This window comes from Diabrotica undecimpunctata, chromosome 4 (assembly GCF_040954645.1).
Source record: "Diabrotica undecimpunctata isolate CICGRU chromosome 4, icDiaUnde3, whole genome shotgun sequence".
NCBI lineage: Eukaryota > Metazoa > Arthropoda > Insecta > Coleoptera > Chrysomelidae > Diabrotica > Diabrotica undecimpunctata.
The window spans coordinates 27,179,671-27,695,032 of NC_092806.1; the positions used below are offsets into that span (position 1 = coordinate 27,179,671).

Genomic DNA, 515,362 nt, shown 5'->3' on the forward strand with positions numbered 1-515,362 from the left:
TACTGGAAACTGCTACTGGAAATTGCATATAAAGAGGAAGAAGAAGAAGAATATATATATATATATATATATATATATATATATATATATATATATATATATATATGTATATATATATATATATATATATATATATGTTTGTTTTGAGGTTTCCGCGGGAGCTATATGTGATGTCACTATTTTTCCGGGTTTGACTCCGCGTTGTAAAATGCTGGTTTTCTTGAAAACCATTGTTTTGGCGACGTTTCGGCAAGGTCTCACTTGCCATTCTCAAGCCTGGTGGAACTACTTCTCGTCGTTACTCGATTAGTACTGTATCAGTACTATATCAGTACTGTATCAGTACTAATCGAGTAACGACGAGAAGTAGTTCCACCAGGCTTGAGAATGGCAAGTGAGACCTTGCCGAAACGTCGCCAAAACAATGGTTTTCAAGAAAACCAGCATTTTACAACGCGGAGTCAAACCCGGAAAAATAGTGACATCATATATATATATATATATATATATATATATATGTATATATATATATATATATATATATATATATATATATATATATATATATATATATCGAGAAAAGGAGTACGACCGTCAATCCAATATAAACTAAGGTACACTCGAAGAGTGGTGGGTTTTTCGGTCAAAGTGGAGAAATAAAAGACAAAGAAGATGGCTACTTCATCTATTTATTGAAGACGTAGCAGAAAGCGAAACGTCTTCAATAAATAGATGAAGTAGCCATCTTCTTTGTCTTTTATTTCTCCACTTTGACCGAAAAACCCACCACTCTTCGAGTGTACCTTAGTTTATATATATATATATATATATATATATATATATATATATATATATATATATATATACATTATTAATCCAGATTAAACAAGACAATAAATAACTACCAAAGGAATGGAACGAATGTGTAATCATAAAGATATCAAAACCATAATCAGGCACAGGCACTGCAATACCAACCATATGGAAGAAGAAGACCAGATAATAGTTGGAGAAGAATTGTAATAAGAGATAATGAAAGAATTGGGCTGTTATAGAATAACAGTAACAAATGATCTAGGAATAAGTTCATACATCTGCTAAGATTGACTGGGTTGACTTCTTTGAAAGTTGACGTCATAGTCATAGTAACAATAGGTTCTCATAATTTTTTAATTTTTAAAAAAGTGAGTTTAAAAATGATATTTTTTATAATTAAACACGTACAAATCAATCTATAATAGATTTCGTTTTAAAATTTTTGGATATTTCTTTTATAGTCCAGTCATTTGGTAATTTTACATGGAAAGCTTTCTAGGAGTTTTGAAAATTGGCAATTTTATAGATTTCTATATGCTCTTTTTAAATTTCAACTTTACCACCTCGGACATTTATGTATTTACATTTTTTTTTTCTTAATATAATAGTTTTGGTATACCAGCGCCACGAAGTACATTTCAATATGTGTGTCATCTTCCCTTTGCTGTTTCTAAAATGGACTAGCCATTGCGAGTTCGTCTTGGGCATCGATTGAGACGTTGCAAGCCATTATTTCGTTCGCACCATATCCGATGCAATTATCAGACTCATTGAAAGCCTCCTCGTTTTCGATTTCATTAAACATTTGCTCGAAAATAGTCACCGTTTCTTCGTCTACATCGTAATTATATGGAATTTGCGAATTATATCTAGCACCACTACATTTTGTTCATATAACGGAGTATTTTAACCCAGCTATTCTAAATTTACAGGCTTTCTGACATCCATTTTTATATTTACAAGACACAAGGATTCTGGAGATGGGGGCTCGAGTATCGTAACAGTAATTCGCCCATTTTTTCAACACATAAATTGTAAGAAATTATCACTAGTTTAATTTTTTATGTAAATGTTTTTCTCGTAAAATAGGTTGGAAAGGAGGTATTGTAAAAAAATCTGGTATTAGGCGCCATCACATCAAAATTTATAAAATTACCAATTTTCAAAACACCCGGGAAACTTTTCAGATAACCCCCTTTTTTGCCCAAATGACTGAGCTATTATATCAAGCAAAATCTAAATTTTTAAAAAATTTATGTGTAGTAAAATATTTACTATGATGAGTCATCATTCCATAGTTGTCTAGTGCGGATTTTGTCTCGCGGTGATATGAGTACCTGACAGGTTACTTAACAATGTGTGAGGTGCATGAAGTGTTTTCCTCGCATTAATTTACTTCAAGCACTTTTTATACTTACCGAGTTGAACGATAAAAATGACTAAATTATGAAATATTGTGTTACAGCTTCTTTTGGCTGTTTTAATAAGTTCTCGCTGTGTGAAACAACAAGAATATACATTTTTTTAGAATTAATTTTTAATTAAATTAAACTAACACTTCGTAGCTTTAGTGTGCTTTATAACCACGTCTTTATTATGACATGTATACTAATTGACATAGAAATCCGAACACCCCTTATAAATTATTATATTTGATTAAGATTTAAACAACTCACAGGAGTAACTTAATATATCTATACAGAGTGTCCCCGAAAATAGTGCATTTCTTTGGATATAATACACAATTTGAAACAAAAAAGTCCTGCAATAATTTTTTTCTAAACTTAACCGTTCCCAAAAAAAATTACATTGTTTTCCATATACGTAAATGTTTATTTTCAGAAAATTAAATAATCTGGCAACGTTATACGCAGTGAAAGCGCTTCTGAATACAAACTAGTTTGTGACTTAGGATATTTAACATACCAGCCCTTGTTTATTTACTATTCAAGGTTGTTGAAATCTGAGGAAATGTATTGTAATATCTGCAAAATAATTATTTATTTATTTAATAATGTGACGATGGCTATTATCTGAATTAATTAAGGTTATTATTTTTACTTAAGTATAAGTAAGTACTATGGTTTAATTCCTAAAAAGTAATTAATGCAACTGAGAAAAATTATTTGTAATGTTTTTCTGAAATGTATTGAAATATGGCATAATTTTAAACGATTTGTTAAAATGTCAATTATTTACAATAAAAAACACTTTATCTTTTAACTGAACTAGTATTATGTATCGGACTATCAGTAATATTTGTTTACTTGTGAGCTAAAATTAAATTAGATACTTGTACTTTCTTCAGAATAATTATTAAAATAAATGTAAGTGAACTCCATCTTGCATTGATACGACGAATCAATTTGTTAGTAATGCCATAGTTAATTAAATTATGTCGGATGGTTTCTGCAACATCAAAAATTTGTTCACGTAATTCAGCTTCTTTTTCGATTTCATCTCGGTTATCGATTTCAGATGTCCCCAAAAATAAAAATCCAGTACATTGCATTCGAGACTTCATGGTGTCCACAGAATGTGTCCATCCCTACCAATTCAACGACGTGGATAAGTGGTATCAAGAAGATTTTTAACAGCTCAGGTAAAATGTGCTAGGGAACCGTCGTAAAGAACCACATTTCACGCCGTGTTTACAAAAGCACGTCTTCAAAAAGCACCGGCAAAACATTTTGTAAGAAATTATAGTAGGCTTCTCTATTTAGTGTTCTGGATAATTCATATGGTCCTATCAAACGATTGTTAATAATTCCAGCCCTTAAATCTATACTAAATTGTCCTACGTATTAAATAATGGTTCTCGTCACCACATATGTGGCAAATATGAAAATTATACCCACCCTTTCTCGTGAAACATGCTTCATCCGCACATAACACTTTAGATGGATTCGGGTTCTCTGACTGAAAGTGTATCTCTGAGTGTATCTTACCACCTACAAAATGTTAATTTTAGAGGAAAATCACCTTGTTGTAAATCTTGTACTCTTTGATAGTGATATGGATGTAGAAGTTGTTCCCTAAATGTTCTTTGAACAACGTTTTTTGACATTCCAATATAAATAAATTCCCGACATAAATTTGGACAGCTAAATTACTGTTACACTGCGCTTCACCATACATAATCAACATCAAAATTAAATAAAATTTATTATAATTAAATAAAATTAAAATAAATAAAATTAAACAAAATTAAATTAAATAAACTTAAATAAAATTTAATAAAATTAAATAAAATTAATTTTATTTACTGCCCGTCGCATGCCCGCATTATGTTTTTTTGTTAATAGCCATTAAATTTTCATTTGCGTAATAAATGCAGTCCTATGACCTAAAAACACCAACACATTCAACTATCCCAAAAACTGTATGGATGTAGAAGTTATTCCCTAAGCCCCCTTTCAGACGAGGATACTGTATCCGAGATACGCGTATCCGAGACGCAGATATTACATAGACTCAAATGGAGCTTTTCACACGAGACGCGCGAGAGATACAGTATGCGAGATACCGAATTCAGTATCTCGGACCTTCCTGTCGCCGACGACTGAATGCGTATCCCAGATACAGAAGAAACATTACGTTAAATGAACGCTTTCAGACACGAATACTTTTGCACCACATTCCATAGACGCGCGATTTTCTGTCGAATAATTGTGAATGAGCAACGAAAGAAAGACGGTGTTTTCTGAATATAGTTAAATAATGGAGCGTACTGTATTTGATAGTGACAAATTTATTTGTTTGGTACAATCAAATCCCTGTCTATGGGATACAGCATCGCCGGATTACTGTAATAGAAATAAAAAGCAGCAGTGCTGGGTCGAAAATTCTAAGCGACAATTTTGAGGCCATGACTGCAGTACAGCAAAATGAATATGGTAAGAAATAAACATGTTTTTATTATAAATACATAGTAGAATAGTTTAATATTTTGTTTCATACGTATACAGTTTAGTTTTAAAAGTTTGCTAATTGGAATTTTGATTATTTAACGAATATCAAACTACATTATTGTGACAGGAATACGGTCATTTTTTATTTAGGGCGAGGTAAACAATTTACAAATTGGAGATAAGTACATATATTTATTTTAAATTTAAGTCATAGACTTTCGAAAATAATTAAAAAACTTCGATGGATCTTGCAATAAATCTTGATACAGCAAACTATACGTTCCCTTGGTTTCTCTTAATTCTACAATAGGATAAACCCACAAATTACGTCGTCTTTTTAGTTTCTTTTTATTTAATATGTACCACAGCATAACACACTCTTCTACATCCATAATCCAAAAATATAACACTGCACTGCTACTATTTTCATACTGACGAGCATGCCCGTGAATCCGATACAGCCGCCATCGAAAATTCTGTATCTCGCATACAGTATCTCGCATACAGTATCCTCGTCTGAAAACCCTCTTAATGTTCTATGAACAACGTTTTTTGACATTCCAATGTAAATAAATTCCCGACATAAATTTGGACAGCTAAATTACTGTTACACTGCGCTTCAGCATAAATAATCAACGTCAAAATTAAATAAAATTAAAATAAATAAAATGAAATAAAATGAAATAAAATTAAACAAAATTAAATTAAATATACTTAAATAAAATTTAATAAAATTAAATCAATTTAATTTTATTTACTGCCCGTCGCATACCCGCATTATGTTTTTTTTGTTAATAGCCATTAGATTTTCATTTGCGTAATAAATGCAGTCCTATGACCCAAAAACACCAACATAATTAATACTTTAATAAAGATATCTGTGCCGCTTCATTTTTAATTTCAACTATCTCAAAAAATGACTATCTTTACTAATAAAGAGTATGTTGTTTCCATAGAAAGTTTTGGAGAATCGAAAAATTGTGCTAAAATAACACTTGAGCCAGTGGTGCAGAATTTGGGAAGGGTCAAACGTTCACTTTCCTCCCTCGCAATCCTCTGGTAGTAGCCAGAAACTTTTATTTAACACAATTTAGTAACGTGTACAGTACCTACACTTCCTGACAAGTATGATAAGCATATGTCAAATAGTTTTAAAGTACTGGGTATAAATAGTTTTTTAAATTTTTAAATAAAACACCCTGTAACGTAAGGAACCACATTTTATTTAATGGATTTGGGTTAAACCTCAATATTTTGAGCCCAGGAATTTACAGGTAAAATATTTTTTAATTATTAATGAAACATTCTGTATAAGGATGTTAAGTTTTTAAGTTAAGGTTTTTCGGTCTAAGTACAGTAAACTTCCTCACAGTGTCAAGTTAAAAAGTGCACCCGAAACCAAATTCCAGACGTTTCCACGTCACAAACGTTGAATATTTTAGTTTCATTTACTGTTCTGCAAAATATGCTACTACTGAGATAAGAATAAGACGCGTGTGTCATCAGTCTTCAGTAACTATCACATTTTTTTAATTTATAGAGACCTGACAATTTGATAAAGTTCAAAATAGCTTCGTCAGTATAGAAATTTAAGATGTACACAATTTAGTAATTGCTTAATGTATGTTATACAGTGTTTCTAAAGGTGTGATAATAAAAACTATAAAATTATTCTCTTTAATGTTACTTAAAGAAGTTTCAAAATGAATTTTGTGTTAAAGGTGCGATAGATCTTTACCGCTGCTTTGAGTCGAGAGAGGTAAAGACTTCAGTTTACATCACGACGAGGTTTTGCCAGAAATATTATGATCAGAGGATACTCATAATGCAGAGTGTCACCAATCTAACTGCCTTAAAGGCTGTGAGAAAAAAAAGGAGAAAAAATGTATGCTCTAAAAGTCACAAAATTAACAAAAACTAATTGGCTGTTGCGAAAACGCAACACTGAGCAGTTAACATGTAAAAATAAATTTTAAATACGTTGTTTGGAATGTTTTATTAAATCATATAAAAGAGTTTTAATTAAATAATCTGACATTAGATACTCCAGTCGTCAGAGACGAAAATGCCACTGAACCTCTAAACATCATACGAACAAGCTGAATTTTGCTGAGAGTATTAATTTTGGGATCCCAAAAAATATGCAAAAAAGTATACCACTTTTACCTCCGAGCTTCCCCCTAAAACTCCCCTCGCAGTGGGGTAAAAACGCAAAAAAATCGATTTACCAAGAATCTGTACACAGTAGAAAAAATGTTTCAAATAAAAAATGTAGCTGAGATAATTTTAAACAAAAATATTTAAAAGCAATTTTTGTGTAGAATAAACCTTTCTCTTAGAAACAACCCTTAAAGCGACCGTCGATTTTGCATGTCAGTTACGCTTGCCAAATCAATGTTCAATAAAGTTTGTATCGACGGTCGCTTCAAGCGTTATTTCTAAGAGAACGGTTTGTTCTACATAAAAAATGCTTATAGACATTTTTGTTTGAAATATTTTTTTCTACGGTGTACAGTACAGATTCTTGGTACATTGATTTCTTTGCGTTTTTACCCTCCTTCGAGGGGGGTTTTAGGGGAAAGCCCGGTGATAAAAGTGGTAAACTTTTTTTCATCTTTTTTGGGGTCTCAAAATTATTATTTTCTGCAAAATTCAGCTTGTTCGTATAATTTTTAGGGGTCTATAAAAGAAGGTCCAGGTCGACATTTTTCGTGTAATACAACCTTACATTTAATACATTTTTTATTGGTTGTTGAGTGACAAAGGACATATCGGAATCATTTTTCTTGGGTAGAAATAAGATGGCCGATGTTGTCGAATCGAACATCTTGTGTAATGTTGTTTATGGAAGATTGAGATGGATCAGGTCTTCTTGGAGGAGTTCCGAATATCGTCAACAAGGCTTTGGCTATATTTCGACGAAACTGAAGCAAATCCATTTTGGGTTGTTGCAATATCATTTCCTGGATCTTATATTTATTCTGTATAAGGCAACATTTTGATCCATCCGATCAGTTCCTTCCATATTTTCTTTATAAGCCCGAATAAGATGTGGTTGTGTTACTTTGATTTTTTTGCTTTGAGCAAAGGGATATCTGTTCGCTTGATAAACTAGCGTCGTTTTATGGTAATTCGATGCCAAAGTAACAACAATGCTGTTTTCATTTCTCCTACACAAAAGCACCTTATTTTTCTCGTTGTATCAATATTCGTAAATTCCACGTATAGATTTTTTAAACGTTTCACTGAATGGACCCTTTTCTGTTCTATTTAATCGTATGGTCCCTACGTAACCTATTCCCTTCGATGTTAAAAAATCAATTAGTTTCATAGAGGTGAAATAATTATCAGCATATAAGCAATGATGCATAACCCAATGACATTGACTTTAGGAATAAGCTGAGCCAACTGCAATATTATTCCACCTTCAAGGCCAAATTCTTTTTTGTATTCATTGGATTTTCCCTTGGCTTCTTGATAAATATTGAAATCTATGCGGTAATCAGATTTCTGATTCCAAGACCACGATTTATACCAAAGTGTATGGGCTTGCCTTTTATATGGTTTGCTGTGGTTTGTATGGTATTGCTTCATACCATGACACTCATAGTATAGTATCATAGCATCATCCACGCTAGATTCGGTTTCCCATACAGTGTATTCAGTAAATGATTTGCGGAGACATTTAAGGTACGGCGAAATTTTTGTATGTTTTGTCTGAACGATCTATGTTTATGTTAAATGGAGAAATCTTATAATGGTTTCAAATCGGTTATGACGCATGTTACTTGAAATCAGTATATTTTTAACGTTATCAGATTCTTCCCAGTACGTGGGTACAGCACGATTCAAAGAATCGTGCTGTACCCACAAAATAGTAAAATTTCTATAAAGGTTTTTAACTTGTCTACTCCAAATTCTAAAGTAGTACCTTTTTGAAGAGTATCTCTTCATTGAAAAAAAAAAAATCAAAGATCTGTAGAATAGTGAGTGTTCGTGAATAAAATAAAGGAGAGTATGTGTTCCATTGAGTTTTTTTTATGCGCAATATCCAAATAAAGAGAATTTTTATCTGGTAAATCTCACTGAATCCATTTCCGTGTTAGGAGAGTTACACTTTTTACACGAATCTTAGTAGATGCCACTTGAATATCTTGAATTTCGTCCTTTTGTGTCTTTATTTCTGTTACCATCTCAACCTTATCCATATCTCCTTCTTCCTGAACTTGTATCACAGTTCTGAAGATCTGCCCCTTTTTCATATAGATTTATATTTTATTCTTCGATTCTTCTTTCTTTTTCTCGATGAATTACAGCTTCTGATTCCGCATCCAACATATTTTTGTTTAGGTTATTGAATGTTCCTCCACAGTCTTCATCTCCGCTATCTTCATCAGTCAATTCAGTGAAGTCAGGAGTTGCTAGAAAAACATCTGCACTGGAAGCCGACTCCATAAGGTTCGATTCTTTCAGCATGGACATAATTTTATGTCCTTGATTGCCCTTGATTTTTACCTTCTACTTAGAACCAAAATGATTTCATGTACTAATAATACGCCTTGTGCCCAGTGTTGCGAAAACGCAACATTGAAAATTGGGCAGTTGTACCAACGAGCTCAGATAAAATAATACCACTTACTTGATAGATATATCTTTTTGCTACTAAAAACCAAATTTTTATACAGTTAATTTATACACAAACGACTTACTACTAACTAATAAAAACACGTGTTCACAGAAGTAAAAATTAACCTACTATTTTCAATATACCATCTGTTAATAGAAACCTAAGTTTTGCGATCAATTCCCATTAAAACATACATAGGAAACTGTTGTGAAATAAATCTGAACTTTGACTGCCCAAATAATTCATGTCATTTTCCAAAAGATGACACCATAGTGGGGCTACGTCAACTGTTGCGAAAACGCAACGCTGGACACTAATGGTTTAAATAAATAAAGTAAAGACCATGCAATTACTTATCGATATTTTAAAATGACATGGCACATACAGAAAAATATTTTGTATAACAACTACGAGTAGTAGGTACGATTTTAGCTGTTTCTAATCGGAGATATAGAAGTTTGGAAAGTGTCGAAAGATGCGAGCTATGTTTTGTGAAACCTATTATAATACATATAATACAAATTGCACCTGAACATTATTTATTACTGCGCAATTTAAAAGAGCCGCTCTTCAAAAAAGATTTACTCACAACAGTCACAAAATTAAGTTACTAATACGAAAGTTGAAAGATGTTTAAATAACAATCGTCAGAGAAAAAAAAAATAGTCAAACTTTAAAGAAAATGTTTTCTCTGTCCCTTAAGAAGCAAAAATATGTCTTTAATCGTCTTTCTTAGCTGTCAACGAAAAAGGCAAAAACGTCAGTAATGCAATATTCCTTCCTACACATTTTAAAAGTTTTTTGAAAGTTTCGAATTTCTGGAGCTGCAGTTTTCTTCTATTTATAGATAAAAGTGCTTGTCACTGTCGTACGACGACAAACAATGATTTGCCATAAACCAGATGTGTCGAAAAAGGGGATGTAGACCAATATTTAACTTGCTAACACAGCCACACACGTCGTCTGCCTCGAAAAGGCATAGACGCCAATAAAACGGTCACGTAAGGTGGTCATATCGTTGGTGTTTGTCTAACAGGAACTATAAATTTGCAGGTATTGTAATGTGTTCTTAAGTTAACAGTAATAGTTAGATGGATAAAAATTGTATATAAAAATTGGGCAAAAATGTACTATGGTGCGCTGCTTTGGTCTTTAAATGATTAAATTTAAATAAATTATTTTGCTGATTTTTAGTTTTTTTATTTAAATTTCGGATTTAGGCTTTACCAGTGAACAATTGGGGAATATTAATTGAAACTATCGATATAACAGAAGAATGGAAATAGGATATAACAAGAAATTCAAAAATTGCGCTACGTTAAATCTCAGAGGAACATAAAATGAGTTGCTAAATACTAAGGTAAATTTTTTACATAAAAACTGGAAACTCTATACGAAGAATGCTAGAAAATGTTTAACTCTTGAAATATAAACGTGTTGAGTTCGTTGCTGTTACTCTATTACTATTCTTTTCTGTACTTTGTTACATACTTCATTCGTTCACAATTTTTGGCTTTTTTCTACATGTTTTATCTTCTACATATTATAATCTCAACCTTCCCACGCAATTTTACTCCCGTTAGTCCAATGTCTAACTAGTAAAGCAACATTTTTTATTGTTAATTATTATTTACCCATGGACGTATCATTCTTGGGCTTTACACGAACAGATTTACAAAGAATGGCTGTACAATTAGCTGACAGAAATCACGTTCAGCACCCTGTCAAACAAGAAATGGCTGAGCAAAAATGGGTAAGCCTTTTTTAAAACGTTACAAAAAGAAGTTATCAGAACGAAAACCATTTGGAACGTCCTTAGCAAGAGCTTTAAGATTCAGTAAATAAAATACACATAGGTTTTTTATCCTAGAAGAGGTTTATGACAAAGAAAAATTCACAGCTGATAGAATTTTTAATGTAGATGAAAGTGGTATATCTATCGTACAGTCAAAAGTGGCTAAAGTAATTATTTTGCGTAGAAAAGGCCAAGCTGCTGCACTGACATCTGCTGAACGTGTATCTCTCATAACAATCGTTGCCTGTTGAAATGTTTTTTCAACATTTTATAGCATTTGTAAAATCTTCGAAAGAGAATCCCGTCCTTCTCATCTTAGATGGACATTTCAGTCACCCTCAAAATATTGATTTAGTCGATTTGCTCAGACAAAACTGTGTTACAGTTGTATCACTTCCACTCATCACACAAAATACAACCACTTGACAGGACTTTCATAGAACCTATAAAAGTCATGCACATAGAAGAAATTCGACAATGGTTACGACAATGTAACCGGTCTGTTAGTGCTTATGATGTAATGGAGATATTTGCGAGAATCTATATTAAATATCAGAAGGCTGAGATAGCTATCAATGCCTTCAGAGTTACTGGAATTTTTCCTATTAACAGAAAAATATTCACGGAATCTAAGTACATTGTGAATCAATGTAAGAATCAACAGCTTACTCCAAATTCTTCCATTTCTCAGGAGCTAGACGAGCAGCGAGTTAACTCCCAGTGAAACTGAATTGAATGGTGTTGAAGTTGACCTGGCTATACCATCAACATCAAAAACACCTGATTTAATTGTTCATCTAAATCCTGTCAAACTAAGCTGTCATCCTCAGAAAAAACGAACTCTACCCAGAGACAACCTCAGAATCAACATGGAGCACAGCAAAATTCTTTCCATACAAGCCCGTTTCGTATCAACCCTATGGGTTGAGACAACAAACATTAATAAAAGAGCTTCTATTATTGGAAGTAAAGCAACCAGTTCAGCACTTATAACTTCTACTGCTTACAAATCGCAATAAGAAGAGGCTGCAACAGTTAAAGAGGAGAAAGTAACTAAGGCTAGTAAAAAACCGACACGTGGGAGAGGTCGTAGTTCAAAATGTCTCCTGTTACAAACAAAAGAAGAAGCTAATAAAAATAAGGGAGGATCTAGCTCCGGTGAAGACTCGAACGACACCGTATCCTCAGGTTCTTTTGATTAGAAATTTCACCAGGTGTATCTTTCGTCACAGCTGAAGAGTATGCGGAGTGTTTGTTTTGCTGTGTTAAATTTTTAGATGACTGTAAAGGAGAGCGTTGGGTTAAATCCCTTATGTGTTCCCTCTGGGCTCATGTTGAGTGTGCAGGAACAAAAGAAGACAATTATATATGCGACTATTTTCGTACTTGACTGTCAAGAATAATATTTGGAATGTAAAATTACAATTTTGTTTGTTTAAATTGTTAGTGTTATTATTTTTTCTTAAGTTTTTCTTTAATATTTTTTAGGTGCCTATAGGTATTAGGAGACTTCTGAAACTCACAAAAATACAATGTTAGAGAGAAAATTTTTCACGCAAACCAAACTTTAAAAAAATGTAAGTAAAATAGGCAACTATGTAGAACATAGCAAGATATATATTACAAAATGTTTTATTAACTTTCTTTTTTTTTCAAATTTGAATTTTTTAAAATGTAAAAACGAAGTGGGGGCTCGAGTTTAGGCAACTTCCTCTATATACTATCTCGGCACTGTTTATATACAGTTTTTTCTTCTTTTATCTTTTATTAATTTTCTGTTGATTATTACCAGTGATCCCCATATTTCGTTCCTTTGATTTTTTAAAGTACTTCGTTTACAATTCCCTAAATACAGCACTAAATAATTACAAAGCTAAAAAAATGATACGTTACGTAATATAGTAACGAAAATCTAACAGATAGTTAAGGAAATTAGACACCAGCATTGTGGCAGAATCGATTCTTTCAAAGTGTCTCGATTTGAATCGGCATTGTAATTCAATTACAGTCCCTACTAAATAGATCTCGAGTCTTTTCAATTCTTACAGAAACATCTGAACAAGTGACAATGAAAAAACGAAAAATGTGCAACGCGTCCTTACTATCCAGAATAGAAAATAACTGTACCGAATATAAGACGTGAAAGCTTTACTAAGAAGATAGAGACCTATTGTATCGACATTTTAAGTTCCCACAAATGTTATGACTTGTTCCTTTTTAACAAATGCCACCGTGAAACTTGAGTGACATTCGCAAAATGCGACCCTAACGTTCAATAGTTTGGTATTTATTTTATACCTAGGGAAGGTTCCATAGGATGCTTTGTTCTATTTGAGCGTGATTTATTGGGTATGTTATGGTACTTCTTGGGCGATGAACTGCAGGTGTCTTTAGGTGTCTTTAAAACGTGACATACGGGACAAAATTAAACCACCAAAAAGGTTTCAAACATTTAAAAATATATTTTTATAAATTATAAATAGTTATTCAATACACAGTCCATTCATACACAACGTATAAATAGACCTACATTTTTTATTATATTCATTCTATATAAATTAGTATTTCCATTCGATTCTAATTGGCCGGTAAATGGACTTGAAATACGGCAATACCCTGTAATTTTCCGTGTTACCATCGAATGAAAATTTGGATTTAGGTTCTACTTACCCACCACTTCACTTTTGGACTTGTGCCGTTGATTACTTTTTTAAAATTTTTATATAATTGTAAATTAAAGCGGGTAATTGATTCAAATGTTTGTGCTTTAATGGCACATTATGTGTATTTTACAATGCTCCAATATACGCGTTCTAATATCTAAAATGTGATTTTTTTGTCAATGTTTGAAAAACATTATTTTCAAAATTTCTAAAATTTTTCTTTTACTTTAAAAACATTTTTTTTTAAATAAGCACTTTGAACCGGTCAGACTTACATATCGTATCAACAATATATAAATACAGTAAATGATAAAGTGAAAATAATTCATTTTATTTGGGATGCCAATTAAGGGTTATTTTCACCATGTTTTTACAAAAAAAAAGGGACCAACTTTATTTTGGGCGTAACTCGCTTAGTTTTGATTCTCGAAACAAAAAAAAAATAAAAATAAAGCCTTTTCAGCACTTTAAAACTCTTTCAAAAAGTTTGATTAATTTTCCCCGAAAAATTCTTCCATTTTTGGATATTTCACGTTGAAATATTCGGTTTGGAATTTGACAAATAAGAACCTACTTTTCATGAGATACAACACTGCTTCTACTAGGTCTACAGACTTCATAGTACACTATTTTTTGTTTTTTTTTATAAGCTACATTTTTGCTAAGAATATATTTTTTTAAAGAATACTTACTTCTTGAGTTATTTGTGAAAAACCGTCTGAAAACGTGGTTTTTATTTTGAAAAATGAACATTTTCACTCGCAAATAACTCAAAAAGTATTGACTTTGTGAAAAAACTGTATAGAATAAAGTTACTTGGAACTAGTCAATTTATCCATCACCGGACTTATTTTGAACGTATGTTTTTCATCTCTGAGAAGGTGTGTATGAAGAAGAGGAACTTAAATTCGACAAGAATTTATTCTACTTTCTATTATTGCGAATATTTTAAAAATAAAGTTTTTAAAAAGAAAATTTTCAAGAAAAAAATCTTAATTGGCGCAGTCAGTAGGATTCTTTAAGCTTGCTTGCAGACTCCTAATAACTATATAGGCTGAGGGCAGTAATTTTTACAATTAGCAGAAGGTAGAAACAAAAATATTTTTGACTTTGTTGCTAGAATCTCCCAACTTAAATCGAAAATAGAAGTCAAAATTAATTCAGAATTAGAAATAAACGCCGACATAAAAGTGATATTAATGGAACAAAACGAAGGTAATTCTATCGGTATTTTATTAGCAAACGTAGACCAAAAAACTAGAACAATTTTAGAAATTCGAGACCCTAAAACGTTTGCCCAAGCGTCAGATATTGCAACTAGACAATTTTATAATGATCAGATAATTTAATCTTTATCCCAAGAATACGAGACCGTTTCTACCAAACGTAAATTCGGGACTAACGCAAATTTTACTACTCCATAGAAAAAAGCCTGAGAAAACATAAAGGCCAGCAACTCGACAGGCCAAAGAAACCTAGAGAATCTGACAATAGGAGACTATAACATCGAAAGCGTGAAAAATTTTACATATCTAGGTTCACTAGTTACCGCAGACAACAATATCACTGAAAAAGTTAAGAGAAGAATACATATCGCTAATAAAACATATAATGGACTAATTAAACATCTAAGATCTAACAACATTACAAGAAAAGGACATGGACACTGTCGAAAAGCGATGAGAACCTATTAGGTACGTTTGAACGAAAAATCCTTAGACACATATATAAGGGGGTGAAAGAAAATGACATATGGCGCAGAAGATATAATTTTGAACTATACACAACTTACAATGAACCCGAGGTCATAACATCCATAAAGATCGGACGTCTACTCTGGATGGGCCATTTTGAACGGATGTTGGAGACTGAAACACCAAAACATATAATGAGGCAAACACCAGTAGGGAGAAGGTCAAAGGGAAGACCCAAACTTAGATACATGGAACAAGTGGAACAAGATCTGAAAACACTTAAGATTACCAACTGGAAAAACAAAGCAAGGAACAGAACAGAATGGCGAAAAATCCTAGAACAAGCCAGGACCCAGAATGGGTTGTCGAGCTACTGATAATGATGATAGAAAAAAGCCTATATGTCTTGGCGTCTTGGAGAATATTTCGACTTAAACTTGTTGTATATGTTTAGCATCCATGGTTATTCAAGACAAAGGCTTAATTCAATCATATATTGATATCTGGAGATAGGTTTTTGCTTCTCTTTAACATATTAAAATTATAAATAACGTAGGAGTGTATGCTGGCCATATTTGTCATTCCATAGAATAAGCATAATAGCCATCCCGTGTCCTTCTGCTAGAACTCATATTAGAACACATTTGGTCGAAGGTGTCTACACCTGCTTTGGTTTCATTATAGTTATGAATTATGAATGACTTGCCGGTTTCTTCTACGATTTCTGCAACCTCATGCATTGTTGAAAGTAACAAAACTATTTTGTTTCTCTTTGGTATGTAAGATGCTAACGTCTTTTTTCGATCGAATCAAAACACTGACGTATTACACTTTCCGTCTTTTCATTTCAAGAACTCCTTAGGAATCTCCTTATTCTTACGCATGGTTCCTATTATGATTAATTTGTAGACATATTGTTACAATTGGTCAGCAAAAGAAACATGTGAACCACTTGTCCATAGTTACGTTGCGATGAACATCGTGAATTGATTTAGTCAACTCTTTTACATAAAAGTCAGCTAGGGGCAAATCGTTGGCTTTTGTTTTTTTTTTTTTCAAGTAAGGACTTGCATCTACCATATATTTGGTTGAAGAATGGCATACCATAACAATTTTTATCCCATACTTCGCTGGCTTGTTAGGAATATACATCCTAAAATTACAGCGTCCTAGGAATGCCAAAAGTTGTTCGTCAATTTTGATGTTTGAGGATGGAGAATACGATGTTTTACAGGTATCGATAAAATGTTCCAAATTTCTTGAATATGTGTAAAGGGATCATTTATCTTTCTCTCTTCACTTGTTTCCCTGTTTTCAAATCTAAGAGAGTTTAGCAGGAATAAAAAGGGATCACAATTCATACAAGATCTGTAAAACTTGTCTGAAATGGTGGTGACATCAAACATATGCCTTGCTGATAAATGATTGTCTTTCTTTGCCGCAGAAAGAATTTACCATAATTGTTCTTACTAAGACACTCAAAATCAAAATACAAATAATAAAAACTAGCTGATTTATCACAGGACGTAAACACGGGACTTTCGTCAAATTTATGAACCAAGCGACGAAAAATGACCTTAGAATTGGAAATTATATTAACCATCTGCTACACTACACAAAGCTCAATACTAATCGGGCTCGGGATCTGGATCTGGAAGGTGCCTATTCAATTGGGGAAATCGTTAAAATAAACGACAGTAGGCGAAAAAGCCCGATGTTTTAGGAGCGTCGTAAAATTTACAAATAACTCGTAATCTAGGGTTAAACTCTTTTCATAAATTTAATAAAGGTAAACCTATTTTCCAATACCAATGACAACATAATGCCAAATCATAACCAATCTTAATCGTACCCATAATTCCAACAACTATAAAAATTTCCAAAATGTCCCAAATAAGTATTATCAACAAAATCGATCTAATTTTCACAATTTTATTTAACAATATAGGAATATGAATCTTATTCATCTAATCCCAACAGATTTCAGGAAAAAGTATTTACTGGAACAAGTATTGTTTAGAAAAATGGTTACGTGATAAAATAAGAACGCCGACCACATATTTACTACTTTTTCAGTCACAACTACAAAACGTATGTTATTAATACAATTGTACACATGCTATAAACACTTTTTATTATCATTTTACACTGTATAATATCCGGCGCGATTGAAATAAAAGATCCGAACCTTCCAAACAAATAAATCATAAATTTTATGACCGAACTCGGTTTATCATCGGAATTTGATCTTCAGTATAAATAAATTAAATTTGATTTAATCCCCCGAGCGAAATTAAACCGATGCAATTAAATAAACGTCGGGACGGGTGTATTAAGACGTTAATCAGGGAGTATTTACAAAGTAAACTCCAAGACAAACGTAAAATCCGCCTGCGGTAGAACAAAAGTAAAATCTCTTTATTGGATTAGCGCAGCGGCAACAATTAAACCGTTTAGTGATCTAGGTCTTTGGTTTTACGATACAAATATTTATGGTATCGTTATTTGTGGGTAAACATATGTCATCTACTGGTAAACTAGATTCATGGTATATTTTGCAATATACTAGGCGGTAACAAGACGCTATCTTTGTTTTTATGAGTATTTGTGTGTAACAAGCTTCAAAGCGACAAAAATAGGTATCGAATACGTCTAATATGTTTGTTTTTTTTGTTTATTACCACGCCAATGTTAATATAGTGTTACGACAGTTCCGTGAGAATTATTCCATATAGAAAAAGGCCCTTGACGCAAAAGAAGAAGCATTGAAAAAATCTAGAATGATCGAAATGTCATGAAAAAATCCCGAAATGGACATACAACAAAAGGTTGCAGATAAAGTTGGAAAAGTTGTTCGATAAAGTGTCTTCAATGTCATTAAAGACTATAAAAATACCCACACATGATCTGCACGTAAAACAAATCAAAATCGTTCAAAATCAATAGATGCTGTAGATGATTTTGATAAGTCAGCTATAAGAAGATAGGTTCATCAATATTTCATTCAGTAATGAAGTTTCTACATGGACAAAGTCCTAAGACAGCGGTTGCCAACCTCTTCAATGTGTTGAGCTACTTTGTTAATTTTGGAATAAACAGCGAGCTACCCACACGGAAGCCACGTAACGCAACGTAAATGAAATAATCCACAGTTAATATATCTTTATATGTATTTATTTTACTGTTTAACTGGTAATACATAATATATAGGTACCAATAATAAACTAATAACAAAATAACTAATATTACTAGTACGTACTTGTTCATAGCTACATTCCTACATATCAAACGAAGGTATTTGAAAAATAAACACAAACTTTTATCTAGCCACAACGGCATGTCACGTATGATTTAAAAATAGTTAATAATAACAACAAAAAAGTAACGCACTATCATAAACATAAACATTGAAAAATAAAAAAGCACGTTCAATGAGAAGGCTGAAACTCCGACTCATCGATAATTTTTTAAATGTTTGCAGTATAATTTGATGCAGCCATTCGAATACAATTATCCAAATGTTCATCTGTAAGTCGATTGCGATATTTGTTCTTAATAAACTTCATATTGGAAAAAGAAGATTCACACAAATGGGTTGAACTGAATAATGCCTTCACTTTCAAGGCAACACGGCATAGAACTGAATATTTGTCTTTACTTACAATCGGCCAGATACATTCAGTACTTGAGACTAACGATTTTAAGGCTAAATCATTTTAAAACTCAATGACTTCCATTTCTGTTGCAGCAATGTCTTCGCCAAAGTTCTGCATAACACAAGCTGCAAACTGCTGGATATCAATTTCCATAAAGGGTGAAACAATAAACTGCGCTACTAAAGCCATTTCATTGAAATCCTTAAAATGATTTTTGAAGTTACTCTTTAGGGTAAAAATTATTTCTACATGATATTTGTTGTCATAGGGTTTTAATGGATTTTCAGATATTTTTTCTGAAAGAATAGAAAAATGCTTGGAATCGCTGTTAATTAGGATTTGTTCCCAAAACTCCAGCTTTTTGATAAATACTTTTATATCAGAAATCATTTCCGGTAGTTATTTGTCTCTCCCCTGAAGCTGCAAATTAAGTTCGTTTAATTTCTCTGTAATGTCCACGAGAAAACCAAAATCTCTAAGCCAGATTGAATTTTCTAGTTCCGTAGTCGGTTCATCGCGTTGTTTGAAAAATTGAACTATGCCAGATAGGACATCATTAAAACGTTTCAGCACCCGTCCTCTACTTAACCATCGGACTTCAGAGTGAAGGGGTAGGTCCCAGTATTGACAGTCAACCTCATCGGCCAAGGTTCTGAATAATCTTCTTTGTAACGCTTGAGCTTTAATCTTGTTCACAATTGTTACCACCAGTTTCATAACGTTATTTAGTTTCAGGAAATTTCCACATAATGCTTGCTGATGGATAATGCAGTGGTAACAGATAAATTGCGGAAAAGTTTCATCTTTACGACATAACGCCACCAGACCCTTATCACAACCCACCATAGCTGGAGCGCCATAGGTTGCCAAGCCTACCATTTTCAATATTGGAATTTTCTCGGAAGAAATAATATTTTTTAAATGAGAAAACAACTCCTGTCCAGTAGTGTGTCCTTTCAGTGGAATGAACTTTAAAAGATCTTCTTTAATCGTAAAATCACTAAAAACCATCCTGACGAACACGGCCATCTGGGCAGTGTCAACGACATCTGTTGATTCATCCAGTTAAAGTGAAAAATAAACACAGTTATCTAAGTCAGTTCTTAACTGTAAAAAAATATCATTGCTCATTACTTCTACACGTCTTATCACTGTATTAGCAGAAAGTTGCATAGATTTTATAGCTGAAACTATCTCGTCTTTATTTCCAAAGTTGGCAAATAACGAATCAGCAGCTTCTAAAAACGCCTGTTTTATCAGTTCCCCATCTTCATAAGGTTTCTTTTTTTGTGCAATTATCTGGGACACACGGTACGATGCTTCAGTTGCAGCCTTATTTTTGTCGACTGTTCTTAAAAATATTGATTGTTGTCCACTTAACTGTTTTTTTAATTGTTTCAGTTTCTCCTTTCTAGCGGCAGAATGTAGTGGGAATGATTTTTCAAAATTAGAATGTAGGTACAGTTTTATGATGTCTCTCAATATTTCCTTTTTTGGCAACGGATACCGAAGTATTACATAACAAACACACAATTTTAACTTTAACTTCTGTAAAAAAGTATTGTTCTTCCCATTCCGAATGAAAGTGGTATGTCTTTACCTTCTTACAACTGCTTGCCATAATCTTATTTTTGTTGTTCTCTACTAACCCAACTGCTGGACGTTGGTTACGCGTTCAGTTTTAAACTAAGCGCAATGTCGCCGAGCCGTGCGTATTTATCCCGTTCAAAGCAATCCAGATCGTTCTCGAACACTAACGCGCTGGTCCGGCTGGTCGGTTCTAAAAATAGCCAATTCTAGCTTGACGGCGTTAGGGGTAGATCGCTCACCGCAACTTTTATGTTTAACTTCTCTGATTTTTGCAGTTTGTATTTTTTAAATTAAAATCGTTGTGAGAGCTACCAGAATTGCCCCGCGAGCTACCGGTAGCTCGCGATCGACAGGTTGGCGACCACTGTCCTAAGAGATGTAAATAATGATAACGACTTACCCAATTTTAAGAGAACCACGTTTTATAAACTCTTACTAAAATTAAATTTTAAATTTCAAAAATGTGGAAGAAACAGTTTGCTACTCGACAGAAATGAAATTATGCTATGGCGAAGAGAACTGCAAAAGGTATGACCCTATAGAGCTGAAAATATAACAATTTATTAGTTGGACGAAACATGGATAAATGCTGGCCATACAAAATCAAAAGTTTGGGTGGATGCTTCTGTGACTTATGCAAGACATGCATTTTTGGAAAAGTTGTCGATAGGCTTAAAAATTCTTAAAAAAAAAGATTTAAAAAAGGTAAAAGATTGATAATCTGTCACATCGGAAGTAATAATGGTTTTGTTCCAGATGCACTGTGGGCTTTTGAGTCGAGCAAAAGTGGAGACTTCCATGAGGAAATGGATGGGAAGTTATTTGAAAGTTGGCTCCAAAAGATATTAACACTGGAAAAAAATGCCGTACAATGCCCATTCCAGAAAATTGGAAAAAATATCCATTATGGATATAAAAAAGGCAGGCATTCAAAATTGGCTTCGCTCAAAAAAACATTCCCTTTGAAGAAAAACTGTTAAAAGTGCAACTTTTAGAAATCGTTAAACAACATAAAGGCGAATATAATAGATACATAGTAGATGAACTGGTAAGAAGCACAAATAGAACATTATTCAATCCAATAGAACTTGTATGGGCACAAAAGAATTATGTTGCTGTCAATAACACAACATTTAAGTTTGATGACATTAAAAATTTATTCCATGAAGCTATATCTGCTGTAACCATGGAAAAATGGAAAAGCTGCGCCAGGCATGTAAAAGAAGAAGTAGCCAAAAATGTGGGAGTTGGACAATTTAATTGAAGCCCAAATTGAGCCTCTCATTATTAACATTAATGATGACGGCAGTACATCAGATTCTGAAAGTTAATAACGGAAATACGGTAATTTTATAAACTTTCTTTTTTCTGCATACATATCATTTTGTGGTAATAGCTCTCGATATTGTAAATCATTTTTATATTTAAAAATTTGAGGTACTATAATCTGTATCTGTCAAAGTTTGTCTGTTTTATATTTTATCATTAATTTACTAGTCCGGCCCTGAACAAACGCGTGTTTCCAGTGTGCATTTGTTTACATCGTCCGTAACTTGAAGTTGAATTTAATTTAGGCTAGAGTTTTTCCCTAATCCTGTTTGTAGAATACCAACCATATCATGCCTACTCATTACATTTGGCCAGCCTTGTGCTTCAATTGGTGTAGGAGATTAAGCTGTAAGAGAAATTACCGAAGAGGTAAGTCTCCAGGTAACCACAGTCGTGCAGGAAGAAGATAATGATCTTCCCTTGAAAACCTTAAACAGTCAAAAGAAACATAATGACAAAAGTCATACGAGAATGGTTTAAAAATGGGTAAGATCTATTTGGCAGGAAATAGCCAAATAGAATGGAATTATAAAGACGTAGGTACTGGGCTCGTGGGCTCAATGTGAATCTCTGTATATTTCCAATGGTCTATTATATCGGAAGTGGAAAACTCCCGATGGAGTATGTACAGTTCAACAAATGGCATTACCAAAATCACGCATTAAAATTGTGTTGCAAAAACTTCATAGCAGCCTTTCTGGAGGACATTTTGGTGTCAAAAGAGCACTGGCTAGAGTTCGAGACATATTTTACTGGATCAATTGTCGCTGAGATGTAGAAGATTGGTGTAAGAAAACGCCCTAGAACAAAAAGTTGTGGTAAAATGTCAAAATATCTTTCGGGAGAGCCATTTGACTGATTTGCAGTGGTTATTCTCGGTCTACTTCCGATGGCAACAAGTACTTATTGGTAGCAATAGATTTTTTTCAAAATGGCATAAAATTGCACCCCTTCCTAATCGAGAAGCGACTACAGTAGTAGAAACATTCATAACACACATCATATCAAGACATGGAGTTCCTTTAGATTGGATTAGATACTTTCTGATCAAGGACGAAATTTTGAATCAGAATTATGGCAAGAATTAATGAAAATCTCTGACAAAATGGTCGAAAGATATAATAGAACTGTTTGTCAATACCTTTTAATGTTTGTCGCTGATAATAAAAAATATTGGGATACTTTAATTCCTCTATCCCTGTTAGCCTAAAGAAGTTTCGAACATAAAGGAACCGATTATTCTTCATCTATGATTATCACCGGAAGAGAAATGAAGTCTTCTTAAGAACTTCTTAAGAACTTACCTCTCTGCGAAGAAGTATGTTCATCACTGACGTACATCGAAAATTTGAAAGAAAAATTGGAAAAAGTCTACGAATTTGGTCGTAAAAGTTTGAAGTTTCAAAGTGATAAAGCGAAGGCTAGGGTCGATATGCATGCTAACTGGTAGAACTTTCGAAAGAGGTGACCCAGCATGGTTATACAATGTTCATTTTTGTTCTTTTTATTTTATTTAATTTCTTATTCTTATATAGGTTTCTCTGGGTTCTAAAGTATTTAGTGTTTTATACTTCAGATAGGCCTCTCGTTTTTTCCTTACATTTCTCTTTAGTTTCTTTTCTAAACCATGGTATTGTTTGTTATCTTTCTAGTTGACTACGACTATACGTTTTCCTAAAGTGTCGATTGCTGCTTCGTTAATCCTGTTTTAATTTTTTTTTAGCTCTTATTTCTCATCTTCGCTGTTATTTGTTTGTTTCAGTTGTATCCTGTGCGACAGCCTCCATTTGTACATTTCTCTAATCATTCGATTGACAGCGATTCCACATTGATTTTTCTCTCAGTTAAGTGTTCAATCTAATAAAAAAACATAGTTTGTATATTTTAATATTTTAAAAATATTATTTTAATATAGTATATCTTACAATCTTGAAACGTAAACGTCAAATAGATAATTTATTTTTTAAATTGCGATTTATTATCTTCAGTAACCGACTTAAAAAAAGTAAGATTATAGTATACAAAGAAAAATTATAATAATTTCAAAATATTTGAAAAATATTCAAATATTTTTCGATTTTGATAGTTGACATACGAGTAATACAAACTATTGTGCAAAATTACTAGACACCTGGTTATTACTGTAATGGCACCTTTTCCTCTTTTAACAAAAACGTTTTTTAATAATGGTAGTAAATTGCTTAAGATATTATACACAAACTGCTCTCTGCATTTAAAAATGAACAAAAGTCGTTCCTTTCCTCCTAAAATATTTCATTGTTAAGCTCCAAATCAGGCAAATCTTTAAATTTATGACCATCCTCCTGCAGTGATTTATACTTCGCCTTATTGTCCTCTGACATCTTTATAAACACATCACCAAATAAATGATTTAACGATGGTAAAGTAACTTTATGATCTCTTTTACCGTGAAATATGGTCGTGCACATTTTGATTTCTAAAAGTATGTTGTTATTCTGACCTTCTTTTGGAAAAATAAATTGCTATAGGGCGTTACACCGTAACGCCATTAGGAAATATTGTGATTTAGGATCGATGATAATGATTAATGGTTTTATTGCTAGACTTCAGCAGTAAAATTGAGATTAATATAAAAATTAAGGACAATAAGACTCTTTTAATCCATTGTGGAGATTAGTTTTTGGTAATTTTGAAACTATTAGTTTTTTGTTAGATCCGCGTCAGATATGCGTCAATTTAATGAATATTTAAAGAGTTAAAGAAGTTAACAACTCTTCAAAAATGTGTATACATGTTTAATAGTCTTCTTACAAAAATTAACTAAAGGCAATTAATAAGAGAGAAAATTATAAATTTCAAGCCAATATGCGAAAAGATGGCCTATGTAAGAGTCAACAACAAACCAATTAATGTATCAGTGTTGCAGCAAGCAATGCAGACGAAAAAGAAATCTTTTATGATAGGGTCGAAGAGGAGATAGAAAAAATACCCAAAGAAGATGTCATATTTGTACTAGTAGACCTCAAGGCCCAGATTGGAAAACAGGACTTTTTACAACAAATTGCATGAAAGCACACAATACACAAAACACGAATGACAATGGGCAAAAACTATGTATCCTAGCAACAAGAACCAATTTGTTAATAAGTTCAATAAAATTTGAACACCCTAAAATACATAAGGTAACATGGAGGTCACCAGATTAGAAAACATACAGTCAAATTGATCACATAATGATTAATAAACGAAAACAATCGTCAATAATATATGTAAGAGCATTTAGAGGTGCTTGTGCAGATTCACACCACTACATGGTCACAGCCACTATAAGACAAAAAGTTAAAATTGAAACAAAATAGAAAAACCAAATTAAACAGTGACAATAGAGGATCAAGAATACAAGTAAGTATGGAGAGATTACTACAGAGAGCTCCTGACGGAGGAAACAACAGGAGAAGAAATGAATAACGAGAAGGAAACGGTGCACGAAGAAGAAGCAGACGAAGTAGATGAAGTAGACATCGAAATTTTAAAACAATCAACATTTGAGAAATTATTGGAAGTAATAAAGGAAAGAAGCAAAAATGGAAAAGCCCCTGGTAAAGATGGAATTAATATGGAACTAATAAAATACGGAGGAAGGGAGATGAGACGAAAAATACTGGCACTATTGAAAAATATATGGAAAGAAGAGAAAATGCCAGGGAACTGGGAGGCAGGGCAGATCATAACAATACATAAAAAGGAAGACCAACAAATTTGTGAAAATTATAGAGGAATAACGTTACTAAATACAAAATATATAATATTGAGATCAATAATAAAAAGTAAGTTATCAAAGATCACAATGGAGCCAGTAAGACAGTACCAATGTGGATTTACAGAAAAAAGATCTACAATAGATGCAATACAAACAATAAAACAAAACATAAAGCCTTAGAAGATGTAGCTTCCTTCCTCCTCCCACCTCCCAGATCGCTTTTACTACCAGATGTAAAATTCGGAAGAAATGCCTACTGTTAATCGACTTTTTGCCTCATGGAACAACAGACAGATAGTGCGGGACATTACAAATACTGAGACATGCGATCCATAACCGTGGGCAAGGACGATTGTCCAGTGGTGTGAGGCTTCCCAATGACAATGCTCGACTCATGTCTCACATCGAACTGAATAACTGCTGAGAGATTTTGGCTGGACTGTTATACCCTCCCCACCCTCCTACAGTCCGGACCTAGTACCAAGTGATTATCACTTAGTCCCAAAATTAAAGGAACACTTGGGTGGCTTACACTTCAGTACCGATCGTGAAGCCAATGAAGGGGTTACTGGTTACTCATAGGACTGGCGGTAGAATTCTATAACATGGGAATAGAAAAGTTGAAGCATCGTCTGCAAAAGTGTTTGGACAGACACGGTGAATATGTAGAAAAATAGTTAAGTTAGTAAGTACCTATTAAGTTTTAAAAGGATGTGTAATGCTAAGAACAAAAATAAAGTTGTCTATTTTTAAAATTCAGAGTAACTTTATTTTACAAATGGTCCACGTAGCTTCCCAAATATTAACAAGTCGATAATACATTTTTTTTAAACACTAATCAACAATAAAGTCCATAAATGTTAGCTATTTAAAGAAAGACGAAAACTAATAATAAAATTTGTGAATTAAATGAAATAAAAATAAAGATATACTATTTCGATTTTCCCATTATATTTTCCCACGTAGAGTAAAAGACAAGTAATTTAGACAATTGACTAATACGTTATCTTCTTTGTACAAAAACTCGTAGCTCTTTCTTTTCTTTTTCAATATCCACTTCTTAATTATGTTCGACATCAAAGTACCGGCGGGATATAATAACGGGCAATTGTTACACCGCCAGAAGCGATAATTCGAGAAACGTCTTTATTGATTTTACCAACAAATTTTGTTCATTAGTTTTTATAGAATTTGTTTTAAGGTTAGAGAAACTGAACGGCTGCTGAGCCGGAATCGTAACGAGTGGCATTTTTTTCGGCCGATCGATAATAATTTAATTAAAGAGGATAATGAGAAAACACTAATAACTAATAAGGATGCTAATGGTTGTACACCCGTTTAAGGAAAGTTGTCGTAAGTTTAATATCTGATTTCGTGATTGATTTGGACAGAAAAAAAAAGAGAAAGGAAATATGTAGAGTGTATATTACATATATGTTAGGATGAGTTAATAGTAAATTAATGAAAAAAGTATAGTTTCTAGTCGTAGTTCTACGCCCCATTTTTTAATTCTAATTAACTCTATAATTTATGTGACTAGCGATGTGATCCTTCCCCATATATTTACTAAAAAAAAGAAGACGAAATTTCAAATATAGCTCTGAAGTATTAACCGACAAACGCAATAGTATTTTTAGCCAACATAACGAATGCAATTCTTTGACACAGGCTCTTCGCAAATCGATGGAAGGAAGTACACGTTATCATGATTCCGAAGGCAGGAAAGAATACCATGTTTCCACAAAACTACAGGCCGATAAACTTACTGCCAGCAGTCAGCAAACTCGTAGAAAGAGTAATACTAAGCAGACTACAAGCTGAAACATAAAAAATAGGACTAATCCCAGAAGCTCAATTAGGATTTAGAGCAGAACACTTTAGCGAATTACAAGTACTTAGACTGACAGAATACATAATAGCTGGGTTTAACGACAAACAGTACACAGGAGCAGCGTTCCTGTTGTAAGCAAAGCCTTCGACAGAGTCTTGCATAAAGACCTAATATACAAAAATGAGAAGCTATGGATACAGTAAGGCCATGACGAGATTGATCTCTTCGTACTTGAGCAACCGAAGCTTCAGAGTTCGAATAGAACAAGTACTATCCGAACACAGAGCTCCGGAGACTGGAGTGGCACAGGGAGCAGTGGAACAGTGGAGGGAGCAGTCCTGTTACCCCTACTGTACACAATATTCACCACAGACGTTTCAAAAACACCAGGAACACTACTCAGCCTTTATGCAGAGGACACAGCGATTGCGGCCAAACACAAAAACTTAGAAGTAGCGGTCAACAATCTACATACAGCATTGGATGACATTGAAGAATGAAGAAACAATCATATTCAAAAAGAAAAGAGAAACCCCAGAGGAACAGCTGTTAGTGCAAGATAATTCCATTGAATGGAAAAGAGAAGCAAAATACCTAGGAGTTATTATGGACCAAGGTTTAATATTCACGCAACACGTGGACATAACCATCCTGCGAGAGATAATAAGATATGATGCGTTTCATCGATAGAAGCACAAAAGACCAAAACAGCAAATCCTGACAAATACATAAAGTCTAGATAATTCGCAGCTCTACCAACAGAAGAAGCTTCAGCACGCAGCACTGGAAATTTTAATAATTGATGTTTATTTTCAGGACAACCTTCAAATATATATATATATATATATATATATATATATATATATATATATATATATATATATACATATATATATACATATATATACTGATACGATTACGGTTTATAGAAAATAATTTATAAGTTATATACTACATAATATTAGATATTTGGTTGTTTTAAATAAGTTATATACTAGAGAATTTAATAAAAATATATTTATGTGAGGGTATTTTTAATAAATTAGCATATAATTAAGTGTAAAAAGTTGTATTTTAGTAATTATAATGTGGTAGATAGATTTAAGTGAGCCATGTGCCTAGGCAACCAAAAATACTCTCGAAATTTGACAGATATTTATACTCTGAAGTGACGTTTAAGAATATTTACGAATATAAGTGGGTTATAATAATATATTGTTTGAAATGTGTATTTTATTAAATTAGAATGTTAAGTTACTAATTTAATTATATATTCTGATCTGAAAAGCCTAAATGTAAACAAAATTATTAATAGAAAAGAATGGAATTCTCTGGATCTCCGGAGATGGCCATGTTTGCGAAATGGTTTGTTCCAGAAAATTCAGACATGTATTAAATAGAACTAAATTGGAACATGATCTATTACGAGATGGTTCTGGAATATCCGAAAGATATAAATACCCGTGATTTGGATTCAAGTTGGCAGTTTTAGAAGTTTTTAGTCAGAAGTCAGGCCAGTTTATTATGAAAGTTATTAGACACATTTAGTGAAGTAAATTGTTCAGAATTTTCAAGAAGTCAGTCAGAAAAGTTTAGTAAGAAATATGAAAGTTAGTTGGAGTCAGTGAATCAGGTACAAATAGTCAAATTGTTTAATATAGTGAGTTAAAAGAAGATTAAAAATTATGCATATATTTAATGCACATTTATAATTATACACAAATAATTATTGAAGATAAAAAAAAAAGTATATTGGAAGAAATTAAATTATATTATGGTTGGAGATTAGTATAAATCAACTTATAATAATTGGATATTGCTATATTGAAAAGAAGAATAAATATAAATGCTGTTTGCTGGTTTGGTTGGTGGTGTATAGATGCTGATGAAGAAAAATATATCTTAAATTGGTAGAAGCTGATAATTGAAAAAAGTAATTTCACAAAAAACAAGGATAACCGAAGTACGAAGACTTTCAGTGGTGATTAGAATATATATAGTGGAAAACAGTTCATTTAGGCATTCAGTGAAAGAAAGGTACAAAATTTTGTTAATATAATTTAGTTAATATCATAACAATTTCAATTTTGAAGATAGTTTTGTTTAAATTTTAGATTGTCTATAGAATTTAATTAGTTTTATAAGAATATCAATTTAAAGATAGTTTATTTTAAATTTACATTGACTAGGTTAGATATATATGTGTGTTTCATAATAGTTATAATAAAGATAATTTAAAAAAATACTTACAAGCTAATTCTTTGAGAACCGCGATAAAAACCCTATATATTATTAAAAATACTCATTGCTCATCATTCAAACAAAAAACACATCATAACAATTTGGCACCCAACGCGGTGGCTCTCTATTTAAAAGAATTAGTTTGGGAAGATAAGTGCTCTCATATAATTAAATTAATCATCAGTAGAAAGGAAAAATTATAGATTTTATTTTTAATTATATTTGAACAAGTAAAGTCTCAAAATGTCTCAAGGAAAGAAAGGTACAAGAAGCAAAAAGAATGAAGAAGATGTGGAAGTAGAAACACAACCTATACAAGAGGAGAGTTTAGTTCAAGTTCCACAAGATACTGCAGAAATGAATCCAGAAAGAGAGGAAAATGTCAATATGGCAGCTTTGATGTCATTAATGATGCAGATGAACAAGACAATGGAAGAGAATACGAAAAAAATGGAAGAGAATTCAAAAGAAATCAAAGAAGACATAAAAAAATTGGAAGAGAATTCAAAAGAAGTCAAAGAAGACATGAAAAAAATGGAACAGAAATTGGAAGAGAATTATAGAAAATTAGAAAAGAAAATAGAAGATAATAATAATAAAATTGTAAAACAAATGGAAAAACAAATGGATAAAAAACTTGAAGCTGCAAAAAAAAAAAGTTGCAAATGAAATAAAAAGTATACGGAATGACTACAAGAAAAGGATAGACAATGAGAGGACAGAAGTAAAGAGGATTATTCAAGATAATAAAATAGATATAGAACAGAAAATAGAGTTACAGAAATGTAACTTAGAAGTAAAAATTAACGAAGACAGGAGAAACACAGAAGAAAAATTAGACGATATACAACAAAATATCCAAATAAATAGTAATCAAATAAGAAATGTGGAACAGAGAATAGATGATATCTCACAAATGAGAGACATAGGGAGACCTTACTTAAATTTAACAAATGAGACTGGGATTAAATTCTCTGGTAATATAAAAAATTTGCATCCTAGAGTATACATAAATAGTTTAAAACATAAATTAAGATTTGTGAATAATATTAATGATATTAAAGATTATATTAGAATGACATTAAATGACAATGCAGCAACTTGGTTTGCTAGTATTGAAAATGATTTAGATAACTTTCAAACATTTGAAAATAAATTTTTAAATTATTATTGGGGTGAATTAGAGCAAGCAAAGTTTAGAGAAATTCTATATTTTGGAAAGTATAATCACAATTTAAAATCAAATATGGTAGATTATGCATTGAAATTGATAACAGTTGCAAAATATTTAGAACCACCACTTAGAGAGGATGAAACAGTCTTAAATGTATCTAGACATTTTGATGCTGATGTTGTGCAAACCGTAACTGTACAAAATATTCAAACAATAGATAGTTTTATTAATTTTATTCAAAGAATACAAAGAGGCAATATGACAAGTAATAATAACAACAGAAAAAACAATAATAACTTTCAATATAATAAAAATGATAATCAACAATTTAAACAATCATATAATAGGTATGGTGATAATTTACAAAATTTTAATAATAATAACAGTAATATAAATAGACAGAACTTTAATAATAATACTAGTTATAATAGACAAAATTTTAATAATAATACTAATTATAATAGACAACATTTTAATAACAGTACTAATAATAATAGACAAGATTTTAACAATAGAAGAAATACAGAGCGACCTAACTATAACAGACAGGTAAATTGTGTTCGAAGGAATAGGAGCTGCGAAGACAGGGAACAAAATCGTACAAGGCAAGAAAATGTGAGTAGAAGTCATAGTAGGGAAAGACATAGGACATCAGATCCAAGTGGTCAGATACAATCTGACAATTATAATAATCAAAATTTTGTGCAGTAAACTTTCTGAATTACAAGTTAGGCCATTGCTATTATGAAAAACCTTCTGAATTTATTTCTTTAGATGAAGAGAAAATTATTGAATCTATTAATTTAATTTATATAAATGCTTTGGCCAAAAATAAAATGATTAAAATTATGATAGATACTGGTTCAGAAAGTACTTTAGTCTCGGAGAATTTTATTTTTAATACATTAAAACTATCAGATATAATAAAGATTCCAAAAATTAAAATTATTGGTGCAAATAATAAGAAGTTGGGTGAAATTGATAAACTAGCCAATTTTAAAATTAATATTCTTAATAAAGAAATTAATATGCAAGGATTTATTGTCAAGGATTTATGTGTTGATATATTAATGGGAAATGATGAATTGGAAAAGAAGAAAGTAAAGATAGATTTTGAAGAAAAAATGGTAACTTTGGAAGGGCAAATAATTAAATTTATGCAGAAAGATGAGGTAGAAGAAGGAATAAGAGTTGATAGGATATTATTAAAAGAAAATAATGATGTTTATGAAGAAGAAATGTATTTTGATGATAGGGAAATGTCCCAGAAGAATGTAAAGAATAATTATTGTAGTGAATATTTAAGGAATGGAAATTTTAAGCAGATGGATGCCTACGAGGCGGAGTGCGTAAAATTGGAAGCAAGGAATAATGAGTACATAATGAAGAATAATGTTATTTGTAAAGAAGAAGATATGATAAAAGTTTTAAATTGCCCTGAAGAATATAAATCAATAGTCATTTCCATATTGCAGCAACACAGGGGACTTGTCAATAAAGAAAATAGAATTGCACAAAATTATATCCATAGTATAAAAGTTAAAGAAGAAAAAGATTTTAAAACAAAATCATACCCAATACCATATAAATACAGAGAAGAAGTAAACAAAACAATTAATAATATGTTAGAAGATGGAATCATTGAGAAGGCAGACACACATTTTATTAACCCCATAGTAGTAGTACGAAAAAGATCAGGTGAAATCAGGTTATGTTTGGATGCAAGGAATATTAACAAGATTACGGAAAAGCAATTTGAAGCACCAATGAGTATAGATGGAATATTAGGAAGAATTACAGGAATGTCATTTTTCACTAAAATCGATTTACATCATAGTTTCTGGTTAATACCTCTAGAAAGAAAAAGTAGACAGTATACAGGATTTCAGATAGATGGAGTAGTATATCAATTCAAAGTAGTACCATTTGGACTTCAATCATCTTGCAGTGCTCTATGTAGATGTCTTCATGATATTTTGGATCAATATGAACATTTTGTAATTCACTACATTGATGATATATTAATTTTTTCTAAAACGGCTGAAGATCATGAGAAACACCTAAAAATTATAATAAATAGATTAGACAAAGTTGGACTAAAAATAAATCAAGAAAAATGTACATTTTTTCAAAAAGAAGTCATATATCTAGGTTATAAACTTAACACTAAGGGAATCGAAATGGATCCAGAACGGACACAAGTCATTCAGGAATATAAAACACCACACAATTTAAGAACTTTAAGAGGATTTATTGGAATAATTAATTATTATAAAAGGATGATACCAGATCTAAGTATAAAAGAAATTCCATTACTTGAACTACTGAGAAAAGGTGTAAAATGGAGATGGGATCAGAGAAGAGAACTAGCATTCCAAGAAATTAAAAACATTTTTCTGTCAAATTTGAAAATATACTATCCTGACTACACACAGCCATTCATATTAAGAACAGATGCATCAATAGAGAGATTATCAGGGGTATTATTGCAAATACATGATGGGGTCGAATACCCAATACAATTCATTTCAAGAATTACAAAGCCACATGAAAAGGGTTACTCAGTTTCAGAATTAGAACTAGCAAGTATAATACACTGTGTCACAAAATTAAGATTTTATTTGTTGGGTAATGAATTTACTATAGAAACAGATCACCAAGCTTTAACGTCTATATTAAATAACAAATATGGAAACAGTAGAATACATCGGTGGAGTCTAATACTTAGTGAATACTGCTTTGAAATCAAATACATTTCTGGAAAATCCAATATAGTGGCAGATGCTTTATCAAGATTAGAAAATACATCACAAAAAGGGCAGCGAACAATAAAAATTGGATTAAATCAATTAGTAGAAAGTACTGGATTATATTCTAAAGAAGAAATTATAAGAGATCAGATCAATTTGAGTGAAAAACAAAAAGTCCTTAGGAAAGATGGGGTATATTATAAAATAATAAATGGCATAGAAGTATATGTAATAACTAGAACTTTAGCAAAGAAAATATTGAAAAATTTACATAACAATTATATGCATATTGGTTCAAGAAAGCTATGGATGCTATTTAGGGACAATTATTTTGCAAAGAATGACATAAGTATAGCAAAAGAAATTACTAACCAATGCCCAATATGTCAACTAAACAAAGAAAAGAATTTCAAAAACCAGAACACATATAAATCTAATGTTGTATATGAAAAATTAAATACAGTTTCCATGGATTTTATTTCAAATTTAGTTCTCAGTCCAACAGGAAAAAAGCATATACTAGTGATAGTTGATTTATATACAAAATTTATTAAACTATATCCCTGCTCCAGAACAAATGTTAAAACATTAAAATTATATATTAATCAATTTTTCGAAGAAATAGGACCATTTAGAAATTGCATAATAGATAATGCTACATATTTTAACAACCAAAAATTTCGGGCATTTTGTGAGAAAAAGGGAATCAACATTCATTTTACAAGTATCAGACATCCTCAGGCAAATCCTGCAGAAAGATATATTAAAGAAGTTATAAAATATTTAAGGATACTGTGCCAAAATCAACACGAAACTTGGCAGCAACATATACCACAAGTAGAGTATTTTTTAAATAATACACATAATTTGAATACAGAGGAAGTACCAGAATATTTAATGTTTGGCCATATAGGAAACAGAAAATGGATTAGTGAATATAATCAGGATATGTTAGAACAAGTAATGCAGAAAGTGAATAACCGAATTAGGAGGAAAGCTGAAAAATATATCAGAAGACAAAATCGAAATATAAAAAAACCAATCACATTTCAAAAAGGAGACCTAGTGTTAATTCGTTCACTTAGAAAAAGTAATGTTAAAGAAAACCGTTGTAAGAAATTACAACCAATGTTTGAAGGTCCATATACAATTGAAAATCAGAATGGACTAAATAGTTATGTGTTAATAGATGCAGAGAACAGACTAAGAGGCATATTTCATATCAACGACATTTTTCAATATCATGAAGAGATTGAATAATGATTTCTATACCTTTAACACAAATATAATAACACTAATAACTTACTGATAGATCCATTTCATAGATAGATGGTAGATTTCTTTGTTGTGAATAAATTTGACATCATACTTGTTGAATTTTGTACATATGGAAATTGTTTGGTACCCTAAAAATCATAATTTGGGGTTAGATACTAAAATTGCTATAAAAATGTCTTTCTAATATAATAAAGTGGAAAAACTTACCAATTTATATTGATGAAGTTATTTTGAATGGAAATAATTCCTAGATTTTGTCTATAAATAAACAGAACACCATATCTATTATATTTTTAATTAAGGTTATATTTTATTCTCTGATATCGCATCCATTGCTCCATTTGACATGACAGTTTGACCATAGAATAGCCGAACTGTGCTCCGTTGTTCTCTGTTTTGACATAGACAGCGAACAGGGATGTATTTAACACATTTTAAATAAAAAAAAAAATTGATTTATTAAATTTAATAAGGTATGAGAAAATTAATATTTAAAAAAATAATAAGTAAATTATTTATTTTAAATATTATTTTGGGGTATTGATACGATTACGGTTTATAGAAAATAATTTATAAGTTATATACTACATAATATTAGATATTTGGTTGTTTTAAATAAGTTATATACTAGAGAATTTAATAAAAATATATTTATGTGAGGGTATTTTTAATAAATTAGCATATAATTAAGTGTAAAAAGTTGTATTTTAGTAATTATAATGTGGTAGATAGATTTAAGTGAGCCATGTGCCTAGGCAACCAAAAATACTCTCGAAATTTGACAGATATTTATACTCTGAAGTGACGTTTAAGAATATTTACGAATATAAGTGGGTTATAATAATATATTGTTTGAAATGTGTATTTTATTAAATTAGAATGTTAAGTTACTAATTTAATTATATATTCTGATCTGAAAAGCCTAAATGTAAACAAAATTATTAATAGAAAAGAATGGAATTCTCTGGATCTCCGGAGATGGCCATGTTTGCGAAATGGTTTGTTCCAGAAAATTCAGACATGTATTAAATAGAACTAAATTGGAACATGATCTATTACGAGATGGTTCTGGAATATCCGAAAGATATAAATACCCGTGATTTGGATTCAAGTTGGCAGTTTTAGAAGTTTTTAGTCAGAAGTCAGGCCAGTTTATTATGAAAGTTATTAGACACATTTAGTGAAGTAAATTGTTCAGAATTTTCAAGAAGTCAGTCAGAAAAGTTTAGTAAGAAATATGAAAGTTAGTTGGAGTCAGTGAATCAGGTACAAATAGTCAAATTGTTTAATATAGTGAGTTAAAAGAAGATTAAAAATTATGCATATATTTAATGCACATTTATAATTATACACAAATAATTATTGAAGATAAAAAAAAAAGTATATTGGAAGAAATTAAATTATATTATGGTTGGAGATTAGTATAAATCAACTTATAATAATTGGATATTGCTATATTGAAAAGAAGAATAAATATAAATGCTGTTTGCTGGTTTGGTTGGTGGTGTATAGATGCTGATGAAGAAAAATATATCTTAAATTGGTAGAAGCTGATAATTGAAAAAAGTAATTTCACAAAAAACAAGGATAACCGAAGTACGAAGACTTTCAGTGGTGATTAGAATATATATAGTGGAAAACAGTTCATTTAGGCATTCAGTGAAAGAAAGGTACAAAATTTTGTTAATATAATTTAGTTAATATCATAACAATTTCAATTTTGAAGATAGTTTTGTTTAAATTTTAGATTGTCTATAGAATTTAATTAGTTTTATAAGAATATCAATTTAAAGATAGTTTATTTTAAATTTACATTGACTAGGTTAGATATATATGTGTGTTTCATAATAGTTATAATAAAGATAATTTAAAAAAATACTTACAAGCTAATTCTTTGAGAACCGCGATAAAAACCCTATATATTATTAAAAATACTCATTGCTCATCATTCAAACAAAAAACACATCATAACAATACATATATATATATATATATATATATATACATATATATATATATATATATATATATATATATATATATATATATATATATATATATATATATATATAAAGTAGTTAGGTATTATTGACTGACACGTTATGTAAAATAAAGTTTTATTTTGAGGTTGCAGTCATTAATAGGGCAGGAAAGTAAAACTCTTTGTTCTTTATTCAAGCTTTCGCAAAATTTATTTGCTTCTTCAGGATATGCTAAAATATGGTATCAGTAAATACAACGAAATTAGAACTAAATAGCATTGTATAAAACTAGTAAAAAAACTTACAACATGAGGTTAATCCATTAAATTTTCAAATTTGCAAAACATTAAAACTTAACTTATTTTAAAAATTATACAGTTATGTAAGTACAATATTCCAATTTAATTTAATTTTGTAAAAATTCATTTTGACATTGATTGTTTGATTTATGTCAGAAAGTAATTGATTGTTATGAAATTAATATGAAATTAATATGAAAGTGATTGTTATTATGTAACCATAATAACAATCAAGAGCTAGTTATCAACAACAAAAAATATAATAAACAGAAACGAGTGTCTTTCTGACATAAATCAAACAATCAATGTCAAAATGAATTTTTACAAAATTAAATTAAATTGGAATATTGTACTTACATAACTGTATAATTTTTAAAATAAGTTAAGTTTTAATGTTTTGCAAATTTGAAAATTTAATGGATTAACCTCATGTTGTAAGTTTTTTTACTAGTTTTATACAATGCTATTTAGTTCTAATTTCGTTGTATTTACTGATACCATATTTTAGCATATCCTGAAGAAGCAAATAAATTTTGCGAAAGCTTGAATAAAGAACAAAGAGTTTTACTTTCCTGCCCTATTAATGACTGCAACCTCAAAATAAAACTTTATTTTATATATATATATATATATATATATATATATATATATATATATATATATATATATATATATATATATATATATATAATAAATAAAGGCTGCGGCCACCAAAAAAATTAAAAAATACTAACAAAAAGGCAACAGACATTCAAAAAAATTAACAAAACCCCAAAACCTGAGCACGAAGTCAACACATCCTCGGGTACCGAGTCGCCGATTTCAGTTTGATGATACGTCACTAGAGAAAGCAGGAAAAGCTAGCCTGCATTGATGGGGTTAGGATATCGTGTTGGATTTCTTGTATCCAGGACTTTCACACAAAAGCAGTTGGCTGATAGTGAGCCCCTATCGCGCTATAGTGAGCCCCTATATCAGAGAGCTATAGGGGGGAAAGGGATAGCCTGGAGCATTGGAGCGCAGTGGAGTGGTTCCTAATAACACGAATCAATACACCTCGCTCCAATGAATTGTAACACCCGCATCTCATTCTAAAGAGTGTGCAAGTCTCTCAGACTGGAGTAATCAGATTGCTTGCCATATATTTACTGTAAATGTTACTAATTTTAGGGAAGAAGTCATACTGCGACCTATAAGATCTATTGTGTCCATTTTTTTTTCTCTGCCGCTTTCTCATTGATTAAGTAATTAAGTTTCATTTATCAAGTGACTTTATGTTAGAAAGCTCTCAGATATACTGATAACAGTATATATCACAAATAACGTACTCTGGAGTTAATTAAGGCACAACCATTTGAGAATATATCTAGAATATATAATATTGTAGAGGTTCCATTTTGTACCTTACGGAATCCATATGTGGTGGATGTCCCTTTTCCTCAACATAAGACGAGATCCAAACTTCTAAGTGGTTGATTATGAAAGACTCTGATTCATTAATATTCATCGAAGTAACTAAAGTTCAATGTTGAAGTAATAATAGATTTTGAGTTTAAATATTTTTATTTTATTTAAGCACAGTTACTTTTATAAACACTTTTATTTTACAATTTGTCTAGAAAATATCTATGTAAGTTTAACTGATCACTTTGCTATGTCGAGGACGTATGTTACGTACATACGTAGTAATACGTAGAGTAGAGTAATACGTAGCGAAAACGAAATGTAAAAGACAAAAGAAGACCCATTGCTAAGCCAAAATATTGTTTATAAGAGAATTGCGAATGTTAAAAGTTTTTAAGTATTATTTATCTTCATAATATAAACAAAGAAATAAAAATGTAACTCTATAGCTTCTTGTCTACATGACTATTTAATACTCATTAATAAAATATTTGAGTGCTTACCTGTAAGTTTTTGATTCTAATATAGATGTTGTAGAAAGTCTGAAAATAAAGAAAGATTGCAGTTAGACGAATAAATAAATAAATAAATATCTGGGTATGTACACGAGCCATAGTACAAAGATTTCGTAGATTATGTAAACCAAAAATGTCGGATTATGGAACAAATTTGTATTGTTAGGAAAAAGTTAATATTAGAGATTCTTTACCATTCCTTATTTTTTTCCTGGATTCTGGAACCCTGTACCAGCTTATACAGCTCCAGCGAAGGAGTACTATATATTTTTAGACTCACTTGGTTCTCTCCAAAAAGTGTTTAATGCCTGAGATCTAATACCTTGCAGTCATAAAAGATATGGTTGACTGTTTCAGGTTCTCTATTACAGAGTCTGCTTCTTAAGTCTCAAGAAACAAAAAACATTCTTATAAACTAAGGCTACCACACAGATCTTAAGATCATCCTCCCATAAGCCTTTTCTCTTGTAACATTAAGAAGCCGGTTAACTTTCGAATTAGATATCTATTAACCTAAAGAGCAGGCATAGTTAAGATCTGGTACTGGTACAAACGATCACTTACTAGTTATGAATCTGCTTACAGAAAAAACCGTTGAATAAACCAACCATTGGTCAGAAGAGTACGTCCAGGAGAAAGAAAAACATCCTGATTTAAAAACCTGAGACAGTGGTATATACAAATACCTCGCCTTTCCGAGTAGCAGTAATACGTTGATGATCGACAATATATTTTCTTCACTATAAGAAAGCGAATTCTACACCGGCTCTACTGCTTACAATTGGCTAATGGTACATCTACCAATAACTAATAAACAAATCCTTTACTTTAGTAGATTTGGTATATAATATATAATCTCTACGCCAACACCCGCTAAACCTTTTATTTGGAAAAAGAGAAATCGAACGATTTCTACCTGGCTAAACCGAATTCAAATTTTTACCACTGTGCCTTCTAAAACTTGCAAAGCAGACAGCTTGATAAATTACTCGGCCAGGGGATTTTAAAAATGTCATTCCACATGTCATTCATCATGGTCAAAATTCGTAATGAATTCAGTTTCTGGTACTCCAAACGGAGTAAAGTAATAAAACATAATAACGGTATTAGATTTTTGTTTCGATAGAGAATGAGATATGTCGACGCCTTAAAATGGCCAGATCAGCAACGGTCAAACTTACTAAAATCTGGAAAGATACGGACATAAACAGGAACACGACACTGCGCCTAGTACGGACGCTTATCTTTCCTATCGCTACCTATGCGTCAGAAACTTGGACCATTAAAAAGTCCGACTCACGACGTATAGTGGCCTTTGAAATGTGGGTATATCGTAGAATGTTACGCATACCCTGGACAGCATACCGCACAAATGTCTCAATATTGACAGAACTCAACATCAATACTAGGCTTACCATAATCATCAACCAAAATATATTGAGGTACTTTGGACACATTACCAGACGAATGGAAAGCATGGAGAGGTTGGCGGTTGAAAGCAAGGTAGATGGTAAAAGAACTCGAGGAAGATCGCCACTCCGATGGTCAGACCAAATAAAGTGCGCTACCGGTTACTCTCTGTCTGAGGCAGTACACCGCGCCCAGGAGAGAGAAGAATGGATAGCAACCACCACATCCTTACGAAGTATAAAGGATAGACGAGGAGGAGAAGAACCCATGAAAAACGCCACTCCACTTTTCGTTGGATTGCGGCTTTACTGTGTCGAAGATTCACCTGTAGAACCCCGCTTTTAGTGTAGACCTGTTGACCTATTTGGGACAGAGACAAAGTCCGCGACCCTTTGTTCTCTTCACTCTCAATGTGCATTATATTCTCACGTTAAGACGAAGTTCAACAGCTCACTGGGGCATAAATTAAACAACAGTTTTCTCCCTATACCATGCATTCTTTGCATACGATGGTGTTACATCTCTAAATGCGGGAGAGCATTGACGTAACATAAATCTCAGCGTATGATAGCTGGTTATGGTGTAGCTGCCTGTCGGCCTAGTGATTTGATGATTTACTATCAAGCAAATCATAGCACAAAGTTGCTAAGAGCACTAAACTTCGCTTCAAATGAAGTAGGTTTAAATATTAACCTTACTAAAACTCAATATGTGACAAACTTAGTTCCCGATAGAAACCTATCCCTAAATGACTAAAAATCCTATAAATATTTAGGTCATAAACTAAGAATAGATTAAGATAACTAATTTTCTTGAAATTAAAAAAAATAATAATAAAACTAACCTTTGCAGGTTTCGAGAATAAACGCAATAGAGGAATATAATTTAAATTCAATATGGCTTTCAATGTTTACATGTCTCATTTAAAAAAATTATCTGCATAAAAGTTACAGAGTTATAACAAATATTTTATTAGCTTAAGATACCTACCAGAACGCTAAGAATTCATTAAAATAGTAGGTAGTCGTTTGTTTAACAAAACACCAAAGTAAAAACAGAACAAGACACCACGATCGAAATTCTTGATTGTATTTTTGCGAAAAACCCTTCCGACTTCCATTCTTTTTTACATGAAAACAAGCGGAAAATAACATTCCATTTTCCCCACGGAAAACGCGGAACTAAAAAAGACAAAGAACGAAACGGAAGCCATTTCAGATGGAGCGGCGCAAAAATGAAATAACCGATACTGATGTTAATTTACTTGCTCTCTGGTGAGTGGTGAGCTAGTCACTGAATCCTGTCGAGTCTTGATGGAAGGTGCAAAACGGAATGTCATACACTCATAAATAATAAGTCGCGATTTTAATTGGTAGACATGACGCTTCGGGATATTACTTCCTGGAAATTGCTGTGGGAGAAATAGATGTTGTTTTTTATTTGGATTTATATGAGAGACCATTTTTCATTCATTAGCCATACTTCTTTTGATCTATTAGCTGTTTTAATTTACTATTCCTAAAATTGTAATACGTGAATAAAATTATGCTATATTTTAATTATATCATAAGAGTGTGACTTACAATGTTTGTGATTTTTTAAGTGTAAGACTCAGGGGCGGATATATGGGGATAAATAGGAAAATCCCCCCCCCCAAGAATATTCATAGTTAAAGAAAACTCGTTTTGGTTATTGTTTCATTGAAAGTTCCCCTCCCAACGCCAATGTCTAGATCCGCCACTGGTAAGACCGAAAATAAAGTGTGAATTCCAAATATATAATTGCTCTCTTTGATTATACATGGACAGTGGCCTCCCAATATATATAGACATATTTATTATATTGTTTTCCTTTGTTGCGAGCTATGCCGATACTTTCTACCTTTATATTACTATTAACTCGCATTAACCTTTTTCTTGTTGTTTGAAATGTTCTAAACGTTTGGCATTCCCTTTCTTAGGTAGCTTAGCTTCCTTCGTGGATCTGTTAGTTGTTGCTCTGGAAACCTCAGTCTTCTAACATTATTGCTACACATTGGTCACATTGCTCCTGTAGTGATCTTTACGCAAGTTAACATGCTCCTTTTCTAACTTGGCTGCACCGCACTGAAGACTACCAATAGTCAGAAATACGTATATACGGTTGCCTTATATCTTATACACATATTTATTATATTGTTTTCATTTGATGCGAGCTATGCCGATACTTTATCCCTTTATATATATTGTTATGATTCCATATTTTCAAATTTTTATGTAAAATATTTATTTCTTAATTTTATCTACCTCGGAATTATTTGAAATATTGAATTATTAGGATTTTTTATTTCTATTTAGAAAACTAAGTAAGAAAGTAAATTGCAGGTATTTGGCTAGGATTAAGTTTAGAATAAGAAGTTATTTGTAATGATGAAAGTGCGGGTTGATAAAATATATGATTCTAAGAACGATTTCACAGAATAGTTGGACACTGAGTGTAAATAGCATTTGGGATTTTCCAAAAATTGTGGCATGCAGAAAATTCCCTAAAAATTATCTAATACTCAAGTATAAATATTTTCTAGTACGCCCCTGGCCCGAGTATAAATATTTCCCTGTTTTCGAAGACGGTTGCGTTTAGATGTAATTTGAGTCTCTTACCACTCCCTAACACGTGTTTCTGGGTCTACCCGTCATCAGAGAGAGTTTGTAAGTAGACTCAAACTAAACCAAAACGCACCAACTACTCTGGCAATTATAGAAAAAATAATTATCAGAGTATGCTACTAGAGACCTCTAGTGAGGAAAGATGAAGTTAGATGTGTCGATAGCAATTAAAGTAAACTGTATACTCAAGCTTAATCAAGCCATTCAGAGCGATGCTGGGAATATTTATATTCCAATATGCATCAACAATTTACCCATATAAATTGCCATCATTCTTGTACTCAATGCGTCGAGTAAGGACGATAAATATCCGATAATATATATATATATATATATATATATATATATATATATATATATTATGATAAGTCTTTTTCTTATGTGTCAGTTTATAAAACAATTTGTCAATTTAAAAAGTTTTTTCCACCATGTATTTTTTAATATTAGACTCAATTAATGAGTGGTGCGTAAAATTGTCACCTATAACATCCATCCAAGAAAGACAAATCTCAATAACTTTTTTTCTGACGATGAAAATAAACATTTTCGAAAGCTTGAAACTTAGTTAAAAGAGTATACTTATTTCACCGCTGCGTATCCCCATAAACCTTAAAACTCCGTTTTTCTGACGTTGTCAGCGAAGACTTCTTTTTCCTTTTCTTTATATATATATATATATATATATATATATATATATATATATACATATATATATATATATATATACATATATATATATATTATGATAAGCATAAGCAATTTTCGTGCAATCACAGAAACAAATATCTGTAGGTTTATTTCGGGCACTACCGTTTTTAGTACTTATAAATAAAATATCTCTTTTGTCCCTCTACTTAGCTTTATAGGCATTTATAAATGTCTACTTTATATGTTAAAATAAATCTTTGTCGTCGTCCGGCTTCTTCGCAAGTTTCATTTTAACAACGTTTATCTTCAAAACCAGTTAATACTATTAAACACGGGATCGTAGCCCGATCAAAACAAATGAATGAAATTAAAGGACACAGCCCAAAATCATAATATGTAATATCTTTCTCAATTTTCGCCACGAAAAATGCTTAATATAGTTACAGCATCCAATTATGCTTAATCCGAGGGATGAGGTCTCCACACAAAATTTGCATACCTGTCCCTGCGAATTTGCATATATTTCGTATTTCTGACTGGAAGTCATTTTCAGAATCGGACTGGCTCAGTGGGCTCATCTCGTCGAGTTGGTTCGTTACGTTTCTTAATAAACTTTCCCGACGTAAAAATGAGAACTACTGTTTACGAATAAACAGTAATTTACATATTTGTGTAATAGTAACAAATTAATGTTTAATAAAAAATATGGACATACATGAAAAGGAAAATGGTGGAATAAACAGAGAACAATAAGTCAAATAAACTACAAAGTTGTAAAATTCATATATTTATTGATGAGATAAATTTACAAAATAGAAACAATAAGTTGCTAAAAGTAATAGGGATTTTTATGTTAAAGTCCAGACAGTATATGTTTTGAATTGGACATTTTCCATAGGATTCTATTTTTTTGCTGAAATCACTTCAGGATGTACCTTTCCAGGATGTATCAATAATCACGACATGCGCCAGTTGTAAACCTTGTGATTAATTTTTTATTTAACAAAATCTGAAAAAAAAACAAAAACTTTTTCTTTTTGTCTATTTTTGTCCCATATTTTTGCCTATAACTTGAAAGGTATTGCTCCTGTCAAAATGAGATGGAAGGCTATCAACCTGCAAACGAGGTAGAAGTGTGTAAATCGGCTCCGATATTTAGCTTGAAAATTCGGTTAATATCAAGTTGTTTTCCCATAAGTGTTGTGTCTTAAAAACTATTAATTGTGCGGTAATAACGAAATATTACAAACTTGAAATTAATCGCTAGTAAACAATTTATAAACAAGTTCAGTTTTACCGAGCTTCCAGAGGTAGAAGCGGCGAGTTTTTGCAGTGCTTGGAATTGTTGATAAAAAGAGTAATTATTAAGAATAGTTAATTGATAGTTTTGAATAACTATATGAAAGTAAAGAATTATCCAGTAAAGATAGTAAAAAACAGATGGGCAAATGTTTTGGGGAACGCGATTGAGAAAATGGATAAGCAAATCAGAAAACAGAACATGAAGAAATTGAAGATGCTACAAAATTCATAGAAGATAAGCTGAATGTGAAAATAGAAATAAATGACGTGTAGAAAATCAAGGTCATGAACGGAAAACCACCAATAGCAGTACTGAAAATGGACACCCTCAAGGATGAACAACTTATTATGAAGAATATAAATAATATAAGAGGAACGAAATATTTCATAGAGAGTAATCTAACACAATCTGAAGCCAAAATACAGTTGAGAAATTTAGCGAGAGAGGAAAGGGGAAAAGGAAGAGACGAAAAAGTCGGATATCAAATGCTGTGCGTAAATAACGAATTGTGGAAATGGAACCCGGCTATCAAAAAGTTAGAAAAAACTACAAAAAACTAATAACGAAAAAGTTTAATGACAAGGAAATCTAATGACGAAAAAGGCACGAAATAGGAATTTGATTGGACAATGGAATGTTAGAGGAACGTTTGAAACAAGCGCATTGAAAACAAGCGAATACCATAGAGAAGTACGATATAGATATTGCAGCTATTCAAGAAACCAACCAAAAAGGAAATTTTCTGCACAGAGATTAAGAACTACATATTCTTCAACATATTGTGAGCACATATTTTGACCATAAGGAGATTCATAAAGGTACTTGGATATCACCAGATGGTCAAACAAATAATCAAATAGACCATATATTAATTGAAGCGAAACATATGAAGGCCGTTAAAGAGAGTAGAAGTTATTTAGGAGCGGATGAAAATTTAGACCACTTTCTGGTAGAAGTAAAAATGGAACAAATGAAACCAACATATACTAGGAGGAATAGCCATTAGGTGAAACGATATCGTGGTGTACTATTGAAGAACGAAGAAATTAGGAAAAAATTCCAAGAACAAGTAGAGGGGAAACTATCAGGACAGGAAATAGCACAAGTTACAGACAGTAGATGTCAGAAAAACGATTTAACAAGCAGCCGAGTTAGCACTACCAAAACTCTCTCAAAGAAGACAAAAAGGATGGTATATTAATGATTGTCAGAGAGCGATTAATGAGAAGAATAGAGCCAAAATCAATAGCATAAAGAAGAATAATTTGAACAATAGAGAAATATATGCTGAGAAGAGAAGGGAGACAAAGAAACTATGCAGAATAAAAAAAAGGTTGTACTTGGAAAATTTAAATAATATTGAATAGAAGCTTATAAATAACACAGTCAAGCACTTCTACTAAGAAATAAAAGAGAACGAAGTCAATATAAAATCCCACCGAAATATTATGAAGATGAGGACGGACAGTTAATTGTAGGAATAGACGAAAAACTGCTCAGATGGGCCAGATATTTTAAAACTGTACTAAACACCGTTGAAGAATAATATCTTCAAATAAAGGAGCCACTAGAAGAAACAATAAACCGGATCAACAATGATGAAATACCAACAAAAGAAGAAATAATAAACATAATAAAAGCATTAAAAATAATAAAGCATCCGGTGAAAATGTTATCATAGCAGAGTTCCTAAAGGATGGTGGCCAAAGCCTACACGAAGAAAACACATAGTTGATACTTGGTATCGCTATCGCTAAACTACAGGGGTATATGTAACATTACAAGACATAACATATAAAGCTCTAGCTATATCAATCAGAAATAGAATTATTGCCAATATTGAAGAGAGTATAAAGCTAGTTTTAGAGCAAATAGATCAGTAATAGACCAAATATTTACAATGAATTAGATCCTAATGGCTAATTTATATGTATATAATCTGTCACTAAACATATTGTTCATTGATTTTCGATAGGCATATGACACAATAAATAGACATACATTGATCGACACATTAAAATATTTGAATTTTTCGGATAAAATAATACGATTTACTAAATCCCTTCTGAATGAAACCAAAAGTAAAGTTATGATAGAAGGTCATGTCTCTGACAGCTTTAATATCATAGAGGCCTGCGACAAGGTGACCCCATGTCTACTGTATTTTTTAATCTAATACTAGAAAGAATTCTAAGGGAAAGCCATATGCACACTATAGACTCAATCTACCACCACGGACATTAATGTGTAGCATACGAGGACTACCTTGCCCTAATAACAAGACCAACAGAATTAAGAGAAATTTTTAAGACTCGAGAAAACAGCCTGGGAGTATATGCTGGAAGTAAATAAAGAGAAAACAAGATATATGGAGATGACAGGAAGTAATGAACATTTAGGACAGTTTTGGAAAGAATCTGCTCCAGACGAGGAATATAATTTTGAGATAGTTGGACAATTCGATTATTTGGGGGTAACGTTAACAAATATAAATGAAGAGACTCAAGAAATCGGAAAACGAATGACTAAAGGTTGTAAAAGTGCTGGAGCTCTAAATAAGATGCTATTAAAGAAAATATTCAGAGGACCAAAAAGAAGAATATATACAACGGTTTTCCGACCAACGGTGCTTTATGCTAGCGAGATCTGGATCTTAAGCAAAATCATAGAACTGAAGCTAGATAGATGGGAGTGAAAGATAATCAGAAGAATATATTGAGGAATAAAAGATGGGCATATCTGGAGAAGAAGAACAAATAATAAAATAATGCAAATATATGGACAAGAAAAAAGTTCACACATTGCGAAAGTTCAAAGACTAAGATGGCTCGGATACATAGAATGCAGGAAGGAAGAGTCCCTGAAGCATTAATAAATACTGGAGTTGGCACAAAAAGGAAAAGAGGACTGCTTTCAAATGCACTTTGAAAAATTGAAATCGATCAACTAGGCTAGCCTAGGCAATTTTTTAAACTTATAAAGATTTTTTTCAAATTCTATGTCATTTTTTTTGTACGAACAATCTCTCAAAAATTTTCGATTTTTAAAAAATTTTATTAAATAAAAAATTAAGCACAAGATTTGCGACTAGCGCATATTGTGATTATTGATAAAAGATACATGTTGAAATTATTCCAGCAGAAAAATAGAGTCCCCTGAAAAATGTCGATTATGGTCTGCTTTTCGACAGTTTTCGCCTGGACTATTATTCTCACAAATTTTTATAGTAGGTGTAGAACGTATATGGCACTTAAAAGTACTGATTAATATCAAGCAATAAAACACTGAAAACTTTTGTTTTCAACACTTCCACAAATTTTATTATAATTTACTATCACTACAGATGTTTCGGCAGAGTGCCTTTCTCAAGTGAGCTATTTTTGTTATGCTTGCGACTAATTCTGGTTAGACAAGCCAATAAAGAGTACTAACCGAAATATTACCGATGATAACTATTTTTCTTCAATAGAGTTAGTCAATGAGTTAAAAAAATGTAACTTCACTCATGTGGGTATATTGAAAAAGAATAAGAGAGAAGTTTTTTTGTAATTCCAGGCTAATAAAAATAGGGGCATTGGTACAACACTCTATAACTCAATGACATAACTTTGATATCATATGTACCAAAGCGAAGTAGAGCCGTACTCTTAAAATCCTCTATGCATCACATAAAAGACATTAAATTGGGAAAACCTGAAATAACTAAATACTATAACAGTACAAAATTAGGAATTGATAGTTTATACATAAAATATGCCCCTTATAGTGCAAACTGTAGAACAAGGCGTTGGTCCTTAGCCGCATTTTACACACTCGTGAACATAACATAACATAACTGTTACATCCTTTACCTTTGTTACAAGGACAATGAATTACTTTCTCGTTTTAAATTTGTAAAAATATGGCCCTTGAAGTACTTCAGCTTCATCTAAGACAAAGACTGGAAATAAATCTTCCTCAAGGCCTAAGGAAGAATATACAAATATTTTTGAAAATTAATTCCGGTTTGTCTATCAAGAATGTAGACCAAATGAAAATTGTGTAGCATTCGTCCATCATCAAAAATGAGAAAGACAAATTATAAATGTGTGCGTTGCTCAAATGCTATTTGTTTGGAATGTAGTAGGAAGGTTTGCGTTAGCTATCTTCAGAATTAGTGCCCACAATATATTTTTTGTTTTATCTAGAAGTATGTACGTTTCTTTCTTCTTTCTTTCGTTTTTTTAAGAAAAGGTAAAGAAACAACGATGAAACAGGTGAAACGTAAAGACGGCACACTGATTATCAGACCAAATGAGATTATGGAAAGATGGAGACAATACTTCAGCGAACTCCTAACACCAAGACAACCGAAAGAGGAAACTGTAATGATAGAAGTAGAAGGAGAACATGGACAAGAAAATGATATTCAAATAAAAGAAGTCAAAGAAGCAATTAATAATACAAAGAGAGGTAAATCAGCTGGTCATGACAAAATCACTGCTGAAATGTTAAAGACAATGGGACCGAAAGGAGTTGAATTTTTAACTAAAATTATGAACATGGCTTGGAACCGATGTACAGTCCCCGAAGATTGGAGAATTGGCATAATACTACCAATCTTTAAGAAAGGAGACCCAAGTTCTTGTGAAAATTATAGAGGAATTAATCTACTCAGTATCGTCTCCAAAATATATGAAAGCATCCTAGAAAAGAAATTAAGACACATCGTTGAACCACATCTGGATGAAGTACAAAGTGGGTTTAGGAAGGGACACAGTACGCAAGACCATATATTTACGTTGAAACAAATAATTGAGAAAGCTAGAATAAAGAACACAGAAATATATATGGCATTTCTAGATATTGAGAAAGCATTTGACAGAGTGTCCCAGGAAGCAGTTTGGAAAAGTCTGCAAAATAGAAATATTAACCATCAACTAACAGGTGCTATCAAAAGTCTGTATCAAAATAACAAGAGTTATGTGCGTAAGGATAACTTGGAATCAGAGATGTTTGCAATAAACGAGGGTCTAAGACAAGGAGGTGTTATGAGCCCCACACTGTTCATATTGATTATTGACGACATAATTAAGGAAACAAAAGCAAGTATACACAAAGTACATATCGGATATAGTAAACTACGACCGGTTGGTATAGCTGAGTGTGCATTCGCAGATGATCTCATGTTATGCGCTTCCAACGAGAGAGACCTCCAGAAAAATATAGATAGATGGAATAATGAGCTGGCAATTAGAAACATGAAGATTAATGTCAAGAAAACCAAGGTGATGCTAATAACGAAAACTAACCGAAATGTTAACATAGAAATTAACCAACAACTCATAGAACAAGTAGATGCATTCAAATACCTAGGGGTTACAATAGACAGAGAAGGTACCATGCAGAATGAAATAACAGAAAGAATAAGTAGTGCTTCAAAAGTGTACCATAATCTTAGTAGAGCATTCATAGGTAAACCGCAAATCAGCAGAAGAACCAAAATGACAGTTTATAAGACAGTATTCCGACCAATCTTGATATATGGAAGCGAGAGCTGGGTTTTAACAAAGCAATTAAAAAGCAAGATACAAGCCATTGATATGAAATATCTAAGACGAGTCAAAGGAATAACACGACGAGACAAAATAAGAAATGAAGATGTTAGAGAAGAACTGGGCATAGAATCTGTACTACACGCTATTGAAACACAACAAATAAAATGGTTTGGTCATCTGTGCCGAATGAGCGACAACCGACCCGTTAAGCAAGTCTGGAAGGCTAAAGTGAAAAAGTTTAAAACCAGAGGCAGACCACGGAAAACCTGGGATGACGAAGTAGGGCAGATTTTGAAAAGTAGGGGAATGGAATGGTCAGCAGCTCAAAATAAGGCAAAAAACAAGAAAGAATGGACAAAATTCGTGCACAGAATAGAATAAAAAAAACAAAAAAAATTCTGTATTTTCATTGGATTTGAGATGTAATGTATATCTGTAACCTTGTTTTGTATTTACCTCACACCTTAGGGTAGAGAGGTGTTCGATTATATATATATATATATATATATATATATATATATATATATATATATATATATATATGCTGTCACTATTTTTCCGGGTTTGACTCCGCGTTGTAAAATGCTGGTTTTCTTGAAAACCATTGTTTTGGCGACGTTTCGGCAAGGTCTCACTTGCCATTCTCAAGTCTGGTGGATCTACTTCTCGTCGTTACTCGATTAGTACGAGTAACGACGAGAAGTAGATTCACCAGGCTTGAGAATGGCAAGTGAGACCTTGCCGAAACGTCGCCAAAACAATGGTTTTCAAGAAAACCAGCATTTTACAACGCGGAGTTAAACCCGGAAAAATACTGACAGCACATATAGCTCCCGCGGAAACCTCAAAACAAACATATATATATATATATATATATATATATATATATATATATATATGTACGTTTCTTTGCTTGTTCATGCTTAATTAATATTATTATAATATTTTGTTTTTTATATTATTGCTTTATCTATACGTATTTATTTTTATTTGCTTGTTATGCTAATAAACCTTACAATGTTTAAAATTATCAGGTTTCGTATTAAAGGTTAATCTCAATCAAAACATACAAAACGAAAAAACCAACTATGTCAAGCATTAAAATGCAAATGGTTGGAACATTATAACAGCAAGTACCATATATAAATAAATTTTCGGTATTCCATTTTTTTTGTTATAGACAGTAATTCGCAATACATATTTTACTGCTGTTTATCTCTGTAACAATCAGTGCCAATACATACCTGCGACTCAACTAGCTGGAAACATCGAATAGGCAGATAAATCAGCAAACACAAGTACGACAGTTTGCATTCCAAACTCGATAATTATTCACAATTTATGATTTTTAAAACATGTTTATTGTAAAATTCGCTGTACCATAGCTCTTACTTTTTATCTTTTTTATAAGCGACTCCAACACGTTTTGGTAGCTCTGCGGGAAGTCGTACATGTCTTGAGAAATACTCGCTGGACACTATTTGTTGTGACTGCCAATGTTAAAAGACACAACAACGAAAAATAAAATGAGAAATGTAACCTAAGCTGACGGGAACAAATAAATAAAAAGGTAGATATGTACGTGTTTAGTTTAATATATATAAGGAGATTTATATTCTTGTTTTGTCTATAGTCAATTTCTTGGTAGACCTCAGTAGGTGTTGTCAATGCAATATGATAGCAACGAATATAGACTCATTTATTAGTTTTGTTGAAGCCAATTCTTTTAAATGAAAGGAAACTTGCACTAAAACGTGTCACGACAGTGGTGGATCTAGACCATTTGCTTTGGAAGGGAAACTTCCAACTTGGGCGGGAGGGAGAGAGGGAACTTCCAATGAAATACCAGCCAAAAAACATCAAAAAGATAAACCCAAACTACACAACAGACATAAATAATAGGTTTTCTTTCATTTTAGCCTTTTTTGGGGAAGGAATTTCCATATTTCCCAACGTAAATCCGCCACTGTGTCATGGTATTTATTTCTCTAATTGAAACAATAGTTACACTATGCAATTTATATGTTTAAATAAATATAGTATTAAATACATTCTTTCCTTAACCTATTTTCTTACGGCATTTTAAGTTTGTAATAATGGCAAATAATGTAAATAATGGTAATTTTCCACAAATCTGAAATATTCTGAAAAAATCCCTAATTATTTATATAATTATATTATATTGTAAAATAAAAATATTTCTTTGTATTTTAAAAGTTAAAAAAAATTCTCATTTGGCAAGTTGGCTACCACGGATGTTACTGTATATAATGTTTGCTGATGTTTGCATTTTACTAAACATCCAGAAGAGGAAGAACAAATACCTGAAGACAAAATATATAAAATTAGATCAATGATAAACTTTTCCAATAAGAAAATGGAAGAAGTTTATTATCCTGATCGTAATTTGAGTTTAGATGAGTCAATGGTACTACATAGAAGACGACTTATCTTTGGACAATACTTAAAAAACAAAAAGCATAAATATGTAATCAAGTTGTGCATGTTGACCGAACCAAATGGTCTAGTTTTAAAATTTTTAGTTTATTCTGGAATGTTTGACGATCCAGGTGGAAAAGCATATGCTAATAAACTGGTTTTGCACCTTTTAGAAGGGAATCTAGATGTAGGCCATTGCCATTTATATGGACAATTTTTAAAACAGCTTTAATTTAGCCAAAAATATGCTTCAATTTTTAACTTACTGCACAGGAATTCTTCGTTGAGTTCGTCTACGGTAAAAGGTACATCTCGCTCAGGTAAAAACGCTGTAAACTTGCAGCGAACGAAATATCCGTAAAGATAAAATTTACTAATGCAAAATTTGTTCCGATACCCCTGGATTTTGTCTGAATTGCTGTCAAATATCCCACATTTAAACTTTAGTTTTGTTTTGTATTAATGAATAAATGTTCCAATTAAAACTGTTTAATCAGTCTTATTTACAAAACGGACCAGCGCGTTGTACGGCGTTTGTATACAAATGAAGGGCCACGGGAAAGAACGATCAGAGTTCATTTTTATTCGACATTTAGATATTGGCACCATATTTAAGCTTTTTGAAGAAAGAACCCAAGCATGGTTTCGTTTGTACAATAATGATCACCGTACAGAAGATAATAAAGGGAAAGGATATAAGCTAACGAAGAAAACGAACAGGTTGCTCGCGCTGACCGCTAATAACGATCAAGTTCCGACGACCTTTAAATAAACGTAGATGGTCGTTGGCGTCTGTCATACAATCAGTTCTATTCTGTTATCGCTAAGCGAACCGCTGTTTTTTCGCAGTTTTCACTAATTTGTTTTTGAGTAAATTTACAATGTCAAGTGATATTTGTGATAGTGATACATCTAAAGAAAATAACGGGCCACGTGGGGTTAAAAAAATTACATGTTACCACTCACGAGGTCGGGAAAGACTGCAAGTGCATTTGTTACAACTGTTTTCAAGTCATCCCTTTGAACGAAAGACAACGTTTAATTGCTCATTTTAATGACTTAGGGGACTACAATGTTCAAATCAAATATTTAACAGGTCTTGTCACGGTTGTACCTATTGGTACACGTAGAAGCGGAATCCTGAAGCTGAAGCAAGTTTTAATCAATTTTCCTATAGTTACAGAGTTCGGGTAAATGTGAGTGGGTCGTTACAAGATACTGTCGTTTGCTATAACGTATTTTTGTCTTTTTATGGCATCACTAATCGCTGTGTTCAAACCATAAAGAAAAATTTACTTGAATTTGGCGATGCTAAAGAAAATGGACGGGGTGGTCATAAAAACAGACATAATAAGTTGACCGATGAAACAAGAACAATGGTAATGAGCTTTATACAGTTTCTGAAAGGAAGGAATATACACAATAGTAATAAAATAGGGTACAGTACATTTCATGAGATATTTGTGAGTAATTTCAATATATCATTCGGCTACCCACGTAAAGATACATGTAGCTCTTGCGAGACTTTCAAAGCTAACATTACAATTATTACGGATAAAGTGGCTAACTGCACCGATGAAGAAAACAAAAAATCATTGATAACAACACTGCAGACACCAGTGCGTGAGAAGACGATCCATTTACGAAAAAGTAAGCAGTTTTACTCCCTGAAAAAAAAAATATAGAAAAAAATCATAAAAAAAACGAGACAATGGAAGACACAACGATAGATTACCAAAAAAACCTCTATACTCCCAACATCTCAACATCTGATGCTGACTATCGCCGCCAACTCAACTTCATACCATTTAATATTCATGTTCTGTCAAATGCAACTTCAGTGTTTTATATGTACGACGAAAGTGTTGCCCGAAAGGGTGCCGATGATGTCAGTTCGATATTGGAACACTTTATTTTGCAAATTTTGGACTCAAACATACGCCATCTACTATTTTTTGTGATTCGTGCGGCGATCAAAACAAAAACTTTACCGTAATTCGCTTTCTCCACTACGTAGTGCACAAGCTTATCCGATTCGGCCTAGTAAAGATGATCTTTCCTGTTCGTGGACACTCTTACCTACAATGCGATAAGGACATGTGAATTATCGCGCAAAATAGATCAGAGTCCAAATCCTTAATTAAAAATTTAAAGATCTCAAACACACACATATATATATATATATATATATATATATATATATATATATATATATATATATATATATATATATATATATATATATATATATATATATATATATATATATATATATATATATATATATATATATATATATATATAATTAGCAAACTATTTTTTTCATTTGCGTATTAAAAAGTCTTATAGTAATAAACTGATAATTAAAAATGTTGTATTTAATTTCTCTGAACCAAAATAAACGACTATAAACTTTAAAATTCGATTTGTACAAAATGAACAAAATGTGACTATGATCGTTCTCTCCCGTGGCTTTTCAAATACTAGAGCCGAGCGCCACTGACGCCACCACCAACCCTTTTTGTATGTATGTGCATTTAGTTTAAAAATATTTACTTTATTCGAAATTTTGCAAAAACTAATAAATAAACGTCTATGTATCAAAAACAGTAAGTGGCTCTTGGAGAAAACCTGGGAAACTTGGCCTGATGAAAAGGGATTGTATCGTAAAAGTAATCTGGTAAAAAGTAGAAATACTCAGAGCAACGGGTGTAGATGAGGGTAACCTAAAAATTAATACATAACTCAATTGGCATTTGCTAGCTCAAGTAAGGATGGAGAATAACATGTCGGAAGAGATAGCCATAAGAAAGGAGGTATAACAGGAGTGTATACTATCCAGATTTGTGTTTAGTCTGTATTCGGAAAATATCTTTGTCACTTAACAATTAATAATATAGGAGATGCCGAAAAATATATTGCTAATATTAACCAAAATTTCACAAATTTAAATACTTATTAAGTAACTATACGTAACTAATCTAACGGTTTATTATACATTTGTTAGTGTACAACTTACTTTAGTTTAGCTATAGATAAAAAAGCGTTGTTATAACATAAAAAACTAGACATATCCTTAAACATATTTACGAGTATAAATATTGTAATTTTAATCAACTCCATTTTTTGTGAAGCAATATAGGTACTAATTCTGAAACACCTGGAATAAAATTCCAATTTCAAGTTTAAATCGTATTCTAACTCTGTTAATTTCAAGCAGTAGAATGTGGAAAAAAAATTCCATCAAGAAATGGCAGAATCTTGAACGTTTTTCATGAAAATACTGAATTTATAACTTCTAGTAAATATAAACTCGGCTACCTAATTAGAAGAGCTCCATCGGCATCAACGAAATATTCTGCTTACCAAGAAATTCGAAAGTAATTTAAAATCTACTTGAACGTAGTAGTCGGATCGAGGATTAACCCACTTTATTACATAAAAACGCACTACAAATTCCGGTTCTCGTTAAAATTTACAACTCGCGGAAACTTAGCACTTATATTTATTAAGTGACAGACTTTTATTAACGTACTCTACCAATTTCTCAATGCACAGAGCGGTTCTGATAAAGGGCCGGGTTAATACCTAAGTCCGTAAATTGTCCATATTACGATGTTCTTATGCATATCAGAAAGTTCATAGAAAAAGCATTTTTTTATTATTATTCCCAATATGTATAGCCCAATCAATTTGTATTAGGTTTAAAATTAGAATTTCACCCGAATCAAAGTTTAACTTTTGAACCAGCTGGCGAAATAAAATTACGCCACATAAAGTACTTTGGTGTAGACTCTCTCATACATATCCTTCAGGAGCCTTACGTACTTATCAGTAACCCATTTCTCTCTCATATATATCCATAGCTCTTGTCTAGGAATTATGTCGTACGCCTTCTCAAGATCTATAAATATCAAATGTAGCTCTCTTTTCTTCTCGCTATATTTCTCTATCCACTGTCTCAACGCAAACAAGGCATCCATTGTCCTTCTTTCTGGCATAAACCCAAACTGTTCTTCCCCTATCGATGTTTTTCTCCTTAACCATTGCTCTACAGTTCTCTCCCAAATTTTCGTTGTGTGCGACATTAACTCTATCCCTCTATAGTTCTTACATTCCTGAATGTCCCCTTTATCTTTATACAGTGATATCATCACACTCTCTCTCCATGCTTTGGGCACCCTCTCTTCCTCATATATCCTACCCATCATTTGCTACAAAATATCAACCCGTTCCTCTCCTAGAGCCTTCCAAACCTGCACAGGTATTCCATCAACTCCTGCTGCCTTACCGTTCCTCGTCCTATTTAACGCCTCGACAACTCTTTATCTCTCGCTATTCTCATTTGTTATCCAGCATTCCGTCTTTCCTCTGGTGTTCTTCATTTAGCAACTTGCTTAAGTACGCACACTATCTTTACTTTATTTCAACACCTGTTCTTAACACTCTTCCATCCGCTCTCTTAATCTGCCGCACGTTGGTCAAGTCCTTTGATGACTTGACCCTTGCTTTAACAATGCTGTATAACCTTTTCATCCCCTCGGGTGTTTCCAACTCTTTATACATCTGTGCAGACTATCTTTCCTTAGCAGAAGCTACAGCGCGCTTTGCTTCCCTCTTTGCCACCTTGTATATATCCTTATCTTCCTCTCTTTTAAACCTGCCCTACCCTTCTCTAGCCTCTTTCTTCTCTCTAACCTTTTGTTACACCTCATCGTTCCACCATCAAGTTTCTTTGTCGCTAGGAGCCCTTTACCAGATATTTTTCCCAGCCTTTCCTCTCCCACTCGCACCATAACTTTACTGTTAGCTTCCCGCTAGTCATTTACCGTATCTTTTTCCTCAAGCTCTTCCAGCACTCTACTTTTAAAGACTATTGCCAAATCCTTATCCCTTAACTTCCACCACTTTACTTTCTGGTATCCTACTAGCTTTCCTTTTCGCCTCACCGTGTTGACTAGCTACACATTCACCCTGTATCACTTTACATTCGTACAGACATACATTTCGTAACTTTTTTTAGTTGACTTCTTCTACACAGCATAAAATCTATCTGACCCTCCTTTCCCCCGTTACTATTCGGTAACATAATGTGAATAACAAACGCATTTAAATTTTCAATAATAATCATATTTTAACATATGTAGTAATTTTGGCTATCTTATTGTTGCTAATGCTACATTATAAGAAGTTGCCATCTTATCCACTACGTCAACCAGACGTTTGTGCTATTATAAAAATTGATTACTTCTAGTGTTTTGGTCTTCAGAAGTGGAATCTATTCTAACAGGAATTCTGTGAAACAAGAAGATATACATAATTTTTATTTTCAAGTAAATACCTTAACACTGCCTGGGGTAATAGCGGGGTGGATTGATAAATTCTACGGTTACCACAGTCGGTCCCAAGCCCGGATAAAATGTAGAGGGTGATTGGCAAGGTTAGCAGCCTAATAATCGTAAAAACAAATACTGCTCAAATACTATGCCAATACATCAAAGGCAGCAAAAATTACATCAAAGAGTGCAAATACATATCATAAAGGATTCTAACAGCAAAGATAAGAATGGAGAAGGAAGACTTGAACATCATTGGAGTGTACGTGGTCCTTCAGCACGAATAAATAATTATTACCAGCAGTTATAAAGAAAACAACATCTTTATTCTTCAGGATACGACGCCATATTTGCCGACTAACAACCCCACGACGCTTCATTTTACCTAAAAATTGGTTGGGTACACTAAAACTGGATAAAAACAAGGTCAGTCCATTCCTTTTACCATTTTCAAAACATTTACGGTCTCTATTTAATTTATTTTACATGGTTTTCAAAACAAATTAATACATTTTATTATTTCGAATATGTAGTGATATAATTTACATTAAATATCTTACCTACTCTCGTATTCATTGTGAATGTGCTAAACTGATTTTATTATACCAAATTTTAACTGATACAATCGTTAATACATACATAATATTTTTAATAACTAAAACATTTATCGCTATTGTCTCTACTTGAATTAAACATATTTTTATTCACTTTTACAATCATAGTTCATTACAATTTTTGTGACCTTACGACAGAGTGCTTCTTGGCGGCACTATGCCGATTCACGGCCAGACGCGGTAAATGCTCCGAAATATTTTCAGATAACGGCAGCACTTTCGTGGGAGCAAATAACGAACTTAGACAATTTTTTGACAAAAACTCTCATTCCATTACGACAGACCTGTCAATCGACGGTATTCAATGGCACTTTATTACTCCACGCGCTCCCCACTTTGGTGGGTTATGGGAGTCAAATATTAAATCAGTTAAGCACCACATGAAACGTGTAGTAGGTAAAGCAATCCTAACATATGAAGAATTTTCTACAGTTTTATATCAAATAGAGGCTTGCCTCAACTCCAGACCACTCTATCCCCTTTCTAATGACCCAAATGACCCTAATCCTCTTACTCCTGCACACTTGTTAATCGGATCTTCATTGACGAGTATACCACAAGAAAACTTAATCGACATGAATGAAAATCGTCTTTCAAGATTTCAAAGGGTGCAACAGTTATTGCAGCACTTTTGGACAAGATGGCCCAAAGAATACATATCCCACCTTCAGCAGCGGGTCAAGTGGAAGGAGAATTGCCAACAGCTGATCAAGCCTGGACGCATGGTTCTTGTTAAGGATGATGGACTTCCTCCCTTAAAGTGGTAGTTAGGTAGAATTTTGAAAACTTACACCGGTAGTGACAATATTGTGCGGTCGGTTATGATAAAAACAAACACTGGTGACATTAAACGACCGGTTGTGAAAATTTGTGTTCTCCAAACCAAGAGCAATAAATTCGCTATGACTATAAGTAACATAGACACTTTCTTTAAAAAACACTATTTATTTAATATTGAAACCTGGTCTTTGGGGTTTCAAGGTGGGAGAGTATATGTTAAGTACGGACCTGCTCGCGTACATCGTAGTTTAAACCCTACTAATTGTGCGCCTGCGTCACGATCCACCCCGATTGAACCGAATGCGCTCCATCGGAGAGGGTTGCTTACGCCGAGGCCCGAGATGAACAAAACAAGGAGAATGACTACACCCCCGCTTCAATGAAGACATATATTTAAATTATATTTAAGTTATTATATTATACAGTTAGTTTGTTGTTTATAGTGTTTTTTTATTAAATTTATACGTGAAATTCTCAAAATCTTTCACACACGCTCTTCCAGTACGGTCCAAAAAATAACAAGCCTTAAGCAACAAGCGAAACGTTTTATGACGAATTACAACAAGTACTATATTCAGAGGGAAGATGAGATAATATTGGGAGATTTTAATGCTCGAATAGGCAATCAAGTAATACCCGGAATTAAGCAAAAATATATCGACAATGTTAAAAACGAAAATGGAAAACTGATGATAAACTTCTGCATGAATAACGAACTTAAAATAAACAACACATTTTTTGACCACAAAGACCAACACAAATATACTTTCAATAACACCCGTGGACAAAGATCCATGATAGACTATGTTATAACCAACAGAGATATACATCCATCAAAAATTATCGACGTAAGCTACCTCATTTCAGTAGATGTAGGTAGCGACCATAGCCTAGTATTATATAAAATAAGAATTATAATAAAATACTTCAAACCCACGAGAGCGGCGCTAATACAAACAAAATGACATATTAGAAAACGACAACATATGAGAAAGGTGGGAAAAAATCCAAAATAACAGAATTACTGCAGCAATAGAATCACTAGAAGAGAAAAAAGTAACGAACACTAAGATATCAAAAAAGAAAACCTCATGGTTTAGAGAGGAAGTGAACAAAATGTGAAGAGAAGAAGAAAGCTTTTTGATAATACGTAGATTATATACCTCAAAATCACCAAAAGCAGAAATTAGAGTACGATGGAAGACACTGGAAAAAATACAACTACTTACAATAAAAGAAATATCAATGATCCAGAGGCCAGAATTCAAATTATGGATAGGCTTAGTAAAGCTTTACTTGATGTAATATACAGTTCAGTAATTAAAGAAAAAAATAAATAAAGTAGTCGAAATAACGAAAATTTCAAGGAAAAAAAATATTGACAAGAAGAAATTGTCATACGGTTGGTCCATCCTCCACAGTATCTTGGATTCCTGGATGGTGTTATTTAATAATTTGATATAGTCCGGATTGTCACTAGCCGGAGGCTGGCTGGTGGCTCTGCTGTCAACGGGGTGCTACTGGCAATAAACTGCTGAGTACTTCAGCAGTTTGAAATTCTTACATTTTAATATAAATCTTACATAACAAAGGTTCAGGAGTACTCTTTGCTCAGAAGGCACCTCGATTGTCAAACAAAAATGTCGGTTCCTGCAGTCTCGGTGTATAATGGATATCTTCGGCATATCGGCATAGGAATATCGGCAAAGTGTTAAATTTCGATTGTTTCGCAAATTGTGTAAGTCTTTTCCAGAATTTTATTTATTTCGGACGAATGCTTTAACAGCAAAGTTTTACTTCAGCTCGTTTACTAGATCGAGAAATAATTCTAAGTCCTTTCAGACCTTTATTTATTCCTAACCATTAGTGATATAGCTGCGCTCTTCGACTACAGACTTTTCTTTATTTCAAGCAAATAATATCTCAACAGCAAAGTCTCAAATTCCTATACTTGTTACTTACGAAATAATTTTAAAATCGTTAGACTTTTTATTTACTTCCAGCAAATTTCTAAGTATCGAGAATTTCGTTGAGGAAGTCCAGGACTTTGATGAATGGAATAGCTGAGAAATTAAAACGCAGAGTTTTTTGAAATGGGATACTCGGCCAAAATAAGTCTTGCTTTGAGAGTAAAACCTGACCTGTTCTTCGGCTAAAAGATACACTGTTTTTATGCATTTAATAATTGCATGTGTGCAGTGATTTTTCCGTGGAAGGATCAATGAAATCAAAGAAATAATTTTTGTTGGAATTTTTCCAGAGTGACAACCTTTGCTATCATTGGTCCAATCTGGCGATAAATCCTGAATGACTAATGAGAACTAATGGGAAGAAAGACGAAAGAACAAAATAGATAAGCATTATCATTTGCGCAAATATGGGTACATGAATAACCTAATTAGAAGAAAAATCAGATAAGCAAAAGAATAAGAATTTAAGGGTAAATGCAGAGGCATTCAAATATCACAAACAAAACACAGCGCGAAGGTCAACCAAATATCAGGAAAATTCACGAAGAAATTGACACTGTAATCACATTTTTTTACATTGTATTAACCCGCTGTAGCTGATTGAATGTCTAAAGGCCAGGCAAAAAAAAATTTTTTGTATATATATATATATATATATATATATATATATATATATATATATATATATATATATATATATATATATATATATATAGAAGAAGAATGGAGACAATCGTATATCTCTCCAATACACAAGAAAGGCACAAAGATGGATCCTAAAAACTATAGAGGGATCGCAGTGATTGCTACTATAGGCCGACTATACTGAAAAGTACTACGAAACCTGATAGAAAATGATATCAAAGACAAACAACCCGAAGAACAAGCGGGATTTAGGGCCGGACGCTCCACTATGGATAATATCTTCACATTAAAAATTGCAATGGAAAAACGAGTGCAGAGAAATAGAGAAACTCATATAGCTTTAATAGATTTGGAAAAAGCATATGACAGTGTACCGATCTCCCAACTATGGATAGAAATGGGTAACTTGAAAATAAACCCAATTCTTATTAACGCCACTCAAAAATATTACGAACAAAACTTTGCAAGAATTAAAATGGGACAAGAAATCACCTCTCCTTTTCAAACAACAAAAGGACTAAGACAAGGCTGCTGTCTGTCACCCACCTTATTTAAAATCTATTTGGACAGATCCTTAGTGAAATGGGTAAAAAAATGTAAAAACATGGGAATAACGGTGGAAGAAAACAAGCTATATACACTTTTCTTTGCGGATGACCAGGTAGTAATTGCCGAAGACAGCTACGATCTTAGCTATATGGTAAGAAAACTGAAAGAAGAATATGAGGTGGCAGGTCTAAACATGAATATGACAAAATGTGAATATCTCTCAGTGGGAACAGATGAAATATGTGACCTAGTCTTGGAAGATGACAAAATCAAAGGCGTGCAATCCTGCAAATATTTGGGGGTCATTTTCAACAAGAAGGGAAATAGCGCAGATGAAATCAGGGAAAGAATAAACAAGGGCAGAGCAGCGGCCCGTGCCTTAAACTCTCTTCTCTGGCAAAAAACAATTCGACGAGAAACCAAAAAAACACATTTACGGTAGTATAGTCCACAGTATTACACTTTACGGTTCGGAAGTATGGGACGTCACCAAAGCTAATAGAAACAAACTTTTGACGACAGAAATGGATTATCTGAGACGAAGCTGCGGTAGATCGAAACTGGAGAGAGTTAGAAACGAACAAATAAGAAACGAAATGAAAATGGAGAGAAATATCAATGATGACATAGAAAGAAAACAATTAATCTGGTTCGGACATGTTAAAAGAATGCCAGAGTACAGATGGCCTAGGAGAGTACTGGAATGGATCCCTCCTGAAAGAAGAAAGAGAGGACGACCACGGAGAAGTTGGCGCAACGATATTGATGAAGCAATGGCGGCAAGAGACTTAGAAGAGGCAACTGCATATGACAGAAAAAGATGGAAATTGGGGGCGGAGAAGCGGCGACAGCCGTAATAAATCCGTTATTATATATATATATATATATATATATATATATATATATATATATATATATATATATATATATATATATATATATATATATATATATATATATATATATAGTCCAGGTCGACTCAGCCTGAATAAAAAAATGAGTACCTTGGGTAAAACCAGGGGTAATAATAGACGGTTGAAGCGTAGCACTGGCCATGTTACCTTCCTTGTATACCGTAGGCCCTAGATATAGCAGACTACCCTGCTATACTCCCAAAGCCGCGACAGCGGTATAAAACGGGAGACTATTATATTATATATATATATATATATATATATATATATATATATATATATATATATATTATGCATAAGTTTTTGTATAAAAATAGTTCACGAAACATTTATGTATGCCCTTTGCAAAATATGTTTTCTACCTCCATGCTGACAACTAATCAATAGGGCAAACTTGGCTACAAGTTGGGACTTGAACTCTAAAACGGACTGTGAGATTAATTAAATCTGTTGATACAATGCACCGCTATTTGGCAAAGGTCACAACAGCAACATAGCTCGATCGAAATCCGTAATTGGATTTTCTATATAATTCACATTTCTCTGCGTATTACGAGCAACTTCTGGAGCATTTTGTTATTCAACAACAAATTATGCTTTTCCAAGTCGAACTCGTTTCAAATTGAGGTATCTGTGATCGACTTGACTTGCTTTTTCAAATTTAATTTGTCCATTATAATATAAGGTAATTTATGTTTGATTTTTATTGGAAACGAAACATATTTGAACAGTGAAAGAATGAAAGTTTATTAAAAAGAGTTCTGGATTATGGAATATGAGAAACAAAAAATCATAAAAACGCTAAAAAATGTTCATTTCTCCTTCAGTTACGTTTAGTCTATGACTTGGGTTTACTAGTTTACTGGACTATATGTAATAATATTTGGAATTCTGATGCCCAGTTGTCATACTATTTCTTGGGTGAATCAGTCCCTTTTGTTTGGAGGTCTTCTTCAACTTTGTGCAGCCACTTTGATCTTGGTCTTTCCCTTCTCTTTCTTCTTCCTGGATTCCATTCTATTATTGCGTATGTCACTGCCCTGCATTGTCACTTCCTCCGCATTTTATTAGTTATATATTAATTCCATCTTTACCAAGAGCTTTTCCATTTTTGCTTCTCTGTATTACTTTCTCCAATTCCTCTAATGTTACAACTTTTGAAATTTCGATGTCTACTTCATCTACTTCGTTTGCTTCTTCTTCGTGTACCACTTCCTCCTCATTATTCATTTCTTCTCCTGTTGTTTCCTCCGTCAAGAGCTCTCTGTAGTAATTAATCCCTCCATACTTGCTTGTATTCTTGATTCTCTATTATCACTGTTCCCTCTTTATTTTTTATTCTGTTTGTTTTGCCTTTGTATTTTTTGTTTTGTTCTTTAATCTTTTTGTAAACATTTTTCGTATTTCTGTTTGTTCTTTCCTGCTCTATTTTCTGCATTTTTTCGTCTACCTATCTTCTTTTATTTTACCTTATCACTTTCTTAGCATACTTTCTTAATTTTTCAAATTCTTTTCTGTCTTCCTCTTTATCTGTTCTTAGCCATTTAATTCTAGCTTGCACATTTTTTCCTGTTATTTCTCTACATTCTTGGTTATACCATTCGTTTTTTGTTTTATCCTGACTTTTACCTTCCTGCATATTTGCACCTTCTTCTATTGATTTTTTGATTGTCTCCCGCCCCGTGTTGATATCTTCTGCTTTATATTTCTCTTTTATTTGAACTGTTACTGCCTCTTCATAGTTTTCTGTTTTATTCCAATTTTAACTTTTTGTCTTATAGTAGCTGTGACCATGTAGTGGTCGGATCGGATTATAGCTGGATATATTTTAAGTAGTAAACTTTTATCATTGAATGGTGGGACAATGTTTTTCACAGATCCAATCTTCTTAAATAGTTGCCTTTTATTTCATCGATATGACTACTCCAGGTGAGTTTACTATCGATAGTTAATTACAAAAACTTGTAATGATCAATTCACTTTAAATTTACTCCATTTAGTGGTATTTTGAGTATTCCTGAGCTGTTAGATCTCCTAGGGAATCGCAATGGCTTTAAACGATACCTTATTTGAACCCCATTGCCATTAATGGTGGGGTGATTCTTACCCTAGCTTATTGGTCAAACTAAAATACTAATACTAATACTAAAATACTGGAAAAGTGTGTTCCTATTTAATCAAAAATCGACGTGTAGCTGTGTTTTTCAAAAATATTGTCGCAATTCCTGTGTTTGGTTTTCGTTAGGCCACCCTGTATAAACAAAACACTGCACTTTTGTAACATATTTAATCACTATTAAAGCTACAATTATCCTTTGTTCCTTAATATATTATCCTTAAATCCATGAAATTCTCCTCATTATTACATTTTTCATAAATCTTTAATGATCACAATTCGCACAAACAACGAGTTCAACATACTAAAATTTCCAGCCTGTCTGGCGCTGCTCTCGATAATTACAATTACAAATATTTAATTATCAAACAATTCAATACCGACCCAGTGGAGCTACTCATTTTGATTTCATATCACATCTAGTCAAATATTCTATAATAGCGACATTCAATATAAGAATTTATAACACCTACAATTATTATGGTTATATGGCTGGTTGGTTAAAATTAAATTTTTAATGAGACTTCTTAAAAGTAAGAAATATGTCCTGTTTCTGCTAGATGTTTTTTGTTTAGTTTGTGGGTGACATAATCAACTGCATACATTTTCCTCCCACTACTCTCTAATACTAATCCACAGCGGCGCACCTTAACTGGCTCCCAAACTCTATAAAACCACTTTAATTCTACGCAAATTGACTCCCAAACCCATACATGAACTGACTCCTGTCCATTAGGAAATTCCCAGAAATTAAATCTCATTCTGAAACTTGGATTTTGAGGAAAAGATGTATAATATACACCAGAAATTAGAAATGTAGTCATAAACAATGTATTTATTAAAGAAACTGCAACTTACAGACTAAACAGCTTGATGCCTTCTTGACATATTTTTTACAAACTCAAAAGCAGTTATACGTTTTTCCTGTAAAAGACGTATTTGATTTTCAATAAGATTTCTTTTACCACGTATTGGTTTTCGGTATATTTTTTTAGGGATACTACTACTTACTTTAATATAGGTGTCTATTTGAATATTTTTCATAACCTCCAAAAATTGGAAAATGTTCGGATGGCAAGTATAAAACAAATAATTGAATTTTGAATGGAAACTCTCGCATCCATTCGTCGTTTTTTGTAGAAACGTACTAGAAGTTAGAAACACATGGTAGTTAGAAATTTGGCGTCTTCAACAATATAGTTCTCCACCAAGAAATCTGCAAATTTTTGAACTACTGGATGTCTGGGTAAGATTGCTCCAATGTCAATCGCAAAACAATCGCCTACATCTTCGGAGTCCAAAAAAGAAAGACTAAACACGTATTTTAAGTAACACGAAATGTCATGATTCTTTCAAATATTTCGTTGCCAAGTCCAGTTTCTGAATCTTTCGCCACCTATTTCAAATAATTAAAGTTCATAATACACTAACAATCGAATTCATAGCTATATTAGCCGAATGAGTCACTAACTAAAAATATTATTAAAGATCATACAGAATCAAATTTATAAAAAATATGAAATAGACATAAGTGACAGTCAGTTTGGATTTAGAAATGCCTTGGGAGCAAGAGAGGCGTTGTTTGCGATTTAAACACCCATTCCAAAATACGATGATTGCCAGAAAAAGGTATATCTCTGTTTTATCGACTACCAGAAGGCTTTGTATGAACAACAGAAAATGAAGCTAGACGAAAAAAATCTGGTGTCCGACAAGGCTGTGTCATGTCTCCATTGCTCTTTAACTTGAACTCTGAATGCATATTCAAATAAGTCCCCCAGATGACCAATGTTTATGGGGAATAAATGTTTGTTTTATTAGGAGAGCTATTACTTTAAGCAATTACTGTAATTTAAAGCAATAAACATTTCTGAATCTGAATCTGAGAGAATAGATTTTTTCCCTATCTATATAAACTGTCTGTTAATGATAATTTTTGGATTTTTTTTATTTAAACACAAAACCACATCAACCGCTCAGGGTTATTAGTGGATATAACAAATACAGGAAATATTACATTAAATACAATTGAATAACTTGATGTCTTTTAAATAGCTTAACACTGTCGAAAGTTTTTTGGTGAGAACTGTCTTGAGATCATCATCTATGAATCCGTGGGATCTTCTTTTTTCCTTGAATTGACGACAGTCAAGCAGAATATGTTTGATGTTGAGTGGGTTAGATTAGGAGGAGCAGATAGGTAGTGGTTCTTTTGTTATTAAATATTTGTGTGTTAAGGCAGTATGGCCAATTCTTAGATGGTTAATAATAACTTGGTTTCTTCTGTTTAAAGGAGTCTCCTGGACAGCATATATTTTTGAGCAAATTACATTTAATTTTTTACCTAATTTTTCCCAATGATATTGCCATGTATTAGTACAGTGGATTTTAACTAGGTTCTTTAGATCCGTGTAAGGATATGTTTTCAATTTTACAGTATAGTTTGAGCTTATTCCACTTTTGTTTGCCAGTTGATCTGCTTTTTCATTTCCATAAATACCTGTATGATAAGGTACCCAAATAAAAGCCGCTTCCTTTCCTAATGATCGGAATGTTTCTAATTCGTTTTTTATAGTCTGTATAATGGGGTTGTTGGTATATATTTGTTTCAATTCCAGTAATGCATTTAATGAGTCTGTTACGATAATGCACTTCATCGTTCTACTCTTTTCGAAGAAAATTAGGGCTTCAAAAATAGCTGTAGCCTCACTTGTTAGTATACTGCAGTTTGTTGGTATCGATAGTCGTATGTCGTACCGTGACCATTGTCAGTTTTAAAGGCAATTTAAGAATTATTTTGAACTAGATACATCATCATCGTCAGCCTCTCTCAATCCACTGCTGGACATAGGCCTCCCCTGTTTATCTCCAAAGTGTTTTATCTAGTTGGATATCTGTTGTATCTTTTAGATACAACATATTCTCGATTAAACATCAGTTGCAGAAAAAGTTTAGTAAGCATAAACAACAATTTTATATTAAATATTTTGCAAAACATTACATTTATGAGAATTAAATCAAAATGTTGAAGTCAAGTCCATGTGAGAATGAATTAGAGGTTAGAATCTTAATAAAAGTTTATATTATTCTCGAAAAAAAATTCAAATAAGCACTAGACGGCGCCGGAATTGATATAAAAATAAACAGTAAATATATTGACAATATCAAATATGCAAACGATACCGTTTTGATAGCAGAAAAAATAGAAGACAAAAATAGAAGACAAATTAGTCGTTGTTGACTGTACATTATCTTTTCACCTTTTTGGCGGCCTTCCAACGGGTCTTCTGCTATACGGCTTGTTGTTTTTACAGATGTTCGCAAATCTATCTGGTCCCATTCGGTTTACATGTTCGTTCCAGTTTTTTTTTCTTGTTTTTATCCACCTGTTAATATTTTGAATTTTGCATTGTTCGCGTATACTTCTGTTGGTTTGTCTGTCTCTTTCATTTTGCTACTTTCATTTTGCTTTCCGTGGTCAGATATTTGTTTCTCCATATGGTTTCTCGGAGGCAACCACTTACTCTTGCCGCTTTTGATGCTTGCCTTGTGGTCTCTGTTCTTATAACCCTGTCACTAGTGATCTCTACTCCTAGGTAATTGAATTTCATTACTTGTTCTATAATTTTGCCGTCTATTTCTAGTTTGCATCTACGCGGCTCTTTACTGATCACTATATATTTAGTTTTTTCTACTGATATTCTCATATTAAGTTTTTTTGCTGTGATATTGAAGGTGTGAAGGTGTTTGTAGGTCATCTTCGTTATGAACAATTAGTACTGTATCATCGGCATAGCAAAGTATCGTGATTTTATGCGCTCCCATGTGGTATCCGTGTCGTTTTCTAACTTGGGCTGAGCGAGTCTCCTTGGCGGATTTCTCCTTTTAGTTCTATGCATTCTGTTTCCCCTGTTGGCATTATAATTCTGGTCTTGTTGTTCAGCTTGTAATAAATTTAAGATGTCATTTCGCTTCACCCTGTCAAAAGCACTTTTTAAATCTACAAAGCACATGTATACAGGTTTTCCATATTCAATAGACTTCTCTATTATTTGTCTGATAATAAAAATTGCGTTTATTGTGCTGCGGTTCTTCCGGAAGCCTTGTTGTTCATCAGCCATGTTCGCTTTTTCCTCGATTTTATCTTTTATGACTGCCGTTAACAATTTTAATTTACTATTCATCAGACTAATGCCTCTATAATTTTCAGGATTTCTCGAGTCTCCCTTTTTATGTATCGGTAGCAGGAGACTTTCCTTCCATTCCCCTGGTACTACTCCGGTATTTATTATATCGACGAATAATTTTAGGAGCCATTTGCGTAGTGTTGTTCCTCCTGTAGTGTTGGTCCCATATTTTAGCAGTTCATTGTTTATCTTATCAGGACCAGGTGCTTTTCTGTTTTTTAATTTTTTTATTCGTTCTTGTAGCTCTTCTTATGATATTAGTACTCTATCGTCAGTTTCGTTAATGATTTTTTCTCTGTTCTCTTCTTCTCCTTCTCCATATAATTTTGTGAAATGCTCAGTCCATTGTTCCTCAGTAATGTTATCTATGCGTACAAATTCATTCATTTCTGTTTTTTATCTCCTTATCATCTTCCACACCTTTTTCTGGGATCCATAGGTCCTATTCTATATCTTTGGTAAATGTCTCCCAGTGTTCTTTTTTGATGTTATCTATTTCTTCGTTTACTCTATTCCGGATTCTCACGTAGTCTTCTCGTGCCTCCGGTGTCTTCACTCCTTTGTACTTTGTGTTTGCTAGTGCTTTCACCCTTTCGTCGTACCACGGTGTTTTGTATTCCCCTTTATTTCTGTTAACTTTTCTTTTACCGAAAGGTTCTTTCGCTGCTTGAAGGATACATTTTTTAATAATTTGCCAGGTTTCTTCTATATTCGTTTTAGGCTCTAGGTTATGGCTGTTTAGCTTTGCTGTTAGTCTGTTTCTTTACAAGTTTTGTGTCCCTTCTTCTTCTAAGCTTTCTATGTTTAACTTTTCTTCTACTTTTGTATTTCGCTTGCCTTGTGTGGTGATTGCTATATTTATTTTTTATATAGCAGTTATAAAACTAAAAGAAAGACCTCGTACCTAGACCACATAATGAGAAATGACAAATATCATCTGCTACAAATAATAAGTTAAGGGAATATAGAGGGCTGAAGGGGAGTAGGAGGAAGAGCCATATCATGGCAACTTGTGGAAATTATATTTAAAACTGTTCGCCACTAGCATGGGTTTTCCCCGTTCTCTTAACATTTTAATAGCTTGCACTTTCTACGACGATATGATCAAGTACAAGCAAGACGCAAAACTATCAGTAATTTTAAATAAGTTTGCGGCGAAAGGTATACGAATTTAACGAAAGATAGAAAAATCCAATTTACCTACTTAAATTTCCAAGAATTTCTTCGGGAGCCAATTCACGCAAACCGTATATTGGTAGAGAGCTTATTACTTGCAAGCGGGAGCCAATTCATGTGCACCTATCCACAGATACCTACATTTTAACCGAACTTTTTTATTAAATGCTACATGATCTGATAAAAATAATTTTGCAAAAAGGCGAAGTCCCCTATTTTTAATGATTACACCACTGGAACGTGATTACATTACTAAAAACTAAGAACATGTACCTTAATAGAACGCAATAAATTTAATAAAAGTGTTAAACATTACTAAAGCTTTAATAAACCAAATTTTAATAAGTCGTAAGTCATTTTCTCAATATATACCAAACATATTATTACGCAGATAGTCATCGATAACTCCCTCTGCAAAAATATCTACTGCATTTGTTGTTGTACGTTGCTCATCGCTACATCCATTTCCCAGCTAAGTTATCAAAAATAAATCTAACTTATTCTTTTTACTTATCTTTACAAAGAACATCAAGTTCCAAGGAGCATGACCCTCGTCGCAGACTTGCATAAATATCTGCGTGCGATAATAATTCAGTTTCCTACTACCTATCGCGAGTATGATAAATGAGTTTTCGTGGCGTGTGGGCATTGCTCATATCTCGATAATGTGAAATAATATTACACGCCCAACATTACTTTTTACTTCCAGCCAAGTGCCAAGTGCAATCCTGAAACAGCCCACGGATTACCTGTAACAACGTAGGCCAGTAGTTCGAAGAAATTAGGTATAAAAAATAATTCAAATTGCAAAAGCCGTAATAATCCAAATACCCACAATATAGATATCCATATAATGTTTTTATTAAAAGTACTGCAACATGTTTTATTTTGAGAAAAAATTTTGGAAAGTGGAAATTAATCCGTCAAATTAAACGTATAATACAGGGAAATCAGAATTTTTGAGTAGTATGGAACTCTTTAACAAGAATTTATTATAGACTTAATTATTTATTAACAAATTAAGGTAAAAAACTGTAAATTTCCGTTTTTTTTTCGCCTGTCAGCAAAAGGTGAAGATTTGAAACAAATTTGAGAGCCAGAAACTTATAAGATATATAAAAAACCTTCAAAATAGCGTTTTTAAATGTTTCTATAATTCCAAATTTTGGTTTTTATAAATTTTAATAACTTTTTTAAAAATAAACATAGAACTTTCTATTAATATGGAATGCTGAAAAGTTTCTGATATTGGCATATTTCATCTTTTTATTCAATTTCAATTCTCAACAATACTAAATAAATCTCAAAACCAGATAAACTAATAATTAGTATTTCCTCCATTGGCCTGTATGCACGCCTGTAGGCGATTTGGCATGTTGCCGACTACCTAACTGACGAGCACGAGCCTAACCTTCTTCACGAGCAACGTCTTTTAGTTCTCGAAGTGTAATAGGGGGCTTCTTGATGCGTGTTTTGAGAATGTCTCAAGCATAATCAATAACGTTCATGTCGGGAGAATTCGAGGGCCACTGTAATGTAGATATTCCTTCTTCTTCCAGAAAATTTTGTACAGCTGCTGTTCGATGAGGAGGTGCGTTGTCATCCATAAACACAAATTCATCACCTACTGCCCCTCGGAATAGACGTACGACAGGATTTAAAACTTCCTCGATGTACACAGCACCAGTGACTCTTCTCTTCAGAACCAGCAGTGGTGTCCGTGTACCACTCATAATACCACCCCAAACCACAATACTGCTACCTTCAAATGGGACACGCGGTTGGGCTGTTTCTAGTCGGGCTTGTCGTCCTGGAGCCCCCCAAACCAATGTTCTTCGCGAATCAGATACCAAGCCAATTTTTGACTCATCAGAGAACATAACGTTATTCCAGTTAGGACCATAATGCACCATTTCTCTAGCCCATTGCAACGTTACTATTTTGTGTTGGTAGGTTAGTTTAGGAACACGTAGCGGTCTTCTACGATACAAATGTACCGCATTTAGTCTGCGTGTTATTGGTTGCCGTGAAATATTCAGTCCTTGAAGCCTAGAAATTTCTCTGGATATACCACTTGTCGATTCAAGACGATTTCTACGAGCTATCAATGTTATTTGCCGGTCTTGTGCTGCTGTTGTACATCGACTTCTACCACTTCTGAGACGATCCTTGACGTCATTTGTATCTTGAATTTTTTTTTAATTTTCGATACGGCACTCTGAGTAACATCAACAATATTCGCGATATAACTTTGACTAAAGCCTTGTTGTAGCAAAGCAATTACTCTAGATCTGTCAAAATGAGACATCACTTTCTAGGAATTTTTAAACAGCTCAATTCAAATTTAAACAAAGACTGAAATAATGTGTAAATACGCTAATCAGTTGAATGTGACCAAAATCATACAAAAACGATTCAATATCATTTTCATTTAAAAACGCTCTAGAATGAATATCAACAAGAGTTTTAAAACCAACATAGGCGTAGATATATTATTTGTACGTATTCCAAACTTTTAGACATGTGTGTATTCTATCTATATTTCATCATATACTTTAAAAAATGAATAAAAACAATTTTACATATTTCCTAGGACTATTTTTGGATGAAGCTCCCTTTTTTACCCCTAGCAGCTTTCTTTTTAACAATTAACAGATCTAATTAGCTTCATTTAAAAGAACATCATTTAAAGTTTTAATGTGCCAAATTTAAAAAAAAAATTGCCTTTTAACGGAATAATACACAAAGCTTCAAAATGTGGTCCTCAAAATCGACAGGCTCTGAGACAGTAAGCCAACACAAGTTGTTTGTACTAGACATCGACGTAAAAAAGCGAAAGCGGACCAAAATATCAGAGAGGACCACAAAAAAAATGTTAAAAGATAAGAAGATCTATTAAGGGCAAAAATAGTAAAAAGAAGTATTGGAACATGAAAGGGAGTCCTAATACAGTTTAGAGGAAGATGGCCAGTATCATTAGAGATACTGATATTGAAATACTTGGATGTTAGGAAAAAAGTTTGAGAATAAGGAGACCTGGTGGTGGTCTAACGAAGTACAAGAAAAAATAAGAGAGAAGCGAAAGTGATATAAAAAGTGGCAAAAAAATAAGTCGGACACGGTCGCCAAAGATGAGCAAAAGCGGCAGTAGCAAAATTAGAAGCGTATAATATTCTATACGATGAACTACTTGATACCAGGGAAGGAGAAGCCAAGATTTATAAAATAGCCAAACATTGAGCAAAGAAAGCAAATTTATTTTAATCAGATTAGATGTACCTGAGATCAAAATAGTAAAGTACTAATTCACGAAAAGGATGTCAAAAGAGATGGAAAAAGTACTTTGACAGGTTATTAAATAAAGAATTTGACAGACAACCATTTGAGTTAACGTACACAGTAACAGCAATAGGGACCAAAATAGACAGACGCAATTTTCATTATTAGGCAGCTGATGGAAAAATAAAGGAATAAAGAAACAAACGCTCATATGGTATTCATTGATCTTAAATATGAATGGTAAATATGTAAAGATTGTCAGAGACATGTATGATGGAGTAACATTTAGTGTTAGAACAGGTGTGGGAGAGACTGATATATTTCATGTGAAAATAGGATTGCACAATGGCTCGGTGCTTAGTCCTTATTTATTCTCATTAGTTCTGGATCAAATAGCAGCGAAACTACAAGGTAAAAGTCCGTGGTGCTTAATGTATGCTGATGATGTAGTGTTTGTAGGAAATAGTGAAAGCGACTTACAACAAAAACTGGAATAGTGGAGACAAGCTCTTGGGGAAAAACGTTTAAAACTTAGTAGGACAAAAACATAGTATCATATGAGTTATCATAAATAGAATGATATATTTGGATGGTGAAATGATTGTGAAAAGTAATAGTTTTAAGTACCTAGAATCTACAGAGTAATGGGGTAATAGATGGAGATCCATGCAGAAGAATTAGAGTTGGATATATGAAGTGAAAATAAGCAAGTGGTGTGTTGCAAATTCTATAAAACAGCCATAAGACCAGCTATGATGTACGAAACTAAATTTTGGGCAGTTAAAAACAAAGAGGAACAACGAATGTATGTAGCGTAATGAAAATGCTTAGATGGATGAGTGGAGTGACAAAAAAGGATAAAATTCGGATTGAGTATGTTAGGAGAAGTCTAGGGGTGGCACCAATTGTTGTCAAAATGAGAGAGCATAGGTTAAGATGGTTTGGTCATGTTCAACGTCGAGACGTTAGTTACCCAATACGAAGAATTGCCGATCGGCGGGTTCCTGAAAATAGTAGGAGAGGAAGACCAAAAAAGACCTGGGGTTAGTCTCTTAGGGAAGACATGTTGGTAAAGGGTATTAATATTAATATGAACCAAAATAGAAACTTATGGCGAAATTTAATTAGAGAAGCCGATCCCGCATAGGGATAAAGACAAAAAGAACAATGATGATATTATTTTCTAAAAAAATAAAAAAAATATTTAATATTAGAGTTCAAAAAATGAACTGCAGGAAACATAGGTTCTTGTTATAGAGGTCCATATTACTCAAAACAACTGTCTTTTGCCTGGCCGGGTCAGTGTCATAAACAGGGTACTTTTTTTTATTCTTCCCTGGACTAGTATTTTCAGCTGAAATTATGGATAATTCGTATTAAAGATAGTTGAGACACTATTACAATACAACACTACGTTGAGATTATCAGCTTTGTTATAAAAACTGTGTTATCAATAATTTTCAAACGGAGTATATATAACATGTATGTATATATTACGGTACATAATAATATACAAGTAAAATAGTGTAATTGTTGTTGCATAACTTTAAAAAATTAAAGATTAAAATAAAAAAGAAGAAATAAAACCGACCAAATAATAAGATAATATTTTTTTCTAGTTTTCAACTATACTAGTTCCTACTACATAGAAAACTGAACTGATGACTATCAGTTGAGGACTGTCAAATTATTACTTGATATTGTTCTAGTGACCAACAAACAATTCTTGCTGAATTCAGTGACTGGCTTAAAATAAAACGTGAATTTTTTAAATTGGAATATAATGCGACAGTTGAAACGGCTGGAAGTGGGACTATTATCGTAAAGCAAATCTGGGATGACAAAACAAAATAATATTCACAGATTTGTTGTTAATATTCACAAAGATGTAGATAAAATAAATCAATGGTCAGAAGTAAACATGACAATAAATGTTAATGCAAAGTCAAGCTCTATTTGTACCAACGAATATAAATGCTGAACGCCTATAGACGCTGTTTCTACTCCAAGTAATGCTAAATAGTTCAGTCTCATCAGAGAGATGGATCAACAGTATAAAAAATAAACTAAACAATTTGATTAAATTAATTTGTGGTTTATTTCGAAAATTTTTATAAAAGTTAATATACCTGACGACTGTTTGGTACCTTTCTCTAGAAGTACTTTAAATTAAAATGTAAAAGTCTCACTATTAATGAATCTGTGGTAAGCAAATTAGAATAAATTACTTATTAATTTAAATATAGTGCAGGGGCGTGAGGAAGTAAGTAAGGGATGCAATAAAATATAAAAATAAATAATAGCCTGGAGAAAAAGTGAAATATAATATGAAGTATATGCAGTTTTTTTAAATATTAAAATTGACTATTTCCTTATTGATAGTAGGATAGAAAGATAGAATAATTTAAAGATAGAAAGATGCTTTCGGAGAGCGGATGATACAGACTGTTATTTGGTTTTTACAAAAATTAAACAAATACTAAAAAAATATATCTCACAAGTACTGACGAAAGAAAACATTTTTTAGTTTGAAAAACTAAAAAATGTAGAAATAGAAAGGCAGTACCAACTAGAACTGGAAAATAGATTCATAGCCTTAGAAAAACTTATAGCACTGACAGCGTGGGCGAAAGATGGGACAAAATTGCGACAAACATCAAGAATGCTGCCTTGAAAACTCTGGGGAAAATAAGATGAATATAAATCGCGAACAACCTCAATTAAAGACATTCATGGGAAAATAACAGATAACAAAGAGATAATAAAGCGATGGAAAAAACATTTTGAACAGGTTTTCAATTTCCAAGACAGTCAAATAGAGAACCAAACTGAGTACGAAACAGTGAAAGTGGAGCCGTCAACATTCATCATCATCATCATCAGTGGCGTTACAGCTCTTTATGAGCCAAAGCCTTCTTCAGAACAATCCTCCATTCGCCCCTGTCTCTGGCAACTCTTCTCCATGCTCTAATTCCGATAGACTTCAAATCATTTTCTAGGTTGTCTTGGTACCTAAGTCTCGGTCTTCCTCTTCTTCGTTGTCCGATCGGCCCTCTTCGGTCAAAAACTTTTCTGACTATGACATCTTCCTCTCGTCTGATTACATGACCTATCCATCTGAGGCGTGCTACCTTAATGAATTTAACAACGTCAGGTTCTCCAAATCTTCTATACAACTTAAAATTGTAAAACCTGCGCCACAAACCTTGTTCTTTTATGCCTCCATATATTCGTCTTAGTATTTTTCGCTCAAAACGTTTGAGCAATTCTTGGTCATTCTGTGTTAGTGTCCAAGTTTCTGAACCATATGTTAGCACTGGTCTTATTAGTGTTTTGTATACAGTCAGTTTAATTTTTCTAGGCATTTTTGAGGCCATCTGTCTTCTTAAGCCAGAGTAACACTTATTAGCACTTATAAGCACTATTCTTCTTTTGATTTCTTCACTGACGTTGTTATCTTTGGTTAGCAGCGACCCTAAGTATATGAAGGTGTCAACACCTTCCAGTTCTAGGTCATCAATTATTATTCGTGTAGGTGTCGGGTTGCTTGACCTAGTGCAACACATATATTTGGTCTTTTTAACATTTATATTTAGTCCCATTCTGTGTGCAGATGCTCTTAACGACCGAAATACTTCAGTCAGAGATTCTGTGGACCTACCTATGATGTCTATGTCATCTGCGTATCCGACAATTTGTACTGATTTGTTAAAGATAGTACCATTCGTAGTAATCTGCGACTCTCGAATTATTTTTTCTAATGCCAGGTTAAATAAGAGACACGATAGTCCATCACCCTGTCTTAGTCCATTTTTGCAATGGAAGGGTCTTAAGAGATCGTTTTGGATTTTTACCATGCTCTCTGCACCTGTGAGTGTAAGTTCAGTTAACCGGACAAGATCAGACGGAATGCGAAATTCTACCATAGCAAGTAGAAGTTTGTTTCTATTAACGGAGTCGTATGCGGCTTTGAAGTCAACAAATATGTGGTGTATCAACAAGTTTTTCAAGGATCTGCCTCACTGTAAATATCTGGTCCGTTGTTGATTTATTAGGACGGAAACCGCACTGATATCCTCCCACTATTTGTTCGGTGTAGGGGAGGAGTCTTTTGTACAATACGTTGGACAACACTTTATATGCCATATTGAGTAGAGTGATGCCTCTATAATTATCACACACCATCATGTCTCCGTTTTTGTGTATAGGACACATTACGCCTAACTTCCAGTCTGTGGGTGTTTCTTTCTGTTGCCAGATTGCAGTTATCAGTTTATGCATGTGTTTCATGAGGGGGTCGCCGCCATTTTTGAAAAGTTCGGCAGGGAGATTATCCGAACCGGAAGCTTTATTATTTTTCAGTGTTGCGATGGCTTCTCTAATTTCTTCTTCGGTGGGGGGTGGTTGCCGATCATCTTCATTCATTTGAAACATGGGATCCTCAATCTCGCCATCTTCGTGGTTGCCGCTAAGCAGTTCTTCAAAATAGCCGTCAACATTAGATAGAGTTTAAAACGGTGTAGCACGTACATCATTCATTAAACTTAAAAAGTTTCTATGTTGTCGGGATATGAGGTAGGCCTAAGGATGCTTCGGTGTTACGTGTTCTCTACTCTTCTTTATGGCTTGGAGACGTGAACACTAAAACAAGTGCACATAAATAAGTTGGCTTCCTTTGAATGTTGCTGTTATAGAAAAATCCTGGCTTAAAAATCTTGAAGGAATGGTTTGAGTGCAGAAGTGCAGAACTATTTAACGCGGTGTGGCAGTCAACAAGGTCAGCATAGTCATGATGATTTCCAACCTTCGATAGAAGAAATTTGAAGAAGAAGTGCAGGTGTCCATAATCTTAAAAACAATAGGGCTCCCGGCTGGGATAAAATAGGTACCAGCGGAACTGATTAAAAATGGTGGAATTAAATTCACAGAAACCATATATGATCTAATTATAAAAATACGGGACAAAGAAAAAATTCCTGAAACATGGTCACCGGCTGTATTGTTTGTTTTGGAAAAATTGTTTCTCTACAATAACCAGGAAATACAAACACTCACTGAAAAACATTTACTAACAAGTATTGTAGGATCCCGTAGATGAGCCTGTATAGGTCATCCTATCAGAAGATGTCCCCAGGTCATTCCCGATAGAGATTGATTGATAATGTGAAGAGAGACTTAAAAGAGCTCTTGAAACAGTAACACAGGACAGAAAGAAATAGCGAGGCTTTGTGAAGGTCAAACTTCTCAAAAGGTTATTCAGCCATCGAAAGTAGCTAATTATACATTAAATCTAATTTTCTAATTAAAATATTTTGATATTCATGCTATAAATTTGATTATTTTCCAGCGTGGCTCTTTGTCGATCCTTTTGTTGTCATTTTTATTGTATAGATTTTTGTCACCCCTACTTTAGATTTGGTTATTACTAATTTCAATCTCTTTTTGGCCATGTTTTTTGTCAGATTTATTTAGTTGTCACTCTTTTTATAGTTTTTTTCTTAAATATTCTTTACAATGTTTAATCACCACCATGTCTCCTCATTCTCACTTTGTTTTTGTGGCGTTTGAAGTATTTTGATTCCAGATAAGATAGAAAGCAATTAATATTGTTGCAATTTTCATGTTTTAAACAGTCTTGTATAAAGAAGTTCGTAATATTCTTCTATAAAAACTGTAATATTGCATGCATTTTCAAATCGTTGAATTATATATAATCGTAGAAAAAAAAAGCAAAAAAAGATCTGATCGATGAAAACCATATTTAGTTGCATATATACATAAAAGTGTTTCTTCGTTTTATATTATTTTATTTAAGTATATATATTTTGATTATTATTGGAACTTGACTATACCTTTAGCGTAGAGTACTGTATCCTACAAAGCTCTCTAATATCTTATTTTCTTACTTTGATATAAAAATAGAATTTGTCATAAAATTCTAAAGAAAAATGGTTTTCGAAAACAAAAAAAATTTTATTTACAAAATTAATTAAAAGAGTTAATTATATTTAGTAAATATATCGATTCCCTGTACAACCTTAGTTTTCCTCTTGCATTACATTCGAATTCTACATAGCCACAACACGGAGGAGAAGAGAGAATAAGAACGAACAAATCTAATCTCCATCCACCAGTGGGAATGAGCTCGTTTAAGGAAACCCAAGCTCTCCATTTTTGTATTCGAAACGGCGGAGGCGAAGAAAATTGTCGTGTTGTGTATGTACATTAGTGAACAAGACTCGTCAGCCCTCCACCATTACGAAATAAGAAATAAGAGAGGATTTTTTGTTTAATGCTCTGGAGACTGATATAGAGAAACTGGGAGTATATTTACCTCTGTGTGTTTTTATTATTGAGCGATGTGGGATTTTCTGAGGAACGTGTAGTAGTAAAACTGATTTGAGATAGTGTTTGGCATAATTTTCTTGAATAAGTGATGTTTTTTTCAATAATTATGGTTCGAATACCCTTTTTCTGTGGCATCTCAATTTTTGAAAATATTTATTGGTGTAAGGCTCCATAAATTTATTGTAAAATAAGTTTTTTATTATTAAGCCAATGACTTCCAAATCGTAACTCCTCTGTCTTTATTAACTTGTCTACATTATTTAGCACACAAGACAAAACGTTCCAATTTAAGTGTATACTATAAAATAAAAAATTTCGAACATTTCATGATCCGCCTTTAAGTGACAATTAAAATGTTACTTAAATGAAAAAGTACATCTGGCGACACCTCCTTTGAAAGGTTTTTAAATACTAATTACAAAACTGTATTATAAAATCTTGATTAGAAAATAGTTACAATTTGGTAACTATCGATTTTGTCGAAAAACTTAATGACCTCTTTTCTAAAGCAAATTAACTTGTATTTAAATGTCAATCTAAAAGATAAAAGTAAAAGTAACTTGAGATTTTTATTAATTTATTTATTTTGAATTTTAAAATGGGTTTAAACATCGCTTTCTAGCAAAAGAAATGCGGAATAGTTGTAATATATAGTGAATAATACCAGAGAAGTTCGCTAGAACTATTGTTAGTCCAGTCTTTCACGGTTTCCGCTCAAAATTCCAAAGTACCACATCGTTTGACGAGAAATTTGGTAAATACGTAGAAAATATAACAAAGAATAAAAACTATATGGCACCGATGTGTTCTTTCGCCCTGGGGGTGAGTACTACCTCTTCTCGAGAGTAATTATTTTTGAACTCAAAATATCCGGAATTAGATGCAAGGAATGTTCTGTACAGTCTTTCTCAAAAATCCAATTCTTTTTGAGTTACTTGCGGTTGAAAATATTGATTTTTTATCTAAAAAAGACATTTTTTCGGACAGTTTGTACAAATAAGTGAAAAATCTTACAGTTGAAAAAAAAAATCATAAGAATAAAAATAAATCTAAAATTTCAAAGGGAAATTCCTAGTGGTTGGCTGTATAGCATAGCCAAAACACAATTGAAGTAAAAAACTTGTTTTTTGTAAAATTTTTATTAAAATTTTTAAAAATTATTCAAAATGGATTTATAAATTTTCAGAACGTTTTCGATTCTATCAGATCATCATTAGTGAAAAACCTACAAATAAGTATAACCACTTAAAAATTAAAACAAAAAGATAACATTTTGACTGTTAAATTAAAAATGTGGTTAATATTTACGTCTATAAAGTATTATCCGTTCACAAATTGTTGAGAGCACGAAATGTGCCTCAAACTCATAAAACGGTCGTAAATCATAGGCATTCCTGAGGTGTTTATTCATTAAATAATAATATAATGTTTTAATACTGTTATATATAATATTAATAATATTTTAATACTAATATATTTAGCAAAAATCAAATAAAACTTTTACGGACAATGTTGGTTATTATATTATATTAATAAAAATAAGAGTTTAACCATTAACAATTTTGTAAATAAGAATACCTTATCTCTTTGAATATTTCAATACTAATCTTCGCGTTTAATCACTTTACTAGAAAAAATGGAATTCATATCCGAAGGCACTATTCGTTGCAAGATAATTAGGATGGAATTCCCCAGATTTTTAATAATATAATGGGTATAAAGATGCCGGCTTTGGCCACGTGCTTCGTCTGTTGTTTATATTCTAGTTTTATTAAGTTTTAAGTTTTATTAAAAAATAAGTACATAAGTACATAAGTACAATTTAAAAAATATATTTATTTAGTTCAAATAAATGTTTCAATCATATACTCTACGACACTGGTCGTTCATCTCTAACCATTCAAAATACCCCCGTAATAGGATTATAAGGTATTGTATTCCTTCAGATATAAGGTGGGTTAGTCGAAAACATCTTAAACCGTCAGTTTCAGGTTGGTTTTTACTATTATATCGTATTACCTATCCTCTCTGTATTTCAGTTCTCTAATTAGGGTTAAACTTGTAGTAAGCTATCGACAAATTGTGAACCGATTATAGTTGGATAAATGGCACATAATGAGGTCAGATGATCCTTAAATTACATAATTTTGAGTAACTAACATTATGATTAATAAGACACTAGGTCGATTATAAAGGATTACATTTTTTAAGGAAACGTACAATTTCCTAACTCGAAAAAAGGACCTTATGCCCTGAGAAGTAACAACCACAGTAGACGTTTCACGCAGGTAGCTCTAGGTCAAACTAAACTAAATTTGTAGTACCGATACAAATCTTTTGATGTCGCTATACTCTATCTCTAGTCTATACTCTGCAGTTTAGGTTTAGAACCAAACTAATTATAATTGTCAATCGCCAATTGTCAGTAATTGATTTATATAATCATATTTCAGATGGTTATTATTCGTCTATTTTTGAATTGTTTGATTTTATGGTTATTATTGCATAAAGAAATCAAACTAAACTTGGTTTAATATCTCTGGGTTATCGTTAGCATTAACCTCAAATTAGTTTGTAAATTACAAATCACCTACCTCAGTGGTCTGTGTTTTAAATGTTCCTGGCCTTCAAATAGTATGTTGCAGATTAATAATGATTAGTGAAATACGGTTTTTCAGAATAAACAATTAGACATGCGTTTCCAAATCCTGATATAGACATTATACGATTTAGGTGGCTTAGTGTTATAAAAAGTCCTAATTTAGATATGATGAATTCCACAATTCCACTACAGTTTTTAAAACAAAACGAATATGCCACAGGCACGTTGAAGATAAGTTTGCTTCTACATGGAATTATAGTTTGTACCAAAATGCAATTCCCGATAACAAATAACTGATTGATTTTAGATTCCTCTTCTAATCTACATCCTAGAAGTATTTGAATGTTGTGTGAGGAAGCAAATGTAACAGAAAGTAAGTAACCCTGATATGTAATTAATAAAAATTATTTTACTTAAAGTGAATCATGGTATAAATTATTATATTAGCTTTTTGTTTTAGTTGAAAGATCTTCAACAAGTAGAGATGCACAATCTACACACATGTTTCAATCATTTGAGATACCCCATTTTAGTAAGTATTGGGAAGATAACAATTAATAATTTTCCAATTGGTTACTATTTGATGAAACTTTTTAGTTGCAGAACACAATTATGCACAGGTACCAAACGAAGAGATTTTAACTGTTTAACTGCTTAAAGCCAAAGAGTTTTATAAAGAAAATAAATTGGTTGATCTTCAAAACATTAATAGAATGGCAGCTATGCTAATTCAAATTCAGTACAGAGAGAGCTGTAAAGCAAAAAAAGCTAAGACGATTTACTCTTAATGAGAAACGTTTAACTTTGTCTTTATAAAAACAAAGTGCTCGTTCATATAGTATTCTTTCCAATCTGTTTATCTTACCCAGTAAGTCATCATTAAACAAACTTCTGGCTCAAACTATTGGGGGCCCAGGAATTAATAAGTTAATATTTGAGTCACTAAAAGCAACAGTATTAAAAATGGAAGGAATTGATAAGTATAAGCTATAATATTTGATGAAATGGCGATTATGCCAAGTCTTCGTTACAATGAGCATAGTAGGTGTATAGATGGTTTTGAAGACCTGGGAGATGACAGAGATTCATATATAGCAGATCATGTTCTAGTTTTTATGATAAGAGTTCTAAGAAAATAGTGGGTGGAAATCATCTATTTCATACCAATTTTGTAGCAGAGGTGGTGCAAAAACCCCTCAAATTAAAACCGTGTTGGTAGAAGTCATTTCTAATTTCTTAGAAGCGTCAGCCTGCTATGCAATAATATCTGTTTCAAAGGAAATCAACTTAGCATCTTCAAAAAAAACATACTTTTCTTTGTTCGAGTCTCATTTTCAATATGGTCTTCTTTTTTGGGGTTCTAGAACAGCTGCCCCAATCTGATGTTGTTTTTAAATTTCAAAAAAGAGTAATACAGTATCTTTTTGGCTTGAGTAGATATTGAAAAAGCTACTTCAAAAATCACGGGATTTTTACTCTTCCCTCTTTATATTTTTTAGAAAGTGTTTGCTTAATTCGTAAACACCTATATGTTTTTCCAGTAAGACCTAATCATGATTACTCCACCAGAAATTCAACATTTGATTTGTATTTACTGAACCCGACCACTAAGTTAGTAAAGACATCTATATTATATTCAGCAAATAAATTGTACAACCATCTCCCTTTGCAACTTAAATCTTCAACTTCAACTTCAACAATTATTAATAAAATCCTATAATAGTTTCTTATACAATCATCATTAACAAATGTTAATTGAAAATGAGACCTACCGTGTTCCATTAAGAATTAAAATTATATCAAAGCACACTATACTTAAGAAATTTCCTAAAATACATCTAAATCACCGTAGACTTCCTTTACTTAATATAAATTTACAGTTACTATCGTACAACAAAAATGAGACTAGGTGACAAATAATATTTATAACCAACTATAATAAAATGTGGCGATTGGACAAAAACTTACCTCGGTCAAACTAGTAGAACTTTTAACAAACGTATATCAGAACATAAAAGGGCTATCAATAATAGAAAAACCGACTCTACGTACGCACTTCACCTTTTAGACCAGAATTATTCTTTTAATGACGATTTTCAAATTTTTCACATCCAAAATAAAGGCCTTAAGCTATCTTTATTGGAATCTATGGAAATCAACAAATTAAAAAATACAGACATAATTCTGAATGACCAACTTGAGACTATAAAGTGTAAACACATACCAAAAATAGATCACTTAAGGAAGGTACTCTGCCGAAACAGCTGTGGTGATAAAAATTTAAAATAAAGTTTGTGGAAGTTTTGAAAACAAACGTTTTCAGTGTTTTATTGTTATATAAAATAAATTTCCATCAAGTAACAATCGAATCCATCACTTATAATAAAATACTTTCCTATTCCTCGGCGGCCTACAGTCAAATTTTGACAGATGTCTAAAACCACCTATGGGGTGGGATCCTCAATAGTAACACTAGAGGAAACATAGAGCATCAAATTACGTGCGGAAACCACTGTGCTAAATGGATAATTATATACAATATTTAAAGTATTTAGATAGAAATCAGAAAACAACAGAATCAGACAAATTTCTCATAGTCACAGATTCAGTAAATTCATTTCATCTTTTATCTAAAATGTACACCTGCAATTCGATTGGTAAATTGTTAAATAAGTTGCATCAGCTGAAGAACAAAAAAAATCTTCTTTATGTAGTTACGATTTCACACGGGTATAAGAGGAAATCAATTAGCTGATACGTACCCTAGAAATGGTCAATAACTTAAATGTTAGACAGTATTAAACACATTAGCAGATTTTATGCCATTTTAAGAATAAACTAATCAACAAGAAAACAAATTTCTCCAAATTAAAATAACTCAAAGCAAATTTTGAAGGTTAGTGGAAAATTTCCCTCAGTTTTCCAGGAAGTTTTCCTCAGGTAACATTTACTGGACTTTGATTAGGACACAGCAGAGTCACTAATGAATATCTCATCAAGAAATAACCTTAACCAAAGTGTACCTACAAACTGTGATTCTTTTGGAAATGTCCATTTGACTTAAAATAGACTATTTAGTCGTGGTAATAGTGAAAATATGTGTGAAATGTTATAAGTAGACTATTATATATTATATATATATATATATATATATATATATATATATATATATATATATATATATATATGTATTGAGATGATTGGTGTTTAAAGAAAATAATTTATAAATTATATACTAGATAATATTAGATATTAAAAGTATTTGGTTATTTTAATAAGTTATATACTAGAAAATTTTATAAAAATTATTTATGTGAGGGCATTTTTAAGAAATTAGCATGTAATAGGTATGGGAAGTTTTTTTTAAATAGTTATAATATTGTAAATATATTTAAGTGAGCCATGTGCGTAGGCAACCAGATATACATACTCTGAAACTGACGTTTAAGTAATGATTACGAATATAAAGTGGGGTTATAATAATATGTTGTTTAAAATGTGTAGTTTATTAAATTAGAGTGTTAGTTACTGATTTGAGTGTATATTCTGATCTGAAAAGCCTAAATGTCAACAAAATTATCAATAGAAAACTAAAGAATTCTCCAGAATACAGAGTTTGACCTTTGGTTACGGTGGAACATTCACGAATATGATTATGTCTATGGATCCAAGATATACTTTTTCCAGAACATTCATATAGGTAGGGAATAGAACAAATCGAACAGGATTTCTTGCTAGATGGTTCTGGAAGATTGAAAAGGTATAAATACTCGGTGATTTGGATTCAAGATGGCCAGTTTTAGTATGAAAGTTAGTTAGAGTCAGTCAATCAGTTACAGTTCAAGATAGTGAGAAGGTCCAATTGTTCAATATATTTGGTGATTGGATATTGGTATATTGAAAAGAAGAATAAATATAATTATATAATATATTTGGTGATTGGATATTGGTATATTGAAAAGAAGAATAAATATAAATATATAATATATTTGGTGATTGGATATTGGTATATTGAAAAGAAGAATAAATATAAATATATAATATATTTGGTGTTTGGATATTGGTATATTGAAAAGAAGAATAAATATAAATGCTGTTTGCTGGTTTGCTTGGTGGTTTATAAATGCTTAAGATTGGTGGAAGCTGATAATTGGAAAAAGTAATTTCACAAAAACAAGGATAACCGAAGCACGTAGACATTGAGTGGTGATTAGAATCTATATAGTGGAAAACAGTTCATTTAGGCATTCAGTGACAGAAAAGTACAAAATTTTATTAATATAATTTAGTTAGTGTCATTTCAATTTTGAAGATAGTTTGTTTAAATTTTACATTGTCTATAGAATTTAATTAGTTTCATTAGAATTTCAATTTAAAGATAGTTTATTTTAAATTTACATTGGCTAGGTTAGATATATATGTGTGTTTCATAATAGATATAATAAAGATAATTTCAAAAAGTACTTACAAACTAATTCTTTGAGAACCGCGATAAAAACCCTATATATTATATTATTAAAAATACTCATTGCTCATCATTCACAAATAATACATCATAACAGTATATATATATATATATATATATATATATATATATATATATATATATATATATATATATATATATATATATAGATCATTTATGTTCCTTTATGTGTATAATCAATTTCACTGAACTTTTCAACCCGTTCAAATCGTTATCTCTTCAATTTCAAATCAACTCTAATCTATCATAAAGTAAGGACGTTTTATACCGTTAATATCACTTTCGTGTGCAGCGTACTGTGTGAAAAGCCAATTGTCCTGTAAATCTCCTATTTGTTCTCCAATTCCGAAGAAAAATACAAGACTTTATGTTCTTTCGATATTCCCGGAATAAATCTGCAAATGCTTGTGCAAACGGCTTGTAGGTTATAAAACTAGACGCTTAACCTGATTTTAATTGGAATATTAAAAGCATTTCCTAGTATTATCATTGTTATTGCAGGCAGTTGGTGTTGAAATAATAAACTCTTAAGATTGAATAATCCAAATATACCTACACCTTTGTGCGTGGTTTATTGCTCCTTCTAGAAAATACAATAAACAACGTACATGGTATACATGGTAATAAACCGAGCATAATATTTTTAATGCTTATTCTGTTTCCTTTTAAGTTTTATACAGGATAAAATGTAACACTGGAAATGGCTTTGTCTCAACTTAAAATTTGTCTACAATGTATATACACCGTCAGAGATTTGAGTGACAAGAAATAGTTCTTTTTACATTACATATAGGTATTGTATTAAAATATAATTTACTGCTTCATTGGTAGCTTATTATTGGTGTGCCTAATAATTAAGCTGATTTCACGAATAGAATGTTTTTGTATACTTCCTTTCAAATATAACTCTTTTAGTGGGAATCTTTTGCAAATGTTTAGGTAATTTATGGATTCATTGAGCTGCTGTAGTTAGGGATCATCAATATATCTCCCTGTATGTTTTTTTAAACGGAATGATCAGCCGTGTAGAATCTGATTGGTCGTATAATTTACTGTTTACTTTTTTTTCCTGACTGTCGTTTAGTTGATGTTTTGTTGTTCGAGTATTCATTAACTAATTCTTTCAAGGCCCGATGGAAGTGAAGAAGTTAAGATGCGTTCAGATCATTTTTTGAGCTAGGAATCTGTAAACTTAAAATATGGTTATATTCTTCTTTAACTAACTAAACACTTTTGAAAACAATAGAATACAAATATCTATGAGAGACTATATTCTGTCAAATAGAGAGTTACACCCCTTTCAAATATTGGACGTAAGTACAATAACATTACTAGGAATAGTAAGCGATCATAAATTGATATTGTGCAAAATCCGAGTGAAAACACACGTACATATGTATATTGTTTGTTTTTCCCTGATCGTGAATTTGTAAATAGAAACTTTTTTAATTTCTGGGTTTGGCGGTCTGCTGTAAATAAAACATTTAATTATTGCTTAAACGTTTCGGCTATTTACCATTTTCAATAAGCACTTTAATTATTGAACATCACTTAATACACAATTATATTTTATGTCTACACTCTTTGGTTGTTTTACATTTAAATATACATATAAAACCACCAAATGTACACTATGTTTATGTGCAACAACTCTTTTGTGTAGATATTGGTGTGTTTGCCCAATATATGTTGAATTGCAGTCTTTACAATTTACTTTATAAACAAAGCGTCTAAGCTTCCATTCCATGTAGTAGGATACTGTGTATATAGCATTTTACTATCTGATATCGTCAAGTTAAATCAAGATCTTCGTTAGTGAAAAATTGTTTCATTTTTAGAAATGAGCTTCTGGTCTGTTCTATTCTTCATTTTAATTCTTGTTCTGAGCCTAAGGTGTCATGTATCCAGCATCTTAGATATTTAGACTTTTCAACCTCTTCAATTAAATTCAATACTTTTATGTTTGGAGTATTCTTTTTCATGATTACCATTGCTTTTCTTTTCTTTGCATTAATTTTAAGACCATATTTTTCACATTCGCTCTCTTCCTTGTTCAGCATATTTACAGCAGTATTTACGTTAGCCACTATTAATGATTATCATAAATAATTTTTATATATTTTATAATTGCATTACTATTCTACGTAGGTGTCACATGTAGGTTTATTCCATATTTTGATTCTGATTTTAATGTCGATTAGCAAATTTTAATGGTTATCGAGAAGTATGATTTTTGAATCCCATTTAACCCCTTCACCATTTCTTTAACTTTATTAGGAGTGAAATACTTTTTGATAGATTATTACAATTGAAAAGTGAAAGTTATAAAGGTGCTAAGTGCCAAAACTTTTGATATTGAGTTATTGCCATTGAAAGGTTTCTAAAACTCTTTCCCCTAAACTTTGTATAGGGACTGTAAGATGGCGTCATCGGTATGTGGCTTACCTGTTGCTTTACAAAGGTGTTATGTGCCAGAATGTCAAATTTATTATTATTAATTTTGTTGTGATTAAAGGGTACAGATTGTTGCAATGAAGGAAGTGAAAACACAAAGAAGTAATGGTACTGGCAGTTTTGGCAAGAAACAAACACAACTTAGGGAGGCTAACAAAGCATATAAAACTAGAAAACGTAAAGATATAGCAGCAAAACCGTTGCCAACACAAGAGGTTTGAAACATAACCTATCATGTTGCACTCTGTCTCTTACTTTATATATATATATATATATATATATATATATATATATATATATATATATATATATATATATATATATTTTATTTTTATGAGATTTGTGCAAATTTAAGTATACGACTATCAGCTATCACTGGAGAAAATCCTTGTTTGAAAAGTTTTACCGAGAGAACACCAAAACTCAAGGTACTTGAGGGGTCTTCTACAGTTCCTGCGGGTTCAGAGGCATCAACATGGTACCTATGAGGTTCCGGAAGATAGTAGACGTCAAACAACAGTAAGGTACACCCTACCCAATGAAGATGGAAACTTTGCTCGTGTGTAAGAATACATTAATAAATCCCTTTGCTGTAGCAAGAAAAAAGCTGAAAGTTCTTGTAAATAAAAAGAAACTTGGCGAAACTTCTTTCTCAGATAACAGGACGTCTCATAAAAACTCGATACGAGGGCAAAGTCCAGTAAAGAATACCCAAGCCCGGACTTGAATATTAATAGATTGTCCAGATCTGATCAAGAGCGATATCCAGATACTAAAGTAACTCATAAATCCTATAGATCTGTTTTCAAACGCAAATTTCCAAATTTGTCTTTTCGACGACCTCGAATGGATACATACCTATGATATATTGTACTGTGAAATCCGTATAAACAAACGTAGTAGCCATCAGTCAAAATGTCAGCTAGAACTTCACCAAAGGAAAGCCGAAAAGGCAAGAAAACTACTTAAGCAAGATATAATAGATCCACAACAACCTGGTAACAAGGTTGGCTTATCCATGAATCTGGAACAGGTCATGTTTGTGCCAACGTTAGTTCACTCAAATATGTTCAACTTGTCACAGATATCCTGTTTTCACTTTGGAATACATGTAAGGGACACAAATATTGTCTCCATGTTCATGTCCAATAGTGGCTTTACTAACAAGGACATCCTGATTTGAAGCGACAACTGTGGTGGCCAAAATAAAAATAAATTTATTTTGTTTGTGTTGATTTTTTTGGTTTCTAGTGGCTATACAATTTTATAGGCGGCCACAGTTTGATGCCTTGTGACAGGAATTTTGCCCTATTAGAAAAACGGAAGAAAACTATGACAGCATTCGTGCCGAAAGATTTGATCAACGATATTACTTCCGCAAGATACACTCCACCTTTCGATGTCATCGGAATAAATAGCTTTGGTTTTTGGAACATCAAAGAGGCTGCTGAGAAAATGTTAAATACCACTAAGCTACAAGTTAGCAAATCAGTTAGGATAAGTGTTGAAAAAGAGAATCCTATAAACATCAAAATTACATAATCATTTTCAGAATTTGAATCATGATGTGAAACTAACGTTTTAAAAAAGAATATGACGCTAACTGATTTAAACAAAATTAAATTAGTGATAATTAGAAGCTACAAAAGTTCTGTATAAAGAAAATAAAGTGTCCATTAAAACAGGAACAAGAATCATAGGAGACTTCACCACAACAAAAGGGCTCCTGCAGGGTTGTTCCACATCTTCAAACCTATTCAAAATATACTTAGAAAAAGCCTTGACTACATGGAAAAGAAATTGCAGGCATGGGAGTACCGGTACGAAACTAATACCTATATACGTTAAGCTTTGCAGACGATCAAGTAGTGATTGCACAAGACCAAGAAGACCTCAGTTACATGATGAAGAAACTACAAGAAGAATATACCAAAGCTGGCTTAGATATTAACCTCGCGAAAACAGAGTACCTATCTACAAGTGAAGAAGACATAGAAGATCTACAGATTGACGACAACGTAACAATCAAAGGAAAGCATAAATTTAAATACTTGGGGTTTATAATCACGAAAAAGGCAACAACAGAAGAAGAAATTAAGCAAATATTAGGACAAACAAGAACAGCAATCCGACAACTTAACTCAGTATGGTGGGATAGACACCTAAATATGAAGACAAAAACACAGATTTATAAAACATTAGTGCGAAGTATTATGACATATGGGGCTAAAAATTGGATTATAAACAAGTAAAACAGCAGTAAGATAGTAGCAATAGAGATGGAATTCCTGCGAAGATGCTGCAGAGTAAGAAGAATGGATAGGAGAAGTAATGATGACATAAAGACAAGAACATCAATAGAAACAGACATACTAACATATATAGAACAAAAAAGACAAAGGGGTATGGCCATGTAAGAAAAACTAGCGACAGCAGATGGATCAAGAGAATATCCGAATGGAGCCCCATAGGAAGGAGGAAAAAAGGCGACCTAGAAGATTCTGGACGAACGAAGTAGACGACGCCATGAGTAAGAGGCCTAAACGATGAAGAATGGGACAACAGAGATAGATGGAAACGGTTGAGCGAGAGAAGGCATTGAATACTGTACAGTAAAATGTATTGGCATGTCTCGCAAAACAGAAAACCACAAAAGGTATATCGATGGAAGGCAACCGTATATACGTATTTCTGACTGACTATTGGTCGTCTTCAGTACGGTGCAGCAAGCATATATATATATATATATATATATATATATATATATATATATATATATATATATATATATATATATATATATATATATAAATTAGTTATCATGCAACCCGAAAACAAAGTTTCAGCGACCAAGAAGAAGAGCCTCTAATCAATGATAGCATACCTCAACAATCCTCAGCACGAACAGTTCTACAAAAATTTACTAGGAGTAGTTGAAACTTCACGAAAAAACCCTGCTGAAAACACTTACATGCAAAATAATAATATATTCTCGTTACTGAAGAAAAGTAGGTGGACACGTAGTACCTTCCTATTTAAAAAAAAAAAAAAAGAATTTTCTTCTTTTTGTTTCTTTATAATATTAATATATTATTAGATTAAGTTTTTTGTTTTATTATTTACAGGTTTTTTGTATAACTAAACAAACAAAATTAATCCTTGCGTTTTCTTAACGTTTTTACTAAATATCTCAAAACGTTGGATTTGGCACTTAGCTCATTTGAAACTTCCACTCTTCAATTAGAAACAGTAAAAATATAAAATTGTTAGAAAATTATTTGCGAGAAATTAATGTCCCTACAACTCTAAATATTGTCCGAAATAATGACATAAAAACCCATCATCATCCAGCCTCAAGAGTCCACTGCTGAACATAGGCCTCTTGCTCATGTTTCCAACCCCGTCTATCTTGAGCCGCTCTTATCCAGTTTTTATCGAGTCTTCTTAAATCGTCAGTCCATCTTGTAGGTGGTCGACCGACGCTTCTCTTGTCTTTCTTTGGCCTCCATTCCAATAACCTCCTTGTCCATCGCCTATCTGTCATTCTGGCTATGTGTCCTGCCCATCTCCATTTTAGTCTGGCTATCTTCTCGATGAGTCAGTCACTCCGGTTCTTCTCCTGATGTCTTCGGTGGTTATTCTGTCTCGCAGAGTTATTCCCAACATGGACCGCTCCATTCTTCTCTGCGTGACTCTCAGTTTGGTAGCTGCTGCTTTTGTTAAGGTAAGTGTTTCTGCTCCGTACGTCAAGACTGGGAGGACGCACTGGTCAAATACCTTTCTCTTTAGGCATGTGGGCAGCTGACTTTTAAAAGTTTCTCTCAGTTTTCCAAATGCTGCCCACCCAAGGCCGATTCTTCTCTTTAGTTCATGAGTCTGGTTATCCCTGCCAATCATAATTTCATGTCCTAGGTATTTATATCTATCTACTCTAAGTTCTATTTCTTTCCCACCAATACTGATGTTCTGGTTGGGTACCAATTGGTCATGATTTTTGTTTTCGAGATATTTATATTTAAACCTACATTTTCTGTAGCCACAACGAGTTCCTGTACCATCTCTCTTGCCATACCTAGATCTTCAGCTATTATAAGTATATCATCGGCGAAACGTAAGTTGTTTAAATATTCTCCATCTATTTTTATTCCCTTTGTCATCCAATTCAAATTCTTAAAAGCATGTTCTAGCACCGTATTAAAAAGTTTAGGTGACATGGGGTCTCCTTGTCTAACCCCCCGTTCTATTTTTATGCGATTACTGTTAGTATGTAATCTGACAGTGGTTGTTGCCTGCAGGTATATTTTGTATAATAATTTAGTATATCTATAATCTAGCCTGCATTCTTTAAGCGCCTGTAATATTTTGCTTAGCTCAACTGTGTCGAAGGCTTTGTGAAAATCGATAAATATTAGAACTAGAGGTTTATTGTATTCCACTGCTTTCTCTATTAGGGTTTTTATACTTTGTAGATGGTCATTTGTTCCGTAACTTTTTCGGATAAAATATAAACGGACATAAAAACACAATAAGACAACAAATTGTGACTACAGCAAACGACATGTTGGAAATTCACTTAGGCGTTACAAATATACAACAAATGCAAATGATTCCGATCCAATATGGAAGATAACAACGAAAAAATAAAAGAAAGAAAGAAAGAAAAGCGAACAGGATATGCATACATTCCTAATATGAAAAAATAAGGGGTTATAATTATATAAATAGACTTCCAAATTACATTCACGAAAAGTAAAATCAATTAAAGAAGTGTCAATCTGATAGATATTGAACAGTAACAAAATATTGGTTAGATGAGTAAGACTAGAAAGACATAAAGAAATTCATGAATTTATATTGTAAACAGACCAGCTACCAGATACCGAAAGTGACTTCTAGGCAAAAAAAATAATGATTCTTACAATGTTTCTTCTGAATATTTCTCATCTCTGGAGAAAAATTGGTGTGTTTATCAATTTTGTGGGTGGTACATAATATGTCAAGGGACTATTTGTTATTTATGTCCAAACCAAACATCGCATTCTTGAATCACCCTGTACGACAAACAAATCAAATAAAGTTTCATTTTCTCTCACACTGTTCACCAAGATTTATGACAAATGATTTGCGGGCAATACGAGAACGCGCATGACTTATTTTTAATTGAATCGTTTAAACGGTCTCTCTCCTCTCTCTCACCAGAAGTGTGAATAACATTCCAAGAAAAAGATATAAAAAACCTTAACTGGCTGCTGTGCGAGACTCTTTCTCGCTCTTGTACTTATAGAACTTGCAACTGCATACATTGCGAAAATAAATCACAAACATACACCACTAAAAATCTAAAATTAAATTGAAATTGTCGCCAGGAGTTCCACGTACAAATCGTTTGCGATGATGGAAGTGATAAGAGCTCGGTCGTTATTTTGTAACTGTTATCGATACATTAAATTAATGTGTTCGACATTTTGTAGAAAATTGACTTTTCTACAATAGGTTTTTAATTCATAAATAATCAATAATAATTAAAATATTTGAATTTCCCGTCTTGAATAAAATTAAATTAAAATTTTAATTGAACTAAATTAAAATGCATTCTTTCTGCAGTCTCGTATCCCCTGCGCCTGTCAGTTTTTTTACATTCAAACCATTTAACCTTTTGTTTTTTTTTTGTATCTTTTTAAATATTTTAATTAAATAAACGTTAATTGTTAAATTTTTAAGTTATTTGCCAACTTAAATATCCAACTAAATTTTTTTTTCAGTTTTGCAGCAACATTTTAATTTTAGGATTTTTTATAGAGTACATTAAGATTTAAATTAGATATACACACTATAAATGGCAACACTGCGCGCTGTCGACTTTCCACGAATCTCCGTTGCCCCTTCGCCAATAATTTGTCATTATACAGTGGTTGTTAAACAATAAGAGCATAAAGTTTTAATTTATTTTTATAAACAACATGTCTGTTTATATGTCCGCAGAAAAGGTTCAAATAATAAAATGGTTTTATAGTGATAATTCTGGACAACAGTGTGTAGATTTATTTTTTGTGTTTTTTGAGGGGAGACCAATTCCTTGCGTACATTCAGTTCATAATATTGTTAAAAATTTTGAGAGTTGTTATTGCCCCAAAAATTGTAGAAAATTTGTGCTACAATCGAGGTAGATTCAACACGTTCAAGTAAAGTGTTGCTAGAGAGTTAGATATTAGCAATGTTACTGTAACGAAAGTGTGGACAAAGCACGGTTACAAGAATTTTAAATATTCGAAAACGCAGCAGCTTTATCCAGACGACTACTTTCAAAGAATGGAGTTTTGTGAAACTCTAATAACGGAGGGTAATGATGAACCCAATTTTATTAAAAAAGTTTTATTTACTGATGACTTATTTACTGATGACTTATTTTCTGTTTCGTTAGTAGGAAGACACAATCCTTTCATTACGAGGTATGGGGCGAAGGAAAACCAGTACAAAAGTGTTGTTTACCGAATTCAACGTCCTCAAAAAGTAACGTCTGGACTGGCACTTTAGAAGACCACATAATAGGTCCATTTTCTATTGAGGGCAACTTGAATAGTAGAGTATACCTCGATTTGTTACAGAATCATGTTTTTCCCGCTATTTTCAATCTTCCTGATATAAATCCGGAGAATGTTTGGTGCCATCAAGATGGCTGTTCAGTTCACAACTCTCGAATAATTAGGGAGCACTTAAACAATACTTTCCCAAATCGAGTTATCAGTGGAACATGCGATATTAAGTGGCCTGCGCGTTCTCCAGATCTTACACCTCCTGGACTTCTTTTTTTGGGGACATTTAAAAAGCATCATCTATGATCATACTGAGGCTAGAGCCCAAAATTTGGATGGATTAAAAAACCAAATAAGAGAAGTCTCCAATACTATAACAGTAGAAACACGTATATCTGTCCGCAGAAGTTTTTATGAAAGATTAGAATACTGTTCAGCCGTAGAAGGTCAAATATTTGAATCATTTCTGTGGGGCATAAAGAATTATTTCTTATTTTATTAGGAATTATTGTTTATTTTTAATAAGAGTATATCTTTTTAAAGAAATGCGCCATTATTTTTAATTCAACCACAAAAAATTGTTCACCTTATTAAAAACCGATACAAATGCACCGCCTTATAGTGGTCAGTGTATTTTTATCGAGTTTATGTTATAAGAAATGAACCAGATATACGTAAGCAAAACAAACATCGACAGAGACAGAGGATTAGAGGATATCCTTAGACTCCTTAGGAGTCTAAGGATAAGGTGTCGGAGGAGATCGGAGAATTACAGTTACCTCGTATGAGGCAATGTTGCAGATTTTAGCGCTTTATGTAGTTTGCAATATCTAATCAAAAACTTAACGTACTCTATCGTAATTATAGATTGTGGTTTCAAATGAGCTTTTCGATCTCGGAAACTTCTTTGCATTGCGGCTTGAAAGATCTTTTGTGTATGCTCTAGATATATGTTTTATTCTAAAAGATCTAGGCTTCTAGAAAATTATATTACTAACTATTCCAGATATTTATGACGTTGGCTAACACCTGTTGCATACCTTTTTGCTTATTTTACAGAGACGCTGTCTGAGTAAGCAGTGTTCACCTAGTGAAAAATCTGTGATTACGTCGAGAACAGTTTTCAGCAGTTCTAAGAGTATTTTTACGAACATAAGACTAATATGTTTGCTTGTCTTTAACCTGGAATATTTTCCCAGTAGGCTCTGCTAAGTCTTTACGCTTTAGCGGTTGAAAGATGCGTGTTCCGTGTAAGGCTTCTGTCAAAGATAACTTCTAGATACTTTACCTTTTCCGAAAAATTTTAGCCAATAAACGTTTAATAAAATAGAGATCATTTAATACGGCTATGCTTCACCGAAAATTTAACAAATTCTGATTAGAGGATAAAAAGCTCTCCTCTTACAGAATCTCTTATTGATACGCATTCATATCAGTCTTATATATTATAACAACTAAAATTTTCTTTTTATGAACGAGATTTTTTGGGAAGTTACGCAAACGGTGAAATATTGATAGCTCAAGATGAAGAAAGTCGGCAAAGACTAGTCCAGAGTTTTAACATAAAAGCAAAATAATCTTATATGGCAATCTCTTCTCAGAAAACTAAAACAATGGTAATCAGCAAAGAACCAATCAGATGTACAATAGAAATGGATGGCATCAGTATTAAAAAAGTAATGGAAATAAAATACCTTGAAATTACACTTTCCAGCTACGGAGACCTGGACAAAGAAGTGAGAGATCAAGTATAAAAAGCAAATAGACTGACAGGATGCCTTAATAACACTATATGGCGAAACCGACGTGTTAAAACTGAGATGAAGTCAAGAACTGATAAAGCCAGTGTAAGACCAATAATGACACATGCATCAGAAACAAGACTCGACACAGCCACAACAAAAAGACTACTGGAAACGGCAGAGATAACGAATTGCAGGAAATACGCTGAGAGATCGAAAGAGACGTGAAGACATTAGAAGAAAATGTAACATACATATTGTTACATAACATACATAACAACTTTCTATACAGATATCAATTTACCAATGAAAAAGCGGAATTGCTTATAAAGAACAAAAAAAACAAAAAGGAGATATTGAAGTTCTAATGGACAAACCAAAAACTATCATATTTATTGTCTTGTTACTTAGCCTTTCCAATTTAAACTGATGTTCAAATCTATACGATAAAATTAGGGAAGGATTTTTAACAATAATTTATGGATCAGATGGACCAAAAAGTAAAGGAAGTGCCATTTTTGCATTTTCCTGATTATTGTGCTATTTTTACAGTCAAGGTTTCTGCTATAAAGAAAGCAACAAGTTGGTGTGCCACTAGTTTTTGAGAAAACTTTGTAATAGTATCAAATTTGCACATAGTACTGCAGGCTATTTGTAGTCACTCATTATAGTGTATTTTTATGTATGAGAGAGTAATAAAACAATAAATTATGTATGCAAATCCCTAAACTGTTGATACGGGTGACTCAATGAAAAACAGATAGTAGTGAAGTATATAGGAAAACAATTTTAAATTGAGTATGACCACCAGGTATAAAGGTTGGAGCAGAATAGAATACAATAGTTGTGAGCGTTACTAATCCCTAAATAAGGTTGCCAGTGTCGGAGTGATGGAGGTTAATAGGTACTAATGAATTTGCAAGAAATGTAAGATGTTTATTTTATTGGTTATATATAACCAATAAAAGTTTAATAAGTACCTACCTATTTGCAAAATAAAGTTTAATTCTTTAGATAAAATAAAACGTTTTATTTTATCTATTTGCAAAATAAAGTTTAATTCTTTGCCTATTTGCAAAATAAAGTTTAATTCTTTAGATAAAATAAAACGTTTTATTTTATCTGAAATGAGTGCATTCCACGAAGTAAGGGTTTCAACAATCAAACATTTAATTCGTTAATTCCAGGAATCTACGACAGTAATTGACTAGATAATTACCTTCTAAACTTATTTCACAGAAAATGTGATAGTGGGTTTTTCCATTTTGTATATAGGAAGATCCAAGTGGCGTATTCAAAATTCTTAACAGTTCACTAAAAGTAGGTACTTCAGTTGCAAGGTGCAGTTTATTGTGTATACTAGTGTTATGGAAAATTTGGAAGTGCCGTGTAAACGCCGAAAAATTGGTCCTCTAACAGTTAATGAAAAAACATTAATATTTAATTGTTTTAAATCATTTACAGACAAACGTTTATGTGAAAGTGTTGATGAGACCGTTGAGTTAGTTAGCAGTACACTTGGTGTTGGGAAATCTACGATTTACAGAGTTATTAAAGAAGAGAAATGTGGTAGTTTTCAAATGCCACGTAATGCTCCAAGGAAACCAAAATTTCAAATAGAATATCATTTTAAAGAAGGACTTCGACGGAAAGTGCATGAATTCTTCTTTAGACAAGAATTTCCAACATCGGATAAAGTTCTTGTCTCAGTTCGAGATGATAAGGATTACCCAGAAATGAGTCGAAGTACGTTATGGAAACTTTTAAAAGAAATAGGCTTCCGCTGGAAAAAGAATCCCAGAAAGTCTATTTTATTAGAAAGAAGCGATATTGTCATATGGAGAAGACATTTTCTAAGAATCATAAAGGAAATGAGAAACCAAAAAAGAAAAATATTTTATCTTGATGAAACATGGATCAACGAGGGTCATACACCAAATAAATTTTGGCAGGATGAAACTGTTACAAGTCAAATGCACGCTTTTGTAAATAACTTATCTACTGGTTTAAACCCACCATCAGGAAAGGGACGCAGGCTGATAATAGTACACATTGGCAGTTCAGACGGTTTTGTTGAAGATGGTTTATTAACTTTTGAATCAACTCGTACCGGTGACTACCATGAAGACATGAACGCTGATGTCTTTCAAGAATGGTTCGAACAAATGATAGATCTTCTTCCTAAGAACTGTGTAATAGTAATGGATAATGCAAGTTATCACTCCAGACTTATAGAAGGACTGCTCACAACCAAGTGTTTAAAAAATGACTTGCAGAATTGGCTGAGTTCAAAATATATTACGTACCATCCCGGATCTATAAGAAAGGAACTTTATTCGTTGTGTGCCCTTCATAAAGAAAAATTTAAAAAATACGAAATTGATGAAATTGCCAAAAATCGTGGAATGACAGTACTTAGATCCCCACCATATCATTGTGAATTAAACCCGATTGAACTGGTATGGGCACAGATAAAGAGTGAAGTTTCAAGAAAAAATACCACTTTTAAAATTCATGATGTTAAACAGTTGTTTTTGGAGGCCGTAAATAATGTAAAACCTGAAAACTGGGAAAAGGCAGTAAATCACACTATTAAAGAAGAGGAAAAAATGTGGAAGCTGGACAATATTACTGATAAAATGATCGAGCCAGTTATTATAAATCTTGGTTCTGAAAGTTCATCTTCTGAATCTGATTTGGATTTGTAACAAGTAGCTGTAAGTTTTATATTAATATTTTTATTCATCTATTTAACATACCTTAGACGGTTTTAAAAACTCTTTTTCTCTTTTGTAATTTTTAAAAATTAAAAAAAATGTGAATTTTTTAAAACCCTTTTTATTGTAGGCCAGTCAGTTCTAATATAGTGTGTGATAAAAGAGGTCACTTTTGTTTACATACACATAACACTTTATAACACTGAAATAATTCATTTATTTTTTACAATTATTCAAAGTAATTTTTCAATTAATCTTGAGCACGCCCATGGAGTGGTCGGAGCTACCAGTTAAAATTATGCTAATTACTCTCTCGTTCATAAAAATAAACTATAGATAATTTCCAAAACTCTATTTTTCTCTATATTAAAAAATTATTACATGATCTAAAATACACAAAGAAAACAGTTTCTTTACGCTGGGTTAAAAGACGCTGTGAACTGTGAACTAATTAGAAAGGAAATTGTGGGTGAAATGGTAAAAAATATATCTGAGATATCAGAAATTATAAACATTGTCTGCTTTAAAGATATATTTCCTATTATCAAGAGTATTAGCGTGGAGGGGACAGGTGGATGTCAAAATATAAACAGATCCAGAAATCATTGCTTTACTATTCATTCATGTTTACCAAAAAGTAATCCTCATTTCAATCATAATAATAAAGTGTATTCCCTGGAAGAACTCCCCAACCAAGCTGTACGAAGTTGATAAAAATCATAAAAAATTCCCAAAATTTAACAATAGAAGACAACAAGTAACCTTCACTCGCCTCTGGATTGGCCATACTCGGTTAACACACGATTACCTACTAAAACGTACTGATAAACCTGTGTGTGACATGTGTAAAAGTGTCTTAATGGTAAAACATTGTTTATTGCAGTGCCCCAAGTACGATGTGCAACGCAAAATGTATAACATACCATCAACATTAAACAGTGCTTTTGGAAAAGACAGTAATACTAAAAATATTTTCGCCTTTCTCAAAGACTGCAAGCTGATATCAAAATCTAATATTTTACTGTGTACAGATCTAGGTTTATTTCTATTTATGTATTGCTATAGTTAATATTCTATTGTTAAGTTCTAACTCTGTATCACAATCCATACACGCTAATAACCCTGCGTGGTTGATGCGTCATATAAGGAAGAAAAAAAAGTGTATTCCCAGAATATCTTTATTTGGTTTATAAACATATCTAGGATACAAATTTGAACATAATTATAAAAAAATTATGGAAAAAAATATTCTTGTCAATGCCATCTTTCTCTCCAACCTTTTCCAAGAATGAGAGTGTTCCATTCTTAATTCTAAGTTAAATTATAAATTTCCTCCTAATTAATAAATGAAATTTAATCGCCATTGGATGGCTCCTTTCGTGTACCATGTAGTTGCGAGGTTTAACCTCGCAGTTAACCTTTAAGTATAGCCAGATTGATGAAATTCATGGTATCAGTGAGGACTCTCTTTATGGATTCAAATGAGGTGTTAATCAATGCGCACAGAGCATTTTTCTTTTGTGACAATATATTTTTTTGGTACTATATATTTTCTATGCTTTGAATCAAACAATGCAGGGAATTTATTGCGAATTTGCTGTTTGGCAGGCAAACCACCTTTTATGAAGTAGTTTTCTCTAAGTTACAGTTCTTATATAATTATCTATTAAATACAAAGACTGGCATGTTTTGTATACACTTATGACAAATGAATGAATTGAAAAGAAAAGTATTTTGAAAGTGTGTAAAATATTTGTTCCTAGCTGAGAGCTTTCGGTTTGCAAAGCCATCTTCAGAGCTATGGTTAAAATTTAAAAAGTACCACTACGAAAGAGGGATTCCTTTGGACAAATAATACAAAATTTTTCTTGTTTCAGTTTTAACCTTTGGTTAATAAGAACAACTGAGAATATAGACGAGTTTGCAGTTATCACCTCTAACTTTTGCTGGTGGAGAAAGCATGTAAAGAAGTTAATTTGAATGACGGTTTTTTAGTCAGTTGTACAGTATTTGTATTATGGTAAGATAAATATCAATTAACTGTAATATTTCCAAAATGTACACTGTTCAACTCTGAGAATATACCCATCTCGAGCACGTTTCCACTTAAAAATATTCCAAAGCTATTTTCGGAGTGAAAAAGCTCACAAATATTGCGAATTTTATTAAGATGAAGAGTGATGACGGGAGTTTCTTTAATGGCTCGAATTTTATTACTCTTACATCCTAAGCAGTTTTTTAATTGTTGAAAGAAATATCCGCAATGGTTATTTCAACAATTATACTCTTTTTCCCTTTTAAAATTTCTTTCTCCGGCAGGAGTTATTGTCACAATTTAGCAAGAGAATTCGCATTTATCAAGCATAATCCTTCTGTAGATGAAATAAAACTTGGATGGGAATTAATATAGGTAAAAAATTTAAAAAATTCAAAGCGAGTCAAAGCGTTTTAAAATAAAATATAAAAATGTTTTATTACACGAATAATTTTCTCTTGATATCATTATTTTCTCTTAATTAAATGTCTTTAAGTAAGTAAAAATATGTAATTACTGATACTCTTCGGAACTCGGAAACGAGTTCAACGTCGAGGATTCCTGTATTTTGGCAAAAGAAAAAAACCATGCAAAATGTGTTTTCTTGGAAATGTGTTTCATAAAATCTAGTATATCTTGCATAAATAAAAAGTTTGACATAGATAAATTGAGTAAAATTTATTTTTATTTACTGGAAAAACATCAAAAATAAAATAAATATTTTACCTCTACATATTCTTGTATGCATAATTGGATGTATACCATTAAGACAGGTTTAATAATTAAAAATAAAAACTACCCAATATGGGCCTCTTATTTCTTGAAAATAAATACAATATTAAGAACAACTAATTACACTTTAATCACATTGTTTTTTCTTTCTGTTCTCTATGTATCAGAGTTAAAACACACTATCAAAAGATGTCATGAAATAAACTAAGTTTTACTATCCTGACCAAAATTTTTAGAATGTATTGTCCATTCATCCCTAATAAACTGGTGGATTTGTATATAAATCACCAGTCTTTTGGGTTGAACCGCGTCGATTATCATTGCGTCGAGTTTTCGACATCCTATTTGATGTCTTCTTCAGGGCTTCCGAGGTCTTAGTCTCCAGAGATCCCAGACACTACTACACTGATCACTGACCAATGCATTACTGCTACTGGGAACAGAGGACGGTTTATTTATACCGTCGATGGTAACGTGGTTTGGATGGGGGTTGGCGTGGGGATTAGTCTCTATGTCAAAAATAACCGTATGCTGTCATTTCCTTTATTTTATACAATAAAAGAGATGACGGCATACGGTCAACTTCGACATGGAGACGTACGTAGATTAAAACGGTTGAACCTTTTAAAATTTACAGTCACTTCCATTGGATAAAATAGTAGCTAAATCTTCTCTTACATACATAAAAAGTTCTGCTACATATCTGGTTTTAATATGGAATTCATTACAGAAATTTTCTTTATGGATTGCTTATTGTACTCCTTAAAATGGTTTTACTATATAATCAGAATCTCCGAGTAACCAGCCATTTCTATTATCTCTATTTAAACTTCTTATTAAGAATACAGAATTATTTATACTTATATATTTTTCATTTTGGAGTCCTTTACTGCTATTATTTAATCATTAGCACCAATATCTTTTGGAAAACGTAAAATAATCCATTTTTTCATTATCAAGATTATGAAAACATTAAATGCTTAAACTAAGTGAAGAAAAAGAGGTAGAATACCTACTTTTATAATATTTGATTAACAACTATTTACAACGTATTTCCAGAATATAGATCACTGTCGGTTTACTTAATCTAAACCTCTTAAAAAAGTCTTATAATTCATAAAATATCATTACAACAATAAAACGGTCGATTCTGCCTCAAATATTATATTCTTGCACTTGCACAAGTTTATAAAAATTAAACAACATACTCTTTGATTTCATTAAATCTTCTAATACCGAATCCATGTGTCTCAGCTAAAATGAACAACACTATTTAGTGTATTTAGTATATTTTTGATTTCTCTATAACCTACAACATAATAACAAACTACAATAAACACAATTTATCTTCCAGATAACTTCTTATTCAGTACTTTATTTGGCAAATAAATATTTTACATTTTATCTATCATATAAGTTTATTCATGGCAGTTGGTAATTCAGATTTTTTTCCTAGGTGGCGCTAGGTGTTTAAATCTAAACTAACATAAAGCTTTACATTATTTTGTTTATTAAATCTTATCTTAAAATTACAGCAACCAATATTTTGGAAATTTTGTGAAAGAATTAACCCTATTATCAATTTTATTAACATGTAATTAATATTATTTGTATTATTAATTAAACGTATTATTTCAAGATGGTGGTTCAGATTTATTTCCTAGGTGAAGTAATTAGTTACCCTACCGGACAAACAGTGTAATTTGTCATCCTAGCAGTTTATACAGATAGATATTTCAAATCATGAATGTGTTGCTTGTGTGAGTCCATTTCAAAAGGTAAAAGAAATAATAAATTAGACTTACTTACAATCAATTTAATTTAACTAATCGGACGACCGGTTTCGCTTTCTATAATATGTAAAGCATCTTCAGGTCACGATACAAAGTTACAATGCTGAAAATAATAATCCCATATTAGGGTGTTGTCTAATAAAGATAAAACAAAGGTAGGTGATATAAATTATATAAATTACAGTAATTATGTCAATATTACATGTCTGTGGTTTTATAACTGAATAAAATGTTTAAGCAGACAATGTAAGACCCACAAATTGGTAAAATAGTCTATTAAACTGTAATGAATTAATAAATAAACAAATAAATAAAACATTACTTACATGCCGGTACTCTATTAATTGATGGTTGAAAGAACATGGTTCAAACTATCTTGTATTGTTGATTGGAGAACTCAGGTCAACTATTGTAATTGTTTAACAGTAAACGGGGAAGTTCTTGAGGAGACAGATTTTATCCAATGAAGTAGAGATAGGTGAAATGTAATTGTTTGTTTCATGAAAGTAATGTAATGACAACTGTCACCTTCAAAAACAAAACATAAAAATCTCAATAAATAACACACATTTCATAAATATATCTCCAGAATAAATATAAATAACTTTAAAGAACTTAATGGTATAGAACATTACTTTCATCAAACAAACAATTACATTTCACCTATCTCTACTTCATTGGATAAAATCTGTCTCCTCAAGAACTTCCCCGTTTACTGTTAAACAATTACAATAGTTGACCTGAGTTCTCCAATCAACAATACAAGATAGTTTGAACCATGTTCTTTCAACCATCAATTAATAGAGTACCGGCATGTAAGTAATGTTTTATTTATTTGTTTATTTATTAATTCATTACAGTTTAATAGACTATTTTACCAATTTGTGGGTCTTACCTTGTCTGCTTAAACATTTTATTCAGTTATAAAACCACAGACATGTAATATTGGCATAATTACTGTAATTTATATAATTTATATCACCTACCTTTGTTTTATCTTTATTAGACAACACCCTAATATGGGATTATTATTTTCAGCATTTTAACTTTGTATCGTGACCTGAAGAGGCTTTGCATATTATAGAAAGCGAAACCGGTCGTCCGATTAGTTAAATTAAATTGATTGTGAGTAAGTCTAATTTATTATTTCTTTTACCTTTAGATAGATATTTCTTAGATTTTATTCGATTTATCTGAGGTCAAATCCTTCATAGAATTGAGATTATTATTAACATTATCATCAACAGATTTTTGGTTTGATATAGATGAAGAACTGCATAATATAACTGCATAACTCAATAGTGATTATACTACTAACTTGGTCAAATTCTTCCTGTAAATGCTGTTTTATATGAACGTCATAATTACAGTATTGTTAAGATTTTATTCAAGCTCTATAAACTGAAAACTAACTTTAGGCTTAGAATTTATTTAAATAATTTCATTTTTAAAGTAGTTACTATTCCAGTAGATATCAGTGGCATTACTGGAAACGGAATTTTCGATTTTAATGTACTACAAATGCTTCTAAGTGTTCTTAAAAGTTCTTCACTGTAAACTGTTCTTCAGAACTTTTGAGAAATAGTTAAAATAATATGTTTATAAGATCATCAGAAGGAATTTAATTTGTAATCAGAATAACTTGAATAATCTCTTTTAGAATTTCGCATTTTAAAAAATTGAAAAATGGGCTACGCTATGAATGTGTAGTATATGTATTGTGCGTCATATACTGTTTGAAACCCACTAAAATTCATACCAAAGATATTTATTTATTGCTTACAATTACGATTTACGACTTCATTTAATAAATTTTCAGAACAAGTAATTCAACAACATCCGCAAGATGTTAATCAAACATATAAACTTTTGAAAGCTTTTATTATTTTCAGAACTAACCCCAAGTTCTCTTCTTCTCAACAACACTGTTACCCGACCGCAATATTAAAAATGCAACACCCCGTTTCCTCACACGGTAGCTTAGTCCGATTTTTATATTTCAATCAAAATTTTTACGACATTCGTGTCATACCTTCACATGGCAAGATATATTTGGTCGGATCATAAAAACGAAACTGCTTGTTCCGGTTAGACGCTGGAGGTAATTTAGCGAGACGCTTCCCGTCGCGACGTCGACATTTAGAGCCAAATGTCCCTTGCAGATGTCAATTTGTAGGTAGATATGTTTAATAAAAATTCTTATTGAACTTTACCTGTTAATGGTAAATAAAAAATATGTTTTACTTAAAAGATTTTTTATTATCTCGTTGGAACTACATATAAAGGAAATGTTTTGAAGTCTATATTTTTAGATAAGACATATAAATAAAACATTGAAACCTAGTATTATATAAATAGACTAGGCGGGATCTGTAGAAATTCAGACCATAATGGACATTTTCCATAGGAAGCTATTTTTTTGCTGGAATCCCTTCAGGATGTGCCCAATATTGATAATTACGATATGCGCCAGTCGCAAACCCTGTGCTAAACTTTGTTTATTTAACAAAATCTGAAAACAATTGAAAATTTCTCATTTTTTGCTCCTATTTTCGTTTATAATTCGGAAAATATTGATCCTAGAGAAAAAATTATAAAAAGTTAAAAGTTTCGTTATTAAATTTTACACAATATTTCGTTAGCTAGAAATTGAAAATTTTATGTTTATTGTTGAAAAAATAGCAATAATTGGAAAAAAAAGTACAAAAAATGAAGTTAATCCTTTAAATGGAATTATGGATTTATTATTTTTAATGGAAATTAACCACAATTTTTGTGTAAAATAAGCTTATTTTGATGTTTTGGATTAAATTTCGGAAATTTTAACAAAAAACGGTTTCCGAAGTGGAAATGGAAATGAAAATGCTTTTATTACTTTCATGCCTGTCGTTCGTACAAGTATTATTCAACATAAATTTTTTAAGGGTAGAATTATTAATTAAAATTCTAAGTGAACTTAAACATCATACAATTTTACACAAAAAAGGTACCCTTGGTATTTTTCTAAGTTTGTCATGAGAAACTGACATTTATTGATTGTTGACCGACGTTGTCGAGAAATGAGAATGTTAGACCAAATATAATAGATTCTGGTAGACCAAGAACAATTAACAAAGAAAATATTACCTATTTTAAATTTACTTGATCGAGATCCAACAGTTAGCGTAAGGAATATGGCAAGACAAATACATAAATATGTCTTCTTTAAGTACTTGGAGGATACTGAAAAAGCAGCAGCTACATCCTTATCATTACAAGCAAGTCCAAGAGCTCTTGTCAGAAGATCTACCGGTTAGAGTGCAATTTTTTTAAAATGCATTCTTTTTACTGACGAGGCCATGATAATGAGACTATGATAATGGGCCACGAGGCCGTGATATGTACCTTGATGTTTTAAACAATTACTTATTCAATACATTAGAAGATTTAACGCTAAACGAGCGAAGATCTTTATTTTTTATGACCGATGGAGCTCCATCGCACTTTGATAGAAGGCGTCGTAATGGTTGAATAACCATTTTCCGAATCGATGGATTGGTAGAGGTATAGAATCTCCGATTGATAGGCCTCTTCGCTTATGCGATTTTAATCTTTTGGACTACACAGTTTGGTCGTATGTTAAGGAAAAAGTTTAAGCTACAGAGGTAAATTCACGCCAAGAATTGGAAGAAAAAATTTAATGTCACTTTAATGACATCGTAGCTGATCCCCAACTGTTTAGAAGATTAATGGATTCTTTAGAAACAAGGATAGACTTGTGTATTCGTAAAAACAGAGGACATTTTGAACTTTTACTCTAATTGAGTTTTATTTGATGTTCTTAGTCTTTATTTTAAGTTTCTTCTTGTGATTTGAATGAATTTTGGTAATTAATAACTTTATCATTACTTTATACCAGCATCGGATATTACATTACGGGATAACACTCTGTATATTGTAAACATCGAAACCAATCGCCTCCTTCATATTGTGAGTAGGTAATTTTTACTTCTTTTGTCATTATATAGTCAATATGTATTCACATTCACAATCTTCTAGTTCTTAGTTTCCATAGTTTATGTGAGTGGGTGAATAAGGGTTACTATGCGATCCTTCAGTTGAAAACTCTATTTAACACCAATCAATTGACAAGTGTGTACTATGCATTGGTTTATTCATATATGGCCTATAATGTTGTCTTGTGGGGAAACTCTAGAAACTCTTCTAGAGTTTTTATAACTCAAAAGAGAATTCTTAGATTGATATTCAATATTGATAATAGACAATCATGTCGTAAATATTTTATTGAACACAGACTGTTGACTTTTCATGCTTTATATATTTATAAGTGTATTATTCACGTTAAAACTAAATTTCAAAATTTTATCCTCAACTCTGACTTTCATAATTACCCAACAAGACACGGGAGGTTGATAAGCGTGTGTAAACACTCCACAACTCTCTTTGAAACTAGGCCTGATTTTGCGGGATCTAAATTTTACAATTGTTTGCCACTTAATATAAGAAATGAAAATAATATTCAAAAATTCAAAAATAAATTAAAAGCATGCTTGATCCAATTATGCGTTTACAACCTAAATGATTATTTTGACTTAATAAAAGACTACAGGGAATGAGGACCGACGGGTTCAGAGACGCTCTATATCGCATATCTTTTTTTTTATATATTAATCTATATTTTATTGATTTTGTTTTATGTAATTGTCCTATATAACTTGCTGATCATGCTTTATGTACTATATGACTTGTCCTATATCACAATGTGATCTGATGGGATTAATAAAGAATATTCTATTCTATTCTATTCTATCAATTCTTTTTCCGTTCCGACCAAGGTCTAGTAATGATAAACGACAAAAAAGGAATTAACTCCATGCGCTGTGAGCCAGGCCAATGAGCATATGTGTTACTTTCTTTCTTCAGTCTTAAGTAATCCAACTTTGGACATAGGCCTCCCCCAAATCAATCCAGTGTCTTCTATTTTGCGCCACTTGCTTCCAGTTGTGTCCTCCGATCTTCGTAATGTCATCAGCTCATCTCATTTGTGGTCTTCCTCTGCTTATCCTTAAGTCGGGCATTGTATCCTGCGAAACTCCATTTTAATTTGGCAGCATGTTCTCCTGCATCTTTTACTTTGGTTTTGCTTCTAATCCATTTGTTTGTTTTCTTGTCTATTAGTCTTGATTGATCTTTCCATCACGAAGGATTGATCTTTCCATAAGATCACGAATTGAAAAAGCGCGAAACGCGTTCAACAATATGAAAAAGTGGTTCACAAGCAAAATCTCAATGGAACTAAAATTAAGACTGGTCAAGTGTTATGTCTTCCCGGTCTTGTTCTATGGAGCATTGGCATGGACCACAACGGAAGCCACCCTGAAGAAACTAGAATCCTTTGAGCTGTGGATATATCGCCGTATTCTTCGGATATCCTGGACAGACCACATCACTAACGTGGAAGTAATGCAGAGAATAGGCAAAACCAAAGAAATAATCTTCACCGTAAAGAAACGGAAGCTTGAGTACTTCGGACATGTCATGAGGCATACTAAGTACCGGCTGCTACAGTTAATAGTCCAAGGAAGAATCGACAGTAGGAGGGGACCGGGAAGAAGACGACACTCATGGATGCATAACCTGCGACAATGGTTCGGACTAACATCGACCGAACTGTTCAGAGGTGCCGTAAACAAAGTCAAAATAGCCTTGTTAATAGCCAACGTCCAAAACGGATAGGGCAAAGGAAGAAGAAGAAGATCTTTCCATCGCTCTTTGTGCTTTTACTATTTTATCCATATTAGACTTGGTAAGTGTCCACGTCTGTGAACCATACGTGAGTATAGGAAGGATACACTGATCGTAAATTCTGGTTTTCAAATATTGTTCTATTTTAGTGCTTTTCAAGATCCAACTCAGTTTTCCAAATCCTGCCCACGCTAACCTTATTCTTCTGGTAATTTCGGCAGTTTGATTTTCTTTGTTAACTTTCATTATCTGTCCCAGGTAGATGTATTCGCTTACTGTTTCTAAATTTATGTCGTTCAACATTATTTCTCTAATGTTCGGTGTATTTGTCATTATTTTTGTTTTTTCCAAGTTCATCTTAAGTCCTACTTTTTCCGAAGCTTGAAATAGTTGCGTCATCATGGTCTGTAGTTCTTAGAAACTTGTAGCGAATATAACAATGTCATCACCGTATCTTAAATAACTGTTTTCTTCCATTAACATTTATTCCTTTATCTGTCCAGTTAATATCTTTGAACACGTCTTCCAGTCCAAGTGTGAATAGCTTTGGTGAGATAACATTTCCCTGGCGAACTCCTCTGTTGATTGGTTTAGCTTTGGTTTTCGCATCTATTTGTATTTTCATTGTAGCTTTCTTGTAAATATTATGTATGAGCATTCTGCATCGGGAGTCTATCCTGCAGTTGTTCATAACTCTCTCTATTGCCCAAAGTTCTATGAAGTCGAATGCCTTTTCATAATCAACGAAGCCAATGTATAAGTTCAAGTGATATTCATTGGTTTTCTCTATTAGAGTTCTGACTGTAAGAATATGATCCGCTGTACTGTAACTCTTTCGGAATCCTGTCTGCTCTACCGGTTGATAGCTATCGAGCTTCAACGTTAACCTGTTAGTTATTACTCTCATAAACAGTTTGTACATTTGGAACAGCAGGGAGATTGGCCTATATTTCTTCAGATCTCCCCTGTCTCCCTTTTTGAAGAGAAGTATTGTCAAACTTTCATTCCAATCATCTGGAACTTCTCCTCTGTGAAGACATTCGTTGAAAAAATTTTTCAATTCTTCGAGAATAATTTCACTCCCCTCCTTCAACATTTCTACAAGTATTCCATCTGGGCCTGGAGCCTTATTGTTCTTTAGTTGTGCCATAGCTTGTTCTATTTCGAAGGATTCTATGTTAGGGAGTATTTCTGAGTTGATATTCGTTGTCTTTCTCTTGAGATCTTCCTTTGCAGTGTTATCTGGGTTCTTGTTTGAGGAATATAAATCACGGTAAAATGATTGAGTAACTTTTAGGATTTCGTTCTTTTCTCTTATTTCTTTTCCATCTTTATCCTATATGTGTTATACCATGCTCAAATGTTTACATTATGGTCATCATATTTCTAGGAAAAAATGTCTTTACTTTTCACATCCATCATCGTTGATGTAGTCCTCTAGATAACTTAAATAGAGTGGTCAGTGTTTTATCAATTTTTACATAGTAAGTAATTTTTGATATATTTGTTTTTGGCTTTAATTTTTGTAATATTAAGTAGTGAATTACGCAAAAATGTAATATTTCCCTGACTGAATGGTATGTTGTATTAGGGATGAGTGAGTTGCGCAAATACTTTCGCTTGCCAAACTTTCTACCTTAAAAAAATTAAGTTAAAAATATGATCAGGCCTATTAACATTCTTAAATATAAAACTAATCCTCTTTATTTAATCGGAATAATGAATCAATTTTTAAATAACAAAAAACACTAATTAAAATGTTATTCTGTAACTATCCACTATGACTAACGAATATAAATCCCCCAATTAATCACCTCGACTTTATTAACCGAACCAAATTAATTCGTTTATAACCATACGCATTTTGAATCATCGCAGCATGTCGTATATTGCATGCAACATGCCAATAAGTCGCGAAAAGCGGATTTCGACGAAGTGTACATGCATATGCTACTTTCAAATTTAAAAATACCCTTTCGTCTGATTTACAGCCACCAACGAACGACAGACACACTCGAATGACATGCAAATGCACAAGGCCTTCGACTAGATATGATCAGCAACCGATAACTCAGAAGTGACGGTAATGGTTCTCTGCGACACTCACTTTCCATCCTACACAAGATCCAAGCTTGTACCAATCCAATTGGCAGGTTGTTTGGAGAAAATATTTGTGCAAATGAAATGAAAAGTTTATGTCGCCGTGCATATTTGTTCGTGCGATGCACGACGTACTGAATTTGCAAAAATCTTAAACTTTTCTCTATGACTATTGACTATAAATTACTTATTACTTCCGATATTATGGAATAGAATGATTTTTATATTAAATTTATTTCAAATCATGGAGCAACAGGTAAATTTTACACTATTACAGCTGTGCGGTACTGACTAATTGCAGATTGCAGGGATTTATTTAATGTAATTATCATTAACTAAAGCATTTATGAAAACAAAATAATTTAAAGTAAAAAAGTGCATTTAGATTTTAATATTTATTGCTTCTTGTATTATTATTTCAAAAGTTCTTTATTCGGCACTGTCAACAAGAACATTCACAAACATAAAATGAGATTCACAGAACATTTACGAGTGTAGGTCAATAGTAAGATCAAGATAGCCAATTAAAGATAAAATTCTAAATAGACAAACGTAGATCTCGTGATAGGAAAGAAGACGGTACTTGCACTCAAGGTAAAAATTCCCATCAGCCGCTTATGCTATGACCTCATAAAGTGACTATGAATGTAAATGCTACCTTGAACAGCCTTAGTGACAAAATTGCGGACGTCCAACCATGAAAGGTTAAGAATTCTAAGGATTCTAGAATTCGATGGACACTATGTTTCGTGAGCTCCGACTATAAGGGGTGCCATGCAAGCAGTTATCTCGGGGTATCGGGTTTGCATGGTCTCGATTGCAAAGGAATCGAGGCTCAGTGTATAACGCCGTTATATTGGCGGCGTCCATATCTAAAGGTACAGGACCTTTCCAGCTGATCGCAGCGTCCGCGACAAGTACCCGATCACCCTGTTGCGTGACAAGATCAGGTATTTTCAGAGTACCATCAGAGAATCTGATTCTTGGCTCTACCTCACATATCCACCCTTTTCTTTTAGCTGCTTTTTAAAGATTCATTTGAAACGTGACGTGGCTGAAACTCTCGTTACGTTCGCATCCTATTCGCCACCTTCTCTCATGTGGGTAGAAGGTTTCCTCTGAGCTGAATTGTCTTGATGTAATTCCTCCGCGAACCGTAGGGCGGTAGAATGTTAATCCAGACAGAGCATACGGATTGTGAAGAGCCCTGGCAGAGACCGTTACCGGTATAGCTGGCATCCAACTTTTGGCTTAACTCACGAGTGAACGATGCAAAACTACCAGCTGTTGCTTCTGTTCATTTGAACATTTTCTCCCAAATACGTGATATGTATAATAGAAAGATGGTAATTGCGGTAGCTTTAGTAACTGAGCTAATCAATTTCACCACTGTCCTTCTTATGATAGCCGGGACGTGCATGGCTAGTGGGAGCTTACCCTCTTTAGTGGGAGCATGTATATATGCATCGGCATACGTGCAATTGAGGAAAAGAATTTTCAGTACGGCTATACGCACGGCTTTGTCAATACCTCTGTTAAATTCCTTTTCCTATTTTCGAAAATCCTCTACTATGGAAGGTTTTGATATCTGCCAGCATGGCTCTGGTCAGATAAAAGGAATAATCATTACTATTTTAGAATATTATCAGCAGTCTCATTACCAATAATTTCTTTACATTCACAACAAAGTTACTTTTTTACACCTGTCAGTAGCTTAAAGGACTATTAGAAATTCCAAGCTGTTGTCTACTTATAAGTTGTAGGCTTCAGAGCCTTAACTGTTTGAGGTAATAGACATTTTGGCTAAATTGAGGCATTTCTTCAGGCACTCTTGAGTTCAAAATCGATTGCTAGTAGTTCTGCTTGCAAAAATGTTTTAATATTTCCGAGGGCCATTAAAGTCTGGCTTTATGACCAGTCACCCATATTCCTACTCGGGCGGATACATTGGAAGAGAAAACCTCCCATCTAGATCCAAAATGAAGGAAAACCTATTATTTATGTCTTGTATGTCGTTTTGATTTATTTTTCTTATGTCTTTTGGTTGGTATTTTATTCGAAGTCCCCACCCCTCAAGACAAATGTCTAGATCTGCCACTGTTCCTACTTCATCTTCCATCAGTATAAAACGTGATTGCTGTACAATTAATGGTCATATACATATGTGAAATTATTAAAATAATTTCAGAGTTTTCAAATAATATAACTTCACTAATATGACAACAGACAGGCTGTTCCAATTTTAATATATTGTGTTTGTGTTTTAATGTTTTGTGCCGTCCAAAAAATTTTTATTTAATTTATTTATACACCCTGACACAACAGCTGTAGTGTAGACATCAAATAATATATAAAATAATAATAACATCTTACTAAATATTTATAACAACATACGTATAATAAGGTTTTAAATTCAGAATTGCGAGTAAATGTATTCCTAAAGGGGAAGGTGATTCTCAGTACCTTAGTACCCAGGAAGTACCTTAGTTTATAGAGCTTTCCTTAAGCTGATATCTTGTAGTTTTTAATACAAATAAGAATAACGTACTGGGCCTGATGATGGGGAAAACATTGTAAGCCTAGAAACCGGTAGCCCAAAATTTACGAACTTTATTAAATAAAAACTACTTAAGATTGTGAGTATTGGTGAACAATAGATGTGGTTTACAATAATTAGGCGAGATAATTAAATGTTTACAGGTAATAGTTAAATTGTTTATAAACACTCACCAATATTACTGTTTTATACACTCTCTGTATTCACATAAGCAGGTTTCACACGCAGTGGTTTCACACGCAGTGGTTTCACGTAGAAGTTTTAATTTGTCTTTTCTTAGTGTTTGTCTGTAACGGATTCGCGGTATTATTCACATGTAAACACTGTAACCGTTTCTTTTTGAGTAGTCGTTCACTACGAGAGGAGACAAGAGCGTCTATCTTCTACGGGAACAAAATTAAAAAAGTTAAAAAACAACATTTGTTGTTCCTACAGGAACCAATAGGTAAGAGAGAGATTTTTCTTTTGCATTGTCCAAGAATGTCTTTATTTCTCGCGGTTGGAAATAAAATGAGGTAGGAGGAATTATTACTAAGGGTTACGAAGGGTATAAAACATTGTTTTTCGCGTGTGACAAAGTTAATAAGGGATTCTCTTGTAATTTGTGTGATTACTTTTTGTGTTATCTGACACTTGTTTATAATAGATATTTTTACTTCGAAATTATGTTTTGTAGAAAAAAAAAAGATTCGTGAATGGACACAGATATCAAATGCAAGACAATTATTCCATATTGCAGACAGTGACGGATCCAGAAATTTTTGTCAGGGGAGGTCATGGGTCTTGAGGGTGATTTTGATACAGGATTTAAATTTTTGTACCTTTCAGTGGCTGATCCCCAGAAATTTTGTGTCGGGGGAGGGGGGTCATGGGTCTTAACCGTGATTTTGATATATGATTTAGATTTTTGCACCTTTACCCTACGGGTGCAAAGAAGGGTACGACATTAAGAGGTCTTAAACTTATACAAAAAAAATAATTTAAACCCACATACTCTATGAGAGTAAAATCAAGTGTACAAGACCATTAAACGAAAGGAAAGTTAGAAAGATAATTAAAATATAAATACTGAAAAATCAAGGACTAGAAAGGACTAGGACAAGGAATTTAAACTAGGTATTTTAAAGACAATTAATTTAAACCCACCTATCGTATAGCTACCAAATCAAGAACAAACCAAGGATAAATAAGTATAAACCAAAGTTAAGTAATTCAAATGCAATAACGCAATGTATGTGTAAATATTCCTAATAAACTCTATCTTATCGATGGATATCCCATATCAATTTGTAAAAACATTTATGCCTTATTGCGATATGGAGTGGAACATGGACTCTCGGAATTACAAGTATGAGGCGTATAGAAGCCTTTGAAATGTGTGTTTTTCGAAGAATGCTGAAGATTTCGTGGACAGAGTACGTGACTAATAATGAGGTGCTAAAAAAATGAGGACTGAGAGAGAACTCCTAAATATTGTAAACAACAGAAAAACGAGTTATTTAGGACATATTTACAGAGAGGAAAAATATAACTTTCTGCGACTCATAATGGAAGGGAAAGTAGAAGGAAAAAGAGGTCCAGAAAGAAAAAAATGCTCCTGGCTGAAGAATGTAAGAGACTGGACAGGCATGGGCACACATTCGATACTAAGAACAGCTCAAAATAGAGAGCAATTTGCTGTAGTTATAGCCGCTCTTCCGCAATGAAGAAGAAACCTTAAGAATAAGTGTAAACAGCATTTTGTTTAAATTAATTTATTCAACAAAAAACATAATATAATTAAGGAACAGTTATTTCTATAATTAGGCATATTAGGCTATAAGTGAGTGAAATATTTTTTTACTCGGTATTGAAATTTTTCTCACCAATTGTCAGCAACAGCCGGAAACGAGTGGTAAATAAAATTTCAGTGATTAAAAATACCTACTATAAGAATAAGATAAGTAAATATTATATAATTTTATAAAAATCGCAAAAATGCCTTTATAAAAAGGTATCTTCAATTCAATGTCTAGTTGTTCAGGTATTTGTTTACTTCATAGTAAAGTTTGCTAAAAACAGATTCAGCATTTGATCTTTTATTTTGAAGAATGCATTTAGTGTTCTATATGGTCTCAGTAGCCTACTTAAAATCTAATTTTGGTCACTGAAGAAGACGAATAAGTGATACAGTTTTACCTAAAACATCACTAAGACAAACTACTGTTTCACAATTTCACAAATACCTTGGACAGCAGCCCCCAGTTCCTTTATTTGTATTCACTAACGTATCAGACATAGCTAATGCAACAACAATATTCACTTTGATATTATTTATAATAGATAAATTATAAAATGTAGCACATAGTCTCAACAATTATAATACATATTCAAATTACAAACAACCAATTCGTAGACAAAACTGAAGATAAGAAAAACCTAATACAAAATAAAAATGTGCTGATTTTCTTGCGAAAAGTCAAGTCATGTACATTGAATGAGCAATAATGTATGAGCGGTAATTCTATCTCATCGATAATCGAACGATTCTCTGGCACTCAAATGACGAATTGACAAAATTTGAAAATCGTCTAACTCTGAATTCGTGGAAGTCTTAGTCGAGCTAGACTGTATTTAGAATTGTTGATTTTTTTAAAGAGCAATTTAAAAAGGCTTCCGTATAATTCTACACTAACCCCTAGAATAAAGGAGTTTAAATCATTTCAACTCTTGACTTCCTGCTTATAGGGTTGATGGGTTTTAAATTATTTTTTTGGGATTATTTGATTGATATTTAATTGTTGTTTTGGGGGTGGTCATGACCCCCGTGACCCATCCCCCCCCCCCCGCCACTGATTGCAGAAGATCGAGAAGCCTTCGCAATGGTGATCGCCAACGTTGGATAGTTCTGATATGGCACGCGAAGAAGAAGACGTAAGATCCAGCATTGTTTTTAAGGCTGCAATGGGAAACCACAGCATTGCACCTTTGACTCATACACAAGCGAGACTTTCCTTTTGCAATTCTATTATTGCTTTTTGATCCGTTGACCGGACCACAGCACAGCATAAGTAACTATGGTCTGATGACAATGAGCAATATATCATTTTAGGTTTCAGACTATATGTTTTGCATAAAGCATACGGTCCAAGGAGCTCTTGTTGTGATGAGAATATCTCGCAAATTTCTTATCTAAGATAACTCAGAGATCCAACATAGTGTGTTTCATTCATGTTAGAGGTTAAATAATATTTTTTTTCCTATTTGTAAATGAAACAAATGTCTTTTTATTAGAATTTACCGAAAGTCCTTTTTTCACAAACAATATGTACATGTTAGACAAAAAATAAAGCAAATTCAAGTCGAGTCCTGGAATGACAAAAATGACAAAACAAAAGAAAAATGAATGTATTAAGAGCTACAAACGTATAAAACTAATAGGTGGAAGTAAAATGAATATATTAAAAAATAAATGTTCGATGGAACAAAAAGATCAGACACTTGAACCCATATAGTGCAAAAATATGAAGAGGACGACTTCAAATAAAATGGAGCTGTGATATTAAGGGAAATTTTGGTTCAATGTGGTAAAACAAACTGAACAGAAGTAAATTGAGGCGAAAAATATCAAATAGTATTGTCTTTAAACTGAAGTTTTTTTACTTTAAAAGCTTTCACTTCTGCAAAGTATTTTTCAACTATATATTTTTTGTAAAAGCTAGTAAAACCAATTTATTACTTCCGCCTTTTCTATTTCGTAACCACACATCAAATTTTCTCTTTTTGAAGTAAAATATAGTCCGTTTCTATAAAATATTTGAATACTGCAACACTGAAGTTATTTACGACATTGTCCTCCGGCAATCTTCTGATTATTACTGGTATCGTATTTCGAGGCTGATAGCATCCCATCTCGGAAGTAGATCATGTATGTTGTATTAAAAATTAAGTGTTTTCTTCTATCTGACATCTGAACGCAAGAAATAACTATAAATTACTGGTGGAGAGAAAGTCTTTGTTGCAAAATAATGTTATCAAATATTATATCAGAAAAAAGAGATAGACTTAAAGGTGGATATAAATATTTGAGATTTGTAACTGCTGTTAATTTTGAATACAATATCAATGATTCTTTATTAGAACTGTTAATTTTGATTACAATACCAATGATTTTTTTTAGAATTTAATTAAAATTAAAAAATAATGTTTTAGATCTATTACATCTTTCAGAACTTGACACCAAGGACATCCAGACTACTAAAAATCTGTATTGGAATGTGGAATATATTGTGGAATAAGTGGAACAGCCCACATAAAGTGTAGATATGGTGAGTCAAAATATAACCATTTCTTTTCTAGAGGGGTTAGATAGGGCTGCATACTTTCGCCACTGCTTTTCAATCTATACAGGGAACAAATATTTCTAGAAGTGATATAAGGTTGAATGCTCGAATAAATTAATTTTAATCAAATAAAAGGCAGATATACAGCACAGTTTTTTTATTAAATCTTGTCCAAGTACTTTCGCTCCTAGAGCATCTTTAGGGGCATCTGAAATAAACCAAGAAACGTTTTTTCAACTGAAGAAAAATTAAAAACTCGAAGTTGATGGTTGATAAAAAAATTATGAAATATAACGTTTTAGACTTACTTCGTCAAAATTGGGCTATCCAACAATATATGGAGAATGTCATAAACATCAAATGATATATAACACATTACGACACAAGGACAAACAGTTTAAAAATTATTAAAAATCAACGAAGCTACATATTGGGTGGCATCAGGAGAGAGAATGGCTTCTGGTCTTAACGAAAATGTTAAAGTGACATCTGACATATGACAACTTGTATGGACACTCACAATCATGGTGATATGATTTGCACATTTCAAAATTCTATGAAACTGAGCATTGACCAAAGATCCAACTGACACTACTATAGGAAATCAACTGATGAAATATGAAATTATGTAGATTACTTTAAGTAGATTGCATAATACCGATCTCACACTCAAACCTGTCGGTAATAGTTAGGGTGTTAGTTTGGGGCAACTGCAATGGACGTAGAGTATAAATGCAAGAAATAGACTAAAAAATCTATTAGATAGTGGGTGGTTGACAACAATAAAAAAGTCTACCAATCACTATCAATACTGTAGAAAAGAAGAAGAACTATAAAACTGAAATACTAAAAATTTAAATTCAAAAGTGAAAGCAGTGTGTATAAATGGGGTATACTACTACTATTAGTTCACAGCGTTCTCCGGCGCCTTCCGACTCCTAACCGCCTTTATTTTCTATTTAACCATAGGCCTGGAGGGATTTCTCTTTCCTCTAGTTCTTTTTCAATTCCCTCTCTCCAGCTTCTTCTCGGCCTTCCTCTTTTTCTTCTTCCTTGTGGTGTCCACGTCAAAATCTGTTTCGGAATCCTGTCATCTGGCATTCTCTGTACATAGCCGTACCATATTAACTGTTTTGTTTTTATGTCATCAACTATTGTAAGCTTGACGCCCATCATTTCTCGTATTCTCTCATTTGGTATCCGATCTCTTCTTGATTTGCCTGCTGCTCTTCTCCAGAAGTCCATTTCTGTTGCTAGTAACAGTTTCTCCGTTCTTTGTATCATTGGCCAAACTTCACTGCCATATGTGATTACACTTTTAAGTATGGTGTTGTATATGAGTTGTTTGTTCGCTTTAAATATTGTTTGGTCCCACAGAATGCCGTTCATCATGGATATGGCTTTTCTACTCTGTATGTTTCTGTCTTTTATAGCAGCATCGAGTGTTCCATCTTAAGTTATCTTCATACCCAGGTACTTGTATTCATCACAGTGTCTAATTTCTACCCCATCGTCTAATATAATGGACTGCTTTGTCCCTCCAATACACATGGTTTCAGTTTTCTTAATGTTGACTTCAAGACCCCATTTGTTATATTCTTCTATTAGCTTCCGAATCATGTAACTCAAGTCGTCATGATCCTGAGCAATCAGTATTTGGTCATCAGCGAAACATAAGGTGTACAGTATAGTCTCGTCGTTGAGAGGGATTTCCATGTCATTACATTTTCTTTTCCATAAATGGAGTATAACGAGTGTATAATAGTTCAGTTAAACTGACCAATAGTGGGAGATGTTGAAATATACAACTGTGGAGATGGTATATCGAACTTACGAAGAGATATGGAAAGTGTGATCAACGCCAAATATAGATCAATTGATCCTGAACAACCTAGTTTTGTAAATTATTGAAGAATAATATAGTAATATTAATCAAAATACGAAATTAATAAATTTTTAATGGATACACTCAGTGCAGAAAGTCTAAACAGCCGAGCTGGGTTCCTTACGAGGTAAAGCTGCAATAAAGTTTTTAAAAATAGGTTTAAATTTAGTACATATATATATACAAGGATTTCCACAGTTTTCACTGTATTCCTTCACTCAACCGTTTTCTCCAATTTTTCCTGTTTAGCACGTCCCCTTCCTGTAGGTTTCTTCTACTCATTGCTTCGTCCACCTCATCTCTGAAAGATCTTCGGGGTCTGCCTCTCTTTCTTCTTCCTATCGGGCTCCACTCTGTTATTCTATTTATCCACCGATTTTGGTCTGCACTTCTGACATGTCCGTACCAGGTTAACCTCTTCTGTTCGATGTAGTCTATTATGTCGGAGTTCATGCCCATTCTCCTCTTAATCTCCATGTTATTTATCCTATCTCTTCTTCTTACTCTGCAGCTTCTCCTTAGAAATTCCATCTCTGTTGCTCTTATTTTGTTTTTGGTTTTCTTATTTATTGTCCAATTTTCACACCCATAAGTGAGGATACTTCTTGTCATGGTATTAAATATTTTTTTCTTTGTTTTCATGCTGATGTTCTTATCCCATAGTACCGGGTTCAATTTTCGTATGCAGTCTCTTGTTTGTCCTAGTCTATTTTTTATATCTTCCTCCGTTGTTCCTTTGTTTGATATTATGAAACCTAAATACTTATACTTGTCTGTTCCTTTGATTTGTTTACCTTCGTCTATTTCCAGCTGTTTTATTTCTGTATTCTCCGTTGTTAGGTATTCAGTTTTCTTTAGGTTTATTTCCATCCCATTCTTTGTATATTCCTGCTCCAGTTTTCTCATCATAAAACTGAGGTCATCCTCGTCTTGTGCGATCACTATTTGGTCGTCGGCAAAACTTAGCGTATATAGATATTCGTTCCTTACTGGTATACCCATTCCTTCGCACTTTCTTTTCCATGGTTTCAGGGTTTTTTCCAGGAATATTTTGAACAGGATGGGGGATGTGGAGCAACCCTGTAGTAGTCCCTTTGTCGTCTTAAATGGACTGCATATTCTATTGCCCGTTTTGATAGCTACTTCGTTATTCTTGTAGAGTGCTTTTACCGCGTTTATTAATCTTCGTGGAACTTCGATGTTTTCCATTGCTTCCCATAGCTTGGTTCTAGGTATTGAGTCATATGCCTTCTTAAGATCAACAAAAGCCAGATGGACGGATCTATTTTTGGCCATTCTTTTTTCTATTAGTTGTTCGACCGTGTAAATGTGATCTAAGCATGCTTTCCCCGCTGTGAAACCTGCCTGGTCTTCTCCGATTTTATCTTGTACATATATTTCTAATTTTTCCTTTATGGTCTTTCCATACAGTCTGCCTATAGACGATATAATGCTGATTCCCCGATAGTTTTCGCAGTTTTTTCTATTTCCTTTCTTGTATATTGATGTCATATATGCTTGGGTCCATTCTGCCGGTAAGTCTTCTCCATTCAGTGCTCTCTCAAACATTTTATGTATCATACGGAATAACTTTTCCGATCCGTTTTTTATCAATTCATTTGGTATTCCGCCGGGACCTTCTGCTTTTTTGTTCTTTAGAGTTTTGATCGTTCTTTTTACCTCTGCTAGGCTTAATTCGATTTCGTCATGTGTGTAGATGTCTATTCCGTCTATTTCTGATTGTTTGAATTCGGGGCGGTCTTCGGTTAGCAATTTTTTATAGTATTCTTGCCATTCGTTTTCTTTGATTGACCGATCTTGATTTTCTCTGTCTTATTTCTTTGGAGCGAGAATTTAGTACAATTTAACTTAATTTGATTATTAAGTGAGAGTTTTCATTTGTTTCCCTTGTAATTTCCAAATCTTCCAATAAATCCAACTCCACGTAGTTTTTCTTTCTACTAATGTCATGTAAAATAGATGAACCAGTAATGATGTTAAAGTTATGTTTACTGGATAATAAATGCTGACAAAAACTTGAAGAGTTTGGTCTTTTCAAATGTTCTGCAATTCTAGTAGATAACTTTCGAATGGTTCTACCTACATAAGGGGCATCACAATCATCACATTAAAATTTATAAATACCACTTTTGTCACGTGTGTTCATCCTATCTTTGGTGTTGATTAAAAAGGAACCTAAAAAGTTTTGATCTTTTTTTGGAAATGTTGCTGATATACGTAAAGGAGAAATATCTGATTTTTTTTGTAGCATTGGGTTAAAGCCAGGATTGTGATGAATAAGCAAGCTTTTCTTCAATTTAAGTTTAGCTCTATTTAGAAGCTGATGGGTAATGTTGGGATCATAACCATTATTGAAAAAAATTTGCTTGAGAGTATTAAGTTGTAAATTGAAGTTATTATTAGAAAGTAGAAATTTGAGTAGCCTATAAATGTAACTGTTGAAAGCAGCCATTTTATGTTGGGTTGGATGATTAGATGATTCATGTATAACATGATCTGTTTGAGTAGGTTTTCTGTAAATATTGTACTCTAGAGAATCTTTTTTACGAGATATAGTCATATCCAAGAAGTTCAACTTATTGTCAGGTTCTGGTTTCAGTGTAAAAGAGATGTTAGGATGGAGGTTATTAAGATCATCCAGAATCAGCATCTTGGGTCCCTGTATGAGAGCTATACAATCATCAACATATCTTTACCAAAAAGCTATTTTGTTGTTGTTACCAAATTTCTGTTCTAAGCTGTCTAAGAAAATATCAGCTAAAAAAGGTGATAATGGTGATCCCATCGCTAAACCTGCTTTTTGTTTATATATTTTTTTATTAAATTGTATGAAGTTCTGATCAAGACAAAATTTAAGCAATAGTTAAGATGGCATCTTTGTCTTTTGCTGGTACGTTGCAATTTTTTAGAAGGTTGTGTACTAAAGGTAATGTTTCATCTCTTGGTACATAAGTAAACAAATTGGAAAAATCAAAAGAAACTAAATAAAAACTCTCTTCTATTTTAATGTTATTTAAACGTTCTATTGGATCTAAAGAATTTGTAATGGAGAACTTAGGTTTAAAATTAGTAATAGATTGAATTGTGTTGTAAATAAACTCTGATAATATAGAAACTGGAGTGTTACAGAAACTTACAACAGGCCTTATGGGACAATTTTGTTTATGGATTTTAGGAAGTCCATATAACCTAGGTGTTATAGGATTAGATAAAGTTAACTTTATGTTGTTATATTTAGTAATAGTATCATTAAACAATTTAACCATTGCTTTTGTTTTATTAATAAAGTTGTTAAGTGGATTTTTTCCAAAATTACAAAATTGTTATCTGAAAGGAAAGATTCTACTTTCTCTATGTGTTGAATTTGTTTTAGGATTACAATACAATTTCCCTCATCAGCCTTGCTAAGTACTAGAAAATCTCTATCAATTTTTTTTAAAGAATTGGTCATTTCTATGAAAATTATGTTTGTACTTACATTGTTGTTGTAAAAAAATATTTCTAGAGGCACTGGAAGAACCAATGAAGGCATCACGATTAATGGCGTACCAATAAGCACTTTTCGATATGCAGATAAACGATTTACAGATAATGCTCAACATATTAAACACTTCAGGCAACCAATTTGGACTAAAGATTAACACAAAGAAAACTTTTGGTGATTAGTAAAAAGAACATTCAAAATATCGATTTGCAAATTAAAGCCAAACATATTGAAAGAGTATACTTATTCAAATCTCTGAGATACACAGTAAATGACGAGTGGGACTCAGACATAGAGATTAAGACTTGAATTGAAATAGTAAGAAGCAACCGCAACCTAAACCTTAGAGTCCGATGGCGAGCTACGAAATGTTACATACTCTCTACATTGCGGAGTGTCTCATTTCTCAATGGTATCCTTTAATATCAATAAACACCAAGTAACAAATACAAGATATATAAAACAATTGTTTAACGTTTTATTGCCTACAACAGTGAATAATGAGAGAGAGAGAGAGAGAGAGAGAGAGAGAGAGTCACATGAAAGGTATACGCGAATACTTGAGAATGGATTTTTTGAGATATTCGACATGGAAATCGAGATTGAAGAAAGTAACCAATAAAAAAATAAGGAAAACCATGGGAGAAAAATGCACAATAGATGAAACTATTGGTATACAGGAACTCAGATAGTAGAGACATGTCCAAATAGTGCTTGAAAGTACTCATATCGTATAAATATTTAAATATTTGACAGTACTACAAGAAATATACTATACATGTATTTACTACAATATATACTACTAGACAGTCCAATCAAATTAAGTCGTCTAATATATTTCACACTTTTTTCAATGTAGAGTTATATCTGATCGTCACACTGTTGGCTTCTCGCATAGTACTCATATAAATATTTATATATGCCTCTAAAAAAAATTTAATTGATCATAATGTGCACATACCTGTATGTCAGCCAATAGCGCTAAAAATTGATAACAGCTGATCTACTGTACTGTCTGTTTAGTAACAACTAACACTGAGTTGTTCCGGTACATAACTGCCTACCTCTATTTTAACGCAAAAAAATAATTAAAAATATTTAGACAATAAATAATCCGTCCTATATAGAGCATTATTTATTATAGTTTGTCAATAGCTGCGGTATAAAAACTTGTGGGTGCATTACTTTCTAACGTTATTTATATTTTTATTAATGACGTTAAAAAGTGGGAAAATGTTCTTGAAATCTTTGGACAATAATAATTGTTGATAAGATTTATGAGTGAAAAAATTTACGTGTTTTTTATATACTCCTGTTTAAAATGATTGCACCACTAGGTGCACCTGAATTTAATATTAGGATAGTGTAAGATAGTAAGGATATTTAAACAATATTCCAGTAAAAAATATTTATTTTAATTTAAATTTATAAGAACCCTGCAAAATTTAACTACAAGGTACAAAAAATTGAACAGATCGACAAATCTCAAAACCCTTTGTTACCTCTTGTTCTTCTTCTTTTTATGTAGACTGGGTCTGTTTTTCAATGTGCCTCCAGTAAGTTATCGTTCCATCGTTCTCGTGGACTTCCTACTGATCGTCTTCCTATTGGGTAATCGTCCTTCGTCTTTACTACTCCGTGTGTTGTCATTCGGCTTATATGATCCTTCCATTCTACTCTTCTATTTTTTATCCAGTCCTTGATGTTCTTCCACTTTGCATCTATGTCGTATGTCTGTACTTCTAGCTCTGTCCCATAGTGTTTTATCATTAATTCTTCTAACTGTTTTTATATCTGCTGTTTATAACATCTTTTTTGTCCTGTCTGTGTTAGGTCGTGTTTCTGCCGCGTATATCATTATTGGTCTGATGACTGTTTTGTGAATTTTGCCTTTCATTACTTTCCCGATATTTTTATTTCTCCATATCGTTTCATTTAGGCAACCTGCGGCTCTGTTTGCTCTATTTACTTGATCTCCCACTTCTGTTTCGAGCTGCCCATAGCTAAATAATGTGATGCCTAGATATTTAAACTCCATCACTTGTTCTATTATCTGACCTTCCAGTTTTAATTTACATCTTAGTAAATTTGCTGTTCTAACCATGCATTTTATGTTTTTTGAAGAAATTAACATGTTGAATTTTCCGACGATTATATTAAATTGGTGCAGCATACGTTGTAAATCATCTTCACTTTGAGAGAGAAGTATTGCGTCATCTGCATAGCAGATTATTTTAAGTCGTTTTTCTCCCTTTTGGTACCGTTTTTTAGTTTTTACTTTTTTAATATTTCATCCATAATCAGGTTAAACAATAGAGGACTCGGGGAGTCTCCCTGTTATATCCCATTGCCACCTTTAATAGGGTCAGTTAGTTCGTCTTCTACTTTTACTTTTATTCTATTGTATTGGTAGATATTTTCAATCGTTTTGATTATTCCTAAAGGAATCTCTCTTGCGTATAATAAGTGGATAACGTCCTTTAATTTGACCCAATCAAATGCCTTTTTAGGGTCCACAAAACATAGATGTGTCGGTTTTTTTGTATTCTACTGATTTCTCTGGCACTTACCTTAGTATAAATATAGCGTCGGTGCATGATCTTCTCGACCTAATAAAACCTTGTTATACTTCTACTATATAGTGTTGTAATTTCATTCCGTTTATTTGTTATCACTTTGGCGAAATTACAGAGGAATTAATTTATTAAATTTTTCGGGTCCGATTTGTCTTCCTTTGTTACATATAGCATATATTTAATTTCTGTTGCTTGACCGCTTGAATATTGACCGCGTTTTCGACTTTTCACAAAAACGGTAAGTACAATTGTATATTTATGATGTAAATCTGTGTATACCTGTGTATTTGTAGCATACAAATGTTTAATGATTAGAAAACGTTTAGGCGACGGAGAAGAGTTTTAGGAGTACTATCAGGATGATGAAAATTAAGAGCACAAAAAAAAGCAAATGGATAGTATGACAAGAAGTGATAATGAAAGTGACACAGATTTTGATTAGCTATTTCCAAATACATTTAACAATAAATTCAAAAACAATAGTGATCAGAGAGTTAATATTATACAAGACATTGGACGGTCTTCAGACAGTCCAAGTGCACCAGTTAATATTGCTCCTATGTCTTTAAATGACAAAAAAACGCTTTGATTTTCTCCAAATTTTTTCCAAATTCGTTATAAAATCGTAAATAATGAAGAAAAAAAGGACTATCTCCAGACATTTTAATGGAAACAGTCTACATCGCCCCTATATTAATAAAGGCAAAAACTTTAAGACAATCTTTTGAGCGAGTTGCAAACCTACCCCAATCATCTAACATATCTTCACAGCGAGACACTGAAAATATCACAAGAAGAAATAGAGGAAACGAAGCTGAAAAGTAATTTGATCGTAGATGGTAAGTGCAATCTTAAAACCAGAATCCCTTATTATCTAGAGTCAAAAGGCGTGATTGCGGAATTATTTAATGGATGTGAAACACCAGTCAGCGTACTATGTGGGTCCAAAAGCCAAGTTTTTGGACCCACAATTAGCGGCATCACCAACCAAAGGAATTTGTATATTATCCACAGAAACAGAATATAAGACCTGACTAAAACAAACTACTTATTTCCATTGGTATTATTTTCTTTATGACCCATCATCAACTGCTTAAATGAAAACATTACTGGAATGGAAACCCCGATTTAGGTGTTGCTCTAGTTAGCAATGCAATGTCACGTAATCGTTCTAAGGGAATGTTGGTATATATTTCTTGTAGCAATTACTTGCAAATTCCAAAAAATAATACAAATAAACTATTCAAATTACGTCTTGTTATGGCAAAACCAGAACTTGCAAGCTCTTTACAAGGCAACAAGAAAGGTCACCATTGATGAAAGTATAATACTTTTTAAGGTCGATCTTAAAACAATATAATTCCCAAAACCTATCAAAACAAAATATAAAATCTAGTGTTAAGCTAATCAAAAGTGTTATATTTCAAATTTTGATGTTTATTAAGACGAAAATAAATAAACTTAAATTAAATTAGATGTCATGGATAAGAGAACGTATTGTTTTGTCAACAACAAATTCTTATTGAGCAAAAAATAAAATTGTTTAATTTAACTACTATTTTACATCAATACCTTAACTGGAATACCTTTGCCTTAAAATACTTTAGCATTTGAGACAATTCGCACGACCAGAAAGGATTTTCCAAAGAATTTAGCGGATGATAAAACTCTTAAAAAGAACGATTTTCATTACAAATAATCCAACACAAACATAGGTACCTTCAAGGGGAAAACAACAAAATCGTGACTTTAATTATTAATTAACTTCCGTAGAACCGAGCAGACTTTTAACTTCAGTTAAAAGGACAAATAAACATGGAACCAAATGCAATATAGATCGTCCAGTTGTGAATGATTACAATCGTCGCATGGGTGGAGTTGATCATGCCCATTAACTTAGAATTACCTATGCTATAAAACGTAAGTAAACGTTCCATACATTTTAACAAATGTATGGAAAATGCAAATGAGGGCATAAAAATAAACGGCGAGTTAACGAACAATATAAGATATGCCGACGGCACGGTGATCCTTGCCAGTACCATAGACGAATTACAGCGGGTAATGGAAAGAGTTTATTCAGTTAGTGAGGAATACGGCCTGAGCCTCAACATCAAGAAGACAAAGTGGATGCTGATAAGCAGGAAGCAACAGCCTGCTCGACAGTTACGGATAAGTAACATACTAATTGACCATGTAGAATCTTATGTGTACCTTGGCACCAACGTAAATGCAAAATGGGAACAGGCCACAGAAATTAAGGCGAGAGTAGAACGAGCTAGAGCAGCATTTAGCAATATGAAAAAGCTCCTCATAAGCAGGGATTTGTCTCTTCCCCTAAAACTAAGTCTAGTTAAATGCTACATTTTTCCGATCTTACTGTATGGTGTGGAGGCCTGGACGCTGACGGAGACGCTCACGAGAAAACTAAAAGCATTCGAAATGTGGGTGTACCGATGCATTCTTCGTATATCCTGGACCTATGATGTCACCAACATAGAGGTAATCCAAAGAATCGGAAAGGAGAAAGAAATCGTGAATACAATTAAACAAAGAAAGCTTGAATATCTAGGCCACATATTGAGACACGATAAATACCGTCTACTGCAATTAATTGTCCAGGGAAAAATAGACAGTAAGCGAGGGCCAGGCAGAAGAAGACACTCGTGGCTCCAAAATCTGAGGAAGTGGTTCGGGGTCACATCGGTCGAACTATTCAGAAGCGCCGCAAACAAGATCAGAATTGCCATGCTAATAGCCAACGTTTGCAACGGACAGGGCACTTGAAGAAGAAACTGAAGAATAAAACGTAACTCAAATAAATAGTGACACTGCGTATTTTGGAGATTCTGGAATTGTGAGGTAAGAGCTTTACTAAATTAGTCATAGTGCAGCAGGTAGAATGGGAAACCCTCTTATTTTCCTCGTTAACAAAATTCCACATTGTTTTGATGAAATACGTTTATTAATAACGTTTTACCAATTATATTATATAATATTATATTATATACAGGATCCAGCGTAAATACAATACATTTTGGAGACGGCTATCGCCGAATTCCTGTTCTCCTCCGCCAATCCTCCCGGTCCAAGGCATACTCCTCCTCCAAACCTCTCGATTCCATCGCTCTTCTAATTCCTTCATTCAATGAGCGTCGAGGTCTACCTCTTTTTCTTCTTCCAGGGGGCTTCCATCTGTAAAGCTTTTGGGGCCAACGTTCGTCAGGCATTCTCAATAGGTGTCCAAACCATTTTGGTTGGCAAACAACAGTTATTTTGATTAATATAAATCTCTGTATAGTCTGAATGGTTGCTTGAGAAATGATTTCCCATTCCGAAAGTACAAGAAGCTTTAATTCTGTCATGTTTATTAGGGATGACATCTAACGTATTTTAACGTATTTCTTAAGAAGATTTCAAAGGAGCTCAGTTGGATTTATATCTGGATTTCATAGTAATCCTTCTAAGTTTTTAATAATAATTTCATTTAGATAATCTAACATATCAGATATTAATTTGCATTCGTGGTCCGCTCTTAAATGGAAACTAGTTCTACACGTTTGCCAAAATAAATACTTATTTAAATCATTTTCATCCATTAACAAAACGTCTGTTGTAGGGATAGTGCACTCACAAAACCTTTTTCCAGTCTTCGCCAATCCCTGTCACGATTGTCTTGAGATATTAGACTAGAAAAGAGAATATTGTTGTACTGAATCGTATGTACATTTCATAGATCTGTTTAATAACCGTCTATGCTCAACTTCCCTATTTTTTACCTTAATCCAACTAAACCACCAAAAATGCCCTCATCCCAAAAGTGCCTCTCAATCACCATGAAACTCAGACGATTAACATCATTAAACCGGAGCGACATTTTTTCGTCGCCCGCATTACTCAGCGAGAAGGACCCAACCCTGCGATTGCATATGTATTAAGTACAATTAGGAATGCAAACATATTCGCTTCTCCCAGAATTTGAGTTGGTGTGTGTTGTAGTAGCTCCTACTTCACTTCCGAGACGGACACAAGCCGGCCATATGTCGACTTAATCACGTGAATTAATCTGTACATTCGGAACGATGCAGATTTCGCAGCTCCTAAAGTTTATGCTAAATAAAGTCGATTGTATTTTATTAAATGGCTTTTCAACTATACCTTGATTACTACAATCCAAAATCTTTTTAATATACCTATCCACTACTGGATGTTGACGATCTGTTTGCCCCGAAAAAAAAATAAGAATCTATTATATAGTTTTTCTCCTCATATAGATAGATTAGTCAAAAATCAATATAGAAATATATATTTACTATACATATCATAAGAAAATTAAATCTATCTCTAGCGAGAAGCAGAACTGCCTGACTTGACGATGGCAAGTGAGACTTTGCCGAAACGTCGTCAAAACGATGGTTTTTTCAAAACCATAATTATAACGAGGAGTCAAACCTGGAAAACCACAGAAAGCACATAAAGTTCCCGCTGAAATTTCAAGTGTAACATAAGCAAAGAAACAAGAAGTACTTTGTTGACTCATTTGGAAAAAACAATATTGTGTTTGGGTGGGTTGGAGTCAATAAAAGGGTTGTTAGAAGACTATTTTTTATTATTTGAGCTTTCGAATGTATTTACATTCTTTTTCAAGAGCTACAAGAAAGAGTAACCGATAAAGTGGAAACAAAAATAATGTAAAAAAATAACTCACCAGATAAATTTAGATGGATTAATTGAAACTGCTAACTTAAATAACTTCATTAACATTAAGTTTTTACATGTTAAACAAAAATTATATTAAGAAGAAAATTGCTGAGACGAAAATGAATGTTCCCCCGACCACACATTACAAATTAATGCTCAGAAAGATTTGAATTTTGACCAAGGTGGTTATAAACAAATCATCGATAAAGGGAAAAAAGTAATGCAAAAAAACCGTCCATAAAAACCAGCTTGGTGCGACAAGTAGCTAAAAGTTTAAAAAGGAAGAATGCAATAAGCAGATGAAAAAAAAAAAAACAAAAAAGAAAGCAATCAATGTGATGTAATTGTGGTGCTATGAATGAATTATAACGAAATAATGTAGTTATAAATTTTACTTAAATTCTGAGTTTCTGATCTTTTATTTAAACTATAATCACTTTGCTTCTAGATACCGTTTCTAAAATGTTCCTTTTTATTTATTACCTTCATTGCACAAAATTTTAATGTTGTCTAAATCCACGATAAAGTCTTTACCAATCACAATGCTCTGCCAAAGCTCAAGTAGGTTTTTGATTCTGCAATCACTTTCGTGGGACTTAATACGATTAGACAAATTCCTCTCAGTTTCACCAATATATACTGCCTCGTATTGAGTACAATTAATGCTGTACACTACATTAATTTTCTCTAACTTATCTATACGATATTTTTTGGTCTTAGAATACAGAGATATAATGGTTTTGATGTTTTTTGTTGCTATTTTTACATTGTCAATAACCTTTAAAAATTTTATTAACTTAGGTGTTAGAAGCAGTGTTCTGAGATCTCACAAAAGATGGTGTCAGACTATTAACATTAACCATGTTGGAAAAAAGCATCCTGTGTAACATATGTCGAGGATAAGAGTTCTAAATCAAAATATTCCTTAATAATAGTCTGTTCTGTCTCTTCCTGTAGATAGTCTGGATGAGATAGCCTTATGACACGTTCTTTTAATTCTGTTATAAGGTTCCTGGTAAGGTACTTGGAATATTTCAGTTGTAGTATTTTCCAAGAAACATGCACAAACTTTCTTTTAATAATTTAGGCAATGGTATATTTGAGGTATGTTTGAGGTATAATCATGGTTGAATATATCTCTTGCTCACTTGATTTCAGATTCTTCTTCTTCTTTGTCAACCATTTTCCATCCACTCCTGAATGTAGGTCTCTCCCAATTGCTTCCATCTTTCTCTATCTTGCGCCAATCTAATCCACTGTTTGCCTGCCAATGTTCTTATGTCATCTACCCATCTTTTTTGAGATCTTCCCATGCTTCTTGTTGTCGTCCTTGGTCTCCATTCTAGAATTCTCCGTGTCCACCTGTTGTCATTATATCGGGCTACGTGACCTGCCCAGCGCCATTTCATTTTTGCAATTTCTTCCACAATATCCCTAATCTTCGTTCTACGTCTTATCTCGGTGTTTCTAATCTTGTCTCTTAGTGATATTACAAGCATGATTCGTTCCATTGCTATTTGCGTTGTTTCTAATTTTTTAGCAGATTTTTTGGTAAGGTCTCCAAGCCGTAAGTACAAACTGGTAGTATGCATGTGTTATACACCTTTTTCTTTAAGTTTACCGGAATGGAGGTGTTTTTCAAGATATATGCTAATTTGCCGAAAGCGCCCCATGCCAGTTGTGTTCTTCTTTTAATTTCAGCATCTTGATTTGGTTTTCCTAGTTTGATAACATGACCTAGATATACATAATGTTCAACATTTTCTATGGTATGATTTTGTATTGTTATATTTGTCTGGTCTCGGCTCAGTATTTTTGTTTTGCTGTAGTTCATTTTTAAGCCTATTGCTCCTGAAACTGCATTTAATTGTTGTAACATATCATTTAGTTCTTGGATATTATCGGCTATTAAAACTATGTCAAGGGCCTGCGTAGCGCAAGCGGTAGGATGCTTGCCTCGCAAGCCGGTGGTCCGGAGTTTGAATCCTGCCGCCGGCAAGAACATCTAGACATGTTAAAAATGTCTATAGGCCCCAGGTCGACTCAGCCTGAATAAAAATGAGTACCTTGGGTAAAACCAGGGGTAATAATAGACAGTTGAAGCGTAGCACTGGCCATGTTACCTTCCTTGTATACCGTAGGCCCTAGATATAGCAGACTACCCTGCTATACTCCCAAAGTCGCGACAGCGGTATAAAACGGGAGACTATTATTATTATAAAACTATGTCATCTGCGAATCGCAAGTGGTTTAAGTATGATCCGTCGACGTTGATACCCTTATTATTATTATTCCATTCTAGTTTCTTAAAAATGTCTTCTAGAGCAAGGGTAAATAGTTTGGGAGATATGGTGTCTCCTTGTCTTACTCCCCGTTGTAGTCTTATGGGATTAGTTTTTGTGCTTTCGTCCAGCTTTATCTGCATGTTGGTATTTTCATATATGTTTTTAATTATGTTAGTGTATCTTGAATCTATACGTGCATTTTCTCTAGAGATTCAAGCACTGCCCATAATTCGATGGAATCGAATGCTTTATGGAAATCGACGAACGCCATATGAATTGGAACATTATACTCGGTGCATTTTTCTATCAGTGTTCTTACGGTGTGCAAGTGGTCTATGGTACTAAAATGTTTTCGGAATCCAGCCTGCTCGATAGGTTGATAGAAATCGAGCTTATGTGTTAGGCGGTTGGTTATGATTTTAGTTAGTAATTTATACAGATGTGAGAGTAAGGATATTGGTCGGTAATTCAGATTTCAGATTAGTTGATTGTAAACACCTACATATCGAATTTTGATACATAGACAACCCCCGATACATAAACAACTATCAACAACCGACAACCTTCCATAGATTTATTAATCCGCCAATTCACAAGCAGAATTGCTTATAAACAGGGAGAAGCAGAAGAAAAAATTGTTGCACAAAATTTATACTAGTAATAATAAATTATTCCTGTTCCGAGGCATAATCCTGTTTCTATGAGCTGTATGGTTTTAAAATCTATCAGTAGAGTGCTAACCTGGCTGTAGACATCCTCCTCCTTTATCCGTGCTTGGGAACGGCAACAAAATTTGTTATAAAGCAAATTACTGAGAAATCACTAGAGTATAATCGACCAGCATTTCTGTGTCTGATTGACCTAAAGAAAGCATTTGACAAAGTAAGACTCAAAGATGTAATCCATCTTCTGTATAATATACAAGTTCCCCTAAATATTATAAAAACTATCGAAAACATCTACCAAAACAACAAAATGAAAGTCAGAATAGATGCACAACTTACAGAACCTATAGAAATAGGCAGCGGAATAAGACAAGAGGATTCATTTAAGCCCCATGCTCTTCAATGTGATCATGGATGAAATCATCAAAACCATTAACAATGAAAAAGATAGAATCAAAATACTTATACAATCCCAAAATGCCTCATAAATGGGGATACAAGATGTGGGTTCTCTTAGAAATCTCAGGATTTTCATATAATTTTGAAATTTTGGCTGGAAAAGATGGTTACACAGAATTACCGAATGAAGTAAGTTTGGGAGATGCTAGTAATGTTGTAGTTCGATTGAGCAGAGAAATACCGTCCAATAAACACCACAAACTCTTTTACGATAATTATTTTTCAAGTATACCACTGGTGTCATATTTGTCAAAACGAGCCATACATTCTATCGCAACAATCCGTACAAATCGAATTCTGAATTATAAATGTTGGCAACAGAAAAAAAATAAAAAAAATTGTGTCTATACTGTCAGATTAATGTGGAACTCAACCAACAGCCAAATAGGAAAGATTCTTTGGCACCGAAAGAACTAGGAAAGAAATTTATTGCCCAGACATTGTACAACAATATAACAGGCACATGGGCGGTGTGCATCCGCAAGATTCCTTATTAGGATTATATTAAATCAAAATCAAAAGCAAAAAAATGGTACCACCATATTTTCTATCATATGCTGGATGTGGCAGTAGTTAATGCTTGGCTATTAGACAGGCGAATCAAAAAACAAATTGGAAAAACTGAAGAGGATATATCACTACTGAATTTCAAAACAATTTCAGCTGAACAACTAACTAACAGTGGTGTTTTACAAAAAAGAAAAGTAGGTCGACCTAAAAGTTCCACACCCGAACAATCATCCAAAAGAAGATGCATTGAACTTAGACCCAATATATATGTACAAACAAATCAGTTTTCACACTGGCTCAATTGGACTGTAAACATGGAAAGATGTAAGATGATAAACTGTAAGGGAAAATTAAGGGTCCATTGCGAGAAATGTAAGGTGCATTTATGCTTTCATTCTAAAAGTAGTAACTGTTATAAGAAGTTTCACAATTTGGAATAGTTTGATACTGACAATACATCGATCTAATGTGTATGAGAATTGGTTCTAATAAAAGTATTTATACATAATGTTCCCAAATGAGCACAATTTTTTTTTCTCAAAAACCGGATTTATTAAGAGTAATTTAATATAGTTTTATTTTATTTTGTCAAAAAATAAAATAAAATAAATTCAAGCAATAGAGGGATAATATAAAAACACTTAATTTTATTTTAAATTAACCGCGAGTATAAATAATGTAATATAAGAAACAGATAACAGGAGGACAACAGAAAATTTCACCTTTGCCTAACAAATTTTCTCCGGCAAATAATAAGAATTTTAAGACTACAGTTACAAGTGTATTAATGATACTTTTACTTTTTTTGTTTCAGTATACTTTTTTGTTTTTGTTTTGTAGTTATTTTTCACTGCTTAGAGAAAATTTGATTAACCAACAAATCTATTTAGTTTTTACCTAAAACTCGAATCTGAACAGTTATGGCCGTTAGCAATCAAAATAACAACTTTTTAATTCCTTATACGGATCGAATGCGAGAGAATAAAAAAAAAATAAAGAGTTAAACATACGCTTAGTCAGTAGTCATAAACCACAATTTGCATGAAAGTTTAGAACTCTTTCTTGGTTAAGAAAAACATGTCTACAATACGCCTCCGGCCCGCCCATATCTAAATATAAAGAGAATGGGTTGTTGTGGCTATTTCAACTAGTCATCCTCTTGGAACCGTCGACTACATGACAAGTAAAACCAACAGAAATACGTACACGACCGCTCCGGCGCCATTATATTACTTTTTTATCTGCATACAATCAAAACAAGAACTTCACCCTCCTACGATATTTCCAATTGAAGCTGAGTCAATATTATTTCTAACTTTTGTGTTTCTTGCGATCCAACTGTAATATCTTTTCGTAGACCCAAGTGGAATCCGAATGGAACGATTTTTGTTTGATTACGCGATTGCTTTTAGAGTTTTGTAATGGACATCGAGGTGATTTCGACAATGAATTTTTGCATACGATGTGAATTTAAAATGTAGTATCAGGGGATAGCGAATTAGATTAAACATAAAAATGGTAATTTAAAAATTTGAAGGAGAAAGAAGTAACCACATGGCTTTTTTAATATTGTGGTATAATTTCAATAACGGTTGTGAGCATCGCATTTATGCCTGACCAATTTATCAGTCGATATTATTATCTCTTTTTAGTTGACTTTTACGAACTGTGTAAACTTTTTACCAACAATAATATCGAATGGCTACAAAATTACAAAACCTTAAATAAATGTTTGCAGTACTTACAGTTTTACAGGTTAATGCTAAAGCCACAGGTTATAGTAGAGAAACGTACCTGAAAAGAAGATAATATTTATTAGAAAACCCCAGAAAAAGAGTTTAAAAGTTTTCAAAGAAATTTGAGAAAGATCTACCTAGAAACTATAAAATATTTATTATTACATTTTTGTTTAATTTTGTAGCTTTGAACACTTAAATGTCACATAAAGATCTTTTAACGCTTAACACAGTTTCAATGATTCCAAAATGTTCTGAAACTGTTTTCTTGTGGCATCTTTAAGTTAAATATTTATTATGTTTAAATTGGATTAAGCCACAATTGAATATAATGAAAATTACATTTTTAACCAACTAATGTTGTTTCGATTTCCTTAAACAAACGTAAAATGTTCGCTCAAAAAGCGGACTTAGTTTCCTTAAACCTAATCCTTTATCATCGAGCTAGTGTCTGAATAAATTATAATGTTTTTCTCCAAATTATGTATTTTAAGAGTAATCTAACCTCATTATGTGGCTAGTTGCAACTACTTTATATACAATTTTCAATAATGATGATCTGATAGGATCAATGTAAGTTTTTTGTTGTTTTCTTACTTCAATCCTGTGAAATTTCTTGATTATAAATCACAATCGGTAGTCATATTTAGCCAAAACCTTTGTTAACAGGTTTTTCTCTTCCTGAAATTCATGTTTACGTTGTATTTGGAGTGAAAATTTAAATATCTGTTGGCGTGGGTTGGTTTTCTGTAAACTTTGTTTGCATATCCTGTGTCTTCTTTTGTGATTGCCACATCCAGAAAAAGGAGCGAATTGTTGTTTTGTTTTTCCATGGTAAATTTAATTAATTCTTCTTTATTGTTTATGTCCATCATGAAACAGAAGACGTTCGTTTTCTGGATGTGTTAATTACAAAAGGGGATACAGGATATGACACCAAAGCTTACAGAAAAGCAACATACACCAACAGATATATTAATTGCCACTTAAACCACAACATACATATAAAAAAAAGAATTATCAAATCATTATATGATAGTGCCCAAAACACCTGCTCTAATGAAAATGTATGCCAGAAGGAAAAAACCTGCAAGGTTCTGACAAAAATTGACTATCCATTGTTATTTATAAACAAGCAATTTCACAAGATTGAAGAAAGGAAACATTAAAACACCAGAAGCAATCTAGAAACACTCACAAGAAGACATCCAAAGATAACAACAATACCATATGTAAACGGCTTATCTGAAAAATTAAAAAGGAAAAGAAACAAGTATAATCACAACAACATTTAAATACACTAAAATCTATTCATTCAAACCCAAACCCAACAACACAAGCAAGATCAAAGACCTACATCTATAAAATAGCTTGTAAATATAACAATTTCTATGTGAGAGAAACCGCAAGACCACTAAGTATCAGGGTGAATGAGCATGAAACGTATATCAAAAACACAGACTTCGACAAATCACAGATATGCAAACATATCTGAGAAATTGAACATAGAGTAAGAAATCAACAAAAATATGCCAAAAATAGCGAATTAATAGAAATTCGGAGACATATCTACAATTATACATAATACATATATGCAACACACAATGCACATGCATATAATACATAAAAACGCAATAACACACGCATGAAATACAAACAAATAATACAAAAACACACAAAATAATCAGAGTTTGATATCCCGAGGGTACAAACACCACCTTCAGATTTTTTCAACTTAAAGCCTGGCCATTGCCTTCAAGATACAGGTCAAGTAAGTCAACCGTTAGCTTTGAAAAAACATAGACGTATATATTAACATAGACCGAGCATGCCGGTCTGTCTGTCTGTCTCTGGCGCATTGAAACTTCTCACTTTCTCTCACCTTCACCAAAAAGAGACGCTGCTATGCTTACTGATGTAAGACAGAGACACAACAAACAACGAAAAAGAAAAAGATCACGTTGTCACTTAGCTCTACACACTGCTCAGTCTATGTTAATATATACGTCTATGTGAAAAAAATTATTCGCTAACAACTTGTTGGTTATACATTTTTCGAAATCGAAACGTTTAGCAGAAGTTAAAAATGTAATTTTCATTACAATCAATTGTGGCTTAATCCCATATAAATGTAATATTATCAACATTAAGAGGTTCAGAACCTTTTGTATATTATTGTATAAACACATTTTATTTGTGTATTTATTATTGACCTTATAGTAGTCCTTTTCCTATGAGGATTGGGTACCTGGGATTTGCACAATGGGGTATGTTATTGGAGCACAATTGTCGAGACTACGCAATGTGCGCATCTTGTTAGGGTTAAATTGCGATAATATCTTTGAAATTAAAGGCAAAACGTTATTACGAGACAATAAAAAATAAATCAATAAAATTTGCCATATTTCGGATACAAATTAAGAACATATTTTAGCTAGAAAACTTGTTACAAACAAAATGAAAAAAAATCAAGGAAAATGAATATATACCAGTCAAATCTTGGTTGATACTTACAGAAGACTATCCTGTAAGAAAATGATTGTATTCTTGAACATTTAGTTCGTTAGGAAGAGCATTTCACATCAAGTCACTCCTACGTTTGCTAAGGTCAAAACATCAAAAAATGTATCTGAGAAGGAAAAACAGATTTTGGAGAAAAACATCCTGAAAAAAACTTAAGAAGCATTGGTTTCTTGTTACCGACTCCTTTAGACACATAGAAGATGAGGTCTCCCGCTTACAATCCACCGAGAAGAGAAGTCTTATTAACAAATTAAACCGTTTGATTGTTCAAAAGCAACGTACCAGTAACTCAAAACTTATGCATAGGGTTTCATGTCACCAATTTTATCATAGAGTCTTAAATCTAAGTAACACTAACTTTTCAGAGGAAGAATTGTATTTTTTAGGATTAGGCCTTAAGTATTGTTGTCAGAATTTTAGGTTAACGGACTCAGTGCTAGGTTTTGCAGTGGAGCGGATATTCTGATAGAAGGTATGACAAACAATGCTGAAATTAAACAATAATGTTGTAATTACAAACGTAATTTCTATAGAAATCACCATTCTTTTAAAAAACAAAACGATTTGCTAAAATCAATTAAACAAAAATTGATAGAGTTTCTCTAGTACTTAGCAATGCTGATAAGGGAAATTGTATTTCTTATGTTATAATCCTAGAACAAGTTCAATACATAGAGAAAGTAGAATCTTTCCTTTCAGATAACAGTTTTGTAATTTTAGAAAAAAATCCAGTTAACATTTTATAAATAAAACAAAAGCAATGGTTAAATTGTTTAATGATACTATTACTTAATATAACAACAAACAGTTACTTTCTGGTTGTTCTTTCGGTAAATTTAGCAAGGGAAGTTCAACCATACCCAAAAAATCATCTCTCGTTAACCGGTTTTCATCAAAAACTTGTAATACCAACTTGTGCTCTCCTGGTTTAACCCGAAATATAAATTCCTCATTCCAATCAGGACTAAGAGTCCTTTTCTTTGTTTTTGTAAGGACAGAATCAATTGTTTTATCACCATTAACGCTATTTAAGTCAATTCTTACATATGGATCACTTGCCCCAAAAATGTCCTTTTTCATAAGATTTTTAGCACAAATTACTCTAAGACGTAACTTGCTTGTAGGTTCTTCACTATATTTATATTTCGTGGCTGTGATTTTTTTAACATTTAATGTGACCGAAGTGCTATTTTTGTCATCAGATGGCTTCAGAAAGTATTTTTGGCTACGTTCCACAAATTGGAAACGATGGATATAGTGAAGAACTTACAAGCAAGTTACGCCTTAGAGTCATTTGTGCTAAAAATCTTATGAAAAAGGACATTTTTGGGGCAAGTGATCCATATGTAAGAATTGATTTAAATAGCGTTAATGGTGATGAAACAATTGATTTTGTCCTTACAAAAACAAAGAAAAGGACTCTTGTTCCTGAGTGTCCCGAGTCCTGAGTGGAATGAGGAATTTATATTTCGGGTTAAACCAGGAGAGCACAAGTTGGTATTACAAGTTTTTGATGAAAACCGGTTAACGAGAGATGATTTTTTGGGTATGGTTGAACTTCCCTTGCTAAATTTAACAAAAAGTTAACCGTATCTAATCCTATAACACCTAGGTTGTATTTACTTCCTAAAATCCATAAACATATTTGTCCCATAAGGCCTGCGGAAAGTTTCTGTAATACTCCAGTTTCTATATTATCAGAGTTTATTTACAACACAATTTAGTCTATCACTAATTTTAAACCACGCTTTCATGCCGTGTTGGAAGCGTGGACAATAAAACAGTCTGAAATCAAAAAATTAAACTCCTTTGAGATGTGGTGCTACAGGAGAATCCACAGAATATAGTGGACTGAAAAAGTAACTAATATAGAGGTGTTACAAAGAATGAAGAAAGAATGTGAAGTCATAAAAACTGTTAAAATTAGAAATATTCAATATCTGGGTCATATAATGAGGGGCGAGAAGTACGTATTACTTAGATTAATTATGCAAGGGAAGATACAAGGGAAGAGAAACCCAGGACGACGCAAAATATCCTGGCTAAGAAATTTGAGAGAGTGGTTCAGAAGCGCGGCCAATAAAATTAAAATAGCGATGATGATTTCCAACCTCTGATAGGAGAAGGAACCTGAAGAAGAAAAATTTTAAACCTAAGTTTTCCATTACAAATTCTTTAGCAACGTACCAGCAAATGACAAAGATGACATCTTAACTATGTTTAAATTTTGTCTTGATCAGGACTTCTTTCAATTTAATCAAAAAATATATAAACAACCAACAGATTTAGCGATGGGTTCTCCATTATCACCTTTTTTAGCTGATATTTTCTTAGAACAGAAATTTGTTAACAACAACAAAATAGGTTTTTGGTCAAGATATATTAATGATTGTATAGGTCTCATACAGTGAATCGAAGATGATACCTTACAGATTCTGGATGATCTTAATAACCAGATTCTCTCTCCTGCTGTCACCCACAATATAGCTTCTAAAATTTTAGACGAAAAATATTTTTAAACTCTTTGTCCTTTGTGTAGTGCAGTGGCGGATCCAGAAATGTCGGGGTGGGTCACGGGTCTTGAGGGTGATTTTGATATAGGATTTAGATTTTTGCACCTTTCAGTGGCTGATCCCCAAAAATTTTTGTCGGGGGTGGGGGGGATCGTGGGTCTTGAGGGTGCTTTTGATATAAGATTTAGATTTTTGCTCCTTTACAATTGATATGATTTGTGCCTCATGTAAGAGAACCATTTTCTCAATAATTATTTTAAGCGATATATTAAACCAATGAGAAGTTATTAAAACCCAAATACCCTACGGGTACAAAGAAGGGTACAACATTAAGGGGCCTTAAACTTAACCCAAAAAAAAAATAATTTAAACCCACATACTCTATGACAGTATAATCAAGTGTACAAGACTATTAAACCAAAGGAAAGTTATTAAAATATAAATACTGAAAAATCAAGGACTGTCAATTAAAACTAGATATTTTAAAGACAATTAATTTAAACCCACCTATCCTATGGCTACAAAATCAAGAACAAACCAAGGATAAATAAGTATGAACCAAAGTTAAGTAATTTAAATGTAATAACTCAATGTATGTGTAAACATTAATGAATGTATTAAACATTCCTAATAAATTCTATCTTATCGTTAGATATCCGATATCAATTTGTAAAAACATTAATTTATTCCTTATTGCTATACGGAGTGGAAACATGGACTCTCGGAATTACAAGTATGAGGTGTATAGAAGCCTTTGAAATGTATGTTTTTCGAAGGATGTTGAAGATTTAGTGGACAGAGTACGTGACATTTACGGAGGAGAAAAATATAACTTTCTACGACTCATAATGGAAGAGAAAGTAGAAGGAAAACAAGATCCAGGAAGAAGAAAATGCTCCTGGCTGAAGAATGTAAGAAACTGGACAGGCATGGACACACATTCGATACTAAGAACACATGAAGATAGAGAGCAATTGCTGTAGTTATAGCCACCCTTCCGTAATGAAAAAGGAACTTTAAGAAGAAGTGTAAACAGCATTTTATTTAAATTAATTTATTCAACAAAAACATAATATGATTTAAGAATAGTTATTTCTATAATTAGGCATATTAGGCTAGAAGTGAGTGAAATATTTTTTTACTCGGTATTGAAATTTTTTTCATCATTTTATCTTCTGGTGTGTTATCAGTTTTATGTAGAACAACTCGAAAATTAAATAGATTCATAACTTTCGGTGAAAGTCGTTCTTCTAAATCAGTTGATGAGTAAGATATTGTCTAAAAGAGGTAAATAAATAGATCTTTGGAAATACTTTTCGCAAGAGTTAGCAGGTTGGTTTTGACGACAGGTTTGACGAGAAACTATATGAGGCATCTTCAATTCAATGTCTAGTTGTTCAGCTATTTCCTTTACTTTATAGTAAAGTTTGTTGTAACAACAGATTCAGCATTTGATCTTTTATTGAAGAATGCATTTAGTGTCCTCTATGGCCTCAGTAGCCTTCATCAAATCTAATTTTGGTGACTGAAGAAGACGACTAAGTGATACAGTTGTACCTGAAACATCGCTAAGACAAACTACTGAAATGAGAAATTCTGGGCTCCTAATAGTTTGGATTAATGAAAATGCATCAGCTGACATTTTACTGTCCTTCCACGTAGAAATTTTTTCAAGAGCGTTGTATATTTTGATGATTGATTCGCCCTGAAACTGAAGATGACCTTCATGCCTTTCAACCCAACGAATTTCACAAATACCTTGGACAGCAGCCCCGCGTTCCTTTATTTGTATTCACTAACGTATCAGATAGAGCTAATGCAACAACAATATTCACTTTGATATTTATTATAGATAAATTATAAAATGTAGCACAGTCTCAACAATTATAATTCATATTCAAATTAAAAACAACCGATTCGTAGACAAAACTGAAGATAAGAAATATCTAATACAAAATAAAAATGTGCTGATTTCGTGCGAAAAGTCATGTCATGTACATTGAATGAGCAATAATGTGTGGGCAATAATTCTATCTCATCGATAATCGAACGATTCTCTAGCACTCAAATGACGAATTGACAAAATTTAAAAATCGCGTAACTCTGAATTCGCGGAAGTCGGGGTAGCGTTACTCGAGCTATTACTGTATTCAGAATTGTTGATTTTTTTAAAGAGCGATGTAAAAAGGCTTCCGCATAATTCTACACTTACCCCTAGAATAAATGAGTTTGAATCATTTCAACTCTTGACTTTCTGCTTATGGGGTTGATGGGTTTAACATTATTTTTTTAGGATTATTTGATTGGTATTTAATTTTGTTTGGGAGGGGTCATGACCCCCGTGACCCCCTTGGATCCGCCACTGGTGTAGTGTTAGTTTTGTGTAAATGTATTATTTAATGTTTATAACATTCATCGAAGTACTGGATAGCCTACATTTTTGATGAAATGCCCCTGAAGATGCTCTGAGAGCGAAAGTACTTGGGCAAGATTTAATAAAAAACTGTGCTCGATGCCTTTTATTTGGTTTAAAATCTATAGACGGCAGAATAATTTCAATAACGGCTATAGAGATTTACAAGGCTTAATTATTTTTCAAGATTAAACTAAAAGAAGTGCAACATAGACATGCCAGATAAACACACTAAAATATTTTCTAAATGAAGACCGGTTTGTTTGCATTTTAAAAGTTTTATTCCGTCTGGTATTCCTTATATTGTTGCTTGTCACTGTGTCTCAGATAGATATTATCAAAATGCCGTCTGGAGCTTATACTAAGTCCCTCGTATTTGAAATCTGAACACCGAATATTCGTTTTGGCAATATACTCCACATCACTCGTCGAAACAATCCATATGTCTAGTATATTTTTGTTCACATTGGAGATACTTTTTCCCTTATAGCAAGCTTAATATGTGGATATTTCAGGCAATTTATCACTCAAAATTCCCGGTAATCTTTTGTGTCGCTTAATAACATCTGGGCTTTCCCTTGCTTGCCTAATGTCTATATGTGCGCCCCAGTTTCCTGAAGCTTTTGTTTCAGCGAGAAAACGGCATCCTCGTAGCTTATGAGCTTTAACTGTGGACATTATTGGATGTTCTGAAGGGTAAGAGGTCGCTAATTATGCATTTAACTGCCTTCTTCCGAGTCGACGTTTGCTAGGGAATTTGTGTTGCTTTTTTATTCTTCGGGTAACTTTTTACGCTTAAATGCAAACTGTTTTCGGAAGATTAATGTCGTCGGAAATGGCTGCGGAACTCATAGAGAATGGTAAATTGAAAAATATTAATAAAATTTTGAATTGTGCTCGTAATAAATTTAAATATTTAGCTCTAATTTGGTACATTTCATATATAATTTAAATTAAAAATTGAGTGGGAACGATTCCCCTTCAGTACTCGTTGGTTATTGAGTCTCTCACAATGTCCTGCAGGTCCCAAACCTAGTTAAAGGGTGGAAATTGAATATTGGGCCAGTCATCCGTTCCCGCAAAAAAAAAACAGCTAGAACGAAACCTATACACAGCCCCCAAATGGGATAGTTTTAACATCTACGACTCAGACAAAGATATGTGGACTACGCATTCGGTTTATGAAATATTTTCACTTTGAATAAACCACTAGCTCAAGCATCGCTACTCAATGAACTTAGAAAATAGCGGCTAAAAAGAGTGCGCTTGAAATAAACATCATCAATCAGTCCTGAGTTGTCCATTGTTGAACATAGGCCTCCTCTAGACTTTTCCATCTGCTTCTGTTCTGCGCCTCTGCTATCCAATTGGTCACGATTCTTTTGAGGTCGTCGGTCCATCGCGTTGGGCGTCTTCCTCGGCTTCGCTTGTCAGCCCGTGGTCTCCACTCAAGTAATTTTTTTGTCCAACTGTCGAAATAAACATACATCAAGCGAAAAGACTAACACAGACAAGAGAGAAAAGAAACAGGAATCAAATCAGGTTAGGAGATGATGTTGAAGCAGTGAAGAGCTTCACATATCGTCGAATTAAATACAGAGGGAACAAAAGAAGCTGAAACTCAAAAAAGAATAATAAAGGACAACAAAGCCTTTTCACCAGTTTATCGGTACTGAAGATCAGCACGACGCAAGCTACATAATAAGGAAATTACTTGAAGAATACTCAAAATGGGGCCTAGAAACCAATCCTAAGAAAACTAAGAATCTCACAAATGGAAAACTTATGCTAATAATATAAAAACCAATACATGGAACATTACAAGAACACTATGTTGTCAATACTGAGGATTTTAGTTAAATGAAGATAGAAACGATAATGCAGATATACAAAACAAAATATAAAGAGATAAGTATATAACTAGAAAGTTACAATCGCTTCTACGGAATAAAAGTTTGTCAAATCAAATGAAAAAATGTTCAGACTGTAGCATTTTTTTGTAACATCCATTCTTTATTCAAGGCATTCACGTATTTCAAATATTCGAAAAAAAGTTTTTTTTAAACATTTGAATTGCATATCCAAAAATGTCTAATTATTTATTTACACAGCCCAATTTGATTGAACCACGTTATTCTTTTTAAATTGTTTTCTCAGTAAATCTAATCTATTTAACGCTTTTACAATTGCTCCTTAAAATTGTAGATTAGAATAAACAAAATCTAATAATTTGCATTGAAAATGTGTTTCTTTACATTTGCCTCTAACGATATGGTTATTTGTTGTCTTTCTCTTGATTTGTTTCCTCTCTATTTTACTCATAGTAATTTAAAAAGAATAACTGAGTTTTGAATTGAGGTAGGCCAGCGATTGGCAGATTCATTTCTACGCGTTAAAAAAATGAAAATCTCAAAATTCCCCCCTTCGCATGGTACCGCGGGGGAAGAATATTATTTTCGAAAGACACTTTTTGGCTGGGCAGTGAAAAAGCTGGTTGTTAGACCTCCGAAATAGATCGTTGGCAGTAGTGTTAAAAATAGTATGCAGTCAATAAAATAGTACGAGGTAAATCAAAGTATGTAGTGATTCAGCAAAAAAAAATGAAGCATGAAATCTAGATTAACTTGCAACTATCTAGTGCAGAATGGCTCACCATCAGCTGTGGTGAAATCCACAATTCACTGAAAGTTTTTTATTTTTTTTATATATCCTGCCACAGCAGATTAAATTACCAGGCTAAATATTTCTTGATGGTAATCAATGCAAAAGGAAAAATAACTGTCATTATTTTTATTTCTTCAACAAATCGTGCACTTAGTGTCAGAGCAGTGTTGCAGTTTTTTTTGAATGGGGTGTATTCCTTTGTTTTTTTTTATGTTTTAATAACCATTGTTATTTTATTCAATATTTAGTTTTTATGAAGGTAGTAATAAGGGATAGGGAAAAAGCCAATGTAAGAAAAAATCAGAATAGGAAGTTCTGAGTTTGAAGAAGTAGAATACTTCAAATACCTAGGAGTTACAATAAGTCAAACCGGAGAAAGTAAGTCCGAAATAAAAGAAAAAATATTAGTAGCGAATAAAGCTTATTTTACAAACAAAAGATTACTTAAAAGCAAAACACCGACTAAGAAAACTAAGATGAACATTTATAATTATAACACCATAATTAGGCCAATATTATTATATACAGGAAAAACAATGACGATGGTGAAAAAATATAAAGAAAACTTAAGAATAACGGAGAGAAAGATTATAAGAACCTTCTTCTTTTTCTCATGGGGCCGTCTCCATTCGAAGGTTGGCGATCCAAATGGCAATTGTAGTTTTGGAAACTGCTGCGCGAAAGATTTCTGCGGATGAGCGGTCGAACCATCTCCTCAGGTCTTTCAGCCACGAGTTCTGTCGTCTTCCTACTGATCTTTTGCCCTGTACTTTTCCTTCCAGTATAACTTGAAGTAATTCATATCTTTCACCTCTCAACACATGACCCAAGTATTGCATTTTCCTCTCTTTTGATTATTCTTAGTAATTCTTTTTGTTTACACATGCGACGAAGTACCTTAACATTAGTAACTCTTTGTACCAATGGAATTCTCAGCATTCGTCTGTATATATACATCCAATATATAAGAACCATACTGGGACAAATCAGAACAAAGCAAATTGAATATAGAAGCAGAACAAATGCAGAGATTAAGGAAGAACTTAAGGAAGACATCGTGACTAAAATAAAGCAATGCAGAGTTAGCTGGTTAGGTGACAGTTGGCGAGCTAGCCAGCTAAGATAAAGCAGTGACATACGTAATGATAGAATGGAATCCAGGAGAAAGAAAGAGAAGGGAAAGACCAAGATGAAAGTGGCTGCAAGAAGTTGAAGAAGACCTCAAAAGGGCAAGAATCAGGGGATAGAGAGGAAACACTAGAGACAGGAAAAAATGGAGAGATATCATCAAGAAAATAACATAAACAAGAGGGACTGATCCACCCAAGAAATAGGATCTAGAAAGCATCCACGGTTTAACGCCACGCTGGGGTGTATAGCCATTATATATAATAAGGGATAAATTAACCAAGGTAAATTCAAATTTTTCATTGGTTTAATTTTTTAAATAACATTTATTATTGCTATCTTTTGAATGAAGACTCTTAGAATAATAAAAAAGAAATTTTACTGTAAAGAATCGCTAAATTTGAATTTAAAATTAAAACTCACGACTATTGCGATAATACATATTATTCATCTGGTTATACGAAGTAGAGCTGGGATCTTGACTGAGCAAAAAAACTGGAAGTGATAGACTGAAAATATCTTGGATGGACAAAATATGAAATATCAAAGTAATCTGAAACCTTAGATAATCTTAGATAAATAAATAAATAAAATTGTTATACACAGAAAAACGCAGAAAATTTAAATATTTGATCACCTTATGAGAAGTAATCCAAATATAAAATACTAAAAAACATTCCGAAACGAAACTTAAGAAAAGAATTTTTTAGAGAAGAGAAAGTTTTAAAGAACATATATGAACCAAGTTTGCAACATTCATCACAGTACTATTTACAGCGACAACAAATAAAATTAACTAGAATCATTTTCAAGTATCGGTATTTTCGGTAAAGAATAGACATCGGAAAAAGAGGAGAATAGTCGTTTTAAAATATTATTTGATCCCTTTTTGCTTTCTGCATCTAACTATATAGATCACTTCAGATGTACAGACAAAAAACTTTTTTATTCAGTGTCGTACAAATCTTTGAATTATTTGCCAAATAAAAAAGTAGAAGTTACTGAAAAACTTTTCGCGAAGCTGTCGCCAATATAACTCAAATTTGCCATTTCCCGATTTTCGCATACTTGTTCATTCAGCTCGTGCCGACTCTGAAAATCTTAACCTGCCGTACTTCAATTTTCATTTTGAAAGTTTTCTCGGATCCGCGACTTGCATCCCACAACAGTACGTGGCAAATTGAAAAAACATCAGGAAATGAGTAAGCAACACAACTCATTTTATATAACAACTGATCTCCTATTATTTCACGGATTGAATATTTTGTTATACTACAAAGTATATAAGGAAATCAATTTGTTCTCTTTTAGTGAAATTGTTATTAGAGCAACACGTACTGTCTTATTTTTATGTGTTTGGAATATTATATTTAGCAGATCGCTATAAAAATAAACTGCTCGCCAAAAATGGAAATAATAATATAAAGTGTTTAAGCAAAATTAAAAATACCATCAGTGCATCTGTTTTGCGCCAAAAATGTAGTCACTCTTAAGTTTCTTGAACAATGGAAAACTTACTAGTGACATATAACTTATAACAATAAATTCGCGGTGTGAGCTTCAATTATAGTTTGGCACCGTCTTTGCCTACTATCCAGTAAACTGTTAAGCACATATTTGTCAATTTACATCCAAATTCGAGTAGTTATCTTAACTGCTGGCGAACTTCAAGGTGTGATACATGTGTATTTCACACATTCTGAAGGTGATCTTAAATAATATGCTTGAACTTTAAAACGGCATTGGTCTCAAACATAAAAATAAACCGCATCTCAGTTAACCACTTAAACGTGTAATAACTCATCAGTTTATAGCCCCTCATACAATTATTAGACCCTCCGAGATATAGCAAACTGATCACCAATTGAGTCAAGGCGCTGGTTTTTAATGCGAAAGATTGCCTGTTATCTGTTACACCTCTTGTTTATGTAGTTGTGGTAATCTATTAAATTCAGAAATAGTTTTAAGCAAATTGTTTTAAAATTTAACTGACATAGGTACAATAAAACCTCCCTTAACCGAAACCTTTTTAACAGAAACATCGTTTAACCGAAACGGCTGACGGCCGACAGTCAATAATTTCGTCAATCAAAAGTAAATTTTTATCGCAAAACGTAAACAATTCCATTAATTTCACTCACCGATTGATGCCTATGTGTGTTGGGAAATCAAGCCATTTCCAAATCAAATAATTTTAAAGAAGCCAAAAAAGCTCATGGATGTCGACCACTTTATTTTCAGAATGGTCCAAAAATGAATTCGAAGTGTAAAATCCTTTTTAAAATCAAAAAACCTTCCCATCAAAGCATTGTTGCTTGTTGTCAATGCGCCAACTCACCCTCAAAGTCTACAAAATGGTGACAATTGTCAGATTGTTGCCAACGAATGTCACGAGTTTAATTCAGCCGTTAGACGAGGGAGTAATAGAGACATTCAAGAGACATTATAGAGGAGCATTGTTAAGACATCTGCTATTACAGGAGACGCATGAATCCAAAAGTGTTCCCGAAATTCTCAAATCTTTAACAATGAAACATGTTGTTTATTGGTGTGCTGAGTTGTGGGCCGAGATCAAATCTTCAAATGCTGGAACAAACTTTTTGATGGGATTTTGATTGACGATCCCGAGGAAGAAAATGGTAAAGGAACGACAGAAGAAATTAAACTTAAAAAAAATTTGCCGGGATGTGACGAAATTAACCAAGAAGAGATACGTGGTAACCAAGACGAGTGGTTAGCAGCCGATTACTCAGAAAGTGAATATATGGTTCTCTATCCAGACAACCTGAGCGTATCAGACGCCGAAGATGACGACCCAACAGACAACAGGCAGCACGAGACCGCCGACGAGATTTTCAATGCCTTAGAGGTAAGAATTTTATACAGTAGGCCTAATTACTTAGGTACACGACAAGGATCTTAATTTTTGTTGTCATTACTAAAGTTTTGTCCTTCTCAGATTGCTTTACGTTTCGTTGAACAATCGAATGAGGCAAACTCATGACGTTCTGCAAATGAACGATGGAGAGATATAGCTGCTAAACATCGTTGTCAAACGAAAACGCAAAAGAAAATAGAAGATTTCTTTAAAAAAGATTGTTAAACTTGTTTATTTTCCGAGATTTTATTACTTTATTCTATATCTACTTATTAGAAAACATTATGAAATCACCTCATAGTGTTTTTTAACACCAATACTTTGACCTATAAAAACAATGAAAGAATACTATAAAAACAATGTTATTTTTAACGGAAATTCTTGTTATCAGAAACCGCCTTCCCCCCAATTATTTCGGTTAACGGAGGTTTTACTATATTTATTTACATCGAGTGTCTCCCGGTGAGTGGCCTATTGGAGAGAAATTTTTATTTTTGCATAGTTTTAGGTAGCTATCAATAGAATTTAGTGGAATTTCCTAATACGAGTCAATGAATTGTATTTGCATTTAGTACATTCGGACTTGTAATGAGTTTACGTGTACTCAACCACACACGGTTAGTACATGGCACTGCGATTAGTGCTGACAAATCGGAAGCTTTTAAACAATTTCTAAACCAAGTAGATAAGGACTGAGATCTTAAAATTTATACAACCAAAACGAAGATAAATACATAGGTAGAAGTTGTGAACAAGTTTACATATCTGGGTTCCTGGATAACGTGTAGCATTTCTATTTTCCCTGGTACATGTTAAAACACCGAAAAATATTCTCAATATTATCTATATATCTCAATATAAACATTTTTAGTTTGTTTATATAACACAGATGGGTATTTCTTTTGATGTTGATTCGGCCTAATATTGCGCGTCAAATAAATATAAACATTTCCACTTAGAATGGTGAGAAAGTTATGCGGGGAAAAGAGTTATATCAGTCTACTATGGACCACGATAGGAGTCGGGTTATAATCGGGTTAAATAATTATTTAACTAATTACAACTAGTTGTAAAATTGTTACAACTGCCACCCAACCTGTTAGGTTTGTTCATAAATTTTGTTAATATTATTTGTAATAAATTTTGATATGAAGTAATAATAAATAGGTAATGTTTTTCTCTAAACCAGGAGTTGTGGAAATATTTCCTTTAAACAGATTTTTACCCTTTAATATTTTTGCCTTTCTTTCTATCCAGCAAGAGGATTCTTTTAAACGGCCTCCAAATTCAAATAGTTTAGGAACCTTCTTATGTTTTGTTGCCCAGAAAATCTCTGTACTTTTTTGTTTTCTTTCTTTGTAGTTACCCCTTTTAGTCCCTCCTTTAATCACTTACTTACGACCCAGCTCTCCATCCAAAACAAGAGTGGCCGTTCGCAAACGTTTGGTTTGTTTGCTTACCCTATCTCCAGCCCAGTAATTACTCAGTCCCACTTTCAACCAGTTACAAACGTCGTGCTTGGATTCTAATTTAGATGTTAGATCTCGAATAGGAACAGTTTCTGACACTGGTTTCTTGTCGCATGTTTAACACAGATATGTAGGATTAAGTCACAATTGATTGTAAAGAGAATAATCTAAAAATTTGCAGGTTAAGATCATCAAGATCAAGGCAACGTATTTATAATTGCAACGTATGCATAATTTTTCCAAATTGTAGTAACATTTTATGTTTTTTTAGTCAGTCTGCTTTTTATTTTAACCTTTGTACAAGAAAGTCAAATAAATGATTTAATTCTTGCAATTCAAAGTTGTAATTTTTATTGAACTAAATTGTTTTTAAAACTGGCCCAAAACGGCAGAATCTATTAGTCCCGTGGGATAGCAGAGTGCTATCAAAGTATTATCAAAAGAGTCTTAACAATTAGTGAATAACAGAAAAGAAATATCAATAATCGTACGATTCCTTTCTTATCTCGATTAATGTTAAACCCTTCTGCTATTTATAAATATTTCATTACAACAAATGCTAGGTATAACTGTTTATTTGAAGATTATTGACTTAGTTTGTGAATAAGTAAGTAGTTTCCTTCATTATTTATTTACTTGTTACTCACTGAAATAAAGCTATTCTCCAAATCCTTCCTTATTATTTCTAGTTTCTACAGAAGTTACCTAACACTCACGATGTAATTCAGGCGCAAATAACTTTATCAAGAAATGTCTACAATCCCAGTAAAATAAGCAATAAAGACCGATGTTATGATTCTAAAAAAGTAGTTATCGTCTCAATAAAGCCTTGTAACCAATAAATAATACTTATAAAACGCCTACGAAGTATAATTCCATGTTGTTGCTAAAATCCAGCTCGCTTAATTTAGATCACAATCGCAACGTATTGTCCCATAAATTGTCAGACAAATTCCGTATTTACCATTTTGGTTCGCGTTTGGATCTCGCTTTGCTATATTTATAGTTACACCGATGAAATTAATTTAGGGCTTAAACAGCTGTGAGCCGTTTCCAGATAGATACTGTAGTTTTGTCGTTTTGATATCGTTCTACTGCAACTACGACAAGTCTACTTAAAAAGCTAATGATGTGATTAAGAAGTACTTAAAAACGTCTTCTGAATCTGGTGAGAACAAGAAAGAGCAATATTATAAGATATTTATATTTAAAAATAAGAAAATCAGACTTTTATAGTTATATCCATGTGCTTCGAGGAACTAACACAAGCAGTCGAAAGACTGAAATTGAATGACATAATTTAACTTATCGATTGGCAAATATAAATCTACGGATCTATAATCAGGGAATTCGAGAAACATAAAACAAGATCAAAAAAGTAACATTGTAGACTGTAGACTTCAAAGAGGTTGTTTGACTTGTTTAACGTTTACATATTGAAACCTAAAAGATATTTTGTGTATATCCCATCACAGAGAATATGTTGGGCGATTTTCTCTGTATTTTCTCAATATGTGCATGCTGCTCTACACACTTTGTCCATTTTACGAAGATGATATCCGAGAGAGCAGTGTCCAATAAGAATATTTGCGTAGAGGGCAGAAGATTGCAATAATGTTTTAGCTGGTCTTTGGCCTGGAATATTTTCACAATAGACTGCACTCCAAAGAAAGTTTCTTTTCTCCTTTTGGGACATCTTCTAAGATCCGGTTTTCCAATTGACAGAATTGTTTTAATTTAATAAACGAAGTAGTAGCTCTTTGTTTAACAATGCTATCAGTAATTTCATTACCAGCAGTTCCAACTTCTGATAGACATACAATTTGTAGATTTCAGAATCTTTAGTGCAGCTTTACTCGGAGAGAAAATAATTTTTTTATATTAAATAGAATATAAAATGTAATATAAAATTTTATTTTGCAGCAATAATATATATATATATATATATATATATATATATATATATATATATATATATATATATATATATATATATATATTGATATGATTGGTGTTTAAAGAAAATAATTTATAATTTATATACTAGATAATATTAGATATAAAAAGTATTTGGTTATTTTAATAAGTTATATACTAGAGAATTTAAGAAAAATTATTTATGTGAGGGCATTTTTTAAGAAATTAGCATGTAATAAGTGTAAAAAAAGTTTTGTTTTAGTAATTATGATGTTGTAGATATATTTAAGTGAGCCATGTGACTAGGCAACCAGATATACATACTCTGAAGTGACGTTTAAGTAATAATTACGAATATAAAGTGGGGTTATAATGATATGTTGTTTAAAATGTGTAGTTATTAAATTAGAGTGTTAGTTGCTGATTTAAGTGTATATTCTGATCTGAAAAGCCTAAATGTCAACAAAATTATCAATAGAAAATTAAAGAGTTCTCCAGAATACAGAATTTGACCTTTGTTTACGGTCGAACATTCTCGAATAATGGTTATGTCTGTGGATCGAACATATACTTTTTTCGAGAACATCTATATAGAAGAAATAGAACAAAATCGAACATGCTTTCTTGCTAGATGATTCTGGAACATGGAAAAAGATATAAATACCCGGTGATTTAGATTCAAGGCATCAGTTGTTATGAGTTACAGTTACTATGAGGCCAGTTTAGTATGAAAGTTAATTAGAGTTAGCATGAAATAGAAGTCAGATCAATTATAGTCAGACAGAAGGTCCAATTGTTCAATACAGTGAGTTAAATGAAGATTAAGAAACAGTATAAAGAAAATATTATTGAAGATTAAAAATTATGTAATGTATAAATGGTGATTGGATAATGCAAGAAGTATTAATTGAAAATTAAAATTATATAATATATTTGGTGATTGAATATTGGTATACTGAAAAGAAGAATAAATATAAATGCTGTTTGCTGGTTTGCTTGGTGGTTTATAAATGCTTAAGAAGAAATATATTTTAAATTGGTGGAAGCTGATAATTGGAAAAAGTAATTTCACAAAAACAAGGATAACCGAAGCACGAAGACATTGAGTGGTGATTAGAATCTATACAGTGGAAAACAGTTCATTTAGGCATTCAGTGACAGAAAGGTACAAAATTTTGTTAATATAATTTAGTTAGTGTCATAACAATTTCAATTTTGAAGATAGTTTGTTTAAATTTTACATTGTCTATAGAATTTAATTAGTTTCATAAGAATTTCAATTTAAAGAGAGTTTATTTTAAATTTACATTGGCTAGGTTAGATATATATGTGTGTTTCATAATAGATATAATAAAGATAATTTAAAAAAGTACTTACAAACTAATTCTTTGAGAACCGCGAAAAAAACCCTATATTATTAAAAACACTCATTGCTCATCATTCACAAACAATACATCATAACAATATATATCTTCATGCATGGTGTATAAGCAATCCTGTTTTATTGACCACCGGCTTTGGCTAGATGAAAAGTGGTAGACCACTTTTGGGATCTTTTAGAAACCTTTTGTCCTAGGTTCAGAAATGGCCCCCAAGGTGAATGAATAAAAATACTTTTCAACGGGATAAGGATTTTTTGTTACGTTGGAGAATGGCCTTTCATTATGTCCTGGAAATATGCGTGTATTGCTAGGATTCCTATTACTATCAACATCTTGTCTAACAATTAAGCCAATACACTATCGATGCATATAAGTACAGTATTGCCCACACCCTCTTTACGTTTTTTTGCACAGGCTATAAACTTCTATTGAAAGTACTGTCTATCAGCCAATGTATTGTGGTTGTAATCTACTGTTACAAAAGAATGACTATTTCTAGTAAACCTGTAGATTATATAGAGCTAAACTATTTGTTTTTTAATACATAAAACTAAATCAGTTTTCGCTGCCTGAGTTATTTGGATTCAATAGGGTGATGACAACAGTATCAATGTAATTCTGAGTTAAGAAAATAAACAATCTACAAAACAAATAAATAACCAACAACCAGATGGAAGAAGAAGAAGAAGAGCCAGGCTAAAGGCGAGATTTAAAAAAGCGCGGAGCGTGGAAAACCTGAGTACATTAGAAAAATACAAACTTGGAAAGCCAAAGCAAATAAAAGGAAGCAATGAAAAGCGATTCTATAACAGGTCAAGGCCAATAATGAGTTGTAAGGCCAAAGATTATGATAGTAAATGGCTTTTAAATCAAAAAATTAAAAATTATGAAGAACAAGAATTAAATAAATAAGACATAATGACGGTATTAGATTTTTGTTTTGATACAGGGCAGCGACAGCCGCTTATACGTATTTCGACCTCTTTAGGTCTCCTCAGAGCAGTATAGCCACTACTGTGAACCAAAACAAAAATCTTTCCCGTCCTAGACAATAGTTATCAAAATAGCTATATACGGACGTAACTACGCCATCTAAAAACAACAACAAAAAGAGAAATCAAACGATTTCTACCTGGCAAAACCGAATTCAAATTTTTACCACTGTGCTTTCTAAAACTTGCGAAGCAAACAGCTTGATAAATTACTCGGCAAGGGAATCTAAAATTGCATTCCACATGCCGTTGATCACGGTCAAAATTCGTAGTGAATTCAGTTTCTGGTACTCCAACCGAAGTAAAGTAATAAAACATAATGGCGGTATTAGATTTTTGTTTTGATACAGATCGCTTATAAGTATTTCGATCTCTTTAGGTCTCCTCAGAGCGGTATGCCAAATAATGCCAAAGACAAAGTATCTTAAAATAGGAGATGAAGAAGATCCAGAGTTAGAAATTAGAAACACAAAAACATGCAATGAATATAAATCTCGGATCCGTAATATCTAAAGAAGGCACTACTAAAAGGGACGTCGAAAACAGAACGCAGCAGAGAAAAAAAGTGGTAAACATTCTAAACTGTCTACTATGGTCCAAAGATATTAGACAAGAAACGAAATTGACAATCTGTCGAACCTTGGTAGAGCCTATTATGACTTATGGGGCAGAAGTTTGGCAGATGACGAAAAAAGATAGAAAAAGAATAGAAATAGTAGAAATGGATTTTCTAAGGAGAGCGTGTGGTGTATCCAAAAAAGATCATATCAGGAATAAAGATATTAAAAGAAGAACAAATATTGTATATTCCAGTGTAGACAGAATTGAAACGAGACAACTAGTGTGATATGGGCATGTGAAGCGAATGAATGAAGATAGATGGCCAAAGAAAGCTTTAAATTACATACCACAACAAAGCAGAAGAAGGGGAAGGCCTTCAGTTGCCTGGTAAGAAAATGTACGGCACATAATGAGAGATAGAACCATCAAAGAAGACGAATGGGTGGACAGAAAACGATGGCGGTCGAAATGCGAGAAGCGGCAGAGGCTGTAGGAACCTGGATTATATATACATATATATATATAAATATATATATATATATATATATATATATATATATATATATATATATATATATATATATATATATATATCTAAGAACTTTCTGATAAGCACTGCAAAATATATAAGTACTGTGTAATACATTGGGCAAATTGGAAATGACAATAAAATCATGAATATTACATGGAAGAAAAAATTCATTCTGTAGAAGAAGAGCTGTACGACCGACTAACTATTTTAATTTGCTTTAATAACATTACGATGACTATGCTGTCACTCATCAATAAGTACACCGTTTTAAGAAGCAGTAACCGTTGAAATTACCTAAATTGCTATTATTCTCTGTCAGACATCAACATCAATATGAACATTCCAACAATTACAAAACTTCGAAATAGTTTTAAAATTAAAAAACTTAATGTTGGATATGTTCTGGGCGTTCATTCAAAAATCCGACATCTCTAATTTTGTCGATAATGTTCGGAAAATTCTTCGCTAACAACGGAAGTGAGAAAATGAAATTCCTGATAACGAGAAAGTAATCAATACAAAACCCCTTTTAACTTTAATTAGACTCATGCTATTGGTACTTCAAGAAGTATTGACATTGTCGATTAAAACAGGACAGGGCGGGACTGGATAAATTTGAAGGTGAGATAACTGAGAGTTGTTTGTTTCGGGCGTGAACGTGAGACATGGAGTCTATGTGTGACTCACGAAAATTCGCTATTGGACGGTCCCCCAATCTCAGAAATCTCATTATTCGGGCATTCTTGGAGTATTACGCATATTTGAGGTTTGAACCTTCGGCAGTGTGCACGTAATGCTTTATTGTAGCGTTATCAAAATGAAATTGAAAAAGTAAATTAAAAAAAACTTGGGAAAAAGTCTTTCTGACAAACGATATAAAATGTATAAAGATACAGTAATATCCCAACTTACGCCATAGGTGGGACTAGCGATAGCCGCGTAAGTCGGAGTATAATTTTTTGATTGGATTGAATTGATGTGGAAAGAAAATTGGTACAGCAACAAACGTCTTGAAATAACAGAACTGCAGAAAAAGAATGACACGTTTAATATGTACAAAAAGGTGAAAGAAATAACTGAAACATATAGATCAACTGCAAGTAGTTTACTTGATAAACAAGGAAATATTATAGTCAATGAACAAGACAGATTAGAGAGGCCTAAAGAATATATTGAGCCGCTGTTTGATGACGATAGAACAGAAATTCAAATCGAAAATATATCGACTGGCCCAAACATAACGCTTGATGAAATGGAATGAGCTATAAAGCTATCAAAGAATAGGAAAGCAACCGGTCCAGATGAAGTTTCAACCGAAATAATCAAACTACTCGACGATAAAGGTAAACATTCTCATCTAAGCCTCTTCAATAAAATATTCAAAACAGGATATATACCAACAGACAAGCTACTGTCAACATTTGTAATGATACCGAAAAAAATAAATGCCAAGCAGTGTAACAATCATCGCACTATCAGTCTGATGAGTCATGTACTGAAAGAGAAGCACTCTTCAGTTAGCAGGTCATGTTTCAAATATGTAGGGATATCGACAAATTGGTATATATGTGTTTTATCGACTTCGAAAAGACCTTTGACCGAGTAAACCATGACAAACTTATAGGTGTCTTGCAACAGGTGTGAATTGATGACCTAGACCTCCGTATTATCAAAAATGTGTATTGACATCAACGTGCAAACATACGAATTGAATACAACACGACGGAAGCAGTGGAAATACGACGTGGAGTGAGGCAAGGATGAATTCTATCGTCTCTACTTTTTAATATCTACTCCGAATTTATTTTCAAAGAAGCCTTGGTTGAAGATACAGGCATTAAAATCAACGGAATTAATGTCAATGATCTCAGATATGCAGACGACACGGTACTTATTGCCTTCAATGAAGAAGACCTGCAACGACTTATAAACAGAGTAACCGAGGCATGTGATAAAGCCTAATACTTCTAAGAGAAAACTTATGGTTGTCAGCAAAACGGAGTTACAACGAACATCAGAGCGTATGGAATAGAGTTAGAAAGAATCCACAATATTGCCTGTTTGGGCACAAACGTCCTAAATTCTAATTAATAGAGATATTAAGTTAAACCTTAAAATCAGATTAATACGCTGCTACATATTCTCCACATTGCTGTATGGAATGGAGAGCTGGACCCTTACAGAGATATTAATGAAAAAATTGGATGCTCTTGAAATGTGGATTTATCGACGAGTATTGCAGATAAGTTGGGTTGATCGAATAAGAAATGAAATAGTTTTACATCGAATGAAAAGAGCACAGAAATAACAAAAACGATAAAAATTCGAAACTTACGGTATTTCGGTCATGTAATGAGACATACAGAGAGGTATAACCTCATAATACATGGTCAGATCGCCGGAAGGAGAGGCCCAGGCCGAACAAGAACATCCTGGCTCCGAAATCTCCGTGAATGGTATCAAGAGACCACCGCTAATTTATTTAGAGCCGCCGTAAACAAAGTTATTATTGCCAATATGATCATATAACATGAAAGAAGAAAAAGAAGTATCCAAAGTCTTTAACGGAGAGCTCGGTGTGTTTTCTGATAACTTCATGCAAATATGCAAATGATCGCCTTCTGTAATAAGCATTGAATGTTTTAATAAATCCTTGATCCATCGGTTGAAGTAAGCTGGTTGTATTAGTTGGCAAAAATTAACTTTCACATATTATGTCTCATGTCTGTTAAGGTCTGTCTTTGTAGATCTAAAATAAAAAATCCCGGTATAAAAATAACAATATACATTCTGAGGACAAAACTGTAATAACAAACACACACTCCGTAGGCAAAATTGGAGCTGTGTTGATTCCGCGCGACTTATGGTAACATAGGTATACATTGACTGAGCCAGAGTGTGAAGGCGCTAAGTCTATTATTGATAATCCAGATATTGTGTCACGCTTAAATCAAATACCAATTGACAAGATTTGAAAATCGCGTAACTCCGGGTTCGCGTAAGTCGGAGTAGCGTAAGTCGGGGAAGCGTGAGTTTGTTATATAGATACTGTATATCTTTTTATTTTTTTTTAGGTAGGATGCAGTGAAATTTAAAATTTTTTAAAAAGTTATACGAATAGTCAAATCTCTTACAAAACGTGTCTATTTTTTATATTCCAGTAGGTAGGATGTACATAACCTAAAAATGAATTTTTATGGAAAAAAGTGTATATTTTACTAAATGGATTTTAAATTAGAACACACGCATAGAAAAAAAAATGAAAAAAATATTACTTAAAATTAAAATTTAATTTATATATAAAAATATATATAAAAAATGTTATTCAAGATTTTGCACGGTGTACTCACTATACCAAGATGCTGCGATGTTTCCAAAAGCGGAACATTAAGTCTCTGAAGACATACATTTTCTCTTTAATCTCTTTGCGGTAAAAGCAAAACCCATAGTCAATCATATTTTAAAAATTTTGCAATTAAATCGCTGACAACTCAAAGAAAAGAAGTGATTATTAAACAACAATTAAATTTTATTGTAGAAAATCTTTACTGTTTTACATTAAGCATTAAGCAGTTTAATGACCGATTCTATTAAGTTTTTATAGTCTTAATACGGACCTGCTCCAAGAAATAATTGTTGGTTTTCAGTTTTGAACTTGGCTAAAATGGAATCTAATTCGATAACAAACATTTTTTCGTTTTCTGCTAATTAAATTTCTCTTGTATACACTGGCTAATTAAAATTTTGATCCTAATTAAGCACTCACGAGATCAATACGAGGGTCTATTGAAAAATTAATTACCAAAACGATAAACCAGCATAATCCAGTTATCGAAATATTGGATCTAGTTATGAATAGATATTTAACCAAAAATGTACCTCTACTATTTAGTTAAACAACAATACTTTAAATATGTTTGCTACACATTTTTCTTCATTAAATAAGATAAGAGCCGTTTTTATGATTTTTTTCATTTTTCTGTCCGTTTCTTTCATAAGAAAATTTAATTTAATATCGTTTCTTGGCAAGTTTTAATAAACTAACACATGGTATTCAAAGTTATACAGAAACACTAAGAAATTTTTTTGTAGTTGAATTTGGATTCTTAAAAATGCCATCGTAGTTGATAAGAATCGAAATCAACAACGTAGAAAGATCGCGTTGAATCTCCATTGAGCAGCATTTAATTATAAAGAGGCAATCGATTACAGTTTACAGCAAACCGTTGTTATTAGACAAATAAACGTTGTCTGTCCGATTATCGGAAACGGGCCAGATTATATTAATTTTTGACTCATCATATTGCCAAGACAGTATCATCTGTCGGGTTAGCTAGTACAATTTGCAATTAATCGTTCAAAAATGTCATAACCTAGGGAAAAACGTCTTTATATCATTTATAAACCCCAAAAGCATTCTATAGCACAAAATATAAAACAATAATGAACACATTCAACAAAAATGGACTTGATACAAAGAATCTCCAGATCATTTATAATCTATATCAGATATGCTGATCATACAACATCACTGGCATCAGATAAGGAGCACTTAATGAAGCACGCAAACTTTGATCAAATCTCCACAATATTTACAACTGATTAACAATATGAAAAGCTACAAATAAATGAAAAGGAGAAAACATTTGGATCTACAACTAAATCACCTGTATTAATTCTAAAATAAAGACTATCAATAGAAAGAAAAATATTGATATACAAACAAAACCATTCTGAAACCTATCTGGACTGGGTGGGTTAGAACTTGGGTCGAGATCTGCATTAAGGTCCAGTATGGATCTACTAGAATGATTCCAGTCTCTTAACTCGTCGTTATGGTGATAAACAATCTCTGGTGGTTCTGTTATGGGCCTAATACAATCAACAATCCCAAAATCATAATGAAAGATCACTAAATGCAGACAATTAGGTATCCAGAAATTGAGAGAACATCCTAACATTCCTGTATTACTGAAATATTACAGATTTTGAGTAAAGGGAAAAAATTAAAAAAAATTGTGGTATTTGTAGGATGCGTCGACTGGTAATTTCTTTAAAGATCGGTAGTTCAATCAAACTGACTTCTGACAACTTTTTTAGTATCTACCAAACCCCGGAACAAGGCAGATTTTAGTGGGTGGCAAAATTTAAAGTTTATTAAAAAAATTATACATAAATTATTTAAATTTTCAATATAATCACAGCCAATAGATTCACAGTTCTATTTGATTTTGTTGCACGATGTATCAACTTTATTACACTGACAAGTGGAAGTGACACTATATTCAAAATTATCTTAATTATGAGACACAAGAATTGAGGTGACTCATTGATCTGAAGTGGCGTGTTATCATGTCTACTACTGATAAAATATGAATTAGTAACCTGATCGCTCGGCAGCGATGTCTGAGACTATAATACAGTGTTCTCAATTTCGTGTGTTGATAAGAACCGGAAGTTATTTTATTTTATTTGAATTTTGCTATTGGTGTTTCCCTACTGTTTGACAGTGTTTGGAAAAGGGAATTATTTTGGTTAGTACATTTTATCAGTTTCCCAATTTTGGATGACTGAAAACAATACAGTGGAACCGAGTATAGAGCACTTGCCAAAAAGAAGAAAAAAAAACGGTATAAAAGTCACATTTTTGTTAGTTTCCTTTAAATACTTATTTTATTTCAGTTTCTTTCTGTTATATTCATTTATTAACTTTTTCTTTCATTTTGCTATTTTTATTCTAAAAATATTTGGCGCCTAACTCTTCGCCCAACTAAATATTCTATTTAGTCTTCACTTTTCAATTTTAATCTTTCACTTATGATATTCTATTCCATGTATTCAGACTCCATTCTGTTCGATGTCGTAAGGATACATAAAGTGTCTATCATCTTTAACTCATAACAAACGTTATTTGTCAGTTGGCAACTCTTGAGTTTTATCAAATCAGTTTTAGTTCAGTGCAGAAGTAGGAAATATTTTTTATAATATCGTTCATATACAAAAAGACATGTTGCAGTACAACATTTATTTATATATTTTATTTTTTTTTTGGGGTGACGTATATTTCGTATTTGTAGTTGATCATTTTTTTTTTAAATCTGTCTTTTTATAATTTCCTATTTTTGACTTTTTATACATAATCTACACACGATGTGTTCTTTAACGTTTTATTTTTCAATCCCTATATACAGCCAAAATCTTAAATGTGAGTTAACTAATTCATTTAATATTAATTTATTATAATTATTTAATCCTTTGCTATTTTCTATTTAAGACTGTCTTAAAACTCTAATTATTTGCAATCTTCCATTGAATATGGCAAGGAAATATTTAAAAAGTTATGATGTTGCTAACACAAAGTTTAATATTCTAGTTTTTTTGCCTAAATCATATTTTTTATTGTTCAGTAGAGACCTTTCCTAAAACCACATGGTCCACCTAGAGAGTAATATACTGCAGCAGGTGGCCGATGCTATGAAAACTAAACATATATACCTAAAGAAAAATGCCATCTAGTATCTGGAACCAGCAACCGCACTAGCTGCTTTCGACAATCCATCCAACGAGCATTTGAAGTCAGCAACAAGTAATCCTGTCCAAGTACTTGAAACCAATAATATTTGCTCCAAGTAATAATTCCACATTTTTGTAAAACTATAGGCAGGATGTGCTTTCTTGTTCTTCTGGTGCACCCCATAACTCAGGTTTTCGATCACTACATAAAAATGTTCTTTATTCTGCGCCACTCTAAGGCTTCTTTCAGAAGGAAGACATTTTGTCGTAGTCGTGTACAACAACGATATCGTGTATAGCAGTTAACTCATTGATTAAATGTAAACTTTCACACTACGCGATTAAAAATCGTAGTCGTACACTACTGTCGTAGTACCCCGGCGGGATCACTGCGGCTTCTTTCAGACGGACGACATTTTGTCGTTGTCGTGCAGTGTCGTGTCGTGAAAAAAAGTAGGCACTAGAACAGGGTGAATCCACCATTTTCGTTGTTTTTTAACCCTACGTCGACGGCGCAATGCCAATATTAAAGCAACTTTTTGTTGAAATGATAGATTATCCATACTATTTTATTGTATTATCGGTGTGAATTTATTTTACTTATTTATTTATTTATATTATCTGCTATATACACGGACATTATATACACGGACAAGATACCACTGATTGTAGCTGCGTCATATTAACGATCATGGAGCCACTAGAAGACCAAAACGCGGCGATATGCGCGCTGTAAACTGTCGCTCGTGGAGCCATAGCCTTAGTAATTGTTGAACGTTCATGCCCGTTTAAGCTCTGATTTTTGCACTCTGGATATTTGATTTAAATCTATGATTAATCGAAGCAAAATCAATTTGATTCCTCACGCTTTATCAGTTAACGAAAATTTAAAGAAAGCTACATCAAGAGAAATGTTACTGTAAAAATTATTTATAAAAATAAACCGTCTTGTAGCAGATTATTTTTCTTGCATTAGGTAGGGACATCCTGTTCCCGTATAGTTATATCCATTTACATCAGCATTATGCCGTTTATTATATGTGTTTTTCATAAATAAAACTTATAATTCTTCTTTTTCCTCTTGTGCGCTGCTGGATTATCGTGTGTTGACTATAAAATTGGCTATACTAGTTTTGTTGATGGCAGCTCGGACCTGCTAAACCATTCTTTTAGGTTTTTAAGCCATGACGTTCGCCTTCGACCTTGCTCTCTTCTTCAATCTATCTTGCCTTGTATTATTAAATATATTTCCAATCCATCCATCCATCCGTTTCAAAATAACCTCGTTACGAGATCTATCTATCCAGCTTATTCGCAGAATTTTCCAATACACCCAGATTTGAAATGTTTCAAGTTTTCTTAGAAGTGTCCACCCTTCGACAACACATAAAAGAATAGAGAACACATAACATCTTACTAATCTAATTTGCAGTCGAAAATTAATATTGTTTCCACAGAAGATTTACTTCATCTTAAAACATGAAGATCTGGCCTTCTCTATACGTATTCTAATTTATTTGCCCATCTCCCAGTTCGCATTTAGATTACAACCAAGATAAGTGATACTTTTGGCTCTTTTCATTTGTTCCCCATAAGCTGTTAGCATTTCTGGTTGTATTGGCGTTTTACTGACAATCATACCTTTGTCGTTGTGGTGTTTACCTTCAGTCCATATTCATCACACGTTTTGTCTTAGAAGTGATAATCCTATTAATCAGATGTTGAAGATCTTCGGAACTATTTTCAATTAACACCGTGTTTTATTAATATTGATGCCATTAATTTTGATACCACATTGAATACTATCCACTTTATTAAAAACTAATTCCGAATATATGTTAAATATTCGTAGGGACAAAATGCAGCTCTGTCTTACTCCTCTTCATATTTGAAGCTCTTCAGAATTATCCTGGAAATCCTGATGGCTATCATTTCAGTAGGTTTTACTCTATAAAGGCCTTCTCAAAGTCAATAAAACACATGTAAACTGGATGACCGACATCTCTGCATCTCTGTACCATAACCTGAATACTTCTCCTACTTGAAGTGCTTCTCTGTTTCCAAGGTAATTGCGGAAACTTATAATAGCAAAACTACATCATTATGGTTTGTAACTATAATGTAATTTTAACTACCGCGTCTAAAAAATAGGTTACGGAAATATTATATCTTGGAGTGTGGTGGGTATAATGTGGTGTAGGAAAGTGATAAAGATCGAGAAAAGGTAGGGCAAACTGATCTATACCCCTTCCCCCATGAAAAATCTCGTAGATCAGGCCCTGTACCTTTACATGGGCGAAAACATACAGTGTGTAAAAGCCAAATGGAATAAATTCATTATTTAGGTTACTGTACATATTTATAAAAAATCCCGAAACACGTCAAATTTAAATTATAACTTGACATTCTTTAACGTGAAAATGCAACCCCTACCTTCAACCCCCTTAGAATGACAGGTACAACCCCCAATTTTTAAAATAGGAAGTATAGGCTTGTGATATATCGTTTGAAAGGTCTTTTCATTCTCCATTCAAAAATGTTATCGCTTTCAAGTTTATTAAGATTAATTAAGATAAAATAAATTAAAATCATGTGGTTACCGAAATTCGCTACAATACAATCAAAAACTAAAATGTAATGCAAAACGTAATAAAATGTAGAACACGAAAAAGAACTATGAATGTTAATGAAGTAGATGTTCAAAATGTTCACCGCGAACGTCTTGGCAACATCCTAATCTCAAATAAAACTGTCTTCTAACATTATTTAACATAACAGGCGTGATCGACCTAATCGCAAGGCGTTATTCGTTCTTTTAAGTCATTTAAATCAGAAGGTTTAGTTTTGTACACATGGCTCTTCACATATCCCCATAAAAAGAAATTTAATAATGTAAGATCAGGTAATCACGCTGGCCATTCAATCGATCCTCGCCTCCCTATCCACCGATTGGGAAATATTGTATCGAGGTACTGCCGGACATTAAGTTGGTAATGTGGTGGTGCTTCATCCTGCTGAAACCATATCGTATTCGCTGGAACTTGAGGGTTTCCTGGATCAGGATATAAATTTGCCAACGTTGGAATGACATCATTTTGAAGTAGTGCCAAATAATTGTTGATATTCAAGTTGCCTTCAATGAAAAAGGGACCAATGATATTGTTTCCTACAATCCCTGCCCAAACATTAACCTTTTGAGGGTATTGAGTGTGTTCTTTTCTCATCCAGTGAGGATTTTCCGTGGCCCAGTAGCGGCAATTTTGCCGATTAGCATGACCGTTAAGTGAAAAAGTACACTCATCAGAAAACATAACGTCTTCTAATTGGATAATATTGTTATTCAACATGTCCATCATTTGCTCACAAAAAAAAAGTTCTCCTAACAAAATCGTCTTCCATGAGCTCCTGAGTAGGTATCATCTTATAGGGATGCAATTTATTTTCTTTTAATATGTTTACTATCGATGTATGGCTAGCATTGAATGTAGTGGATGCCTGTCTACTCGACGTATGTGGATTTTCCTGAAACTCAAGCAACACATCTAATTTGAGTTCATCACTCAGTGCATTGGCAGCTGCTTTTTTTATCTGCCTTACATGACCAAACTTGCGAAACTGCTTTTCTATTTTACTTATTGTTCCTTGGGATATAGGTGGTAAATTAGGAAATTTCTCATGAAATAGGCGAGTTACTTCCTGTTGTGTTCGGGTGTTATCTCCGTAACCAATCATTTGTAAAACTGTTATTTTATGCATTTCCGTTAATCTAACCATTTTTCAGAATTGAATTGAACGAACTTTTTACTTAAATTAAAATACTGACAACTTAAATAAAACAATTTACTAATGCGTGTTAAAATAACGTTGCTACGGAAATTCTTTAAAGTTTTTTAATGGTTACCATCTAAAAACCACATTGCTATGGTTTTTTTTCACTTTCTCATTATCAAGACCTAAACGGGAAACAAGTTTTGAGTATATTTTAGCGAATTTCGCTAACCACATGATTTTAATTTATTTTATCTTAATTAATCTTAATAAACTTGAAAGCGACAACATTTTTGAATGGAGAATGAAAAGACCTTTTAAACGATATATCACAAGCCTATACTTCCTATTTTAAAAATTGGGGGTTGTACCTGTCATTCTAAGGGGGTTGAAGGTAGGGGTTGCATTTTCACGTTAAAGAATGTCAAGTTATAATTTAAATTTGACGTGTTTCGGGATTTTTTATAAATATGTACAGTAACCTAAATAATGAATTTATTCCATTTGGCTTTTACACACTGTATATTTCTATCCATATATTTATATTGAAAATATATTTAACAATTTTTTTCTATTTTTGTATACAAATAACAACTATGTAAGAGTTTGTTTTTAAAAATATAAACAATACTAACAAAAAATGATTCTTACAATCATTAATACTCGTTTAAGTGATTTCTTTGAAACAACTCATTCGAGACCATAAATCATAATTAAATAATTTAGTGAGCCATAACTTAAATGAATATTGTACTGGACTCACTCGACACTCGTTAATTTGTATGCAAATAAACCTTTACACCAAGTAGTGTATTTATTATTATTTAATTTAATTAACTCAAAACAAGTTTCTCAATTGGCTGTTTACCTAACCTCCAGTTGAAGAGGTCTCTTCGTTAATTTTTATTGCTAGTTTTTATTTCTTGTCTTGTTTACAGTTGACGAGATGAGCGATTAAGTGGATACTTTATTGGATGAGATGATGATGCTTATCAATGTTATTTGATAGTTATCCGTGTTTTTAAACATAAAAATATGTTTTATGTTGGATTTACTGACGTTTTTAGTATTAATTTTCGCCTCTTGAATGTTAGAAAGGCTACAAAGTTAGTATTTTTATGTTTTGAAGCGCATACTGATGTTCTAATAAAAAAGTTAGTATGTAAAACGTTCCAACAATTGTATAGACACATAATGTTGGTAGAATATACAATATAAATACCCTAAAAAGGCGTTGTACTCGCGTAAAAGTTTTTAACTCATTGTTTCCCAAATACACTGACCCACAAAAGTAACCGGACACTTGAAATTTCATAGTTTTCTCCTTTTAGTTTTGTTGAATTGTCCAATTGTTTAGTTGCTTTTAACCATTAGTTTGTTATTTTAAACAGTTAAAAGTGTTATTTTTTCTGACTTAGAAGAAAGTTTTTGCTAAGGGGTCCTCGATTAATTGAATATTTACTTAAAATAATTCTTTTTCAATTGATTGTATTCCTTTTTGGTGGATGTTGGCTGCGTTTTCGGAAAGAAAAGTGTTTTTAATAACAAATAATAATTTGTCATGAGGCCAATTCAAGTAGCGCAAGCACTTGCTCTTCATAATCATGAGCGTTCCATTTGATATATCGAATACCAATATCGAAGCACAATATACGATGTTTTACAAAGATTTCAAGAAACTAATAGTTCTTACTTAAGAAGATCAAGGAAAGTACAGACCAAGGTCAACAAACGCCAAAGATCGGTTTCTTAGACCTCAACTGCTTCGAGACCGGACTGTTATAGCTTTACCTAGGAGATTGGTAGATGTTCATGTTACCATAGTTTCACCTGACCACCATACGTCGAAGATTCTTCTTCTTCTTACGGTGCCTATCCGGTACTGATGTTGGCGATCAGCATAGCTATTCTAACTTTACTTGCAATTATTCGTAATAGTCCAGTTGTAGATGTATTGAACCAATTCCTTAGGTTTTGAGGCCAAGATATTCTTCTTCTCCCTGGTCCTCTCTTTTCAATTACCTTGCCCCGAAAAATGAGTTGAATGAGAGAAATTACATAGCGAAAATACATAGCATCTGATGATAGAGATTTTGGTACTAAGTGGTAAATCGTGACTTGCTTTTTTGCTTTCCATATGCGTTGTTTTATTTGAGTAGAGTGGTCTCATTAACTTTTTATATTAGTACCAAAATATGTATAGCTGTTAACCCTGTCAATTGGCAGTTGGTTTACCAAAAGATGTGTATTTAATATTTCGCGCTTACTAACTACCATGTACTTTGTTTTGTTTGTATTGAGATCCAGGCCATATTCTCGACTTATATCTGATATGCACATCTTGTAAATCATCTAGGCTATCTGCAAAAACTACTGCGTCGTCAGCATATCTAATGTTGTTTAGACGCACTCCGTTAACTAAGACGCCTTCCTGTAATTGTCCCAGTGCTTGCTCGGAGATACGCTCTGAGTACATGTTAAATAGCACTGGTGACAGAATGCATCGTTGTCTCACTTCTCTATCTATGGAAATTGTCTCTGTCAACTTGAAACCTCAGAAACATTTTTTGGATGGTGCTAGAAAGGTCACCAATGGAGACACTACGAACGGCAGCCAGATTGGAGACAGAATCGTGGGTTCGAAACTAGCTTTTGGAACCGGGAATGGGTCCAACGGACGAAATAAGTAAAGGTAGAACAGGGTAAGAGATCTTAGAAAGGATATAGAAATAAACAAAAAGATAGACGGGTAAAATTACCAAAAATAAGATAAGATCCACACCGGGCGCCACTTAACTTTTTGGGTTCAAGGGTTCAAAAAATTTAGAAACATTAGAAAAGAAAAGAGGCAAGGAAAGATATTTAGGTTCTGAGACCAAACCCAAGGAAAGATATCAACAGTTAATTATTAAATAAATTTGGTCAACACACTATATAAACAAATAATAAATATATTGGGTGAACTCCGTCCACCTACTTACCTTTACGAAACTTAATCAGCGTGATCTTTCTTCTAGTCGAAGGTATAATAATTATTTAATATAATAAACAAACATTCAGAGGTATTATTATATCAGGAAACTTATTAGGAGTCGAGAAATAAAATTCATTGATAAAACAAAACAATATATTCAACACCACTATGATATAGGCAGCTGAATGTACACACAAGTAAAAAAAATGCACCAATAATTGATGGTGCATTTTTTTTTTACTTTTTATTTTACTTAAAATAAACTTAGTGTCTGGTTACTTTTGCGGGTTAGTGAATATAAAATATCCAAATATTCATTTTTATAATTTTTTCAGTGAAAATATATCAATAGCTGCTCAACAGATAACATTATTTTTGATACATTTTCCTCCTTTCTGAAGTGAACTTTTATTATTAAATATGAAAAACCTCCGTTCTTTTCGTATTCTTTAGATCCGAGAAGATCAGCCGTTTTATTAGGAATTCATATGAGGTAAGTTGCAGGATCTTTCTATGGAATATGACCAATCTTGGTTTAGAGGCTGCTTGCAGTAAAAGGAACACAAAATGACTTCTCTAATCCCTAAGAGGATTAGATACCGAAGTAGGGTTGGGTCTGAGAACTCAATCACTGTAAGCCGTGTACGGTATTTCGTTTGTCATACTGTGGACGTCTTCGATGAGGAGATTAGACGTAGGAGGGAGGCGAAAACAATTACACTGAATGTGTGACACTTTTTCTTATTGGGATGAGTAATTAATCTGGGATTAGAGCACAAGAAACTGATTGAAAAAATACACAATGAGTACATTATAGTTTATATTCTTCGTTCACAAATTGTTGAGAGCACAAAATATGCCTCAAACTCATAAAACGGTCGTAAATCATAGGCGTTCCTAAGGTGTGTATTCATTAAATAATAATATAATGTTTTAATACTGTTATATATAATATTGATAATATTTTAATACTAATATATTTAGCAAAAAAACAATTAAAACTTTCACGACTAATGTTGGTTATTATATTATATTAATAAAAATATGAATTTAACTATTAACAATTTTGTAAATAAGAATATCTTATCTCTTTGGATATTTCAATACTAATCTTCGCGTTTAATCACTTTACTAGAAAACCTAGAATTCATATCCGAAGGTACTATTCGTTGCAAGATAATTAAGATGGAATTCCCCAGATTTTTAATAATATAATTATATTCGAAACTTAACTTGAAAGGGTGAAGTTATTACAAACGAAAACAATTTTTTTGTTTAGTACGTTTTTGATCGCATGTAATTTACGGCTCGTCGGTGTTTCCGCGTCTACGGCAGTAATTAGCGTCTCGAATATTTCTTTTGCGAATTATATGCAGTGCGTGAGTGATTTTTTATTCCATATACCTACGAACATATACGTACCTTTTGCTCGTGCTCGTTTTGTTGGATTGTTTGTGATGGCTTCATCATCAAGTTTTACACCGGTACTGTTGCGTACAGTCAGTAAGTCTGTCTATTCACCAAGAGAGAAGACTATTGTCCTGAATGTTCACGATGCTCTGGTTTCTCAGAATCCCACAAACACTGTTCGCAACATAGTCGAAAGTTGTGCCAACATGACTGGCGTAGGAGAGTCAACTTTATATAGGTTCCTATCAGAAAGAAAAAAACACGGTATAGCTAACCCAAACACAAACGAAAACTTAAAGAGAGGGAAAAAGCCTATTGAAATTGATGAATTTGCCAAAAATGGTATTCGAAGGAAAATTCATGGATTTTTTTTTTTCAAAAAAGAAATTCCAAACCTAAACAAAATTTTACAAGAAGTTAGAGACGACCCGGATTTGCCTCATATCGGACGAACTAAATTGTGGCAAGTTTTAAAAGAATTAAATTTCCGGTGGGAGAAATCAGACCGAAAATCACTTTTGATTGACCGGGAGGAGAAGATGATGTTGGAGAAGAAATTATCTAAGATTCATAAGAAAATTCCGGGCTGAAGAAAGGCCCATCTTCTACCAGGATAAACGTGGGTAAACTCAGGTCATACTCTAAAAAAAATTTGGTTAGATAAGAATATATTAAGCCATTCAAGCCTTAATGGAAGGTTGGTCTACTGGTATCTCCCCACCTTCTGGTAAAGGCAGTAGATTAATAATTTCTCACATTGGCAGTGAAAAAAGATTTGTTAAGCATGGTTTGTTGGAATTTCATTCCAAAAGCACAAAAGACTGTCACGAAGAGATGACAGCTGATGTTTTCGCAGCTGAGTATTTTGAGCAAATGATTGAACACATACCACCAAATTCAATTGTAGTATTAGATAATGCACCTTATCATTCACGACTAGTAGAAAGACTTCTAACGAATGCGTGGAAGAAACAGGATATTCTTGACTGGCTGCGGAATAAGTATCTGCCTTACGAAGATGGAATGGTAAAAGCAGAACTTTTAAAAATTGCCCGGCAACACAAATCTAAGTTCAAGAAATACGTAGTTGACAAAATGGCGGAAAGGCGAAACATCACAGTCTTTAGACTTCCACCCTACCACTGCGAAATAAATCCAATTGGACTCATTTAGGCACAAATGAAAAGTTATGTGGCTAGAAAAAATACGTCATATAAAATACAAGCTGTACGTGAATTGTTATACGAGTCTTTATAACATATTACAAAACAAAACTAGAAAGATGCAGTAAGACATGTAATAGAAGAAGAACAAAAAATGTGGGATCTTGATAACATAATTGATGCGACCGTAAAGATTATTAACCTAATTATTAACCCTCAAGACGACTCGGATTCCGAAGTTGATCTTATTTATTTTGAATTTGAATAGTTTTCTAATCGTAATTATATAAGGTAAGTAATAGTAGTTGTAATCGTAAGGTATTAAAGGGAAAAGGCGCAAAATGTCGCCTGTCAAAATGTTCAATGTGTTTTAAATGTATCCATTCTCTTTTATTTTCACCCCTGTTACATAACATAATAAAATAAACATTGTAGAAGATTTCCGGGACTTTCTGCCCTGAGTAATAATGTAATCTTTCATTCTGCGTTTAAATTTTTCAAAAATATTTATTAGTTTTCTCCGGATTCGAAAATAATGGATACATTTAAAACACATTGGAAATTTTTTAATTAAATAAATGTATCTTTTACAAATGGCAAGAAACTTTTTAGTTTTGAATAAAATAAATAAGTTTTATTAAAAAATACAATTTACATAAGTACAATTTAAAAAATATATTTATTTAGTTCAAATAAATGATTCAATCATATACTCTACGACACTGGTCGTTCATCTCTAACCTTTCAAAATACCCCCGTAATAGGATTATAAGGTATTGTATTCCTTCAGATATAAGGTGGGTTAGTCGAAAACGTCTTAAACCGTCAGTTTTAGGTTGGTTTTTACTATTATATCGTATTACCTATCCTCTCTGTATTTCAGTTTTCTAATTAGGGTTAAACTTGATAACAGGATAACAGGTATTAAAGGGAAAAGGCGCAAAATGTCGCCTGTCAAAATGTTCAATGTGTTTTAAATGTATCCATTCTCTTTTATTTTCACCCCTGTTACATAACATAATAAAATAAACATTGTAGAAGATTTCCGGGACTTTCTGCCCTGAGTAATAATGTAATCTTTCATTCTGCGTTTAAATTTTTCAAAAATATTTATTAGTTTTCTCCGGATTCGAAAATAATGGATACATTTAAAACACATTGGAAATTTTTTAATTAAATAAATGTATCTTTTACAAATGGCAAGAAACTTTTTAGTTTTGAATAAAATAAATAAGTTTTATTAAAAAATACAATTTACATAAGTACAATTTAAAAAATATATTTATTTAGTTCAAATAAATGATTCAATCATATACTCTACGACACTGGTCGTTCATCTCTAACCTTTCAAAATACCCCCGTAATAGGATTATAAGGTATTGTATTCCTTCAGATATAAGGTGGGTTAGTCGAAAACGTCTTAAACCGTCACTTTTAGGTTGGTTTTTACTATTATATCGTATTACCTATCCTCTCTGTATTTCAGTTTTCTAATTAGGATTAAACTTGTAGTGAGCTATCAACAAATTGTGAACCGACTATAGTATATTTTATAACAAGTAGAGTATAGATTTTATAGATTTGTGTTAAATATATTAATTTGAGAAAAGAACATTAACTAGAATCTAGATGTTGTTGTTCAACATTTTATATATTTCGCTATTGTTTAATATATTTGTAAACATCTAACACATTAACCGCCAAATTAAAATATTTTTTTTATTCAAGCTTCATGTCTGACTTGCCCAAACAGGGTGTAAGTTTTAGATCAACTTTTCTAGTATATTAATTAACAATTTTATGGAATAAAGAAAAACCCAAACTAAATAATCACGGCAGCCATCTACATAACAATTTGAAAATTGTCTATGTATAATGTATACCCAATAATTTAAAAATCCATTTTTGCAATAAACCCATTTATAACCAAATTTCCAATATCCATTCCAGTTCAATACGTTTCTCAAGATACGATCTCATTGTTCATTGTTGTGAGGGTAATTGATGGCGTTCGAATCTGTCATTATCCATCATCAGTGAATGAATGTTTCACGCCAGAAGCATATCGGTCGAATAACAAATTTTTCCCGTACACCAGGTGATGCATCATTAGGACAAAGGTGGTGGAATGAAATCTGTGAATCGGCGATACAATTCAGGGAGGAATTTCGTCAACAGTCACAAAATATACACATGTGAGCACGTAGCCAATATTTGAAGGATTACGATATTATTTTCGAATTTATTAAAGAAATTCTTCGAATAGTAGGGGAGAGTTGCCAATATTGTACCACTTAACATATTTCGAATTTTAATTTGAATAATACCTATACGTCATATTTAACTGAACGAGGTAATATGATAAATAATAAACATTTACACACACATGATAATTTTTGTAACCTAATATCATTGATTTTACTATTAAAAAAGTGTGTTTTCCTGGTAGGTTGCAAGTGGTACAATTTAGAAAACTAGTGGCCTTTATTGTACTATGGGTTTCCTTAGTTGTACTCTGGTAACCTATATAGAGGAATCAGTGTATCGTAAAATAAATTTTAGTGTGAATAAAATTAATCATGTTTGTTTAATACAATTTATTTTCCAATATCAGAAATTATTCAGTTTGAACATACATAATATTTTTATTTACATTTAAAGCAAGAAGAGTTCGTGGCTTCATAAACGACATTTAGTGCATTGGATCATGTCTACAATTGTTTTTTCTTCGCAAATTGAATAGAACCACTCTCAACACACATCTCTATAACAACGTCAGGTTGACTTGAGCTTGACGCGGCATTTAGAAGAACAGACTGTAGGATTTTCACACATTTCTTTTTTGCTAAGGTTTTCTTGACAGCTTCTTTGTTCTTTTTAAGACCAATTTTACCTTCTAGATTTATTTTTTTTTATTTCTATTTATTTTTATTTCTAGAAAACATTTTTCAGAACTAGAATGGAACAACAAGGTTATCAACGTCGACGGATCATACTTAAACCACTTGCGATTCGCAGATGACATAGTTTTAATAGCCGATAATATCCAAGAACTAAATGATATGTTACAACAATTAAATGCAGTTTCAGGAGCGGTAGGCTTAAAAATGAACTACAGTAAAACAAAAATACTGAGCCGAGACCAGACAAATATATCAATACAAAATCATACCATAGAAAATGTTGAACATTATGTATATCCAGGTCATGTCATCAAACTAGGAAAACCAAATCAAGATGCTGAAATTAAAAGAAGAACACAACTAGTATGGGGCGCTTTCGACAAACTAGCATATATATTGAATAACACCTCCATTCCTGTAAATTTAAAAAAAAGGTGTATAACACATGCATACTACCAGTTTGTACCTACGGCTTGGAGGCAGTAGCCCTTACCAAAAAATCTGCTAAAAAATTAGAAACAACGCAAAGAGCAATGGAACGAATCATGCTTGGAATATCACTGAGAGACAAGATTAGAAACACCGAGATAAGACTTAGAACGAAGATTAGGGATATCGTGGAAGAAATTACAAAAATGAAATGGCGCTGGGCAGGTCACGTAGCCCGATATAATGACAACAGGTGGACACGGAGAATCCTAGAATGGAGACCAAGGACGACAACAAGAAGCATGGGAAAACCTCAAAAAAAATGGGTAGATGACATAAGAGCAGTGGCAGGCAAACAGTGGATTAGATTGGCGCAAGATAGAGAAAGATGGAAACAATTGGGAGAGACCTACATTCAGAAGTGGATGGAAAACGGTTGACAAAAAGAGAGTTTTATTTTTGAATAACTTACAAGTTACTGGGACGATTCCGTTTTAAGCTTCCCTAATTTCATTTTTATTTGTTTTATCTGTTCCTGCGCTAACTGCAGCTGTTAAGATAGGTAATTCTAATTCACTTTTATAGGGACTTTCCGTCAAAGCCATTGCCTTTTATGCTGTTTCCTTCTTGGATTTTGGATGAAGCTTCGGTATCGGGGAAATTGAATCAATTGAAATATAAGTTATGGACCTGCTTCACGAGTTTTTTAGTAGACCTAGTGGGTGTAGTAATCGTAGCTAAACTCTCTTTAGGACTAGGTAGTTCAGGCCAGATTATTTCATACTCTACATTAGCTCCTATTGTAGACCTAAGTGGTTCCTTGTTTGTCTCATTAGACTCTTTATTTTTGCTATCTTCTCGAGTTTCACTGCCTCCATGTTATTTAAATTTTCAGCCGCTCAAAAGTCATGATTTTTGAAGACCATGCGATCAACAGGCCATACTCCACTAGTTCGAAAACCATTGACTGCAATAATTTCAATGCTGTTGCTGTACCATAAGCTGTAGGAATCAAGTCAGCTACGTGAAGTTGTGTAACACATAATCCGGAGTTAGAACGAAGCCACTTTTAACTGATTGAGTGTAGTAGCCTTTGAAAGGCGTAAAGAATGATCTATCCATAGACTTCACGCAATGGGTCGTATACCCAGGCAATTCTAGCATTATTACACCGTGATCTCTAGCACGTAAAATTGCTTCAAGATTCTTGGAGGGTGTTGTATGCCCATCCAGTACAAAAGAACTTATTTTTTTCTACTGTTTCGTTTACAGAATCAATTAAATGCTGAAGTCATTTTACAAAGAGATCATTAGTCATGTAGCCTGATTCTGATATCTCAAACATACTCCCTGGTGGAGCACCAACCCTCAAATCATTATTTATTCACATACGCTTAAATATAAGCATAGGTGGAACGTAAATTCCTGAAGCACTCGCACAGCAAACAACTTTCGTGTTGACTCCATTGTTCGTGTTCACTGGACACTGGCCAACTTGCGTTTTACCTTTTTGTGCGAGAACCTTTTGGCATTTGTTCTGCACAGTGCTAATACCCGTTTCGTCAACGTTAAATATATGCGAGTTGCATCAATATTATTCTCATCAACAATTTTTTCCAGAAGGTCGAAAAAGACATAAACATTCCTTTTATTGAATTCTTTTGCGCGTATTATGGACGTTGTTTGAGTATTTGGGATTTTTTATTAAAATTATGTGGTATTTGATTTCTTCCGACGCCGACGATTTGAAATGCAAGCCGTCGAACATTATTGATCGTAAGGCCAAACATCAACATCTCCAGTGTGATCAACTAGCGCCTTCTCCACTGCTGTTAATAACACACTGCCTGGGTCAAAAGTCTTCGTTTCTTCATTTGCCTTGATATTGGTCTCCTTAAGGTGATGGAGCAAGATAGGCTTAGGGACTCCATACTATCTGCATACAGTTATTTAATCCCATGTCTCCATTACGAAATGTTTGAAGAACCCGGCTTATGTCGTCCACATTTTCAGTCCCATATTTTCCTAATTTATTTATTTTTGAAAATAAGTAGGTCTACCATAAGTAGATATACCTAACGGTCACCTCCTCGTTAGGTACATAAATGGACTCTTCCACTGTGACTATAAAATTTGAAAATGTCTTTTTATCCTATTTTAATACGATAGTAGAATTGATAATTGTAAAAATCCAACATTGTATTTATTAAAATTGTATTTATATGAAATTATGAAAATATAAATAAATATAATTTGATAGTAAATTTAACTATTATATAAACTATACTCTGTCTCACGTTTATGGTTCAGTATGAGCTCTTCTGGACTATATACCTCTTTTACTATTCTGGGCATTTTTAAATGACTCTATCCTTATTTACTGTTGCGTTGTTGCCAGTTTCATTTTCTGACAAGCATCTGAATGTTGTGTCAAAATGTATGTTCTGTGGCTATGATGTCATTTATTTAGTTAATCTAACGAAACTATTACCTTTTCAGTTTTTTGTTTTCATTGTTTATTACATTTCATTATTATTTTTCACAAATCGTTCTTTAGAGAACTTGTTTTAAGATTTTTTACTCCATGCTCCAACATGGACCTTATTCAGTCTCCTGGAAAGAGATGTATATAATATTTTTCAAAGTAAAAAGAGTTCAAATTTCTCTAAAACAGCTAATAATAAGACACCCATATGGAACTGCTCGATCTTTCATAGGCGTCAACATGGTATAATAATCAGAAAAATGTAATCATGATTATATTGAGAATTTTAGAACTATAATGATTAAATAACCAAAAACATTTGTTATTGTTAATAATATAAATTTTATGAAATAACTGTTTTAAGTTTAATACTGCACAAAATAATTATTTTATTTAAATAGATTATGCAATCGTACGCCACTGTTTACACCATAGTTTACAGTGTTGCCGCTTTTTTAGGGTAAGAATTTTGTTTATTTTGATTTCTTACACAATTTTGATTCACAATATATTTATAAATACATAATAAATGTAGCGTAATAGCTTTAAAAACTAATTATGTATTGTTGTGTATTGTGCTATGCCAAAATAAACTACATAATCTGTACAAAGCTGATAAGCTTTAATAGATAATTTTGTACAAGAAATAATGACTGGACTTTTTTACTATTAATGCTCTAAAAGAGGTAAGCTAAGAATTCAGAATATATAATTTTAAAATGTTTTCTTATGTATTTTAGTGTCTTGCAATAGTCTTAAAACAAAGTGTATCTACTGTTAATAATATTTCTTAAGCTGTTAAAAATAATGACCTTTTAAAATCACCTCCTAAAAAAAGGTATTACAAAAAGACAAACTAATACAGAAGAGTTGCCCTGGTCTACTTGGGAAACGCTCTCTAGCAAAATTGGAGAATACGCTGAATTGATACTCTGGGAGCTTTTATTTGACACATACCATTATTTTTTAAGTGTAATAATTAATATAATTGTTTTTTATTAAGTAATAAAGCTACTCATTAGTAATATTATAAATAATTACTGTAGAGGTTAACTTTAATTATTAATAAAAATGTCTGTATCTATATATCTTCTTTTTGTAATTTTCTCCCTTGATTGGCAAAAAGTTTAGAAGGCACTACTGTTAATTAAATATCTAAATCATTGTCTCTAAAAAAATTTATTTTGATTATTGGGTGTATGGCCTTTCGAGCTTGACATTAATCTCGAAAACATACTACTCTTCTTTTATATTTTTACTAATTAGTAACACCATATAAAGAAAAAACGTTAATCCTTAATCTGTCTTATCAGAGAGACTAATAGTTGTCAATACTGCTTAAAACCTTCGAAATGGTATTAAAATACCTGCTTAATTTGTTGTCACCTCCGGACACTCAGTCACTGCTACATCGAAATGAAAATGACTGTTACAAGTATTTCAATTCTGTTTTGATAGCCGTTTAACTGTTTCTCGAATCGAATTTAGATGGTCTCTTATTGATAAGACACAATTTTAACATTCCACTGTAGATGTCTATCAGGGATTATGCTTCACTTTAAATGGATTCGAATATTTTGGAAGTAAAGTAATGATTTTTATGATAAGAGAATATGTTTTCCTTCACTCAATACAGAATTAATTTTTAATTTTTATTTTAATTTTACTAGTAGGTGTCAAATAAAATTATAGCAGAAAATGTTGCGTATATACGAATAAACGTTGTATAAAGATTGAATGTCTTCATTTAATCGTTACTACAATAAGATTCAAAAATTAAGCAATCTTTTAAGTTGCCTTCTATGTGCATTAATATAAGTCATCTTATAATTTAGGGCTAGGGCTACTAGACAGTTTCTCCAATACTTTAAGGTTATACAAAGAGAAAATTTAAAAAAAAAATGCTAGATAATACTGAACTCAACTGAAGGGAGAAATAGTCCTCCGAAAAAGAGTTAACCGAGTAATTACCGGTTTACGGAATTCCCCACTTGGCCAACGGCTTCGGGCTGATAAGTTGGTAATTGGAAGGGCACTGTTTTGAGCTAAAATTGAGACATCGGTTCAAAAGGCGAATGAACCACGAATAGTAAATCACATAAGGAAGGCAATCAAACCAAACCTTGGCCCAGTACCCGGCATTCCCTCGATGGGACAAAGATTCGAAGAATCCTCGAGCGCGAAAACAAATTTGATATAAATAATTTAAAACGCATAGCAAGGTGGATTATAAAAACACTTTATGCAGCAGTAAACTAGCGATAGTCAGACTTGAAATGAAGAGATTAGAGATATAAGTTCTTTTTCATGAGATACAAGGGGCTTTCAGAAGTTAAATGGCCAAATTCTGGAAACTACACTAAGAATAACAAAAGTATCTTCTAGCAGTGACGGATCTAGACATTAGTCTTGGGAGGGGAACTTCCCACTTGGGATGAAGGGATGGGAACTTCTAAAAAAGATAAACCCAAACTACACAAAAGACAGAATGTTCACGCACCATCATATGGTTTAAGTTAATTTCATGCATTTTTTCCGAAACGGCAACGAAGCAGTCTATGCAGATGCAGATGTGTGTCATATATGCGAAGATTAGAAGAAGAGTCACTAAAAGGATCTCCAGAAACATAATATTATATACATTAGCGGGACGGACGCCAACCGTCATATATTTATGTACTTATATATTATTGTGTTAATTCAAAATAAAGTCTTTTTTCAAACGGAGTTTGACTATTTACCAGCGGCACATTCGAAGTGCAAATCAAGGTTCATTCACATAAATAATAGGTTTTCTTAAATTTTGGACCTTCTTGAGGGTGGAGAGGGGAAATTTTCATATTTCCTGCCCCCGTGTATTCGCCCATATCTTTTAATCAGGTAAAAGCACTAGAAAACACAGCCATGGTGTTGGTATTATTATTAACCAGGAATTACTACGGGATGTGACAAACTTTATTCCCTTTAACAAACGCATAATGCTATTTCAGCTCAAAGCGATACCCTTAAACATAAATCTAATCCAAGTGAATGCCCCAACACCTGTTGCAATTATGCTTAGTTGAAAAATTCTTCTCGGACCTACAGCTTTTAACAAAAAACATAAAGAACCAGAAAGTAAAGATAGTCATGGCCGATTTATCGCTAAAGTCATCCGAAGAAAAATCATGAAATACTGTAGGAAACTTGTGGGGTAGTAGAAAAAAAAAGGAAGGGGTGATTTGTCTAGTACTACCAGGAGAAAGAATTGATCCTAACAAATACATAAAAATACAATGATAGCTTTGTACGGTGAATTGATCGTGAAAAGTAATATTTTAAGTATCTATGACTGGTATTACAGAGTCATGGAGGCATTAATAGGGATGCATAGGAATTAGAAAGAAACATTTTGTAGAATTGCTTTACGATGTATGGTGTATGGAACTGAATATTGGACAGTTAAAGAAGAAATGGAAATGAGAATGCTTAGATCAATGACAGCATTGATAAAAAGGGATAAAATGAAAAATGCATACAGTAGCGAAATCGAAGGGTGGCACCAATTACTGCCAAAATGAGAGGTTGCAAATTCGTGAAGGGATAAAGACAAAGAGGAGACGAAAAAACGAACAAAAGTTAAATATTCAATAAGAGGAATCACTAGAAAAATCTAAGAAGCAAAAACACAGATCTGTAGATAGAGTAAAGAATATCGATATAAGTAGATAGACATCGAACGTTTGTTCCGATATAATAATTTAATTTAAGGAAAAAATTATAAAACGTGAATCGAAGTATCCTGTAGAATGTAAGTCATCTATTCAAAAATATGTGTTTTTAAAATAACGTGATCCTTAATGCACCTAACATAATTTGGTAATTTTTGTCACCAACTACGTATGTGGTCATTACACTCTTTATCGAATCAATTCATCCTCAATCTTGATCTCAAATAATTTTTTAAAAAAATTTATAAACATTGATATATTGTTTATACTAACTAGGTGTACCCTTTCAAAATCTTTATCTAATCTCGCTTAGTGAACGATGAAAAATGATCTAAAACAAGAAGAAGCATAACTAGTGACGCCCGCCCAAAAATAAATTATGATAAGCGAGAGTGTCTCATACTCATAATCAAGTCTGACATGTCGCGGTGAGAAAAGATTGAATTGATAAAATAAAGTGGTTAATGGTTGTGGTAGTCTCTACCTCACAGATATTGGTACACTGATAAAAATTTACTTTCTGTCAGAAAATTTGTCGTTTAGCCAATTTGTTCGGTGAGGATTTTAGGCCCCTCAATAATCTTCAATGCTTCTATGTTGCACTGCTTATTACATATGCTAGTTTCCTTATATTTTACAAGATTTGTCCATCTGATCTATCGTCACCTAGCCGTTCTGTTTTCTTTCAATTGAAGACAGATGTCCGTTTAATTTATTTGACTGATCTTCTACATGTCTACTATTTGATTTTTTCCCTTTAAAATGTTCTTTTCATAATCATTTATCAGTTTCAAAATATTTAATTACCTTCTTAAAGTTGTATACATTTTTAAATCTTCAAATAAATTTATAATAATTACTAGGTGGTCTGATAAGTAAACTCCTTTGAAATGAAAAGCAGTTTTTCCAGAAAATTATTTTATTTTATTTGATTTAATCTCATTTAGGCCCAATACAACGCTTCCAGCGATTTTCCAACTTCTTTGTATCGTCCAAATAATACGATTCAGGAAGCTTTGCATCTGTTTAAATTTGGAAAAAATATATAAATGAAAGGGGACCAAATCAGGAGAATACGCCGGATAAGAAAACATTTCGAAGCCCAACTAATGAATTTTACCATTGTTATAGCGCTCTTGTGACCCAGCGATTGTTTTGGAGAAACAACAGTTTTTTCCTCTACACACGGGACCGTTTATCATTTAGTTCCTGCTTTAATTTACACAATCATATTTCCTATTTAGAGTTTAAAATCCCAAAATACAGTGGCTATAAATTTCCCGACCCATTGAGCCACCCTTGGCTGCTTCGGAGCATTTTTTGACTTCAGTCCAGTGCATTTATTTTGTTCTCTAGTGTGCAATAGGGGTTCGAGAATTCATCAACGGGTACCAATCAATGCCAAAAATCCGACGGATTGCTCTTTATATGGTCCGAACACTGCTGAGAAGTGGTCACATCATCATGCTTTGGTCAATGGTCAGCAAACACGGCACCCATTGACAATATAGTTTTTTCATATTAAAAAATTCGTTCAAAATATGACTAGTGTGCTTTTAATTAATTCGTGTAGCCTCTGCCAATTCCCATATCCTCACTTTACGAACCATTTTATTGAGTTTCTTCCCATTTTCCGATGTAACTGCATCAAGAGGCCATTCAGTAAGTACTTCATCTGGTATATAACCGTTGTATGTCCAAAAAAGGTTAGACTTTCTAGTATAATTATTTTTTTAGATAGCAACGCCCTAATCGGCGAAGGAAGTTTCTTATCAGACCACGTGATAGTTCTGGATAGAGAATGCTTGATTATTAGGCGCAAGGTTCTGGTTCCGGTCCTGAACAAATTAGTCCGTGTAGTACTGGCTCTTTTGCCTTTCCTGTATGCTTGGAGGTGGATGCTGGAGGAGACCAAAGCTTGACTAGTTCTCTAGAGTTTCATCATTTAAAATATAATAAATACTATACTACAGAATATTAGATGCCTAGCCAACTGCAGTCGTTTAATTTTTAATGTAACTATTATATATTTTTTAGTTAATTTTTTTGTACCTATTCATTGTATAGTAAGAAGGCCAAAAAACTAGTAGTCAGTCAACGGTCCTCTCCTGCCTAATACTTTACCCTGCATAACGAGTTGAAGAATTCGATATTTTTCTTCGTTTCACATCACGTGGCCGAGGTACTCAAGTTTACGTTGTTTCACTAACACATTGTGAGTTGAGGGTAGTTCCGAGGTAAGTGAATCTGTCGACTCTCTGCATCTCTTCGCTACCTGCCATTAGTACCCCGGGATCTAAATTTTCACGGCTGACAACCATGAATCTAGTTTTCTTAATATTAAGGTCACTCGGTCTAGTAAGGCTTGTAGATCATTTAGTCTGGTTGCTAGTAACACAGTGTCATCGGCGTAGCGGATATTATTGATGTATTCACCGTTCACTCGGATTCCCATCTCTAGGTTTGTGAGGGCTTCAGTAAAAATTTCCTCAGAGTATATATTGAAAAGAGTCGGCAAGAGCACACAACCTTGCCTTACTCCTCGCATGATCTTCTCTTGGTCGGTCAGCTGGTAGTCAACCTTGACTTAAGCACTTGACTTAAGTTCCAGTATAAATTCATAATGATCCAAATGTCATTCTCATCCAATCCTACTCTTTGTAGGGCGGCCATCTTCTGGTGCTGACAACGGTCAAATACCTTGGCGTAGTCAATAAAACAAATATAGACATCACAACTGACATCGCGGCATCTCTGGAGTAGGACTTGTAAGTTGAAAAGTGCTTCACGTGTACCCATGGAATTGCGGAATCCAAATTGCATTTCACCGACATTTTCTTCGCATTTCTTGTAAATCTTCGCACGTTTTCACAGATCGTTTTTGTTGGTAGTGTTACAAATGTTGACAATAGCCATTCCTCTGGGATATTACCTGAATCGTATATGGCGTTAAACAGTTCCGTTAACTCCTTCGTGCTCACTTCACTCATCACCTTAATAAGTTCAACGGGTATTTCGTCTGGACCTGTGGCCTTAACATTCTTAGACTGTTTTAAAGCTGATTTCACTACTTTCTATTATTGACAGCCCTGTCATTTTATGTCAATTTATTTCTGGAAAGTTACGTCGGTAGTCCCAGAAAAGTTCTTCGATGTACATTTTCCAGATCACCAACTTCTCCTTAACTGTGTTAACTCCAACTCTAGTTGCTATCATCAAGTTCTCGTAGACACTTTGCCTCAGGACCAGCAACTACATGTAGAGTATTCCGTTGCCATGTTATCAAATCCGCTGGTAACTCTAACATCTTAACATATAAGATCGAATTATGTAAAATAAATTTAAACCAATAACTTTTAACGGTTTTTACCCAGCTATTTAGTGGCTCAAAACATGTACACCTAGACACTGATGATGGAATATGGATTCCGAAAACGTTTCGTTGTTTTGATATAGCCCGATTGGGTTTTTTAATTATATACCTTTTATAAAGGATTTTAATAATTTTTTTATTATTTGTCAGTTCTCTTTTATCCCTACATCAGGACTATGAACCCAGTCAGAAACAATAAAAACTTTGAAAACGAATTTTTTCTTAGTGTACAACACCTCCTCGTTCGGTGGTTTAGAGTGACACCTTGTGATTTATTAGTCCATTTTGAAACAATCTTTTTAGGGCTCTACTACAAGAAATCCGAGAATCCAAAACGCTCGAAGATTGATGAGCTATTCTGGTTTATGAATTAGAATGTCAGGATATCTAGATCAATTTTAAGGGGACACCAGTGTCAATATAGAACGTTTTTCGTGAAGAGCATCAATCGTAACCAAAATATCATGTTCGGATTTACATTCCAAGACTTAGAATATTAGTTGATACGTTTATGTTGAAAATGAAATAATCTTCCTATGATTTACGTTACGCTCAGCTGTTTTAACAAGTAAAAATATTTTGAAAGTCCACAATCGTTGTGAAATATAATTTTTTATTTTAGTTATGACTAGTACATGTATAAAAACTTCAAAAAGACGCCAACTTATATTACGAAATAATATATACGTAAAGTAGTCAGAGAATTTATGTATAAATTGTTCTGATATGAAATTCAAAAAGCTATATGATGGTGTAACACCTGTGAATGGAGCCGGTGTACGAAATAATATTGTACTTATTGCGTATTTGTTTTTCTTAATATTTAATATTGCTTTAATGTTTCACACTTTATGATTTAATATCTTGAGTTTATTTTTAACTAGAACGTAAAGTTAAGAGATGATTTAAATGTACATGTTATTCAATCCAAAAGAGAATATGAAACTTAAAGAAAAGACGCGGTTTTGGAAGTAAAAATGGAGATATAGATAGAATACTCAAACTATAACTAGAAGATATGACAATTTGTATTACAAGAGCTTACCATTGAAGAAAATGCAGGTCCCAAAATCCTCCCAAAAGAAATAACGGCAGCTGTCAGACAAATGAATGGAAAGGCTTGATCGGGGATTGACCGGGACTTGATGAAATTCCTGCAGAACTGCTGAAGCTATTAGGTGCAGAACAATAAAAAAATAACTGAAACATTTAATGAAATATACAAGGCAGGAAAAATATCAGTAGAGTGGCTCACATCGGAGTTCATACCATTGCCCAAAAAAACAGGATCAAGAATTTGTGAAGACTATAGGACCATAAGCCTAATGAGCCGTCTGCTAAAGCTGTTTTCAAAAGTCATCCACAAAAGAATTTACCGAAAATGCGAGGAACAAATTGCGCCCAATCAGTTTGGATTTGTGAAAGCCGTTGGTACGAGGAAAGCTTTATTAGCGTGCAGGTATTGTTTCAGAAATGTAGAGATGTTAGCTGTAATGTTTTTGCATGCCTGATTGACTACAAGAAGGCTTTCGATAGAGTCAGGCATGAAAAAATGATGGAAGTACTGAAGAGGATAGGGATTGACGGAAGAGACTTAAAAATAATAGCTAACCTGTATTGGAATCAATCAGCGGTGCTCTGAATAGATAGATAATATACAGATCAGGTCAAAATCTTAAGGGAAGTGAGACAGGGGTGCATAATTTCACCACTGATATTCAATCTGTACTCTGAGCACATTTTTGAAGAGGTTCTAAAAGATAATGATGAAGGCATCTCAATAAATGTAGTCAAGCTCAATAACCTGCGGTATGCAGATGATACAATAGTGTTTTCCAATACCATAGAAGGGCTGCAAAACTTAATGGAAACACGTAGAACATACGGACTGGATATAAACGCCAGCAAAACCAAGCTAATGATCATCAGCAAGGAAAACATAACTGGAGCAAATCTGTATACCAAATGAGAATTGAACGTGTCTCACAGTGCAACTACTTAAGAACTATAATCAATGTGCAAAGGCAAAAAGTGCATTCTTGACTATGAGCTCTCTGTTCAAGAGCAATGACCTCACCCTAGAAACAAAAATAAGGCTCCTTAAATGTTACGTGTACTCAATGCTTCTGTACGAAGTAGAAACGTGGACATTGAAGGCGAAAACTCTATCAAAAAAGGCTTTTGAGCTATGGTTATACAGAAGGATCCTGAAGATACCACAGACAGACAAAATCACCAATGAAGAAGTATTGCGGAGGATGACCACAACCGCGGATTTTGTCAATATCGTAAAGGGCCGTATGCTGCAGTAATTGGGACATATAATGAGAAATCAAGGCATATACGAGCTACTCCAATGCATTTTGCAAGGTAAAATTAAAGGAAAAAGGGCCCCAGGACGAAGAAGAATATTCTGGCTTGCCAACCTGAGAACATGATATAGAAAGACACCAACACAGCTATTCCGTATAGCAACCAACAAAGTCATCATAGCCAGAATGATCGCCAACGTTCGGAATGGACAGGCACCTTAAGAAGAAGATTAAGTAGACTATTATATAGCAATAAAAGATGATATACACGTGAAGATATATGAAGGACTGCAATAGTTATTAAGTCTGTAAGCCAACAACATCTGTTAATGTTCGTATAACAAAATCAACGTAGGGATTCACTAATTTCGGAAATAATTGCTAACTTAGTAATTGAAAGTATTCGAAACATCAATTTTATCTAAATTGAAATACAACTTATAATTTTACAAACAATACGTCGATGTTTGCTTACTTTGTATTATTACGAACATGACTTCGACGTGGCCCATGTAACGGTTGTATCTCGAAGCGACGAGAAGCTTCCAGAGATGTATGGAGCGCGGGAGAGATCGACCCGTCAAAGATGCTGCTAATAGAACTTTCAGTAAAACAGTTGTGTGAGCAATTAGAAGAACGCGTAGAAGACTGCAGCGGGTCCAAGAAGATCCTTCAAGAACGACTGAAGGATGTCCTCAACAAGAATGGAGATGACCAAGAGACATTCCAGCTCCAGTCAGCAGAAGAAGCAATTTTAACGAAAATAAAAAATCTGTCTCAAATGATAGAAGAAACTTCTAGAAAACATTATAAGAAATTTGAAAATGTCTCGCAAATCATTAAAGAAGTAGCTAGACAAAACGACGAGGCTTCTCAAATAATTAAAGAAGTATGTATTCAGAACAATGATAAATTTGAAGAGGTTTCTAGATCATTCGATAAGATACAGAAAAATGTAAACGACGTAGAAGAGAAGATCAAACAATTAGAGATTATGATAACCAATACAAAAGTGCTACCACCAGTTAATGCAGTAGTTTTAGATCCGGTAGTGAAAGGAGAATCACCTAGAGACGAAACGACACATCATATGAGATTCAAATTGCCACCATTTGATAGAAAGTCTTCTTGGTCCATATACCTTAGTCAATTTGAAGCTATTGTGACAACCAATCATTCGGCAGAACAAGAAAAAGCTGTTTCCTTGACTGCTTCTTTACGAGGTGATGCTGCGGATATCCTAAGATCGATTCCTATGGGTCAAGAAAAATGTTACCAGACCTTGTTCACTCGACTAGACAAACGTAACGGAGATGTATATCTACAACAAGTCTACAAAGTACAAATAAGAAGTAGAATTCAACAGGTGAGAAGTTGCAAGAATTTGAAGCAGATGTTGTTCGTATAGCGATTGGCTTATCCAGAGGTACCAGACAACATTTTGGAAGATATTGCTTTGTCAAAAAAGCCCTAACCAACAAAATCAATAAATTAACAACTTTATCAGATGAACAACAAGGATTCTGATTCGGAAGATCCTGCGTAGACGCTGTATTTGTACTTAGACAAATCACAGAAAAGGCCATCGAGTACAGTAAACCAGCATTTCTATGTTTTATAGAGTTGACAAAGGCTTTCGATCGCATCGAAGTCGAAGACGTCTTACACCTACTGTATAAAAGAAACATACCCATCAATATTATACACACCCTCGAAAACATCTACTTCCATAATCGAATATAGGCAAAGATAAATGGAAAACTAACACAGTGTATACCAGTACCAAGCGCAGTCAAACAGGGTGACTCGTTAAGCCCACTTCTCCTTAATATAATAATGGACGAAATGATACAAGCAGTATGTATAGGTCTTGTTTACAGAATGGAGAACAAAGAAATCCAAATATTAGATACGTTATGGAGACGATGCCGCATTAATCGCTGAAACAGCAGACGCGCTCCAAAGATCACCATACATCTTCAATACAACAGCCAAGAAATACAATATAATAATATCAGCAGAAAAAACCAAATGTATGACAACATCTTAATACCCATTACAATGTAAAATCGAAATTGATGGGAATATAATAAAGCAGGAAGCAATATTTAGATATCTGGGAATAGATATAACTAGCTATGGAGATGTTGAAGAAGAAGTACGACAACATAGCTTAAAAGCAAGTAAAGCGGCGGGATCTCTTAATGGCACAATCTGGAAGAAGACAAGACACAAAAACAAGAATCTATAAAGCAGCAATCAGACCTATATTAACATACAAGGCGGAGACAAGACCTGACACATCTAAAACGAGACGACTACTAGAAACAACAGAGATGAAAATACTCCGACGAATATCAGGGAAAAGTCTGTTGGATAGGGAAAGAAGCGAAAACATAAGAAGAGCATGTAATATAGAAGACATAAATAGATGGGTGACAAAACGGAAACAGGAGTGGAACGAACACATTAGTATAATGGCAGAGGTTAGGATAGTACGAATAGCACGAGATATGTCACCAACTGGACGAAGAAGTATTAGCAGACCAAGAAAAAGATGGTGCGATAATTTAAACAATTTATGAGGTTAATATTGAAGAAGAAACAAGCGTTAAAGTTGACCTATAAGAAGGAAGAAGAGGAAGAAGACACTATAAATGCAGGGTTAAGAAAATGGCAGCACACACATAAACTGAAACCAAATAATTATTTTCAATAATTCAGGTGCTTTTTGCTAATACAAATCTGTCAGGCTATATATACTTCCTAAATTGTATGTAGTTCAGATTATAATAACCGATAATGGATTTCAGTAGCAGAAACGCATTGAAAAAAATAATCCTTTAAAAGGAAGTACGTAAACGGAACGAAGTAAAGTCTCTTATTTAATTTTGTTTAATGGTTGTCAGCTAAAAGAACCACGATGGCTTCACATGCAGGTAAACGGCTTAATAAGAATCCGATTGTCATATAGCGCCTTATTCAATAGCGATAAGCCGATTAGGGTTAGAAGCACACCACGGAAACTAAATGTTCCATTCAAAACATTTACCGCGTGACAAGGGGGTGGAGATGGCAGGTAGAAGTGCTTTTTGTATACTTGTGATTGTATGCAATATGCATGGATGTAGATTTTCGTTATATGTCAAAATATTAACATAATTTTAAACAATTTATGTACCTAATAGTAAAAAACCAATTCATAATTTGTACCAGTTTGTTGCGGAGACCTCAAATTATGTATTGTATTCTTATTATATAAATTGCATAAATTCGGTCTTTATAGGGCAGTTCACTTAGTTTTTTACTCGACACAACTGTATGCAACTGTATATTTGTAGACGTATTTGACAGTTGAAATGGGTAGTATGAGATATTACAAAAATACTTTCATCTAGGGATCCATCAATTTTTTAGAGTATTTAGAGGAACAATTTTTAAATAAACAATCAAAACGTCAAACTCGTTATTTTGCTCATAACTTAAAAACTTGTCTATTTACAGATTTGATGTCAGTCTTCTTCTTCTTCTTCTTTTAGTACCCTATCCGATCATCGAACGTTGGCGATCGTATTGGGAAATATAACCTTGTTTACGGCAACTCGAAATAGATTCGCGGATGTCTCTTGATACCACTCTCGGAGATTTCGGAGCTAAGATGTTCTTCTTCGGCCTGGGCTTCTTCTTCCGGCGATCTTGCCCTGTAATATGAAGTGTAGAAGGTTATACCTCTCTGGATGTCTCATTACTCGTTGTTTACAACACTCCTGTTTAAACAATTTTTGAATAATTTTATTTGCTAAAGGTTTTGTTTAAAACTTTACCTTTTCTTATAAAAAATTGGTTAATTTCAGTCCTTAATGTTGTTATTAACGTAACAGTGATTTAAAAAAAGGCTATCTTGGCTCCGAAGGATCATAGAACTTTTTTATAAGTTGTATTTTTTGTTGCTGTACAATTCAATACTATAATTATTATGTGTATGTTGGCAACACATTTTATTTTTATTGATGTCTGATGACATACTTGTCACTTGTCACTGGTCTCTGTACACCTTACACTTATACTTGTAAAACAATAAAACTTTTTTCTTTTCTAATTAAATATAATACTAGTGTTATTATTATTAACCTGCGTAAACATTTTTTAACCAGCTTCCTAAATATTTTTTAGCCATTTAATTGTAACTAAATTCTACAGACTTATTGTAAATGTTTATAAGCTTTAAAAAGTGCTATTTATTATTAAATTATTTTGTGTACATGATAGTACATTGTTTCATTGGAGTAAAAATCATACTTGTTGTGTGAGGCTGTACGTTTGACATTAAGCCGAGGTGCAAAAATCATTTTTACTCCGAATAGAACATACTATTATTTTTTCAAATGTCGCAAATAATTTTTATGTTACTATGGTTACTTCTATTGATTGTCATTCGACAAATAAAATAATCAGTCAGTCGAGAAAATTCAGGTAGACAAGTCGAAATATTTTGAGCTCCACAACTTTTACAGTTTTTGAAAAGAAACAGTGTAAATTTAAATAATAAACCGAAATATATAGAAACAGTGTACAGTGGTCTGTTAATAGCTGTAAGTACAGTTTCCAAATTGGCAGTAGTTTGATTACAAACATTGTTTTTTTATATATACGAAGAACATTATAATAATATATATTTCGTATTATTTATTATTTAAAAGTAGTTTCAACTCTTGGCATTATCTTGCTAATTGCTATATCGACTTTTTACTTTTAAATAAACAAAGTCGGATCTACCCAAATTAAAACTATTGAAATAAAAGTTCGAGTTAAATTTAAAAAAAGATAGAAGATTAAATTTGACAAAATGACAGGTGGTACTTCTGACTACAGGGGTCCATCAATTAATCCCGATCAGCAAAACATTACTTATTCTATCATCACTAAGCAACAACCATTAACAAAACTCCCAACAAAAAACCAGGCCATAATTTTACCGGCAGTAGATGGAATAAGATACCCCAAAAAGATACCCCAAAACCTTCGAACCAAAGTGTTCGATTCTTGTATCCTTCCCGTTCTCACTTACGGAGTTCAAACCTGGACATTCACAAAAAAGAACATGGACAAGATTCGAAAAACTCAGCGAGCCATGGAACGACAGATGCTTGGTATCTCACTAATAGATCGGCAAACGAACGAAGCAATCCGGAACAAAACAAAAATAAAGGACGCCGCGAATCAAGCAGCTAAATTAAAATGGAAATGGGCTGGATACAACGAACGTCTCGAAGATGGTAGATGGAACAAAGAAGTCGGAAATTGGCGACCGTACGATGCGAAGAGACCAAGAGGAAGACCTCAAATGCGCTGGAGCGACGATATCAAAAGAGTCGCAGGACCAATGTGGGACAACAGGGATGAATGGCGAGAAATGGGAGAGGCCTTTATTCGACAATTCGGATAGAAAAAGGGCTATAAAAAAAAGATGGAATAAGAATAGAAGAGTACACCATTGCTGTAGGAACTATAGTCCATCCAAAAAATGTACTGTTCTCATCCAAAATGTCAAACAGAAGAATATACATCTACCTTTCAAGCATACAAGTCGTAGATGATTTTCTAAGTCAACATGGTGAAATTAAAATTGGAGAACATACAATCAAAGCACGTAAACTAATTACACCCGCTAATAGATTAGTTTTATCCAACGTATGTTCCATCTATAACCCATCAATCTTGGTTTTAAATTAATGTCTCCGATTTAATTAGAGCTGAAATACAAGACCCACAATACAGCCATGTACTTAGTTTTCGAAGACAAGTTTACTTTGCACCTACAGACAATTTTACTGTACCCAATCCTAATTGATTTTGAAAATATTTCGTACCGAATTTTTCTTTCCGATAAACTAACTTGTTACAAATGCCACCAAGCTGGTCACGTTTCCTCGGACTGTACCTCAAATCCCTCTTATCCACAAAATACTCAAAAGTCCCAAACGGAGGAAAATTTTTTTCCACATATCCACTAGCTCCAAACAAAATCAAATAACACATGTAAATCACGAATCTCGAGACGAAATGGATGCTCAAGTTAGCACTAATACCGATAATAAAAATAAACGATCTTACTCGGAAGTGTCATCCCCAACTTGATCCACTCCTACAGAAACTGTACCAACAGAATTCATGAAACCAAAACCAGTGCAAATAAAAAAGAGAAAAAAAAATTATCAAATTAGACAAATCTACTTCAGAAACTACTAATATTGAGTCGTTATTACAACCAGTCAAACAATTTATCCAGGATGCATCACCATACTAAATTACACCCAATTACTAGTATTCTTAGAAGACGTTCACGGTTCTTCCACCCCAGTAGAACTGGCCCTAGAATACACACAGGATATACACGGGTTGGGACATATGCTAACTGAAATATATCCCATGTTGAACGAAAGAGCAATTAAATCTAGAATTACAAGAATCAAGAAAAAACTATTTAGTATCTCTGAAGATACTGACGTATCACAGGGATAATGCCACACCAACGACGAGATCAAGTCATACAACACCGCTTGAGAATAGGACGTACCAGGTTAACCCACCAGTACCTAATGAAGAAAGAACAACAAAAACTGTGCTATGTTTGTGATATTCCTCTGACAATCGAACACATTATTGTTAGTTGCCCACTCTATCACCTGAAACGACTTCAAAGTGATTTACCAAGTGATCTGAAAAGTGGTCTGAACTATAGTAAATGTGATAAAGTGACTAAGTTTCTAAAGCTAACTAAATTATACAATATAATATAAAAATGGACTTAAGTTCTCAATTGTAATTAGTTGTTATAAGCAAACATCTGATTTTATGTACAAATCTTCCCCTCCAATAACCTTTCATGGTTGACGCGGTTTACTTAAAAAAAAATTAAATAATCACCGTTTGTGCTTATTGTCGTCCAAAAGTACGAATATTATGTCTGATTCCGAAGATGTTTACGCAGCTTTTGAGCTTTTGACTTTTACACTTTTGTGCCTAGGCGTAAAAGTGCTTCACTTTTATGTCTAGGAGTAAAAGTAACATTTTTATATTGTCAATCAAGTCACAAAAATTAATACTTTTGTGACATTTAAAAAAAAATGTAATTTTTTTAAACTTTTCATAGGTCATTAGTATACGTCTTAACGAGGAAAATAAGCCCGGATTATTGAGATTCAATCAAATTATCTGGACTAGCCTTCGTTAGAAGATTAGCTCAATTTTCAAAAAATCTTATGAACAAATTTAATTTCGCAAAAACTGTTCAACCGATCTGGCCCATCTTTTGCATTTCAAACACAATAAGTAACTTAATAATTTAAGTTTAGGTACATTAAGTTTATTTCTAAAAGATTTATATCGGTCAAGATCGGAAATCGTTCACAAAAACATAACGTTTTGTAATAAATAAGTTATTGATTGAAGGTAATACTACGCGTAGAAAAATAGTTACTTTAAAGCTGGATTTATAGTTTGACGGACTGTAGACGTAGACGCACTGCAGACGTAACAAACGGACTGTAAAGATTATTTCAATTTATAAATCGACGGAGTGGAATTTTTCGCATGAGTAGAAACAGTGGCTAGAGTGGCTGACCATGATACTATAATATCCTTTTATTATTTATTATTATTATTTTATAAATTCTTAACGTTCATTGTAACAAATAATCAACAAAATCAAAATTTGATTATATTGATAAACAACTTTACAAAATGGTGGGCGTGCCAGACAGTTCACTTTGGTTGACAGCACAAAATTCTTCCTTTTGATTGGCCAGACGCAAGTAACGCACTGTAAAAGATGAAAGTTGGCGAACTCTTCCGTTGCAGTGCGTTTCACTTACGTTCCGTCATGCGTTTGCGTTCATTTATAAATAAGAGTACACAAAATTCTATGTTGATCTTTTTCCAGTGCGTCTACGTTTACAGTCCGTCAAACTATAAATCCAGCTTTATTCGTTTAATATTTTTAATAAACTGTTTGAGTACAAGGGTTTACTGAGTGTCATGATTACCTTACGAGTTTTCTAAGTATATATTCTGCCGATATCTTATCTCGAAAATGCTTTAATAATATAATTAAAACATAAACAAGAAACAATAATAGGAAAAATGGTAACATATTGAATTGACAAACCTTACCGCAAATAGGAATACGTTTTTTATAGAAAAGGGACTGAATAAATATATATAATAGAAAATAATATAACAAAAAACACATTTTGTAAGACTAACAAAAGACATCCCAAGGATATACATGAATTATTCCCATTTCTCGACATTTTTGCAGTTCTCTTCAAACATTCGAATTACCAACTGTTGACACAATTCTTTTCAAACAACTACTGAAAGTATCAAAAAAAGTATTACACAAACTTCGATCCAAAAGTCTGATAGTTTCTCAATCCCTACTTTTCCACGGATTTTGTTTTGTCTTCAGCTTCCATTTGTCTTTTTCAGTTTTAAGCGCTGGCAACTTTGATCAGGAAAAACGATCCTTTTGTTTTTCCAGCATTCCGTATAAACGTCTGACGCGAACAAGATTTTAGTGTTGCAGGAAAACTTCGTTGAATAGAAAATGGAAATGCGACTACGGCCTCGAGTAAGTCACGGTTTTCTTGTTTAACTTTTAGATAAATGTATATGGATTTAGTGAGTTGAAATAACGTTGACAAGAGGGATTATTGGAAAAGGGTTATATAGATCGTTGTTTGTTTCCTTAGATATTAGGGCATTAAGAAAAAAAACACATTTAATACGGATCAAACGATTTGATTTGATTGAAGATAAGATTTTTAATAAATCCATTTTAGATCGTCTGAGATCACGTTAAGTCTTTAGAATGTATTAAAATCACTTGGATACTAATGCAAGCAAATACGAATCGGCCACCAAAACTGAAGAACAGATTAATATTTCTGTATACAGGGTGTAACAAAAAGGTGGGTCATAAATTAAATCACGTATTCTGAGACCAAAAATAGTTCAATTAAACCTAACTTACCTTAGTACAAATGTGCACATAAAAAAAGTTACAGCCCTTTGAAGTTACAAATGAAAATCGATTTTTACCAATATATCGAAAACTGTTAGAGATTTTATATTGAAAATAAGCGTGTGCATTTCTTATGGCAGGAATAACTTAAAAATTAACAGTAAAATTTATACGTCCCATAAAATTTTACGGGGGTTTTGTTCCCTAAAACCCTCCCAAATATGTGTATACGTTTTAATCAAATTAATATTATAGTACCATCAGTTAAACACAATGTCTATAAAACTTTTTTGCATCTTAGTACTTTTTCGATAAGCTAGTTTTTATCGAAATGGGGCTACTTTTTTATTACGTTTTAAAAATTCTCTATAATCGGTTCACAATTTGTCGATAGCTCACTACAAGTTTAACCCTAATTAGAGAAGTGAAATACAGAGAGGATAGGTAATACGATATAATAGTAAAAACCAACCTGAAACTGACGGTTTAAGATGTTTTCGACTAACCCACCTTGTATCTGAAGGAATACAATACCTCTTATAATCCTATTACGAGGGTATTTTGAATGTTTACAGATGACCGACCAGTGTCGTAAAGTATATGATTGAAACATTTCTTTGAACTAAATAAATATATTTTTTAAATTGTACTTATGTAAATTATATTTTTGTTTTAATAAAACTTCTTTATTTTATTCAAAAATAAAAAGTTTCTTGCCATTTGTAAAAGATACATTTATTTAATTAAGGGGAAAGGCGCCAAATATCGCCTGGCAAAATTTCCAATGTGTTTTAAATATATCCATTATTTTCGAATCCGGAGAAAACTAATAAATATTTTTGAAAAATTTAAACGCAGAATGAAAGATTACATTATTTCTGAGGACAGAAAGTCCCTAAAAACTTCTACAATGTATATTTTAATATGTTATGTAACAGGGGTGAAAATAAAAGAGAAAATATTGTATAATTTTTAATTGAAAATATTGCATGCAAAAGAAACTTTTTATTTATTCTAATAAATATTTCATTCTGCCTTTAAATTTTTCAAAAATGCTTTTGAGTTTTTGTTTTTGAAAAAAAAAATGGATATATTTAAAACACATTGAACATTTTGACAGGCGACATTTTGCGCCTTTCCCCTTTAATACCTCACGATTACAACTACTATTACTTACCTTATATAATTACGATTAGAAAACTATTCAAATTCAAAATAAATAGGATCAACTTCTGAATCCGAGTCGTATAGAGGGTTAATAATTAGCGGTTGTGTCTCTACGGTCCCATCAATTATGTTATCAAGATCCCAAATTTTTTGTTCTTCTTCTATTACATGTCTTACTGCATTTTTCCAGTTTTGTTCTGTAATATGTTGTAAAGACTCGTATAACAATTCACGTACAGCTTGTATTTTATATGACGTATTTTTTCTAGCCACATAACTTTTCATTTGTGCCCAAATGAGTTCAATTGGATTTATTTCGCAGTGGTAGGGTGAAAGTCTGTGATGTTTCGCCTTTCAGCCATTTTGTCAACTACGTATTTCTTGAACTGAGATTTGTGTTGCCGGGCAATTGTTAAAAGTTCTGCTTTTACCATTCCATCTTCGTAAGGCAGATACTTATTCCGCAGCCAGTCAAGAATATCCTGTTTCTTCCACGCAGTCGTTGGAAGTCTTTTTACTAGTCGTGAATGATAAGGTGCATTATTTTATACTATAATTGAATTTGGTGGTATGTGTTCAATCATCTGCTCAAAATACTCTTCGAAAACATCAGCTGTCATCTTCTCGTGATAGTCTTTTGTGCTTTTGGACTAAAATTCCAACAAACCATGCTTAACAAATCCTTTTTCACTGCCAATGTGAGAAATTATTAATCTACTGCCTTTAACAGAAGGTGGGGAGATACCAGTAGACCAACCTTCCATAAAGGCTTGCCTGGAACTTAATATATTTTTATCTGACCAAATTTTAGAGTATGACCTGAGTTTACCCACGTTTCATCCCGGTAGAAGATTGGCCTTCCTTCAGCCCGGAATTTTCGTATGGATCTTAGATAATTTCTTCTCCAACATATTATCTCCTCCCGGTCAATCAAAAGTGAGTTTCGGTCTGATTTCTCCCACCGGAAATTTAATTCTCTTAAAACTTGCCACAATTTAGTTGGTCCGATATAAGGCAAATCCGGGTCGTCTCTAACTTCTTGTAAAATTTTGTTTAGGTTTGGTATTTGTTTTTTGAAAAAAATCCATGAATTTTCCTTCGAATACCATTTTTGACAAATTCATCAATTTCAATAGGCTTTTTCCCTCTCTTTAAGTGTTCGTTTGTATTTGGGTTAGCTATACCGTGTTTTTTTCTTTCTGATAGGAACCGATATATAGTTGACTCTCCTACGTCAGTTATGTTGGTACAACTTTCGACTATGTTGCGAACAGTGTTTGTGGGATTCTGAGAAACCAGAGCATCGGGAACATTCAGGACAATAGTCTTCTCTCTTGGTGAATAGACAGACTTACTGACTGTACGCAACAGTACCGGTGTAAAACTTGATGATGTTGGTGATGAAGCCATCACAAACAATCCAACAAAACGAGCACGAGCGAAAGGTACGTATATTTTCATAGGTATATGGAATAAAAAATCACTCACGCACTGCATATAATTCGCAAAAGAAATATTCGAGACGCTAATTACTGCCGTAGACGCGGAAACACCGACGAGCCGTAAATTACATGCGATCAAAAACGTACTAAACAAAAAAATTGTTTTCGTTCGTAATAACTTCACCCTTTCAAGTGAAGTTTCGATTATTAAAAATCTGGGGAATTCCATCCTAATTATCTTGCAACGAATAGTACCTTCGGATATGAATTCCAGGTTTTCTAGTAAAGTGATTAAACACGAAGATTAGTATTGAAATATCCAAAGAGATAAGGTATTCTTATTTACAAAATTGTTAATGGTTAAATTCTTATTTTTATTATTATTATATAATAACCAACATTAGCCGTGAAAGTTTTAATTGTTTTTTTGTTAAATGTATTAGTATTAAAATATTATTAATATTATATATAACAGTAATAAGACATTACATTATTATTTAATGAATAAACACCCCAGGAACGCCTATGATTACGACCGTTTTATGAGTTTGCGGCACATTTCGTTCTCTCAACAATTTGTGAACGGAGAATAGTCTGCTGTATAACACTTGTTGCTATAGTTACTTTGTATTAAATAGTAGCATCAACAATACATATTGTCACGTATTGTAGTGTGTACAATAGTGTACACGTTTTCAGAAATGGCAGATATGCATTTAATCCTGGGTAAGTTTGCGCAAGATAAATTAGGGTTTTAAATAATTATTGGTTATTTGGTAATTATAGGTGAATGCAAAGGAAATAGTGCAGCAGCTGCAACGCGTTATGCAGAAAAATATCCAAATCGGAATACACCATGCAGACATTGCGACCACAACTTGTTGGTAATAATGGTCGACCAAAAGTAGATACAAACGATGAAGAGATTTTGGAAGCAATTGAAGAAATCTTTGAAAGCAGTACATGAGTAGCAGCTACTTATTAACAAAAGGCTGACAGGGTTTTATAACTGTCAGCGAATACCCCCGTGTCCTTCGTGTATCTGATGTTATTGATACATTCTCCGTTAATTCGAATTCCGGCTTTAACATCTTCTACTGCTTGTTGAAAGATTTCCTTAGAGTATCAATTAATGAAGCATGCATAAATATCACAATTCACATCTCTACATTGTTAAAATAGAACTTTTATGCTAAAGAGCCTCTCTCGCACCCACTGCGTTCCGAAAACCAAACTGTGTATGGCTGATTTTTTCTTCGCATAGTCTATATATCCTTTGATGTATGATTTTTAGAAATAACTTTAAAATGTGGCTCATTAAGCTGATGGTCCGGAAATAATTGCAGCATACGGATTTTGTTTTCTTTGGTAGAGCAACAAACGTTGGCTTCAGCCATGATCTTGGTATTATTCAGTCTAAATATGTGCCATTGAATATTTTTGTAAGTCGTTGAGTACCGTCGGTGTTAAATAGCTTTGCCATCTTTTAGTGGTGATATTGCTTTTTCCACTTCATCTCATGTGATTGGTAAGTGGTCATTACATATGTAGGATGGAGGTTGTTCGGACCTATCATCATCAAACAGTTCTTGTAAGTATTTGGCCCATATACATATTTTTTGATTTTTATCTGTGATGATGTTTCCCTGTTGATCTTTCAGTTTGTTTTGGAATTTTTTCTCACCTAAGGTAGCTACAAAATCTTAACTAAAGTTTCACATAAATAGCACCGATCAGTTTCGTGCTTGTGTTTCATAACTTTACAACAAATTTGGAACAGGAATGATTTCGATAACGAATAAATACTTAAAGGAGAAATATATTAAACAACTAACGAGTAGTAAACACATATTTCCATCTTGTCGTTTCTCGTTTCGTAATTTGCTACTAAATAAAAATAGCACTATCTCAAATTTTCAATTTTCCCTATTATAAAACATAATGCAACACATTTTGCACGCGAATGAGGCACATGCAATGCAATCTATCACGCCGAAATACTTACAAATCAAAAATTCAATTATGCCTTTCAGCCACATTATTTACGTCTCTGATAGCGGAATATACACCACAGTATATTGTTCAGAGACGGTTACAGGGAAAAATTTTAAAGGGAGAACAATAGACAAGTTCTTTTTTTTATCTTATTTTAAAATTAGATATGTTGCACGATATGTTTTTAACGGTAAGGAGAGTATACTTTATGTGTTGACATTGTTGTTATCATTCCATTATTGTTACTATATTAGTAGGTTTTCTTGAAATGTTAAGATACGATTACTCACCAAGGAGGTAGATATTTAAGATTTGTTGTAGTAAAAGAAACATTTGATCTTTCATTCTCAATAACTCGGAATGTATCGTATCTACGACACAAATGGATAAAACTTTAATTGTTTGCGGATAAAATTCCTAATGTAAACCGTTTGTTCAAGGAGTAGAAAAAATTTCAGCTCGTAGAAATGAAAATTCACGAAAAAGTTCTAAAAATAAAAAAAATTGTCCAAAAAATTTCAGTCCAAAATCTCCAAAATAATTAAGTCGTCTTCGGAAGCATTTTCTACTTGATCGTCTGCGTTTTTACACTTTTGTCTCCAGATTTTGTCACTTCTCGTAGATTTTAAATAGCTCGCGGCACAGACGGCAGCCCTATTTAAGACCTTTGGTTAGTTTTCAACAATTTAAGATGTTCTTTTCAATCTTAACACTTAACTGTCTTTTTCACGTTATATATTACTGTCACATATCGTCGACATACTGCCAAAAGTGATACAATAAAAAAATCCCCATTTTGGTATTTATTGACCAAATGACTTAAAATTATAATATATTTTACAAAAAAATGGAAGTCGCAATGTAAAAATGGTTGCATAATTTCACGTATGCCTTAGAAAGCTCAAGTTACAATACTGGTATACGCTTCTGCGAAAACTGACTAAGGCGACTTGATCACTTTTTTCGGTAGATAGTTCTTTTTAAACTTGTCTGGTCAAATAAACCTAAGTAGACGTTACGTAGAAGTATACTTATTTTTGTGTGATAAAATTATTGTTACAACGGAAAGAAAATTAATAAAAAATGTGTTCGAGGGGAAATACATAGCCTCCTTATGCGCAACGAATGAAAGTTCAGTGAACATTATAGATATGTAATTATTGATATTTACCAAAAGTTAGGTGATAGGTTAGATATACTTTTTTTGTACCTATGTACATGATTTATTTTTAATAAAATATTTTAAGTTATGCCAAAGGCACTGTTTTATATAAATATACGAGTGAAATGCTTAGACATATTGTTAACAAAAATTTATAGTTTTCTTTTATTTCAGAACCAACTCAAACTCAATAATACTGCAAATGGTGACAATCGAAATAAAATAACTACCAAAATACATGTAGACAGACTCTGAATCCACAACATATTTACGTAACAGGTAAAGTGATACTGAATCAGAACCATTTGTAGTCGAAAGTAATGATAATTACATTTGAAGATGGAAGTAGCGAGGATGAAGTATCAGTAAAAAAACCAACATGGAAAAAAGCTAATCCGGAAAAATGGAAGAAGAATATTACCAAACAGAACAGATCGTTAAGTAAATCCTCCATAGGCAAAACTGGCATTAAAGGTACAAAACAACCACAAAAGGTTAACTGCCAAAATTGCAAGTTTCAATGTTCAACGAGTTTTTCTGAAGAAGAACGTGACAAGCTTTTCACTAGTTTCTGAAAGTTGCAGTACTAAAGACAAAAGGACTTCATTTTGTCTTGTCGTTCGTGGCCTAAGCCAAAATATCGAAGGGTCCGTACTTAATCAGGAACTAAGAAGGGAAAGTCTAGGAAATATCATTTCCAGAAGAATGAGAAAAGAATTCAAGTTGCATTAGCCACGGACCTGTGGACATAGCTTTAAAGGGAGCAAATGAACATGGATTATTTTGATACTTCAGATAGCAGAGGTCATCATGTTCCTTAAAAAAACACCCAAAGACATGATTGTAATAGTAAGAAAACATATTGCCAGCTTTCCTACAATGGAGTTCCATTATTGCAGACAATCTTTAAAGCGCTAATATCTAGATCCAAGCTTATCAATTTCCAAAACTTATATGTCAATAAATGCAAAGAAAATAATAAAAAATACGTTTCCGAAATTACTTACCGTCGCGTCGTATATTTGGAAAATAATTTAATTTATCTATTTTTCACCCTAAAAAGGGTTTTTGTGAAGTATGTGAGAAACACAAAAAGAAATTAAGATCTTATGAAGATTACTTAGCTCATATTGCGCGGCATGATGAAGCAAATCAACTCAAGTACAATGACAAGGTTAGAGCAAATACAGATACCACTTTTATGAGTGCAACATTTGATCTACAAAGCGTTTTGAATATTCCCACGTCCGACGTTTCTTAAATGTACTATACAAGGAAGTTATGTGCCTACAATTTGACTATTTATGAAGCTGAGACACCCAATAAAGTTTATTCTTTTTCTTGGACAGAATTAAATGGTCAAAGGGGAAGTTGTGAAATAGGGACTGCTTTACTCTGCTGGATTAAAAGTTTCACTTAATATACTGATACAAAGATGCCTGGACGTCCTTCAAGATATATATATATATATATATATATATATATATATATATATATATATATATATATATATATATATATATATATATATATATATATATATATATATATATATATATATATATATGCATGTTTTATTGACTATAATAAAGCATTCGATAATGTACGACTTAAACAATTAATAAATGTCCTGAAATCAAAGTGACTACGACGACCTCAGGATCATATTAAATTTATACTATAAACAGCGAGCAAAAGTACGTGTTAACGAAGAGCTGTCAGAAGAAATAGAATATAGACATGGATTGAGACAGGGATGCGTATTGTCGTCAATTCTTTTTAATGCCTACTCCAAAGAGATCCTAGAAAAAGCTCTTAAGGGTGAAACAGCTAGAATAAAGGTAAATGGAGTTCCCATTAACAACATTACATATGCGGACGACACTGTCGTCTTAGCCGAAAATATTGAAGATCTTCAGAGGCTGGTGACCAGAATAGGAAAAGAGTACGGTTTAAAACAATGAACGTCAAGAAGACGAAATTTATGAGAATATCGAGAACTCAAAGAAATAACAAGAATCTTTTAATAAACGGAACCAACGTCGAACAAGTATACAAATATGCATATCTGCAAACAAATGATTAACTCCACAAATGATTACATTCGGGATATCAAAACCAGAATAGAAAAGGCAAAGGCAAAGAGCAAATTTCAACAAAATGAGAAGAGTGCTATGTACAAGGGATTTAAAATTGGAACTAAGAGTTAGGTTGGCGAGGTGCTATGTTTTTTCGACTTTGTTTTATGAAATGAAGTCTTGGACCTTGAATGCGACATCAATGAAAAAACTGGAATCATTCGAGCTGTGACTGTAGAGAATTCTGAAAATATCGTGGACAAAACACGTCACAAACAAAAAGGTTCTGAGAAGGATGAATAAAGAAATAGAAATTTTAAATACAAATAAAACAAGAAAATTGGAATATCTCGGACATATTACACGTGGAGAGAAATACACCTTGCTCTACTGAGAGAGTGTTACGGATGTACATCAAACGAACTATTCAGAGCAGCCCTCTCAAAGGTCCGATTAGCTATGATGATGGCCGACCTCCGCCGCGGAGATGGCACTTGAAGAAGAAGATCATGATTGGTACATGTCTTTGCCTGTGAATAATACAGCACTTGATAGAGTTCCAGAACCAACAACGTCAGATTCAGTTATGTTCCTTTTGCTAAAGTTATGTCATGTCCAAGTCATATTGGTTAATTTTATCTTACATCAGAAGTGAGCAAGTCATATTTATTGCATTTTTATTAGTTTTTGATAAGAGCCATTTTATTAGCAACTACACTATTTGCTTCTAGATGACTAAGTTCACGAACATAAAATTTTAAAAACTGTGTAGTTATCATGTTCGATTTTATAGTTACTTCTAAAACTGGAACTTTCATTTTGTCGAAACTACCTAAACATGACTTAGTCACTTTTGGCAGTATGCAGACTATATGTAAGATCTATATTTTATTGTCTAAGCACTTCTTCAATCTAAAAATTTTCGAGATCTACAAATAAAGTTTATATTTCTATATTTTGTTAATGTTTTTGTATTATACGTATTTGTTTTAAGACAAATGTAACACCTCTATAGCTCATACAACCTTTCTGTCTTCCTTCTTATGTGTTATAAACCCTTTGTTTCACCATTAGAGACTTCTGTGCATCTGTATATCACTTGATGACGTCTTTTTGAGTTTAGAAATGATCTCTTTGGTATTGATTAGTTTTACTTCATTTGTATGTCGTTTTGGATCATGCTCTGACATTATATTAAGGATTACTTACATGGAAGCCATTGGGCATTATAAATCTGGTTACAGCAAGTTTTTGACCACTTTTAGACCTGTACCTCATGAATGATATATTTAAGTTACTTTCCCAATTTTTTCAGCAAAGTCCCAATACCCTATTAGGGCTTTTGTAATCTTCATATTATTATATACTTATTATTCTTGCCCTCAGGTAACTGAGGGTAACACAAAGGCGAATGAAGAGATCAATGCTGGGCCTGACCTTGAAAGATCGCGTGAGACATGAGGAGATACGCCGACGAACTGTCGTAGACGATATTATACTGCGAATCAATAAACAAAAGTGGAGGTGGGCTGGACATGTTGCTAGAATGGAAGACGGAAGATGGACGAAGAGATTATTGGAGTGGAGACCAAGAGCCGACAAGCGAAGTCGAGGCAGACCACCCACCCGATGGACCGACGACCTAAAGAGAATAGAAACAAACTGGATTGCAGCAGCTAGAGATAGAGAGATCTGGAGACGTTTGGAGGAAGCCTATATCCAACAATGGATGTGAAAATGGGGCTGGATGATGATGATGATGATTACTCTTGCGTTAATGTCAAATTTTGCTAAAAGTTAATTTTCTTTTATTTCAATTATCGGTAACTACTAAGGTTGTAGTCCAGTCATAAGAGATTTGGTACTCCTATTACCGGGCTTTTCCCTAAAGCCGTAGAAAAAAATGATTATTATTGTGTGTAAACTTTCTTCTGATATGTTAGATATTTCGTAGTATACAATTATCATATAATATCTTAGTCGTTATTACACAGGATCACTTTCATTGGATATTTGTATCCACTAACCACTGTAACTCCAAAGAGCCTTTCCAAAGTAAACAAAAAATAAATGAAATTGGTAAAACGTCTGTTCACAAAAATCAAAAGAAACTTTGCATTGTTTTGCAACCGATTCAATTTCCTAAAATGGGTAACTCTCACCCTCTGAGATCAGTCTTCCTAGAAAGATGGTCTACTTCACCAAAATTTTGGGCCTTCCAGGTTTAACAATATTACGATCTCACATAATCTTTAATCTAGTTCAAAAACCAACAGTGTTTGGATAAATAAAAAGTTGTACACTTTACATACTTAGATACTTGTACAATCACTAAATCTGTCGATTACATTCCTAGAATTCATTTAATTTAGACTTTTTGTGTAAAATAGATTCAACTTTAAATTTGCCAAAAATTGTAAATTTTATCACCTACTAAATAAAGCTATAAAAATAACAAAGTGAATCGAGTCGTCCATAATATGCCTCTTTGACTTCTGACGAACATTCATGAAATGCCGTTAGCACAGATTCGTCAATGTAATAACACCCATAGCGAATTCTCTTCATTCATTTTCTCTCTCCTCTCATTACCATTCCGATTCCAATTCAGCAATCAAGTGGCGCTTGATTGATACAAATAAAAAGAATACCTGGTGTTGGTGCTGGTGCTGGTGTAGAGAATCCCCGGCGTTCCACGTTCCGCAAGCTTCTTCGGGCTTATTTACGACCGACGCGACGGTCAGACAGTAGCGGTGGAAAGGGATTTTAATTAGAATGTAGATCCATATATCAAATAACTATAAAAAGATATTGCTCTATGAATAAAAGAAAATAATTAACAAAGAAATATTTACCTATAGCCTGAAAAGGATGAGTATCACTACAACTTTTCTATCTACCAAGGAAATAATTTTCTCATATAGCATTTAAATTAAAAACCATTTTAAAATCAACAATAGTGGAGAAATAACTAAATAAATAATACATATACACGCTGTAAAAACCGGGACACGTTATCAGACAGGCTAAAGAAAAGCCCATATAGTAGAATAAACTTGCATATTTGTGTCTGACAGACTTGAAAAAAGCATTCGACACTTTATGATTATAGGCACAGATAAAATAATGGCAGGACATCAATTTGGATTCCGTGACAAGCATGGACCTATATAACAAGTGCATCGACTGGTTAACAAAATAAGTCAAGATTTAAACGATTTAAGATATTGTTCAGCTGCTTTATTGACATATCTCAGGCATTCGACACTACAAATAAAATAAAGAAGCTCCTACCATATCCTCATTTCCAGTTCTTACAATCCTATCTGGAAACTAAGCACTTCCTGATGAAAAAAGTACACTGAAATATATTCTATATATTCAGGCATTCCTCAAGATAGCGTCCCAGGCCCAATAGTATATCTCTTGTATACAGCGGACATTCTAAAAAAAGAACAATTGCACAGTAACAACTTATGTAGATGATCCTGCTGTTCTGTCATTCTACACAGATTTGTCAGCAACCTCAACAAACCTAAATAGAATTCAGCAATGGTTCAAATATGGCGCACCAAACTTAATGGAACTAAATCACTTCACGTAACATGTACGCTACGTTCAGAAACATGTCCTGTATATATTGAAAATTGTCAACTTCCTCAATTCGAAGATGCCAAATATCTCGGCATGCATTTAGACCGCAATCTACCTTGAAAAAAACAAATCAAAATTGTCTTTGAATAAGAAGGTTGTGGTAGCGGGTAGACACTTTTCTACGATCCCGATAGAGAATAGGCATACTTCAGGGAAGTTATCCTGCCCACGCGAGCCATGCTTTGCTCTCAATTCCTTACCGAGAGAAATCATGTCATATCTCTTTGTTAAAATCTAATTACCAATTTTCTGTATGATTAGAGCAGTTTGAATGGTACTGCGATGGGGTAGGCAACGGGAAAATCACCCCATTTATTTCCCACAAATCTAAATGGTAGACGGAAATAAGAAAATGGCCCTCAGTCCGGGGCACCCTTTAGATGGCGAGAGGGTGGGAGAATCCACCCCTCAAATACTTCCCCGTCAACTACTATTGAGGTCCAAGAAAGTGGACAGAGAATCCAAATATATGACAGGATAGTACGCATTGCCACCAAGAACGCACACAGCTTATTCATATCCGGGAAATTTGCAAACACTGAAGCCGAGATGATAAGAATGAAATGAAAACCTAACAGGTTTCAGGAGGTTTATCAAAAAAGAAATAGGGGTCCTATGCCTTTCTATGAACGAGCTAATAGATACCTATTAAATTTTAATATTGAACTACCTCCCATTTATCCTACCTGTCAAATAAATTTATGTTTTCCTTGGGTTGTTCTCTCTCCGCTTTGTAACCTTAAACTTACAGTATATAACAAAAATAACGTGATACCCAATTTTTTTAAAACTCACTTTCTCCATGTTCTCACACAGTACAAAAATTACCCTCTTATATACACGGACGCATCTAAGACCATAAATGGAGTAGGAGCATGCTTTGTCATTTCACATGAACATTCCATCTATAAATTATCTCCTGAGACAAGTATTTTTACAGCAGAAGTATTTGCCATAATTAAGGCCCTATTCTAGAAAAAAAACTTCCCAAATCTCTTATAATATCTGATTCACTTAGTTGTCTGACATCAATTTCTCATATTTATCCCTCTCATCCAACATTACAGCAGATTAAGTTAATTTTATACCATATATACCAAAACATGGAAACTTATGTGGAACAACTGTTTAATGATGACCGTCCTAGTGGGTATACACTGAGCAATGATGATACTGGCCCTTCTATTCTAAAATCAGAAGTGGAGAATGCTATAAAGGGTCTTAAAAATAACAAAAGACCAGGCAACGATAACGTATACTGGGAAGTATTGAAAATGCTGTGCGAAACAAACAGTCAATTTCTAGACTCACTCGCCAGACTCTTTAACAATATTTATAACAGCGGGGAGTTTCCTGAAGACTGGCTAAAGTCAACTTTTGGTTGCCATACCGAAAAAACCAAAAGCAAAGTCTTGTGATCAACATCGGATGATAAGTCTAATTAACCACATTTCGAAGGCATACACCAAGGTTATTTACAACAGAATAAGCAAAAAATGCGAGGATAACATTGGAGATTCGCAGTTTGGGTTTCGGAATTCTCTTGGGACAAGAGAAGCACTTTTTAGTCTACAGGTACTCATCCAGCGCTGCAGAGATATGAACAAACACGTGTACATATCCTTTATAGACTACGCAAAAGCATTCGATAACGTAAAGCACGAAAAGATAATTGAAGTTCTCCATAAGATCGGAGTCGTCTACAGAGACATTCGAACAATAGCGAATCTCTATTGGGGTCAAACAGCTAAAGTGAAAGTAGGATCTACATTGACCAATAAAATTGAGATCAAGAAAGGGGTACGACAGGGCTGTATCTTGTCTCCTATTCTCTTTAATATATACTCAGAAGAAGTATTTAAGACAGCGCTGGAGGAAAGCACAGAAGGCATAAAGATAAATGGAGAAATAATTATTAACATTAGGTATGCTGATGACACTGCGATTCTAGCAAGTAGCATGGAGGAACTGAGTTGCCTAATGAGTAAGATACAAAAAACAAGTGCACAATACGGACTCAGACTAAATATCACATAAACCAAATGGATGTTAGTAAGCAAAACCCAACAACCACCACAGCAACTGATATTAGACAATGAAAGAATTGAACACGTGGATTCGTACTTGGGAACAACAGTTAACTCAAATTGGGATCAAGCGAAGGAAATACGTATAAGAGTAGAAAAGGCAAGAGCATCGTTCACTAGCATGAAGCAAATTGTCACCTCTAAAAGCCTCACCCTACCTCTCAAAATTCGACTTCTGAAATGTTATGTATTCCCGGTTTTGTTATATGGAATGGAGGCGTGGACAATGACAATGACAATGGCAACATTGATGAAAAAAGTAGAGGCCTTCGAAATAGGGGCTTACCAACGTATATTACGTATATCCTGGAATGAGCACGTGACCAACGAAGAGGTACTACGCTGGATAGGTAAAGAGAGAGAGGTAGGAATGAGTATAAAGAAAAGAAAGTTGGAATACTTGGGTCACGTTATGAGACATAATAAATATAGAGTACTACAGCTGATCGTTCAAGGGAAAATAGACAGCAGAAGGGGTCCAGGAAGGAGAAGACACTCGTGGCTCCAAAACTTGCGGCAATGGTTCGGATTGTCATCTGCTGAACTATTCAGATCTGCCGTAAACAAAGTCAGAATAGCCATGTTGATTGCCAACGTTCGGAATGGACAAGGCACATGAAGAAGAAGATACCAAAACAATTTGACAGTAGAGTTCCTCTGGGTACCGTCACACGTTAGAATAGGTGGTAACGAAAAGGCAGATAGCCTATCTAGGTCCGCAGTAACCAGTACACCCGCATCAGTGGAAAATCTAATGGTGCATTTAGATTTAAAACCTTACTTAAAAGCAAAAATGCACGATCAATGGAATAGAAGCACCACTAAATTGATAGAAATAAAATCTTCCATCCTTTCATTAAACTTCTGGCCTTCAAAGCGACAATATCAAGTTCTAATAACACGTCTCAGATTAGGGCACACTTCTACAACACATGAATACTTACTAAAGAGAAAAGAGGAACCAATAACTCCAACTAGCAAAATACCGGATAAACGAAATGTGTACACAATAGTATCTGAAAATCGCTTTAACTAAGACAGAACTTATGGCTTTTATTTACTTATTTATTTTATAACAAACACATTTTACAGAATAAAATGTAATTACAAGTATGGATTTTACATACCCACATATAGAAATATACAGTGTGTTCATAAAGTGTGGAAACGGTCTATTATCTCATGACTTAATTATTTTCAGAGTTAAAGCTTTGACAGGTCGATTTTTATTTTTGTTTTTTAACCTTTTTGAAAAAAAAAACTTTTATCCCCACTATTTTATCAGATTTAGCATAAATTTCTTCGATTTATCCCTCTCATCCAACATTACAGCAGATTAAGTTAATTTTATGCCGTATATACTAAAACAATTTGACAGTAGAGTTCCTCTGGGTACCGCCACCCGTTGGAATAGATGGTAACGAAAAGACAGATAACCTAGTCCGCAGTAACCAGTACAGCCGCATCAATGGAAAATCTAATGGTGCATTTAGATTTAAAACCTTACTTAAAAGCAAAAAAATTGCACGATGATTTGCAAAACCAATGGAATAGAAGCACCACTAAATTGATCGAAATAAAATCTTCCATCTTTTCATAAAACTTCTGGCCTTCAAAGTGACAACATCAAGTCCTAATAACACGTCTCAGATTATTACACACTTCTACAACACATTAATACTTGTTGAAGAGAGAAGAGGAAGCAGTGTGTTTTATTTGTGAACGTTAAGTGACAGTGAAGCACATTTTGATTGACTGTCCAATATACTCAGTTGAAAGACTATATCACCACCTTCCAAAAACATTAAAAGAAATTCTAGGAGAATCTAAATACGTAGCTGACTTGTATTTTCTTATACTAATAACCCTAAGTGGTTGAAGCAAAATAAAAAAAAATCTCATCGAAAATCGTATAATATCTTTTGAAATATATAATTTTCTGTAATGGAAATGGTTGCACCTAAAAGCTGTGTCAACATTAATAAGATAAGAATAAAAGAGGCAAAACTAACAGATATGTAAACAATCCATATTACAAGAAGTCACAATGAAATAATAACACTTTGGTCGATAGCTCATTAAGTCTGTTTAAGTGTTAAATTATATAACTATATAGGTGACTTATCTATGCAAGTAATATTATAATACAACACGAGACTCCCCAATATAATGATCTAGGCCTTAGGTTAACGAAACACTCCCCCCTTTTGGTTACATTCCTCTTTGTCTAATATCGGAAAGTTGGCTGAACATCCAGGACGCTCCTTCGTGCATGTGTAATATCCAACACCTAACTTTGGGATCGTTTTAGATAAATGGAATGCTAATTCCGTTTGTCATGTGCAGTGAGTGCAGCGCCTGGAAGGAAGTCACCATTGTTGGCAGTTGGAAACTTCTCTCAGAACGGCAACCGCAATACTCGCTCTAACTATTTCGACACTATTCAACGCAAACACAAAGAACAAAAAGATAAGGTATTTTATGATTATGCTTATGACATACTTTTTGTAACATATTTTTTGTTTGTAAGTAAAGATAACAGCTTTCTATTCGGCTTTAGTTAACTTTGTTATACATTTTTTATGCTAAATATTATAAGAGGACAAAAAATATGGAACTGAGAATTTTACTTAATGGAAATCAACTATTATATAAAATAAATACATTTGAACTACTTATACGAGAAGGATAAAATACATCTCAAAAAGGGCGCTTATACAAAGATAATTTTAATTATCAAACGAATCACAGAAAAACGGGAACTTTAAAATTTTGAAACACATAGAGGCTACATAAGCTTCGTAAAAGTCTTTTAGCGAGTAATCAAAGCAAGATCTGGAAAAATAATGAATGAAAATATCCACATCTTACCAATAAAAAGATTATATTACCAAACAAAGATAATGGCGAAAACAACAAGGACCGAAGAAATCGAAATCAAATAAGAAGTGGGATAGAGCTGAAACATTTATTCCATCCACATATATATTAACGACGTCCTCAATAGCTGGAAATCAATAGAATGCAGCGTTGTACAACTCGATCGACATATTCACCTAAGTGCCCTACTATTTGCAGATCACAAAATAATAGTACAACAAACATGAAATAAACTCCAACTTGCAAAACAACGGATAAACGAAATGTGTACGCAATAAAATCTGAAAATCGCCTTAACCAAGACAGAACTTATGGCATTTATTTATTTATTTATTTATTTATTTATTTATTTATTTATTTATTTATTTATTTATTTATTTATTTATTTATTTATTTATTTATTTATTTATTTATTTATTTATTTATTTATTTATTTATTTATTTATTTATTTATTTATTTATTTATTTATTTATTTATTTATTTATTTATTTATTTATTTATTTATTTATTTATTTATTTATTTATTTATTTATTTATTTATTTATTTATTTATTTATTTATTTATTTATTTATTTATTTATTTATTTATTTATTTATTTATTTATTTATTTATTTATTTATTTATTTATTTATTTATTTATTTATTTATTTATGTATTTATTATTTATTTATTTATTTATTTATTTATTTATTTATTTATTTATTTATTTATTTATTTATTTATTTATTTATTTATTTATTTATTTATTTATTTATTTATTTATTTATTTATTTATTTATTTATTTATTTATTTATTTATTTATTTATTTATTTATTTATTTATTTCACAACAAACATTGTACTGAATAAAATGTAATTACAAGTATGAATTTTACATACACACATATAAAAAAAATATATAGAGACACACACATATACATGTAGATAAAGACATCCATATCACGGTGTATCTATGACAGAAATACACACAAAGATATAGGGTTGAAGTAGGTAGAAAGCTAGATTTAATGGTTTTGGTGTTGGTGGTAAAGTTCCTGTTATTTGTAAAGGTGATCACTGAACACTTGTCAACATTAAGATCCATTCCATTTATCTGAAACCAATTAGATACTGCATTTAAGTCTAGTTGTAATAGTTGGCAATCACATTGATTGTCTACTACAACTCTAAACATATTTAAATTATCTTCAAACATTAAGCAAAACGAAAATTTGAGACAGCTAGAAAGATTATTTATAAAGCAAGCAAATAAGACTGGTCCTAGGTTGCTGCCCTGAGGAACTCCTGACATTACCTAATATTCCTTTGAGAAGGAATTACCAACTCTAACTTGTTGGCTTCTATTTATTAGATATGTATTCAGAAACATTCCTGCTTTAATTGAAAGGCCAAAGCTGTCCAGTTTTTCTCATAAGAAACCATGATCAACCCTATCAAATGCTTTTGCACAATCAGTGAAGATTACATCCATTTGCCTTTTAGTGTTATGGCATCTGCAGCAGATTGTGTGAATATACATAAGTTTGTAATTGTTGATCCATCTATTATATAAGATAGATTCAAATATTTTTTCACAAATTTGCTAGACTGGGCGACTTTTACTGAGAGATTGGACAAATGTCTGGGATGGATAACTCCAACACGTGCAAACTACATGAGATTTGTTGGCGCGGTTATCTCTACAGCGAAGAAAACTATACCCAGATGATATTGTAAAGAGTATGTCCCAGGATGGGATGAAAAATGTGAGAAATTGTATCAATAATATAACGAAAGCTAAGACCGAGAAATTGCGGACGAACTACTACACAGTTTGGATGCAGTTAGACGACAAAAATGAATGGAAACTGTGGAAAAATTATACTTTAGTAAATCAAGCAGAAAAGCATGGTCTTTACTTAAAAAACTTGGTAGTAGCAGACTTCCAACTAGAGACAAAGTACCAATAGCTCTCAACAGAGTGGCCTCCCACATTGTAGCAACCTCAAGAGCACCGAGAAATTGTGACCACACCACCAAAGTAACACAAGAACTAAAAATACTAAAGTCTGCATGTCTGATTTCTATACAGATAGGTTAAAATTAGGAGAAATCCCCCATTCTCCTAACAAAGGAACAAAGGCCTAAAAAATTATAGCCATATTAAAACCAGGAAAGGCAAATGATCAGCCCCAAAACTACCTAACGATTGTACTGCTGAGCAGTGTCTATAAAATGTTGAAACTAATCGACCAACAGAATTAGTAGAAACATATTTCAATTGATACCTATTGAGCAAGCAGGTTTCAGACCTAATCGTAGCTGGACAGATCAGATCCTATCCCTAACAACACATATTGGAGTAGGTTTTCAAAGAAAGCAAAAAACATCCGTGGCTTTCATTGACCTATCAACTGCATACGCTACTGTCTGGAGACAAGGACTAATCTGCCAACTAATCCATCACAATGGGCAACTTTAAAAGTGTCCAAATTAATCTCAGCAATGGACTACCACAGGAATCTGTTTTGGCAACTTTACTGTTTAATTTACACATCGTGGACCTACCTGGAACAACTTAAGTCAATAAAAAACTCTTCGTTCGCTTTGAAAAAAGACTGCTCACTTAAAGCTCAACACCAAAACATCTTGGAGTGACGCTGGACAGAACATTCAGTTTTAAAGAACACCTACAAAGCACGGCAGCAGAACTGAAAACGCGATATAATATAGTCCAAAAGCTATGTGGCCTCACATGGGGGTCCTCAGCCTCCGTACTCAGATCATCCGCCCTCGGACTACTTGGCGACTGAATATGCTTCCCGAGTATGGCTCAATAGTAAACATATGAAGAATATTGACACCCAATTAAACCAGACAATGCGAATGATCTCAGGTACAATTATTAGACCCACACCGAACTATTTGCTTCCTATTCTGACTCACATTCCACCGCCGAAACTGCGAAGAAGTCATTCTCTTCTCAGAGAATATCGAAAAATCGAGGCTAACCATGAATTACCCATCCACCATGATAAGCTTGATATCGAAATAAACAGACTACGCTCCAGATAATCTAAAGCCAACTCCTTACATCAGGAACATTTCAACCTCACCAATGCTTGGAGAAGACAATGGAAGAGCGGCTCACCACAGGAATCACACCAAATGACCTATATTGATCAGAAACAGCCAGGCTTTGAACTGACCCGTAATACATGGACAACGCTAAACACAATAAGAACAAGCAGCGCTAGATGTGCTGACAACTTATATAGATGGGAAAAATTCCTTACTCCTGAGTGTGACTGTTATATCCATATTGTTGAAGAATGCCCCCGAAGGTGATTCCCTGGAGTTCCTGAATGCGACCGAAAATGTTTTACATTATATTAATAATACATTAGATGTTCGTTTGTAATACTTCATGTAACGTTTTATTTTGATTTTTAATTATATGTTCTTATTGTATGCCATACGATAAATAATAAATCTGATATTGTAAAACGTTTCTAGTATATTCAAAAGCCCTTTCTATTTTTGACTACCATTGAGGGTTTACTAACGTAATCTGATAAGCCAGAGTAATAGACAAGAAGGTTTAATGGAAAGATTCTCTATGTACCTTGCTTGCGGCATTTCATCTGATGGGAAACCTGCAGATGCACATGCATTAAATGCATCCTTTCTGACATGGGATATTGGATTGCTTTTATTTACGAGAACAACATATTCGAATAAATCTCTTTCGCTTTACATCTGCAGTAAAACAGAGTCTCTACTTAAATCATGGAAAAGTGTAGTATTCGGAGATTTCTAAATCCTCTCATATCCACGAGAATTAAAATTTATAGCATTTTCCGAAATTTGAATATGTATTCTTATGTCAGACTGCATTATTATTTTTGTTTTTATTGTTTAATGAATCTATACAGTGTGTCCGTAAAGTATGGAATAAATGCGATATTTCCTAAATAAAAAGCCTTTTAAAAAAATCTAAAACACGTCGATTTTTAAATTTAACGTTCTACATTTTACAATAAAATTTCATTATACAAGGTGATACACATTACAGTGATGACGTCATCGGCTCTTTTTTTTAAATATAACACCCTGTATTTTAGGACATTTTTAGATTGATAAAAATGAGCTGATTTCAAAAAAGTATAATACTATGGGTCTAATGGATATAATTTGAAAGATGCGCTTAGAAAATAAATTATTTATTATCAATTACTTCTTCGCAGTAATGTACGCTGGCTGTCGAAAGGCTTACACCTGACAACATTTTTCCACTATTTGAAACTGTTTTAGAGTTTCTCCATAGTAAAGATACAAATTTGGAAGCGAAAAACAGACATCAGAATTAAACTGATGAAGCAAAAATTGGACGGCACGAATTTTCCCAGTTCTCCAATTTGTTCCAAGTAAACTGCAAGAAAGACAATGTTTCAATCTATGCTTAACATTTGAGGATATTTTGACGCTGGTAATACCGCACTGGATTGTCAATTTTTTTGGTGATATTGAAGAAACAAATGTTACATTACAACAGGAATTGATTGGAATAAGCACTAACGAAGAACTTAAAGGTATAGTTTAGAAACGGATATCATCAATTCTGGCTTCAAAAAGACATACCTGTTACTTATCTCGTATTATGGAATACTGCGAGAAAATTTTCAATTACTTTTTCATCTTCATACCTATAAAAAAGGAGTTTCAGCGCAGTTATAGATGCCCTAACAAAAAGAAACAAACTGGACATTATTAACCGGGAAAAAGATTTCAGTAATTTTAAGAAATCACTTATAATAGAAGCAAAAATAATTAATGCTTAAAATATCCTCCTCCTCTATCCTTTACATTTCGTAAGGATGTGGTGACGTTATGGTATTTGACAAATGGTTGCTATCCATTCTTCTCTCTCCTGGGCGCGGTGTGCTGCCTCAGACAGAGATTAACCGGTAGCGCACTTTATTTGGTCTGTCCATCGGAGTGGCGATCTTCCTCGGGTTCTTTTACCATCTACCTTGCCTTCAACCACCAACCTCTCCATGCCTTCCATTCGTCTTTTAATGTGTCCAAAGTACCTCAATATATTTTGGTTGATGATTGTGGTAAGCCTAGTATTGATATCGAGTTCTGTCAATATTGAGACATTTGTGCGATGTGCTGTCCAGGGTATGCGTATCATTCTACGATATACCCACATTTCAAAGGCCATTATACGTCGTTAGTCGGACTTTTTAATGGTCCAAGTTTCTGACGCATAGGTAGCGATAGGAAAGATAAGCGTCCCTACTAAGCGCAGTTTCGTGGTCCTGGTTATGTCCGTATCTTTCCAGATTTTAGTATCGTCGACGTATCTCTTCTTCGCATCCACCATTGTTTGTAATAACAGCACCTAAGTAATTGAAACGGTTTACCACTTCAAACCTCGCTACGTTTCGTATTTCCGGCTGGTAATTTATAATTCGATTGATTATCATTACCTTGGTCTTCTATACATTAATTTTAAGTCCATATTCACGACTATATAAGGGAACAAATATTTTTGCAGTGAGCATGTTTAGAATGTCATAGAAAGGACTTGATTATATCAAACAGCTATAAGCATTAGAGTGATAAGAAGAATGAAGAAAAAAATAGCAAAGTTTAGATATCTAGGAATCACATAAGCTCTGTGCTAGAAGCCTTACCCAAAGAATGAATGATGTCGTAAGAATTTGGTATACCAAACCAGATAATAAAATGCCAAATTTATTTATTTTGCCACCAGGAATTTTTTTATCTTTGTAGAATAATTGTTATTTACATTATTTTTATCCTTTGTCGAGTGTGTATCTAACACATAAGAAATTTCAAACAGTTTTTAATCAAATTATAAAAATAAGCGCAACCAAATAATCGTAGATATATCTACTAAACGAACCTCACAACAACTCTTTCCAGCCCAATCCTCCGTCCTCCGGTGCGGGACCCAAAGTCTCCTTGATTGATCAAAACAGTCGAAGAGGCATATAAATCACCACAAAGAATTCGATTAAGGTATTTTAAAACAAACGAATGGCGTTCCGCACGTTGTTCCGCGCGTAGAGCTATTTAAATTTCAACCTTTTTATTTGTTCTCCTCCAAATAAATTCTTTATACTCCGGGAGATTCGAGTCTCGCAAAAAAGGACGAAGAATTTCAAAATTAAGGATTGCTCCTGCGGTTAACTTACTGTAGGATAATACAAGCAGCTATTGATCTTAAAAAGACGTTGAAGGATGAAAGAAATTTATTTAAAACAGTTTCTTTTCCTTATAATAGTATAAAGAAAACCTACAAGTAGCTTTCACTAACTTAACATATAATTTGGCATATTGAGTGTAATGGTAGATATGCCTTGGTATGTATTCAGCTAAATATCTAATTGATTGGTGGTATAATTTGATGAGAAAACCCATATTTAAAGTTTTTCTTTATTATATCGTTCTCATTCTTCATTACTGGGTTCAGAAATGCGATTCAGATTTACAAAATAATAGATTTCATAGAAAAATAATTAAAAGAAAGGAAGTTTATTTTACTATCTTAATCTTGTCTTATCTTTACCTTATTTTTATCGTAGATGTAACACAAACGGTTAATTTGCATAATGAAAACCTTTATGTACTCTCAGTATTCAGAAATTTTATAGAACGATAACCATGATCATCACCATGACGTAGTGATGGGGATTGAGCAAGGACTATGGCAGGATATACTGCTGCTAGAAGACCCCGCAAGGTGAGGATGTGCTGTACGGTACCTAATCTTACGTAGCTAATAAGAACTGTTACAAACGGTCTACTAGATGTATCTTCTCTTCTGGTAGATTAAGTACCTACAACGGAAGCTCCATATATTGTAACCGTTTCAAAAGTTTCACAAAATTGATTATTATAGTTCCTAGTAGATAGTTGCTCACGCCATATATCCGCCAAGTGCATTTAAATTACCTCAAGGACCCTACTGTAGTTCCTAATATCTCCGACCGTCGCGTCAAAAACAGAGCGTTCGTTAACTGCGCAAAATTCATCTCCGTCCCTCTTTCTCTCTTTGAACGTCCAATTTTGACTAGGTAAGGCGAAAAATTCCTTTTCTCTTATATACAGTATACTCCCTCTATAACGAACACGGTTATTACGAGGTTTCCCTTATAACGAGATACATTAGATCTCCCGTGAAATTTCTATTGAACTATAACCGTCTATAGCGAGGCAAATTTGGTTATAACAAGAGAAAATAAGATCCAAAAACGTGTTTTTTACGTTTTAAATCCGGTCGTGGCTATAAATAAATACCTTTTCAAACAGCCCCTCAATAAACTTAACTGCAGCCCGCAATAAACTTCTTTACAATGAATAAATACAACTGTTTCACATCTTTAGAAAATATATGATAGAATGATACTGGACCATTTAAAGCAGTTAAAAATAACAGAGTTCTTAAAATTGCAGAAGCAATAGTTTATGTTATCCTTGAAAATACGATTTATACATTATGTAGTTGAAAAAAAATATAAGTCCGGCTTTTTTGTTTTAACGTATATCATTGATAATAAAAGTAAACAACTCTTTTATGTTTTAATATATTTCATTGACAATAAAAGTAAATAACTTTTTTTCAAAAACGCCATTCAAACAATATTTATTAGCATCTTATATTGCACCGAATGGCTTCACTATAGGAAGTTAATGGTTTAGAAAACTACAGATTCATATGTATGCACAGTATTATGATTGTCTGATATAACGAGATCGGCTTATAACGAGGTAATTAGTCTGTCATTACAGTTCTCGTTATAGAGGGAGTCTACTGTATTTTCAAATAAATATTTATTTTAGACCTTTACCGGGAACTCTAATAGTGTTCTGAAACTATCAATTTATTTGGAGAATATCCCGTTTGCCTAGCCGCACAATACTACATATTTTTATGGTGGATACTATGTTCCTGCTTTATAGACCCAACGTTTCTGTCAACCGAGTACCTAAAGGGTAAAAAAAAATTTTATCGTTTCTACACGCCACACCAGCATTTGGATAATTCAGGTTGTACCCATTTTATATTTTTTTATTGAACAGTGAAGATTATCTATGAACTAAATAACAGTAAAGTGATTTATTATTGATCTTTTAATTACAATAGATATCTACATTATACCTAATAAACAAATGTATTTTTTGTGTGATCAAATTTCCAAATTTGGGATAAAGTATAATTTTATTTTCATGTATTTCTTATTTCTAATCTAATGCCAAGATATAAGCACTTCTCATGTGTAACTAAATACCGTTAACAAAAATTGTTTATTTCTTTTCTGGAAAGAGGTAACTTTTTAATGTAGAATCTTTTAATAACCTTTTGTTCCTTACAAAATAATAGTTAACTCTGTTTTAAATTTTTCATTTTATTTCTTTGAGCTCGTTTCCTTACGAGGATAAACTATCAAAGATGGTGCCTATTTCATTTTAGTTTTAAAAATAATACAAACAGCTTCTATATTAATTTTTGAAAAAACCGCACCCTAACTCTCAGACTCGAGCAGAAGGGTCTAGATTGTTTCTATACTTGAGTAAATAGTTTGCTCAGGTTACAAACGTGGGGCTTACAATATACCGACCAATAATCTCCATAATATGCAGGATGCCAGGCTCATGGATGAGTACTTTGTTTAATATACCTATAATACGATAAAGGACTTTCTTTAAATAAAAGTGGAGCAGAAAGCTATTAAGAATTGAGAACTGCCAAAATCCTATTTTGGGAAAAATTGGTTTTTGGCATCTATATACGCCTATTTTTGCAATGACCTTCTCATTTGGAAAAGATCCTCCATGGAGCATTCCATTTTGTTCTGCAAACGTTCAGTGGTCTTTGAAAGCCAGATATAAAAAATATGTTTAGTGCGGATGCTATTTGACGTACGTGTCATGTAGTTATGATGCACTACGTTATCTTAATGAAGAAACACTTCTTCATCTTCTTTTTTAGCCTTTGTATTTTCCTATGCACAAATGATATTATATAATATCCGTTTTTAATAATTTTTTTTTCTGAACATACAAAATATCTTTACATACATATCTGCAAATATGGAAGCTAAAACCTTGTCAGCTGATGATTGCATCTTTGGTCGCTTTGGAAGGCTTTCACATGCTACACTTTAAATAAAGCTTTCTTAATCACAACACGTTATGCAGAATAGTCCTTGCTTCCAAAAAAATCCTTTATTATCTATATACGATGTACGAAAACGATTTTATGGATCTTTATATATTTTGCGGAATAACTACCAAATTTGGTGAACCAGAACGTTCGGTCTGATTTGTGCTAGTACACTACAGCTATATTAAAAGTCAGTATCAATATCGTCTTAACTGTTGTTCATTTTCAGATTTTTTCAGTGTATTGAAAATTGCAAAAGAAGTATCCCACAAACCATTGTAACTTACAAATGCATTTTCAAATTAATTTTGACAGGTTACAATTATCATCCAGTGATATCCCCGATTCGGTATTAGGAGTTATGTTTATTTATAATAAAGCAATAAAATAAATTTTGGTTTTTAATACTTTTTTTTTTCATAAAAAAGTAAATTATTACTATTTGTTTCCTCAGATTGCCACATTATTCGAACTTTGTTGTATAATATTTTATAACTATTTTTATTTCAGTTATATATATATATATATATATATATATATATATATATATATATATATATATATATATATATATATGAATAAATATTTATGTTTAAAAGTCACTCTTATTTTATTTTTGTCTTACTTTACGGAATATACAGGAGCAGAAACACAATTATGTTAGTTACTTTACTACAGAGAGAAGCCAGCCATCGCCTTTACTAATTCAAATTTGTCGGGATATTTTATTTGGTACTCGGCAAATAAATTCTTTAAGTCAAATCCTAGCCGCGAGCCGTTTTGTAATCTTTAGGGGTATTTTATTTTCCAGTTCAAAGGGAATGGATCGCAAGGGAGAGATTCCATGTCGATTTATTGGCGTTATCTGTGGACAGGACGACGAAATTGACCATAATTTTATGGGCTCCTAAGTTACGTGCTGAATGGGTAAAGCTCAAAAATATTTTTAAGGTCCCGCCGGAATAAATTTATTACGTTTGATAGGCCTCCCGATAGGAGAATACATGTGAACCAGAAAAATCTTTGAAAGTTGTTATTTTTAGCCAATAGTTAATGGTTGTCAATTTTGTAATAATTTTCCTAACTACGTTTCTTAAACTTCTCTCCCTTCAAACAAAACAAACGATGGACAGTGTTTGAAGTACACAAAATGTGGTAAAACGCGTTGCTCAGAGTTGGGAGATATGTGGGGGTGGTCCTTACGGCCACCCCCACATTTTTTCATCCTTTTCATCATATCTCAGCTACATTTGTCCATGGAGCCAAATTGAAAAAAGTGCATCCGGCAACCAACTGAAATACTTCCATTACCTACTAATATTTCACCAATTTCATTTATTAGTTCCAATTTTTGAAAAAATATGTCAGCGGTCGAATACGGGCGTAGGCGACATACTTATTCCCGTGGTGCCAAGCGGTTGGTCGGGCGGTCGTTCTGTTCATGATGAGACTTGTCGAGTATTATTCTGCTTAGTGGTTGTTTTGACCAATATTTTATCAGTAGAGGTTTGATTGTTAGTAAGATGAGTAAGTTGATTGTGCTCGTATTATTTTTAGAGTTAGATAATAGTTAAAAAATTATTATTTCGTGAAATAAAATGGGAAGTCGCTGAAAAATTATGATTGGTATGGTTTTGGAAAGCAATAAACGTTCAGATATGATATAATTTTCATATTTTCATATAATATGTTCATATCATATTTTCAGATGTAAATAATTGCATAGAATTACTGTTTGAAGTATGTACCTACACAATAAGCAATATAATATTCTTAAAAATACACTCTTTCTTTTTAGTAGAATAGAATAGAAATATGCTTTATTGTCATTGAAAGATATATAGAGAATAAAGACAATATAGATATCGAAAGAATGATGTATAGTCAAAGTTTACAAAGAGTCAGAAAAAAAAAATAACTTATGCAATTTAAAAATTATACAAATCGTCAATATAAATAAAAAATAATGAAGGAAACCAAAACCAATCTACTGCAAAATTTAAATAAATTGGTTATATTGCTTCACATTAAAAAATATTTTGTTTCTTTTCAGATGACTATCCAAATGATTTTTCATTTTATTCTGACCTAGACCCTCTATTCTTACCGTCGATGAAGAAATTGCATATAGCTCCGATGGGTCAGAAGCGAAAGAAGAAATAAATTTGAAAAATAAACGTAGAAAGCTAAACTCTTGTTGCCAAAAGGGAAATTGGTATTGAGCCATGCTGTTCCAAGTCACTTTCCAGCTGGGATAATATTCTCAAAGAAATACACTCTTTGGGTGAAAATTCAAAAAATATTGTCCAACTACAGCCTTTGGAATCAAACAGTGCTCTTTTCCTGAAAGAATTAGATGATTTTTTTTTAATTTACAATCGATCAACAAAACCAACAAAACATATTATCATCTGAAGAAAATGAAGATCACCAAAGCCAGGAAAATTCTGCTGATGGATATGAACAACTCTCATGGAAAAAACCTATTGGTAATCACAAGATTTTCCACTATTCTGCGGAAGCTGGATTACAGGCAAATTACGCTGCAGCTCTTATAAAAAATTTGTCCCCCTATAATTGTTTTCAAATTTTCGTGGACGATGAAGTTATAGATGAGATCGTTAATCAAACTAACTTGAATGCCACCCAGATTTTATGCGATACTGATGATATCAGTAACGAATCTAGAACATCGATGGGTTTCAACCAGCAGAAAAGTATTGATACAATTTATTGGACGTGTGAGACTGCCTTCTATTGACAAATACTGGAGTACTGACAATTTCTACAAAAATTTATGGTTCCGAAAATTATGCCTAGAAACCGATTTCAACTACTCCTAAGAATATGGCACTTATCCGATAATACCATTATAGTAGTATCAGTTAGACCAGATGACAAGTTATAATTTACCTCTACGAAAGTCACTGAAATGGTACAGGAAGCTCGCTGTGAAATTTTTTCTTGGTACATCACTCGCAAATTCTCACATAATTTTCAACCAACTAACCGATAAAAAGATGAGAATAACAGAATTTAGAGAGCATGTAATAAAGTCGCTCTTAACTTCTGATGGCAACATTAAGCCACAGAATGATTCCGAAAGGGAACAACAACAAATACGAACTACAAGGAGATCGATGCGAACTCATACTTTGGTGAAAAAAGAAGGACCATATGATAAAATGAAGAAATACTGTAAAGGTTGTTATAAAGAGAAGATTCGGAGAAACATAACAAAACATGGGGTAAAAAAAGTAGTAACTTACTGTGACACTAGTGAAGGTCAACCACACCTTTGTTTAGATTGATTCAACAAACACTCTTTCTTCGACACGGCGGTCGAATACTGCAATAATTCCGCATTCCGCTTCTCTACACGACCTCTGGCAAAACAGGAACTATATCACAAACCGTATCAAATCGGTCGTATATGACCGCCTTGGCATGAAGTACTTATTGAACTGTCGGTCGTATATGACCGCCTGGCCAACCTGTTAAAGCATTTTTTTCTACGGCGTAGGGATTCTTGGTAAATCGATTTTTTGCCGTTTTTACCCCCATACGAGGGGAATTTTAGGGGGAAGCCCGGAGGTTCAGTGGCATTTTCGTCTCTGCCGACTGGCGTATCTTAGGATATCTAATTCGGTTTGTAATTAAAAGAGCTACAATATAATACTTTTTGCATAAAAAACATTACAAAATGCATTTTAAAAATAAAATGGCGAAATATATACATTTTTTGACTTTCAATCGTTAATTTTGCATTAACTATTGGTTCTAATTTAATGTAGAATATCTCAAATTATAACTTTTTTTATGTACTTTGATTCAATATTCTGCTTATTTTACCATAAGATATTGATTTGATACAATAAAAATACTCAAAAAAACTGTTTTTTGCACGTAAAAAGTGCCATAAAAAAATTATAACCAACAGGTTCGAGTTAAACGCACTTGGAGTTTACTGCAGGCATTGTCCTTCATAACGCTGTGCTGGTTTCAAAAATTCACTAATTAATGTTCAAAATCATTAATTTTTGTCTCTACAGGTTGGACTATAACCTTATGGTCTTTTATTTGAGCATCCTTCATTTTTTAGTTCTATTTGATATTATGATTTATTCTCGGATCTTACTTCATTGTCCAGTAGGTACAAGTAACGTATGTTTGTTGATACAGACTTATTAATTATTATGTTTCAGTTCTTACTTTTCGTGTCGTTAAATAATCTATTTGAGAATGAGTGTCCAATTTTTATATAATAAGTTAACATTCTCTTTTTTTTTCGTCTCCTAATTGATCATAAAAAACTTTTCTTTCATTGTCCCACTGTCCGACTTACGGGGCATACAAACACTGCAAAATTCTGCATTTATTTAAAAAGTACACTTTTTATTAATATTATTATATAACCGATCTTAAAACTTCTAACACCAAAGTTTTATACCAATATTGAAAGTAATTTAAATTGAGAAATGATAAACTATTTTGAGGTGTTTTCATTCATTTAATTTTATTTCAATGAAAGTAGTTCTGCATTTTATATAAAATAATTCATTCTTACTAATCAATCCAAATTGACACCCGGTTTTATAAAACAGATTGCCACTTATACCATCCGTAGATTATCAATAATTATGCAATAAACATCTTAACTCCTATTTAACAAAACCAGAAGCAACACACATCAACTCACCTACTTACGTGATTAAAAGTATTACTTACATTAAGAAATGCGATAAAAGAAAACAGCCCGAAGCCCAAACAAGGAAACGAAGATGAGGCCGTGTTGGCTTCTTTTTCTCCGTCCATTTGGTTTCTTTCAAAATGATAACATCGCAAACGCAAAGACGACAGTTACTAAGTGAGCATATCATCAGAAATTAAGATGAATTAGGTTGACTTCTCGGAAATGAGTAGGAGCGTAGCCGCCGGAGAGGCTTTCCATATATCTTTAGCTTTTTGCTGCTAAAATTAACACCGTTTCCTTAAAACTGTGGGTGTATGGAGGAAGTTAACTGATGAGGGTGCCTTTAAAAGCGACTATAAGAAAAAAGGCTTTTATAATAATTTAAAATATTATTTAATATTAGTACAGCATTTATAAATAAATACAAATATTTTGTTTTAAGCATCTTCAAAAATAAGTAAATAAATAAATAAAAATGAAGCCCGTTCACGAATAGGACATCGAATAACAAAATTCTATGTTGTGCGGATGCCTTTTTGAGTTACAAGCGATCAGAGGTTTAAAGTTACACATTTATTTTCTTGTTGATACTGCATGAAGATTGCATTAGTGTAAATTACTAGAAAAAAATAAGGTAACATATGTACTATTTTGCTTACATATATAATAAATAGAATAAACAAAAATAAATAGCATCAAAACGCAGTTAGAACTTTGTTTCTAAATCTCAATGCTTTCCAGTTATTTAACATAGTTAGTTCTATCTGCCACATACACCCTTGTTTTATGAGATTGGAATTCCATATCACTTACTAAAAAAGGAGAAAATAATACTAATAATTATATTAAAAAAATGTTTGTTTCATATGAGATCATCATACGAGATGGAAACGAAATTAATGTTACCTACTTAATGTAAGGCAAGTGAGCTAAATATTGCCATGCTAAGACTTATTATTTTTTATTAAATACAAATTTAGGTATTTGAAATAACCTGTAAATTTATTAAAGAAGTAACAAACATGTTACAGTCTAATTTGTAAACAATTATAAAAATAAAACAATCAAAAAAATGTATATTCTTCTTTTTTTTTAACAATTGCCAACTGGCAATATTTGGAACCTATACCCTTAATATTGCCACAGTACTGGCAATAAAAGGAACAGGTATTTTGTTAATAAAAATAAGTAATAATATTAAACCTTAACATTTAAAAAACTAATGTGAGACATTTACTATTTTTGAAAACAATTGGGAGATATGAATTTATCCTTATCATGTTTAGTAAGACCCACACACTCTTCATGTACGTATTGGTCACATGCAAGACATAATCTCATGTCAGCCTGGCGGTCTTCATTACATACATGACAGAACCATGATTCTTGTTTATTTTCTTTTCATTATTTTCTTTGTTCAGATTGTCTTGTTCTTTTTTATGTTTGTTTATTTTCTTTTCTTCCTGTTCTTTGTTTTCGTCTTTTGATTTTTCTTGTTGTTTGGAAGGTTCTTTGTTACTTTTACCTTTGGGTGGTTTTTCAATCACTGTGGAAAATAAATCCTTCGTAACTTCTTGAGCTTTGCTATTAATTGCTGGTTTTCGCTTTGTAGCAGTTATCTTGATTAGGGGCGAAATTAGTAAGCCCATACCTTTAAAAGAAGTGTCCGGTTCTGGAACTTTTGAATGGTACCATATTTTCATCTTCGCTGTTTATATCATCAGATGTAAAAATCATCAAATTCATTGAAAACAGGAGATTTTTCTCTCCGATTAGTAATAATGCTATATCGAGAAGCTTTTCTCCCACGGGTTCTTGGACTACCGTGTTTGGAATGAGGAACATATTGTGGTATACTATTTTGTAGAGATACTTTTGTAAATATGTTTTCTAAGTGAGACACCTTATATTTTCTGCTTCTGTTAAATTTTGTGTAAATTTAATTGACATCGCTTTGGAAAATGGAATTTTTTTGAAAGCCAAATTTTTGAAACAGGTTTCATAGTAAAATCCGTAAACGAATTTTCGAAACCAAATTCAGAATTTTGCTTTAATCTGTGCCTTCTAAGAATTGCAAGGCAAAACAGACGTTGATAAAGATGTTAATAGAGACATGGGAAATCTAAAAATTCCATTCCACAACATATCTCCTCATTTTGTTTAGATTATTGTCGGGATTAGACGAATTAATGGTTTCATCTGCATCTCTGTAATAATATAGGTTAGGTTAGGAAGGTCTACTTCTAAATTAAAATAAATGTAATCTTACTTTGTTATTCTGTTATCTCCGATCACCCATTTTATTTAGATTATTTGAAAGTATTAAATACTATATAATATTAAATACTTTTTTAGAAGACAAAATGTTAGAAGTAAATTAATATTCGTGTCTATTACCATGTCAACAGTTTAATGATTCAACTAAATTAATATATGATCACACAATGGCTGTAGATAGAACTTTTTAAAATTATTTATTTGAAATTCAGTAGATACAACTTTGTTAACTTACGTAGCAGCAAAATAAGATAGAACTTTGTAACACTGTCATCCTAGCTATCGACGAGTAGATGGTGCTGATATCTTCATACTTATTGCAAAACTATAATTATAATTTCAATAAAACCAATAACTCATTTTGTATAAAAATAACAGATACAACTTTGTTATTCCACCACGACGGCTTATTTACAGGCGTCAAAGTATAAACATCCAAATAATGGTAATGTCTAAAAAATAATTTTTTTAGACATCTAGACTAAATTTTTATTACATAGTGATTCAAATATACGAGTCAGGCAATTAAGTTCCGATGTGATATGAAATATATCCTAGATTAATAAAAGGGCTTAAGAAAATTAGAAACTAGATCACACGTCTCGTTTCATAAAATATTCCCTACACTTTAAGTTAACCTTATAGATTCAGCAATTTTATCAACATACTTGGCCTAGTAACGCGTTGATGTGTAATAGAATCTTGATGTTATAAAAAGATAAACAGAAAGGTATCGGGTCACTTGATAATCGTAATTCATTAGTAGTCGCTATTTAATTTAAGATGTTAACACGTAATTAATTAAATAAGTAATGTCATACAGTGTAAGTTATCCCGTTGTAAAAAGTAGTGAATAAATACATACATCACAACTTAATATAAAATGTGTTTGAAATCGTACCGTTTCATTGAATCACTTAGTATTACTGGAAAAGTAATTTTTGTAGGCCTACTCAATATAATTTCCTTGTAGTGCTATATTTTTGTGTATTATTTCTATCCTTATTTGAATTTATAGTTTTGTGCGTATTAAAGATTTTTATTGATTTTTTAGTATCCCACTCCCGCTCATAAATTTCCGCTTCTTCAAATTAGCTATTGAAACTTTCCCTATTTGGCCTACATTAAACATAAAACCAAGCCTTTCGAAGAGGAAATACATAAAAAAGCGAACAAACATGAATAATTGGCTATTTTCCGGGCGCAAAATTATGACGCAAAAGCGACGTCTAGTCGCCAAGACGTCGGCGTCTCCCTAGGTCTGTCGAATTACATTCCGATAATGATTACAATCCTAAACCATCTACGAGACTTAGATTACTTTTCAAAGGGGATTATAGACTGGTAGTCGGGTTTTTATTGACGCGTTTTATATCTGAGAGGACAAATGTGTTCTCGACAACTGGATATATGAGTAACGAAAGTTGTTGAAAAAATAGTAAGAAATAAACAAAAATACTAACTATAACATATTAATACGTGCAATAGCCGTAGAATAACATAAAATACGATGTTTTACTAATAATAATTAATCTCAGGGTTTTAGGGTTATTTTATAATGAAAATTACGATGATTTGATGAAGCTGTATAATCGTGTTTCTTTTACAAAAGCTAAACGTTAAACTCCCTAAATATAATTCGAATACTGTCTTTTTGTGTTCTATTTACATCTGTTATATTAAAAAAAATGCAAAATGGTCAGACCACTCAGGCAACTGGTCCATCTTACAGGACACTTGCAATGCCACAGAGGCGCAGAGTCAGGGGTTGGTTTATTACGTAACATTATTTACTACCTTTAATGGGTATTAATCGCAATTTCAGTTAAATATGTTCTCAACAAAAAATTCGGACGTTCTCAAAACATAAAAAGTAAACAAACTATTCTGTTTTGTTATTTGGTAACACAAAAAAATCTCTATTATCAATCCAGACATATATTATACAGTTTAAAGTACCTACATAACTTAGAAATGATATTTAGGACAACGATTTTATTAAAAACTCTAAATTAAACTCTAGTATTTATTTGTTTCCATTCGAATAATATTTAATTTTTTCCATAGTACTTGCCATCCTTCTTTTTCTCTTTTCTTAATGTTTCATCTTTAAAAATTTAGGGTTCTTAGCTAATCATATGATTTTACTATTTCCAATTATTTTTCTTTGATTTTAATTGTTTTTTTCTGTGTTTTGTTTTTATTATTTATTATTATTATATTGCACTTCTTCATATTTATATTTTCGTTATATTTTCTATCTCTTCCATCAGCATCTGTGTCAGTCTCCTTAATTTTTCACAGCTGTCTGCTCAAAGAGGTATGTGGTCCGCGTACATAAGTTTATCTACTCGTACTGGTTCTACTTTATTATATCAAATTGTTGTTTGTAACAACAAACGGCTCCGAAATAAAAAATAATCCCTTAGCTGATAATATTAATCCGAGGCTTACTTTAGCTAAATCAGGAACCCAAGACATCATTAATGTCCGCAAATACAAGAACATCGATAAAAGAGGAGCATACAAAGAAGAAATAAACAATAGGTTGATGACCATAAAAGAACCATGTGAGGATGCCAACAATAGTTTCCTTCTTCAAAATTCAACAACTATTAAAAATGAGTAGATGACAGAAGAAATATTAGACATGGTGGAACAACGTAACACTCATAGCAAAATTCGTTATAGCAACAATTATAGCATTGAAGGAGGCTTGGGTGACTTTGAAAGAGATAACTTTGCCTTAAAGCCAGAAACCTCCGTAAAAATTATCTTCTTCTTTTTCTTTATGTATTATGTTCAATCTCCCTGACGGTGATAAAGATTTTTGCGAATTTTTCTCGATGCTGCTGCTCAAGTTTAAAGAGTTGATCGACACTGCGATACTTATTCAGTCGTGTATATTATTTACATATTTTAATTGTTTATTTTTAGGTAGATAGATTTAATGAGGTGGCTTTTGACCTATACCACTGAGACCATTTGAGATCTATTGTTGTTTTCTACTAACTTCTCTCCGCTTTGCTACCTCGTCTTTTATTATTAATTCTAAGATACGATACTGGCTATCTCAAAGAATGTGACCTAGATAGGAAATTTTTCAATATTTTCTGGTTGTTCTTCTTCTTCTTAATGTGCCATCTCCTCTAAGAAGGTTGGCAACCATCATGGCAATTCGCACTTTCGATACCGCTGCTCTAAAGAGGTCAGCAGAAGTGCAGTTAAACCAAGCTCTCAAATTGTTTAACCAGGGATGCGTATTCTTCCACAACTCCTTCTACCCTGTATTCTGGTTGTTAAGAGTTCCTAAATAGTGTTAGCCATTTCCAGGACTTAATTCAATCGTTTTTCTACTCATGATATCCATAGCATTATTTTGACAATCCATATCTCTAGCGCTTCTAGCCAATTTACGTAGCTACTTTCATCTTCACAACCAAATTTAAAAAATTGCAAGATGTTCATTAAAAAGTAAGGCTTCTTCTTCTTCTTCTTCTTTTTATGTAGACTTGACTCTGTCTGTTTTTCAATGTGCCTCCAGTAAGGTGTCGTTCCATCATTTTTGTGGTCTTCCTACTGATCGTCTTCCTATTGGGGAACCGTTTCTTGCCTTTACTACTCTATTTGTTGTAATTCGGCTTATATGATCGTTTCATACTACTCTTCTAAAGTTTTTTCATCTCTGCTGTTTCTAACATCCTTTTTGTCCTGTATGTGTTAGATCATGTTTCTGCCGCGTATGTCATTATTGGTCTGATTACTGTTTTGTAAATTCTGCCCGATATTTTAATTTCTCCATATTGTTTCATTCAGGCAACCTGCGGCTCTGTTTGATATATTCACTTGATCTACTACTTTTGTTTCGAGCTTTTTTCCGTAGCTAGATAATGTGATGCCTAGATATTTAAAATCCATGACTTGTTCTATTATGTGACCTTCCAGCTCAAATTTACATCTTAGTAAATTTGCTGCTATAACCATGCATTTTGTCTTTTTTGTGGAAATTAACATGTTAAATTATCTGACGGTTATATTGAATTGATGCAGCATACGTTGTAAATAATGTAAATAATCACTTTGAGAGAGAGTAGTTTTAAGCAGATCATTTAAAGTTGTTTTTCTCCCATTTAGTATCCTTTTTTAGTCTTCCCTTTTTTATTATTTCATCCATAATCAGGTTGAACAATAGAGGACTCAGGGAATCTCCCTGTCGTATCCCTTTGCCAGCTTCAATAGGATCAGTTAGTTATTTTTATACTAGAAAAATAGTAAGGCAAATACATAAATAATGACCAAAACGAACGAATAGCAGACCCTCATGAGATATTTAATACCTGGAAAATGTACACAGTAAATTTGTTCAGTGATTAGAGAACACAATACTCATCAAAGTTCGGAAACTTCTACTAAATGATCTAACTCTCAGAAGTGCAGCTTTGGATTTATATATATATCAAAAAATATATCAAAAGTCAAGTATCTAAGAATAAAACCCTGAAAACTTTTGTTTCCTACACTTCTGTAATACACAAAATGTATTATATTTTATTTTCACTGTTTTGGCAAAGGGCCTTCTCAAGTGATGTATTTTTATTATGCGTCTACACTTTATAGTCTTTAATCTAATAAGTTGAAGAGGAGAGAGCTGTTTATCTATAGTTGGTCATTTAGAATTGTATCAATATTTTTTAATTTATTAATTTGCAGAGATTCTAATAAAGATAGCTCAAGCCCTTTATTTTGAATATGGAGAATTTGAAATCGGCCATTAAAACAATGATTAATTAATTATTTTCTTTTATTGGTAGCCCCTTTATGTTCTGCTATACGTTTGTTAAAAGCTCTACTAGTTTGACCCATGTAAGTCTGTATACACAGTTTAATTGCTTTTTCTTTTGGTTTGAATGATATTAAATTCTATCGCGAATTTATTTTGCTATTAAGCAAATGGCAGTAAACAGACACATAAAAAAGGAAGGAATAACACAAGCTTTCAGAACAAACAATAACTTAAGCAAATATATTAAGAACAACAAGAACCAAAAGAAAAAGCACTTACATGCGGTTACTGCCCAAAAACTGACATCGGTCAAACTGGTAGACATTTTAATAAACGAATGGCAGAACATAAAAGGGCTTTTAATAATAGAAAAATAGATTCTACTTACGCACTTCACCTTCTAAATTTAAATCTTAATTAAAGTCATTCTTTTAATGAACAATTTCAAATTATAAATAATCAAAATAAAGTTCTTAAGCTATCTTTGGATCTAGGCTATCTAGAATCTATGGAAATTAATAAATCAAAACCTGACCAACTTGAGACAAACAGCTCTCCCCTACCAACGTATTCAGTTAAAGCCTAAAAAGTGTAGACGCATAATGAAAATACATCATTTAAGAAACAGCTATAGTGAGAATAAATTGTATTAAATTTTGTGGAAGTGTTGAAAACAAAAGTTTTCAGTGTTTTATTCTTAGATAAAATGCACTTCCATAAGTAACGATCAAATCCTTTACTAATTAAATTCAAGTAGTTTAAATTCTGAGGTTGCCCACTAATAGATTATAGTTGGGACCTGGGGACTGGTAAAAAGCACGGGTAGATAAGAATCGAGCCAGAAATGGTTTTTAATGTTCCCATCATTTGTTACAAATATATAAACAGAGAGGTCAAATTATATTCATTTTTCAATCACATTAGTTAATGCGGTTCCAAATTAAAACATGTAAAGAAAAAGAGCTGAAAAATATCTAAACCCATTACTCGGCTTTTACTTTTGGTTTTTTTGTGCTTAGTATTACTGATATTTTTTTTAAACATTGTAAATTTAACCTCATTTATGTTTTTGAAAAAGTTTCATCTATTCTATTTCTAAACTGTTAATATTTAGATTTCGTATGGAAACACACGTTGGATAACAATATTCCATTACATCCTCGCATTCATCTAGTTAATATTCAGTGTCATAGCGACAGTTTATTGCTTTGTTTATCACTGACACCATCAAACACTAAAAACAGACGAAACGTGCGTGGTGTATCAATTAGAAACCATCTTTTAAAGTAATATAAAGATACATACGCTTTATACATGACATGACCTATCTTAAGCGATTTATCATTGGCTCAGACATCAGATATAGCAGTAATAATTAAAGATAATTATTTTACAATGTTTCTTAGAAGTGATTAATAAGCAGCATTAATAGTAAACTTTAGGGCATAAAAGCGCTGCTAATTTCAGATTTAGATGACGTTTGGATTTTTAATATTCGTAGCTCTTGCACAGTTATGCTTTCTAGAATTTACTAAATTCTATGTTCAAGAACCTTTGCGTAAATATACTTGCAGAGCAAACAGCAAAGTAAATTATCACCGGAACGTAGCTTATTCATAATTTGACATTCTATTGTTGTTTCAAACTTGTCAAGATTATTAACAAAAAAACATATGGGCACACTAATAGAATTATTTAGTGACATTTATTATATGGGAGAGATTCCGGGAAGAGCACAGGACAATTAGCTTGATGAACCATATTCTAAAAGTGTTCTTACGAGTGATACACGAACGTATCTATAAAAAGCTGGATGAAAGAATAGCTGAAAACCAATTCGGATTCAGAGAAGGCTTTGGCACCAGAGAAGCATTATTTACTGTACAAACATTAATCGAACGATGTCGAGATGTCAATTGCGACGTCTTCATATGTCTAGTCGACTTCAAAAATGCTTTCGACAAAGTACAATACCGAAGAATGGCAAAAATACTGCAGAACACAGAATTAGATGACGAAGACGTGAAAATCATTGCCAATCTATACCGATATCAGAAAGCCATAATACGAATAGACCAACAAAAATCGAAAGAAATACCTATACATCGTGGAGTAAGACAAGGATGTGTGCTTTCCCCTTTACTTTTTAATATGTATTCAGAAGAATTGTTTAAAGAGGCATTAGAAGACATAAATGAAGGCATATTTATTAACGGAGCACTTCTGATTAATCTTATATACGCAGATGACACAATACTCTTTGAAGATAACAGAGAAGGACTACAGATCTTGGTTGATCGTATTGCCCAAGACTGCGAAAGTTATTGAATGGCACTAAATACAAATAAAACAAAAATCATGGTGGTAAGCAAGAGCAAGATTGAGGAAGACAGTGTTTATGCTAAAGGAAAACTTTTAGGCAGGGTGCACAGATATCAGTACTTAGGTTGTGAACTAAATGAAGAATGGGATAGAAGTACGGAAATAAAAACAATGGAAAACTCAACATTGAAATTAGAACTAGAGTATTGAAATGCTAAAGATTGCTAAAGAGCAAACCTGACAAACAAGGTTCCTTGATAACGTCAACATAGGAAATATGGAAATACGTGCTTGGCAGAGTAAGGCGATGGATAGGGACAATTGGGGACAAATTCTTAAGGAGGCTAGGACCCACACAGGGTTATAAAGCAAGTATGATGATGATTATGAACCTGACAAGACCCTTGTGAACTTCTATTGTAAATATTGTTTATCTTCAGGTTTTCAATTGCCAATAAGTAAAATCTTTGATGCTAATAATTTTATTTATATTTAGAAAAAAAGATAACAATGCAGAAAAAGTTCAAGCCAAAGACGTGTTCTTGGCTTGATATGTCATTTGAAGGGGGAATTTGGAATAAAGCCTGACAATTTAGAGTTTGCCAACAAGCAATGTCAGGGGACATATGCGGAAAATTGAAAAAATAAAACATTTATTTCCAGGAAACTTTTACCGAAATTCTATAAAAAAAAATGCTTTAAGGCTTGGACACACCTGTCATACAGCCTTCCGATCATACTCCGGTCCGATTATGCTACAAAAATTTGGTCGATGCGGGATCGGAATGTAATAGACACACACGTCATGCTCGCTTGCTACTCACTTCCGATTTTACATTAGTCTATCTTGCCAGTCGATCGTGGAAGGTACTCGGAGGGTAATGTTAAAATATTTTAATAGCTATGATTTAGCTATTAATTGGGGCTATCTCTAATTACAAAAAAAAATCTTTTTTTCAAAGTTTTACCAATATTTTGCAGACTTAAATTTTAAAATTTAATTTTGTGAAGTCTCTTGTCGTGTGTGACCCGTTTTTTCTATGTTTCTGTTCGATTTGTGTCTGTTCCTATTTCATTTTACCGACCTAACAATTTTATTCAGTTTTTAGCATATAGAAAAATAAGTGGCTACAGTCAATTATCCTTCCTTTATAAAACCACATCGGATACTAGACATATCCTCAACATATCCACGCAAGGATATGTTGCTTTCCTCCTCAAAATTCTTCCCGAGACATATCCCAAATTATTTTTCGATGTGTAACCAGCATCATAGCATAAATGAGCATTCAGTACGCGCCTTTTTAACTACTATCCTTGAACCAGCATCTAAGTACTATTTATAAACTCCGTTAAACTATACATAAGTAATATTGGCACTATTTAGAACATACCTGATAGAACTATATTGATTAAACATTTGTAATTTTTTAGCATTTTGAGTTAACCTGTATGAAGACTTGAAGATGAACAGGAAATTTTATGTTCAAAACCGGTCGTCCTAGGTTCAAATAAAATAGATTGTGGGTAAGTCTAATTTTTATTTCTATAACCCAACATTATTGTTGTTATATTTACGTGGAAACATACTTAAAGCTTCCTTATGGTTGGCTGGTGTTTGATGATCATCGGCTTTACTGCACTTTGTCAAATATAGAAAAATTCTTGAGAAGAAATGTTAGTGTAACAACCAGAAAGATATAAAATACTATTGATATAATCACCATCATCATTCTGGCTTAACAACCCTGTGTAAGTCATAACCTCCTCAAGAATTTCTCTCCAGTCGTCCCTATCCATTGCCTTCCCCCGCCAAGCACGTATTCCCATATTTCTCATGTCTTCATCGATGTTATCAGCGAACCTTGTTCTGGGTCTTCCTCTTTTTCTCTGACCAATGGGTCTATCAAGGAGCATTTGTCTAGCTGAAACGTCCACCTCAGACGTCTCATCTTAATATGTTTTACGATATCTGGTTCCTGGTAAAATCCATAAACTTGTATCGTCTTCTCCACGCTCCATTGTCATTCACTGCTCCATAGATTATCCTTAGTACTTTGCTTTTGAAACATCCTAACATGTTTTTATTACTTTTTGTTAGAATCCATGTCTCTGAACCATATATTAAAACTGGGCGTATTATTGTTTTGTAGAGTTTTATTTTTGTATTTCTCGATATAATTGTGGAGTTCAGGGGGGCACCCAGGAGGGTTTTGGGGGGTTAAACCCCCCCACCCCATCCCCCGGCCCTTTTCCGACACTGTTACTCGCACATTTTAAGGACTCAAAATGGAGGTAGCATCATAAAAAAAATTTCAGTGACCAACCAAAACCCTCCCCCCAGAGGCAAATTCTAGGTGCGCTACTAGTGAAATTAAGAAGGAGGAGATTGAGTCCAAAATAGCATCTGTCGACCGTGCAAATTCTGCAGTTTATTTCTGTGGTAGTATTATTTTCAGTGTTAAGTAGCGCTCCCAGGTATACAAATTCGTTCACTGCTTTGACGAAGTAGTCGTATGATTTGCGGTTGCGTGCTTATTTTCATATATTTTGTTGTATTGGTGTTTATTATTAAACCCATTTTTGTAGCTGATTCTTTTAATGCTACATATGCCTCTCGTACAGCGTTTCCCGTTCTCCCAACAATATTGATATCAGATATCTTCAGCATAGGTAAAAATTTGTAATGATTTATTACATATTGAACCAATGGTTGTGATTTGTGATATACGTATTACTTTTTCCAGAGCCAGATTGAACAGTATACAGGGGAGAGGGCCTCTCTGGCGCAGCCCGTTTTTTTTTTGTTTTAAAAGGTGCAGTATTCGTACTCTACATTCAACTTTTTCAAGAGTTTGTTTTGTTCAATTTACCAACCCATTTTGGTATTCCTAGCTCTTTCATTGCTTTGAACATTTCTCTTCTATTCACAGAGTCGTAGAGTACTTTGTAGTCTATAAATATGTGATGAGTACCTATGCCATATTCCAGTGTTTTTGTTTAAATTTGTTTCAGAATTGCAATCTGATGAATTGTAGATTTACCACCTCTGAAACCATCCTGGTATTTTCCTACTATCCATTCTGCATATGGTGCCATATGCTGACAGTATTGTGGAAAATATTTTATACGCTGCATTTAGAAGCGTAATTCCTCTGTGGTTAGAGCATTCAAAGATATCTCCTTTTTTGTGTATGGTGCAAAGTATTTCAATATTCCAATCATTGGGGAGTGATTTCTGTGTCCATATTTCTTTTATAAGCTGCTGTAATGCCATTATGGTATCGTGGCCACCTCCTTTATATAATTCAGGTGGGAGATTATCTATTCGGGGTGATTTGTTTCTAGCTAGTTTTTTAACTGCATCTTTAACTTCAAGAATCATTGGTGGGTTCTCTTCCCTGTCGTCTATTGATATAATTGTTTGTCGAAATATCTTGTGATGTTATTCAAAGTTATTTTTATTTATTGATATATCTACAAATATGTGTTATTTATTAAATTTATTAAAAGTATTGAGAGAAGACATCAGTATAATAAGGCAGGATAAGAAAATAATTGTTTTCCGGTAAATTAATTTCTTTCTTATCAAGCCTTATTCGTTCGCTTTTTACACCCAATCCAAATCCTCCCGTCGTCGCTAGTTCAACCTTTTCTTTCCGACCTTGGCATACTTGGCATACAATATGTCACCCAATATGATGATGACTTAGTTTTTCTTTGTGGGCATTTTTATTGGTGCCATACAATATTCCACGGTTTCTCAAATTAATAGAACTTAAAGAATAATTCCCATACTTCGTAGTTTCTAAAACCACTGTGTTGATACATATTAAAATTGATTTGACATCTGGCCCCACTTTAAAAACAAACCATTATAAATATTTCAAAGTCAAACAAAACATCCAAACAAAATATATCTTGGCGGAAAACTTCAAAGGCTGAGACTAGTAGGCAAAGTTAAACATATGTTAGAAAACAAATACATTTCGTGAGGAATAATGCGAATATATCTTTTTAATGCCCACGATAATTACAGAAAACGATTTGCTGCTTATTTTAATATCTAAACTTAAATGTTTTAAATATAACCTGAATAAAGAAGAACACTAAGAACTATGTATAATGCAACAAAAAGTTCACAAATTTGTTATATTTTTTGCACAAAAATAATGTAAAAACATTTAAAATGCAAAGGTTATTTCAGTACAAGAAGCAAAAGTGAACAAATTTATAGTGACACTGGTGAGAATATAAACAAAAACGAAACTTCTATACTGGCATAACTCTGCCAGTTATGCCAGTTAGTGTTGGCTAAATAGTGAGTCGATGTTTCGAAGCAATGAGTTGAGTCACAGAACTGTTTCAATGTTTCGAAACATCGAGTCAGTACTTGTCATATCTTATAATGATAAGTACTCATTTAAAAATGGTAATGAAAATCTATACTACCGAGAAAAAAAACCTAATTACATAAAACCAAACCATAGACCAAACATATCTAACCTACACCTAAAACAATAAATTTATGCTTAGCAAGCTCAATTCCCTAATCGTTCAAACAATCACATTTAGGCGAGCGGTTTACCCCTCAAAAGACGCTTAGAAACAGAATATACCGACTAAAATTCTTTTTGCATTTCTAATGCACCAAACCTTTTTTATTCGATTCTATATATTTTTCCAAGATTAAATGTATTTTTTTTTTAATTTTTACAAGTGGGCCGGCAATTGTTATTAACAAATAACTAATACAAAACAGCAATTTCACCGAATTGATTCGGAATCAATTTTTTTAGGTGTATCCCATCAAAATAAACACTTTTTCTTTCTTGATAATTTTTCGAAAAATGCTGCCTTTTCGAGTTATTTGCATTTTTTTTTGAAAAAATGCCTTAATTAGTGATTTTTGGGATTTTTTTTCTAAAAAACTACTAAATGAATTGCAATTCTACAAATAGCTTTATAATCTTTAAACCGTCGAGTACAAGTTAGAATATTTTGACAAGGATAATTTTTTTCTCTCTTGCTAAAAACGTGGACCCAAATATTTCGAATATGCCTTTCGAGCAGTCTACCGCTAAGTGTGTACAGCGGTTGCGGCGATAGAGGCGTGCGGCACGTAGAAATATTTGTTTCAATTTAAAAAATTAATTCAATACAAATATTACGTACAATTTATTAAAAAAAAAGATATTTTTATATATACATATTATAATTAAAACAATTAAAATTAATTTTTTACAATGCTATAATAATGTAATTTTTCTTTTAATATACGTGGTGACTATATTATTGAATGTTTTATTACAGTGAAAGTATTAGCCTTAATTAACAGACATTAAGCAATATATAATTAATTTTCATTAAAAAATATAATAAAATTAAAATTTAATATTAATTATACATCGTTTTCATTGTCAATAATTTAAAAAAAATTTCGTCAACAGCAACAGGATTTCCATCTAATAAGCTGATTTCATTGTCTTCAATAAAGTCGTCTTTAACATTTTTACAATTCTCTGGTGTACATGCACATACTGCGAAGCATTCTAAATTATAGGAAATACAATTACAATTTTTCGTAGAACATTTTCCGGTACATGAGCAGAAATACTTTTGTAACATATCTAAACTAGTTTCGCCTTCAAAATAATTAAAATCAAAACAATTATTTTCCATTGTACAACCATGGGTTAATGGATCAAGAGATGAAATAATATTGTTTTTTGCTTGAATCCATTCATTTATTTGCCACTTTGCTCTTAAGTAATGTAATAATGCTGGTTTCGAAGGTGGTGATTTTTCATTAGATGCACTTTTTTTAGCGCCTACAGCACCTCAACCGCTGTACACGCTTAGCGGGATACTCTCGAAAGGCATATTCGAAATATTTGGGTCCACGTTTTTAGCGAGATAGAAACCATTTATCCTTGTCAAAATATTCTAACTTGTACTCGACGGTTTAGAGATTATAAAGCTATCTGTAAAATTGCAATTCATTTAGTAGTTTTTTAGAAAAAAATCCCAAAAATCACTAATTACGGCATTTTTTCAACAAAAAAATGCAAATAACTCGAAAAGGAAGCAGTTTTCGAAAAATTATCTGAATAGAAAAGTGTTTATTTTGATGAGATACACCTAAAAAAATTGATTCCGAAACAATTCGGTGAAATTGCTTTTTTGTATAAGTTATTTAATAACAATTGCCGGCCCACTTTTAAAAATTAAAAAAAAAAAAACATTTCATCTTGGAAAAATATATAGAATCGAATAAAAAAGGTTTGGTGCATTAGAAATGCAAAAAGAATTTTAGTCGGTTGATGCTCTGCTTATAGGGGTAAACCGCTCGCCTAATTGCTGTCACTTACCTTACAGAAAATGAATCTGCACGAAATATTGTATCTTTGCATAGGGACCGACAATGAATTGTTATAAAACATTCAAGCCAAACTATTAGTAATAAACAAAGTAGTAGTCGAGACAAGTTAATTGCAAATAAAAAAAAGTTTGGAACATTTATATTTATAAAACGAAATTTTATTTTGAATTAAAAACTGTAGAGATAAAAAGAGTAGAAGAGACAGAAATATTGCAAAATGTTGTATGCGGTTGTTAAGATCTTGCTGATAACTAAATGGACCATATTTTGAGCAACTTTTAGGTAGGTCTCAAAAATCCCGCAAGGAAGAATATTTTCACCTCTGCTGTGGAATCTGGTTATGGATTATACTTGTTGATTAGGACACCTTAACAGAAAAGGCCGTCATGCCTTAGGCTATGCTGATGACTTTGTTATACAAGTACAAGGCAAGCTAAACACAGCGGTCAGGGATAAAATGCAACAGGCCCTAAATGTAGTATCAATATGGACCAGAAAGATAGGATTATCCATAAGTCCTCAAAAGTCCAAAACAAGAAGGAAAAAAGGCATAGAACCATTAAATCTCAATAGGATTGCTCTAAAGGAAGAGGAAGAGGTAAAGTATATTCGAGTTACAATAGATTCTTGATTTACCTGGAACCAATACCTAGAACGAATAACCCAGAAGAGTGCTGACTATTCTTAATTGTGGCCAGACGCACTCCGGACATGATGTATTGGATATCAGCATGGTGGTTATAACTCATAATAACATATATACATCTTTCTATGGTGACCAAAGGTGCAACAAAGAAGTAAAATGCTGAAGCTAAGCAAGAATCAAAGACTTGGCTCAGAATAACGGGTGCCATGAGAAGCACTCCAATTGCGCCAGTAGAAATCGTACTTGGACCTCCCTCTTTTAAATATGATAGTAAATGGAGAAATAAGAAGGAGTTTATATAGATTGGTACACAAATGGGTCAAAAACGGAGGATGGTTCGGGAGCAGGAGTATACAGTGATGGTAGGAACAATCAAAGATCAGTACCACTGGGAAAGCACACATCTGCCTTCCAGACAGAGATCTATACAATCCTGCATTGTGCAAGAATAAATAATATGAGGGCTTCCGCAAACAAGCAGATCAATATCTACAACAACAGCCTTGGAAGCTTTAGTCAATCCTAAGATTACATCTAAACTGGTGTGGGAATATCGCAACAATCTAAATCTTGTTTGGGTACCAGGCCATCAAGGAATAGACGGAAATTAAAGAGCCGATACGAAGCCAGAAGGGGATCGCCAGCTAACAAGATACTTCGGTCTAGCACCGTTTCTAGATGTACCAAAAAGCACAATCAGAAACACAAAGTGTACTGGAACAAATTCCTACACAAACTCATGGGAAGAATGTTATACCACAAACCTGCCACAGAAATGCCACTTGCTGCAACTTTTGAATAAAATTGAATAAAATACGTAGTGACACCTACACCATCTAATAAAAACTATAAGAGTTAATGTTGTGCCAGTCTTCCTGCAAGATAGTGAATGTCAAATTCAATTATAAAAAATTAACACAGTTTAGTGATTTTTCAGTTGCGCCGGTATTGCCGCTTGTAAGCGAGTTGTACTTGAACACATCTAAATATTTTACTCGATAGTATTTGTTTACATCGAAACAATTTTTATTACGAAACTTTATGAAAATTTAGAAAACGTTAAATTTGAGTAAGTTCTATAAATTACATTAATTTCTTTTTGGAGTAGAGTAAAGTAGAGTAGGCTATCGAAAGCCTTAGATAGGTCCAAAAAAGCACCTGGTGTTTTCATCTTTACCTCTAGTTTTTCTAAAATTTTTGATATAAAATCATAGGTAAATCATCAATCATCTGTCTCAACAGATCTCCCTGCTAGAAAACCATGCTGTGAACTACTAAATAAGTTGTTTGTAGTAAAAAAGTTTTGTAGTCTGAAATATATTGCTTTTTCGAATATTTTTGAGAATGATGGAAGAAGGCTTATTGGCCTATAGTTCTCCACCTTAGTAACATCACCTTTTTATGCAGTGGCTTGACAATTGCCAGTTTTAAACTTTGAGGAAATTTACCTTGCCTAATAGAAGCATTAACTATAAAAGATAGAGGAAGAGAAATCTCTAATGAAACATATTTAATTAAGTTGGTTGATATTTCATCATAACCAGAGCTATGCTTGTTTTTTAAGTTATTTATTATGTGACTTATTTCTTGCTCTGAAACGGGAGTTAAAAACATGCAATGATTATTTTTTTCGATATTAATTTGAAAATTTTTTACATGCTTTATTTTCTGTACAGCTTCTGGCGCTGTATTTGCCATAAATTGATTTATTTCGTTAGAAAGCACCTGAGAGTCACCCTCCAAACAGATATTACCTTGATTTTTGGAATTACCCTTAATGTCTTTTACCAATTGCCAAGCCATTTTAGTTTTATTTTCGCTATTTTCAATTCGTTCTTCCTAACAATTTTTTCGAGATTGAGTGAGTAAAGAATTGTATTTGCGTTTTTCTGTCCTGTAAATATCTTTATAATCAACGTTATTAATAGACAGTGTAAACAAAACATCAAGCCTAGATTTACAATGTTTTATATCATCATTTTTAAAGTACTTTTGTGATTTCTTCTTATTTGCGGTATTTACCTCTTTGAGTGGAAAACATTGTATAAACATTTTCTGAACTATATTCATAAAAGCATCCCAGTGATTATCTACCACTAATATCTCAAAAACAGATACCCAACATGAATTTAAAAAAAACTTTTATTCTCCTTGCTAAATATTCGTTTTTTTATTATATTTGACTCAAATTCATTTAATTCAAATTTTACCTTTTGAGCAGTATGAACAGATGTATGAGGATTTAATACAAGAGAATCAAATATGTCAAGATTTGTAAAAATATTATCTATACAGGATTTTTTGTTACCTTGTATGCGTGTATAGTCTTTGATGGAAGGTTTAATATCAAAGGAGCTCAAAAACCTTGCACCCTCAAGCAGCATATCTAAGTTAAAATCACCAGCCAGAAAAATTATAGTGTCCTTGTCAACTAAATCACAAAGTATTTGGTCTAATTTGTTTATTAAAACTTGTGGGTCTTCTGTTCGGTAGATGGATAGGATTACAATCTTCTTCTTATTAATTCGCACCTTTGCAGCTGAACACTCAAACACCGTTCTTTCTGATAAACTAGAAATATCTTCTCGGGCTTTTGCAATAAACGCGTCTTTGATGTATACCGCACTGCCACCATGCTCCTGTGAACTGCTTCTACAATATAAAGAGATCAATTTAAAATTTCGCATAATGTAGTTCCGCAGTTGTTCTGTTTTCCAGTGCTCAGTTAAACAAAGAGCAAAGCATTCATCATGATCTTCTACGATAAAATTAATGGCATCAATACTTGTTTTAATTGATTGCTTATTTAAGTAGATTACTGATAATTTCTTTTGGTGTGTGCCGTAGACTTTCTTTGACACTGGGGTGCCTCTGTACATTATGAAAATGGTTAAAAATTTCACCGTTCGGTCATAATTCTTGCTGCATTAATTAAGGTATTTTTAGTTCTGGAACAGTAATTTTAAATGAACTTTTGTACTTATCTGTCCTGGTTTTCATTTTTTTACAGATAACGTTTTCATCCAGTTTTCTTTCTTTTAGATAGTTAAGTATTTCCTGAGCTTCCATTTTTGGCTCGAAACCTGACAGGAAAATCGCCATATGTTTTGTGTGCCACACGAAGGATACTTCCAGCATTCTCGTTGGTTCTCTAGAGTGGATCTAGTCGTTTAATAAGTGTTGGACGAGTTGTTTTGTAAAAACCATCTTTAACAGGCGTCACGGGTGCAATGAAATTGCTTGATATTCTTGGTTTAGGTGGCAGCTCAGACAAATCAACAGAACAAAGTGGCTGTTCTGTGATTGCGTTAACTGAGCTTGTAGTCTCTTTGACATCATTTTGTTCTTTTAAAATGGATGGATTGTTATTGTTATTCTTAATTTTTGCAGCATTTTTTACCTCCATGGAATTTTTTGGTAATTTTTTCTCTGTGCTTTTTATTTTTTTCCATAGTAGCTTATTATTTTCCTTTAGGATTTGATTTTTACTTCTTAACAGACAAATTAGTTCATTTAGCAGATGAATGATAGTATTTTTCATGCCATCCCCACTATTTAAGGTTACGTTAGAATTACAACAAATTACACGCGTTTCATCTAAAATTTGAAGTTTTCCGGCCCAATCCCGTGCCGTGCATGATTTATGGAACGCTTTTCCACACTTTACACATATTATTGTGCTTATTTTCTTGGTTTTGCAACAAGTAAACTTGGCTTTTTCGCTCTCGCTGTCGCGATCATCCTTATCGGATGCCATCTTTTTATTGGTGATCTTTTTATTGGTGCTGTTGAATATTGGATATTCAACAGAATGGAAACCGTAAACCCTTTAATAAAGATAAGGCACTTAACTGGTACATGGTAATTACTTATCTATCACTATCAATTTGTCCTAATTGCTTCAAGTTTTTGTTTGAAAGATAAAAACTAAAGCTATAAACCTCTCATTCCAGTTATTGCAATTTACAAACAAACAAATTGTTTTTTCAAAAAAGAAAGATGATCTTCATATACCTTGTACTAATTATGCATATCTTGATATAACTTTATAAATTAATTGTTAATATTTACTTGTAAAACAACAGTTTTTTGGGAGAAATTGCTAACGACATCCTTCGAGGTTGATTGATTTTTAACTCTCCTTTCTTTTCTGTCTTTCTTTCTAACTAATTTCTTTTAAGTATTAATCGAATTTACCAGCTATTATGTCTATCCCTTGTAGCAAAATTTCAAACGAAACTAATGATAACCAATTGGGAACATGGCTGTTATAATTATTATAATCTAAATAGCTATTCCAGCTGGTGGTTATTTCCCTAATAAATTAACCTATATGTATCTATTTGTATGGAAAAAATAGTTATTTGTCACCTAGATCAAAGCCTCGGCTTAATGATTTTTGTCTTTGATGTCGTTTTTCATTCGTCGTAAACTATCCGTTTATCTAAAAATAAAATCGAATAACCAGCCGAGTTGTGTTGTCCAAACACGGCCTTATTGAAGACCGAAAAAGAACTTATTATAATGGCGGTATGGCGTGCCAAAGAAAACAGAATTAACTATCAATCAATCATCTGACAATAAAAGAGAAGCACTTTAAAAACACATTCATTCCCCTACCAAATCGTAATACACTACAGTGCGTAGACCTTTTAATGGTGGAGAAATGCTATGCTGATATTCTAAAAACGCCAAAGGAAATTATAATTTGTACCTATCGTTTATAAAGAAGATTATTCAATATAGTAAAAGTTAACCTTTGAGTGATGAATGCATGTGATGAAAAATAGTATTTTTCGCCTAAGGCTAGGGCTTTGCACTACTATATTATTATTGTCTAACTATTATCACTTTTATTGATACGAAAAATATATTGAAATGAAAAAATAACGGCTAGGAATAGACCAACTGATCTGTTATTTGTGGACTTAACGAAACCTTATGATACATTACTCTTTTGTACACTATGGCAAGTACTGAAAAGCTCATCTATTAATATTACACTTTTGAAAGCAATATAACGATTTTCCAATGATATTTGGTTAAAAATAAAGGTCAACGACCAATTCTACGGGAATTTTAGGCTAAATAAGGGACTAAGTTAAGGCTGTAGTCTATCTACAACATTCTTCAAAATTTACCTGAAGAAGGCACAGAAGAAATCATGTTCCTGAAATGGGTATTTAATCGACGAAACAACCCTATATCAGTAGTTGCCAGTGTTCATTTATGGAGCGGAAACGTTGATTATAACAAAGAGAACAGTAAAAAAGATCCGTGTGGCTAAAAGGGCGATGGAGGGTGCTATATTTGGAGTTTCAATACGAGACAATATCCCAAACCGCTAGCTACGATGAAGATCAGGAGTGGCTAATGCTGTAGAAAGAATAGCAACACTGAAGTAGAACTGGGCAGGTCACGTAGCTCGAATCACAGATAACAGATGGACAAAACGGATACTGGAATGGAAAGTGAAATTTTATGTTTTTCTTTTTATTATTGATATTCAACCAATAAATTACTTCAATCCAAAATTACCCTCAAAGGTTTTACGTAAATTACAAAAAATAGAGTGTCGTGCAGAGAAAAAAATTAGCTTTTGAATGATGTGCCACTCGACCACACTTGCTCATTAAAAAAAACTGGGGGTTGATGGGGAGCAGTAGAGGGTTACATTTGAGGGCATGAATTTTGCATAAAGATTCCCCCCTCTCTTAATACAAATTGACCTTAAATTTTGAAGAAACTCTTGGTTTCTGAGTTTCTAGTGGGGGTCAAATATAGTTTTACTGTATAATGTGGCCTACAGCTGTGGCTCACCCAGGGGGAGGGGGTTTTAGGGGTTAAAATCCCCCCAGGGCATATAAAGTAAAAAATATATAAAGAATAGTAGGAAAATGTAACTTGTCTTTCACACACAATACAAAAAATCCAAAACGCTAATTGAATAATTAAATTAGCACGTTAAATATGTAGAACACAATAATTAATAATATTTTTTATTATATTTAGATATAAATACCTAATATTAGGCTTATGGCAAAAGTAGACAGGACTGTATCTGCGGCGGCCTTGTGGACTATCACGGGTTGTGTTCCTTTGCATGTGCTAGCAGTAGAAAAGACACATCTCTTTGAGAGAAGAGAGCATTTGACAACAGCTATACAAAAAAGAAGAAAGGGAAGAAAAATGGAAGCCCCCTGCAAAAAGAAAAGAGGCAGAACTCGACGCTCATGGAATGAAGGAATTACAAGAGCGATGGAATCGAGAGGTTTGGAGAAGGAGCATGCCTTGAACCGGCAGGATTGGCGGAGGAGAACGGGAATACGGCGATAGCTGTCTCCAAAATGTATTGTATTTACAAGTTGGATTAATGTCAAACGTCAATAAACTTATTTTAACCTTTAATTGTGGCTTATTCCCATTCAAATAGTAATTACTTTAAAATGCCACAAGAAAATAGCTTCAGAACAATAGATAAGATCTAGATAAGAGAAAGGAGTGTTCCAAAAATGTCGTCAGCCTTACAGCGGCCACCCCACTTTCGGAGTACGGTACGTGCGACAGTCAAATACGCACAAGTAAGAGAGGGTGGTTTTAGTTGGTAGGCAGGATAATAGATACCTGAATCTTTGGCACTGTTATCTTTAGTACTGTAAATTAAACTAAAACCCTCAGACAAGTTCTGGGTGCGCCACTGGCCTACAGTACACATTCCATATTTTCCAAAAATGGAAGCAACTCAAAAATAAGTATAAAAGGAATTTTGAAACTTATCACTAAAGCTATGTCAAAAAAAAGAAATAATTTTTAGTGTTTATATTTAAAATGCATGCAATATAGAGTTAAATGGTAACCTAATTCTTCTCTTTTTTTATCAACGCCAAAATTGTCTTTATTGTAATATTATTTTTTCAAACCTTTTAAATATTTCATGACGCTTTTATGTAGACTTTCAAAAACTTTATAAATTTACATGAATAACCAATGACTAACTTGTTGTTTTCACCACTCATATATCAATTTACCCCCAAACTTTCATATAAAACTTCCTTTTTCTCGGTTTTATTTATCGATATAGCTGCCTCCAAACTTTTTTTAACTTTATTTTAACTCTAGTTTTTCCGGAGCTCGATCTATCTAGTTGCCGAAGAAAAAAATTTAAAATTCTGATTAACTTTCACGACAGCCAGGAGATTGAATAAATGTTTGCCGAAGTTTTCCAGAAGTGCTCTCCAGGAAATTGTGCTCTTACTGTTTTTAAGATAATTACGGTACACTTCCGCTCGCTTTTATTTTGCTAATGAAACCGGCTGAAACTTCCGTTTTCATTATCACTAAAATATTGTTATGGACTTTACCTCAAATACCCGGTTTAATAAAGAGTACTTTATCGGAAAATAACGAAGCTTCGTGTGTATCTAGCTCAAAAAGTTTAATTAAAAAACTCTAAATCTTTTGATGACCCAAGAAAACAAAGACCACTGGGAATTAAAACAATTATACAGAGTATTTTGCGAAGCTAAGAAACAAGAGACGTTATAATAAGAACCTCATAATTAAAATTTTGAAGATAAAATGCTTGAATAGAAGAAATAAGATGGCCACGCAATGTAATGTACAAAATTGTGCAAAATGAGAACAGCAATTGATAAATTTCTGAGGATTTGAAATCTAAAATATTTAAAAATGTAGAGCCTTCTGGCGCCTCCGCTAAATTCTTAATACGATTAAAAAATTACCGTTCTTTTATTTTTGTAGCTAAAATTTAGTTCAAATATTTAATAAAAAATCTCTTTTTTATTAGGGATCTCATCATTCCTAATATTTAACAATATTCTGGAAAATGCTTTAAGGAATTCGGGGCTAAAGAATAGGGTACTATCATTAATAGATACATCGATACATTTCATCTCTTTGTGGACTTTAAGTCAGCGTGCGAAAGCGTCCTAAGATGTAAATTATATGAAGCCATGAATGAACTTAACGTTCCCCATAAATTAATATGACTTGTAAAAATAACTATGAATACAGTGATCTGTAGACTGCAGACCTGCAAATACAAAGCGATCTATCACAAGAATTTTAAATATATACGGGTTACGGCAGGGAGATGCGCTGGCGTGTCTTCTCTTTAATAAAGCATTAGAAAAGACTATGGAAGATGCTGAGTTATACAACAGAGAAACAATCTTTAATAACTTAACGCAGATTATGGCTTACGCTGATGATTTGGATTTGATCGCACGCACCACACGAGGACATAAAGAGATAGTTTCCTACTACTTGACGGCCGCACAAAAAATGGCATTACGATAAACGAGGAAAAAATCAAAATGTAGACGTCGATGTCAAATAACAGAGACAGAGCTAGAAACGTCGAATAAAAAGCATAGACCACTATAATTTTGAGGTAGTTAATAAGTTTACCTATCCTGGTTCGATCGCCATGAAGAAGTTCCATTCGTATTCTCCTAATGAAATGCCTATGGACAAGAAGCTCGAGGTAACACGAGAGCTCCTTCCGGACGGCAGATGTCATGGAGCATGGAGGAATGATAGAGCTGAGCGGGACGTACCCTTTTACCATGGATAAACTTGTCGAGGCATTGAGTCCACTTAAGACGCGCAGGTCCCCCGCACTGGATTAGATATCACCTGAGGCGGTGAAGGCCTATGACGGACGGAGCCTGCGTGGCTTGTGGAATACATGAATACACTGCTAGAAGCACAGACCTTTCCTGAACCTTGGAGGACATCGAGGTTAGTACTGCTCCCCAAAGCTGGGAAAAAGTATCGTCTCATCTGTCTTCTTTCGTGCATCGGTAAGCTGTATGAAAGAATGCTGCAAGTATGCATAAACATGATTGAGAGGTCAGTTGGTTTACCTCCGAGACAATTGGGTTCTTGTAAAGGGAAAAGCACGATAGATGCAATCTTGAGTTTACTCGAAGCACTGCGCAACAGAGCGGATGAACATTGGATCAACATTCAATACGCTGCAGTGGAACGTGGTAATGAAGGCAATGGAGTAGAAACAATGTCCTGGTTACCTAATGAATGTTTTGGCGGAGTATCTGTCTGAGAGAACGATTATGGTGAAGAAGGGCACAGTCATCGACGTGACGGCCGAGGTCCCCCAGGGATCTGTCTTGGGTCCGACGCCATGGAACCTGGCATATGACAGGGTTATGAACTGTGAATTTGGACAGGGTACAACCCTCTTCACAATCGTATATGACTTCGCTGTACTGGTAGTGGCCCGGGATAAGCCAGATCCCATATACCGGGTTTGTAACGCAGGCGGCGTCGTAAAGAAATGTATGACGCAGCACGGACTGAAACTTGCGGCAGAGAAAACCGAAGCCATCCTTCTGAAGGGGGAAAAGAATAGACAAACTGTGGAACTATAATGTGCAGGGGCATGTCTAACACCCAAGAAACACGTAAATTACCTAGGAGTGACGTTGCACCAGAATGGAAAATGGGGGGAGTACGTGCGGGAGGTAGCACGGAAGGCTGCGAATAGTGCGGCTACGGTGAGGGACCCAAATCCGAAAGCACCAACACTGGATGTGTTCCATAGTTCCATTGCATGTTTTGGCGGTGAAAAGAAAAGAGCTCTATGGGAGAAGAAACCCAAAACCATACTGGCCGAGAAAAGACAGGAAAGAGAAAGGTCAATTGAAAGATGACAAGAAGAATGGAACAATACGAAGGATGGAACAATACGTGGCACAGTGGACAAACATGCTGATCCCGAACCTAGGAGATTAGGTGGACTGTGGCCACAGACAACTGGATTATTTCCTAACGCAGGTGCTCACAAGACACGGGTGTTTTAGGGCCCAGCTCTCTAGGTTTGGAAAGGCTGACAAAAATAAATGCCTATACTATAGATACTAGGACACCGTGACACATACGATGTTAGAGTGCAGCAGATATATAGTGGAAGAGAACAGAATGCAAAGAGAGACAGGTGCGAATTTTGTTACAGTGAGAGAAATGATTAAGAGAATGATTGAAAATAAAGGACTAGTGTACATAACTATATCCGTGCAGTGACCAAGAAAGAAGAAGAGGAAAAAAGACAGTTGGATCAACGGCATAAGTAAAAGGAAAATATGCTGGCAGTTAAAGGTAGAAAATTGAGTCATACTGTATGAGTTAGATTGTGTGAGTTAGACTGCGTGATTCAGACTGTGGGAAAGAAGGAAATGCCCGTCTGGTAGTGATGCCGTACCAGGAGCGATAAGGGGTCTTCCACGCGCTACCTGGATCGAGACAAGGAGCCTTCTTGCTGACAGTTTGTGGATGAATGAAGGTAGTGCTTCGGAAGTGATGTCGGCCTTACAGCGGCCATTCCGCTTTCGGATCGCTGGATGACAGAGGAGTGTCTGGTTTAGCAGATAGGCACTCAGCGTAAACTCGGCGACGAGAAGGCGTTTTTAAGTACCGCGAGAACTATCACCGAGAGTACGAAGAACGAATCATGGATTAAGGTGAGTCAGGCGACGTCCTGGACTGAGATGTCTTTTGAAGATTCCAGGCCCCCCTGAAGAAGTAAAACAAAAGGGACTGATAGCGAACAAATGTTACTTTGGACTAAATAACCAGCTAAATAACAGAAATTTAAGCCATAAAACCAAAAACAATATATAGAACACTCATTCTACCAGTGCTGACATATGCTTCAGAAACATGGACCATATCCAAAACAGACGCAAATCGTCTAATCGTCATCAAACGGATGATACTTCGCATAATAATGGGCGCAATCTGTGAAAATGGTATTTGGAGAATGCGATATAATTTCGAATTATACTAGAAGTATAAAGAAATAGTTAATGGTAAAGACGGAATATCTTTCATAAAAATAGGTAGCCTTAGGTAGGCTGGACATGTGTCAAAAACAAATGAAAATTACACACCCAGACGCACCCTATTAGTGGCACGAGTAGAAAAGAGGAGTAGAGGTAGACCAAGAGTGAGATGGACGGATGGTGTGGACGAAGTCACGAGGAAGATCGGCGCAGCATAATGACAACGGTTGGCGATGAACAGAAACGACTGACGAAATAGACTGGGGAAGGTCAAGGCTTAACTAGGCCTGTAGCACCACTGATGATGATTATTAATAGAAGCATACTAAAAAACTTCACAGCGTTAGAAACATAATGTACGTTCGAAGATGAAAGGAAGTTGGTATATCTATGTTCACAAATCAACTGACAAAAATAAACTAGGAAAGCAAAATTGAATATGTCACAGGAGCTACAAAATTGAATTTATAAAGTAATACTAACATTAGCTGGTCATGTTTATTAAAATAAAAAGGATACAATTACTAGACCATATAGAACGACTGAATAAGATGGAACCTACAAAATGTATATAGAATTAAAAACCGATGAAAGTCGAAGGAGAGGTACGTCCAAACCAAGATTTAAAAACCAAATCGAAGAAATCATAAGAACATTAGGACTGCAAAACTGAAAAATCACGGTAAATAAAAGGAAGGAATGGAAACGTAGCCTGGAGCGGGACCAAGACCCATAATGGATTGTAGAGCCAACGATAATAATGATAAAACAGAATTAGAAACTTGGATTTAATGTAGATGATTAGAGTAAGTGGTTTCAGCTACGAGATATAGAAAGATCAATAATTTTAATAATCCTCAATTAAATAATTTAATACTATCTTGTTTACTAGGCAAGCGAATGGTAGAAAATGGAATAATATAAAGTTTTCAATATAAAAAGTTAGCAAATATGGAAGATTCTAAGATAATATCGATTACCGCTGAAGTATATCGACCTGATCAGATGTATCTATGGCAGATACAGAGCCAGTCTAAAATACGCGGGAGAAATAATCGAAGAAATATTTATACAGTGGGGCATTAAGCAAGAATGTCTTGACTGGATCATGGAAAAAGTAAACTGATAGGAGAACAAGCATTAAATAAATTTTATAAATGATGTCCCATAACTGGTCCTAGCAGCCACATGCAAAGAAAGATAGACAAGTTTACGCAATAATCCCCAATAATTATATAATTAATTCAAAATAGAAACCTAAAATAAAATAAATAAACTAGAAATAGAAGTAGTAGACAGATTCACATAATTAACAACATAGTTATTAACATCTTAACAGATGTGTTGTGGTTCATCATTGATTTTCAGCAGCTCGGTAGTTTAATTAGTGATATTATCATCATCCATTTTCACAAATTAACTCAGTCATTTATACCCTTGTCTCTATTTCTCATCCAAAATGGTTACCTTGAAAATCACGTCAATTGACAAAATCGACAAAAGGAATAAAGACAACAATTTACGTTTACAAATGCAGTTGTTATATATCTGTATCACCGATTGTCAAGGAAAAATCGTTAGTTCTCTGGTCTATAGGTACCATAGTCTGGAATCAGTTTTACGGATAAGTTTTGGTACTGTCAACATGTGTAATATTAACCAGTAATCCTTCAGTTTGAATAAAATTTCATTATTTACCTAATTAAAGCTGTTCATTTTTTTCTTAAAACTTATGTTCCATATGTCAATAAATATTGTAACAAGTATCTATGTGACCAATTTGCTTGTACTATAACAATATACTTTCTCAAATACTTGAAATTCTAGCTCTGCATATGTTTCGCTTGAATTAAATCCCAATAAAAATGGAAATGTAATAAAATCCATGAAATAGTTCACACATGAGCGAACCTATCAAAGGAATTTTACCTCAGTCAGATGATCGCCGAATTTCCAACGCGTTGCCAAAATGTCCTGTAGACTTTCGTATTAAAAAAAGTACGTAAAAATATGTGAAAAAGACCAAAAACGTTCATCCCTTTCCCTTTGAATTGAAAATCAAAGTTGCTCAACGAAATTCCTGAACCAAGCAATTGGTATGCAGCCTGAACGACACCGATGTTTTGTGCGCTTGTGGTAGATCCTGTGGGGTTTTTCAGGGCCGCCTTTGGGTAACTTGGACGGAAACGTGAGCCGGTGTTTAGTTTTAAACTTCTGGACAAAAAGGAGAAGTATTTGCTTGATTAAATAAGAAATTCAGACAGAGATATAGAGTTACTTTTAAAAATACTCAAAAACACGACACGGAAAAATTTCGTTTACTTTTTTGTCTTAATTTCCTACAAACCAACTTGATACAAATTAATCCTTTTAAATATTTTTAGTCTTCTAAAAAAGTCTTTTAAAGATCTAAATTAGTCCAATGAAATGTTACCTTTTTAAGGCCTTAGCGTAGGTAGGGATGCAATTTTATTTTTTTGATCTGTTGGGTTAAGTATAAGCTTAACACTTTGGCTACTGGCTATAAATTTGAAGTTTTTTTGTCAAAAACTAAAACTATATTTTGGTGAAATTCACAATATTTAATACTAAAAACATGTAAATACAAACATTTAAGTATTTTTTTAAATCATATGTAAAGGCCGTGTCAAAAATAGTAGGTACACACAGTTTTTGACAGAAATAAACAGGCAATTATCTTCTTAGAAACTGTGTGTACCATTTTTGAACACAATGTTCATTTTTTTGCTGGACAGCAATAAGTGTCAAAAAACCAATTGGTATATACACAAGAACTTCTCACATCATGATAGAAAAGATGTTTAACAGGACTAAATATGGTACAGATAGTTTCTGGTAAACATAAACTGTGTACCAGAAATGGTACAGGCAGTAGCCAAGTGTTAAGTTAAAGTTTGTAAGGTCACCACCCCTGTATCTGGCCGCCATTTTGAAAAAGGGATGCAAACGGTTTTCGCGCTGTATTTCGTAAACTAGTAACCCTACAAAAAATTATATCGGATATAATTTGTAGCAAATTAAATTGTCTACAACTTTATTTGTATAACTTTTCATCGTAAAATGGAAAATAAAAAGTTAGAAGCAAAACTAACTAAAAATGTTGGAACAAATTTTCTTTTCGGAACTATTAACTTTTTTCTAGTAATTTTACAATAAAATGACACCAAAGCAATATTATAGAGAGTTTTTCATTGCAAATTTGTATAGTTTCGTTAATTTTTCTAGTTTTTACAGTGTTCCGAATTTGCCCGAGTTCTTGATTACTCGTAAGAGTACGATAAAAACAAACCATTATACTTAGGTTTCTATTATATATTTTTGTATTCATATCACTTTAAATCAATTTATCATTTTCTTTACATCCCTATGTTATTCTTAATTTATTATCGATCCTTTCCGCCACCAAAAACTTACCCCACCTCGTGCGCTTGCGTCGCACGAAAAAGCACCAAAGAACAGAGATAAAGTTTCATAAGAGCAGCGTACCAACATTATCCCAAGATAAACTTGGTAATGAAAAAAAAAACTTAATATACTTTCTCAAAACTGTTCTATCAGAAGTGGGTTTAAGTGTCGACCAGGCTGAATATGATGTAGGTACAGTCATCATCCGTTATGCACTTGCTGCGTTCCAATCCTATGATTCTGTGACTGTCGTAGCAGCGGACATTGAAATTCTTGTCTTTCTCACGGCATTAGAAACGAAGTAGTGCAATGTTGTGTGTCCAAAGTGCCCAATTTTTTTAAACTTTCAAAAGGGTAAAGTCACAACAATTATACTGTCCTTCAGGATTTATATATGGCAATGTCAGTGCAGAGATTTTGCTGTTTCTCCATGCTTTTTCAGGATGCGACACAACATCGGCAGCTTACAAGATCGGCAAACTTAAATTCATCAACATTTTTCATAAACATCCTGGGTTAGCTAGCGGAACAGCATTATTTCTCAGTGAGAAAGCCGAGCCATCTTTGCTCACTGTCGTTGGCGAACATTTTTTCATCTCTTTATATGGTGGAAATAAAGATAATATAATGAAATAAAGTCTGTGTATTAAGTGAACATTCTTTTACCACTTTTAACAAAAAAAAAAACACTTTAAATTATAAAACGGAGACTGGGTAGTTAAGTAACATATATTGTAATAATATATTGAACAAAATTTATAAATATTCAAAATAGCCAACATTCACCTTAATAACAAATAATTCATCAAAGAAATATCATTCTTCTAATGTTTCTTTTATTGTTATTTTTATTTTTACATTTGAAGTAATTTAAATTTTTTATCGTATTGCTGTAACGAACTTGCTTAAGACAATTTAATCTTGACATTTAATATTTCAAATACTTCAATGTCAATTTTTATTTGTGAAATCTTTTAATTTCTGTGAGTGTTTTTAAACGTATTTGTACGCCATTTTTTGTAATGTTCAAATTGTTTTATAGTTTACTCCTGATAAAGCTATCAAATAAATAGCGAAATATTAAGTATCTTAGAAAAAAGAAAATTTTTTATTAGAGACCACTTTACCCGATAATTGCAACGTATTTATATATATATACACTCAGGTGCAAAAAAATCGATCCATTCCTTATTTATTATTTATTTGAAGTTGTGTAATTTTAGAGACATTAAATTACGTATGTAAATTTAGGTGTACCCTCGTATACGAGAAATAAAATAATATTTTTAATATTGCTTTTTATATTTCTTAAAACAAATTGGTATTTCAGGTTTTTGTCAAAAAGGGTCTGAAGCAAGTAGATATTATTTATTGAATGTTGTTTTTAATTCAACAACCATACTAGTGCAGTGATTTTATTTTTAAAACGTGTTACATTTTTATTTAATTATCCTTCCTAAATGTCTCTAACTCCGACAGATGCTGCAAGGGTGGTGACTTTAGTTCAAGATGGTCGTAGCCAATATTATGCAGCTGAAATGTTGGGTGTTAGTCGATCTTCGGTTCAAAGAGCAGTTCGGCGTTTTATCGACACCGGTAACTTCACAAGAAGACCAGGATCAGGTCGTAGAAGGGTAACATCCGAAAGAGATGATCGATTTCTGGTTTCATCATGTTTGAGAAATCGGCATCAAACTTCAGTTGAACTGGCAAATCGTCTGAGCGAAGTGAGAAATGTGGATGTAAGCAGATGGACAGTTCGTCGACGACTTGTAGAAGGTAATTTATTATCCAGAAGGCCAGCCCTATCTCCAATACTATCCATAGAACATCGCAGAACTCGCCTTGCTTTTGCATGAGAACATGAAAACTGGAGTGATGCAGATTGGAGCAATGTACTGTTCGAAGATGAGTCCAGATTTTGTCTAAGGTCACCAGACGGCCGAGAAAGGGTTTGGAGAAGACACGGAGAGCGATATTTTCAATGTAATATTGCGGAAAGAATAAGTTATCGGGGGGGCTCCGTTATGGTTTGGGCTGGTATCAGTTCAGAAGCCCATACTGATTTAGTTATTGTAGATAGAAGTTCTATGACTGCTGCAAGATACATAACAAGTATTTTAGATCAGCATGTTGTACCTTTTGCTCCATTCATTGGACCTAATTTTATTTTTATGGACGACAACGCGCGTCCTCACCGTGCTAGAATCGTCAACCAATATATAGAGGAGGTGGGAATTGTCCGTATGAACTGGCCAGCTTGCAGTCCCGATCTCAATCCCATAGAACATCTATGGGATATGATGGGAAGACGTCTTCGAGCACGAGTACCCCGTCCAAACAACTTGGCTGAACTTACAGCGGCTCTTCAAGAAATATGGGACCAATTGGATCAATTTGATATCCAGAGGTTAATTACCTCAATGCCTAGACGTGTACAGGCTGTTATAAGGGCCCGAGGGGGAAACACTAAATATTAATTACTTATCAATGTTTTTCTTAATTTCAGAAAGTTTTGAATATTCTTGTATTTTTGAGTTTTGGCGTATGTCTCTATAAATAAATGATTTTTTTGTATATTCTGTAAAAATTATTTTAATCTAACATATACTTACATATATACCTGATTTAAAACTAATATCTTCAAACGTTTTCTTTTTTCAGCAAATAATACCCATGGATCGATTTTTTTGCACCTGAGTGTATATATATATATATATATATATATATATATATATATATATATATATATATATATATATATATATGAAGTAACAAGAAGTCCAGTGACCTCTCTCTGATAGTAAATTAGGTGAACCGCAAATTCAAAGCCTCTTACTAAAGACTTTTAACGACGCTAGAAGTATCTTTTTACTTCAACATGCATCTACGATTCACCTTTGAAAATTACTATCTTTTTCGCTCTTTACGTAGAGAAAGACGTTTAAATGAAAGTAAAAGATTGCATTTCATTTCAATCGGAACTCCACCATTGCTCTACACGTGTTTCGAGTTATTCAACTCATCATCAGGAGCACTTGTGGAAGTTCAACTGAAATGAAATGCAGTCTAGTATTTGGTTTTTATAACCAAAATAACAGCCTTCGTATGAATGAAATGCAATCTTTTACTTTCATATATATATATATATATATATATATATATATATATATATATATATATATATATATATATATATATATATATATATATTATGATAGATTACTGTTTTGTATATTCTTTCTCCTGTTTTGTGATTTACGTACTATGCCTTAACTTGAGATATTTTTCTTCTTCTTTCTCAAAAAATACGGGAAAACTATACATAACGATAATAATGTTTAAGATAAAAATATAAAAGCAAGAATGGTACTAGCAGCGACAATTGAGAAAGTTTCTAAATACATTTTATTATTAGGTTCCTTCAATTATATTTAACTGATATTTTTATTCAGGATATCAGAAAATTGTTTCATATTTACGTAGATAGTATACATAGTTTCATTGAAACCGGTCCTGATCTGGAGCAATACTTCTTACCACTTTCTTTGGAGTATTTTTGTATGTGACGCGGCGTAATCCATTACCGCAAATAGGGATTTCTGAGACGCCGCCGTTGTCTTTCTTCCTCTCCCGATGCGTGCATGCATCTACAAAATTTTAAACCAATATTTTCTTGTTTTTCGGAGACGTCGATACAATCTCGAGATGGAATGTGTCAAATCGAAGGCCGCAACTCATTTTTCAAAGTAACCGGAAAATGCAACGCTCCGGCATTCCCTTAAGAGTTTCTGTGTAAATAAAAACTGGGTATAGACGTATTTCCATAAGAAAATTGTTATGCTTTTTTTTTTTATGTAGATACTCAGTTTATGTCATTTTGTCGGTCTATTCGCTAAAAAGTGGATAAAAGCTTTGTTTTTCTTACTAAAACGTCTATTCCAATAAGATGGGGAAAAACATCAGTAAGAAAGTAAAAAATATTGACAGATTAAATTTAAAAACATTCATATTCTCTCTAAATAAATTCTCTTATTTATTTTAGTTTCTATCTTTGATCGTACTAATAATGTTTCTAACCTAATCTAACGTTGTTAATACATCATACATTTCTCTCAAAATTTTCAAACACTCACACTCGTATACCGCTTTTGAACTTTGAAATTAAATTTTCTTCAACCTAGTTTTTTTGGTATTTATTTGTGTGCAATTCCGATCGTTTTTATTATTATAATAAATGTTATGAATATCTAGAAGATATGACAATTTTTATCTATTAAGAGCTTTGAAAGAGAATGGCAATGTTTTAAAGATTACCATCCTATTGTTTATAACTTCGTTGCAAATACCGGTCAACATTGATCTGTTGTATCTTAGGAACCACTACTTGTAATTTAATTTTCTAGAGATATTCTATTTATTTATAAGCCAAAAAATGGTTTACAATTTTAAAAATTGTTGAGACTGCCCAAGTAATCCAATACAGCATTTTTCGTTTTCCCAACAAAACTTATATCATCAGCATACGCCAAAATTTGCACTGATTTATTATATATTGAACCAGTGGTTGTGATTTGTGACATACGTATTACTTTTTTCACATCCAGATTGAACAGTATACAGGAGAGACGGTCTCCCTGGGCTCCGATACTTGTTTTAAAATGTTCAGACTGTTCCCCCTGAATTCGTACTCTACATTCAACTTTTTCAAGAGTTAGTTTTGTTAAATTTACCAACTTATTTGGTATTTCTAGCTTTTTCGTTGCTTTTAACATTTCTCTTCTATTCACAGAGACGTAGGCTGCTTTGTAGTCCATAAATATGTGATGAGTATCAATGCCATATTCAAGTGTTTTTTCGAAAATTTGTTCAGGGTTACAATCTGATGAATTGTCAATTTAACACCTCTGAAACCAGCTTGGTATTTTCCTACTATCCGTTCTGTATATGCTGCCATACTGAGAGATAGTACTGTGGAAAATATTTTATACGCTGCATTTAGGTGCAAAGTATTTCAATATTCCAATCATTGGGGAGGGATTTCTGTGTCCATATTTTTTTTATAAGCTGCTGCAATTTCATTATGATCTTTCGTATTAATTTCTTACAAATTTATTTCTCAAAAATTAGTCATTTCATATATCCCTGAATGTAGCTATGCTAGCAAGCCGCGTCGTAAAGGAATGGATGACGCAGCACGGACTGAAACTTGCGGCAGACAAAACCGAAGCCATCATTCTGAAGGAGAAAAAGAACAGACAAAGTGTTGAATTGCAATGTGCGGAAGCATGTCTAACACCCAAGAAACAAGTAAAGTACCTAGGAGTGACATTGCACCAGCATGGAAAATGGGGGGAGCACACGCGGGAGGTCTTCCAGCTGCGAATAGTGCGGCAGCGTTGGGGATGGTGATGCCCAACATTGGGGGACAGAAATCCGAAAGGAAGGGGGTCTTACACGGTGTTGTACAGTCGATCATCTTCTACGCGGCACCAGTCTGGAGCGAGGCGGTAGAGATAACGGCCTATAGGAGGCTCATGACACAAGTGGACAGAACTAATCTGTTGCGAGTGGCATGCGCCTACAGGACTGTGTCTGCGGCAGCCTTGTGGACCATCACTGGATGTGTTCCGTTGCATGTTTTGGCAGTGGAAAGAAAAGAGCTCTATGAGAGAAGAGGTCCAAACCTTACTATGGCAAAGAGAAGACAGGAAAGAGAAAGGTCAATTGAAAGATGGTAAGAAGAATGGAACAACACGAAGGATGTGACACAGTGGACGAAAATGCTGATCCCGAACATAAGAGATTGGGTGATATAAGGCGACTAGAATATTTCCTGACGCAGGTGCTGACAGGACACGGGTGTTTTAGGGCCTACCTCTCTAGGTTCGCAAAGGCTGACACAGATGAATGCCTATACTGTGGACACTCGGGCACTGTGACACATACGATATTAGATTGCAACAGATGGATAGTAAAAAGGAACAGAATGGAAAGAGGGACAGGTGTGAATTTTGTTACAGTGAGAGAAATGATTAAGAGAATGATTGAAAATAAATCAGGTTGGACTAACATCCACAACTATATCCGTGCAGTGATCAAGAAAAAAGAAGAGGAAGACAGACAGCTGGACCAACGGCAAAGGTTAGAGTGACAGATGCTGGAAGTTGAAGCTAGAAAAGTGGATCAGACTGTATGAGTTAGAATGCGTGAGTCAGACTGTGGGGAAGGAGGAATATCCGGTCAGGGAATGATGCCGTACTAGGAGCGATGAGGGTCTTCTACGCGCTACCTGGAACGAGATAGAGAGCCTCCTTGCTGATGAATGGAGTGTGGATGTGGATGAATGGAGAATGAATGAATGAAGGTAGTGCTTCAGAAGTGATGCCGGCCATACAGCGGCCATTCCGCTTCCGGATCGTTGGATGACAGAGGAGGGTCTAGTTTAGCAGGTAGGCGTTCGGCGTAGACTCGGCGATGAGAGGGCATTTTAAAGTACCTCGGGAACTATCGACGGGAGTACGAAGAACGAATCCTGCACTAAGGTCAGTAAGGCGGCATCCTGGACTGAGATGTCTTTTGAAAATTCCAGACCCCCCCTCTATACAGACAAAAAAAAGCTATGGTTTATTTTGGATCTGTCTGGCCTGATTGCCTGAATGTAATGTGTTTTCCAATCGACTTTTCTACAAAGTGTTCGAACCTTTTCTAAAATTGCTACACTTTTTATTCACTCCGAATATTAGTCCAGTTAGTGTTTGTTATATAACAACATCTGTGCAGCTTTTCCGCGCTCCTGCAGATAAGATAAAGATTGCCATGATGATCGCCAACATTCGTAACGGATAGGCACATCAAGAAGAGAAGAAATATCGGAATTTATCCGAAGGTAAATTTTTTAAATTTTTTTATACTTTAAAGTTTTCTTTTAAGTACTTACAATCCTTTGTTGGATTGTCTGGCGCTAGCTTTTTCCATTTTTCTGTAAAGCTAATACTTCAGTCCCTCAATACATATTTATAATTATCAAATTAAACTAATACATTTAATATTATAAAAACAAATAATAGATAATACACCTAGAAAAAAAACATAGATAAATATAACCTTAGGTATTTTGACAGTGAATATAAGAATATAACGAATTAAAATAGTTATCAACATAATATAAGGGTAATCCACTATTTTTATTACATCAAGTCGGTATATGTCAACTAAGAATTAACTCCTTGTATATCAAACAATCACATTATTCCACCACACCCTCTCTCACATAAAAAATATTAATATTTTTTCCTGTCGCACTATTTCTTCCACTCTGAAACTTGATATCTCAACTTTTTTACTACATTTAATGGGGCAGAGTTGTCCTTGGGTGCGTTACTTTATGATACTTCTAAGCATTATCTTTGAACTGCTGTCAAGGCGAAACTTAAGGGATATTCGGTTACCGTGTACAAAATGAATTTGGTGAAACTAGATACGGGGCCCACGTTTTGACTTCCGATGACATTGCTGATGGCGATAGGAAAAGAAACGATTATTGTTATTATGAGACTGAAAACCAGTGCTTGTTTATATTGTCAAAAACAGATCCATCAAAAAATGTGAAGGGAAGTTTTTCTTTCACTATGAAAATAAGCACAAAACAAAGAAGACTAAGTTCACACCATTATAAGTAAAAAATGAAATAAATTTTGCATAACATATGAGTCAATTAAAAGAAAGTGAAACAGAAGGAGGTACTGTAGTCTATTAGCGCGATGCTTCATACTATGTTTTCTGAATGTTTAAAATTTAATCATTATTATATTTGCTCCTAACGCCACCTGTTACCGTATTAACAAAGCATACATTGTTTATTTCTGACATACCTGTCAAATTTGGACGAAATATTAAATTAGTAATAAAAGAAATAAATATCATTTGATAGTAAATTGAATTATTATAATTATAAACTAAACAATATTATATTTAAAAATAATAATTGTATTTATATTTTAAAACGAGAATTACAAAAGTTTGAACAGATGATGCAATGTTGTTATTAATCAGATGACATTTATGACTTTTAAATTTTGACAATCGTTAAGAATCGAGTCTTTTAGTGACATATATTCTTTTAATTTTTTATTTCTCATTTAATGACTATATTTTATTAGTTATTTTTCATCCAGGTTTTAATTGAAATCTGTATATATTCAGGGATTCTCGTCCCATTCTCGTTTAGGCCTCTCTTACTCATGGCGTCGTCTACTTCGTTCCTCCAGGATTTTCGGGGTCGTCCTCTTTTCCTCCTTCCTATGGGGCTCCATTCGGTTATTCTCTTTATCCATCTACTGTCGCTAGTTCTTCTTACATGTCCAGACCACTTTAGTCTTTTTAGTTCTATATATGTTAGTATGTCTGTTTCTATTGATGTTCTTTGCTTTATTTCGTCATTACTTCTCCTATCCATTCTTGTTACTCTGTAGCATCTTCGCAAGCATTCCATCTCTGTTGCTACTATCTTACTGCTATTTTTCTTGTTTATGATCCAATTTTCAGCCCCATATCATAATGTTATTAGTGGTCTGTGATCATAATACTTCGCACTAATGTTTTATAAATCTGTTTTTGTCTTCATATTTAGGTGTCTATCCCACCATACTGAGTTAAGTTGTCGGATTGCTGTTCTTGTTTGTCCTAATCTTTGTGTATTTTCTTCCTCTGTTGTTGCCTTTTTCGTGATTATAAACCCCAAGTATTTGAATTTATCCTTTCCTTTGATTGCTACGTTGTCATCAATCTGTAAATCTTCTGTCTTCTTCACTTGTAGATGGGTACTCGGTTTTCGAGAGGTTAATATCTAGGCCAGCCTTGGTATATTCTTCTTATAGTTTCTTGATCATGTAGCTGAGGTCGTCTTGGTCTTGTGCAATCACTACTTCAAACTACTTTAAATCTGTTTAGAGTGAATATATGATGCCTAGAAACGAATTGATCAAGAGTAGTGAATCGATGTAAACAACCACTATTTTTTTACGCTACCCGTGACGACGCCATCTTGTGGCGCTAACTCCGTGACGCTCGCCTCAGTATTTTACTGTAGACAAAAAAGTAATAAAACGACAGTATGGAAGCTTCGCTTCAAAATTAAAAAACTGAATTGTAGTAAAATAAAACGAAAATCATCATCATCACTGGCTCAACAACCCTTTTTGGGTCTTGGCCTGTTTTAGGATTCTTCTGAATTCGGATCTGTTTCTTGCTTTTTTTTCTCCATTTTCTTTTTATTTTTAGGGTTGTTATAACATTTTTAATTTGTTTGATGTATCTTAGATTCGGTTTTCCTCTTGTTATTTTCCTACTTATTTGCTTATTTTGTTTGGTATTTCTCCTTCTTCTGTTCTTTCTACATGTCCGATCTTAATCCCATTTTAGGTTTGGTATTTCTATTTTTACATTGCTTTAGTTTTTTTGTCTAATCCACCTATTTGAGCCCCTATCCATTAATTTTGTACTGAGCATTTGCATCTCCATGGCCTTACGTGTTTTTGACTTTATCAACATTTAACTTTGTAAAAATCCGTACTTTTATTAGTGAGCGACAATATAGTTAAGAAAAACAAAAGTAATAAAATTTTCACTATCATCAACCTTTAGGCGTCCACCGCTGGACATAGGTTTTCCTCAGCTCTTTTCATCTAATTATATATTTATTTTTGGAAATATACTTTTTAAAAACTTTAGTTCACAGATTATATTTATGGTACACTTTGACAATAACTTAAAATACAAGTAATATAAGAAGTAACGTATTTAATGTCAAATTATAGACTGATACAGCATAGCTAATAAACCAAGTATAAAACTTATACTCAGAATAAATCAGGTATAGTCAAAATCACTAACAATAAACATGGAATAACTTAGATATATGTTATACTTGGTATAAGAATTTATTCCAAGATTATACAGACCCACACCTTTGTTTAAGTCTAGTATAACCGTGGTATAACCTATTTTATGAATATCAAAGTCATCAGTGACAAGAATATATTATTTTTTGTATTGTTTAATTGTTTTGTGAGTAGCTATATAATAAAAAAATGTGTTTGAGGAGTTGCGGCTGTCGAGGAAGTTGATAATTTAATTAACATGATGGAAAATACACGAAAAAGAAAAACTTTCAAAGAAAGAAAAAATCCATTTTCAAAATACACTAGCAATTTTTGCAATTTGTTGCAACTTTATTGCAAATTTAAAATACTCAAACTCAACATATAAGATAACAAATAAAGAAAAAGATATATTTGGTGTCAGTTGTCAGTTTCAAAGAAAAATCAAAATTGACATATTTCACTCAATATGTCGTTGTTCTATATATTTGTGCAAAAGATTGCGACATTGCCAAACTATTAGTTCGGAATAAAGTGGGAATACTTACAACTAACATATACTGAGTTTATTTGTAACAAATTATTTTAGTATTTTATTTACCTTATACTTAGGATAACTATTCTAGATATAAATACGGAATAACCTTAGAATACGAGTGTTTTATTAGTAAGACAGATAATGTCTTACGATTGTTACAGCTTTTATATGATTATACAATAAACAAATTAGTCTAGAAAGTAATCAGGAATCTTCCAATATTGATTAGTAAATAGTTTCTTATTAAATATACATTAGGATGATGTCTCTTTGGAATATTTGTTAAATATCTGTTGTTATATCTGTTAAACGGTTGAGGTCGTAAGTGCATGTAGTTTGTGGGCGGCTTCTGCTCCCTAATGTTCTTGTCTTGGACTCCACTCGATAATACGTTTTGTCCATTGGTTGTCAGATAATTTGGTGACGTGTTCTGCCCAATTCTATTTAAGCGACGTGATTATTTCGACAGTGTCTGTTGTTTTTTTTACGACATATTTCTTACCGCCGTACTGCCTTCTTTTGTGAGTGATTTACGTGAGAGCTTATGCTGGTTATCTCTACCCAACCCAATTTCATGCTCTAAGTATTTATATAACGCAGTCTGTTTAATATCCTTTCCACCAACAGAATATTATGAATTATTTAGTACCTAATTAGTCATTATTTGCGTTTTGATCATGTTAACTTGTAGTCCTACCTCCAAAGAAGGGTGATATAATTTTTCCAACATTATTATTGCATCATCTATACGATCGGTCATAAAGACGATGTCACCTGCGAATCTCAAATGACTAAGCTTCTCCCCATTTATGTTGACACCATACTCGTTCAGGTCTGCTACTTACAAGTATGTTCTTAAAGTATCGTGAATCTTGACTGTCTTTTTCATTTTATCGTGAATAGCTTTGGAAAGGCGGTGTCTCCTTGTTCTCCTCCTCCCTGTATATAGAATTTATTTTGTTTCTTGTTCAGATAGTATTACGCTAGCCGTGACATTTTGGTAGATATGTTGAATTTTGTTAGTGTAGCGATGGTCTATTCGACAATCTGTCAATACTTTTGATATTTTTTGCTGGCTTATAGTATCGAATGCTTTCTCGCAATCCATCAACTCCAGTGCCAATGGTTTTATTGTATTCTGCAGACTTATTTATCAAGTTCTTTATCACTAGTACATGTTAATAATGTATCCTGATCTAAATCCAGCTTGTTTTCTGAACTTATAGAAGTCTAACTTACCTTCAGTCTTTTTTTTGGAAAAAATTTATATATGTGATAACAAACTGATACGATGGTAGTTTTGTAGGTCTTTTATATCTCCTTTTTCGCGTAATAAAACAATATCTGCATTGTTCTATTGAGATTAAAGGGTAGATACATTTGATGAAAAGTTTGGTCAAAGCGTGGATGATTTTATTTCCACCTAGTTTGATCGCCTCGATTACTACTCCATCATTGCCAGGAAATTTGTTATTTTTCATTTCTGAAAGAGCCGTTTTGGCTTCGTATGGTGTTATTTCTGGCATTTGATCTGATATCTGGTTTGCCACTTTGGGCAGAGGCTGATCTTGTCTTTCGTTGGTCCATCATACATCTCGCGATAAAAGGATTCGACAATCTTGAGGATATCGGTTCCTTTCGGTAGTAATGGTTCCATCTTTATTTCTTATGCTGAATATATTTTTGTTACTTATGATTTTGCCTCAAAACTTTTAAACTCTTGTTTTCTTGAATTATTTTTGTTATCTCTCTTGTATTTCTCTTATGTCTTTTGGGATTAGTCAGTGGCTATCTTTATCTACTTTCTTCATTGTCGTGTATTTGGAGTCGTATTTTTCGGTCAGCTGTCTTCTTTTTCTTAGGACCTCTTTGGTATTTTGGCTTAGTGTTTCTTTATAAGACACGACTGTCGGGCAGCACTCCCTTTCCGTTCCATAAGTGCCTTTGTTATGCCATTATTTGCTTGTTCAATATCTTCTATTTTATTTTATAAGACTTGGATATGTCTGGCTAGTGTATCTTCAAACAGGTCGTTGTCTTCTGGAGGAATTCATGTCTTTCATTTCTGTTTCGTGTTTTTAAGATCATTTTGGTTTCATTTCGATTTGACAGTTGCTTTTCGCTTGCTATGAAAATTTTTAAAAGCACTTTGATGTCTTTGATTATTCCTTTTCTGTTTGTTATGATCAAATCTATCTCATTGTTGACGCTACCATCTGGGCTTATCCATGTCCATATAAATTTTTCTAGTGAAAGAAGTTAAGTAGTCTTTTTCTGTATCCATACTTGTGCATTGCTACTTCTGCATCATCTTGTTTGAAGCCCATTTCGCAATAAAGTCGCGCATAATTATTGTGTAATACAGTGTCGCATATAATGCTGTTTCTAGGTCCTCATAAAAATCTTTAATTTCTTTTTCCTAGTGGATAGTCGTTGGAGCATATGTCTGGATTTGTATTTCGTTTGAAGATGAGGTATACAATTTTTGAGATTGTGATTTGTGTGTGTTTTCTATGTATAGTGAATCCTACTTTAGCATTTAAAGTGCTTTATTCTCCTCTAAAGTGAAATTAAGGTCATGATTTAGGAGTAATTTGGGGCTTCTCCGCTTCGTCTTATTTCGGTGAGACCAATGATATTCCATTTTATTATTTTCAGCCCTTCTTCCAGTTTCATCAACTTCTGGTCTGATATAAGAGTTTTAAGTAATATGCATTTGTCATTAAAGTACCTAACGTGATTTTTTGATCTTTTTCAGGGATTCTTAGCTTTCTCTGCCCAAACCCTGTTCCAACCACTACTTAAGTTAGGGTGGATAAAGATACTGGATACGCCGGAGACTGAGAACCGTTGAGTAGTTTCGTCTTTTATGGAAAATAACTTGCAGATTTTAGCCAAAAAAACGCCACGCTTGGCTAGTGCGTGATAAGTGAGTTTGGATGTGAATGGAGGAAAGGATAGCGATAGTAATGCTTTGGGTTTGGACATGGTCGGTATGAGCTCGCATTAGCAGGTCTTTTATTCTTGAAGTAGATATATCCTCTACCGGGATCGCACAAAAATATCCACACGCTACCTTTTTTGCAGCACTTTACTGCTAAAAAATATATTTCAATATTATATCAAATACTTAAGGAAGAAGAAGGACAACTGAAAGAAAAACTTTTCTGGTAGGTATATTGGACATATAGTACATAAAAATAGATTAAAATAAATTATAAATAATTAAATAAATTATAAAGAAGTTATATACACTTTAAATATAGGTCCAAGTAATTTTCCAATCTAATTTTTTTCTTAATTTTATTCTCAGGCAGGATTCTCACAGCTGCTGAAGTTTTATTATGAAGATGCATAAAAGAGCAATTCCTGATTTTTTTAAATGTTCGTAGTTCTTTAATATCGTAATATTCTCCAGTAATTCTTTCGATAGTGAAACAGTCCTGGCATATAAATATTTCGTAATTCTTTTGCCAGTAATCACCCTCACATATTTTTTGACACAAACTACAAGAATGGCTCGGATCTGGAACACAAAAACATTCTATACAAGAAGTCATTTCTGAATGTCCAAAGTTGTACTGGTATGTAGGTCTTCTACACTGAACTATATTTCTTAGATTATAATCTGTGGGTCCAGGGAAATTTGGAACATTTAACTGTCGTATTTTAACACCTACTCCAAATGGTTTAGTTTGCTGTGTCTGAATAGGCCACAATTGTGGCAAATTATAATATGCAGGACCAGGTGTATGAAAATCTTTTTCTTTCCTAAACCGCTTTCCACAGTTTGCTAAACCAGGAAGTCCTTTGATGCTTCTTGGCTTCCTAATTTGCTGAGAAAAAGCAGTTAAGTTTGAATCATACACATTGGGGGAAATATTAGGATAAATTTCGGGTAACATTCTTTTGGAAAAAGGATCTAAACGGTTTCCTGTTAGTGCAGTGACTCGCTCAGTTTTGGAATTAAAGCACATCTCCGAAGGTACTGAAGGTTTTACAACATAAGTAAATCTCGTGTCCTCACATTCTAGTTCTGATTCTTTTATAGGAGGTTGATAATAAATTAATGCTAGACAAAGAGCATGCATTCAATTCGAATTAAAGTAAACACGAAAAGGTTCGTTTAAAAATAATCGGATATATTTAAATAATGACAAGATGTCAACCGTACACTAACTGACTAGTAGTCTAACTTATTATTAGCTACGACTCATTATAGATTGTTTAATCCTCTGCGTCCCACTGGTACCGCTGTGAAACTATACTTTGTCCAATTTGAAGATAAGCTTGAGGTAAACAGATTTAGACACGTGATCCGTGGGTGTGTTGTATCGTCACAGCTTATCATTGGCTAAAAATTAAGTGCTAATCAATGACAAGCTGCGGCGATATGACACACCCACCGATCAAGTGTCTAAATCTGTTTACCTCAAGCTTATCTTGAAATTAAACGAAGATTCGACTATAAACGAATTTTTACTGAACGTCCCAATGGTTCCACGGTAAATCTACCTGTATAATGTGCTGCCTACAATCATTCTCATTATATACGAAACTTAACAACAGCTTTATTCGCGCGTTTTTTTCGTTGATGAAGCGTCGATGAACAAACAGTCACAGACAGGTTAATTCATAAATTTGATTATTGTTTGTGTAATTGGTAAACAAAAAATTGTTATAAATAATGACTGGTAAGTAAATTTTTTATATTATGTACATATACCCACACAACAATGATATTTGCATTGTGTTCGAAGCATATACTACCAACAATCGCCGGAGTATATTTTTTAATATATCTATGAGTAGCACAAGCATAGCATGTACTCACGGCATGTAAGGTCCATTTGCTTAGTTCGGACATATTTTGACAGATTCATAGCTGGAAACCTACAATACAAAAGTTCCTATCTCACAGTTTTAACAGCTTAAATAAACTTGTTTTATAGACTCTTTCATTGAAAAAAGAAGAAGAATTATTACAAATAGTAGAAGTGTATACTAAAGCCATAAAATTTTGGATAGTATATTAAAAAATATATTTCAGTTATAATTTAACATTAGTAAATATTTGTATTAATCACGCTGTTTATTTTATTAAATATAGTTCTATTGTTGTTGTGCAGGACATGAACACCTAGCATAACTGAATGAATTGTTGGACATAACTAATATTTGAATCATGAACTAATATTTGCTTTGTTTGTTATAGTATTATGTATTTGCTTTGCTAAATCCTCTTCATACTGTTTTTTATCAATTTTCTAACATCAACAGCTTTTTCTTGTTTTACTTGTAAAGTATATTTTGGTATTATACCAAGACAAAACTGGTCCATATTACTATTCGTTTTTGTGACTATTTATATTTATTTATATATTTATTTATGAAATAGCACGTGCATCATTCATTAAACTTAAAAAGTTTCTTTGTTGTCGGGATATAAGGGTAGAACTAGGCCTGAGAATGCTTCGATGTTACGTGTTCTCTACTCTTCTTTATGGCTTGGAAGCCTGGACACTAAAACAAGTCCATCTAAATAAGTCGGTCGCCTTTGAATTTTGGTGTTACAGAAGAATTCTACGAATATCATGGATTCAAAGAATGTCAAACATGGAAGTAGCTAGAAGGATAGGAAATGAGACGGAAATAATATTAACTATCAAAAGACGAAAACTTGAGTACTTAGGACATGTGATGGGAGGGCAAAAATACGCATTATTATAACTTATTATGCAAGGCAAAATCCGAGGAAAGCGAAATGTGGGAAGACGAAGAATATCCTGGCTTAAGAACTTAAAGGAATGGTTTGAATGCAGTAGTAGATAATGCAGAACTTTTCAGAGCAGCAATCAACAGAGTTCGCATAGCCATGATGATTTCCAACCTTCGATAGAAGATGGAACTTAAAGAAGAAGATATTTATTTATATCCTGTCGATAAACAGGAAAACGGGAACCTATCTATTTTACTAGCATTGTTGTTGAAAGTAAACTAATTATTTATGAACTTCGTCTGCAGGTGGATGTTTTCCTAAGTTGTTTTGTTCTAAAACGTGTTTAACCCTAGTACCACAACATGGTGTCGCCCGTGACCCTGCAGTTTCATTTTTATTAAGCACGCTTGCGCGCAGTTAAGACACTGGGCTGAAATTCCACGTAGCTTCAGTTCTCGTTTGTAGGTTATGGTGTGTGTACGTATTTTTTGAACTGACTTTCGTTTTCGCGGTAATAAGGATTTGAATTGGTTTTGACCCCACGTTGTGGTTTACGTTATAATATTTTGTGGTAAGCTAAATTTATTATTTTTTGTTTTGGTTGTTTAAATAATGATTTATTGTAGGAAAATGGCTGATAAAAATTTAAAACGAAGTGCATTCCAACTGCAGTATGAACGACGGCGTCCTCTTACTGAAACAGAGCTTTGGAACGAGTTATACAAAGACGAGAATGACGATCTGGCATACGAGGAGTCCTTAGATGAAAACGGTAGCGAAGACGAGGATGTCTTAACGATTCTGCATCTGATGAATGTACTATTAGAGAATTACAGGAGGGAACATACAATAATGAGGAAGCTATGGAAACAGATGCTACAGATGACCGTCCTTGATTTTTTGCTCGTAATGGTTTTAAGTGGTACTAGCAGCCATTAATTTCGAAGAGAACGAGGACCTCGGCAAAAAATTTAGTTGTACATTTACCTGGCCCAAAACACAGCTATTTTTTACCGATGAAATTTTAGAGATAATTGTCAACAGCACAAATAGACAAATAGAAATTCAAAAATCAAAATTTACTTCGGAGGAACGATACATACACGAAACACATAAAGCAGAATTTATGGTTTTTTTTTGGGCTTTTATACTTTGCAGGACTTCTAAAAAAGCACATCTTTCCCTCGAAGAAATCCGGTCAGAAAAATTTGGCTTAGCAATATTTTGCAATACACTGACAAAAAACCGGTTTGAATTTCTTTTAAACTGCTTGCGTTTTGAGGACAAAACAACTCGATCAGAAAGAAAAACTGTAGATTAATTCGCACCAATAAGAGAAATATGGAATCTATTTATAGAAAACTGCGAAAGCTTGTATACTCCTTATAAATATGTAACTATAGATGAGCAGCTATTAAACTTTAGGGGTCGCTGCCCATTCAAAATGTACTTACCTAGCAAACCAGACAAATATGGTATTAAAATTATTATGATGTGCGACGCCAAAACTAATTATATGTGTTAATTCCTTATACAGGAAAAGATCCAAACAGAAGGCCTGAAGATGGTTCTATTCCAACGCAATATGTTTTGAAACTATCGAAAACAATAGCAGGAACAAATCGTAACATAACAATGGACAACTGGTTTTCATCGATCGAGTTAGCAAAAAAACTTTTTGAAAATAAACTTACCATGGTAGGAACTCTCCGCAAAAATAAAAGAGAAATACCGGTACAATTTCTAGATGTAAAACGCAGTGAAATCCCCTCATCAGCGTTTGCTTTTTCAAAAGATGTAACTTTGGTATCCCATGTTTCAGAAAAGAAAAAATGCGTTCTACTTATAAGTTCTATGCATTTTGGAGACGAAATAAATGCAGAAACAAAAAAGCCAGAAATTACAATGTTCTACAATTCGACTAAAGGTGGGGTCGATACGTTTGATCAACTCTGTCATTCGAAGACAGTTGCTCGAAAGACGAGAAGGTGGCCTTTAAGGATTCTGTATGGAATGTTAGATTGCCGAATTGTAAAGTCCGTTCTACTTTTCCCAAAAACTTAGCTGATTCTTTGGTGGAAGATTATATGAAGCAAAGAATAGAAAATAACCGACTGCCAAGAAAGTTAAGACAATCTCTGAGAGAATACCTTGGATATCCTGACAAACTACCACCCCAAGAGCCACAAAAGCGTTCATGTCGTTGTGATTTTTGGTCCAAGATCTCGTAACCGTAAAGGACGCCATATTTGTATTCATTGTGGAAAAAATATATGTGCAGAACATCAATTTAGCATTTGTGACATACATAAATCTTAATCTTGATTTAAATATTTTGTATTGGTCAGATTTGTTTATCATGTTATTTTTACTACTAAAAAATGGTTATTTTTATTTTGTTGTTTATTTATTAATCATACTCTTATTTCGGTATTTACTGTAGAAACATTAAACTGCCATATAATAAACTATTTAAAAATGAAATAGTACCAAATACATTTTTTTATTTGTCATATTTAAGTAAGTTTTTATTAGGGTCAAAGGCGACCCCACGTTGTGGTTTATGTTCCAGTTCCCTCACGTGGTTCTAGAATAGCTTAATTCTTCAATACTTTTCCAGTTTAAATCATAATGTTTTTCTAATATCAACTGCTTTTTCTTGTTTTACTTGTAAAGTAAATCTTTGCCTTTTAAAGCATAATTAATAAAATTTATGTATGTACTAATTTTTTGTGTATGTGAATTTTATGGTAGTCGTACTTTAAAAATTAATTGTATTAAAGAAAAAGACAAAATCTTCGTTTCCGTAATTGAAATGGATTTAAATTTAGTCACTCTTTGCCGCTATATTATCATAATATAAGCACAGAATACAAAAATTCGGCGTTGTCAGCCATTCAAACACAAAACACAAATGCTGGATATAACCTCAAACCTCATTATGTTGTTTTCAGTTCCTGTGCCAGACAGGTGGCGGCCATGATTTACCAACTAGATTGTGTAAAAAATGTTTATTCTAAATTATCTAGATTATTCTTATGGAAAAGTTATTTTTGAGTTATAGTTTATAAATATAAATTTTTTAATGTTGTAGGTTACAGTTATTTTAGCAAAGTTATTGAAATTTATTAATGAACACAATAGGGTATGAGATACACTCTCAGACTCACGACAGTGGCCCTAAAATTTAACGAAACAAATATACTGGCAGAGTATTCAAGAGAATAAAACTCAATACAGAAGAAAAAGTATTCTATTTGCGGGCACGTGATTGGAAGTAATAATCATTTTGATAATTCAATATTATTTAAAAAGACAGTACATATAAATAATTGTAGTTAGGCAGCATTTTTAAATCGATACGCAGTTGTATAAATATATAATATTACATCTCCACAACGGGTTAGTGGGCCATAGCTGTTCTATTAAAAGCCATATACTGAAAAGATGTAAGGTAGTATGGTAAAACTGAGATCTATGATCTCGGTTTTTGTCTGTAGTACTGTATATCCATTTTGTGTAAAAGTGGTCGTGTTTCAAACAATCACTAAACAACATTTAAACTGATTCTAGTTTTTAAATAATTCATAAGGAAGTATAATTAGATAAGGCAAGAATGTAAAAGCTTAGGAGACGTTAGTTCGAATTCAACAGGCTTGGTAATTTTCCTTAAAAAACTCATTTGTGTCAGATTGGTACTTGTCCAAAGATGAAGAAGATACTTGCTTTCTAAGAGGTGAAAGAACTCCACCAAGGAACGGAGGTGAAGGAAATAATACAACCGAAAGACATAGAAAAGGATACATGGATTGACTATATAAAGAAGATGTAAACGGAGGAACTAGGAAGAGACGTTAGAACTAGAAACACCAGAAATATACATTAGAAATCGATGGCGTCAGCATTAAACAAGTAATGGAAGTAAACTACCTTGGGATTACACAGATCAGCTATAAAAACCGGAAACTGAAGGGAGGACTAAGAGATTAAGTACAAAAAAAAAAACAAATAAACTGGCAGGATCCCTAAATTCTATAGGGCAAAAATAACATATTAACGCTGAGATGAAATCAAGAATTTATCTTCTATAAATCTTCTTCTTTGAGTACCGTGCCCAAGTTTTAGCCGTGGGTAGCTTCCATGACGATTTTCCGATATTGTTCTCGATCTTGCGCGGCATATAATAATTCATCTGCTGATAAGCCAGTCCATTGACGAAGGTTTCGGAGCCATGAGTATTTCTTCCTACCAATTCCTCTTTTTCCGTCGATCTTTCCGTTGAGTATTATCCTGTATCTGCTTCCTCTCATTATATGCCCCAGATATTCGAGTTTTCACTTTTTTATCATCTTTATTAAGTCACCTTCACCTTGACCTACTTTGTTCAAGACTTCTCTGTTTGAAATTTGTTGAACCCATGATATTCTAAGCATTCTACGACACAACCACATCTCGAAGGCTTCTAATTTGTTCATCATGTTAACCTTCATAATCCAGGTTTCACATCCACACAGTAATACAGGATACACATAACATTTTAGGAACTTAATTCTCAGCTGTAAGTTCAGCTAAGAATTGCTCAGAATAGATCTGTTTCATAAATGCTCCTCTTGCAATTTCTATACGAGTTTTAATTTCTTCATCCGGATTTAGTGTCTCGTTTATCCAATATCCTAGGTATTTAAGATGGTTAACTTTTGTTATCGGTTTATTATTGACAATTAGTTGTATAGCGCCGAGGTCTTGTTTACTAATCACAAGTAACTTTGTCTTTGTTGTATTTATGCTTAGTACGTTATTAGATCATTCTCTAGGGACTCGATCTATAAGGAATTGAAGATATTCGATACTTTCAGCCATGATCGCGGTGTCATCTGCACATCTGATGTTGTTAATAGTTTCTCCCCCGATTCCAACTTCACATTGTCCTTCCAAGGCTTCGTTAAAAATTATTTCTGAGTAAATGGTAAACAATGTTGGGGACAACACACAACGCTGTCTAACACCTCTTTGAATACAAATTTTGTCTGTTTCTTTGCCGTCTACCAGAATAGAAACTTCTTGATTCCAATATAGATGTAAAAGTCTCAGAAAATCCATAATAAGACCCATAATGTCGTATACATCAGAAACAAGACTCGACACAGACAAAACACAAGGAGGAAAATAATGAGAAGAATTATAAGAAATACGCTGAAAAAGCGAAAGGAAAGTGAAGACATCAGAGGACAATGTAACGAATAGGGTATAAGCGAATGGATATTTTTCTCCTCTTGGTTACAGCCATATGACAGATTTGGCTGCTTAACAATATTCTTCCATTATGCCCTGTCGGCTAATTTTCTTCTCTACTGCCTGATGTTCATACCTTTAAAGTCTTCATTTACATCCAATCATGTTTTACGGAACCTTTCTCTTGTTCTTTCCTTTGGGTTTTTCATCTCTGGATGACTTGATTATCCGGCATTCTTTCTAAATGGCCATGCCAAAATTTACCAATGTCTGCGCTCTGCTTAATTCGGGAGTCTATAATTTGTTGAATATATTACTCAGCAGTATTCTTACATAATTCTTTTGTGTTCATATTTATCGAAATTAAAGATTTACATACAAAAGTAAGTAAAATAAAAATGATCTAATGCTCAGATTTTACTAATAATAATAATGATGAAAAAATGTTTTTTTTTATTAATTTTTTTTTATAACCAATTATAATCATATAGGTTTAAGAAAGAACTAACGCCGGCTACATTATTGTCGTTCTTTTCCTAACTTCTTTATATCCCAGTAAGTATAATACTCATTTAGCTATTGTTTTGGGTATTAAACGCAAACACATCCTCCGGGGGCAAATTCATATCTCCAGAGTTCGATACTCCTGGCTGCGTGTGAAAGTGCAATGTGACGTTTGACGTACGTACGACGCCGATCCACAAAAAGCTCGACTCTAAACTGTAAGTCCATAAGGACCGTTTTGGCATCGAGCACGACAGCGTGAACGAGGCTTTGTTGAGCTGTCAGGCCCCGTCACTTCTCGAAAGGATCAAAGCGTGCTTTGCATCTCAATGTTGCGTTCGGGCAAACAATATGACTGTGAATTTATTTCGAGGGGATTTAGAATTATACGTAAACTTTGGGCGATTTTTTCACCGCCGCCGCCGCTCTCTTGATTGAGTTTCTACAAAAGACGTGCCGGGCGGACCCTAATTGGACTTTACTGGATTTCGTGAGAATAATGCAAAATCTGCCGGATATTATTTTTGTTTGGACTGAACTCAATCTACTGACAGTTATTAAGAGGCGTTTTAAGGGCCGTTGTTATGTATGACGCAGACATTAGAATGTTTCCGGTTACTCGAATTTCAGTTCAACTTTTGATTTTTTTGAGAACAGTTTCGGGACTTTTTCGGATCAAAACCATCCTTTATCTTTAGAACCAATTTTAGATTATTTATTTAGTCAACTATTTGTCAACAAAGGTAAATATAAATGCATTTGATCATATTGAACTGAAGGATACACCTTAGATATTTCCTACAATAGACAATTACCGCAGAAGTTTATAAAAACTATAGAACATTTGCAAACAACAAAGCGTATCCAAGAAAAGACTTTTTTAACCAAAACCGGTTGTGAATGGGATCTACCTCTATAACAAAATGCAGAAAAGCATAACTAGTGACAATAAAAGTTAAGAATCTTACAAGGCTGCTAAGTCACATATAAAATAATTGATACAACAATGTATTAAACATTAGAGAACATTGACATTAGTCAATTTGGTTTTAGAAGTAGATTGGGGACAAGAGAAGCCGTATTTTCATTGAATGTATCTATAAATACAAAGATGTGTGGATATTAGTTAACCCCACCAAATGAATTTTATTGTCGTTTCTTATAAAACGGTACGTCGTACAATACGTCTATATGATACTCGAACCATACTATATTATCTATCTATGGCCGAACCGGCATAATTTTAATACTGCGATATGATAAGTACTGTGGTACTGATGGAATACGCCCAGAGAAAACGTATCTTTGTTAAACACAATATATTGTCAAATCAACAATCAACAGTTATAAATATTGGTAGGTAATAAAGAATACCATTCGGATTATTTAATTGTTTTAATTAGGGTCAAAGCTATATTATTTCATTAGTATTTTAGGTAATTTTGTTGGACCTGATGATGAAAGCTAACCTCACTTTTAATGTAGTATTACTTTTAAAGTACAATGAAGTATTAGTGTTTGATGAACCATGCTTTTAAATAATATATACTACACAATAAGCCTATATTATTCGTCGTCTTTTACTTGCAGTAAATTTTTACTTAAAATATTATTCTGCAAAACGTTCTTCTTCTTCTTCTTTTTTATTTATATGGCTTTCATGCAGTGGTGATACGCCAGCTCAATTTGGCGGTGACCACGATGAAGTCTGGCTATAAAACAACTCGAGGCCACTTAAATGTGGTAAATAATTTTCTAAAAACAGGTTATGTTAGTAAAGACAACAAAAAGTATTGAGCATTGTCAATTATAAATTTAATTTATTAATTGAAAGGAATTTTATCAAGATGCTGACTGATTCTTCACTAAATTTAATTAAAATGGAATAAATAGTAATTGATGAATTATAATTCATATAAATAAATTTTGTGTATAGTGCAAATTCTGGAATAATCCTTATGGGACATTTAAAGAATATATGATCTACGTTAAATGTATACGATGATTTCATACTGTTTTGACCATAGACAAACATTACTGTTTTGACATAAAGCAATTAAGTTTTATTTCGGACTATTATTTTTTCAAAACACTAAGTATGGCTGGTTCCTAAAAAAACTGATACGACTGTTAAAGCGTATTTTGTAGAAAATTGAGCAGTGTATTTTGAAGGATAAATACTTAATTATTTATTCTTAATTATAATCTTAATTATTTACATACTGTCACTGTCACTGCCAAATCTTAAAATTTGTCAAATAACTTATTCTGTTCAACCTCAAAAAATGGCTCCACATGCTAGCAAAGAAGTAAAAGCCAGAATTGTAATGAAATTAGAAAATGGTTGGTCACTATCTGCCGTAGCGAATAGAAGAGAACAAGAAACTATCGAAAGAAAGCCAGGTTCTGAAAGACCAAAAATATCTACCGCTCATGAAGATCGTACACTTTTGGGTAGATTAGAAGAGAATCCTTTCGAAGATGCGAAAAGTGCAAGAAATATGTCACAGTTTCCGAGAAGATAGACAACAACTTGGCGCAGAATTAGAGCATCGCGTCTTAGGAACCGAACTGTAGCAAAAAAACAAGCTCTTACACCATAACAGAAGCAACCAAGACTTATATTTGCTTTAAATCATCAGCTACAAAATCAAGATTTTTGGGACCTGGTAATATTTACAGATGAGAACATTTTGAATCTTCTAAAAAAGGGCAAAATTGGGGTGTATAGATCAGATAATAATAGATTTAATCCTCTATATGTTGATAGATATCGAGCAGTTGGTCATTTTAGCGCCAATGTATGGGGATAGATTTCATATAGAGGAATGGGAATGGTATGGCGTATTGATGGCAGTATTGATTTTCTTCTTCTTCTTCAAGTGCCCTGTCCGTTGCGAATGTTGGCTATCAACATGGAAATTCTGATCTTGTTTGCGGCGCTTCTGAATAGTTCGACCGATGTGAGCCCGAACCACTTCCGCAGATTTTGGAGCCACGAGTGTCTTCTTCTGCCTGGCCCTCGCTTACTGTCTACTTTGCCCTGGACAATCAATTGTAGTAGACGGTACTTATCGTGTCTCAATATGTGGCCTAGATATTCAAGCTTTCTTTGTTTGATTGTGCTCACGATTTCTTTCTCCTTTCCGATTTTTTGGAGTACCTCTATGTTCGTGACATGTTCGGTCCAGGATATACGAAGAATGAAATCCTTGCTTATGAGGAGCTTTTTCATATTGTTAAATGCTGCTCTAACTCGTTCTATTCTCGCCTTAATTTCTGTGGCCTGTTCCCATTATACATTTACGTTGATGCCAAGGTACGCATAAGATTCTACATGATCAATTAGTATGTTACTTATCCGTAATTGTCGAGCAGGTTGTTGCTTTTTGCTCATCAGCATCCACTTTGTCTTCTTGAAATTGAGGCTCAGTCACTAACTGAATAAGCTCTTTCCATTGCCTGTTGTAATTCGTCTATGGTACTGACAAGGATCACCGTGTCGTCGGCATATCTTATTATGTTCGTTAACTCGCAGTTTATTTTTGTGCCCTTATTTGCATTTTCCATACATTTGTTAAATATTTCCTCGGAGTAAATATTGAATAGGAGTGGGGATAAGATACACCCCTGACGGACACCCCTTTTGATCTGCACCTTTCCAGTGAGTTCGTTGCCAATTTTTGCTCTTGCTGTTTGACCCCAGTATAGGTTTGCCACAATTCGAATGTCCTTGTCGTCAATACCTGTCTCTCGCAGAATATCCATCAATTGTTCATGATTGACATTGTTAAATGCTTTTCTAAAATTGACAAAGCACAAATACACTTACTTATCAACGTCTCTACACCGCTGTATAAGCACCTGGAAAGCGAAAACTGCTTCTCTAGTTCCAAGTGCTTTCCAAAAACCAAACTGCGATCTATCTACAGTATTGATGGCAGGTAATAAACCAGTGGCTTTAAAATAACAACATCGAAACCTTACCATAGCCCAGCTACGGTCCAGATTTAAACTTAATCGAGAATGTGTGGGGGGTTATTATAAAACGGTTGTATCGGTGTAATTTTATACCTCAAAATGCTGAAGAACTGTGGCACGGTATACAACAGGTTTGTTATCAATGCTGATGAGGATATTACAAAATATTAATTTTATTTTTACATACCTAAATTAAGTATAGTTTTGGTCTTCAAGACACTCACTTTCTTTCGAGAGTTCCTTGTTCCCTCCATTTTTTATTAATAGAAAAACTGTGGTTCTAATTATGTTAAAATGTTTGGCTTCAGTGCTGCTGATAGTGCCCAGTTACCTTTTAATTTACCTTGTCCTTTTCAAGGACAAGGTGACATACCAAAATATACATGGGCTAAAGATGCGTTCGTTAGCTTAAGCGTAAATTATATACTCCAGTCGTCAGAGACGAAAATGCCACTGAAGCTCTAAAAATCATACGAACAAAAGCAAAAAATACAAACCAACATACCTCATAAAGTAGTGCCGTTGGAGAAGGCAGAAAACTATAAATATTTGAGGACATACGCCACTGGTAAATAAATTTCAAGTGCGGAGAGCCCTTGTACTTGGATAGAAGAGGGTGACTACATATTCTCCACTCTGTCGAGTGCACTCGGTCACGCAATTGAGTTACACATATTAAACATAAAAAATATAAACCACGACTTTAAATTACTTGGGCAAGTACGCATTTTAAATTCATCCCCCAAATTTTATCTAATTTTAACAAACTTTCAGCTAGAAGTAGTACATCCTTGTGTTTGCCAAAATATATTTAAAGATTTGACGGTAAATGTAAAACAATGTGAAACAATGTCAAAACAATACAGTGTGAAAAATAAATCTAAAGCTTTTTCGAATATGGATACTTTCCTGAATGTATGAAAAACAGTACCTAATGTTTCTCTTAGTGAGCTCGTACCGAAGGCAATATCCAAGACGTAACATGAAACACGCAATATCCAATAAATTTCGGTTAATATGTATCTCTTGAGCGCATTTAAAACTAAAGTCAAACCATGTATGAAGACCGGTTTGCCGTTTAATTCTGATAACTTTATTATTAGTGAATCAAGTAAGCGAAGATCATGGTACAAGAATACACAAGGTATGACACATAATGTTCCAAAATCGGTTCGCTTTCGCGCATGACGTAGTCAAGAACGCTTATTCCCGCAACATTTGAATGTAGTTGTATAGGAAAAACTTTTAATTTTAAGTTTTTTTATATAATTTTGCTAATTTAATTATAGTAATTATAAAGAGATGATAAAATTATGTTATTATAATATTTAATCATAAATAAAATTTTGAAGTTAATTTAAGTTTATTCAAAATCAAAATAAATAATGATAAAGTCAACTTTATTTATATCGAATGAGCTAGCTGGCCATCGAATATGAGTGTAGTGAGGTCACACAATATTGCACAACATTTTAAATGACATCTTTTGTAATATTCACCCATAAAATTATCTTGGTATTGTTTATAATAATGATAACATTGTATATTTTAATAATGATAATATGATTTAACAAAGAAAAATATGTTATTTTAAAAGATGCTAAATTGATTTCCTCCGAAACAGTTCTTATTGCAAATTGCATAGGAGGCTGAGGCTAGTTTCTTACTTAACAAATCGATATGAAAGAACCATTTAAGGTTTCATGACTAATAATTAAATTTACGTCGTTGACCTAGAAGTAGTAAGAAGCTGCTCAACATACTTTTTGAACTCTCTGTGTTCGGCTCTTTGTACGCGTTTCTTTTGGTTGGTTAAAAGGGTAGCCTTAGACCCTTTTTAGACCCTTTTTAGAAACGTAATTTAAAAGTTCCTGTTGTAGATTTCTTTGGTAATCTTCAGTTTTAAAATGTTTAGAATAAATTCTTGCAGTATTACAATTAAAATTATCCTATCTACAACAAGATATAATCCACAGTTTTCTGGTCACACTATCTTTAGGAAATGTATGAAACCTAAAGATTTTATCTTCATTGTCACTATTGCAACAAGCAATTGCACAGCGCACTTTGAAAAAGGTACAAATCCAGATATACAATGGCAAATAAAAACTTTCAGTTTTACAAAAAAAATACTATACAGTATAAATAAACAGTAACTAAACACCACGAGTACACACAAGTCTCAGACACAGTCGCGCCTTACTGGCAATTTTTTACGCGCTCGTCTGGAATACGGCCGCCGGTTAAATTTTACCCATCACATTTTTTAAGCCCTTGCGAAGTGGATATTTGTATAAAGACACATATGTAAGCATATATCTAAATTAACTTTGATCAGATAAAAGGCATATATCGAGCACAGTTTAATTAAATCTTGCCCAAGTACTTTCGATCCCTAGATCATCTTCAGGGGCATCTGAAATAAGCCAAGAAACGTTTTTTTATAACCAAAGAAATTGAATAACTTCGATAAAAACTCGAAGTTTTATGGTTGAAAAAAGGTTTTTTATATGATTAACGTTTATAGACTTACTTCGTCAATTGTGGCCTATCCGGCAAGAACAAGATGTCATAAACATAAAATTGTACATTACACTACACTACAAATAGACAAACAAACACTTTAAAATAATTTAAGGGAGGCTACATTGCTTGAAGAAGTCGGAGACAGAATGGCTCCTGATCTAACGGAAATGTTGGGGTGACATGTGACAAATGACAACTTGGATGAGCAGTCACAATCATAGATATGTGATCTGCACCTTTTACAATTCTATGAAACTAAGTATTGACCAAAAGTCCAACTGACACTACTATAGGAGATCACTGATGAAAAATAAAAATTATATAGAATATTTTTAAGTAAATTGAATAATCCAGATCTCACACTCAAACATGTCTGTAATAATTAAGGTGTTAGTTTGAGAGCAACTGAAATAGACGAAAAGTAAGAATGCAAGAAGCGGACTAAACAATATGTTAAACAGTGGGTGGTTGACTACAATAAAATGGTCTACCAAGCACTATCTGTAATATAGAAAGGAAGAGATCTGACTATGTAATTAAAATACTAATGATTGAAAATCAAAATGGAAAGCAAAATATATAAATGGGGTGTAATCCAAGTAGTTCAGTTGAACCCACAGTCAATGGTATAACTATAAAATTACTATGGATGTGCTCAGTGCAGGAAGTCTAAACAGTCGAGCTGGGTCCCCTACGAGGTGAAGCTGTAATAAAGTTTTTAAAAATAGGTTTAAATTTAGTACAATTTAAATTAATTTGAGTATTAAGACAGTGAGAGTTTTCATTCGTTTCCCTTGTAATTTCCAAATCTTCCAATAAATCCAACTCCATATAGTTTTTCTTTCTACTAATGTCATGTAAGATAGATGAACCAGTGTTGATGTTAAAATTGTGTTTACTGGATAATAAGTGTTGACCAAAACTTGAAGAGTTTGGTCTTTTCAAATGTTCTGAAACTCTTGGTCAACACTTATTATCCAGTAAACACAATTTTAACATCAACACTGGTTCATCTATCTTACATGACATTAGTAGAAAGAAAAACTATATGGAGTTGGATTTATTGGAAGATTTGGAAATTACAAGGGAAACGAATGAAAACTCTCACTGTCTTAATACTCAAATTAATTTAAATTGTACTAAATTTAAACCTATTTTTAAAAACTTTATTACAGCTTCACCTCGTAGGGGACCCAGCTCGACTGTTTAGACTTCCTGCACTGAGCACATCCATAGTAATTTTATAGTTATACCATTGACTGTGGGTTCAACTGAACTACTTGGATTACACCCCATTTATATATTTTGCTTTCCATTTTGATTTTCAATCATTAGTATTTTAATTACATAGTCAGATCTCTTCCTTTCTATATTACAGATAGTGCTTGGTAGACCATTTTATTGTAGTCAACCACCCACTGTTTAACATATTGTTTAGTCCGCTTCTTGCATTCTTACTTTTCGTCTATTTCAGTTGCTCTCAAACTAACACCTTAATTATTACAGACATGTTTGAGTGTGAGATCTGGATTATTCAATTTACTTAAAAATATTCTATATAATTTTTATTTTTCATCAGTGATCTCCTATAGTAGTGTCAGTTGGACTTTTGGTCAATACTTAGTTTCATAGAATTGTAAAAGGTGCAGATCACATATCTATGATTGTGACTGCTCATCCAAGTTGTCATTTGTCACATGTCACCCCAACATTTCCGTTAGATCAGGAGCCATTCTGTCTCCGACTTCTTCAAGCAATGTAGCCTCCCTTAAATTATTTTAAAGTGTTTGTTTGTCTATTTGTAGTGTAGTGTAATGTACAATTTTATGTTTATGACATCTTGTTCTTGCCGGATAGGCCACAATTGACGAAGTAAGTCTATAAACGTTAATCATATAAAAAACCTTTTTTCAACCATAAAACTTCGAGTTTTTATCGAAGTTATTCAATTTCTTTGGTTATAAAAAAACGTTTCTTGGCTTATTTCAGATGCCCCTGAAGATGATCTAGGGATCGAAAGTACTTGGGCAAGATTTAATTAAACTGTGCTCGATATATGCCTTTTATCTGATCAAAGTTCATTTATTCGAGCATTCAACCTTATATTTATTTATATCTAAATTATTTTTCTATTATAAAATAGATGACTCAGTCAGTATTGAGTAACTTTAAAATATATTTATTATCTCATAACTTGCAATTTGCAATAGTCACCATAGATAACTGATATTATTGTTGAACTTTTGTTTTTATACAAACCTTCTGTCTTGCCGGTGTAAAGTCGTCTGAAGTCGATATTTATTGTGTTTTGCATTTGAACTAATTTGTGTCTTATTTTCATATTATTATATTGTTTGATAAGTAAATTTTGCATATAATAATCGGTAGGTTTTAGTAATGTGTATATTCTTTATTTTACTAAATTTCATTATAACTCATCTAAAATACCATATTGAATTGTAAAACAGATTTTTTTTATTGTAATCTATTTTGTTTTTATTTCAGTAAAATTGCTTGGAAGTGAGTGACAGTGAATCAGAATAAGCAAATCTACTACTATTTACCTATTCACAGTATTTCCTCTGCAGAAAATTTTTAAATTTCAACGGATTTGCATACAAAAAGAGTGCTTATATTATTAGTACATATATGTATGAAAACAAAAATAAATATTTCGCCTGAATACCTAGGAAAAGTAAAGGTTTTACGCTACTGAAAATATATTTTTTATTCAATTATAACCAAAACAAAACATAAAAAAAATTAGATAATTTTTTGACCATAATTTCAAAATTAATGTGTACGTTAAGCTGTAATAATGGGTTCGAGGTGGTTCGAGCGGTCTTGACTACGTCACACTCCTGGGCCAGCTGTCAAATGTCATGCGCAATATCATACCTTGTGTATTCATTGTACCATGAGCTCAGATCTCTATTACAACATCTAGATGTATGACATTTTACTTCTCTATTGTGTCAATCAGCGCTGCTCAATAAGTTTTCGGAGTAGTACGGAATATAATATTATCTTACTTATACAGTGAATTTATTAACAAACACGTTTTAATGATTTTTGTTTAATTTCTTGTGATGTATAATATAGGTTTTCTAATGTAGGTTGTCTATGACTTAGGTATTTCCCGCATTTATTATAGATACGCCCATTACCTTTAGAAAAATTTTCAATAGATGGCTGATGGTTCTATAATCAGCACAAGTTTTTGCTGTTGTCTTCTTAGCTAGATCTATAACAATGAATTGGACCAACCATTAGGTAAGTGTCGCTGGTATAAATAGTATTGAAAAACAAAGTTATAGCCTCTAAAACATTGTTGTCATTTACAAGCTTCTATATTTTATTTGGAATTGTATCAGGATCTGTCGCTTTGCCATTTTTTTATTATTGTATGGCTTGTATTACCTGAGAGTGTATTATTAGGGGTCCGCCGTAGTTGTATCCGTCCGTCGTATTATCCGGAGGTGAATTAATTCTATCGTCTTCGAATACTAGGTGCGTAATGCAATTTTCCCATTCTTTAAGTTTTTCCTTTACTTCAAATATTATTTTACCATGTTCATTATATAGCAGTGCAGTTTGTCTCTTATCTAAGTTACGAGTTGCTTCTTTAACTTTATTATACATGTCGTATCTATTTTCGACTTCTGTCATTTCATGATATTGTTTAGCTAGATGTTGACTGTTTCCTTCCATCCCCATTCCCAGTTCCGGTTGTTCCATCAAATCCACTATGTTTTCTATTATTCAAGCCTTCTTTTTTAGCTTTGAGCTGCCTTTTAAATTATTTTCACAGATTTTCTTTACTGTTATAATTATATTAGTGCCCTTATCGATATTCTTACATTTTTCTAATCTAAATTTTCGCTCAGTTATCTTTGAACCGTTTTCTTAACTTTCGCCTCTTAGAGTTGGGTTAAAACAATATTTTTTCGAGACTACTTTTTGATCAGCTTGTGTCTCTACAATGAATCAGACCTACAACTACTATCGGATTGTGATCAGATCCAATGTCAGCACCTGGATAAGTTTTAGCTGATTTGATGCAGTCTCTAAATCGATTTTTTAATAGAATGAAGTCGATTTGGTTCCTAATAACTATATTATTTGATTCTGCATTTGACTTCCAGGTGTTGAGTCTTCTGGGTGGTAATTTTTAGTAAATATTCGATATAATGAAATCTTGTTCTTAGTAGAACTGTGCAAGTAAATCTTCACATCATTTCTGTTTCACAGGCCTCACAATATTCAAACAGCGTCCTTTGCCGACTTTCAATCGGTGTTAAAATCTATGAGGACTATGGTATTTTCTGTTGCTTTAACAAGATTATTATTGGCTTTAAAGCCTACATTCAAAGAAAGTGCTATTTGCGCTTAAAAGGAAAATTCTTTAATTATAGTTTGGTCAATGCACATGTCCCAACTGGTTACAAACCAAAGGAAATAAAAGAACAGTTCTTTGAAAACCTAGAGGAAGCCTACAGGAAATGTCCCAGAAAAGACATTAAGATTGTATTAGGTGACATGAATGCAATAATAGGATGAGGAGCGAGTTTTCCTGCCCACGATAGGAAAGCATAGTCTACACAATCTCAGTCTATAGAACATACAGAAGGTAACTTGGACCTCTCCTGAAGAAGAACAAAGAATCAGATTGATCACATCTTAATAGATTCAAGGCATGAAACAGACGTAATAAACTGCAGAAGTAATAGAGGCGTAAATATAGATCTCAATCATTGCCTAGTGATCTCAATATTGAGGGCTAGAATTTCAAACATCAGTAAAGAAAATAAAGTGCAGAACGGTACTCGGAAAACATCACCAACAGGCTAAGGAATCAAAATGTAAATGAAGAAGGCCAGACAGATATGTACTCCTACTAGACCAGAATAAAGAAAGACATTGAAGCAGCAGCAAAAGATGAAAAATGAACAGAAATTTGTGCCTGTAAAAATCATTAAGATGAATGCAAGAATGCAACAAAAGAAAAAAAATTGGCCATGATACCATAATGGCATTACAGCAGCTTATAAAAGAAATATGAACACAGAAATCCCTCCCCAATGATTATAATATTGGAATACTTTGCACCATGAAGGAGATATCTTTGAATGCACTAACCACAGAGAAATTACGCTTCTAAATGCAGCATATAAAATATTTTCCACAGCACTATGTCACCGTATGGCACCATATGAAGAACGGATAGTAGGAAAATATCAGGCTGGTTTTAGAGTTGGTAAATTGACAATTCATTACATTGCAACCCTGAAACAAATTTTGGAAAAAACACTGGAAAATGGCATACATACTAATCACATATTTATAGCAGCCTACAAAGCAGCCTACGACTCTATGAAGAGTGAAGAGAAATGTTCAAAGCAATGAAAGAGCTAGGAATACCAAATTAGTTAGTAAGTTTAACAAAACTAACTCTTGAAAAAGTTGAATGTAGAGTACATATTCAGAGGGAGCTGTCTGAACCTTTTAAAACAAATAACGGGCTGCGATAGGGAGACTCTCTCTCCTGTATACTGTTCAATCTGGATCTGGAAAAAGTAATACGTACGTTACGAATCACAACCATTGGTTTAATACGAATACGAAGTATACGAAAATGGAATAGAATGGAATTTTGGAATACCAACAGGCCTTTAAGACAGTTAGTTCTCCTTTGTTTTCTGCATCCTTTGACTAATTTATAGTTCCTCCGCCTTCGGAACCAATTTCTCAATTCGAGGACAAAAGAGTGCCATAACACTTACTAATTTATCCGGCAGAAGCCTTTGGTCAGTAAGTGGGCGATTGCTTATACCGATGTTGATTTTGTTAATCATAAAATTTTGAATCGAATTATAAGTTTAAATATATATTATATTTATTTTGGATATATTATATACACACACACATTATTAGAAGCATTTGATGTAGAATTCCAAATAGTTCTCAATATCTAATTTCTTCTTAATCTTGTTTCGCGGTAATAAAGTTAACGCAGCTGTGGTTTTTTCATGTTGATGCATAAACGAACAATTTCTAATTTTTGTTAATTGCTTTAGTTCATCCAGAGAGTAAAATTCTTTTGTAGCCAGCTCTATCATAAAACAAGATTGACACAAGAACTTAGTATAATTTTGGTGCCAGTATTCGCCACCACAAATTTTATTACACAAATGGCAAGTATCTTTTGGCTCCACGACACAAATGGTCTTTACGCAAGAACTTCTTGTAGGACTTCCAAAATTATACTGAAAGTTCGACCTGTTACACAAAGAAATGTTTTGAAGGTTATAATCGGCAGGCCCTGGTATATCAGGAATTTTTATCTCCCGTATTTTAGCACCTATTAGAAATGGTTTAGCTGACTTCTTAGTGACATATCTACGCGAAACAGGTTGATGAGCCATTGGTGAAGGTGTCTGCTGGCTCTGTGTGGGAAACATAATTCTTTTTTCTTTGCTTGCTAAAGCGGAAGTTCCTTTAATACTTCTCTTCTTAGTGAGAATTTTGTGAAAGGCTGTTCCAATTTTTTCTGTATTGTAACATCCTGGTCCTGTGCGAGAATTATTTTCAGGCATTAATCTCTTCTGCTGGGGGGATAAGCCTTTGCCGATGAAGCCAGTTTCTCTACTTGAAGTTGTACCAAAGCAAATGCGCTCATAAGTCTTAAGTTTTATGATATAAGTAAAACGGGAATTGTCGCATTCTTCTTCAGACACTTTGCGTGGTGGGGCGAAATATATTAAAGCCAAAAAGGTAGCAAGCATTATTAGTTTTATGTGAAATAACAAAAATAATGTGACATTTAATATAAGAGTATGCGCATTAAAAATAGGGTTAAACTATTCTTCTTTTTTTAATGGGCTTCTCTTTTTCTTTCTTCAGATCATTTTGTGATTTTCTCATTGCTTTTAGATATTATGAACTTATCATTTTCACGTGCCAAGGGCAAAGATGTGGAATGCTTTAATTAGTTCATAAACAGCTAATATCAGAATCATGAAATTTGTTGTACATAGGTTGTGCAATAGGTTGACTGAAGTCAACTGACTTGTGAAATTCCAAAGTTTTCTCTCATTAATTTTGTTGAATTGCCCTGTATAATGATTAAATATATTTATCAAAATTAAATTGCTTTTATCTATTCGTTTTTTAACAGTTTGGCATTTTTTTTTTTGGCTGAAGAGAAATGTTTTGTTAACGTGCTCTCGACAAATCGAATATGTACTATGTACTTGAAAAATAATGCTTGTTACATTGATTTTATTTCTTTTTGGTGTATTTTTGGCTGCTCTTTCGAGGAAAAAGTGCTTTTAATAACAAAGGATTATTTTAGAATGAGGCCAGATCAAGTGGCGTAATAATTACTAATTATTACTTTATTAAGCTTGTTTCTTTGCATAATCATGGGCATTGGATTCCTGTCTATAGAAAAAATGCTGTTTCGCAAAGTACAATACCCGATGCTTTACAAAAATTTCGAGAAACTGGTTCTTATTCAAAAAGATCTGGAGAGCAAGGTCAACAAACGCCGAGGAAGATAGGTTACCTAGACCTCAAGTGCTTCGAGTGCGAACAGTTACTGTACTGCTACAGCTTTGACTAGGAGAGTGGCAGACGTTCATGGTACCATAGTTTCAACCTGATACCCAGGTTATGGGAACAAAATTTATCATATACCTGCTTCAGGTACTTTATTAGACGCAGATCATAGAAAACAATGCTCAAAATTCTTAAGCCCATGCAGATTTGGATATAGAAGATTAGAGAAACTTGCTGTTTACAGATAAGTCTCGTTTTACAATATATTTATCTGATGATCGTCAAAGAAAGTGGAGAAGGTCTGAAGAACGCTATAGTTAATCTTGCTTCTCTTCTAGAGTACAGTTTGGTGGTGAAGGTATAATGGTATGGTAAGGCAGCATTTCTTTGAAAGCTGATACATATGTTGCTTTGTCTGGATGCAGAGATATTGGAGAATGTCTGGAAAAATATATGGTGAAAATTGCTCATTATAAAGGATAATGCTTGGCTGCACATAGCCAGGACCACAATGGCATACTTTACAAATGCTGGTATTCGGGTACTTGCTACTACTAGAAGTCCAGACCTGAACTCCGTAGAGCATTTGTGAAACATCTTGAGAAGAGTAATTAGGCAAAATAATGGCGAATTATGGGCAAAATTACAGTCGCTTATTTGTACACATATGTATCAAGTTCCCAACGGCGGTAGTACAGACATTGATCGAGGGTCTTGATATTTCGGGTCTCTTCATGACGCTCGTAATATATACGTTGATCGAGGATTTCGAATATATTTGCCTTTATCCCCATGTGGAAATGATATCTCTTATTAGATATTTTCAAAAGTTTCTATCTTGAGTCATACCAATAATAATCCCCTTTGCAAATATAATATACATCATAGCTGATCTTTATATAATTTACTTCCAGTTTCACCGCAAGCTTTCTGTCACAAAACACACCAATCACTTCCTATCATTTCATCGATTATGATCTATGTTGCATGCATCGTCATCTATTTCTTCATTGCTCTGTAATAACGACCTTAGATACGTGAAAACGATCTCTTTTTACAATCATTCTATCATCACAAGTTATTTTATTTGTAGCACTAACTCCATATAATATAACCCTGCACCGATCGCGGCTAGTCTGACAGACCCTGCTCTTGGGAATTTTCATATAATTTAAACATTGGCTAAATTACAGCGCCACTGTTTACAGTACCTTATTAAATTAGATGATTGGACTTCGTGAAATGGGTGGGTAGGGTCCATCAGCCTAGGCGTGACGTAAGATGTAAGTCAGGATTGTATTGGTATTTACAAAGAGAGGTATTTGTTTTTAAGTTATTCTCAGTTATAGGCAATAAAAATGAATTACAAAAAGGAATGCGAACGTTTACAGCGATTTTTAGATGAAGTAGATTCTGATGTATAGTTTGAAGATGCTCAGTCAGAGCAATATGTTCAACAAATAGAAAACAACTACACAAGAGAAAGAGATGATAGACCTACAAATGCAGTCGAAATAAGAGGTCTGTTAGGTTTTTATTTATGAGTGGGTTTCTAAAAAGCATCTAAGCATGAACGATTTATGTGACAAATATAGTTGTTGCTTTGAAAGATTTTGGCTAACAATCTCGAAAAAACGATTTCTTATTTACGATGCCTTTGCTTTGATGATCGATTTACGAGAGATCAAAGAAAACAGCAGGATAAATCTTTACCTCATATAATTGGGTTTTCATCAAAACCCAACAAATATGGGATTTTTTGTTTATTCGATGCTAAAAGGCATTATACAAAGAACTTGGAAATTTATGTTGGATAACAGCCGAAAGGACCACGCGGGGTTCAAAATAGTGCACAATTTATCGTGAAAAGAATAATCATACCAATATCTTGTACATCGTGCAATCTAACATGTGACAATTAATTTACCTCCTTTATATTGATAGCATCACTTTGCAAGACCATTAGTTAACTTTTGTTGCTACAATCAGGAAAAACAAATGAGAATTGTCTATAGAATTTGTTAATACAAAGGCGCGACAAGTATTTAGCAGTATATTTGGGTTTGCAGAAGATACAGCAATTGTGTTGTTTATTCCTAAAAAGGGAAAAAATTATATTCTGGCGTCTTCAACGCATCACGATTACCAAATGGATCCAGAAAGTGGTGAAAAACATAAGCGTGATATTATTTCGTTTTATAAGTCAACGAAAGCCAAGGTAGACACAATTGATCAACAAATTACGATGTTTCAAGAAACATCAGAAGATGGCCCATGATTGTTTTTTTACACGCCAATGAATATCGGTTCCATAAACTCATACATATATACTCATACAATAATAACCTCCTGAATAATCACAATGAAAAAACCGACAATCAATTAAAATGAAGGTCCTTGATGAAAAATCTACCGCTCCAAGAACGTCAAGGAAGAGAAGGGGTAGTAGGTACGTCAACTGAGTTGCCTAGAGTGTATCCTAATAACTTAAATAGTAGATAAGGGTGTTATCTTTGAGCATATGAAAGTCAAACAAGATTTTTTTGTGTAACTTGTAAAAATTTTATGTTTAAAGCACTCGCATTATGTGTGCAAAAATTGTTTATAAACATGTGTTGATGTATATTTTGATAGTTTTAGATCAATTTTGCTGAATTTTATTGGTCTTTTTCAGTTTTTAGAAAATGGTAATAATAAATGGTTTTCGTTTTTAATTATTGTGGGGTAAAATAACTATTTTATTTTATGTAGATGAAATATAATAAAATACAAAATTAGTTTATTAAAAAATTTGGAATCAGTATGCCCTTAAAAAAATCCAATAAACCAAAATTGGTATTTTTTTAAATTTTACGGTGCAGGGTTAAATGAACTCTGTAGCTTGTCTTCACTGTTTCTGTCTTTGTTAACAAAATTTGTTTTTTTTTTTTCGTTTTTCTTTAGTTAAAATATAGTCATTTGATCCTGTTATAATATCTTTATAAACTGATAAACAAATTACGATTACATATTTAGAAATTATTCGGAAGTTAAAACAAAGCACAGCACAACCATAACTCACTTAATGGCTATCAGTCTTCGAAAATGAACAGATTTATGGAAACAAGTTAAAAATAAAAATATACAGAGCGAAATTTATATAGTGTTTCGAATGATTCACTCGATAGCAAAGTACAAGGTTCTCATTAGCTTTCCTCGAGATGTTCGGCATTTGTTTTCCGAAGAGAGACACAACACAGACTTGTATAGCCCACTGACAGATTTATGCGTTATTTGTGGAAACAGACGTTGAGGGCACTATATAAACAAATACTTTTCCATTCTTCATGTTTAACTCTAACGTTTCATGTTTTTGAAATACACACATTTGAACAGAGGCGTCCCGATGAAATGATACTTGATGATTAACTAGTAAAAAACAGAGGCGTAACTAATATTAATAATACAGGGATCATAATAATATTATTATTTTCCGTTATAGGTCTTCTTCTTCTTCTTCTTCTTCGTGTGACTAGTATTACTCCTGTTTGTCTGCCTCTTATTCTGTTTCAGTCGTTGTTGACTGTACATTATCTTTCCACCTTTTTGGCGGCCTTCCAACGGGTCTTCTGCTATACGGCTTGTTGTTTTTACAGATGTTCGCTAATCTATCTGGTCCCATTCGGTTTACATGTTTTTTACATGTTACATGTACTTTCATTTCGATATTGTTGATTTGTTGTTTCGTCTTTCTTGTATCGGTCCTTGTCTCCGCTGCATATGTTAGGATTGGTCTTACCGTTGTCTTGTATACTTTCATTTTGATTTCCGTGGTCAGATATTTGTTTCTCTATATGGTTTCTCGGAGGCAACCACTTACTCTCGCCGCTTTTGATGCTTGCCTTGTGGTCTCTGTTCTTATATCCCTGTCACTAGTGATCTCTACTCCTAGGTAATTTAATTTCATTTCTTGTTCTACAATTTTGCCATCTATTTCTAGTTTGCATCTACGTGGCTCTTTACTGATCACTATACATTTAATTTTTTCTACTGATATTCTCATATTAAAAAAATCCACAAGGAAAATAATTCCTGCAGCTGGCTGTATACCACGTATCACAAAAAAGAGGTTGAATCTTTGTAAATGGGTATATTTTATAAAAACCCTTAAAAGGGCTACATCAAAAACACGAACGTTTTCGGAACAACAGTTCCATCATCAGGTTAAAAATACAGGTTACCATGCCTGAGCCACCAAAATATTAGGGTAAAAACCCTTTAAAATATATATAGTTACCAAAGATTGTACATAATGTTATTAATATTATTTGATGTTTAATATTTTAATTAAATTTTACTTCAGGTAACATACACCCATGCTTTAAGTGAGTTCCAGTGTCCGGAGAGTAAACCTCTTCAAACGGACTTCACCTGGTAAACTTTCAGCCGATTCATTTTCAGTTCAAAAATTGTGACTACTGTTTCCCTTCATGTGTTTCCCTTTCAATCAAATGTGTTGGTACACACTTGTATTTAATTGATTGAAGTTAATTTGTTTGAGTTTGTTGGAAGTATTTTTTTAATTGTTGTAATCAGTGGTGTTCTTATTCTAAAGAGAAAGTAAAAATGTGTGATTTAATACGGACTGATATTGCTACGGCCGTAACAATGGTCGAAGGTCAGGGAAGTAGCTGTAATGTTTGGTAAATTACCATCAATCCACCGTTCTGTAAGTAGTTGAAGACAAACCAGGGAGTATCTAAAAAGAAGAGGACAAGGGAGAAAACGTTTAACCACGGATGTAGATGATCGATTTATAACGTTGCAAACATTACGAAATATACGTCAAATGGTAGTTCAGATCAATAACCTGCTGCAAAATGTTTGTGGAACCACCATAAGTGAGCGCACAGTAAGAAGCAGACGGACTAGAGTCGTTTCTGTGTAAATGCATCGATGCCAAGGAGACCAAAATGCCCCTGTCAATTTTACTACGACCCTACCTTTTGGTGGAGGTTCAATTATGGCGTGGGCGCTGTATGTTTGGGAGTACGAACAGAGTAAGTGGTGAAGCTTTAACAGCAGATAGATAGATCTAAGATATTCTCCAAGACTATGTGGTACCTTTTGCATCATACATTGGGAAACATTTTATTTTAATGCAGGATAATGCGCACCTACACGTTTCAGGTATGTAAGACTTCTTATTACAAGTGGGCATAACAAAAATGAATTGGCCAGCGTGTTCCCCAGACCTAAACCCGATAGAGAATGTGTGAAGAGAGAAAGTAAGTCATCAGAAGTATGAGAAGACGAATGACTGCAGTTGTAACGGCTCGTGGGGGAAACACACGCTATTAAAGCCAAAAAATGCATAAAAAATTATTTAAGTTCTAATTGTACAACAAAGTTATTGTGTTTAAAATCCGTATTTTGTTTGAGTCTGGCATCTTAGTGTTTTATTTCTTCTTAAACAGGTTTTAAATTGTACTACCATTGTAATAAAAAATCAATATACTTCACCAAAATTCGTATTATGAGATTATCTAAACAATATTAACAATATGTAGACTAGAGAGAAAATACTCAAATTTTATGGTTGTTCCTTTAAATATGATTATTATTATTATAAAAAAATACGTCATTTTTATGTACCGATCCCTTTAGGTATTTGTAAATAATATGGTTTGTTTCTGACTACAAATATACTTTATTTGTATAGGCTTAAAATTCCAACATAATCAAAGCGTACTATCAGCTTTTAAATCTAGCTAAAAAACGGAATATGCTATATTTATAAACCGACAGAAAATAACGTCAAATTTAGGGGCGGCAGAAAACATTAACCGCGCAATTCCCTCTTATTTCGAATCTTTTTTCATGAATAACACGAGTGTCGGTTACTGTATATTTAAAGACGCAAATAAGGGACAGAAGCAGAAATTAATGTAGCAGAAGATGGCCATTCATCATCCTCCGGGATAAAAAATGAAAACGTATTCATCACATCCTAATTTTCTAAATATAATCCTGGTCGTTGTAAGAATTTATCTTCCCTCTAATTGTCAACAGTTGTGGATCGTCGTATGCCGTTAATTATCTCTTTAGCATCACCATCTTCTAATTAAACAATGAAAATGTGTTAATTACAATACGAATGTAATTTATGAAGGTCTGTCCGCACTTTAGTTTTAATGTGCATACATCTGTATCCGTATTAACATATTTGCTTTGTAAATATTTTCAAGTCGTAAATAACGATCCTGTGTTCTCGTATATGGTTTTACATGTACTAAAGCAGCTAAAGTATGGTACGGTACTTAATATGTACATAATTGCTTTAAAATACAATAAAATTTCCTTAATTCTAATCCCCGAAAACCAATGAAAACCGAAATATTTTCTTGTTCCCTTGAAATAATTTAGTTATAAGAAAGCTTAATCGAATTTCACTTCCAAAAGATTGTTTTTCCATTTCTTCAGGCTTGATAAAATGTCTAAGTTTATCTTCATACACCTACCCTTTCTATGCATAAATCATCACTTTACCTCTTGTGGATATGGTTCATGCACCGATGTTCTCCTCTTCATTCCTTGAGCCCTTGCCCGGGCGTGGTGACACTCTTAATATTGTTTGTTTGCTGTCTCCATTGTCTGCGAATTAGAGATTTTCCGACCAGTGTCTGTCCATAGTGTTGGAGATCTTTCTCTCGGTTTTAAGCCTTCTACCTTTACTTGTACTACCAATAGTTTTATAGTCCCCATTCTTCTGGCTACGTGGCCGAAGTAATTTAGGATTGATCGGTTTACGTTTTTAATAGCCTATCTTTTATGAGTTTTTCCAGAATCGACAGGTTGGTTATGTGTTATGTCCAGGATACGTGTAGAATTCTTCTTTCTGTTCAATGTAGATGTGAGGTAATATAAACAGGAAAAAAATTACTTTTTCCCGGCCAACGGACCTAAACAATATTCCAAATCTCAGTTACTGTAATATCTGTAAAAATATATCTACAAGCGTTCTCCCGATATGTGAGGAGTGGGATATGCACTTAGATTACACACCCATTACAATAACAATAAGTGAACATGCTATTAGAAAAGAAAGTTAACCATCATCAATAAAAGAAATTGACTGATTGGAATAGGGTAACGAAAGTTCCGTGAAATTTATTTCAGATATACATAAAATCTAATTTTATATTTAAGTATCCATGAAGGAAGAATTAAATTTTAACATGACTGGCGACAAACAATTTAGATTTCATGTGGATAAAATTTGATTGAGTCTTCTTCTTCAAGTGCTATCTGCGCGGCGGAGGTCGGCAATCATCATAGCTATTCGTACTTTTGAGACGGCTGCTCTGAAAAGTTCATTTGATGTACATCCGTACCACTCTCTCAGGTTGCGCAGCCATGACATTCTACGCCTCCCTATGCTTCTCTTTCCTTGGATCTTTCCCTGCATAATCAGTTGAAGCAAGGTGTATTTCTCTCCACGTGTAATATGTCCGAGATATTCTAATTTTCTTGTTTTTGTTGTATTTAAAATTTCCATTTCTTTATTCATCTCAGAACCTCTTTGTTTGTGATGTGTTCTGTCCACAATATTTTCAGAATTCTTCTATACTCCCACAGCTCGGATGATTCCAGTTTTTTCATTAATGTCGCATTCAAGGTCCAAGATTCTGACCAAGGGCCACGATAGACCGTTAAAAACGTCTGGACTGAAAGGAGAAATGATAACTGATCTGAACTAATAGCCACAATAGACCTTTTAGGTCAAGTGGAAGGATAGTTATGCACCCATTCCTATTAAACCTAACCTAACAATTCTTCTTAATGTAGATAAAGTTAAACTAATCGCTAATATACGTATTCGTAGCGCTCTTTGAAGTTTAATACACTATCTAATTGGCCTATTCTATTTCACAAAAAATCGCTTATTACGGTTATTTCACCATGTTATTTATTTGTTGTACAACAAACCACTATATAATTATCCCAAGTGCTAAAAAAATCACTTAGCGGCAAGCCGAACTACTTACTCACAAATTCCAACTCTTTCACCAATAAAAAACGCAGAAGAGAGAAAAATCGTTTTTCTTAGCGGAAGTGAAACCTACCGGCGAATAATTTATCACAAGGAAAACAAATTGATCAACAGTGATGTGTTTGGTTTTGAAAAGGAATGAAATACATCGAACGAGGTATTTTCCGGGGTATTTTGCCATTTCCCGCGCGCTCATCTCATGAATAAAGAACAACCTAAGGACGGGTAAAGGATGCAATGACTCGAGATAGATTTTTATTGGGACTGTGATTGATTGGTAATATGTTAAAGGTTCAAAGGTAGTAGAAGCCACGTTTTATTATTATTAATATTTGAAATTGATTTTATAAAAATTTGTTTTGTCAATACTTAATTTACAATTATTTTAATTAACAATTACTACAAGTATTAAAATTATGAAAAACAAAGTGCCTACTTACTGAACATCAGAATCAAACAAAATTCCAGCTCTGTTAGAAGCCGTAGTTAGACATATTTATTATTAATTTAATTTTCAAGCATATTTCTCTTCGCAATAGTATATAAAAATTATATTATAGAAATCTAGGTTTATAATTATTTTATAGAAAACTACAACCAAAATAAATAAATATACTAAAACCGCCAAATATCAAAGCAACAACATCATGAATTAGTAGCGTACTATAATAATTACGCTCTTGGCTAGTTTTACGAAACATAATATTGATTATACTATTGTACATAGTATAGTCCAGTAGCCGAAAGGAAAAAGAGGAATTTCATAGTGAAGACGTAGGCGATGACGTTGACAACAAAAACTTACTAAACTAAGAGAAATGTACAAAGAGCTGAGAGAAAAAAGTCAGAGCTGAAAATAAAAAATAAAGAAAGAATAAAAGAAAACAAAGCAACGGGTAAATGCGGTGAAAAATAGGTTCGAAATGCTCGAAAAGAAATCGACAAGAAACAATATCATATTAACTGGGTTAACGACTGATACACATAAAGCGACAATAAAAGAAGATGTGACAAGTTCTATAAGAATATACCTAATCGAGGAAGTAAATGTAGAAAAAGCATCAAAACTAGGACAGAAGATTTATTTGCTACAAATGAGAGAACACGTCCAAATGTCTATCGTCTCAATCAGAATGCATACAGTCAAACATTCTCTTTTTACGCGCTTTTACTGGTAGTGATACAACCTCAGCAGCCTTTAATTCAAGCAAACTATAATTTTTTAAATTTAAAACCTACACCAGTATGCAGAACAATTAAACAAAATTTAAGTATTGGTAATTTACTAAAACCAGGAGTGCAATCTTTTTAGGATTGTATGGTGCGCCAATATGCTCAAGAAAATAATGAGTACAGAAATGGAAACACACATCATCGAGGACAGAACTCAGTACACTGTGCAAACCACAAGGATGTAGAATCCTTACTTGACACGGTAATCGTGCGCATAAAGGATTCCAAAGGAGGCTCTCACTTAATGAGAGTACTAATAAACCAAGGTTCGCAATGCTCATTTATTACGAAAGAAGCAGTGACAATCTTGAAAACACAAAGAAAACCAATCAATACCAGAATATCAGTAATCGATTCGGCAGCAGAAAAAATATCAAACTGGAGCATTAACTAATCATTGAAACACATTTTCACACTAACTTTGAAATAGAAACAGAGGTTTTGGTACTACCGGAAATAACTAAAGACTTTCCAGAACAGGAAATACTATTAAAGGAATATCTTCAAAGAATCGTCTTGTTAGCAGACCCGCGATGCCAAAAGGTAGGAAAGATATACGTATTATTTGGAGTAAAGGAATACAGTTACAATATTGATGGATGAATAGTGTCAGGAATTGCACAGGAAAGAAAATCAAGGAATTTCGAAGTATGCAGTCTGATATCCAGACAGGAAATGAACGCACAAAGAAAGAAATTATGAGAACTGGAAAAAGTATAATAAGAAAATAGAAGACCAAGAATGTAATGAATACTATCGAGAGACAGTCAAAAGATATAAATAAAGAAGGTACAAAGTAAAAATAGTATTTTGAAATAGTATAGGAAAATTAAGAGAAACGAAGCAACATGCATTTGCCAGGTTGATGCAATTAGAGAAAACATTCGTAAACGATAGAAGACTAGTATCGGATTACAGATGGATTACAGATGGATGGAAGACTATGAAAAACAAGGATACATAGAGGTAAGAGAAAACCATGAAGGAGGTTAATATCTATCGCATCTTTCACAACAACAAATATAAGAGCAAAAATTACAGAAAAACAAATGAATATCTTCTTCTTCTTCTTCTTTTTATGTAGATATGACTGTGTCTGTTTTTGGATGTGCCTCCACTAAGTTGTCGTTTAATCGTTTACGTACTGTTCCTACTGATTGTCTTACTATTGGAGAACCGTCTCTTGCTGTCTTTACTACTCTATTTGTTGTCATTCGGCTTATATGATCGTTTCATTCTACTCTTATATTTCTTACCCAGTCCTTGATGTTCTTCCCATAGTATTTTGCTATCTCTGCTGTTTCTAACATCCTTTTTGTCCTCTCTGTGCCCGGTTATGTTTCTGCCGGGTATGTCATTATTGGTCTGATGACTGTTTTGTAAATTCTGCCTCATTTCTTTCTCGATATTTTTATTTCTTCATATTGTTTCATTCAGGCAACCTGTGGCTCTGTTTGCTCTATTTACTTGATCTTCCACTTTTGTTTCGACATGGAGACAGATGAATAGGAAAGACATAATACAAGAATATATCATAATAGAAGTAGATTTCATAGAAACAGAGGAGCATGGCAAGCTCAACGAGGAAGAAATAATCATAAACGGACATAGGTGGGACACCACTGGAATAGAGGCACAGCGAGCGCATATCTAGCAACGCATGAACAACAAATGAATTTAGTGCCTGAAGTAGATTTTTTCCCATAAATGTAAGCAAACTGGATTTGGTTCGACCATAAGGGTTGAAACCTATGTCGAGCAGGAGGCTGGTAAGGGTATAGGGCCAGGGTGGTATGATGGATTAAAATTACAAGAGGAATATGCAATTATGGATTTTTTGTAATAGCGAAGTTTATCAGCGAATAGACCAGCGTAGGTTCTACAACAAAGAGTAGACATAGGGCCGCAACCCATAATAGACACCAAAGTCAGTTATGACGATAAATACATAACAATTATGGGTTAATTCATGCTAACGTGTAGGAATAAATACACTATGCTAAAAATTACAGCTATCCCGCTGAAAATGGGGACCTCATTGCATCCTAGATGAACTCTGCGATAAAAAAACAGAACAGCACTTGTCTTGTTATCAGCTTCACAGTGCAGAAAACTCATTGGAGTAAGATTAGCACTCCCAATATATGGTTAGTAATAACACCAACCAACCAACATGAATTTGACTGAAAATTAAACTCAGAATCATACATTGATACTTAAAGATTTGCACTGTTAAGGTAGATGATTAATTCAAAAGACTATTGTCATTATATTTGGTACTATATTATGTTTATATTACATTTATAGTTTACATTATTATCTCTATTTTTAGTTTATTTTTCCCTATTCTTCGCGTTGGCAATATGTTTAATATCATCTATTAAACAATGGATTAATGACCTCGTGTAAAGAATGCTAATTATTTTCTCAAATATTGGTATTGTATGTGTGGCCTGAAATTGGCTTTGGTGGTTTTATTTTAATCCAGAACTTAATATCGTTCCTATTTTAAAGAATAACTAAGTCGTGCCTGATACAAGAAAATTATATACCCAGCCATTCCCAAAATGTTAAGCTGTATGAAAAGAGTGGACATTTAGAATTCATTTCAGATAATTGAACCACTTTATTGCTTGTCAAAGCTTAGTATGTATGATGTTTCTGTTACCAGTGAAAAGTTTATTAATATTTGATACTTTGTACAAACATAACCTACATTTTGGGGAAGTACAGCCGAACTGACTTAAGAATTGCAATGAAAAGATAATGTATATTTTCATCAAAGCAACGAAACAAACGCAACACAAAGAAGTCCCGTAGAAAAAAAGATTTCATACGTCGGCTCTTAAAGCAAACTCGACATAAAAACGAGGCTAATCCATCTCTAGAAAATTTTTCAACAATAAATGGAAAAAGCTTTCTTCGTGGTATTTTTTTGTTGTTGCGCATACCCCATACACACACGTACATAGGGAAGACTGACAAACATTAAAAGTAGCTTTGAAATTCGCAAACATCTTTTTGTTATTGCCTCGCAAAAAATCCTTTGAACTGTGACAAGAGGAGAGGCACTTAGAAAGCCTATACTCTTCTCATTTCACTTACATTGGCACTTGTAAGACCTGGTGTTCCGCCGCGCAATACGTCGGCGTTATTACATAAAGCGCCGTTTCCTAAAGAGACGCCGACCGACGATGTTGACGACAAGCTGCAGCATCGGGTTGGCCCCAAATTGGACAATACGACCTTTATAATCTCTTTGTTCTTGTAGTAAATCAAGTTACTGAAAGGAAAGCAAACTAAATTTATTATAAGCAATTTTCATGCCGACAGTTACAGATATTTTTAAAGAAAATGATTACGTTTCATTTTCGAAAACATAAAGGTCCTATAATAATAATCACAATTACAAAGCAACATCAGGAAATCATGCAGCCGTCTCCCAAAATTATCAATATCAAACGATGTGTATGAATCAAGATTTTACTTTAACATTACAATTTGCTCATTCAAAGCAGTTCTTGGAACATGTATTCCGATGATTTCTTGTATCAAATTAATAAATTCTTTGGTATATACTAAGGAATAATACTACTAGATATATTTGAGATAGTTTTATATGCGTATAAATTTTATAAATTTATTTATATAAATTTTATGAACGAAGAATTGGACATGTAATATTTAACATAGTATTAAATACTTATGCAAAATAGTACCAATTATCACTAACATATTGAATCTAACTTTAAACTAATAGACTTGTTAAAAGAACAAGACATAAACTATTTGGAAGAAACGATACGAACTAGTATAATCAATGTGATCAAATGACCAATACTAAACCGAAAAATGATAAATTAAAGACAAAACCACAGATGATTCTAACAATAAAACACTGAAAACCGGGCACTGTGCCAGATATTTACCTATAATTCATCCAAATTACACTACGTTGTATCCTTCTGCACGGTATTTACGAATGCGCGTAAATAACGATAACGCCACGAGATGATTTCTGGTTTTTCAATCAAAATTGAATTTCTGCTATGTTTTATAAACACAAAATCCATATCACTCAGCAAGCGATGTAGCGTGGCCCGTGAAAAGTTGGGAAAAGTTTCTTCGACATTTACAACAGCTAATATGGTGTTTATTGTTGGTGGTATGTTGTCACGAAAAAATTGATGAACTATATTCTACGAATTTGGCCCCTGACACCTTCATTGTACTTGTTGTCACGAGAATTACCAACCTTTCGCTTCTTGGGCCTGCTCTTTGGAGATTGTAATCCAGCAGGTGATGAATATTTCTGTCGAATGCGAAACAGAGTCTTTTCGCAAACACCACTCATTTATGACACTTTCCTAATTACACTTGATACAGAATCGTTGTTATCCTGATTAAGATGATAATTAATAATATTCATTAGTATCTGCTTCTCTGAAAGTTTCAGAGCTTTTCCACGTTTTCATTGAACAATTTCCTCCATTTTGCGATAAAAAAGGGTTCAAGAATGGCTTCTGTCAAAGGACCTATTTTTTGAAGAAGACTACCTAAAATGCGAGTTACTTGATGTATACAAGGCCTTTAAAGCAAAATATGACAGGTACATAATAGAAGATATTGCCAAAAAGCACAATGTGAAGATTCTGAGGCTCCCACCCTATCACTGTGAACTCAATCCCATCGAAATGGTTTGGAGTGAAGTGAAACGGTATATAGCTGGACGCAACGCGAACTTTAAAGAAGCTGAAGTGCGAAATTTAATTACAGCAGCATACCAGGTCATTACGCCAGAGAAATCGAAAAACTACGTAAACCACGTAATAGCAACAGAAAAAAATGTGGGACATTGTCAATTTGTTGGATGATATCGAACCAATTATTATAAATATAAATAAGGTAGATTGTGATGACAGTGACGATAATAATGATGATGATGATAGTGAAGCAGAAACTAAATATGACAGCGATTGACAGAAAAAGGAACTATATGTGAAATATAATGGTGTACAATTACGATTACTTACACACGAAATTAAATACAATGAGTTCTTTTATTTTCAACTTATTTATTAGTTTTATTTTCGGATATTTCTACGTTTTGTTACTGCCAACATATACAGTGCGGTTTTTAAAAGTCCTTCCCCCCTTAACTTTTGAACGGAAAAATACATAAATAAAATGTTTCTTTATATTTTAGTTTTATTTTATTTGATTTTATTTAAATCTATAAACAAATGGTTAATCTATCTATAAGAAATTATTTGATCTTTTACATCAAAGCTAGTTTGAAACGCTATTTATTTTAACTCCAGTTCCATAACTAATGAACGCTCACAAAAAAATAGACATGATAAAACTAAACTAGTCTGAAAAAATAAATGTAGCAAATCGTCCAATCCGTTCCTGTACAAGTTGTATGTAGAGGCGTTGATCTACTTTTTACCTCTTTCTCGATGAAAATTCGTGTATCGTTCTGAAAATGGAACTTTTAGAAGTTTCAAAATGGAACTTAAAAAATATGGAATATTGTTTGTCGAAAAAAATACTAATATGATTTATTGTCACCAGCAAAATATTGATATTGATAATTTGGCTTTTGAAGGCTTTTCCTCGAATAGCATATATCTTCTATATGCATATATATATATATATATATATATATATATATATATATATATATATATATATATATATATATATATATATATGTGTGTCAGTTGTGAATCAAGCAGAAACAAATTAAGATGCTTTTATTGTTACTCATTGAAAACTTAGATTACAAAGCCATGTTCCAGGGCCCGACTGTCACAGTAAAAGATTGGAATCCTTTCAAAATATTTCTAAAGGCTGTAGGAATAGTATTTTGAAGCAATTAATTTTAATATGTTCTGTTGATGAACAAAATTCATATTTATGTGGTCTAATTACCACACAACAAATCCAAAACCGATGTTTACGTCAAATGAAAGAAAACGCTTAATTTAAAGATGCCGTATATAGTTATATAGTAAGGTTTATAAATTATGAGAATATAACAAGAGAAGTTCAGGTTTGCTTTAAAGCTTTTATGGCCATCCATGGTATAACCAAGGAAAAGATGCAGGTCCTTTAAAAATCTTTAAAAGAATTTGGCATGTTTCCACGAGATCCAAGGAAAAAGCATTCTTCAAGACCTAGGAAACTCTCGAAAGAACAAAGAAAAGAGAGTAACGAACCACATTAGTTCGTTTAAAGGCAGAAAAAGCCAGGACAACTTGACAGAATCTTCCAAAATCTACTTATCAGAGGAGCTAACTGTTAATAAAATGCACGAAATGTATATTGAAAAATATCAAAATTTAAAAGTGTCTGACGAAACTTACAGAACAATTTTCTTAACTGAATTTAATTTGTCATTTGGGTATCCCAGGAAAGACACATGTAATACATGTGATGAGTTCCAAGTGAAAATAAAGAACCTAGAAGTTGAAAAGGGTAAAATTTTTTCAGGAGATAATGATGGTGCTCTTAGACTGGACAATAAAATAAGGCGCTTAGAAAATGAAAATAAACTCCATAAATTGAAAGCAGACACATTTTATAAGAGAAAATAAAAAGTTACAAAAAGACGCAGGAAAAGCAGCAATGAAGAAGCAATTTGTTTTGATTTCCAGAAAGACCTGCCAACACCTAACATTTCTACAAATAAAGTCTACTACAGGCGCCAACTTTCTTTGTATAGTTTTAATGTCCACAATTTATCAACCGGAGCCAGTAAATTTTATACTTATCCTGAAACAGTAGGAAAAAAGGTAGTGATGATGTGTGCGCAATGTTGCATGATTTTGTATACAGTCATCTTGATATGTCCGACGTATTTTTATGTTCTGTTATTCACGCAGAGGACAAAACAAGAATTATACTGTTTTAAGATTTTTCCACAACCTAATGCAAAATGAAAAAAGATTTGATGAAATAAAAATATATTTTCCTATAAGAGGTCATTTCTATCTTGAAACAGATATTAATATGGGCCTAATTAACCAAAAAGCTAAAGTAGAGCAGCCAAATGAATGGATGGAGATTTTTCGTCAAGCTAGAGTGAAACCTTCTCCTTTTAATGTTATAGAGGTGGATCAGCTACTATTTAGGAATTGGTCAAAATAACGTATGGTCCTAAAGTTTTGGGAAAAATTTCACCTGGTCTGATTGAGAAGCAAAATGCATTTAACAAAGAAGGCCATGGAATTGAAATGTCATCAGTTATTGACATTTAATAAACAAACAGAATATTTTGGTTTGTGCTCTGCAAAATGTCTTATGAAATTGATATTCGTCGAGGTGTTTATAATATGGTTGGGCGAATGTCGAAACGAGATATTGTTAATATTTATCGAGATCAAAACATAAGCAAATCGACAATTTATCGCACAATCAGAGAATGTGAAGAATTGATACCATGTGTTAACTTGCGTAAAAGTGGCCGAACGCGGATTTTAAACCATATAAGAGAGGCAAGACTGATTGAAGCAGCTAAGAACAAAATTGGGGTCTCACAGCGAAAAACTGGCAAGAAGATTTCATGTTGGAAAGACTACAGTATACAAGACCCTATCGAGTAACAATATTATCTACCGAAAAAGAAGGAAAGCTCCAAAATACACAGAGGATCAATTAGAGAGAATTCGGAGATGTTGCCGCGCGTTAAGGCGAGTGCATTTCGTTAACAAGTTGATCGTGATGGACGATGAAAAATATTTTACTTTGTCCAACTCTGAGATGAAGGGTAACGATGGGTTTTACACGAACGATTACGAAAATGTACCTGATGAAATAAAATTCAAAAGTAAGAAAAAATTTGAGGACAAAATTTTGGTATGGTGTTGAGGCTGGCTTTATCTCACAGCCCTACATAGGTGTTGTTCGAGGCGAAGCCTTAAACGCAAATATTTATATTCAAAGATGTCTCTCTAAATTGCTTCAGTTTGTGAACACACATCATGCAAATGATCAAATAGTCTTTTGGCCAGATCTTGCTTCATGTCATTACGCGAGGATCACAAGGGACTGGTACGAAACCAACAACATTACCTGTGTACCGAAAGTAGACAATCCCCCCAACCTACCTCAGGCTCGTCCAATTGAAGAGTTCTGGGCAATATTAAGTCGGAAAGTCTATAATAACGGATGGAAAGTACAAAATCAGGAACAGTTAAGACGCCGCATATATACAAAAATTAGAGAAATTGATGCCGAGGTCGTCCAAAGGATGATGCAACGTGTCAGGGGAATTATTAGGCAAATCGAAAATAATGGTCCCTTGTCTGTCATTTGAATTTTGATTTATAATAAGGATAGTTAAGTTAAATTGTTGAATAATTTAATAAAAATATAAGATGTGGTCAGAGTTATATGCTTTTCAAATTTTTCCCAAAACTTTAGGACCATACGTTACCTGAACAAAACTTACACCAAGTAAGTAATAAATTAATGTAGTAGTATTGGGAACTAAGTATTCTGTTTGTAAGTTCGATTAATATTTCGAAGGCAAAGTTTGATGACGTTGTGCACCTGTCCAGATTTTGCACAAAGAATGCGGAAGTGTATTTCCAAACACCAAGTTGGATTATACCAAATTATTATATTATTATTACACGGACTAAGCAAAATTGTACTATCCTTTTATTTTTGTTGCTTTTCTTAAATTAAATTCGCTATACATTCAAACAAGACACATTCCCCCTTGTTAATCAGCGAAAGTGTATATCTTAGGCATTTCTTACAATGTGGTGTTGTAGCGCTATCCAAATTACATGAAAATTTTTAAACCACAGTGTAAACATACCAAACGTAGGATTTTTTAAAAAAAGTTACCATATATAACAAAATATATCATTAATATTAGTCTTATAATTTTGAAAATGCTCTCCTGAAAAATTAAATAGAAGTGACATTACTCCTTTTTCCCTGTGCCCTTCAATTATATTACAACCCAATTAGCTGTTTACAATTTTTTGAATTTCTAAACACAAACTTAGAGCAAATAAGCTGATAGAAAAAAGACTAAAGGCCATTTGGTTATTTTTGTAACATCAACAGAGAGTTATTGGTCCGGAATGTAATACAATTTATAAACAAGTCCATCTTGACTTTATTAGCCATATTTTTAAAGAGATTTAAATTCTAATCACTAAAAAATTTGATTTAATCCCGAACCTCTTTAACTAGTGTCTGGCAAAGTATTTTCAAAAATTCTACAGCATAAGCAAACCCCTCAAAACGACCTATCATAAGAAACTATTCACTTTAGGAATGACTGTATTGGTGCAATTTGTTATTAAAAAACAAGGTACCCGCAATATTAAGAGATTGAGAAAGAAACACTATATTTGAAATAGAGGAAAAGGTAGAAAATGGAGGAATATATAGAAGAATTATATTCTACTACGAAACAACCTTATATACATTTTATTCCACGAACAATTAAGTAGGTAATCATCGCACAGGGCCAGGAAGATCTGCAATGTATGCCAAAGCGATTAATACAAGCGAGGGAGAAAAATGTTTGGGGATTCTACAGTATTCACTGCCTTCCTTCGCTCAACCGTTTCGATCTCTCTCTGTTATCCCATTCTTCATCGTTTGGGCCTCTCTTACTCATGGCGTCGTCTACTTCGTTCCTCCACGATATTCGGGGTCGTCCTCTTTTCCTCCTTCCTATGGGGCTGCATTCGGTTATTCTCTTTATCCATCTGCTGTCGTTAATTCTTCTTACATGTCCATACCACTTTAATCTTTTTTGTTATATATTTGTTAGTATGTCTATTTCTATTGATGTTCTTTGCTTTATTTCGTCATTACTTCTATGCATTCTTGTCACTCTGCAGCATCTTTGCAGGCATTCCATCTCTGTTGCTTCTATCTTACTGCTGTTTTTCTTATTTATAATCCAATTTTTAGCCCCATAGTACGCACTAATGTTTTAAAATGCACAAATGCATATCTCAATTTTTTTGGTTCTTTCTTTTCCAATAGTTTTTCCAGTGTGTATATGTGGTCTATGTATGATCTTCCTGCCGTGAAGCCTGCCTAATCCTCTCCGATTTTGCCTTTTATCGCTTGGTCTATCTTTTCTTGAAAAGTGAAAAATGTTAACTCAACAAAAACGAAATACATGTGCATATGAGGAGCTGAAAACCATGAACATTCAGATTACTAATTAAAAAACAAAAATTTTCAAATTTTTGGCATAAATTGAAGACCAAAAATAAAAAATTTGATAAAAATGTTCTTGTTGAAATGTTTAATTTCATTCAATGAAATCGCCAGACAATAATTTCACAGTGCTGTCTAATTTCAACAGTCTCTATAACAACGAGTATAATCCTCTTTTTAAAAAGAGCAAAACATTTCCATTTAGAATGCCATCAAAACGCGTTCTGACTAAATAGAATTCTATTTGAATTTGAATTTCTAAAGCCATAAGCGATAGAACACATCCTGCTAATTTGGTGTGCGATTTTTGTCGGGACTGAACGCTTCCCGGCGTGTTGTATACACATATAAACATATAAATAAGCTATTTTAGAAAAAAAACTTCAAACGGCAAATTTTCAATAGGAACATTTCGCCCGGCTGCAATACATCCAATTTTGTGCCTTTTGATAGGCGGTATTCCACATTTTTTGGTTCTATCTTGTTATTTCTAAAAATTTCATTTCGAGAGCGAAACACGCATTTTTATCGAAAAAGAGGTAAAAAGTAGCTTAACGCCTCTATTTACAACTCACGCAGTAACGAGCTGCCTTCGATTTATTTTTAAATTTGGGGAATTATTTTCTCTATACATCTTTAATGTGTAAAGTTTTCATACTTTTAATAATATTTTTCTACACCCTATCTCTAAAGTTCCATATATTAGGTACACCGATTTGTTGTACTTAAAACGACTGTTTATTGTTACTTAAAGACAAAAAACCAAAGAAAGGGTTATAAAAAGTCATGATGATGTTATATTTCAAAAGCCTTTGATTTTGTTTCGCTGGAAAGGCCAAAGCCACCAGGTAGTTATTGTATTTAGAAAGTATAAGATAAAACCGTTATCATTTTCAAAGAAAGTTGTTTAGAAGCGAGGCTTGGGTTTTTCTGATGTAAAATAAGAGGAGGGATATAGGAATTTTCTGATTAGTTAGCGAGTTAGGAATGGGGATGAAAGAGAGTGAATGTTTTGAAAGTTTGGAGTAGAAAAGATTATTATGTGATCGTCATCCGAAGAAGCAGTTGAAGTTTTGTGTAGTCAGTTAAGAAGCAAGTGCCAGTGGTGTTAATAGTTGGAAGTGGGTGGCTGAAAGGTGGAACGAGAGATAGGTCAAAGTTAAGAAGTCGAATACCTCCTTGATTCTATAAAGTCCAAGTGAGTAAGTCACAAGAACTATAACTATTCAAAATATTTGCGACACCAAGTAAAAAAAATACTTGGGTCTCAGGAGATTGTTAGTATATGAAAGAGAGGAGAGAATTTTGGAGTTTGTTGAACGAGTACTGGTAAAAGAGGCCTGCTGGTGTTTTGGAGAAAGAGTTGATTTGGACTAAGGATTGGACTAATCGGGGAACCCATCGTTGCAACTATTGTAACTGATCATATCTTAGATAATGTGATTACGCAATTACCTTTTGAATTACCGTTTATATATAAATATGTCGATGACATCAAATGTGCAGTTCCATCTTATCACATCAATACCACACTAAACATTTTAATTCATTTAATAAACATCTTCAGTTAACAATTAAAACTGAGACAGATTTTAGTATACCATTTTTAGACACAAGAGTAATAAAAACAAATGACAATATTTTGACATTGGATTGGTACCAAAAGCCGACAGCATCAGGCAGGTATATAAATTACTATTTAAACCATACCACCCGTCAAAAATATAATACCGTACTAGGTATGAAAAACAGGATAATGTCCATTGTTGATGACAACTTTTTACAAAAAAATCTGGACATAATATACAAATTTTTTCGTAACAACGGATATCCTAAACAAATTAAAAAAAAAACTAATTTACAGCACTAATTTCTATGACGGTCCCGTCCATGATTCTAACAACAAATCAATCAAATATAAAAAATTCCCCTTTATTAATGGTCTAACTCATTATGTCATATCCATATAATACCATGAACAGCAAACAACTATTTTCAAAAATCAAAGACCCGGTACCAACCTTATATAAAAGTAATGTCGTTTATGAAATACCTTGTCTAGGATGTCAAAATAGCTACATTGGCCAAACATTACAATGGCTGAAACAACGCATCACACAACATAAAAGTGATTGCCGCTTGGGAAAAAATACTTGCGCAGTAGTTGAGCACTATGAAAACACTGGTCATATGCTAGACTATAACAAAGCTCACATTTTGGCACAGACTGATAACTACAAAAGTAGATTATTTCTTGAGATGTATTACATTAACAAAAACAAAAACACTTTAAATTATAAAACGGACACTGGACAGTTTAAGTAACATATATTGTAACATATTGAACAAAATTTATAAATATTCAAAATAGCCAACATTCATCTTAATAACAACTAACCTTAATAATTCATTAAAGAAATATCATTCTTCTAACGTTTCTTTTATTGTTATTTTTATTTTTACATTTGAAATAATTTTAATTTTTTATCGTATAGCTGTAACGAACGTGCTTAAGACAATTTAATCTTGACATTCAATATTTCAAATACTTCAATGTCAGTTTTAATTTGCGAAATCTTTTAATTTTTGTTAGTGTTTTTAAATGTATTTCTACGCCATTGTTTGTAATGTTCAAATTGTTTTAGTTTACTCCTGAGGAAGCTATCAAATAAATAGCGAAATATTGAGTATCAGAAAAACGAAAGATTTTCATTACAGACCACTTTACCCAATAATTCCAACGTATTTATATATATATATATATATATATATATATATATATATATATATATATATATATATATATATATATATATATATATATGTGTGTGTGTGTGTGTGTGTGTGTGTGTGTGTGTGTGTGTAGGGGCATTATGAAGTAGGTATTGGCGATAAGTAGTCCTCCTCTATATTTACACTTATCGACAAGTCGAACTTCATAAAGTTTTCTAAATAAATACCTACAAATCATAACAAAATCTCGGTAGCTAACCAATTTTGTAATAAAATGTTATAAATTATGTTTTGATATGTATTGAAGCAAAGAATTTACCCTGCATGTATTTATAATGCCAACAGATAAGATAAGAGAGTTTGTCAACATTTTTTTATCTATCGAAATGGATCATATGTTACTTACGAATAATATCGATATTTATACAATTTGGTATCACTTTCCTGTTCAGGATCGGCGCGGCGTTACAACCTTATCGTGTTCAGGAATACAACTAATATAATCAATGTATGTACGAGGCTTGTTCAATTGAAACTTTTGGTTAAGAGCAAAATTATTGGCAAATATATCTACAAATAATTACTCCTACAATTAAGGCACATATCTCATTGTTTCAACAATCAATTTATACACTCAGGAATACATGTGACTGTTGCTCGAAGAATTACTTTACCGCATTTTTTACTTCTGAAAACGATGACCTTAAAACGATTACGTTTTAACGCTTTTTTCAGTTGTTCAAAGGTGTGAAAATCGCATGGCGATAAATCGGGACTATAGGGTGGATGCTCTAATATCCCACACTTTTTTCATTGTAAATTTTCTGTTTCTACTTTGGCAACATGAGAACGAGCATTATCGTGCAGAAGAGTGACACCACGTAAGAGGTTGCCTGAATGTTTTTGTCTTTAGAAAAATACAAATGATAGGAACTGATCGGTGTGACGTTTTCAAACGTAAGTAATATTGCATTATGTCAGTTGAGTGATTATAATTGTTTCCAAGACTAACCCAACCAAAGTTCTTTCGCTATATCTAGAATTGCAACAGATTCTTCCCTCTTGTTTAATATCCACGCAATTTTAAAAAAGACATTTTGTTTATTATTTGAAGAAACTCTGTAGACACCACATTAGCTGTCGTAAGATGCAACTTGCGTCAACAATGGAGTAATTTGAATTTATGTTGTGATGTTGTTAATAAAGTTTTCATTAACAATTTTAATGCAAAACTCAAGCACTATCTTTCATTTTTAATTCTGTGGGTTGATTTTTTATTCATTTTTTATAACTAGGAATGATAACCAGTATTTACTTCTGATTTTCCTAGAATAATCTTCTGTTTTACAATTTTTTGAAATTGTTTTAATAATCCCTTAACTATCGATAAGTATCCTTACCTAAATTAAATAAGTTCATTTACTAACCAGTTCCAAATAATTTTTGGTTTTGCATCTTCATAATTACTTGCACGTGATGGCATCTATTTTAGTTAACATATTTTTGTGATCACCAATATTGTCATATTTGATATATACTTTAATGTTGAAGTACTATCTTAAATTATTCTATTTTTAGTTTATTCATGTTCATGTTGTTTTGTCTGTTTAAGTTTAGCGTAATATGTAGCTTCTCTAGTCGAGTTTCAACCCCTAAGTATTAAAACGTAAAATATTCTTAAATTATAATAGAAAAAATTCAGCTTTAAATAATTTATACATTGACCCGAGTTGAAAGCACGTATTCGTGACCTACACGGTGTCTTCTGTTCATTCAAGAGACAAGATATATATAGGTATAAATACGGTACATATCGAATCGTAGAGGGATATTAGAATAGAAGCAATCAATAATAATTAGTCATTGTAGATATTAGAACATTGTTTCATAATCGTTAGCGTCGATAATGTTATTGATTATACGTTACCGCTGATATTGTAAACAGTCGTTTACCTAATGTATAGTGTTTAAAATTTAAAATAGTGAAAAATGGTTAATAAACATTCTAAAATCCCTTTTACACCACACGGCGATGTTTTTATAATACTTATCATACTGCATCCGAAATGTTGAAGTTCAAAAGTAGCAATTAAAGAATATATCACAATATTTGTAACCTTGTATAGTCAACAGTTAACATTTTGGTAAAACAAAAGTAATACATTTTGCAGCAAACTTACCTTTTAGAATCACGGGACGGAAGTTCAAGCACAGCTGAAAAGAGATTTAATTTTTAATACGATATATTTAGTCTATAGGAATGGAGAGTAAGTGTTTTGAAATTAAGTTCTAGCTTTTTAAAATACTTCAAACTTCATTTTCTATTGCTTTTTAGGCCAACATTTATAACATTCACGCTAGCACTTTAAGATTCTCAAATAAAAAACTCATAGACCAACAATTTACTTAATGCCAGACGCACCAAATACATTCAAATATACGCTTGTGAGTTAATACTGTTTTGTCAGTGCACACAACAACCTACAAAATCTACACCGAGCAAGAGAACGATCTGATCTGTATGTAAGACAAGTGAGGAATAATATAAGACAGGAAAAATAAATTTACAACAAAAGATTTCGATTTCATCAAGCATACAAAATGACAAAATAAAACCAAAAATCTAACAAAACTTTATTTAAGTTAAGTTTTCAAGCAATTTCGCCTCGAAAGTGCAGTCGACAAAGCGCTTACTTAACGAAAATTTGAACGGTTCTAGCGTCGTCAGGCGCGATTTTTTCTAATAAACGAAATTTTTATGTTCATTGGGTTAACATCTAGTCATCGGAAAAAACCCAAAATAGAGGATTTTGTGAATTTGAAATTTAAATAAAGTAGATTAGCGATTTAGCTATCCAATAAATTTCATCTAGTGACAGGACAATTATATAAAATAAAGATTGCTTATTAATGCAAAAGTTTTTGTAATAAATCTAAATTTAAAAATATTATCCAACACAGCAAAAGTTCGAAACTATGGAAATTATTTCTGTACATATAAAAAGTAAAAAGCAAATGGCAATATGCATTTGCGCAATGCAAAACATTGTACTCGGTTTTGAAATAAATAGTTTGGAATAAAATTCTATGAAGATTTTCCATCGAGCAAAAAGACAAAAGAGGGAATGTAAAGGTAGTGGGGGCAAAAATATTGTTAGACAGGAAGTGCCATCTGGAGAGGCCACATTAAACAAGGAAAGAGAGGCTCTTTCCTTGTTTAAGAAATCAAATTTAGTTGGGTTATCTTATTGCTGATGTTATTGTTTGTCCTAACTGTCACATGAAAGATTATTTGTATTTGTATTGAAGTTTTTTCACAATTGTTTCACATTTTAGACTATTATCGTTATTATTTAATTAAAACTTTATTGTGTTCTAGTGTTAAAAAAAGTATTTTAAGTGTATTATGTATTAATATTATGTAATATTAATATTATGTAATATAACAAATAAATAGATAAATTAAAACCCCTACACCACTATATAATTATTGTGAAGTGTCATGAAATTTAAATTTGGCGCATTCGCATTTCCGGATATGTCCGCCATCAGAGGCCACTTTTTTGGTCTCCTTTTCATAACGATTAGATTCCCTCTTTTGTCTTTTTACTCGATGAGATTTTCACAATCATTGGCATCTTTTCCAAACAACTGTGAGTAGGAAATCACCTAAATATAATTTCATAAGTATGAGAAATTCAATTAAGAGATGATACACTGGCTTGTTGAATGTGACAATTAAACATGATATATTAACTGGACCTGTAATGTGCATTTCGTACAATTTGAATATTAACTCTTTGGATGATCCCATGTGTTTGGTACATTCGAAAAATATGTGGTTTAAGTGTTCCACTGAAGTGCTGCTACAGTCACAATAGGGGCTATGAAATAATCCTACTTTAAATAGATGGGTTGGAATTACTAGACTTAAAATGATGAATTTTAATTCTAGTAAGAATGAAAGCACATGGTTTGGAAGGACAAACGGTTAGGTGAGGAATGCTATTGGGTAGAGTTGAATGAATTGAATAATAGTGACTATATATTATGAGCATTAGCTATACTTTTATATAAAGTTTCCCATTTACTCATGGCATCTTTCTTTATTAGTGGCAAGAAATCATTATTACGGCTGTTCATTATTCAATCGCTGTTTATATTCAAGCGTCACAAGCACTTTTGGCTGCCATATGTACTTCTTCATTGCCAATAATACCTGCATGTCCGTAGTTTATATTTAATGTTTAGTTTTATATCAATTTTAAAGTGTTTAATTGGAGATGCAATAAGTGCTTGCAAAACCGATTTGGAATCAGCTAGAATTACAGCTCTCTTACAGCTTACAGCTCTGTTTTCATACCAACCAAGCGTTTCATTTATTGCTGCAGCTTCTGCTACAAAATTTGTATATATATTATTTGAGATAGGGTACTTCTCCAAGTATTGGATGGTCGGTATAATGAATGCAAAATCCACACTTGTTTCACTTTTAGACCCATCTGTGTAAATGTATACATCACTGCTAGCGCATTTCCTTAAGATGGATTTTACAATAACATTATTTTTATACATCGATGATTAGAATAGTTAGTAAATATATAATATGCCATTTATTAAACAAATCGTCAAGCTGATAGTGATAGAACGCGTATTTGTTACATTGTTTGATATATTTATTATATAAATTGGTATCAGTAAAGGCATCGGTCAATGGGGGAGAATTCTTTTTTTTCCAATAAGGATTTGTTAGGTTCGCGAGATTAATGTCCTGTATTCTATTTGATAAATATTGTCTCCATACAGATAAAGTAAGCTCTTCTGCTTTAGCTAAAATAGCATGATTTTGTGACGATTTCATTGCCCCTAAACATATTTTGATAGATTTAAGTTGTATTCTGTCTAACTTACACAAGTTAGTACTTGAGAATAAACCATATATTGTACATGCTTAATCTATTAGAGAACGAATTTAAGCTTTGTAAAACCAGAGCAAGGTGTTTACGTCAGATCCCCATTTATGTTTAGATATAACTTTAAGCGTATATTTCTCACATCTATCTTGCTTGTATGTAGTGGATGTGTTTGGACCATAATAATTGTTGTAAAACTAGACTCAAATATTTGTAATAGTCAACAATAGTAGAGTATAGCCACCAATAGTAATATTATCAGGTAAGCTTAAACTATGTCTAGTGAAACACAGGGTAGCTGATTTTTCTGGTGCTACACTTAAGCCTCAGTCCATCAACCAATGTTTAATAGAGTGCATAGATCTTAATATATCTTAATTTTTTAAAAACTTTTCGTGTGACTTATCGGTTACATAAAAGCAAAAATCATCAGCGTATGCATTAACATTAACGATGTCATCAAACGATGCATGCAAATTTGCCGTATAGATATTAAAAAGAACAGGATCCAAAACAAAGCCGGTAGACCATTATTGATAATGCGAGGATTATATAATGCATTTTAATGATCTCTGATATATACAATGTTGGCCGATACTTTCTCGTTAATTCCAATATTTACTATGCTTTCTTGGAGAATATAACAAGTACTCTTTTTATAATCAACAAGTCTGAATGTCCAAAACCAACTGAGAAACCGCATCGATTGTGCTATGCCTACAGCGAAATGCGTACTGAGTGTACGGTAGAAGAGAATGTCGTTCTATAAAATGTTCTAGTCTAAATTTGATTACTCTTTCGAAAGTTTTAGTAATGCAGGATAACACAGGATAACAACGAAATGGGCCTATAAGATGACGGAAGTAATGAGTTTTTGAGCGGTTTTAATATTAGACTTCTTCTTAGGGTGCCTGTCCGTTCCGAAGGTTGGCGATCATTCTGGCTATGAACACTTTGTTGGTTGCTATACGAAACAGCTATGTTGAGGTCTTGCTATTCCATGCTCTAAAGCCAGGATATTCTTCTTTGTCCTGGGGCCCTTTTTCCTTCAATTTTATCTTGCAAAATGCATTGAAGTACTGCAGCTTACGGCCCTTCACGATGTTGACCAAATCCGCAGTTGTGTTTATCTTCTGCAGTACTCTTTTATTGGTGACTTTGTCTGTCCATGGTATCTTCAGGATCCTTCTGTATAACCAAAGCTCAAAAGCCTGAGTTTCTGCCTTCAATGTCCACGTTTCTACTCCGTACAGAAGCACTGAGTACACATAACATTTAAGGAGCCTTATTTTTGTTTCTAGGGTGAGGTCATGGCTCTTGAACACAGAGCCCATAGTCAAGAATGCACTTTTTGCCTTTCCGATGCGACATTTAATCTCTTGGGTATTGTCCCACGACTCATTGATTATAGTTCCCAAGTAGTTCTATTGTGAGACACGTTCAATTCTCATTTGGTTCACATACAGATTTGCTCCAATTATGTTTTCCTTGCTGATGATCATTAGCTTGGTTTTGTTGGTGTTTATATTCAGTCCATATCTTCTACTTGTTTCCGTTATTTTGTTCATTAAGTTTTGCAACCCTTCTATGGTATTGAAAAACACTATTGTATCATCTGCATACCGCAGGTTATTGAGCTTGACTCCATTTATTGAGATGCCTTCATTAATATCTTTTAGAGCCTCTTCAAAAATGTGCTCTGAGTACAGATTGAATATTAGAGGTGAAAGTATACACCCCTGTCTCACTCCCCTTAAGATTTTGACCTGAGCTGTATATTCTCCATCTATTTGGAGCATCGCTGATTGATTCCAATACAGATTAGCTACTATTTTTAAGTCTTTTCCGTCAATCATTGTCCTCTTCAGCACTTCCATCATTTGTTCATGACTGACTCTATCGAAAGCCTTCTTGTAGTCAATCAGGCATGCAAAAAAATCACAGCTGACATCTCTACATTTCTGAAACAATAGCTGCACGCTAAATAAAGCTTCCCTCGTACCAACGGTGTTCACAAATTCAAACTGATTGGACGCAATTTGTTTCTCGCATTTCCGGTAAAAATTTTTGTGGGTGACTTTTAAAAACAGCTTTAGCAGATGTCTCATTAGGCTTATGGTCCTATAATCTTCACAAACTTTTGCTCCTGGTGTTTTGGGCAATGGTACGAACTCCGATTTGAGGCACTCTACAGGTATTTTTTCTGTCTTGTATATTTCATTAAATATTTCAGTTATTATTTTTATTTGTTCTGCATCTAATAGCTTCAACAGTTCTGCAGAAATTTCATCAAGTCCCGGTGCCTTTTCATCCTTCATTTGTCTCACGGCTGACGTTATTTCTTCTGGTTAATAATATTAGACAAACAACTATATTTTTCAAATTATCTGTGTAATCCTGATTTACACACCATTCATTATAGATATTTAGAATTGACATTTTTGCTATTATTGGTAGATTATACAATATTTTGTATGTAAACCATCTAACCCGCGGGAGGAATTCCGAGAATGCTTTAATGTTTATTCCAATTTATTGTAACAAAAATGTTTAAGCAATTCTTCCGATTGAGTAAGTACTGACTTCTTGCTATTGTTACAGTATTTTAGAGGAGGACCAGGAACATATAAAGGTATTAGTGTATCAAAAATTACTTAAATGAGTTCTATATTTAAGATAGCTTGTCCATATTAAAAATATTTGTTTTTAATCTTTCTAATAGTGTTTCAAATATCTTTTAATGGTGCGAGTTGATTTAATTTATTGAAAAATAAAATCCAGTTCTGCTGCTTTTGTTTGAAGATATGTTTAGTTTTAGCGGCTATGTTTTGCTAGTTAAGACAATTTTCGTAATTGGCTTAATGTTTGTATTTGTGTAAGGCATTCTCTCTTGCACTAACCACGTTTGTGCATTCCTCATCCCACCAAAAATATTTAGGGGTCAATGGTTTATAGGGAGTTTTAATTTGTATTTATTTTGAAGTACAGGTAGCAATAGCAGAAAATATGCTCCATGAATTAAAATCTGGCTGAGTACTAAAAGACAAGTCTATATCTTCTCGGAATTTGATCCAAACTGCCCTAAGATCATTCCACTTAGTAGACAGGTTTATTAAAAAAGCAGATGGTATTGTTTCTAATTCAATCATATATATATATGATTTATAATATATAAAATTACATGAGTTACGTACCAAGGCCTACAATATCTTAAATTTCCACACATTTAATGAATTTAATCGTAGACAAAGAATTAAATACAACACAGAATTTCATAAAATCAAAAAAATACAAATTAATAAGTTCAATAAATTAAAAATAGAAGCTTTTGATAAGATAAAATTTCAAGAAAAATGGTTTAAAAATCTAACATCTATTCATTTTCCTTTTGAAATTAAAAAATTTTTAGCATTAGGACCTAAATTTTCTTTATGTCCTTCCAAATCTGATATTAGAGTTCCTAATTTACTTTCTGATATTGAATCAATAATCAGACCACTTAATGATAGTCAAAAGGATGTTGTTAGATCTAAATGTACAAACGTTATTACAAACTTTTTGCATAAAGAAGTCAAAGATCATTTTTTAAATAAATACTATATGCAAACTAAACTTTTTCTTAAAAACCATCCTGAAATTTATATTGTTAAAAGCGATAAAGGTAACGTAACTGTTGTAATGTACAAAGAGGATTATCTACAAAAAACTGGAGAACTCTTAAATGATACTAAGTATTACACTACACTTAGAAGGAGTCCTGTTTGTACTTTGCAACAAAAAGCAAATTGTCTAGTATCTAAATTAAACATAAAGAAATTTATTGATAATAAAAAAGCAAAAGAGCTCAAAATTTATAATTCTATTGCTCCACGGTTCTATGCTCTGCCAAAAATACATAAACCAACTTTATCTATGAGACCAATTGTTTCATCTTTATGCCCTCCTAATGGACCAATAGCACAGCTCCTCACTGACATCTTAACTAATGCTTATAATTTAAACAACAATTTTTACATTAAAGATTCATTTGATTTTAGTTCTTTCATTAATAATTTCCAATTACCACAAAATTATGTTTTAGTTAGTTTTGATGTAACATCTCTTTTTACTAATTTGCCTTTAGATTTAATCATAAGTAGTGTTGAAAAACATTGGAATGAGATTTCACAACACACTAATATTGACTTATTACATTTCAAAACACTTATCAACTTTGTTTTTGATTCTAATATTTTTATATTTAATGGTGTATTTTATAAACAAATTTTTGGTAGTCCTATGGGATCTAGTCTTTCACCCATTCTAAGTAGCTATGTCATGGATGATGTTATCAGTGATTGTATCAATAATTGCACTTTTTTCATTCCTTTTATTAAGAGATATGTAGATGATTTAGTTTTGGCACTTCCTAAACACAAAATTCATGAAACAGTCAACATTTTCAACAGTCATAATCAGCATATACAATTCACAGTTGAGGAAGAGGTAGATAATTCTCTACCATTCCTTGACATGAGAATTGTAAGAAATACAGACAATATGTTGAAAACCAAATGGTTCAGAAAACCCATATGTAGTAATAGATTTATAAGCTATTACTCTCACCATCCAAATAAGATGAAAATGAACCTTATAACAGGATTAAAAGAACGTGTTTTAAAACTTTCTCATCCAGATTATCTACAGGAAGATCTTCAGTTATTAAAAAATATTCTAATTGAAAACTCTTATCCTCCAGATATGCTACATAGGATGCTTTTTTCTAATATTGGTAATATAAATAATTTAACACCATTTTTTGCTCAATCTCAAAACATTGTATCTAACAATCAGAACATCTATTATCATTCACTACCTTTTATACCATCATTAACACCTAAATTAATACAAACACTAAAGGTTATTGACAATATAAAAATAGCAACAAAGAACATCAAAACTATTTCATCTTTATATTCTAAAACTAAATATCCTATAGACAAATTTGAAAAAACGAATTTAGTATACAGCATTAGTTGTACTCAGTGTGAGGCTGAATATGTTGGTGAGACCGGAAGAAATCTTTCAAATCGCATTATTTCTCACAAAAGTGATTGCAGAATTAAAAAACCATCTTGTGCTTTGGCAGAACATGTAATCGATAAAGACCATATTATGGATTTTGATAACATTAAAATTTTATGTAGTGAAAGTAATAAATTTAAAAGGACTTTTTTGGAAATGGTTTGTATTAGCAAAAATGATAAGAGTTTAAACAAAAGATCTGAGATTCAAAATTTAAGTAAAATATATAATTATATTCTTTCTTTATGATTTATATATAAAAATTGTAAAATGTCATATTCAATTCTCCATATATCTGTCACATTCTTTCAGACATCTGTCAAGGGTGAATAAATCTTCTTCTTTTTGTTACTAAACAAAAAAGAATGTTTAAACTAAGTTTTACTTTTGGCAATATAATTGTCAAGAATAAAAATTTTATGTTGGCATTTATGACATTGAGGCTATTTGTAATTGGTTGCTATTTGAACTTATTTATAAATTCAATTATTTTTATATTAAAAAAATGTTTTCAAAATTATAGAAATTTTCGGAGAAACATTTGTTAGATCAAAACATTTTTATATAAAATATTTTGAACATGTAAGCAGTGATTTTTTACTTACCAAACTAATTTTTATTTGGTAAGTTAACAAAAATTATTTTTTCTTTTTAGTTCAACCTTGTATGTATTTTGTCTTTTTTAGCTCTTGATAATAATTGTAAACACAATTGAAAGCTCGAGATTAAAAAAATAGTTAACCAATAGCCCTATTATTGACTCCAACCCATCCAAAACAGTTATATATTTGTTCCAAACGAGTCACAAGTACTTCTTTTTTCTTATTCTTATATATATATATATATATATATATATATATATATATATATATATATATATATATATATATATATATATATATATATATATATATATGTATGTACGTATGTTTTAAATAATGTGTACTCCTCAAGCGAACTCGAAAAAATCGCAGGTGCGAGGTAGCTGAAAATCCCAAGAGCCAGAAAAGAATAGAAGAAATTAAGAGATTCTTGGATGTAATATTGACAAGTGAAGTTGAGACATATAGATAATTTTTACCTACTTTACGTAACCTGTTTTTTTGTTGTTTCTATGCTAACAAACAACACCGGCTGCTTAGCTTAGTCCGATCCTGTTTCAGACACTTTATCAAAGCTATTTTTAAACGCACTCACAGTGTACATCACAAAAAACTAATGTATGATATTGGCAAACGGTCGTAATATTACAATATGATTTGCAATAGGATGCATATCCGCCATTTAATGGAGTTATAAACTCGAGGTTGTAAGATTTGTGAATAATTAAATTTTCCTACTAGGTTTAAGTACGTAGAGTCTAGTTTAGTGGGTAGTAAAGAGAAATTATGGCACTGTGAGGTTACCAATTTATTACGTGCCTCTCTGATTTCAGTTGACAGCGCTAAAACTATGTAAAAAAAGATACAAGTTTTAACACAATTGCAAATTGTATAAGTAAAGATCTATAGAACCGTTTCTTCATAAAATTTGTATACAAACAACAATGTTTTGAAATTATCATCTAACATATTAATAAATAATTTATTTTTAATATAATACAGTTAATATACCAGGTATGTCAAAAGAAGCGGGACGGTCAAATATTTTGCGAAATTTACTTCTGATAAAAAAAAACTGAAAAACGTGTTGAATATATTTTTCAAAAATCTATCGAATAACATCAAACATGACATCCCACTCCCACAAGCAACAGCTATGTATTTGCTGAGTATAGACTTAACTAGAACGAAAGAATTTCATTACTAGAAGGAAACGGGAAACCACCCTAAACACTTCTCCCCAGAAAATTGCTATGACGAGGACAGATATAGCAATAGCCACTAGTCCCGGGCAGCCCAGCCCAGTATCGAATTTTTACCATCGCGTCGAGCTGATACAAAATTTTACAATTTTACAAAATTTAAACAATTGATTTCACGCTGTACGGAATAGACTGGTATGTGATAATAAACATAATTAAAATACCATTTTTAAAATAAAACAGTAAAAGAGGCCTTCGCAACAAAATAATCTTACACCTTTTTTACCATCCCTTCTGTTAAGTATCAAGTCAGACATATTAGTGGCACCGTCGTAATAAAAAAAGAGAATTTTTAATTGAAAGAAACGCTTTCGGCGTACGTACTTTCCACTTCAATTGTACCTTTACTATTCCATCACTTCTTGTTAAGCTCTTTTGAGTCGGTAATGTGATTGTAACTGATTTACCTTTTCTGATCGTCTCTCCTGCCTCTTCCAGCGTCACTACGACAGACATTTTAAGAGCATCGGAAATTATAAAAGGCTGTAACGCAATTTCCTTTCAAGATGTCTCATAAAATTGAGTTTATTTCGCTGTATTCTAATTCGATTACGTCCGAGGCCCTTTCAAATTGAAGAGACGGAAATTCAAAAGGATTGAACGCCGTGCATGAAGCGAAATCATTTTTTTTTGAGAAATTATTTGACTTTATGGAATTATTGGAGTCTTTTTTTGAAGTTTTTCTCCGATGACAGTATCAACACTTACCTCGGGGTCTTGTAAAAAGATATATATATATATATATATATATATATATATATATATATATATATATATATATATATATATATATATATATATATATATATATATACAGTGTGGATATTAAGTCTTACCCCCCCTAGTGAACTCCGTTATTTAAGACAAAGATGAAAAACGCTCGGACCCAAACGCTCGGACCCGTCAATTTTTATTTTAATAGAGGTATTTTATAACATAAAAAAAATTGTCACCCCTTTTATCCCCTTCACTTGATAGCTATCCCCTCAGATTTTTTAAATAGCAATGGGGGTCGTGCGATAGTTTGTTGGAAAGGGTTTGAAACGAAGAATTCAAAAATGTATAAGTTTGAAATTTTGTATGGCATAATGGTTTTATTTAAAATAAAATATACAAAAAATAGTGTATTAAATTACATCTTTAAAATTAAAGGAACTGGCAAATTACCCTAAAGAAAACTTAAATTACTGCAGGAGATGCTCGAAATGTTCTCCATTTACTTCCTGGCAGAAGTAGATTCTTTGTTTCGTTGCCTTCCTAACCCTTTGTAGGGTCTGCATATCAATCCTATCAGATTTTTCAATTATTCTTTGACGGAGTTCATCAACTGTCGTCAACTGGCTCCCATACCGTTTGGATTTAAGGTAACCCCATAGGTAAAAATCTAGAGGAGTAAGATCTGGTGATCTTGGTGACCATTCAACGAATCCACGACGTCCATTCCATCTTCTCGGATACAAATTATTTAAAACATTTCGAACGCCAGCATCGTAATGAGGCGGAGCTCCATCTTGCTGGAAAATAAGATCTTGGGTGAATTCGCCTGGATTGTTTCTAAGCACATCATGAATTGCAGGAATTATTTGTGTTTCCAATAGATTAAGATAGCTTTCCACCGTTAAATTGCCTTCGATAAAAAAAGGGCCTATAATGTGATCCCCTAGTATACCTGCCCAAACATTTAATTTAGTGGGAAATTGAGTATGACACTCTCGAAACAATCGAGGGTTTTCGTCAGACCAATATCTTACATTTTGTCGATGTACATGACCATTTAAATAGAATGTAGCTTCATTGGAAAAACAAATAGGTCTTAAATAACTTGGATCTTGTGAAATATTATTATCCATAGTTTCACAATATTGCAGTCGTCGATCTGGATCATCCTCTGTCAATTCGTGCACCATTTTCATCTTATAGGGATGAAATTTTTGCTTTTTTAAAATGTTTAAGACAGTCCTGTGACTTACTTCGCATTCGCGAGCAACATTTCTAGTTGAACTGGATGGATTTACTACAAATTGAGACAAAATATCTACTTGCTTTTCCTCAGAAGTCTTTTTTCTACCATCCCGTTTCTTGTTTTCGACAGAACCAGTTTCACAAAATTTGGTGACAAGTAGTCTATAGTAATGTCGATCAATTGGACGACTCGGAAAACGTTCATTAAATATTCTCACAGCTTTATGGTAGTTACGGCCTGCTTCGCTAAATATTAAAATTGCTTCACATTTGTCTATTAATCTACGAGGTGGTGCCATTTTGATTGTTTTAACTTTTGAATACTAAAAATTTACAGTTTACCACTAAAGCTCAACAAATCTCAAGTTCTTGTCAATATTCTTTACAATCAACAGTGCTAATTGCCTGGTTTTTATGACAGTTGTCAAAAACTATACACGCCAACTAGATTATTTAAAAATTGTTCTAACCATGATATGTTTTAACGACACAAAAGTATTTATTCTGCAAAAAAATAATTCGGTATAAACGTTCAAGAATAAAAATTAAATAAATTTTGTTATACTGAATGTCCCATATTAAAGCAAAACTAGTGTACCTACTTTTGTATTGTTGTATCGCAAAGTGTATCTCCAAACAATAAATCGTTATTAACAAACAGATCCTTAAAGTTAAAGTAAAGTGTGATAGATTTTAGAATTCTTCTTTTCAAACCCTTTCCAACGAACTATCGCATGACCCCCATTGCCATTTAAAAAATCTGAGGGGGTAGCTGTCAAGTGAAGTGGATGAAAGGGGTGACAATTTTTTTTATGTTATAAAATACCTCTATTAAAATAAAAATTGACGGGTCCGAGGGTTTTTCATCTTTGTCAAATAACGGAGTTCACTAGGGGGGTAAGACTTAATATCCACACTGTATATATATAATATATGTATAATATATATATATATATATATATATACACGTATAGTCCAAGAAATTAAATCACAGCTACTAAGATGGGCAGGCCACGTGCACAGACTGCATAACGATAGACTTGTAAAACTGGTATGGGAAGAGATTCCCACAGGCAAAAGACCACTCGGACGTCCCAGAATGCGATGGAGAGAAAACATCCAAGCAGATCTCCGGAAAATGAACATTCCATTTGACCCTAGGTTGATGGAAGACCGAACAAATTGGAAAAAAGTTGTACAGTCAGCCAAGACCCACCCAGGGTTGTTGCAAAAAAAAGGGGACATAAACCTTTAATTATTATGAGTACACTTACACCTCTTAAAATCTAAAAGTAACGCCTATGTTTTGCTAGTGTTAATTTCAAATTTGCCCCGTCACGCCAAAAATTACATTAAAATGAATTTTGCAACATTAATTAAGACTTTATTAAATGTAACACAAATAAAATTGAACATGTTTTAAATTAATAAATTCATAACTCAAAACATTTTACTCATCAGCTATAAATATTTAATGAAATATTCCAAATTATATCTACCAACGTCCATACAATTATATAATCGATGTTCGAAATTAGGACGAACATTTTTAAGCATTTGAAGGGTTACTAGACTTCACTCATGCATTATTCGTCGTCCCAATTCTTCCAATGAAGCAATAATTGTATCATAAATCTCGCTTTTTAAATAACCCCATAGAAAGAAGTCAAGGGGAGTTTAATCGGGGAATATTGCTGGCCATTCAATAAAAACTCTTCGCCCAATCCATTGGATAGAAAAACCGTTTATTAAAGTAGTGCCTTACGCTTATTCTAAGCTTACGCTTATGCTTTTCTTGTTGAAAAAAAAAAATCATGTTCTGAGTACCTGTTATCATTTTCGATTATATCTGTCAAAATGAGATTAAATGTATCCCCGAGGATCTCCATAAATTCCTGCCTACACGTTTAATTTAATGGCTCTTTGGTTCACTCTCCTGTCCACTCGACTCAGTCTACTCTGTGAAGCTGGAGAGCCGCGCTTAAACCTAAGAAGAAAATACTTAACTCTATTGTATGTGTCGAATATAAAATCTAATCCTAAAAATCCAGCTCTCCATCATGCTGTGGTAGACCGAATCCAGGAAGTATACCAAAAAAGAAATAGGGGTCCTGTACCTTTCTATAAAAGAATTAATAGATACCTATTAGATTTTAATATTGAACTACCTCCTATTTATCCTACCTGTGAAATAAACTTTTGGTTTCCTTGGATTATTTGCTTTCTACTTTGCAACCTTAAACTTACAGCATATAACAAAAATAACGTGATCCCCATTTTTTTTACTTTCTCCATATTCTAACAAATACAAAAATTACTACCTTATATACACAAACGCCTTTAAGACAATTTATAGATTCCATCTATAAATTGTCTTTTCAGACAAGTATTTTTTGTTTGTGAATGTAAACTGAGATTAAAGCACATTTTGATTGACTGTCCAATATACTCAGTTGAAAAACTATATCACCACCTTCCAAAAACATTAAAATAAAATATAGGAGAATCTAAATACATAGCTACGGACGCATCAAAAACAACAGAAGGGACTGGATGCGCATACTTTTTATCTGCTACAAACGTAGAATTCAAGTATAAACTACCATATGAATTTTCAATCTTTTCAGCGGAATTAATAGATATACTTGAAGCTCTAAAATATGTTAAAAACACCTGCAATAGACATTTTAATTCTGTCAGATTGCCTTTCAGTTTTGCAGAGCATAAAAAACATTGAATTGCCCTCAACATTTAGTAACCCCTACATATTTGAAATAAAAGATCGATTGTATCATTTATCATTGACTGAAGTCAACATAAAATTTATTTGGGTCAAAGCACATATTGGTCTCAAACATAATGAATATGTAGATCATTTAGCTAAAGTGAGTGTAACAACTGGCTCTACGTTGAAATATATGTTTAATACATCAGATGTTACTACGATTTTCAAAAAAAATCAGTAACTGAGATGGAAAGAGCAATGGAAACATTACTGTTCTACAAACCATAAAAGGTATTTACAACCAATTATACCTCAAACAACCTGGTTTCAGAATTTCAAAGCTCCTCGTAAATATATTACTACTATAAATCGAATACGCTTTGGACATGCATGCTACCCATGTCATTTATTTAAAATAAAAGTCATCGATGATGATAGTTGCAAACATTGCGGTAAGCTAGGTGACCTCGATCACATCTTCTTTGAATGTCCTAAATTTATTTAGCATTCAAACTCCCTGTATACAAAATTAACTAAATGCAATACATACGCTCCATATAATATACAGTCCTTGTTATCCATAAGTTCTGTAACAATATATAATTTAATTATAGAATTTTTGTCAGACACATGCATAGCTTTATAAATCTGGTACTCGTTCATGAAAACTTTCATGAGCGTGTATAGTGTTAGACTTGTACCCTTTGTTTATGCTATATGTAACAATACCTTATCCGTGGTCCAGTATTGTTTGTCTGTTACAATAAATGTCTTGACGGGCCTCTAGACGAGAAGCGAGTTTCCTTGTATTTTCCTTCGACGTGTTCTTCTATTAATTATTCGTCTATTTCGTTTTAGGGATATCGCTGTGCATTTGTCTGGGAGAAATAATCTGTACTTATGTGTATATACTTTCTTAAGGAATATATTATAACCTTTCGAGACTGGCTGAATGACGAAAGTCTATGCCACTAAAAAAAATAGATAGCTGACTGGCAGGATTCTTAAAATCTATAAATTTTATAAAGAAAATTTAACACAAAAAATATCAATGTTTCAAATATATATTGTATATCTTATCTGTAATTGATATTTTGTATACATATGTCTTTGTATGTCGTGTTTTTCTTTATCACTTTTTATATTTTCTTATGCTAATAACCCTAAGTGGTTGAAGCAAAATAAATAAAAAAAATATTCCAAGGAAAAAAAAAATGTGAAAATCAGTCATCACAAAGACTAGAATTATAAATTAAAGATAGAATATACGCAACGATTTAAATTTACAGCTTACTGAATAAATTATGTGTTTTGGAAAAATAACTATAAAGATTCTAAAACATTTTTTACAATAGATAAGAAACTATAAAAATAGATCTAAAATTTATCCGGTCGACTAAATATGCATAAAATTAGTACTTGGAACAATCCATAGTCATATTTCTAACCACACACGTAAATAAAACGCACCACACAAAAAAAGTGAAAATAAAACACAAATTTTCTCTTTTATATTATGGCACTTTTCATTCCTAGTAGTGCCATTTCTTTCTTGCGGAAAACGAAATTTTCGAAATTAAAATAAAAAAGGAAAATTATTACACCACAAACATTTCAGTTAATCATTGGGGTAGGTAATTTAACTCCCACTTTCCGCAAGAACCCTTCATTAGCAACAAAGAACTGAGTTACTTATAGCGTGACATAGACTTATTTCATTGTTGGGCAGTAATTTACCTGCCTCTGGGGAATTGAAACTACACCAGAACTGAAGTAATTAAATAAATTTACAATTAAAGTAAATTGGATTGCATTAAACCACAAAATCTCTCTAGGAATTTTAATTTACTAATTTTTTCACTTAAAACGAAATGGAATACGCGCATATTAAATTTTTTATAAAAATAAACACAATATTAGTCGAGTGAGTAAAAGTTGGTCATTATCTATTGTGAATTTAATGAGATTTTTTATTCATCATTATTTGTATTAACATCTCAATTAAGCGTCGAACTCTTATTTGCTCGTTGTATCGTATTTCTTGCAGTTTGATGCCGGTTGGCCGCCCCATCCTTCCATTTCAACCTTACCCTACTTCATCGTCTAGTTCCTTGGTCCAACAGAATACGTCCAGGAAGATGACTTTCACATGATTTGGCTAGATTAACTGCCCGCCACAAGTGTCTAAAATGTTTATTGCAGTAATTATATTTCTAATTTCAAAAGACTGATGTTTTGTACACACTTATGAACAAGCATTTAATTCCTAAATTAAGAATTAAATGCTTTACATATTTAAAGTAAATTTCTTTTCAATTTATTCATTAATAGGTACCCTTGGATTTAGTTATTTTTTGTATTTATTGTATATATCGAACGCCAGGTTCCATTCTCTTCTGTTATTCAGGGCATGTATACTTTATATTAGAGAGTATCTTACACATTGTGTTTAAATAATTATCCCTATGTACGAGACTTCAATTTAAACCCATCTTTGATCCAGCAAAAGTGTGTTGGCAAATATATCTACAAATAATTACCACTAAAAGTTAAGACACATATTCAATTGTGCTAGAATTGTGAATGAATACTTAGAAAATGTCGAGATTGTCCGTATGAAAAGGCCAGCTTCCAGCCCCGACCTCAATCCAATCGAACATATATGGGACACACTGGGAAGACGAATTCAAGTTCGGCTACTCCGCCCCAATAACTTGCCCGAGCTTAGTGCGACTCTTCAGACACTATGGCACCAACTGGACCAACTTCATGTTCAAAATTTAATTATTACAATATCAAGATATATTATGCAGTCTTTTATAAGGACCCAAGTACCCGAAAAGGAAATACTAGCTATTCATAACAAATGACATAAAAATTCTTTTGGTATAACTGTTTTTTATCAGCAAAGCTACTTTTTTTTTAATTTTCAAACACATGTTTCTTATTTATATTTAATGTTCCCCTTTAAATCTATGCCCAATCTATAAGAGGCATCTCAAAAATTTTGCCGTTTTCTCTATAAAATAGGTGTAAGTAGATCGAATTTTTTGCATCTGAGTCGAAAACGATTCAATAATATAGTTTTGTGTCCTCTGGGCTATACGAAATGTATGTGGCCAAATGTATGTAGCCATATATTTGGCTATTCAATTCAACAAAGCAATAGCAGCTTTTGCTAAAAGGTTTAACAAATTCAAGCACGAGAATTTTAACGAATTTTTTCTACTAGGCCATATATTTATAGGCTATTCAATTCAACAAAGCGATAGCAGCTTTTGTTAAAAGATTTAATCTTTTGTACATTTCGTATAGCCCAGAGGACAGAAAACAATATTATTAAATCGTTTTCGTTGACGGCCACCAATGTAGATGACACCTACTACCACAACATAGCGATAAACAATCTACAAATAGCACTAAACTACATAGAAGAATAGAGAATACAATGAAAAATTGTCTCATAAACTCCTAAAAAACACAAGTTGACCTTTTTGAAACACGAAGAGAGAACCCAGAGGAACAACTGACGGTGCAATATAATCCCATCGAATGAAAAAGAGATGGTAAAAACCTGGGAGTCACGATGGACCAAGGATTCATATATCAAGGGTTTTCTAACACGAATATGGCGTAAATTTGTAAATAGTTTTGTTTTTAATATATTAATTTTTTTATTATGTTGTTTCTATATCTCTTTGACACTTTGCATAGTTTACTGTTGCCATTTGATTAAGAAATACAACGAGATATAAAATTTAAACATTCAATAAGTTGTACAACATTCCAACGGTCCTTGTTACGCCTACTTGAACAGGCTTTATAAATATATAAGTTGTATAACGGCTTATAACAAATGTTTAATTTATGAAACTTGAGTAGCGTTCAGTAATACCAGAAACATACACACATTGTTACTATATCTTTCTTTTATTAGACTGTAAATAAATAGAGGGGCAGTTATGTTGGAAAGTTGTAGTAACATTTATTCTCTTACAGATTTATATATATATATATATATATATATATATATATATATATAAATGTGTAAGAGAATGAATCTTTTGACAAAAGCTGCTGCTGAATGGCCAAACTGCAGTGATTAGCGTACAGAGGTCCCACCTACTTTGGTGGATGAAAGAAAACGATTTATCGTATATATATATATATATATATATACATATATATTATTATATTAATCGTGAAAATTATTCGAGTCCCCTCTGGTAACTAGTAATTTAAACACATCTAAATATTTTTGCCATTGTACATTCTTTACTTTTGAGATCTTTCGAGTACGTTTGGCAATCATAATTTAGCACCAGTAAAACATTTGCTATTTTCCTTTAGCTCTACTTATTGGTGCAAGTTGTTGTGTCACAACAGCGTCAAAAACCTCAATTACTACTTTTAGAGAATCGCTTAAAAACTTGTGACAGTGTCTCTTAGCAAGACAGTAATCGCGAGCGCCCAGATTGTGTCACAAAGCCACTTTGTAAATACTAGCATGAGTTAAATTAACAACTCAAAAACGGATAAACAAATGATAAATGGTCTATCTACTTTGAACAATCCATGAATGAAAATGTCTTCTTCTTAGGGTGCCATGTCTTGTTCTACGTGAAGTAATTGGTCTGCTGTTATACCTATCCACTGTTGCAAATTTCTCAACCAGGAGAGTTTCTTCCGCCGAAAATGAATGAAAACATTAAGACTGCTAATATTGAGAATCAGTCTGTATTATTGTTACAAAACAACGGAAGCCACTTTGAACATTTACTTAATTGACATTTTTAAAAAATTTGTAGTTCAACAAAAACTTCATTACATTTTCTATTTAAGCCAAAGTTTCACAATTTTTGCTTCACCCTGGATAAATATTATTTATATAATTATACCATTGGATAGCATTTTTTATAGTATTTTCAATGATGTATCACAAGTAGTTGTTTGCAATTTAAACTTTTTTGGTTGTAGTGGGTGGAGCCTAAGGGGTTGATGGGGATGAGTTTTCTTTTTATGTCATTTTAGTTCCCCCTTACTATCTTAGAAACCGTTTCAAGCATTTTTCGATACCAGCTTTTGTTCGTGAGATATAGCCCATTGCAAGTTTTAAAATTGACACACTATAAATTTTAAAAGTTGTGGAAATGATACGCACTGGACACTCAATTTTTTTGTATTTTTTTTGAATTTTATTTTATGCCTTATTAGAGATAATGTTTTTTCTTGTTTGAACCTGTTTAAATGATTTTGATCAACAACAGTTCTAGACAAACATTTTGTTATCAAAGTGAAATAGTGTCTTAAACTAAACAGCATTATTTTAAGTTTATTTTGAAATTTTAAGAACTCAGGTTTGGTTTTATTTTTCTTCTTTTTAAAGATCGCAATAAAAAATGATGACACCAGAAGTAGTACAAGCTGTTGCTTTACAGGATGATCGGACTTTCGGATAGAATGGAAGTACAGTATTTGATGAATACAAATATTTCGGGAAACATGACAATTTATTTGATTACAAGCGCTACGCAATGGTACATTATCAGCACCAGTACTGTCTGACCAAATTCACTTTGTATGTGAGATGCACTAGAAGAGAACGGAGACCGTAGAACTCATAAGCGAGACAAGAAACAAATAGATACTCCATGTAAGTATTTTACTTAATGAAACGTTACCAAAATGAAATTCAGAAAATTTAAGTTTACCGAACGTCAACACCAGTACGCATCCAAATATCAAGTACAAAGTGAATTTGGTCAGAGTGTATTTACTCAATGATTAAATGATGTACATAGAACCACAGTTTCTGTCTATACCGTTCGAAGATGCTTAAATGAATATGGATTAAGGTCCAGAATCGGGACCTCTATTGACATCAGATCATCGGAAGCAACGTTTAAACTTCTCTCGTAAGTTGGGGTGTTAAAGAATACGGTGTGGTGCTCTTCACGGATAAATAAAGATTTAACTAGAATTTGGAAAAGTGCTGGTGACCGTTGAAAAGTCTAGAGAATTTTAAGTACTTATGATTATATGTTTCATTGACTACCAAAAGGTAGTTGCTTGTGCAAGCTGAATAAATCTGTAGTCCATTTTAATAGAAATGGGCACACCAACGCACATGGTGACACTTATTAAAAATATATGCCAGTCCAATATAGCAACAGTACGACTTCCAATTCAAGACCGAGAGAGGTGTTAGACAAGGATGCGGGTGTCAGGTGTTAGACCTGACTTATATTACATTTATGCTGAACATGTCATGAGAATGGCTTTAGATGGATCGGCCGGTGGAGTAACGGTGGCTGCTAGGAAAATCTCCAATTTAAGATTTGCTGATGAGACTACACTTATAGCAGCAAATGAGTAAGAAATGTTTAATCTCCTGCGAAGAGTTGAGTACGAAAGCAATAAAGTTCGGAGACGTATTGGTATGGCAAAAAATGAGATGAGTCGTCTAACTAAAGTTTGGAAAGACAGATCAATCTCTCAAAATATCAAGATGAGACTGGTGAATGCCCTTGTATTCTCAATATTTCCATACAGGGCAGAGACTTGGACTCTTCGCGGACGCGAGCACCAAAAAATGGATACCTTAGAGATGTGGTGCTGGAGAAGAATGCTGCGCATACCTTGGACAGCTCATAGGACAAACGTTTCCATTCTAAACCAACTCGAGATTAAAAAAAGGCTGTACATAATATGTCTGCAACGATTAATTGTTTCTGGTAACGTTCGGGGAAAAGATTCAAGAGGACTATCACCAACTAGATGGTCCGAATAAATTAAGAATTTAGCTGGAAACTCATTCTGCGAAGCTCTCAGAACAGTTAAAGATAGAGACCAATAGAGAAAAATTGTTAGGAATATTGGAAGAAATTACCATCCTCAGTAAATGGAAAACGACAAGAGATATTGGTGAATGTTATCATCAAAGTTGTTTTACTTCCATGGTTCAATTTGGTAGAGGTGGTATAATGATGTGCCCAGGCATTTCCTTAGATGCTCATACAGAACTTGTTACAATTGATGGAAGCAATTTAAATGCTGAAAGGTATATTGAACAATTTTAAGAAGGTTATGTAGTGCTATTTGCCCCATTTGCTGAAGAAAACTTTCGTCTGTTGCTAGATAAACTCGGTCGCACATAACACGGTATTACTTGTGTAAAATTGGGATTTGTTTATTACCATTGCCCAGACCTAAATCCAATAGAGCATAAAGGGGTTATTTTATGACGACGCATTAGACGTAACTATGTTGAGTTTGAAATCAATAATGACTTGGAGCAAGCAGTTCGTGGCGAATGGGGGCTAATCTCTCAGGAAAAAGTTGATGCCTTAATCCCAAGTATATCTGATCAAATGAGAGCCGTAATTAGGGCTCGTGAAGGTAATACACTCTACCAAATATCGTTTTTCTTTAAAAAATATTTAATACATACTAAAAAAAATGAATTTTTATTGCTTTGCACATTTTCGAATTTTTTGAATTGTTTGTTCTTTTGGGTTTATTAAATTCTTGATTTGTAATAAATGTTACCCTTAAATTTTATTTCTTATTAAATACTCCATTGGAAACATCTTAAACTTTTTTAACGTCAGTTTTTAGGAAAAATCTGGGTGTCGAGTGTATAGTTAATATGGTTTGTATGTGTTTCCATTTCATTTTAAAGACACTGTCTCGACTGTTCCAAGAAGACATTTTAGAAGTAAAGACTTTTTTCCAACTTTTCTTACAACACGTAGATAATACTTATTTAACCAACAAGTGTATTAATAAGAGCGATTAACAATTAAGATATTTTCGCTCGCTCCGCTCACGCATTAATGTTCGAGATTGTTAATCGCCATTTTAATTCACGAGTTCGTTACAAAACTTTTCCGTCGACCGTACTTTTCAGAAATAAAGATATCTTAGTTTAAATTTTTATTTACTTAACGATAAACAACAATTTTTTCAGCTTTCATCAACTTTATTCAAAGTTTAATTTTCCTTAGTGGTAGTTGTATTATTGTAAACATTAATATTCCAAATAGTACAATTACTGAAATTAAAGGAAGGTATTGATAAATGATTATCTGCTGTATAGCATTTTGACAAATTTATATTTAAGTGTTCTTGGACCTCTGTAAATTATGTGATAGAAGAAGAAGCGTTGGTGCTGAAGGAAGTACTTTGACAAGGTTTAGATGTATTTTGTCCCAAGAGTTTTGCAGCCGTGTCGAGTTTATTCTGCATAGAATTATCTATATAACCTTCTGCTACAGCAGTCGATTTCCAGCCACCTAGTCTTTTAATAGCTGAAAAGTCTACACCACTTTCACACAGTATTGAGGCAGAAGAACATCTAAAACAATGCCCAGTGTAGAGATGTATGTTGTGTTGCCTATAATGAAATCGTTCATTAATAGAAAATCATTCATTAATAGGGGTCATTAATCAATTATTTTGAGGGTGTTAAAATTGATCATAAATGGACGGTCGATGGAAAAACACATTAACGAACGGCGATGCATAACACACACCAGAATCCAAGGTCGATCGCCAACTAAAGAATAACTAGTAATGTAAAAAACTTGGAAAATGGAAGAAACTCTTTATTAATTATTGGACAAAATATCGAGACACTTAATTGTTTGATAATAAAAACGTATTTCTTAAATATTGTGATAAATATATTCCCAACTTTGGCAATTTTTAGCATTTTTATTGTTTTAAACCCTGTAGAATATACCGTTGTTTACCCTTGCTAGGTATAAACCCATCCATGCCAATAAAACATCAAAATTTAATGATAAGTAATTTCATTCTTACATATTTGTCTTCAACTACCGCTTTTACGCAATTACTAGAAATTCTTTTTATAATATTTTGCGTTATTCGGTTAAAAGAACCACTGTTTTAAAAGGTAAACAATAAAAACGTTGTATACGAGTATAGGTACCCCGCGAAATCAAATCAATCAACAAATCGACTATTTGTAGACATATCATACCTGCTTGCCACCAAATACAGCGTTCAGTAGCACTGATAAGATAACCACTACTAGATTAGCCACAGAACTCACAATAAAATTGAAGTCTATAAAAAAAACAGCAATATTTTTTATTTACGTATCTAACCTTAAAAAACCGTTGCTACAAAACACCGGCAAAAAATATTCGTTCTTAAAATAATTGGTTTAATTCAGAAATTTTACAGATTTCTGTTTTGTTAGTGTAAGAGAATGTCGGTAGATGACGAAACGCGTCTGATAATGACTCGGAATCGTCAGAGAGTAGACTGAATATTTCCCGAAGGACCGAATATATTTTATCGGGCGATAAGAACCCTCAAGCGCTCCCATGCGCGACGCATCCTGGGAGGCGTCGCGACGCATCGCCGATTCCGTTTCGCGTGGTAGGTGCAATTGTTTAACCTAGAGGGTGTCTCAACTTCCTAAACAAAATATGTTTTTTAATAACGAAAATTAAGATCAATCAAGGAACAAATCCGTGGCAAAAACTAGGAGATATAAACCTATTTAATTTATATATCACTTTCAATACTCTATACTTTTCATTCTTAAGTTAGATCCAGCCTTTTGAGATAAATTTGTCGCTTGAGCGTCACTAATACCTCATTTTGGGGTCTAGTTCTGTCCCGACATTAATATTGCTAGTCCAGGCGGGACCTGTCGAAAAGCTGACCATAGTAGTCTATTTTTTGCTAGAATTACTTCAGGATGTACCTACCTTGTATCAATAATAACAATAAATGCCAGTCGCAAACCTTGTGCTTAATTATTTATTTAACAAAATTTGAAAATATCGAAAATTTTGCTTTTTTGCGCCCATATTTTTGCTGATAACTCGAGAGATATTGCTAATAAAAAAAAAATTATGGAAGGTAAAAATTTCATTTTTTAATTTTACTTAATATTTAACTAGCTAGAAATTAAAAATTTAATCTTTATTTTGCTGAATTTGCCCAATTATTGCTTTGGGACAAAAGGACAAAGTGAAAAAAAAATGGAGTTTCCCCTTTAAATTTTTTCGATCTCTTAAATATAATTTACAACTTTCATATTCTTCCCTATGTCTCCCATATGTCCAACCCTTGGTCTTCAAGACCAAGGGTTAGACAAAACGTAACAATCAATGAATACAACTTTGAAGTCGTCAAAGAATTCAAGTACCTGGGAGCGATCTTAACATCTGAAAATAAATATGAAAAGGACGTGGCAGCCAGGATCATTGCAGGAAACAGGGCATATTACTCATTAATGACCGTACTTCAATCAAAAATACTCTTAATACCAGCAGAAATAAGATAATAATTCGTCCCACGATAACGTATGGAAGCGAGACATGGACTCTGAACCAGCGGGAAAAGACAAAATTACTGGTACTGGAAAGAAAGATACTGCGGACTATGGGCCTTGCAGAGAAGAGACAATAGGAGAATGGAGAAGAAGACACAATGATGAACTCCAGACAGTATATGGAGATGAAAACATAGTGCGCTACATTAAAGCAAACCAAAGAAGATGGGCAGGCCACGTACTAAGATCGAGTGACGAAAGACTCCTGAACGCCACATTCTGGGAAAGGCCCGATGGCAGAAGGTCAGTTGGTCGCCCAAGAAAGAGATTGAAGGACGCAGTAGCAAGTGATCTACGCAAATGGGAATACAGCAATGGGAAATAGCTGCTCAGGACCGACAACAATGAAGGAAAATAGTAAACGCGGCCAAGACTCACATAGAGTTGTAGAGCCAAATGATGATGATGACGATATTCTGCTCGAAAAACTTTATAATACGACTTAAACGTGTGCTAAATTTCGTTAGAATTGGTTTAATGGTTTTTGCATATTTTGCATAATTTTGTAATCCAGGGTCCAAAAAAAAATTCCAAATTTGGAAAATTATGCTGCGCCCAAAATAAGCACTTTAAATAGTCGAAAACTTTTTACATATAAAGAAAGGCTCAAGCTTTTAAATGCATTGAAATGCAAATGAAAGATTGAAATCGGTTAACGATAAGAGTCTGGAGAATTTTTACGAGGAGAGCCTAAGAAATCTTTTAAAGTTATAAACAATTTTTTGGTTTATAAATAAATACACGTGAGTTTTACACTTATAGGCTTCTGGCAAATAAGGACCATAAATTCCAATTAACCGATCATAAAATTTTTCATATCGGGGGAGGGGTACTAAACTCTAAGAATTTAAATTGTGGGTAAACAGAAGAATCCTGAAAATATGATGGATTGAACATGCAACAAACACCGAAGTAATGAGAAGAATGCATAAGACTATGGCCAATATAGAGGCCATTAAAATCAAAAAGCATGGGACATATGCATGGCAAAAGATATTACGTGCTTCAAGGTGTTGTGCACGAAAAAATCCATGGAAGGAGTAGAATCTCGTGGCTGCTCAACTTGCAAGAATGATATAGATGCTCATATATCGAACTTTTCAGGACAGCCGCATCTAAGATAAAACTACTATGATGGTTATCAACCTCCACCGAGGAGATCGCACGTAAAGAAAAAGAAGATACTAGAATTATTTTAAAAATCGACCAGCTGAACGTTTTGTTTATGTGCCAAAAATGAAGAATAGGGTAACAAATAAAGTAAAAAATAAAATACGTGAATAATAAGTACAAGGCACAATATATCAGATGTTCATACTACATGAGATACAAGCATAAAGCTATGAATATACTAACATACCTAGTTTGATGTGCCTTTTAACTTTTTTCATTAGTTACGTTCGGAAAATATTTTCCGAACGTTTTTCGCTGTCTAATTTCAACTATAGGTACGTCATAAAAAGCTTTAAGCTTAGGGCAAACATTCCTCCTTATTGCATATTAGCTTCTTTGCACCCGATAGTTCTACAACTCTTCCAGTAACATCACCATAGCAAAAACATATACAATACTAAAGCTGTCGTCGCAACGATTTGTCTTAACTTATATGCCACTTTTTACCGGAATCCAGAAGCTGGTAGCAATATGTGAAATTGGATCTTACACCCTCGTTAATATTTCAGCGTAGCGTTCCATCATGCTAGAGTGAAGTTGAGTAATAACGATAATACGGTCCGGTGGTGCGGCTGCTGAAAAATTTAGGATTGTTTGGTTCCAATAAATCTTTGGCAGTGTTTGCGAGAAATTAAACAGCAACGGAAGAAGAAATAAAAGTTTACACAAGGTTAAGGATGCTATGAGTCTAAATATTGTTTGTAGGGATATATAGTTGTGTCTGGTATTGAGAAATCTTAAATTTATAGTATGGAATTAATTAAAAACATTTTTAAAATAATTAAAATCACTGAAAGTAATAACAACAATTTAAAATAACAGAATTTGTAAGAAATCATGGCGTGATAATTTAAAAAATACTCTATATATTTATACTTTAACTATATAATGACAAATATCTATCGAATTGGCTCTTATTGGATAAATATACATTATGAGACAAATGCATGGAACGTCTGAACTAATTAAAATATTATAGGAAACTTAGTTTTTTCAAACGTGCCAGCCTGTGTATTTCAAGATTTTTAGATTACCCAGGCTAATAAAATTTGACCAATATTCGGAGCCAGAGATCAGAATATACTTTTCAGAAGGTTTTGTATTCTAAATCGTAATCTGAGCTCCAAATTGACAAATTAGCTCTGATTTCTGAGATATCGTAACCCAAAAGTGCAACATTAGCAGTTTTTGGTCGTTTTTGAGGTTATTGCATCGTAATAAATTTTTTTAATTATAATTATCGTAATAGTTATTTTATATACATACTTGCATTTTCCACAATATATTAATTTTTCTTTAATTTTCGCAAGTATTTTATATAACATGATGTGAAACGTTTGAACTAAATATATTCTTCAAATTTTTATTATTTTTTTCTTAATTACTATTGGTCGTAAACTTAAAAAAATAATCTTAATTAACTTCGTATTTAAAAAACAATTTTTTTCTCAAATCATGCAAAATCTCATTAAACGCTCTAATGGAACTTATTTACTTTAGCGATTTTTTTTTTTTTTTTTTTTCTGAAAAATGGCTTTGGCAGAGCCAATTAGCCAGACTTGTTTGTGTTTATTGTTAAAATCGACTGAATTTCAATTATTATTGATTGCAGATTCATAGTCAAATGTTAGTACTACATATAGCTAATATTTTTATGGATAGGTACATACATTTTGTTTTGATATATTTTTATTTTTATTCTTTTATTATTTTCTTGTTTTTTTTGTTTTGTTTTGTTTTGTTGCTGTTTTGATTTTTTTTTGTTTTTTGCTTTTTTTGTTCTTTTTTTGGATTTATTTTTTTGTTTTTTGTTCTATTTCTATTTTCTTAATTCTTTTATGTTTTTTTTTTTTATTTGTGGTATACTTTTTTTTTTTTTTTTGTTTTTTTTTTCAAACCATATTAACAGATTACGCCTATATACTATTTACAACTTATATTTACATATTTTAACATGTTTGTAAATGCAATGAAGAATTTCCATAACAACACTTAGAATTTATTAATTCCTTATAAAGTTCGTTTATATTAATAATTTGTAAATCACATTCTAATATAATATGTGTTAGATCGCCTATTTTACCACAAGTACAATTGGGAGTATTTGATAAGCCGATTCCATGCATGTAAGATGGCGTAAGAGCATGATTTGCTCTCAGCCGATTAATGGTCTTTATAAAATGTCGATTAGATTCTGTGTAGAACCATCTTATGGAGGGTATCCTAGTGTTACAATGATAAAAGTTTAAGCCAGTCTTACATTCCCTGTAATGTAAATGCCAATTATTTTTAAGTTTTTGTCTACTAACGGTGTCAATATCTGTCGCTGGAATTAAATTTCTGTTTACTTTTTCTCCAAGCATGTATGCTGATTTAGCCAAATTGTCAACGATCTCATTGCCTTTTATTCCCGAATGGCCCTTGATCCATGTAATTGTTACATTTAATCCTAATTGTATAGTTTCATAAAGAATTTTAAGAATTTCCAGTTCAATGTGGTTTATTTGTTTAACTGTTTGAATGTTGTTAAATCTGTCGACCACGCTTTTACTGTCAGTAAATATAACATAGTTGCTAGTCGGATTCAGTACTACATACTGAAGAGCAAACATTATTGCCATCATTTCTGCTGTGTATATTGAGCATTCACTGGGTAAGCTATACTGGTGATGGTAATTTTTATTTTCGTGGAACATTGCACAGCCCGTTCCATTTGCATCTTTTAACCCATCAGTAAAAATGTACTGATAATTTGTCCATTTTTCTTTAATAATTATATCAAACATATTTGGGAGTAAATGTGAGTTTAAGTAACATATCCTAACCTTTCTAGAAAATAGTGTTTTTGCCATTTCACCGTAGTAGGGCGGAATTTGGCTTTTATAGAGAATATCGTTATATTTTACCGTACTTAGATTGCTTTCTACCAAAGGTATAGATTTTTTAGTTCTCCAGTACCTATGGGTGAGGTCTAAAACTGATAGCTCATTAAGATCTTGAAGGTATTTACAATTTTTGGACATAATTCGGACTGTGAATTTGTCGCTAAGAAATTGGCGGCGTAAATGCAATGGAGGTTCCACCGCTTCATTTTCCATTATTTGGACTGGAGTGGATTTTAAATAACCTAGGCATAATCTCAGGCATTTATTTTTTTGAATTTCAAGTTTGTTTAGATGTGTATTGGACGCTGATCCAAATAAATGACAGTTATAATCGAAAATCGGCCTGATCATGTTACGGTAAAACATCAAAGCAATATTTGGGTCTGCTCCCCAATTTGTTTTACAGAAAGCTCTTAAAATGTTTATTGAGTTTTCTGATTTTTTGACAATTTGATGAATGTGATCTTTCCATAACAATTTCCTGTCTAGATAGGTACCAAGATACTTAATACAGTTTTTTATAGGGAAATTAAACTTTCCCACATTAAGATTGCCTTGTGGAACTCTATGTTTTTGTGAAAAGTAACACACCTCAGTTTTTGTGTCGGAAATTGATAAACCTATTTCTTCATAGTACTGATTTACGATTTCTAATGTGACTTTCAAATTATCCTCACAGGTACTTAACAATTTTCCTGCTGTGTATAAAACAACATCATCAGCATATTGAAGAATTTTTGTATGGTTCGGTATACTAACTTCAAGATCTATGTTGTACAGGATGTATAATATCGGGCTTAAAATACTCCCCTGTGGCAATCCAATATTAGTGAGTCGAGAGTATGAAAATTCCTCATTATTAATTTTTAAAAAAGTTAGTCTGTTAGAATACAAAGATTTTAAAAAGAGAGCAAATGATCTAGGGATTCCAATATACAACATTTTTTGGTAAAGAATGTTTAAATTAACATTATCAAAAGCAGCAGAAACGTCAAGGAACGCAGCTGCTGTAGACTTATTTGATGTAAAATTAAGCTGAATTGAAGTAACTAGAGCTGTAGTTGCGTCTTGAGTGGACCTAGACTTGCGAAAACCATATTGGGAACTTGGAAGTATACCATCGTGTTCTAGCCAATGTTCAAATCTATTTTTAATTATTCTTTCAAATGTTTTTAAAACACATGAAGATAAGGAGATAGGTCGGTAAGAACTTGGATCACGTTCTGGTCTGCCAGGTTTTTTAATCGGAATTACCAGGTACTCTTTCCAACTATTTGGTACTGGTGTCTTATTTTTCCAAATATTGTTGAAAATGTTTACTAGTGAAATTTTATATTCTATAGGTAAGTTGTATAACAGCGAATATGACACATTGTCAATACCTGGAGAAGTATTATTTCTTTGTTCAAGGGCTCGATGCAATTCCCATAAATGAAAATTTTCGTCAAAATTGTGGTTTTGTCGGGGTACTGTTTTGATATGTTCTTGTACAGTGTCGTCATTTGGAACCCATGCCGGTGCAATTTTTCTATGGAATTCCTGCAACCATGTATCTTCGGGATCAATAGGTACTTTGTTGGCTTGTTTGCGGTTTTTAAAACAATTAACTTTTTTCCAGACATCTTTTATTGGTGTTCTTGAGTTAAGGCTTTCGCAAAATTCAATCCAATTTTTCTTTTTCTTCTGTTTGAAGATTTTCTTTGCAATAGCATCTAGTCGTTTATACTCCATTAGGTTTTGGAGCGTTGGATTCTGTTTATAATTTATAAACGCATGTTTTCTATTTTCAGCTGCTAACTGACAATGATTGTTCCACCATGGTTTCGGAATATGACCTTTGTTTTTTTCTTTAATGGAAGAATGTTTTGGGATAGCGACGTTGGCTGCTTGGTTTATATTTGTCAACAATTCTTCGTAGATTAATGGTATTTTCATTGTTTCCAAAGTACTGGTATAGATCATCCAATTGGCTCTGCTAAGGTTCCATATTCTATGTTTTCTACTGGATGTGGCTTCTGCTGCGGAGAAACTTTGTGATGAAAAAATAATTGGCACATGATTAGATCCATAAGGTTCTTGTAGAGTATTCCAACGAAAATGAGAGGCGATATCTCGGGAACAAATGGTTAAGTCTACAGCAGAAGGTTTATTGGAAATAGCAAGAGTGGGGGATCCGTCGTTTAAATATTCTAAATTACAGTATTCTATAGCATCTAGAAGATCTTTACCTAATCTATCATCAACTTCGCAGCCCCATGCCAAATTGTGTGCGTTAAAATCGCCTCCAATTATAAATAGTTTTGGTATATTTTCTAAAAAATTGATCCATTGTTGAATTAAAACTTTATTCCTGGGTTCATTATATAGAGAAATTATATGTAAAGGTTTCTTGAAATGTGAAATTTTTATTGAAATACACTTATATGTAAACGAATACGTATTTTGAAAATTTATTTCTTCATATATGATGTTGGATTTCAAAAGGATTGCACAACCGCCATATCCATCAGGGCGATCAGCTCGAACACAATTAAATTCTTTAAAATTATAATATTTTCCCGGTTTGAACCAGGTTTCAGATAATAGAGCTATAGTGATGTCGTTCTGATGAAGTAAATATTCTAAATTTTCTTTATTGGCAACTGCTGAACGACAGTTCCACTGTAATATGTTTATTTTATTTAAGTCTGCGAATTTGATACTAGATTTTGGTTAAAATGGTTACTAATTATCTGAATTACATCAGCTTTTGAAATATTAAAATTATTATTTTGTTTAATTGAATTAATAATTGTAAGAACCGAATCTAAAATGACATTTATTACAGAAGAATTTAACTCTTCTGACCGTGAATCTGCAATGTTTAAGTTTTTTTGGTAAAATTGACTTTTAACTATTCCCTCAGGATGTTTTGGACTGGAAACTGTAGATACTATTTCTTTTCTAGCTATATCAGTTGGGTCTGAATTATTTGGTTTCTGCCTTTTATTCGGCCTACTGGTATTTGTGTGAGGATTAAATATGAATTTAGCAAAATTATTTCCTTGGGAGGAAGTACAAGGTTGTGAATTTTGTGGAAAATTTGTATCATTGTTGGCTGTATTGGTCCTAAGAACACTAGCATATGAATTCTTAGGCACTTGTTTATTTGCATCGTAAAAATTAACGTTTGTTAAACCCATCGTCTCTTTTATTAACTTTTGTCGTGTAAATTCTGGGCATGCGCTTAAGTTTGTGGTCAAATGATTCCCCTTACAACTGAAACATACTTGTGTGAACTCAACTTTTGTACAATCCTTTGAATTATGGGTTTCTTGGCATCTGTTACATCTTGGCTGACTCCTACATTGATTTCCCAAGTGGCCGTATCTAAGACAGTTAAAACATAACAAAACTTTCTGTTTATATATTTCAACTTCTTTAATAACCTTATTGATTACTATATATTTAGGTAAAGTTTGCGATTTAAAGGTCACAATACAAGATTTAGTAGGGACATATTCGACAATTTTTTCCTCATTAACAATTTTTTCTACTTTACGCGTAATTCTTTTAACGTTTGCAATTTCAAATATGCAATGACTATCATACTGTTTAATTCTATTTTTAATATACTCTTCCGATAAATCTGTGTCTATATCCCTAATAACTCCTTGTCTGTGTAAAATAAATTTTGGAATATACAGATCTAAATTATTTAAACGAAATATTTCTAGAGTTTTGTTTTTAATGAGGTTATTGGCAGTTTTATAATCTTTGCATTTGACTCTAATTCTATTTCGGCCAATGGCGTCTATACTTGAAATCATATTGTCTGCTTCAGGAAAGTTAGACAAAATAATTTCACCAATCTTTAAAGGATTTAGTTTACCTTTAAACTCAGTAGAGCTATTCTCGATATATACATGATATGGGCCTAGATCATTACTATTGAATAAAAATGCTTGCCTTACCTGTTTTATTACTTTTTGTTGTGTCTCATTCAGATTGGTTGTATTTGCATTATTCATCAAATTAATTGGAATTGGAGTACTTACAGAAATATCCATTTCGGCATCACTTTGACTATCGAATATATTTCCAGATATAGCTGGTTTTGTGGGTTTTTTGGGGTCAGGGGGTTTCCCCCCGCTATTGACACTCATATGGTTGGTGGTTCAACAAACGATATTGCTGTTAGAATGCAACAAATTTCACAATTTAAAGCACAATATTAATTGTATTTGTAATTGTACGTCTAATTTCTATGAATACTACTACGGAACTGTATTTAATACTATTTAAATCTCTAAAAAATTATAAGGAACTTCAAAAAGCGTGTTTCAACTTTGACAGTTTTTTGACAGATGACTTTAGCGATTGACAGTAAAATAAACTCAGTATTCGGATTAATTTTTTTAATTACTCTAGACGACCAGATGTATACGAAAATTTTTGGGAAATACTCGCGCCTAGTGCACGATAACACGGAAAGAGCCCCACCAGAGCTCAATCCTTTTGATACTGGCTAAATCTGGATAATAATAATTACATTACTAACACGGCGAACAACATTACCGTGATATCAAGGGGGAAGAGGACTTATGGAGGTGAGCAACTGATAAACATATTGCTAATTTAAGAACTTATTTTCAGGTGCAGGCTGAGATATCTACTTTACCTCGAGTAATTTGCAGCGCATAAACCACCTGACTTAGCAAGAAAAAATGCGCACCCCTGGATGAGTAAACCTTTACATGTGTGACATCTCAATGAGATTAGCCAAGAATATGTGGCCAATACAGCGCCGAACTATTGATTGACATTAGAAAATATGTTTCCCGAGACTGAGGGCTTTCTTCTTGCCATTCAGAATCAGGTTATTCCAACTAAAAATTACCTAAAATATATTGTTAAAGATTCTCAAGTCCGAAATGACAAATGCCGATATAGATGCCAAGCCCAAGAAACCATCCAGCATCTTACCGAGGGCTGCAAGGCGTTTGTCGGAACTGATTATAAAGAACCCCATGACTCAGTAGGAAAAAACTATCCACCAAAAACTAGCTGACAAACTGGGACCTCTCCAAACCGACCATCTTCCTTATTATCAATACGTCCCTGACAGAATGCTCGAAAATGACAACTACAAGCTATACTGGGACCGCACTTTACCCACAGACCAACCAGTGGCACATAATAGACTGGATCTCACACTAGTTAATAAACTTACTAGTTACTACTAAACAACACTTACTGATGTGGCGATACCTAACACCAGTAATTTGCGTATTGAATACAACGAAAATATCGCCAAGTACAGAGATTTAGAAATACAAATTAGATGACAATGGAGAATGAAAAGTACCCAGACAGTACCTATTATTTTATCTACTACTAGTGTTATTCCCAAAAACCTCCTAGGGTACATAAAACAACTGGGTCTATATGAACATCTCTATAAGCCCATGCACAAAACCTGTACTCTTTGCAACGTGCAGATACTCTAGCATACCAAGTCACCTAGGTCTCGATAACACGGAAAGAGTCCCACCAGAGCTCAATCCTTTTGGTACCGCATTTCTCTGGGATGAGAGAATTTTCCCCTTAGAGGAAGTCTGAGTCGTATGGCTAAATCTGGATAATATTAATGTATAATATATTATATATTTTACCGATATATTTTAATACCGTAGGTATCTGGGATGAGTGAGTTTTGGCCTTAGGGGAAGTGTGGCTACATCTGGATAATAAGAGTAAAGCAAGCGCGGAAAATTGACCATGAAAACCGAAATAACTTTTGAGTTTTTGTGAAAACCTCGGTATGAGCGACATCTCAATAAGACCAGCCAAGAATATGTCAAAAATACAGCGCCGAACTATTTTGTTTATAGGAAACAGCTGGTAAATATTCTAAAGACCGTACCAGGCCATGTCCTACTAAGGATGCCCTGGCGTGTGTTGTATTCAGGGTGAAAGGCTTTATCCACATGCAGTCCTCTAATAGGAGTCGTGCTCACAGAAGCAACCATAGCTCACTACCAACTAAAGTCCACCTCCTCAACCGGACTACTCATGCGGTAGGTCCTCTCCAGACTGGTGTATCATCGGTGGGTCGAAAATACCTGAAATATATTCTCAAAGACCCTTAAGTCCAAAATGACAAATGCCGATATGGATGTCAAGCACAAGAAACCATTCAACATATTACGGGGGGCTGCCAGTTGTTTGTTGGAACTGATTACAAAGAACGCCATGACTTAGTAGGGCAAAGATTCTTCCCCCAGACCTAGCTATCAAACTGAGACTTCTTCAAACCAACCATCTCCCTTATTATCAATATACCCTTGACAGATTGCTTGAAAACAACTATACTACTACAACTATAAACTTTTCTGAGACCGCACTGTGCTCACAGACCAACTAGTGGCACATAATAGAATGGATCTCATACTAGTTAATAAACTTACTAGACAGATAACCTTAATAGATGTGGCGATACCTAACAACAATAATCTGCGTGTTGAATACAACCAAACAATCGCCAAGTACAGAGTTCTGGAAATACAAAAAAGAAGACAATGGAGAATGGAAAGAACTCAGATGATAATTATTATTCTCTCTACTACTGGAGTTATTGCGAAGAGCCTTTTAGAGACCATAAAACGGCTGGGTCTTAATGAACGTCTCTAAAGACCATGCAAAAAACTGTACGAACTGCTCTCAACATCTAGATGCGTAAGAAATTTTTTGGGAGATACTCTGACGTACCAATTAACCCACAGAAAGACTCCCACCAGAGCTAAATCTTTTTAATACTGTATGTATCTGGAATGAGTGATGACGTTTATAAATTATTTAATACAAAAAATTATTTTTGAACCTATTTAAGTAATTATATTTTTATTATTTTTTTTTTATTTGAAGCAAGGTTCTAATTTAATTATGATACATTAAGTATGTTTTACATTTTGAAAGTCGTTAAATATTTTCTTTCAACATTTTGTAAAATAAACAAAAGTCAATAGACCATTTCATTAATATTTTTATTGATCTCGTTATCAACTTTACACAAAATAGTCGTGTGTTCAAGAGATTCCTATGAAATTAAAAAGATAAGTTCTGTACTATAAATGTGGATCATTGGAGACAGAAGCTAATCATAAACATATTATAGATTCCATGAAAGAGACATATTTAAAACGTTACAAAATTTTTATAAAAAAATTTCCACAAAATTATGGGTACCTACATCTATTTGAAACTCTAATCTAATGTCGAATTGCTTTGACTAAATGGAATAATTTAGATAGACACGTAGTCATCGAACCAATGACTTGGCGAGAACCTAATAATCACATTTGCGACTGCTACTTTTGTGTGTGTAACATCTCACGTTTAAAGAAAATGAAAAAATGAAATTTTTTATCGCATTAGTCATGTCCGTTTTTTGACTCGCCTTCACAACCAGTGCGAGATCATCGGTATAAGCTACAAGAGTGCATCACCTTGGCATCTGTAGCCTCAGTACCCCGTCGTACAGGACATTCCACAGGGAGGTTACCCTGTTAGTACCGAATACTGCGGAATAATCTGCGACAAATAATAATGGTCTGTGTTATCTAAGCAATTCCAATTATCGTATGTAACACTGTATGTACTCTCTTTACTAGCATATCTTTCTCTTTATGTACCTTCTCTGCTACAAAGGTTGGCTATAGCGGTAGTTGTATAGACGAGGGAACACAGGATGCTGAGAAGATCTATGTTGCCAACTGGAAAATCAAAGCAAAGGACAGACCAGAATGGAGCAAAAAGCTTGAGAAGGTCGAGTCGTTTTAAGGGCTATAGCACCGTGATAATGATGATAATTATGTAGCTAATGGAAAAAAGTAAACAGCGAGTTACTAGTCCCATAAAATTGGAACCTCTAGACTGTGAAAATAAACTCAACCAGAAAAATTATATTCCTAGGTTTTTGGATAAAAGAATATCTTGATCACAGAACTGGAGTGATATTCTCGGATGTAGGAAGAATCAATGGACAACCACTGCTCTAAAAATGAAACAAACATGGAAAGAGAATAATATGTTGAGATTTGTTTGTTATAATATCAGATCATGGAACAAGAGCGATTAGATATATAATTAAACTAAACAGACGCAGGGGAAAATGAACCACAAAATACGAAAATTATTTATTAATATATCGTAATATGTAAGGGGAAAGCGGTTCTAGAAAAAGCACAAGGACGAATATCGTTAAAAATGATAAAGTAGATATTATTACTGATGTGAAGGAAAGATTGTGTCACTAGACCATTTACATCCAAAAGTTATTTAATGATGAAAGACAAGAACTATCATTAGAAACCACAGAGGATATCGGACCACCAATATTACGGGAAGAACTCATCTGTGCCATCAAAAACACAAAAGAGGGCAGAGCTACCGGACCAGATGATGTGCCTATCGAATTATTAAAACTTATTGATGAAGATGGTATTAATGTAATGGTTGGACTCACTGCCACAATCCCCAGATAACAGCTGCAATCGACCTTTGTGGTAATACCCAAAAAGTCAAGTGCAATATCTTGCTCCGATCACAGAACAATAGCTTTAATGAGTCACACACAAACTAAAATTCTAACAAATACAGACTACAGGAACAAAATTCCTGTAAAGTGTTATACACTTACTAATCTTTGAAAGATTTTATCGAGTGATATTACAGATATATTTTTTATAGTGTACTGCCCTTGTCATAATCTTGATCTCCACGTCGACGGATTTTCCGAGCCAAGAAAATAAAGCTCACCGCCGTTTCTCAAGGTCGCAGCAGGGGAAAGCCGTAATTTCCCCTATTTGCCGAAGGCACCAAAATGACGTAATTGCAACACAGAGTGTATAGGGGACGGCAATGGGGGTACCCTCTTGAGGAATAGAGCATTCGTCTTTCCGAATAAATTATAAGGGAGGTAGAAAGCAGTTTTTAAATCTACTTTGAAGTATGTCATCGGCACCCGAATCACGTAAGATGTCAAGAATATCGAGGGATATTTGCAATTTGAACGTATATTTCAAATTCGGCAGGTTGTGCAGTCGCTTGGGTATAAATTGGCATCAATAATTGTATATTCCACATCGTCAATATTTAACGCTCCGAATTATGCAGTGTATAATGGGCTTTGATGCATTTTAGAAATCGTTTTATATACTATGAAGGAAATTTCCTGCAAACATTTCAGGATTAACTACAGGTAGCCTAATAAATATTGCGATTACAATCATTAAAAACAGATCATGTAGAATTATCTAAAAACTCTAAAATACTAAGTATTTCTAATGTACATACATATAATAATATAGTAATACTAAAGCAAGACATGAACAGAATATTGAGATGTTTTGTATATACCGCGTGTGCCAAAAGTGGGACGGTCGAATATTTTGCAAAATATACATCGGATCGAAAAACATAAAAAAGTTGTGAAGTTTTATCTCAAAACTCTCCAATTGTCATAGATAGCACTGTAATAGCAGAAAAACTATAAATATATAAATAAAGAGATACAAATCAGAAGTCTGCAAACGAATTTTGATACTAAATACAGTTATTTACGTAGAATCTGAATCTACAAAAAATGAGGGTTTCCATTTAGGATTTCAAAATTGCCCCCACCCCGACCCCAGAGAGTATTGGTGAGGAGTCGTGTTTGGTGTCAGTTGATAGATTTTTGAAACATATTAAAGCCTTGTTTTTTGGTTTTTTATTTAACTGTGTATTTGTCGACAAGACAATCGGACTAAATTCGCAAATAAAGGCAATAAAAAGAGAACATTGGATTAAGTTCAAAAGTGATATGAACCACGTCCTCTACGGTGCATAGAGGAAAGTATGGAAGATGCTACAAATCAGTCAAAGATCAGTAAATAAATTTGTAGATACAAAGAAAATCCTGGCTTTAAAATGGAAAAAAATATTTCAGAGAACTCCATAAAATGAAGAAACCAGCAACGAACCGGAATACAAAATCGAAGAGAGATATATATCTCTAACAAACAGAACATGATAGCGAAAGTAAAGACTTTAAAGACAGACGATCGCCAGGAACTGTTGAAACACCGAACGAATTGATAAAATGTAGGGGCCAGGAACTCGTAAAATGCCTCACAAGAATGGTCAAAGAATATGATCGAACAACTACAGAGGAATAACTCTCTTAAATAGGACAATGAATATATCCACAAGCCTACTCAAGGAGAAATTGGAATCACAAATAGAGATCATAGAAGAATAACAAGGTTTAAGAAAGCATGGGTTAACAACGGACTCAATATTCATTATAAAACAAGTGAAAGAATAGTTGATCGAATACAACAAACCAACAAATGTATGCTACGCGGATCTTACTAAAGCATTTAATAAAGTCAAACTTTACGATATATTACAGAATATAATGCAGAAAAGAATCCCGGCAACCATCTTCTTAGACTTCTTAACCCAATTTTGTTTAACATACTAATGAAGGAAATAATAGAATATCAAACGAAAAGCATTAGTATAACTAAAAATCCAATTACATGGAAGCTCGTTGTGGAAAATAAATTCATAGAACAGCTGATTCAATTCAAATACCTTGACGTAGATTTATCCATTTACCATGACCGAGTCAGAGATCTAAAAGGCAGATGAATAAAGCCGCAGTCATATCTGGATGTTTAAGAGATGTTGCTTGGAATAACCCATACACTTAAAGGACAGCAAAGTTAAAATTTATAAAACTTCTTATGATTATTACCGTATCATAAACTGGCAAAGTTTATTTACCGTAACAGGTTCTTTATAGTTTTTTAATCAAGAATGTAAAACCAATTTTGTATGTCTTTATATCACACGAAATTAAAAATCTGTTGAAATATATATATATATACATATATATATATATATATATATATATATATATATATATATATATATATATATATATATATATATAACCGTAATATGTTACACGATCTTACCAATTCTCCATTCTGAAGACACGAATTACTTCAACGGTGGAAATATTCAGAGAAATTAATTTCCGTGATTTTCGTTTAAATTCCGCAAACATAACTCTTCACGTAGCGCTCATCTACCTTCCTGGGGAAAAATTGTCTGCAAACATCAATTACTCAGGAAGAGACTGTCTACAACTCAAACTGATTAAGTTTAAATTCTAAATTCTTGGCGAGTATCAATTATTTGACCTAAACGTTAACAGGTCGGTAAGTTGAAGGTGTTTTTTTTTTTGGAAAATTAAAAAAGATAATTAGTATTGACTTTATACTAGAGATGAGGCGGTTATTTCGGTGAAAGTGTAACGTGAACATAAAAAATAAAGAGAGAACTTGACATTAGAGACGTTTTCGAATTTATTGTCATAAAATCTAGAATCCAAAGAAATAGTCAAGAAACACCTACTTTAGTTAGGGAAAACAAACTTACTAGCTACGAGAAAAGCGTGAAATGTCCTCATAGATTTTTTAAACGAGTATTCCAAGACTTTAAATTATCAAACAGGGCCTGGGCATTTATAGCATGCAATTTAATGTGGATTATAAATACACAGAACTGAAACTCGAGCTGATTAAGTAGCAAGGTAATACTCAATTGAAGTATCTCTTTCTCAACGTTTCTAAAACTGAGTTCTACATGGCTCTGTCAAAATCAAATTTCCCAAACATGAAATCTCACGCTAAAAAAATAATTGTAGTGTTATCATTTTTCTACATATGTAAAAATCTTCCTACGTATGTTTCTACTATTAAACTTATTATTATTATTAAGCAAAAATAGCATTAGAAACTGATTAACTGACCACCATTTAGCTTTACTACTGCGAATCACGTCATCTCAGTTTCTACCAGATTATGAACCTCTTTTAGAAGCTCAGTCACAGATTTAGCTATACATACGCCTTCATACTTTTCTAAAGGATATTCAATTTTTATTTAAGTTTCTTACCATGGTAGTATTTCATCTGAGTTGTGTGTAATGTAAAAATCAAAATAAAGTTGATCACTTTGATAAAAATTTGTTTTGTTTAATTTTTTTTTGTATCATTTATTTATTTTATCTCGCTCTCGAACTAAAAAACTTTGTCTATATCTGCCATGGATATACCGGAGAATGTTGAGAATTCCATGGACTGCCAGGGTCACCAATGAGGAAGTGCTGAGAACGATGGGTCGAGACAAAAAATTGTTGAGAACAATAAAAGTACGCAAGACTGCATACCTTGGACACATACTGAGGAATGATAAATATAGTCTTCGGCAGGTCATCATGCAGGGTAGAGTCGATGGCAAAAAGGGAATAGGTAGAAAGAGGAAGTCATGGCTGCGAAATATTCGAGACTGGACAAACATGACTGTAGACGAATTATTCCACGTTGCAAAAGACAGAGAAACTTTTAGAAATGTGGTCGCCAACCTCCGTTAATGGAGACGGCATAGGAAAAAGAAGATATCTGCCATAGGACTGGTTAGGTCGTTTCTCAACACTAAAGAGTTAACATCCTATTATACTTTCTCCGCCAGGTTAATATTTGTGTGATTTATTTTTAATATTGAAAAAAGTTTTATGCAACTGTAAATAAATGTCAGAATTATTATCTACAAATGAAATAAATTTAATAAATTGTGTAATCTTGTTAAATTAAACAATAAAAATCTTACAGTAAGTAGTAAGTAGGTGTTTTATCTGAATTGCAATAAAATATGTTTTATTTTTACAATAGAAAATAATTAGGTATTGGTTGGGCTATTGTTTTCGTAGTTATACATTTTTTATATGGAGCTATATGACATCTATCATAGAAAAACCGATATAATCCAAATTTCAAAAAATTTAAGTAGGTAAATTACTGTCCATGATATACCTGTATCATTTGCACAGACAAATATTATTGCGCAACTGGTTTTAGCACGTGAATGTGACAATTTATATATGGGAGAAACTTGAATACAACTAAGTGTCAGAATAAACGAGCATGAAACATACATCAATAAAAGAGACTTTGACAAATCACAGAGATAATTTTATCTCTGAGGCGACAGACAGAATGATTAAAATCCTATTCTGACTTTTAAAATGCTTTTTTAAAAAAATGACAACTGACAAGTTTCATTCCTAGGAAATTAGCATTATTGAAAATTGTAAAATTGTTGAAAAATTTAAATTCAAAATAAAAAGTAAAATGTATCAAAGACTGTCTAAATTAAATTACATAAAGCTTAGTCGAATAGCATACACGTTGAAATGACTATAGGTTAAAAAAAGTCAATTGACAAGTTATCCCTAAAAACAATAATTAAATTAATATATTGAGGAGTGTTTTTTTTATAAAGGCCAAATTTGATTGTAATGTTTCTATTATTGTACTTGAACAGAATAAAAATTGTACCTAGTATTGGAAATTGTACAAATTTTATTTTATAAAAACTTTCTTTTTTTTTTGAAAACAAAAATTCTTCAAGAAATTTCTTGTTTTAAAAATAATCTGTCAAATGATTAATAATTACAAAATTTTTAAAAATTAATCATGGAAGTTGACTGAATGAAAAATTAATTTTGATTGCATCAAGTCACTCTTATTCCTCTAAAGTCTCCCACAATGAATTATTAGAGATTTATAGTTACAATTGAGATTAACTATACTCTAGCAAATTAAAAATGAAGTGAGCCATACCCGTGATCACTAATAGTCCAAGATTCCAGAGCGATCAGACATAACTTATTTTCACACAGATGAAACCTTAGAGTCTGAGTAGCGTCTCGTGTGCGTTGAATACCTGCGTTATTTATGAAACTTGCTAAGTGACACCTGGGCAGGTACCAGGTGAGAAAGGTAACTAAAAATAAGAGCTATTTAACTTAAATTTACATAACTGATTTTTATACATATTTTGTAGAATATTATTTTGAAAATACTGTAATAAGTGTCAGACACTTGTCATGGACCAGAACTTTTGTCAGACGCTTTAAAGCTCCACTAAGATTTAATGAACTTTACTTACTTTTACATGTCTGATTTTTAAATAGAGATGCAACAGCAGAAAACAACACAGAGAAAACATAGCATCTCAAATGTCTCATTTTTAAACATTAAGTTTATAAACGTGAAATATCATACTCTTCGATTTCATTAAATCTTCTAATACCGGATCTATGTCTCTTACTCACAATAAACAATATATTTTTGATTTCACGATAACCTACAACATAATAATAGTTTATAATAAACAAAATTTATGTTCTAAATACTTCTTACAAACATTAGTGTAATGTTTGTAAGAAGTATAATAATCTTTACTAATGTTTGTATTTTGAGAACGATTTCCGAAGTGGAAATTGAAACGTCAATAAATGTATTTTAACCTTTAATTGTGGCTTATTCCCATTTAAATATTAATTAATTTAAAATGCCACAAGAAAATAGCTTCAGAACAATATTAAGAAACCGTTATGAGCCCAGCGTTATTCAAAATTTTCGGAGATTGGAAATTCTATACAAGAAACTAAATACTTCTTATTCAGTACTTTATTTGGAAAATAAATATTTTACATTTTATTTGTCAGATACATAAGTTTATTCATGTCAGTTGGTAGTTCAGTTTAGTTTAGTGCTTATCCATGGAAGAGATTCTAGCAATATCATCAGCGCACACAGTCTGAGGGGAGCAGAAAGTGACTCCTACCACTTCCTGCTTAGAACAAAAATGAGAACAAGGCTAAAGACGAGACAGCCAAAGCAACGCCAACAAGGAAACAAATGGGACATTTCAAGGCTCGATTTACCTGATAATGAACGGCAATATCAGGCACTGATCCAAAACAAATTACAGACACTGGAAGAAGAAGAAACATCAACGCCAGAATTGACAGACCAGAAATGGCAAAATATAAAGAACGCCATAGAAAGTGCCGCAGCGGAAACAATAGGAAAAGAAAGGAATAACAAGAAGAAAAACCAGTGGTTTGACCAGGAGTGCGAACAAAGCTTGCATCAGAAAGCAATTAAGAGGCTAGAGATACTAACACGCCCTACAGATGAGAATAGAGAGAACTATAATATAGTAAGGACTCAAACGAGAAGACTTTTGAAAAGAAAAAAGAACCTTGAAGCGCGAATACAGCAATTGGAGGAGGAACATAGAACCGATTATTCTAGACACTTTTATAAGGACCTAAAAACATTGAATTGCAACACGACCAATAGCTCAAGATTTATAAAAGACGATGCAGGACAATTGCTCACAGACGACGAGGAGATAAGCTACCAATGAAGAAAGTATTTTGAGCAACTCCTTAATACAGAAAAACCCACAACGACAGGGCAACAAAGACAGTACCAGTTAGCAGGGCCCACACTAGCTGAAGTAAAGTCCGCAATTTCGTCCTAAACAAACCATAAAGTCCCAGGCCCAGACGGCATACAGGCGGAACTACTAAAAAAATGGGGAGAAAAACTTCACCTTGAGATATATTATATAACTCTTATAAGAGAAGTCTGGGAAAGAGAAGAAATTCCGAAACACTGGCATGAAAACCATATAGTACCTATCCACAAGAAGGGAGACAAACAAATATGTCGGAACTATAGCGGTATATCGTTAATCAATACAACGTACAAAATTATATCCATATTACTGTCTAGAAGGCTAACTCCATACGCAGAGGAAATAATAAGCGACTACCAAAGCGGATTCAGACCGGAAAGGTCGACCATAGACCAGATATTCGTCCTACGCCAGGTGTTGGAAAAAAACTGGGAATTTAACCATGATGTAGACCAAATCTTCGTGGACTTTAAACAATCTTACGATTCTGTTAGCAGAGAAGCATTGTGGGAGACCCTGGTAGAAATAGGAGTACCTGGAAAGCTGGTACGATTAGCACAGAGAACGCTTCCGCACGGATCAGAATTGGCAGCACCACGTCGGAGGAATTCCTCATTGACACCGGGCTTAGACAAGGAGATCTTCTCGCCCCCCTGCTATTTAATTTTGCACTGGAACATGCGGTAAGGAAAGCTCAACCACAACTGATAAATGGATTTACCGCCCAAGGATCAAAAATACTATTGGCGTTTGTGGATGACGTGGACACAATTGCACAATCCACCAGAGATGCAAAAAAAGTTTTCACCCTATTCGAAAACGGAGCTAAGGAAGTTGGTCTGAAGATCAACGAGGACTAGACTAAGTACATGGTGGTTACGAAGAACCCAAAACCAAGGGTTAGACAAAACGTAACAATCAATGAATACAACTTTGAAGTCGTCAAAGAATTCAAGTACCTGGGAGTGATCATAACATCTGAAAATAAATATGAAAAGGACGTGGCAGCCAGGATCATTGCAGGAAACAGGGCATATTACTCATTAATGACCGTACTTAAATCAAAAATACTCTCAATACCAGCAAAAATAAGAGTGTACAAGACATTAATTCGTCCCACAATAACGTATGTAAGCGAGACATGGACTCTGAACCAGCGGGAAACGACAAAATTACTGGTACTGGAAAGAAAGATACTGCAGACTATCTATGGGCCTTGCAGAGAAGAAACAACAACAGAACGGAGAAGAAGACACAATGATGAACTCCAGACAGTATATGGAGATGAAAGAGAGTACGCTACATTAAAGCAAACCGAATAAGATAGGTGAGCCACGTACTAAGATCTAGTGACGAAAGACTCCTGAATGCCACAAGTCTTGGTCGCCCAAGAAAGAGATGGAAGGGCACAGTAGCCAGTGATCTACGCAAAATGGGAATACAGCAATGGGAAATAGCTGCTTAGGACCGACAACAATGTAGGGAAATAGTAAATGCGGCCAAGACTCTCATAGAGTTGTAGAGCCAAATGATGATGATGATGAGTTGGTAGTTCAGATTTCTTTCTTAGGTGACGCTAGGAGTTATACTACCGGAGAAACAGTGTGAGTTGTCGTCCTAACCTTTTATATAAATAGATAGTCAAAGATGGAAAAAGTGTGTATGTTTTTTTATTTTTCGACAAATGTTTAATATGAACTATCTCAATGTTACTATTAGAAAGAGCCACGAAATTTGTTCGAAACATTGTTCCATATGGGTTTTGTCTTTTGTCCATTTGATTCTAACTCTTTGATTTTCACGCCTTGTTTAATGTTAACTTTTTCCAAATTTTTGTGAAACAACATATATTAGGTTATAAAAAGCACTTTATCTTCCCATCTCTACGTGTCAAATTCAATTTTCCTGTCTTCCTGTTAAAGTATTTTATTTTTCAGATTTTCAGAGCACGAAATTACTTCGGAAAACGTTATCACATTTTGCAGCAATATTTTAAAGTTTAACCTTTAAAGGAAAAAAATATATAAAAGACACCATTAAACTCGAGATTGTCACCACCTTTTTTCAATTACTTTTTTTGTTTCAGCACTCGTCTATTTTGTTCGAAATATTTTTTATACAGAGTAATAATTAGATAAGTCAAAAGATATAAGTGTTTAAAAAACGCTGTACAGCAAAAGAACTTGACAATCTTGACATGTCCATTCCAAACATTTAATGTGTAAAGTGCATGTATAGAAGTATTTACAAGAACACACTAAACAAATCTACTACAAAGTGAATAAGGTAGGAGACGAAATTAATTTAGAAGGGGTAGCCGCACAAATATTTTTGTGTTCATCTGGTTAAAAATAAGTTTATATTAGTGTCAGTAGTAATAACATTAGAAATATGAGAATTGACCTCATATGAACCCCCTAAGGTTTCTGAAATCAAATGCACGATTACTTATTTCCCCGGACTATGACTCTTACATTTTTTCTTCTAATTTATATATTAGAAACCCAATATTCTTTTTTCATATACGTTACAACTCGTTATAGCCACCTGCTTTTCCCAGCCACCTTATCGTAATATTAATTAAACCAAATTGATTTATAACGTGGTAAGTTGATACGGAGGGCAACTATTACCACTGCGGACGCATATTTGTCGAGCCATAAAACTAAGCTGGGTAAATAAAAGGAATTAAGAACGACTCAGTGGAACGTTACATTTTTTACGTGGTATTTACTTCTGTTTAAAAGGATTTAGGGGTTTATAATTTAAAGCGATGGGAATGTCACAGAGCGCATGAGGATTTTGGTTGAAAATGTATGCACCGAGTACAAAAAATAGAAAACCAGACGAGTGTTTGTTGTTCAGCAAAATAAATAGTATATAGTAATGTTTTTGCTGCTACGGATGAGGCTCATTAAAATTCCCACATTCTAGTCTTATATGGGCTATATTTAAAGTAACAAGAATTTTATAGTAAAGTTACTAATAGTAATTTAAAGGTTATTACATCAGCTAATTGCTCAAAAAATATGTACCCAATTGGTATTGGTTAATAGGCACTTATTTCTCCAGGTAATAAAGTCATCTTTGGAGATATAAGGAGTTTTCCGCAAGCCTTCTAATATAGCCTTCTGAAGTGGCTTAATATTCATCTTCTATTCTAAAATTCTTCAACCCTGTACCAGCTTGGACAGGTCTAGTGGATCGGTACCATATTTTTTCTAGTCACTTACTAGTATCTAGGAAGTGTTTGTTGCCTGCGATCTAATGCATCTAAATTTTTTTGTTAATTAACACATTCACGACCAGCCGTCACACATGTGTGACGGTGAAGTTTTCCTAAGAACTGCTGACACACATGTGTGACACCGAACTTACGTGATGAAATGTAAAATAATTTTACCACGGTTTATCACAGTGTGTGTAAATTTGGCCACAGTCTACCTGAACAATCCTTTTTTTTTTAAATCGACGTTTAAAAAAAGAAGAAATAACCTATAAATTTATAGCACGTATGCAAACGTCAAATACGAAAAGGGTCGTTATTGCGTATAATTTAGACAGGTAATATAACTATGTAACTTATTTATACACGGTGTAATCCCTTATTATTTGTTTCAGACGTATTAACAATGTCAAAGAGAATATTCTTCTTCTCATTCTGGAAGAGAGACTGGGGATACTAACAATGATGGGGGTGAGTCGAACAATGATGGTGGTGAGTCGAGTAATGATGAGGGCGAAGCGAACGATGCAAATGAAAATGTGGTACAAGAAAATGATAAGGCGGACTGGCTTGGTGTAGAGGAAGATATTGAAATACATCAGTTTACTGAACAAGAAAATATCTTCTTCTTCCTAATTTATAAATAGAAATGCCTGTTTTGCTTCGGTTTTTAGCCTCAATTGACGTTGTCTGCCCATCTTTTCCTCGGTCGTCCCAATGACCTTCTTCCATTTGGCGATTTGTCTCTTGCTATTCGTACTACTCTATTTTCTGTCATTCTTTCGATGTGTTGATTCTATTCCACTTTTCTTCTTTTGGTCCACGCGTTTATTTCCCCTATACCACATCTCGCTCGTATTTCCTCACTTCTTACTCTGTCTCTTAGAGTTTGGTTTGTTATTTTTCGTATGACTTTCATTTCTGTTGTTTCCAGTAGTCTTTGTGTTTTCGCCGTATCTGCTCTTGTTTCCGCTGTGTACGTCATTATCGGTCTTATTGTTGATTTATATATCCTGGTTTTCGTTTCCGTTGTGAGGTATTTGTTTCTCCAGATTGTGTTGTTGAGACATCCTGCTGCTCTGTTTGCCATGCCACTTGTTTTTGTACTTCTTCTTCCACTTTTCCGTGGCTTGACAGTTTTATTCCCAAGTATTCAGTTTCCATCACTTGTTTTCTTCTATTATTTTGTTATTTACGACTAGTTTACATCGTCTCGGTTCCGCTGATATCACTATCGTTTTAGTTTTCTCTGTTGAGATCTCCATGTTGTATATGAGCGCCGTATCTTCGAATTCTTTACTTAAACTTTGTAATTCATCTTCATTTTCGGCTGTTATTATGGCGTCGTCGGCGTAGCGTATTATCCTTATTTCCTTTTCTCCCATTCTATATCCTCTTCTTTTTTTAACTTTCTTTATGATTTCATTAATAATTATCAGATTAAATATTAATGGGCTCAGCGAATCTCCTTGTCTAATGCCAGTTTCATATTTGATAGGTTGCGATAGTTTTCCTTTACATCTTACCATAGCTATGTTATCTTTATATATATTCTCAATAGTTTTTACTAAATCCAGTGATATTCCCTTTTCATATAATAAATGTATCGTGTCCCGAATTCTCACTCTATCAAACGCTTTCTTCAAATCTTTCAGACACATATATGCTGGTTTGTTGTATTCCAGCGACTTTTCTTTTATTTGTCTTATTACAAAAACTGCATCCGTGCATGATCTTCCTGTCCGAAATCCTTGCTGTTCCTTTTGCAGAGATATTCGTTCGTTTATTTTTGTCTGTTATTGGGGTCTTTCTTGTCTCTTTTTTTGAAAAACATCACCATGATCGCTCTCCTCCATTCATCTGGTATTCTGTTCGTGGTGATTATTTTATTAATAAAAAGTTGCAGTTGAAGCTATTCTTCAAAATATTTGTTTTGACAAGCCGAAAGACATAGAAGTTCAAGATCGACTTCACAAAATTAAAAACGTTACGAATCATATTATAAATAATATCTCTAAAGTTTACTATCCAGGACAGAACTTCAGTCTTGACGAAGCCCTCTTACTGTGGAGAGGGCGGTTAATATTCCAACAGTATATGCCGAAAAAAACTAGTAAATATGGGATAAAAATTTATGAGATTACTAGCTCTGATGGATTTTTACTAAATATTCTAATCTACAGCGGCAAGGGGACAGTAGTTAATGAAAATGGGCATGCGTTTAAAGTAGTTAACAGGCTTGTTACTGAATATTTAGAGAAGGGCACACTATATAAATAGACAATTATTACAACAATTATGAGCTTGTCAAGATTTTACATGAAAAGAAGACCTACGTTTATGGAACATTAAGAAAAAATAGAAAAAGTAACCCAAAGAGTGTTATTACACAAGAATTAAAGAAAGGAGAAGTCGTATGGCGAAGAAATTATCAAATACATAAGTTGTAAAACGAACGAATTATTATCTCTTTCAGGTACAAATTGTTATTTGATTGTATTAATTATTTTTTATTTATTATGTATATATGTCGTATTTTTAGTGTTTACAGCGGGATATAATAATTACTCTTTCCTACTCTATTTGTTCCCGTCTAGGAACCATCTGTATCTTTCTCGTATTGTTTTTGTCTTATTTTCTTTCCGTTCTCATCACTTTATACCTTTCACGTTATCGCCCTTATCTAATTTTTTATCCATTCTCGAATTTACTTCCGTGAGATTCCGTGTTCCTTCAAAAATGGGGTGGTGTCCAAAAGTTTCTTCTCTTACGTATATTTACCTCATTCGCGAATCTCTTGTAGTCTAGCTCTGTCAAACACCGACCAAGACATCTCTACCAGACTCAAGCCCATACTGTAGTACCTGATTTGTGCAACCGTGTTGCCAATGATCAGAGCATTTTCCATCTTCCACAAGCACACTTCTCCACGGCCTAACAGTGGTATTTATTACGCTACACTTTTAATCAATGTGCATCTTGTATTCCTACGTTTTAATCAATTTGTTTCCTACATTTTTTATACTTGCGCAGTTAGTGAATTTAGTGTAAATCATGATTTTTACCTGATTTTTTAATAGCTACCCAATAGCAACCACTTTAATCGTGTTTGAATAAATCATAGTTTATTAAAAATGTATTGCACTTTTTTAGATTATGTTTAAATCTTCTGAATAATTAATCATAATTGTATAGCAGTTTTAATATTATTGAGTCCAGCCCTGATCCCACCGCCATATTGTTATGATCGTTAACCACGCCTTCTTACGTCGTTTTTAATATACAAGTTAATATGCTCATAGCTTCTTCATAGATTCTAACTCGATGGGCTTAAGGTATGTAGTTTTTAATATTAGCGATGTCACCTTTTTTGTGTAAGAGTATTACTTTTTTCTGTTCAGGCACGGATTCAGAAAGATTTCCAGTGCATCCACAACAATGTTGTCGCCAATTATTAATATTTCGAATGTTATACTATTACGATCCTCACCAGAAGCATTTTTGTTTTTGATTTATTATAAGACATGTTTGATTTTCCAAGGAGCAAATTTTTGGGAGAATTTCCGAGTCGACTGACCGGTTGCATATGGTGGATGTACAAAGAGTCTTGTAGAATGTTTCTAGTTTTTTCAATTTTCTGTAATATTTGTTGTAATATAAGGCCGTAAATCTTACGCCCTTTTTAACTCTATTGTTAATAGCCTTACAATCTGGTAGTTCTTTTGGTGTTCTTCTTTCTTACGTTAACTCCAATGTTTCTTTTTTAGTTTCGTTTTCCTCGGGATTTTATTTTTTTCACCGACCTTTCTTGAAGTTGATCTTATGTAATTTATTATTCTTTTCAAAATGCCTTTCATATTTGGTTCACCATGATACTCCTCCTAATTTATTTCACTTTTAACAATTTCTAATACTACCGGCTAATCCGGATAATCACTACCGGCGTTGACAGAATTTAGTACGGTAACATCTTTGGCTATATTTTTGAAATTAGAGAGTACAAAGAAAGTTTTATTTTCTACATACTTTTCTACCTTTTAGACGGAACAAGTTAAGAGAATGGACTATTATAAATTGCGCATAACATATTAGAAAGTAGATAAAAAAGTCTACCTATCTAAGTATAGAAAAAATAAGATACTAAAATAATTTATTGCGACATTTGACCAACCGATTACAATCGGTGATTACAATCGGCATATTCTTGATTCGTTTCATTTTAGTTAAACTGATTTCATCCAACATTTGCACTCGTCCACATCTAAAGGAAGGGTCGACAGATTGTCATTCAAGTCCTGCCTGTCCCTTCTTGATGGATATGTCATTCTTAATACACTTACACGGGTCTATCGAAAGTATCGAGGGTGATAAAAACTACAATCAGCGCACAAATTGTGGGGTTGAGGGTTACTACCACCGCATCATTCTCTTAGCATCCCAAATTATGGAGTGTTAATACAATGAGAGAAATATTTGGCGAGGAATTTCTGACTTATTCAATCGTTATTGGAAGCGGGATGAGCGAGATTCAATGCGTAAAAATAATTATGGCTTTCTAAAGGGACGGTCTCAGTAGCTGGTAAATACTTTTTGCAAAAGGATAGTGCTTATAAAATTAATAGCGTTAATACGGCATGACACTTTGACAGACATTTGAGACTTGTTTTAAAAATAAAACGGAGGGCAAAAAGATGATAAAATCGAAAAGTACTAAAGTGACTTAGAAGAGATTAACATTAAAAATGAAAAACACTGAGAAACTGAACATGATGTGGAACAAAATCAAAAATTCTGTTATAAAGACACGAAAGGAAACTCTACAAAAGAACGAAGAAAGCCAAAAACATTAACAAGGAACAAAATAAAAGAGACTAAGGAAAAACTAATGATGTAAACATTCATTGAAATGGAGGAATTGCGGAAAAATCATGATCATTATAATTTACATAAAAAAGTTAGAGAATTATCTGGAAAATAATGAACAGTCACACTTAACCGATTTATTGACAAAAATAATAAGCCTAGTGGTATCCCAATTAAAATAAAACCAGTACGGACTAAAAGATCATTTCATGGACACAAGAACGGTACCGACACAAATTGATAGCGAGAAAGCTGCAATAATATTAAAATCTGAAGTCCAACATGCTATAAAAAATTGAAAATCTGGCAGAGCCCCTGGGTCAGATAAAGGTCACATCGAGCTGATTAAACTTATAATTCGATATGCTGGCGATACTGTGATAATGGCAAGAACAGCGGAAGATACTCAACATCTAGTTGAAAGTATGAATGAGATATGTAATAACTACGGCATAAGGATGAACGTTAAAAAAACCAAATATATGACCTTCAGTAAGAATCCAATACATGACACTAGTATCGCAATAAACGGTACCCAACTCAAAAAAGTAAACGAATACAAATGATTGGGACCCTCATCAATGAAACAGGTGACCAAAATCACGAGATAAAAAGACGTATTGAAATTGCCAGGTCTACCTTTATAAAAATGAAAAAATTATTTTGTAATCGTGATATTAGTATTCAGCTACGAACTAGAATGTTAAAATGATATGTATTCAGTACTTTGCTTTACTGTGGTGAGGCATGGACTCTTAAACAGAGGAATGTTAAAAATCTTAAAAGCTTTGAGATGTGGGTGGATAAAATTACCAATGAAGAGGTAATACGGAGAATAAATAACGATCCAGAAGTTATACTGAATATAAAAAAGAGAAAGTTTGAATACTTAGGCCACCTGATGAGAGGACAAAAGTACACATTCCTACAAAATATAATGCAGGGAAAAATCCAAGGACGCATAAATCCAGGCCGTAGAAGAATGTCCTGGATGAGAAATTTAAGAGAGTGGTTTAGCTGTACCACTAACGAATTATTCAAAACAGCAGTAAATAGAAGTTTCAGCCAAACAGTAAACAGCTCAAAGAAGAAGAAGAAGACTCTCACCACTCAAAATTAAAAAATAAAATCACCAGTTTAAAGAAAAAATTTAACCCCACTCCCACATCTTTAAATGAAGAGACCGGCGAATCGTTATCGCAAGCAGAATTCTAAAAAGTCTAATAAGTTTATTATACAATGGAATTTTAATGCGTTCTACATCCATATCGAACAATTAAAACTTTTACCAAACCAACTTTCTTCTAAAATAATCTATCTCCAAGAAACTTACTTTAAATAAACCAATGTAATTATTTGAAATTATCACTGCCTCCAAAAGTCACCTCTTTTTCTAAATTTATCAGAAATATGTGACTTCTTAAATAATGCCTTAAATTGTAAAAATGCTGAGTATATTTCACAAAATCATAGTAATGAACCATCAGAATTAAGAGAAATCCTAACATTTATATATGCTCATTTTCAAAAGATGCTAAAAAGTAACATAACTAGTTTAATTATAAATCTAGAACTAGCAGCACGAGATACAACTGATAGTGGTCTTCTTCTTCACGTGTCATCTCCTGTAAGAAGGTTGGCAACCATCATGGCAATTCGCTTAGTGGTACTTTCTCTCAAACCGAAAAATCCAATAGATTTCGCTCATCTTGAATCACTGAAACTACTAATTCAAAAAGATTCTCCCCTAATAATGTATTTACAAGAAACTCACTTCAAGGGGAATTCAGTAATAAGCTTAAAAAACTATACTCCCTTCTTCAAAAATAAAATAACAGAACACGCTGATGGGGGCGTGGCTATATTTGTCAGAAATGATATTGATTCTAATTACAATTACAATTACGGCGGCAACAATTGTCACTAAATTATGCAGCTCGAGTATCATCAAATCATCAAAATCCTGTGAATTCAAATATTTTAAAACCTAAATTTATCAGTAATTACAAAAATAAACCTATAAATACACTCCCTTTTCATGAAGGATTAAAATACAGTGGTTACGGCTGTGAGTAGATTAGTATTATCATAAAACCAACCCAAAATTTCCCGCCTTATTGTCCACCAACCGCCTCAACTAATCCACCAATTGCAAATAAATACATCCCTTACTTGCTATCCCAAAACATACCCAACAGTAATACATCGATCATATCATAAAATAATATCATTGTTTATTATATCCAAATTCTGAACATATCTACACTGATGCATCAATAACTCAATCAGGGCTAGCGGCGGCTTACATACATGGAACAGACAAAATTAAAATACGCTTTCCTCTGAATTCTAGCGTATTTACTGGAGAAGCACTGGCTATTTTAGAGGCACTAAAAGTTTACAGAAGGAAATCCGCACCTCATTACATTATAATAGCTGACTCTTTAAGTAAACTAAAAGCTGTACAGCAATTATATCCATCAAATGAAATTATAATGCTAATAAAAAGTGAACTTATACTACTATCAGCAAAAAAAAACTACACTACATGAAAGTATCCCTGAGTAAAATATGCCAACAACAAACGATCATAAAGCCTCTATTAAAAAACATTTTACCAATTTATTGCAGAATAACTGGAATTCCAGATCAAACAAATTAAAAGATGTTCTAGAAACTATCGGCACCACCTTACCACTCCCACTCAAACGTAGTGAGCAAGTAACAATAACTCGACTACGATTCGGACATATTATACCAACCCATACCTACTTAATAAATAAAGATCCCATCCCTTTCTACCACAACTGCAAAAACCCAATCACTGTTAAACATATCCTGTTGAATGCAAAACATACATCCACGAAACAAGAAAAAATAAACTCGTGAATTTTGACAGAATTGACGTACACATTCAGTTGAAACAAATGATTTTGCACTTATATTAATAATTTTGCTAGTTTTTTATGTGATTTCTCATTTTTATTGATTTTAAATGCTCTATTTTCTAATATGTCAGCTCTTTTCTTTAAAAAGTCCAAGTTTTCAAAGTGGCCTGAGAATTTAGGCAGCTCTATTGTAGGCAATTTAATGTTGCTATGGTTATCATTATTTGAACTACTTTGACTTGAATTATTAGACATTTCAGATAATTTATCAATAACAGATTTTGATATAAGTACTTTTGCTAAAGCTACTGCAGAATAAAAACTATTTTCAAACTCTACCGTTGAACTAATATCATTTTCAGACACAGAGTCTTCCAGACAGTCGATTTCATCGTAAATATTTTTAAAGGTTTCTATTAAGTTATTCATTTTAGAAAGATGTATTTCTAACTCCGCTACTGAAAGATTCTGCTCGTCTAAAACCTTTATTTTATCTAAATAATTATTGAAATTTGTTAATTTTGTTTCGATTATTGATCGTTTCTTACGTAGCATTGCAATATCTGACATTTTACTAGTTTTAAGTCAAGTATCAGGAATAATAAATTATATTAAAGGAAAAACAAAGAAAATTATAAGATAGGAAAGTTAAAAAGGATAATACTTCCTCTGACTTACTGTAAATTATTTTAACAGCACCAGACCGATACCTTCCTAGAGGGGTATATTAAATTGCATTTACCGCAGCACTGAAGAAAGTAGGTGTTACCGTTAGGAACTGGAATGGGACGATCCAAACGAGTTGATCAGACAGCTAAATGTTGATTTCCGTTACGAAGAGAACTGTTGAATATTTTGATGGGCCGACAATACTTGCTTTCTCGATGTATGAACGCCAATTTTTAGGTTATTACTTGAAATTATGAATTATATTTTTCTTGTTAATAACCACATCCAGCTCGAAGGACCAAACCATGGAGGAATTAGAAGAAACCATGAAGGTTGGACTGTATATTTGCGCTGGTTATGAACTTCTTGTTGAATAAACTTAAATAAATTAATTAAAGCCTTGACAAAATGAAAAACGTGTTTGCCACTTGAGGGAACAATTTATTCTGACTTTAAAATGTTGCCGTTCAGGCAATGTTGCGCTAATTGGAGTGTAATTTGAAGTTCAGACATTACCAACCAAGTACTGAAATATTTAAGACATTAAATTTTACAATATTTAATATAAAATATTTATATTGTATACATTGAATATTTGAAATGTGTGTTTGTACCTCCCGCCTATAACTCTCAGTAGTTGATGCAGGGTCATTTTTGTTTAAATAAAAAAAAAATTGATACTTTTTCACACGAATATAAAAATAAAAGTTATGGATGCCTGAATTCTCCAGCGAAATACCTATCTAATAATAAGCTAAACGTGGTCTATTCCCCATTTAAAATTAATGGGTTGTGGTACTGGAAGTGACGGGGTTGACAAATTAGATATGTCTATATCGTTGAAATATGACCCCTTCGGAATAAAAATCGACCTGTTTCAGCATTTTCACAAACCCTTTTGAATGGCCTACCCTGTATATAGAAATTCAGTGCAGATTGCAACAGACCAGAAGTAGACACATACTAAAAAAAAGGAAAACATTCAGTTCCCATCCGGAAACATTAAAATTTGAATATTTGTTTTAAATCAAATAAAAATTACCTTTTACAACCCTGGTAGAAAAACTTTATACATTTGAAAGAATCAAATTTAATTACTTCCATTTCTAACCGATTACATGGTTAGTTTAACTTGCTTGGTTGTAGGATTTATAGTATTTTGGTTTTAATTAATTAGTAAAGATTAATTAGGTCATTAAGAAAACAAACCGAAACGTTTACGACGCTCTGAATTCTCTACGAATCGTTGAACAGCACAAATTTTCTTCTAACCCCTTCGAACTTTTCAGGTAGCTGGTAAAAGGTAAACAGAAGCCGGTACAAACGAACAAGCCACCTGGATTATAAACAAATAAACGCGAGATATATTGCCATGTGTATCTGTTCAATAAAATTATTGTTTAGGGGATATTTTCGTACAAATATAGATAAATAGTTTTCTAGTAAGGTATTTTATTATAAGATATTTGACTATAGCTTAAACTAGTCTAGTGGCTCAAACAAACACGTATAAGTTCTGCCGAACTTTGTGTCCAAAGTAAAGGGGGAAATAAATATATATTAAAATACTTAATACACATTTAATGGGTTTCTTATGGTCTTGTACATGTAGACCATTTCTTTATAGAAAGTCCTGCTGATTACTCTAACATAACTTCATTTGTGTTCAAATAATATTGCTTCAGATCATTATCCAATCGCGGTTTCAATTCCTAGTTTAACTAGAACCAAAAAAAAATAAACAAAAATAATAAAGAAATAAAGTTGCCTTCTTATTTCTATAGTCCATCGATAAAAGAGGCGGTATAAATGTTTAAGAAATTCGCCCTATTCTCAATAAGAAAATCTTTGAAATAGGTCTTCCAGTGTAATAGACGAGATACTCGGCATGATGGAACAACGAAGACAAGCCAAGAACAAAGACAGTCACAATTACAAAATCATTAACAACGAAATCAGAAAAAAGATAAGAGAGACAAAACAAACTTACTATGAGGAAAAATATAAAGAGATAGAGGATCTTCAGAACAAATACGACCCATTCAACATACATAAAAAGGTTAAAGAAATGGCAGGACTGCAAAAAAGAAACCACAACACAACTCTTTTAGATAAAAATGGAAATACTATGATAACGACTGACGAAAAACTAAAACGATGGGAAGAGTATATGGAAGAGCTCTTCGACGACGAAAGAGAAAACCCACAAGACTTGTCTTTTGAGGACAGAGAAACAAGTGCAGAAATTACAAAGGAAGAAATAATGTATGCACTAAAGAATACCAGAAACGGAAAAAGCCCGGGGCCAGATCAACTGCCTATTAACATCCTTAAAATAATAGAAAATGAGTACATTGATGTTCTATTAAAGCTTTTTAATAAAATTTATCAATCGGATGACATACCCAACGGATGGTTGACCTCAACATTCATTTGCTCTCAAAAAAGAAAAATGCTAGAGAATGCACCGACCACCGTACCATAAGCCTGATGTCTCACACACTTAAATTGTTTTTAAAGATCATTCATAAACGCATTTACAAAACACTTGATATTTGCATTCAACGTACTAATCCAGAGATGCTTGGATGTGAACCAAGATATGTACGTCTGTTTCATAGACTACAACAAAGCTTTCGACAAAGTCCGCCACAAAGAGCTAATGGACATCCTCAAAGCAAAACAAATACAACACAATGACTTTTGAATTATAACAAATCTATATTATAAACAGCAGGCACACGTACGCATTAATGAACACACATCAGAAGAGTTCGAAGTTAAAAGAGGAGTGCGACAGGGGTGTGTATTGTCACCACTACTATTCAATGCATACTCTGAAGAAATTATGACAGCCGGAAGCAAGGTCAATGGAACACCAAATAACAACATTAGATATGCGGACGATACTATCATAATAACAGACAACCTCCGAGACCTCCAAAAGCTAATGAACAAGATAGTTGAGTATGGAGAGGAATATGGATTATCAATAAACACCAAGAAATCCAAATTTATGAGGATATCAAAAACTCAAAATAATGGTGAAAGCCTGACAATTAACGGTAGTGCTTTAGAACAAGTTGAAAACTACCACTATCTTGGCACAATAATTAATCACACAAACGATTACTCCAAAGAAATCAAAGTTCGAATAGAGAAAGCACGTACAAACTTCAATAAAATGAGAAAGGTACTTTGTGCAAGAGAATTAAAACTGGACTTGAGAGTTAAGCTGGCAAGGTGCTAAATTTTCTCTACTCTGCTTTATGGGATAGAAGCATCGACACTTAACGCGTCGACTGCTAAAAAGTTGGAAGCATTTGAAATGGGTGGGTGCATGTAACACACAACGAAGGCATGAGAAGAATCAACAAAAGAATGGAAGTATTGGAAACTATCAAGACACGAAAGCTGCAATACCTGGGGCATGTTATGCGTAATGAGAGATACAACCTACTTCAATTGATTATACAAGGGAAAATCCAGGGCAAGAGAAGTGTAGGAAGAAGAAGAATCTCATGGTTGCGTAACTTGAGGGAATGGTACGGATGCACATCAATTGAACTATTCAGAGCAGCAGCATCTAAGATCAGAATAGCCATGATGATTGCCAACCTCCGTCGCGGAGATGGCACGTGAAGAAGAAGAAGTGTAATAGTGTTGTTCCGATAGCTAGACTCTATATTGCTTTTTTGATCAACTTTATTTACTTAACGTTTAAATTTTATTATTATAATGCAACTTTATCGCATGGTGGTCGGTGAGGATCTCTGTTGAAATTGAGGTTCGCCCTTCGCTACGGTTGGAAGCTGCGTTTTCAGTCTCTAACAAGTGTCAGTACAAAACCCCTTTTTGTCTGATTTTAATGTAATAATTGTTTCTCAGGTAGCTCTTAACTTTGAGTTTCTCAGGAGTCTACCAATCTCACTAAATTTTTTATCCCCGAATTCGTTTTTAGCCTTCTTTACTGTTTTTTTTTTCTATTTCATGATAGTATTTGTAATATATTTTTCTATTTTTTGATGTTCCTGTATTAAGAAATTTTTTATACTTTTGTCATTTCTGCCTGATTCTGTTTTCTATGTCACTTATCTACCAATTCGGTTTTTGGATTCCGTATATTTGCTTTCTTCTTTTTCCTTAATTCCTAGAGCAGCAGCGTACAGATACCCTTAGTATTGTGTATTTTTCCTCCGGTATTTTTTCTGTATATTTATGTATACTTCTGTATTATATTTTAAATAAAAGCCTTGTAGTTTTATTTTGATAATCCAATTTGTATTTAGGGTATTCTGGATATTAACAGTGGGTTTTGGTTTGCGTTTCGTTCTTTATTTTTGGTGCAAAGGTATATTTCATTTGTATATCATGCTGAACTAGAAAATAGTCTGTTCCTCACATTGCCCCTCTTTTTACTGTAACGTCCAAGAGTCCTAGCATACTCTGTTATTTAATCACAAGATAGTCAATGATTGATTCAAGGTTCCACGCATTTTGCGTTCATGTGTAAGTCTCTGCGCTAGAAATTGTCATTTAAAATTTGTAGTAAATATTGTTGGCATAATTCTCTAAATGGTCCTAAAATTCTGCTTTTAGGGTTTCTACCCACACTTCCGTTAAAGTCTCCTAGAATAATAATTTCTTTTTTAACGCTTATATTATCCAGTACAGATGCTAAAGTTACCAAGGACTCATTTTTTTCTGTACACCCAGCACAATTATACACCTACCACAATTATGACATGATCTAAGCACGTAATTTTTAAATTAATTGATCAATCAGATACTTTATTTATTTTAACTATTCAGAATATAAAATCCACAAGGAAAATAATTCCTGCAGCTGGCTGTATACCACGTATAACAAAAAGAGGTTAGTCTTTGTATGTGGGTATATTTTATTTTATAAAAACCCTTAAAAGGGCAACATTAAAAGCACGAACGTTTTCGGAACAACTGTTCCATCATCAGGTTAAAATACAGGTTACCATGCCTGAGCCACCAAAATATTTGGGTGAAAACCCTTTAAAATGTAATGTGTTACCAAAGATTGTACATGATGTTAATAATATTATATGATGTTTAATATTTTAATTAAATTTTACTTCAGGTAACATACACCCATGCTTAAGTGAGTTCCAGTGTCCGGAGAGTAAACCTCTTCAAACGGACTTCAGCTGGTAACTATTCAGAATATATTTTAATATTTTTATTTCCTGATATTTAAAGCAAACTCAAGCGTAAACCAATTTTGCCGATAATCCAGTATACTGGCTTATATTGGATCCTACTAGCCATACATTTAGTAAAAAGGTACATTCCCCCCAAAAGAAAATGGCAATTGCACTAAAATATATAATAGAACTCGTGTATAATTGTTGTAATACTGTTTAATAACGATTGTTGTATTATTTTATTGATTGCTTTTATAATAATAATCTATTCTAACCACTTAACCTCTATGTCTCACCCGAGATCTCGTGCACTTTCCTTTGTCATCGTGTTTCTAGTTTCTAACACGAATATGAAAGATCGAGCGACTCCGTATGGCTCCGTATGACGTCAGTTTGTATAAATCGTGACGTGGAATGATTTTACTGTGAACAATACTATAACAGATACCTTTTATGTATTTAACGAATTATTAAACACGAAGATTATTATTATACATACAAGCAAAAATATTAGGTTTTATACTAACAATATTTTATGAAGCCATGGATGAATTCCACATCCCCGATAAACTGATAAGATTGGTTAAGGCTACAATGCGTAAAGTTGTTTGCAAAGTCGAAATACAGGGCGAACAATCAGGGATGTTCGGTCAGGGATGCCCAAATAGACAGCAGAGGAAACATTTTTAATAAATCATCCCAAATTTTGGCATATGCAGATGATGTTGATCTAGTTGCCCGCACAACACGCAAGCTAGAAGAAATGTATACCACCTTGTCACACGCCTCAAAAAATATGGGCCTGCAAGTAAATGAAAATAAAACTAAGATAATGGCATCAACACCTAACAATAGAGCCAGAAACATCGGCCATCAATTCACGGTTGATAATTCTACCTTTGAAGTGGTGGACAAATTCACATACTTAGGCTCCCTGATCACCAAGGAGAACGTCATGACGGAAGAAATCAAGCGAAGAATAATCCTAGCAAACAAATGCTATTTTGGACTGAGTAGACATATGAGAAGCAGAAACTTAAGCCAAAAAACAAAAATAACAATATACAAAACCATTATACAACCAGTGTTGACATATGGGTCGGAGGCATGGACCATTTCCAAGGCAGATGAAAATCTCCTGCTTATATTTGAACGAAGGATCCTGAGAAGAATATTTGGTGGCATCTGTGAAAATGGTGTTTGGAGAAGGAGGTACAACTACGAGATATATCACAGATATAAACATATATTTGGTGGTAAAGACGTACTATCCTTTATAAAAATAGGAAGACTAAGATGGGCAGGACATCTGGCAAGATCACAGCAGAACAACCCTCCTAGAAGAATCCTTATGTCACAACCTGTGCGAAGTAGAAAAAGGGGTAGACCAAAACTCAGATGGAGGGATGGTGTAGATGAGGATGGTAGACAAATAGGCGCAGCAAACTGGCAACAGTTGGCAATGGATAGAACTGACTGGCGTAATAGACTTGGGAAGGTCGAGGCTCTTTTATAGGGCTCTTTTATATAGGCATTTTTATATGATGACTAACAATATTTTGGATTCTAACCCACCCCTTTCAGAACATGATAAAAATCAGACGTGACAAATATAATATATATGCACATCTTTATAAATGTTGTTATAAAATGCGGAATCAACAAATTATTTTAAACAGGATATTTATGAAAATAAATTTTGTTGTCGACTAGATAGCTAAACATCATAAATTCATGTTGGCGAATGTAGTAACTTCAAAGAAAACTTGTGCAAATATTTAAAGTAATTAGTCTTAATATTTCTGTAAAATGTATTTTTCAACTTGGCGTTGAATGGGTATTGTAGTGAAAGGCAAATTCATCTATTAAATACCTATAACATTTTTCAGATGTTTTAGAAATGTGTTTTAGATATGTCTTTAAAAATATCTTCTTATAAACAATAAAAAAGCTGGACTAAAAAGGTTTTTGGGTGAAGTCTTAAATAAAAAGCTATTTGGCGATATCCATGATGAATTTTTGCTAGGGACTGAAGTTGACATAAGTTGTACAAAAATCTAGATGGTGTTTGCACCAGGGGGGAGTTATGAGTCTTGAGGGTGATTTTGATATAGGATTTAGATTTTTGCACCTTTTCTCAATAATTATTTTAAGCAATATATTAAAGCAATTAGAAGTTATTAAAACTCAAATACCCTACGGGAGCAAAGAAGGGTACAACGGGTACAACATTAAGGGGTCTTAAACTTAAACAAAAAAAAATAATTTAAACCCACACACTCTATGAGAGTAAAATCAAGTGTACAAGACTATTAAACCAAAAGAAAGTTATTAAAATATAAATACTGAAAAATCAAGGACTGTCAATTTAAACTAGGTATTTTAAAGACAATTAATTTAAACCCACCTATCCTATTGCTACAAAATCAAGAACAAGCCAAGGATAAAAAAGTATAAACTAAAGTTAAGTAATTTAAATGCAATAACTCAATGTAAGTGTAAACATTAATAAATGTATTTAACATTCCTAATAAACTCTATCTTATCGTTGAAGATCCGATATCAATTTGTAAAAAACATTCATTTATTCCTTATTGCTATACTGAGTGGAAACATGGACGCTCGGAATTACAAGTATGAGGCATATAGAAGCCTTTGAAATGTGTGTTTTTCGAAGAATGCTAAAGATTTCGTGGACAGAGCATGTGATCCATAAACGAGGTGCTGAGAAGAATAAGGAATGAGAGAGAATTCTTAAATATTGTAAACAACAGTAAAACGAGTTATCTAGGACATATTTACAGAGAAGAAAAATATAACTTTCTCCGTCTCATAATGGAAGGGAAAGTAGAAGGAAAAGAGGACCAGGAAGAAAAAATGCTCTTGGCTAAAGAATGTAAGATACTGGACAGGCATGGACACACATTCGATACTAAGAATAAGAACAGCTCAAGATAGAGAGCAATTTTCTGTAGTTATAGCCACCCTTCCGTAATGAAGAAGAAACCTTAAGAATAAATTAATTTATTCAACAAAAAACATAATATAATTATATAATAGTTATTGCTATAATTAGACATATTAGGCTATAAGTGAGTGAAATATTTTTTTACTCGGTATTGAAATTTTTCTCACGAATTGTCAGCATGAGCCGGCAATGAGAGGTAAATAAAAATTCAGTGATTAAAAATACTATAAGAATAAGATAATTTTATAAAAATGTATTCTTTTTACCTATCCGATTTAGCAAATCGCTCTATGATTGCGTTAACATCTAGAAAAATTTCAGGATGCACATTGATGAGTGCTAAACCAGTTAACCTTTCCGCAGAAGTTCTATTTCTAAGCCAAGTCTTTAGACGCTTAAGCTTAGAACGCTCTGCTGTTCCTTCACTGACTGGCAGTGTAATTAATATTTGCAGAAATATTCTGATATTTGGATACATATGAATATCGCAGTTTTCTAATAAGTACTTCTAAAATACAATCAGGAAGTTTTCCATTATGTTGCACGACTCTTTTCCACTTTTGAATCCACGGTGAAAACTCTTGTTCTACTTTGGAATATGCGGTAAGTAGTTGGTCCAATAATATCCTGGAAGGTGTCAACAATTTTTTTTAATGCAACTTTATCTTCTGGTGTGTTATCAGTTTTAGGTAAAACAACTCGAAGATTAAATAGATTCATAACTTTTGGTGAAAGTCGTTCTTCTAAATCAGTTAAGATATTGTCTAAAAGGGGTAAATAAATAGATCTTCTGAAATATTCTTCGCAGGAATGAGCAGATTAGTTTTAACGACAGGTTTGACGAGAAACTATACGAGGCATCTTCAATTTAATGTCTAGTTGTTCAGCTATTTGTTTATTTCATAGTAAAGTTTGCTAAAAACAAATTCAGCATTTGAACTTTTATTATGAAGAATGCATTTAGTGTCCTCTATGGCCTCAGTATTCTACTTAAAATCTAATTTTGGTGACTGAAGAAGATGACTAAGTGACTAAGATAAACCACTGTTTCACAGTTTCACAAATACCTTGAACAGCAGCCCCCAGTTCCTTTATTTTTATTCACTAACGTATCAGACAGAGCTAATGCAACAACAATATTCACTTTGATATTTATTATAGATAAATTATAAAATGTAGCACACAGTCTCAACAATTATAATACATATTCAAATTACAAACAACCAATTCGTAGACAAAACTGAAGATAAGAAATACCTAATACAAAATAAAAATGTGCTGATTTCGTGCGAAAAGTCATGTACATTGAATGAGCAATAATGTGTGGACGGTAATTCTATCTCATCGATAATCGAACAATTCTCTGGCACTCAAATGACGAATTGACAAAATTTGAAAATCGCGTAACTCTGAATTCGTGGAATTCTTAGTCGAGGTATTACTGTTTTTAGAATTGTTGATTTTTTTAAAGAGCAATTTAAAAAGACTTCCGTATAATTCTACACTTACCCCTAGAATAAATTAGTTTGAATCATTTCAACTCTTGACTTCCTGCTTATAGGGTTGATGGGTTTTAAATTATTCTTTTTAGGAATATTTAATTTTGTTAATTTTGTTTTGGGGGTGGTCATGACCCCCGTGACCCCCCCTTGGATCCGCCACTGGGTGTTTGAGAGAGATCTTTGAAGACGGACAATACACGACATCACGTTAACCACTATACTCCCTCGGGGGGGTCAGGATTGGATTGAAGAGAGAGATTGAGACAAACCAAGGGTTCCACAATAAAAGTGACTACTAAAAAGGGTTCCATTTATCAAAAAGATTAAGAAACCCTGCTCAAATGTTCAAATGTTTTTCAAAATTAAAATTAAAAGTATTGACGTGGGAAGAATTTATTAACGATTTGTTTAAAACCAAAAAATCTCATTTAAATCTTATACTTAAACTAATTAAAACACTTAACAAATGCCAATAACAAAAGCATAATCACAGAGTTGGGCGAAATTTATATTTATATTAAAATTAACTCTTTTATTACTTCCGTTGTTCTAGCTATAAAAGAGAATCAAAAATTGGACGACTGAACACCAAACGTTTGACTTTCAGGACTAATCATCTAAAAAGTCTCACCGAAGATGAAGGGGTACATTTTCCTGTTAATTGTGGTAAGTTACACATTAAATCATTTTAATTAACTTTAGTTTTATTTTTAACATGTAAACAACAAATTATTTCTACGTTATATTCCAACGACCGACGAGACCAGATTTTTCTGTTCATTTTGTTCTTTCCTCTCTGTATATAGAAAATGTTCTAAAATATCGATTAAGTGACCAGTTAAACAAATTTAATGCCAAGCACCATCAAAAATTGATAGTGATTTCAAATGAACCAAATTGAATTTATGTTCAAATTTGTTTAAGTGAACTAGTTAGTTTGCCATGTAACCATTTCTCTAATTAAAATGACCTTTTAAGTACATTTATTATTGTAACGTAACTTTATAGCTTTGTAAAAATTTTGCTTTTAGTTAATTAATTGCAGAGATATAGCCTTATATTTATTATATAATTAGCAAAAACTCGTTACTCAGATACTTTCGAGGTTGCTAAACACGAATATGATATTGGGAAGAACCTACGCGGTACCTGGTGCCCAGTAAGAGTGTTATTAACGCCTTCTTCCGGAATTTTGTCAAAATTCATTATATAATTGGCCAAAACTCGTTACTAGACGAGTTTTCGAGTTCGCTGAACACGAATATTCTACTCAGGGTCACTAGATGGAAAACTAGAGCATGGAGTTGGTGTGATAATAACGAGAAAAATTAGTAGATGTATTTTAAATTTTGTCCCAGTGTCCAACAGAGTAATACTACTGCAAATAAGAGCCAATCCAGTGAATGTAAACATAATACAAATATACGCTCCCACTGCAGATAAAGACGACGAGGAAGTAGAGACTCTCTACCAAAGCATAGAGGATATATTAGAACGAATACCTAAACACGAAGTCAGCATCATAATGGGGGATTTCAATGCAAAACTTGGGGCCGAACGGAAAACGTCTCTAATCGGACCTTTTGGATTAGGACAAAGAAACGAAAGAGGTGACAGACTAGAAATATTCGCAGAAGATAACAAGCTAGTGGTTCTAAACACATTTTATAAACTACCACCGAGGAGATTGTATACATGGAAGGCACCAGCAGATAAACCCCATAACGTAATTAGAAACCAGATAGATTATATATTGGTAAATAGAAGATTCAGAAACAGTTTTAAATCTGTCAAAACATATCCAGGAGCGGACATTGAATCTGACCACATACCTTTAGTGGGAGTCATGGATGTGAGACTGAAGACAATAAAGAAAAAGTCTAGACCTAACTACGACATGACAGCCCTGCAACATCCGGAAGTTAAAAAGCAAGTGGGGGAATATATTAACAATCAAGTTAAGCAACTAAAAGAAGAAAATAACATCCAACGAGAAATCAATCAATTCGAAGAAATAATTAAGAAAACTAAACAAGATCTGCTAAAACCAAACAAAGAAACAAAGAAGAAATCTTGGATGACTCCAGAAATCCTTCACTTAATGGAACGCAGAAGGTTAATTAAAGGAAATAAAGATGAATACAAAAAAATGCAGGCTTACATCAGAAGAAAAATAAGAGAAGCTAAAGAAAAAGAAGCTGTAGAGAAATGTAAAGAAATAGAAAGACTACAAGCCAAGCATGACAATTTTAATGTACACAAAAAGGTAAAACAAATAACGGGTACTTTTAAAAAGAGAACACAAATGAAACTCATAGACACCAATGGAAAATTAATCATTGACACCCAAGAGATGAAGATCAAATGGAGAATATATTTGGAGACACTTTTTCAAGATCAAAGAACGGATTATAGGCATCCATTTTCAGAGAGGATGACGGGCCCGGACATACTTAAATCCGAGGTAGAAGAAGCAATAAAACGGATGAAAAGCAGAAAAGCTGTAGGGCCTGATAATATCGAAGCTGAATTTTTAAAACTCTTGGAGGATGAAGGAATAAATTGGATCACGGCTGTCTTCAATAAAATATACAATACAGGAATCATCCCTGATAAATGGCTAGAATCAGAATTCATAGCGATACCTAAAAAACAGGGGGCTAAAAAGTGCGAAGAATATCGAACAATCAGCCTAATGAGCCACATGTTGAAACTGTTTCTTAGAGTCGTCCATGGAAGAATTTATAAGAAGTGCGAGGAACAAATATCAGACAGACAGTTCGGCTTCATTAACGCAGTGGGTACCAGAGAGGCACTTTTCGGAGTACAGGTACTGATTCAAAGATGCAGGGACGTTAACTGCGACGTATACGCGTGCTTGATCGACTATGAAAAGGCATTTGACAGAGTTCAACATCAAAAGATGATAAACATTTTAAAAGAAGCAGACCTGGATGACAAAGACCTCAGAATAATTTCAGAACTATACTGGAATCAGACCGCATACATGAAAATTAACGGAGAAGAAACAGATCACATAAAAATACTACGCGGAGTTAGACAGGGATGTATTCTATCGCCGTTGATATTTAATATGTACTCAGAAAATATTTTTAACGAGGCTCTTTACGGAATAGACGAAGGCATCCTTCTAAATGGTGAAAGAGTAAACAATGTTAGATATGCCGACGACACCATGGTGATAGCAGATAGTTTAGAGGGACTTCAGAGGCTAATGGACAGAATAAACGAGTACAGTCAACAGTACGGACTAAACATTAATACCCACAAAACCAAACAAATGATTGTCAGCAAGGAGAATATAAATGGGGCTCATCTATACATTAATGGGACGCAGATAGAGCGAGTAAAACAGTATTGCTACCTGGGAACTATTATAAACAAACAGTGGAGCAATGTACAGAAAATAAAGTGCCGCATAGGAAAGGCAAGAACGGTCTTTAACAAAATGAGCGCCATCTTCAAAAGTCACAACATATCCCTGGATACAAAAATGAGACATTTGAGATGCTATGTTTTCTCTGTGTTGTTGTACGGGGCGGAGGCATGGACGCTTACAGACACCACTATTAAAAAACTTAAAGCATTTGAGATGTGGCTTTATAGAAGAATGCTGAGAATATCATGGACAGCAAGGATCACGAACAAGGAAGTTCTAGAAAAAATGAAGAAGGAACCAGAGATTGTGTTTACGATCAAACGCATAAAATTGCAATATCTGGGACACGTTATGAGAAATCAGCACCGTTACTCCCTGCTGCAGTCTATATTGCAAGGTAAAGTCAAAGGTAAGCGCGGACCCGGTAGAAGGAGAATATCATGGCTGCGGAATTTAAGAACATGGTTTAAGAAAACCTCAACGGAGCTGTTTCGAGCCGCAGCGAGCAAGGTCATGATTGCCAATATGATTTCCAACATCCGAAACGGATAGGAACCAGAAGAAGAATAAGAACACGAATATGACAACATCAACAGCCTTCGGTGTACCTGGATCCCCGTAAGTGTATTATCAACTTCTTTCTCTGGAGATTTGTGTAAATTCATGATATAATTAGCAAAAGAACCTCCGGAGTACCTGGTGCCCGATACGGATGTTATCTACGCCTTCCTCTGGAGTTTTGTGAAAATTCGTTATATAATTTACCAAAATTCGTTACTTGAAGAGTTTTAAGGTCGATAACCATGATTATAAGGTTCTTCAAAAATTCATTTGTGCATTAAAAAAAACTGTAAAAGTTACAAAAAATTAAAAGTGCGTTTTTAAGTATTTAAAGTTAAAAAATGTATCTCGATAAATATTGATAAAAATGAGTTATGTTGTTACTTCTCTTCATTTATTCGAAGACCCAGACTACTTGTTTCCTTCTCGAGTTGTGAAAACAGCTCTCTTACGTCTCTGCTAGAGACGTGAGAGAGATAGTGTGTGTGTGCATCTAGATTATCAGCAAAGGCCAACAATAGTTTTAATCCTCGGTTTTGCAAATCCCCTATTAGCTCAGACGATATGTTACTTATTGCCTATTCTAAGGCCAAATTGAATAGCAACGATAATAAGCGGTATTAGTCCTGATGTTACACTAAATGGCATCGATGTTCTGTTTCTTATCTTTTCCTGTGGATATTTGAGTTAGCTTTTTTCTAACATTTGTCGTATCTTGAGATTGAGCTTCTTTAGCAAAATAATTGATAGAACTCTATATTCTGTGCTAATAAGCGACATGCCTTCATAGTTTCAAAACTGTTTTTTATCTCACTTCTTATGTGTGGGTATTGTAACGCTTCCATTTCATTCCCTAGACATTTTCTGTATTTATCATTATTAGTTTACCTGCTTCATTTCTCAGTTTTGTGTAACCTAGCTTGTGTTACCACAACAGTTCCATCTTGTCTGACTGTCTTTACTTTAAAATCTGCTATACAGTGTGTCCGTAAAGTATGGAATAAATTCGATATTTCCTAAATGAAAAGCCTTTTTAAAAAAATCTAAAACACGTCGATTTTTAAATTTAATGTTCTACATTTTACAATAAAATTTCATTATACAAGGTGATACATATTACAGTGATGACGTCATCGGCTTTTTTTTAAATGTAACACCCTGTATTTTAGGACATTTTTAAATCGATAAAATGAGCTGATTCCAAAAAACTATAATACTAAGGGTCTAACGGATATAATTTGAAAGATATGCGCTTAGAAAATTAATTTTTATTGATTTATAATATTAATAAATTATAAATAAATTCTAATAAATAACTTGAAAGTAATCCAGTAATTAATACATGACTTAATCTTAATTGTTCGAATTGTAGCCCTTGTTATATTTGACAGTAACCCAAACGTTGAACAAATTCTTGTAGAACCTTGTTTATGCTTTCTTGAAAAATTTTGTTTATTTCTTTACGAATTTTTGTTTTTAGTTTCCAATATTTGCAGGCTTTGTTTTATAAACAACATTCTTTAAATGACCCCATATAAAATAATCCAGAGGATTGAGATCTGACGACCTCGCTGGCCATTCAATACGTCCACGTCTTCCAATCCACCTGTCTCAAAATTTCGTTTAGATGCCAATTTCGAACATCCAAAGTATGATGCGGAGGCGCACCATCCTGTTGAAACCATAAGCTTTTATCAAAACCTCCAAGATTAATTGTACTGGGGAATAAATTAACTAAAGTAGGTACGAGAAGGTATGCTGATCCGTTTAAATTACCTTCGAAATAGTAGGGTCCAATGATTTTATTTCTTACAATGCCAGCCCATACGTTTACCTTTTGCGGATATTGTGTATGATGTTCCCGCATCCAGTTGGAGTTTTCTTTTGCCCAGTATCTACAATTCTGATGATTGACCTCCCCATTTAATTTGAATGTAGCCTCATCAGAAAAAATATTATTTTGAACCAAGAGAGATTTTCGGTGGCTGTTATCCATCATTATTTCGTAAAATTGTATTCTTTTATCTAGATCATCCTCGTTTAATTCCTGTACAACTGTGCATTTTACTTACTTTACTTACTTTTACGTACTTTGTGTACCGTTGTTTTGCAAACATCGAGATCACTACTAACCTTACGAACAGAAGTAGTGTGCGCATCTTCTTCAAAAGCAAGTAGAACATCTAATGTTGTAACATAATTTACAGAGGGACGACCTGATTTGCGTACATTTTCAACTGTACAAGCTTCTCGAAATTTCTTTTCAATCTTACTTACTGTTGACTGCGTGATGGGTATTTCTGAGTTCTGAGGATATTTTCCATCTGAGTTCACGATTTATCTCCATACCCAATCATCATGAGTATTTCAATTCTTTGCTTTACACTCAAATTCATTTCTACTTAAAATTAATTCTAAGCAATAATACAGAACATTCAGGAATTAATGCAATTATTGTACTACTTAATTGTTATTGAACGTTACTAAAAATAATTACAGTTTACCAAAAACTAGAAGTAGGCTACTTTTTTGCAATTGATAATAAATAATTTATTTTCTAAGAGCATATCTTTCAAATTATATTAATTAGACCTGAGTATTATACTTTTTTGAAATCAGCTCATTTTTATCGATCTAAAAATGTCCTAAACTACAGGGTGTTACATTTTAAAAAAAAAGCCGATGTCGTCATCACTGTAATGTGTATCACCTTGTATAATGAAATTTTATTCGAATTTATCGAATTTATTCCATACTTTATGGACACACTGTATAATTAATGTTATTGCTCTATGCAATCTCAGGATATGAAACGGTATTGGCACCTCATAATCAAGACAAATTAATTTTTTCTAATACTTTTTAAAGGTGGCCTGAGATGAAGAAAGATGTACAATCCTTCAAACATAAAATTATTGCCTACTTTTGGGATGTACGAGACGGTAGTTACTTATTCTTGGAAACAAATATGGAGAAATATTGGTCACGCCTCTTAGCACTTATAAATTCCGTATGCAGTTCTTTTTTGTTCTTTTAAACAGTTCCAATAATTGAAGTGCTACAATCCTTCATTGGGAAATTGAAAAATGTGGGACGTAGGAGGATTTCCTGGTTGCGAAATTTAAGGGAGTGGTATGGGTGCAGTTCAATACAGTTGTTCAGAGCTGCAGCCAACAAATTAAAGATTGCTGTGATGGTAGCCAACCTCCGATAGGAGACGGTACTGCAAGAAAAAGAATCCTTCATTAAATCTATAGTCAAATTATAACTAGTAAACCAGTGAACTAGGGTCACGTTACGATTTTTGTTTTTGACTGGACTTCTCACCACATCATATGGTGAATTGCTAAGGGACAAAGTCCCATTGGGTTGCTTACCAGTATCATTATAATCATCATCATTCTCAGCATATTCTACCGATTATGATGCAGCCTCTTTTACATATTTATTCTTCATTTCTGCCCACGATTGTCTAAAATTGGCTTTTCTGTGCCATGTTGTACCGGCTTGTTTCCTTATGTCATAGTCCCATCTTAAATTTGAACGTCTCCTTGGTCTTTTTACGTCTATTGGATACCACAGTGTAATTCTAGTAGACCACCTATTGACAGTTCTTCTGTCACGGTCACTGTCACAGTCTGTCAATGCCTTGGTTGGTGAAGGCTTCTATTATTGCCTTGGTATTTCATATTCTTTAGCTCTACTCATTAGTTCTCAAAGAGTATGAATATAATCCATGGTACTGAATCCACTTCTGAAGCCAGCTTGCTCTTTCGGCTGTGCAGCATCTAATGTGTTTATTAATCTGTTGTTGATGATCTTTGTGAAAATCTTGTATATGATTGGTAGTAGACTTATAGGTCTGTAGTTTTTGATATCCCCTTTGTTACCTCTCTTATGAATGAGAATTATGTTTGCTGCATTTCAGTGGCCTGGATTTATATTTTAAAAAGATTTTTAGATTTTTTAGATTTTAAACAAAGGGCCTGCGTAGCGCAAGCGGTAGGATGTTTGCCTCGCAAGCCGGTGGTCCGGGGTTCGAATCCCACCGCCGGCAAGAACATCTAGACATTTTAAAAATGTCTATAGGCCCCAGGTCGACTCAGCCTGAATAAAAATGAGTACCTTGGGTAAAACCAGGGGTAATAATAGACGGTTGAAGCGTAGCACTGGCCATGTTACCTTCCTTGTATACCGTAGGCCCTAGATATAGCAGACTACCCTGCTATACTCCCAAAGCCGCGACAGCGGTATAAAACGGGAGACTATTATTATTAGATTTTAAACAAGCTTTTGACAGAGTTCAACATGAAAAGCTTTTAAGTATTCTTAAGACCAAAAACATAGATAGTAGAGATCTACAAATTATATCGAATCTGTATCAAAATCAGAAAGCAAGAATAAGAGCCGAAGGAGAACTGACAGAGGAAGTAAGTATACTTAGAGGAATTCGACAAGGGTGCATACTTTCACCACTCTTAAGATATTTCAAGAAGCTTTTTTGGATATTGTGGAAGGTATTTTGGTCAACGGAAATATCATTAGTAATATTAGATAAGCGGACGATACGGTCATATTTGCAAGTGACATGGAAGATCTACAGTACATAATACAACATGTATACAATACATGTGAAAGGTACACTGCAAATGAATCTCAAGAAAAGGAAATCAATGATATTCTCAAAAAAACCATATAAATATTTAGGAACGTGGCTAACCGAAGATGGAGATCAAACAAAAGAAAGAATAGAAATGGCAAGAAACACGTTCATAAAATTGAAGAACTTACTTTGCAACCGTAACCTTAATCTAGAGATCCGCACAAGAATGCTACGTCGTTACGTTTTTTCTACTTTACTATACGGCATGGGAGCGTGGACAATAAAACAGTCTGAAATCAAAAAATTAAACTCCTTTGAGATGTGGTGCTACAGGAGAATCCACACAATATCGTGGACTGAAAAAGTAACTAATATAGAGGTGTTACAAGGAATGAAGAAAGCATGTGAAGTCATAAAAACAGTTTAAATTAGAAAGATTCAATATTCTGGGTCATATAATGTGAAGCGAGAAGTACGTATTACTTACGTTCATTATGCAAGGAAAGACACAAGGGAAGAGAAACCCAGGACGACGCAAAATATCTGGCTAAGAAATTTGAGAGAGTGGTTCAGTTATAGCTCATTAGAATTATTTAGAAACGCGGCCAATAAAATTAAAATAGCGATGATGATTTCCAACCTCCGAGAGGAGCAGGAACCTGAAGAAGAAGAAGTGGTCTGGTATGCATTTCGATCTTAGGCAGTTCGTAAATATATCTGCTAAGATTTTCCAGGTTTTATTGCCGGCGTATTTAAGCAGTTTCACTGTTATACCATCTATTCCAGCTACTTTACCGCTTTTCATTTTTGTAATTGTCGATTCTACTTCTTCCGTAAGGACTTCTTTGGTTACTGATTACTTCTTCAAGTGTGTCAGGGGCTTTGTTTATTTTTCTGTAGAATTTAGTCACGAGTTTTATTATTTTATTCTGTCTATAACTTTGGTGTTTTCGTTTGTTAGAGTAACGTTGCTTCTTCCCAATGATTAATGCTTTTCTTGTTTTCTTATAGTTTTTCCTGTTTTCGATTGCATTTTCGACCAGTCTTTCATTGTATTTGCTGATGTCTTCCTTAATACTTTTCCTTATTGTCTTACAAAGTTCTGTGTATTGTATTCTCTGTATGTTGCTACTTACTTACATTTCCCTTCTTTGTTTTAGCATTATTTTAGTTTTATCAGACAGTTTACTATGTTCATTTCGTTGTTGCGGGCCTCCGATTTCTTTGGCACTATCGAGGATTATTTCCATTAATTAAGAGCTGTCTATTTGGTCATGGAGTCTTTCATCAATTGTCCTTTGGTAGTGATCTGGGTTTTCTTTTAGATTGTTAATATTTATACCGGTTACTCTTGTATCTTTCTAGTTTCAGATCTAGAACAATTTTTGCTCTGATTAGTCTTTGGTCACTGCCTATTTTAAATTTGTTTATTACACTGACATCTTTTATTTTAGTACTTAATCTTAATATAATGATATATATTGGCTTAATAGAATGAAGCCAATTTCGTACTTAGTGATACCATTCGGTGCTACCAAGTCCATTTTCTGTTCGATTTTTTCTTAAAGAATGTATTTGCAATTGTAAATGCTATAGAGTATATTCCTCCATATTTATTGCATGCTGTTATTCCTTCTTATATTTTTTCCCTCAACACTATTAATGAAATTGATAGATGTAACAAAACATAGATTTCCATTTAGTTGTGGTACTTACCAACTAGTTCCCTACCACCCATTCTTGTTTCTTACACTCATCCAATACATATATAGCTTTAATTATACACAGGTTTCTAATAAATCTCATAACTAAAAATGTTTGCGTTTTAACTCAAATAAAAAACCTGATAACTAGGTTATTTGGAAGTGGAATACGCTTCCCTAAAGGGAGACTTTCCTATCTCCAACTCAGGATCAGGATCCTGAAAACTACCTAACAGATACCGTCAGAGATCATCAGGCGAAAAACAATAATTTCTGAAATGAGATACTTGAAATTTTAATATTCATATGATGGTTGTAACATTTAATTTTGTCATTAGCTTGAATTTTATTTATTTATGGTAGATCAACTTTAGTTTATATACTAAAATTATTAATACAATTTCAGTTGCTTTTCAACGTTGTCAATGGCTTTTATATACCTCCATGGTGGACAAGTAGACTCCAAAGACCCTTAAGACCTAATAATGGGTTAGACAATTTACCTGAATTGAGAGAGGACTTTTTCACAAATGGTAGCCCCGATAAGTATAATAGAATCCTGGATGATGCCGTAAAATATTTACTATCACCGATTGATGATTACCTTGATTTGTCTGAAATTTACCACCTATTGCCAAATCAAAAACCACCAAAAGTCAGACCTGTGACTGATCGTGTGACTAACCGTGCAAGGATTGGATATACCCGATACAGATAAACAACCGAAGATTATTCTCCAATTATATTTCCTAATAATGTTTTTATTTCTTTCTATATTTTTTCTTATCACAGTTAGTAAAATGATAAATATAACAAAAACATAGATTTTCGTGTAGTTGTGGTACTTATCAACTAGTGTGGTACCACCCATTCTGGCTGCATGCACTGATCCAATACATATATAGCTTTAATTATAATTGGGTTTCTAATACATCTTATAACTAAAAGTGTTTGTGTTTTAATTTAAATAAAAAATTTCAACACAAGATCATTTGGAAAGAAGTGGACTAGATCGGTTTTATAGCGACACTAAATAGGATTCACGCATGAGAGTTGCAGCAGCCAGAGAATTTTTTAAAAGAATAACTCATGCCTTCAGAGTTAGGCCTTCAAAGAAGAATGTACAGCCTCGGAACCAGGTTGATACTGTAAAGACAACGACGGCAATAAATAAGGACAAGCGAAAAACATCCAAAACCCAGATAAGATTTACTACTTGGAATATCAGAAAGAAATAGACATTTCTGCTCTACAGCATACAAAAAAGAAAGGAAAACGAAAATACCAATAGGGAAATACATACTAACTTACAGTGAAGTAGCGAAAGAAAACAGAGCCAAAGAAGGTGTAGCATTACTAATACACCAACAGTACCAAAATCACATCAAAGAGTGTCAATACATATCAGAAAGGATGGTAACAGCAAGGATAAGAATGGAGAAGAAAGACCTGAACACCATCGGAGTTTATGGCTCAGAAAATAACAAGCCTCAAACAACAAGGGAAACGTTTTATGACCAATTACAACAAGTAGTAGATCAATTCAGAGGGAAGATTATAATATGGGGGGATTTTAACGCTCGAATAGGTAGTCAAGTAATACCTGGAATTAAGCAAAAACATAACGAGGATGCTAAAAACGAAAATGGAGAACTGATGATAACCCACACATTTTTTGACCACAAAGACCAACACAAATATACAGTTAATAACACCCTTGGACAAAGATCTATGATAGATTATGTTATAACCAACAGAGATATACACTCATCGAAAATAATCGACGTTAGATGCCTCATCTTAGCAGATGTAGATAGCGACCATGGCCTAGTATTATGTAAAATAAGAATCATCCTGAAATACTTCACACCCAAGAGAGCGGCGCCAACGCAAACAAAAATCAAAGTCTAAGGACCTAATATGGAATCCACGGAATACTTAAACAGAAAAAGAATATCAGAGAAGATCACTGGGAATGAAATATTAGATCACGATAACATCGAGGAATGCTGAGAAAAGCTCAAAAATAACATAATTAACGCATCAACATAATCACAGATAACATAATAACAACATAATAACAGATGGAACACGACATCTGCGTAACATAAAAACAAATATGGAGAATGATCAGAGGACAAAGAAAAGAGATGAACGAACTAGTAAAACCGAAACATATTCAGAAGGAAACATGGGTAGACTACTTTCGATCCCTATTCGCTAAAGGTGATGATAATGAACCACCAACACCAGAGGTGACAAAAAAACGAACGTATAAATATTGAGGAGGAAGAGGTAAAGGGAGCATTAAGGAAATTAAAGAATAGAAAATCACCAGGAGAGGACAGAATACCGAACGAACTCCTTAAGTACGGAGGACCAGATCTGACCAAACAACTATTAAAACTAATCCAAAAAATAATAGAACAAAACAGAATTCTTTAAGAATGGAGATCAAGCATCCTAATAACTTTCTTCAAAAAAAACCAATCGTACTGGAAAAATTACAGAGGGATTAACTTCTTAAACACAGCACTAAAATTAACAACCAAAGTGATAACAAATAAACTGAATATAATTATAAGACTAGCTAAAGAACAAGTGCAAGTGAAATCATTAGAATACAAACAACTGGAATATCTATGTTCGTGGACCTTAAGAAAACATTTGACCGGGTCAAATTAAAGGACGTTATCCACTTATTGTACGCAAGAGAGATACTACCGACTCTAAGAAGAACTAACCGACTCTATTGAAGCTGGCAATTAGATAAGACAGGGAGATTCCCTGAGTTCTCTATTGTTCAACCTGATTATGGATGAAATGATAAAAAAAGAAGGAACTAAAAAAACAAATGGGAGAAAAACAACTTAAAATAATCTGCTATGCAGACGACACAATACTACTCTCTCAAAGTGAAGACGATTTACAACTTACGCTGCACCAATTTAATATAACCGCCAGAAAATTTAACATGTTAATTTCCCCAAAAAACACAAAATGCATGGTTACGACAGAAAATTTACTAAGATGTAAATTGGAGTTGGAAGGTTAGATAATAGAACAAGTGATGGAGTTTAAATATCTAGGCATCACATTATCTAGCTACATAAAGCTCGAAACTGAAGTAGAAGATCAAGTGGTTAGAGCAAACAGAGCTGCAGGCTGCCTGAATGAAACAATACGGAAAAATAAAAATATCGGGAAGGAAATGAAAGGCAGAATTTGCAAAACAATCATCAGACCAATAATGACATACGCGGCAGAAAGACGACCTGACATAGAGAGGACAAAAGGATGTTAAAAACAGCAGAGATGAAAACACTTAGAGAAATTAATAGCAAGACATTACGGTACAGAGCTAGGAGTACAGATATACAACGTAGATGCAAGGTGGAGAACATCAAGAACTGGGTAAGAAATAGAAGAGTAGAATGGAACGATCATATAAGCCAAATGACAACAAATAGAGTAGTAAAGACGGCAAGAGACGGTTCCCCAATAGGAAGACGATCAGTTGGAAGACCTAAACGATGAAATGACAACTTACTGGAGACACATTGAAAAACAGACACAAGCATGTTTACATTAAAAAGAAGAAGAAGAAGAAGAAGAAGAAGAAGAGCTAGGCCCCATCAATCCTCCAACTTTACAAATATTTTACAAATGAAGAATATTTTTTAACTCTGATAGAGGATTTTTCTCATGTCACGTGCCGCAAAGAAAACAAGAACTAAAGAAGACAAAACAAGCAACGAAACTAAACTAATGAAGGAAATAAGACAACTACTAGCAGAAAACAAATGTCATACTCAAGCATACGTAGAAAACTATTGGAAAAAAACTAAAACGCGACATAGAAATGGAACCACAACTTAATAGAGCAAATCATTCAATACAACAGAGGCCTAAAATGAATAATATCAACACTGGGTGTCCAAAAAATTATTAAAATTGAAGATACCAATAATAAGGAAGCTAAAATATCAAAGATAGTAACAAAACGTAACATCAGAAGTACTAACAAATATAACGGGGATTCTAAATAGAAATAGCTTCAAGAGAGCTAAAAGATAATAAAGCTCCACGACACGAAGGTGTAATTGCTGAGCTCTTAAAAGCAAGCCAGGCAGTTACAATTCCTATACTAACAGAGCCATTCAATAGATGTCTCCATAATAGCAAAATTCCTAAAGATTGGAACGAGAGTCTAGTAATACTCTTAAACAAAAAAGGGGACAAATGTAATCTAAAGACTTATAGACTTACATGGTTGTTCACGTTTACAAACTGTTTATGAAAATTATTAACCATCGGTTGACTTACAAAATGGACAATTACCAACCGGTTGAACAGGCTGATTTTTGTAAAGGATATAGTACATCAGACCATCTGCTGACAATAAGAACACTGATAGAGTGTGTGAAGAAATACGAACAAGCTATACTAAGTGACATAGAAATCCGAACACCCAGTTTAAATGATTTTATTTTAATAAAATTTTGTATAAGTACTTAATGAAGCATAATAAGTAAATGATTGAAATTTCAAAATGATTGCATTGCTTTAAAGCCCTTTTACCTTTAATAATGTGTGGATGTACCCCGATGTGTTACGCATTCTTCAACGCGCCTAGGCATGCTTCTGATCAGGTGGTCAATGTCCTCTTGTGGCATCTCATTCCAGGCAACCACCAACTCCTCTCGAAGTGCTTGTAGAGTCTGAGGAGGACGTTGCAAATTGAGCGATCTCCTACCCAATCCAACACGTGCTCAATTGGGGATAAGTCGGGAGATCTTGGTGGTCATGCTAACAATGTGACATCATTACGTTGAAAGAAGTCTATTGTGACTTTTGCAACATGTGGTCGGACATTATCTTGTTGGAACTTTGGATTTGCCAGGGTGTCAAGATAGGGTAAAAGGTGGGGTTCTAGAACTTCTTGGATATAACGCTGCGCGTTCATGTTACCTCTTATGAAGATTAAAGGTCACCTGGAACCAGAAGCTATAGCACCCCAAACCATAACTCCAACAGTGTGATGAACATGTCTTTCAACAAAAAACTGTGGATTCCTCCTTCCACCACGTCGCCTTCTAACCCTCGCTCGACCATCGTGCATGCCTAAATAAAATCGAGACTCGTCACTAAAGACAATACTGTTCCATTCCTGATTCCAGAGTGACCGTTCTCTGGACCACCGAAGGCGATTACGGTGGTGTTCTGGAGTTAAAGGGAGGACCCAGTGTGGTCGGTATGAAAACAGGTCAAAACTTCTCATTCGTAGGTAAACACTTCGCATGTCAATATGTCCTCCGTGTTCTGCAAACCATTCATTTGCAATGGAGCTGGTAGTGGAGAAACGGTCTCTTAAGGCCAATAATCTTAGGCGGCGATGTTCACGGTCTGTTGTTCTACGGCGGCGTCCAGTGCCCCTTGCTCTTTGCGTACGGCCTTCTTGAAGCCATACCTGACAACATCTAACCACGGTGTCTACACTTCTTTGCACTCTAACTGCAACTTCCCGAAAAGAAATTCCAGCTTCCCGAAGTCCCATTATACGGCCCCTATCAAACTCACTAAGTTGACGAAATCGTACAGGTCTACGTACTCTAGGCATCGTAACCAATCGTAAAGAATGTCAAGAACCCTAATCCGCCAACTTTGGATCTTTACTGCGGCTGAAATATTCATTTTTAGATTGTTAGTGAATTTAAAAACAAAAAGTATAAAAACCGGAATCTCCAACTGATAAGGCTAAAAACTTTATTCACTTGTTTTTTTCAGTAAGATAAATAAATTACACCAAATTTTATTGAAATAAAATCATTTAAACTGGGTGTTCGGATTTCTATGTCACTTAGTATATTAATAATTATTGTGAAATAGATTCGAGATAGAGGCAACTAATGCATAATAAATATGAAAACTGTGATAGTATAACTAAACGCAAATACAAATTCCAATCCCATTAAGAGAGAAGTTAGACAAGGCGACGTAATGTCTGTAAAACTTTTTAATCTAGCTCTACAAGGCGTCTTTAAAACTACTAATTGGTCAACATGTGGCATCAACATTAATGGCAAGAATTTGAACCACCTCGTCGATCGGATTGGCCAAGCGGGCTGGGAGGCTGGCTTCTCCTTCGCTTCAATGCGAGAGATGTCAGTTCGATCCCCAGCTCGGTGTGCAGAAAACAAAAAGGCTAACGCAGCAGTTTAAAATTCTAAAATGAATCTGCGGCTTAGTCTAGAATATGCTGGTATCTGATCGGCCTATGGTGGAGCAGTACGGCAAGAGATAAGGGCTTGCGGCTAGGTGATACTCCTCCATAGATCCCTACCGGAAGGGCGTCGAACGCCTAAATACCGGGTATATATATATATATATATATATATTTGAACCACCTCAGATTCGCTGACGACGTGATTATAGTGAGCACAAATGAGGAATTACAAATTCTAATGGAGGAACTCTCAGACAGCTTCCAATACGTCGGGCTAAAAATGAATACGACAAAAACAATGCAGACAACCCAGACGTATAACTATAAATGGCAATAAGATTCCGGAATATATCTACCTAGTACAAATTCTGAAACTTGACAAAGAGAAGCAAAGTGCAGAAATCACTAGAAGAGTAATACTGATATGGGCAGGATTTGGAAAACTTAATTGAATACTTAAGAACCACAAAATACCTTAGGAATAAAGTTCTCAACCAATGACAAATCCTAACCAAGACAAATATTAATAATCTAGCCACAATTGAAAGAGCAATGGAAAGAGCAATGTTAGGTATACGAATATCAGATAAAAAGGGAAACGACTGGTTGAGATCAAAAACAAAAGTCGAGAATAATACAACAAAAACTGTCAAACTCAAATAGAGCTTCGCAGGTAGAGATGTTACGTTGCCTTGTCTTGCTAGACAAAAGACCAACGTTGAAACGCCACAATATACCATTGGAGATCTTAAAAAGGTAGATGACCAAAAGAAAGAGCACAGATAAGATGGGTAGATGACATAAAAAGAATAACCAGAACAAATTGGAAGTGTATTGCTAAGGATAGAGATCGACGGAAGGAGTTGGGAGAGGCCTATGTCCAAAAATGGATGATAGAATTCTAAGAAAATATAAGACAATTGAAAGTAAAATTTTTAATAAGAACACACAGTATACGATGATATAGATGATGAGAATATTCTTTAAATAAATTCAAGAAATATAAAAAAAACATGGATAAAATTGAAATATTTTCATCCTTATTCACTGTAACAGAATGGTCGAACAGAAAAATTGAATAGGACTCTCCTGAACAAAGCAGGAATAACAACAGTAATATTGGAATTAGGATTACAAAATATTTGGAGAGACAAGCGGTTAGATTTTCAGCATATAAATACAATAGTTACCCTAATACGGAACTAAGAACCAATATGCTAGCAAAAATTATTTTTGGTTATGCTGATTTGGGAAAACTATTTATAAATATTTGTGGGTAAATCATAAGTACACAACATAATAAAACAGGAAAATTAGAATCCAAAGTTACCGAACGGTCAAGATTTGGCCAACAGCATAAAGATGGGGATAGTTAATCAAACAGGACAATGCTCAATACTTAAATAAATTCCGAAGTAAGTCCTTCGATCGAGTATCCGAAGAAGACAGTTTTGAGTTCACCAAAATATTATAATTTGTATTAAGTGCAGTCAAAACTTAATACAAAGCAGGAAAAATATAAAATGTAATACATTAGGCAAAGACAATTCATATAGAAATATAATAGGAATAGCAGAAATGAGATGGTCAGATTCTGGAGAAATACAAGTGGAAGATCACAAGGTATACTACTTGGGAAAGAGTGATGGATCACATGAATGTAAAGTTGGAGGAATCGTATCACCCAAGGTTCTCAAAATTCGTTACTAACTTTACACTAATAGTAGAGAGAATGATGTTACTACAAGTACAAGCCAACTTTATCAATACAAACATCATCTAAGTCAAGGAAAGGATCATTTGCAGACAAAGAGGTTAAAGACGAACTTTAGTTTAGAGTACAGAGTAGAGACTACAGTACTTAGTAAATAAAATATTCCGAAACCGCTTTACACCTATTAAGACTAATCATGGAGCAGTCTTAGAGATGGACTACGTTGCACTAGTGGGAGTATTTCGAGTCAAACTCAGAAGAGAGCAGAAAAGAAATCACAATCATACGATCTACAAATCCTAAAAGACCTTAATACGAAAATGATGGTCTAAACCAGGTTAAACGATAAAGTTACTGCAATTAGAGACAAATCGAATGAAGAACAAAGTGGCGTTTGCCACTCTTAAGAATAGATCAGATAGAGCATATTGAATATTTTTGCTAGGTGAGTTTTTTTTGTTTCTGAAAAATGGTTTTGGAAGAGCCAATTATCCAGACTTGTCTGTGTTTATTGTTAAAATCGACTAAATTTTAATTACCTATTATTGATTGCAGATTCATAGTCAAATGTTAGTACTACACATAACTAATATTTTTATGGATAGATAAATTTTGTTTTGATATATTTTTATTTTGTTTTTTTATTCTTTTATTATTTTTTTGTTTTTTTTTTTGTTTTGTTTTCTTTTTTTTTGTTTTGTTGCTTTTTTGTTTTTTTTTTTGTTTTTTGCTTTTTTTTTGTTCTTTTTTTTTTGTTTTATTTAAGTTTTTTAAGTTTTTAAGTTTTTGTCTACTAACGGTGTCAATATCTGTCGCTGGAATTAAATTTCTGTTTACTTTTTCTCCAAGCATATATGCTGATTTAGCCAAATTGTCAACGATCTCATTGCCTTTTATTCCCGAATAGCCCTTGATCCATGTAATTATTACATTTAATCCTAATTGTATAGTTTCTTAAAGAATTTTAAGAATTTTCAGTTCAATGTGGTTTATGTGTTTGACTGTTTGAATGTTGTTAAATCTGTCGACCACGCTTTTACTGTCAGTAAATATAACATAGTTGCTAGTCGGATTCAGTACTACATACTGAAGAGCAAACATTATTGCCATAATTTCTGCTGTGTTATTGAGCATTCACTGGGTAAGATATACTGGTGATGGTAACTTTTATTTTCGTGGAACATTGCACAGCCCGTTCCATTTGCATCTTTTGACCCATCAGTAAAAATGTACTGATAATTTGTCCATTTTTCTTTAATAATTATATCAAAGATATTTGGGAATAAATGTGAGTTTAAGTAACATATCCTAACCTTTCTAGAAAATAGTGTTTTTGGCATTTCACCGTAGTAGGTCGAAATTTCGCTTTTATAGAGAATATCGTTATATTTTACCGTCTTTACTTTATAGCTTTGCTTACTGATAGCTTTCTACCAAAGGTATAGATTTTTTAGTTCTCTAATACCTATGGGTGATGTCTAAAACTGATAGCTCATTAAGATCTTGAAGGTATTTACAATTTTTGGACATAATTCGAACTGTGAATTTGTCGCTAAGGAATTGGCGGCGTAAATGCAATTGAGGTTCCACCGCTTCATTTTCCATTATTTGGACTGGAGTGGATTTTAAATAACCTAGGCATAACCTCAGGCATTTATTTTTTTGAATTTTAAGTTTGTTTAGATTTGTATTGGCCGCTGATCCAAATAAATGACAGTTATAATCGAAAATCGGCCTGATCATGTTACGGTAAAACATCAAAGCAATATTTGGGTCTGCTCAAAATTTGTTTTACAGAAAGCTCTTAAAATGTTAATTGAGTTTTCTGATTTTTTAAGAATTTGATGAATGTGATCTTTCCATAACAATTTCCTGTCTAGATAGGTACCAAGATTCTTAATACAGTTTTTTATAGGGAAATTAAACTTTCCCACATTAAGATTGCCTTGTGGAACTCTATGTTTTTGTTAACACACCTCAGTTTTTGTGTCAGAAATTGATAATCCTATTTCTTCATAGTACTTATTTACGATTTCTAATGTGACTTTCTAATTATCCTTACAGGTACTTAACAATTTTCATGCTGTATATAAAACAACATCATCAGCATATTAAAGAATTTTTGTATGGTTCGGTATACTAACTTCAAGATCTATGTTGTACAGGATGTATAAAATCGGGCTTAAAATACTCCCCTGTGGCAATCCAATATTAGTTAGTCGGGGGTATGAAAATTCCTCATTATTAATTTTTAAAAAAGTTAGTCTGTTAGAATATAAAGATTTTAAAAAGAGAGCAAATGACCTAGGGATTCCAATATACAACATTTTTTGGTAAAGAATGTCTAAATTGACATTATCAAAAGCAGCAGAAATGTCAAGGAACGCAGCTGCTGTAGACTTATTTGATGTAAAATTAAGCTGAATTGAAGTAACTAGAGATGTAGTTGCATCTTGAGTGGACCTAGACTTCCGAAAACCATATTGGGAACTTGAAGTATACCATCGCGTTCTAGCCAATGTTCAAACCTATTTTTAATTATTCTTTTAAATGTTTTTAAAAGATATGAAGATAAGGAGATAGATCGGTAAGAACTTGGATCACGTTCTGGTCTGTCAGGTTTTTTAATCGGAATTACCAGGTACTCTTTCCAATTATTTGGTACTGGTGTCTTATTTTTCCAAATATTGTTAAAAATGTTTACTAGTGAAATTTTATATTCTATAGGTAAGTTGTATGGTATACATGTTTATTTGCATCGTAAAAATTAATGTTTGTTAAACCCATCGTCACTTTTATTAACTTTTGTCGTGTAAATTCTGGGCATGCACTTAAATTTGTGGTCAAATGATTCCGCTTTCAACTGAAACATACTTGTGTGAACTCAATTTTTGTATAATTCTTTGAATTATGAGTTTCTTGGCATCTGTTACATCTTGGCTGACTCCTACATTGATTTCATATAACATATGCATAACAAACATAACATAACATAACAAAACTTTCTGTTTATATATTTCAACTTTTTTAATAACCTTATTGATGACTATATATTTAGGTAGAGTTTGCGATTTAAAGGTCACAACACAAGACTTAGTAGGGACATGTTCGACAATTTTTTCCTCGTTAACAATTTTTTCTACTTTACGCGTAATTCTTTTAACGTTTGCAATTTCAAATATGCAATGACTATCATACTGTTTAATTCTATTTTTAATATACTCTTTTGATAAATCTGTGTTTATATCCCTAATAACTCCTTGTCTGTGTAAAATAAATTTTGGAATATACAGATCTAAATTATTTAAACGAAATATTTCTAGAGTTTTGTTTTTAATGAGGTTATTAGCAGTTTTATAATCTTTGCATTTGACTCTAATTCTATTTCGGCCTATGGCGTCTATACTTGAAATCATACTGTCTGCTTCAGGAAAGTTGGACAAAATAATTTCACCAATATTTAAAGGATTTAGTTTACCTTTAAACTTAGTAGAGCTATTCTCGATATGTACCTGATATGGGCCTAGATCATTACTATTGAATAAAAATGCTTGCTTTACCTGTTTTGCTACTTTTTGTTGTGTCTCATTCAGATTGGTTGTATTTGGATTATTCATCAAATTGATTGGAATTGGAGTACTTACAGAAAGATCCATTTCGGCATCACTTTGATTAGCGAATATATTTCCAAACATAGCTGGTTTTGTGGGTTTTTTGGGGTCAGGGGTTTCCCCCGCTATTAACACTCATATGGTAGGTGGTTCAATAAACTATATTGCTGTTAGAATGCCACAAATTTCACAATTTAAGGCACAATAATTATTGTATTAAATTCAAACAATGGGCGGTTTATTGGAGTCTCTAATGTTGCTGTACCGAAGGCACATCTAATTTCTATGAATACAACTACGGAACTGTATTTCTTCTTCTTGCAGTACCGTCTCCTATCGGAGGTTAGCTACCATTACAGCAATCTTTACTTTGTTGCCTGCAGTTCTGAACAACTGTATTGAACTGCACCCATACCACTCCCTTAAATTTCGCAACCAGGAAATCCTCCTACGTCCCACATTTCTCTTTCCTGAGATTTTTCCTTGGATTATGAGTCTAAGCAGAGAGTACTTTTCTCCTCTCATTATGTGGCCCAAATATTCCAGTTTTTCGTTTGTATGGTTTTTATGACTTCGCATTCCTTTCCCATCTTCAGCACTGTATTTAATACCACTGTATTTAATACTGTTTAATTCTCTAAAAATTTATAAGGAACTTCAAAAAGCGTATTTCAACTTTGACAGTCTAAATTAACTTTCTTCCGCTTCTGCAGCTACCGTTTCTACCAGGACCACGCTTTCATTCTATTGTTACTTCCATTATTAGTTGAAGGATAAGATGTTTACCGTTTTTTAATATGTTCTACAAGTTCACAAAACTTATTCATTTAGAACATGGTTGTAACATTTTTAAATTCCTTGGTATATATTGATATCCCCTCGTATTTGCTAAAAACCGAAGTATTATTTCAATCCTCTTGTAAGTATTAAGTTAAATGTGTAATTACAGTTAGAAGTAAGGTTTGAATGGTTGGTCGTTGAGAACAGACGTAAGTGTGTAGTTTGAAGAAGCCGGTAAAATTTGTTAGAGAAAGTGATTTATACTCAAAGTAATGCATCAGTTTCGATAAGGGTAATCACTGTTTATTTTATTTGTATGCCGTATCCCATCTGAGATATTTATAAAACAGCAATTACAACAATTTTGAAAGATAACCACATGTTGCCATTGTGTTCAGTTGTACCTGTTCAGCCGAGCCCAAAGTTTGCGTTCTAGTGCCCCAACTTTCACAACTTCAATTTTGTTTTGTCCCATCGCAGTTTGGAGATGAATTTGTTCGAGTGGCAGAGAGTGTAAGTCTAGTTTCTACCCCTAGACGTTTTAGTGCAACCCCGGTAACACTTTTTTTTGTTTGCCTTTTAAAGTAAAAATAGACATTTTTTCTAATACTTTCATTAAAATTTAAGAAATTGTAATAATTAAAATTATAAATGTAGGGTGTAATCATAGCTTTCATATTATTTGTTCTGTTTTAAAATTTAATATTGACATCTGACAAATACCTAATCATAACAGATCTTGTTTTTGTTTTGTTTTTAAAGAAGGTTAACCTCTATGAATCCAGAGAATTCAACATCACAACATATTTGTGCTTCATAGATTATAGTAAAGGTTTTGATTTCGTCAACTGGAGTAACATATGGCAGGTTTTTTTGAAATGGGAGTCCCCAATCATCTAATACTGCTAATTAAAAGCCTGTACTATAACAATTATGCCAGAGTTAGAATAAATGGGGAACTAACCGATAGTTTCAGGGTCACAAAGGGCGTGAGACAAGGCTGCATACTAAGCCCAATTCTATTTAATATCTATGGTGAATGGATAATGCGGAAAGCTACTGAGGACTGGAACGGTGGCATCGCCATTGGCGGGAAGAAGATTTGCAACTTGAGATATGCAGATGATACTACTATCCTCGCTAGTTCTGAAGCTGAATTGATTCACCTGCTACAACGGATAGAAGACGTAAGCTTAACGATGGGCCTTACATTAAATAAACAGAGATAAAACGAAAATCATGATAATTGACAGAGCTAACAACAATCAAAATCATCTGGTCATGATAAACAATATCGCTGTTGTAGATAAATTTGTGTATCTGGGCTCATTAATAACCAACAAAGGAGGCTGTACTGAAGAAATAAAGCGGCGGTCAGCAATCGCAAAAAGCGCTATGTCAAAATTAACAAAAATTTGGAAAAGCCATGAAATATCTACCGATACAAAAATGAGACTAGTAAGAAGTCTAGTTTTTTCAGTTTTTACTTATGCATCGGAATGCTGGACCCTTACTGAGAAAGACAAAAAGAACATTGATGTATTTGAGATGTACTGCTGGAGACGAATGCTGAGAATACCATGGGTAGCCCGAAGAACAAATGAATCCATACTGGACCAGCTAAACTTAAATAGAAGACTAAGAACACAAATATCAGAACAAATAATAAGCTATTTTGGACATGTGCTTCGAAGAAATGGTCTTGAAAAACTTACCATCCAGGGAAAAGTAGAAGGCAAAAGAAATAGAGGTAGATCTCCCACACGATACACGGACCATATTGTTGCTACCATTGGCGCTCCATTGTCAGAATGTGCTAGAATGGCAGAAGATAGAAAAACGTGGATGAACATTGGGAAATTTAGCTAATAGCTTCATGATATCACGGTACCTGCATCAGGTTAACGACTAAGAAGAAGAAGAAGAAGAACCTCTAGAATAACTTAAAAAGTTAGTTCTTTATTTGTAATAATTTATGTCTGCTAGAAATTGTCGCCAATTAACAATTGTAAGTTTTGTAGTATCTCCAACTTTGTAACTTTGTAAACTAATAGGACATAGTAAGTGTTTCTTCTTTGTTATTTTTGGTCTTTATCTTTGTAACTAATTATATAGCATTTTTTTATATTAATAATTTAATTTAATTTATTACCGTTTCTATTTAGAGAACGATTTCCGAAGTGGAAATTGAAACATCAATAAACTTATTTTAACCTTCAACTGTGGCTTATTCCCATTAAAATAATAATTACTTTGAAACTCATATTGAATATTTTTGCTAGGTGAGTTCGAATCTATGAAATTATATTACAAATATATTATAAAAAATAGCAAAATTATGTTTAGACATCAAAGTTTATTATGAATAGATTATAAAATATTGTAAACTCATGTAGAAATGTTCATCAAAATTAAAAGTATTTACGTGGGGTGGTAAATTTATTACTGATTGATTTAATACCCAAAAACCTAAAATAAATCTTATACTTAATTTAATTAGAACACCTAATAAATAAATATAACAAAGGTATAATCACATATTTGGGCGGAATTTATATTTTTGTTAAAATTGGTGTAGCTATAAATGAGAACCAAAAACTGAACGACTTAAATCAAACATTTAACTTTGTGAACTAATCATCTAAAAGTCACGCCGAAGATGAAGGTGTACATTTTCCTGTTAATTGTGGTAAGTTTTAATTAAGTTTTTTTATTGTTAATCTAACCAGCAAATCATTTATTTATTTACAATAATACAATATACATACAATACAATAATAAATATCACATGCAGCAACTTAATCTTATTAGTTCGTAATGTTTACTTATGCAATTTGCAATTTATTAATGAAATCATCCAGAACTATCTTTTAGCTCATATTTTTTACTCAAATACATTTCCCGAAACAGAGAAAAGAATTTTTTTACACCATTAATACATTTTAAACCGTAGTTTAAACCTTCATTATAATATAAATATTATTTATTATTCTTAAACCAACTTTAGCATGGATACTAAAATTATTAATGCATTTTCAGTTGCTGTTTAACATGGTCAATGGTGTTTATTTTCCTAAATGGTGGAGAGATAGAGTCCATAAGTCCTATCCTCTAGATCTAACCACTGTTAGACCGTCTGGTTATAATAAGAAAATAGAGGACCCAGCCTCTTTACCGCCACCAATTGATGAATATCTTGATTTACATGAAGTTGCCCACTTAGTGCTTAACCGAAGGCCATACGAAAAACGACCATTGAAATTCTCTTCTAATCATGTCACTCCACATCCCCTTAAAGTACAACCCCGTTATAGAGAGAGAGATTGGTCCGAATATTTGCCTACAGTTGTTGTACTTCCTTTTAACCCTATTACTCCTCATAGTTTTCATACCTCAACAATATTCTTGCAATGATATCTTTAATAAAACATAGATTTCCATGTAGTTATGGTACTTATCAATTAGTGTGTTACCACCCACTATGGTACCATATATCAAATAGATCAATGCTTCTTGCACTGATCCAATTAATATATGGCTTTAAATATACCAGGGTTTGTAATAAATCTCATAACTAAAAGTGTTTTTGTTTTAATGTAAATAAAAAAAATTAAACTTCTTGAACAATGTGGCTAATTAAAGGATGAATTAGATGCATTACAACGCCATGTTGATATTACGGTAGGTTTTAACTTTTTTTATGGAAGCCTATAAACCAATCGTACTGTTGTCAGTGAACTTACTGTGCATCTTCCATTTACTTAACATACCCATTCCAGGAAATTAGAATTAATCCAGAATTATCAGAAACATTTACTACAATCAAACGGCCAAAATCAAAATAGAAGACCAGTTAACTGATAAAATTGCAATAGAACGTGGAGTACGACAGGGCTGTATTTTGTCTCCATTGTTGTTCAATATTTATTCTGAATGGGTATTTAAGGAAGCTTTAGACGGTTGTGCGAAAGGAATACTAATAAACGGTGAATGGTTGAATAACATTAGATATGCAGATGACACTATAGTTTTTGCCGATAATCTGAATGACTTACAGATATTAACAAATCGCATAACAGAAGTCAGCAACAGATACGGACTAGCTCTTAACATAAAGAAAACCAAATTTATGACAATTAGTAAAAAACCAATACTAAACGCTCAACTTACAATCAACCAACAGAATATCGAAAGAGTCGAGCAATATACATATCTAGGCACCAATTTAAATAGCCAATGGGACCACTCAACTGAAATTAAACAGCGAATAATAAAAGCAAAAGCAGCATTCGTTAGAATGAGAACTATTTTCAACAGTCGAGACATATCATTAAAAACAAAATGCCGTCTATTGAACTGCTACATATTCACAGTTCTGCTCTACGGAATGGAAGCATGGACACTGACTGTTGCATCTATGAATCGGCTCGAAGCTTTCGAAATGTGGTGTTATAGGCGCATCTTACGTATATCCTGGGTTGACAGAGTTACTAATGTGGAGGTCCTGCGTAGAATGGGGAAAGAATGTGAAATTCTCATGACCGTCAAAACTAAAAAGTTGGAATATCTAGGTCATGTAATGAGAAATCAAGAACGTTACGGCCTTCTCCAGCTGATTCTCCAAGGGAAAGTAAATGGTAAGAGAGGACCGGGAAGAAGACGCATTTCCTGGCTTCAAAATTTGCGAAAGTGGTATAACACGACTACCACTGAACTGTTCCGCGCTGCAATAAGCAAAGTGAAGATAGCCGTGATGATCGCCAACGTCCGGAACGGATAGGCACTTTAAGAAGAAGAAGAAGACCCATTCCAGGCTTTCTAAACACTGTGGCAGCTTATACAATTTTAGAGATTGGATAGTTTCCGAAAACGTTTTGTCGTCTGCGACCTAATTACTCTAAGTCATACAAGATACGGTTGACTTAGGTCTTCTGTTTAAAAATCTCCAGCATAAGTCTTCATAAAATAGCATCAATGTATGCAGGTGTCCCTTAATGGACGCATGTGCAGTAAGGAAGCTTATTATGATTCTTAGTTACTCTGGTTCTGCTATTTTTCATTAAGTATTCTTATAAAAGCATCATGCTTCTTTCAATGACATCTTGATTGTCTAATATTTGCTTCATTTGTTGAGGTGTTATGTGGTCTCAAAGGTTCACACTCAACGTTGTATGTTCCATAGCTCATTGTGTAACTGTAACGTTGAGTTGTTTAGCGGATCTTTGCGCCAACTGGTTATAATGCTTTTGCTTAAGAAACATGGGAATTGAAATTCTTAAAATATGGCTTAGTTTGCTCTACTCTTTTGGATAGCGATTCGTGCTCTCTCCTCAATGGAGGTTGGCTACTACAATTGCAAATTATTCTGTGTCTTCAGCTCTTCTTAGTCCTGTCCATTGTCGGATGTTTCTTAGTCACGATAGTATTTTTCTTTCTAGTTATCTCTTTCCCTCGATATTTTATTCCTCTATTAATTAAGAATATTGATACTTATTATTTCTAGATATGTCGCCTGGGTATGATGTCTTCCTAACTTTTACTGTGTTGAAAAGTTCTCGTTCCTTGCCTATTCTCCGTTTGACGTATGCGATTTCCATAAATTCTTAAGGTTTCTCCGGTAGATCCGCATTTTAAAGGCCTCCAATTTATTTACCGTTGATATTTTAAAGGTCTACGTTTCAACTGCATAGAGAAGAGTCGACCAGACATAGCAATATAATAAACGTAGTCGAATTTTGAGTTTATTCGAAAATCATATAGCAGTTTTACCTGAACCTGGCCATCTAACTTTACTCAAACCCAATAGCATGCGTTTGCGAGTTTTCCCGTTTCGAAGAGACTTCCAAAGTTCTATGTTGCAATCTTAAAGTTCGTATTTAAAATATTTAACTAGGGGCCGTTGCTATTTTTGCATTCATTGTAGTTGTTCTTGGGAAATTTATTAGAGTTGTAGTTAAGGCCCACCTCGGGTATTTCATTTTCTCGGTACCAGCCACATCTGGGAGGCGTTCCCATATCCACACCTAGAGAGGTGCTCGATAGAGGTCTAGCAACCCCACACACAAGATTTAAGGACAGATATTTAAGCAAATGCAAATGTATCATAGAAATTGTTGTCTTTCAAGTTCTTCATTGTCTGTTATTAATACAATGTCTTACTTACTTATCTGATTTAATCTTTCTTTATCTATATTAATGTCATATCTTACCATTGAGTATCCTTATGCTAACTTGGACGTGTACGAACTCATCACTATATAGCCCCCCATAAAATTATTAGACCCTCGGAGATATAGTAAACTGATCACCGGCATCCTTTGGAGATTGGTAAACTCATCACCGCAGATAGGTAAACTCATCACCGGGATTTTTGCCTGGTTTCTAATGCGAAAGATTGCCTCTTACCTGTTATACTTATGTTTATGTGATAATTTAATAAATTGAGAAATTATTTTAAGCAAGTTGCTTTAAAATCTAACTGAGATATTAATATGTCTGACGGTGTGGCCTATTAGGCGTATCTGCCAATCTAAATGGTTTTGAGATCTAAAAATTTAGTTGCATAGGATTTCGATAGTGAACTTTAAAATGAAAATATTTGTCAAAATGTGCTATTTTTGTTTATATCGGAGGTAGTCCCCAACTTCGTTATTTGATTTTCATTGTATTTTTATATTTCTTATTAAATTCTCGAGATAATTTGTTAAGCATACATTCGGTCTAAACCTTACCGTTTTGGCGTTATTTGACTATCTTAAAAATAATAGACGATTTTGGACAGTTAGTAAATATAAAATATCTAAAAAATAGGAAAAGCTGAAAACTTGAGTGTGCTATTAGTGCATAGAAGTCGAAGTAAAATTTAATTTTTGACACGTGCAAAGCTTTACATTTTATGGCATCATTGGCGAAAATTTTTAAATTTAAAGTAATTAGCAATGCATTTATTGTGACAGAATGCATCAAAATGCTTAAGTACAGTTTTCTGTACTTTATCTTTAAATAACTTGTACAAAGATCCCACAACTACAGTGCTGTTAAAAGCAATTTTTTTACATTTTTTGGTTAGTTTTCGCCATTATTTGTAGGAGTCAGATGAGTTGTTCCAATTCATTTTATAAACATCATGACAACTAACCTCAATTAGTGTAAGATACAAAATAATTTTTATTCTGTAATTTGTACTAATTTTGTTTATTGTAGAACCCTGATGATGCAAATAAAGATTTGGGAAAGTTTGGTAGACTAAAAAGAGTACTTCTTTGTCCTATCTTCGGCTGCACACCCAAATAGTCGTGTTTTGTAGTCTAACTGATCAGCGTTGACTACAAGCGTTTTTATCGCTTTTTCAGTATATATATATATATATATATATATATATATATATATATATATATATATATATATATATATATGGAGTCCAATTAAGTCGGTACCATATGGAAATTTTTTTTATTTTTAGTTTTATAAAAAAAAAATTTATCTCTAGTTCTGAATGATCTAGAACTTCAATCATCAGAATCAGATATTAGTATTCTTCAGCCATTTAGGCGGTTCGTTAAACAACATGAATTTTATTAAGACTTGAGAATATCCACAATTCATTTTTTTTTTGACAAACCGCGTATACAACTAAAAAAAATTTAATATCTGATTATTGTATTCTAGGTTTTAGATCATTCAAAACTTTTTATGTAACATAATTATTTCAAATTCATAAAACTAAAAATAAAAAGGTTTCACATATGGTGCCGACTTAAATATATATATATATATATATATATATATATATATATATATAAATAAGTAAACGTTAAATAGTGGGTTTGCAGCAATAAAAATGAAATGTGTACTCTTTTAAATTTTTATTCCAAGCTTTCGGACATTGGTTATGTCCTTCATCAGGGAGCTACAAATGTGATTAAGAAATTGTTGGTGTTGGTATAATTAATTAAAAATTGTTTCTACTTACAAACCTAACGAGGTTGTATCAACAAAGATCTATTATAATATTGATAAAATTTTTCATGGTCTCTCATCTATTTTAATATATAAAAACTATTTTTATGTTTGAAATTTTAAAAAAATTATTACTGTAAATACAAAAACACTTAATTATTCTAAATAAATACGTGACATTATTTTGACAAAATTCTTTTAAATGTCAATTGATAAATTGTTGTTTGTGTTATTATTACATTTATCTAGTAGTAACAAATAGGAGAACATTTCATTTAGATGGCCAATATCCGTTTTATGATTCATTGTATTATTATTTTGGCAAATGTAGGCCATTTCAAGAAAAAGTCTTTTGGTGATGTTACTTTCCTGTTCTACTACTTTGATGTTATTATAATCTATCTGATGCCCATTTTTAAATACATGTTCACCCAATGCAGTTTTTTCAGGATGCAGTCTATTATCTGACTTGTGGGATGTAATGCGATCTTTAAGGCATCTTGATGTTTGACCATAGTATACTTGTTCACATGATCCGCACGGTATACAGTAAACAACATCTGTTAAAGACAAGAGTGCGGATTGGTCTTTAAGTTTAGAAAAAACTTTGTTAACTGTTAGTACCGTTTTATGTGCAATTTTGATATTATTAATTGATGAAAAAATTCTACTTAGTTTCTGTCCAATGTCTTTAATGTATGGAAGAGATACATATCTAATTGTAGTTTGTTGTGGTAAAGGATCTACAGGTCCAATTCTATCTTGTGATACAGACAGATTTTCTTCGTTTCTTAAATGACTAGTTAAATTTTGTGGAGTGTTAAATAAAATTTTCTTTAGTAGTATACTTGGGTATGAGTTTTCAATGAATAGGTTATAAAGGATTTTTAGATTTTTTGTATGGAAAGCGGTATCGCTGATTTTAAGGACACGATTTTTCATTTCTTTAACTAAATTCAGTTTCATCGAATATTTATGGTATGACCAATAATTTAAATATCTGCCTGAACTGAGAGGTTTTCTATACCAATCAACCAGTAAATGGGTACCTTTTCGTATTAATTTGGTATCTAAAAAAGGTACTGAACCTGTAGTATCTTCACATTCTAATGTGAATTGAATGTAGGGGTTGTAACTATTGAAATACCAAAGTATATCATTTATCCCTGTGCTTGGTAATGCTAATATTATGTCATCAACATATTTTTTTATAAAATGTAATTTATAAGGTAGGACAAGGATGATGGTGTCTAGTATGTGGTCCATTACATAACAGGAAATTATTGGTGATATAGGGTTCCCCATAGGTGTACCAAAAGTTTGTTTGTAAAATTTTTTGTTAAATGAAAAATAATTGTTTTCGAACAGAAAAGTTAACAGTTTGAAAAATGTGTCCTTATCAATGTTACAATGTTGAGCAATAATCTCCCATTTATTACTAATGACAAGTGTACATATATCTAGATAAACATTGCTAAATAAGGATACTACATCTAGGCTTGCAATCACGTAGCCTTCTGGCAATTGTATGTTATTAAATAATTGATTAACTTGAAATGAGTCTTTAATATAGTATTCATTATCACAATTATATGCATTCGTTAAAATATCTGTTAAGTAGTTAGCAATGTTTTCTGTAGGTGTGCCAATAGAGGCTAAAATGGGTCTAACAGATAATGGGGTTTTATGTACCTTTGGTAGACAATAAAACTTTCCAGATATACCTTTATAGTTAGATAATTTCTTTTTTGTAGCCTCATCTATTTTTTGATTGTCAAACAACGATTTTACTACTTTATTACATTTTTGTTTAATTGATGAAGTTGGATCATTATTTAATGTGGTATATGATGTATCATTTTCTATTATATCAACAGAAAAATCTAAATACTTTTGTTTTTCCAAAATAACAGTGATGTTTCCTTTATCTGATCTTGTGACTATCAAATTGGGATTTTGTTTTAAGAATTTTTTAGTTTTTATTAATAAAAGATTAAATATTGAGTTATTAAATTTGGAATTGTTAACTGAATTCGTTAAAATATTTACTGATCTTGCTGTAAGGATAGTTTTAGTGTCTTTATCAGATACATTTACAAGAATATTATCAATGTCTGCTAAAATTCTTTTTATAGAGATATCTTTACCAATTTGTGGTTGAATACTAAACTTAGGACCTAGAGACAGAAATTTCATAATATCATCTGGTATATTAACATCAGAAAGATTTTTAATCCATCTAGGATTAGTTTTAAGTTTAGAATCTAGTTCTTTATTTAATAATTTATTAAATTTTTTAAGATTTTTTTCTTTCGTCTCATGAAAAGTTCTGTTATAGGTTCTAAGTTGAGAACTATAAAAATGATCAAAAATGTCACTATTTGTTAAGTTTGAAATTTCCAATTTTAATGAACTGTTTAATGACTCTAACTTTTTTATTAATTTGTGATTATTACAAATTTCTGAATTTAAAAGTTTATTTCCTAACCTGAATTGTTTTTCATGTGTATTATGGATGTCTTGTCCATATAAGAGGTTTTGAATTGGCTTTATAACTTGTTGGATATGTGGTGGTAACAATCCTGTTTTTCTACATTTTAAAAGAAAACATCTGTGGTTATATTCTTTGGCGAGTTTGATGTGATTTCGTGACCATGATTTCATTTTATCAACAGCTAAAGTTCCAAAAGTAGATCGAATCTCTTGGTAAAAACACATACCTGTAGTTGACAATGAACCAGAAGTATTTGCTGACAACGTAAGGAAGTAAACGTTAAATAGTGGGTTTGCAGCAATAAAAATGAAATGTGTACTCTTTTAAATTTTTATTCCAAGCTTTCGGACATTGGTTATGTCCTTCATCAGGGAGCTACAAATGTGATTAAGAAATTGTTGGTGTTGGTATAATTAATTAAAAATTGTTTCTACTTACAAACTTAACGAGGTTGTATCAACAAAGATCTATTATAATATTGATAAAATTTTTCATGGTCTCTCATCTATTTTAATATATAAAAACTATTTTTATGACATTGATAATATTCTTGTAAATGTATCTGATAAAGACACTAAAACTATCCTTACAGCAAGATCAGTAAATATTTTAACGAATTCAGTTAACAATTCCAAATTTAATAACTCAATATTTAATCTTTTATTAATAAAAACTAAAAAATTCTTAAAACAAAATCCCAATTTGATAGTCACAAGATCAGATAAAGGAAACATCACTGTTATTTTGGAAAAACAAAAGTATTTAGATCTTTCTGTTGATATAATAGAAAATGATACATCATATACCACATTAAATAATGATCCAACTTCATCAATTAAACAAAAATGTAATAAAGTAGTAAAATCGTTGTTTGACAATCAAAAAATAGATGAGGCTACAAAAAAGAAATTATCTAACTATAAAGGTATATCTGGAAAGTTTTATTGTCTACCAAAGGTACATAAAACCCCATTATCTGTTAGACCCATTTTAGCCTCTATTGGCACACCTACAGAAAACATTGCTAACTACTTAACAGATATTTTAACGAATGCATATAATTGTGATAATGAATACTATATTAAAGACTCATTTCAAGTTAATCAATTATTTAATAACATACAATTGCCAGAAGGCTACGTGATTGCAAGCCTAGATGTAGTATCCTTATTTAGCAATGTTTATCTAGATATATGTACACTTGTCATTAGTAATAAATGGGAGATTATTGCTCAACATTGTAACATTGATAAGGACACATTTTTCAAACTGTTAACTTTTCTGTTCGAAAACAATTATTTTTCATTTAACAAAAAATTTTACAAACAAACTTTTGGTACACCTATGGGGAACCCAATATCACCAATAATTTCCTGTTATGTAATGGACCACATACTAGACACCATCATCCTTGTCCTACCTTATAAATTACATTTTATAAAAAAATATGTTGATGACATAATATTAGCATTACCAAGCACAGGGATAAATGATATACTTTGGTATTTCAATAGTTACAACCCCTACATTCAATTCACATTAGAATGTGAAGATACTACAGGTTCAGTACCTTTTTTAGATACCAAATTAATACGAAAAGGTACCCATTTACTGGTTGATTGGTATAGAAAACCTCTCAGTTCAGGCAGATATTTAAATTATTGGTCATACCATAAATATTCGATGAAACTGAATTTAGTTAAAGAAATGAAAAATCGTGTCCTTAAAATCAGCGATACCGCTTTCCATACAAAAAATCTAAAAATCCTTTATAACCTATTCATTGAAAACTCATACCCAAGTATACTACTAAAGAAAATTTTATTTAACACTCCACAAAATTTAACTAGTCATTTAAGAAACGAAGAAAATCTGTCTGTATCACAAGATAGAATTGGACCTGTAGATCCTTTACCACAACAAACTACAATTAGATATGTATCTCTTCCATACATTAAAGACATTGGACAGAAACTAAGTAGAATTTTTTCATCAATTAATAATATCAAAATTGCACATAAAACGGTACTAACAGTTAACAAAGTTTTTTCTAAACTTAAAGACCAATCCGCACTCTTGTCTTTAACAGATGTTGTTTACTGTATACCGTGCGGATCATGTGAACAAGTATACTATGGTCAAACATCAAGATGCCTTAAAGATCGCATTACATCCCACAAGTCAGATAATAGACTGCATCCTGAAAAAACTGCATTGGGTGAACATGTATTTAAAAATGGGCATCAGATAGATTATAATAACATCAAAGTAGTAGAACAGGAAAGTAACATCACCAAAAGACTTTTTCTTGAAATGGCCTACATTTGCCAAAATAATAATACAATGAATCATAAAACGGATATTGGCCATCTAAATGAAATGTTCTCCTATTTGTTACTACTAGATAAATGTAATAATAACACAAACAACAATTTATCAATTGACATTTAAAAGAATTTTGTCAAAATAATGTCACGTATTTATTTAGAATAATTAAGTGTTTTTGTATTTACAGTAATAATTTTTTTAAAATTTCAAACATAAAAATAGTTTTTATATATTAAAATAGATGAGAGACCATGAAAAATTTTATCAATATTATAATAGATCTTTGTTGATACAACCTCGTTAGGTTTGTAAGTAGAAACAATTTTTAATTAATTATACCAACACCAACAATTTCTTAATCACATTTGTAGCTCCCTGATGAAGGACATAACCAATGTCCGAAAGCTTGGAATAAAAATTTAAAAGAGTACACATTTCATTTTTATTGCTGCAAACCCACTATTTAACGTTTACTTCCTTACGTTGTCAGCAAATACTTCTGGTTCATTATATATATATATATATATATATATATATATATATATATATATATATATATATATATATATATATATATATATATATATATATATATATATATATATATTTTTATGATATGTAAAATCGAGAAAAATATTGGTTTGTTTAAAATATTTCAAAGTTCAAAAAAAACATTAAAATAATGCAGATAAGTAGGATAATATCCAACAAACATTTCGGAGAAGGAAAGTTATAAATTTCGCATAATTTTAAGTGAAATCCCAAAGACAATTGAAATACATTAATGCAGTGATTAAAGACAATAGAAGGGATTATAGAAAGAGGTTTTTGTTAGTTTTTAAGATTTATAGAAAAATATTATTTGTAAATAAGTTTTAGGAAATTTATAATTATAGGTAAAAATTTGTTTGTTATCGAAATGAAAAAATGGGGGAATTGTGACGAGTTTTGATTGGCGGAGATTGAAAAAGGTGGGATAAGTATGTAGGAAAAAGTTTAGCGAGATTGAGGAGAGAGAAAAGATATAATCAGTTGGTTTTCCAAATCTGTAAGAGGAACAGTGATTGTTCTCTGGCGGTTCCTGAAATGTAGCAAGCAGTAGTGGAATGTTAGTGAGTTTTTGTGGAGTTAGTGTATCTGACAGAAGCTGAAGCAGCAAAATATTGTAAGTCATATTTCTCTACTTATATTCCAAGAGTCCCTGTTCAGGCCAACGAGAGATTCAGTTTATCGTAAAGAGAAGATATTCCAAGAGTCATTTTTCAATCGGGCCAACGAGAGATTCAGTTTATCGAGAGGAGAAAGGCTATCATAATTTGAATGATTTGTGCTTTTGAAGGAGATCATTAAGGACGATATACTTGCAACAATCTGTGTAAGATTGCTGTTTACATAGGGAGCGGTTGAGAGGAGATAATATAGTCTACAAGGAACAAGGATTTGGACCACTCATCATCAGAGAGAGATATTTTTGTTTCTGCAGTTTTTTTTTCTTTTATTGATAACAAAATTTTTACACGTAATTGAGAAAGGATATAAATATTTTGATTAGGAGAGTTAGAATAGTTTGGGATTTTGAGATTTCAATTAATATTGTTTGTACCATTAATTTTGATTGTTCACGTACGGAGAACAAAATTTTGAGAATCCTTATATGAGATTTGTTTATAGAAAACCTTTGAGTGTGAATTATTTCATTATTTTTATTTCAATATATAGTGTTAGATCATATGTGTTTTTTATTATTCCGGTATTCTCTGGACCTTACCTTTCACATGTAATAGCCTAGATATTGAAGCACGAATTTAACCCTAAGATAAAAGAATTAAAAATTGTGATAGAGTCATAATCATATCATTTAAATAATTTTAATTAATCAAAAAAATTAATTAGCTAATTATTGCTTGGCGCACCAAGACTATAAATATCACAATAATATATATATATATATATATATATATATATATATATATATATATATATATATATATATATATATATATATATATATATATAACAATGTGATTTTAACAATTTAATCAGAAATCTCAAAATGTAATAAATATCAGAAAAAGTAATTTACAGCAACAAAGTAATATTATGCCTTACCTACAAGAAACATCTTCTACAGTTAACTTAAAGAACTTAATTACGCTGATTTTTTTCTGTTTGATCAGGATGATTTGCGAAAACCAGTGCGAAACAACTAAAAAACGGTATAAAATTTCTACTCACCAGTTGTATGACATTTAGCCTTACACCCTTTCGTCGCACAAGTCCACAAAAGGCAATTCGATTTTTTTAGAGTCTTTCGCAATTAAAATTTGAAATTATTCATAACCATCATTTTTTATCCGCGTTCGCTTAGAACGTAATCAATTAGCAGTTCACTATCCATGTTGAAGAAACAAGGGCAAATGAAGAGAAATTTTTCTTTTCGCATGATTTTAGGTAGCTATTAATAGAATTTTGTGGAATGATAAAATAAAAACCAATAAATTGCAGTTACATTTAAGACATCTGGATTTGGATTATTCTGTGAAATTACCAGAAACTTGCCGTTTGCAAGGATTTTATGATCTATACCTGATCCGGGGTGCAGGTACGCCAGTGATCAGTTTACCGATCTCTTCCGGTCTATTTTGAAAACCCTACTTTTATGGCGGTGATGAGTTTGTACTATGTACGAGGGTATTTATGGTAATTGGTGATGAGTTTACGTGTACCCGCTAACTTGAGCTTCTAATGTTGATAAAATATAATGTCTTCTTGTGTTACTCCTCGACCGTACGTGAATTTTTCTGTGTTTTCATGTAGTTGTACATTTGCTATTGCGTCCTCATAATATTTCTGATTAGCGACATGTACTTGTAATTTGTTCGGCTTTGTTTTTGTGCAGCCAGTACTATTTCAAACTCTAAAGAATAAATTTTCCTCTTGTAACCGATAAACGCAAGCACCAGTGATATGGTGTACTCGTTATATATTTCAAGTAATATCTTATTCGATGTAAAAAATGAGAAATAGCTAATATCCTTACGAACATTTTCAAGAGTTTTTTAATGTAAATGATAAGGCGTTTAAATATAATTTTAAAATTTTCTAAAATAACATCGTCGTAAAATGTTGCATCAAAGTATTTAAACGATGATGATCAAAACTGTAGAAGATGCTTTCATTACTGATGAGCATATTGGAGATTTGTAAAACAAGAAAAAGAATATTAATTCAGTAAATTGTGTACGGATATTTTGATTTATTCCAAATCACATAAAAGCCTCTTTGGTCTTAAATATTGACTTTACACAATAAAAATGGATTAAAGAATACTCGAACAGAACCAAGAGGCAAGAGTGTGAGTAAACTTGACAACCTATTGTTTCACACCTAAGTCAGATTTTAAATAAATTTATTAATCAGACTTGAAGCGACAAAAAAAGAATATTGAGATGTTGAAGAAAACTGAAACTTTTCAATTGACTTACCATAAACAGAAAGATGTGTACTATAATTTGAGTATAAATATTCACATTCAAATTAGTTGTAGTCATAGAATCAATTATAAAAGTACCAGCATTTGAATTAATTCTTATTGTGAAAATGCAGTGACTTGCTTTTCAAGAATGCAGTTCAATGTTGAAATGAGTTCTCATTTCAAAGAGAACTTTTCTTTTGCGAATTATATGCAGTGCGTGAGTGATTTTTTATTCCATATACCTACGAACATATACGTACCTTTCGCTCGTGCTCGTTTTGTTGGATTGTTTGTGATGGCTTCATCATCAAGTTTTACACCGGTACTGTTACGTACAGTCAGTAAGTCTGTCTATTCACCAAGAGAGAAGACTATTGTCCTGAATTTTCACGATGCTCTGGTTTCTCAGAATCCCACAAACACTGTTCGCAACATAGTCGAAAGTTGTGCCAACATGACTGGCGTAGGAGAGTCAACTTTATATAGGTTCCTATCAGAAAGAAAAAAACACGGTATAGCTAACCCAAACACAAACGAAAACTTAAAGAGAGGGAAAAAGCCTGTTGAAATTGATGAATTTGCCAAAAATGGTATTCGAAGGAAAATTCATGGATTTTTTTTTCAAAAAAGAAATACCAAACATAAACAAAATTTTACAAGAAGTTAGAGACGACCCGGATTTGCTTCATATCGGACGAACTAAATTGTGGCAAGTTTTAAAAGAATTAAATTTCCGGTGGGAGAAATCAGACCGAAAATCACTTTTGATTGACCGGGAGGAGAAGATGATGTTGGAGAAGAAATTATCTAAGATTCATACGAAAATTCCGGGCTGAAGAAAGGCCCATCTTCTACCAGGATGAAACGTGGGTAAACTCAGGCCATACTCTAAAAAAAATTGGTCAGATAAAAATATATTAAGCTCCAGGCAAGCCTTTATGGAAGGTTGGTCTACTGGTATCTCCCCACCTTCTGGTAAAGGCAGTAGATTAATAATTTCTCACATTGGCAGTGAAAAAGGATTTGTTAAGCATGATTTGTTGGAATTTCATTCCAAAAGCACAAAAGACTATCAGGATCTTTTCGAAGAGTATTTTGAGCAAATGATTAAACACATACCACCAAATTCAATTATAGTATTAGATAATGCACCTTATCATTCACGACTAGTAGAAAGACTTCTAACGAATACGTGGAAGAAACAGGATATTCTTGACTGGCTGCGGAATAAGTATCTGCCTTACAAAGATGGAATGGTAAAAGCAGAACTTAATTGCCCGGCAACACAAATCTAAGTTCAAGAAATACGTAGTTGACAAAATGGCGGAAAGGCCACAGTCTTTAGACTTCCACCCTACCACTGCGAAATAAATCCGATTGAACTCATTTGGGCACAAATGAAAAGTTATGTGGCTAGAAAAAATACGTCATATAAAATACAAGCTGTACGTGAATTGTTATACGAGTATACTATTTATTTTGAATTTCAATAGTTTTCTAATCGTAATTATATAAGGTAAGTAATAGTAGTTGTAATCGTAAGGTATTAAAGGGGAAAGGCGCAAAATGTCGCCTGTCAAAATCTTCAATGTGTTTTAAATGTATCCATTTTTTTTTTCAAATCCTGAGAAAACTAAAAAGCATTTTTGAAAAATTTAAAGGCAGAATGAAATATTTTTTAGAATAAATAAAAAGTTTCTTTTGCATGCAATATTTTCAATTAAAAATTATACTATATTTTCTCTTTTATTTATTTATTTCACCCCTGTTACATAACATATTAAAATAAACATTGTAGAAGTTTTCAGGGACTTTCTGCCCTGAGTAATAATGTAATCTTTAATTCTGCGTTTAAATTTTTCAAAAATATTTATTAGTTTTCTCCGGATTCGAAAATAATGGATAACATTTAAAACACATTGGAAATTTTGCCAGGCGACATTTGGCGCCTTTTTCCTTAATTAAATAAATGTATCTTTTACAAATGGCAAGAAACTTTTTATTTTTGAATAAAATAAATAAGTTTTATTAAAAAATACAATTTACATAAGTACAATTTAAAAAATATATTTATTTAGTTCAAATAAATGTTTCAATCATATACTCTACGACACGGGTCGTTCATTTCTAACCATTCAAAATACCCCCGTAATAGGATTATAAGGTATTGTATTCCTTCAGATATAAGGTGGGTTAGTCGAAAACGTCTTAAACCGTCAGTTTTAAGTTGGTTTTTACTATTATATCGTATTACCTATCCTCTCTGTATTTCAGTTTTCTAATTAGGGTTAAACTTGTAGTGAGCTATCAACAAATTGTGAACTGTGTATAGGTCTTGCTGGAAACACATGTAGGTGTTTACAAAATAAGCAGTTTCTTAAATATATACAGAGGGAAGAGTGAAAATTCCGTGATTTTTGAAGTAGCTTCTGCAATGCGTTATTCTACTGAGGCCAAAAAGATACTGTATTGCTCTTTTTTGTAATTTAAAAATAATAACAGATTGGGCAGCTGTACTACGTACTAGAACCCCAAAAAGGAAGGCCATATCGAAGATGAGACTCGAACAAAGAAAAATATGTTATTTTTTCTCTCTCACTCGAAAACGTTTACAATGCAGACGAAACTGGGCTCAATTGGAAAGCTTTGTCAAGAAAAACTCTTGCGTCACGGCGTGAATTAGCAGCACCTGCACGTAAAATAAGCAAGGATCGTATCACTGCCTCCTTAGCTTGTGCTAATGCTACTGGCAGACACCGATTGCCCATGAGGCCCAGACGTGCCCATGCTTGTCATTGGTAAAAGCAAGAAACCACGTTATTTTATTTTAAACACGTTAATATGAATGCGATGCCTATCGTTTATACTTCGCAAAAGGCAAGCAAAGGCTTGGATGAATAGTACAATTTTCAGAAATGGTTTATAGGAAATTTTATACCCTCCGTTAAAGCCCATCAATTAAAAAATGCTAAAAGGGGGAAAACATTATTGCTTCGTGATAACGTCCCAACTTATCCATCATGTAACATCTTTTTTCGTCAAATCGTCTTTTCGTCGACTTTTATAAAATCGTCAAAAGACGATTTTATAAAAGTCATGTTTCTTCCACCTAATGTTGACAATGGATCAAGGCGTTATGGAAACTTTCAAACGGTTTTATAGAAAAGAATTGTTACGTAAGTTACTTTTGGAAAAAGAAGAGAAGAGAGAAGAAAGCCTGATAAGAAATCATGGAAAAATTGGCTTGAAGGACGCGTCCTATATGATCGGAGCGTGGAATAAAGTGTTGTGTTGTAGTAGAAAATAGTGAAAAGTGGAAAAAAGTGAATATGCAAAAGAAAACAAGAAGATAAGTCTAAAATGATAGATATGCTAAAAAAACTCAATAGCGACGGACGTGATGAAGCAGAAGTTCAACAATGGATGGATTTCGACGATGATGATCCCAGGTACAAAATTATGCTAGATAGTGAAATTATAGAGCAAATGAATAATAAAACTGACGCTACATCTAGCACCTCATCAACTACAAATTCAGATAATAAAGATGAAAACATAATTGGTGCTTCAGAATGTTTGTATTTTGAGAACGATTTACGAAGTGGAAATTGAAACATCAATAAACTTATTTTAACCTTCAATTGTGGCACATTCTCATTAAAATAATAATTACTTTGAAATTCATATTGAATATTTTTGCTAGGTGAGTTCGAATCTATGAAATTATATTACAAATATATTATAAAAAATAGCAAAATTATGTTTAGACATCAAAGTTTATTATGAATAGATTATGAAATATTATAGTAAACTCATGTTCATCAAAATTAGAATTAAAAGTATGTACGTGGGGAGAATTTATTACCGATTGATTTAATACCCAAAAACCTCAATTAAATATTATACTTAAGTTAATTAAAACACCTAATAAATGAAGATAACAAAGGTATAATCACACATTTGGGCGAAATTTATATATTTGTTAAAATTAACTCGTGTTTTCTACGTTGGTGTAACTATAAAAGGGAACCAAAAACTGAACGACTTACATCAAACATTTGACTTTGTGGACTTATCATCTAAAAAGTCACACCAAAGATGAAGGGGTACATTTTCGTGTTAATTGTGGTAAGTTTTGATTAAACTTTTTTATTGTTAATCTGTAACCATCAAATTATTTATTTATTTATTTATTTTTACAAAAAATTAACAAAAATAGAATATCCTAACTATACTAAAACTAAATATTAAATAATGAATAAATAATTATTAACTATTGTTAAACAAATGATTAAAATAAAATACAAAGTCAAACGGTGCTAAAGCCGCGTTTACACGATGACAATTGGCGAGACAATTGTCGGAAGACAACCGACTGGCATGAAATTATTGTCTTCGTCTAAACACTTCAGGCCAATTGCCTTGCCAACTGCCCTCACAATTGGCCCAAAATTGAGTTGTCTCCAGGAGTAGACTGAGGACAATGAGCTGCGCCCAGTGAGCCACCCACCACTCGAAATCTCAATTGTCGCGACAATTGGCGCTGTGTGAACGGTGTAGGCCATTAGTGCTGTCTTATTTTTTGCCAGTTCCCTCACTGGACACAACAGATGACGAGCAGTCGGCCATGTTTTAGCTGTCTACTGCCATGGCAATAGTTGGCCCCGTATAAACATCTTCTCGTTCAACTGGACTGGCCTCCGAAAATCCGCAACCACGTGATGACAATTGTCCAATAACAGTTGTCTCGCCAATTGTCATCGTGTAAACGCGGCTTTATCTGATAGACTTTGTATCGACCAGATCATAAGATTGACTAAAGTCATTTTCCATTACCTGAATTATGTTAATAGGAAAGAATTTGGCATAGTTTGCGTGATATAATTTTATAGAAAATAATGGCATGTCTCTAAGAATTCTAGAACTACATCAACATTTGATAAGACTTGATAAATCAGAACATACAGTGGTATCGTCAAGTAGTTTATAGAGAAAAACTAGATAACATTTAGTTATGTAGTCTTCTAGGGAACTGATATTTAGCCTAAACCTTGGTTCCACCAAAGACATGTTCTTTAACTTTAATCTATAAGCACAAATTCAGAGAAATTTATTTTGTATTTTTTAAAGGATGTAAATATAATAAAAATAGTACAGTGACCGTACTATAGTAGCATAAGACAGGATGCTACGGACGAAAGTAAGATATAAAATTGTATATGTGGGTACCAAAAGATCTTAAGAGCTTTATTTGACAAATTGTTGATGTCAGGGATAAACGACAAGGAACTGTCCAATAACACCGCCAAATCTCTTGTTTTAGACACTCTTAAGAAAAGCTTGTATTAATGCGATGCCAAACACATTATTTTTAAATTTGCTAAAGGATATAACAAAACACTTATTTTTACTTCACTGAAGACCATTGGAAAGAGACCAATTATATAGAAATGTCAGGTCTTCTTGGATCCTTAGACAGTTAGATAGATTTGAAACATTGAAATATAATTTAGGATCAAAAGCAAATAGAAAAAATTGACAAACCTTTATTACCTCAGAAATATCATTAATAAACAAGTTAAGAGAGAAGGACACATATGTGAAGTATATGTTGGCTAGTGTCACATTATGACATAATATACTAAAAATTACATTGACTGCTTTGTTTATACATCCGTTCAAAAACTGACATTTTAATTAGTTACCGTCTAGAACCCATTCAGACATTGTATAACTCAACAGATATAGCTGCAATGTTCAAGGTCACTTCATCGATAAAGGGAGGAGCTAAAACTCAGTTATATGTAAGCGGCCGAAGCGTAAACATCCATATATTTAGCATTGAACATAAATTCTACTGCGTTTGCTACGTTGTCGGATAACTTCGATAACATCGGACTCTGAGTGCACAAGATCATGAAATTATATGCTCGGTTTTATTATGATTAATAACTTAGCAAATAACATATTTGATCAATTACTTTAAACATTTTAACTTTGATATTAGTGCTCTGATAATAAATATAATTATAAACTCATTACAGTAATTATGGAGTATTAATATTACAGTTCAATACATCTAAAATAATATTCGATTAGGCAACACCGCATTAACCAACGTCTGTCGTGTTTGGTCGTGTCAAATCGTCACCGTTGCAGTTAAATCTGTTTAGCTGTACGAGGGTCAGCATCAACCCATAGTGGGAGTCTTACGTTGCCATGTAAGACATATTAAATTTTGTACCATCCAAAGGTTTTTTACCACGGTATTTAGTGGCTTAACTCATGTGCACCGAGTAAGTATTTAACCACATCCTCCCACTTCTAGGACAAGTCACCAGGAGACATCTCTTTTATGTGGGCAGGTGTGGGCCAGGACTCGCCGAATGCGTACTCTCGTATTAACGATAACTCACATTCACATAGGACTACAGTATGCTCTACAGTTTCGTCTTTTCGTTCACAATTCCTACATAGAGGTGTGTCTGCTAGCCCCAGTGTGTGGAGGTGTTTGCTTAGATGACAATGACAAGTTAAAAAACCAACTGTTAAACGTAGGTTTTTCCTGGTAATTTCCAAGTACTTCTTTGATGTTGACTCTTCAAGGTTACTTAGTATTACCCTGGCAAGTTTACATCCTTGCCCTACCATCTAAGTGTGAGTTCCATGTTAACTTCCTGTCAAGGGTAATACCAAGGTACTTCACCTCGTCAGAAAAATTTAGACTGTAGTTTAGAATCCTTGGGGGTATTAAGCCCGTGATACTTCTTTTTCTGGTAAAGAGGACCATCTTTGTTTTCTTAGAATTTATAGATAGTGAGTGTTCCTTGCACCATGTTTCTATTAGTCAGAGAGCAACTTGTAATCTCTCACATAGTGTGTTCTCAAACTTACCGCTTTGCAGGACAGCAATATCGTCTGCATAGGCTATTGTGTAGAAACCGTTGCTGCTGAGTTGGTCAACCAGGGTATCTAGAACTATGTTCCAGAGGAGTGGTGAGAGCACCCGTCCCTGTGAACACCCCCTCGTAACCATGCCTCTAACAGAAACGTCTTCTACATTTATGCTTATTGCTCTATTCCAGGGGAACATTCCTGACGTTGAGCTGTTGGGTGATGGTTGGGAATGTGGTTTTATCAAACGCTCCCTTAATGTCTATGAATATACCCAGAGTGGATTCTTTATTATCCAGCGATCATTCAGTTCTTCCCACTACATGATACAGTGCAGAATCGGTAGATCTTCTCGAAGTATATGCATACTGATTTGGGTAAAGTGGGTTATGGACCAGAACTTTATCCCTTATGTACCTCTCGCATAGACTTTCCATCGTTTTCAATAGAAAGGATACAACAAGATACTTTTCTTAGTAGTTTTCCGGTAAAAATGGTTGTCTTCTATCAGTAAAAATATATTTAGACATAGAAAAGGTTCTTTCAACGTCTACTGACGTAATTGGACAATATGAACTATGGTATTATGGTACATGTTCGTCAGAAGACTTATTTTCGTAGACATTTTTGACTATTTAAAAAAATTTAAACCCTTCATTCTTTGTTAAATTTACTTCCGCTTTGCTCCTTATTTGATCTCCAACTTTACCCGGAACGTTGCCATATTTAGCCATAAAAGTTTTAATGGTACTAATGGACTCTTAACTTAATTTTCCACTCTCAAACTCAATTGTCCACTCTCTAACGATGTGATCAAATCTGGTATAAAGCCAAAATTAACTTTAATAAAAAGTAAATCTCTAGCTACACTTGCACTTTGTAACAAGTCCTTACTTTGAACTACACTCTCAGCGTCGTTCTCCATGTCCAAAATTAAGTCTTTAATGGGATCAAAATGTTCGGCGTAGAATATAGCCGCGTTAATCCACGTTCCCCATCTGGTAATTACAGGTTCTGGTGGTAAACTAACTGCAGTTGGTCTCTCCCTATACATCTGCACTCTTAGAGGAGCTTTGATTAATACTTGTTTAACATTTAAAATTATTGGGGTAAAATACTTTAAGGTTTTGTCCTACTTTTACCGTATAGGGTGCGGCATCAGATAGAAGCACCAACAACTGTTCTTCTGGCACTGGGTTTGGAAGAAAGAAGCTCGATAGAGACTACTGTAGGAATCTGGATACCGTCACATTATTGGTTTTCTCCAACTGCTTGGGAGCTATTAAGTATGCGTTTGTAGAATTATTTTCTTGAAGAGCTCCAATCATCAGATGTGCGATATATCTGCCAAAAGCATCGGTACTTTTATCCACAACGATGTAGAAGGTTTTCTAGCCAATTGAAGATTTTATTTCCTGAAGAACTGTCTCATAGACAGAATGAACATTTTTCTTTCCGATGGTCAACTCATCAAGGATAGTTTTATTGCAATACCTTTGTAAAAAATTTCTAAATTGGGAATGCTGAAGTTTTCTTAGTGGTATGTTAGCTGCCATCATAGTTTTCCACAAGTCTTCTTGAAAAAGTTCCTTATCCGACTTAGATTTTGCACCCACATTTTGAAATGCGTTTTTAACATTCTGTTGAACAGGCGCACATTTCATTTATGCAACCTTCCCGATATGACAAGTTATACCTACCCAATATTTAATGTCCAAACCAACAATCGTATTATAAGATCATAAAAACCTCCTTAAAATGGTATGGGATTGTCCATTTTCTGACAATAGTAGAATTATTTACAAATACAGTGTCTCATCAACAATAAATAGTCCCTTGTAAATACTCTATTGTTATCTAATGACCACAGTGAGATCGGGTTAAAAAAAAATTACCTGAATACGACTATTCAACTTGAAAATTATGTAATTTGCATTTTATGAAATATGCAGTTTGCATATACGTGCATTTTTGAATTTAAATTTCGTCGACAGCTTATTCCAAAGCATCTCCCAATTCTTGCTGGCTTAGGAATCCTTTAAAAGCTAAGTCACTAACTAAAACTTGTTGACACAACACTTTAAATGAACCTACTTGTCGAAGTGCAAATTCACAACTTTGAAGGAATATTGATCTAATTATCTAGCGTTGAATAAAGTCGGAGTAATTGGGTAGTAAAATTTCGTGACAAAATTCAAAGAATTTAGAACCACTTAAGTTGATTAAAACTGAGTTTACAATGGACTAAAAACCAGATAAAGTTTATTATTTCTGAAAACGAAAGGGTTTACAGACCTCCAGTAAACCTGCATCAGGTATACGTTTCTTCCCAGTGGCGCAAAAACGCACCAGTATATTTAAATCGTATTGACGCACCAGTAAATAATATTCTATTCAGCTTTATTTTATTTTTAACTAACCATGAAATTATTACTTAAGTTTCATTAAGACTTTACATAGAAAAACGTTAAATGCAATTAGGCTGCAATTTTTTTATTGTTAGAAGAAGATTACGCACCACTGGGAAGAGATGGATTCATTCAAATACGTTTTCCGAAACAAAGTTTTCTATTTTTCATTTGAGATAAGGTAATTCCAACAAAGACTATGTAATATATCGTCAAAGTTCTTTAGATGCAAAACAATAAATGGATATGGATTTCAAGCCGAAGAAAGAATCTCCTTTAAACCATCAGTAAATTTTTAACCAGAGTTTAAACTACTATTATAATATAAAGTTTAGATGTTATTTATTAATCTTAAACCAAATTTAGCTTTTATACTAAAATTATTAATGCATTTTCAGTTACTATTTAACATGGTCAATGGTTATTATATACCTCCATACATATATGGAGGTAAGGATGGATACGATTATGGTTACGGTAAGCAGCGCTCTTTAGATCTAAGACCCATCAGATCTGATCTATGGTGGAGACGTGCATTCCAAAAGCATTTCCCTATATATACAACAACCGTCGAACCTCCTACTTATAATAACAAAATAGAAGATCCAGCTTCTTTATTACAACCGATTGATGAATATATTGATTTGTATAAAGTAGTCCACCTATTGCTAAAACGTAGGTTACGCCAAAAACAACCGTTGTTATTTTCTACTACTACTACTCAAACTACTCAAAGAACTAAGAGTCCATATATTGGATATATCGGATAAACAACCGAATATTATGCTTCAGTTATATTTCCTAATAATCCTGTTACTCCTCCTCATATTTTTTTTCCTCAACATTATTAATGAAACCACTCATATACACAACCACCCTATTAAAGTGTGGTATCACCTATTTTACTGATTGTACTGATCCAATAAATATATAACTTTAGTTGTACCAGGATTTCCAATAAATCTTTTAACAAAAAGTGTTTACGTTTTAATTTAAAGTTAAAAAAACTTAAATCGTATAAGCTACGTGGCTAATTATATGTTGTATATATAAACGTAATAAATTAGCAATATTACAACGTGTCGCAATATTACGGTAAGGTTAATGAACCATATTGAACCAAATGATTATATCTGAACGAGGCGCTCTAGGTATAAAAGTGCTGCAATATGAAAGCCTACAAATTGAAATGGGAACTATAAATTTAACTAAAACCTTCAAATAATTGGAAGTTCAAATAACATTAAAAGCAAGGAGTAACGAAGAAACACATTCCAGGATTGACCAAGAAAGATCAGCCACTAGACAGTTGTATGGACTATTGTAGAATAATACAATAATAAAAGAAAATAAAAGAAAATTTATAAAACATTAATAGAAACTATTCGGTTTGTATATCTGGGAAATAACTCAGAGAAAAAAATCAAAAATTAAAGTCATGGAAACGAACTGTTGAAGACGATGCTGTCGGCTCACTAGACTTGATAAGGTGAGGAACGAAGATATTCGGGGAGACGTGGATATTGATCTAGACATAATAGACACAATTGAAGCCAAAAGACTAAACTGGCAGAGAATGCCTAAAAATAAATGGCTAAAAAAGATAGATAAATGGGTTCCGCCCACTAGACGGAAACAAGGTAGACCAAGATGGTTCTGGAGAGAACCAAACTGCTAGAGATTTAAAAACTAAAGATTTTTTCGACAAACAACGCTGGGAATTGGGATTCGACAAACGGCGTCAGCTGTAGAAGCTTGTCTATTATATACACAAGAACCAATTTATTGAACTCAAAACGTTTGTCATGTCTTTAGATAATGATAAAGCAATGGCTAATATCTCTATAAAGGTCTCGAAGTTTTCTTAATATGGTTGATAAGTTCGTATTAATCAATTTTACGATAAATTGTATGACTGCATTGATCAAGCCATCCCAAAGAAAATTATTAAAAATAGACAAAAACAGAAATATCCAGCTTATTTCAGTATAGACCTTATTAAAAAAATCAGACAAAAAACAAGTTAAGCAAACATATAAAAATAAGGAAAACTAATGCTGTCAATAACAATAAATTCAAGAGTCTTAGAAATACTATTAAAAAGCAAATCAAAAATGAATTTATGCAGCATCAAAATAATATTGAAGATAGCATTTTGCATAACCCAAATAGTTTTTGGACATTCATAAGAAGTAGGAGACAAACCAGCGGTTTTCCTCACGAGAGGTCTTTAAATGATCATACATATACAGGCGCTCAGGATATTGCCATGGCTTTCTCTCATCATTTTAGCTCAATTTATCAGGTATCATCCACACATCAGGGTAATTCACAGGGATTTTTTAACTTTTCAGTTATTAGTGAAGATGTGAAGGTTAGTATAAAAAAATTAAAGCCAAAAAAGGCCACTGGTAGTGATAATATCCCTACCTATATCTTTAAAGGATGTTCTGATATATTTCAAAAACCATTATCACATCTATTTAATCTATCTCTTAAAACTAACACCTTTCCAGACAAACTCAAAGAGGCTACCATTACTCCAGTTTTTAAATCAGGTAATAGAAACAATATAGAAGACTATCGTCCTATAAGTATCCTCAATTCCCTGGCTAGAATATTTGAATCTATTCTCTATATGAATATACTGAAAAATTTTGAAAATGAATTTGCTCCAGAACAACATGGTTTCTTGCCTGGATTATCCACAACTAGTAATTTTGCTAGTGAGGCAATAAATAATAAACTCCAATTAGATTTAATAATGACTGACTGCTCAAAGGCATTATGGTGACCATGGCATTCTTTTATCGAGATTGAATGAGTTTGGTTTTTCTCACGATGCTTGTACATTTATAAAATCGTATGTGGGATCAAGGTTTCAACGAGTCAAAATTGGTAGGTGTTTTTCAGATAAATTTCAGGCTACATCTGGTGTCCCCAAGGGGGCAACTTAGGGCCTTTGTTTTTCTTAATTTTTGTCAACTCATTACCTCAATCTCTTAAATTTTATTTTAGTTTGATCTATGCTGATGATTTTAAACTTTTTAAGACTATACATACTCCAAATGATTGTCAGTTACTACAGGGGAACCTGACCTCAGTTGTAGAATGGTTTAGGGACAACAATATGATCTTGAATATTAAGAAGTGTGGGGTCATATCTTTTACTCGCAAAATCGACTACATTCAAAATAATTATAGAATTGACAATTGTGTAGTATCTAGGAAAACCAAATGTAAAGATCTGGGAATATACCTACAGGCTAACATGAAATTTAATGAACACTATACAAATATTGTTAGTAAGGCCTACAAAATATTGGGATTTGTAATAAGAAATTCCAAACACTTTAATATAAACACAACCATTAGACTATATAATGCTTTCGTCAGACCAAACTTGGAATATGCATCAGTGGTATGAACTCCTGAAGCCAAAGTTCATATTAATCACATAGAAAAGGTACAAAAAAGATTTCTAAGGTATTTATACCTTAAGAAATACCATGCGTATACTCACCTTACACCATCAAAAGAGTTGCTTCAAATATTTGGTTTGCAGTCATTAGAGCAAAGAAGAAATATGTATGCATTGTGTTATGTTTATTCATAATATTATTAACAATGTTAAATATAAGACATGTGGTTTGATCAACTTTATTAGGTTTCATGTGCCAAAGGTCAACCTAAGGGTAAACAGTAATGACCTATTTTCTTGTAGTCCATATAATTCTTGTGCAATAATAAACTATATGCAATATCAGTGTAATACGTTAATAAAGATCTGTGATATAGACCTCTTTAACTGTAGCGTAAGGGATATTAAAAAATGTTATGAATAGATAAGTAATGGACTCAATTTTAAAATTTTATTAACTTGTGTCTTTTTTTTAAATGTGTTTACTTTATGTGTTTTTATTTTGTACTTGTGTGCATATTGTAAGTAATGAGCACTCTTACATGTAATTACTACCTAGGTGGTGTTTGTAAGTTTTAATAAATAAATAAATAAAGACTTAGGAAATACTGAGATAAGGGGCAGTGTAGACGAGGACGCGAGCATGATCCGGGCAGCAGACTGGCAGCAGTTAGCGATCAACAGAAACAACTGTCGAAATAGGCTGGGGAAGAACCAGGCTCAATCGATCAGATCGAATCAAATATTTTATGATAGATTTACAAAGGTGATTTTAAAACTTTCTAAAACAAATAGATTGTTCCAAAGCGACTCATATAGAACAGTATTTAATAGTCGAGGCAATGAAGCGATCAAAAGCTAAAACCTACCAGTTTTGCAGTTGGATGCAAAGCATCTTTGTAAATGCATTTTTCAAAGTGCATTTCGAAGTGAAGAGAAATAATTAATTTGTAATTAGGCCTCATCTGAAGTTTTATGAAAATTCGATATAAAATCAGTGCAAACTTTTTATTCGGAGATCGCTCATCACGAATATCGTGACGGCGATATTCTCCAAGTTACCTGGTGTCCAGGACAGGACTTATCTCCTGGAGTTGACACCATCACACCAACGTCTTAACTTATTATCAAAACCAAACCAGTGGACCGAGTACAACAGTTTATCTATCTTGGAACAATGGGATCACTCAAACGAGATAACATCTAGAATAGAAAAGGCTAAGCGTTCATTCAACAACATGGCCAAGCTTTTTAAAAGGCACAACCGTAATCTGGACATGAAAATAAGGCTTCTGCGATATTATATATTTATAAAACTATAATATGCAGTTAAATCCTGGACACTCACTGAAGTGATGGAGAAGAAACTCGAAACCTTCGAGATGTGGCTATATAAACGAATCCTAAGGACGTTATGTACTGACAAGATAACCAACGAGAAACTAAAAAAAAACCTAAGCTAGAAGGTTACACCAATGGAAGATGTTCAATAAGCCAATCGGTGGCAGTACGACCGGTTATAACAACAAACGTCTTCCGAAAAACAAAAAGACATACTCATCTTCGATATTTATTTCCGATACATCTATCCCTAACAGGATACTTTAAGAAGTCTAGAGGCCCTCGTCAGGCTTCAAAGCTTTTTCATAGAGTCCTATCGTCCAGAAGATACTTATTTTTTAAGGCCCTACCATACGAATTCTAGCTATCCTAACTTTAAATACTTAAAAGTTAGTGCCCTCGCCATACTCTTTAATAGTCGCCTTCAATTACACAAAGGATAGGGACGATTGGTTTTCTGGGTTTTCTTGGTTTTCTGTGATTTCCCAATCTTAATGCACAACAATATCTGTCCTAGGTGAAGATCTGGCTACGAGTAAATAATAAAAAAAAATTATTTTCCACTGTAAAACAAACAAACAAACGAAAATATTCATCTAGACTAATTTTAAAAGGTATTTGCAAAGTAGTTATTGTTTGGCATTTCCTTACATCCCTGTACATTAATCCGATGATCCCATATTTATCTTTTTTGGCCTAAAAAGTCCGACGATCTCAATTACTACTAGTAAAATATCCACTTGCTATCCGCAAACCATCGCATCCTTTAAGAATGAAACAAAACCCCTAATTATACCTTCAAAAGGAAACGAGCGATTTTAATTTTGAACTCGAGACTCATAATTAAAATCCACTGGATTAAGAAGGGTCAAAATCTGCTAAAGACACTTTCGCCAGCTCTGCTTTTGACGAATCCTTCAAGAGACCAAACAGTAGACACTCGAAAAAATTTCCAGGCGATTCAAGCCACTGTATAGGCCAGTCAATATTGAGCTGTAATTGAAGTATAAAAGAGGCATTATCACTAGCTGGCTAAGAGAAAATAATTTGTTTTTTGCAAGTTTTACAACGAGAAATTAAAACAAATTAAGTGCACAGAGGGTATCTGTAAATTTCACATTATACTTATGTTTTGAGCTAGTAGCTCAACTGTAGCTGATCTACAGATTTGGGAAGTCGTAATTGCCTTTTAACGCAATATTGTTATATTTTTTAATTCTGCACTTGACTTTATATGTATTTTGTGTAACGAATCATATTTTAAACATTTAAATTTTTATAATTATTCCTTTATCAAAAATTTTAACGGACAAAGAAAATATCTATTTACAAGTACAATATATTGAAAATTTGTATATACAGAATGAGTAACATTTGCATTTAAATCCGATTGTTTAAAACGTAGTGATCTTACAGTGGGATCTTGTATAGTTTATTTCACGAAAAATGGTTGACTGCTTAATGGTTGCAATAAATCCCTACCGCAAGTACCCCAGCTTAGTCAACATTAGTTGAGCAGGTAAGTATTCAGGTAAAATTGAAGCTACTGTGGAGTGTCGTTATCTTGTTTGTATAATAAATTCCTGGTAATATAAAAACGATTAAAAAATCGTATTAAATTATAAAAACGATTAGAATACATTTTATTTCATAAAGTTGTAAACATTTTAACAGTGAGTTTCACTATCAATGGTTGATCTTTTAATGACCACAATAAATTTGTTGATCGTTAAGTATTTCCTGGAATAATTATACAGGTTCCCTCTATTCTGTATAATTTGTAAAAGTATATAAAACCGATGAGAAATTTTTAAATATACATTTTGTTTCATTTAGTTGAAAGTGTTACAAGTGTTACCAGTGTTATACCTATTTATACCTATAAAACAGCATTATGTGGCGTCCGTGGAAAAACATTGATGGTGTTTCTTCCAGTGTTCCAGCAAAGAAAAAGCATTTATCTGCTGACGCTAGAGAAATCGTAAAAACAATATATAGTTCTTTACTTACAAGAGGACTTACTGCTAATACTGCTGCCAGTGAAATATCTGATTTAACGAAAATACCTCTCACAGTGAAAAGAATTACATCAAATCCCATTAAGTCAAGAAGGAAGCGTAAGGATGCCGGTTCTACCAAATGTATTGACGAAAGTGATAAGGACTTAATAAGACGAAAAATTTACACAATGTACGAAGAGCAACGGATACTTACATTAGATGCTTTAAAACAACGGCTTACTAATGATGATACACAAATAAACTGTAGCCGCATTAGTCTTTGGAGGATTTTGTCTAAAACGGGCTTTAGATATCGTATAATTGACAAAAGGCAAGTGCTTATGGAGTCCCATCGTTTACAAAAGTGGCGTACTGAATATATAACTTCCATAAGAAAGTACCGTACAGAAAATCGACCAATAATTTATCTGGACGAGACATGGTTTGACACTCATGAAACACCATCCAAAATATGGTCCGATTCTTCCAACAGGTGTCAAACAAAAGCTCCATCAAACAAAGGGAAAAGAATAACAATTTTACATGCAGGATCAGAAAATGGTTGGGTTCCAAATGCCTTATGGCTTTCTGCCAAGAACATTAAAGACTCCTGCGTGGACTACCATGAGGATACAAGATACAACGGCAGAGCTTTTTGAGCAATGATTTAAGAATTGTCTTATACCTAACCTTCCTCAAAATAGTGTGATAGTAATGGACAATGCAAGTTACCACAGTCGTCAATTACATAAGCCTCTAAGTGCAAATAACACGAAAATTGAAATTCAAAACTACCTGTTAGAAAACGATATATATTTTGAAGAAAGTTATTTAAAAAATGAACTGTTAGAAGTGTTAAAATCATTTTCTATTAGAAAAGTATATGTTTGTGACGCATTGGCCGAGGACATGGGACATACAGTGTTACAGCTTCCGCCCTACTATTGTTTATTTAATTTCATAGAGCATATGTGGCACCAACTAAAGTCAAATGTTAGGTCACAAAATGTTTCTCCGACTTTAAGTGGTAGTGTAGTCGAATTAATAAGGAAATGTGTTGATGATATCTCCCCAGAAAGTTGGAAAAATTCAGTACGCCATGTAATAAACGTAGAAAATTCATATGTTACTTTGAATCACATAATTAAACCAATTGTTATTAATCTTGAAGAGGATAGCGACAGCGAAACAGAATTAGGTATTTAGGAATTCATAAATATATTTTGGTTATTTTGGGTATTTTTTTTTGTAAATATTAACTTGTATATATTTTTCTATATTTTTTTTTTCAATTAATCTATTTTTTGTACATTATGTATTCGTTTGTATGTATATACTGTAAATAGAACTATTATTACTGTACATTTTTAATGATATCCGATATATTAGGAAGAGCAAAAACTTTTAAACACGCCAGTTTTTTGCTGACAGTCCTAAGCCTGTAAAAAGTGTGAAGGAAAGTACCTTTCTGAATTTAGATCCATATACTAAAATTATTCACGTAGAAAAAAGAAACTACTTTCTTCATGTTAAAAATTGTTCAATTATCAAGTAAATTCACTTGAACAACCTGAAAATACCATATGAAATAATTTAATAAATTTTTATAATCGTGTATTACACAGCTACCAATGAAATATATTAAATAACAAACTTTCTGAAGTACGATTCTGTGTACTTCGGTAGTTTATTGAGAGACTCTTGTATACACAATAGGATTAACTCAGGTAATCATTAAGCACTCAACCATTTTTCGTGAAACAAACTTTACTATATAATACTTTTTCTTTTATAATTACCAATTCAATTTCCTACTTAAGAAAATAATACGTTTCATTGTGTATTTGTTAATTTAAAGTATCTCTATATTAAAGTAATTTTAGACTTATCCTGCCTGATAAAACTAATATAAAGAAAAAAATTGTTTGACCGATTTTTCAATGAGAGCCGTAATCTCGGATTGGCCTAATATTACAAAGTTGAGGCGCCCCAACACTCATAGATATTTAAAATCTGATGTACCTAAACCGGAAACATTCAGAGACACGTTGCGCTCCGAAATTTGTTTATTTTCTTTAAAAATGTCTCTTGAAAATGTAAACATGTCAAGTTCGGATCGAAATTGGACATTTGTTTACTTTTGCGAAAAAGGAATCATTCAAATATGCAGTTCTTATAATGTTGACATACCCAAGAGCGTTCAAAATTTTCAAGTTAGAGATTAAGCAGGTGACGACAGAGCAAGGGGAAAATCAGACGTAGAATGAAGAAATACACAATTTTTTGTTAAACAGCAAATTGAATTTTACATAAATATGCAGCCTTTGGCGCCTATGCATATGAAGCAGACAGAAAGAAGCATTTGACAGACGTGTAAATTTTGAATTTCAATAAAAACTCAAATCTTATCAAAGAAAAGTTAAGGAAACAAAAACAATTTCAAAAAGTGCAGATAAGAGATATTGTTTAATCATATATTATTTAATTTCATACTCATACAGTGTGTAAAAGCCAAATAGAATAAATTCATTATTTAGGTTACTGTACATATTTATAAAAAATCCCGAAACACGTCAAATTTAAATTATAACTTGACATTCTTTAACGTGAAAATGCAACCCCTACTTTCAACCCCCTTAGAATGACAGGTACAACCCCCAATTTTTAAAATAGGAAGTATAGGCTTGTGATGTAACGTTTGAAAGTTCTTTTCATTCTCCATTCAAAAATATTGTCGCTTTCAAGTTTATTAAGATTAATTAAGATAAAATAAATTAAAATCATGTGGTTACCGAAATTCGCTACAATACAATCAAAAACTAAAATGTAATGCAAAACGTAATAAAATGTAGAACACGAAAAAGAACTAGGAATGTTAATGAAGTAGATGTTCAAAATGTTCACCGCGAACGTCTTGGCAACATCCTAATCTCAAATAAAACTGTCTTCTAACATTATTTAACATAACAGGCGTGATCTACCTAATCGCAAGCGTTATTCGTTCTTCTAAGTCATTTAAATCAGAAGGTTTAGTTTTGTACACATGGCTCTTCACATATCCCCATAAAAAGAAATCTAATAATGTAAGATCAGGTGATCGCGCTGGCCATTCAATCGATCCTCGCCTCCCTATCCACCGATTGGGAAATATTGTATCGAGGTACTGCCGGACATTAAGTTGGTAATGTGGTGGTGCTCCATCCTGCTGAAACCATATCGTATTCGCTGGAACTTGAGGGTTTCCTGGATCAGGATATAAATTTGCCAACGTTGGAATGACATCATTTTGAAGTAGTGCCAAATAATTGTTGCCATTCAAGTTGCCCTCAATGAAAAAGGGACCAATGATATTGTTTCCTACAATCCCTGCCCAAACATTAACCTTTTGAGGGTATTGAGTGTGTTCTTCTCTCATCCAGTGAGGATTTTCCGTGGCCCAGCAGCGGCAATTTTGCCGATTAGCATGACCGTTAAGTGAAAAAGTACACTCATCAGGAAACATAACGTCTTCTAATTGGATAATATTTTTATCCAACATGTCCATCATTTGCTCACAAAAAAAAGTTCTATCAAAATCGTCTTCCATGAGCTCCTGAGTAGGTATCATCTTATAGGGATGCAATTTATTTTCTTTTTATATGTTTACTATCGATGTATGGCTAGCATTGAATGTAGTGGATGCCTGTCTACTCGATGTATATGGATTTTCCTGAAACTCAAGCAACACATCTAATTTGAGTTCATCACTCAGTGCATTGGCAGCTGCTTTTTTTATCTGCCTTACATGACCAAACTCGCGAAACTGCTTCTCTATTTTACTTATTGTTCCTTGGGATATAGGCGGTAAATTAGGAAATTTCTCATGAAATAGGCGTGTTACTTCCTGTTGTGTTCGGGTGTTATCTCCGTAACCAATCATTTGTAAAACTGTTATTTTATGCATTTCCGTTAATCTAACCATTTTTGAGAATTGAATTGAACGAACTTTTTACTTAAATTAAAATACTGACAACTTAAATAAAATAATTTACTAATGCGTATAAAATAACGTTGCCACGGAAATTCTTTAAAGTTTTTTAATGGTTACCATCTAAAAACCATTTGCTATGGTTTTTCGATAACCACATGATGTTAATTTATTTTATCTTAATTAATCTTAATAAACTTGAAAGCGACAACATTTTTGAATGGAGAATGAAAAGACCTTTCAAACGTTATATCACAAGCCTATACTTCCTATTTTAAAAATTGGGGGTTGTACCTGTCATTCTAAGGTGGTTGAAGGTAGGGGTTGCATTTTCACGTTAAAGAATGTCAAGTTATAATTTAAATTTGACGTGTTTCGGGATTTTTTATAAATATGTACAGTAACCTAAATAATGAATTTATTCCATTTGGCTTTTACACACTGTATATGACTCAGCTAAGTTAAAACATTTTAGAAATATATCAAAATACATTGTAACGATATGATTTTGTGAATCCATTACACGGTAGAAAAATCAGAATAGAAATTCTTAGAATCTTGAAAGTCTTACAGGGAGGAGATGGTGAATGTGCTTCCAAGAAAGAGATTACACAAATTGCTTGCATCCAAGAGACCAGATTACGAACTCATCAAATAGCGAAAGAACTAGGTGAAGCATACAAATTGTGGCACGTAGGGAAAAGTAACATTAGGAATTGAGTTGGTATAATTGCTGACAGAGAAATAAAAAAAAGTCGTAATAATGAATAACAGAATACTGCCAGTGAAATTTATACTGTATAAAGATGTTTTATGTGTGTGTGTGTGTGTGTGTGTGTGTGTGTGTGTGTGTGTGTGTGTGTGTGTGTGTGTGCGTGTGTGTGTGTGTGTTATGGAATACTATGCGTTTATTTCTTCTCCGGACTAACTCTTTGTTTTGGAATTAAACAGAATATATTGACATGTATAAATTTATTATATTAGAGGATGAAAATTACACTCTGCTTGTTATTTCTTAAAACTATGAATATATAAGTTCTGTTATCTACAATTATTTAACGATGTTTCTGGATGGATTTGAGTACAAGAGATTGGACTCAAATATTAATATTAAAATAGCAAATACGGATAGCTTATCGAACAAAGAAATAAGAGAAATAAATTATTATTATTCCATAGATACGAAGTATTAGGTGAATAAACTAGCGAAACTTATTTATTCTAAATAGGAAAATATTTATGAAGAGTATTGATTCTGATTTCTAACAGCAAATAACTATTAGTGATTATACATGAGAACTTTTCATAATTGTAAATAACATATACCAGGTGACTAAAAACTATATAGAAATACATAGATACTTTAATTATCTTACATGTGAGTAGGTAGGTACATTACACCTCCTTTTGTAAGAATGAAAATAATTGTAAAATGAATTTTCATTTAAATGGTATAAAACATTTGTATACATTATTATTTTATTTTAACACATTTAAATAGTTTCTTTTAGTCTCGATAGTCTTTCACTTCGTCTTATCGGTGTAGTCTCTGTGAAACTAGTCTCTTCACACTTTTTGGATTCACTATAATTATTGTCTTTATTATGTTTACAATCTATACTTAAATCTGTCTCATGTACATGTTTTCGTTTACTTTGACATATATTTAGTGTTAAACAATTTGTAATTTGTTGACAACTATGTGACGGATTTCTACGAAATCGTCGGTAAAAATATTTAATTATCCTGTATAAAATATAAAGTAACATACATTTTATCAAAAATAAGATTGCATAAGTGAAATAAGAACTATTTTTTATTGTGTCTGAAAAATTAATATTTGTTTCTGAGGTCATTTTCTCTAAATTATCTAGTTTATGGCTTGCTAAATTTAATGCATCTCGATCGAGATTATTTAATTGTAAGGGAACAAGGTGTAATTTGGATTCATTATTTATCTTAATATCATCACAACAGACTTCTGGAAGGGATAAATCTGGAATGATAGACTGAAAATTACTTTCTTTTGGATTTGAGACAGATATCAAAATAGTTGATCCGGTGTAAGTTTTGCAATTATTCGAAGTAGAAAAAATACCTGTGTTTGAAAGAACAATAGATATTGGCGTACTAGTCTGACAGCTTAAAGTTAAATCTGTTGGTTTGGGTAAAACATATATCCAAGAATTTGGTTTGTTTAATTTATGCCAAATTTCATATTCTGTTTGAATTATACGAGTATCGCAACTAGATGGTATGTTTGTTATTGAAGTTAACAATTCAGTTTCACAAATTGGATTAGTGTGTGTAAATCGGAAAGTATCAGGATTTTTGCAAATAAGTTTTTCTTCATCTAATGAATAACAGTCTTCTAATGTATCAATAGTAACATAAATGTTTCTATTTTCTGAAAGAACAAGATATTTGACAGATGGAAGAATAAAGGTAAGTCTCTTTAATGTTGGATGAATTATAGGAAGAGATATTAGTTTAAAAAGAGAATAAGGAGTATTACTAACCAAAGGTATACTAACCGTAATTAAAATCTTGTTATCAAAATATATATATTTAAGTAAAATGATATCGAAATATTTATGAGCATAATCGATAGTCAATGGAAATGGATAAGTCGATGTACTAGGTAAATGCGTTACCGTTTTAGATAATTCTTGAATTAGTTGCTCAGGTGTTATAACAGAAGGATGAAGGTTATTATTTCTTGCAAATAGAATAACGTTTATTAAAGTAGAATATTCTTGTTGTAATTCTGTTATAAAGAAAGTTAGTAAGGTAAAATGTTCTTCAATTTTTTGTTTTAAATCTAAATTAAAATATTTATTATTCATTTTATCTGTGTAATTGGTAATTGATTCAAAATTTTTATCAAAAATCACTTTGTTTCGGTCTAGATTTGTAATAGAGTTATTAAAATTTGCAATCGTGGCTTTTACTACATGAATTTGTTGTTTTAGTAAATCAAGAAGATGATTTTCGTTACTTTCAGCTTTGTTAATAGCATTATTGAAATTTTCAGCATCATCACTGTCTAAGGTACCGAATAAGGTCCTGAAAACAGATCCAATTGCATTAAATAGAGCGCGTTTTGGTCTAAAATGTTCATGCAGAATTATGTTTTTTAAAGTTTGTTCATCTTGAAAGAGTCTAGGTATGATTTGTCCTAAGAGTTTTAGTGAAGTATCGCATAATCGTAATTCAATAAGAACTGGTTTGTTTTGACACAGTCTTAATGTTTTTTGATAGGTGAGATCTACAAAATTTAATTTGTCTGTAAAAGGTTGTAAAGGAATATGACTTAATATGTTCCAATGAGTTTCAATAAATTGAACATTTTTTATGTGTTCGTAATAGATTCCAGGTGATTTGTTGATAGGAGTATTGGTATATTTCTTGTGAATTTGTTCACTATTTGTCAGCCATATTATTGCATACCTGAAACAAAAGCATGTTTCAATCTATTCATGTGAACTTTTATTGGTTTTTTTATTTACTAAAATTGTGCAATTGACAGGAGAATTTATCTCTAGAATTTTATAAGGTCCATTATAATTTTGTGTAAGTTTTTTGGTTTGACCCTTCTTTGTTTGCTCATTTTGGAGATATACTAATTGTCCTTCTAAGAAAACGGTGTCATTAATCTTTTGGTCATAATATTTTTTACTGACTACTTTAGATTCTAATAGATTCGTTTTTGCTAACTCATGAGATTTTCTAAGCTTAAGTGTTAAATTATCTAAATAATCTTCATATGTATATTTGAGTTCTACTGGTCGTATTATACTGCTAGGTAGATTAGGTGTATATCCAAATATTAGTTCATATGGTGTGAATTTGGTTGAAGTATGATTAGTTGTATTATATGAAAACATAGCAAAATCTAGCCATTCGTCCCAATCGGATTGATCAGCTTTAATATAATGTTTAAGGTAGTCTGCTAAAGTAGCGTGACTCCTTTCTAATGCAGCATTTGATTCTGGATGATAAGCAGTACAATTTATATGTCTGATTTTAAAAAGCTTGGCGATTTGAGAAAATAATTTGGAAGTAAAATCTCGGCCTTGATCAGTAACTATTATATCGGGTTTTCCAAACTTGCAAATAAATCCACGAACCAGATTTTCAGCGATAGTCTTGGTTTCATGATTCGGAATTGCATAAGCTTGAGAAAATTTTGTTAAGTCATCTTGTAATGTTAATATGAACTTATTACCTGACTCGGTTAAAGGTAAAGGACCTACTATATCTAAAAATATTTTTTCTAATGGATTTGAGCTTGTTGTTGTTATCTCCATGGGCTTTACGAATTTTTTTCTAACGAGTTTATTTTTCTGACAAGATTCACAGGTTTTTATAAAGTTTTTAATATCATTTTTCATATTATTCCATTTGAAATGTTTTTTTATACGATTGTATGTCCGATGAAAACCAGAGTGTCCAGCCGTAGGACTAGTGTGATTCTCTTGTAATATTGTAGTTATTTCCTCAGGTTCAGGATTTGTTAGTATATCATGATAAATGATAATAGATATATCAGTTTTTCTAAAAATAAATCTAATCATAGATCTAATTTTTCCCCAACTTAATTTATCGTAGCTAAAAGTTATTCTGGGTAGGCAAATTTTTAATATTTTATCGTTTAATAACCAGTCTCTTAATTTTATTAGGGAATTAAATATATCTTCATAAGAGGTATTGTCCCAATAATTATTTTTTATAAATATGTAATAAAAGTTTTTATTTTGATCAGAAATATATATAATGTCATTTAGTCTTGGATTTTTGGCTTTCAATTTTTCTATATGACTGAATTGTTTATTTATTTGTTTCTGAACGATCTCATTAAAATTTAAATCTACGGAAACAAACAATGCTAAATTTTGTGAAAATGATGTAATCTTTTCATTTGTTTCTTTTATATTATCATTTGTTATTAATATAGTTTCGGATTTAGATAAGAACTGTGAATAAGTGTCATTATTTTCTTTACTCATTTTGTTTATTTGTAAGGTGATTGTTGCCGGGTTTTTGTTTTCTTCGCAAATATTTGTTTCAGATATGGTTAAAGGAGGACGACTTAAACAATCAGCATTTTGATTTAATTTACCTGGTTTATAAATAATTTCATAGCTATATTCTTCTAATGCTAATCTCCACCTAACGAGTCTTGATCCGGGATCTTTTACATTAAATAGCCATGTGAGTGGTTTATGATCCGTATAAATGAAAAATTTATTTCCGTACAAATATGGTCTAAAGTGTTTAACACTCCATACAATTGCAAGTAATTCTTTTTCTGTTGTGCTATAGTTTGATTCCGCTTTGTTCAAGGTACGACTAGCATAAGCAATAGGTAAATCATCTGGTACTTTACCTTGAGAAAGTATGGACCCTATTGCATAATTACTAGCATCCGTTGTTAAGACAAAGGGTTTGGTAAAATCTGGATACTGAAGTATTGGTTCTGAACAAAGTATTGATTTCAGGTTCTCAAATGACTGTTGTTGAATGCTTGTCCAATTAAATTCAACATTTTTCCTCAGCAGTTTTGTTAAAGGTTGTGTTAAAGCACTGAAATTTTTTATAAAGCGTCTATAATAACCAGTGAGACCCAAAAAGCTCTTAATATCTTTTTGTGTTCTGGGTATAGGAAAATCTGTAACAGCACATACCTTTTTTTCGTCCGGTTTGACACCAAATTCAGTTATTAAATGTCCTAAATACATTACTTCGCGACGAAAAAATTCGCACTTATCTGGTTGTATTTTTAAGTTGAATGTAGACAATTTTTCGAATACTTCTTTTAATCTTTTATTATGATTTTCTAATGTATCGGCATGAATGACTATATCGTCGAGATAGACAAAACATCTGTAATTTTGTATTCCTGAGAGGACAGTATTCATTAGCCTTTGAAAAATACTGGGAGCATTTTTTAATCCAAATGGCATTCGTGAATATTGATAATGTCCAGACGGAGTTGAGAAAGCAGTCTTTGGAGAATCCTCAGGATCCATTTTGATCTGGTGAAATCCTGATGTTAAATCTATTGTTGAAAAATATTTTGAATGACCCAATTGGTCTAATATATCGACTATATTCGGAAGTGGAAATGAATCTCCTATAGTAATATCATTTAGTCGTCGATAGTCTATAACAATTCGCCATTTCTTCTTTGCTGAAGCATCGGCCTTTTTTGGCACAACCCAAAGGGGCGAATTCCATGGCGAAGTTGATTCTTCGATAATACCTTGATCTAGCATACCTTTTATTTGAGTTTCGACTTCATGTTTGTGTACTTCAGGATACCTGTATGATTTAGTGCTAATAGGTACATTAGAATTTAAAGGAATTTTGCAAGTTATGGCATTTGTACTGGTAAGTTGATCTCCTTCCAGATAAAAGATATGATTGTACTCCTTGCAAATAGAAATTAAAGATGATTTTTCTTCACTATTTAAATGATCTGTTCTCAAGGCATTTTTTAATTTAGCAATTCTGTTAGAATTCGTATTATCTTTATAAGAAGACATTTTTCGTATATTTGCATTGTTTTGTAAATTTGGAATTTTTTCTATTGCTACTTGAATATCGTTTAATTCAACATCCGTTTCAGTAGTGTTTACGATTGAGGTTAAAAAGAAATCATTTTTTACTTTAACAACACTAGGACATAAAAATACACCTTTAAAGATTTCGCGTTCGGGACATAATCCTTCGCTTAATTCATTATTTATTACTTTAATTTGAACAATTGTTTCAGTTCTTGCGGATAGAATAGTTTTATTACTTCTTGAGTTAGAATTAGAGTTTTGATTTAGTATAAGATCGTCTGAACAGGATTTTTCTTCTGAACAGGATTTTGATTTATGATTTCGTGAAGAGTTACAAGTTTTATTTGTGCATATCTCAGTGGATTTTACACATTTTGGACTTGAATTTTCTTTGGATTTAGAGTTAGATTTAGATTGAATTGGATTGGATAGTAGTTCTTCACTACTTAAGGTTATTTGGATATCATTGGTTTCTAAATAAGAATGATCCTCTATGGATTTAGCATCATAAGGAAATATTTCATCGATATTAGAACTTGTCTCGATATTTTGATCTCTCAGAAATTCGTCATTGTCATTGTTTAATGGAGATTTTATATATTCGATTGAAATAGAACAATTTTTAAAGTTTAATTTATTTTCTTTATAATCAATTTGGCATTTATTTATTTCAAAAAAATCGCTACCTAATATACCGTCGAAATGAAGAGGAAAATCGTCTTCTACGACATAGAAAACATGAGTTTGGACAAAATCTTTTATCTTGAAATTTACGTTACAACTACATATAGTTTTATTTGGATTTAAGACATTTTTATCAATGCCTCGTAGAGTAATAGACTTAGAATAAATTTTTGGAATGTTTAGTATTTTTGAATATTTAATTAAAGAAATATCTGCGCCTGTATCGATTAGAAACTTGCAAGAGGATGGATTAGAATTATTTACTAAGGGTAAATCTACATAGGAAGTGACTGAGAAGTTGATGGTTGTGATACGGCCTGAACTGAACGAACTCCTCGAGAATCGACCGTTGGTTGTCGAGGATTCTGGAAGTTTAAAGAATTTGTTGGATTTTTGTTTTTATTGTTAAATTCGCGTTTTCTACATTCTTCTATAACGTGACCTGGTTTTTTGCAGTATCTGCAAAAACGTTGGGAAGTGTTGGTATTTTCTTTTCTTAAGTTTGGAGGAAAATCAGAATTGGAATTTGAATTTGAAGGTTTATAATTTTGATTTTGAGAATTTGACCTTTGAAGATTTGAATTAGGATATTTTGGGTTTTGAAAACTAGAATTTTGAAGATGTCTAACATTTCTATCTGAATTGTTTTTATATCGACAGTTATTTGAGGAATGGTTATTTCGTTTGCAAATATTACAGAATGGTCTGAAAATTTCTTGTCTTGATAACTGTTCTTGTTCTTCGGCAATTGCTATAGCAACAGCTCTTTCTAAGGAATCTGGATTTCGGGCTTTGATTAAAATAGAGAGGTCTTTGTTTAATCCTCTAATAAAGACATTTAGTGCTTGAGTTTTTAAGAGTTTAGTACATGCATTTCTTGCATCTGGAGATAAGTCTGGATCAAGTGTATTTATTAATTTTATATAGCAATTTTCAACTTTATTTGCAAATGACATTACATTTTCACTGGGCATCTGACGTAAGGAATGTAATTCCAATTGCCACTGACCTTCAGTTCGGCGTTCAGAATAAGCATCTAATAAGAAGTCTTTTAAATCTTTCCATTCGTCAAATGTTCTGTTTCTAGTTATGGCCCTAGCTTTATCGGTTAATTTAGTTTCTATAATGGCTAATAAGATGGGTTTGGATTGCGGATTTACTAAATTGTATGCTTTATCACAATTGTCTATGAATTCGTATAATTTTGATTTTGTACCATCAAATCGAATGAGAAGTTTTTCAGCTATTTCAATTGATACTGACATTTTATTTGAATTAGAAGTAGAAGAATTTGAAAGAGAATTTGAGTCGGGAGAAGGTATTTGTTCGTCAAATAAGTTACTTATATCAGGATATAAAGTAGACATACGTTTACAAGATTTTTAAAATATGAGACAGAATTTAAGATAGAATGTACTTACAAGTAGAATATTGTTGTTGGTCGCATAGTCTATTATTCCACGGGTTCACCTCTACTTCCGATGGAACTACAATTGGGTTATGACTGGAACTGGATTTCGAACTGGATGTACTGGACCCCAATGTAATTAGTTGTAGTGGCGATTTTTCCACACTGACAGTTTTTTTTTTGAATGATTCCTCGAAGGAAACAAGTCAATTCAAAAATTCCTCAGCTCTCCTTCTATCAGCAATCAGAGGAACTCTGCTACTAATATCCCACTTCTGACACCAAATTTTGTTATGGAATACTATGCGTTTATTTCTTCTCCGGACTAACTCTTTGTTTTGGAATTAAACAGAATATATTGACATGTATAAATTTATTATATTAGAGGATGAAAATTACACTCTGCTTGTTATTTCTTAAAACTATGAATATATAAGTTCTGTTATCTACAATTATTTAACGATGTTTCTGGATGGATTTGAGTACAAGAGATTGGACTCAAATATTAATATTAAAATAGCAAATACGGATAGCTTATCGAACAAAGAAATAAGAGAAATAAATTATTATTATTCCATAGATACGAAGTATTAGGTGAATAAACTAGCGAAACTTATTTATTCTAAATAGGAAAATATTTATGAAGAGTATTGATTCTGATTTCTAACAGCAAATAACTATTAGTGATTATACATGAGAACTTTTCATAATTGTAAATAACATATACCAGGTGACTAAAAACTATATAGAAATACATAGATACTTTAATTATCTTACATGTGAGTAGGTAGGTACATTACATGTGTATGTATGTATGTGTGTTTATATTCCTCAATCCATCGAAGTACTGGGCGAGAATAATAGAAAATATTTTGATGGTCAATTAGGGGAAATACTTGACAGAGGATATATTCCAACATAAGTTATAAGAAGAATCCTTTCCTTTTTATAAACATCAAAAGTACCTATTTGAATTAATACCTTAGTTGACTTTAAAAAAGTGCTGTTTCATATAAAGAAATTCTGCACCGCTCAATACTAGTGCAACCATAGATAAAGAGGAAACCGTCATAGTTGAAAAGAGCAAAAAATTAAACAGACGGAAACAATATAACAAGCAACTCAAAACTTCTTCTTCTTTAAGTTCCATCTTCTATCGAAGGTTAGAAATCATCATGGCTATGCGAACACTGTTGACTGCCGCTCTAAATAGTTCCGTACTACTGTATTGAAACCATTCCCACAAGTTCTTAAGCCACGATATTCTTCGTCTTCCCACATTTCAGTTTCCTCGAATTTTGCTTTGCATAATAAGCTGCAATAAGGAGTATTTTTGCCTTCTCATAACATGGCCTAACTACTCAAGTTTTCTTGTTTTAATAGTCAATATTATTTCAGCTTCATTTTCTATTCTTCTAGTAACTTCTGCGTATTCTTCTTCTTTGAGTCCATGATATTCGTAGGATTTTTATATCCCGACAACAACAAAACTTTTTAAGTTAAACGAATGATGCACGTGCTATTTCAATACGTGTCTTAATTTCTTTGATTTCGTGTACATTTGATGTTATCCATGTTCCTAAGTATTTGTAGATATCCACACTTTTAATTACAGTATCCTCAACAATCAATTGGATGTTTCATCTGCTGATTTATATAGTCTGATTATGCATTTAGGCCGATGTCATAACAGGCAGTTCTAAATTTATCCAAAGACGAACAAACTACATTGAGCAAAATAATATATCGAACTGCACAAATACAGAAAAACCGTTTAGTGTATAACGGGTCTGGCTAAGAAAAATATTTGATTAATAAAAAAACTTGTATGAAATATATATATATATATATATATATATATATATATATTTAGGGATTCTACAGTATTCACTGCCTTCCATCGCTCAACCGTTTCCATCTCTCTCTGTTGTTCCATTCTCCATCGTTTAGGCCTCTCTTACTCATGGCGTCGTCTACTTCGTTCCTCCAGGATTTTCGGGGTCGTCCTCTTTTCCTCCTTCCTATGGGACTCCATTCGATTATTCTTTTTATCCATCTGCTGTCGCTAGTTCTTCTTATATGTCCATACCACTTTAGTCTTTTTTGTTCTATATATGTTAGTATGTCTGTTTCTAATGATGTTCTTTGCTTTATTTCGTCATTACTTCTCCTATCCATTCTTGTTACTCTGCAGCATCTCCGCAGGCATTCCATCTCTGTTGCTACTATCTTACTGCTGTTTGTCTTGTTTATGATCCAATTTTCAGCCCCATATGTCATAATACTTCGCACTAATGTTTTATAAATCTGCGTTTTTGTCTTTATATTTAGGTGTGTATCCCACCATACTGAGTTAAGTTGTCGGATTGCTGTTCTTGTTTGTCCTAATCTTTGTGTAATTTCTTCCTCTGTTGTTGCCTTTTTCGTGATTATAAACCCCAGGTATTTGAATTTATCCTTTCCTTTGATTGTTACGTTGTCATCAATCTGTAGATCTTCTATATCTTCTTCACTTGTAGATAGGTACTCTGTTTTTGCGAGGTTAATATCTAGGCCAGCCTTGGTATATTCTTCTTGTAGTTTCTTCATCATGTAGCTGAGGTTGTCTTGGTCTTGTGCAATCACTACTTGATCGTCTGCAAAGCTTAACGTATATAGGTATTCGTTCCGTACCGGTACTCCCATGCCTTCACATTTTCTTTTTCATGTCGTCAAGGCTTTCTCTAAGTATATTTTAAATAGGGTTGGAGATGTGGAACAACCCTGCAGGAGCCCTTTTGTTGTGGTGAAGTCTCCTATGATTCTTGTTCCCATTTTAATGGACACTTTATTTTCTTTATACAGAGCTTTTGTAGCTTCTATGAGTTCCGTCTGTAATTTGTACATTGCCTCCCATAGTTCTGACCTTGGTACAGAGTCATACGCCTTTCTCAGGTCCACAAATGCCAAGTGTATATCTCTATTTTTTGCTTTTTTCTTTTTCAACAGTTGTTCCAGGGTGTATATGTGGTCTATGCATGATCTTCCTGCCCTGAAGCCTGCCTGATCCCCACCGATTTTGTCTTTTATCGCTTGCTCTATCTTTTCTCCAGTATCTTCCCATATAATCTTCCGATTGGTGATATTACGCTTATTCCTCTATAGTTTTCGCATCGTTTTCTATCTTCTTTCTTAAATATAGATGTCATATATGCCTCCGTCCATTCCTTTGGGAGCTGTTCTCCATTTATGGCTTTCTGAAATATATATTTCGAATTTTCCAGATCCGAAACCTTATTGTTGCTGTAGATTTTCTATCGCATGTACGCATCTTTTTTTCCATTCTACGCTAACGTTTTAGGATCCATTGTTAACATTCTAAATAATAAATAGTCCTATTTGCAGACAATTCTTGCAGAAACAGACAGTTCATAACAGAAATAAAAATACTGAAAAATGCGAAATAAGTAAGTAAGTAGAAATATTAAAAAATTACTGTATTTAACGAATATTTCTATAATACATGACAAACAGGAATATATCAGCTATATATTTCCAAAATTGTCCTTCCCCACAATCACACTTATCGTTACCAGAATTATATTTTTTTAGTTGCAAAAAGATATCGTCACAACAATTCTCTAATCACATCCTCCTGAACGCGATAAAATTGTTATTATTGTCAGTTAACATAATGTTACCAAAGAATGCTGTTCCCTTTTTGCTTTTCGCGACATTCATTAGTGTATCCGATGCAAGTGTCCGAATAAATTTTGGAAGATGTGGTGCAGGTGGTTTCACCTGTTCTACTTATCCCAAAACTAATACTTTGGCTGTATATTATAACTGTGTTGGCGACGTAAGTATATTACAATTGTATTACAAAATATTTTGTATTACCTGTGGTTATACTATGGAGAAAATAAATTATTTTTATTGTATGTTCACTAACAAACCATAAAATAAAAAACAAATTCCAAAATATTGCTTAATCTATCAACAAATAAAAATTTACATTTTTTTTATTCCTGAGATATATATTTTTCAAATCAAGATTATAAAATTTTTCTAAAATATGGATACTAAAATCGAGTATTTCCTCTATGAGCTCGAATAACAGCTCTCATCCTTTCTGGCATAAACTGGATTAAAGTAGCAATCTCGTATTTGTTGCCATTCGTTTATTAGCGCCTGTTCTAATGCTACCACAGTTCTAAAGTCGCCATAATTTTGCCTAACTGCTCTTTCCAAGCTTATTACTATTTTAACGGAAATAAGCCACAATTGAAGTGTAAAATAAGTTTATTGACGTTTCAATTTCAATTCGGAAATCGTTCTCAAAATACTAACATTAATATTTTAAACAAATTTTGTTTTTAATAATAACTTGTTGATCATCTCCATGTGATATAACCATAACCGAGGTTCCATTTATCAGTATTTATTTTGACTTGATATCTTCTTCTCCATTTAAACTGGCTTATTTTGGTTATTACCAAAGGGTAATCTTTATCAGCGTTTGCTCCTCGGTATAACCGTATGTCTAGTATTTTTTGACAAGTTCTTTTGTTACTAAGAAGTGGTCGATTTGATCTCAATTGAATATATGGCTGGATGTCTGCAGGTTCTTTGGGTGTTGATTTGTGTTGAGAAAAATACCATAAATATTATCGCAGAGAGTTGACAAATTATGTGCACATTATCTACAATTAGATTTCATCACACACTTTGATTAGCTTCTCGTAAAATTTATCTTTTCCTTGTTGTTCACCCGTCTCAGTTGGTGCATATATATATTTATTAATGTCACAGACTTATCCCTTAGTTTGAGCTTCAGGGTGATTATCCTTCCATTTATGAGGTTGAATTTTATTATAGGTATTATTTGAGAATTTTTTATGTCTGTAAAATCTTACTACATTATCTCCGATTTTTTCTTTCTACTATGTAAAAAATATGTGTATTTTTTTCGGTTACTTCATCTACTTTCTCCCATCTTACTTCTTATATTTTAGCAATGTCTATTTTATACGTGGTCAGGTCTCTTGTGACCTCTTTCATTTTTTCAATCTTCAGTAGTGTTTTAATATTCCATGTTGCTATGTTAAATATATCATTTTCTTTCGTTTGCTGTTTTTCAATATAAATCTATTTGTCTCCTTTTTTTGTTACTTGGTCAGTCGTCTTTTGTATTAAAACCTACGTATGAGGTAACGCCCTCAAATCACTCTGTAGCATTTTTTATTCTATTACTATATACTCATTGTTCTTCCTCGTTGATTTCTCTCTCCCAATCCGTGAAGACCAATACGTTCTTCTTTTCCGTTCTCTATTTTCACATGAAAATCTTCTATGACCATAAGGTGTTATGTATATCTCTTATAAGGTTGCTTATATCTTTGTCTTCTTCTTCTTCACGTGCCATCTCCGCGACGAAGATTGGCAATCAGCATGGGTATTCTGATCTAAGATGCTGCTGCTCTGAATAGTTCAATTGATGTTCAATTGATAAAGTTATATCTTTGTAGAATTCTGCAATTTCCTCATCACTGTGGTCTGCTGTAGGTGCATAGTCTTTTATGATGTCTTTATTTGTAACAAGAGGATTGTTTACTGGTATAAAGGTATAACGCAAATATGAACAAATTAGTCACAACAGAAACGGCCATAGAAAGAATAATCTTGGAATACGACTTTCAAAAAGAGGTGAGATAAAAAACAAAAGTTAAGGATATCACAACAAAAATTGCCAAATTCAAATATAGCTTCTTAGCCACACTGTTAAACAAAAATACCAACGTTAGAACGCCACAATATAACATTAGAGACCTTACAAACGTAAACCGTTCCTTAAGATATGGATCGATGGAAGGAGACGCGAGAGGTCTATATAAAAAAAAGACGATAGATGGCTAAGAAGTAGAAGAAGAAGCAGAATAGCATATTTTGTATTCTTCTATATCACAATAGTTTGAGTCCGGCCATATTTTTAATATTTTATTGCAGATTGGATTTTTCCTGATGGAGCTAGCTATAGTCCTAACGTTCCAAGTAGATATTCTCTTCAGACTTCTCTGTTGATTTTTCTTATATGTGTTTTATTAGGTTTTTTACAGGGATTTCGCTTGTTAACTATCTGGGAGGCTCTGTTGTCGAAGGAATCACCTCTTCTGGAATATCTTGATCTACGATGTTCATGATCAGTAATCGAATTTATTTTGTCTTCTACAGCCATTACGACCATATTAGAGATATCCATGGGGATATTTAATATAGCGGTTTCTGCTTGTCCTCTACATTCTTGTGCCGTAGACCAAATAACTGATTCTTCCCCCTTTGGAGCCAGTTTCTCAGCCCCATTCTTAGGGAAAAAGAGTGGCCTACTACCTACCAAGTCACCATGAACTCAATGGCACCAACACTAAGCAGGTGTTGCAGTCATTGATATTCGTTAATAACTTCTATGTGTGTGGTATATTTTTGTCTATTTCGATCAGTTGTCATATCATTTTGTAAACGAAAGTTTGTCTTCCATGTAAATCATTTTCAATTTGACTAGTGCACTGCATTGACTTATGATGTGTTTGTCTTTAAATATATTTTGCTTCGTTTCGAGTATCTATATATCTCTTTATTTTCTTGTGTCTTGTTTTGTAAGTACTTCTGATATTTTCGTTTTTTATTCAGTACATTTTAACTTGTTTATTCGATTGTTGTAATCCTTTCCTTAAGCATTTCATGATAAGGATACGATATTTTACCTATTTTATGACCAATTTTTGATCTACAGTAATATTAATTTTAAATAAGTGGTGGAAATACGTAAACGATGTACTGATATGTTTTACAGGAACTAACAGCAACTTGACCAATTTTTATCGTATATTAATTGTCATATTGAATTTGCAATAGAAACAGAACAAAATCCATCCATAAATTTTTTAGATTTAAAAATTATCAGACTTAAAAACAGACATGAGTTCTCCGTATTTCATAAACCTACTCATACTGACACGACTATACATAATTCATCATCCCATCCTACACAACATAAACTGGCAGCCTATCATAGCATGTTACATACATCAATAGAAGTTCCGATGTCAAAATAAAACTTTGAGATAGAATTAAATATTATTAAGCAATTAGGAAATTTCTGAGTAACCAAAGACTCAATCTGCAAATCCGATATCCGATGATAAAATGTTATAACCACTCTATTCTTCTTTAGGGTGTCGAAGCCTGGACTGTTAATGTTGACTTAATGAGAAAACTGGAAGCTTTTGAGATGTGGCTTTTTAAGATAATTTTGAAGATACCATGGACCGATCATATCACGAACGAAATGCTGTTGCACAGAATGGGAAGAGACAGAGAACTTTTGAACACCATTAAAAGGCGAACGACAGCATATTTGATGCACATACTTAGAAATGATAAGTACAAGTTGTTGCAGCTGATTATGAAGGGTAAAATTGAAGGAAAAAGGGGTCCTGGTAGACGACAAATATCCTGGCTGAAAAACATTCGCGACTGGACCGGGTTAAACACACAGAAGCTCTTAACACAAATAGAAGATAGAGACGAATTTGCAATGGTTATAGCCAACCTTCATTAGTGGAGACGGCACTAGAAAAAGAAGAAGCAAATAGCAATAAACAATTGGTACAACGGTATTGGTACAAAAACCCAGTACTTTCTACTCGATTACATATACAGTCAAGATATCAACAAAAATAGCCAAACACATAAAAAAGAAAGGAACAACACCAGCTTTTAGAACAAACAACAACTTAAGCAAATATATTAAAAATAAAAAGAACCAAAATAAAAAGCACTTAGCCAGCAGTGTATACAAACTTAAATATAGCGACTGCCCAAAAACTTACATCGGTCAAACTGGTAGAACTTTTAAAAACGTATAGCAGAACATAAAAATGCTTTCAATAATAGAAAAACAGATCCTACACACTCTCTTCACCTTCTAGATCATAATCATTCTTTTAATGATGAATTTCAAATCCTTCACATCCAAAATAAAGGCCTTAAGCTATCTGTATTAAAATCTATGAAAATTAATAATTTAAAAAATACAGACAATTCTGAATGATCAACTTAAGACTAACAGTTCTCTCCTCCTCAACCTATTCAGTTAAAGACTATAAAGTATAAACACATACCAACAATAGATCACTTGAGAAAGGCACTCTGCCGAAACAGCTGTAGTGATAAGATATTATAACAAATTTTGTCGAAGTTTCGAAAACAAAGTTTTCAGTGTTTTATTGTTATATTAATTTTATTTTCAACTGGTTTTAGGATGTCACTTTATATATCAACCAATTCAGCAGTCCAGCCAATATCGAAACTCTTCTTATTCAAAACTGTGTAAACCTAACCATATCTTTTAGATGTTCAGGGGAAAATAAAAATATACAAGTTTTAACAGTTAGAAATGTTAAACGGCTAAAAATTGAACCACAACAGTATACGTCTCATGTCCCAACATCGGTTATTTTCGAGAATATTGCGTATATAGAAGAAATTCCTAAAGATACTTTTGCTCAAATCCAACGAACCACACATTCTTACGGTTGCATCAATCCGAGAAAGGATTTCTACGCCCTCTCGTTTAAAAACGTAACAATAGACACTGTGGGATCCCGAGCTTTTTACATGCCTCAAAACTTCGGTAATTTCACTTTCACCGATGTCAAAATAAATAGACTACAAACATCGGCTCTTTTGGCTAAACTGGAAAAACTATCACAGTTTATAATAGAAGACAGTAAAATAGACGTTGTGGAACATCTTGCATTTCAAGTCACCAGTAAAAATGTAGAAATCAAAAACAATAAGTTCGTTGATATCGCCGGTAGTGCATTTAATGGAACGGCAGAGAAATTTACTTTTTATAACAATTACGTCAACACATTTCATCCTTATGCGATATCGATACTTGTCACTAATGTTTACATTTGGAAAAATACTTTCGAGTATCTGAAAAGCGGCGCCTTGCAAAAAATCAGTCCTGGATTGCTGGAAGATTCTGGCCGAAATTTCGGTTCGCTTAGGTTTATATACCAATTCAAAAACAATACGATCCATTCCATGGACGCTGGATCGCTCAATCCTGATGTTGAAGCATATAAAAACGTTGCTACTAAAATGATGTTGGAAGGAAATATCATAAAGTGTGAATGTATCAACATTGGTAAGTTTTTAACTCACTTTTATTATTTTTGTTTTTATATATTTTATTGTTCTGGCAAATGTCTGCATTTAGGATTCTATATTTTATCCATTTCCACACTAGCACAGATCACCATTGGTAGCTTTTGGGTTCCACTTCATGTTATTCGTCTTCACTACAGCTACGCTGGTTTGTATATGGTTTAAAGGTCCTCTAGGTCTTCAGACTATTACTTGAATTACTCTTTTTGAAGTAAAGAGTAACTTTATGGCGGATCGACTCGCACCTAACGCAGAAATATTTTTCTGGAGTTTGGTCTTGAGTGGTTTGGTTCCGCGTGATATAATAGGTAGCTTTCATCGAAGGTTTGTTTAGACTTTCATAAAATTTCAACAGCTGTTTAAAAAAATGAAATTAATAATGTAAGATTGAGGCTTATGCCTCTTCAAGTTATGGAATTAATTTTGTGTGTGGGTACTAATTTTGTGTTTGGTGACGAAGACGAGGTTTGACAGCGTTTTTTCGATTTCCGGTGACATCAGTGGACAGCAAATCACTGATTGAATTGGTTAGACTGGTGAAAAGGACTGTTGAATTCCTTTCAAAATTGTTTGGGTGGTCTTTAGTAAATCTCGTGGATGTTAGCTGTGGGTAGATCCTCACCCAGGAACAGGTTGTTCTATGAGATTGGGAAACCAAAGAAAATCAATGTCTCCCGGTTCTTGTGTATATTAATTCGACTTTAAAGAATATATCCGAGGGTACCCACTTTCTGTTTATTGGAATCATTTGGATTGTTTGGGTTTGCCGTGGGTTGGCAAGTTGGCAAAAGCTAGGTGCTTATGTAGAATGTAAGGGGAATTAGAATCTGGTTTGTATAAATCTTTGATTTATAAATTGGTTGTACGATAACGATATGTACGTCCATACACATTTGGGGAGATCTCGTTACAGATACAAGCGTCGTCATTACTTTTTTAAGAAAAACTTTGAAAGGGATCGTCGATATGAAGTGAATAATCGTCTGATGTAAGTTCGTGTGCGAGATTTTGTTTAGCAGTAGTCATGGGTTTGGTTTATTTTGGGTTGTTTGCAGTTTGGCCAGGAGGGCCAAAGCATTTGCATTTGTTTTCGTATATTTATTGGATTTATGATTTTGTAACTTGTAACTTTGGAGTCATGGAAAGAAATGGGAGGATTGAAACAAAACTCAAAAGAAAAAATTAAATTGGGAAATATACAGGACAAAGAATGGAAAGACTATTACAAGGAACTGTTAACAGAAAAAAGACCACAATTCATTGGAAAAGAAAACAGGCGAAGACGAAGCAGATTCCTACAACAAGAAATAGAAATAACAGATAGGGAAATGAGAACGGCCATAAAAGCAATCAAAAATAAGAAAGCACCGGGACCTGGAGACATCTCACCTGGGCTTATAAAATACGGATCAAAAAAATTACACCGGATGATACAATGGATATTTCAGAAAGCTATAAATGGAAAACAGCTCCCAAAGGAATGGACGGCGGCATATATGGCATCTATATTTAAGGAAGGAGATAGAAAACGATGCGAAAACTACAGAGGAATAAGCGTAATATCATCAATAGGAAGATTATATGGGAAGATACTGCGAGAAAAGATAGAGCAGACGATAAAAGGCAAAATCGGAGAGGATCAGGCAGGCTTCACGGCAGGAAGATCATGCATAGACCACATATACACACTGGAACAACTGTTGGAAAAGAAAAAAGCAAAAAATAGAGATATACACTTAGCATTTGTGGACCTGAGAAAGGCGTATGACTCTGTACCAAGGTCAGAACTATGGGAGGCAATGTACAAATTAGAAATACAGACGGAACTCATAGAAGCTACAAAAGCTCTGTATAAAGAAAATAAAGTGTCCATTAAAATGGGAACAAGAATCATAGGAGACTTCACCACAACAAAAGGGCTCCTGCAGGGTTGTTCCACATCTCCAACCCTATTCAAAATATACTTAGAGAAAGCCTTGACTACATGGAAAAGAAAATGCGAAGGCATGGGAGTATCGGTACGGAACGAATACCTATATACGTTAAGTTTTGCAGACGATCAAGTAGTGATTGCACAAGACCAAGACGACCTCAGCTACATGATGAAGAAACTACAAGAAGAATATACCAAGGCTGGCCTAGATATTAACCTCGCGAAAACAGAGTACCTATCTACAAGTGAAGAAGACATAGAAGATCTACAGATTGATGACAACGTAACAATCAAAGGAAAGGATACATTCAAATACCTGGGCTTTATAATCACGAAAAAGGCAACAACAGAGGAAGAAATTACACAAAGATTAGGACAAACAAGAACAGCAATCCGACAACTTAACTCAGTATGGTGGGATAGACACCTAAAGATGAAGTTGTTGTTGAAATATATGGGTCCTAGGGTGATTTATGTTATCACCGTCAGTTTTCGAAGTTTTGTTTGAAATTTGTAAACATTTAGGGGTTGATCCGTGTTAAAGATGGCTGTATTGTCTGATGGATAGACTTTTAGATGGGAGTTGCTGTTAGATAATAGTTCTTCTTCTTACAGTGCCATACTCGATTATCGTGCGTTGCTTATCAAACTGGTTATACTAATTTTGTTGACGGCAGCTCTAAAAGTGAAGCAGACAATCTAGTAAACCATTCCCTCGGGTTTCTAAGCCATAACATTTTTCTTCGACTTGCCTTCTTCTTCCTTTTCCTTCTTCTAGTAGTTCGTTGGACTTTATGCGTGTTCAATTTATTTTGGTGGCAAATGTTTGATGGGATGTGTTCTGGATTGGATGGGTATTTGTACAGTTTTTGTGGTTTTGTGGGGTTGTTTTGTATATGTGTATGTATTCTGACTGTTAGGGTTAGTGTTGGGGTTGGTTTATATCGGTTGGTTTTGGAAGAAAGACGTTTGAGATTTAATTTCAACGCAGGGCTCCTGCCATACGCTTATACGTATTTTGACCTTATAATATCTCCTCAGAGCGACAATGCAGAAACTCGAGCTTAATTAGGACATAATCCTTTATGACTAACTTGAGACAAATCGTTTCCCTTTTAATGCATATTTAGCAACTATCAAATAGTCTTATAGAAATATTTTTCCTGAAAAAAAATGCTTAGATCATGTTTTATCTGTCATGGTTTTAGCTGTCATAGTTTATCAATAAATACTTTCAGTATTTTATTTATTTAAAACAAAATTAACAACCAAATATTTTGTTTTAGGTTGGATATTCTCCGGTAGTGGCCACGGTTCAAATACACCAATGTTAGAAAATTTCTATCTAACTTTGCTAGATCCTAATTCTGATAACAAATGCAGTGCCTCCTGCAATCTCCCTCTGTCTGCATCCAGTGAAATGATTAGTAACGGCAAATGTTCTGAAGACATAACTGTAAGCTTGTTATGTGGAAGTAAGGATAAGTTACAAATTACTAATAATCCAACTACCACAACAACAATCGTTCAATCGGGAACAAGTCCCAGCAAGCAGACTTTGAAGCGGCCTGTAGTCTTTTTTCTCAATTCTAAGAGTACTATGTTCACAAAGAATTTTGATTTGTTATTATTTGTATGTTTTATTTATTATTTTTTGTAAAAAATATTTTAAGTAATGTTATATAATAAAAAAATATATAAACATTCTTTCCTTAGAGATAGTTTAAAATTACATGTTGTTCAGATCAATGTTGTTGTAATGAAGTAAGCTAACAATTCAAAAGTAAAAACAGCAACGTTCTTTGATCACGTTAGGGACACGGGGATTTTTTAAGTAGCTATTTTAAAATCGTATTTATCGTATAAAATGACTGATATTGTTCACTTTTAAAAATAATACAAAAAGGGGCACACACAATCACACGATAAAACATACGATGAATCAACAATGTTATTCGTTAAATATTATGTGGTGTTATGATAAGAATACACCTTTAACATTAAATTATCTTTTAGCAACAGCAAATAAAAACAAACATCTATCTATTTTCTGTAGAACTACATTGCAAAGACTGATTAAGGACATGGGATTTGTATACAGAACATTCACAACATGACATTTACAAGAAATTCGTACACAGTGTCAATTATAAATGGATGGACACTTTCGTATTATTACATAGAGACGCATTTGTTCGTAAACTTACTACAAGCTTAAAAGTGTCTACTTCACATGGTCCACATTTCCTTTACCGCGTGCACTATGTTTTGTGGACTTAAAGAAGGTATTTGATCGGGTCAAATTAAAGGGCGTTATTTACTTATTTTACGCAAGAGAGGTACTTCTAGGAATAATCAAAACGATCGAAAATATCTACCAAAACAACACAATAAAAGGAAAAGTAAAAGAAGAACTAACTGACCCTATTGAGGCTGGCAATGGAATTAGACAGGGAGATTCCCTGAGTCCTCTATTGTTCAACCTGATTATGGATGAAATCTTAAAAAAAGTAAGAACTAAAAAAGGACACCAAATGGGAGAAAAACAACTTAAAATAATATGCTATGCAGACGATACAATACTACTATCTCAGAGTGAAGATGATATACAACGTATGATGCACCAATTTAATATAACCACTAGAAAATATAACATGTTAATTTCACCAAAAAAGACAAAATGCATGGTTATAACAGCAAGTTTACTAAGATAATACAATAAGTGATGGAGTTAAAATATCTAGGAAATCAGATCATCTAGCTACGGAAAACTCGAAACAGAAGTGGAAGATCAAGTGAATAGAGCAAACAGCAGGTTCCTGAATGAAACAATATGAAGAAATAAAAATATCGGAAAGAAATGAAAGGCAGAATTTACAAAACAGTTATCAGACCAACAATGGCATACGCGGCAGAAACATGACCTAACACAGAGAGGACAAAAAGGATGTTAGAAACAGCAGAGATGAAAACGCTTAAAATAATTGATGGCAAGATACTATGGGACAGAGCTAGAAGTACAAATATACGACGTAGATGCAAGGTGGAGAACAGTAGAATGGAGAATGGGGAGAAGAGTCGACTGGAACGATTATATAAGCCAAATGGCAACAAATAGAGTAGTAAAGACGGCAAGAGACGATTCCTCCAATAGATAGACGATCAGTATGAAGACCACGTAAACGATGTAAGGACAACTTACTGGAGGCACATTGAAAAATAGACAGAGTCATGTCTACATAAAAGAAGAAAGTTAAGATGATTTTATTACCTATGCCTAAATAACTTTCTTATTAAAGAAAAATACAACAGATTATCATCTTAAGTTAACATTAACTTCTTCCAAACATTCCCCACAAGATTGTAGTAATAATGATGTACCATGCATGTGATCCAGATTACTAAGAAGTAAACTTAACGTACTAATATAATAAGCTCGAAGGTACCGCTGCTCAGTCCTGCTAGATTCTGGGCGGGGTTGTTCATAGAAGAAAGAATAGATACAATACAACAAAGAAGAAACGAGAAAAAGAACAGCTCTTCAAAGAAAGGCTCCACTGGTTTTCAATATTTGAATCCCAAAAAAATAGAAATGGGATATTCACAAAACAAAGAAAAAAATGCAAATATCATTAAAATAAAAGATTGTAAAATTCACTATATCAAATGTCATAAATAACGCAAAGTAGTCGAATAAAGTAATCAAATAGTCTTTAAAATAAATCATCATCATCATTCAATCTTCGCTTATCCACTGCTGGACATAGATCTTCCTCATAATTTTCCATCTATTTCGATCTTGTGCCTCTTGCATCCAATTCCTATGATAACGTTTTGGATCGTCAGCCCAACGTGTTGGTGGACGACCTCTGCTTCGGTAGGCATCATCTCTTGGTCTCCATTCCAGTATCCGCTTTGTCCATCTATTATCTGTCATTGGAGCCACGTGACCTGCCCAGTTCCATTTCAGTGTTGCTACTCTCTCTACTGCATCAGCCACTCCTGTTCTTTGTCGTAGCTGGCGATTTGGGATCTTGTCTCGTAGTGAAACGCCCAACATAGCACGCTCTATCGCCCTTTGACACACACGGATCTTTTGAACTGTTCTCCTTGTCATGGTCAACGTTTCCGCACCGTAAGTTAACACTGGCAAAACACACTGATTAAACGTTTTTCTTTTAAGGCATATTGGTATATCAGACGATTTGAAAATATGGTTCAGCTTGCCGAAGGCTGCCCAAGTCAGTCTTATACGACGGAGAAGCTCAACGGTTTGGTTATCTTTTCCTATGCGGATCTCATGGCCTAGGTATTTATAGGCCATTACCTGGTCTATGGATCTTGTTCCTACGCATATATCTTCGCTGACTACAAGATTTGTCAGCATCTGGGTTTAAATTTCATTTTTTTAAATAAATATCATATCAAATATCAATAAAGTTATATATCATAAACCACATGAGTACTGTCTTATTAATGTAGGTCCTCTTTTCAACGGATTAACTCTGTTGAAATGAAACAAAATATGCAATTAAATGACAAATAGGCAAAAAGAACAAAAGAAATACTGTTTAGTTAATCCATCTCGGTTTAAACATGTTTAAAATGGAGACTGTACAAAAAACTTTATAACCATAACTATATTGCTTATATTATTACGTCACTTTCTTAACTCTAAAGTATCATCACTTGAATCGGCTGAGAATAAGCACAATAAATTAGATAAAACTGTTAATCAAATAAACTGGATTTTTACTTCGGCACCAGCCGAATCTTGAATAAAAGGGAGCTCCATACTAAGATCAGAGGAATTAGGATTTCCAACGAAATAAATTCGGATTCCCAACGGGACAAATTTGGCTTTTCCACAGGATAAAAATGGATTTTCAATAAAACAACCTGGGAACGGTTCCAATGGTAAAAAGGTGGAATCACAATGGAATGCCTTGGGACTCCCAATGGGATAACCTGAGACCCTAATTAGATAGAGAAAATACAAAGTCTAATATGCGACATACTTGACAGGGGTCTTAAAACACAATTCAAACTTCTCTTACATCTTGATGCACACCGGAGAATGAAATAAAATCGAAAAGGTATGCATTTTTATAGAAAAATATTTAAACAAGCAAATGTACCGTTACTTGTTGTTTTCTGAGTAGTCTAAATAGACAGTACTTTACATAACCTAACGGTATATTTTTCGGTAATTTCTTTAAGGTGATTATATAGAATAAAAACACCGTACGGCATTTTATGATAGTACTAAAAGCAGTATTTCGATCAAAGCTTTAAAAGGATTAATTACTATATTTGCAAACAAAAGCCAACTACAAATTACTCAAAACAGATAGGTGGTAATTGAACCTGTAACGGAATTTTATTAGCACGGCCAAAAATTATTTCTTGAGAACTTTTTAAAACGGTTCATTGGAGGTAGCTAAACATATTTAACTGTTGTTTTATTAGGAAGTATTAGCGGCCTAAAATAATTTCTAGAGAATTTGTTTCAAGAAGTAAAGTTATGTACTTTAATGTGTGTTTTTATAAAATTTAATAAAATAAAAGAAAATTGGACAAGATATGGAGACAAGACAAGACAAGAACCAATGTGCTTTTGGACACGTTACAATTGAAGATGCATCCTGTCAATTTCGGTAGTTGGAAAAAGTTCCAAAAAAATTTGTAACAAGGAAGAAATAAAGAAGTGGCTGCTTTCAAAGGATATATATTTCGAAGAAGCATACTTTGAATCCCAATTGTTGTTTGTCGTAGCCCAATTTAAATAACAGTATGATGTTTACTTCAAGCACCAGCAAGAAGCGTTACTAACTGACTTGACAATGGCAAGTGTGACCTAGCCGAAACGTCGTCAAAATAATGGTTTTTCTTAGAAGCAAAATTATTCAACGCCGAGTCAAACTCGGAAAACCACAGAAAGAAACCATATATATATATATATATATATATATATATATATATATATATATATATATATATATATATATATATATATATATATATATACATTTCAGTTTTTTATCAAAACAAATGCCGGTGTTCCTATATTCTAACCTAGACGTGTTGTCACTTACCGTTTCAGTAATCGCCGAAGCAAAACACAACAGATAAAAACACACTTAACACTTTTAATCTTATCCCAAAGTTTTCTTACACAAAAAAATTCCGAAGAGGTCCATTTCCTCACAAATCTCACCTTTTCTTACCGCACGAGACACAGCGTAAACAAAGCAAATGGCGGGTTTAAATTGGAGGTGGGAGGGCCTGTGTGTAGATTTTGGCAACGCATTACGCGGCATGGGGAGCAGTTATTTTGAAATTGGTTATTTTTTAGGGAAGATTTTTTGTTGTAGGAGGATATTCAGGGACGATAAAAGAAATAAGAAAAGAAAGAGTAAATTTAATTTTGAAATTCGAAACAAGCATCTAAAATTTCTTAACCATTTGGTGTTAATTTTGCTCTTGTTTTAAATATAAATAATAGACTTTAATTTACTAGTTCAGAACTACAAGATTTAACATAGTATTGAATGCTATGCTTTCTCATGAGACAGGCAGAGGGCATATTTTACATCGGCAAAAGTGCTACGGTACGTTATGTAGCGTACGTCCCATTGTAGAGGATATTACTTCGTACAACTTCTTTGTGTGATTGATATTATTAAGTAAAGATATTTATGTATCGTTTTTATCGTAAAAAGTTATTACTCCTGTTCTCGAGTAGGTACCAAATTATGTATTTTCGTTTGTAAATCAATACATTTCCAGTCGTGCGAAAATTACTCAAATAATAACATATTGTGAAAAATTAGGTTCTATTAATCCTGTACCATGAAGAATTGGGAATGGCGTATAAGAATGAACCACGAAACAAATACAATATTTTATAGACCGACTATCACAAAAGAAGTAAACGACTGGGACACGTAGAAATGATGGATGATAAGAGAAATATAAAAACAGTACTTTAAACATCTATTTAACGCGAAGAGACCGTTGAGGTAGGTCTTCTGGTTTCTGGTAGAGACCAGAAAGAGCTGGTATAATGATATTAACCAGGATTTAAAAGAGCTAGGAATACGAGAATGGGAAAAACAAGCAAAGTAAAGAAAAGCAAACTATAGTTAATGACGAAAAAAGCCACTAAAATGATCTCGGGGAAGACAAAGTAGGAAGTAACGATTTTAGATATAAAACGTTGGCCTTTTTGAGGAGTTATCCTCTCCTTCCCACTTTATAAAATTTTAAAGCCTAGAAGAGCCACATGTGACCTTGGACCTTTAGAGGCTGTCAGTGCTTACAGACGATGTGATGATAAATCCTGTAATCTACTAGGCAATATACCCAGCACTAATACGGTATCCTTTACGAAACATATCAATTATCTTGACTTTAAGTTGCAAAGTATGAGATTATTCATCTTACCTGATATTCAATTTAGAAGAGGGAGTGATATACGAAGGATTAAAAAAGGATTTGTTCCACAGTTCATAAACGACGCCAACCGAAATGAAACAAACAGAAAATTTCACACACTGTGAACTCTCAAATATAGTACGATATCATGCACACTCTGTAAATATGGATGCTTCACACACCCTATGAATTCGATCAGGTAATTAACTTAATCATTTATATCTCAGACAATTGCTTATATATTTCAATGGCGCAAAAGAGTTAAACCTAATTCTCACATAATCCAATAATACATACACATTTTATACGAAACTACTTTCATTGACAGTAAAAATTATTTATGAACGTTTAGAGAAACTGATTAATAAAATAAAACCACATAAAATCAAGGATTAACTAACAACTTTAAATGTTTACCAGATGAACAAGGTTTTCGTCTGAAAGATCATGTACAGATGCAATATTTGTCGTAAAGCAAATTACCAAACAATCTGCCGTACAATAGACCAACTTCTGTATCTGACTTACTTTGACAGAGTAAGACTTAAATATGTAATCCATTTTCTATATAATGAAGAAATTTCCTTAGATGTCATAAAAACTGTTGAAAACATCTACCATAAAAACAGATTCGAAGACAGAATATATGGACAACTTATAGAACCTATAGATACAGACAACAGAATAAGACTGGCGGACTATCTATATTATTATAGAAACATCCCAGAAGGAACCAGCATATATAAGACTTGTGTACGACCGATATCAACCTATGCTACAGAAACGAGAGCAGAACCAACAATTACCAAGAAAATCTTAAGAACAACAGAGATGAAAACATTAAAAGCAATAGCAGGTAAAACTTTAAAAGAAACAGAATCCCTAATACACAAGAGACATGTGTAAAGTACAGGATATCATTAGATGGGGACTCCAAAGACGAGAATGGAACCAACACATTAACAGACATCTGGCAGTCAACATCGCAAATACTGCTAGATCGGAGCGGAAACAACAGGCCTTAAGGCGTACTATACGAAGAATAAGAAGGACTCATTATGCCCCATGCTCTTCAATTTAATCATGAATGAAGTCACCAAAAGTGTCAACAATGAAAAAGAATACCCGGAGACACAGAAATAAAAATACTGTTATGCAAACGACGAAATATCGATAGTCCAAGATGAAGATGGTCTATAAAGACTAGTCCACTGATTTAACATAAGAGCAGAAGAATTTAATATGACTTATTCCAACTCAGAAAACCAAAACAATAGTAATCAGGAAATAAACAACCAGATGTAAACTAGAAATTGATAGCATCAGCATTGAACAAGGAATAGAAATAAAATACCTTGGAATTACACTCTCTAGTTATGGAGACCTGGACAGAGAAGTGAGAGATCAAGAACAAAAAGCAAATAGACTGAAAGAATGCCTTAATAACACTATATGGCGAAACCAACATATTAACACTGAACTGAAGTCAAGGATTTATAAAGCTAGTGTAAGACCAATAATGATATGTGCATCAGAAACAAAACCCGGCACAGCCACAACAAAAAGACTACTGGAAACGGCAGAGATGATAGTACTGGGAAGAATTACAGGAAATAAGCTGAGAGATTGAAAGAGGAGTGAAGACATTAGAATAAAATGTAACGTATAGTATATAAACGTGTAACGTAGATATTTTGCCTACCACATAGCTGTCATATGTCAACATTGAATTTTATAACAGAGAACAATTAAAATCACAGCATAGCCACACCCTAAGATTTACAATATTAAATATCAAAATTTTAATTGTTATCAAAGCAATTATTATTTAAAAAAAATGTCTGTCGTTACTTTAAAATTAAAACACAGAAAAAGTTACCTGATTTCACCAAAAAAAGCACTAAAGTTTCTGAGGGTTGAAACTGGATTGGAAATCTCTGAACACGAACAAATTCATCTCCAAACTGCCAAAAACCCTGGGATGACAACCAGGGAGAAACAAAACGAGGATGGAAATAACGATTCTTCCAAACCTCACTTAAACTGCAACTGAACCATTAAACTGATTAAACTGCTACACATTTTCCATGAAAAGGAATAAAACAGAAAACTTTCAAATTCGACGTGGAATTTTGCACATAACGCTGAGGCCCACCGCTCTTGACCGCGCCTCAGCGAGAGTGAGCAATTATCTTTTAAATTCATTCGCACAATCTTGGTATAAACAAAACGTATAAACTGGAATATTTCTGTCTATTTCCAACGCGCAAAATATCCCAAAGCGGTTTCGATCAAAAAGATAAAAACGAAATACACATCTGTGAAATATAAACAAACTATAAAATGGTTTACATTAACTCTAGCGACGCAAATAAAAGGAAATTGAAAGATTCGGTGTTTTAACTTGTAAGAAAGGAAACAGAAATACACTAGGATCATTCTTTGATATTTTAAATATATACGAGGGGATTTCAATATATTTCAATATATGTTTCAAAGAATTTGCAAATGCTACAAACGAGTAGACACTAAACAGAAAAAAATGGAATATTTTCATAAGCAGAATGGGGTAGATCTATATCTTCAAAATAGCACGAAATAAATCGCCAATCGGAAGAATATCAGACAACTGCACAAAATATGGAGCGACAATCTTCTATGGAGGTCTCAATCCGCCAATGAATAAGCAGAGGTGGTGAAGTGAACTTATATTATAAGCCGCTGGTTTATAATATACGTGAGGACTTTATATGCTGTAGTGCGTTCGAAAAAGTAGTTCTAAGGTTGACAGAGAACTTGAACCAAAAAAAAACATGTTTTATTCTTTGATAATGTCTTTAATTCCTATGACTTAAAAATAAAACTACAAGACCTCAGATTTTATTCATGTGGAACAGTTATATCAAACAGAAAGCATTTGCCAAAATTACGTGAAGATAAGCAACTAAAGCAGGATGAGTGCGATTATCTTGCAAATAGTGATTTCATAACTTTTATTAAATGGAAAGATAGAAGGTCTGTTCATATTTTATTATTTCTAACTTTTACGATCCCACCCAGACAACTTCTATACAAAGAAGGCAAAAAGATGGATCGAAAACATCTGTTCCATGTCCTACAGCTTTGGTTGATTATAATGTCAACATGTATTTTGTAGACAGGTTTGACCAAATGAAGTCTTCATACGAGTTGTATATGAAAAGCAAAAAATGGTGAATGAGAATTTTTTTATTTTCTAAACTGTTCTGTTGTAAACGCCTTCATATTACATAAGACACGCGGTCTGCAAAAAATATTTTTAAAAGGCTTTCGAAGAAGAGTAATAGATGGATTATTGGCGGAGAAATATGTGGAATTAACTGCAGCTAATTCGTTAGAAAGTAGTGGGGTACCAATAAATAAAAGACAAAGAAGGTGGCCTGAAGAAGTAAGATTTACGTCGTCAGACCACCAGCCAATACGGTCAACAAGAAGAAGGTGTGCCCGATGTAGTACTAAAGCCCAGCAAATCTGTACTAAATGGACTTGTACCATTTGTAAGGTTCCGTTATGCCTCAGCAAAACAAAAGATTGTTTCCAACAATATCATAAAAAATTATAATTTTTTTGATCTGAAAATAAAGATTTTTAAAACAATATCCATTATTTCTAATACACAAAGAAAATACTGGTGCTGCACAGTAGTACACCTGTTGTAGTACCATCTATTTGTCAAAGTGACAGGTTTTTTAAATGAAATTTCTTATTTTTTATTTCTGTTGATTACCAACTCCAACTTAAACACAAAAAATGTTTCTTATTTAAAACTTTATTTTATGCGCTACTAGGGTCTAGATTCTAGAATATTAACAAACTTCTGTACCTCAAAGAGTTAAACCAATATTATTGTAAAATATAAAATAACTGTAAAATCTTAGCATTTAGGTACCTATAGAAAAGGCTATATAAAATCGAATTTATGTTAAAAGCACTTTTGAATTCTGTTAAAAATATATTTTGTGTTACCCTTTATAGCAATTGAGAATAATCGAAAATTTTGTCAGGCCATTAAACCAACTTATTAAAATTGTTTGACAATACGCCAATAACTCTTAGTGCTTCGTCTTTAAAGTTTTATAGTTCAAGAAAGTTATGGAATATGTGAATCTATTTAATCTTACTAGTCGTTATAAAAGAAAAGAAAAACCAATACCATTGTTTTCCCAACGGTATTAATGGAAATAACTCACAAACTGAACATTTAGGTATAGGAATTGCTATCTGAAATACAAAGTAAGTACTTCTGAATTCTGATAAAAATCGCGCGTTTGCGAATACGCCATCAATTCTTAGTGCTTCGTTTTGAATTATATAGATCGTTGAATTCCTCTTATATTAACATTAAGGAAAACATAAGCATAATAATTCAAATTGAACAGAATTTACAGCGTATTCCGCTTAAAAATACATAAAATCGTTTTTAACTTGAGAAATTCTACTTCTAGGTGAGAAAATTAAATAGACGGAAATGCTACCTTACTCTTTAGAAATAAAGAATTAATAAAAATATGATAGAGATTTTTTCTTTATTAAAAGTTATGAACGAAATTTTTTGTATGCACTTTGCAAAAAAGGTATTTCCAAAACTAAACAGTAACGCCCACCTCTAGAAAGAGCACCGACTTGACGCGACGCCAGTGGATCGATAGGACGACATATCTACAGTGGCCCGACGGTTTCAAGGGCTCGGGAAATTCCCAGGAAAACCCAACGCATCTATTCGGTCCACCCAAAGGGACACATGCGTATTGTGCACAAAGGCCGTTTTGTTGACGTTTTCAAAGATTCTAGAAGTTATTCACTCCCCCTTTTAGAAACACCAAAAGGAGCCGAATTATTTTCACGACGCGGCGTTTGAAGTCGTATTCGTCAGGTGAGAAAGGGTCGGAGGTGTATTTATACGAGAGGATTTGTGAAAATCATGACAAAGATTTTAAATCGATGCATTAAAGGAAATAAATAAAAGTGAAAAGGCTATCGTATTGATATATTTGCTTTTTTCAGGTTATTGTTTTTTTTTAAATTTTTTTACTGAAAACAATTTTTTTTAAGAAACAAAACTTGATAAGTATTATTTCCTACAGTTTAAAATATGTATAAAACCTTGTAAGACGCTCCGGAAGCGACTAATAGAGGAACCATAGTTTAACATGACGTATCACACATATCACACGTATTTTTACGTCATATTATGATCCTAATTCGCATGATTCGATTGGTTAGGGGCTTAGCGTATTCTGCCATAATGAGCGTAATGCCAACTAATTAAATACATGTACATAAATATTGTGAACGTTTCCTTATTTTAATTTTATGTGAGAAATAATCGTGGCCTTACGGTTTTTCCGACGCTTACAACTAAAGGCATTAGAAAAACTATGAACTATGGCCCATTGAAAAATGGGTTTAGTAAATACTGTATATTTGTTGACAAGCTTACTGGTCGTTCGGCTTGTTCGTTTTTTCTTAGTAATATAAGAAAACTAATTTTAATTAACAATGTACAAACTCTAGGACTAAAATATTTAGTCAAACATCAAAATAATATAAAGAAGAAAGTACGAGAATTGAAAGAGAGATACATAAAGAAATGAAAATAATGATTGCTTTGAATTTATGCAACGCAAATCAAAATTGATACAATTTTCATTATTTCTCTCACGACAAAACTGCTTCTTCTTCTTCTTATTTTTATATAGACATGACTATGTCTGTTTTTCAATGTGCCTCCAGTAAGTTGTCGTGCCATCGTTTTCGTGGTCTTCCTACTGATCGTCTTCCAATTGGAGAACCGCCTCTTGCCGTCTTTACTACTCTATTTGTTTTCATTCGGCTTATATGATCGTTCCATTCTACTCTTCTATTTCTTACCCAGTTCTTGATGTTCTCCACCTTGCATCTACGTCGTATAGCTCTGTCCCATAGTGTCTTACCATCAATTTTTCTAAGTGTTTTCATTTCTGCTGTTTCTAACATCCTTTTTGTCCTCTCTGTGTCACGTCTTGTTTCTGTCGCGTATGTCATTATTGGTCTGATGACTGTTTTGTAAATTCTGCCTTTCGTTTGGGTGTTTGGGGTGTGTTATAGAAGTAGTACCTTTTATGGGAACGACCACATCGAGCGTCATAGACAGGAGATGGTTCTTGATAACTGGTCCTCATAATATACCTAACTCTCACTTATGGCTCCACGTGCCACATCCTGCGCAACTGCATTGGTCTGCAGGCTAAACTAAGTGAGGGTAGCCAGATATGGCGAAAAACCACCGTGCGATTGCCAGTATAAGCAATCCCCCACCTACTGGCCAACGGCTTCGGGCGGATGAGCTGGTTAATGGAAGGGCACTCCTTTGTCCTGAGATCGAGAAATCGGGAGCGATGTACAATGGCCAGGATCTGGAAAACAACGGACTAGAAACGGAGCTATATATTATAATAGTGGATATTCTGATAGAACAAAACCGATATGGTGTGGCCATAATGGTAAGCAAGGAAATAGATAAATCCGTACTTGGTTTCACCCCGCTTTCGAATCGCATTATAATGCTACAAATTAACACCAATATGGGGAAAATTAATGTTATTCAAGTATATGCACCAACAGCTGACAAGGAGGAACAAGAAATAGAAGACTTCTACGAGCAATTGGAAATCATAATGAAAACAACAAAAAAACGTGAAGTTTTGATATTAATAGGTGACTTCAATCCTAAAGTGGGCAGAAGAAGTGTGGAGAGTTGTGTTGGAATGTATGGATTGGGAGAGCGAAATGAGCGTGGTGAAAGACTCATTCAGATGTGCCAAACAGAAGAGCTGGTAGTTATGAATACAATGTTTAAATTACCAAATCGCCGGTTCTACACGTGGAAAGCTCATGGAGACAACAAAGATAGAATTATAAGAAATCAGATAGATTACATCTTGATAAGGAACAGGTACAAGAACTCTATTACAGTAGTGAAGACTTACTCTGGAGCAGATGTAAACTCGGACCACAACCCAGTAGTAGCAAATATGAATGTAAAGTGGGAAGTATTTCAGGATGATTCTTATTTTACATGACTATGGTCACTACCTATATCTGCTGAGTTGGGGCATCTTACGTCGATTATTTTCGATGGATGTATATCTCTGTTGGTTATAACATAATCTATCAATCTATCATAGATCTTTGTCCACGGGTGTTATTAAATGTATATTTGTGTTGGTCTTTGTGGTCAAAAAATGTGTTGTTTATTCTTAGTTCGTTATTCGTGCAGAAGTTTATCATCAGTTTTCCATTTTCCTTTTTACCATTCTCGTTATGTTTTTTTTTTAATGTCAAATGTTTAATGACAAAACTGCGTTCGCTATAATTTCCCAAGACTTTGTATTTTGTATAAATACTATTATTTTGTTCGTTGATCTTTCACTACTCCTGGGATGAAATGGATGTAGTCTTTTGCTTTTTTGGTGTTGTTTTTTTATATATTTGTTTTCAGAAGAATGGCTACGTATTATATATGTATGTCGACTTGTGAATGCTTGCATGAGTTTTTATTGTTTATTCACGAGTTTATAAGTTCCTGAATTTAATGCCATACAACAAGACTGATTTGACAAATATAAGTGAAGCAGAAATGATAAAAATTTAGAAACTGTTGCAGTTTCCCGACTTTATATAAATATTGTTGAAATATTAACATATTTTTGCTACAGTCGGAAAAATGAAAGATTATCAATCGATGTCATCGATGATATGCGTACGAATCAAATCAAAACTTTCTAGTCAAAACAACGTCTAATATCTACCTATAATAGTAGAAGTTAATACTGAAAAGAAACGGATGTGACTACTACTCCAGCGTACGATTTTTCGCTACATAAGAATTTACCAAACAATTTTTGTGATGATATTCTTGCTCTGATAATATATATTTATTGGTGATAAATGTTACCATTACTACCGTAATTAATTATTTGATATAGATTTATAATACAAAAATAATGAAAAAGCAAATAGTGTATGTTTGGCAGACAACCAAGGTAATCCACAACTAAGTGTGAAAGAGAGACTATACACTTGGAAGAAATATAAGGAAGTAACATTTGCAGATGAAAGGCAGATTGCCATTGAAGACAAAGAATGCCAAACAGGACCTCCAATTACCATTGAAGAAGTCACTGCAGCTATTAGAAACACTAAAGATGGTAAAGCTGTAGGGCCTGGCAAATTTTATACAGAATTCCTGAAACGTATGGATAAACAAGGAATAAAATGGATAACGACTATATTTAACACAATATATATAGCTGGAAATATTCCCCAAAGCTGGTTAAAGTCAGCCTTCGTAACTATTCCAAAAAAATTAAATGCAACAACATGCGAAGACTACAAAATAATTAGCCTAATGAGCCAGTTACTAAAAACGTTTTTAAAAGTGATACATAACAGAATATATAAAAAAATGTGAAGAACAAGTGTCCTAGACACAATTTGGATTCCGCGATACCTTAGGCACCAGATGAGCTCTCTTCGCTATGCAAGTACTTATCCAGAGGTGCAGGGATGTCGACTGTGATATATATATATATATATATATATATATATATATATATATATATATATATATATATATATATATATATATATATATATTTGTTTTATCGACTACAAAAAGGCATTTTATAGAGTAAAACGTGACAAGCTCATATCCATCTTGAAAGAAGAGGGCTTGGATAATAGAGACTTGCGCATTATTTATAATTTATATTACAACTAAACTGCCAACCTTAAAGAGCATGACCAGTTGACAGAGACAATCTCCATAGAAAGAGGAGTGAGACAAGGATGCATTCTATCTCCAGTGCTATTTAACATGTACTCGGAGCGTATCTTAGAACAAGCACTGGGACTACAGAAAGGCGTCTTAGTTAACGGATTGCGTCTAAACAACATTAGATATGCTGACGACGTAGTAGTTTTTGCAGATAGCCTAGATGGTATACAAGCAATAATGTCGCGCATATCAGATATAAGTCGAGAATATGGGCTGGATCTCAATACGAACAAAACAAAGACATGGTAGTTAGTAAGCGCGAAATATTAAATACACATCTTTTGGTAAACCAACAGCCAATTGACAGGGTAAACAGTTACACATATCTTGGTACTAACATAAACAGGCAATGTGACCACTGTACTGAAATAAAACAACGCATAGGAAAAGCAAGATCAGCGTTCAAGATGAAGTCTCTTTAGAAGTCACGATTTACCACTTAGTACCAAAATCTCTATCATCAGATGTTATGTATTTTCTACATTATTATATGGAGTAGAGGCATGGACGCTCTCTGAAGCTTCTTTAGGAAAGCTCGAGGCCTTTGAGATGTGGTGTTACATCTTACGAATTTCATGGGTGGATCGTGTGACTAATATTAAGGTCCTACGTAGAATGGGCACGGAATGCGAGATCACTAAGACAATCAAAGAGGCAAATTAGAATATCTTGGCCATGTTATGAGAAATGAACACAGATATGGCTTATTGCAAATCATTCTTTATGGCAAAGTATTTGGAAAGAGAGGACCAGGGAGAAGAAGAATATCTTGGCTTCAAAATCTAAGGAAGTGGTTCAATACGTCTACAACCGGATGATTCTGAATATCTGCAAGTAAAGTTAGGATAGCTATGCTGATCCCCAACATCCAGAATGGATAGGCACTGTAAGAAGGAAGAAGAAATAGAGTATTATGAATTTGTGTTTAAGTTGCCAGTGAACGTAAATAGTAACAAGAATTTAAAAAATGTCATTTATGTCAGCTGCAATAAACAATTTAAAATGAAAGTAAACTTAATGAATTCAGTTATTTGTTGGATACTTTACTATGCTGCTGTTTTTTTAGTTTGTACAACAGAATACTGAAAATAGTGTAAATATTTTAACTTCTTATTTGAATTTACCGTCACCATTTTAACTTTTTCTAACAAGTGTTAGAACCGGGGTAGGAGAGACTGGTAAATTTCATGTGAAGGTAGAATTACATCATAATACAGTGGCTGGAAGGAAAAGGTTTAAAATTGAGTAGGTCAAAAACGGAGTATTCAGAATTTCCATTTAGAGATGGAGTTATAAATCCAAATAGGGTGGTTAGTGGGTATTTTGAAAAGTGATAGGTTAAGTATTTAGAATCTAGACTGCAGAGCAATGGGAGATAGATGGAGATGCCTGCAGTAGAGTAAGAGCTGGCTGGATGAAATGGAAGGTGCGACTGTATTTAGGACATGTTATTGAAGGAGATCAATATTGATATAACCCAGAATAGAAACCCATGGAGAAGTGCAATTGTTGAAGTCGACGCCGTATAGGGATAAGAGCAAAGATGATGATGGATAGATAGAAAAATCATTTATTTAAACAACTATAAAATATTTTAAACTTTTATTAGTTATTATAAGCTAAATTCATATTAATTAATTCCTGAACCTTTGAGGAATAAATATTAAAAATTTAGTGACAAATGAATCAGTTATCAAAAAAGAAAAACAAACTACAACTACAAAAATAGGATATCAATATTTTACAGTTACAAGACAATGAATTGAGAACATTGTTTCACATTAACCACTGTCAGAATCTGAACTATCCTCACCAATATTTATAACAACAGCTTCAACATTAATGTTTATCAAATACTGTTCACGAGTAAACCAGTCTTTGATATGTTTTTCAGTGTGTTTTGGGGACAAAGTATTTCCTTGCCGCACTCCTGTACCAATTTTTATCTTCTCACTCATGCATTGAAGATTTACAGTTGTTCCATTTTCATATATATTTCAAGTAGAAACAGAAACAGAAAGACGGTATTAGTTTCACCAAGTAGGAAATCATATGATTTCTATTATAGTGTTTTTATTTCAAATAATATTCGCGTATTCCCGGCATATTGTATGCCGAGAGTAACCTAATGAAACTTGGTTTGTCCTTGGCTTTCATTTTTTTTCTTCATTGTTCACCTTATAAAATTAGTGACACGACCGAGCGTGAGGCCTAGTCTGGCGCATTGCATCATTTAATTTATATTGAAATGTCTTATGACTTAATTCGAGTACTACATTATTATAATATGTAGTGGTCATATTTCCACTCACCTATGGTATAACATTTATTTTTGAACTCATTTTATTTGTTTTTTTGCCTTTGAGACGGTATGATCGGCTAGTGCGTATTGCATAAGATTTAGAGGAATAATAGGTGTATGTACAAATGATTTAAATTTGGGTATGGTTAGGGAAGTTCATGAGCTCGATTGGTCAGGTTTGCTAATCCTAAAGTATATCTATCCTCTGTCGAGATCGTAATGAACTGTCTAACTTTATTACAAGTTATATATGGACTTGGTGGACTAGCATAAATTTAGAGACTCTTTATAGTTCAACATATATTATAAAAATGGTTTAAAAGTACCTACTATAAATATAAATAAAAATATTCTATTCTTATTCTCATTGTTGTTTTTTGCCTTCTCGTATATTTAATATTGTTATAATTTTTACAGTTTTACTTCTATTTAGTTAATGATTTAATTGTCCCACTGTGTATAATAAAGATTTGACATCACATGAATCATCCTTCGATTTCGAAATACAACTACATCTGTATCAGACAACAAAATATTCGTGGGATGAACCATATTGGCACATTAGGGCCGTATCAAGTTCACTCGAATTGAACATATGTTCTGTTTACTTGCATTTTCGTATGAAATCCCATCCAGTATAGTCGTATTTGGTGCTTGAAAAAACAATAAAAATAAAAACTGTTTTTGTTTGCTTTACATCGAGTGTTTTTTAACATTTCGCTTATTTTTTCTCTTAAGAAGACATGCAGTGGTATTAGATTACATCAATTGCATAAAAAGTTTTTGTATCAAATCATTAAAACACAAATAGTTTTTTTAAAATATATAAAATATAGGAACAAAGCGATTTTCAAATCAAAATATTAGATCCAGATAATATATTTGTCTTAAAACTGGTAATCAAAAAATGCTATTAAATTAACAGAGATATAGTCGGGGTAACATATATTGTAGAACGCTTTAAATGCGGTAAAATTTGTTCCCATCTTAGCTTATCTTTTTTACAACCTACCAGATGCCTGTGCAAAGCGTTTTAGTTGGGAAGCAGTTCATTTAATAGAGTGTAGGGTTTGCTGAAATTTAATTACCTTGAATAGTGATGTCTCGTCTGTGGGACAATGTGGCTGAAAATATTGCGTAAGATAGCACCACTGCTTTTATAGAAGGTGTCAGTGTAAATGCCAGTTCCGATGTGAATGTAATTCCTAAAAAAAAGAACCCGTATAGAAGATTTGAATGGATTTAAATGCTGAAATACAGCAAGTATGTATCAATGTGTGTTTTTACTTCTATAGAGTGGACTGTATGAAATGGTTAACTTTTATTGATATATAAAATTACACATTACTTCACAATGTTAAATTTGAATACATAAAAATATAAACTGAATAATTGTTCTTTTCACATTCGATGCTGGAATTGGAATGACTTCTTGTTCTTGTCTTTTTGTTGTCCTCACTGGTATCTTGTGACTTCGTCGTTGCTGTACTACTTTAAATTCTTAAGATCTTAACAATCTGTACAAAAATCTACATAAGAAATTCGGCTTCGATGAAAAACTGTTGGTAAAACTTACTTCTGATTTGACAGAAATTTCCATTTTCAGCTGTATACAAAATACTTAAAAATGAACCCTATTATCGCAACAAGCGATATGACTACAAATTTTTAAGACTTATAAATGCTTCACTTATAAAACTACTAAAACCCACAATATACGATTGCTACAGAAGCAATGAAATACCTACAATAGAAATAATAAGAATGAAATTGGAAACAACCGGTTGGAACATGAATTGCTGTGATAAAACTCTTCAAAATTGTTATGAAAAGCGAAAGAATAGTTTACATACGTAATAAATACCTAGAACAAATCACTAAATATAGACAATCAAGTAGGCGAATTTACTATTTAGACAAAAATTTGATATGATACCCACGATACAGTTAAGAAAGGATCGACATTCTTATTTTGCATAGATCACTGGCTACTGCGTCCTTCCATCTCTTTCTTGGGCGACCAACTGACCTTCTGCCATCGGGCCTTTCCCAGAATGTGGGGTTCAGGAGTCTTTCGTCACTCGATCTTAGTACGTGGCTTGCCAATCTTATTCGGTTTGCTTTGATGTAGCGTACTATGGTTTTATCCCCATACACTCTCTAGAGTTCATCATTGTGTCTTCTTCTCCATTCTCCTATTGTCTCTTCTCTGTAAGGCCCATATATAGTCCGCAGTATCTTTCTTTCCAGTACCAGTAATTTTGTCCTTTCTCCCTGGTTCAGAATCCATGTCTCGCTTCCATACGTTATTGTGGGACGAATTATTGTCTTGTACTGTAAATCTTTATTTTTGCTGGTATTGAGAGTATTTTTTATTTAAGTACGGTCATTAATGAGTAATATGCCCTGTTTCCTGCAATGATCCTGGCTGTCCCGTCCTTTTGTGCAAAAAAAGTGCAAAATTAAATAGCAGGGGGGCGAGAGGATCTCCTTGTCTATGCCCGGTGTCAATGAGGAATTCTTCCGACGTGGTGCTGCCAATTCTGTACGGAAGCGTTCTTTGTGCTCACCTGTGCTTATTGTACCAGCTTTCCAGGAACTCCCATTTCTACCATAGTCTCCCACAATGCTTCTCTGCTAACAGAATCGTAAGCTTGTTTAAAGTCCACGAAGATTTGGTGTACATCGCGGTTGAATTCCCAGTTTTTTTCCAACACCTGGCGTAGGACGAATATCTGGTCTATGGTCGACCTTCCCGGCCTAAATCCGCTTTGGTAGTCGGCTATTATTTCTTCTGCGTATGAAGTTAGCCTTCTAGCCAGTATTATGGATATAATTTGTACGTTGTATTGATTAACGATATTCCTCTATAGTTCCGACATATTTGTTTGTCTCCCTTCTTGTGGATGGGTACGATATGGCTTTCATGCCAGTATTTCGGTATTTCTTCTCTTTCTCAGACTTCTCTTATAAGATAATGTATCTCAAGGTAGAGCTTTTCTCCCCCTTCTTTTAGTAGTTTCGCCTGTATGCCGTCTGGGCCTGGAGCTTTATGGTTTTTTAGGGACGAAATTGCGGACTTTATTTCAGCTAGTGTGGGCCCTGGTATTTCAGATTTGGCTAACTGGTACTGTCTTTGTTGCCCTGTCGTTGTGGGTTTTTCTGTATTTAGGAGTTGACCAAAACACTTTCTCTATTGGCGGCTTATCTCCTCGTCGTCTGTGAGTAATTTTGTATCGTCTTTTATAAATCTTGGGCTATTGGTCGTGGTGCCCTTCATTATTTTTAGGTTCTTATAAAACTGTCTAGACTGACCGGTTCTATGTTCCTCCTTCAGTTGCTGTATTCGCGCTTCTAGGTACTGTTTCTTTTTTCTTCTCAAAAGTCTTCTCGTTTGAGTCCTTACTCTGTTGTAGTCTTCTCTGTTCTCATTTGCAGGGCGTGTTAGTAACTCCAACTCTGTTTTTTTTTCTTGTTATTCCTTTCTTTTCGTATAGTTTCCGCTGTGGTACTTTCTATGGCGTTCGTTATATTTTGCCATTTCTGGTCTATGGTCAATTCTGGCGTTGATGTATCTTCTTCTTCCAGTGTCTGCAATTTGTTTTGGATCAGTGCCTGATATTGGCGTTCATTATCAGGTAAATAGAGCCTTGAAATGTCCCATCTGTTTCCTTGTTGGCGTTGCTTTGGCTATCTCGTCTTTAGCCTTTTTCTCATTTTTGTTCTGACCAGGAAGTGGTCAGAGTCAGTTTCTGCTTCCCTCAGACTGTGTGTGCTGATGATATTGCTAGAAGGTCTTCCATCGATAAGCACATGGTCTATCTGGTTTCGTGTGATTCCGTCATTTGACACACAGGTTACTTTATGTATATCTTTTCTTTGGAATTGTGTAGTTTTTAATACCATATTGTTGGCTACAGCGAATTCTGCCAGTCTTGATCCGTTATCATTAGTGTTATCATGTAAGCTATGTTTGCCGATCACCGCTCTAAGATGGTCCTCTTTACCTAGTTTGGCATTGAAGTCTCCCAGTATGATTTTGACGTCGTATCTGTGTACCATTGTATACTGTTGTTCTTAAATTTCATAAAATTCCTCCTTGTCGTCTTCATTTGCTTCTTCCGTTGGTGCGTGGATTGAGAGGAGGGTTGCGTTAAACTATTTTCCTTTGAGTCTTAGAGAGCACATGCGCTTGTTGATTGGTTTGAAATCAATTATGGCAGACTTGAGTTTTCCGTTAACTACAAACTCACATCCAAATTCGTGCCTTTCTTTTTCTCCTGACCAGAAAACCAGAAAATTTTTCATTTGCAGGCTTCCCGATCCTGTTCATCTCATTTCCTGAATCGCTGTTACGTCCATCTTATATTTTTGAAACTGTTTTGGCATGTGTTGCAATTCCGGGCCTGAACCAATTTAACACGTTTCATGTGCCTAAGAGAATGTCCTTATTTCATAACTTGGGTCTAATCCGTGTTCCATGTCTATTCCCAGGCAATAGTATTCGATTCGTAGCGTCTTTCTTTTTCCATGTACCGATTGCTGGTCCATAGCAAAACCCCCTTTTCGGAGGACCATTTCTCCCTTTCTCGTCTGCCCTGACCCTACCTTTCACTGGGGTGGGTTACCCACTCTCCAGCAGGATTGCTCAGGTTCTCCGGGGTACGCCCCTGCAGCTCAAGCCGCACTTCATGGAGGTGAGAATAGAAATTGAGTAGGATAGGCTAGAGATGCTAACTGGAAACAGCATCTTGTAGTGCGCCTCACTACCCCTTTTGAACCCCATCGCATGTTGGAATAAAAGGTAACGAAGCAAAGAAGCAAGACAAAATGTCAAAGAAGCTATAAACGACAACAGTATCCCCATATCACCCCAATCTGCAAAGAAGGATCTAAAAAACTACTTTATAAAGCACCCACTAAGCATGGCAACCACTTGAGGTATTCAGACGAAAGCAAATATGTAATTGTTTCCCGTTTACGACTTGGACATACCTACCCAGTTTTCTTAGGAACATTTGCTTAAGAAAAAAGAAAGCCCAATTTGTGATGAGTGCGGTTTACCCCTTACGGTACAACATGTGCTAGTGGAAAAGTGCGAGAAGTTCAATCGTCACAGAATTAAATACCATTTATCAAACAATCTTAGAGACATTTTAATTTTAAAAAACGCTATAGATAACATACTCTTGTTTTTAAAAGACTTTAATTTACTAATCAAAGCGCTAATAACCTTATTAGGTTGACGCGGTTTTTTTGTAAATAAAAAAAAAGAAAAGGATCGATATAGGGTTCAAACACGTATATATCAAAAATGCCTACAAATAATAGATCGTAGTTAATTATTCTACATGGCAGAGGAAGTGAAGGATGGTTTCCGAATGCTTTAAAATTATGTGGGAAGAAAATACAGGATTGTAACGTTAACTACCACAGGAGTATAGATTCTAACCCGATGAGTATGAAGCTGATATTTTTGAAAATTGGTCTTGATTTTGAAGAGTACAAATCTCAGAGAAGAGTACAAATCTCAGTTTTATATTTAGTGCAAGAAAGTACAGGATAGTTTTTATTATTTTCTTCCTTAATCTTTAACAAAACGCATTGATAATTCAATGACGGAAGCATTAACCTTTTGTAAAATGTAGTAAAAATGCGTACTATAATAAAGATAGTAAAAAGGCCTTAATATAAGCACTCTAATACTTATATTTTTATACTCTCAATTATGCGGCAGCCGCAATTAACCTTTGAAAAACAAGCAAATTATGTTTTCAGTATCGCTAATTAAGTTTACATCATTTTATACTAAAATGCTTTATGCATATATAAAATACCTTTAAAATTATCAAAAGCGTACATTTCTATATTTTTTTATTCTATAGAGTTCTATTTAGCTCTATTTTAGAGACCGAATACAGTTTGTGTATACACGAGATTAAACGTTTGATTATATCATTAGTTTTAATTAAGTGACACGTACATTTAATAGATACGTAATTAGCAAAAGGTACATACTATACGGAATCCATTTTGAATCTGCGCTTTGATAAATACGAGTACAACCACAATGTAATTTGTCGTCGGTTTGTCAAAGGGCGACGTGAGTGACACGCTTAATCGTATTAGGCAACACAATATGCACATGATTCATATGTCAGTGCACACAGAACATTCTACAGGGTACACCAAAATGCACAGATAATAACTGTAATACATACTAGTTTCTAAAAAAATAGTTTGAAAAATTTTTACAGAAAATTTTAAAGACATTCTGTAGAACCGCCGATTCGATTAATATATAATAAAAAAAGGTACAGTAGGCGGTACTGTAGTAGACTAGCGCGAAGCTACACGGAATAGGAAAAACTGTGAGGTGGGTGTTTCTGAATAAGAACATCGAGGAATGAACAGACTGAACTTCCATCATGAATTGAATACTGGGATGCATTCCATTCAGGTGGGAGAGAAAGAGATCTAATGTGTCTTTACCATGGGGCCAAATGACAAAGTCGTCATCGACGTACCGTAACCGGCAGGTGGGTTTGAGCTTTGATGAGGACAGGGCTGTTGTTTCGAAATGTTCCATGTAGGTATCAGCTATTACGGGAGAGCGGGGGATCCCATTGGGGCACCTTTGATTTCACGAAAGAAATGATTTTGGAATAAAAAGTATGTATTAGACATGGAGTGTTTTATAAGAGATAATGTGTCTTGGGGGATTTGATGTTTAGAGTCCAAGATGGAAATGGTTTCATCGATAGAAATGTTGGTGAATAAAGAAACAATGTCAAAACTAACTAGTATATCTGAGGGTGAAATAGAAATGTTTTTCGGAAGATCAATGATGTGGAAAAAGTTTTTACAAAGGACAAGGCGTTTTCGGCTAATAGTTAATAAGGATAAAGCGAGATATTTTGACAATTTCTGAGTGGGGCAGTTTTATGCACTGACAATAGGTCTTAGGGGGACATTGAGCTTATGAATTTTTGAAAGGCCGTATATCCTTGGAATCCGGGATGATTTTTTTCTGGGTATAAGAGATTTTTTGATGTTTGGAGGTATAGTAGACTTATTTATGATGGATGTGTTCGTTTTTTCTAAATAGGTAGTGGGATCGTTTGGGACGCGTTTGTATTCCGTGGAATTGGGAAGTTCGAATATTATGTCAAAGGAATTAGAAGAGTTGAGAATGACGGTGGCATTACCTTTGTCGGCCGGAGGGATGACAATGTTAGGGTTGTCATAAAGTTCTTTAAGAGCACGTCTTTCTAAAAAATTGATATTTGACGGTGGGGGTTTGGAATTATGGAGAATTCTGGAGACATCTTGTCTGGCAACTTCAGCTTGGTCGGAAGGAAGATGAGAAATAGCTTCTTCAGTTTGACATATAATTTTCTCACTTGGAATGAAAATGGGAGTGACAGAAAAATTTAAACCTTTGACAGAGCTTTGGTAGCTGAATCGAATATGTAAATATCTAAGAAATTGCGAACAACAGTTTAAAGGAATCGTTTTCAATTTTTTTTATCTAAACTTGAACTTTTAATCAATCAAATTGTTCTTTTTGAATACTTTATTGTTTATAAACGAAGCAAACAATTTAAAAAAAAGCTAAATCAGGTTTAAGGGCCGTAGATAATCGTCGTAGTAGCTAAATCGGATATGTGAATATCTGAGAAATTTCAAACAACAGTTTAAAGGAATTGTTTTCAATTTTTTTTTTTTTTCAAAACTTTTAATCTTTCAAATCGTTCTTTTTGAATACGTTATTGTTTATAAAAAAAAAGTAAAGAATTTTTTGATTATGAAATGATAAAATTTGATAAAATAAAGCTTTCTCTTCAATTCAGTGCTTTCAGAATTTATGTAGGCCTAATATTTTTAGCATAATAAAATTGTAGATAAAAGCTTTTTGGGATAAAAAGTTTCTAATTTCCAATAACTGTAGATCATCTTGAAAATTATAAAGATGAATATTTGTGATATTTTCCTTATTCTCAAGCAAAATCAAAATTTTTTATGCATTTTTAGGAAAGTTACTATTAATTTTTAAAAAATCAACTTTTGAAGTTATTTTGGCAATAATTAAGTAACGAATTAACAAAAATTATTTTAGAAACCTTCATTTTAAAGAATTTTCTAAGCTTTTTCAGTAAACTGGTCAATTTTCCATATAATTTATAAAAATTTTAATCAGCTCCTTCGCCATTTTCAATTATACGTACACCATTTTAATAGTTTTCTCACCATTTTTTTAAATATTGTTACGAAATTACTACTTTTTTTCTCTTAAAATTTATTATTTTAACATAGACTAATCTGACATAGATTTAATCTAAGCGCCGTAGTTCTACGCTACTATGGACTCACATTCTTAAACCAGAAGCCCTGTTTAACTCCTTAGCAATGTTTCATATTTTTTCTCATCATTGAAGCAACTCTTCGGTCACCCCGAATCCCTAAGTGTATTTCTTGACATCAATGAGAACCTGCCTATCACAGAAGAAGTTAAACGGATAATATATATATATATATATATATATATATATATATATATATATATATATATATATATCACTCGACACTGAGGAGTAGGCAGATTGAGACCTCAGTGCCGAGAGACAGTTCTTGCAATATAGAACACGATACTGGTACGTCTCGAGTGAGGGTAGTAGGCAGATTGAGACCCTGAACTCGAACCGAACCGTATCACTCTTGATAATGGCTCCAAAATGGGTGCCGAAACGTCGAGTTTTAAATTCTCAACGCGGTTCTTCCCGAGAACTCAGTAATTTTCATTTATCTGACCGCGGAAACTTATCCGAACATATATATATATATATATATATATATATATATATATATATATATATATATATATATACACATATACCGGTTTTTAGGTGCCACGCCCTTCCGGTAGGGATCTATGGAGGAGTACCGAGCCGCAATATCTCTTGCCGTACTGCTCCATCGTAGGCCGATCAAACACCAGCATATTCTAGTCTAAGCCGCAGATTCATCTAGAATTTTAAACTGCTGCGTTAGCCTTTTTTATTTATCGGTACACCGAGCTGGGGCTCAAACCCACATCCACTAAACCACTCGACAGTGAAGCGAATAAGAATCGGCCGCCTAGCCCGCTTGGCTATCTGATCGACCAAACGGATAATAATTCTACTAAACATGTGCTGTACTTTATTTACTGAAACTCTAAAGTCCCAACTGTCTAGTAAACTTAGTAATTAATTTTTGGCTTTGTTGTACAAATGTTGATTTCATCTAGAAGCGACTGAAAGTTACTATACAACCAAGCACTCTTAGCTAATATGAATTGTTACTTAAAGTAAAAAATTATTCATATGTAGTTTATAAACAAATTTAAACTGGGTGAATTTAAAAAAAGGGTTTCAAACTTTATATTTGAAATTTTTTAATCATTTTCAAAGTTATACAATTTAGTAGATTTGGTAAATTCCTTTTTAAATAATTTTTCATATAACTGTTTATAATATATGTTTATAAAAATCGGAACTATGATTTTTATAATACTAAAATAATTTTTCTTGGTAAATTTTCAGATCGAGCTTGTTAGTAAAATAATGGTTACATACGACAAAACTATTGAAAACAATATTTCGAACCCTCAGTGCAAGACTGCAGTAACTCAAAATTTTATGAAACATGCATATATATCCCCTGTTTCAAATGCTTAACCGGCTAAATATTACAACAACAACAGTTTAATTATTTTGCGTTTTTGTACATAAGTTCCGTGCAAAACTGTTGTAATTCTAATGTAACAGAATTACAACAGTTTTGCACGGAACATTGCAATGGTTTCGACAACAAGCTACGAAAAAAGTAAGATATTTGTTAGTTTAATATCTATATATGTGGTGTTTAATTTTAATATACAGCGTGTCTACGTAATCCATTAACGGCCGAGACAATAAATAAAGATTTGCGAGTCCAATCTATTCATGTAAGTTTTATGTCCTTTGTGTGACATTATATTTTCCATAAAATGTGTGCGATGTCGTTAGACCATTTATTTATTAGATTAGATTAAAAACACATGTATTAAGACTAATTATTTACAGCCAAAAAGTATTTTTTTATGAACGGAAAAACAGTTATCTTAAAACTTGTGTATTAACAATACTGACAGGTTAAAAATATTTATTCTCAGAAAACTTGTTCTATAAAAACTAAATCCCAAATTGTATTAAATCTTCATGTAACCTTCCGGGCTAATTGATCAAAATAAAGAAAATGTGAAGTGGACAGATATAAAAATTCTGCAATGTCGAAAAGATAGTCCGCACACAATTTTCTTTAAGTACAACTATGATGACGAACTATGGAATTCTTTTAATCTAAAAAAATCATCACACACTACACATAATTTATGAGAAGTGCTACTTAAACCTGCCTACAAATAACAGCCAAAAATTCAAATGGCCAAAAAGAAAGATTTGGTATATTTATGCCATTCGGGTATGATACCAGAAGCCCACCATAGTTTTTATAAAAATATTTTGTCCCAAGATGATATACGAGAAGAGGACAACAACTAACAGAAAATGTGTCGACACTTATTACAATTTTCTCCGTGCAAAAGTGTTATAACTTTAAAATTCTAATACTAAATGTGTAGTGATTAACAATTTTCTTCGTGCAAAAGTGTTGTAACTTTGAATTTCCTAATTTTGTTTAGTAATAATATTATTTTATTTAAATTTCTATTTTTGGTTAATGTAATATAGGCTGAAAAGCATGAAAAATCGTAATTAACTGTTAATTTTTCTTAAAACTTGTGTCTAATTTCACCGATATCAGCACGAAATTAAACAAAATCGTCTTTATCTCGAAACTTACTTATTTTGACTTACTGCAGTCTTGCACTAGTGGTGCGATTTATTTAGACTACTGTAAAAATAAATCAATTTAATAAATTTTCCAGTTGCTTCCATTCACTTCAATACATTTTTGAATTCTATCAGAAAAAATTCTCCCAACCTTCAGAAACATGTTCGGTTGATTTCTAATAAAATTTGCGGCATTCTCTATTTGTTGCCATAATTATTGTTGGGTATTAATTTCTTGAGCATACACAAGTGTCTTTTTATGTCCCCAAAAATAAAAAACGGGTGTGGCAGTCCAGTGGGACTGCCGGTGGAAGTTACACTTCTATACACACATTCGCCGTTACAAATTTATTTGGGAGTCAATCTGCACAATCATTACATATGTAATGCTATAGGTAAGACATAGCAGAAAGATAAACATAATTAATAACAACTTTCTAACAATGACGGATTGAATCAATATTTTGATGAAAATGTATATTTTTATTTTCATATATGTATGAAAGGAGTTGACTGCAAAAATTATTTTACACATACTCTGCAGTAAAATTCATTGTTTATTTTGTTATTAATATAATAGTACAATACAAATTAAACTGCAATATTCATAAGTATTTAAAAATGACAATAATATACATAACAAAAATACACTACAATATAGTGCAACATAATTCCATATAATAATACAATACAAATTACAATGCAATATCCATAAGTATTTAAAAATGGCAATAATGTAATAATATTAATAAAAAAAGTCCTTCCCGACTGGGAATAGAACCCCGGTCTCCCACGTGACAGGCGGGGATACTGACTACTATACTACCGAGGACATGACACAAATGTATTTCAAAACTGACAGTTCTGGATCATACAGTGATTTATTGAGATTATTATTTTGAAATACAAAAGACTAATATAATTATGAACATTTAATAAATAATACAAAACATATCACATAAATAATAATATAAATAAATATTTTATTATATGTATAATATTATATGTATATATATCTTTATATAATATATATAATATTAAATTATATATATAAAAGGAACATTTTTATATTCGAGAGAGAAAGAGAGAGAAAATATATCTTCTGTCTCTCTCTTACTCATTATCTTACATATGTAATGATTTCACAGATTCACTCCCATACAAATTTCCAACGTGGAGCGCGCGTATAGAAGTATAACTTCAAAAATGAGAAAACTGCACCACCAAGGGAAAAAGGAAAAATGTGGTGGGGTGACATCTTGCATAAACCACATATCTCTTCTTTGTTTTATTGGTAACTCTTCAAGTTCATCAAAAAGCGTCTTTTGAAGAAATTCCAAATATTAACGTTAAAATTTGCAGGTAACTCAATGAGACCTATTAATTTATGTCTAAAAATTCTACACCACACATTTATTATTATATTGAAAGTGTGCTCCTCTGGCGGCATGTGAATTTTCGTTATCCCAAATGTGATAATTTCTCCAGCTATGAACGTCTTTTACCGTGAAAGTGGCTTCATCAGTAAAAAGAATTTTGCTAACGAAATTGTTATTTGCATTTATCCTAGTTATAACAAATTGTGCAAATTCCATTCGACGAGGAAGATCTGTGGGTAGCAAGTTCTGCACTGGAGTAAATAAATGTTAAGGTTTTAAGTCTTCTTTTTTAATATTATAAAAACATAAGCACGACTTATTCCGGTTATTGTTGATAAACGTCATGGTACTCAACTGAGGTTCCTTAGCAATTCATACTAATACATCATCTTCCTGATTTACTGTATTATTTTTTAACGTTCTAGATCTCGCTTTGGGCGGAATTGACTTTTTAAAAGTCCTGTAATGGAGTTTTGAGAAGCAGCACGCCCTGTATAATTTGCTTATTCATAAACAAAAACTATATCCCGCATTTCCGCATTTGAAAAATTATTGTGACGTGGAATTTTCACAAAAAAACCTTACTACAAAAGTAAGTAATCTTTCACTTTTCAATTAAAATTATCGGTCTGACAGTTGCATCACAAATGAACACAAATAAATGACATCAGCGTACTTAATTTTCAATTAGCGCTACAACTTGAAGGGATGGTAATTTTTGAAAATGTGATTTCATAATTGCAAAAGTTAAAAAAATATAATAACTAATACACATTATGAAAATTTACGATTAGAATTAACAAAATTTATCGGAAACTTGGTTAAATTATTAAAGACACTGATGTCAAATAAGTAAAAAAATAATATGTATTTTAAACATTACCTTTAAACGAAAATAGCTTGAAACTACTTACTCTATCGCATTGAGATAGAAGGATGATATTTACGTAAAAAGTAATATAACAAAAAACATGCTGAAATGATTATTACGACAGTGAGGTCGATTTGTTAGGGTAAAAAGGACGCTTACAGCATGCCTCGCGGAAAACTATCTTTTAACACCATTTAAAGTATCTAACGCGTGTCAAATTTTAGCAACAAATATTGGAAGGTTTTAAAACAGTTGGCTATTGTTAGAATATTTGTAATAAAACACTCCCTATCTCCGTAAGGAGGAATATTCTATGTAAGTATTTTAGATTAAATCTTCGTATTTTGTGCTAAGGTTTCTCCAGCTACTATATGGAGAGTTCTTAACAAAACACCCTTTATAGGGTAAGCTAAAGTATTTAAGGATTTACTTTACTACATATACTTAGGAGTCAAAATAAAAAAAATGTCATACACCTTTTGATGGATATGGAAAATAATGGGCATGCAGAAAACATTGATAATAAGCATACAGAAAACAAAGCGATGGACAGTACTAATCAATGAATTATAAGGTGTACCATTACCGAAGAAGTAAAAAAGTATTAAAAAATAATAATAATCTCAAAAACGCTCCGGGATTTAGCTCAATAATAGGGAAAATATTACAACAATTATGTAAATTTACGTAAAATTCATAATCCCTCATAAATCCAGCATTTAGGCTGTACTAATAACCTGCAAAAACAGTTAAAGTATTGATGTAAAAAAAAAGACTTTTGTAAGTGTGTGATTTATATCACACCTTTCAATTTTGTTATCTCAGGTTTTACTCGTGCTTCAATATCTATACTTTACAGCTGATGGGTTAGGTCCAAAGGATAACGGAATAAAACAACATAATATGATATGAAAATAATGTAATAAAATAAACTGATTAAAATACCTCCAAAAATTATTAGCATACAATGTTTATCAAACAAAATTCGTTCTACGTACGTCAACCTTCAATAATGAATGGATAATATAATACAATTACAATCTAAAATCCAGATTATTATTCTACATAAACAAATCAAATAATATTCAGTGTCCTTCCTAATGCAATTTTGATATATCGATTGTACCAAGAAAAATTTTTATGAATTATCCAATTCTCTCCACAGCTCCGTGTCCCCTCTCAGAACAAATTTGATCTCCTTCGACTATCGACAACTTATTCACACGTTACTAATATGATATAATATTATTTGACCCAAAATTCTCAAATTAAATATATTATGAATGTTTCTCCCGTTGAAACGCTTAGTCTGCCTTGAGTTGTCCAATTCCTCGTTCTATGCAAAATTAACTATCAGTTCTCAGCAGCCTCCTATGTAATTTGCAATATTAAACAAGATATTGCAATTTAGTGTCTTCAATAGTCTCCTTCGAATGCACGTACCTTTCCAATGATGCCAGCCTCTTTTCCTCTCGCCAAACTTAATCTCTCGTTTCGAAATAAACAGCGATACGTAGAATACAAGTAGGAAAAGTTTACTTACAAATTTGTACCAGAACAACTATCGTCGGACACACTTACTTCACCAACTCACAACTTATTCTTTATCACTTACTACCCTTGGAGACCAACTCGAAAACCAACCATTCACTTTAAGAAACTGGAACTAACTCTCTCATCTCATCTATCCATCCATCCAACCTCTCATTATACACACCCATATCACCACTTTCCAAATTCTCAACCAATCAGAAATTTGCATACCACTCCCCACATAAAATCAGAAATACCTACAAACTTTCCTAATTCATATTATTTCTACAAGGACACTTAATTTCTACTGAGTGTTTACAGATTCCGAAAAATCATTTACTTATTAACTATTTTTATTGTCCTGTTCATGGCGCAAACCCGGATTACGGAACACTTTATGGCTTATGGGGAAAAACCATCGTTAACTTCTATTCATTGTACCCGCACTATCCACTTGTTATATTTATACAAAAGATTATTTATGACTAAGATTACCTTTGGTTAATTCCAGGCAGTTCGGATTGTTTTTTTTTTCTATAATCTCTGAAATATTGATTTCATCGTACATTTAATATTTTTACTCTTCAATTTTACATACCACAACAATATATATATATATATATATATATATATATATATATATATATATAGCAAAATATATTATACATTGTTGAAGCTACACACAGACGTTTTATTCGTTTCATGTGTAAAACGGGCCCCTCTGATGGTTAACACAATTGTATATCTAAATCGATAGTGCTTTGTGTCCTGTTTCACAAATTCGCCATGAGTTTGCCCTGTCGAGGAAAATTAGTAATTACCAATTTAAATCAGTAACTAGTCGGAGTCCAGAGATATTTGCATCTAGTTTGACTCCCCTTTATAAAGTTTAACTCTATAGCGAACCAGTGCGGTAGAGCTGAATGTACCGAAATACGAATAAAATAATTTCTAAGATATTTAGGATATGCAATTACTTAATAATTTTCTCGATTGCTTTTTCCAGAAAGCTAGGAATATCTTATTTAAATTTCTAAAAAATTATAAGTCAGTAAGTCAGTAAAGTAAAAATTGTTTAAAAAAGATTTTTTTATGTGTTGAAAAAACATTGACAAAAAATTTATTGGTTCATTATTATTAATAAAATCTATCCGAAGGTCTCGTTGAAATTAAAAAAAAAAACTTTCTGATTGACCATGTCTTGACTCGATGTCCTGTGTCCAGCTGACAGATGCAGCAAGTTCTTGGATTTAAACCTATATTTAACGTTTTTATTTACTTTTTTTTATTTCATAATACAATATGATTCAGTTTTGGTTATTCTATTCTGTCGTTATTTCAAGAAAGACCTTTTTATTGTGATGTTTTTGTTAATTCTAATTAATTGTTTTTATTTATTATTAAAGGTTCTATTTATAACACTTACAAATTTATTAAAGTCTTTATTACCAATTTATCTTACACTAATAATTATATAATTTATTATAATACGTGCGTTACATTTTAAAACGCAGCGCGATCTTCAAAAACTAACTGTTCTCTTTCCAACAAAATTCCTCTTTAAATATAAAATACAGTTATTCTCGAAGTTTCATTGACTTTCTGGAACTTCTCCGATCGTCGTAGAGCCAAACAGGTCTTTTAGCGAAGGGACTAGAAATTTCTGCCGGCAGGTAAACAGGTCTTTCAACTGAGCGGCGAAATAACTAGAATAGAAAAGAATTAGTCATAATATATTTACAGTTTTATAGGCCATGATATTTATGGTAACAATATGATAAGAATTTCTTGCTACAATTTTTATGATAATTTCTATTTTTTGTGATTTACGTGTCTTTACAAAAATTATACCAGAGGGCTCATTTAATAATAACTCCATTTAATCCAGAAAACATTAACTTTTATGCAATCCTGTCTAGAGTTATAATATTGCATTAAAAAAACCTTTGAAGAAAATAACACTTGAATTCCGAACGGCGATACGTATTCTGAGTGTTTGTTTATCGTCTTAATTACTCAAAATAAATCGTTTCTCTGTATACTTCAGAAAGTTTCTATATAACGCTTTCCATGTAATAATTGCGTCTTAGAATCGTCGAATAAAATAATATTTATATTAAAAAAGCCGATCCAAGGTTATGTCATCGCGGAGACAAATTTTTGATATTATTTCGGAATGGGATCTTGAAGAATCAGGTTGAGTCGGTACGGCATACCGCCGTTACTGGCTTTTCGTCGCAGCAGTGTTAGTGACGGTATGCAGTCAACGTAATCCTCCTCCTCCTAAGTGCCTTCTCTGTTGAGGTTGGTGATCAATATGGCAAATTTCTCTCTGTTCTGGGCTTGATGAATTAATTCATTTCCTCTTGTGTGGGTCCAATCTCTGATCATTCGTAGCCAAGATTTTTTCTTTCGTCCTATACCCATTTTACCTTCAATCTTGCCTTCTAATATTATCTGGAGCTGCTCAAATTCCCTATGGCGTATTATGTGTCCTTGATATGACGTCTTTCTAATTTTGATAGTATTGACCAGATGAGGGCGTGTTTTCATTGCTCCCAGTACTTCTTCATTCGTAGTTCTGCTGGTCCAGCTTATTCTTAGCATTCGGCGGTACATCCAAATTTCAAATGAATTTAATTTGTTGACGTCATACTGTCCAGGTCTCACAGCCATATAGTAATAGGGACCACACATAACACCTCAATCTTATTGAGACTGATAGCTTGGGGTTACAGAGCATTTTACGCATATTCATGAAACCAGATCTTGCTATTTCAATGCGTCTTCTAATTTCTTTTGATTGGTCTAGTTGACTATTGAGTTCTCTGCCCAGGTATATGAAGCTTTGGGAACTCTGAATGGTCATACCATTTATTTGTATGTTAGGTGTAACTTATTCATGTGGGTTTTTGTGGAATACCAGAATTTTGGTTTTGGAAAAGTTAATGTCCAAGCCCAGCCTGTGACTTTCTTCTGATAATATGTTCATCAATATTTTTAGTTGGTCTTCTGTTTCTGCTAATACTACGGTGTCATCGGCATATCTTATATTGTTAATGATGATTCCATTGGCTCTGGCACCTTCAGGGCTATCTTCAAGAGAAGCTCTAATTATATGTTCGGCATATACATTAAATAATAGAGGGGATAAAATGCACCCTTACGCACTCCTTGTTCTATCTTGATATACTTGTTGTTTCCGTTCTCTGTTCGAACACATCCTGTGTGGTTCCAGTATGTATTACTTATGATAGCTATGTCGTGTCCGTCCAACCCTACTTCTTTTAGCACCTCAGTCAATTTTCCGTGTTTGAGGCGGTCGAAGGCCTTTCTATAATCGACAAAACACACATACAGCCGTTTTTGAACTTTAAGTTCAAGTTCATAACCAGTTTTAGAAAAATTCTATAAAACCACCATAAGACCCGCTATAATGTATAGAACTGAATATCGGGCAGTTAAAAAGAAAGAGGAACAACGAATACATGTGACATAAAATGCGGACATGGATAAGTAAAATGACAAAAAAGAATAAAAATAAGAATAACTATAATATAAGGAGATGTCCATGGATTGCACCAATTGATGAAAAACACTTTTTTAATTACTCACATTTACCTTTTCCAAAAGGGAATTTTTCTCACTTTTAGAAATTTATTCCAAGTGAATTAAAAGTATTAATTATATTTGTCTTTATGCATATTTTTAAAAACGCGAACCAGGAAATATTTCTTATTTTCTGATAGTCAATATCATATTTTGTTACAATGTTTAAGCTTTAATAGCAATACCTTTGTTCTCTATTTATAAACTGACGCTTTCATCCCACGTAAAACCTTTCTAACGCCGTCTTTGGCAGCACAGCTAATTTACATTTAGCAATGGACTTTTCTGATAACCTCTTTAACGCAGTATTACATACGGATGAACCCTTTCCTTTGAGTTGTGCGTAGGCAGCACCATCGAAGGTAAATTTCTGCTTTGACAAACCGAGTGAAAAAGTGTTTCGTAACGGAGGCAACGACCAACACAGCTCAGTTTAACGGAAAAAACTTTTGGCAACTTTCCTTTTATCTAACTTTTCGTGAAAATAAGAAAGTCGAGTTGTGCGAAATGATTATTTTTGGAAAAAGATGTTGTTTTGATGTACAAAGCTACGGCTGTTAAGATAAAAGCTTTAAAAACTCAGTTCATCTTTATTGGTAATTTAAACATCTAATATCGAACAAAATAGTATCTCGTAAGATACTATTCAGAAGAAATTCTCCTGAAAAATATATTATGTTTATTATTATAAATTATTGCCATTATGATGACATTTCGTTCTGAAAGCATTCTTCGCATAATTTATGCCAGAAAGACTAAAAAGAGTTTGGGGAGGTGATTCACATTTTGATTTTGTTAAAGGTGTAGAGATCATACATATAAACTCTCTTATCAAAACTCATGTTTCAGAAATGAAAAAAAGTCGACAGTTTGTTCTGAAGCTATTTTCTTGTGGCATTTTAAATTAATTACTATTTAACTGGGAATAAGCCACAATTAAAGGTTAAAATACGTTTATTGACGTTTCAATTTCCACTTCGGAAATCGTTCTCAAAATACAAACATTTTTTCGACAGTTTGTCACACACGTTAAAAACATCTTGGAAACGGTATTGGAACATAAAACTCTATGAAACACTCACTGTTAATCTTAACGGCAAAAGAAACCATATTCTTGGTTATGGAAACAATACAATCGTTATTGAGAAGTCAGTAAAAGACTACCGTAGAATGGGGTGACTTTGATTCTATAAGGTGACTTTGATAAAACATGAATATTTTGTTTCAAGAGAGTATACAACCCAAATGTTTCGTCCGTTATGGTGGTTGTCTGAACTTGATTTCAGTGCACATGTTGATTCACTAGGGCAGAAGGTGTTTGTGGCCAATATCAAAAGTATACGGTTGTAAATTCACCATTGAAGTTTTTGTTTGAATTTGAAGATTTTATATGTGTTACTAAATTTAAACATACAGCTCTTACAATAGAATTGCAGGTAATTTTGTGCATGTTGCCTTAATGTAGGTCTAGTTGTCACTATTTTAAAATATTTAACCTAATTTATTTATATACTTTCCGTAACTACTCCATGAAATTGAATGATTTCTTATCCGGGGTCACTTTGATACATTTTTCGGGGTGACTTTGATACTTTATTTCTTTTTATAGTTTGCTTAATGAAACTTCAAACCGTTAATTATTTTCAGGATTTCGTCATTATCTGCATGAAAAGAAAAAATGCCGCGAGTTTATAAACGAAAGTTGGGATCAAGAAGCTACAAGAACTTCTCTGACGAAACTCTTGAACATGCTCTGCTTCAAATAGTAAACGGAAACTTGTCTGTTAAAGCCGCTTCAGAAAGATTTAAAATTCCGTATGGTACTTTATATAATAAATACAAAGGGAAGCATGTGAAGAAGCCAGGGGGCCAAACTGCGTTGACGGAGCTGGAGGAAAAATCAATCGTGTCCTGCATTGTCAAATGTGCAGATTGGGGATTTCCATTATCGACGCTAGATGTACAACTTTTTACTAAGAGTTATTTAGAAAGAACTGGAAGAATTTTCTCTAAATTTAAAAACGGGGTAAGTCCTGGTAACGACTGGGTAAAACTTTTTTTAGAGAGACATAGTCAGCAAATCTCTGATCGACTTGCGTCTAACATTACTAGAGCTCGGGCAGGTGTCACAAAAGAAACGATAGAATCATATTTCAATAATTTAAGAACAACTCTCTCAAATTGCCCTCCATCACACGTTTTCAATTCCTATGAAACCAACGTTAGTGATGATCCGGGGAAAAGAAGATTGCTTTATAGAAGAGGGACCAAATATCCAGAACAAATCACTAATCATAGTAAAGCCGCCACATCAATAATGATGTGCGGTGCTGCTGATGGTACACTACTCCCTCCTTATATAATATATCGCAGCGAACATATGTGGGATGCATGGACATTAGGAGGTCCACAGGGCTCTCCTTGTTGTAGTAGTGGATGTTGCGCAAGAGGAGCTAGATATAACCGAACAAAAAATGGGTGGATGGAGGTAACTTGTTTTACAGACTGGTTTGAGACCATATTATTACCCCACGCAAGACGGCTGGAAGGTAAAAAAGTTATGATCGGCGACAACTTGGCGTCTCACTTTTCAGATCATGTTTTAGAATTGTGTGAATTGCACAATATTGAATTTGCGTGCCTTCCCAGTAATTCAACACACATATGCCAGCCTTTGGATGTGTCTTTTTTTAAACCCATGAAAGTCTCTTGGCGAAAAGTTTTGACGGAATTTAAATTGCGACACCCAAAAATTACTGGTGTACCTAAAGATCAATTTCCGTCGTTATTAAAAAAATGCTTGGAATTAATGGATCAGACAATTGCAAAAACTGAGTACAAATGTGGAGATTGTGAAAAAAGTGCAATTAAGAGAGTTTTGAAGAATGGGTTCGAGGCTTGTGGCATGGTCCCTTTCGATCCAAATAAAGTCTTGAGTAAGATTACACCAATCAACCATGATGTTGATTATGTAGAACCTCTGATTAACGACAGCCTCACAGACTATCTGATGAATAAGAAGTCCGAGATAGAAGTTACTAAACGGCAAAGTAAAAAGAAACTTCATATCCAACCTGGTAAAAGTGTAAGTCGACATATAACGGCAGATGACAGCTCCTCCGATAGCGAGTTAAACAGCTATAATAGTGAAAGCGAAAATGAAATTGAAAATGAAGATTCTGTGGAGGACCAATCATATGAAGATGAGATGAATACAAAACCCTCCCTTGCTGAATTGAATGTTGGAACTTACGTGCTTGTAAAAATTATGTCAGGTAAACAAAAATGTAAAAATTACGTATATGCCGGAAGGATACAAGAGAAATTACCTTTTGACGAATACGAACTCTTGGACTTAAATTTGGACTTAAATCACTGGATGAGACCCATAAACATTTTAAAGTTGTGGAGACCGACGTTTTTAACGCTCCTTTCGATGATATCTTAGCAATTCTGAAGACCCCATCGGTTGAAACAAATGAAACAGCAACTACATGTACATTTCCTGGCAGAGTTGATGTTAAAGAAAAATAACTTTGATTTTGTTTCCGTTCAAAATACATTCTTTTGGCTTTTTTTACTATTTTATACTGTTTTACTAATTTGCTAAAATGTTTTTTACCTGAATAAAGTATTAGCTACCTGTAAAATTATTTATTATATACTAATTATTGTGCCTATAGCAGCTGTCACAGTCACCCCAAAAATTAAAATTGAAATATCTAAAAATTGGCTTGATCGATTTAAAAATGGGTTGACATTGACACCATTACAGCTTTTATGCATCGTCCAAGCTATTTTAAAATAGGGTATCAAAGTGACCCCACATCAATGGGTGATTTTGATATACCATCACTTATTTTTTTTGAGAAAATCCTCAATTTAAAGATATATATACTAACAGTATAAATTACATAAACATAAGATGCATCCCAATGGACATTTTTCCACATTTTTGGGATCACCCATTCAAAAGTTACGTAAGAAAATATAAAAAAAATTAACAAAGTCACCCCGTTCTACGGTAGTTAAATATATGTTGAAAACATATGTTAAATAAAGTAAATGATATTGAACAACAGCGTCACATAATAATATAAAGAAAACTAAAATGATGGTCGAAACCTAAAAATAAATAACGAAAAAGTAGATTACTATTAATAACAAATAATGAGACTGTGACAATGAGATTAAAATTCGGATGGTATAAAACAAGAGATACTTACCTACTTCATTTTTGCTTTTGTCACATTCTAAAACAATCTAAATTATGAATTGCCTATATAGCTATATTTAATTAACTTACAAATGAAAAAATGCGATGCGAAAAAAAAAAATATCCAAAAATTATAACAATTTTTTATTTTGCTCGACTGTTGCCGACCAGAATGTAGCTTCGACTTTTTTAAATAATTTTAAACTGTTTGTCCTTGTTTAGTGTAGTGTTATGTTCAACTTTATGTTTATGACATTCTGCAATTGTTGGATAGCCCAAAATTGACGAAATGCCCCTGAAGATGCTCTAGGGAGCGAAAGTACTTGGGCAAGATTTAATTAATAAAACTGTGCTCGATATCTGCTTTTATTTTATCAGTTCATTTATTCATTTCATTTATTCGAGCATTCAACCTTATCTCAATTTAATTTTTTATTTATACATGTAGATTGTAAATAGATAAGTAAATTGTATTTATGATTTTTTTTGTATGTATTAAATGGGCTTATATGGGCTTAATATGGACTTATATGGGTAAAATGTAAAATTTAGGATGGTATTAGATTTAAGGTATCTATAAAAAAAAATTTGTTTCGTAGTAAATATCATGGGAAAACCCGTTTACCTGTTCTCAACGGTTTTTTGAAAAACAAAATGTAAGGGATTAACGGTCTCTTTTATGTACCGTATCGGTTTCAAAACTCTGGAAAATTTCAGAAAGTAAATTAGGAAGAGTTCATTATTAGATTTGTTTATAGATATAGGACAAAAATTGGAAACTTAAAAGTCACTTAAGAAAATCTGAAAAAAGTTAAAGATATCTAATTCCAATGCCAATCCAAAACAAATACAAACCACATCTAGCAATAATAATAGTAATGTCACTAAATCAAACGGACATTATTATATCTCTACCATACATTAATGGATTTTCTGAATAAATCTCGAAAATCTTGGCAAAATATGATATTAATGTTGGACATAAATCGTCAAAAACATCTGGAAAATATTTTTCAAAATTTAAAACCAATGTTAATAAAGATCATTAGTCGGATGTTATTAATAAAATAAATTGTAAAGACTGCAATTCAACATATATTGGGCAAACACACCAATATCTGCATAGAAGAGTTGTTCACAACGCACAACTATGTTTATGTGCACAATGAGTGCAAACCAACAAATCAAACAAAACAGCTTTAGCCAGCATTCTTTGGAAAATAGGCATTCGTTTGATTTTAAATTTTAAATTTAAAGGGAACTGCTATTAAGTTAAGTAAAAGAACTTTGATCGGACAGTGTGTTCCCGTGGGTATGATTTGTTCTATGAATACTAATGAGAAATCATCGAAATCTAAGTATCCAAAAGAGCTTGTTGAGATGGTGATTAAAACGTGCCAAGATCTTGATGATGAACTAAAAAAGTTAAGTCTATGCTGATAGTGTTTCAAGATGTTTTTGTCATTAATAAGAAGGATAAGGGCAAAACAAGCATAGTAACGCATAAAATTAATACCAGAGACGCTCAGCCAATCAGACAACAACCTAGACGACTTCCATTTGCGAAAAGAGAGGAAGCCGAGAATATCATTAAAGATATGAACAAACAAGGGGTAATTAAACCATCAAACAGTCCATGGACATTGCCAGTAATTTTAGTCAAGAGGAAAGATGGTTCAACGCGTTTTTGTATTGACTACCGCCAGCTCAATGCGGTAACTCAGAAAGATTATTAGTCCATTCGTTGGACTTTCCGAGTTTGAATTTGTATCAGCCCAAGTGTCTGATGAGGCTGGGATAGGCCGAAATGATCATAACACTTTATTGATACCGATTCGAGCAGGGGAAGTTTAACGAATTTGTCCTCCTAGGCCATATATTTGGCCATTTAATTTAATAAAGCGATAGCGGCTTTCGCTAAAAGATTTTAACTTTTACATATATATATATATATATATATATATATATATATATATATATATATATATATATATATATATATATGTATGTATATATATTTCTATCCTAAAAAAACGTAAAGGTTAACAAGGAAAAAATAGACAGCGGATAAAAATAGTTCAGTTACCCTTACTAAAGCAGCGGTTGGCAAATTAAAATATATATTGAACATCAAAAGATACCTATTACCTATTATAAAGGAAGTTAGAACAAAAAACTACGTTGAAAATTTTAAAACTGTTCCATAGAAGTAATTCATAAAGGGGAATCCATTCAGCACATCTTTATTGTTTATATTTTAATATCCCGTTTTATCGAAATATTATATATTCATAAAACTTTTGGCATCTTAAAAATGAAATTTATTACAATACTTTCATAACCCACAAGAGATTGCAAAACGCCACAATATTTCTTTCCCGACATTTCGACCAGAAAGCAATTTACCAGAGAATGGGATATCTGAAACATGATATTGACAGCTCCTGAACAGAAAACCGATGCTAAAATTGTAGAGAGCGGAAATGACACGTTGTAAATAAGTGTCCATTTGTGTCATATTTCTCGTACTTTTAGCCGATGCTTTCATCACATCGATTAAAGTGTCATTTTGGTAAACGGACGCTTGATTCTATTTTCTATTGTAAAATCAACGGATATTCTGTTTCGTTTTTTTAAATTGAAACCTTTGATGGCTGTTATAAAAATGTTCTAAAATTTTTATAAAACGTTATACTGATATACTTATATCAAACGTTTTATATATATATATATATATATATATATATATATATATATATATATATATATATAACGTTTCACTCTCTCCAAAATTAATGGACCATCTTAAATGTATCATAAGTTTAAAGATATTTTTCTTTTGAACCGTTTATTGGATTTCGATGATTTTTATTTCACATTATAGATTTATTTTTAAGAAATTACTGTACCCGTGTTTTTGAAACATGTTAACGTTTTTTACCCATATACGGGGTGAAAAAATAAAGTTGTGTTTGTTGCAGTATCCCCCAGATGTCAGTATCTTTCATGTCTAGACCTTTGATCGAAGTCAATATTATTGGAAGGCATGAGTTACTATATGCTAATTCTGGCGCTAGAAATACAATTGGAGATAATATTTTATTCAAACATTTTTGTTCGATAAATTATCCTACAAGGAGACTGAACTAAATATGACTTTGGCAGACGAACATGTACGCCAAGAACAAGCTAAAATTTATAAAGCTAGCGTAGAACTTTAGAATATAATAGTGTGTCCTAAGGAGGATATTTGGACCTATTCACAAAAACAGTATGGAGATCCAGGTGCAACCATCGATCTCAGAATTTGTTAAGCTTAAGAGACTTTAATGGGCTGATCATGTAGTGAAAATGGAGACCAAAACATTACCAAAAGGAGCCCTAGATAGTTAAATCCAGGTCACAAGATGAAATGGAAGGCCAAGGAAAAGGTGGGAGGATGAAGTGGCAAAGGCAGCAAATTTGCTAGAAGTGAGAATCTTTTTACAGAAGCTAGAGGTGAGAACATAGTTTTGAGAAGGCCAAGACTCGATTTGGATTTTGAGAGAGTGTAGAACTATGACAAAGAAAAATTTCCACTACTTTCCTTGCAATATCTGAGCATGAAAATAGGGAAACACTCTTTAGTATAGATTTTATGTAAGACACTCAAATGGTGTTAAATATACCTAAATGGCAGTGGTTTTATGAGGCTGACCTCTTAAAAACTGCATTTTTTTTAACAGATCCAAGATACCTCGTGTAATTTCTCAGATATAACTACAGCTTAAGGCTACTGATGGTAAAAATTTAAATCCCAATGAAAGATTTCAATTGGAGCAGTTAATTCAAACATATTCTACAGTTTTTTAAAAGATAAAAAACAAACCCCATATGTTAACAAATGATAATCAAATTTTTCAACCTCGTTGTCGTTTTGCACCTGCTCAAAAGGAAATTCTGCGTTCTTGAAAATAGAGTCATTAAAGAATGTGAGTCCTCTTATGCATTTCCAGTGGTTTTAGTGCCAAAACCTGATGGAAATATGAGACCTTGTGTTGATTATACGCGTTTGAACATTATAAATGTTCTTATTCATTCATTACATAGAGTTGATGATTTACTATTTTCATTTCATTAGATTTAAAAAGTGGATATCACCAATTACCTGTGAAGAAGGAAGACAGAGATAAAACATTGTTATCACTCCTTTTGGTACATATAGGTATAATGCCATGCCTTTTAGATTAAGGACAGCACCAGATAACTTTCAACGGCTTATTGAACGTTTTAAATCAGGCTTGCCACATAGCTCTATGCTTTCTTATTTGGAGTACCTCATATTAATGTGTCCTACTTTTGAAAACGAACTTAAGGAGTTGGATGAGGTTTTCAAAGGACTAAAATTTTTTAAACTTCAAAATGTAGAGCAAGTTCTTAGCTTTCTGCAAACCTGTTCTTGGTTCTAAAGATTTCTGCCAAATTGTGCAGAAATATTTAGATCTTTAAACCAACTTACTCTCAAGAGATCTACTTGGGAATGGGGCGCCTCTCAAGAGAAGCCTTTACCAAATTGAAACGGCTATTGACTCACTCCCCTAAACTGTATCAGGCTAACCCTGCGAAGCCGCCATTAATTATTAGGCTCTGACTTTGACTGTAGTTCATATGCATTAGGAGGAGCTTTACTCCAGGAGGAGCGTCTCGAAGAAAGACCAATAAAATATGCAGGTTGTTTTCTGACTGGCTTTTAGAAGAATTACTATACAACAGAACGTGAGGCTCTAGCTGTGATGTGGGCTTTTTTGAAATTTCGTAGATATATACAGGAACATTTTTTGTCATTTTTAAGAGTGACTTGTTAGATGGGCTTTGTCATTACAACTATATGATATAAAAACTGAATATGTGCCAGGAAAACAAAAATCCTTAGCAGATGCTTTATGCCCTGTTTATCATAAAATTGCCAAGAAAGATTAATGTTATATTTGGCCATTATGATTTAGAGCGCACCTTGTGCTTACCTAGTCTAGAGATGTTTCCCCTAAGGAGTTGAATTAATTAAGCTGAATCCTACGCCAGATGCCTCATTGACGAGATTGTGTTACGATTTGGAACTCCCAGCAAACTTATTAGTGATAATGGAATACAGTTTATTGGAATACTGCAAATTCTGTTCCCAAAAATCTCATATTCTTGCAAAGCCAAATTTATTGTTATATCGATAAGCCTTTTTACATTTATCCTTTTCTTTAAAAAACGATTATTATAAGTAATTATGGCCTCTTTTTGAGCTACATCTAAAGCAGTTTAGTATCTGAAGCACTATATTTTGTTTACCAAAAAGTTTTACGACGAAAATACGTGATCTTTAGATTTGCAATTTCTTTTAGTTGAACGAGGTAAATTTTTTAAATCTGAATATCCTATTTTAGACCACGTTGTATATTGGGTTTGTGCTGAAAATCATAAACAGTGCCAGAAAAAATAGACAGTTCTTGCCTCTTAATAGACCCGGTTAATCAGACACATTTTATTATACCAATTTACAAAATCCACGATTTTGACGATTATCTGACGATTAAACAGAAGTTAAATTTGGCTGTGGTCTTTCTAAGGTTTTAATAGTATAAGTTTTATTATCTATATTTAAAGAACTAAAATTAGTCGTGAGCAGCCAGTTGATTATATCTGCAAATGTTTTGATTTCGTTTAACTAATCCATTTTATATAAACAACAAACAACAAGACATAAATTGTAAAAATAACCTTCCTAAACCAAGAACAACATAAATACTTCTTTTTCTTATTCCTTATTGTATGTAGGCTTTAAAGCCTGTTTCTTCTTGAATATTAGCCTTCTAAATTATTGAAATTACCACACCATTTTTTTCTTGGTCTGCCAATGCTTCTTCGTCCATTTGGTGAGTAATCTCGTGCTATTCTTACTATCCTATCCTCTGCCATTCTACTAATGTGTTCGTTCCATTCCTGTTTCCGTTTTGTCACACACACGTTTATGTATATTGCATGCTCTTCTTAAGTTTTCGGTTCTCTCCCTATCCAACAGTCTTTTTTATTTTTTATCTCTGTTGTTTTTAGTAGTCGTCTCGTTTTAGATGTGCCAGGTCTTGTCTCCGCCATGTATATTAATATAGGTTTAATTGCTGCTTTATAGATTCTTGTTTTTGTGTCTTATCTCAGGTGTTTGTTCTTCCAGATTGTGTCATTAAGAGGTCCCGCCGCTTTACTTGCTCTTAAGCTTTGTTGTTGTACTTCTTCTTCAACATCTCCGTTCAACACAAATATACGAATTACAAATTCACCAAACACTATTTAAAATACATAAAAAACATAAAATCACACCAAAAATAACCTGATGCTTTACTTAACCTCATACAATATAAGTAAACAAAACAAGCAAGGCTGCTCTCCCTTGCCTGCATAATACGGCGAATTATGAGGTGAAGCGACAAAAAAATTGGGAAACTATATTGCTGCCTTCGTGACGTTTGTCGTAACTCGTAACGTTGATGTTTACAGATCGGGGGCTAGCCTACCTTGCTAATGATCCGCGCACCGTGTGCTTAAGGAGACCGAATCTCCGTGCGTACGGATATATATAATATATATATATATATATATATATATATATATATATATATATATATATATATATATAGTGATATTGTAGAATTTACACTTTATATAATAGTGTTGATTGAATTTAAAAGCTTTTAGTTTTGAAATATAGATCATTGTGTCCTATTAGACCACCGTCGTGTGGTCATGTAACTTTTAGAAATATGTACTTCCAACTATCGGCTGTGGATTAAAGTCACGTTCGAACGTTAGTAAATAGGAATAAAAACAGTAGACGGCAGTGTTTGTTGTGGTAATTCCCAGAGTACTCATATAAGGTTAGTTTAGGCTAATAAACGTTAATATTCTTATAATATGTAATCGGTCAGTATTTTTGTATTTTACAAGTGATTCAATTATTGGACTCAGGTAGGTAGGTGTAATATTATATATAGCAGGTTTATAATTTTAATTATAATTTTTTTTTAGTAATATGGATGCCTATGAAAGGGAAATACAGCGTTTGCAAGCTCTATATAATGAAGTTCAGTTTGACGAAGAGATTTATGATTCAACAGCACGTGGAAGACAGGAATGCTACAGAAGGTGACAGGCCATTATATTAACATGGTAAAGATGGAACTAAATGGCTCAAACATACATCTTCTAGAGCAGCTCGAGGAGAAAATATTGTTCAACATTTACCAGGCACTATTGGTATTGGAAGAAATGCAAGTACTTCGATTGAATTATGGAACCTTTTATTTAGTAATACCGTTGATTCTATGTTACACTATATGAATCTTTACGTTAGATCTATTTCTATAAATTTTAAAGATAAACGAGATGTCAAAGATTCATCAATATCGGAAATGCGAGCATTTCTAGGTTTGCTTTATTTGGCAGGACTAAATCATGGATCTTGAAAAAATTTAAAAGAATTTTTGGCGCGAGATGGATTAGGAAGCGAAATATTGATATAAATTTGCTCACATATGAGAGATATTTGACACATTTGTTTAGAATTGTAAAAGTTATTATTCTCTAGGTGAGTACGTCACTTTGGATGAAATGCTTTTTTGCTTTTCGAGGCAATTGTAATTATCGAATGTATATACTGAACAAGTCCAAAAAGTATGGTATAAAAGTGATTGCCACCGGTGATGCTAAAACCTTCTACACAAATCATGTGAAAATGTATGCTGGACAACAGCCACCTAGGCCGTACAAGTTAGATAATTCCACTGCAGCAGTCACACTGAGAATGTGTCAACCGTTATCAGGTTCGGGAAGAAATATAACGATGGACCGCTGGTTTACCTCTTGTCCAGCTGTCGAGAAATTTTTAAAAAACCATAGATTGACTGTTGTAGGTACTTTAAAAACCAATAAGCCGCAATTGCCAACTATTATAACCAACGACAGAAATTTTTGTCAGCGGGGTCATGGATCATGAGGGTGATTTTGATACAGGATTTAGATTTTTACACCTTTCAGTGGCTGATCTCCAGAAATTTTTTGTCGGGGGTGTCATGGGTCTCGAGGGTATTAGAACCCAAATATCCTACGGGTGCAAAGAGGGGTACAACATTAAGGGGTCTTAAACTTAAGTAAAAAAAAATAATTTAAAGCCACATACTCTGTGACAGTAAAACCAAGTGTACTAAACCAAAGACTATTAAACCAAAGGAAAATTATTAAAATATACGTACTGAAAAATCAAGGACTGTCAATTTAAACTAGGTATTTTGAAGACAACTAATTTAAACCTACCTATCCTATAGCTACAAAATCAAGAACAAACCAAGGATAAATAAGTATAAACCGAAGTTAAGTAATTTAAATGTTTTTACAAATCAATTTGTAAAAACATTCATTCATTCATTCAAAACTGCTATACGGA

The 515,362-nt window shown here is 33.0% G+C and overlaps 3 protein-coding genes and 3 long non-coding RNA genes across 7 annotated transcripts; 3 read left to right on the plus strand and 3 right to left on the minus strand.

The window, feature by feature from the left end:
• Positions 1-4,695: 4,695 nt before the first annotated feature.
• On the plus strand, positions 4,696-398,342 carry LOC140439336 (uncharacterized). 2 transcript variants are annotated; one of them, XR_011950611.1, is made up of 3 exons: positions 4,696-4,712; positions 387,682-387,794; positions 397,802-398,342. It is a non-coding gene; the product is annotated as an uncharacterized lncRNA (long non-coding RNA). The 2 variants fall into 2 exon arrangements; XR_011950610.1 differs by lacking the exon at positions 4,696-4,712 and having other exon boundaries at positions 387,603-387,794.
• On the minus strand, positions 39,285-472,074 carry LOC140439337 (uncharacterized). The gene is made up of 3 exons (XR_011950612.1): positions 471,916-472,074; positions 321,690-321,723; positions 39,285-39,324 (listed from the first exon to the last, which is right to left on the minus strand). It is a non-coding gene; the product is annotated as an uncharacterized lncRNA (long non-coding RNA).
• LOC140438176 (uncharacterized) lies at positions 295,624-296,593 on the minus strand. Its single transcript, XM_072527888.1, has one exon. It carries the CDS (start codon positions 296,531-296,533, stop codon positions 295,679-295,681), a length of 855 nt encoding a protein of 284 aa, XP_072383989.1. The 5' UTR covers positions 296,534-296,593; the 3' UTR covers positions 295,624-295,678.
• On the plus strand, positions 429,803-436,260 carry LOC140438177 (uncharacterized). Its single transcript, XR_011950450.1, has 2 exons — positions 429,803-430,110; positions 435,683-436,260. It is a non-coding gene; the product is annotated as an uncharacterized lncRNA (long non-coding RNA).
• On the minus strand, positions 446,907-455,468 carry LOC140439335 (uncharacterized). The gene is made up of 2 exons (XM_072529181.1): positions 454,688-455,468; positions 446,907-449,463 (listed from the first exon to the last, which is right to left on the minus strand). The coding sequence occupies exons 1-2, from the start codon at positions 454,711-454,713 to the stop codon at positions 447,507-447,509; spliced, it is 1,983 nt and encodes a 660-aa protein (XP_072385282.1). The 5' UTR covers positions 454,714-455,468; the 3' UTR covers positions 446,907-447,506.
• On the plus strand, positions 458,321-467,535 carry LOC140438178 (uncharacterized). The gene is made up of 3 exons (XM_072527889.1): positions 458,321-458,512; positions 462,973-463,867; positions 467,107-467,535. Exons 1-3 carry the CDS (start codon positions 458,348-458,350, stop codon positions 467,478-467,480), a joined length of 1,434 nt encoding a protein of 477 aa, XP_072383990.1. The 5' UTR covers positions 458,321-458,347; the 3' UTR covers positions 467,481-467,535.
• Positions 472,075-515,362: the final 43,288 nt, after the last annotated feature.

Excerpts from the sequence above, each read along its gene's own strand:
- LOC140438176 (XM_072527888.1), bottom strand. The coding sequence starts at position 296,533 with ATGCTTGCTACCTTTTTGGCTTTAATATATTTCGCCCCACCACGCAAA.
- LOC140439335 (XM_072529181.1), bottom strand. The coding sequence starts at position 454,713 with ATGCGACCAACAACAATATTCTACTT. Across the intron at positions 449,464-454,687 it reads CCAACAACAATATTCTACTT|GTATGCAATAATATGGCTGA; the intron begins GTAAGTACATTC and ends CTTTTGTTTCAG.
- LOC140438178 (XM_072527889.1), top strand. The coding sequence starts at position 458,348 with ATGTTACCAAAGAATGCTGTTCCCTTTTTGCTTTTCGCGACATTCATT. Across the intron at positions 458,513-462,972 it reads ATTATAACTGTGTTGGCGAC|GATGTCACTTTATATATCAA; the intron begins GTAAGTATATTA and ends AACTGGTTTTAG. Across the intron at positions 463,868-467,106 it reads GTGTGAATGTATCAACATTG|GTTGGATATTCTCCGGTAGT; the intron begins GTAAGTTTTTAA and ends ATTTTGTTTTAG.